Raw genomic sequence first — 576716 nt, forward strand, 5'->3', positions numbered from 1 at the left:
CCACCGATTTCAGGCACGCAGGAAGAGCCTGAGCTACTGGATCAAATGTACTAGAGAAATAAGCACATGGTTTGTGTGATCCTGCTTGTTCCTGAGTGAGTACTGACAAGGCAGTACCTTCGCGTTCTGTAACGAAGAGTGTAAACTGTTTACTGTAACATGGTGTTGCTAGGACAGGTGCTTGGCATAAAGCTTTCTTTAAGCTTTCAAAGGCGTGTGTATGTTCTTGAGTCCAAGGGAGGACAGTCGATATGGCTGCCTCCTGTGTTGTCAACTGGATGAGTGGTTTTGCTAGAAATGCATATTGAGGGATCCACTGCCTACAGTATGAAGTGAGGCCTATAAAAGCCCGTACCTCCTTTTGTGTCTTGGGTGGTGACATGTTAGCGATTAACTGGATGCGGTCAGATGTAAGCTGCCTTCCCTCCTTGGACAGCGAGTGCCCAAGGTAGACAACTCGCTGGACACAGAATTGCAGCTTAGAAGGGGACACCTTGTGCCCCTTGTCAGCCAAAAATTGTAAAACCGTCAGTGACGCTTTTTCACATTCACGTTCGCTTCGGGCGGTGATCAGCAGATCATCGACATATTGAAGCAAGGCAGTGTTAACTGGCATGTGGATACTGTCAAGTTCTCGTTTCAGTGCTTGGCTATAGATGCTGGGGCTTTATGTAAATCCTTGAGGTGCGCGTGTGAATTTAAAACTTCGTCCATTTAAACTAAATCCGAATAAATATTGACTTTTCGGATCAATCGGGACACTAAAGAAAGCATTCTTGAGATCAATTACAGTGAAGAACGTTGCTTCTGAGTCAATAGCTGTGAGTAATGAAGAGATATCTGGGACCACGGGGTATTGTGGCACAATACATTTATTTAATTCGCGCAGATCAATGACTAATCGATATACTGGTGGAGCTTTTGGATCCGTTCTTTTAAGAATCGGGATTATCGGAGAATTACATACATTGGAGTCAGTTTCGACAACCACTCCTTGTGCAATGAGCTCGTCAATGATTTGCAGTAAAGCCACAACAGCATCGGGTGGTAACTAGTATTGTCGTATTCGTGGTAGTACTATTCCTGATTTCAGTGTAACTCGATATGGTGTAATGTTCATGCAACCAACATCAGTGGGGCCTTGTGCCCATAAATGTGTAGGTAAATTCTGCAGTCGGTGATCCATGTCTCTGGATACGTAGTGACCTTTAAAGTCACGTAGAAATAGTCGTACTCCTTCCGGAGAACAACATATTATAGCTCCTAGAGCTTTCAATGTTTTTATGCCTAACAAGTTTTCTGGACATGATTTAGTAAGCAATAAATCTGTAGTACGTGTCAATGGACCAATCGTAAGTGGAAGAGGTTGTGTTACATCATTAATTATAGGTTTTCCTGAGAATCCAAGGGAAATATTCTGTGAGCCTGAGAGGGGTGCCCCTGGAACTTCACTACGTCTTATAGTTGTTCTGCTTGCCCCTGTATCAAGTAAAAACTTTCTGTCTTCCCCTAATAGTTCGCTATGTACATAAGGTCCTTCTTGGTCTACAGGAACCTCAATAAGGGGTAAGCCAACTTCCCTCTCTAGGCTATCTCATGAGTATCGCTGATAATCGGGATAATGATAATCTGCTTGTGCATACTGATACATCTGTTGTGTCGTTGCTTGTGTTGCAGCAATAGGCTGCGCTTGTGGTGGTGCTACAATTTGTTGTGGAGCTGCCTGTTGCGGAGCTAGCTGTTGCGGAGCTAACCTAGGTTGTGCTTGCTGAGGTATTTGTTGTTGGTTCTGATCCTGTCTAGGTGGACGTGGTCTCTCATGTGTTCTACCTGTAGCAATATTATGTTTCAGGACTGGACAATCGTGTATATAATGACCTGGTTGTTTACAATAGTTGGATGTCCCTTTTGCAGGGCCTGCGGAATCACTCCTTTGATGACTATCGGCTGGAACCGACTGTGCAACAAGCATTTTCATTTTTGTATCTTTCATACGTCTTTGTTCGTGTTCTTGTTCTTCTTTAATTCTATTGTGATGATATTGTAACATCTGTAGCATCTGTGATGGGGTATTACCTTGCCAGGTACTTTCGAATTTCAATACTCTATTCTTAACTTGTATCAGAGAATTTTCAACTAATTTTGTCACAAACAGATGTGGGTATGACTCACTACTGGCTTTTATGCCACTATTTATACCAAAACATTTTTCAAATCGGGAATAGAAATCACTAGTATCTTCATCTGGCTTTTGTTTACAGGCTGAGATTGCACCCCAGTCTTCCTTTTTCGTAGTTAATAAACGTGGCAGGACCTGTATTAGTAATCCTGCTAGTGCTGTAGTCTTTTCCCCAAGCCCTGCTCCTGCAGCTCGGGCCTTTTCTTCGTTTTCTAATGCTGTCCAATCTATCTTTTGGTCTCCCACCTCCCATTCTTTTTCTTTGAGTTTTTCGTAAACACCGGCGGGTAATAGGACTTTTAATATTTTCATAATGTCGGGGTAGGTATACTCTCCCATGAGTAACATGTCTTTTATCTCACGGTGGAAACCTGCTGGGTCTTTGTCATGGCTGGGTACTACTTTCTTCATTTCTAATAATTCTAGTTTAGTTATAGGTGTGTACACAAATACGCGTGTAAAATTATCACCGGCACCTCTAATTGGGTGTACTTCGCGTAACGGGTTCTGTCTATCTATGTGATACATTTTTCTTCCCATAATGGGAACTGGAACGTGTTCTGGGCATACGAAATTTAAATATTGGTTTCGGGATTCTAGGATTTCTTTAATCAGATCAGTACCTGACCCTTTCCATATGTTCGTGAGTAGTTCTGTCAATATGTCAGGTAAGGGTCCTGGATCGGAGTGTTGGCTTTTATATAATATAAGGAGGTGTTGGATCATGTATATACTAGCTAAACGCTGTTCATATGGATCTAAATTCAGAAACGTGTGTGCAAGTACATCGTCATTGTATTCGCTGGGACTGTCAGCCCATTGTACTGCTGACCTGGCTAATTCTTGTTCGTCCATGGAATCGAGCATGTGGTACCCCCTTCGATCTCGTAGTAATTTATCAGCGGCTTGGAATAAGTGTTCGGGGGATTTTGTATTTAACCTAGGGTTTGGAAAATGTCTATTATATTCTGGACGTATTGGACGTACCGAATCATTAAAACCTCTGGTATTATTATGGGGTTTTCCTCTACCAACATAAGCTATCGTCTCTACTTGCTCTGACTCTTGCTCCTCCTCTTCTCTGTTTAGGTCAGTAGCGTCTACCTCTAATCTTTCTTCGTGTATTCGTTCTACTTCTTTGCGGATCTTTCGGTACATAGCTACTATACATAACTGTTTATCATGTCTCCCTTCTGATATATTCCGACCCCAAGTGACAAGTTTTTGCATTTCTTCCGGATTTACCCCAGGCCGGTCTTGATTTCTGATTACACAGTTTATGAGGAAACGTAACAGTTGTCCCTGTACCTCCGCTTTCTGGTACTCCATGGCTCTGCTAATACTTTCAGGACTTCGCCCTGACTGGACAAAGTGATACATATTTTCTAAATGTGTAGTCATTCCTGGTAGCTTCGTTAAATATATTGCAGCTCGTCGAATACGTAATGATGACAGCAGCATTTCGTCCCGTTTACCGGGCACAGGATCATATCTACAATCTACTAGAAGTTCCTTAAGCATGTCGGGAGTTGCTAGTTTGGGCGTACGTTGGAGGGCTAAATCTCTAAGAGTCTGTTTATTTCGCGGCGGAGTGGCAAACATGTCTGTCATACCTCCTGTAGCACCGTCTGAGGTGCTAGGCACGAAAGGATTCGTTGGGTGTAGGATAGAGATTGTAGACGCGGGAAAAACTGTGGAAACGGACGGGTCTGTTGGAACTTGTGTGTGAGTTTGTAATTGCGGGGATACAGACGGATGCTCTTGGTGTTGGGCACCATCGGCAAGCGGTGTGTGTGGTATGGCATTAGCATATTCGGGAGCAGCGTCATCTAAATAGGAGGAAAGAAAAACGTCCTTTGCTGTTTTGGGATGTGATTTGGGATGCGCTTTTATCGGAAACAATGGAGGTGGCAGGTCTTTTGGTATTTCCTGAGTAGCCTTAGGTAACCCTTCGGCCAGAAGTGGATACATACCATTCATAAGGGCGTTTCTTTGTCTATCTACTTGTTCTGAGTTTACTCGAGTACCTTCCTCAAGTAATAGATTTTCTCGAGTTTTATTTGCATTCTCTCTACTTTTCTCTTCCTGTCTGTGTGCTTTTTCTGTACGTCTGTATGATTCTTTACGCCATAATTCAATGGCATCTTTCTGTGACTGTCTGGCTTTCTTTTTCCATAATTCTTCTTCTACTCTCATGATGCAATCTGCATCCCAGGTCCCCGCTGCGGGCCATCTCTGACTCTCTGGTAATTCTTTGGTGTAGTCCACCCATAAATCAAGAAATAATACGGCATCTAGGCCATGCTTATGATACATGAAGTATCCTGGAGTATCCCTAGGTGGAATGGGAACAGCTTCTTCGAGTACACCTTTTCTAGTTTTGATCTGTCTTAGTTTCGAAAAGAGCGGCATTTTTAGATCTTGTTTCTAGAACACACTTTATACAAGAAAACACAATAATGAACAGTCATTCACACCACAATATATAGAACGTATTAAAACATTTAACACTTAATAGTTTTACGAACAATGATAACTAACAGAAAACTAGTTACTGACATTATACTGACACTAGATAATACTTATTTATATGCGAAACATACTATATATACTATATATACTGCTAAACAGTACAGATACACTGCTGAAACAGTGCAGACCGGATTTGTGTACCCAAACCCGTCTTGACCGGCACAGACTATGTGCACGTAAAATGCCTCCCCGATAATGGTACTCACCGGGTAGCTCGGAACGGAAGGCCTCGGAACTGAACTGAAACTGGACCGGACTGGACTCGACTCGACTGGACTCGGAACTTCGGAACTCGGTGGGACTCTGTATACCTCGGATCTTGCTCTCTCAGCTAGGCTCTGGTCGGGATACTTCGCACTTCTCACCGCCTCGTCTGGGTGTTGATCGCAGCCTCAGTCGTCCCCGCTTGGCCGGAGGGAGATACAGGAAATCCTGCGGGTATGCGTTTTTGTCCGTTCAGCTGTGGCAGGAGACCGGGCCTGCAACGCACCGCCGGCGCGTGAGATGAGAAAGTGTCCCTATTCGGGCGCCAATTTATGTGGTAAATATTTCGTTACCGGTACTATTTTTTATGCGGTAAAATCTATCAAGAATAACTCAGTAAATATAAGAGGCAGAATCCGTGGTATTAGAGGGTTAAAAATGCTTTATTCCTATACAAAGGAAGACAATTCGAATTGTGGGCCTTCTGTTCCATCACCACGAAAGTTCAGGAAGGAAGGGAGCATATATTATTGACAGTTAAGCAGTTTTATAGAAAATACATTACAGTGAAACAGATGCAAGAGGCGTAACAGCTGATAAAAGGTGTATACGTAGCTAATAGAGGGCGTAATTCAAGAAACGTCACTAAACATGATGTCACTAGTGGGTGGATCCATAAAAGAATCCTGCAATGTCAGCAGAAATGTTTGGCAAAGATGCGCACGCAGCCGCATGACGTGTGATTGACGTGCAACTAGAGGGTGAAGGGTACTTGACATTTAGCTCTACATGTGGAGACAGAAGTCTGGGGTTATGTCAACCTAATTCCAAATCATATCTAATATCCTATGTTTAAAGAACTGTGTTATCCAAAAGGAAAGGTCTCTTAGGATAGAATCTTATTCTATACTGACTATACTGACTGTTAGTGCGTGTACAAGCGTCTAAGTGTCTACACTAGATGCGAGGGAGTAGGAATATTCCATGGTAACGGGGCTATGAATTACTTGCATGAGAACAGCGAGGCCTGGCCCCTTTGCATGGTAGCTGGAGGAATGTTTACCTAAACTGCTAGACAGGAATGCATCGGATGAGGAGCGAAGGAGATAATCTCGAAGGTGAAATACAGTTTTTGGCAGGCGACAGGCTGGATCAGGCACCGTTAGCCGCGCAAGGAGTAAAACAAAGTTCATGGTCACAGATGCAGGCTCAGACTGGAGCTTTCAGAGGCAGAAGGCAGGAAAAGGCTTGATGACAGAATTCGGGCCTACTCGCCTGAATCTGTGAAATGTGGAAAGTGAACCACATAAAGTCGGTGGCCTTTCATACTTAGGAATGGAATATCTGACCCATTCATGGCGGATCTGAAAGAGGACATGTTGACGGTGGACGCACATATGTTTGCGTCTTCAGAACTGGAGCAGGAGGGAACATACATGTACTTATAGCATGCACATGGAGCCGTTGGGGTCTACGATAGGGGACATAACTGATCACAAAATTCATATTTCCTTTCGGGATACACTGGCAAGATCTGCTTTCGCCATCTCCATGCCTCCCTCACAAATTCAATGGATTCATCAAATGTAGCATAGGAGACCGAACACATATCCTGGCTTAGCCAGTCATTTACTGAGTTGCCTTTAGGATAAAAGAGGTGGGTGATCATCCGAAATTTACCTGCTTCCTTCATTGGGACAATACCTAGTGGAGAGATAATGAAATTGTTTAGAGGGTGTGTGTAAAATGGGACTGCTATTCTATCTCCGGCAGTTCCTCCACTGAGCGAAGGTTTCTAGATGACCTGCCTGCTAAAGGGCCACTGTGAGGTATTTTAAACCCCTCTTTGAAACCCCCAAAAAGTAGTTCCCTCTCCTCTTACTTTGAGTAATTATTCTAAAGTGTTGCTAGCATCTCAAAGTTTAATGGGAATGTGCCTTTTGTTACTGGGCTCCAACTATGGCGGACCCATGAATGAAATGAAAAAAATATTTGATAAAGCGCACTGCGGCCAAGCGGCTTCCTGGCGCTGAGGAAAGTGGCGTCCGGTGTGGGTCTAGCAGGGGCTTTGCATGAAAAAACGGGATGGTCTCCACTGCACCGTGAGCACCCATGCCGGGTTGCCCAATCGTCAAAGAGTGTGCCTGCGTGTTGTTTGCCTGCCAACCCTGCCCCCATAGTGGTGCGTGCCACTGCTGTACACCAACTCCTGCCCCGGCTAACCCTAAACCGCAACCTGCCTTGGACTCCATCCATTCATCCGCCTCTCTTTGATCCCAAGACATCAATGGTGTCTCTTCCATGTGTTGGCGTAAGTCTAAATCATGTTGAAGCCAACCCATGCCTCCATAGCGCCTGAACCCGTCCAGAATAGCTTGGTTGTACGTACTCAGTGGTGGACCTAACTCCGGAACTTTTTCGAAAATTATGGCTGCCAGTAACGCAAACGTATCCAACCAGTTGGTAATATTCTCCTCTGGTCTGATCCTCTTCCTATCTTTGCTCTGTCCGGATCCCCGTAATGTTTCTGCCCCCCTGCGCAAGTGTTCCAGTATAGTGAAAATATCTATGAATTCCCTCATCCAAACTCTCTCTTTAACTTCCAGTGGGACATGCCATGCTTGCGAGCGTGTCCCTATAGGGCCCACTGCCCACGACTGACTGGATGGTATGGTGTTTGTATTGCTAGCTTGTGATGCGCTTGTCAAGGAAGCTTTCCCAGGTGTAATGGTGTCACCTTTAACCGGCCGCTCGGAAACCTTCTTCCTTATCCCTTCGTATACTCTATGCACCTTAACACCCCCCTCCCAGACTTCGAAAGGGGACCCATCCTCTGCTCCACCTACTGTGATCCCTTTACCGCCCCCTATTGCCTCAACATTGCTTTTTCCTATTTGCCCGTGCCAATGCTAGAAAAGTCTCAGGATCACCCTCAGAAAACTCACCCAAGGGACCAATTTCAGGAGTTAATGACCCCTCCTTGTTTGACTGGTCTTTTTCCTCCCCCATTCGCCTACTTGGCACGGATGCCCGCAAAACAGCTGCTGCTGCCTCCGAGTCATCCCCTGTCAATGCCCTTCTTATGTCTTCAGGTGGCATCCTTGACAGTTTTGCTCCTGCGACACACCCGCCCCTCCCTTTCGCCTTCTTTTCAGTACACCGCTTCTCCCCCATGTCAATGCGCAAGTATGGCTATTAGTTGCAAAAACTTCCCCTTGCAACTCCTCCATCTTTTTGCATTTTCCACCACCTTCGGGCGGGTGCTTGCATTTGAGCCAATGCCAGTTCCCACCCCTCCCAATTTTTTGCTTTTGCCGATGCCGCAATACGGGCCCAAAGCTGCTGTGCATCCTGGCCGCCGAGGTACTCAACCTATGGGGCACCCCCGCTAGGTCCAGCCTCCTCATTCGCTGCGAGATCCAGCGTAATGCTGTGCGTTAGTACCTCGTCTCCCATCATTGCCTGGATGTGTTCTGGAGCACGCCTCTTTTTGTGGCTGACCTAAAATTGAAAATGGCGTTAGCCTTGAACAACAGTGGCTGTGGTATGTGGCAATGCGGATCATGTGGATGGGGTACGTTTAATATGTGTGGGTGTGGTAGCTATTAAACCCAAACTTACGCCAATGTGCCTGGCCGCAGTGGTATATGCGCTTGCTACAGTACCCCCAGCACTTTTTTGGTGATGTTTCGTATACTTTGAAGCATGCCGCCCATCCTGCTCTTTTAAACTTACCTTCCGTTCCAGTCCCTGACCCCTTATGCTTGTTCCTGCTCCCTTTGCCCAGTCCGTGACCTCCGCCACTACTTTCACCTACTTAGCTCAGTTTACACAGCCCCTTCTCTGACTGAATGGACTGCTTCCTTTCTCATAATCTAAAATAGAAACAACATGTTAGCCTTCTTATTCTCTCCACCTGTTCCTAGACTTGGTCGCATCTGTACTTGTCAACCGTACAAGTAGACAGACTACTGCTGTTGTCCGCCTTCTGCCACCCCCATAGTGTTGTGCTCCCAGGCGTGTATGTAGTTCGTAGTATGCCTACCCACTGTAATATACATCTCCCTCCCCGTGACCTACTCCGATGGCCAGATGTACACCGCTTCTCTGCGTTGTGAGAGGATTGGGTTTCACAGCTAGACTGCCGACCTTGGAGCTGGGAAACCAAGGTTCAAGCCTCGGGGTCGACTCCACATCCTGTGATTCTGGGCAAATCACTTAATCTCCCCCGTGCCTTCCAACAAAAAAAAATGAGTATGTCCTTGTGTAACGCATAGGTGCAACTAGAGCCAAATTTTTTGGGGGGGGGCTAAGAAAGAATTTCGGGGGGGCTGATTCTTCAAGCAAAAGGCAGAGTGGAGCTGCAGGGGCTCTAAGAAGGGGTGAAAAACATCAAAGCATCATTAACAAGCAAAAGGTCTTTTAAAGACCTGTGAAGTACGGCTGTGTGTGTGCCCGGGAAGCTGTCTCGGCCCGGGCTGCCACACACGCCTGGGGAGGGGCTGAAGACCTTTAAGTCCAATGGGCGTTGCGCGCCTGGTGTAACGTAACTGGTGCTCATGTAAAGCTCTCCAATACCTTCGGGTCAAGAGAATTCCAGGAGTACCTCGTCTCCAGAGGCATCCGACACCGGAAGATCACGCCTCAGTGGCCCCAGGCGAATGGAGAAGTAGAACGGTTAATGCGAACAATCAATCGGGCTCTCAGAATTGGTGTTGAGAAGGGATAAGATGCCGAGCAGAGCCTCCTGCAGTTTCTCAGCGCGTATCATCAAACCCCACACTGCACCACCCAGTGTGCACCGGCTCACCTGGTGTTCCGGAGAGCGCCCAGAGACAGCGTTCCCACGGACCCATCGTGGACTCCCCCTGCGCTGGATCAAGAGGCCGCCCAGAACCGGAAGAAGATGTCCAATGAGAAGGCGAGCCAAGCCCGAAGGGCACAACCGATGCACCTTCGTGTCGGATACCACGTCGTAGTGAAAGACCGCTACCCCAGCTGGAAGTATCGCACCCCGTATGAGCCTGAGGTATGGGAGGTTATCAATGTCCATGGCAACATGGTTTCGGCCATGCATGGAACTCGCGCAGTCACGAGGAACACTTCATGGTTCAAGAAGGTCGCGAGCGGACTACCACTAACCGACCATGCCACGGAAGACCTTGAGGAAGGGGAAGGTCTGATCTCCACTGACACCCCTCCTGGCAGCCCGGAACTGAACCAGCCACAAGCAAGAGGAGAGACAACTGGGGCGGAAGAGCCACCGAGTTCTGGAATTGTGTCTTCCGAGTCAGAGAGACACGTGGAGGGGTTGGAGGCGAAGAACTACTCCCGGAGCAAGAGGTATGGTCTCCGGCCTAACCCAACCCCCAGCCAGAAACTGAGAGACTTTGCGTGGTGCACCAACCAAGACTGAACATTCACCCGGAAGGGACGTTTGTATCTAAAAGATTGGAGGGATGTAGTGACGGAGCCACCCGGCCTGTTCACGTACGCTAAACATGCACGCACGCACCCCAAGTGCGGGCTCGCCCGAGGGTTTAAATAAAGGGGCTCTCAACCGCTCGGGGTCTTGGCCCAGCATTACGCTCAGGGTCTTGGCTCAGCATTACGGTAGTGTGTCTGTGTCCCCTCATTTGTTGCCCGACCAAGTCTGCAGCCTACCACCCATCCTGGGTATTCCAGTGTAACGGGATACCACACAGCATAACCCGACTCCGTAATTAATGCGCTTTTACATGAGCACCCATTGCGTCACATCAAGACTATATCCTTTTTTTGTGGTACTCCGTCGAGATTTATTAATCTGCCCAGGATCACATTATGTCGATCCATGCCGAGACCACGCCGAGAACACGCCGTCGAACTCTGGGACCTACTCGACACCACATCACTGGACGTCGCCTTCCTGACCGAGACCTGGATGAACGAAACCTCCTCACCAGACATCACCATAGCCATCCCAGACAGGTACAAGATCACCCGCAGAGACCACACCAACAGGGCCGGAGGAGGAATCGCCATCGTCCACAAAAACACTGTCAGGGTCTCAACAAACACCAACGACACCCTCAGCACCGCCGAACACATGCACTTCCAGATCCACACAGACCCAAAGACCACCCTAAGAGGCACCCTCATCTACAGACCACCAGGACCCCGGCCTCAATTCTGCGACTCAATCGCCGACCTCATCAGCACGCACGCGCTGACCTCCACCGACTACATCCTCCTTGGAGACCTAAACTATAATTTGGAGAACAACAACGACAGCAACTCCTCCACCCTGATCGACAATCTCGTCAACCTCGGATTGAAACAGATCATCACGACGCCGACCCACATCGCCGGCCACACGCTTGATGCCATCTTCTCCTCAAGCCCCCACGTCACCTTCAGCCACGCCTCCGGACTCACCTGGAAGGACCACCACTGCATCCACTTCACCTTCCGAAAACCACTCACACACCACCGCACCCTACAGACCCCTCGCCGCCGCTGGGGCAAAATCACTGAAGAACAACTACAGACAAGCCTCGTACTCAACCCTCCGACGAACCCCACCAACCCGGATGAAGGTGCACTCGCCCTCGAATGTTGGATGAACGACTGCGCCAACACCGTAGCCTCGCTGAAAAACCCCACCAACAGAGACACCAGCAGAAGAGTCAGCTGGTTCACCCTGGAACTCCTCGACTCCAAACGCACCTGCCGGAAACTGGAAAACATATGGCACAGCAACAAGACGCCAGACAGCCGCACTGCCCACAAAGACGCCATCCACAACCACCACCACCTCATCAGGACCGCCAAAAGAACCTCCTTCACAGACCGCCTTGACAACAACGCGCACAACAGCAAGGATCTCTTCACCATCGTGAAGGAACTCTCCAACCCCAGCTCCAACTCCAACGACATCCCACCATCACAAGCCCTGTGCGACTCCCTCGCCGCCTACTTCCGCCGGAAAATCACCGACATCCATAACAGCTTCAGACCCCGAACGACCCCTGCCGACCACACCGCACCGAACCCACCGCCCAGGACACCCAGACAACCTGGGCCAACGTGAGCCTCGAGGACACAATCAAGACCATGGGAACTATCCACTCCGGTTCCCCATCCGACCCTCTCCCGCAGCACATCTTCAACAAAGCCAGCAACTCCATCGCACCCCACCTGCACAAAATCATCAACCTAGCCTTCGAGACCGCCACCTTCCCTGAGAACTGGAAGCACGCAGAGATCAACACCCTACTGAAGAAACCCAAGGTGGACCCGAGCGACCTCAAGAACTTCCGGCCCATCTCCTTGCTTCCGTTCCCAGCACAGGTCATCGAGAAGATAGTAAACACCCAGCTCACCCGGCACCTCGAAGACAACAACATCTTAGACCCGTCCCAATCAGGATTCCGCAGCAACCACAGCACCGAGACCGCCCTCATCGCCGCCACTGACGACATCAGGATCCTGCTAGACAACGGCAAGACGGCGACCCTCATCCTCCTGGACCTCTCCGCCGCCTTCGACACCGTCTGCCACCGCACACTTCGCACGTGCCTCCACGACGCAGGGATCCAAGACAAGGCCCTGGACTGGACCACCTCCTTCCTCTCCGGCAGAACTCAGAGAGTCCGCCTCCCCCGTTCCGATCCGAGGCCTCCGAGATCATCTGAGGCGTCCCTCAAGGATCCTGCCACAGCCTGACGCTCTTCAACGTCTACATGACACCACTAGCACGCATCGCCCGACAGCACGACCTCAACATAATCTCCTATGCCGATGACACTCAGCTGATCCTCTCCCTCACCAAGGACCCCCTCACCGTCAAATCCAACCTCCACCAGGGAATGAAGGCCGTCGCCGACTGGATGGAGGACAGCCGCCTCAAACTGAACACAGACAAGACGGAAATCCTCATCCTCGGGTCCAACCCCTCCGCCTGGGACGACTCCTGGTGGCCCACGTCACTGGGGTATCCCTCCGGCCCCCACCGACCACGCACGCAACCTGGGAGTCATCCTCGACTCAAAACTTTCCATGACCAAACAAGTCAACGCAGTCTCCTCCACCTGTTTCAACACCCTCCGCATTCTCCGCAAGATCTACCGATGGATCCAGACAAACACGAGGAAAACAGTCACCCAGGCCCTAGTACGCAGCAGACTCGACTACGGAAACGCCCTCTACGCCGGAGCCTCGTCCAAGCTCATCAGCAGACTACAGAGAATCCAGAATGCCTCTGCACGCCTGATCCTCGACGTCCCGCGCCGCGACCACATCACCCCCCACCTGAGGAACCTGCACTGGCTCCCCGTCGACAAAAGAATATCCTTCAAGCTCCTGATCCACGCACACAAGGCACTCCACAAAACCGGCCCAGCCTATCTCAACAGTCGACTCTCCTTCTACGTACCCAACAGAAAACTCCGCTCGGCTGACCACGCCCTGGCCACGGTCCCACGCGTTCAGAGAACTACTTCCGGAGGCAGATCTTTCTCCCATCGCGCCGCCAAGACCAGGAACACCCTCCCCCGCTACCTGCGACAAACCGAAGACCTGCTGACCTTCAGGAGACAACTCAAGACCTGGCTCTTCGACCAGTAGCAGCTACAACCTCCCCCCCCCCCCCCCCCAGCGCCTTGAAACCCTCCCGGGTATGTAGTGCGCTTTACAAATTATATGATGGATTGATTGATTGAGATCCAAAACCTAATTGCCCTCCCGCTCCAGAGTCGGCCGCTCAGGGCATACGGGCCCCCAACTGGTGCCGCTAGAAATTCCCAGGCCCCTGCGATTAAATGCCCCCTGCGATTACATGCCCAATTCCTAAGATTACATTTTTGACTGAGCTGACCCAGCGCTGTGATCTGCTGGTCCGGCTCCTTCCCTGCCTCCATTCCCTTGTCCCACCCAGACCTATCCGGGTTCTGCTCCTTGGGGGTGGCCTCTACCAAGGGCCCAGCCCAGTCCAGCCACTATCCCCCACCCTTTGGGGAGTGGGGCGAACCAAGAGGCAGAGACGTTTTAATGCATGGGCAAAGTGGGCTCTGGCCCAGGGCCCCAGCCTTTCAGGGGGCCCCCTGACAGTCAGCTCCATTCTCCAGAGTTTTGCCCTAATGACCTTGAATATTTCCTAAACATTTTGTTTTAAATTCTGTTTTCCTTTCATTTATTTCTTATGTACCTGATGTGTGAGAGTCTAGTACAGCCATTTTGCAGAGAAATGTTGTGTTTATGTTTCATGCAATATACATAAAAAACGTTTATTTTAGATCAAAACTAGGCCTAACATATAAGAAATGGGAGGGCGTCACAGAGATTATTTGCAGTAATATTGGTGAGCTGCTGCTGTGTTACAATATTGAAAACACACATAACTATCCCTGAATATTAGATGTAAACACATTCAGGGCCTTATTTATGAGAAGTGATGCATCGCTGTGTGAAAACAGGGATGCGTCACTTCTTAGTGCGCCCTCGTTGCGACATGATGGATGTGTCATATTTACTGTATGACGCATCATGTCGCAAGGAGTTACAGATATGTCAGTATTTCTGACAAATCTGTATGCGCAAAAGTAATGCATTGCTGGGGTGGGTCTGAAAATAGACGCAACTCCAGCAATGTGTCCTTTCACATGGGGCAAGCCCCATGTGAAAGGGCCTGCATCAGTCTTATGCCTGCTGTGTGGCAGGTGTAAGATATTGGCGTCCTAGAAGTGGCGCACTGAGTTCTCATAGATTTCAATGCGCCACTTCTACGAGGCATTTTGCGGGGCAACACCCACCCTGCATACATTATGCCTGGCGCAGGTATAATGCGGTGCAGGGGTTTACAAAGTGAAGCATCTGCCTAGATGCGTCACTTTGTAAATAGGGCGTAACATTGCACATATTTTATGCTGCCGGTGCATCACAAAAAGTGACGCACCAGCGGCATAAAAGTGAAGCAAAGCCTCATAAATAAGGCGCTTAGAATTTGGACGAGTGTTCATTTGCACTGTCAGGGACCTAATGAAATGAAATTGTGTATTTTATAAAGCGCGCAGCTACTCAGACTAGAGAGTCCTGGCGCATGACAGTGGGAAGAAAACATGCGTAAAAGACCCATCAGTTATCAAAAAGCCAGGTTTTTAAGTTCTTTCATGAAAGAGAGTAGGTCTGTGGTTAGTCTCAGAGACTCTGGGAGGCTATTCCACAATTTTGGGCCTAGAAAGCCGTGGGATCTGCCTCCAATGCAGGCACTGCATATTTTAGGCATGATGGCCAGGTTGGCATTGGAAGAATTTAGGGGTCTAGCTGTTGTGTAGCGATTAACGCGCTTATTTATGTAGCCGGCTCCTAAGCCATGGAAAGCTTTAAAGAAGATGGTCATCGCTTTGAAGCCGATCCGTTCTTTTATGCGGAGAGACTTAAGAATAGGGGTCATACTAGATTTGGGTTTAGGTCTCAGGATGGCTCTGGCCGCCGCGTATTGTACGACTTGTAGGCGCTGGATAAGGGATTTGGGAAGACAGAGGTACAAGCTGTTGACATAGTCAAGCTTTGATGTCACCAGAGTCTGCACCACGATCTTTCTGCTCTCAAGGGGTAACAGTGGCAGGAGTTTTTTTTAGCATCCAGAGTATGCCAAAGCAAGTGCCATTTAGATTTTGAATTTGAAAGCACATGGAGAGTGTCTTGTCTATGACAATTCCTACGTTTTTGACTTTCTCCTTTTCAGCGGGCGGGGGCGGCAGATCTTTTGGCCACCAAGCGCTCCAGTCAGGCGTTTATGGATTACCAAAGAAAACAACTTCAGTTTTGTCAGGATTGCACTTCAGCTAATTGATCTTAAGCCAGTTAAAAAACCTTTGTGAGGCAAGACCTAATCATTGCCCCGTCAAAGTCGGTTCCTTTTTCACACGTAAAAATCAGCTGAGTGTCAGCAGCATAGGAAGCAATTTTGGCGCCCTCTTCCTCTACCAGAAATGCAAGGGGGATAGATATATATTAAAAAGGGTAAGACTGAGAATGGAGCCCTGAGGGACACCTACATTCATGGCCGGAACTGGGGATGAGAAAGGGGGGAGCCAGATGTCCTGAGATCTATTTGCCAAGAAGGATGACATCCATTGTAAAGGCGGTCCCCCCCCCCCCCCCAGACCGATGTTAGCAAGTCTCTTCGGGAGCCTCTCATGTGGGAGCATATCGAAGGCCGCCGACGTATCGAGCAGTATCAGAACAGTCTTGCCTCCCTGGTCCAGCTTACCCGTGGGAAATTCAGTCACTTCCAGCAGAGCGGACTCCATACTGTAGTTAGCCCTAAAACCGGATTGGGACTCATGAAGGAGCTTCCCATCTTCAATGTGTTTTTGGAGGGCCTTGTTTACATGCTTCTCTAGTACTCTGGAGAGGGTCGGAAGAAGGGAGATTGGCCTGTAGTTGACAGGGCCCATCGGTTTGGCGTTAGCCTTTTTTATCAGTTGAAGAATCTTAGCATTCTTCCATAATTTCTGCATGTTGCCTGAGGAGAGAGAAGCATTAAAGAGCTGGTTTACTGTGGGGTTTATGGTGGGAGCTAATAGGTTCAAGATATTCCCTGGACATGGGTCAGTAGGAGAGCCAGACTTAATGCTTTGGAGAGGGGTCAGTGACTCTTCAAGCTAAAACTCAGGGAAAGCTAGTAAAGATGTAGGATCCAAGAGGTGAAATTTGCTATTAGAACTAAGGTAGAAGGTCAGTTCTTCCTCTGAGATGTTAGTGAAGGCTTGTTGGATCATGGAGATCTTTTTGTGGAAGAATTCAACTATTTACTTAGACCATTCTTCAGTGCATGGCCCTTCCTTTGTGCCGGCTCTCAGGGCAGTAAAGGATTTAACTATGCTAAAGATTTCCTTACTCTTATTTTGGGCATTTTCTATCTTGGTTTGAAAGAGGTTTTTCTTGGCTGCCTTCACGAGAATGTAATGAGCTTTTAAGGTGTCTTTATACACCTTCCTGTCCTCAGGTAGATAGGATTTACGCCATTTCCGTTCAATTGTTCCACAATTTCTGTTGCGAGATCTAAGGGAATCGTTAAACCATGGAGCTGGTGGGGCTGACCTCTTTGAGGAGCAGCAAACAACCAGTACCATTGCATCAATGTTGGTTCAGAGCCATGAATCTATTGAGAGGGCGTCCGAGTCGGGGCAGCCAGACAGCTCTGGTGAGGAACGACCGAGGGCGTCTGCTTACATCGGGATGGATATTTTATGGAACGTCCTGTAATTAGAGACCCTCTGCCCTGTGTTAGCTCAAGGGGCTGTGGCAGAGTTGGGAATGACGAATTTTAATAGGAGGTGGTCAGACCAGGTAATGGGAAGAGGTAGGTTTACTGATATGTCAAAGTTGTGAACAATTTGGTCTAGGGTATGGCCCTTCTCATGGGTGGCCAAAGAAACAGATGGAAACATGTTGCAGGCCTGCAGCGCCTCCAACAAGGAAATTGTTTGAGGGTCTTTTCCATTGTCCATATGTATATTGAAATATCCCAGAATGAGGCAGTTGTTGTATTTTAAGGCCAGGGAGGTGGTGGCTATATTAAGCGTAGTAATAACATTTCCAATAGCACTGGAAGGTCTGTAAATCAGAAATCCAGCTATGCTATGATGGGGGATAAGTTACAGCAGAAGCCTAAGCAGTCTAGTTTTTTATTGTAAATTATGGCAACACCTCCCTCCTTCCCATTCGATCGGTCCCTCCTAAGAATGTTATAACCCGTAGGGATGGCCGAGGTGATAGTAGGGTTGGAGGCTTCAGACAGCCAGGTCTCAGTGAGAAATAAAAGATCAGACTGTTAGTCTAAAAGTAGGCCATAAATGTATGGTTCATGCTTTTGTATAGAGCGACAATTTAAAAGGGTGGCCTTTAAGTCCTCTGTTTTCTTATTGTTTTTACACTTATTGTTGCGTGGAAGGATATTGGGTGCGAGTTTCCTGGGCTGGAGGAGAGTCCAGTTGCACTTATTGAATCGAAAGTCTACCTCCAACCTCCGGATCAGCGGCTGTACAGTGACATAATGGTAGCCGCCTAAGGCTAAGCAGTTTTTCCCTATTGCAATATAGTGGAAGAAACTCACCGGAGGGGAACTGGGCAGCATGGCTGGCGCCGAACGCCTCCGGGCGCAGACAGGCTTACCTTCGGTGCCAGCGGCGCGCCCGCTGTGCACGTCCACTTAGCGCGTCCGTTTGCATCGGGAATATATAGGCTAATGCCTATGATGCAAACTGGATCGCCAACGCAGCTGAGGAAGCGGAAACTGCATAGGCATAAGTGAGGAGCCCGATAGTAGCCCCAGCCCTCCGCACAATCGGCGTATCAGCCGCGGCGGACCAGGACTGGAGGAAAAGCGAGATGCGAATCGAAGCAGCTAAGGAGGTGTAGGCAAACAGAATCAAGTAAAGTGCAAGTGCGCATAGGTAGGAGAAATTATTAAAAAGCACAGAGTAATTCAGCCAGACATATACAATTTAAAAAGTAATAAAAACCTAGTAGCAGGGCAGGAAACACTAAATCCTACAGCTATCAGCTGCGCGCATCCGTTTGCATCGGGAATATATAGGCTGATGCCTATGATACAAACTGAATCGCTAGCACAGCTGAGGAAGTGGAAACTGCGTGGGGGCGGAAGTGAGTAGCCCGATAGTAGCCCCAGCCCTCCACACAATCGGTGTATCAGCAGCAGCGGACCAGGACTGGAGGAAAACCGAAATGCGAATCGGAGCAGCTAAGGAGGTGTTGGCAAGCAGAATCAAGTAAAGTGCAAGGGCGCATAGGTAGGAGAAATTATTAAAAAGCACAGAGTAATTCAGCCACACATATACAATTTAAAAAGTATTAAAAACGTAGTAGCAGGGCAGGAAACCCTGAATCCTACACCTGTAAGCTGCACGTGACATGTCCATTTACATCGGGAATATATAGGCTAATGCCTATGATGCAAACTGGATCGCTAGTGCAGCTGAGGAAGCGGAAACTGCGTGGGAAACAGGGGCTCAAATTAGATCATAAATTCAAAGGTGTCCTGAACAGGGGCCCCCAAAATATGTTTGGCCCAGGGCCCCCCAAATCCTTAAGATGTCCCTGCCAAGAGGCAAAGAAGAGGAAGAAGTGTGTTTAACAGGGCTCTTTTGTAGCCCTTTTTTTCTTCGTGTGGGTGGGAGCTGCTTCTGGTGCATTTCCCTGGGCGGTGGGGCTTGCTCTCGGAGTGCAGTAGTGGAGGAGGGGGTTGGTTCCGCGGCACTGAGCGCGCTGAAGGAGGAGGGACGGAGGAGGGAGAGCAAGCAGCTTTGTCGCAGTCCCGAGGCCGCCGCCTGTCCTGTCAGCTGGAGCCGGAGCAGAGCAGCCGGGGACAGGAAGCCAGGGCCGCCCGGGGTGACGCGGGTCCTGAGCCCGGGAGAGACAGCCGGGGGCTGGGAGACACCTGACCCAGCGCAGCGGTCCCAGGGACACCCTGCCCAGGGCAGCCGCCGGGATCTCTCTGAGCTGGGCCAGCCGGAAGAGAGCTACATGAGAGAGACTGCAGGCACAGGGAGGGAAGAGACTGCTGCGCCGGGGTAAATAAAGTGACTGCAGCACCGGGGTAAATAAAGAGACTGCTGCACCGGGGTAAATAAAGAGACTGCTGAACCGAGGTAAAAAAAAGAGACTCCAGCACCAGGGCAAAAAAGAAACTCCTGCACCAGGGTTAAAAAGAGACTCGAGCACCAGGGCAAAAAAAGACTCCTGGCCAAGGGTAAGGAGAGACAGCTGGCTAAGGATAAGAGACTGCTGCAGAGTGAGAGGAGACGGCCCCAGTGCAAGAAGGGACTGCTGCCTGCCGCGGGCTAGAAGAGGCGGCTGCTCCACATTAAGAAGAGACCGCTGGCCAAGAATTAGAAGATTTATGCGAAAAGAGACTGTCGCACCAGGCTAAGAAGAGACAGCTGTCCAAGTCTAACAGGCGACGTGTGCCCCAGGGAAAGAAGGAAGTCCCTGCTGGTTCCTGGTGTGAACTTGAAGCCACAGTGTATAGGAGCGCCACAGAGTAGACCGAGAGTGCTGCCTGGGGTTGTCTCTTCAGGGATCTCCCAGCAGAGCATCCGAGACAGTCTCCTCTGTGGAGGCATTCGTGTTACTGAGACCTGTGGGACGCCTAAGGAGAGAGGCCACTAACAGACCGGTGGAGAGTACCCTTGGGCTTGTGGATACAACTGGGGAGCCTAGAAACGGATGGGCGCTCGTCTTGTCCTTCAGTAAGAGTTTCCGGGGTCTCTGCACAATCAGCGAGAATACACGGGGGTATAACACTGACTGCCCACCGGTCCAGTGACTGCTTCCGGTGAGGTCTTCAGATACAGCAGTGGGCGAGTGGAGTATAACAGGAGAGCCGAGGTCAGCCAGCACGCCAAGGCCTTTGATTGACACGTGGCTCTGTGGCCTGTCAGGAGGCCTGGGAGAGAGGGACCTGTCCTGGGGCCCTGCAAACTATGCAACCTTCCCCTGCCCAGGCGCCCTGGGATTGACCCGGGTCGGAATGCGCACTCCTATTTGCAGAGGGAAGTAACAAGGTTTGCTCAGGAGGAGTTTGGCCTGGACCAGGCAGCTTGCAGAACCGAGTGCTAACTAAGCTGGTATGCAATAGAGGCCCTGGATGTAAAAAGTGTGATTTCCGAATCCAAGGAGGTGGACAGGTTTTCCACACTATCCAACACATATTCAATATTTCTAACCGCTTGAAAGCGCCATCAGCTGTCTTCTTTGCTTCTACAGAACATACTCCTGTTTTAACATTGTGCTTCTTGTGAATGATGTCACCGTGGTTGCTTTTGAGGACAAGCCGGGCACGTTAAAGGAGGCTGAACATCGTGAATTGCCTTTCTAACAATATGTTGGGTTTTTAAACCTCTCCAGTGTCTGGGAAAGACCGGATTTTGCTTCGTCGTCTTTGGAATTGGCCTAACACAATCATGGTCGATCGGACTGTATCCCAGGAGTAGATGAAAGCGCTGCTGTTTTTTTTGGTGCCCTATTTTCTCGCATTATATGCACACGTGGGTGAGCTATTAAATACCAGAACAGCGTTGCAGCATCATTCGCCCCACCTTGTTGGATGCCTTTCAATTGTGGATTTAAAATAGCTCCAGTCCCGGGATATAACTGGTTTAGCTTCCTGCAGAGTTTCTGAACGTAAAGGTGCCTGGGAGTATCCAGGGAAGTGCTTGGAAATATCCAGTGGCCACAGATGCTGAGAGAGGATTGATAGCGGCGAAGTGCTTGGAAATATCCAGTGGCCACAGATGCTGAGAGAGGATTGATAGCGGCCGGGAGGATACAGGCGCCGTTCCTTGCCATCGCACAAAATGGAGTTGTGCTCCAGAGTGGCAGTCTGGGTCCTCTGCCTGTCCCTCCTTCATCAGGGTCAAGGCGAGAAGCCCCCCGGGTCCCCGGAGGGCGAGGATTCGTCCATCGCTGGTAAGCAAGGGGCAGGGTACAGTACCGCGGTACTGTGTGGTGGAGGGATGGCAGATGCATGGTGTGAGGGATGGCAGAGGCATGGTGTGAGGGATGGCAGAGGCATGGTGTGAGGGGTGGCAGAGGCATGCTGTGAGGGGTGGCAGAGGCATGCTGTGAGGGGTGGCAGAGGCATGCTGTGGAGGGGTGGCAGAGGCATGCTGTGGAGGGGTGGCAGAGGCATGCTGTGGAGGGGTGGCAGAGGCATGCTGTGGAGGGGTGGCAGAGGCATGCTGTGGAGGGGTGGCAGAGGCATGCTGTGGAGGGATGGCAGAGGCATGCTGTGGAGGGATGGCAGAGGCATGCTGTGAAGGCATGCTGTGGAGGGATGGCAGAGGCATGCTGTGAGGGATGGCAGAGGCATTCTGTGAAGGATGACGGAGGCATGCTGTGAGGGATGGCAGAGGCATGCTGTGAGGGATGGCAGAGGCATGGTGTGAGGGATGGCAGAGGCATGGTGTGAGGGATGGCAGAGGCATGGTGTGAGGGATGGCAGAGGCATGGTGTGAGGGATGGCAGATGCATGGTGTGAGGGATGGCAGAGGCATGGTGTGAGGGATGGCAGAGGCATGGTGTGAGGGGTGGCAGAGGCATGCTGTGAGGGGTGGCAGAGGCATGCTGTGAGGGGTGGCAGAGGCATGCTGTGAGGGGTGGCAGAGGCATGCTGTGAGGGGTGGCAGAGGCATGCTGTGAGGGGTGGCAGAGGCATGCTGTGAGGGGTGGCAGAGGCATGCTGTGAGGGGTGGCAGAGGCATTCTGTGAGGGATGGCAGAGGCATGCTGTGAGGGATGGCAGAGGCATGCTATGGAGAAACATAGGCCTGCAGCCAGGGTACCAGTCAAACTAGTTTGGCGTGCGTCTTGGAAGGAATGTAATCACATTTTTGCAGAACTGACCCGTCTTCTTCTGAAGATGGGTGCAGAATTCATAAAATTCTTCTTTTAACAAGTTGTGATAATATATTTGTAGAGTTGTTGTTAGTAAGTAGTGTGTATAAGGGCGAGGAACGCCTAGGCCCTGGGGAGTGGGCTGAAGTAGGCTCTTGACAGCCAGGCACGTGGATGCCACCTCTTTAAAAGCCTGCCCTATTTTCTGCTAACGGAGCGGTGAAGTGCATTATTATTTTTGCTGCGAAAGGCCACACACCTTGCGCTAATGATGGCTTTTATATTTAACAGACACACATTTGTGTAAGCGTTTGATCCTCTTGACGCGCACCAATGCCCCTTATTTCATTAGTCTCGGCTCCCCAGACAGTCGGGAAGTGCCCTGCCTGCGAAGGATGGTGCTGGGCAGAGAGGTTTCCTGTCGCGCCTGTCTCCGAGTGCTTTTAGAATTATTAATATTTTGGGCCTGTTTGATAAGTTGCCAATGGCCTTACTGCAGAACGTGTCGTGCCTGGCGAATGGCTGGCAGGAGGCAGAAATGAGATTGGTGCAGGGCGCTTTGTGGCCTTGGTAAATTTGGTGCATGTAATTTCATGCTGTAAAAGATCCAGGCCGAGGGGTTTGTCAGATGACTGCATATAGAGAGTGATACAATGCTTCGATCCTGGAATTTTATTGAGCAGGCAAGTGCATTGTGGTTGCTGTAGTCTTGGTTTAAGTCCTACCTTGAGCCAACTGGATTAAACTATCAGATTAGAAGAATCACTGAAAGGAAAGCCCAAAGGTGGAAAAGTGTTCTGCAGACTTCTAAAACTAGGCACTTTAAAAGTTGTGGCAGAAAACCGGAAGTTAGTAACCTACCCTCGGGGTCCAGGCCACAGATACCCTTTAGAGCAGTTCCAGAGCCATTTCAAACTGGAAGCCACTATAGACTGGCGGGTGTTGATGAGCATAGTAGGGGAATGTATATGCCGGGCTTCTCTAGCGAGTAACTATGCGCTACTGGTAGCTAGTCAGCCACCTGTAAGTAGCCCTCCTGAATTAACTCAGAAGGTTTCTATGGTCAAATGAATATACATGCACAACATTGAATTGTCTGTTCCATTCAAAATGTATTTTGAAAACTCATAAGCTGATGTTTTGGATAAAAATGATTTCAATTTGCAAAATATAATTAAAGCGATATTTGAGTGATAAGTCAATCCGCACTGGTGGAGCTTATTACTAATTATTTCCGAGGTGTCAGGGACATCGCAGCCATGGCCGGGTATTACCCATGATGCACTGCTGATGATCTTGCATAAAGTGGACACTAATGTAATCCTGCTTGACGTGGCCTCGGTTACAACACTAATGTTGGTAGCTCAGGATGATTTACTTATTGCAGAGAAGGCTGAAGACCCCTGGGATGAGCTTCCACCCAAAGGTATTCGAACACCTTCCCACCAACCTTGCGACAAACTCCTAATTCTTAGGGTCGGGGATGCTGCCCAATCAGACGTACACCACAGAGGCCACCCAGGGAGGCTAGGGTCCCTCTAGCCAATTGATCAATCCGTAGATTGTAGAGCGCTTCTAGTCACACGCGAGGCTATGGTGGCAGGTGTGTGTTTTGTGTCATTTTGCTGTGACACTATTGTTGCTTTGCTGCAGATTGAGTCTTCTCGCTACAGTAGGTTGTCACTGAGTTCTTGGCTGGCGCTGCAGTGATGGCGAACGCGCTCTAGATCTAATCCTGGTTAGAAATGCCGGCAGAGGGTTGAAAAGTCTGCAAGCGGCAACTCTGGAAAAAGTTAGGTGATGATCAGAAACTGTTCCGAGGGCACAATCTCACTATTCCACCCCTGAGAACGGATCCTAATGCTTTTGTGGCTGACACACAGTCTTGCTCTTATCCGTGTACATTGCCACTGTGCAGGAAGCTCACTACACATGCGTTTTACAATGACATACTTACCAAGACGTATGCAATGGTGTGGCTCCTCATGCAGGGTTTGAACACATACATATGGGTGGAGCAGCCCTCTAGGTATGGGTAGAGGGGGTTCCATGACACCTTATTTAAATGACCATCTTTATATTCTCCAGGTTGAGGGGCTTCCATCCTCCGGAGGTGCTGACACTAAAGCTCTCTGCAGACGGGGAAACGCCAGAATAGTAAAGTCCACTGATGGGGTCTCGTTTCTTTGATATGTGCCAGTCTCCGCTTCTGCAGGGACGGAACCATACTTATCTTGGATGGTGAATCCTGAGCATAGATTGTATCTAGCACGTTTAAGGTTCAGTACGGCCCGCTCCTTAGTAGCATTCCCAGTGACAGGTGCTTGGCTCGCCTCACTCCCTTGTGGCCCCTGTGGGAGTCTTTCTCCAATCTACTATGCTTTTATGCTCTTTTGCACACTGTGTTTCCCTTCAAGATTGCATTTCCTACGCCCTGTCTTACGTCATAGGAATTGTAGTTCACACAAAGAGTTGTACTTTTACAGCGTTTAGACTCGTCATCCGTGCGTTTCTCAGTTATTAATTCTATTTTATCTGCTCTAAGATTAAGAAGTAAATATGCCTTATAACTAGGCTAATTTTAGACCGTTTGTCTAGTTGTATAGCTCTTATTTTAAAATGTAATAGTTTTGTTAACAACTATATACTAGGCAGTCTATGACCTGTGCCGTCACCCCATGGAACCTCAGGGCACCCACTACCCCCGGGTCTGGATAGGAAGAGAATACTGAAACCAGTGGATTGCTTCCAGCATTCCAACTCCTGGGCCTGAAAAGACTCCCAGCCACTGCAAGTGAATGGCGATAGTAAAGGGGTGTGTTGGCTGTTTGTTAAAGTGCACAGAGTGATTGAAGGGGTGGGGGGGGGAGGGTTGTAACCTGGGTCCCTCCCTCACCCTTGGATCTCTTTAGCGTGGTGCGCAGGAGCGTGCCTACTAGTAACTCAGTGCCTTACATTTTATAGGAAACGCTGTCCACTTTATTTCTTCTCTGAGGCAAAAGAGCGAGTGTTTCCCAGTTGGATATAGGAGAGCGCCATTTAAATTCCAGTGCATTCATAGAGCGCCACTTTCTGTCTGTCCTTGATTTCTCTGGCAACCCCTTGACGTTGGTACCTGCGAGGAAGGTGTCTATTTAGATGTGTACCTGAGTGCGAGAAGGGTGTGGGAAATGAATGAACACCCTCTGAAACGTCAGCAGTTACTCTCTGATGAAGGCCTTTCAGATTTAGAATAGCTGCTGTACTGAGTGGGGAGCTCCGTTTTGAACCTGAGATGAGCCACCTACTAATATTTGTACTCGAGCTGCCCCTTTGTTAAGCACTGCCCACAAACTAAATGGTCACTTGGTGGTTTAACCTCTTGCGTGCCCCGCCCTGTGCCGGGCTTTCTATTAGCGGGCGGAGTTCATGACGAGATGGTCTCGTCATGGGCACAGCGCAACCGCGGCCCATGACGAGACCATCTCGTCATGGGCACTGAAGGGGTTAATAACAGTTGTTTTTCTCAACTCAGTAATTCTTGTTTTGTGAGCCTCAGTAGACAGACAGGCTGTGTTGACTCTTCTCAGATTTTATGGTTAAATCTGGAGGATTATGAAGCAGTCTCCGCAGTGAGCACAGAGAGAGACCGAGAGTGAGGCTACATTTCAGGTGGTCTCTGCAGCTTTAAATTATTTAGGCTCGCAAGAAGGGATGTGTTTTCAGCCGGTGTTAAAACTTAACAAAAGTTGGCGTCGTACGAGAGGTGGTTCTAGAGGAGCTTGGTTTTTTGGTGGATCATGTCTTGATTTTGAAGCTTTTGTACTTATCTGCATGAATGTCAGGCAGGTCAAAGAGGGCCGCTCTTTGGCGTCTGGCCAGTTGGTTTGCTGAGATCGCCACCCCTCTTACCTTGGAGAACTTTGTGGCCAATGCAGGCTGCTTTCAACCAAGGGGATGCTCCAAGCAGTAGGTAGTGCTAGCACTTCTTGGTGATGGTCTCGGTTAGACTAAAGACAACGCAGGTTGTGCGGTTGTTGGTAATGTGCATTTCATTCAGGGCACTGGTTAAGAGAGCTACGTAGTTGTGGTGAAGATGATGTGGGCTGTGTTTTTTAAAATTGATTTTCAGCCTTAACGTAGTTGTTTGGGGCATTGGTTGATTGACTTGTGTACAGGCATTCTCGCAGTCTTATCAGAGCTCCGAGGTTGCCCGCCTTCGGTTTTGGGTGGCGGGAATAGTTGGTGAAGGGAGATTGGAAGCATTAGGAGTACAAAATGAAGTCTCACATTTTTTCTTTCATATTGTGGTTGCCACTGATGCAGCGTGGAATGCAAAATCCCTCCCTCCGTCACAGACCAATGATCTCACAAACACACGTATTCAATACATTCGCTGGTGGGGCCCATAACACCAACATTCACTCACCATCAATCTGTGGTTTCCGGGAGGTGGTTATCTTCCAAACGCTGACATGAAAGGAAATACCTCTTTACCCTAATGAGCAACACATCTACATAACCTTCCGTAACTCATTAGGCCCTGAATTCCACCTTTGGTATTCCTCCCATAAATTGGCGATGAATCTGTTAGTTGCTGGTTTAAGTTAATTTCTAATGCTCTATTTACTTTGAATCAATACATTTTCAATGAATAAACAACCCAACTCATTTTGTAATTAATCAATTCAATCTTTATCTAAATAATGCAAATTAAATCATTAGTTTATTCAAACCGCCAATCCTCATATTTACCTATTCTGGCTAATAGTCGTCCTCTAAGTCAAAGTTTAGGCATCAGTTCAGTCTGTCAAAGATTCAGGGAAACGGCTGTCCTGCAGTGTCACCGTCCTCTCCGTCAGCATAACGTCAGGAAAATGACACGAACCGTAGAGCGTGTCCTAGACCTCCCTATTCTACCGTAATTTATAGTAAAATCATTGACGAAAAGTATCAAATATTGGGTTTCAGCACTTCTGATTGGATAATCAGAGATCGTCCGACAGAGTTCACATGAAATAATGTCTCTTAGGTCATTACTCTTGCTTGTTCCGGTTTTAAGAGACATCTTATTGTTCTTCAGAAAAGCTGGCTTGCTTCCCAGGGCGACCTTGGTGGGTACAGTCTGGTTAGTGTCCAAAGAGGCCACTGTTGCTGGCGTTAGCGCAGGCGCACTTCACCCAAAACCTCGTGTAACGGCATCAGTCACGTCCGATACAGAAGGCAGCCATTTTGTGGCAGGCCCAAATAGTCAACTTAAGCAAAAGAAACACAAAACGTAATTAATACATAGAAATGGCTAAACAAATGTTATTCCCTCGCTAATACCCATATGTGTGTGTATTTATCTAGCAGAAAGCAACACTCAAGCAGTTTAAACTTACTGAATAAAGCACCAATCACAAATACATCACAAAAGCAACATATATCATGCAATATTCTAATTGTCTATCATTAGTATGTGTACAGAATTTAGTTTACGTATCAATTAAGCCATTTTGTTTTTGTTAAACATTATATGCATTTTTAGGGCTTGCTGAAGGTAGCTCCTGCAGTTAACTTTATAGACCGTTTGTTAATAGAATGTCAGATGTGGAAAATGTGACTCGCACCACGAAAAGAGTGCATTTGTTATTATCTTCTGCAGCAGGACCTGCAACTTGGGTTTCCTCTGGTTCATTTCTCGCCCGCGGCGCTGTTGGTGCTTGTAAGATTTCCCTTTCTGCGTTGGCTCGCGATTACTTCTAGTTTCCTACATCCAGGCACTGTGTGGTGCTCATGGTGTTACCGGTCCTGGATGTTGTGGGCCCGTGACTTCCACTCCTTGTTTGTCTGATTACCCCCGTCCCACCTGTACAACACCCAAGAAGTAATACAGCCGGGGAGGAAGGGCCAAAAATCTGCAATGGGCGGTGGCTTCAGGAAAGTGCCCCTTTTGGACATGGTTACTCCCAATTCTTGCCTGGTATTCGAGGCAATTTTGATAGACGTGCCCTGGGTTCCTGCCATCCGGGTCCCCAGTGCCAGATCTCTTCCCCTAAAAACTGTACAATTGTCCCCCCCACTCCCCATTGGCCATACCTTTAGCACCCCTGTAAGTCCCTGGTGAATGGTACCACGAGTACTCGGGTATTGGTACTAAAGAGGGTCCCTGAGGGCTGCAGCATGTATTCTGCCACCCTTAGGGACCCCTAACTCATGCAGGCTGCCAGTGGTGCAGATAAAAGTGAAAACACGACATGGCAAACACCCCTGTGTTCTTTGCAATGATGTACAACGCACTCCGTGTGCTTACTGGATATGATCCATTCCTCCAGTGCTAAAATAATAATCCTACTGTTGTGGGCTGTGCTGTGTTCTGTCAAATACACGATTACCCAAGCAACGCTGGTTGTTTGGAAACAGCCTGTACTACATTTGAATTCTTCACAGCCTATATTTCTTTTAGAGAAACAAAAGGTTTTCATGCTATCATAATTAGCTGCCGTAAGGATCATTTGCATGTATTAGTAAACAAAATTGTTTTACAAATCCATGACATAAATCTCTACCACATAAAAGTGGCATAAAACAATGCCTCAAATTCCAAAGCGCTGAAGAAATTCAAATTCTTTAACACGCCCAATGCATTTCGGAATCGAAAGATCCCTTCTTCAGAGGAAACTAGAAACAAAGTAAGGAGACAGGCAAAATTTGAAACCAATACATTCATAATTAGCTTTTGTAAGAATCGAAATCAACAAAGGTATTGTTAGAGAAATAATACGTATTGTGTTAAGCACATGTTGGATACTCACTCGAGTCTGTGTGCGTGCGGTGGCATTCAAAGTTTTATAGAGAAACCACCATGAGAAGGGGCGGTGGTGCGGTGTAAGTAAGTTGTGTGCCTCATCGTAAACCGGAAGAAATGTTGGCGTTGATACAAATGATCTCGACCGCCCATCGGCAGCACTAACTCTTTCGCACAGAGAAACGCCGTTGATTTTTAAATTTTTTTTTTTTTTTACCTGTAACTCGGCAAGGAATACTGTTTTTTTTTTTTGTACGGAGCAGAATGATCGGGCAACAACTGGAGAGTACGGTTTTTTATTTTTAAATACTTTATTCATTATCTCCAGTAAGAATACATTCAATCAAATATCTAGTTCTACGTAGCAGGATCACATATATATGTTTATATATATTACCTACTGGCGGTCGCCAGTAGGTAGTTATAGTTAGGACCCCTTTTCCATAGGAAATCCGCAACATTCTATTTTGAATAACTTTGGCGCCGGTCGACGAATCCTCGCGAATTTCTCAAAATAGGTGGGGCGCTACGCTCCGCTCCTACCCTGAAAGTCTCGGGGGGATTCGTCAAGCGGGGGCTGAGATAAAAGGGGGGTCCCAAAACGCGTTTTTCCCATGCATTTTTCCATAGGACCTTTAGACAAGGCTACAGCCCGAACGGCTGAACAGAATTACTAGAAATTTGGCAGAGAGGTAGTCCTCAGGTCAAGGAAGTGCCTTTTGTAGGTTTGGTGTAAATCTGTTCAGTAGATTCTGAGAAAATAGCCTTTAAATCAATATATATATCTGAGCCAGCTTACGGTACGCTTACCGTAAGCTTACCGTACGCGTACGGTGGCGTGCGCGAGCGCGATTCTGATTGGCTGTTACATCTAAGTAAACATTCGAATCGGTCGAAACCAGGAAGCGGCGGCCGCCATTTTCTCTCTCGCACTCTGAGGGGGGGGCTGTAAATAAAGGCAAAAAACATATAAAGGGGCTGTTTAGACAGCGCCCATGCACATAGCCATGTTAGTTGAGTCCTCAAAGGCCAAAAACGGTAAATTTTTATTTTTTGAAAATTTCGCCGATTACGCTTACCGTACGCGTACGGTGCGCTTACGCTAAAAATTTTAATAGAAAAAAAAAACACTCTCTGTGCATGGCATATTATTGTCATCACTTACAAATTAAATTTAACAGATTACCTATCACAAGGAAGCGCATAATATGTCCTCCATGTGCGCACGGTGCGTAACGTGGGCACGCGGTGCGCGTAGCGCACTGCGTGCCCACCTTGCGTGTATGGCACTAACTGCGTAAAGTGGGCGCGCGGTGCGCGAAGCGCACCGCGTGCTCACCGTGCGCCCACGGTGCGCGAAGCGCACCGTGCGCGCACGGAACGAACTGCGTTAAGTGGGCGTGCACGCCACGAATGGCGTAAAGTAACTTAGCATTTAAAAAACCGTACAAATTCACTGAAAAAACCATAGGTTTCACACACGTTATAGTTAGGAATTAGCATTTAAAAAACCTTGCAAATTCACTGAAAAAACCATAGGTTTCAGACATGTTATAGTTAGCGGAAATTTTACTGATAAAAAACCAATGAAATTCCCCCGTTATAGTTAGTGCAGGCAACTATAACTCGCGCGACCGCAATCTTCTGCTGATGACATATGTGTCTTTATGAAAAAAAAATATTTCTAATATATGTATAGCTAAAAATTTATGGAAGAAGACATGGGCAAATAAGTGTCTAAATACAGTATTAGCATCAGCAGAGGATTGCGGTCGCGTGAGTTATAGGTGCCTGCACTAACTATAACGGGGGAATTTCATTGGTTTTTTATCAGTAAAATTTCCGCTAACTATAACATGTCTGAAACCTATGGTTTTTTCAGTGATATATATATATACGCGTGATGAGACCATCGCTCGTATACAATCAAGACATTTCTCAGCCTTGTACCATTATACCAGCCCTACCTTCTTCGTACCCATTGTAACCGTGGTTACCCTTGGATAACATCTCTGCCCGTCGTGTTCTTTAAAAGTTATACTATCGTCCCGGACAAATAGCTAGTCCGCGAGATACATTTTATAAACTCCCCACACCTGCCGGCGCAGAATATTGAAAAATCGGAATGATACGAGTCTGTCCAGGACCTGGAGTGTACACACTGAAAGAGTATAAAGGAATCCCTAGGAGGAAGAGTCCACATATGTACAGAGGGGTCACTGGGAATAATGGAAATATTAGGCCGGATGGTTGCCCAATCTAGGATGCAATAGTAATATCTGCACTTGAAAGTAGGGGCTGAATAATGGTACAGAAAGCCTGGCATGAAATCCTATATAGTGAGAATGTCGACTGCTTTGAAAGTTTCCAATCGGTGATCCCAGCACATTGCCATTGGTTCCTTCCTTCGGCCTCTCTTCTTCTCTCTACGGATCGCTCCACTCTCCGCCAAACCCCATCTTTCCATGTCCTCCTTCCAGCTGAGCAGTGTAGGGGCAGTGTGGATTTCCACCTTCTAGTAATACCTCGTTTGGCAAGGAGTTAAGCCAGATTTGCAGATCCGGCTTGTACCTTGTGTTCTTTTCGTCTTTTGTATAACCTCAGTATACTTGCCTCTACTTTGTGCCATCCTGTGTCCCCCTTCAAGACAGTGTTTATTCCACCCCCCAGTATCGTCGCAGGGTGGGGCAAGCCCAGAGAGTCCGAGCGTTTCAGGCACATTTATAATGTTGCAGGACGTGCTCACATTGTGTCTCGGCAGCTGGGGGCTTCACCTGTCGCGGTGATATACAGCAGTACCTGAACCGGTGCCCTTGATAATTCATGAGCCTCCCATTTTTGTCATTGGATGTACCAACCATACTTACAGGAACCGCGATACTCAGTTAATCAAGTGGAAGAAAGTACAATATACTCGGGTCTTGAATAACCTCTACAAAGCGCTTAAAAACGTTCCTATTTAGAGAGGCGTTAACCACCGCGTAATCATCTGCCTCCGCCGCTGCTATTCTACTTCTGCACCAGTGACTTGCCCACTTTTCTCTAGAAGCGCTTAGAGACCTGTAGGTGATTTGCGCTATATAAAAGTCATACAACATAACATCTATCAATCGGAAACCTCGGGTCCCTGTTCCGCGCGAGTGATGCTGTTCGCACGGTGATACCGCCCATGGCTCGAGGCACCGGCCTTGGATATAGAAATGAAGGATTGGCATGGAATTTAATATTGTCACCGCCTTCACTATTGTTTGAGACCGTCGTTGTGCGCTTTACGTTTCTACCTGTTTACGATGAGACGCGGCAACTTACACAGCACAACTGCTCCTTCTTTTCATGGTTGAACCCCCCCCCCCCCCACCCCCCCCCCATTTAGTTCCCTTCGGCGTAGTTAAGAATGTCACCTAAGAAGAATGATGTCGGTGAGGATGGGAGCAGAGCTCTGCATCCATGTTTTTCACCTTCTTTGCTAAATACAAAGTCGTCTTGGTGTGGCCTATTGGCTTGAATTGCTAAGTGTGGCGATGGGGACTCGGGTTTGAATCCCGGCCCCGACTCGCCATCCTGTGATTCTGGGCAAGCCGCTTAGTTCTCCCGTCGTTCAAAACAGCAATCTTTGCCAGGCAGCCAAGGTTCGAACCCAGTATTCCTTCCCTGACCTCAAGTTTGCTTCCGGGGTGCAGCGGTGGCTGGGCAGCGTGGCCCTGCCCCGGCCCCTCATGCCTCACAGCTAATAGTCCTGTGGCGGCCGCTCGACTGTGGGTGGTGCCATGGTGGAGATGGAAGGGCGTCCCTATCCATGACTTCACATACGTGCAGACTCCAGGAAAAACCCTGCTGCCTCCTCTTATGTGCAGTGCAGCTCTCGAGACGCTGTTAATGGGGTGCCACCCCCCTCCTAGACGGGGCCCATCACAGCCCCCTCCTTTTTAAAAAAACGTTATTTATAGATTTTCCAGCATACATCAGAAGTTTAGATTGTATTACACATCCCATATTGCCCAATAGCATAACCCCTAACAACAAAGGTTGCATGTGCACATGTTCTACGCAGGTGTCTGATATAAACTATGGCCGTTTGCTAAACACCAGGGTGTACATCAAACCCGCGCCTCTGTTAATCTGATAAACATCTTTATAGGTAGTCCTCGGTACGGCGCCTGTGTCCGTAAAACCCGAAATACTCCGTTAAGTTTGTTTTTTCAGGCGCACACACTGTTGTCTGCAGTCTGCGCCTCACACAAAGTACTCTGCAATAAAATACCACACTCTGACATTTAGCACCCGAACCTTGACCCGTCTCAGAAATAATGTGTTTAGGTTGGACTCCCTATTCCAGTGACGGACCCAGAGGGAAGGCTCCCGGTAGCGCCTTGATAACTGAGGGTGAGCAGCAGGGCTGGTACTTGAGGCCGTGAACGGGATGTACCCCATGCTGGCGTTTCTAGGCGCTTTAGTCGGGCTGTGCCTGGGGGTCTCTTCACATGTACCTGAGAGACTGGAACGGCGTCCCTTCTTCCAGTCATAACATAAAAGGAAACAAGCGGATATCCCTGGTTGCTTTTGAAACAGGAAGTACATTTCTGCTTTATAAACTTGGCTGTGGCTGTAAACTGATGACTTGTGTCAGCGTGGACTAAATTGGAGCAGGTTTTCCCTTAGGAGGGCAGAGTTGAGCTGCCCTGTATTTGTAGCAGACAGTGCTTGTTTTGTATAACGGTAAGTGCCAGAGTTTTCCTCGGAAGCCTGTGCCCGCGCTGCCGAAGGTCTGGGTTGTTGAATCCTAAGGCTGACTAGTCTTGGTTCCACCCATAGATCTTTCAAACACCTTCCTTTGCCCCCTGCCCAGTTACCTCATTCTCCCAGGTTCTGTTTCATCCCTGCGTTTTCCATCTTTGTCTTTCGTCTCCTTTTCATCTCTTGCCTTTCTATCTCTTGTTCTGCATTAAAGTCTGATGGTTTAAAATAAGTTCCGGTTCTTAAAAATTATTTCCGGTGGGCCCCCGTACAGCCACCGGCTGAGACGAAGCGCAGCAGGCAGAACTGTCCCATTCCTCCAGACAGGCGCGCAACACCCATTGGGCTCACCGGGCTTCAGCCCCCCTCTTCATTTGTGTCAGCCCGGCTGAGACAGCCTCGCGGGCTGGCGTCCGTCTAATTGCAGCCGCACCGGAGTACTTCACAGGTCTTTAAAAGACCGTTTACTCGTTAATGAGGCTTTTCTTGTGTTTTCACCCCTTCTTACAGCCACACTGCCTATGGCTGGAAGACTGAGCCCCCCCCCCCGCCGAAATCTTTTTCAGCCCCCCCCCCCCCGGAAATTTGACTCTAGTTGCCCGCCTGCCTCCAGATCACCATGGAGCCATTGCTATAAAAAAACCTAAATATATAAAATCGTCCCAGGGAGCTGGAATCTAGTTGTAGAGTTGTATGAATCTTTACTTGAAGACCACCACAAGGGCTCCACTTCCCCTCGAGGCTGTTGGGGGACCTTCATTGCAGCACCTTCCAACTGCTCGACCCCTTGACTTCACAGGTGTATGTGGGTTGGTGGAGGCAGGGGGCATACTCAGTGACTGACCCCGCCCATTCACACAGGCCCCGGTAGAGCCGCAGTGTTCTTTTGAAGGACGTCTGCAAGCGAGCCGGTGTGGCCCCCAGCAGTAGGAGTCGGCTGCCAACTCTAATAATCTCTCTCCTGGGACCAACCCCAAAATTTGAAGAAGGTTCCAGAAGATCATTGTATAAAGAAATGTCCCTTTTTACCTGGCTTTGAGGGACAGTAAAAAAGAAAACAAAAAAAGCCATCCGACTGCTCACTCTAAATTGGTTGGATGTTTTCATGGCTTGCCTCCAACAGTCCCTACTCCCCCGGGCTGCCGGAGGAAGGTTTGTGCCGACAGGATAAGTTGTACTGTGTCTGGGTAAACCTGGCAGCCCCTCCACCTCTAAATCAGGCATGAAGACCGAGAGTGTGTTGACGGGGATACTCCATTACTGTTGCCAGGATATACCCTCTCCACCAAACTCTAAAGCAGCCGCTGAGACCACCGATGGTGCTTTCTTGTTGGTTTTCTGAACCATTCACCTCTTCGGAACTTCAGTTTTCAGTATTATTCTCATGTTTCGTCCACCCTGCTGTCGCCTTTAGGAAAATCGAAGGATCTCTAATGAAAAAGCGCAGTGTTGGCACGCGGCAGTAAACCTAAATAAGCCGTAATTTGTATTAATTCATAAATTGCTTCACATGCAGGTTCATATATTTATGGAATGTCATTCAAAATTGAAGGTGGCGGCTTTTTGTCACCCGCGGCATACCCAGCGTTTTCGAAGTAGTTGCGTTGACTACATTGGTCAGTTCGTTCATGCCTCATTTCTGATACTGGACAGGGGGTTGAAGGACCTCTTTTATCCAGGTATTCTTGTTGAATGTGAGGCAGGTTCGACTTCAACGAATCAACCCCCAGAAAGAATGCTCCACCTTGCTGGTCGGTCACGGGGCCTACATTAGGTGTTTCAGACCAGGCTCTGTCTCCAGCAGACACACCAGGCCCCTCTCTTATCAGTGTTTAGCTTCGAGGCGCTTCAGGTCTGTCCGCGTCTTACCTGCACCAGTGGCCTCAGTCCACTCTGTCTCTCAAGAACTCCTTTACTGCACATCCAATGACTGCGGGCGTCAGTCTTCTCACCCATGGCGACCCATGGTTGGGGATTCCCACCCAGGGCCACCTCTCTTAGAAGGCACATAGTGACCAAGTAGCCGCAGTCAGTCAAATATATGGCCACGGAGCCCAACTGCCCTGTACCGGGCAGGCAGGGGTATAATAGACTCCTCGTCAATAAGTCCAGCCACCCATTCTCAAACACACTTTCTGAAAGTGTGGTTCTTCCAGCGCCTAGATTCTCTGGAGCATAAGAGCACTTTCTAAGTAATGAACAGTTATACTCTTGAATCAAGACCTTTCATCTCATGTACACTATTTTCATGCATGAATGTTTTTCTTGTATAACTGAGTAGTTCACAAAGTATTTTGGGCACATTGTTAGTCTGTGTGGGACACCTTCACATTGGCCGTGGAAGTGGTTCGCCTTTCCTTTTGAAACCATGCCAGTATCTGCAACCCTTGGTGGTGTACGAGTTTACACTTGCTTCCCCACGCTTCCTGTGTTCATATCCCCCGTCTTATCCCGCGGAGGACACTACGCTGGCCTGACCAATATCATCACGATTTGCTTCAATTTTGTTTATTGATTTTCACATTTTCCATGTAGTTCACATCCGTTCAGATATTACAGAACTGTGCAGGGGCTTTTGGCCTCTCTTTTGTACTTATGCACTTTTACAGCAATTGACAGTCTGAGCGGTCGTACATATCAGTATTTGTCCATAAAAACAACATTTCGTTTTCTTTTTCGGTAACCGCTTGCAACAAAACATAACTGCGAACAGGTTAGGTAACACATTTCTCTCCTCTCATATAAAGAACTGAAAAAATTTGCTTCAATAAAAGACTCCAGCCCAGCAAAGACTTTGTTCACCAACCTTTGGAAGGTGGCAGGGGCATTCTTTAGTCCAAAGGGCATCACCGTGACCTGGTAATGCCCATCTGGGGTTGAGAATGCTGATTTCTCTTTTGCTCCTGGGGTCAGGAAGGTATCTTTTAACCCAAAGGATCCCAAGCCATCTACCCCACTGAGATTTCTTTAGGCACAAATCGTAAATCGTATGCACATGATGCACTTGGGGTGCTCAAGGGGGTGGTGATGGAGGGAGCATCAGAACCAATCAAACACTCACACCCAGTCAACAGATCTGGGTTTGATCCATCACCGTTCTTTAGCCCACTCTGCCACCCCAGTTCAGACATGGCCATATGCAAATCAGTCTGACCCTGTGCCTCATGGGAACAGTCCAGCCCGAACTGCCAAGCCATGCCTTCCCTGGACCGGAAACAAGCTTCCTAGGACCGGTTTCTGGCATTTCAGCCATCTTCAGCCAGGCTTGCTTGAATCCAGTGGCAAAGTGAGCAAGGGACTCACGTCTGAGCATACCCTGCCAACTTATGGCGCACAAAGCGGTACAAAAGGGGGTGGTGATGGACGGAGCATCAGAACCAATCAAACACTCACACCCAGTCAACAGATCTGGGTTTGATCCATCACCATTCTTTAGCCCACTCTGCCACCCCAGTTCAGACATGGCCATATGCAAATCAGTCTTACTTGGGGGGGCTCGCCTATATCTTACGTATACAGCGATAAACTGGGTATTCGCATTACGTGTCCTAAGAACATCTGTGCATCATATATAGAAGTTCTACATGTGAATACATCTCCTAAAAGAAGACCTGAATGAAAATGCAAATCCTGGCAGGAACTCTTAACGTACAATCATTGGCCTGATAATATGCTTGCTGACGTTCTCTCGGTGTCTGTTTGCTTCCTCTTCCAGTTTGTAGGAAATACATATTGTTCCCGAAAGCGGTACAACCTGATGTACAAGTAGTGTTTTCATCGGAATTTCTGCCTGGCCTGGCAGCTTTCCCCTCTGTCCTTGCACGCTCAGATATTTTGCCTTTCAGCTAACTTGCTTTTTTATTTTGATGTATGTTTTTTCATTCGTTTTTGTTGTTGTTTTGAGTGTGCCTCTGGCACTCCGACAATAAATATTCCATTATGTCTGTAGCAAGTGGTTTGCTTTTGGTGTCTTTCTCGCACTGCCCTCCTTTCGTGCCAAGATTTCATTCCTCCTTAATCTCTCTGTCTTCTCAGCGCCTGTTAGCATCCTGTCACTGGCTGGACCCTGCTTCTCGCTTTACTCTGTTTTTCGGTCTGGCTTGACAGCCCAGCAGTCTGTTACATAATATTACCAGTTATTTAAAATGCCCAGAGCGGGCGTTGGCAGTACCCAGAGAGCTGTGGCTCTCTTACCTCATGTTATTGGCTGCTTGGTGTATCATTCCGCCTCTTATGAAGTGCTCACACTGTAATGCTTAAACTGTTGTCCATCTCAAAAGTGCTCTGAATCATCCCAAATTATATTTGTTCTCCCCAAAATGCACCGAAAGAGTTTTTGCATCATCAAGATTTAATAATCTAACCTGATAAATGCTTTTCTTTAAGCAGGATGAGTTTTTTTTTTCCTCCTCCTTCACGGCGCATGTTCCATTCTAGGCCCCATGCTCTATTGGTCTCCACATTTTTATTTTTTGCTTCGGTCTCCCTCGTCCACTCCCTTATCACAGTCTACTTTTTAGGTCTTGCGCCTAGCGTTGCAGTGCGTAGCCCTGCTCGCGCAGTGAGAGACCTCTTGTATGGGGTTTGAAAATTGACCTAGGAATCGCACACTCGTGCATGTGCTTTTTCTTTTGGGCCACACTATTGGCCTTTGCGTGCATCTTTTTATTAAAGACAGCACGCAATTGGCCAAAGGCGGCCGCATTGCTTCGCCCATGGCCTATTGGTGTCTGTTACCCGCACCGCTGCCATGTGGTTCAATTATCGTGCCCAGACACGGGCGCAATAATTGAAACCACATGGTTTGCTGTGGCGGGTTTCAGTGTTTTGCAGTAGCGATCGCTTTTGCGATCGCTTTCACTGCCGCTTTTGCGATCGCTTTCACTGCCGCTTTCGCGATCGCTTTCACTGCCGCTTGTCTGAACTGTTTATTTATTGTAGTGTTGTGGCACATGACTGCAATGATAAAATAAAAATAAATGACCCATTGCTTTAGCTTTCCAGGGCCACACCTGTTGGTTTTGGCAATGATGTCTGAAGAATCTATAACATAAGGCCCTCCTTCGCTGAAGCTGTCGCTGCCAATCCTATAAAATATCTCCTCCCAGGAGGTGCTGCTGATGAGGTTTCTCTCCTGCTAGGGCAGGACTGCTGTGAAAACTGCAGCCAACCCCGCCTGCCGCCTCGGGACCAGTGAATTCCCGGAAATGGCTGTGTTGTAGGAACAGAAACTTTCTTTCACTTTCAGTTCTGGGCTAGTGCCGCGTGGGCTCGTGAGGCGGTAGATGGTGCTCCCTGGGTGTGGTTTATAATGCTGGGGCTGTGGGAGAGGAACAGGCAGACAGATCCTGCTAACGCGGAGAAGCCTTGAGGCACCTTAAAGCAGGGAACAAGTGAGTCCCTGTCATGCGAGCAGCATCTGTTTGCAGCACTAACGTTCTGTTGTAACCCTGCATAGCGCCCTGTACAAGCTCTAGGGCATCTAGGCGCTGCAGCAGCTAAGGATAGACAGACGCATAGATATAGTAAAGGACGAACAATTCTGCCGAGGCTGCAAACGAGAAGCCTGGATGGATATAGGTAAGAGGGGGAGACTGGAGAGTTACTCCCTGCGTCATCACAGCCTTGCGTCTAAGCCGTCCATCATAACCCTGAACACACAGTTCCTGTATCTGTAGTGTTGATGATCGGGGAGAGGGGGCGGGGCTTCTTCCGGCTCAAGGATGAATGCCTTTGTTTTTACTTTGTGGTATGAACTCTTGTTGCGCACCATGCAGATTTAAGCAGTTCTAGGCGGGGCAGCAGTTAACGGATTCTATCATTTCATCATAAAAAGTACAGTGCCTGCCAGATAGCTAGACCGACAAACACAACGGTACAGGAAGAAGTATTACGTTGCAAACAATGGAGCATGTTAGGACTGGATGAATGAATGGATGGACTAGAGAATGGACAGGAATACATAGTGACTGATACTACGCCAGAGTAAACACAGATCCTCGCCATTTACGTAATTTATTGTAACTTGTGAACACACACTTTTTTGGTTGTTGCAGTTTTATATAGCGCAAACTCGACCAGAAGGTATCGGAGCGCTTTACATATTAATTTTTTGTTCTCACCTAGTTCATTGCACAGTGGAAATTGTACCTTATTCTAACTTGCCACCCAATTCATAGTTGAGCAAACGGTTTATCCAATAAGTAAAGCACAACATGAAAGTAGGCAAATACTGCCTATCTTCAAATTCACATACTGCTTTCAAGAACGCAGTGAACAGAAATAAAAGCATTATCTATTTACTAGCCATTCGTTAAGTAAACGCGTTCTGACTAATCTCTTCAGGGAGAGAAGTCTGACTTTTACAGAAAATGCTTGACTGCATGCACATGCCTCGCACCACAACATTTATCCAATACCTTATGCTTCCTCGCCATTGGCTCCTGCTCCTCCTGCCACCACTGCTTGCCCAGGTCGTCTGCCATCTTTTTAAACACTCCGCGCACCACAATTAGGCCAAAACAGCACTCATCTGCAAGATTCACACAGTGCACCAGCTACACTCACACTTTTGGCAGCTTAGTTTGTGCAGCTTTTACTTTGCATTCCAAACCTCACACCGGCGTCAGTCCCCACCTTTATTCGTTTTTTTTTACATTACACAAGGCAACATATCAAACCAGAACGCCAACTCCCCCACTTCATATACCGGCCGTGGGCGCCAGGCTGTGGATGAAATAATACGCTAATCATTCACTTTTATATACGGAAAGGTAGATTAGCAGGTAACGCTTAAGCTTCAAACGTGTTTGCTTAGAGCACACATTTACAGTAAAATACTGGTTCAAGATCGGGGATCTTTTATCTCCTTATAAATAGCGGCACACTAAAAGCTGTTTCGACACTGCACGTTTAATAGCACATGCTATTATTACTACTCTCAACTGTACTGGTTTTATCACCGTAAAGAGGATAATCTGAGTGAGCCTAAAGAGATTAAGTGATTTTCCCACAATCACAGTATATTCAGCATATCCTAGGAATCAACCTGATTCTCAGTTCCAAAGTCGGCAGCTCTGGGAGTGTGGCGTATATTAATTACTAATTTATCAGAAGATGAGGGCTTACCTCTATTGTATACAGTATTGGGCTTTCAACCCAACCATTTCTTTTTTTTTTTAGGTCTCGCCTGACCCAGCGCATGCGCTTGTCTGGCGAGACATTTTGTGAGGGCTCCAAAAAGTGCTACCAGGCCAGCCTAGACCTACAGTGCATGTGCGCGGGCGTGCGCGTCGCGCTTTACCGCGATTACTTTCACTTTCGCGGCCGCACGGCCGCTTTGATGTTTGATCGCGATCACTTTCGCGGCTGCACGGCCGTTTTGATGGTCTCCGTGAGGCTTCAATAGATTGCAGCAGTTAAAACAAGCATTCGCATAGCCAATAGGTCTCGCTTTTGGGACCTTATAAGTGTTTAGTTATGCAACTGTTGCATGGCTAAACACTTATAAGGTCCCAAAGGCGAGACCTATTGGCTATGCCAATGCTTGTTCTTAATAGTGGCGGGTCATTCTCCCGTAGCCCAATTACCTTAACTCTACTTGCCTTGTTCTGGCACCTTTCGCCTTCCCTCCTGCCTAGTTCATTGATATTTTCACTTGCTTTTTCCAAATTATGTTTTTATTTAATTCACAAACCTTCAGTTTCCTGAACGACCCCCCTTTTTCACGTAGAATCCGACCTGCTCATTCCTTTCTTCTTTCTCCTTCTTTCCATGTTCAGTGGTAGCTTTGCACTGGTAAATGCGGATGTTATCCAGGGCGAGGGTTACAAAAACCTCTGACTCCAAAATATATATAAAAATAAAAAATAGCTTCAGCCCTGGCTAATAATCCCACGTTGTGCTAGGTCTCTCACTTAAAGTCTGGGTTTAAGCTTAAATAAAAAAAAACACAGAAGCCTCGTAGTTTATTAGCAATCAGAACAAGCACTGGCAAAAGCAATAGGTTTCACCTATGCAAGAACAATTAGCAATCTTTTTTAAAGATGGTGGACGGCAGTTGGGGCTGCTGTGCAACATGGCTTAAATAAAAACAAAGCGATATGGTGTGGCCAGTGTTGACTGCTTCATTACGCTGTGTTATTATTTATTTTAAGGCAATATGCCTTAAATCAGCGCAGGGGGTTTGGGTGGTGGCAAGTAGCCCTCTCCTCTGAGGAGAGGATGTGGTGTAACAACAGCCAGAGCTGCCGACTGGGGAACAGGGTTTGGGAACCCGGCTCATCATCTTGTGATTCAGAGTAAATCACTTCATCGGCCAGTGCCTAAAAAACAAATGAATTTGTCCTTGTGTAATGTAACTGGTGCTGATGTAAAGCGCTCCAATACCTTCTGATCGAGTTAGCGCTACATAAGCCTGGTAAAAGAAAAACAAGTAAGGAGGGTGGGAAATGAAAGAGGGGGGCATTAGTGGATTAATGAGAATGACGACGTGGGTGGGGGCTGGGTGCTGAAAAGTAAAAAAAAAAAAATATATATATATATATAGTACCCGATGGAGCCCAGGAGGAAGACAGAGGCGCTAACCAATAGGAAGCAAGGAAAGCGTGACTTTTGGTGAACAGTGTACGATTATGAGTTGTGGGGGCGGCAGTACAGCCAATGACATACGCAATGGCAACTGGCAGGAAAATGAACCCAGTTATCATACAGGATGGGAGGAGCATGGGGAAGGGAGTCCTCTAGCCCCTTCTCACACTGCTGGAATGGTGTAGCGCCCAGAGGACCCCTCACTGCTCTGCGAGAACTGCCAGCTGTCCTGCGTGCACAGCTAGCGCCTCTCTAGGGGCGCAGAGACCTGCTCTTAAACTCCGACAGTGTGGGCTCTTGCTGAAGAGGGGTCTTGGGCTCAATCTATCTGCAGTATGGGGTGAGATACACTAGTGACATCCCCAGAGTGAAAGGCGGAGCTGTACGCGCTATGGTAATACAGCGCACTATGGTCCCCGAGGCGCTGTCTGGGGGAGGAGGCAGTTCCTGTTCCAGACTGCAGTTTTCAGCTCTGTACTTCAAATCTGTGGCTCTTTTATGTCTGGAGGTAGCAACCCCGGGGAGAAGCACTGGCCCGTTTGAAGTGGATTCAAGTCTCTTTGGTGAGGTGGGGGGGGGGGGGGGGGAGTTGGAGGGATATGGTTGACTGGGGAAATAGATGTCATTCTCTGTACGGCCGCTCTAGCTGCTGGACATTCACAAGCAGTTGCTGCGTGGCTCGCTGGTTTAAATACTGGATCATCAATGGAGCGTAGGCTGGTAGGGTACATCGTCCTGTTCCCAACCTGTGCCACTCTAGTAGTGGCTTCCTAGCTAAAGCAAACCCTCTGTCCACCCTGGCATATGGCCTGGTACTGCCGAGTCCCCGCCCATGGGTTGAATGTTGCCCCCCAAACACCCCCCTCCAGACAGGGATCCCAGGATGGATGTTTGTAACCCCCCGCCCCCCCCTTTCTCCCGAGGCACTGATAATAAATCATCCAAACATAGAATTGGATTAGGGGCCGGATAACCCCGGCCGTATTTTTATTAAAAATTTATAAAGCATAATTAAATAAATGAACACAATTTTTTTTATACACAGAAAACCCAAACATATTCAATAATATTTCAAATACACATATTTACACATCTTTGATGGCTAACCTTAACATGAGTCTAATACATAGCCATACCTAACCTAAAACTGGAATATGTACACTTTGGTTTCTGCGTATCCCGGATGAGCCTAAGTGCAAGGTCATGACTGTTCCCAACTACTTGCCAGGTCCCCCTTTAATGAGTGGCCTTGTGCAGTAGGCCCGTTTGCCCATCAGATTCCTTTCTGCGGGCACCCCCTACGCCCGCCAATACTACCTCCCAGGGACTGATGTTTTGCCGCGGTGGCCCCCATGCGCCTGCGTGGGGGTTGGCTTAAGGGGCCTGCCGGAAGCTGCACTTCCTACACCCCGCACCCTTCAGCCTACCGGCAGTAAGCGCCCCCTGGAGTGTGATGAGGGGCCACTGTTGCCTCCCCCCCTAGGTGTCCTCATTAAACAATGGGATGCGCCCTAAGAGGTCGTGATTGCTAGGTCAATTTTACATTACAGCAGAGCAAGGATACTCCGACATAAAATACAACAAACACAAATTAAATCGCCCTGTAATACTAAACATAAAAGATATTACATTATTAATTGACTGAAAAGAACGTTACAAACTTCAACGTGTAAAGCAAAACAGTTACACGCACACACACACACACACCTGTACATCAATACTTCCTAAACCTCGCTGCCTCAGGGGACGGTGGGTGGGGAAAAAGGAAACCGGGGCTTCCTGGAGTCCTGCGGCGGCATGTGGGGCTGGCGAGGTGTCTTCAAGAGCGGAGCGGCGAGGAAAAGACTTTCCTACCGCTCCGCGGCTCTTTTTATCAAGCCTATTGCCCCTGAGAACTGGCCAATACAGGTCCCGGCAAGACGTAGGACCCGTTTTCATTGCGTTTTCCCCGGAGGTGCTTAGAGCGCTTCCGGGGCATGTTCAGTCTGCCAATAGGTGCGGCCGGGAGGTGGGCACTGAGCTCGTCATCCAGCTCTGGTCCGCCCCCCACAGAGGAAGCGTCCCAGCGACCGGCACAACCGCCATATTGGCGGCTGACCGAGTTCCCGGTGGTGCCTTGTGATTTTCCTGGCACTGCCTATGGGTGGTTCGTAACCTCATCTGCGTTACTGTACCCGGCATGATACAGATTTGTCACATTAACGCTTCCTGTTCCCTCAACAAGTTTTGTGATTTTTAATTTTATCCCCCATTTTTGGGGGGTAAGCAATGGGCTAAGACCCTCTTAAGATTTTTTTTTTTTTTTCTTCACAAGAGATTTTGCAAGCGCTGTGCAGGCAAAACCTAATAATGAGCTGCAGTTTTAAATAATCGATCAGGCATCCCTCACCTGAACATAGAGCTGGTGGGAACCATGTTTGCAGTTCTAAAGGGGACAAACACAACCGTTCTAGAAGCAAGCCATTGTGCACTTTTCATTGACCTCGTGACAACCACAACTGAGTGTTTTCTGGTTGACCATATGTATTAAAAAAATTATTTGTATTTTGTCTCCCTTCAACTTAAAAACCAAATCATTTCGCTGATTTGGTATGTTGAAAATGATTATGCAAATGTTTGCCTACACCTAGGGAGACAGGGTGAATCATTCTCGTGACAAAACTTGCAACATTACTATTACAATGTAAACACTTGCACAGATACCAGCCTCTTTTCTAACCATGTGCTGGTCTGTTCATGATGTTGGAAATGGTCCTTTCCATAGAGTCGTGTTGTTTAACTGCCTTGGTTTCCATTTTGGCTGACCCCCAATGAGTTTTAACCTGTTACCAATTAGGAGCGATCTTTGCTGCCTCTCCACCCCCGGCAATGCCAGTTTTCTCCCAGTGGTTGCACGCTTGCTCCATCATTGTTCGATGGTGCCTGGCAAGAAGTACGGCCCCCACGGGCTAGCAGCTAAGGAAAGTCCCAGATTGGTGTCTGAATTACAAATCGGTCCGCAGGCCAGATATCTTTGGCCTCCTCCAAGCCCTGGCTGAAATACCACGATTACAATATTAAAACATGATGGGGGGTGGGATAGGTTGACCTGCCCATTTCTCTGCCTTTTACAACACAACCATAGACTCTGCTCTGTGAATCTCTCTTGGGCAACAACCGTAGACTCTGCTTGGTGAATGTCTCTCCGCAGCACCATCCCTGTTCGACCTGCTCTGTGCAATAATTCTGGTCTTACTCTTCTCATTATCTTTAGATAGGGCAGAGACAATTTGTGAACTTTTTTGTTTTCTCCTAAAGCTGTTTTCTTACCTATTCAGTCCTGGTAGAACGGGGTAGGTGTGTACGCGACACGGACTCGGCGTGTCAAACGCGAGGAACTCCTTGCGTTCATCTACCAGGAACTGCAGTGGACTATCCTTATGAATTGTTAGGGTAGACCGAGCTGCAGGTAACACCACATTTGTGACAGAGAATGCATACTGTTTATTTAGATATTATGTTAAATTTTAGATGTAGATAGACAAACATCTTTTTGGTCCTGAAGAATCGCCAGAGTACTTCTCTAAATAGAGCGAGAAACATGTCGACCTAACTGAGGGAGTGTATATAACTTAGTTGATAACTCTAGGTTAATAACACTTGACCTCAGAATTTTTTAACTAGGGGAGAAGACTTCCTAATAAATTAGTTGAGCAAGTACTTCGACCCCTATTTTTAACCACCTACGCATTTCATCTACATCACTTCAGAGCCCCACACACTCATGCATCCACCGGCTTCATTGGATTAAAAAGATCTCCATAAAAGTGCTCCTTAAACAAGAGCCCGTCGGGTATTGCACCAGCCGACTCGACGCAGGAGCAGCCCGATGATGATGCAATACATTCGAAGGGGTAACGTGAGTTACGATACCCTTGAGTTTGTGTGAGGGCCTCAATATCCAATATTTTAAGTATCCGTGAACACATTCCTTCCCCTTGTCCCTTTCTTCACTTACAGGAACAGCTCTGTTATTGTTGTTGTACTTTCTGAGGGCACACATAGCTGGACCTTTTTCAAAAAGCGCCCTTACGCCCCCCCTGTTCATTTTGTGGATATTTCACTTTGTTTAGCTCATGTATAATTGGATTCAGATTTGCTCATAAAGTTACACCAATGTGAAAGTTTGCTGATGAGTCAGAATACCTTCCCTCTGCGTTCATTTGTCCCTGTGGTTTGGAGAGAAGCACAGTGGTAAGCGAGCCTTCCCGTGTCCTCCGCGTTGCTCGTTCCCGCGTCCTCCGATATCTGTTTCAGATTATGTGAGCGCCAGAATCGCTGACTCTTCCTCTTTGCTACAACATTTTGGCTGGGCAGTCAAAGCCAATTTCCCCTTTTGCTTGATTTGCTGTATTTTCCTAGCTGGCACTTGGCAGAATTTAAGTGAATTTGAGTTTGGTTTTGGTTTCCTGTTGGAGTGAAAAGTAAGCTTTGCCCGGGTTTGGTTTTTATGTAGTCAGCATAATAACGGCCCGTGCTATCTTTCACTTCTAGGCCCCTGAACTCTGAAGTAAACAAAAAGTGATGGGTGGAATGCTTGAATCGATCTCAGCCACTAATAATTACCCAGGCTGCAACCCAACCCATCGTATTTTTGCACACTGTGCCACCCCAGTGTGGACCCAGCTATATGCAAATCGGACTTGGCCCTGCCCCAAGTGTCTCACCCTAAGCGGGACGGGTATGCCCAGATGTGGATCGCATGCACACAGTGTCACTGGAATCTAGCTATAGCTGGTCTGTGAGCCCTAACTAAGGTGAAACCGGTACTGGGTTGCTTGTGTTCCGCTTCAGGGAGGACCTGGGCTCACATGTCAGGCTGGACTGTTCCCATTGGGGCAAGACTGATTTGCAAATGGTTGGGTCCAAACTGAGATGGCATGATGTGCAAAATATATATATTTTTTATTTTAGGAGGCTTTTATTGAGTTTTTGGTGGAGTACTGTACGCATTGCAAGTACATGTGCAGTAGCATCTAATGATTCAGATAACCAATGTACAATGTCCTAATAGGTCAGTGCATCACATATAGTAACATAAACATCTTTAATGGTGTGTAAAATAATGATAGCTTTTGATGTGGCCCTAAGTGATTCCCACTGACTGAGATTTAATCAAGCATTCCATCCATCACTTTTTTTGTTACTTCCCTGAGCTCTCTGGGGCACACGCCCCAAGACCTGAGCTCTCTGGGGTACACACTCAGAGACCTGAGCTTTCTGAGAGCACGTGTCTCAGGGATTTCATGACTGAGCATGTTCCTCAAAAAAGCTATTTTATGCTTACAATGCTGAATAAAAGCCTGCTATTTTCTTTGTGGCAAGAGTGGCTTAGTTCCCAGTGGGAGGAGCCTGTTCCTGGCAAGTAGTGTCTGCTTCGGATTCCCTTGATGCTTTTGCACCCAAAGGAGGCTATGACTTGTGCAAACCTAGCTGCAAAGCATTAGAACATTGTGCACAAAAGCGTTCACAGGCTTTACCTGCACTAGGGCAATAGTTAGTTTAGCCCCTGGAGGCGTCCCAGGTGGCACACAGGATTTTTAGGATATCTGGATACGGTTAATGTACACACTGTGTATCTAAACACAAGTCCTTTATGTAATGGTTATCCTGTAAATCTGACATGAATCTGTGGACACGGTAAACCCCTAAATTATTACCCTCAAATGATGCCTCAATAGTAGGTTCAAGGGTGGATGCATTGGGGGACGGTGTTAGACCTCAGTTTCATGAGGCAGGAGACATGGCACCAGTCAGCATATCAGAACTGCAGAGAATTAAGTGAGGACAGACTCAATAAGTGAATTGTAGGGTAGATTTAGAAAATGTTGTGAAGATTTATTACACACTCTCAAAAAGATGCAGTACGGGAAATGGTAATTGTGAATGCGTAAGTCAATGCCATATAGGCTATCTGAGATAGCAAAACACTGATTAAAGAGCAAAATCAGAAAAAAAGGTTTCCTATAGGAAATGCTGTGTAGGACAGAATGAAAACTACAAAATCATGGTATGAGCAAACGTTATAATTTCAGAAAATTAGAGCATGGTTTTATTAAATGTCATATTGCCTTGCCATCTAAGCACTTTCCCACTATATGAATATGGATCCAGTTCCTCTATGCTGTTGTCATCTGGAGATGGCATGACAAACTAGTTAAAAAACAACAGTAAACTATGGTGAATGCATACAGTACCGTGAGTGTGCGGAAGACACCGTGAGTTGTTGGTAAAATTACTACGCTCACGTCGGAAAATTTACTTCGAGAACAGCGAGAGCAGTGTCACTGGAAATAAACACAATTCTGCTTGCCCGTGTGCTGCGGAACTAATAAACAGTTAACTTGCAGGAGGCAACATCCATTCTTGAACAAGATGGCGCAGAGGCCTAGTTAGCATAAGTCATGAAGGAACACCTTAACGAGTCATAGAAAATGTGTTTCAAAAGCAATAACCGCAAATAAGTGGATACATGTAACTTCAAGTGTAAAATAACACTTTGCACAACGCTATTAATGCAATTTTATAAATGCACAAAAAAGTTTACAAACCTATCCCTCTTCGACCGACAATACACACTCCTGTTAAAAGAAAAGAGCTTGTGAACTACTGTGATACCACTTATGGACGGGGATAAAGATGGTAACAGTCCCACGTAAGTAACTGGAGAGCCATAGAGGCCGCAGGCTCACAGTCGCAATAAAGACAGACCTGAACAAGAATACAAAAATGCAGCATGACGGCATACTAGGGTGACTGAATGCAAACTACTGCAGCGCGTTGGGTCAGGAGAAACTGTATCTGGGTAACTGGTTCAAGCGGTTTCCCACAAAGCCTGTGTGTGGTGACATGGCCAGGGTAACCTAGTCAAGCATCACACTGAAGTACCCCGTAAGGAATATGGGTAGTATGAAGCATGCGACTGACTTGCCTAGTTTCGGCAGGTGGAGAAAGTGTGCGGTGCCAGCAGGCGAATGTTGTGATGAACCAGCAGTCTGAGGAGCAAGCGCGAAGCGCCTTATCCACCCTTCTGCTTATTTTCAGATTGTAAGATGGGCCAGGTTTGCCTTATGCCAGCAGAACCAGTTTGGCAGCAGTTCCAGGACAGGAGCATGCCATGTAGCACTTGGTAGTGGTCCTTGTCGAAGCCGGCATTATCTGCTGTTGTAGATCCAGAGAGAAGCACTACTTCTCAGCAAGTCCATCCAGTAAGAATCCACCTCTCTGCAGATAAAACATGCGCATTCCTGCCTGGGCCTTGGCTGCCTGGCTAGGGTGCAGTGACCTTGCGTGGGTGGCATGGACCCTAATGCTCATGGCCAGTTACACACTGGATTGGGTTCCCTGACTACACTCATTGAGATCTGATTGAAGGGTGAATATGTTACTAGTTGCAATCCCTAAACTACATTATATCACAAGCATTGAGCCCTTCCCTCACAATATGTAGGATCTACACAAACGCCATGGGGTCAATGTAAATGATAATATTTGTGGTCTCTAGAAACAGCATTACACGTACAACATGTAGACCACAGTTCCAAGTGCTCCAGGTCACGTGACTCCTGCAGCCAGGCCTTTTTTTAATATAATTCTTCTTAGTGAACAATAGAGAATTGGCATTGTACATTCCAAGGACAGAGGTAGCATATCCAATTTGACATCTACGTTTTAGCAGTGACAACGGTACATTCTGTTAGTAGCAGGAAAATACAGTTGTACAATCAATCAAGATCTTCGTTAGGAAGGACAATAGGTGGGGCACAGGCCTTGTTTTTAATCTATTGCATATTGAGACTTGTAGTTTAGCTTTTAATTGTTCCTGGTCCCAGCAAGTTGTGTTTGCTATGGAGCCAGGAGTTACTGAATGTTTCGCACATGAGATGGGGCCGCTTGGCTATTATATAATGGAAGTTGGCGATTGCTCTGTGGTGTACACATGGCCACACTCCCATCCTCAAACACCCCCACTGAGAGCCACATGTCCCTATGTTGACGCATAGACACCATAAGTCAAGCAAGTGAAAGGTAGAATACCTCGAACTTGCTTAAGTAAAGCTCTGACATGCGCTGCAACAGAACACAGTGGGTTTTCTTTACAGCGCTTCTCTAAAATGGGAGTGCCCTTCTCTGTTTCATGTCCTTTTGGCACAGCCAGCCAACTTTCAGAGGCACCCTGCAAACTTAGTACCCAGTGGGGAATAAAGTGTGTGAAGATGCAGCAGCTGTAACAGTACCCATTACCTCTTGTGAAACAACTTCACGTGGCTCAATATGAACAGAGGCGATAGGCTGCTATTTTTAAATACAGTCAGTGTTTACCTTGACTGTGGCCATGGTAGCTGTGGCACTGCAGGGTGCAGGCTGCACATTAGGTTGCACACTTTGACATCACTGCAAAGTGTTCCAGGTAACCTCTCAGTCCGAGAACCTAGCATTGCTGCTGTCAACTTCAGGTCATCTTCCTGGAGCAGTCCACTTCGTATTATTATAAAAGGAGTCGAAACACGTTTGAAGCGTGGTTACTGATGACTGATGAGGCCACCAGATCCCTTCGTGTCTGGATACCATCTACCTTCTTCAGAAATACCATACCATGGGTTTCTCCCAGGCTATTTTTGGGGTTAGTGGTTTAAGCTTCACAGTTTTGCAGAAGGTTTCTCCATATATTTTACTCTCTTTCTGTGCAGTCTTCATTCAGTGTTTCCTCTCATAATGAAATCCCTGCACCTACCTTAGGAGACTCTCTTCTCCTTGACTGCATCCCTACCAGTGAGGTCCTCAACGCGTATCGCAGGTAAGTGACCTCGGCTCCTCGGCCATTTCATGTGAGTGATTCCACCATGGGCCAGCTTCCAGCTGGACTTCAGGAGCTCGGTCTTGTCTAGATGAATGTCTTCGTAACTCTTTGCCTTGCTCTGTACCACCTCACCTTTTAATTGCTGCAGAGCGGTTGTAAGATGACATCCTGGTGCTATATAAAAAGCATACGTTGATTATTTATTCCTAGAACGCTATGTTGTCTAGAGGTCTTCATTTTTGAGGTAGACTTGGCCCCATCTGGTCACTTCTTCGAATTTCTTCTTCTGGTGGGCCCCGGAACAGAGCCCTGTAGTACTTCACCATCAGGGTGTGCGCCGGTCGCACGCCCATCACACGCCCGTCGCACGCCTTCCTTCTCCTTTGGAGCCCAAACGCACCTAATGAAACCTTTGACTCGAGTGGACACATACCTTCTCGTTGGATGACAGCAATTAATGCAATAGATCCACTTGTAATGAGTAATTAAAGTTAAGTCCATTATTGCTGTGACGATATGAGAGTGTAGTGTGTTCCTCAATGGAATGGCAGATATGTGTAACAAAGGACGTAGAGCCGTCGGGATTGGATTGGTAATGCCCGGTGGAGGTCGGCAGGACACTTCCGGAGTAACAGTCGACTCTGTCCTCTGGTGTGAATGTACTTACCTTACAGTTATACTCCGCTCTGTGTGGCGTCTTCATGGATAGCACTACAGAGGGGACTTTAAGATCAGGCTCTGGCGGTCGCCATGTTTTGTGGGACGTGGAAAGGGGCTCTTTCAGTTTCACAGCACTTTCTGTTCTGACTATCCGCCTCGATGAAGCCCTCATGGGCACACATCGGCCTGTCTCTAAATATCTCCGACTAACCGTTTCCCTTTGCGAGTTTACATTCCTGTTCCGCCCTCCAGTGTTTCTCTCTGTTTCTAGTCTGATTGAAACCACTTCCTCTCCCCCTGAGTCTCCTCACACCCAGGCAGCCTCGCTTGTTTTACAATCCGTCGAGTTAGTGCCTGGAAGTGGTTGCGAGTGCGAGGCCAGAACCTTCGAGAACCCTAGTCTCTCAAGGGGACCCCACTATATTTTTATTTTTATTTTATTATATATTTTTACCAGCTTGCACCTGTGTGGAAGACGGAAAAATATCAAAGGTCAACACCAGAGACCTAAAATGAGAGGAAAAAAAATAATAGAAGGATAAAGATTAAAAAAAAATGAAAGCGAACACGTCGGGCACGAAATACATTTTTGGTGGTGAGGCGGCGGGTTGAGAGGGGAGGAGGGACCCCACCCACCTATTATAGGGAATAAAATATCGACATTATATACATAAAAAGCATGTTGTAAACAACCTACCTTTTCAGCATCCTAAAAGTATGTGCCCTGCATCATTGTACCTCTTTGGCAGTATTTTATACCATATACATCGACCAGGGTAGTTATTATTATTTTTAGGTCTCTCCTGGTGTTAGCAGCGCGCATGCTTTGCTCTCGCCATGCGAAGGCTTCTTGGAATCCATACGGTTCCAGAAGTCCGCTTTGTGCTCCGCCAGTATTTCCCATTGGTGCGCGTCATTTTGCGTCACCTATTATGCTAAACGTGGTGCTAAATATTGCTGGGAAGGCTTTTTCGTCCCTCCTGGTTGCCACCCTGCCCACCGGGATTGGATCTTTTACTTGTGGAGGGACACACCCTCCTTCAATTACTCAGTAAGCACAATATTTGTGACCGCGAGCACTATATATATATATATATATATATATATATATATATATATATATATATATATATATATATATATATATATATATATATATTTATAATTTTTTTTTTTTTTTAGTCGGGCTCAAGGCTCAGTCCGCGGTGAGTGTCTAGTGCCAGGGCCACTGGTATGAGGCGATCACCCCGATGCTGCTAAACTAAGTCACGCTGTCTGTAACCAGCACATCTCAACAGGTCAGAGGGGGACTGCTGAACAAGCCGCGGGTAAACGTGCTGCAGACACAACCGGCTTCACCTGTGTCTGAGGGAGAACACGGAAGTGGTGCACAGAGTGGAATAAAGCACCTAAAGGCAGGCTGCGGTGAGCGCGCCCTTAACGCATCGAGGGTTGGCTAGTTCAAGGGGGTGCGTCCCTGGGGACGGGTTACAGGCAGGGGACAGCCACAACCTTTATTTTACATTTCTGAATGCTTGTAATAAACTTTCCAATTATTTCAAAATATATCAGAGCTAGAAAAGCTAAATGAATGACATTTTTTTTTTTTTTTTTTTATATTTCTGGAGTGCGATCGAAGCAAACATTTCGATTAGCGTTAGAGCCATCCCAACACTTTACTTGCATGACGCGCTTGTGGTAAATATAGTCAGAAATCCTATTTCCACGTGCTTCACCACCACCAGTCCCTCGGCTCGATGCTTAGCACTTGGATGTTTCAAGACCCCCGGGACGTCACTGAATCAACATGAATGGCAGCCCCCCACCCACCCCCTTAACTCTGAAAAGGGCCCCACCACTGGTCCCTCTTTGCCCCCTCCGCATCAGTTTCTGCAGACAGGGGCACAGGAAGAAAGGCTAAAGGGAGCGCAAGGCCAAGTGCGGCAGCATGAGGAGGACACCAAAACCAAGCTTCAAGCACAAGACAACCCCATTCTAAGTAGATTGGTTCCTTCCAATATGATCCATACACTGAGTCCTGCAGCCAGCCGGACGGCACCACCGACCTTCCATGCTTCTCTCCTAGAGACGCCTCCATCTATAGGACGCCTTCTATAACGGCTCCCCATGCCAGCTGACGACAGGGGCGTAGTTTGGTCAGTGAGATTGGGGGGGGTGTAAGCTTCAAATTTTCCAACAGTCACGCTGGGATATCTTGTTAGAATACATCATGAAAAGCAGGACACTGGGGGGGGGGGAGGGGGTGTTGTACAAGGCAGTGGAAAGAGAGAGGAGGGCTAGATGTTAGGGGGACCTAAAACACAATTGTTTTCAAACTAACCACATTTTAAGGAAGAGACTAGAGAGAGTGAGAGAGAGTGTGTGTGTGTTTGTCAGTGTATGTAAAAATCCAGGTGAAATCCGACAGACACCTCGCCACACCCGACTGAAAGCACCTGTACCCAACTATTTGGTGCAGAATATTTTTTTAAGGGGGTGTAACACCCCAAACCCCCTCAAGCTACACCCCCTGCACTGCACTTGTAAATTCTACCAGGTGGTGGGCTTAAAATTAGGCAGCTACAGTATGACATCTATTCGCTGGAATGGAAGGCCTAGGAAAAAGATGCTGATCGTCCGGGCTTTAAGTGGGATGAAAAAACTGGAGGGGTCTCTCAAAGGGGCGTGGCCGGTGTAATTAAGGGCGTGGTTTAAAAATCTGTGCTAAGCACAGCGTGCTGGCCGACTGGTGTTTTGCTGTTTCTGTCATTGTATCCAGATATATAATGCAACAAGTAATATTACACCTATTGCAAGCCAGGAATATTGGCTTTGCCAATGGTTGTTAGTTGCATAAGGAAACTAGCATTAAAAATGCAATAGGTCTCGCCTTTCATTAAATTGAAGCCATTTGCTTTGCTGTACATACCATTAGCAAAGCAAATGGATTTAACTTCATCAAAGGCGAGACCTGTTGCATTTTAAATGCTTGTTTTTAAATTACATTTGAAGTGTTCAACCACCGGAAAGGAACGTTCTCTAGGCCATTGTTTCTCAAAAGACTGGGCAGATTAATAAAGGAAATGCCATGGAGAGTTGAGGCAGTTTGTAAAAAGAAAAAACAAAAGTGACGCTGCCCATACATCTTTACAAGTGTTTCAAAAATGCAATCATTGTTTTGATGTTGAATTTGATAGAAGGTACAATTGAACATATTGAATTCAAAAAGCATTAAAAAAAACTTAAGCATCCTTCCTATTATTTCCCAAACCCTCTAAAATGAGCTTGCATATATATATTGGACATACTGTCTGAGAATATATTCGCAGTGTAGTCCTTTGGCGATTGGAGGCCCCATAAAAACCTTGTGCAGTCGAGGGGCGTTTATAACCCGACTGGTCACTGCATGCACACACCGAAGTACCGTGTGTGGCGTTCGGTGATGGGTGCGCTCTACGCGGGCATGGCTGCTCTTGGTGACTCTGTGGTGTTTCCTAATCCTAAATCCGAGTAATCCATTATCCTGTTACCTTTCTTTGGTCGTCCTCGTGCATTGAGCCCGCCTCATATCTGATATGTTTTTAGGTCTCGCCTGACCCAGCGCATGCGCTGGTCTGGTGAGACTTATTAAGAGGGCTCCAAAAAGTTTTACCAGGCCAGCCTAGAGCTACAGTGCATGTGCGCGGGCGCGCGAGCTGCGCTTGACCGAGATTACTTTCACTTTTCCGGCCGCCGCTTTGATGTTTGATCGCGATCACTTTAGCGGCCGCACGGCCGCTTGGCATAGCCAATAGGTCTCGCTTTTGTGACCTTATAAGTATTTAGTTATGCAACTGTTGCATGGCTAAACACTTATATGGTCCCAAAGGCGAGACCTATTGGCTATGCCAATGCTTGTTTTGTCATAGAACCACGTCAGTGACCGTATTGTTGTGTTATGTTGCGCACGATCATCCGTGGGGGCATCCTGGCGTGTCTCCCGGGTGTACCACTCTCATCCGTGGGGGCATCCTGGCGTGTCTCCCGGGTGTGCCACTCTCATCCGTGGGGGCATCCTGGCGTGTCTCCCGGGTGTGCCACTCTCATCCGTGGGGGCATCCTGGCGTGTCTCCCGGGTGTACCACTCTCATCCGTGGGGGCATCCTGGCGTGTCTCCCGGGTGTGCCGCTCTCATCCGTGGGGGCATCCTGGCGTGTCTCTTGGGTGTACCACTCTCATCCGTGGGGGCATCCTGGCGTGTCTCCCGGGTGTGCCACTCTCATCCGTGGGGGCATCCTGGCGTGTCTCCTGGGTGTACCTGCCACTGAGTCTAGTTCTAATCCTCGGGGTCACAGTTCTTGGATGTTAACTCGTGGATATATCCACTTCCTCACTTATGAACGAACCCTTGTATGTATGGTTACAAAGAAATTACGGGTGATGAATGTTATTATTGGATTTCTGTTTGAAAACTTTAAAGAGCACATGAGATGCCCCATCTCTAATTCGGTGTTACAGTACGACAGCAAGCGGGGTGCGTACCCCTTTCTTACACCCCCTTTAACAGCCGTGTGTCGGTATCTGACACAGCACTCGGCTGCAGGGACGCAGCATGCACGGCCCGTCTCTCTGCTCCCGCCGCTGTTGACCAGGTCCAGCAGCCCATGTTCTGTGTCTGGAGTCCATCCGGGCCTTTCGTCTGATTTTCTTCTTGCGAACATTTGTTACTCTCTATAGTTGGACTGTTTGTTTTCCGGTGGAACCCTTGTATGTTCATGCGATTCCGACGTTAGCCCACGGTGAGCATGCATGTGTATAGTGCTTGGCCGTGCCTTCGCTCTGCTACACTCACGCCTGCCCCGGCTCCCCTGCTCTCTCTCCATGGACAGCTGAGATGAGAGTGCAGGATGACACGGGCTGTCAGCCTCTTTCTAAGATTAGGATGTCTCTCAGCCTGTGGGGAGGCCGGCTGTCTCTCGGACTCTGCTGGGGAATGGGTGTCTCTGAGCCAATGATAGTGGGGGCGGTTGTCACTTAGCCTTCGCACCGGGGCGGGGTGGGGGAGAGAGGGGTGTGGGGTGAGCAGCTGTCTTGGGTGTGTCTGACCCTGTGGGGGTCGGTGGGCAGGTGCCATGGGTGTGTCTGAGCCTGTGTGGGGGGTGGGCAGGTGTCGTGGGTGTGTCTGAGCCTGTGTGGGGGGGTGGGCAGGTGTCATGGGTGTGACTGAGCCTGTGTGGGGGTGGGTGGGCAGGTGTCTTGGGTGTCCCTGAGCCTGTGTGAGGGTGGGTGGGCGGGTGTCTCGGGTGTGCCTGAGCCTGTGGGGTGGGTGGGCAGGTGTCATGGGTGTGTCTGAGCCTGTGTGGGGGGTGGGTGGGCAGGTGTCTTGGGTGTGTCTGAGCCTGTGTGAGGGTGGGTGGGTGGGTGTCTCGGGTGTGCCTGAGCCTGTGGGGTGGGTGGGCAGGTGTCATGGGTGTGTCTGAGCCTGTGTGGGGGGTGGGTGGGCAGGTGTCTTGGGTGTGTCTGAGCCTGTGTGAGGGTGGGTGGGCGGATGTCTAGGGTGTGTCTGAGCCTGTGGAGGTGGGTGGGCAGGTGTCTTGGTGTGTGAGCCTGTGTCGTCTTAGCTGTGTCTGAGCCTGTGGGGTCAGTGGGCAGATGCCTTGACTGTGTCTGAGCCTGTGGGGGTGGGTGGGCAGGTGTCTTGGGTGTGTCTGAGCCTGTGTGGGGGGTGGGTGGGTGGGTGTCTCGGGTGTGCCTGAGCCTGTGGGGTGGGTGGGCAGGTGTCATGGGTGTGTCTGAGCCTGTGTGGGGGGTGGGTGGGCGGATGTCTAGGGTGTGTCTGAGCCTGTGGAGGTGGGTGGGCAGGTGTCTTGGTGTGTGAGCCTGTGTCGTCTTAGCTGTGTCTGAGCCTGTGGGGTCAGTGGGCAGATGCCTTGACTGTGTCTGAGCCTGTGGGGGTGGGTGGGTGTCGTGGGTGTCTGGGCCTGTGGGGTGGGTGGGTGTCTTGGATGTGTCTGAGCCTGTGGGGGTGGGCGGGTGTCTTGGGTGTCTGGGCCTGTGGGGGTGGGTGGGTCTGTGGGGTGTCTTGGGTGTGTCTGAGCCTGTGTGGGGGTGGGTGGGCAGGTGTGCGGTGTCTCTGAGCCTCCGCCGGTGCCGGGTGTGCCGATGCATGCGGACTCTTTGCTGCTCGGGATTAGCTCTCAGCAGTCCCTCCTGCCCTGGTTTTCTCTGTGATCCCGGTTGCTCGTTGCTGTGATACCTCCCTGATAGCTGCAGTGCCAAGCCCAGGCCCCGGCAGCTCGTGCCGGCGCTCCCCTGCAGTGCGCCCACACTGCAGCATTCTGCACTGGCAGGAAGCAGCGTCCCACGCCAGCACTGGTGGGGCCCACATAGCGCCTGTTTCGAGCTCCCCGGGAGATCGCGGTATCTCCTATAATTGTTTCTCAGTGCGGGGTGCAGATGAAAGGCGTCTCTCCCTCGCACACCGCATCCGGTCATCGCTCGTTCCTTTCGTCTTCGTGCTATCCGTACTAAAGACAGGTGATAGGTTATTGTGTCATCAGTACTATAGACCGCAAGTACTGCCAGTGATAGGTTACCGTGCTATCACCACTATAGACAGCTGGTCCTGCGGGTGATGGGACGCAGTGCGGTCCGTACTGTGGACAGTCATTCCTGCTGGTGATGGGTCGCAGTGCTGTCCGTACTGTGGACAGTCATTCGTGCCGGTGATGGGTCGCAGTGCTGTCCGTACTGTGGACAGTCATTCGTGCCGGTGATGGGTCGCAGTGCTGTCTGTACTGTGGACAGTCATTCGTGCCGGTGATGGGTCGCAGTGCTGTCCGTACTGTGGACAGTCATTCGTGCTGGTGATGGGTCGCAGTGCTGCCCGTACTGTGGACAGTCATTCGTGCCGGTGATGGGTCGCAGTGCTGTCTGTACTGTGGACAGTCATTCGTGCTGGTGATGGGTCGCAGTGCTGTCTGTACTGTGGACAGTCATTCGTGCTGGTGATGGGTCGCAGTGCTGTCCGTACTGTGGACAGTCATTCGTGCCGGTGATGGGTCGCAGTGCTGTCCGTACTGTGGACAGTCATTCATGCTGGTGATGGGTCGCAGTGCTGTCCGTACTGTGGACAGTCATTCTTGCCGGTGATGGGTCGCAGTGCTGTCCGTACTGTGGACAGTCATTCATGCTGGTGATGGGTCGCAGTGCTGTCCGTACTGTGGACAGTCATTCCTGCCGGTGATGGGTCGCAGTGCTGTCCGTACTGTGGACAGTCATTCGTGCCGGTGATGGGTCGCAGTGCTGTCCATACTGTGGACAGTCATTTCTGCTGGTGATGGGTCGCAGTGCTGTTCGTACTGTGGACAGTCATTCGTGCCGGTGATGGGTCGCAGTGCTGTCCATACTGTGGACAGTCATTTCTGCTGGTGATGGGTCGCAGTGCTGTTCGTACTGTGGACAGTCATTCGTGCCGGTGATGGGTCGCAGTGCTGTCCGTACTGTGGACAGTCATTTCTGCTGGTGATGGGTCGCAGTGCTGTCCGTACTGTGGACAGTCATTTCTGCTGGTGATGGGTCGCAGTGCTGTTCGTACTGTGGACAGCTTTTTCCTGCGGGTGAAAGGTCATCAGTCATTCCTGCTGGTGATTGGTTGTGGTGCTAACAGTACTATAGACAGGCAGTCTTGCTGGTGATGGGTTGTGGTGCTAACAGTACTGTGAACATCAGATCCTGCTGGTGATAGATCACGGGACTAACCGTACTATAGGCAGCCATTCCTACTGGTGATAGGTCGCGGTGCTATCAGTACTATAGGTGGTAGGTTGCGGTGCTTTGTCTGTCTGTCATGGGCGCTCATGCATCTGCTTGGTACAGGGAGGTGCAGAGGGCAGAGAGCCGTCGGTCAGTGTGTGCCAGGGCCTTGCCTCGAGCTGGAGGGACTCTGGCCGCACAGAGGTCATGTGAAGCGGGCTGGCTGTGTGCTTCATCCTCACATGCCCCCATCAAGCTTCTGCAGACAACCCCACTCTTCTCTTACAATAACACTTGCATTATTGCATGCAGCTCCTTGAAGGGGCCGCTTCTGGGCACCCTGCCCTTCCCATGGGGTGGATGGACTTGGAGCCCGAAGTGTGACTGGCGGAGGCTTCGTCGCCATGTGTTGTCGCAGACTGTCCTGGGATATGGGGTGCAAGTTAAACATTCCCCGTGTGTTGTAGAACAGTGCTAAATGTTGTAATTTGTGTCTCGGGCCAGTGCTTCCAGGCGCCTCTGTCCACCTAGAGCCAGCCATGCGAGAGTGACAGAGTCGCTGGTCCAGCTGTTCAGGCTGGTTCGTAAATGGTGTTTTTGTCTTGTCACCATTTGCGAACTAGCTTTAGGAGTATGTAGGGGAGCGAAGGTTTGTTGGTAAAACTGAAGGTTAAAAACAATAAGGCGTGCATCACTGTAAGGATATATATGTAAAAAAAAAGATTTTTATTTTGCAATAAAATGGATAGGAATAGTTGAAAATATTCCAATGTACCTCCCCCCCCCCCCCCCTACTAGTGCTCAAATGCCAAACAAAGTCATCTCCGTGCCCCCGCCACAATACACCAACAGGCCGTGCCATGGTGGCTGTGGTGCCCCCGCCACAATACACCAGCAGGCCGTGCCATGGTGACTGTGGTCTGTGGTTGTACAGTCTAAAATCCCGCGCATGTGCATGCTTTGGTGAGGTAGAATGTGTTTGTATATTACAGTCTTCAAACCCAGTTTAAATTGAATCTTTGTAAAGACTTTATTCATTTAACTTGTTTTCGGTTTAAAGTCTTGTTAGAGTCAGAATCTCCCAGCTCTCCCAGAAGCCCTTGCGGCGCAGGCTGCGGTGTTCAGGGGCGTGCCTGTTGTGACCACACACAGCTGCACTCCGACCCCGCTGCCCCGTGGCCCCAGCTGACCCCTGGGGTTGCAATCTGCTCTTTTAGTTTATTCGTTCGGTTGAAGTCTGTTTACACTACAACTGCCACACTCTCTTCCAGACGGGAGAAACGCCTCGGAAATCCGAATGGAGAAGCCACCCTGATGACACAGAGTAATGCCCCACTGTGGCCCAATCACAATCCTTTAGAGTCTGCATAGCATGTCGGACCCCAAGCAGATTGGCTAAACCCGGTCCAATCGACGCTGACGTGTTGGAATTGTACAGGACCAGGGCACTGGGCGCACGCGCTCCCTTTGTAGACTCATTCAGCTTTACTGGGCGTACATTTGGCATCGGTCAGCTGCCATCTTCAAACAGCAAACCGCGCTAGACTTTCCCATGATGCTTTTAGGTCCTTTAGCATCTCTGCTCCCTCTTACTCTCACCTGTAGTCTGTGCTTAACGTGTAAAAAAAAAAAAAGTGCCCGGGCTCTCGTCAAGAGGCCACTGCAGCTTGCACTGCACATTGCCCCTGCCATGCTGCTAATGATAGTAACAAACAACACAACTACTGACCATCACACTCCTACAAGTGTGACAATTCGGACTTTTCTAGGCCCCCAGATCTACATTTTTAATGTTTATAGAATTAATTATTAACTGTTGTTGTGCTTGTCTCTAAATTAGCCAGACAGCACCACCTTGTGGCAGACTGTCACAAGCGCTGGCATTGACAATTCAGTGCTGGTGCTGAGCACTGTAAACCACCAGCTCAAATTAAGCACTGCCTCTAATGAATACACTGTACTGAACCCTCTGCTAACCATAGCAGTTAAACAGATTTTAAGGGCTGGAAATCTTTCAACCCCATCTCATGTCATACTTGGTGGCATAGGTGACCTATATCGGGGTGCTCCTCATTTGCAGTGTCCTCTCCAGCCTACCCAGAGGTCGTACAAGAATATGTGTTGTCTGACATACGCCTCCTCAATATATTTGTCTGTATTTTGATCCCCTTTCCCCACAGGACCCTCCCTGGGACTCACCTGTTGAATATGGACCCACAGTGTGTGTGATACTTTTCCTCGCAATGCACCCCCCTCTCCTTTATCTTTGCCATTTTATTGTCTGAGTGTTTATTTTGCGGTTTACTCTGCCCATTCCCCTGTAGGGTTTCAGGAGCAGTGACTCGTGCCTGTTATCCCATTCCCCTGTAGGGTTTCAGGAGCAGTGACTCGTGCCTGTTATCCCGTTCCCCTCTAGGGTTTCAGGAGCAGTGGCTCGTGCCTGTTATCCCGTTCCCCTCTAGGGTTTCAGGAGCAGTGGCTCGTGCCTGTTATCCCATTCCCCTGTAGGGTTTCAGGAGCAGTGGCTCGTGCCTGTTATCCCATTCCCCTGTAGGGTTTCAGGAGCAGTGACTCGTGCCTGTTATCCCATTCCCCTGTAGGGTTTCAGGAGCAGTGACTCGTGCCTGTTATCCCATTCCCCTCTGGGGTTTCAGGAGCAGTGACTCGTGCCTGTTATCTCATTCCCCTCTAGGGTTTCAGGAGCAGTGACTCGTGCCTGTTATCTATCGCATTCCCCTCTAGGGTTTCAGGAGCAGTGACTCATGCCTGTTATCCCATTCCCCTCTAGGGTTTCAGGAGCAGTGGCTCGTGCCTGTTATCCCGTTCCCCTGTAGGGTTTCAGGAGCAGTGGCTCGTGCCTGTTATCCCTTTCCCCTGTAGGGTTTCAGGAGCAGTGACTCGTGCCTGTTATCCCATTCCCCCTGTAGGGTTTCAGGAGCAGTGACTCGTGCCTGTTATCCCATTCCCCCTCTAGGGTTTCAAGAGCAGTGACTCGTGCCTGTGATCCCATTCCCCCTGTAGGGTTTCAGGAGCAGTGACTCGTGCCTGTTATCCCATTCCCCTCTAGGGTTTCAGGAGCAGTGACTCGTGCCTGTGATCCCATTCCCCTGTAGGGTTTCAGGCGCAGTGACTCGTGCCTGTTATCGCATTCCCCTCTAGGGTTTCAGGAGCAGTGACTCGTGCCTGTTATCCCATTCCCCTCTAGGGTTTCAGGAGCAGTGACTCGTGCCTGTGATCCCATTCCCCTGTAGGGTTTCAGGCGCAGTGACTCGTGCCTGTTATCGCATTCCCCTCTAGGGTTTCAGGAGCAGTGACTCGTGCCTGTTATCCCATTCCCCTCTAGGGTTTCAGGAGCAGTGACTCGTGCCTGTTATCCGAGTTGCTCTAAGTTAACTATGTTTTGATAATACCTGCGCATGGTATTTACCGATGGGTGTTCTTATACTTTGTGTAAAGCCATAGATTACGTTCCTTCTGCGATCTCGCTCCCAGCATTGCCTGCTGTTCATGCACCTTCCTCATAAGCGTTGTTGCCCCCGATGCCCCATTTGGTCGTTGTTCAGTCCTGCTTTCTAGTTCACTTGTGTTTATTTTCCTGTTGGTTTGGGATTCATGCAAAAGCTCAATAAATACATAATTTTCCTCACTTTATTTGCTTTCTGATCAAGATATGCGTATATTCACAGAACTACAACCAAAACGTTGTTACCCTGTTTATTCAATTGTATTGTAATATCTCAGTATATAATAATACATGCTGTATTTTATTCTTTGGGAACAGAAAACGCAACAAAAATGTTTTGAATTAAAAAAAAAAAGCGCAATTATGCTTTTTGAAATAAAGACTACAGCTCCCACAATGCATTAGTTGAATGACAAACTAGGACCAGATACCCCAATGTGTAGATGATATGGAATCATATGGGGGAATGTGTTTCGGGGAGTACGGGGGAGGCTTCATCTAGGCTGGGGAACCCCAGTGCCACAGGAGGGTGTGGGGCAGGGGCAGGGCCCGGGATGTGCTGGTATCTGCAGCCCCTGCGGGTCTGTTCCCTCACCTTGATTGTACTGGTGCCGGAGCCGCCGGCCACGCCTGAACAACGTGAGCGGAACCCCACCGCATTAAAGGGAACCCCACAGCATTAAGGAGACCCCCGCCACATTAAAGGATCCTGCCTCGGCCCAGTTCACGCTGCTTTCCTCTTTGAGGAGGTGTTTGTTAATTACAACTTGGGTGTAAGTGTAACTTAAACCTGAATTTCCAGCAGTCAGTGGCACTTATGTAAAAAGCTCTGAGAATCGACCCTCTCTGGCCGCAGCGCTAGATTTTCCTCCCTGGCTCCTTTTCTCGTACAGTGGGTGGTTTCGGGCACCTAACCAGCCCCCCCCCCGCCCCTGCTGTCTGCCACAATGACTGACCTTTACTCCTATCTTTCTGCAGTTCACTCTCTTTATTGTTTTCATTGCTTATTTTTAGTAGGCCATTCCCGCCCATTGCATTGTACCTTTTTAGGTCTGGCTTAGAGGTAGCTTCAGTTGTTTCACTAGCCACATGATTTCCAAAACGTTCATAATGAGAATCCGTAGGTATACGTATTCGACCTGGCCTCTTCATATATGGGCCTTTTCAAATGCCAATTACTTTTTGCTTCCAGACACTGCAGCTTATGGCACGGGGCGGTGAGTCTGCCCGCCCAGCCATCGGCCTTCTTCATGGAGTGTTGTGTTTTACTTGTGCATAGTCCCCTAAAACGTAGTTCTCGTCAATGCCTGGCTGGTAGGCCACTTTCTGCCTTCATTACATTTTTTTAACATTTTTAGAATGGGTAATTTTCTTACTCCTTTTTAAAACACATGTTTACATTTAAGTGCCTATTGCGTGTTTGCAAAACATAATTTAAAGATTGCAGGCTTGTTAAGGTACGACTTATTGGCTTTGTCATTGCTTGTTTTGAAGTTAAATCTATAATACTGGCTCACAGTTACTGTCTTCACCTTTTTCAATATTCGTCTCGTTTCTGCATGCCTGGTCACCAGCTTACTTTTGTATGGTTGCACGCAGATCCTTTTGTTATACTGCCCTATAAAATAAAAAAGTTGTATAAAATGCTATTTAAAAAAGCAACCTTTTGAGCCTTTCTCTGCTTCTGTCCTAAATAGCCCCCATGCTTCATAAAAAATAGTTATTGCTGGTCTGTTCTGTTTCAGGAACAAGCAGTGGAGTTTTTGAGTTTTATGAGTGCAGGATAAGTTGTCTCTTTTTTTGTGAAGACTCTTGGGAGAATGTGGCCCGCAGCCCAGGAGGTGAAAGGACTCCGCTGCCTGGCACCCTGGTTTCCAGAATGTAGACTGTGGAGCAGACGGCGAGCTCGTTGAGGGCGAGTGGGGTCCAAGTAGGCCTGTGTTGCTACTGGGTGCCCCCTGGGACTCTTGTGCCTCAGTGCTACCCCGACCTACTGGCTTCAGTTGCCCCCGGCACTGGATCAGTGTGAGGGGCTCTATATCAATGGCCTTCAAACTTCTAATGCTGCACCCCTCCCACTCCCCTGCTATTAAACAGATGTCATCGGGGCCCCCCGAATGACAACATGTTTGTGCATACCAATTCTGTAAAACATCCGCTGCTCTGAACATATATTGAATAATAAAACACTGCAGTTTTGTTTAGTTAACTCTTTAAAATGCAATCAAATACAGGATTGCCAGCATCTCGTAGGCACCTCATCACCCTAAACGTTTAACACCGCCACAGTGTCCGAGCCCCTGGAATTTATTTTGAGCTGCCCCCTAACTTTGACACCTACAAGCCATGTGACAATAACATTGTCGGTCTCAGTCAACGTTTGGCCTTCAGGCCTCATAGAGGGGGTCCCCCATCATCTTGAAATATTCACAGTCCTGAAGATGGCCTCACCGATACACAACCACTGAGACCGAAACGTCGACGCACAATCCAACTTCCCTATTATTTAATGTTAAACAGATTGTCTAAAGCCTAGTATATTTTGCTTGAGTGGCCTACCTTTTATATAGAGGAAGTGGATTTTGGATACATTACCGTAGGGTATGTGACTCTGCATATAACCATTACCATATGGCATGTGAATCTGCATATAACCATTACCATATGGTATGTGAATCTGTATATAACCAAGCAATGACTGTGGTCAATGTATTATGCTATTTACTTATATGAACCACGTTACTCTATATATGAAGATTTGTTTTCTGTTACTATAAAAATATTATGAATATATGCACCTGCTCTGAACATTATTTTCCTAATTTTTCCTCTTTTGAATTTCTTAGTTAGGAACTGTCAATTAAGTTGCAGTGTCAATTAAAGACACACTGAATGATTTATGAACTTATGTATAAATATATATGTTCAAACAAATCCCTTGGTATCGCTCTTCTGTTAGACATTAATGAGTCGGGCGCAAAACTATGATAGCAAATTAGCCACTTGTGGCTTCAATATTGTGACAAGTCTATAAATGAAATTAACGTACAGAGGCGTCTGCATGCATCACACGGAGTTCCTTTTGAATGCAAAGATAATTTTTTTGCTAGATAATTTTTCTGCTGTGCTTTAGAGCACATATTTTATTTTGGAATCTTCAGAGCCATACAAAGTTTGAAAACAGAAGTAACGAGCATTGGCAAAAACCAACAGGTCGCGCCTATGCAAGAGCTATTGGCATTGCCATTGTGTTTTAGCCATGATGTACACCAGCGTGACTGCTGTGGAGCATCGCTAAAAGTTAGTGTCATGAAGTGGCTTAGAGTTGAGTAGAGTGCCATAAAGTAAAGTGGCTTAGAGTGGAGTAGATTGCCGTGGGGTTGCATAGAGTGAAGGGGCATGGCGTATAGTATGAATGGTGTGGCAGTGCACTGCCATTACAGACAACACTTTTTCAATTGAAATGACTATTACATTTGCACAGACACAGTTTTACTGATAGAACTATACTGCGCACAAACAATGTGTGGAAATGGCATCACCTAGTGCATGGGTACTCGCGAACATTTGCCCAGGGGCCACCAAGTACGGTCTGTGGTGTGACCGAGGACGCACTGATGCCAGCAGGGTGGCGGTAAGGAGTCTGGGTGGGTCAGGTATTGTGTAAGGAGGTCTAAAATTTTTTTAAATAAACGGACAAGCATTTCTCAGCAGATTAATAAATGCTTCCCCGTTTATTTAACATTTGTTTTCTAGATATTAATGCTCAACAACTAAACAGCAGCTTGTGCAGCTGTTCACCAGGCAGGCTGCATGTAAAGGTCAAGAGGGCCGCAAGTGACCCCCGGGCCGTACTTTGAGTATCACTGACCTAGTGTATCGATTTTTTTTATTTTTTTTTTTTGTTTTTTTTTTTATCGTATTCAAATATTTGTTTTCTCCACGCTTCAGAATTACAAAAAATATTCTTCATCTGTACTTTCCTAATTCTGATATATTCTGAAAAATGTACACAGTTCATTTACAGACATTTAAATGTTGTTGTGTGCTAGAAAAAACGCTCATTTCAAATCCTCAGATTATCGAATACATATTCTCGCTTGAAGTCCGAGAAAGAAAAGTAAACCACAAGCTCCCTCGTAAGACAGTGCCTGACATCTGATCTGTCTTTGAATGCAAAGCAAATGTGACCAGAATAAAACAACATTTAAAGGCCTGTTTATGGAAAGCGAGCACTCGTGGGAGAATACAATAAACAGGCTATGCTCCATGGGAGGGATAAAGACATTCTTGACAGCCTAAAACAAATCAAGCCAGCAAATAGAAAGTAAGCGAAGGCCAGTTAAAAAGCCAATGGTGAGCAATGGCCGGAATGCATTCCTAGGTCAGCTGTCAGAATCTCCCCAAGAGGTCTTCAGCAAGCAGACAGCTGAGCGGTCTGGTCGTCTTCGACCGGAAAATGAGGAATCGCTCCTTTCCTGTCCATTCCCCAGGTGCTCTAATGGGACTGGACTCAATCAGATCTCTACGTAAACCCCTCTTCTCGAGTAAAGCTACCAGCTTCACTGGCGGCCCCCTAGAATCCAGAGAAGCCAAGACCCCCCCATGTCACACTTTGCTTCCAGTCTGAGCAGGCCCGTGCAGTGGCATCACAGAACTGAAGCAAGCACCAGTCTGGCCGAATGCACACATTCTGACTCGGCTACGTTTACACAAATGCTTCCTTCCTCTGACACTTCTTGGTGGCTCTGCACCGCCAGTAATTCTCTGCTGGCGGCTCTGTTGAGGGGTGCATGAGCCGCCCCCACACAGGCTGTTTTCGAACTTCTGTCTCAATCCTGTACTATTCAGTAGATTGTCCAAGATAAACAGAGGAGTAGTGTTGCTTCTACTCTCCGTATGTGAAACCTGTCTCCTGCTCGGATTATCCACGGTGCCACGCCGTGACTGGGGAAGGGGCCCCTCGAAATGACACTGCCATGAAATGCCCACTCTGGCTCCCAGGGCAGCTGGGGGTTCCCTTCCAGGTGCCCCGGGGGTGCCACAACGCACGCTCTGCATAGGTCCAGTCTGTGTCCAAACTCAGATGAGGCCAGGTAGTCGTTGCAGTGCCTCGTAGCACAAAACGCGTCTTTTTTTAAAAATCCTAACTCCGAGTAGCCCAGCGATGGGTGGAGCTGGCTCAGCTTCGTCCCAGCCTCCACCAGTGACTGGCCACCAGCGCCTCGAGGGGGCTAGAGCTGTGGAGTGCGCTGTACTAGTGTGGCCTCGGAGACGGTCCAGTGTCGAGTTCTAGCTGCCCCTGACACCTGTCCATAGGTGTGTGGATGGACCGCTCCCCTGCGTGCATTTCAAGGGAGCTTGCATGCAGGGGCGCTCTGGGGCCCGCCCCAACCGGGGTCAGTTAGGGAGATTATACAATCAGGCCAGAGCAGGGCGGCCCATGAGGTCGGGGGTCACAGGAAATGAAAAGCGCCCCTGAGTGGCAGGCTCCCAGCGGCTGGAGCTTAATGACAAACTGTCATTAAAAAGCTTTCAATTAGTTCCGCTTAAATTGGTTCCTTTTCCCTCTAATGGGATTTTAAGATCTTTCTTTTCTCGGTGACAAAACGCTGGGGAGTTCTCAGAATAGGCATGCTATAAAACCAGTTGCCCTAATTAATATTTTTAATATGTCGACCTCGAATGTGGGGTGACGGATGACAAATTACATGTTCTCCGACTCAAGCAGGCGGCCTATAAGGCCCTCGTCACGGAGGCGGCCAGGGGCCTCAGTAGAGAGCAACAGGGGAGACTGTATGATGTGGGTGATAAGGCTGGGAAATTGATTGCGTGGCTGGATAAAAAGGAGAGAGCGAGTCGAGTTGTTCCGTCGATTGAGAAACTGGATGGTGTGTGTGTCACTGAACCGGAAGAAATTGTCGATTGCTTTGCAGAATATTTCCGTGGGGTGTATTCCCCGGTGTCCTCCCGCTCGGAAGAGGATTCCCATGCCCTGCTTAGGGATATCGCGCTGCCTTCCCTTTCGGAGGAGTGTTGTTGGACGCGCCCCAGTCTCTGAGGAAATTGCCCTCGCCATACGCTCGGTCGCTTCCGGCAAGGCCATGGGTCCTAATGGTCTTCCCATCGAATTGTACAAGCTGCGACCGGATACGCTGGCGCCGCATCTCCGTGCGATGTTCCTCGCGGCCCGTTCGGCGGGTTCCCTCCCGCTAGACCAGCGTCTGGCTACTATCGTGGTTATTCACAAGGAGGGGAGGCCGCGGGACCGGGTCACGTCCTACCGGCCTATTTCGCTGCTGAATGCGGAGCCCAAAATTCTCGCCAAGGTGTTGGCTAATCAGCTGGTTGGCGTGGTGTGCGATTTGATTCACCAGGATCAGTCCGGCTTTATCCCTCATCGCAACACTGCGCTTAACCTGCGGCGCTTACATGGGGTGGTCGCGCGTGTCCCGTTTATACGGGAACCGGCCATTTTGGCATCCCTGGACGCCACTATGGCGTTTGACACACTTGAGTGGCCATATATTTGGGCGACACTGGCGAAGTTTGGGTTTGGCCCGGGATTCATCGGTTGGGTGAAATTGTTGTACTCTGGACCGCTGGCGCAGGTGGTTGTGAACGGTAGAGTGTCGGCTCCGTTTGAGCTGGGCAGGGGCACGCGCCAGGGCTGCCCATTATCGCCGCTCCTCTTCGCGCTTGCCTTGGAGCCCCTGGCGGAGTGGCTGCGGTGGCATCCTTTTATTCGTGGTCTCCGATGGACCCCCGAGTATGAGGACCGCGTATCTCTTTACGCTGATGATATTCTTCTGTACCTGGCTTCCCCACGTAAATCACTGATAGTACTGGTTGATGTATTGCACTCATTTGGCCTCAACTCCGGCCTGGTCATCAACTGGGCTAAATCGTGTGTGTATGTCCTCTCTGGGGAGGATCCTATCCTTCCGCGGGGTTGTCCTATCCAGATCGCCCCGCGGGGATTTAGGTACCTGGGTGTCTTCATTACCCTGGACGCGGAGGCCCGATATAAACAGAACTTGCTTCCCCCCTCCAGCGCCTGAAGGAGGACGTCGCGCGTTGGAGGCGCTTGCCGCTCTCGCCGCTCGGCCGGGCGGCATTGTTTAAGATGATGTCGCTGCCACGTTTCCTGTACGCTTTGCAGAATACAATGGACGTTGTCCCGGCGCGCTACTTTCGCGAGGTGGAGAGTTTGCAGCGCCGACTGTTCTGGGAGGGTAGGCCGCGTATCGCCCTGGTGAAGCTGATGCTCCCGTGGTACGACGGGGGGGTTGCCCTCCCAGATATCAAGCGATATTACTGGGCCTCCCAGCTGGCTGCGATCAATCACGGCCTTTACGGGCCCGCCCTAAACCCGGCCTTTGAGATGGATAAAATGTTACTGCCGGGTGGTGACTATAATCGGGCGCTTTATTCTAGCTCGCATGACGCGCGGCTGACGGGCCCTACGAGGGTCATGGTACTGGTGTGGCACACGGCTAACGTGGCGATGGGGTGGAAGGATCGCTTGACCCGGGCGACGCCACTATACGCATCTGAGTGGCTGGGCTCCCTGTGGACCTCGAAGGGCTTTGAGAGGTGGGACATGATAGGCATCAGCAGGGTGGGCGATCTCTGGACGAGGGGGGGATTCAAAACGTTCGATGTGCTGCAGACAGAATTCCAGCTGCAGGACAGGGAGTACTTTCGATATATGCAGATCCGTCATGCGTTGTGCTCCGTATTTCCGGACGTTGCCTCCATCCCGGAGTACTCCCCTCTGGAGGATAGAGTGCTAGATGGGCATGTCCCGGACGGCGCGATTTCATTAATTTACAAAAAGCTCATCAATGATCGCTCGGGACTGCTGACTAGCCTTCGTGAGGCGTGGGGGGCTGATGGATTGGAGCTGGATGACGAGGACTGGGTGTCTGCGGTGGCCTCCCCGAAAGAGGTGGCCATACCGGCCCGCCTTCGCTTCGTCCAGCTCAAGATACTCCATAGGGTCTATGTTACGGGGCCGAGGCTGATGCGTATGGGCTATGCTGTGGACGGGTTGTGTAAGCGTGGGTGTGGTTCTTTGGGGACCTTTCTCCATATTTTGTGGGAATGCCCGGAGGTGGTGCGATTCTGGCGTGGTGTGCATGAGGTTTTGCAGGTATACGCATGTGCCGCTGTTGCCTGAGGCGAGGAGATGTCTTTTGAATGTATGGGAGCCAACCGACTACTCAGTGCCGCAGACGTGGTGGGCGACTCTGGGATATATGGTGGCCAAACGTGACATTGCGCAACTGTGGGGTTCCCAGAGGTCGCCGACTGTCTCGGCGTGGAAGGACAACATGGATTGGTGTATGTTTCGGGAAAAGGTGGTGTATGTTGCGAGAGGTAAGCCTGGGACATGGGTGAAAGTATGGGGCCCCTGGAACGCCTACCGTGGGGGAAATCTGTACCCCGCCGCTACTGCCTGATCCGTCACCGGCCCCGTCTCCTTAGCCTGTTTGTCTTCCCGGTTCTGGGCAATGAGTCTACTTAGTCCCCGTCCTGACCTATTCCCCCCCACGATATTCCTATGGATCGGTGGGGTCCCCCCCCTAGGGGAGCACATGCTGTTGTTTCCGACTGTGGGTTGCCTTGTGGACTTGTTTCTTGTTGTTATTTATATAAAAATGAAACCGTCGTGTGGGGTCCGGATGGTGTGGCTGCCAACGCCTCTTTCAACTCCTGTGAACTCCCTTCTGCCACAGCATGCGTTCTACTGTCTGTATTATATGCTCCTTCTGTTTGCTAGCGGCCGGCCTGAAGGTTGTAGGCCCATCTTTGTATATTTTTTGGATTCTGTAATAAACGGTTTAAAAAAAATATATATATATATTTTTAATATGTCGCTGCGTCACTCCCAGGCGGGCGGCTTCTCTTTCAAGCCGTCCGTGTATAAACTGTTGTTTTTCTTGCACCAGCCTCGCACTTGAGGCTGTGACTTGAATAAAGACTTCTAGCGGGGAGGCCCCCTAGTCACACAAGTGCGTCTAAACGTGCAAGAAAAGCGCCTTCAGTGCACAGGGGTAGGTGCACGCCCGTGATTGGAGCGCTCTGCCGTGTGTGCCCTGGGGGCGGAGGGCCAAGGCGGGCTGGAGAACCGCCTTCTGGTCTTAGATAGAAATCTTGCATCTTCATCGTACACCGCCCCGGGCAGCTGCCGCTCTACACAACTCTCCTTTTCAGAAGTAACATTTGGAGCAAGAGAGCAAGCATAGCTGGTGGCGAAAACAGGACGCAAGCATTGGCAAAGCCAGGAGGAGGTCGTCTTTTGTCTGATATACATGGCCCGGCGTGATGAAATCTACAAACCTGTGCACCACTGTGTATGCGCTCATGTGCATCCTGATGGTGAGGCTGCAGTTTTTATTTTAATTTACCGGTCCAAGATGACGAACGCCAATCTTGTTGGAAGTAAATAAAAAGTTAAAAAAAACTAGTAGTGCACAAAAGCCCTTCTGTAGAGAAAGCAGCAGCCTGGTAGCAAATCGGAGCTCCTGGGCTTCCAAAAAGATTTCTTTTTAGGTCTCGGCTAGCGATGGCTGCGCTTGCGCAGTCTCGCTCGCGAGAGATAATGACTTGGGGGAAGAGGGGCTTGAACCCGCCCCTCTTCTCCCCTGTTCTCCATTTGCTGGCCTAGTAAATGCTGGCCAGCCATTGGAGAAGAGGTCCCGTCACTCCAATCATGCCCCGTCCTTTTCGGATCGGGGGCGTGTTTTTTGCGAAAAGTCTCGGGGAGGAGACAACAGCAAAACACGAATCCGAAAAGGACGCTGCGTTTCTCCGAGGCAGTTCTTCTCTGCCTCGGAGAAAGGCGGTGGTGTGCCTTTTGCTCTGCCTTGTTTTTCACGCCAATGGCTTACTCCCATCGCCCCCTTCTTCGCAGCTATGAAATACATACGCATGAGTCTGGAGCGCTTATCTGTTTCGGGCGACTCGTGAAAACCAGTGTACGTAGGAAGCGAGTTGCTGCACTAGATCTGCATTTTGAATGTATGCGTGCGGTGGGTTTACACTGTACTTCACAGATCCTGAATTGTTAGCTCCTGATTCAGTAACGGTAAACCCGAATCAAGACCAATGAAGTGAATGAGACGTGATTGCGAAGAGCTGGTGCGGATTTGCAGGGACACTTTGTCCCGGTGCTGCACTATTATTGAACGTGTGGAGGGAGTGTAGCTCGAACACACAAGTCCTCGTGAAAGGGCGCACGTGGCTTTCGTAATAGGAAACCTTTGGAACAGGTCTCCGGTGGCGCTGTTAATGTCTTTAGTTTCATGGCTGTATTTCGTGGTACCGCAGACTTACCTTCACTGTCTGTGCCGCTGCCATCATGATACACTGCGTCTGGTCAGGAAGTCTCGGCCGCTTGGAGGGCTGCGCGGTTATCATGGTAGAAGGAGGCGGCGTTTTCTCTGCAGATACCCCTACAGAATTTCAGTGTCCAGTAATACCAGCACTTTAGTTTTTCGCTAGAGCGTCTGCGATAGTGTTAAATGTAATCACCTAATTAAACATTTAATGGACTTCTTTTGATAAGATACGCCTCTCTTTTACACCCATTCCAACATGGCCGCCGCTTTCATCAGACGCCCTGCAGAAGGCGCGGCGATACGGCTTTTTATCCTTCGCAAGCGACAGCAAGCATCTTTAAAGTAAATTTTGATGGTGTTTCTGACTGTGCGAGTGGGGTTGGTTGCAGGGAGGGAGGTTGTAAAGGGTTTGTGTTTTGTATTGTGATTTACCTGTGTTAGGTTTATCAGAAAAAGTTATCCTGGTTTTTGATTTTTATACTTAAACTTTCAGTTGTTTTTTTTTAATCTGCTCCAAGTTCTGTGTTTTTTACTTGTGAGCGTTTAGGAGCAAAACCACGAACAGAGGGCGGGAGGCATCGGAAGGGATGAACGGGGGGGGGGGGAGGGTCATAAAGACGTGTGCGCGTGTAGGGCTAGGAGTGACCCACAAACTGGACCTTTATTCCAAACCTCGCTGCCGCGAGCCAGGCCGGTCTCTGCCCTCGAAGCCTTCATTCAATGCTGATCATGAATGAGCCCCGTCACTTGTGTTTTGTTTGAGGGGGGAGTGGAGGGGGCGGGCGTGGACTCCTCGGACACAGGTCCACCTCTGCGCCTCGGTTTCTGTGAGCGCTTTTCCCAGAGCGATGGTCGGGCGTGTTCAATGCTTGTTGAACCTGGCATTCTATAAGTTACTTAAATGTCTCCTCGCCTAAAATGTCAATTATGCTGTGTATTTATTTCGTATTGTTTTTTTCAATGAAAATTGCCTTTTTGAACGTTTTTTCAATCGGCATCTTTTTCTATGTACACCCGCTGCGGAGTTCTGAATGTTTTATTTCGAAGTTATAGGGGCAAATCAACAGTGAAAACGGGGCAAACAAACGCTAGAGAGCGGTCGAGGGCGATCTCTAAACCCGCATTAAAATGCAGACAATTGCTATTAAATTTTTCATATTGGGTTACTTCAAGCCAGCCAGAACTGCAACACCCAGAATGCACTAGGTTGTTTCATGAAATGAGTTGGAACGTTTCAGGCATGGCTTAAATCCGTTCTAGTTAAACGCAGCACATTTATGGCGCGTGTTCGGGACATTGGTGTATTCAGAATGGATTTTAGCTCGGTTTCTTGAAGACCCGCGCCACTGGTGAAACGTCACATCCGTTGTAGTGAGCAGGCCCAGACTGACGCATCCCCCGTTGTTCTGGTGTGTGTGTGTGTGTACTTGCTGGGGTGCAACAGTCACGGTGGGAATTTTAAAAATTCCTGCTTTGAAAAAGCTTGTTTTAAACTTGTACGGCTTGTGCTGAACGGGTGTGGTTAGAAGGGGGTCCCGTGTCCAAAATGGGTAGATTTTGTGTACAAATGGTAGGAGCCCGTTCATACAAGCACAGCATATAAACACAAGTTTCTTAATCTGACATGTTGCTGAGTCGACTGTTCGTTTTTTTTTTTAGCCCATCTCTGGTAATGTGAGTGGAAAGTCAGCCTTCGTGGCAGTGCTTAATTTGGAGAAAAAAAAAAGTAAATTCAGTATGCTGAGTCATTTCTTCCCTGATTTTGCACTCAGGTTTTCTGATTCTACATCCGAATCCCAACCCAGGCAAGGTTGTTTCTGCAATTTTGCTACTTGCAGTGTACACCATCATACATTCAGGATTAGGATTTTCGGAAGTCATGCATGAAAAATGTGGAAACATGAAATATCCTGTGGTTCAAATATGTGAGAGACACCCTAGGCAAGATTGGGTGTAGTGATCTATGGGAAGCATGCAAGAACCACCCAGCCAACAGCAAATCCACGATCAAACCCAACTATCAGTTTAAATTGGGTCAGATTCCAATATAGGCACTATGAGGGACCAATTTCTCAAAGTTAAAGTATCCAACAGCCTTGAATTTTTTTTTGATGCTATCAAGCCCCTAAAAAAACTGGCTTTAATGGGACGTTTTTGCCCCACTTGTGGAGCAGAGAGGGAAACTATAGAGCATGTATTCTTTCTCTGCCCCACCTATACATTATCCAGGAAAAAGTGGCTTATCCCTATTTGCCAGGTCATGGGCACCACAGCTCATATTATTGCATTCCAAATATTTAAGAACGATGTAAGTTACTTAACTGTCTATGCAGTATCCCGTTTTCAATTGGCAATGTGGAGAATCAGACTGTGGTGTACACAAGATAGAACGTCCCTAGCCCGTAGTGTACAGGCTTCTTTTAACATAAAACTAGATGGGTTTATTCATACATTTTTAAATTAAATTGTCCCAGTCGTGTTTATATTTTCTCCAGTCCTGTGAATTTGCTCAAAGATAAAAGCCAAATAATCATTAAGAAGGGAACTAATGGATGAACTATTACATATTTTTAACATGAGGACGCCTGACTAACGAGGGCTATAATTAGTGACTGCTTGAATTGTGACAAAGGTATGTCAATCCCATGGTTGGCTTACGTGAAAAGCTCTTTTGATGAGGATGGTCTGTCATATGCTTTTTCTGGTACCACCACACATGTATCCATTAATGAAAGAAAAGTTTCATCAATGTTATTAGCACAATCGCTTGATAAGAGGGTTTTGGAGGAGTATAGGAAAGCATTGATTGGAAAATATCTGTCCATGAATACGGAGGTTACATCAGGTAGCTACATATCGAAACCAAGGAGGACCTGGGAGCGCTCTCTATTATTTAGATCCAGGACAGACAGTAAAAGACCTACTTTGCTTTCCAATAGCGTATCACACCAACTTAGATGTGATTGCATGCCTGTGTTGTAATGGTGTTACTCAGTCTATGATTCACTTACTCTTATTCTGTAAATTTTACGTGTTGTACACGTAAAGCTTCTTGGCTCCATTAATGGGGAGAGAATGTGGCCTAACGGCTAGGGCGGTCACCTCGCAGCTGGGGAATCGGGTTTGAGTCTCAGCAGGGACGCTCCACATTCTGTGATTCTGGGCAAATCACTTAATCGCCCGTGCCTACCCAAAAGAAGCATTTACAATGCAACGGTCTCTGCATTGTTAAAGTTAGAGCTATTGCCATTGCTCATGACAATGCCGTTTCTTTAAATGTTTTAAAAACAAAAAAACATAAACAAAAATAATGTCATGAGCAATGCCAATAGCTCTAACTTTACCAATGCCGAGACCATTGCATTGTAAATGCTTGTTTTTAATGTACCAGGAGTCGGTGGGTTGGCGGAGCAGCCCAATCCACCTGAGTGGCAGTGAGCAACGTGGGGTGAGGGACTCAGGGAAGCAGTAGAAAAGCAATGGGAAGTGGCCTGCGAAGGGTTGTAAACTCCACCTCCAACCAAATAAAGCCGACCGGGTAGGGGAAGGGCGGGGGATGCAGTGGACGAGCCTGGGGTGAGAGAGGAACACAGTGCAAGGGAAGGGGTGTGAGCAGGGGAAGCAGCACACGGGGGTAAGAGCAAGAAAGCACATGCACTTATGTGGAGTAGTAAAATAAAAATAAAAATGTAGTTCCTTGAATGTAAGCAGTGGAAGGATTCAGCTCATCCATACAAGAACGGTAAGAAGGCTATGCTCCAGAGGATGGACAAACAGAAGAAGAGGAAGAAAGACTATCCAATAAGAAGCCAGCAAATGAGATTGACAAGAAAGACTAGCAATAAACAACAATGGGCTGACCCAAAGCTCACCAGAAGTGATACTGTACACAACAGGTGTTTAGACAACAAAGTTAAAGCTGTCTGTATAGGAGACCTAAAAATACAAGCACTGGTTAAGTACATACGTGTTTAGCTGCACTTCTGGTGTCGTCATGCAGGCTGATTATTTGTAAAATTATATTAGAGTGCACATGCATAAAAAAGGCTACGATTTGAGCATGTGGCAGGACACTTTGCTTGTCAAATGGCCACAACCGTTCTTTGAGATAGTCACAGTGCATGAGACCGAGCTGGACCGGATTATGAGAGGCCTCTTAATTCTGTAGGGGCAGACAGCAGTTACCTTCCATATCACAATTATGAGATCTGTGGAAACACCACTCGTTTCTTTGCTTTCAAACTGAGATTTCAGCTGTGGAAAACAGCTGAAATGGCCATATGCAAACCTAGGGGTAAATGGGGAATTACGAGGGGGGGATCATACCTGGAGTTACAAATTTTGCTTGCAACTTTTCATTTCTTAGTGGACCGTCGAGGTTCAACTCGTAATCTGCCTGATTTTCCAACCCCGAGTGTTGCTCCTGCGATTGGTAACTTTAGGGGTGGGGAAATATTGACCAACTTTCTGAGCCACACGTAATGAGGGCCTACGTAGGATCTATGTTGTCGCATCATGAATTTAATGGGCCAGTAGCATGGGTTGGTGGTCCCCATCTGCCCTAAATATCAATGTACCCCAGTACATAACCGCTTTCTTAGTCTTCCACAAGCCCCTTGTCCAAGTAGATTCCTTATTCATAGGCAATGGATTTAAACAGTATGCCCTATTGTTGCCTACAGTCAGTCTATAAAGGTCTAAAAGTTAATTAAGTAAGGCAGTTTCAGTTGAGAGCTGGGATTTTTCAGCTCCTGCAGGCCCTTTCTGCAACACGTCAGAACCACTGAGAAAGCACCATTGGGGTCCCGCAAGTGGCCGAAGAGCGCACAAAAGGGCGTCTCTGCTGGCTGTCTGGGGCAGGAATTGTAGTGGGATCCCATAAAATAAGTAAAACCATACACACAAACTGGAAATTTCAGACCCATCTTGAAGGTCTTTTCCCCTTATCCCAGAGCTGCTCTTTCACATTTCACACACGACTATTGCTTTCAAAACAATGCCCTCTCTTTCAGTGGAACGCCATCCCTCGGGCCATCACGAGAAGGCAGGAGCCCACCCAGACGCCGCTTGACAGACCTGTATTTTTTTTTTTTGAAATATTTTTATTGGGTTTATCAACAAAAGATAAAACAAACACCACTCGTTTAGTACAAGGCATGGCATACAAGGGTTACAAGGTACCGGAGCAATAACAATACAGGTGCCACAGAGAGAAATAAACAGCCCAATGACAACACACCATCGTTCCCCTCCCCGCCCATCTCCAGCAGTGGAGCCATTACAGACCTGTATTTAAAATACATTCACGAAATGTCATTGGCCACTGTCTACCCCCATACCCAACACTGGACCTGCACACCAAGAGGTGAGTCAGTCTTAAAATTGTGGGGCAGGGCCTGAATGGACCTCAGGGGGCGGGGCCCTAGCCTGGGAGACCATGTACTATTCCTTGGGGACCAAGACACATTTATTGGTGAAAACAGCGATGCTTTTCAGTGAAAGAAAACTGACTGTCCGCGAGCCTCTCTCGAGAGGGCCATCTGCGATGATATTTTCACTCGTGGGGGTCCAGCAACTCTCAAAAACCCTCCCACCATGGACACTTCAACGCGCTTAGGGATATTGCGCTGCCAATAAGACGCGGGCAGCCCTGTAATTGAGTTTTTAAAGTGGTAACTAAACCTAACTGCAATGGTTGAATTGGTCAATAAGTGTTCACAGCAGTCGATTTTATAACCACATTGTGAAAAAATATTTGTCATTCTGCGGGGCCATAATTTTTTGTTGTTGTACATAAGGTGGGGCGTGGCTTCACAGAGCTGAAGACCATTGCTGTAGAGGAGGGGGCCTGAGCCCAGAGCTGTGAAGGGGTCTCGGCGCCTCGAGCCCACCTCAGCCAGGAGTGGCTTTAGAAGGAGGGGGCCTGAGCCCAGAGCTGTGAAGGGGTCTCTGCGCCTCGAGCCCACCTCAGCCAGGAGTGGCTTTAGAAGGAGGGGTCCTGAGCCCAGAGCTGTGAAGGGGTCTCTGCGCCTCGAGCCCACCTCAGCCAGGAGTGGCTTTAGAAGGAGGGGTCCTGAGCCCAGAGCTGTGAAGGGGTCTCTGCGCCTCGAGCCCACCCCAGCCAGGAGTGGCTTTAGGAGGAGGGGGCCTGAGCCCAGAGCTGTGAAGGGGTCTCTGCGCCTCGAGCCCACCCCAGCCAGGAGTGGCTTTAGGAGGAGGGGGCCTGAGCCCAGAGCTGTGAAGGGGTCTCTGCGCCTCGAGACCACCCCAGCCAGGAGTGGCTTTAGGAGGAGGGGGCCTGAGCCCAGAGCTGTGAAGGGGTCTCTGCGCCTCGAACCCACCCCAGCCAGGAGTGGCTTTAGGAGGAGGGGGCCTGAGCTGTGAGTTGTGAAGGGTATTCTAGAAGCATCTCTTATCCATGCGCACCTTCCTGGATTTCCATGTTCGCGTTTGCTCATGCTTTAGGAATATCTGGTTCAAGTTCTGCAATTCGTTTTTTTGTAACCAGGTTAATATTCCAATTAGTCTTTAGGTAAAAGGTCCCTTCGCGCTTTATGGAATGTTTCTGAATCGCGAACGCCCATTCTCGGCTAGACTTTTTCTTTCTTCAGCTCTTGACCTTGTAAGTTGAAGCTGCCAGTACTTTAAATATCCCCTTCAAACTTCCCCAGTGGCTCTGGGTGTAGTCAGGATGTGTGCTTTGATGTATAACTCTAGTCGGTACTAAGGACGCATTCGCTGCAGCGCAGAGCTCTGCGCCCCCCGCGGTCTTGGAGATCCGAGGGCATTGGGTGTGTTATTTTAGGGCTGAAGCCAACTTTTTTTGGGAAAGCACTGCAGATTTGTACCAGACTGGGACCGACATAGGCCTAGGTTCCCTTCCTAAGGGCAGGATGTCACGGCCGCCCTCAGGCGCGTGGCTGATCTCCGCACCGGGGTTAAAGGTCCGTGGGTTGGGTGTGTTGGTTCAGAACTTGACTGTCGCTCATGACGATGCTTTTAGATTGTGTCAGTGCATCAGAAGCAAGCTTGGTTGCACTTCACTGCCCACTGCTGCACATTAATGATGTGGCCGCGGTCCATGGCCATACACCACCATAAAGCGATCAGTCACGCGCGGTCAGCACTTGGCGACAAGCTTTGCCACATTTTGGTTCGAAATTGTAAGTTAGTTGAGCTTCCTCTCCCATCAGTTGACCAAACATCCTCTCTTCTACCGCTGTCCTAATACAAGCTTCTGTAACTTGTAGCTCGAGTTGTTGTTTCTGAATTGCCCACCTCACCCGCACGGGGAACTAGATTTAGTCATGTTGATGCTGTCTGACACTTTTTTCTGTTATTGATACTTTTATTGGATAGTTCTCATCCAGTATTTCTTTAGTCTTGTTTCGCAGGTCGTCGCCGTGCATCGTGTGTGCTGTGGAGGACTTATGCAAGAGTACTCACCCCGCACAGAGGGGTAATTCTCTTGCTCGCTGTATGTTGGTGTTATTTTTGCATATTTCTCGGTTGCCAATAAAGGGGTTACCCTATGTTGCACCTTTCTCCAACCCTTGCCTCTTCCCTGTGTGTCCTTGCCATGATATTTAAACTGCATCACTTTATCTTAGTCATTTTTGCTGTTTTGGTTTTCCCCCCAGACTTCCTCACTTGTTACTGAATGCCATGCAGTTTTTTCAGGACCAGCCGCATTGGTGTGCAGGGCTGTCTTTTATGTATTTTTTCTACTTTGGTCAACATTGCGTAAAACGCAAACCACAACTTATAATTGCTCTGAACATGCTCCTGGTACATAATGCCATATACGCAACCATATGCTACTAGGGCCTGTTCCAATAAGCACACGCTTGCTGTCCTTCGCATCTCCATCCATATTCCACCCTGTAGCAGTAGCGGCTGGCGTCTATGGGGATTGGTGAGACGGGCAAATGGTGGGTAAACATAAAAAAAACTTGCCTGCGATCTGTCTGATTCCTTACTCCTGCATCGCGAACCCTTGAAGTGCCTTAACCAATCCTGACACTGCTCCAATGCTGTGAGAGGAGTGCCCTGATTGGAGGGAGTGGCCTCACTCGCCGCTTCCAAGCACACTGGAGCCCTGCACTTACTCTAACCCAGCTGGGTTAGAGGTTTCAAAGTGCGCATGTCTGGCAGGCAGTAGCAAGACGGCCGGCTAAAAAGACGTGCACTTTGAAAAGTGCCAAGGCAGCCCATACTCCTCCCTGCTGCGGGCACTCAGCAGCGGCCCGCTCCCGTCCCGACAGTCAGGACGGGTTTCTATTGAAGCATAAGATGGTAATAAACCAACCTTATCAACATTTTATTTTTCAATTCAGGGGCATGGATGGGCATTTTAACCTGTGGGGCGCCTCTCCTCCGCTCACACGGAGGACCCGCCCCTGCCCTTTCGCATACACAGACACACTCCTATACGAGATTAAACCTTTTTTTTGTCAGTGCTATTTAGTATCGGTAATAACTATTTTTATTCTCCTTTAGTCAATGCTAAAGAGCATTGTCAAAAATCTCTAGGAAAGTTAATAGGTCTGCATTGGTAAAACCAAAAGGCAAGACCAGTTAGCCTTGGCGGGGTTTGCATTCCTGTCACTGAAGCACATCCAGAGAGTCTTCTAGTTCACTGCCTGTTAAAGTTCACTTCTTATTCTTCTAATATTGTTCTCCATTCTGAACTAATTTCAGTTTTCTCCCTCTATAATCCGTCAGATTATTTTCTGTTTTTTCCCCAATTTATTGAACTGGTGGAATGACTTGTAAAAACCAGCATTGCCAAGTCAGTGGCTCTTTCCTTTTGTAAGCGACTGCTAAGCAATTGTCTTTGGTAATGCATTTTAAAATAGTGGAGGAAATGCAGATGCACAGCTTAAGGTATCTGGAAATTGAACTTTAAATTAAATATTTTCAATCTTTCTAAACCGCAGGGTATATATTTCAAGTACTTTTTACGCAGGAAACTCTGAACACGAGATAAGCAGCCTGTTGCAATCTAGCTTTCAAAAAACACGCAGGACTTGTTCCAAGTACTTAAAAGAACACAAGATTTGTCTGAGGTCGTGAATAGGCAAGCGTCCAAATTTAAAGAAAAAGCCCAAGTCTGAGCAGGAAAAAAGGCCTGACCATTTGGTTCTCTGTAGTAGCCCGTAAGCTAAGTACACCTTCTGCCTCCAATGCCAGCCGAGTGCAGCAGTACACCTATCCCCCGTCACCATAAATGCTGCCTTTTTGTGCCAAAGACTGACTTTTTATGCAAGTTAGGGAATGCAGGCACTAAAACAAAACCAGCCCGATAAAGATTGCTCTTTAGTGATACCTCAGCAAAAATATACCTGTTGCTATGTTTGTACAGATGAGCTGGGAGGGGTGGAGAACAACACAGCATGGGGGGCAGAGTTGTAACGGGGAAGATGCACTTGTGGGGGAGAGAGAAAAAACAGATATACTGCCTTGGAGTTAGGGGTGGGCGGAATTTGCGAAAGTGACTTTTGCAAATTATCACGAAAATGTTAATCTCCGCAAACACGCGGAAATATCGCGAAGATGCGGAAGTTTTTTTCCCGCCCGTTTGCGGTATTTTCTGTGTGGTCGTGGCTCGCCAACTTACCCATGCGGTTGCTCGCGAGCGCGGCCATCTTGTTTTCACTCTTCTCGCGGTGCATGATCGCTTGAAGAAAGACGTGATCGCGCGACCAATGACATTACTGCAGGTGCGAACTGTTGCGAGACAGCGCAAATGGCTACCAACAATCCAACATCTCGTGGAGAACGCGACCAGATCGGGAAAACTTGTCGCCGAACGCGGTGATTTAGGTAAGGCGATCGCGCGAGAATGTATTATTTTACAGCGCGAGCAAGAAACAAATTAACGCTAAGCTGCGGAATGCGGAAATTTTGACATTTTCGCGCTCTCCGCGGAACGCAAAAATGTCAAATTATCGCAATTTCCGCGAGTGGAACGGAAATTTAGCCCAGGCCTACTTGGAGTACTCCAATGGACTGCTCTAAGGTAATGAAAAATAAATCTTGTTTCCTAATGTGCACCAAGGAAAGATACAAGTCATCCAATCAAAAAGACAGTGAAGAAGCAATGCTCCAAGGGAAGGACAAACGCAAGAAGAGGCAGGATAGCAATCGACACCAACCAATCAATCCTCCAAGGGAGGAACAAACGCAAGAAGAGGTAGGACAGCAGTCCACCTCAATCAATCAATCCTCCAAGACAGGAACAAACCCAAGAAGAGGTAGGACAGCAGTCCACCTCAATCAATCAATCCTCCAAGAGAGGAACAAACCCAAGAAGAGGTAGGACAGCAATCAAAATCAATCAATCCTCCAAGAGAGGAACAAACACAAGAAGAGGTAGGACAGCAGTCAACATCAATCAATCCTCCAAGAGAGGAACAAACACAAGAAGAGGTAGGACAGCAGTCAACATCAATCAATCAATCCTCCAAGGGAGGAACAAACACATGAAGAGGTAGGCCAGCAATCGACAGCAATCAATCAATCCTCCAAGGGAGGAACAAACACATGAAGAGGTAGGGCAGCAATCAACAGCAATCTAATAAGAAACGAACAAAGGAGATTGATGAGAAAGTCAAAAAATGATGAGCATTGGGCTAAACTGGCGCCCACTCTAACTATTTTGCACCGTTGATCTTTGACCCCAGGCATCTAAAAGCGGTCTGTAGGAGAGACCTAACCAGGGCTGAACATAAGCCTCTGTGAAGGGAAGAATCATTGGGCTTTCAGCAGCCCCCAAAGACTCCACTTCGGCTCTAAGACTGACTGTGCCATGTGAGGTTCATGGAGACTCTTCATGTAGATGTAATATTAAAAGTGAAAGAGCTGTAAGGTTTGTAAGAACTCTCTCTAGCTTGCAACATTCTGTCTTCCTGGTGAAAGCATATCTAACTCTTGTGACTACATCCTACATGATTTTGAAGTGTCTACGCGTCGGTGCGTGACTTTAAGGGGCCAGGCCGATAATGGCCCGTAGGGCTTGGAAGGAAACACAGAATTCATGGCCAAGCAGAATGAGAACAAGACTGCAGGGAGGTCTGGGGTTCCAAGAGCTGCAATGACGAAATGCCACAGGGTGACAAAGCCTTGGGTTTTCTTGATATTTTAAACGTCCTGAAGAAGTGTCCGCGGAAGGGACTGTTTAGACCACTTTTTTTTTTTGCAGTTGTGTATAGCGCAAACTCGACCCGAAGGTATTGAAGCGCTTTACATGAGCACCAGTTACGTTGCACAAGGACATTCATTTTTGAAGGCACAGGGAGATTGCGATGGATCACAGTAAAAGCCAATCACAACACCTAATCAGGGTTCAATACTCAATAACATGACCTACAAAGGCCCATAAACATTCACCCAAATCCCTGATGCGCTGGGGGTCAAGTTTTAATGACATAAAAATCTTGTTTTCTTCACAGGTCCATGTCTAATATTTCTAAATACATAACTAAACCTGTATATCGACTTTCATTCCTCTGGTTGATGGACCAATTGGTTGAGTAGTTTATGGTAACAATAGTACTATCTAACTATCCAGTTAGCTAAATAATCACAGACTCTCTAAGATTAATAACGTTTATCTCAAATAAATGTGAATTTATAATTCTCTTTGCATACAGGTTACAAACGCAAACAATGAAATTCACAAGAGGGAGAGAAAAACATCAGCAAATGCAAACAGTGTCATACTCCATCAAATGAACAATATACATATGACGGAGGGGATAGATGAAGAGACATACGTTTGAGACAAAATACATTTGCAAATGATTATGCAAAGTACGAGTCAGACGGATATGCTAACCCAAAGGATCAGTGAAATACCACCCCCCTGGCCAAGGAGGTAGTGGGGGTCCCCTGAAATAGAGTCAGGGAACAAAGTTTTCAGAAGTTTGGAACAGGGACAGCGCTAGGCCTCTCTGCAAACAGACTGACAGCGACGTATCACCCCTCTCTGCTGCTGCCTCCTCACGCCAAACCACACCCCCAAAGGCACCCCAGTCATACCCTAAAACCTACATGTCCAACCCACATTTGTTGAAACTATTCATAGAACTTGGTTTTTCATTGGATGGTCTGAGGCGTGGCTCATCACACCACTCTGACCACATTCATAATTCTATAGCCTCTTATTCATTCCAATGTTCCCATCACGTAATTCACGACTAGTGAATGCAAATATGTTTGTTCATATTATATGTAAAAATTTTCATAGTTCTCATTAGTCCCCTTTCCGCTGTGTCCGCGGGAGGAGTATATACGCTGACTTTGGGTCCCACGGCCAGTCTCGTTTCTTGGCAGGCAAACAATGTCTGTCTTAGCTGATCGACCTTGGACCTTTGCACCTCTTCTGCCGTGCTCAGCCTTTTCTGTCTATTTTCTTTATTATTTCATATTTTTCTCTCCAGCTCAACTATCATTTCGACTTCAGGCATTTCAGGCCTGTTCAACTCACTATGACTAATAAACATAAGCAATCATTAATTACACAGAAATGCACTTTTCGCTGTTTACCACCCACCTTTGCACTATCCCATATTAGTGTTTTTCTTTAGCAAAGCTTTAGGTAAAAGCGGCATTATTTTTTATTATTATTAAAGCAAGATGCAAAATGCGGCCTAGTCCTGCATTATTTCTTGTTTCTTTCATAACGCGATGTAAATGCGACTTAGTTCTTCATGCATTAGTTCACATTAGTGCACGCATGCGTAAAGCAGTTTCCCGTGTGTTTCATGTGATTTGGATGTTAGTTTCCACTGTTCACTGTTAGTATGTATTACGGGGGTGTTAATCAGAGCAGGTTTCTTTTAGCGAAATCCTTCTCCATCCACTGCTTCAAATGACCTTGGATTGGCCTAGGTTTTGGCCTCTCCGGTTGAAGCTCCCTGGGATTCACTACTTAAACGTCTACCTGTGACTGCTTCATTCAGGGAGCACTTTTGAACAGTTTACTTTTCTTCCACCAATCCCATCAAAGAGAGCCCGCTGGTTAGGAAGCCAGATTGGCGTCATCACGTCGTCAGTGGATGCGCGCGGATGCTAAGTCCAAAATGATGGTGTAAGTTTACAGAAGAGGAGAAAGAGCAGTGTGTGGTGTATGTTTCATTAGCTTTTTTTTTTTTTTTGAATTAGGCAGCACTGCCTCGCCATGGCCCTGGGTTCACACCGGCCCTAGATTTATTCTGGGCTAAGCTTTCCCCGCCGCGCATCTGCGGCTCCTTGTGCTTTTTGGCGACCTTGTGACCCAATTCACTAGTATCTGTAGGAAACGTATGTACTTACTACCATTCTTTTGTGAATTTAGAGTATTTCTGTTTGTATCTTTTATGTAATTCATGTACTCCGAAGGCCTTATGTAATGTAACTGGTCCTTTTGTAAAGCGCTCTGACACCTTAGGGTAAAGTTTGCGCTATATAAAATCGCATTAAATAAATAAAATAAATTCACATGTGGAATGGAGGTGACGGTGGCGGCCCCAGCCCCTGGGTATTTCTGAGAGTGAATCTTCCCACAGGGATAGACATCACTAAACTCCCAGACACCAACACCACCCTTGGATACAGATGCCTGTTGCATTCCTTGGGAATTAACCTCTCCTCCCGGGCTCATGATTATACACCACCATTCTTCTGGGGCAAACCTGTAGAGACGGCCATTGTCCTGCTGATTTTTTTTTTTTTAATATAGTCTTTAGATCAGTTCATCCTTTTTTGTCTTTTAACCCATTAATTACCTTCTAACAGTGAGTTTCGCTTTTACCCCCATACAGCAGTCAATCAGCAGCCTTCATATTCCAGCACTTTGTTTGTCCCTGGGTGTCTGCCTCCTGCGAATCATTTCCTTGTATACTTGTATGTCCCTCTTAAACTCGAGCAGGCCTGCTAATATTGCAACTTTCTCTCTGACTTCTACGTATCAGTTTATCCTACTTTGATTTTTAACCCCTTGATTATTTCTCTGCATATTCATTCACCATATCGGTGATTCCTTCACAAGTTGTTTTGTGTACCACTGAGTGAGCACTTCACCGTTCACTTTGATCACTATTCTCTAATTTCCTTGATTTATTTCTCTCCTCTCTAGTCTTCTTGGTATTCTGAACTTGTTTAGAATTGTAGATATTATCTATGGGCATGACCAGATTTTGTTTCTTTATTTCTTAGATGGAATTTATTTGTCGCATTTTCATTGGTGTCGTAACTTGTACCTCACGAGTTAAGGTCAATTCCTGCTTGCCCTGATGAGGGCTCGTGTAGTACTGCGTAAGGGCCAAAACGTTGTTGACCGCTGTACGGCCTGTAAATACATTTGTGATGCATTGCTATATGGCACTATGTATACTGTTCACGAACTTTGTTCTTGTTAAAGTCCTCTCTGCAATGATTTTTGTGTAGTTTTTGCTGTCTTTGCTCCTTTTTGTATGGCCACCTTCACTATCCTCACTGTGTGCCCACACCGAGCGCATATCTTTTCCCATTATTTATTACTGATGAAATGTTTACACGGTGGTTTGGAATATTTGTTTATATGAAGCCAATTCTTGAATAAATGTCATACTTTTCATGTTTTCCTCGTTTTCCATTTGTGGTGTTTATAATGTACTGAAGGTATTTTATAAATACTCAGTTTTTCTATATTCATTCCCTCATGCACATTATTGATGCCAGATGTTAGTACCCCCGTCCATTGGGGTCTTCTAGTTTTGAAGATTAGTGATGTAGGTGTGGGGTACACCATCCGTGCGAGGGTCCTCGAGTCTCACCCCGAGGGATGTACCCTCATCCTCTGCCTTGAATGTACCTCGAAGCCTCTCGCTTGCTTCAGTGATACACAGGACGCGTTCTCATTAATAAGGTGAGGCTACATTTTCTGTTCCTGTGTCATGCTCTTTGCTGTGGTGTTCGGTGCGGGTGTGGTGCAGTTTCACGCAGGGACTTGTGATCATGTGATTGCACACCTGTTGCACCGATCACACCGCTGTACAGTGTAACCTCAGCTGTACATATGGTCCAGCCGTTCAGCTACTTGTGAAAAAACCTTCTTCTGGGAATGGTGGGACACCGCCCACCTGATGCAAGTACTGTCCAACGCAGGTGTTACTGAAAAGTAAAGTGCAAAATCAATCTTGAACAGTATCTAGCATTATTTATTACGATTTCTTTCAAATATAGTAGGTATGTTTCAGACACGGTGGATGTGAGGCTGTGGTTCAACACCTGTGTCCCGGAATAGTTGCTTGCTTCGGATTGCACAGAACGTGACAAGAGCACACTGTGCGTCAGTCATATGATAGGTCTGTCCCCCGTGGTGAATGCGATGCTTCCCGGATCTTGCATAGCTGGTGAGATGACTCAAGATCACACAGCGCGTTAGGAACGTGAAACCAGATTTGTAGTTCACTGCTGAAGGGCCACCAGTGTGGTGACCACCGGGGTAATGCCGTGACAGCGGAAGAACAGTTTGTGATAGAAGGTGAACCCGGCTACGAGCGGAAATGCATAAGGCGAAAAACGGCAAAGAGCTTTGAAAGTCACAGAGTTAAAGAACCTGCGTAGTAAAGAAAAGTCAAGATATTGGAAGTTTATAGTCCGCCTTCAGGGGGGAGGGCGTGTGCTTGGAGTGGATCCTGCAAGCAGGTGTAAGACCCTCGCTGTGTGGTTGTTTAGTTCCATGTGTTGAGCCGGTCTGCCTCTCCTTCGGATTGTCTATCCGAAAATAAAATTGAATAAACGATGCTTTAGATAAACCTATGAGTTAATCGAAGATCGGATAGATTTTATTGGTACTCCAAGATGTTAGTGGTATAATCATGCGAGCAATCTGAGACACTGCACACACAACTGTGTTAAAATCTCTTACAAGCGACTCAGTGCCCACAACGATACCATACCCCCGACCAAACCCAGTCAAGAGACACGATGCCTTCCACGGCGACACAACTCAAAACGCCTTGAGACGGTGTTGACATATCTCACAAGTGACTCTATGCTTGTTGCAAAGATATACGATGCGTAAGGACCCTCTGTGCATATATATTATTATATTAATGTATCTTATGATTGACAATGCTGTAAAGCGCTCCGATACCTTCGGGTCTGGCTAGCGCTATATAAAACTCTTAAATAAATGTGTGGATGTTAATGCTCCTGTCATGAGAGGGTGGAGACAGCCGTAGTTCGCGATTCTCTGGGGATGTTCGTGGGCAGGCATGTGACGGCGGTCACCAACCGAGGTGGCAGGGAGATTGCTTTCCTAAACGATAGTTTAGGAAAGTGATATTGGTGCATTTTCTAGGTTAATCACCAACGCTTGAATGGGAAAAAAAGAGAAGCTAGCGTAAGAGACTGTGCCAAATCTAGCCCTAGACAGTACGAGATGCTATAATAGCCCCAATGTATTAATGAATAAATCCATTTATTGATGGTTCTAGCTCCCGTACTCTGTTTTTCGTGCATACCTGATCTTGCCGTATTCTCAAGGTTCCCATGTGTGGCCTTTTGAGTACTCGGCAGTACCTGCCCGCATTTAGTCATACCTTACAACGCTGGGTGCCTGGATTACACATGGCGGACTGAGAGGACACCTGCCCGCATTTAGTCATACCTTACAACGCTGGGTGCCTGGATTACACATGGCGGACTGAGAGGACACCTGCCCACATTTAGTCATACCTTACAATGCTGGGTGCCTGGATTACACATGGCGGACTGAGAGGACACCTGCCCGCATTTAGTCATACCTTACAACGCTGGGTGCCTGGATTACACATGGCGGACTGAGAGGACACCTGCCCGCATTTAGTCCTACCTTACAACGCTGGATGCCTGAATTACACATGGCGGACTGAGAGGACACCCACCCACATGTAGTCATACCTTGTAACCATGGGTGGTTCAGATCAGGTTCGCCCATCCTTGGGGACACCTGGCACTTAGTACCGTGGGCACCCGGTAAGAGACACCTGACATTGTGAGGACACCTCTGCACACGTGGTTATGTTTTACAACCGTGTGTGTCTAGGAGTCGGCCTGACGGGAGTGTGGCGCATTGGCCAAGGGGGGTGCAGTGGAGACTTGCAGCCCAGCCTTTAAGTGGGCCGGGTCTCACCGGTGCTGAGCACTGGCAGTTTTTTAAAGGGGGGCCTCGAAACGGGTCTCTGTTGGGCTCTCTTTGGTGCCCTGGCACAGGCGGGCTGTTTTTTTCCGACTGCAGTGACGGCAGGCACATCGATGTGCACTGCTTACTTCTCACCAGTGGAGAAGTTATGGCATGATGTCATGCCAGGTGAGTAAATCCTTTAAAGAGAGTAACTTTCTCTCTCGATTTCCCTTCTCTTTTTGAAACTTAGGAGCAGTAACATTGTCCTGGTGTCACCAGGTCTTCAAGTTGAAGCTTTTTAAATATTCTGTACTAGCCATAGTTGCTGATTATTTATCTTATGCAACTAACAGCCATTGACAAAGCCAATAGTCCAGGCTTGTTGTAGGTATAATGTTCCTTGTTGTACCATATATCTGGATGCAATGACAGAAACAGCAAAATACAAGTCGGGTGGCACACTATGCTAAGCACAGATTTTTAGCTTATGTGTTTTAAGCCACACCCTTAATTAAATTGGCCAAGCCCCTTTGAAAGACCCATACCCCCCCCCCCCCCCCCACCCAGTTTGTACATCCCACTTAAAGCCCTGCTTACAGCCATGGACCTCAGGTGTTGGATACACTCGACTGTGGGGGGGGTGGGGGGGCAGCTGGCAGTGTAGTCACCCCTTACTATTGTGGCTGGTAGGATCACACAAAGGTTTGGACACCAGCCAAGGCGCTTGTGGAGGGTTACAACCGTGGCTTGCCGGGCTCAAACATGGGGTACAGCAGGGACACCTGAACTCACCCAGTCATTCCTGCGTCAGAGGTCAGAGTTGATGTGCACACGTTGTGATATCTGTGGCACCAGCGGTAAGTGGGTGTTATGTGGTAGATCGACCCTGGTTTTGGAATGTGAGAGGCTGGAGGGTCAGGGTTCAGACACCCGAGCCTGCAGCCCCAGGGACCGAGCAGGGCTGCACATTCCCGCGTGTGCGTCGACGCCCGGCCGCCTGGATCTTTCCGGTGGAGGCCCAAACAGTTCTTCCCCTGAATGTTTACAGGCGCACTCACCCCTGGGACTGTCGCCTGTCCAGTCTGGTGGCACAGGACAATGCAAGACGTTGTGTTGCTTCAGCTGCCTGTAATGCCAGTAATCCCATGCTGTCCAACCACACTTAATAACTGGGTAGTCAAAATTGTGAAACGCCTCCACCCTTGGCACGTTGATGTTCGCTTCTATCCGAACATCCTGTGATTGTAACAATCCCTCTGAAGGACAGGAGGCCGTTGGGAAAGAACCGAGGCAATGTTTCCCTTTCAAGGTGACCTGCTGGAGCCTCCTTAGGCCGAAGTGTGAACCATCCCTGAACTCCAGCCGGCCTGGAAAGCCTTGGAGGCGAGGAGCCCTGCACCACAAGGCACCCTGTTTCCCAGGAAGCTGGCCTGCATATTCCTGCTCTATGATCTTCAAATAAACACATTTTAGACCCTTCCCTTTTCTATCCCTTTCTATCCAACTAACTGACTCGCATGTCCACCGCTCAAATTAATTTCATATGTCCCAAAAACAATTCACCACTAATCTTGTTTGGGTTCTGTAGTAGCGTGCTACTCCTTGAAAAGCACTTTGATGGCTCATCACGGGTACCAAGCGCTATATAAATGCAATTACAATAACAATATTTCAATAGGGTGGAGGGGGTTCCCGGAAGCTATGTAACAGCTCATGGTCAGTGGCTCAAGAGCCCAGGTGGGGCTACCCTGATGGAAGGAGTAGGTAAGGACTCCTCCCTGAGCAAGAGTGTATTTACTGTTCAAATGTCAAAGGGGAAAAGTGCACACAAATAACCATGGGGTCAATCGGTAAGCTCAGGACCCAAGGGTCATACACAGGCCGGTACTGAACCCTCCAGTGTAGCTCGAGGATGGTCGCACCTTGGGCATCCAGGCCACAGGCCAGAACTAGCCCTGTGCTCACCACACGCTGAACGGATGCGAAGGGCGGACGACTGCTAGGTGGTGCAGCAGGCATGGTTGCGTGGAGGAGTCCCCTCTCCTGGGTGTAGCTCGCCTTCACTCGAAGAATTATTTTTATAGTTATTGCATGTTAAGGGACATGGGTGAGCTAATGTGGGCTAACAAAAGAAACTGGTCGTTTGTGACTTTACAACACTAACTCCACACTAAAGCACCAGAAAGTATGCACCATTACGATGTGCATTGCCAATAATGATAGATTACCAGTTTTGGTGGCTTTTTGTTTTTATCATCTCATCTGCAACTTTCCTTAATGTATTTTGTTCCATTTATTTATTTATTTTATTATATGGGTTGTTTTAATTTTTTTTAAGTTTGCAAACTGCCTGTAGCGGTTAGCAAACCACAACTGATTGCAGTAACTGTAACAAGTCTTTGAGTTAGTGAGGTTCCCAAACCATTTTTTAGGTCTCGCCTAAAATAGTGCTGGCGCTATCTGTTGCAATACATTTTGTTAGATCACAGTGGGATTAGAGCCCATCCATTATGTAACAGCTGTTGGCTTCATGGACTCTCCATTTAACTTGTTTGTTATTCATCTACTTCCGTAGGCTTCCTTCCTTGTTTTTGGCCCTCCCCTGGAGTATGAATGCATTAACTGTGTCCTTCCACTGCTCATTTTTCAGACACTGCTTTTTTCTTTTTGTTTAAACACTCCATGAGTGTGTGTGTTTTTCGGCTGTCTCCCTTATGTATTTTTACACTAGTCTGTGGTGTTCTTCCTTGATTTCCATCAATTGCTGTTCTTACTTTGTCTCCACCCACTTTCCCTTTCCGTTTTTGGTTCCCCACCACCCTCTTATCCATTTTTGCTCCCTCAGCCCCACCCACCCTTCATACTTGTTGCTTGCTTTCCCAGTCCCTATGGTTCAGTACGGCCTACCGCCCCCTCCTCCCCTCTGCTGTGACAGAAACCTTTTTAGACATTTGTTTAGAATAGGGGGGTCGTAGACCTCCGATCGTATTTATTAACAAAACACACATAGTTGCAAACAAATATACAATTACGCAGAAATGACAAGACAGGATTCGGTACATTTGATTCATTCCTAGCTTTAACCGAACTCTAATACATAATGTTCCTATCCTAGTCTAACCATATTGATGATCACATTTCTGCGTATTCCTTTGGGCCTACGGCAAGGTCAAACGCTGGCCCCTCCCCTTTTAATCCAAATTGTCCTGCGCCCCCCAACCAGAGTGCGCATGCGGCCCAGCTGACCCGGAAGTACTTCCTTCCAGGCAACCCCCATACGCTCAAGACTTACTCCATAAAGGGGCAAAAAACGCTGGCCCCTCCCCCTTTAATCCAATTTATCCCACGCCCCCCAACCAGAGTGCGCATGCGCAGGGGGCCCAGCTGACCCGGAAGTACTTCCTTCCAGGCAACCCCCATACGTTCAAGACTTACTCCATAAAGGGGCCATGCAGACAGCGCAGCTTACTTACGCCCGCGTGCGGGGTGGCCAACCAGCCAATGGAAAGCGTAACCCCCCTTTGGCCCCGCACCGTTGCAACCAACCGGTTGTAACTGCCCCTGGAGTCTGGTGAGAGCCACATGTCCCTCCCCTCTGGGCGCCCCACTTAATAAGGCGCCCCCAAAAGATTAGTAAATTTAGTCTGTCCAACCGATGACCTTACCGCACAGGCCTGCATAGTTGACCGACTATCAGGCCCCCCCCCCAAAACCCAAGGTCATACTCACCATTGAAATTGGCCCAGCCAAGCTAAAATGTTGCCCAGGAATATCTCGTTCCCCCAACCTAGAGAGGTGAACCCCATCTCGCAAGTAGCAGACGTCCCCTTTTATGCACCCATGAGCAATCACTTGTAATCTCGGGGCCCTAAACAGCTTGCCTATTTTATTATTGATCCTCTGAACCGAGTGGTTGAGAGCCCTCACTGATTCCCCTCCCCGCCACTGAAGCCTTAGTATCATGTGTGACCACACAATAACCGCACCTGGGCAGCGCCTGGCCAGCCATGCTGACTCTGACAGTACTGTGTCAATCAGGATCCCCCTATTTAGGTGCACCAAGTCGTTACCACCAAGATGTAAAATGATAGCGTCGGGGGGAGTGCCAATGGAAGCAAGCATGTGACCTATCTGCTCCCTGAACCTGTCGAAACGCAGCCCCCCCGTGCCCAAAAAAGGAGGCCCTGAAACCTAAGCGCTGTGCGCGCGCTGCCACATTTCCTGCAATAAAAGAGAAACGACGTTCGTCGTGGTTGCGTCTTCTTCGTGATGAGGTGCCGCTGTCTCTCTTCCTGCGTGACAGGCCGTGGGAACCAGGCACGCTGGCGCCTCTTGAGCTTTTCCATTGATCGCCCATCAGCCTTGAGACCGCTGCTTGCCACTCCCGTCCTGAATCTTTCGGCCCACCTGCCTGCCCACATCTTGCAGTCATTGTGGTGTGGAGCGCCTCCCATGTAACCGTCATGGACCCAGCCATACATAAATGAAAATCAAACACAGATGATTAGTGTTTTTGTAAAAGATACAGTGTGATACAATGTGTGACACCAAACAAATGCAAGATATCATAGGCATCCCACACACTATAAATGCACAAGCCGTGAGGTACAGTGTATCGCAGAACCGAGTGCAGAGATACCGCGTGACAAACCATAGGCCTCTGATGCGTGATCAGGTATATAGGGCGGACCGGTAGCGAGTGCCACAACACCGATATTCCATGAACCAGTGTGCTGGCACCTGGGTGCAGAGCTATTGTATGACACCATAACCTAGCAGTATGCATACCTACAGGTAGAGCACATGGGTGCACCAGTATCATGTGACAACCACCAGCATATCTTGCTGCACCCTCCTTGTGACCTAACGGTTTTCTAAATTATAGGTGTTGTTGCAATGGGTGTCTGGGAGCTTTTCGGCCATCCCCTACTTGTATGTGTAACTGCACACGCGTGCTTAAGTACTCCATAATGCGTGACAGCAAGGCATGGGACGTACTGATATTACGTACTATGTGGCGGCATCTCTCACTCGCGGCCCAAACTCAATTGTAACCTACACATGCCGAATCCCTACTTGCATTCCCTGTGAAGCGGCCAAAGCACACTTTTTCATGCATGATGTCACAAGCCATCATGGGAGCGCCAACCTTTTGCTCCTAGTTTTCTATTCAGAAAATAAAGTACTGCGCAGTACCTTGAAATCAGACTTTTCAATGAGGCCTAGCATAGCCCGAAGTTCATTAACATCAGACTGTCCGCTGGGAGTGCTTAGCATAGCACCAGTTGTATTAAAGGACGTGCTCGGTTAAAGTTTCTTGTATGACTACAGCTCATGGAATGCCAGAATCTGAGCATAATGCTGCTAAATGATTAGAACCATCCGGGAAAACTAATTCCAATATTTGCGTCAAAACGCATTCCCTCTGAAGCATAACAGTAACATGATAAAATGATGGATCTAATCTTATCGCTGTGTTTGTAATCCCATGGAATACAGCTAAGGCACAGACCAGAGAGTTTCTCAGAGATAGGAAGTGTGATCGCTGGCTGAATGTGGGCTTCTAGCACCAGGCGGCGTGAGATTTAGTCGTGGCTGCCTCACTTGATCAACCGTATAAAATGATTGCCTATGTAATATGTAGCTTTCACGCGCAGTATTACCATTAAATTGCCTCATGGCGAGTATCTAAGTAATTCCTGCATAGAAACATGTGCACGTATGCCACTGGCTGGCACTCTGGTGCACAAATGTTACGTAAGCTAACATGCATTTGCAAAGGTCCAAGATCTCCTGTTGCTGGATAAGAGACGGTTATTGCTACCCAACTCAATGGTACTCATTTTATCCATCTCTGAATGAGACAAGGCTGGATGGACCCATAGGGATCTGAAACTGTGGCCCTGAGGTCAAACACAGGCCACTATAGTCCCCTAAACCACCATGCCCCACTCTACAATTTAGAACACTTATGGCACCCTTTGTTGTACACGCTGAACAAATGTAATTGGTATTTAAAGTGGGAGCACTTAGCATAGAGCCAGTTCAATTACATGAGGACGATGGACCCTAGAGAAAAACACTTGTGGCAAACCAGGTGAAAACCTTTTTTCAACTATGTGATGCATGCGAATACGTAGGTGCAATAACCGTATTCAAAAGACAGTTTACTCATGTAGGAAAGAGGTGTAGGTAAGTACCTATATAAGACTGGACGTTTCTCTTACCCCACCAGTTGCAGCTCTTTCACACGTTTAAATTATTAACATCAGGCTTTCCTTTAATTGAAAAGCTACACTTATAAGCAGCTCGAAATCCTTCTTACAATGGCATCTGGGGTCAACAATGTGCTTATTGCGCTGCAGACGACCCTACCCAACAAGGTCTGCAACCTTCTAAACCCCCATAACTCCACTTATGTAAGGAGACGGGAGAGCATTTGTCCGTATTGGTTTATAAGTGACAACGTGCCACCACGTGCAGCATAAAGCCTGAAAACAAAAACTGCCCGAAACCCAGCCCCTCCCCCCACAACTTTCACAATTAATAGTGAAAACCCCAGCTATTAATTGTATAGCCACCCTTGCAAAGCAGCTCCGAAATAGAGGTCTGATGCATATTTAGATAGGATGCCCTACAGCGATACTTCAATTGAATAGTCACACTTCTAAAATAATCCTTATTACAATGGGACTGCTTATACGAGCGATATTCACTGGATATCTTAAGTCTTTCAAGTGCGTTGTGCCATACATTGCGGACAATGCCCATAAATCAAGGAACTTTAGCATATCTCCAGTGCAGGTATAGTCCCAACCCGAAATGTCCCACACCACCTTTCACTAATGTTTCTATTTACAACAACGCCACAATAAATGCCTGTAGGCAAGTTGCCCAATAGTCAGGTATTTGCATCTATGGCCACCCTGCCCAGTGTTTACTGTGCTGTAGACGAGCCACAAGCTCCACAAGCACTCCAATCTCCCATATCTCTATTTTCGTACCGAGATGGGAGAGCATTGGATATATATTAATGCCAACCTGCATAACACAAAACCTGAAAGCAAACTGGCCTGAAATGAACACCGTCGTTGTTTGTATATATACACTTGTACAGCAGCTCCGACAGTCTTATTACTGTACTTAGTGAATTATTAAGAGACAAGTGTGAACCGGTGAAACACAAGCCTGAGCAGAATTAGTCAGCAACTCTGCCGACACAATCGCACTGTCCAGCAGCTCTACCCCACAGCTTTGGCTTACAAAACATGCTTGCCACCAATCGCGCTTTCACTGAGTTTGTCCCACTAAAAAAAAAAAACTTGCTCTGTAAAGCCGCGCTACCCGCGCACCCTCCACAAACTCCTAGGCCCCTGCCCAAGGAGATTACACGGCAGACGAAACCTGCCCCCAGCCGTGCTTCGACTGCGCTTGCTAACAGTGCGCCCTCCCTTGAACGATTTGCCCAAAAAATTCGGCAATCTCACCGTGAGAACACACCCTCAGCTGCTGCGCCTTTCTCAAGGAGCTGGCTGTGTACGGATTCCCGTGAGCACAACATAAATCACCCCTCCCTTGACGGTCACTAGTGATCCTTGCCCGATCGCGCTACACTTGTGAAACCGGCGCAGCCACAAGACTAAACGCGGCGGGCGCGGGTATATTACCAAAATACGCTCACTGACCACTACCACAAGTAAAGCAGACAAAGCGCCACATGTCCAGTGACGTAATGACTCTCCGCCGCCCCTGCACCCCACTGTAATACGATGCCCCATCCATACGTGCAACATCATACCACTCCTGCGGCGGGAGTGGGGATACTTACACTCTAATCCCCGCTATCAGGCGCAGCCTGCGAGTTCCGAAGACCGCTCCCTTCGCACACAGCAAACGCCTCTCCTGCCGCCGATTCTCTGGAGATTTCTAGAAAAAAAAAAAGAAAAAAGGTTAGAAACCCTCCCGAGGGAGGGGGCACACGCGACGGGTGTGCTTCCGAGGGGAGCGGAGTGCAAAGAGACTGCACTTCGCGCTCCCCCCGGCTTTGAAGGGTTGCCCAGCCACCAGCTGGAACTGGTTCCTGGCAAGGGGTCACCCGCGACCCGGAAGTGATCGGATCACTTCCGGGGCGTGGAGGAGCCTTCCGTGACCCGGTAGTGATCCAATCACCTCCGGGGCACGGCCCCTGACCAATGCGGGGCAATGGGACGGGCTAGAGACGGGGGCACGGCCGACCCCCCATAATGGCGGCGGGGCCGATGCCGGCCCCACCTTCCTCTTCCTATTGTTTGTGTGCTTCCCCAGCTCCTCCTGGCTGCCTCCCATCGTAGACTTGCTACTACAGCCCCTCTTACCCACCCTTTGTTGTCAGCTCCCTTCCCCAGCCCCTCCCATCCGCCGTTGGCACCTTACATCCAAAATCCCTCCTGCCCTCCCTTGTCAGCTTGCTGTCCCAGACCCTCTGGCTCACACTCCATTGACAGCTTGTTTTGTCAATCCCTCCTGCTCACCTCGTTTTTAGGTCTAGCCCTGAGCCAGCGCGCAAGCGCTGCTCTGGGGTTGATCTGGGGTAGTTGAGTACGGGATAGAAGCCACGCCCACTCCGCTGCCCATCTTTTTCATTGGCTTGTGTCTTTGTCCTTTACTAAATGCTGCCTTCCATTGGTTTATAGGCCTGTTAGTCCCTCCCTATGATGGCTATGTCGTCATTTGTATCCTTACATGGTTACTGGCCCCTTTACTTCCAGTACTATTTTCTCCCCGTGCCTTCTCCCCCCCCTCCCCCTCAGGCCATGCCTTCTCACCCCTCCCAGCACTCCCGTTATTTGAGCCTTCGTGCCTCCCCTGCCCTCCCCGTTGCAATGCAATAGGTCTCGCGTAAATGCGAGTCCTATTGAATTGCAAATGCTTGTTTTTCCCAGCCCCTACTGCCAACCCTCCGTTGTCAGTTTGCCTCCCCAGCCCTCTGTGCCCACTTTCCATTGTCCGTGTGCTTACCCATTGTCTCTAGGGTGTTCTCCCCCCTCATCCTTGTCCTTCTAACCACGTCAAAGTTGCTGTAAAGCACTTAAACATTGCCAAAGCCTATAGCTCGCACTAGAGAAGCTGCTTGACTTTGCCAATGCTTTTTATGTTTTTTGAACTGCAGGTGATTACAATCACTGTAAAGATGGTAGCAGTCTGAGAACCTTGTAAGCGCAATTGGGCCCTTGATTCCTGAATTGTTTAGTTCAGGCTGTGGTTTGAGGCTTTCTTTGACAAAGTATTTGAAGCTCCCCTCCCCCCCGCTCTCTCTTACACCAGGAGAATCTTATATGCTCTCTTCCCTCATGGGGACCTTTAAGGTTCTCCCTCTTTCCCCAGGGGAGCCATGGAGGCTATGTCGTCCCCCAGGGAAGCCTTAGATGCTCTCTTCCCCCAGGGGAACCTTTAAGGTTTTCCCTCTTCCCCCAGGGGAGCCATGGAGGCTCTCTCTCGTCCCCCAGGGGAGCCTTGGATGCTCTCTTCCCCCAGGGGAACCTTTAAGGTTTTCCCTCTTCCCCCAGGGGAGCCATGGAGGCTCTCTCTCGTCCCCCAGGGGAGCCTAACATGCTCTCTTCCTCAAGGGGGACCTTTAAGGGTCTCCCTCTTCCCCCAGGGGAGCCTAATATGCTCTCTTCCTCCAGCAGAGACTAGGAGGGTCCCTCTCTTACCCCAGTGAAGCGTTTGAGGCTCTTACCCTCATGGAGCCTCTGAGGTTCTTCCCACCCACATATGGGAGCCTTTGAGCTCCTCTTTCTCCCCCCCCCCCCCCCCCCCCTCCGAGCCTTGGAGGCTTGCTTATTTATTCTTTCTTAAGTAGCGCCCTGAACCCTGGGGTATCGGTGCGCTGTGCCTGGAACAGAAAGGAGTGGAAGTGCGGGAAGTCACGGGTGAAAGGGGCCGAGAGTGCGAAGGATGGCTCGAGGGGTCGCGCAGGATCGTCAGATACAAGAGAAGGAGGAGGCGAATGGAAACTCAGGGTGGCGGCATGTTTAGAGAATGGGGGCCATTGTTCCAGGTGGCTGCATCTTTACACGGCAGGTTGGATTTCCTCCTCGTCGCCAAGGGACGCCAGTGCAGGGCTCTGGGGGCGGGTTATGTGCGCCTCCCTTCTGGTGACTGCTTTGATTGGCCAGGAGGAGGGCAGGTGGACCAGCGTTAGCCAAGCAACCGAGGCCCGCCGTGGGTGCGCCTAGAGGTGGCTGGAGTGGAGGCGCCTTGCCCCAGCGGCGTACCCGAGGCTCTTCTAAGGAGCCCTGGAGCCCCTGCGTGGGCTGTTGTTCCCAGGGGTTGTGGATGAAAGGAAGTGGGACAGCTGGTGTGAAGCCGGCTTGCACTGAAGAGGACCCCCGTCAGCAGCCACCCCCGGCTCCTGACCCCTGACCCAGTCTCCGCCCCGCCGTGGGCATTCACACCAGAGCTGGCTATGTCTCCCAGCGGGTTAGTTTTCCATCTTGTGGCTATTTTCAGCTTCCGGCCTAACAAAGTGAAATGCCTGAGATGGTTCTCGGTACCTTGTGCCCAGGCTGCAAAGTAGGGGGACCATGCCAACCCAGAGTGGTACTTTGCAGCTGGAGTTTCACCCCCTGCTCATGCCACGGGTCTCTGGGCACAGGACATAGGCTGCAAGGAAGGGGGAGTCTGCCATCCCAGCCTTTTAACTCCCAGCTGGAGTTGCACTCCTGCTGCTATGCCAAGGGTCTCTGTGCCCAAACAGCAAGGAAAGCGGACTGTGCCAGCCCAGCCTGGTAACTCCCAGCCGCACTTTCACCCCCTGCTGCCATGCAAGTGCTGGGCACCTGCAGTGTAAGACTAGTTACCGTATACAGCGCTTCCTTTTGGTCATTGGGCCGCTTGGAAGCGCTTCAAGTTGCATATACGCTGACTGATGAACGAAGAGGAAAAAGTCTTGTTTTCAAGGTCCCCGCGTTCTTCGTTCAGGGTCCAGCTCGCCAGTAGCTTCAGGGGTCCAGCGTGCCCACTTAACCTATCCCTTTAGCTGAAAATCTCTTAATTGGATAAAGTCTTGGGTTATCAGTTTAATGATCCCCTAAAATACATCACGCTATAAAGTGACTTAACCGATCCTTCGAGGCACTTTGCAGGCTCAAGTCTGCCCCTGAACTGAAACTGTACCTCCCATAATGCTCATTTGGGGGCGGGGTCTGGTGTCTGTGCCTCATGCATGTGTTCATTTCGCTTTTATATCGGATAGTAATCGAATTCGGACCTATCTTCAAGGGGGGACATTATTCTTGTCGTGTATACAGCGCATATTCGGGCACTGGTATGGCATCGCAGCGCTTTCATTAGTCCAGGGATTATTTTCAAAGTGTTAAATCGTTTTATTTCTGTGTTAATTCATTGGTTATTAATGTAGGGTACTCCTGACGATTCACTGGAGCGCATTGCGGGCAGTTGTGAACTGCTCTGTGGAGCCCTGTGTAGTGGTTGAGTATAGAGACATTAACTCCTGCTTTGTTTCAGCGTCGTCCAACTTGAACTGGTCTTCTCGTGTAAGTTTGTGTAGTTTAGGCTGGATTGGAGTGCGAGATGTAATGTGGAGTAGGCGAGTTCGCAGCTGGTTTTTGAGTCGTAGTTGATCTGCGCTGCATGTTAGGGCTTCGAGAGAGCGCTGGGGAGAGGGCTGATGCGATCAGTTTGTTTTGCTTCTTTGGTATCGAGGCCTGCAGAGGAGACCTTACTTCAGACCTCGGAGACGCGGAAGCATCTGGAACACTGGCCAGGGTACACACCGGGGGGCGCTCCGCCTGTAGGGCGAGAAGGTACACACCGGGGGGCACTCCGTCCTGTAGAGCGAGAAGGTACACACCGGGGGGCACTCCGCCCTGTAGAGCGAGAAGGTACACACCATGGGACACTCCGGCCTGTAGAGCGAGAAGGTACACACCATGGGACACTCCAGCCTGTAGAGCGAGAAGGTACACACCATGGGACACTCCAGCCTGTAGAGTGAGAAGGTAAACACCATGGGACACTCCGGCCTGTAGAGCGAGCAGGTACACACCATGGGACACTCCGCCCTGTAGAGCGAGAAGGTACACACCATGGGACACTCCGGCCTGTAGAGCGAGCAGGTACACACCATGGGACACTCCGGCCTGTAGAGCGAGAAGGTACACACCATGGGACACTCCAGCCTGTAGAGCGAGAAGGTACACACCATGGGACACTCCAGCCTGTAGAGTGAGAAGGTAAACACCATGGGACACTCCGGCCTGTAGAGCGAGCAGGTACACACCATGGGACACTCCGCCCTGTAGAGCGAGAAGGTACACACCATGGGACACTCCGACCTGTAGAGCGAGAAGGTACACACCATGGGACACTCCGGCCTGTAGAGCGAGAAGGTACACACCATGGGACACTCCGGCCTGTAGAGCGATAAGATGCAAACCGTAGGACTCTCCGGTCTGGAGAGTGATAGGATACACACCCTAAGACACTTCTGTCTGTATAGTGTGAAGGTACACATTGTGGGACAATCTGACCTGTAGAGGGAGAAGGTACAATCCATAAGACACTCTGGCCTATAGAGCAATAAGAGGCATACCATAGGGTGATCCGGCCTGGAGAGCAATAAGATGCACATTGTAGTAAACTCCGACCTATAGAGTGATCAGATGTACACCTGGGGAAACTCTGGACTGGAGAGCGATAAGATGTACACCCAGCAACACTCTGGCCTGGGGAGTGAGCAGATACCCACCATAGGACACTCCAGCTTATAAAGCGATTGGATACTCCCACTGGGACAGCCTGGCCTGTAGAGCGATAAGATGTACACCATAGTACAATCCGGCCTATAGAGTGATAAAATAACACCCACTGGGAGTGCTATTGAGCGATAAGATGCATGCACTGGAACTCTCTGGCCTGAAGAGGAATAAGATACGCACCATAGGATGCTCTGGCCTGGAGAGCGATAAGATACTCACCCTAGAACACTCCTACCTGTAGAGCGTGAATGTACACACCGTGGGACACTTCTACCTGTAGAGCGTGAATGTACACACCGTGGGACACTCTGACCTGTAGAGCGTGAATGTACACTCCTACCTGTAGAGCGTGAATGTACACACCGTGGGATACTCTGGCCTGTAGAGCGAGAAGGTACACAGCGTGGGACACTCTGGCCTGTAGAGCGAGAATGTACACACCGTGGGACACTCTAGCCTGTAGAGCTATCAGATATGCACCATAGGTCGCTCTGATTTCTAGAGCGATAAGATACACACCATGGGACACTTCGACCTGGAGAGCTCTGAGATGTACACCCGGGGATGCTCCGGCGTGTAGAGTGAAAAGATGAACACAGCTGGAGGCTCTGCACTGTACAGCGATAAGATGCACACAGAGGGACTCTCTGGCCTGTAGAGTGGTTCAATGCACCGTACCGTAGGACACAATTATTATTAGAACATTGGAATGTTGAGCGCTCCATTGAAGACCGCGTAGTAGCCCGGTACTTATAGTGGCTGGTATAAGCCCGGAGCTCCAACATTCCAATGTTTGTCTTCATGTTTCTCCTTTTTTAATGTAGAACATTCTACCCTCAGTGGGTGGAATTTTCTAATAGCCTTACCGTCCTTATGCCTTGGGCTACACAGGTTGTTAAAGGCCCTCTCCTAGCGCCTCAAACATGGCTGTCATTCTTTGGCGCTTTGTGATGCAGATGAGCCAGGCGTCCATGATGAGGACTCACGAACTTCCCTTGGTGGCACTGGCAGGATCGATTATCCCAAAGCTTTACTGTAATCTGTGTTCAGAATACCACAGCTCTTCTCTCAGTCTCCCATACTAATAGAAAATAAACATTCTAGTTTACAGACCGTAGTGCCTAGTGGACCAGTATGATACTTCTTGGTGGTACAGTACCCCCTGCCTCCCACATATAATGCTGTCCCACTTCGAAGACATGGTGTGGAAGAACTGCTTCCTAGCACTACAGGGAGGGCTCTTTGATTCAGTCTAACCTCCCAGTGTGCCTGGGCTGCCAGTTCTTTATTTTTCGGAAGTACTCTGCAATAAGTTAGAAAAGACTTAACACTTCACGTGCTGGTCTGGCTGCTAAGATAGCTTCGCGAGTTAAGTGCCTTATACAGAAATCTTTATGGAGCGTACGGCCACAAGATGATAACCTGGTTCAGCCTTTCATCCTTCCGAGTTTGATAGCCGCAACCGCATTTAATGGAGTAATACAAAACGCGGCTATTAGTGCCAAAAAGCTGCTTCTGTGTCTCAGCGCCCAGTGACGCGGGATATCTGGTTATACTGAGGTTTAAGTGGAATGAAAGGGGTGGGGGAGTTATGTAAGAGGGGCGTGCCCAAAGAAGCGTAAATAGAAAACCTTTCCAAGAGGCGTGCCCTTCAGCATGGAAGCTAAACTCCTGTGCTTCCCACCGCTGCCACCTGAACAGCATTTGGCTGCACCCTGACACCACCCAGCGACTAACGTATGCCTTAAACCAGCCAGACCCGTTGGCTTTGCTGATGCTTGTTAGCAGAATCAGATGAAGAACATTGATTGTGTGGTGAATACTCTGGATTGATGATACTGTGAGTTAAACATCACTACTGTCGGTGTGGAAGGGGTAGTCGTCCTCAGTGTCTCATTTACTCCTGAACTCCCGCTCATGCAGCTTTCCTCTCAGCCTCTCCATGCCAGGCGGTCACACCCTCCATATTTCTGAAACCCTCCATCTGCATAACTCCCACATCTCTTTCCTCCCCAGAACCTTCTTTTCACTCCCTCCTTTGGCACATACTTTCTTCCATCTCCTTCTCTTCACCCGCACACGCACCCCACTCACTCACCTGTTGGCACTGCAGTTTCTTGTCCTTTGGTGCTGTCCGTATTTCGGCAGCTGTGGACTCCTTTACACACACAGAGAGATGGTCACATAGCTGTGAATAGTTATTGTGGTAGTCTGTCCACAGTGAGAAACTTGCACTGCACTCAATCGTGCCCTTTCATAAACACCCACCCACGACCTGTACTCGCCGAGATACCTGGAGACGACCCCTTTACAGTAGACACCACACAACAGTCGCATGTTTGGAAAAAAAGAAAAAAACTAGAGAAACGCAACATATTTCGAGATCGCAAATAATCATCAGGAATGGAAGATAAGGTAAGATGTGGCATATAGCTACTTGCCGAAAAACCGCTTTGACGCCTCATCAGGGGTAATAAGCGCTATATAAATGCAATTGCATTACACGGGTTTCACATTTCTGCCATGGATTACCTTGGGATGTTTACAGTCATTGTTCAGAAATCGATTAATGTTTTGGCCTACAAAGTTCAGTGCATGAATATAGGGCCTGATAATCCTCCCTTTCACGGTCCGTTTTTAGGTCTCGCCTACACAGCACATACACTGTGCTGCTGGACATATTGTTTGCAAATCAGTGGGGTTACAACCCACCCACCGCATACCATTTGTTGTTATTGTTGTCCCTCACATTTGCAATCTTTCAATTGCTTAGCTGCCGAAGGCTTACCTTCTTTTCTTGTATTGGCTCCTCCCTGGAGCATGGACAAAGTACGTGTGTTCTTTATCGTCTTTGTTCTTCCTCATCGTTTTGCAACACACTTTATTTTATATGCATTTCAATATTACTGGATGTGCAATGTGCTTTCTCACTTTTTACACAGGCACACAGCTTCTTATTTATGTTGCTGTCACCCTATTTGACATCTCTATTGATTCTTTAGTTATTTACAGCCACAACTCAACTACTCTATGCCACTCCACTGCACTATGCTCTAATCCACTCAACTTTATGCCACTCTGCGCCATGCCTCTGTTTTCCTGTCTGTGCTGCTCTGCTCTATACCACTCCACTTTATGCCACTCTGTCACTCAATCTACGCCACTCTACTCTACGCCACTGCACTCAATTCCTCTCCACCCCCACTCCACCCCACTTTACACCGCAACACTCTATACCAATGTTCTCTACGCCACTCCATTGCAGTCCGCTCTACTTTGCACCACTCTGCTCTACTCTACTCCACGCCACACTCTGCTACAGGACATGGCTAAAAGACATTGGCAAAGCCAATAGCGCTCTCGTAGACGAGACCTTTTGGTTTTGCCAGTGCTTATTTACTGCCGAGTCTGAGGCCCGTCAGGATCCGTGCTGAAGAGTAAACCTCCACTTTGTCATGTAATGCCTATTACAAGTGGGTTTGTTGTGTTCCAAGTACAACCCCCTCCCCCCCCCTCATCTAGCAGTGGACAAACCGGGGTGCAAGGAGGTGAAAAGTTTTGCCCCGTATCACAGTCGTGGTCCAGGGTTTCCTATTGGTCGGGCAGTCATTGTGCACTGGTCCCATATGCCCATTGTGAGACGCCTGACTTGGAATGACCTGTTTCACAGAAATAGCAAGTCTGGCACATGATATAAACATGGGAATAATCCTGGTGCTTGTCAAGTCCGCCTCTCAGCAGCACTTGAGGCTTGAAGGGGTTGCTAGGTGGTCGGATTGAATGAAGAAAGTGCCTTTTCTATGCATCGCTTCCTATAGTTTGATTTAAAGTACATTTAAGTCTCTTGAACACTGCAGGTGGCAAGAAGAGGCTCTTGAAGTCCGGTAATGAATGGGCAAAAGTGCACAAAGTCGGTGTAGAGCGGTGAAAGAAAGTGCAAACTCTTGCACAGTCAGTGTAGATTGGTGAAAGAAACTGATGTTTTGAGGAAAAAAGTAATTGCAAAATATATTTAAAGCTGTTCTTTGAGTGATAACCCATGCAGTTTTGGAGAAACTTACTATTAATGTTATGACTGCGATGCCCGGGGCATTGCAGCTACGGGTGTCATGTATTACTCATGCAGCTGTGGAGAGACGTATTATTAACACCTTGGGCCAGGATCATTGCACCTCTGGCTGTCGTGCATTACTCATGCAGAGGCATTGCAGACGGCAGGTAATCATGCATAGAATGACCATTACTGTAATCACATCCGACGTGGTCACTATTGCAACACAGATGATAGTATCTCGGGGTGCTTTCCTTTGATCTAAGGGGCTCTCATTACAGAACAGGGTGGAGACCCCTGGTCTGGAAACACTGCTCGACCAGTTGCACCACCTGTGACGCGCCCGCCCCCACCGTGCCAAGCCCACGCACCGCTTCACAAATGAACAACGGATGTGTAAATAGCCAGGGCCGGACAAAGGAATGCGTGTACATAGCTGCACACCGCTAGACCCCTCCCCCATCAGATTCAGGTTTGATCACCCTCAATATAAAACCAAGTTACCTCGCCTGCTCTCTCGCTCCTGTCTGCTGAGCCCTATGCAAGCTCTTCTGAGAACAGAAACACCACCATCTTTAGCAGCCAAGCGCTTCCACGCCAGCCACACCCTGCTGGTTTTATTTATTTTGTAACTAGGGCGGCACAACACATTGGTGAGCTGCAAACGCACGCGGGGTGTTCAGCCGGGCGACTGTGGGACTGTGTGCGACTTTGCACTTTCCTTCCCAGTTCTACATGACACTGTGCGTCTTGGCGCTTTCATTCACTGCTCTAACTGTGTGCACCCTTAAGCATGTTTAACGCACCAAAATCCACATGATATGGTAAATTCTGTATGTTTTCCCCGGTTACATTTTTAGCAGGTATTACCTGCCGAAATTGAACTAATGTTGGGTTATTTAGTGCACCCAATTTTGTTTAACGGATGAGTTAAACGAAACAGCTGTTATGCCGTCCCGTGTGTAAACGGGGTGTATGCATGGCACGGAGTTTAGTGTGCTATTCCTAATTAGGCCTTAAATGTTTTTAGACAACCCTTCAAGGTTTCAGCCCACTTTAAATAGTAGTTTTATTTCGTTTCTAAACAACCATGCAAAACACAGATATCACAGAAATCTACATTAACACATTTGAACAGAATAGTACAAGAAATAAATGCATAAAAAAACCGAGGAGTGTTTCAGCCACCGAGAGGACTGAACTCCGCGTCTTGTAGGTTGCATTAAAGTGATGAGCACCAGCATCCATATCCCTTTCATAAGAGACTGATGGCGCTGTCGCTACACTAACACATCCGCAGAGCTCTCACAGCGCCTCTCTTCAGCATAGCGCCGAGCATGCACGGACAAGCCAGTACTGAGACATCCTCACAGATAGAATAGTGCCCACCTGTACTGAGCGCTCCATGCCGTTATTCAAAGTGCTAAATATCACACTCTTGCCCAGTGCTTTAAATGGGTCGGTACTCACCGGTACTGAGTACCGGCACTTCCAAATTGTTCCACCTTCAGTACCGGAACTTCTCCTTGGCCAGGGAGAGTACCGGTACTCTGGGGCAGTAGCCAGGCTTACATTACGAACGTGTAGCAACGTTGTTTGGACAGGCATAGCCAGTCTCATCAGAAACAGCAAACAGGCGCGCAACGTCCATAGAGCTCAAAGGGCATCCGCCCCGCCCCCCCCTGTCTCATCCCGGGCCGAGGCAGCTTCCGGCGACTGTCTCATCGCAGCCGCACCCGAGTACCTCACAGGTCTTTAAAAGATCATTCACTTGCTAACGAGGCATTGTTGTGTTGCCACTCCTGCATCTCCATACATATTACTGGAAGAATCAGCATCCCCCCCCCCCCCCCCCCCGGACATTTTTTGTAGGCCCCCCACCGAAATTTGGCTCTCGTTGCGCCCCTGCTGGCTAGAAAGGAGCCGTGAATGTGTGCATTGACAGACGATCCTAGATGGCGGCCAGTACCAATAACGCCTCGATTGACACAAAACCTGCTGAGATTTGCTATTTCCACAGCTCCTCTCACTCTTCTGCTTCGCCACCTGGAGATCCGGGTGATTACAGCACAAACCTCGAGGTGAAACGGGCGTCCTGTCGTAGTTTGGCAATCATGGGAGCAGCAGTTTCGGAACATTTGCTAGTGAACCAAAATAATAGCTCAAGGAACTTTCTGGTCGGGACTCCTTTTACTTTTGGGCAGTCAGCAGGTAGCGCTACCCACACAATCCCAAAGTAGCGCTACGCGCTAAATCCCAAATTGGTATGAATTTGAGAAAAGGTTGTGCGCCTTTCTCTTGCAGTCATGATGGAGCTGTATGAAACATGGGAAAAGATGACATTGGGTGCTGAGTGCCTGTTGTCAGGCTGAGAGTGGGGGGGGGGGGGTGCCACTAATCATCAGGGTAAACACATACATTTAAAGTACAGCTTGGATATTGCATTTGTAAAAATCAGTTTTAGCGAATGATGTGCGTGTTAGTGTCTGTGTGAGAACCTACGTGTATGTGTGTCACAGATGTGCACTATGAGCTGATATGGAAAAAAGTTACTCACTCTATTTCAGCAGATTACGCTGATAACTTTTCAGTGCAATAGAGTTCTGTGCTGCATAGGCTGCTCATCAACACATAATGAACAGGGCATGCACAGGAAATGTGAATACGACTTCATATAGTGGCACGGTGAAGGATTTTTTTTTTTTTTTTTTGCATTATTTATATAGCATGAACTCGACCCGAAGGTATTGGAGCACTTTACATAGCACCGTATTTACATTACACATTCAGGCACAGGATATGGACGCGACCTCGAGGCTCGAACTCTGGTTTCCAGCACCAAAGTCGGCAGCGTAGCCGACGGACCACATCCTCTCCCCGTTATAGTGCCACTATGCACAGCGCTACATAAAACTCTGACATAAATAATTCAATACTTACCATGAAAATGCAACCTTCTATCTTATATCAACTATGCAGTTTATATAATTTGTATTTCAGTACCAGTGTTGGGGAAGTAAAATACACACAAACAATATCTATTTCTTCTTCAACATTCCCAGATGTACTCCGAGAATATCTTGATCTCATTGGATGCTGGCACCTTGCCCCGCCCCTAACCCCGCCCATGTCCACAGCTCAATTTTATGAGTACCTGCACTTTTTTCCCATGTAAAGCACTGCTCTTGCCACTTCTAAGTACTGTACTTGGATGTTTCTACTGCCCAATGTATGATCCTCAATGTACCAACCTTAGAAGGATGGAAGGCGGAGTCTGCAATGCTGGGATAGCGGTAGGGCAATCAGTCTCTTATGAAAGGGATATGGATGCTGGTGCTCATCCCTTTCATGCAACCTACAAGACACGGATTTCAGTCCTCTCGGTGGCTGAAACACTCCTCGATTTTGTATGCAAAGGAATATTCATTTATTGTACTATTCTGTCTAAATGTGTTAATGTAGATTTTTGTAGTATCTGTATTTTGCATGGTTGTTTAGAAACGAAATAAAACTACTATTTAAACTGTGCTGAAACCTTGAAGGGTTGTCTAAAAACATTTAAGGCCTAATCATGAGTGGCTCACGAAACTCCGTGCCATGCATACACCCTGTTTACACACGGGATGGCATTACGACTTTGTTTCAATTAACTCATCCTTTAAATAAAATCCGGTGCACTAAATAACCCAACATTCGTTCAATTTCGGCAGGTCATACGTGCAAAAAATTTAACAGGGAAAAACATACAGTATTTACCGTATCATGGATTTTGGTGCGTTAAACATACTCCTTAGTGGTGTTATTTATTGCACCCGATAAATAACGTACCCCGTGGTATTATTTGTTAGGGGAGATGAATAACGCCTCAACCCCTAACTAGGCCCTTAGTCTCTTGTGGCCGATAAAATGAGTAACGTTGAGTTTGGTAGGAAGTAGAGGAGTTAGTACATATTGTATATTCTCTATGTGGCTATATATGGCACTCTGTTATGACCTTGGTTCCTAGAGTCCTTTTCAGCCATAAGCATTAGTTTACAACTGACCGTATCTGCATTTGTGTGCTGCGCGTTTACTGCTGTGCAATTGTACGTGGGATGTAGCAGTGGCGGCTCCTCCACTAAGGCGGGGGAGGAATGTCGTGTCACCGCTCAAGAGGAAAACTAAAATAACGTGCATTATTATCATTTTAGTTTTCCTGTTGCAGTCATTGGCTCTCGGGCGGGGCGGGATTGGCCAGAGCAGGGGGAGGAGTGGTTTTCACTCCCTAAGTGCGCAAGATTGCTTTACCGACCCTCTCGGGCAGGCCAAACAGTCCTGCGCAAGGTGCATCTTCCCCACCAGGCTGTAATGCACAGCCTGGTGAGGAACTTTCCCAGCCTCCCATTCCACGTCTGAGCGCCGATACACAGTGCTCAGAACAATCACAACGCTACAGAGTTGTGATTGGCTCAGGGGAGCCTGGGTGCTTCCTGTTGCTGGGACCGGAGACAGGAAGACGAGAACAGAGGAGAGGTTGCGGCCGTAGCGATGTTTTTTTTTCTCTTTTTCGGTCCTCCGCCGCCCCCCCCCCCCCCCCCCCCCCCCGCTAGCAGCCGCTACTGTGATGTAGTAATGATCCCCAAGCAAAGGGTGGGCAGATCAAGGTGTGGTTCACCTTGTACGTTTTGGAAGGACCACAATCCTGTGACTTTGATCATTCACAACCTCCTCTCCGACCCTTTCCCACACTGGAGAAAGGTCCGAGTCGAGCTCCTTTCAAAGGGCTGAAGTAAATCCACTTCCAGGCCGGGAGCTGACTGGAGCTCTCCTAAGCTTCATGCGGCTGTAACCCCCCCCCCCCCCCCCCTTCCCCCAGGAGAAACCAGAACCCACATATAGTCCCATTGCACACTGGGGCTGGTTTCTCACAATGCGGAAGTGTACCGTGATATATTCCACTGTTGGACAATATTAACACCTGGGAACATTCACATGACCATTGCGGCAATACGTCCGAAGTCTGAAAAGTAGTTAATCTGTTCCTGACGTTTGGATGAAGATTCTCCGTTTTCGTTGAATTGAGCTCAGTCTGTTTTGAGCCTGTGTGTTACTGTCCTGGCGTGTGTTCAGAAATGGCGCAGCGCATCTCAGAGCAAGGATTGGCTGCTGCAGCCGGACCTTGTTCTCTGGCATAACTGCACACAACCGCTATTGCAGAGGAGCGTCGCCTCACTGCTTTCTCGCAGTGCGAGCAGCAAAAACATAAAATCCTAACAACTTTTAGTTATTACCATTTATTGTTTTTTTTTGCGGGCGGGCAGGGCTGCTCTGCTTACGGAGCAGGGCAGGGGAGGAGTGGTTTCCCCACTCCTGTGTGTGCATTGACTGTTTTGTCGGCCCTCTTGGGCCGCACAAACCAGTCAGGCACACTCCCCTGTTCTCCATGCAGCCTGCATGGAGAACATGCCTGCCCCTCAGCCCCTGGCTGAGTGCTGTGTCACAGCTCTCAGACCAATTACAAGACTTCATTGAAGCGTTGTGATTGACTTGGGGGTGGGAGCCTGGCTGCTTGCATCCTGTTCCAACCTGGAGTCGGACACAGGCGAGCAGGAGAGAAGACGCGGGACCCGGCGGCGGCAAGGTAAGTTTTATTTATTTTTATTTATTATTATTTTTTTAGATGCAGCCCGTGGCCGAACCATGCGCGCCCGCTCCTGGGTGCAACTAGACTCGACCTTCGAGAGGAGCTAACAGGGCAACCAATGGAGGCGGGGCTAACACTTCAACCAATGGGGGCGTGGCTAACACTTCAACCAATGGGGGCGGGGCTAACACTTCAACGAATAGGGAGAGCTATGTGCAAATAACTATTTGTATATAGTTAGTTTAATTTATAATGTTTCAAACCACAGATTCGTGAACTCGGTCTGCTGCAAATTAAATAGCATTTCATTTATCAACCTCAGGAAGAGGAAAAGCGGATTTGGCTGTGCTGCATTCTGACTCCTGACCTGCAGTCCACAGCATATGTTGGCGGAGAGCAATGACTCGCTGAGCCAGTGCCACCTTGGGGCACATTTCTTCTGCTGGTCAAATTGGTGCTTAAATATTAAGGTCTTTAATGAGTATATCCAAGATTGTAAGGTAAAGTTACTTTGGCCGCGGAAGCTGAAGTGATTTGACCAGGATCACACCGCACTGTTAAGTGGTGAACCAAGGACTTGAACACTGCTTTTCTTTCGGTGGTTGGCTTTTCTTGCCTTTCTCCCGGACACTGAGCAACAAAGAGGAGATTGTTTAAGGGCTTCGGGTTTGGCAACAGACCGCTGTGTGATGTCACCTGGGCTCAAAAGGTATATGACGTCACCACTTCTACCTCCGCCATTTTGATAAATCGACTTTCGGGTATGGAAACAGTAAATGCCAGCCTGTGAATCTGGAAGTGTACCCGATGTTTCGTCTGTCTGCAGACTGAGCTTAGATTTCACCTCGATCGCCGAAGCCCCCCCTGCACCTCATTAATGGGCCAGTCCTGGGAAAGGCGCAGAGACGTGCTGCTCCCTGTGCCCGCCTGCCCCAGGGGGACCCGTCAAATGGCTCTTGCATGCACCCGAGCGATGAGCCGTGTTTGCAGAATGCCCTGGTGGTCCCAGGAAAGATTAGGCCCGGGTGCCCAGTAATGCCCAATTACTTGCCCTCCAGCTCTCCTCGGAAATCTGCCCTCTTTCCCGGACTCCGTCATCCGTTCGAAGCCAGCCCAGTAACCAGAGGCCTTATAAGGACTTGTTATTACTAAAACCTAATCTTCAACTAAACTAAAATAGACAATAGCTCAGGGGCACGAGCATTAAATATCTTAACAAGACCGGGCGACAGGAAATGTGCAGGTCTGCTGGCACCGCTGGGCAGCGCCCGAGCCAGAGTGCATCTCTGGGGCCGGGTGGGAGTCCGTGGAGGGCCAGTGGAAGGGGAAAGAGGCTTATGGGGGCTGGAAGTGCCTTCTCTAACCCCCAACCCTCGCCGCCCGCCCTAGAGTCCGCGATAGAGTAGTTGATGCTTGTAATCTCGGATGGATAACAAGTTATTCAAAGTGTTGCCCATGCGGAGCTGGTCACTCCTCGCCTGTTGTTGCAGACTAGTGTTCAGACCAGTAGTGACTTGAGAATGTTACGCAGATAGTGTCCTGGTCCACAGTTGATGGGCCGGGGAGGGCTGCTGTTTACAGCACTAAACAACACCCTTAAATACTTAAATGTAATTCAAACAGGTTGGGAAGAATTACTCCTTTCTTGTCATGGTTTTTAGGCCGAGCGAGCTCACCAGACAGCGCAGGCTGTGAAAGACATCTTGTGGCTTACCAACCTCATGCAGGGGCTTGGAGCCTGCCCACTGCTTACCTTTGGTTGGTTTGCCTGTCACTCATTTGGCTGCTTCCTATTGGTCTTTTTTGTCAGTCTGTGTCTACCCCTTCCATGGAGCATAGCCTCTTTGCTATCTCTTTGATGGGCTGGCTTGTAAACTTCTGCTTGCTTTTAGGGAGCTACTATTTTGTTTCTTTTTGTTTAAGCACCCCATGACAGTGCATGTGTTTTCCAGCTGTCCCCTTGTGTAATTCCCCCCTTCTCTATCTGCCCATGTACCTCTCTTCCCCCACCCCACACTTGGGTTGCTCGCACCTGTGTGCTTTTGCATCACCCACGCTATACATTGCTCTCTTTTGCCCCCTTTCCTCTCCCTCTTGTTGCTTCGCCCCTTTGTGCCATGTTTCTTCATCCCCCGCACCCCTCTCCAAACCACTCACTCAACAGGCTCATCCATTACGTTAAAATTATTTTTTTAATGGAGCGCTTTTGCCCAAAGTTTTAAAACGGTGCCTCTGCTCTACTTTTTTTTTTTCCATTTAACAATTCATCTCAGAGCAGTAAACATCATGTTCTTTCTCTTCTAGTTATCCCCTTTGTAAGTTACATTGGTTATTAATTAGATATAAATGGCAACTATAAAAATGCCACTTTTCTCTTAAATGTAACTATTAAGTCTTCTGAAATATATTCACAATATTTAATTTGAGCAGCTTTCTGTTTTAAAATAATTATTGCTGGCATGTGAACTAGGTTTAATGTAAATTGATCATTTAATTTCCCGTTAATTAGTGTTAGTCACTGTGCACAAGGGCACAGCATGAAAATAAGTGAAAGAGCACCGGGCCACTTTCTGCTAATTATTGGCTCTAAAGGATTCAGCAATGGCCAGACAATGTTTTAGGCTGAGGACAGAGTGTGAAGGCTTGGGTGGGATTTCATGCCTGAAGACAAAGAGGAGACCGGCCCTACAGAACTGCATTGCCTACTTTTGCTGAAGCTAACTGGAGGCGCGCCGGGGGCTTCTTAGCACAGACGAGAATAGTAGGCTGTGATACTATCTCCATTATTCAAAGCAGGTATGAGAGTGTGAACCATATTTAATAAGTTTTTCACAATTAGAATGTTTAGGCCCTGCATGCCTTTCATCAATAGGATTCTGGCTGAGCATAGGGAGGTGGCATGCTTCGCTGAGGGCTTTGGTACTGTCCAAATGTTCGGCCATGCATGGAGACTAATTAGCTGGGTCCAAGGAGAAGATCGGAAGATGTGGAGAGGGGCTTACAGTGCCTAGGTGGCCTGGTGGTGCTAGAGTGCGCTGCTCTAGGTCTCTTTAAAGAGTGAATCGCCTCACAGAGACCTGATGGCTGGTGTCCATAACGTTAGCAGGAGGTACATTGACCCACCGTGCTATATCTCCCTGGTCACATCACATCATGATAGGCAGGAGCATGGCTCTATTTAGGACTCCAAGTCATAAGAGTTCAATCGTGAGTAACGTGGCCTGGAGCTTGACCGGTGCCAGAGGTCTAACTCCGGCATCAGCACTCGGCCGACTCATCGAGTCGGCCGAGTGCCGACTCGATGTCTTTGGGCCTCGGTCGCACTGTCGGAGCAGGTGCTCCCTTTTGTAGGTGCATCTCTCATATCTCCATTGTCTTAACATGAAGTTGCAGAATGCTCAGACCATAAACTAAGCTTACAGTGGGAACTCTGCCGCTTGTGCGGCCATGCGCTGATTTTAATAGGCTTTCCCAGGGCCGGATCAATGGGTGAATAGGGTGGTGGGGCCAGTAACACTGTTGGGGACACCTGCAGTGTTGTTGCTTTGTTGGGTGTTCTCAAACCTATCTAGCGCATTGCCGAATCCTGAAATACACGTGTAAATTTACTATATTAATAGCTTTGAGTAAGTCTATATTGGGCGGGAAAGTTCTCTAGGAGAAGATATATTTATCTGCAAATAGAATTCTTTTTGATGTTGAGAGGGAAATTACGCCAACAATATGTGAAAATGCACATTACTTTCCTCAGAATGGGGGCCTTTCTTGGGAATATCCACACGAATACAAGCGCAAACACAAATCCCGCTAGGAATATCGCAGTAGTATGGCTACAAATTATAGAGTTCCTTTTTTTTTTTTGCTAAGCAGGCCGCTGATTTCTTTCTTATGGAAAACCTAAAATATGCGCTAATGATGTGAAAACGTGTAAATATTTGTAATGCAAATACGTGTATTTAAATATAGGTGTACAGTGTGCTGTCCAGTGCTGGACCCCTCGTATGTGGCCGCCTTCCCCATCGCCGCCTAGTTTCTGTGGTCCAGTCTGTACTCACTCCATGTGCAGTTCTACACACAGGTCACATAGGAAAGGCTTCTTAAATAGTGCTGGTAAAGTGTTCTGTTACTCCTAGTAGTATAATACAGCATAGGATGAGGGCAGCTTTCCCGCAGCCTCTTGAAGGGGCTAAGCTGGTTCTCCACTTCCATGCGCCCAGGGTCAGGTGTCGCTCATCGGGGTGTTCTCAGGCCTTGTGGCCAGCAGCGATTCATGCTGTTTGTGGGTGAGCTTCAAGCCTTGCCGTGGTGGTTTCCTTCACCGGCTTCCGTACAGGTTTTGAGACATTCGGTGAACCTGCGAGGGCGTCTTCCTTATCCCTTGAAGCAGATGGATTCGGACTGTGTGGTGGAGCACGCTTTGTGTTGAAGTTCCCTCTGTGAGTTTGTGTCTTGGGTTCTCTGAAAATATTATTGCACTCCTTGCTCCAGAGAGGCCTAAGAAGCGTTTTTCTACAAGCAAATTGTTCTCGGTAGTTCTACTACGGTTAGATTTGCTGTAGTTCCATTCGAACTGTAGACATCATCACCTTAGGTGTTCACCTGTAGGTGTTCAGAGCAGTCTCCTGTACTTTGGCCTTCTGGTGCTGTAGGTTCATGAGCAGGCGGCTGTCCTCAGTCGTTGGTGTATGTATCCATCCTCCAGGACTTCTCACTGGTGGCGTCAAACAACCCTCTTTTGGTCTGTACTTCTCGCTGCTGGGGTCAAACAACCCTCTCGTGGTTCAGTACTTTTCGCTGCTGGGGTCAAACAACCCTCTTGTGGTCTGTACTTCTCGCTGCTGGGGTCAAACAACCCTCTCGTGGTTCAGTACTTCTCGCTGCTGGGGTCAAACAACCCTCTTGTGGTCTGTACTTCTCGCTGCTGGGCTCAAACAACCCTCTTGTGGTCCAGTACTTCTCGCTGGTGGGGTCAAACAGCCCTCTTGTAGTCCAGTACTTCTCGCTGGTGGGGGTCAAACCACCCTCTTGTGGTCAGCACTTCCCACTGGTGGGCTCAAACCACCCTCTTGTGGTCCAGTACTTCTCGCTGCTGGGGTCAAACCACCCTCTTGTGGCCCAGTACTTCTCGCTGGTGGGGGTCAAACCACCCTCTTGTGGTTCAGGACTTCCCACTGGTGGGCTCAAACCACCCTCTTGTGGTCCAGTACTTCTCGCTGCTGGGGTCAAACCACCCTCTTGTGGCCCAGTACTTCAAGCTAGTGGGCTCAAACAACCCTCTTGTGGTCTGCACTTCTCGCTGCTGGGGTCAAGCAACTCTCTTGTGGTCCAGTACTTCAAGCTAGTGGGCTCAAACCACCCTCTTGTGGTCCAGGACTTCTCGCTGGTGGGCTCAAACAACCCGCTTGTGGTCCAGGACTTCTCGCTGGTGGGCTCAAACAACCCGCTTGTGGTCCAGGACTTCTCGCTGGTGGGCTCAAACAACCCTCTTGTGGTCCAGGACTTCTCGCTGGTGGGCTTTCGCTGGTGGGCTCAAACAACCCTCTTGTGGTCTGCACTTCTCGCTGCTGGGGTCAAACAACCCTCTTGTGGTCCAGTACTTCAAGCTAGTGGGCTCAAACAACCCTCTTGTGGTCTGTACTTCTCGCTGGTGGGGTCAAACAACCCTCTTGTGGTAGGTATTTCTCGCTGGTGGGGGTCAAACAACCCTCCTGTGGTCCAGTACTTCTCACTGGTGGGGGGGGTCAAACAACCCTCTTGTGGTCAGGACTTCCCACTGGTGGGCTCCAACTACCCTCTTGTGGTCCAGTACTTCAAGCTGGTGGGCTCAAACAAGCCTCTTGTGGTCCAGTACTTCAAGCTGGTGGGCTCAAACAAGCCTCTTGTGGTCCAGTACTTCTCACTGGTGGGGTCAATCAACCCTCTTGTGGTCCAGTACTTCTCACTGGTGGGGTCAATCAACCCTCTTGTGGTCCAGTACTTCTCGCTGCTGGGCTCAAACAACCCTCCTGTGGTCTATCTGAAGATGTTTGTTGGACGGCTGCTTGGTCCTGTGGTGGTCCTCTGTGAGGTGGCTGATCTTGAGACCTCCTGAGCTCCCTGTGGTGGTGCTCCTGTGTCGTCTTCTTGGGTGGGAAGGGTCACGTGGCATTCTTAAGCCCCGTCGTGTAGGACTCTGTCTTCTTTGGAGTCTCAAACAATTGCCGCTTGGGCCTAGGTTCTTGTGATCCTTCAACGCACGCCCCTGATGTGTGTCGCAGTCTTCAAAGTGCGCCGTTTGGGCATCTTTTCCTCTTCTTGGATTGTTTGTTCCTGACCTAGCTTCTCCTAGAGGAAACGCGATCGCCCGAGACCTTCTATCTGGTGCCACAAAGTTGTGCAACAGCAATGGAGCTTGTGCGTGCCTCACAAACACCTATTGTTACTGTACGGATTGTTATTGTCCTTGGCGAGATTCAGATCACTTCTGGGTATTGGGTTGTGTTTTAGATCATCGCTTTTTTTCCCTACTCGGTTCGTCCAATAATTTCCATGTTCTTGCATTCTATGAGCCACGTTCACAAAGGCTTGTCCATCCACACGTCATGCTTGGCACAAGTTTGGGAACCTGCCCTGCGATTCACCGAGTCAGCCTGGCCCGAAGAGATGCATCTTGGACGCGTCACGCCCCTCTGTAACAGCATCTCGAAGGCAAGTTGGGGGTGTCACATCACAGCAGTGTGAGGGCAACACCAGACTTCGAGACGTTAGCAGTGAGTTTTCTCACACCGTCTGCACTTCCGAGCTTACACTTGAGGGATCCGCCCTTGCTCTATGTAACAGGATTGCAAAGTGCACCCACATTCCCCGGAAGAGGATGAATTCCTGATGGAAACTGGAGACACCGGATGTGCGTCACGCTAGACCTCAGAAGGGGAGGGTACTTTTAGTGGATCGTAACACCTGTGTTGTAAGGCTGTACCTTAGTGCTCGCTAGGGCCACTCGCCTGACTTCGACAGCTGGGGGGAGGAGGAGGGTCGGCCATGTAGACAGACCTTCCTTCACCTGTGTCTGTGCTCAAGGGCGCTGATATCGAACAACTCCTGGCTGCCCCATAATTCACGGTAGCCCTTTTATTTCTGCCAGTGTGACTGAAAGTTCACGCTCGGCCGCCGCCATCTTGGTTCCCCTGCTGTTCTCTCTTTTCACTAGGAAGAGGCGCGTCAATGGCAAGAAAAAATATGAAGGCATTGGCCCTCAACTACTCAATGGTGTGTGCTCAAATAACACGTATTTACTATCATAAATGCAAAACATGAAAGCATGCCGACAGAAGAGGATTCTGAGCAGGAGGCAATAGAAGTCTGTCAATGCACAAGGGTCACCTTATGATTTTCTTACTGTTTCACAGTCTTGTATTTGGCTATGTTCAGAAATCCAAATTGTATTTAATTGAATGAAAGCATTTTCTATAAACTATATTTAAAAAAAGAAATTGGTACACATAAAGATGTTAGATTTATGCTTGAAGGGTAAGATTATTTTTTTTAAACTAGCTTTAACAAGGCTGGGGCGCAGTCATGAAAGTTTTGCATTCTTAAAATGCTTGTGAAAGCATGTTTGGGTTAATTTTCCTGACTCTTTTTTTTTCCCTTTAAAATAGAAATATGTTTAATGAATGCGTTCTTTCAGTGTGTATTGATTTGTAATGCCTATTTTGAAAGGGTTGTGTTCATAAAACTGCACATTGTGTCGACGTTGGAAGCATGACCTGCAGAGTCAGCCATACTTAGATGTAAAGGTTAGAAGTACATGTCCGGATGGGGCGCGCAGCCCACTGAGCTATCTTGGCAGCCAGTTTAAGGTGAGACATTTTAAAAGCGGAGAGATGTGAGTGGACCAGCCCTCTTACTGCCCCAACGAGGCTGAGCAGGGGGGGGGGGGCGCGATGGAGAGCCCGACAGGGAAGAGCCACTTTTTCTCAGTCTGATGTGACATTGTTTATCAAGGCTCCGTGAGAGCGTTTAACTGCAGATTCCCGTTTATTTGCCGCTTCTCTTAAAGTGTAAATATTATTGTAGACCAGTTTAGGGTTTGTTGCAATAAAGTATTAATGTGAAGTTCTTCCCAGAGAATCCCAGCTATTGCCAGAGTGTGAAGCAAGCCTTCGATGTGTTCTCTTGTGAGGGGGAGGCCGACTCTTGTGAACTGCACTGAATTAAAGGGCCCCTGCCGTGCTTTGGGGCCCTTACCCCATGCTATCTGTGCTGGAGCGTGAGGGGTTACAATCTTTGCACTTCTTCTGAGAGAGGAAGCCAGCTAGGTGCGTAACACAGGCCCCAGCAGCCCCTGCGGCACGAGGAGTGGCCCTCTAACTCTTCAGGGGGCCCCCATTCAGCCCAAGGCCAAGCAGGGCTGATGGGAGGCTCGGGCCCCTTATCACATTCTGAAGGGGCCCCCATCATTTTGTGTTATGCCAGTGCTTTGACCGTGTGCCCATGGAGCTCGTTTAGGTTTCTTTGGTTAGAACTCTTGACTGTACATTGGACCGACGCAATGTCCACATTATTGTAGCATTGTATATGGGCAGGCAGTTGCTGATGCCCCTTGGCTACCGTACCCTAAAACAAACCCCCGTCCCACCCACAATACTCCTTCAGATAACGGCAACATGACGGGTTAGGGGTCGAAAGATCCCCGGCGGTTACACCCATATACAAAACAGATCTTTTTTATCGGTCACTGTGCACAGTAACCCACAGTTTTACATCGTTGCTTACAGAGATCAGGTCCTAACCTTAACAAAGTCACTAATACACAGGAGTTTCCTATCCATAGCTAAAATTGTTCCTGTGCATCCTTCAAAATCATATCTTGACGAGTGACTTCATGAATGGTAAAAAAGAGGGGAACGAAATCCAGGCCATGGTCTGTAGGGCAGCGCTGGATCCAAATCAGTTGTGAGTAGTCGTGGGTGTAAAGGATGATGCAGGTGTGCATAGTTGTGGGTGTGAAGGATGATGGTGTGAGTAGTCGTGGGTGTGAAGGATGATGCAGGTGTGATTATTTATTATGTTTTATTTATTTATTTTAGTGTTTTATAGAGCGCAAACTTGACCCGTGAGGGTATCGGAGCGCTTTACACGGTATACAGAGGTGAACAAAACAAAAGTCTAAAGTGCAGAAATATACAAAAATATACAAAAAGGTTGGCGAGGGTCAGGGGAGCTGAGAACATAGGGGAAAAAAGGGGATACAAGTGTATGGTTACAATCATAGTTGGAGTCAGTAAAGACAAAGGCCCCACATATTCTCGGTGGGGAGAATTGATGATCTGCGGAAGAAGCGATAGTCTAAGGTTCTTCAGGCGCATTGTGGTGGTTGAGGGCAGGTCTTAGACGAGGAATTTACCCATGAGGAAGGTTTTGGCCTCCTTCTTGAAACGTGCTAGAGAAGGGATTCTTCTGATGGCGAGTGGGAAAGAGTTCCAAATTCTTGGTGCTGCCCCAGTGAACGCCCTATTGCAGGTTCTTTTTTCTGAAAAAAGGCAGGTTGGAGTAGGAGGTTTCTAGCGGACCGGGAGTTCCTGCTTCCTCCAGATACCACTAGTTTCTGTGCCAGATAAGCAGGGGCATTTGTGTAAAGAGCCTTGTTTGTAATGCATGCCAGTTTCAACTGAATTCTGGCCTTTAGAGGGAGCCAGTTCAGCGCTTTCATATGTGGAGAGATGTGGTTGAATTTCCTGGTGCCGGTGAGTAGTCTGGCGGCCGCGTTGAGGCGGGCTTTTAGAGATGCCAAGGAGATCTTGGGTAATCCTGTAAGGGTGGAACATCCATATTCCAGTCTAGAGATGACTAGAACTTGAACTGCCATATTTAAGTCCGGAGCATCGATGAAAGGTTTCAGCTTCCATAGGTAGCCCAGGTGGAATCTGGCTGCTTTAGCCGTAGAGTTAATGTGGTCTTGCATGTTCAAGTTACAGTCGAGGCTTATGCCCAGGGATTTGGCAGAGTCCACAATGGTCGGCGGGCAGCTTAGGGCTGTGATGGCCTTGATCCACATATGAATCTCCGGGTTGGCTTTAGAAGGGGAGATTAGGAGAAATTCAGTTTTCTTTGCGTTGAGTTTGAGTTGGTGGGCGGCTAGCCATTGGACAGTCAGTTTCAGGGTCTCATTCAGGGAGAGGATCTCCTCGAGTGAAGAAATATTGATGTACATTTGGGTATCGTCCGCGTACATATGGTAGGAGATGTTGGCGGTACGAAGAACTTTGGTGAGTGGCTCTAAGGAAAGATTAAAGAGGGTGGGGGACAGGGTTGAACCTCGGGGGACTCCAACCGTGACCGGCGTGGGAGCTGATAGGTTGCCGTTAATGAGGAATCTCCGAGAACGGTTGTGGATGAAGGACCTGAACCATTCTAGGACCACACGATCCAGACCCATCCTGAGTTTGAGGCGTTCAAGTAGCTTTTCATGGTTGACCGTATCGAAGGCGGAGGATAGATCTAAGAGGATTAGAAGGCAGGTTTTGCCTTGGTCTAGGGCTTGGAGGGCATTGTCCACGATGTGGAGCATAGTAGTTTTAGCTATGTCTATGTTGGAGTCAGGCATTGATCGGCATACAGTTTACAGGCATAAAATAAACAGGCAAGCTTCGTAGACCAGCACACACTCAAGGGCAGTAATGCATTAATTTTAGGTGGCGTTTGCAGAGCTGCTTCATTAGCGGTATGGTTTCAGAAGCATGAGCGGTGGGAAATGACCTGAGATGCACTTCAGGGCGCGCCATTTTAATAAGCTTGGGGGCTTTAGCCCGGGACCCTTTAAAGTTTAAAGAGTTAGGATTGTCTCTGCGACGATAGGATGTACCTGGCGCGCGTTTTGAAGTGTTTTGAATGCAGAATCCTCCTCTAATTCTGCCTCCCGTGTGGAGAGGACTGACAATAACAGCATCAGAGGCTCGGCGTCATGGGAAGTGGGCGCCGAGCCGGGTCGTGGCAAGAAGCGGAGGAGGCAAAACTTCGCGCCCAGGCAGCGGCGGAAATGCCAGGGACCGCAGCATCAGAGGTTCGGCGCCATGGGAAGCCGGCGCGGGGCCGGTTCTTGGCAAAAGCGGGGGAGGCAAAACTTCGCGCCCATGCAGTGGCGGAAATGCCAGGGACCGCAGCATCAGAGGCTCGGCGCCATGGGAAGCGGGCGCCGGGCCGGATTGTGGCAGAAGCAGAGGAGGCAAACCACAGAGCCCAGGCAGCAGCGAAATGCCAGAGACCGCAGCAGCACAAGCGCGACCTCCAGGGAGAATGAGGAGGCAGCCGCGGTCCGCAGCTGCAAGCGGGTGCCGGACCCAGAGAGAGAGCTAATTCCTATTGCTCACCGGTCAGCCCCAGGCAGGCGAGTCGGCTCCAGTCTGTCTTGGAATCGCAATCGGGCTCCAGCCGGGGCACCAACTCCTTAGCAATTTGGCCGCTGACCGGAGAAGAAGGACGCTGCCGGGCCGTAAGGGTCAGTGGGGGAAGCCTTGCAAATGGCGTCCCACTCCTGGGTCGCCCACAGACTTCGGATCACAGCAGGCGATGGTCACGACCGGGGTCGACCTTTCCACAGCGATGATGCCACAACGAAGATGCCTCGAAGAGCTGGCTCTGCAGCGCAGACGGTTCCTCGAACAATAAAGGGGGTCTCAGGTGGCGAGGGAGCAGAAGAGGAATCCGGCAGCAGTCGCTCGACAGGTAGGATGAGAATCCACTTTTTGAGTCGGAGTTGAAAGAGTTCCTGCTTGGGTGGTGTGCAGTCGGTTCTCAGAGACCGTCGGAGCCAGAGAGACGGTTTTAACGGGGATAACTACCAAAACTGAAGCTCCTCGGGGAGGCTCCTACTCGGCGGCCATCTTGCTACAGACCATCGTGCCATCTTGCTACAGTAGTCGTGGGTGTGAAGGATGATGCAGGTGCAAGTGGTCGTGGGTGTGAAGGATGATGCAGGTCTGCGTAGTCGTGGGTGTGAAGGATGATGCAGGTGTGATTACCTGTGGGTGTGAAGGATTATGAAGGTGTGAGTAGTCGTGGGTGTGAAGGATGATGCAGGTGTGCATAGTCGTGGGTGTGAAGGATGATGCAGGTGCGAGTAGTTGTGGTTGTGAAGGATGATGCAGGTTGGCATAGCCATGGGTGTGAAGGATGATACAGGTGGGCATAGCCATGGGTGTGAAGGATGATGCAGGTGGGCATAGCCGTGGGTGTGAAAGGATGATGCAGGTGTGAGTAGCCGTGTGTGCGAAGGATGGTGCAGGTGTGAATACTCATGGGTGTGAAGAATGATGCAGGTGTGAGATGTCGTGGGTGCGAAGGATGATGCAGGTGTGCATAGTCGTGGGTGTCAAGGATGATGCAGGTGGACATAGTTGTTGGTGTGAAGGATGATGCAGGTGTGTGTAGTTGCGGGTGTGAAGGATGATGCAGGTGGGAGTAGCCGTGGATGTGGGGTATGATGCAGGTGTGTATAGTTGTGGATGTGGAGGATGATGCAGGTGTGTGTAGTCGTGGGTGTGAAGGATGATGCAGGTGTGTGTAGTCGTGGGTGTGAAGGATGATGCAGGTGTGTTTAGTTGTGGATGTGAAGGATGATGCACTTGTGTAGTCATGGGTGTGAAGGATGATGCAGGTGGGAGTAGCCTTGGATGTGGGGTGTGTGCGAAGGATGATGCAGGTGTGTGTAGTTGTGGGTGTGAGGTATGATGCAGGTGTGTGTAGTTGTGGGTGTGAGGTATGATGCAGGTGTGTGTAGTTGTGGGTGTGAGGTATGATGCAGGTGTGTAGTTGTGGGTGTGAGGTATGATGTATGATGCAGGTGTGCATAGTTGTGGGTGTGAAGGATGATGCAGGTGTGTGTAGTTGTGGATGTGAAGGAGGATGCAGTTGTGTAGTCAATGGTGTGAAGGATGATGCAGGTTTGCATAGTCGTGGGTGTGAAGGATGATGCAGGTGTGCACAGTCGTGGGTGTGAAGGATGATGCAGGTGTGCATAGTTGTGGGTGTGAAGGATGATGCAGGTGTGCATAGTTGTGGGTGTGAAGGATGATACAGGTGTGCATAGTCGTGGGTGCGAAGGATGATGCAGGTGTGTGTAGTTGCGGGTGTGAAGGACGATGCAGGTGTGTGTAGTTGTGGATGTGAAGGATGATGCACTTGTGTAGTCATGGGTGTGAAGGATGATGCAGGTGGGAGTAGCCTTGGATGTGGGGTATGATGCAGGTGTGCGTAGTCGTGGGTGCGAAGGATGATGCAGGTGTGAATAGTTGTGGGTGTGAAGGATGATGCAGGTGTGCATAGTCGTGGGTGTGAAGGATGATGCAGGTGGACATAGTTGTGGGTGTGAAGGATGATGCAGGTGTGTGTAGTTGTGGATGTGAAGGATGATGCGGGTGGGAGTAGCCGTGGATGTGGGGTATGATGCAGGTGTGAGTAGCCGTGTGTGCGAAGGATGATGCAGGTGTGTGTAGTTGTGGGTGAGGTATGATGCAGGTGTGTGTAGTTGTGGGTGTGAGGTATAATGCAGGTGTGTGTAGTTGTGGGTGTGAGGTATGATGCAGGTGTGTAGTTGTGGGTGTGAGGTATGATGCAGGTGTGCATAGTTGTGGGTGTGAAGGATGATGCAGGTGTGCATAGTTGTGGGTGTGAAGGATGATGCAGGTGTGTGTAGTTGTGGATGTGAAGGAGGATGCACTTGTGTTCAATGGTGTGAAGGATGATGCAGGTGTGCATAGTCGTGGGTGTGAAGGATGATGCAGGTGTGCATAGTCGTGGGTGTGAAGGATGATGCAGGTGTGCATAGTCGTGGGTGTGAAGGATGATGCAGGTGTGCATAGTTGTGGGTGTGAAGGATGATGCAGGTGTGCATAGTTGTAAACAACCGCAATGGACCGCACTCCGCTAGCTCCTCCTCCGGGTCGCCCCAAGGGAAGCTGGTACATGAAGTTCTTGAGTGGTTCACCCCAGTGGGTGCAAGTAAGTACTTGTTGAACTGATGATCTCTGATGGAGTTCTTGAGTGGTTCACCCCAGTGGGTGCAAGTAAGTACTTGTTGAACTGATGATCTCTAGACCCGATACATGTCCCGGGTTTTAAAATATCGCCCGAGACATGGCTCGGGTTTCGGGATAACTTCCCTCCTCAGTAGAGAAAATAGTTAGGGGTGGAAGAGAGGGCCGCCAAACAACCGTCAAGGGCCTCAGTGCCCGCACAGGCACGCAGGTGCGTCGTCCAGGAGCTCGTCAGCCCAAAGCTCGAAGGAGCCATCTTTATAAACAACCGCAATGGACCGCACTCCGCTAGCTCCTCCTCCGGGTCGCCCCAAGGGAAGCTGGTACATGAAGTTCTTGAGTGGTTCACCCCAGTGGGTGCAAGTAAGTACTTGTTGAACTGATGATCTCTGATGGAGTTCTTGAGTGGTTCACCCCAGTGGGTGCAAGTAAGTACTTGTTGAACTGATGATCTCTAGACCCGATACATGTCCCGGGTTTTAAAATATCGATCGAGACATGGCTCGGGTTTCGGGATAACTTCCCTCCTCAGTAGAGAAAATAGTTAGGGGTGGAAGAGAGGGCCGCCAAACAACCGTCAAGGGCCTCAGTGCCCGCACAGGCACGCAGGTGCGTCGTCCAGGAGCTCGTCAGCCCAAAGCTCGAAAGAGCCATCTTTATAAACAACCGCAATGGACCGCACTCCGCTAGCTCCTCCTCCGGGTCGCCCCAAGGGAAGCTGGTACATGAAGTTCTTGAGTGGTTCACCCCAGTGGGTGCAAGTAAGTACTTGTTGAACTGATGATCTCTGATGGAGTTCTTGAGTGGTTCACCCCAGTGGGTGCAAGTAAGTACTTGTTGAACTGATGATCTCTAGACCCGATACATGTCCCGGGTTTTAAAATATCGCCCGAGACATGGCTCGGGTTTCGGGATAACTTCCCTCCTCAGTAGAGAAAATAGTTAGGGGTGGAAGAGAGGGCCGCCAAACAACCGTCAAGGGCCTCAGTGCCCGCACAGGCACGCAGGTGCGTCGTCCAGGAGCTCGTCAGCCCAAAGCTCGAAGGAGCCATCTTTATAAACAACCGCAATGGACCGCACTCCGCTAGCTCCTCCTCCGGGTCGCCCCAAGGGAAGCTGGTACATGAAGTTCTTGAGTGGTTCACCCCAGTGGGTGCAAGTAAGTACTTGTTGAACTGATGATCTCTGATGGAGTTCTTGAGTGGTTCACCCCAGTGGGTGCTAGTAAGTACTTGTTGAACTGATGATCTCTAGACCCGATACATGTCCCGGGTTTTAAAATATCGATCGAGACATGGCTCGGGTTTCGGGATAACTTCCCTCCTCAGTAGAGAAAATAGTTAGGGGTGGAAGAGAGGGCCGCCAAACAACCGTCAAGGGCCTCAGTGCCCGCACAGGCACGCAGGTGCGTCGTCCAGGAGCTCGTCAGCCCAAAGCTCGAAGGAGCCATCTTTATAAACAACCGCAATGGACCGCACTCCGCTAGCTCCTCCTCCGGGTCGCCCCAAGGGAAGCTGGTACATGAAGTTCTTGAGTGGTTCACCCCAGTGGGTGCAAGTAAGTACTTGTTGAACTGATGATCTCTGATGGAGTTCTTGAGTGGTTCACCCCAGTGGGTGCAAGTAAGTACTTGTTGAACTGATGATCTCTAGACCCGATACATGTCCCGGGTTTTAAAATATCGCCCGAGACATGGCTCGGGTTTCGGGATAACTTCCCTCCTCAGTAGAGAAAATAGTTAGGGGTGGAAGAGAGGGCCGCCAAACAACCGTCAAGGGCCTCAGTGCCCGCACAGGCACGCAGGTGCGTCGTCCAGGAGCTCGTCAGCCCAAAGCTCGAAGGAGCCATCTTTATAAACAACCGCAATGGACCGCACTCCGCTAGCTCCTCCTCCGGGTCGCCCCAAGGGAAGCTGGTACATGAAGTTCTTGAGTGGTTCACCCCAGTGGGTGCAAGTAAGTACTTGTTGAACTGATGATCTCTGATGGAGTTCTTGAGTGGTTCACCCCAGTGGGTGCAAGTAAGTACTTGTTGAACTGATGATCTCTAGACCCGATACATGTCCCGGGTTTTAAAATATCGCCCGAGACATGGCTCGGGTTTCGGGATAACTTCCCTCCTCAGTAGAGAAAATAGTTAGGGGTGGAAGAGAGGGCCGCCAAACAACCGTCAAGGGCCTCAGTGCCCGCACAGGCACGCAGGTGCGTCGTCCAGGAGCTCGTCAGCCCAAAGCTCGAAGGAGCCATCTTTATAAACAACCGCAATGGACCGCACTCCGCTAGCTCCTCCTCCGGGTCGCCCCAAGGGAAGCTGGTACATGAAGTTCTTGAGTGGTTCACCCCAGTGGGTGCAAGTAAGTACTTGTTGAACTGATGATCTCTGATGGAGTTCTTGAGTGGTTCACCCCAGTGGGTGCAAGTAAGTACTTGTTGAACTGATGATCTCTAGACCCGATACATGTCCCGGGTTTTAAAATATCGCCCGAGACATGGCTCGGGTTTCGGGATAACTTCCCTCCTCAGTAGAGAAAATAGTTAGGGGTGGAAGAGAGGGCCGCCAAACAACCGTCAAGGGCCTCAGTGCCCGCACAGGCACGCAGGTGCGTCGTCCAGGAGCTCGTCAGCCCAAAGCTCGAAGGAGCCATCTTTATAAACAACCGCAATGGACCGCACTCCGCTAGCTCCTCCTCCGGGTCGCCCCAAGGGAAGCTGGTACATGAAGTTCTTGAGTGGTTCACCCCAGTGGGTGCAAGTAAGTACTTGTTGAACTGATGATCTCTGATGGAGTTCTTGAGTGGTTCACCCCAGTGGGTGCAAGTAAGTACTTGTTGAACTGATGATCTCTAGACCCGATACATGTCCCGGGTTTTAAAATATCGCCCGAGACATGGCTCGGGTTTCGGGATAACTTCCCTCCTCAGTAGAGAAAATAGTTAGGGGTGGAAGAGAGGGCCGCCAAACAACCGTCAAGGGCCTCAGTGCCCGCACAGGCACGCAGGTGCGTCGTCCAGGAGCTCGTCAGCCCAAAGCTCGAAGGAGCCATCTTTATAAACAACCGCAATGGACCGCACTCCGCTAGCTCCTCCTCCGGGTCGCCCCAAGGGAAGCTGGTACATGAAGTTCTTGAGTGGTTCACCCCAGTGGGTGCAAGTAAGTACTTGTTGAACTGATGATCTCTGATGGAGTTCTTGAGTGGTTCACCCCAGTGGGTGCAAGTAAGTACTTGTTGAACTGATGATCTCTAGACCCGATACATGTCCCGGGTTTTAAAATATCGCCCGAGACATGGCTCGGGTTTCGGGATAACTTCCCTCCTCAGTAGAGAAAATAGTTAGGGGTGGAAGAGAGGGCCGCCAAACAACCGTCAAGGGCCTCAGTGCCCGCACAGGCACGCAGGTGCGTCGTCCAGGAGCTCGTCAGCCCAAAGCTCGAAGGAGCCATCTTTATAAACAACCGCAATGGACCGCACTCCGCTAGCTCCTCCTCCGGGTCGCCCCAAGGGAAGCTGGTACATGAAGTTCTTGAGTGGTTCACCCCAGTGGGTGCAAGTAAGTACTTGTTGAACTGATGATCTCTGATGGAGTTCTTGAGTGGTTCACCCCAGTGGGTGCAAGTAAGTACTTGTTGAACTGATGATCTCTAGACCCGATACATGTCCCGGGTTTTAAAATATCGCCCGAGACATGGCTCGGGTTTCGGGATAACTTCCCTCCTCAGTAGAGAAAATAGTTAGGGGTGGAAGAGAGGGCCGCCAAACAACCGTCAAGGGCCTCAGTGCCCGCACAGGCACGCAGGTGCGTCGTCCAGGAGCTCGTCAGCCCAAAGCTCGAAGGAGCCATCTTTATAAACAACCGCAATGGACCGCACTCCGCTAGCTCCTCCTCCGGGTCGCCCCAAGGGAAGCTGGTACATGAAGTTCTTGAGTGGTTCACCCCAGTGGGTGCAAGTAAGTACTTGTTGAACTGATGATCTCTGATGGAGTTCTTGAGTGGTTCACCCCAGTGGGTGCAAGTAAGTACTTGTTGAACTGATGATCTCTAGACCCGATACATGTCCCGGGTTTTAAAATATCGCCCGAGACATGGCTCGGGTTTCGGGATAACTTCCCTCCTCAGTAGAGAAAATAGTTAGGGGTGGAAGAGAGGGCCGCCAAACAACCGTCAAGGGCCTCAGTGCCCGCACAGGCACGCAGGTGCGTCGTCCAGGAGCTCGTCAGCCCAAAGCTCGAAGGAGCCATCTTTATAAACAACCGCAATGGACCGCACTCCGCTAGCTCCTCCTCCGGGTCGCCCCAAGGGAAGCTGGTACATGAAGTTCTTGAGTGGTTCACCCCAGTGGGTGCAAGTAAGTACTTGTTGAACTGATGATCTCTGATGGAGTTCTTGAGTGGTTCACCCCAGTGGGTGCAAGTAAGTACTTGTTGAACTGATGATCTCTAGACCCGATACATGTCCCGGGTTTTAAAATATCGCCCGAGACATGGCTCGGGTTTCGGGATAACTTCCCTCCTCAGTAGAGAAAATAGTTAGGGGTGGAAGAGAGGGCCGCCAAACAACCGTCAAGGGCCTCAGTGCCCGCACAGGCACGCAGGTGCGTCGTCCAGGAGCTCGTCAGCCCAAAGCTCGAAGGAGCCATCTTTATAAACAACCGCAATGGACCGCACTCCGCTAGCTCCTCCTCCGGGTCGCCCCAAGGGAAGCTGGTACATGAAGTTCTTGAGTGGTTCACCCCAGTGGGTGCAAGTAAGTACTTGTTGAACTGATGATCTCTGATGGAGTTCTTGAGTGGTTCACCCCAGTGGGTGCAAGTAAGTACTTGTTGAACTGATGATCTCTAGACCCGATACATGTCCCGGGTTTTAAAATATCGCCCGAGACATGGCTCGGGTTTCGGGATAACTTCCCTCCTCAGTAGAGAAAATAGTTAGGGGTGGAAGAGAGGGCCGCCAAACAACCGTCAAGGGCCTCAGTGCCCGCACAGGCACGCAGGTGCGTCGTCCAGGAGCTCGTCAGCCCAAAGCTCGAAGGAGCCATCTTTATAAACAACCGCAATGGACCGCACTCCGCTAGCTCCTCCTCCGGGTCGCCCCAAGGGAAGCTGGTACATGAAGTTCTTGAGTGGTTCACCCCAGTGGGTGCAAGTAAGTACTTGTTGAACTGATGATCTCTGATGGAGTTCTTGAGTGGTTCACCCCAGTGGGTGCAAGTAAGTACTTGTTGAACTGATGATCTCTAGACCCGATACATGTCCCGGGTTTTAAAATATCGCCCGAGACATGGCTCGGGTTTCGGGATAACTTCCCTCCTCAGTAGAGAAAATAGTTAGGGGTGGAAGAGAGGGCCGCCAAACAACCGTCAAGGGCCTCAGTGCCCGCACAGGCACGCAGGTGCGTCGTCCAGGAGCTCGTCAGCCCAAAGCTCGAAGGAGCCATCTTTATAAACAACCGCAATGGACCGCACTCCGCTAGCTCCTCCTCCGGGTCGCCCCAAGGGAAGCTGGTACATGAAGTTCTTGAGTGGTTCACCCCAGTGGGTGCAAGTAAGTACTTGTTGAACTGATGACTGGTGTGCATAGTTGTGGGTGTGAAGGATGATGCAGGTGTGTGTAGTCGTGGGTGTGAAGGATGATGCAGGTGTGCACAGTCGTGGGTGTGAAGGATGATGCAGGTGTGCATAGTTGTGGGTGTGAAGGATGATGCAGGTGTGTGTAGTTGTGGGTGTGAAGGATGATGCAGGTGTGCATAGTTGTGGGTGTGAAGGATGATGCAGGTGTGTGTAGTTGTGGGTGTGAAGGATGATGCAGGTGTGCATAGTCGTGGGTGTGAAGGATGATGCAGGTGTGCATAGTCGTGGGTGCGAAGGATGATGCAGGTGTGTGTAGTTGTGGATGTGAAGGATGATGCAGGTGGGAGTAGCCTTGGGTGTGGGGTATGATGCAGGTGTGCATAGTCGTGGGTGCGAAGGATGATGCAGGTGTGAATAGTTGTGGGTGCGAAGGATGATGCAGGTGGGAGTAGCCGTGGATGTGGGGTATGATGCAGGTGTGAATAGTCGTGGGTGTGAAGGATGATGCAGGTGTGCATAGTTGTGGGTGTGAAGGATGATGCAGGTGTGCATAGTCGTGGGTGTGAAGGATGATGCAGGTGGACATAGTTGTGGGTGTGAAGGATGATGCAGGTGTGTGTAGTTGTGGGTGTGAAGGATGATGCAGGTGTGAGTAGCCGTGTGTGCGAAGGATGACGCAGGTGTATGTAGTTGTGGGTGTGAGGTATGATGCAGGTGTGCATAGTTGTGGGTGTGAAGGATGATGCAGGTGTGTGTAGTTGTGGATGTGAAGGAGGAAGCACTTGTGTAGTCAATGGTGTGAAGGATGATGCAGGTGTGCATAGTCGTGGGTGCGAAGGATGATGCAGGTGTGCATAGTTGTGGGTGCAAAGAATGATGCAGTTGTGATTAGTCGTGGGTGCGAAGGATGATGCAGGTGTGAGTAGTCGTGGGTGTGAAGGATGATGCAGGTGTGAGTAGTCGTGGGTGTGAAGGATGATGCAGGTGTGCGTAGTCGTGGGTGTGAAGGATGATGCAGGTTTGTGTAGTTGTGGATGTGAAGGATGATGAGGTGTGAGTAACCGTGGGTGTGAACAATGATGCAGGTGTCACGGTCCGCGCTTTCTGGTCCTCTCCTCGGGATGATGCTGATGCTAGAGGGGTTCCCCCTCCCATCCGTCCCCAACCCGGATTCGGGTGAAAGACCCTCGGGTTCGGGAGACAGGTGGGCGAGGGAAGGCAGGGAGGAGTCCGCGGGGATAGAGCCTGAAACGAGACAATGAGAGGGATGTTAGAACTAGTCCTTCTCTCCCTGATGCAATAGTGTCCCCCAATTATCCCCCGAGTACTTGCCTCGTTTTCTCTCCCCTGCTCTGAAGGAGCTGAAATCAGAGCCCCCAGTCAAGGTCTCGGTCCCCAGGGGCGCACAGGGGCTAGGACAACAGCTTTCCTGGCTCTAGTCGTGAGGACCCAAAATACGTCTTTTGAACCTCACAGGAGCCGTCCAGGGCGCTACTACTCAAGACCCGGGAATCCGAGGGGCCGAGGAGCGCCGAGGCTAAGGGAGCAGGCAAGGAGGATCAAAGGAGGTCAAAGGGTGTGAGGTATGATGCAGGTGTGCGTAGTCGTGTGTGTGAACGATGATGCAGGTGTGAATAGTCGTGGGTGTGAACGATGATGCAGGTGTGAATAGTCGTGGGTGTGAAGGATGATGCAGGTGTGTGTAGTTGTGGGTGTGAAGGATGATGCACTTGTGTAGTCCTGGGTTTGAAGGATGATGCAGGTGTGTGTAGTTGTGGATGTGAAGGATGATGCAGGTGTGCATAGTTGTTGGTGTGAAGGATGATGCAGGTGTGTGTAGTTGTGGGTGTGAAGGATGATGCAGGTGGGAGTAGCCGTGGATGTGGGGTATGATGCAGGTGTGTGTAGTCGTGGGTGTGAAGGATGATGCAGGTGTTAGTAGCCATGTGTGCGAACGATGATGCAGGTGTGTGTAGTTGTGGGTGTGAGGTATGATGCAGGTGTGTGGGGTATGATGCAGGTGTGTGTAGTTGTGGGTGTGAGGTATGATGCAGGTGTGAGTAGTCGTGGTTGTGAAGGATGATGCTGGTGTGCATAGTTGTGGATGTGAAGGATGATGCAGGTGTGTGTAGTTGTGGGTGTGAGGTATGATGCAGGTGTGAGTAGTCGTGGGTGCGAAGGATGATGCAGGTGTGAGTAGTCGTGGGTGTGAAGGATGATGCAGGTGTGCGTAGTGCAGGTGTGTGTAGTTGTGGGTGTGAAGGATGATGCAGGTGTGTGTAGTCGTGGGTGTGAAGGATGATGCACTTGTGTAGCCGTGGGTGTGAAGGATGATGCAGGTGGGAGTAGCCGTGGATGTGAAGGAAGATGCAGGTGTGAGTAGCCGTGTGTGAGATGGATGATGCAGGTGTGCGTAGTCGTGGGTGCGAAGGATGATGCAGGTGTGCGTAGTCGTGGGTGTGAAGGATGATGCAGGTAGACATAGTTGTGGGTGTGAAGGATGATGCAGGTGTGTGTAGTTGTGGATGTGAAGGAAGATGCAGGTGTGAGTAGCCGTGTGTGAGATGGATGATGCAGGTGTGCGTAGTCGTGGGTGCGAAGGATGATGCAGGTGTGCGTAGTTGTGGGTGTGAAGGATGATGCAGGTGTGTGTAGTTGTGGGTGTGAAGGATGATGCAGGTGTGTATAGTTGTGGGTGTGAAGGATGATGCAGTTGTGCATAGTTGTGGGTGTGAAGGATGATGCAGGTGTGTGTTGTTCTGGGTGTGAGGTATGATGCAGGTGTGTGTAGTTGTGGGTGTGAGGTATGATGCAGGTGTGCGTAGTCGTGGGTGTGAAGGATGATGCAGGTGTGTGTAGTCGTGGGTGTGAAGGATGATGCAGGTGTGTGTAGTTGTGTGTGCGAAGGATGATGCAGGTGTGTGTAGTTGTGTGTGTGTGAGGTATATTGCAGGTGTGCGTAGTCGTGGGTGTGAAGGATGATGCAGATGTGTGTAGTTGTGGGTGTGAAGGATGATGCACTTGTGTAGTCATGGGTGTGAAGGATGATGCAGGTGTGTGCAGTTGTGGGTGTGAGGTATGATGCAGGTGTGTAGTTGTGGGTGTGAGGTATGATGCAGGTGTGTGTAGCCGTGGATGTGGGGTATGATGCAGGTGTGAGTAGTCGTGGGTGGGAAGGATGATGCAGGTGTGTGTAGTTGTGGGTGTGATGTATGATGCAGGTGTGTGTAGCCGTGGATGTGGGGTATGATGCAGGTGTGTGTAGTTGTGGGTGTGAGGTATGATACAGGTGTGAGTAGTCGTGGGTGTGAAGTATGATGCAGGTGTGTGTGTGTAGTTGTGGGTGTGGGGTATGATACAGGTGTGAGTAGTCGTGGGTGTGAAGTATGATGCAGGTATGTGTAGTTGTGGGTGTGGGGTATGATGCAGGTGTGAGTAGTCGTGGCTGGGAAGGATGTGCATGGGAGATGAGGATTGGTCCAGCTGCAGCACGGTGAGTTGTAGGACGGTGTGTGTCGTGCGCGTCAGCGTATTCAACAGGAGTTGCTTGTTTTACGGTTCTGGTTGTGAACCCCTTGAGTCGTTGGCTTGATAGCCACCCCTGCTGGCCAACCTGATACATACTGCCCTGTGGTTGCATACCATGAGGTGTGACTTTGTCTGCAGCTGAATACAGGGCTTGAAATGGAATGAAAAAATGGGGGTCTCTGAAAGGGGCGTGGCCTGTGTAACTAATGGTCTCTTTACCACCCTCACACAACGCACCCACTCACCTGTAAGCACTGCATTTATTTTTATTTTTTTTACTTTCGCTTTGTAAGTATTTTGACAACTGTACCTTCACACCGAATCCTGAACTGAATCACAATTACAACGGGAGTATGTGACCTTTGGACTGTGGCTCTGCAGAGAGGCCAAGGATTGAATGGCTGTGTATTCTGAATGCGTTTTTGACCAACGTCCTTCAGCATCACTGCAGAGCTCTCAGTTGAGGCCCGTTATAAACACCTGGCGGTGACTCAGTTCAAAGTATGCACTATACAAGAGTGATCTGCTACAAGAAACAGAAACCAAAGTAGCTGGAAATAGCCAACACTCTGGAAATGAAAGATGCAGTAAAACGTGAAAGATAAACGGAAACTAAATCGCTGCATGGATTACTTTAACAAATTCCTAAGAAGTAAATACGCGTTTTTGGCGGTAAAATTAAGGACACGAACATAGGGCCAGACAGAAGCCCTTTTCAATGTCTGTTTTTAATTACTGCTGGGCATGAGATCTGGAGGGACCCGGCCTACTTGAAGCCCTGGCTGAATGCAGGAAAGCCCTGGCGGTGGAATGGGTGCACCGTGCGGCCTGGGGAGAGGGGACAGCCAGGCCTTTAGTGCTTTGTGAAAGGACCAGTGGCTGTGAAAGCCCCCGAGGGGCCGGGCAGAGGTAGGGGAGTCTTGTGGGTTGAAGGCGCTGGTGCCCTGGGCATGGGTGAGAGTAGGAGCCCATGTGGAGGGGTGGTGCCAACTGGGTGGTGGTGAGATGAGGCCCTTGATGAAGTGGAGTCCTGGACTCCGGCCTGAACCTGGCCCCCAGTGCTGGACTGCGCATGCTCAGGAGACCCTTCACTCTGCTTTTCTTACCCTGTGGTCTTGCGTGAGAGATCACCACTGTGTCTCTTCAGAATATTTGTACTGGTGGGGGTGGGGTTGGGGGCATCCAGGGTCTTGTCAAGGCCCCCGCACTGAAAGCAGGCCGCGGCCACTCCTAAGAGTGCATGGTACTGATAGCCACCGAGCCAGGCTAGCCTCATGATGGCCACGGTGTATTCTTGGGAAACAGTCTAATGCTGCGCGCTGGCCCCCTATGGGACCCTCATCGGAGAACAGCTGTTAACGATGTTCAGTGGCTCTCTGTTCTCTGCAGAGAGTGCCTGAAGCCCCGATACGTGCATGTGACTGGTGGCGCCCCAGCACTTCCAGCCTTTGAGGTACCCACCCATGTGGCATGTTTGTGATGTCGCTTAACTGACCACTACTTGGGCTGTGCTGTAATGGCGAAGACCTGCTTGGGGTCCCTGGTCGAATCACATTCCTAATCCTGGCTCCTTGGCTTAACCGCATGTGTGTTCTTGAGCAAACAATCTTAGTCACCTGCTGTTAGCCTCAAACGTGTGTAGGGCTTAGACCCGAGCTAAACTGCATCGCTCCATAATGAAGGCATAAGTGCAAGGACATTGTTTAAATAGGATTCCGCTGCACTGAAGTTCTGATTGGCTGTGCATGAAGGGAGATCTCTGCGTGGGGGAACATCCTTTGCCCCGCAGTTTTACGAATGATCTGCCTCTACAATCAGTCACTACCCCAACTGTGACCTTACCACGCGTTCCTTTACCCCGCAAGTCCTTACGACGACTTGCTCTAGGGGGCGCGCTGCTGGACTAGTGTTGGATTAGAAGTTCAACACCTTCCCTGCTATTGCTAGACTGGAGTTGGAATATTCATTTGTAATTACCGCGTGACATCATTGAATGCGTTGTAAAGTCATGCGGGTTCCGTCAAACAACTCTGTGTGTACTCGCCCTCTGGATCTCAGGCTGTCAGACAGTCTCTGACTCGCCCCCTGGATCTCAGGCTGTCAGACAGTCTCTGACTCGCCCCCTGGATCTCAGGCTGTCAGACAGTCTCTGACTCGCCCCCTGGATCTCAGGCTGTCAGACAGTCTCTGATGCACGTCTCTCCTCCGCACCTTCTTTTTATCGCATCCTCGCGGAAGAGCTTTGCCGCCCCGGTTTACTCTTTCCCTGAGCGGCCCAAGTGCTGTTAGAAAGTCCATTTGACACCAATGTTTTCTCTTTCCAGCAGCTATGAGCAGAGATATAGTTAAGGAACTGTCTAGGAAATGGAGTTGTCTCTGGTACAGTTGATTTTCACTCCCCTTTTTTCGGCATACGTCATTCAAAAAACAATTCTTCCTTCCCGGGAGGTTTTATTGCCACAATGTTCAGGCTTTACCCTGGTACGGTTCCCCACCTTATCATCCCCCGTGACGCCAGAGCGTGGGGTTGACACGTGTCTGACTTGTAAACGACAGCAATGTCTTAAAACTTAGCAAATCATGAATGTATCTAGCCTAGGGTGCCAGTCCAGACCCCTTGTGACGGATGCAGAGCAGCGCCGAGCGCGACCTTCATCATCCCCAGGCGCCCATGTCCGTACAGGAAGATACGGTGTTAAACACGCCCTGCCTTCCGATACTCCAACGACGATTACATATTGCCTTTAGACCTCTCTCCTGCCTCCTGTTCACCGTGCTGTCTTAAATGCCTCAAAATAGCCTCTAAGCCTCCTTGTCAGATGAGTTTTTCCTCTCAAAAATGTTCTACAATCACAGATGTATTTCACCGCACTTGGGGCTTATTGGCGCGACGCTCTTGTATGCTTTAAACCAATCATGCAGCCGGAAAGGCTGGTTAGAGACGAAAGAAGGAAGGCCCCCCACCAGCCGACGTTGTGGAAATCCGAGCCCCATATTGTACTGTGGGATGTTGTAACGTTTCGTCTGTGTTGGGTTCTGTTTCCGGTGTTGCAGCGGCCGGTCTCTTTCGTCATCGTTTGTTCCCTCAGAGTCAACAACCAGAAATTGTTGCTATCTCGATTTACTTTTTGTCATTGCACCCCTCTACACCCCACATAGACATTCTTCCTTTTTGTAAATCTCCTGTGTGAAATTTTTTCAAAACTGTCAGAAACGTGACGTCACCCTGGCGTTTTTTGTCGGGAAGCCGCAAAACCAAGAGAAGCGGGGTGGTGAGGGGGACATGCTACACTCGCTAAATTTAAAATGCGTAGTCATTTTTGTTGGTCGGGGGTCGGCAGGCTGTTGTGACGGTACTCACATGGGAGATGTAAATGGGCACCGGAGGTTACAGCCAAGCAGGCCTCAGTAAATGACTGAACTCCAGGACTACAAACATTAAAAGTCCGCGCCGCAGACCGCCCTAAACTGTCAAGGACAGTAAAACCCCGAGCAGGAGGCCTCTTAAAATGAAGGCATAAAATGTCTTTGTGGGATTGTAAAGCGAACGGCGTTGGCAGCAGCCTCGTTCCTGAGCGCGCCCCCGCCCTGCTGGCACGTGTGCCTCTGCTGCGGTGGGGCCTCCCGGCCAGGCCCCTCAGTGTGTCTGGCTGCTCAGAGCGGCTGGCCCTCCGCCCTGGCGCCCAGCTGCACGCATGCCAGGCTGTGCACACCGTCTAGTAAACAGTGCCCTTGCCATGGCATGCCCGCTTCCTTTTATTGCCCCTGACTGTGCAGTGGTGAAAGATTTAATGGCCGGCAGCAGCCCAGCGATGCCAGCTGTGAGCCTTCGGCTGTTTCCATAACGTCTTGGGGGATCTTTAAAGAAAGAGATATTTATTTTATTTATTCAGTGTTTTTATATGGCTCGGACATGACCCTGGAAGGGTATCAGAGCGCTTCACATATACATAGCTTTAGACTTGGGACAGCAGGTTGACATGAACTTAATTAAGCAAAACAGCTGTACCTCGGCACTCTCAAAATGTGTGTTCCTTATTTCTAGATAATGAGACATGTCTATGCATCAAGAACTCAGTATAGCAGCTCACAGGAAATCAATCTAGAGAATCAATTATGCAAAATTCAATTTAATTGGCTGCCATCTTCGTTTGCCAACAAGGAGGTGTTGGCAAATCAAGCTATTAAACCCAGATCTGTGACTGGGGGTGAATGTTTTGCCTATGTGCAACATTCCGTCCATCTTGTGTGTTTTGCTACTGTATATACCACCACTACCTCTTGTATATATTATGAACTTAATTAAAATAAGCGTACAATAAATTGCTAGAGAACAATTGAGCTACGATTTGACAGAGAAACATTTGTGCATTCATACTCGTATATACAATTCCAAAGAAATACTAGCGGTCAATTTGTATTACAGGTGTGGGACAGGAAAGTAACCTAACAGTTCATAGGCTACTGTTATTATGGGAGGAATTTGCTCCTAAAAAAGGACGTGGCTTCTTTTTTTAAGGCAGAGATGGACGATATTCTTCTAATGTTCGGGGGAGAGGGGGATCGTTCCAAATTCTTGGTGCTAAACTGGAGAAAGCTCGGTCATAAGTTCTTTTCTATCGGAAAAGGGCCGGTTTCAGTAATAGATCTCCAAGGCTCCGAGAAACTCTGCATCCTCCTGATAGTGTGATATTCTGGGCTAGATACATTGGTGTTTTGTAGTGTATCGCTTCGTGTGTGATACATGCCATCTTTTTTTTTTTTTTTTAAAACAGATTTTATTTGTCAGAGTGATACATATAATGCAGAGCTCTGAGTCCCAGAGACAACTGCCGCATAAAAGATACAAGAGTTGGACTTTGACAATTTTACACATTTATGTAAAAGACAATATAAAAGGCAATACAAATAAAATCGATCCCTGCAAAACAACCAACATCCCCCCCCTCCCCCCGCCCCTCCCTCCCCACCCCCCAGCGCGCCGTCTCCTTATTCCGGAACAGTATATCACTGACCCAAACTGCCATTAATCTACACTAGGACTCAATGACCACAATACCGTCTCCCGCCGAGCACCCGCAAGCCACTCAGGGGAAAAGCGTAAGGTATGTGTGAGAAGTTGGCCTGGCATATGCTGGTCACTAGTTATAGTGGCCAGCTTGCACCAGTTCAATTCGACTCTTATGGTAGATAGGTTTAAGACAACCTTTTAAAGAAAGCTATCCTAGTGGTAGCTGTGGAGAGCAGCCTTCAGGCTAAGTCTCAGAGGAATGTAAAGAAGCTTGTTTTACCTTATAATCTCTTGAATTACCAAATGAAAGGACACCACTCGGGTATATATATCAAATATATAAGTATTTATTACTAGACACACTCTACTAATCTCTTTATGAGATTAGAAGCTACGAACATATGCAAATATCAACGTTTCACAATAAGTTAAGCACAAATATGGCTGGGGCCCTAGGGGCGTACCAGACCATATACTAAAAAAAAAGGTTTAGGAAAGTCGACTTGCAAGGGGACAAGGCCTAGGGCCTGTAGAATCGCTGGGGCCTCACTAATCCACCCAAGGCAGGTAAGTAAACGACCCACGGGAGACGCGTGCAGTGTGAGAACACAGCCGCGGGTTCCCTATTGATTGGGAGCAAGTCTCAGTTGGATTTTTAAAGTTTAAGGGTACTTCTAGGAAGTCTACAAGCAAGCCACTTGCAAGGTAAGTAGTTCGAGGGCCAACACCCACAGGAGCACCGGAGTGCACGTGTTACCTCACCCAGGGAAGCCGGGTGCATAGGTGTCTTTTGGTGTCGGGTCGAGTCGTCGTTTCCAATGGAAGCCAAAGAAGTTTTGCTGCTTGTGAAGACTGAAGAAGTGTCCGGTGGAATCTAAGGCTTGATTCAAGATGAAGAAGACCTGAAAGCAGAAGGGACAGTGTTCACAGTCACTTGCCAGTGACCCGGGGCCAGGAAGATGGATGCCCACGGAAGTCTGGTGATTTCAGGTGATCAAGGGTGTTTTGACTCTTCAGGTACGAGGTCCAGGAGGCGCCGAGGACGACCAGGAGCTGGATTCGGAGTGTCCCACGAAGTCTGCAGCTTAATGAGGTGTCGGCAACCGGATTGGCGCCAACAAGCCTTGGCAACAGCAAGTCTAGTGGAAAATGAAGAAAGTCAGCGGTGCAGACCAGCAAGGTCTGAGGGACTCACCCAGCGAGGGTAAGTGAGGGCAGGCCGGGAGCAACCAGGGGAGCCCTTTGGTTCGATGAGTCTTCAGGGGACCCACAAGCCAACGGGCAAGGGATCGCGAAGACGCCTCGTGAGGATTCACTTCACAGGAGCCCACGGTCACTCGGGACGAGGTAGGCCTCTGATTTTCGAGGGAAATCCTGCTGGAGGCTTGGGCCACACGTGGTCCAATGCACAATTTCGTAGAAAGTTGTGAAGGGGTTGCACTCAACAATAGTGCACGGTACCTGGGTATTGCTGTTCCTAGTCACTCGTGGGGTCCACTCGCCTCAGCTTTGCTGGGGACTCACAATGGCCGTTGAAGTCAGGAAATCCACTTCCGGGGCTGCAGGGACTTCGGACTCCGGCGGGAGCGGGAAAGTTTGCGACCGTGGATTAGAGTTTTCGGTGCCTGCCAAGCAGGGGAGTCACTCCTTGACTCCAAGGGAGATTCTTCTGTCTTCCAAGGGTAGTGGAATGTCGAAGGGCCAGGATTCTTCTAGTAAAGGGTCATCCAGGAATATCTAGTCTGCAATGGCAAGGGTTCCCTATCTTGTACTAAAAGAAAGGGAGGGACTAGCTTTATGACCACTCCTCTGGGAGGGTCAGGGTAGGGGGTGATTACACCCACTTCCCCTTTGTCCAGTTTCACGCCAGAGCGGGACAGGTAGCCCCTGAACCGGTTTGAGCTGGCATATGCACAGAGGAGCCTACTGCTCCCCCAGTGCAGGACTTCAAAGAACTCTAGGAGTGCACCCACCCAGCCCCAATTCACTAAATCCTGTCTGGAAGGTGACAACACCTCCCTGTGACAGGATGCCTATTGTTGGGCCTCCTCCACTGCGAGTTTCAGTCAGCAGCAGGAGGGCAGCCCAGTGTCTGTGCTGGTGGCATCCATTTTGTGATGCCTGGGCTCTTTCAGATTTCTACTGTGTTTCCACAGTTGGTACATGTCGTCCCCTCTAGAAGGGTCGGATCATACTTCCACACCAGTTACTGGTGTGGGGGTATGATCCCAAGTTGTTTGACACCAAACACAACATGTTTTGATGCAGTCATTCCAAAGTTAGCATTTACCAGTAGGTTATAATGCACTTAAGAGTATATGGTTTAACCGCATCCACAAACAGCCACAGAGAATAGACTCTGCCAGCTGCAGAGGGGCCCTGCTCATGCAGAGGCACCCCCTCACATTGTAAACCAAGCACCCTGCCCTCAGGATTGATAGGGCCTGCCTTAGGGGTGACTGATAGGTTTATATGTGTGTGTATGGTGAGATTTAGGAACCTATACCTCAGTGAGGAGTGCTAACACTACCTCACCCAGGCTTCAGTAGCAGGCCTGTGGTGTCAGATTTAGTCTGCTTCCCAGGGGTGGCATAATACATGCTTCAGCCCCTGGTAGGCCTGTGAAGTACCTATGTCCTTGGTACCTAGGGTACCATATACTAGGGGCTCATAAGGTACCACAGTATCCAATCACTAGTGCATCTAATATGCACTCCAAGTTGTTTAGAGAGAACAGAGAGACTGGGGCCCTGATTAGCAGGGACCCAGCCAGACTATAGCCAGAAACCAGTGTTCACATCAGAAAAAAAAGGGGGGCAACATAAGTGCAGATCCTACTCTCCTACAGTATGTGAAAGGCTACCCCGGGTCAAGGCCCCGGCCGCCCTGCGGCGGCTCTAGCTTCAGACCCCGATAATCTGCCCACCGCTTCCAGATTTTATAATGTTTCCGGTGGCACCCTCTAGCTTCAAAAATGGGAACTTCAAGACCCATACAGAAGTCCAGCCAATTTTTCCGAGTCGAAATGGAAGGGGCAACCACCGCCTTCCAGGTTCTAGCTATGTCCCTCTTCACTAAAGTAAAACCAAGAAGCATGAGATATAAATATTGCCCCGATCCCTTCCATCACATGAAGGAGGACAAGCTTCGATGAACTAGGAAGCTCCCAACCCAATACTTCAGAGAGACAAGCCAAAACCCCCCTCCAGAATCGTGCCAGTGCTGTGCAGTGCCATACACTGTGCACCAGGGTCCCCTCCTCGTGCCCACAATGGAGACACACCGGGGAAGCCACGAGGCCCAGTAAAATGAACCAGATGGAGATATTTGAACTGAATCAACCGCAGGCTCATTGCAATGGCCGCCCCTCGCGGAGAAGCCAAGGCTTCCATCCAGTCCTCTTTCTCCATCTGACCCGCATCTCCCTCCCAGGTCCCCATCAAACGCTGCAAGGAGGGGGAACAGTGCGTGACCAGAGATTGATACATTTTAGAGATCTTATGGTCTAGAAGGTCCCCCATAAATATCTTAGCGTCTATTGGGCTGAACTCCGGCAGCGAGTCCAGACCCTCCAAGCTGGGGGAAATAGCATGCCTAAATTGCAAATACTTAAAGAATTGAGTCTTTGGCATCTGATAATCCCTCTGGATGTCTTGGAAGGATTTTAAAATCGTGCCCCGCATAACGTCCCCCAGAGTAGATATCCCAATACTGTCCCAGTCTCGAAACCCGGGATACATGCCATCTTTAGTTGGATTCTTGCTTCGTAAGGTAACCAATTGAGCGCTTTCAGATGAGGGGTGATGTGGCCGAATTTTCTGGAGCCTGTTAGAAGTCTCGTGGCTGCATTGAGGCAAGCTTTTAGTGGGGCTGTTGAAATCTTAGGTACTCCTGCTAAAGTTGTGCATCCGTACTCGATCCTCGATATGATTAATGCCTGGACTGCTGTTTTAAGGTCTGAGTTACTTATGAAAGGTTTCAGTTCTCTGAGGTAGCTTAAATGGAATCAGGCATTTTTTGCTATCGTTTTGTTGTGTGTTAGCATGTTCAGGTTTTTGTCAAGCATAATTCCAAGGGATTTGGTTGCGTCTACTAGCCTCGGAGTAAAGTTTAGCGCAGTGATCAGCTTGGACCATTCCAGGATACTCGTATCGCTTTTCTGAGGGGAAATCCGAAGCAATACTGTTTTATGCAGGTTAAGCTTGAGGTGATTACTAATTAGCCAATGAACGGTCCTTTTTAGTGCCTAGTTCATAATACTGATCTCTTCCATCGATGTAATCTTGATATAAAGCTGTCTCATCCGCATACATGTGGAAGGAGATGTTTGCCTGCTGTAAAATTTCTGTTAGTGGTTCTACCTAAAGATTGAATAGAGCGGAGTATAGTGTTGAACCCTCTGGGGATGATGTAGCTAGTGTTTGATTCACTATGAATCTTTGCGATCTGGTCTCCAGGAAGGATCTGAACCACGCTAGGACTGCACCCTCCAACCCTATCCTTTCTTTCAGGCGGTTTTCTAGTATTTTGTCATGGTTCACAGTGTCAAATGTCGACGACAGGTCGAGCAGAATTGGGAGACCGGTTTCATTGCAGTCTAGGGCCAGTAGTGGTCGTCCACTATGTGAAGAATTGCTGTTTCAGTACTGTTTTTTTAAAGAAAGAAGCCTGCACTGCTGCCGTGCATTGTGTTCAAGGTGCTAGAAAGAGGTCTGCCCTGGTGCTGCTGTGCACTGTTTTCAAGGTGCTAGAAAGAGGCTTGTGCCGTTGCTGTGCACTGTGTGTTCAAGGAGCTAGAAAGAGGTCTGTGCTGGTGCTGCTGTGCACTGTGTGCTCCAGGTGCTAGAAAGAGGTCTGCTCTGGTGCTGCTATGCACTGTGTGCTCAGGGCGCTAGAAAGAGGTCTGCACCGCTGCTGTGCATTGTGTGTTCAAGGTGCTAGAAAGAGGTCTGCTCTGGTGCTGCTGTGCACTGTGTGTTCAAGGTGCTAGGGCACAGCAGCGGAGCAGGCCTCTTTCTAGCACCTTGAACACACAGTGCGGAGCAGGCCTCTTTCTGTGTGTTCAGGGTGCTAGAAAGAGGTCTGCGCTGGTGCTGCCGTGTATTTTGTGTTCAAGGTGCTAGAAAGAGGTCTGCACTAGTGCTGCTGTGCATTGCGTGTTTAAGGTGCTAGAAAGGCCTGTGCCGCTGCTGTGCATTGCGTGTTTAAGGTGCTAGAAAGGGGCCTGTGCTGCTGCTCTGCATTGTGTGTTCAAGGTGCTAGGAAGAGGCCTTCACCACTGCTGTGCACTGTGTGCTCAAGGTGCTAGAAAGAGGTCTGCTCTGGTGCTGCTGTGCACTGTGTGTTCAAGGTGCTAGAAAGAGGTCTGCACTAGTGCTGCCGTGCATTGGGTTCAAGGTGCTAGGAAGAGGCCTGCACCGCTGCTGTGCACTGTGTGCTCAATGTGCTAGAAAAAAGTCTGTGCCGATGCAGCTGCGCATTGTGTGTTCAGGGTGCTAGAAAGAGGTCTGCCCTTGTGCTGCTGTGCACTGCGTGTTCAAGGTGCTAGAAAGAGGTCTGCCCTGATGCTGCTGCACATTGTATGCTCATGGCGCTAGAAAGAGGTCTGCACTAGTGCTGCCGTGCATTATGTTCAAGGTGCCAGAAAGAGGTCTGTGCCGGTGCTTCTGTGCACTGTGTGTTCAAGGTGCTAGAAAGAGGTCTGCTCTGGTGCTGCTGTGCACTGTGTGTTCAAGGTGCTAGAAAGAGGTCTGCTCTGGTGCTGCTGCACATTGTATGCTCAGGGCGCTAGAAAGAGGTCTGCACTAGTGCTGCCGTGCATTGTGTTCAAGGTGCTAGGAAGAGGCCTGCACCGCTGCTGTGCACTGTGTGCTCAATGTGCTAGAAAAAAGTCTGTGCCGATGCAGCTGTGCAGTGTGTGCTCAAGGTGCTTGAAAAAGGTCTGCGCCGATGCAGCTGTGCATTGTGTGTTCAGGGTGCTAGAAAGAGGTCTGCCCTTGTGCTGCCGTGCACTGCGTGTTCAAGGTGCTAGAAAGAGGTCTGTGCCGGTGCTTCTGTGCACTGTGTGTTCAAGGTGCTAGAAAGAGGTCTGCTCTGGTGCTGCTGTGCACTGTGTGTTCAAGGTGCTAGAAAGAGGTCTGCCCTGATGCTGCTGCACATTGTATGCTCATGGCGCTAGAAAGAGGTCTGCACTAGTGCTGCCGTGCATTGTGTTCAAGGTGCTAGAAAGAGGTCTGTGCCGGTGCATCTGTGCACTGTGTGTTCAAGGTGCTAGAAAGAGGTCTGCTCTGGTGCTGCTGCACATTGTATGCTCAGGGCGCTAGAAAGAGGTCTGCACTAGTGCTGCCGTGCATTGTGTTCAAGGTGCTAGGAAGAGGCCTGCACCGCTGCTGTGCACTGTGTGCTCAATGTGCTAGAAAGAGTTCTGCACTGTTGCTGCCATGTATTTTGTGTTCAAGGTGCTAGAAAGAGGTCTGCTCTGGTGCTGCTGTGCTCTGTGTGTTCAAGGTGGTAGAAAGAGAACTGCAGTGGTGCTGCGGTGCATTGTGTTCAAGGTGCTAGAAAGAGGTCTGCACCGGTGCTGCTGTGCATTGTGTGTTCAAGTCGCTGCTAGACATGTTAAGACTGACTGCGGTCCAGCGGAGGCTGTGCCCACTGCCTGACAGCTTGCATGTGTTCCTATCGTGCAGATTCACCTTTTGTCATCATGGTAAGGGTCCAAACCTCAAGCCACAATCTTCCCTGTCCAGCTTGTGTGCCTGCCTCCTTATAATTCTTAAAGAAAAGGGAGCTACCCAGTAACCAGGCTATAACAGTTGATAAGGAAACAAAATGTCCCCATCGGGGAGTGTAAGCCACAACCTCCGTGGCAACATGTACAAACCATCAATCAATTGGTTTACACTGAGATTGAAACAGAATTTGTTCAATACATTTCTACAAATATCACTTTGAAGAGTTTCTTAAATTTAGTTTAACAAATGAATTGAAAAATAGGGTGCTCCAAATACTGTTGTGGCAGTGAAAGTGGAAAGGTGAGTATACAGTGCGCAAGTGCTGCACAAAAAGCAAAAATATACAAGTGACTGATAAGGTTAAATGGATGTTTGTACAATACTCATTATAGCGGTGGTGATATTCTAAATGAATTAAACAGACCACTGAAAGTGTTTTTGACGTTTCGACCCCACACATAAATTATTTGAAAAAGTGTCTTCATCAGGACTGAAGAATATGATGGAAGCACCAAAGCGTTGTGGCAATAACTAACACAACTGAATTCTGTGGCGTAATGGGGAGTCACTTGGAGCCATAATCATGGCGTATGTGTCTTGATTGGTAATCAAAGTTAAGCAGGTATACTACTCCAGCAAATGATCAGCGCAACTTTTTTTAGGCCAACTCTACTGTGGCGAACTTCTGCAGCAAATGTTCAATTGTTGTATGTCCACCGTGAGTGTTACAATCGCTCGATGCAAACACCGTCATGATTTGTGTCGGACGAGCGTGGTGGACTGCCTCATTACACCGATTGAACGACATTCCTACACTGAGTGTTTTACAAACATCCATTTATCCTTATCATTCACTTGTATACATTTGCTTTTTGTATAGCACTTGTGCAGTTTATACTCCACTTTTCACTTGCACCTCACCACAACACTTTGGAGCACCCTATTGTTCAATTTATATGTTAAGCTAAATATAAGACAAATTACAAGTGATATTTATGGAAATTCATTGAATAAATTCTGTTTCAATCTCAGTTTAAACCAATCTATTGAGGGTTTTGTACATGTTGTCACAGAAGCTGAGGCTTACGTTTCCCCCATAGGGACCTTTTGTTTCCTTGTTAAATGCTTCCTTAGAAAACTGTCCTTCAGCATTATCCCATTAGCCAACCCTGCCTGCTCGCTTCATCAGCCGACCCTACGCCTTTAGTAAGTGAAGGAAGTAGCGCCTCCCCAGGGCTCCCAGTACAACTCAGATGAAGCGAACCATCCTTCCTGCTCCCTTCACTGGCCAAGCCAAACATCTTCTCAAAGGGAGGAGGATCAAAGCCAGGAGCCCATGGGGACACTTGCACAACAAGAGTGTGGTTGTTTTGGGTATTCGGACCCGGCCTGCTTCCTTAAAGGCGAAGAGCCAACTTGTCTAATAAGGAAGTGGATTAGCTGGAAACCCAGCGAAATGTCCCTGGCGTTCCTAAGAGTATGTGTGGTTCCACTGGGTCTCCAAGATGTCCTGAAGCACAGTTGGGGTTCCTCTCCACCCGACTATTCTCAAGATGTGCCCCTCCTGGTGGGTGTGAAATAACGTAAACCTCCAAGACGCACATCTTAAGCTGATTCAGATGTTGATATTTGCACTTCCTCTTGTATTCCACCTCTTGGTTTGGGGTGTCCTATCTTTCTATTTTTGGAACCAATTACTTTTGACTGCTGTTTGCTGCTTTCGATGGGCAGAGTTGGACCAAGGACACTGAAAAGGTTTTTCCTAGGGCTCTTGATCTGGTGTTTTTTGTGTGTTTTTTTTTATTACAATTTATCCGCTTCCTATGCCTGAAAGTGGTCTATACATCCACCCAAACTAACCTAGTGTTGTCAAGAGGTTCACTTGGCAGTGAATCTTGTGGTGCTAAATTGGCCCTTGTCCTGAATGACGTAGTTTGTCACAGTGTGAGTAAATGTATGGCTTCACCAAGACCCAGAACATGTTCCCTTGAGACCTCCCAGAGGGGGGTCACTAACTCCGCACACAGGCACAACATGGAGTTTATTCCCTGCAGCTTTAAGCTACACTCACAAAGACTTCTTCAATGTAATCTCTTTTTTTTAAAAAACACATTCTATGGAATTTTTATAAAAATTAAACAGGACCCAGAATGCTGTTGCATTAAGGAACAAGACCCAAGCCACGCACATCAGCCAAAGGTGTGGACGCGTGGCTGCGGCATTCCAATGTACTATCTTAAGCAGGTCAACCGAGCTCGCTCCCACCATGAGACTGCACCACAGAGTGCGGTATTCCTTTTCTCTTCGGTGTTGCTGAACCTTTGTAGTGAAGGAGACGTATTACACACCATTGTTGGGCTGGGCTCCATTAACTTGGTTGTGCCTCCACCGTGGCTTGGCTCGCAGGCCTAGTTTGTTAATGGTTCCTTCATCTTAGCAGTGGTGCTTACTTCATGCTCATCAGGCTATCTTTCCAGAGAGTTCCGCTATTTAAGATTATTCCAAGTATGCCTGGATGTTGGCCAACAATCCAATGCATTGCCCGGGCACGAGGACTGCGTTCAACGCCGTCACGCTCCAGCTTTACAAAACCTTTTTGTTACTTTCTTTGCTAGCCACGGAAGCTATCTTGCAGTCATTTTCACACATTTCATAATAGTTTACAATTGCCAAGTAGCTTATTTTTTTTATTTTTTATTATGATGCCGTAATTAGGCTTTCCACTTCTCCCGTTGATAATGGCGGCTTTGTGAATAGTGGGCTATCGATAATTCAGTTTTAATACCGGGTCACATATTATAAACTCGCTACATAAGCAATGCTTGATAGAGATATAGAAACAAAAATGTTTCTCTATTTCCTCTAGGGCTGCAGGAAATAATTGAATGCTTGAGAAACACTGGGAGTTTGTCATTCATTCAGGTTTGTTTTCTATACGTTTCTTTTCTTTTTTTTTTTTTTAGCATTTTAGGGAAATCAGTGAAAAGCACCCTTTCTCGCTGCCTTTCTTCCTCTGACAAGGACTTTTCCATTTCTCAGTAGTGTTAATTTCCTGAGCATACAATTATAAGCACACACCCTCCCTCCCCTCCCTGCCGACAAGAGGCCTTACCGCTACCTAACTGATGTAATAAATATAGTTGTGTTTGTTCCACTTCTGCAATTCAATTTTTTAAACATTTTTTTTACTAGTACATGCCATATGGTACCAGCTCTGACAAATCTACAAACAAATGAACATAACGTATATTATTGTTAATAACGTTTTTGATGTATTTAAATAACCTCACCAAAGCTTGCACCCTTCTGCGTTCAATGCTTCTTTTTGAAGTCTTTGGCCAAGCCGGTTCGGGGCCTAGAGGTCCTAGCCATTCATCTTCTGAGGCGTGTCAGTGTTAGAAAGAGAGATTCTGGCCAGGACTGAAACCTTTTTTTCTTACATCCTCAGAACTAGTGGTAAAGACAGGATCCGATGGGGATCCCAGACCATGAAGGGATGGACCACATCGGTCCCTCGCTGGAAAAATTAGTTTGTCCTTTCTGGATCTTCAAGGTCACCCTGAGGCAAGGTTAGCATCATTGTGGACACACAAATGCCACTTGCTCCAGTCATCGGTATTTGCTCTGATAGAACATTTTTAGGTCTCGCCTGACCCAGCGCATGCGCTGGTCTGGCGAGACTTATTGAGAGGGCTCCAAAAAGTGCTACCAGGCCAGCCTAGAGCTACAGTGCATGTGCGTGGGCGCCCGCACCGCGCTTTACCGCGATTACTTTCACTTTCGCGGCCGCTTTGCATAGCCAATAGGTCTAGCTTTTGGGACCTTATAAGTATTTAATTATGCAACTGTTGCATGGCTAAACACTTATAAGGTCCCAAAGGCGAGACCTATTGGCTATGCCAATGCTTGTTTACATGCTGTAGGTTACAACTTGCTGTAGGTTTCAACTTGCCTGATCAGTATCTTCCATGGCTGTACCAGTTTATCTTCAATGGCTGTACCAGTTTATCTTCCATGGCTGTACCAGTTTATCTTCCATGGCTGTACCAGTTTATCTTCCATGGCTGTACCAGTTTATCTTCCATGGCCGTACCAGTTTACCATCCATGGCTGTACCAGTTTACCACCCATGACTGCTGGAAATTTTTATGAGGCACTGTAGCTTTTCAGCCGTTTCTTTCATACTTCCTAGATTTCTTTTGATCTGTAATTTGCTGTGGCGTTCAGTCTTGATTTTGGCCATCTGCATTGGCTTCCTTGGAATTCTGCAACTTTCTCAGAAGGTATATGAAATCTTGAAATCCAACCAGTGCTTCTCTCTGAAGCCGGGGCGCCATAAAGTAATGTTAATGGCAGCGCATTGTAATCCCCACGCCCCATGTGGTCGACCTCGCAGTGTTGATCCATCCTGGCCTGAAGTTGTCCCCATTCATTCCTCGGTGAGTCTGTTTAGTCGCTTCTGTGATGCTGGTCATTGGTGCACCGGAGCAGTTCTCTTGAGTGAGCAGTACAGCGCCGAGCTTTGTCTGTGTACTGGACTAAATGTTTTGGAAACTCTCCAAACCTCTCACAGCAGCTGTTCATCAGAGCTTGTCACAGTGAGGAAGCGGTCTCCAGCTACCTTGGCTGTCATGATCCCCAGGGGAATCTGTGGAGTCCCACTCTTCTGTCTTCAGTCTGCCTTGGTGCCACATTTTGAATATGAAAGCAGGACCTTCGAGAATAGATGCAGAACTCTGCTTGTTTCCTTGGTGCGTTGAGTGACCTGGACAGTCTTGTGAAGAGGGCAAGTGTTGGGTGATATACTCCAGCTCCCGGGTCAACACTGTTTGTCCTGCCTGCGCTAATGTACTGATTGCCACAATGCTTCATAATCAGTTGGTTTACACTTTTGGTGCGTGTGCCTGGAAGCGAGGTTGAACAAAGAGGGGAAGCTACTCAAAAATACACACAAATGGTCGGATGGAAATGAAGATTCTTACTGATTCAGAAGAAGGGTATTTGCACTTGGTAAAACTGCAGCATGAAACCTCTTCCGGCAATAAGTCCAATGGCTGCAGTTGTCCTGTCGTCCGAGAACTGTGTTCATGCCAAGATTTATCTCCGTTCTCAAGTATGGATGTAGTGCCTTTTTTTTTTTTTGCATAAAAAAACTCAACATGGTAAACTAGAATACAATTCATAGTGTTACAATGGTTCTCGTCTTTCCTCCACCACAGATCACAAAGAGTCGAGGTGAACCACACTCTCTCCCAGCCCTCTCCAGTACTCATGGGGGTCCCCCAAGGTTCCCCCCTATCTCCTATACTCTTCAACCTGTTCTTGGAACCTTTAGCTAATACTCTAAATTCCACGAACATTCTCTTCCATATGTATCCAGACGATACTCAACTTTATTTGAAACTCTCCTCCCCGGATAACTTCATTTCACTGAACACTATCCTAACGTCTACTCAAAACTGCTTAACCGAGAACCACCTCCTGCTCAACACCTCCAAAACAGAATTTCTTCTCATCCCTCCTCTGAACCACATCCCCAAGCCAGACCTTTGGCTGAATCACCTCACTGCCTTAAACTGCTCCCCCCCTCATTATAGACTCAGCCAAATCTCTCGGAATCACCCTGGACAATTATCTGAACATGAAGAATCATATCTGCAAGGTGTGTAAGGGAGCTAATCATTTGATGAGGACTCTCCGAAATATCAAACCATTCCTTCCACAATTTGATTTCAAACAAGTGGTCCAAGCGTTTGTGTTACAGAGACTTGATTATGGCAGCGCTACGCTCTGTGGCCTTCCCAAATATACCTTGGCTCCACTCAGGGCATCTATGAACGCTGCGGCTAGACTGGTTACAGGTACCAAAAGAAACCCGCACATATCCCCAGTCCTAAAATCCCTTAAATGGTTGCCTTATGAAGCTCGAATTCAGCTAAAGATGACTTGTGTGGCACACAAAGCCCTTCATTTCAAAACCCCCAGATAACTAGCGCAAAAACTTGAACTATCTGGGGGTTGTAGACCCTCAAGAATTGCAAACTCTTTCTTCTTAAAACCACAAATCTATAGAAAAAAAGAGAACCTGCCAACGAGCCTTCTCTGGCGCTGACCCGAAATCTGGAACTCTCTTCCACCGGAAGTACGCAGACTCTCCTCCACGGCTGCTTTCAAACAGGAAGTTAAAAGATTCCTAATGAACAAGTTCTTACCTTAAATGGGTTATGATCATCCGCTCAAAGTCTCTGATCCTACAACCGTTAGACCTTCATTTGATGCTACTCTTCTGACCCTTACCATTTGCCCCTTCTTAGCCCGCTATATACTAGCTGTTGTATTATTCTCCTTTGACCCCTTTGTACGATAATTATTCATGTTTTTTATGCTTTTGTTGATGTTGATATTGCACTTCCTTCCATCTTTTTGTAAAGCGCTCTGATATCCTTCGGGATCTTGTTTGCGCTATATAAAACTTTATAAATAAATAAATTAACTTGCCCAGGTTTGTGAAGTGACCAGCTCTCTGTGGCTTGCCTTGTAAAGTGACCAGCTCTCTGTGGCTTGCCTTGTAAAGTGACCAGCTCTCCGTGGATTGCCTTGGTTTGTGAAGTGACCAGCTCTCTGTGGCTTGCCTTGTAAAGTGACCAGCTCTCCGTGGATTGCCTTGGTTTGTGAAGTGACCAGCTCTCCGTGGATTGCCTTGGTTTGTGAAGTGACCAGCTCTCCGTGGCTTGCCTTGGTTTGTGAAGTGACCAGCTCTCCGTGGCTTGCCTTGGTTTGTGAAGTGACCAGCTCTCCATGGCTTGCCTTGGTTTGTAAAGTGACCAGCTCTCCATGGCTTGCCTTGGTTTGTAAAGTGACCAGCTCTCCATGGCTTGCCTTGGTTTGTAAAGTGACCAGCTCTCTGTGGCTTGCCTTGGTTTATAAAGTGACCAGCTCTCCATGGCTTGCCTTGGTTTGTAAAGTGACCAGCTCTCCGTGGCTTGCCTTGGTTTGTAAAGTGACCAGCTCTCCGTGGCTTGCATACTTTTGTGAAACGCATAAGCACTGGGTGACTACTTAGTCGGTGTTGGTGTGTCGACTCATTTGTTAAGAGGAAGTCAAAGAGAAGATTCCATTTCTGAAGTGCTTTGTTCTTTGACCACCTTAGATTGCCCTCCAAGTTCTCACTAAGTTCTTTGCAGAAATGCAGTATAGGTGATGTTGCATTGAATGATTTTGTTATCACTTTGATGACTTGTCCTGAGCGCTGATTTCACTATTGGTCCACTAAGCTCCTTCCTGCATGTTTCTTTGTGTCCTAACAGGTGCACTTCTACAAAAGATGCGATCCTGTTGAGCAAGAGAAATGGGCTTAACTCTCAAAAATGGTAGCTAAGATATTAGTTTGCTGGGAAGTGGCCCTCTGCTGCTTACACGTGTAGTCTGATTCCATCTAACTGCAGCGTGAGGGATAAGGATAAGGCGTTGTTCACTTGTGTAGCCTCACCTGGCCCACAGAGCTTTGAGATATGTAGATAGTGTGGGTACCTGCATCAAGCGAGGGCTGCCTGGAACCTCGCTGGACTGTACAGGGCCACACATTGGTGTTAAAAGTTGTTGCATTGATTAGATGCTTTGCTGTCCACAGATGAGACCTTGTAACTGGAAATTCTCCTCTCCCTTGGATTGGCAAACGGGATTGACATTAACATGTTGTACCAACACAGGTTGGTTTACCGTTGTCTTTCAGTTACTCGTTTCCTTGTTCATGATGTTCGGCTGGTGCATTAGAAGTGGTTCATCATGTAGTATAAATGCAAAACTCAGTGTTTAATAATTTCTAGTTTCTGCTACATAAAAGTGTATTTTCTTTGTGGTGGTCTTCTGGTGCCTGGGACCCTTGCACAAGGCATCATTGCAGAGGGAAGCAGGGGGGCGAGGTGGCCTAGTGTATTTCCCTATTGCTGTTTGTAAGCATTTTGAGGAGCATATCTGACATTTACTAAAACTACAGTCTGCAGATTACATGTCGACCTCTAAATTTACTCTGAAACAATCTGAAGAACCAGTGTTATCCCCTTTTGCCCCAACATTGGCTGCTGCTGGAACACAACACTGAATTCAGCTTCCTTGGCTCCATCTATCAACAAGGCCAGCTTGAGGTAAGGCTTCAGCTCTCTCCTAAACTAGACACTGGTCTGTCAAGACGCCAAAGGCATGAGGTCAAAACACAGCTCTGGGATCCACCTACGGAAGGGGAGATGCTTGAAGGAAAGAGACCAAAAGCACAGGCCTGCAGCTGGGGAACAAAGTAGCCTAAACTCTCTGGGCTGAGCTAACCCTCCAAAGATTTGGAAGCAGAAAGCGCTGCTCTTCGGGTACACTGGAGGAATTGGAAGCTTCTTCTACAACCGCCTTTATCTTCGAGGCTGGGCCCCAGGAAAGACCCAAATGGATCAGGCTGATGGGGACTCTTGCCACAGAGTCCAGCTACTATCTCTGCCAGTACAGTTCAGTTGCCTCTCAGGAAGGCTGCGTCTCAGTAGAGCCAGCAGTCCATGCCAGGCAGACAACTATGGCACCATGTACCCGGCACCAAGCAACAAGACACCAGGAGAGGTCCTCCACCCTGCAGCAACAGCGCCGGCATGCCAGAGACACAACTATGGTCCTCATTACAATGTCAGTTGGAAAGCATTCTGACCGGCTCCTTGTTGGAATGGTTTCCGATTGACTCTGGTTCGGGGAGTCCGACAGACCAATTACACTGGGCATGGTTGTACAGAGGGGTCCCATGGATACCCCCCAGGGCCCCAACCGGAGTTATCTGGGTGAAGGGGGGGGGCCTGCTACGGGCCCCCTCAAAGTCCGTTTCCGACAGCCGTTTTGTGTCGGACAGACCAATTTGGAATGGCTGTCAGAATCCGACATTGTATTATGTCGGTCCGACTCCGAGTCTCCGAATGCTGGTCGGAAACGAGTTGGAAAGACTGAACGTTTACCATCTATCGTAATCGGTCAGTCGGAAATGTTTCAGGGTCGGTCGGAAACATGGGTTCCGACATGGGTTAGGAAATTCCGAATGCCATTCGGAGCCTTTCCGACTGACGTTGTAATGAGGCCCTATATAAGAAAGACCATAGGAAGCCAGACACTTACCTATCCTATCCTGAGTCTGGATTCCCCCCACAGTTGGAATACGCCAGGTACTCCTTCGTCCGACTCCTGGCCCTAATGTTCCTGTGCCACCCAAAAACTGCCTCACGCGCCCCCCATCCTCCCTCCCCCACAGTACCCTTTCTTTATGTTGAGCACTCCCTTGCTTTATTGTTATTGTGTTATATAAATGCACTTACACACATAAACAGAAGCCTATGTAGGGGGAAACAGCAATTACAATGCGGCTGTTACCACGAACAGCCTTTACCAGGCATTTTTTAACAATGCATGTGCCTTTACCACATATGCCTTTACAACGAATTACGTTGCAAATGTATGTATGGTAAAGGTATATGTGTGGTACTGGTGCTAAGTGTATATGTATGGTAAAGGGTGGTGAAGGCTATCGGAGTCGTTGGAGGGAGCGGACCCTTCTGCTCCCTCTTTACGATATGCGCCGTGCCTCAGAGCACCTGCCTGGTCGTTGTTTAGAGGTAAGGAGAATTGGGCCTGGGGCGGGGGGCCCTGGCTTTAGAGTTCAGGGGAGGGTTAGTTTTTTTTTGTTTTTTTTTTTTAAGGCTGAGGGTAAGAAGGGGGGTGTCGTTCAGGCGTCCGCTTTTAGGGCTCTGGGGAGGTATATTTTTGGGGAGGACTAGGGGTGGGGGGGTCGCGCAGGGGTCTGCTTTTAGGGCTCAGGGTAGTGGTCAGGGAAAACATTTACCACGCGTATGGCTTTAACATTCATGCTTTCCAACGAAATTCGTTGGAAAGGCATGCATGATAAAGGCATATTCGTTGTGAAATAATGCGTGGTAAAGGCATTTGTGTTGTAATGCATGTGTTGCAACGGAATGCGTTGTATCGTCATACATCCTACATTGGGGCATATATTGCTCGTTGAACTGCTGTGAAGAGTGGGTAGGGGGTCCCTTTTACGTGTATTTGTCGTCTGCCGCTTCCATCTTGACACCCAGCTCCAACTCAGCCAACCAAGAGCTGACCTGGAAGTGCTGTAGCAGTTGGTAGTTATGGATTTTTGAAAAAACCACTAAGGCCCTCCAGGACAGGAGGTGCTGAATTGGGTTCAGAATGTTCTACGGTCCACAGTTTTAGGGATTTTGTTGTATTCACTGGGGAATATTTAATAACTATTCCAGAGTCTAAAATGCTTCCCGCCTTTGGAAAGAACAGCCTCACTCCTTGATTAGTAAAGCAGGTTTCCTGTGAAACAGGTTGGTGTTTGACAACACTGCAGTGTGCGGCCAGGCCTCACGCTGCCCCCCCCCCCCCTCCCCCCGGAGTCTCTCGTGGGCTGCTTGGAGACATCTTGACACGATGTACGGGTTCACTGCTGGGGTCAAGACAGCAGGAGCTTTGTTCACCACTCTCTAAGGACTTGCTGGGAGCATAGCCACTTCCTGTTCTGGCCTTGAGTCCTGGGACAAAAGTGGAAACTTTTTCCAAGCTTGTTCTTACAATAATGACCGCCAAGGAGATACGTCATTTATTGTAACATGCACTCCGTAGTTTAACCAATCAGGATATTCCTATCAAGGGCTGCAATTGTAGTTAATGGCCTCCTTCTCACAACTCTGAGGCTTGTGATTTAATAATGTTCCTCAAGCCAATCCAGAGGAACTCTTTGCTCTCGTTGGTGCTTAGCCTAGCCAATCCAGAGAGACTCCCTGCTTTCGTCGGTGCTTAGCTCAGCCAATCTAAAGAGACTCACTGCTTTCGTTGGTGCTTAGCTCAGCCAATCTAAAGAGACTCCCTGCTTTCGTTGGTGCTTAGCCCAGCCAATCTAAAGAGACTCCCTGCTTTCGTCGGTGCTTAGCTCAGCCAATCTAAAGAGACTCCCTGCTTTTGTTGCTGCTTAGCCCAGCCAATCTAAAGAGACTCCCTGCTTTCGTTGGTGCTTAGCTCAGCCAGTCTAAAGAGACTCCCTGCTTTTGTTGCTGCTTAGCCCAGCCAATCTAAAGAGACTCCCTGCTTTTGTTGCTGCCTAGTCCAGCCTATCTAAAGGGACTATTTTTTTTTCTTTTTCATGCACAGATTGATTAACTGATTTGCTCAGAATCACAGGGTGTTGTGCTGAGACCTAACCACCACTGGCAAATCCAATAGTTCTTGCCTTTGAGACTATTGTCTCTGCCGTTGCCGGTTTGTTAATGCTGTTCAGCATGGGCATTACTGACTATGGCAATGATTTGCAGCCATGTGAGATATTTATTTCAGACATTTGCAACATGCTGTGTAAATCTGGCAACAATATAAAGATAAATGACTGACCCAGCAGCCTCAACACATCCGCTGTGGAGACGTAGGGCAATACTACTGAGGCGGCTGTGTGCGCTGCTGGGCAAGATGCCACCACACACCGCGGAAGACAGCCAATGGCTGAAGTGGGCGGAACCTCCATGGCTTATGCTCTGCTGGATATGTGAGTGGAAGTTCAAGAGACCAACAGATAAACAAGCATTGGCATAGCCAATAGGTCTCGCCTTTGGGACCTTATAAGTATTTAGCCATGCAACAGTTGCATAACTAAATACTTATAAGGTCCCAAAAACGAGACCTATTAGCTATGCCAAGCGGTCGTTCGGCTGGGAAAGTGATCGCGATCAAACATCAAAGCGGCAGCGAAAGTGAAAGTAATCGCGGTAAAAGCGGCGCGCACGCCCGCGCACATGCACTGTAGCTCTAGGCTGGCCTGGTAGCACTTTTTGGAGCCCTCTCAATAAGTCTCGCCAGACCAGCGCATGCGCTGTGTCAGGCGAGACCTAAAAAGAGGGGCTCTAACCCAAAGCCTGTCTATCTATATAGGTTTTTTTAATTACGATTTTTTGGAAAACCAAAAGTGTTGAGAGTCAGCTAAAGATGTCTTATGCCAGACCTAAAATGCAATCTCTCCGAATGAAGCACTTCTCTAGTCAATCTAATTGTAAAACGTGTTATTGTATTGTCATGATCAGTGGTTGGTTGTGGTGTGTTTGCGGACAGGTGGCACTCTCCCCTATCACGTGGTCAGTATGGGTGACGTTGTGATGTGCGAGGGGGCAGTAGTTCTGATCTTGTTGAGTTTTGCCGCCATGCCTTTGCGAGAGAGTTGAGTTGAAATCCACGTGTTGTGAACTGCTTCCCCTCTAGGCCTCACGGGGCTATAGGTTGTTGAACTAGGCCTTGTCTTGGGTACGTATCTCTAGAGGAGCAGAGAGCCCTCAGGAGCTCACTGGTGGTCATGTGGCTGTCTGTTGGCCTTCTGGCTGTCTGCTGGCCTTCTGGGAGTCAGGTTCTTGGCTCGGTGTCTAGAAAGGGGTGTGCGGCCTTCGCTTGTGTTGGTGGCTTATGGCTTGGCTGGCAGGTGTTGGTTGGCAGGGTATGCATGAAGCGTGCTCCCCTGAAGAGTCTTAACTATTGCAGATGTCTTGTCTTTCCTTGTGTAGATGTTGCTAAAGCCCTTTCACCACAGTGAACGACTTCTTCACTATTGCAGTTGGAGTCTTGTGCATCCGTGATGCTTTGTAGCATTTGAGAGCACTCGCTGCTGGGTATTCCACAGTCGTCTTCTGCAGCTCTGGGTTTTCTGTAGCTTCCAGGGTGCCTCGGTGCTCAGGGTGGATGGCATCAGCATTGCCTGGCATAGACCCTTTGATTGTCCAGTGAACAGCACCAAGGCCATGCGCGAGCATGGCCTGCAGCACCAAGGCCATGCGCGAGCATCGTCTGCAGCAGCTGAAGTGTCCTCTATGAATAGTGATGGGGTCAAGACGATAACAATCAATTTACAATCCACTCCTCTACACCAGTCCTCTTGCCCTCCTCTGCACCTTCCGACGCGATGATTGAGTTAAGTGGCCGCAGGGCAATGGAAAGGGGTGAGATCAGTGTGGCCATAAGGGGGCAGTAGTCTTGGTTGTACCTCCGCTATGGTAGTGCATAACCATATTACTCTGTCTTTAGCATGCGGCTGCTGATAGACATATAATTGTATTAAGTACAGGTTACAAGGGAACTCTGCGGTAAGCAGAGCATTTATTCAATGGCTCTCACCGCCGCATCCTGATGAAACTATGCGAGTCCTGGACATGATTTCCATGTCTTCCCTCCACCCAGAGCCGGCGCCACATGGCTTGGCATGGACTCCACACGTGTCTGCATCTCTGCGGCATGACTCAGGTTGCCATCATGATGGAGCGGAAACAAGCCGCCCTCTTCATTATCATTGGCATGCAAGGGATTCAGAAGGAGGGTGGAAAGTAAGCACATTCCCTACAGCCTGCATGCCTGCAGCTGATGTGTCCCATTCCAGAGCCAGTCTAAGGTGTACCAACTCCAGGATCTCGTGCCAGACCTCTTGGCCTGCCACCTGGCCCTTCTGTCCTCCACGCTTCAGCACCCAAAGAGCATTATCATTTTAATAAAGTATTTTAAAAGCTAATCTTTTGGCTTGATTGCAGAATGTCTTAAAACCCAATAGTCCTGCAGCAGTAAAGGAATACAAAATGTCATATTTAGCTCTATAATAGGGGTTAAGAAGTCTGAGTCAGCGGTCTAGCCTGCAGAGGGGCTGCATCAAAGCAAGGTGGCAAGGGGAACAGAAGCTGAGGGGTAAAGAAAAAAAGCCCTCCCCGCTGTGAAGTTTCACCACCAGCTGATCCCTTGAGGTACCTTTTCCAGTAATGTCCCGAGCAGATTGTTGACAACAGGGGCAACTAACCCAAGCGGTGTAGAGTACCCAATGGATACACAGCGAGAAGGGCCAGGTGGGAGCCAGGAGACTGACGTCTGTTGATGCAAAAATATACTATACATGCTGCATGACTGACCTCATTTGGTAGGATGTCTGCAGAGGGCACAGAGAAAGCGCCCATTTAACCCTAGGTGACAATGATGGGCACTACCCAAACCCTTGAAGATGTAAGGTCTTGCAGTTCAGTGCCTCAGGATAGTCGGATGCCAGGCTGTTCTGGGCCTGTTTGAGAGTTAGTTACTTTGGTCTTTCCCCCCGCTGCACTAGTCATGGCTGCATAGTATGACCCCACTCTTGTAGTCCTTGGAAGAGTGATTGAAGGGCTATAGATGTTGGTGAGAAGGTCTCCTCTGCTGTTGTCTTTCCATTCTCCTTCATCGAAGAAGTGTCTCTTCCAGTCCTTCGTGCGGACAATACACGCAGCAACGTGACCATACGTATGAAACGCAGAATACAGTGTCTCTAAGCAGGCACCGCAGGCTGTACGTAGGAAGAGGTTTGTGGGCCACGCAACATGCTTTGTGATCTGTTGCTGGTATCAGCTAAGATCCTTGCGTGTAGGACCTCTTTGTTTCATTAGGCCACACTTGGCTACACTGTCCATGCTAGGACAGCGGTTCTTCCCTCACGGTGTGCATAGTTGATCCTCTGTAACACCTCGTTCTTTCATCTTTCATGAGGCCACTCCTGGAGACACTGTTCTGTCCCAGGGCAAGTACCGTTGGCCCTGTGTTGGACCGCTTTGCTTCATGAGAATGATCTTGGGTACACTGTCCCAGGGCAGGTACCTGTTGCTCCTATATGAGGCCTGTTTGTTTTGTGAGCATGTTAATGGGCCCGCTGTCCATGCTAGGACAGTGGTTCTGTCCCAGGGCAGGTACCCGTTGGTCTTGTGTTAGACCTCTTTGTTTCATGAGAACACTTTTGAAGACACTGCTACGTACTGGGTTGTCCTTTCTGCTTATCACTGTTCATCTAGAAAAATCAAGAAGAAGGAAAAGTTACTTTTCATCTTCTAATGTGCTGCTTAATTTGTGCCCAGGGGCCTGCCGTTTCCCTCGGCTGGCTCGGCCAGGAGGCACTATCATGTCAGAAGTCAACTGTAATATGTTATTTAAATTAAGTAGCTACCTCATTTCTTTATCATAGGATGCTAGGTGCGCCACAAGCCTCCTGCAATAAGCAAATTAGAGAGATGTGTTTATGCAGGGTTTGAAGGCTCCCATATATTACACAGAGCTATATAAAATCTTACTACTGATGACAACATCCACGGCTTTCCTGAAAGCGAAGTGCGTGGTCTCTGTTGCAGTGTGTGTTGGTTCCAGGGCGCCTGAAATCCCACTTCTGCCCAGACCAGAGGATGCGCTTCAGCTCTTAAAAATACTGTCTCCAAGAGGCAGCAGCAAAAACCTTTCTAAGGAGCCGCTGGCACCAGCATCATCAGTGACTGCGCCCTGTGCAAAGCTCCTTCTCAGCAGTGCACAGGGACACCCCCGGGGGTCTTCCGGGGCACACCCAGGCCCCACATTCAAAAGGACAACACCGAACCAGAGTCCACCCGGACACCACACAGTGTATGCGGACTCCCTGTGCACGCAGCGCTGTGGAGACTGCCTTCTTCAGCAGAGTGCTTACTCACCTTCCTATTACACAGCTGCCCGCAGATTACAGCCCGGTCGCAGCCCCTGTGGCCAGAGCACGCTTGTAAAATGATGTTTCGCAAACACACCTGGACAGAAAGAACAGTGCGTCAGGTGTGAGCAGACCTTTAAAGAGCCGTTCTTCCCAGGACAGGACCAGACATAGGACTTAATGTGTGAGGCCGAAGGGGCGCTGGAAGGAGGGGTGCGGGGGGTGCTGCCCCCCCCCCACCCCCCCCCCCATCCCCCCCATCCCCAAGATACCCGTGGTGGGGTATAGAGGGCGAACGAGCTGTAAAGAGGGCTTTGAATGATGCTTCTGATTGTGCGTTTGCTGTCGGTTCAAAGCAGAGTCCAAGTGCAGGGCAGTGTCTTTTATCAACTTGGAGACTGGTGTTTATTTTGAATTTCCTCTGGTACAAAGCGAGGGAGCTTTGTATTGTGAACCGAGCGCCAGTGTTGCTGGGGTGCAGGAAGTGCGATAGAAAGGCTGCAGGAGAACACGTTTTCTAACGCATAACAAGAGAAAACCTTGTACATGAACTGGAAATATTTCAAACCATATCAGCAGAAAATCAAGTTCAGATGAGATGCATTTTGTGTGTGATTTTAAAGTGTGACGTAAACAAAGATTTAATGGGATGAAACCAATAACTTTGCTAGTATGATGCAGAAATGACGGATCCGATTTTTAAACGTGTTTCGACTCTACATAGAGCTGCTTGTCTAATGCTAATTTAGTGGCCGTTTCAGGAGGGCATTTCAGTGCAAAGTGCGCCCTGTAAACGGCAGTGCCCAGCACCCCATGCTTGAGGCATATTTGGGACAGTGTGTGCCAAAATGTACTGCTGGCCAGACACTACTTTCCCACCGGTCTGCTGCTGAGTAGGCGAGGATCATTGCTGCACTTGTTCCTAGTGTGAGCTCTGTGACGTCACTGATGTGATGCTGATGGATGGCAGCACCCCCACTCTTTAACCTTGGTCCGGCTTCCCTGTATGAGGCCAACCACACGGTGTGTGTTGTGGTCTTGCTTCCTCTCGTCGCAGACAGAGGTGGTGGTGGTGGTGGTGTCTTCTGGTCGCGCCGACATATTTGCTGAAGTGTCCACAGCCTTGGCCGTCTCTGCTGGGACATGTCAACAGATAGAGCATGTTCCATAAACATCTGGAGAGTAGACCTCCGGGATCCAGATGAGTGTCAACAAAGGCAGATGCAGTGAGGCACGTGCCGGTGAGGAGGAGCGACTGCATTATCAGCTAGACGCAACTGCGCAAGAGGCTGGCACCGTCCTTGGGACTCACAGGCCGAAAGATTGCTCCGATGACGTCCTTTGAGGCGAGCACTGTGTGTAAAGATCTTACCGTTTAACATCAAGTAAAGGATAGTGCCTTCAGATGTCAGAGGTCACTTTAATGAAAAGTGGTCCGTTATTCTTAGCCAGTGACCCTGACTCGCCTTCACCTGCAGCCGAAAACCGACAGTAAACACACATTATTGAACAAGAAATATGGAAATCAGTCACAAAAGCACAAACAAGCATTGGCAAAGACAATAGGCTACACTTTGCCAGTGATTCTGGGCGGTGCTATTGACTTTGCCACTTCTTGATGCGTTTTTTAATGCATGGACAATGACAAATTAAGTAGCGGCAACCAGCCTTAGAAAACAATTTAATAACATTGTTTTCTATACTTTCAAGATGGCCACTCATTGTATAATGTGATGTGAGGGTGCAGCAGTGAACAGGAAAACTAGAACACATTTTGCCCTATACTTTCCGTACTCACAAGATGGCTGCCACCTTGAGTTGTGCTAACCAGTGGTTGACCATGGGAGGAAAAGGGATGTATGACGTAATAATGCATGCTTTTACAACACATGCCTTTACAACATGGGTAATATAACGGACGCTTTTTTTATCACGCGCTCCATTATAATGCAAGTCGTTACAACGACTTCCCTCAGGGAAGTTTTGGACTTTGGAATAGTATATTTCACTTTTCCAACTCCAATCTGTACAACAGGTGTTGGATTTAAATTCCAACCACGTGTTCCCTAAAGCAAGTTCTTGTAACGACTTGCGTGGCAATGGAATGAGTGGTAACGACACTTTCGTTGTAGGGCCTGCATTGTAATGGCACTTTGTAGTTTTGTCTGCGTTGTGTACACTGTTTCCCGAGGAAGAGGCATACATGTACTGTCTTATTAGATGTCTTCCGAGAGACCCTTGCTTGTAGAATTGTAGGTTCCTCGTCCTTTGTGCAGCGTGTTTGTACCACTCCGATGGTATTGTAGCTCTTTCCATGTCTGGTTGTTTTCAGGCAGAAGCATGCATGCCCTGCCGAAATAGTTGCAAGAGCATGCATTCCTTGTTGGAGTGGTTGAAGGCCAGAGCATGTCCGCATTGTCTGAATGGTTTCAGTCCAGGCAAGGAGAGAAGATGCATACCTAGTCTGAATGGCTGCAAGCCAAATCGTGCATGCCTTGTTTGAGTACTTGCAGAACAGAGCATGCATGCCTTGTTTGAATAGTTGCAGACTCGTGCATGCACGCCTTGTTTGGATGGTTGCTTTAGAGCATGCATGCATAGTTGCAGACCCGTGCATGCATGCCTTGTTTGAATGGTTGGAGACAGTAGCCTGCATGCTTTGTTCGCTCAATAATAAACTGGAGGCTGTATGAATTGTTGTGTATGTGGGTGAAGGTTAGACTAATTGAGTAGATTAGATATTTTGGACAGTGGCCTGTATGTAGTGTGATGTCCTCATTTTGGGGAGGTTTGATTGGATGAACGAAAGTCTGGCTTTTTTCACAGATGTTGACGGAACAGGTAAAGTTTGTTTCCAAGCTACTAGAAAAGCCATTAAACTGCTGGCTCTTCATTTCGAGTGCATAGCAGCTGATGTGAAGCCTGCCACTTCTGGCAGACTTAGTCTGAGTTTGTTTTTGTTGGCATAAATGATCCAGTGGATAAATCTAGGCAAGATCGAATACGGTAGCAAAGGGTACGAGTTGTATTTTTACATAGAAAAATCTGCAATTTGTTTTTCCATGTTCAAGACATCCTAGAAAGACCTAATAAACCTGAACTGAAGTTCTTTGAGTGTGAACGTGAGTCATCCTTGCACTCGAATTTGAGTCTGACCATACTGCTCTGTTAGGCATATGAGAAAAAACAGACTGTCGCTAAGAGTTTCTTTTAGAGTGGTGGCATGGTCATCCGTGCACTTTTTTTACAAACCCCTGTCGTTTGGAGGTCATGGCTTAAGATAATCCTGCCATCGGGAGATAGTTTTCGGTGTTGTCTATGTTCTATGGCTGTTATCACAACACATTAGACATTTGCACTCCAGAATAGAATAATACAGAATAGGAGCATATGTTTAGTCTGCAGTTGATGGCTTTAAGAGCTCTTCTGGCGTCTAATAAGAAGGATGTCCAATGTTTGCATCAGGATTGGTTGGGTGCACTCTGACCTCTGTGAAAAGCATACATTAGGCCAGAGTTAACCACGTGCTAACTAGATGTCCAAAGGATTCAGGAAGCAGAATGCTTGAAGCTTTCGTCTGGCATTTCATCGTCTTGTGAGTTTCCTGGCTTCACTTTCAAGGAGTACCATCTCCAAGTCCTGCGTCAGGGTTTGTGCTGTCGCCAAGTTCACAAGGTGCCTGTATCCCTGAGGCTTTGCTGCTTGATTTACTTTGTCTTCAGGAAGCCCGACATCTGCTCCTGCTTGCTGTGGTAGTTGAATTGTCTTTCCCTTCATGGATGAGGTAGAAGCCTCCGCGAGGGTTTTCTTGGTGGCAGGTACCTTATTTATCCGTTCTTCCTGTCTCATGTACTGTTGGCTGTAGGCAAAGCAGCTCTTGATGGCACCCAACAGCAGGTGAAGCAACGGCATTGATGGCGGGGGTAACGAATATGCAGTCTGCGTTTGGTTCGGAGCGTAACGGTGAAGCCAGAATAGACCATGGGACTAGTAAGGTCAGTATGGAGATTGAGCGCGAACAGTGAAATATTATGTCAAGCAGCTCTCACGCTCTTCAACACTGTCCCAGCTGTCTTGACCATTGCTAAGAATATCTTTACATTGACTGGGGCCAGTGCCGTCGGTTTGTAAACATTATACCGCCTTATATCGAAGGATCACAGCTGTGGAGGCGGCACATGAGGGTGACAGCTCATCTGCCCTGTAAAAGAGGCAAGTAACTTGAAGTTGAGGATGGTGGTATCAGGAACCGTGTTCAGTTTCCTGAGGGGACCTCTTGCCTCTAGCTAGATTTGGGGGATGGCCTGTTTGCCCAGTCAAATTTACTTTTCCTGCAGATTCCGGCTTTCTTTTGTTTTTGCCAAATGTTTCCATCCATCCGTCCGTCCGTCCGTTATGGATAAATGTGCTAGTCGTGCACTCCCACTAAATTACAACACACGATTCGCACATGCCTTCTGATGCCGTAAAACCAACATTGGCATAGCCATTAGCTATCACCTTAGTAATTAGAGTGCTGAGCTGCTGGATTTACAAGAGTTTGCCTGTAAAGTAACAAAAAAATACTGGAGGAAAAGCTAATATATGTTATAGTATCTCAAAACTGTACATTGAATTCACTGATCTCAATCTTTGTTACTGTAATGGTTTCTTATTCCAGTACTTTGAAATCGATAAACTCTCAACAGAATTTAAAAATAGTGGAGTGTCAGAATATAAAGAGAAACGCTTGCCAAGGCCTAATTTCCTTTAACCCCTTCAGTGCCCATGACGAGCTGGACTCGTCATGGGCTGCGGTGGTGCTGTGCCCATGACGAGTCCAGCTCGTCATGAACTCCGCCCGCTAATAAAAAGCGCGGCACTGGGCGGGGAAAGGGGCGGGCATGCAAGAGGTTAAAGAAGATTCAGCCATTTGGTCATTTGTAGTAGGCCAGGGTACAAATGTATGGGCCTCCTGGAGAAGTGTCATGCTAAGTACATCTACTGCCTCAGATGCCAGTTGAGTGAGTGCAGCTGATGCCCCTTCCCCCAGCGCCATAAATCCTTTTTTTGTGCCAAAGCATGTGCTTTCATGCAGGATGTGTAGTGTAGGAGACCAATCAAAAACCAACCTTTAGGGCTCCTGCTCAGCCATACCTGAGCGAAAATTTCCCTGTTGGCATTCTCTTACAGACCGGTTGGGAGGGATTGGGAGCAATACATAGTGGGGAGAGTAAATTGGGGGCAGGTACTGGGAGGGAGATGAGCAGCACACAACAGAAAGAGATAGTAAACATATGTATTTTCGTGAAGTGCTGAATGAAAAAGAAAAAAATAGTTCCCTATATGCTAAGAATGGAAATATACACGTCAGGCAGTCAAACAGACCATAAAGAGGCTGTGCTCTAGGGGAAGGACACACACAAGGCAAGCCATTGGATAAGAGGCAAGGAAGTGAGTGACAAAGCTAAGCCCGGTAAGCAATTAGTCTTTCACAGCCAGACAGCGTGCAGTTGCTGTTTGGGTCTCACCTACCAGACAGCACAATCCGTCTGTGAATATAGTGTTGCAGGAAAACAACAGACAGCTGCAAGGTGTAACGATAAATAAAGCATCTCGGAGATGTGCGAAATTAACTGTAAAAATCAAAGAAAACCAAGAAATGTATTGAGGGCCTTAAAATGAGTTCAACAGACCACCTTCCAATATTTTGTGTTGATGCAGCTGTTATTAGCATTATCAGTAGAGATTTACAGACCTCATCTGCTTGTAACTAGATCACGAATGTTGAAGGTTTGCAAACCATGCAAGTCTTGCTATGGAATCTTGTCGTTCTCTTCACTGGCTGGACTGCAGGTTTCCCTGTGTGTCTTATTCAAGAGTCTCTCACCCTCCGTTCTACGGAGCAAAGAATGGGAACCTTAAAAGCGGTCTGCGGAATCCTTTCATTCTCTGCCGTGGCTGCTGGTTTTCACAGGCGCTCTGGTCCACCTAGGGTGCTGGTACCCTAATCTCGATAGGACCTACTTGACCCTACTTCACCACCAGCCCTCTGCATGTAGAGTTGATACTTGAACACCGCATGGCAGCTGGCCTCTGAGTCCACTCACTTAAGCACTGGAGGTTCCAATCCTGCCAGTGGTTTTGCAATGTTTGCTTCTGAGAAGGTCAAGAATGTTGCTGTTCTTGAAACGCATCTTTCCTGCTTGTTTCCTTCATGCAGCCCTTTAATTTTTGACTGTTTGCATATACCGGTCTTTCTGTCGCCATGTATTTATTCTAATCTTATTGTTGGGTTGGATTTTTCTCCAAATAAAACATATTGACTCAAAGCTGTGAAACTTACCAAGCCACCCCAATTTCCCCTCCCAAACAAAATAAGTCACTTTGGTGGGAGTTGTTTCAGACTCTGTTGGGTGTCATCTATGAACGTTGTCATTTTAACTTTTGGCAGCCTTGTATAATAAATACAAACCTACTGTGACCCTTGTATTCAACTTTTGGTAGCCTCGCACAATAGTACACATCCACTGTGACCCTAGTATTGAACTTTTGGTAGCCTCGTGCAATAGTACACACCCACTGTGACCCTTGTATTGAACTTTTGGTAGCCTCGTACAATAGTACACACCCACTGTGACCCTTGTATTGAACTTTTGGTAGCCTCGTGCAATAGTACACACCCACTGTGACCCTTGTATTGAACTTTTGGTAGCCTCGTACAATAGTACACACCCACTGTGACCCTTGTATTGAACTTTTGGTAGCCTCGTACAATAGTACACACCCACTGTGACCCTTGTATTGAACTTTTGGTAGCCTCGTACAATAGTACACACCCACTGTGACCCTTGTATTGAACTTTTGGTAGCCTCGTACAATAGTACACACCCACTGTGACCCTTGTATTGATCTTTTGAGAGCCTCCAACAGTACCTATGTTTCTCTTACAGTAAGAAGTACTCACTATGACCTTTCTAGTGAACTCTTGGTCATCTCATACAGTACCGTGTACCCATCACATAATGTACTTTTGGTGTGTTCTTTTTTTTTTTTTGCAGTACTATTTTACCCACTGTGACCTTCGATTGACATTTTGGTAGTCTACTACTTTATTGCGTACCCCTGTGACCCTCTTATTGAACCTTCGGTCAGCTCCTACAGTGCAGAGTACCCACTGTGACCCATATGAAAGTTTTGTCTATTCTAGTTCACTGGAGTTTTCTAGCTGCGGCAGCCCCTGTTGTCTGTTACTCTGCTTATAAAAATCTTCCAATGGTTGGGTCATCCTCGCGCCTCCTGCTTCTGACTGTGACTAGCTTCCATGTTCTCTGGTTGTTGTATAGAAGATCGCTTAGGTTCTGGGTTTTGGTAGTTCCACCACTTCAGCTCACCCCTTTAGCACCTCAGATTGTTTTTGCTTCCATGACACTCTTGTAATGAACCTCATTTCTGACATTGGGACTGAGAGGGCCGCGTCCTGACCCTGTCCACAGATTAATGGATTTAGCCCAAAGTTGCTGCATTTTGATGATAATGTCAACTTCTCTGTTACGTGGTTTGATTACCGTTACACCCTATACGGTTGGCGATATTCTCATATTCCCTGGTCTAGAAGTGTGTGGCCTAGATCTTCAGGATATTTGTACTCTCTCCACCTGGAGCTGTGACTAATCACTTAAAAGCTGCGCTCCAGTGACCCTAGCTATGGACATGTACTTCTGCCTTCTCACAATGATGCTCTCTTTTAATGGACTATCCCACGTAACCTCATTGTGGTGGTCCCTATTCATGCTGGGTTCAGCAGCCTTATCTGTATGGACCATTTCTTTATTGGTGGAGATACCTTCAAACCCCATTGTCTTCAATTCGTCCTTTGCTTTCATAGTCGTATAACTCTTCCGTCGGGTGGATTTGACTTCAGTGCATACTTGTTTCACTGCTATTTTTGAACACTGAAGGAGATCCCTCTCTACTCCATGTACATGGACCAATTCCCTTCCACCGCGAGTGGAATGAAGACTGTTCTGTTTCTCACCCTTGTACAGAAAAGGCCTGTGGGTGTCCCTGTGAAACTAATGTGCAGAAATCTCACATGGAGAAGTATGGCCTCCCTGTGTGTGTAAAATTACAAATGGAGAGGAAAACCTATTCTGTACATTTCAAACTGGTTCAATCTTGCATTTCCTAATTGAGAACCCTTTAGGTACGCCTACAGACGGCTTTCGTTTTTCGGAATACCTAGTGTCATTAGTTCTTCGAAAACGTTATGTAAAAAATGCAGAGTGCGCTTAGGATCAGTCCACTCCAGCCATTGGCTTTCACATGTTTTTTATGGTTTGCCGTTGATTTGTTAGTCTGCCCACCCAGCCCCCATAGCATTTTATGGAAAATTACCTTCCATTTTGTTCCCCATCTGCGCAAGAAACCTCAAAACCTGGCTCTTCAACAGGCCCCCTCCTTGATGGACTGGAACCTGCTACCCCCCCTCCCCTAGCGCCTTGAGACCCTTACGGGTGAGTAGTCGAGCTCAATAAATGTCGGATTTGATTGATTGATTTCGTCTGACGCCTTCCTTCCCTATTCTACATCCAAGTTTGTTTTCTTACTCTTTATGTATTTCTTCTTTAAAAATCTTAAACCATACGTTTTCTAAGCACTCCAGGAGAGTGCATGCATTTCCTCCACCTAATGTGTTCGTCTTTGCGCCCAGCACAATTATTTTCAGAATATTGAAAAGTGCTTTGCTGCCCGTTCCGTGCCCTGCATGTTGCTTCACCCATCCACACCTGCCATTTCATTGCTTCACCACCCTCTGTGATTCTGCTTGCTCTGTATTGCTTCCCCCTACCCGCGTTGCTTCCCCCTACCCGCGTAGCTTCCCCTACCCGCGTTGCTTCCCCCTACCCGCGTTGCTCCCCCTACCCGCGTTGCTTCCCCTACTCGCTTTGCTTCCGCCCCACCTTTTCCCAATACTTTTTTAGGTCGGGCCTGTAACAGCGCATGCGCTGTTCTGGCGAAGACTTTTTGTAAGGGCTTTTTGAAATCTCACCTCATTTCGCACACGCTCGTGCGTGTGCTTTTTGTTTTGTGGCAGACTATTGGCCTTTGCGTTCGTCTTTTTAACAAAGACAGCACGCAATTGGCCAAAGGCAGGCGCATTGCTCCGCCCAAGGCCTATTGGTTGCGGTTACCCGCACGGGCGGCATGTGTTTTGAATTATCGTGCAAAAATGCATGCGCGATAATTGAAAACACATGTCTCGGTGTGGCGCGCACGCGCACCTTTTTTCCCCAGCCATAAACGTGACTGAGCTGTCTAAGTTTCCTTGCGGAGCTCGCACTGCACGGATCATCCTCCAGGCCTCCCCACAGCTCCAGACACGGTGAAAGCAACTCCCCAGCGGTAGGTATGTGACCACCATCCCCCGAGGCTGAGGTGGGGTGTCTCCGGGACAGAGGCACGGTTGCAATCAGTAGCTTCTGTTGCCTTTCCTTACTCTCTTGAGTCCATCTGTCTCCCTCTTGTAACCCCTTCCCTTTCTCACGTGCGTGCTGTGCTTCTCCTCTGCTCTCTCCATGTTGCCTCACCCTTGTGTGATTCCCCAGCCCTGCGTTGCTTTCATGTGCTTCACCCACCCTACGCTCCGCACTGCTTTTGCCAAGGTGCTGCTCTCCTCCCGCCCTCATTGTGTTAATTTATGCAACTTCGGTTTAAAGCCTCCTGGCTGTTTTCACTGTGCTGTTCGTGAGAATATTTTCTGGATTTGCTGATATGCCTGCTGCAAATTATGGAAGCCCCACTTTCTGTCCAAATCTATGCATGCGTGGTATTTCAGTACTCTGCACCAGGGAGCATCCGTGTCGGACCCTTCAGTCCCCTTACTTCGACACCCCTTTAGACACCTGAAGAACCGCACTTCCAGGGACGCTTCCTTCCATCTAGCCGGGAGCAGCGTATCTTCCACCAAAAATATATTCCTTAATATATGCAGAATCTGAATACATTTATTTACCATCTTTTATTTACTCAATGAAAGGGTCATTTCCTAAAATATCCCGGGTTCCGTTCAGCGGCCGAGTTCATGTGTCATGTGCATCCATAACATACCGTCCTAGAGAGTGAGTGCTTCTAAAACCAGGCAGTTCAGTCCAAATTAGTTTACACTAAACCGGTCTTTTCCAGTACCACCACAATGAGGCCTTGTTTATATTCCTCCCCCTCTAAAGACAAACTATACTTGCTAATTGCGCTTTTTGCTGTTATCTAGTTTGCGCAATCTAGACAAGTTCTGGCGGGAGAACAACATATGAGCTGGAAGGATATAGTCCTGCCCAATAGATCGACGCATCAGCCTGGCGACAACTTGGGGCCTTTCCAAATACTTATAAAGTTTTAGATAGGCATATGTGTCATTACAAGCTTCTTCACCGTGAGGCCTTGTGACCTATCCTAGACTTTATGTATGGTAGACATGGGCGTGGTTTACCGAAAGCACAGTCACTGCAGTGTATGGGACAGCCAATCAGATTCCTGTGAATGCAGTTTTAACTACCAGTAAAGAGCCGTCTCTTCACCCAGTAAAATATGTTTAAAAAACCGAAAGACAGTTAACAGATTTCACTGCCCCCACAAGAAAACAGGCAAACACACATGGTCATTGTACTGGACTTCTTCGTGTCCATGTTTCACAATGTGATTGAACTGTAAACCCATGTAAACAACAGCTGTTAATATCTTTATTCTAAAAAAAAATTGTTTGGTGAAGCCAGGCTCTGCATTCCTTACACGGTGCTAATTAAACATTATTGTCCTATTTTCGGGGCCTTAACAGTGATCGGTGCCCATGTAACTATTGTTAATTGCCCACCATTCAGTTATGACTTTAAACTGAAGGCTGGGCGCACAGTGAAGTGCTCGGTACTAAACAGCTGTTAATGCCTGACAACATTTGGGCAGAAAGGCTGTTAAATGGCATCCCAATCTCACGCAACCCAGGCAGGTAACGATGCCCACTGACTGCTTGATGGCCATGCCACTGAATCTAGAATGCATGAATTCGCATTAGCAGCAGGTGTTCTAATCAAATAAGCCAATTGCAGCATTCAATGCAGTGAGCTACTGTGTTTTGTCAGTGAGCAGTTATGTTTGTCAGTACGCTATTGTGGTTTGTCAGTACGCTATTGTGGTTTGTCAGTACGCTATTGTGGTTTGTCAGTACGCTATTGTGGTTTGTCTGTGCGCTGTCGTGGTTTGTCTGTGCGCTGTCGTGGTTTGTCAGTGCGCTGTCGTGGTTTGTCAGTGCGCTGTCGTGGTTTGTCAGTGCGCTGTCGTGGTTTGTCAGTGCGCTGTTGTGGTTTGTCAGTGAGCTGTCGAGTCGTGGTTTGTCAGTGAGCAGTCGTGGTTTGTCAATGAGCTGTTGTGGTTTGTCAGTGAGCTGTAGTGGTTTGTTGTGTGGACTTGAGACAGCAAATCAATAGACATCAGCAGCAATTGTCACGTTACATTTCCAAACTGGCAGCAGAGCAGCTAGCGGTTTAACATGAAAGCCCTAACATAAAAAGTATCGATATTTGAGCTATGATCTAATGGGTGTGGGGAGCGGGGTTTGAGTGGTGGTAGGGTGCAACCTCTAGCCCATGAACCACTTTGTTGTTCCCATTGCAAGATAAAATTAGGACAATTGCTTGCATTTACATAGGCTTGCACACAGTTGGACAGAGCACAACTGGTGACTGTAATGTTCCAATTCAATGTAACATTACTGCACATAAAAATATATGCTACCTAACTACCCACTTACAACATACCAAAAGCGAGACCTATTGGCTTTGCCAATGCTTGTTTCTTTTTGTTTACTAATCCAACGCTGATAGGTAACAAAGTAGAAAAGGGAGCACTCTTATCATTTTGTAGACTTGTACATGCTTGGTAGACACAACTATAAGATGACGTGCCCAGCTGCATCATAGACTTTTATCTCTATTTTATAACAATGCTGTACAATTTCTGGACGGTTGTATAGCATAGTCTTTGCCAATAGTTTTTGCCATAAGTTCAAAAGGTGAGATCTATTGGCTTTGCTAATGCTTGTGTTAGATTAGAGTCATTCAGTATGTGTCCTTTGATTTATTTACTTAGCGGACAGTGACATTTAGTTACTGGTTTATGGCTTTTTTTGTTAAGGAAGTGCTTGCTGTTCTATGCCTTAGTCTGCCATAAAGACATTGTGCTTGCCACTAATTTCTCTTGTGTGTCATTTATTTGACTTTCCGGTTATGAGCATTTGTTGAGTTTGCAGCTTTTTTTGATTCATTAAGTTTTTGATATGCATTTCTTACACTTCGTTTCTTCCCTCTTCAGCACCCTCTTGTTATGCTCTTTGATTGAATTTCCACGCATCTCCTTCATTTCACCTCCAAAAACACAACATACCCACAGACCTGTAAGCACTGCATTTTGTTTTACTTTCACCTTGTCAATATTTTGACAACTGTTCACCTCCTTCACTCACATTCTCACAGAATCACAATGTAGGAGAGTAGGATCTGCTTCACATGTTTACCCCCACTTTTTGCTGGTGTTTCACTGTTTTTAGACTTTAGTCTGGCTGGGACCCTGCTATCCAGGGCACCAGCTTAGCTGCTTCCTCTCTAAATTGATTGCATGTACTTTAGGTACACCACATATTGGATCCTGAGGTACCCTTGTGAGCCCCTAGTATATGGTACACTATGTACCCAGGGCATAGGTACCCCAGAGGCCTACCAGGGGCTGAAGCATGTATTATGCCACCCCTGGAAAGCCACCCAAAATGACACCACAGGTCTGCTACTGCAACCTGGGTAAGGTGGTGCATGCACCCCTTACTGTTATATTATATATATATATTATATACTGGCGGTCGCCAGTAGATAGTTATAGTTAGGACCTTGTTTCCATAGGAAATCTGAAAATTCTATTTTGAATAACTTTGGCGCCGGTTGACGAATCCTCGCGAATTTTTCAAAATAGGTGGGGCGCTCCGCTCCTACCCTGAAAGTCTCGGGGTGATTAGTCAAGCGGGGGCTGAGAAAAAAGGGGGGTCCCAAAACACGTTTTCCCCATGCATTTTTCCTTAGGGACCTTTAGTCCAAGGTACAGCCCGAACGGCTGAACAGAATTACTTGAAATTTGGCAGAGAGGTAGTCCTCAGGTCAGGGATGTGCCTTTTCAATATCTGGAGTCAATCTGTTCAGTAGTTCCTGAGAAAATTTCAGTTAAAAGTACATACATATCTATAGGCGCACACGGTGCGCGCACGGTGACGTGCGCGAGCGCAATTCTGATTGGTTGTTAGATGTCAGTAAACATTCTAATCGGTCGAAATCAGGAAGTGTCGGCCGCCATTTTGTCTCTTGCAGTCTGAGGCAGTGAAAAACAAAGGTGGAGAACGTGAAAAGGGGGCAGGGTGGACAGTTCCTGACCCCCTAGCCTTTGTCAGGGGGTCACTGAAGGACCCCCAATCGTGAAAAAAACATTTATTTTTTTGACCAAAAAGCGCGGGGTGCGCGCACGGCACGTGCAACGCATCGTGGGCGCTCGGTGCGCAAAGCGCACGGATGCCCACAGCGCGCACACGGTGCGATAAGCGCACGGTGCGCGCACAGTGAAAAACCTGAAAAAAAAAAATATTAATAAATACATAACTTAGCATTTAAAAAACTGTACAAATTCACTTAAAAAACCATAGGTTTCACACACGTTATAGTTAGGAATTAGCATTTAAAAAACCTTGCAAATTCACTTAAAAAACCATAGGTTTCACACATGTTATAGTTAGCTGGACATTTCCCTCGTAAAAAAACAATGAAATTCCCCCGTTATAGTTAGTGCAGGCAACTATACCTCACGCGACCGCAAACCTCTGCTGATGACGTCAGATATTACATCACTGTATTTAGACACCTATTTACCCAGGTCTTCTTCCATTAATCTTTATCTATACATATATTACAAATATTTATTTTTCAGAAAGACACATATGTAATCAGTGATGTAATATCTGACGTCATCAGCAGAGGATTGCGGTCGCGTGAGTTATAGTTGCCTGCACTAACTATAACGGGGGAATTTCATTGGTTTTTTTACGAGGGAAATGTCCAGCTAACTATAACATGTGTGAAACCTATGGTTTTTTAAGTGAATTTGCAAGGTTTTTTAAATGCTAATTCCTAACTATAACGTGTGTGAAACCTATGGTTTTTTAAGTGAATATATATATATATTACCTACTGGCGGTCGCCAGTAGGTAGTTATAGTTAGGACCCTGTTTCCATAGGAAATCCGCAACATTCTATTTGGAATAACTTTGGCGCCGGTCGACGAATCCTCGCGAAATTTTCAAAACTAATGGGGCGCTACGCTCCGCTCCTACCCTGAAAGTCTCGGGGGGGCTGAGAAAAAAGGGGGGTCCCAAAACGCATTTTCCCCATGCATTTTTCCATAGGACCTTTAGACACAGCTACAGCCCGAACGGCTGAACAGAATTACTTGAAATTTGGCAGAGAGGTAGTCCTCAGGTCAAGGATGTGCCTTTTGTAGGTCTGGTGTAAATCTGTTCAGTAGGTCCTGAGAAAATAGCATTTAAATCAATATATATATCTGTAAGCGCGCTCCGTGCGCTTACCGTGCGCTTACCGTACGCGTAGGGTGCCGTGCGCGAGCTCAATTCTGATTGGTGGTTACAGGACCGTAAACATTCGAATCGGTCGAAATCAGGAAGTGTCGGCCGCCATTTTCTGTCTCTCGCACTGAGAAACTAAGGTGGATAATGTGAAAAAGGGGCAACGAAGAGAGTTGCAGACCCCCTAGCGTTCGTCAGGGGGTTCACGAAGGACCAAAAAGTATGAAAAATACATTTAATAATTTTTAAAAAAAATCGCGGAGTGCGCGTACGGTAAGCTTACCATACGCGTACGGTGAAAAAAAAAAAAAAAAAAAAAAGTAACAATCACATGTATTAAATAAATTAAAGGGCCCACAAGGGAGAAAAAAACAAATGTTAATGTGTAAAAAAAGGCGAGGCGCGCACGGCACGGACTGCGCAACGTGGGCGCTCGGTGCGCGAAGTGCACCGAGCGCCCACAGTGCGCGCACGGTGTGCGAAGCGCACCGTGCGTGCAGGGTGTGCGCACAGTGAAAAACCAGAAAAAAAAATAAAAAATAAATACATAACTTAGCATTTAAAAAACCGTACAAATTCACTTAAAAAACCATAGGTTTCACACATGTTATAGTTAGCTGTACATTTCACTCGTAAAAAACCAATGAAATTCCACTTTATAGTTAGATCAGGTAACTATAACTTGCGCGACCGCAATCCACAATGTGTAATTTCAGATGTCATCATTGATGTCATGAGTGATGTCACTGACCATGTCATGAGTGATGTAATATGTGACGTCATCAGCAGTTTATTGTGGGCGCGCAAGTTATAGTTACCTGATCTAACTATAACGTGGAATTTCATTGGTTTTTTACGAGTGAAATGTACAGCTAACTATAACATGTGTGAAACCTATGGTTTTTTAAGTGAATATATATATATATATATTACCTACTGGCGGTCGCCAGTAGGTAGTTATAGTTAGGACCACGTTTCCATAGGAAATCCGCAACATTCTATTTTGAATAACTTTGGCGCCGGTCGACGAATCCTCGCGAATTTTTCAAAATAGGTGGGGCGCTACGCTCCGCTCCTACCCTGAAAGTCTCGGGGGGGATTCGTCAAGCGGGGGCTGAGATAAAAGGGGGGTCCCAAAACGCGTTTTTCCCATGCATTTTTCCATAGGACCTTTAGACACAGCTACAGCCCGAACGGCTGAACAGAATTACTAGAAATTTGGCAGAGAGGTAGTCCTCAGGTCAAGGAAGTGCCTTTTGTAGGTTTGGTGTAAATCTGTTCAGTAGATTCTGAGAAAATAGCCTTTAAATCAATGTATATATCTGAGCCAGCTTACGGTGCGCTTACGGTACGCTTACCGTACGCGTACGGTGGCGTGCGCGAGCGCGATTCTGATTGGCTCTTAGATCTTAGTAAACATTCGAATCGGCCGAAACCAGGAAGCGGCGGCCGCCATTTTCTCTCTCGCACTGAGAGTGTGGATTAAAATACAAAGCACAGAAACATGTAAAGGGGCTGTTTGGACAGCTCCAAAACACCTAGCCATGTTGAGGGAGTCCCCAAAGATCCCCCAAGGCCAAAAACGGAATTTTTATTTTTTCGCTAATTTCGCCGATTATGCTTACCGTACGCGTACGGTAAAAAAATATTTTAAAAAAAAAATTATCCACACTCTCCCCACCCCGTGTGCAAAAGGTGCCCGAAGGGCACCATTTGTGCATGGCTTATAAGAGGTGTGAAAAATTTAAATATTACCTTTCAAAACGAAGTGCATCATATGTCCTCCATGTGCGCACGGTGCGCGAAGCGCATCGTGCGTACATGGCTCATCTAGCGTAACGTGGGCACGCGGTGCGCGTAGCGCACCGCGTGCTCACTGTGCGCGCAGCGCACCGTGCGCGCACGGAACGAACTGCGTTAAGTGGGCGCGCACGCCACGAATGGCGTAAAGTAACTTAGCATTTAAAAAACCGTACAAATTCACTGAAAAAACCATAGGTTTCACACACGTTATAGTTAGGAATTAGCATTTAAAAAACCTTGCAAATTCACTGAAAAAACCATAGGTTTCACACATGTTATAGTTAGCGGAAATTTTACTGATAAAAAACCAATGAAATTCCCCCGTTATAGTTAGTGCAGGCAACTATAACTCACGCGACCGCAATCTTCTGCTGATGACATATGTGTCTTTATGAAAAAAAAATATTTGTAATATATGTATAGCTAAAAATTTATGGAAGAAGACATGGGCAAATAAGTGTCTAAATACAGTATTAGCATCAGCAGAGGATTGCGGTCGCGTGAGTTATAGTTGCCTGCACTAACTATAACGGGGGAATTTCATTGGTTTTTTATCAGTAAAATTTCCGCTAACTATAACATGTGTGAAACCTATGGTTTTTTTCAGTGAATTTGCAAGGTTTTTTAAATGCTAATTCCTAACTATAACGTGTGTGAAACCTATGGTTTTTTCAGTGAATATATATATATATATATCATAATCACTCCTATGGCAGGCCGGCCTTATCAATCCTAAAGGCAGAGTGCTGGGTTCTTATGTGAGACGGTGCCCCTGCATGAGCGGAGACCCTTCTCTGATGCTGTTTGTAGTGCAGCCTGACCATATACTCTTAAGTGCATTATAACCTCGCAGTAAATGCTAACTTTTGGATGGCTGCACGAAAACAAGTCGTGTTTGATGTCAAACACTTTGGAATCCTACCCCCCGCCAGTTCTGGCGGCAGGGGTAGAATTCCACCCTTCTAGAGGGAGAGACAAGTCCCCACTGGTATACCCGGTAAAAACTTAATAGAGCCCTGGCTTCACAAAATGCATGCTGCAGCCACAGACACGGGTCTGGCCTCCTGCAGCTGACCGAAACTCTGGCAGGGGAGGCCTGGACAATAGGTTTCCTGTCAAATGGAGGTGTAACCACCTCCCAGACAGGCTTTAGTGTATTGGGGCTGGGTGGGGTCACTCTCTGAGTGCTTTGAAGCCCTGCACTGGGGGCACATTTGGTGTCCCTGTGCATAGTCAAGCTCAAATCGGTCCAGGGGCTTCCAGCCCCTGCTCTGATGCGAAACTGGACAAAGGAAATGGGTGAAGCCACCCCTCTTTCCAAACCCTCCCATAGGTGGGTCCCCAGAGCTAGTCCAACCCCTCCCGTAGGTATAAGTAAGGAACCTCTGTAACCAGAACTTTAGATATCCCTGGATGAAACTCTGAAGCTGAATCCTGGAACTGCGACGCTCCACTCAAGACTAGTGGACTGAAGACATCTCCCTTGGGGTCAAGGAGTGACTCCCCTGCTTGGCAGGCACCAACAAAGCAATTTGCTGGTCTGCATTTCCGAAGCTCCCGCCGGATTCAGAAGTATTTGCAGCCCAGGAAGAGGATTTCCAGACATCTCAGAGGCCGACCCGAGTCCCCAGCAAAGCTGAGACCCGCAGCCCTCATGAGTAACGTGGAACCGAAACTCCTGGTCACCATGCACTTTTGCAAGTGCATTGACTTCTCGACGTCTCCTGAAGTCGTGCTTGGGCTGACTTGTAGCCCCCACCTCGAGCACAGAATCCACCGAAGATTGTCGACCTAGTCACCCCGAGTGACCCGTGGGCCACCATTTTGTGTTTCGTCTCGAGGTCCCTTTGCGATCCCTGGTCCGTCGACTGGTGGGTCCCTGAGGGGGTAACTTTGAATTTCCTTGGGCTTCCCTGGTTGCTCCAGACGTGTCCCGACTCCCTACCAAGTGGTGAGTCCAACAGACCTTGCTGGTCTGCACCAAAGCATCTTTCTCGTTTCTGCGTGGGTTGCTGTTGCAAAGGCTTGTTGTGCCCAATCGGGGCACCAACGCTGCAGCACTCTACATCCTTTGTGGGACAGCTCGAATCCTGCTCGTGGTCATCCTCGTCGCCTCCTGGTCCTCGTGGCTGAAGAGTCAAGCTTCACTTTCTTCACCTGAAATCACCCAACATTGGTGGGCTTCTGCCTATTGCCTTCCTGGTCACTGACTAGTGACCCAGACTCTGTCCCCTCTGCTTTCAGGTTCTTCTCATCTTCGATCCAGGCTTGGATCTCTTCGGACACTTCGCGTCTTCCCGGCAGCAGCCCTTCTTCGCTCCCATTGAAATTTGATGACGCGACCCGACACCATTTGACACCTATGCACCCGGCTTCCCTGGGTGAGGTAACACGAATACTCCGGTGCTCCCGTGGGTGTTGACCCTAGAACTTCCTAAGTCCCAAAGGGTTTAGTGCTGATTCAATTCTAAGTGCCCCATATCTTTAAAAATGTAACTGCGACTTTCCCCATAGAAGCTAACAGGAGCTCGCGGCTGTGTTCACACACTGCACACGGCCCCCATGGGTCCCCTGTGTCACTACCTTGGGAGATTTCTTGGGGTCCCAGTGATTCTACAGGCTCTAGGCCTTGTGTCTAGTTAAAGCATGGTTCTTATACCACTATTTTAGTATATGGTTTGGCTGGCCCCTAGGGCCTGACGTGTATTTGTGCTTATTACTGTGATATTTGAAGTGTAACTTATGTGTTTTGACCTCTAGCCTCATAAAGAGTCTAGAAGGGTGTGTTTAGAAATAAATACATATATTTTAAATATATACCTGGTGTGGTTGTCCTTTCATTTGGTTATTCAAGAGATTATAGACTGGTAAAACAAGCTGCTTTACATTCCTTCAAGACTTAGCCTGAAGGCTGCTCTCCATAGCTACCACTAGGATAGCTTTCAATAAAGGTTCTTTAACCTATAACCAATAAGGGGTTGTTTGGAATGGTACAGGGTGCCCACTACAACTAGTGGACAGCATATACCAGGCCAACTTCTCACACACAATTTCACTCCACAAACATTGCACTGTGCGTTCTGTAGAGAGGCCAAGGATTGGAGGAAATGTATTGTGCACGCCTTCTTGACCTACTGACGAGCACTGTGGGAAACCCGCACTGCCTTCAGCTTAACTCCATAGTTCTCAATCATGGTCTGGAGGCAACTCAGTTCAAAGTATGCTCTGTACAAGAGTTATATGCTACAAGAAACAAATATGCAAAAACAACATCCTGGACATACCAAACTCTCCTAGGGGGTGCAAGATTAAGGAAAACATTAAATATAAACGGGAACTGAATTGCTGGCCTGGATTAATTTAACATTAACATAAGGATATGAAAATAGGGCCCAACAGGGACCCATTTCAATGTCTATTTCTTAATTACTGCTGTTTCTGAGAACTTGAAGCCCTGCATGATACCCTGTGTGGCAGTAATCCAGCCGGGTTCCTCATGGGCCCATGAAATAGATGTTCAGGCTTAGGATCCCTAATATGGCTGCTTGCAATCATCGTTTGAGGTCCCATGCAGATGCACCGTCTGCACATGGCATTGAAGGCCGTACGCACCAGAACTCATTCACTCTAGTGGGATGGGCCTACCACCCGTCGCCCTCTCACTGCCTTGAAGGAGTGTGGTAGGTCCTGGTTCTCACTCACTCTTTTGCTCTGTAATATGATGCAGGTATGCTTTGAGACTAGGAAGGCCATGGTGAAGATGCCCACTGTGGGGTGGAGTGTCGTGGGGTGTCTTTGGGTGGGGTGTCGTGGTGGTAGTGTAGCATAGAGTATCATACGATGGAGTGGTGTAGTGTAGAGTGTTCTAGGGTGGAGTGGTGTAGCGTAGAGTGTCGTAGGGTGGAGTAAAGTTGCATGAGTGGCAGAGAGGGAATCTTATACAGTGAAGTAGAGCGTCATAGAATAGAGTGGCGTACAGTGTCGTGGAGGAGTGAAGAGTGGATGGGAGTGGCATACAGTGGAGTGTCCTAGAGTGTAGGGAATTAGAGTGGAGTGAAGCGGCATAGAGAGAGTTGCGTTGAGTGTATTGGCGTGGGGTAGTGTCATAGAGTGAAGTAAAGTGTTGTGGCATAGAATTGAGTTGTGTGGTGTGGAGTTGTGGAGTAGAGTGGAGAAAAGTGGCATTGCATAGAGTGGAGTAGTGTGTTGTAGAGTGGAGAGGCATAGAGTGGAGTAGTGTTGTAGTACGGAGTGGTGTAGTGTTAAGTGTGCATGGTGTGGTAGTGCAGTGCCACTACAAACACATTTTCAATTAAAATTATTATTATATTTGCGCAGACATACAGTTTTACTGATTAAAGTATGCAATGCGCAAACGATATTGTGTTTAAATGTCATCACATATTCATTTATTTTGATCCTATTAAATTTTTTATTTCCACCACACTTCAGATTTGCTAAAAAAAAGTGCTTAATTTGTGCTTTTCTTATTTTTATATATTATGAAATATCTGTACAGTTCATTTACAGACATTTCAATTTTGCTGTGTTCTAGATAAAAGCCTTGTTACATAAAATCTCACACTTTTAAGTCAAAGAAAGAATAGTAAAAAACAAGCTCCCTGGGAAGGCCAGAGCTTGACATTTGACCTCAGTCTCTGAATGCACAGCAAATGTGACAAGATAAGTACTAAGGCTGGGCGTAGTGTGCGTAGCGGGGCTACGCGGAGTGCCATGGAGCCGGTAACAAACTCCGTGAAACTCCGAGTAGCTGCTACGCCACCCGCCTCCCACCCCCCCTAATAAACAATTGAAAAACAATTACATAAAATAACTTTAAAGTACATAAAAACCACTTACCTGGGATGCGGCGTCCCTGGGCTGCACTCCTCGTCTTCATGGCCATTTCTGGAGAAACTGTGCATGCGCGCGCCCCGCGCATATTTTTATATATATATATAATATTTATATTGTTTTTCAGTTGTTAGTAGGGGGGTGGGAGGCGGGGGCTGGCCAACTCCGTTCCGCTGTGGATTGTGCGGAGATTTGCCTACGCCGCGTTCTCCGCGGAACGTGGAGTAGGCAAATCTCCGCACACTCCGCGAGCAGAGTTCTTTGCCCACAGTTAATAAGAACAAGACTTAAAGGCCTGTTTACAGAAAGCGAGCACTGTGGAAAAGAAAATACAGTAAATAGGGTATGCTCCACAGGAAAGTCTAACTCAAGCTGGACAGCCTAAAACAAATGAATCCAGCAAATAGAAAGCAAGCAAATGCGAGTTAAACAACACCTAGCCAATGGTAAGAAATGGATGGAACACATTCCCAGGGATGCTTTCTGAATGGTCCCAAGATGTCTTCAGCAAACCAGACAGCTGTGCATTCTACTAGACTTGGACCAAAAACTGCCCCCTTCCCTGATATCCGGCCTCCGTCATTCAACACTAAACGGAGTAGAGAGGAGTTGCAGATATGTAAACCTCCTTTCGCCCCGTCTGGTGATGTCGCCACTTCCGGGAGCAGCCTGTTTCCGGTCGGTTGGTGGTTAGAGGGTCTGATAAGAGCTGGCTCGCTGCTCCGCGGCCTGGCACGGAAAATAGGAGCCTGAATGTCTCCCTTAATAAGAGCAGTACATGCTCAAGACGGGTTTGAGGGTCTGCGGTGCCCCCCCACCTCTGTGAAGTGTATCCTTTGCTTCGATGCACAGGGCTGTGTCGGTAATAGCATACAGCGCCCCCTTCCGGTGCCGCGCACAGCCTCCTTTCCTGTTTATTGGCTATTGTTCGAGCTCATTAACGTTACAACAGTGCGTGAATCCTTCGCCTGCCTCGTGTTTGAGTCCCACCCACCGGCTCGTGCGGGGGTTACGCTTGGGGCCTCGCGCGTCTTGGCAGCCCTAAGGACCCTATCGCTAACACGTGCCCCGGCGCGCGATCTTCCGTTGCCCAAACAGCTGAAATGTAAGGAGGGACAGACTCCATGTTTGTTGTGATGAGCCCCGCACAGCGCCACACCCGGGGAGTTTGGTATCGATGGAGCATCCGGCGGCTTCAAGGCGCAAAGGGAAGCCGGGGAGGGGCCACTCAATGTCATGTTTCTCGATGCATCTACCTCAGGATATATACAGGCTGACTGGGACTTTCCTGCGTTTGTAGTGTGACCCGTAGGTCACAACAGGTGCGTGCATTAAACTCCCTAAACCATTGAAATATCGGAGGTTATGAATAAAACCCCACAAGTACAGGTTATAAACTAACTTGTTTATTTAATTACCAAAAGGCCCACAAGCAGCCGGAAAGGAGTGCGGCTGTCAGACGAGCAGCTGACAGGGAAAGAATCTCAGGCATTCCATGAAGTCACCTTTATACAGTCAGGGGGTTCCATTGCACGTCACAATGGAACCAGCAAGTGTAAACTTTGCGTTGTGCTCACAAGGGTGATTGAATACATTTATAGAAAACATTGTGGAACAACGTCTCCCTTTTCCGAACAGTAACAAATGACAGAAAAGGTTAGAACATAACATATTCCTTATACTTGGAGGGTATGCGTGAAACTCTGCCAGAACTGGTACATGTGCCCTCAAATACATTTGGAACAGACCCTACAGTTTCTATGGGTGCATAAGATCCAGAGAATGGGGAAATGTTAACTCGTGAACTCTCAGTATCTAACTGCTCCTCAGAGTCCAGAACATCTGTGGCTGGCAATTGAACCAGTGACGGAGAATTCACACTTACAGACCTTTTCTTTTGCACAGGATTTGAGGTAAAGAGTGTAGTAGGTGTTGCTCTGCTAACCCTCCCATATGAGTCAACAGGCATCCATAAATAATCACTTTCAGATTGTAAATTGGTACTCATGGAATCTGCAATAAGTTCTCTCTGACCGGGTTTGAGTTTGACCACATCACTTTTACTTCTCCATCCTAACTTGTCCAAAAGAACAGAGCTATGTGTGGCTTCGATTTACTTCTGAGGAGGTAGTGTACTTTGATTCGCCTTTTTGAACTTTTGCTGTTTTTTTTTTTTTTTTCACAATGACCCAGTCACCTTTTGATATGTCTTTGCTCAATGCTGTATGGATTTTGTCATGATAGGCTTTGGATTTGAGCTGATGTTCTTGAATTCTAGCCTGTACCTTCAAGGATTCATCATTGACCTCTACCACACTGGATTGATTTCTCTCACAGCAAGCAAGATTAGGAGTAAGCTTTGTCTTACATGATCTGCCTCTCATAAGGAAAAAAGGAGTATGGCCGGTAATACTATTTGTAGTAGAATTGTATATGTTTACTTTCTCCTGTATGAATTCTTTAACAGGAAGTTTGGATGCAATGGCAAGTTGAATGCCTTCTTTCAAAAATCTGTTGATCCTCTCAACTTGTCCATTTGATTTAGGAGAATAGAAGGGAGTTTTTTCTTGAACAATGCCATTGCTCTTTTGTCGGATACTAAACTACAAGGAAGTCCTTCAACAGCAAAGCGTCCTTCCAAAAATGATATAATTGTACTGTTGTCGATGGTCGCAACAAAGTCAAAATAAATCCACTTGCTTTAATAGTCAGTAATCACTATCAAAAATGTACAATCAATTTCCAGCAAGTTAAATGGACCAGCAAAATCGATAGCAATTTTGTTCCAAGAACTGTTAGGGATGGATACAATCTGCATCTCGTTAACCCTGGGTATCCAATGTTTATCAGATTTCAAACAAACTACGCAAGCATCTACAAACAAGTCTACATCATTATCCATTCCTGGCCACCAATAGTACATTTTAAACTTTTTTTTTTGTCACAGTAGAACCAGGATGGCTTCTATGTGCTATCTCAATTAAACTTTTCCTCAACTTGGATGGAGGAATCAACATATCGCACCAAAAGAGAAAATTATTCACAATACTCAGCTCATCTTTGACCTGGCAAAATGTTTTCAACTTGGAGGTCAAGTTCCTTACTGGTGGCCAGCTTCCTACAACAAACTCTTTAACTTTATTCAATACAGAATCCGTGTTGATAAGTTCTAACCACTCAGACTCATTGCAAGTCTGTTCAGTGTTTGTCGTCATATCTACTGCAGCAACCACACACTCAGTGTCTTCTTCTAGCTGTGGCTCTGAAGACATCACAGGTAACCTAGATAAAAAGTCTGCACAGATATTATCTTTGCCTGCTATATGCTCAATGGTAAAATTGTACTCTTGGAGTCTTGCAATAAGTCTAACTAATCTGGCAGTGGCCTTACCATTTCCTCTGCCACAGCCATCTATCATATATGTCAAAGGCTTGTGATCAGTGATCAATTCAAATGGCTTACCCCACAAGTATATTTTGAGTTTCTCAACGGCCCACACACAGGCCAGAGTCTTCCTCTCTATGGTGCTGTAGTGCTTCTCAGAATCAGGTAACCTCCTGGAAATGAAAGCCACAGTGTGAATAGAATTCTTAACCTTTTGTGTGAATATAGCTCCTATACCCACGGCACGTGCATCCACAGTAACAATATTGGTGCCTTCTGAGTCAAAAGGGTGTAGGGTTGGGGCATTGACAATGGCCCGTTTAATCTCTGAAAAAGCTCAATCCTGGTTAGTAGACCAATCAAATCCGACTCCCTTATGCAGAAGGCACCTTAAAGGTTCCACCTTGTCTGCGTAATTTTCAATTAATCTTCCGTAGTATTCACTAAGACCCAAGAAAAACCTAAGTGAATCCTTGTCTTCTGGTCTATGAGCATCAGAGATAGTTTTTACTAAATCTAGTTTGGGCCTGATGCCATCTCCGCGGATAAAATGGCCTAAATACTCTTTATCTCCTGTTGTAGAAATTTGCACTTGCTTTTGGCAACAGTCATATCTCTCTCATTGAGCTTATTAAGAACAGTATCAAGAATGTAGTTGTGTTTAACAGTAGAAGCATGAATCAAAATATCGTCCTGAAATTTCTCAACACCCTAAACTCCTTTGAGAAAATTTTCCATCAATTTTTGGAAAACACTAGCGGATGACGCTAACCCAAAAGGAACTCTAATAAACCTGAAAGCTCTCAACTGGGTTACAAAAGTAGTGTAGTCTTTAGAATCTTCAGTGAGTTTCACCTGATGATAGGCCGACTTGAGGTCGATTAAGTAAAAATATTTGGAGCCGGAGGTAGCCGCCAAGATCTCTTAAATTTTAGGCAAGGGGTGGCAATCCACCAAAATATTCTTGTTAAGTGACCTCAAGTCGGCACATAGGCGGAGATCGCCATTCTTTTTCTTAATGATAACGATAGCCGAAATCCATTCGGAAGAATCAGTTGGCTCAATGATCTTTTCTTCCACTAATCTATCACGTAATTTTTGCAATTCCTTTTCTGATAGATCAAGGTACAGGTCTTACCTTATATTTGATGAGTATAGCATTTTTCTTTGTCTTAATAGCGTGCTCGTAACCTTTAACGCAACCAATACGATCTTCAAATAACGATTCATATTTTCCTAGAACAGCATCTAAACTATAGTGAGAGGAAGAATGGAAACAAGACTGGACAGAAGCAACCAAGATATCACTCAGGATTATTGATCATCAGCACCAGGTTTGAGAATAATTCCTAAAAGTGCGAAGTCCTTCCATCCTACAATGTTACATCCTCGCTCAGCGACGTAAATTTTAGTTGAAATTGACCTGCCTTTGACATTTAAATTCTCTTGAAAGTATCCCAACATATTTATATCAAAGTCACCATATGCTTTCGATTGACATCTGATGCTATAAGTCCAACATGTGACCAGTTACTTTCATATTTTATATCAGAGATAATAGTGATGGGAGACCCGGAGTCTGCCATTATATTCACCTCAACTTCACCAATTTAGGTAATTCCAATGGGTCCTTTGACCACACTATTTTTGTCATCAGTAGTCAGTACAATGTTGAACACATCTCCTCGTTCAATTCCTCAACGTTGCTCACTTTTACTTTTTGAAAATTACTTTGTTTAAAATGCTTGAATAACTTTATAGAAAACATTGTGGTACAACAACCATCTTGTTGATTTCTGTTAATATTGTAAACACTTCGCTGCTTTTGGCGTCAGAAAACAATTTATCCAATTGAAAATGCTACATGTTTGTGTTTACCTAGTGCGTGGCTTACTAAGGTAACCCAGTTCTCCCCAAATTAGACATCTGCTGATAAATTGTATGTCAAGTCATCACAAAACTATTGTGGTTGACCACGTTTAAGTTTTATAACCTGATCCCCACCTCTTTGAACAAGTATTGACAATTCCAATAGGTGTATTGACAATTCCAATAGGTCTGGCTTTAAAGGAATGTTGTATGGTAATGTGAACCATAGTAAATAGCACAGGAATATGATGTTTTAACTATTTGTGTGGAAACCAACACGTAGAATGATATTGGTGTGTAGGTTAGAAGGTCAGGTGACAGTTGCACTGTCAAGCTAGACCCAGAAGTCCATGTAGGTTAATGACTGCCTCCTCCCATCTGTGCTGCTGCCAGAAAAAAAAAACATACATTATATAGTTATCAAAGACACTTTAATGGTATTCCAATGTCATATGTGTGCTCCTGAAAGTTGAAGCTTATGCAGCTGGATAAATGAACACAATGATCACAGCAGTGTGAAGTGAAAGCACTCTTTTTGTGGCAGCACGCAACATCTACCCAATCAAAACATGTTGTCCTAGCACCCAACAAGTGGGCAGAGCTAAAGCCCCTCTCTAGTAATGCTCACATAATTGTCTGGTGACAGCTGCGCTCTCAAACCAGACCATGAAAAGGCGACAATCTTAAATCCCCAAGTAGATACATGCCTTCTGTGAAGAGCGACTCTGCAATCCTGGAGAAAAAGTTTAAGCAAAGTAAAGAGGAGGGCCAGAGATGTCTCTTTTTAAACCCTCTAGGTGTCTGCAAGAGAGTGTTTCCTCCTAGTGTTTGATCATTGGAACACCTGTAGGGCACCACAGTGGTGGGTCTTGTGTATCCATGGGAGGGCAGCGTAAGACACCACATAATAGAGGAGGGTCTTGTGGATCCATGGGAGGGCAGTGTATGACACCAAATCATAGAGGTAGATCTTGTGGATCCAGGAGACGGCAGTCTACAACACCACAGTGGTGGGTCTTGTGAATTTATGGGAGTGCAGTGTAGGGTACCACAGTGGTGGGTCTTGTGTATCCATGGGAGGGCAGCGTAAGACACCACATAATAGAGGAGGGTCTTGTGGATCCATGGGAGGGCAGTGTATGACACCAAATCATAGAGGTAGGTCTTGTGGATCCAGGAGACGGCAGTCTACAACACCACAGTGGTGGGTCTTGTGAATTTATGGGAGTGCAGTGTAGGGTACCACAGTGGTGGGTCTTGTGGATCCATGGGAGGGCTGTGTAGGGCACCACATGACTGCGGTGGGTCTTGTGGATCCATGGGAGGGCTGTGTAGGGCACCACATGACTGCGGTGGGTCTTATGGATCCATGGGAGGACTGTGTAGGGCACCACATGACTGCGGTGGGTCTTGTGGATCCACGGGAGGGCCGTGTAGGGCACCACATGACTGCGGTGGGTCTTGTGGATCCACAGGAGGGCGGTGTAGGACACCACATGACTGCGTTGGATCTTGGGGATCCACGGGAGGTGCGGTGTAGGACAACACAACCCAGAGGTGGGTCTTGTGGATCCACGGGAGGGCAGCATAGGACACCACATCATAGCAGAGGGTCTTGTGGATCCAGGGGAGGGCTTTTAGGGTGGTCACCCTCCTGTGGAACACTTGTCGCCTCAGGGAGCTGCATGAATTTGAAGGACATGTACCGGGCAGGCACCCTTTTCATTCTGTAAAGAGGAGACCAAGACCCCAGCAAAAGTCTCTGCTAACTTCAGCAAGCATTGGCAAAGTCCATAGGCCTGGCTTCCATTAGCCATCATAAACCAGACTATTGGCTTTGTCAATGTTGAGATATGGGTAGATAGAAGTGTGGCATGGAAGGTTGTGGTCGGACAAGGTGAGGTATGGATAGGGTGAGGTCTCGGATATGGGAACTGGGAGAGGTGCAGTTAAGTGACCACTGTGTGCAGACTGGGCGAGATGCTTGAAGGAAGAAGTTGTGTTCAGGAAAAGATTAGACCTGGGCGGAGTTCTACTCCACGCAACCCTACAAAGTGCCTCAAAAATTCTCTTGTGCTCCGCGGAGTTCTGCCAGCGGCAGTGTCTATTAAGTTGCTGCTGTAAAATCAATGCGAACAGCTCTTTGCGCTGCCCTGGAGTGCGCTGCTGCTTTCTGCCGCTCGAGTAGACATTCTACTCAAGCGGCAGCTTACTCAACGAGAGTGGCAGATTTCTCATTGCAAGCAGCAGATTTCTCAACGGGAGTTGTTGTGACCTGCCCCGACTGCCCACGCTAAGAAATATCGCGAGAATGAGGTCTAGTACACAATTTTTTCTTGCAAGCAATTCCCAACTAAAAGTTGGTGAGCTATGCGAGGAAAAAAAAACTCCACTTCGCTGAACACGCGTGGGCAAAACTCAGCGATCTCCGCTGGCGGAGCGGAATTCTTCGCCCACCCTTACAAAAGATGCAGTGTCCAGTTCAGGCAGGCAGAGGTGAGTGAGTGAGAGAGGTTCAGGTGGGGAGAGTCGCAGGAAGTTAGAGGTGGTGGCCTTTGGAAGCCTGGAGAAGAGGGGGTGCGGGCGGAGAATGACTCAGGCAGGGGGGCAGAGACAGATTCTAGTTGGTAGAAGTGAGGATAGGGAGAGTTGCAGATACAGGTGCAGGCTGACGGTTCTGTGGACAGTGAGAAGTGTGTGCCAGGGAGAGATCTAATCAGGGAGAGGGGCGGTCTGAGGGGTGCATGTAAGAAGATGTCAAACTAAAGGCAAATGTGGCCATATTCAAATAAGAGATACAAAGCGTTAGGAACAATAACATTTAATTGGTTGTTAAACCTGAAGTCTTCTACATTTGTACACAGAATGGCTTCAAACATTGAAAACTGCAGGAACACGTTTTGCATATTGGCAGAATATGAAATTGTGTGCAGCCTCGATGGAAACGTCGACAAAATGCCAGTTTTATGTTTTTTTCAGAAACACCGGGCGTGCATGGCTTGTTAGAAACCCCCCACTGTGTATCCTCTTTTAGTTTTGCTTTTAGAATCGCAAAATGGCAATGCCAGTGGATTTCAGACAAAATGCCAGTTTCTGGTGTATGTGCAATAAACACTATGTACACTCACATCTTGTTCTAAAAACACGTCCAAGCATTGCTAGCCCATCATAGTGTGGCATTCTTGATATGAGAAGCTTCCTACTCAGATAAAGGAAAGAAAAGCGGTGGGTTACATTTGGTGCTTTACTACATAAAACCTCCTCTTGTCTTAAATAAACAAAGCATGCGACAGAAATAGAACCTTGGAATGAATAGACAGTGTGTGTAATATCTTCATGGAGACTAGGGAATGGCTTTATCTATTAAAGCTGTAAAACCAACATAATGTTATCAAGACTGCAAAGTAAAAGAAGCCAAGGAGCAAGGGAGAGTCATGCGTAACACTGTTTAGTGGCTCTCAGTTAAAAACGACAGGCCTTGTCCTATCTGCAGTCTAGCAAGAGGGCTACTTTATGCCCTTCGCCAAAGCCTAATGGGACCACAGTGTAACCACCCTCATAATGCTAGGGCCTTGACTGACAGTTCACCCAAGGAAGCCAATATCTGAAAGGGGCTGGTTCAATGCCATATTTCTCTATACGCTGCTTATTATACTTTTTAGTCCTTGGCTGGTGGCAGGTGGACCTGTCTCATTGTGTTTTGATTGGATGATGGGTATCCTTCCAGTGCTGAAGTCAGATCTGGCTTTGCAGTGCGAGGGACTATTTTCCTTCCCTCTTTCTTTTCCTGCCCCCATGTCCCTTTTTCCCTCCCTGCCCTCCTAATCAAAATAAAAAAATTGATAACCCTCCAGTGGCTTTGTGTTATGCGGTAGCCATCTTGGAATGTTTTCTTTTGGCTTTCAAAAATAAGTCTGCGATATCTGCTGCGACTGCATATGCACACTCGACAGCATTTGGTAAAAAAATAAAGCATTGGCAAAACCATCAGGATTCACGTCAAATGCAAAACCTATTCGCTTTGCCTAAGCATGTTTAAAGAAATGTCATGAGGTGGTCAAAACACCTGGCTGTCTGTAGCCAGTCCTAACGAGAAACACCAGAGTCCGCAAAATAAACAAAAGGTCCACGTGATTGTCTTTTTTCACTGCAAGTATTTGAATGTAAAATTTGAAGCGCTCAAGCTACCAGTCCAAAAAAATTGTATTACAAGTGCCTCTGCGTATGGAGTCTGTCTCTATACCTTCCTCCCTCGAGCCATTCACCATGTCCCTGGCCTGCTTGCTCTCAGGTACAGCCTGAACACTAATCTTGTTTCTCTTTTCTTTTTATTGCAATTATATGACCCACACTTTTAAGTAAAACCAAAGGGGATGATGGACGGAGTGTTGAACATTGCAAGCACTCACCCCCAGTCAACTGATCTGGGTTTAATCCATCATCATTCTTTAGTTCACTCCGCCACCCCAGTTCAGACATGGCCATATGCAAATCAGTTTGACCCTATGCCTCATGGGAACAGTCCAGCCCAAACTGCCAAGCCATGTCTTCCCTGGACCGGAAACAAGCATCCTGGGACCGGTTTCTGGCTAATCAGCCGTCATCAGCCAGGCTAGCTTGAATCCAGTGGCAACGTGAGCAAGGGACCCACGTCTGGGCATATCCTGCCAACTTAGGGCGAACAAAGCAAAACCAAAGGGGAGGATGGACGGAGTGTTGAACATTGCAAGCACTCGCCCCCAGTCACCGGTCCAGGATGCTTGTTTCCAGCCCAGGGAAGACATGGCTTGGCAGTTCGGACTGGACTGTTCCCATGAGACACAGGGTCAGACTGATTTGCATATAGCCATGTCTGAACTGGGGTGGCGGAGTGAGCTAAAGAATGATGATGGATTAAACCCAGATCAGTTGACTGGGGGTGAGTGCTTGCAATGTTCAACACTCCGTCCATCATCCCCTTTGGTTTTGCCACACTTAAGTGGCAGCATGTGTTCTTTATCTTTTTCCATTTTTTTTATTTGTGGCATATGCTTATGGTAAAACTAAATACTATGTAACTATTACATCGGCTTGAAAACTTATTATGTTTGCCAATGCTTGTTTTCTTTGGTCTGACAGAAAGCTCTGATACTAAACACACAGCCATAACTTCTACTCTCAGGTACCCCTCTGTATATTCTTGATCCACTTGTGATTCCGGATTTGGAGAGTTTAGTGATTAGAAAATCGGGTGGTCAAGTGGTAAATGTGAACTCCAACTCTCTTAGGGTGATGGTAATTGAGGCACTAACACACAACGTAAGGCAATTGTATTGTTGGGTATGGTTGGGTTATCACGTGCAGCATAATGTATTTCCGTAAGAATTGGCACTAATACAGCTGATACTTCTGGAATAAGTTCTTTGTAACTCTGGGTGGAGGGGAGAGCGGATTTCAACGTTTAATGTTGCTATTTTTTATTAACTTTTCAGACCATACCACTCAAAATAGGAGTGTATACATGCAAGCCTTCTGGACATAGGCCCATACCTACTCCTGTTTGTAGAGTTGCAGGTTGCTGTAACAGCCCCCACCTTGGATTCCTCTAAAGTGTTAGTCAGTGGATATTAGATTCCTACCATAAGAGCTGTTTAAGGAGGGGGAATTTATAGGCACTGATCTTGCTGTAGCTAATCTTTTAATATGCTATATTTTCTCCCTTCTTTCTAGTCCTTCTCCAATATGAAAAAGTCGAACCCCCAAGTCAGATGGCTCACCTGGGGTTCCCTGGAAATGTATGGGTGGGCGATCCTCTTTTTCTCCTACAAGGTGTGTACTGTCCTCTTGCTCTCCCTTCCACCCTTTCCCTTTTGCTCGTGTCCTCTTTCATCCACCATCTCTTTCCTCCTTTCTGCTGTGTGCATGTGTATTTGGTGTGAGGATTGGAACCATCACTACATGTCTCCCCCATATGTGTTGGCTAGATGTCTCTCCAGTGTACCCTTGGTCTTGTGTCGTTAAACCCTCACCATTGGTTGTGTTAAGAAGCACTCTCCCCATATTCGCATGAGGTCTTCTTGGTACTTGCTTCCCCGTGTGGTGGACTGCACGTTGGCCTGCACTTCTTGTTGTGGTGTTAGGGTTGCCTGTGTAATGCAGACAGTGTGGTTGTTCGGATCTGGTAACCTCTACCACACAGAAAAGCATTCACAGAAGTGTAGAGCCACAGCTCGCAGTAAGATGTGTTTCTCTTTTGCATGTCATGGGTTCTGGTCTTAGCAGGGGAAGCTTCTGCTTTCATCCCCAGTTGGAGCTCTCCAGGGCTGAATACCAAGAGCTCCTCACACTGTGGTGTAGTTGAGCAGCCATCCAAACCTTGCTTTTTAATATTTGACTCAACCGATCCTAGGCTCCCAAAGGGAGTAGCTGGTGGCTGCATGCTCTTCTGGGGTGCGCAGATTGGGTTCAGCCTGTGAGGACCGTGGGCTCCCTAATGGCTGTGATAGTAGTACACAGTGCTTGAACCAATGTGAGAACTGGTTGCCTGCCTGATTAAGAAATACTCCCAGCAGGAACCCAGGATACAGGGGAAAATTTGAGCAGATGTGTGGCGTTTCTGATAGTTAAAATTTGCTGGGAGTTGTCACAGACAGTTGTGCATTATGGTACTTTAACAGTGAATGCGCACGAGAGTGCACGGTTGGGAGGCTTCACCTCTGATTTTGCATGTGTGCAGGGCACAAATCCTAAACAAAAAATTGGGTGGACTAACCAAATTAAGGCAATATACAAGTGATATCATGGCTGTGTGACATCATAGCGTATGACACCACAGCACGACACTATGGCACGTGACCTCACACAGGAAGTGGCATCACAACCCATGACCTCACTAGAAGTAACATCACAAGAAGTGACATCTGATCTTAAGACCTCGCACATATATTTAGCAGGTCTATTATTAGAACATGTAAGCACATCACAATATTTAGCAGATTAGATTTTGCATCAGGGTTGTGCCAAAAAAGGGACGCAACCCCCACATGTGCCTCAACTTGTACATTTAGTTTTTTTAAACTCCGCCACAAAGAAATTGACAACATGGCGCAAAGCAAGATGGCAGTAAACCTGTTCTGCTTAATTGTTTGCAAATCCAGCATTTTAAACTATCTTATGGGATGAAGGTACCCGCTGCAGAGATCTTTGTGTGCCCAGTAAATCTCCGGGAATAATAATAAGATAACTCTGGAGAGGTTAACGTATTTGCTGGAGATATTTGTGTTTTGTGCAGTCCCAGTTTTGAATCAAAGTAGCATTGAGAGTTAATATGTCTCCTGCAAAGCACATCATGTAACATGCAGGAGACAGATGTTTATTTTATGTAGACAGGTAAGTGGGCAATTGCTTTTAGCGCAGATCCTTTGGTTACTTTGCAGTTCATAAGTTGTAATCCTTCTAATATATTTGGGCCCTTGCCTGTCGTGGGTACTTGGGCCTCCCACACGAGTGAGGCACAATTTTTATCGGGAGACCTGGGGGGACGCTGGGTGGTAGGAAATTTGTGTCAGTTCGGTGATGCCACAACTTTCCCACACAAAAATGTGTGGAAAAAGTGATTTTTCTTTTCAGCTAAATTTGAGGTTTCCAGGGGATTCTGGGTAAGAACATGTTGGGGGATCCACGTAAGCCATACCTCCCTGGAATCCCCCGGGTGTCTAGTTTTCAGAAATGTGTGGGTTTGGTAGTTTTCCCTAGATTGCCGCTGAGCCCGGGGCCAAAAACTCATGGGACCCCCTCTTGAAAACCAGGTTGGTTTGTGATAGGCATTGACGTCGCCTCACTAGGTTTTGGGACCTTGCCTGTCGCGGGTACTTGACCCACCCATGCGAGTGAGGTACCATTTGTATCGGGAGACCAGGGGGAATGCTGTGTAGAAGGAAATTTGTGGATCCACGCAGATTCCAGAACTTTCCCACAAAAGAATTGTGAGGAAAAAGGTTTTTTTTTTTCCTTTTTCAAAGTTTGAGGATTGCAAGGTATTCTGGGCAACAAAACCTGGTGAGGGGCACACAAGTCACCCCATCCTGGATTCCCCATGGTGTCTAGTTTTAAAAAATGTACAGGTGTGCTAGGCTTCCCTATGTGCCGGCTGCGCTAAGGCCGAAAATCCACAGGAAGGCACATTGCTAAAAATAAGTCTGTGGCTTGTGTGCTTTTTGCTGCCTTGGGGTGGAAATCGGGGTGGGGGTGGAGTTTGCCCCGATATGGCCCCAAGGGGGGCAGAAAGACTGGCAATTTTTTGGGGCGGTGGGAGCATTGGTATGCCCGTGCATAAAAAAGGCCAGCGTAATGACTGGCGCCTAATGGGCTTTCTGCCCCCCCCCTTCCCCGGGGCATATCAGGGGCTACTGCCCCCATCTGCCCCCCGGGGGGGGCAGATAGACTGTAAAAGAATGTTTGGGGGGGGTGGGGGCATTGACATGCCCGTTTTGGGCAGCCCCCGCCCTAATTTCAATTGCCCAAAATAAATCCCTGGCGTCCAGTGGGCTTTTTGCCCCCCCGAGGGGCAGAAAGACTGGTGTGCCCAAAATGCAATGAGGGGAGCAAAGGCCCTTGCCAAGGGGCTGCTCCCCCATCCCTGGTGCTAGTGGGTGGATCCCTGCTTGGGGATCCTCCTCCCGGGGTGATCCCCAGGCAGCGATCCACTTGGGAATGGTACCATTGAAAAGGGGAGATTCTCCCCTTTCCCGCAATATCCCTCCCATCTGTTTCGGTGTTCGGGGGGGCTGAGATAGCCCCACAAGCACCGAAACTGAGAAACTGAAACTAAGTTTCAGTTTCGATTTAGTTGTAATGACGAAAGCGTGCGTGGCGCGCAATCGTCATTATAGTGAAATCCCAAAATAGGCCTGGGGAGGTTGGGATAGCTCTTCCCCCCACCTCCCCAGGCAAAAATAAATAAATTGGGGAAATCCATCTGCTGTCTGCAGCTGAGGGATTTCCTGAGCATGTGCTCATGACGGAATGGTTCCTTCATGAGCACACTAGAACTTGTGGACCATGGAGAGCGGCCGTTTACAAATGCTACCATAGAGTTTTTTTATGATGGGGAGAGCAATTTAATGAGGATTGGGAGAATGGACGTGCAAGTTGTAAATTGATGAACAAGAATTTCTTTCCTGGCTAGCATCTCTGTTCTTTTCCTCTAAATTCCAGTCAACCAGAGTAAAAGTTGTTTTTCTTTGACCCTCCTTCTCTCTTGGTTTCATTGAACCACATTTTCACCTCTGTTACTCATTCCATGGCGGGTTTCTGATAAAAGTTCTTGTGTTAAGCTTGTATAGCATCGTGATTGCATCAATTCATGGTCCCTTCTTTCTGTGGCACAGGCAGTTAAGTCCACACTCTGGTTATGCATGTCAGTCACTGCCCATGATGTCTGTCGCAGCTCCTGGAATATAGCAAAGGGAATCCATTACTTGTTTTAGTAGTCATAATTGTAAACCTTTATTTAAGCCAGTTTGCTTGACGTTTGTGCTTACGTTATCACCCTAATTGATATCCTGTTGGCATTTGTTAGTTCTCTCCGTTCCTTTACTCGTTCCTCGGTCTCATGATGATGTAGTTTCATATAAGAGTCAAAATCCATTGTGCTTTGCACACGTGGGTTCGCATCCCATCCTTGTCGCCAGTGTGTAATGCATGAAAGGAGGTACACGGGGATGTAATTGTATCCAAATGGTAGATTTATTCTTTAGTTTAATCAGGACAGGAATATTCGAGGATATGATGGTTGTAGTAGTATCAACAGTAGTATCAGGAGAATCGGCCCCACCGGGAGCAGCATCTTTGCTGATCTGCCCACATACAGCAACTGACAATTCCACTCAAACATACACTCAGGGAACATTCTGTGACATCACTTACACTGGCTGAGCAGCAGAGTACAGAACACGGAGAAAGGACTGGACAGAGAAGAGAGCAGGATACCACACATAGCTATACTCATGCACATGTGGAGGTCCTGTGTTAGGTGCCTGTGCCAAGCACCGTGGCTGGCTTTCGAGCCTATGTTTGTCTTCAGCCTGTGATTGTACTTTGGCTTTCACCGGAGATCAGTGACCGGATACCTCTGCTTCACACTAAGTCATCTACTGACTGTTGTGCAATCTACAAAAACTGCCTTGAAAAGACCCAGAAGAAGTAATTATATTGCCTAGTTGAGTAGTGTCTTCAGAGATGCATTAGACTGCAGTGTAAGTGCATCATCTGCTCAGCGGTCACCAGTTAGGACCAGGGAGATCAGCAAACGCCTCTGAACTTTAACTCCAGCTTTTTCTGGTATCATGAAATGGGGCAGCATGCAACTGAAGAAATCCGGCATTGCAGCCATATCTTATTCCCACTGTAGAGTCATACCGCTGGAACGCTCTGGCCTCTCCCAGTCTCCTGCAGGCCATCATGCCGCATTACAAACAGCTGAAAAAAATTAGACTGCAGCTCTCTTCAGGCACGATACTGATGAGAAGGGCAGCTGCCATGTTGAAAAGGAACATGGCTTCACACCTACTTCAGGCATCTGGACGATCAACCAAACCACTACACTGGTAGCTACCAGTAACAAATAATATATTACCAGCTTTATTTGGCGAGTAGAGACGGAACTTTCAAGTTAGAAGATGCGATTTCCCTGGATCACTCCCTAGTTCACCTTGCTCCCGGCAGCATTGGTGTCTGCCCTGCCTGGTCAGGTCTGACAGCGGCTACAAGGTGTCCAGGGGTAATGGCCAGTCTGGATAACTACTTCCTACAGTTTCTGGACTAATCTAATAATTTCCAGCCCCTAAGACTATCTGGTCATTTCCACCTGAACTGACTGAAATGATACATTTGTTGTTTGTAACTTTTAACCTTAAACCTTGTTGTATGCAAAATGTTGTAAAGTCCCTACGTATTGCAGCTATTCTTATGCAATGTCCTTGGACATCCATCGGCTGTAGTGCGGCCCACATGGGCACTTAAAAAGTAAATAAATAAATCCAGGCCTCCTCTTGCACTCAGTAGTGTGATATTGTTTGGTCTAAGTTGGTAGGAAGTGAAGGCCTGTGCTGGTCAGTGTTCTTGAAATAACCTGAAAGTTCAAGGCACATATAGCTATGGTTGCCTCATTGGTTGGCGAGCGGCCTTATTGCTGCACCGGTAGATCTAGGTTACATCTTGGCTCTGTTTTGCATCATCCATGATTACTCAGAAGAGTTCCTGGCCACGGACCAGCACACTTAAGACTCAGCCGCATCCTCGGAATGCCTCAACCAGGATCACATACCCTGAACAAATCCAAGCTCTCACTCCGAGATCTCAGTGTTAGGGTCACATTACTGCCCTGCCTCCCTGGGTTAGTATTGAAGCAGTTCTATGGAGGGGGATATCGACTGCGATTGATATCCTGTCTGGAGAAATGGTGGTCCTCAGCCCATTGATGCATTAGCCAAAAGGAAACGTGACTCTAAGAGCCTCTTGTTCTATTTATATACACATCTTCTGCTCTGGGTGGGAACTCTCACCCTCCAGAGACACACGGAAACCCTTAACCTTGGCCTTCTAGAACGAAGTCAAACTGATCTTATTTAACAGATTCCCTACATAAGATCTTTAATTCAGGGTCTTACTTGATCAGTCGGACACCAGGCTCTCGAACGGTTGGATAGAGGAGGCCCGTGCTCTATATACATACTGCTAGATATGCTTTGCTCGTCGTCGACTCATCCTGGCTGGTCTGGAAAGTGAAAACCAAAGGAAATGATGGACGGAGTATTGAACATTGCAAGCACTGATCTGGGTTTAATCCATCACCGTTCTTTAGCCCACTCTGCCACCCCAGTTCAGACATGGCCATATGCAAATCAGTCTGACCCTGTGCCTCATGGGAACAGTCCAGCCCGAACTGCCAAGCCATGTCTTCCCTGGACCGGAAACAAGCTTACTAGGACCGGTTTCTGGCATTTCGCCGTCTTCAGCCAGGCTTGCTTGAATCCAGTGGCAAAGTGAGCAAGGGACTCACGTCTGAGCATACCCTGCCAACTTATGGCGAACAAAGCAAAAACCAAAGGAAATGATGGACGGAGTGTTGAACATTGCTAGCACTCACCCCCAGTCAACTGATCTGGGTTTAATCCATCACCGTTCTTTAGCCCACTCTGCCACCCCAGTTCAGACATGGCCATATGCAAATCAGGCTGACCCTGTGCCTCATGGGAACAGTCCAGCCCGAACTGCCAAGCCATGTCTTCCCTGGACCGGAAACAAGCTTCCTAGGACCGGTTTCTGGCATTTCAGCCGTCTTCAGCCAGGCTTGGAAAGTGTACATTCTGTTTTCCTTTGATTGTATCTTATGGGTTGTTGTTTGTGATGTAACTGGATGGCGGTTTCGCTCTGCACAGTGCTCTGATTCACTTGGGTCTTGTTTGCTCTTTATAAAACTCTCTAAATATAAATAAGTATAACGTGAATACAAATAAATGTATTAATTTCTATCTCGTTAATTTAACCATTCCTCCAATACGCTCCCTTCCTGTCCTGTTTCCAACAGTCTCCTCACAGGCTCCTTTTTCTCCACTTTCTCCAGTTTCCAACTCCACCCTAATGCCATACCAGGTCACTTCATTCCACCTGGTGCATCTCGTCATTGCGAGCCCTGCCACTTCCTGTCTGTTCTTCTCCTCCTCCCAAGTCTTTCCCTACTTACGTTATTATGTCTCCTGGGCCCCCTGACTCACCCCCGCCACTTAATTCTGTGTGTGCCCTACCATCATTGTGTTCTCCTGCCACCTGTCCTTCCAGGCCAGTGTCCACCTCATTTGCTGATGTCTTACCAGAGTGTGCCCTACCTGTTCCTGTCCATCTAGCTCTTCTCAGATCAGTTCACGATAAACCCTACCCAGAGTCTGTCCTGCCCGACGCGACCCACCAGTATCCTTCCAAAATTATCTCCATCCCTTTATCTGTTCTGTTCACTCCCTCTGGTTTGTCTCACCACCTCCTAAGTGAGTGCCCCCTCATCCTCTTTGGTTTCTTCCTGGGGTGTTCGTAGTCACCCACACTAGCATCAGGGTGTCCTTCTGCCTGCAAGAGAAAAGATGCGCTTCACGGCTAAACTAGCGACTGATACTGGAGGAAGGTTCCATAGTGCATTCTGTCTTCTGTAGTCTTTTTCCGTGTTTTTGTGTGGACTATACTGTCCCTAATACTCTTGTTCCTCTTTAATTTATTAATAATTTCCTGTCCACCCCGAAAATAAAGGGATTCCTTGGGAGTGCATGAGGGTTTTTTTTTTTTTTTTTACACGTAGCTTCCCCCAGGCACCATAATAAAAAAAAAAGTTACCTGGAATACTGTTGATCCATCCTGGCTTTTAGGATCCGGGTGAACCCGATGATGAAGCATGACGTTAGTTGAGTGGTTGAGAGTTGTATATAAAAAAGCTTTCATTTTCCTTATTCACACTTCGTGCAGAGGTGGCGTCTACTCTGGAAGTGCACCCTTTCTCTCTTGAGGCAGAGAGACAGCCTTATGTTATTGGTAGTTTGAGTTCAAGGAGCACATATCAGTTTCTTTCTTTGGTTCCCATAAAGACCTCCCTTCCCTCCTGGCAGGTAGGTCACCTGACCTGACCCACCTAAAGGCATGAAGACCTGCTTTACCACCCACCTTTAGATCACATCTAAAAGTGCAACTCGTCTTTAAATCATGTTAATTCTTAGCTTGACGCAACTCCCTCACCTACAACTTTTTCATAATTTGAAATATGCAGGTCACACCTGACCACTCCCAACCCTAACCCAAGGATGACACCTGACCCATGACGTATTCAACATGATTCAAGTCAACGCTTGCTGTTTATACATGATACACCTCGGTGTGCACGTTTTCATAATTTTTAAAGCTTGGCTTGTTCTGCAAGAACATTGGAACTGTTGTGTTGCCACAAAGAAGAAAGATCCTACATACAAACTTTGTTTCCACACTATAGTCTTCTCTTGATGTGTCCTTAGGATGCACAGGTCTGGGTGCCACTACAAAGGTGCCTACAAACTTCTCGTTCAACACTTCCGAGGGAGATTCCGCTACTTTGAGGTCTACACTTATGAATACATTTTACAGTGTTGTGTCATTTTAATAGATCTTAAACCGAAGTGTTTTGTCCTCCCTTGTCTGAGGCCAAGATGCAGATGTTGCTCAGTCTCTGCGGATGAAGAAGGCGTGTGCAGTGTAGCTGGATTGCAAGTGCTAAGACCGCTATCCAGAGACCCCTTTTTCTCCACACGTTGCCAATATTTTCAGCGCAGCGCTGGCAACTAATGGTGCAAGGTTTGGGATCACAAAGACTGTAGGAAGCGTTGCCGTTTTAGCTTGATTTGTGCACCTGCTAGGGGTAGTGTGATGCTTGTGCACACGCTACACGAGGCTCAAAGAACCTGTGGCTCTCGACCACCATGGTGGCAGACCTCACAGTGGCAGTGCATGGACATGTGAAGACAGAAGCCTGGTCTGGGGGCTTACTGGACCAATGCGTTCAATGTGGGGGTCAGTTTTTGTCCTCAGGGTCACAGCGGGTCCACTCAGACTTCCATCCTTCTGAGATCAATAAAATGAGTACCATTGAGTTGGGTAACAATAAACATCTGTTATTCAGCGCCAAGATACCCTTGGGTGACTGTACGCTGTACCACTACACATGTTATGTTAAGAGGATTATACGAGCGATAATCTCAATTCGCTTTGCCAGGCACATCCGTGGAAGGGGACGTGCAGCAGGTTTGCGATCTCTGGCCAGGGCAGTGTAACAGATTTAGTGATACAAGTCCCTGTGTGTGTTGTTGGCTGCAGTATAAAATGCAAGGCATGCACTGGGTCTCCCAAGTATGTGCATGGTAGAGTCTGTGCTGTCACACTGGACCTGAAGGGGTTTAGTATCTCTTCAGTATCCATGACGGAGGCTCCGCCCACAAGATGCTCGTGCAGAGACGCATGCTTTTAGTCTTCCAGGATTGTCTGCTGACACTTAAATCGAAGACGCTTTTGATGTTTTTTGACCTGACATTTCCGAATACCCTCGTTTTTAGGGCAGCTCTTCTTGTCGTCGCATCTTTTATGTAGGTATTTGTCTTTTGGTAGCACACCCCTGGGATATCCACCGTTATGCATATGTTGACAAAGGTGGCTTACCTCACATTTGCAGCAGGAGCACGGTGTGTTTCAGCATCAGTTACCTTCACAACCTCTATCAGTGCACCCAGATCCTCTGAAGTTTCTTTCTGCCCTTCTGCAAACAGCAGTGTGTGTGGGGACTTTCACACCTGGGGATGCTGAATTTGCGTCCAAGGAGTCTCTGCTATGAAGCTCCCCACGCTGTCCAGCAGGGTCTGGGTCACAGTACCATATGTGACAACCATGATATTGAAAGCAGAATGTAGAGGCTTAAGTGATTAAAAACATGAGTACAATGCTAGGGGTGGGCGGAATTTGCGTAGTCGCGCTACGCAAAGCTCCGCGAAATGGTAAAAAATCTCCGCGAGCACGCAGAAATTCCGCGAACACCCGGAATTGCTTGTTCGCGATGCTTTTTTCCTGTTCGCGAACGCTGTTTGCGTGCTCGGGGGAAAATATCTTGCAAACACGCATTTTGAGAACGCGAACACGCCAAAAATTCCGCAAAGCCACGAAAATCAGAATTTTGGGCAATTACGCGTTCTCCGCGAAACGCGAAATTACCCAAATTCCGCGAGCGGAACTGAATTTACCGCCCAGGCCTATCAGGGATGTGGAATTCCTATAGCCCGACGCCCAGGATATATTGTTTGGGGTCAAGGGCAATAAGTTTTCAAGTGTATTTTGTCCTTGGGACAAGTAGGCCCAACCCCCTGCAGCACAAACCCTTTGGCTGCCAGTTTGCAGTAAACATTATGGTTCAGAGAAGGGCACTATCTGCAGTTAAGGTAATATTTTTGTCCGTATGTAAATGCTGTTCAAACTTGTATTTATGGTTCATTAATTGAAAACCTTCAGTATTACGGTGAGCGCTCCAAGTAAATGTTCTAAGCTCTGACTGTACTGACCGTGGTTCCAGTATAAAAATGTGTACACACATTTTCAAATGTTTAGCAATATGAGGCTATGTATAATGGTCCCAAAATGCACGCTGATTTGATGCAAATATTTGCAGAACCTTCAAAGTAAAGTTGATGATTCTTTGCTTTCAAAATAAAATGTTCATAATAAAATGAAAGCAGGAAAAAATACATTTTGCTAAACTACTGAGAATTTTCAGGTACCATTTCTTTGCAGCATCATTTAGTAACATGTGTTGATGCATGCTAGTATTTCCCAAAAATATTCATAATGGAAAATCAGTGTAACCAATTTTAATAAAAATAAACAAGCACTGGCAAAGCCGATAGGTCTGAAATTGGTGGTCAGCTTTTTAGTTTTGTTAATGTGTGAATTGTTTTGACATGGTTTTGCAAAAACCTTATTGGTGTGGGAGATGCCGGGCCCTCACCGCAATGACAAACCTTGGCAAAAGCAAAAATAGTTTTTGGTCTCAAAAGCACACACTACCGCAGTAGTTACTGGCACTGAACAAAACTATTTTGTGTGCAGATATGCTCCTTGTGAAAGAGAAGAATGCTATCACTCACAGTGAAGCCAGCCGATACAGAGAGAGACAGAGAATTTTAATAAAAGCAAATAGGTCATGGTCAATGCAAGACCAAATTTGGGGCCCAATTATTAAAGAAAAAGTCTCAAATGCAGCAATGGTATGTGCCCTTGCATTAAGTGCAGCTATACGGCTTTCGAGAATTCCCAAGAATTTGCAGAAGTAGGACAAGAAATAGAACTCCTAGAAAATATTTGTGAACTGCATTTTAGCATGAGCAAATATGCATGTGTAGATTTCCTCATGCGAAAATCTGAATGTTTGCAAGTTCACTTTCCCTCCAACCACTTTTTTCCCAACTCTGGAAGAAGGTTTACGTCTGCCATTGCCAGGAGTAAATTTCCAACATTTCTCAATATGGGAAAAGATTGGAGAAGAGTTGTTGAAAACCCTTAAAACATGCAGGTCATAAGGTTTGCACAGACTCATAAGGGCATTCTAACCCTGGAACTATTGCCTACCACTACCTTCAGCCCCAGTATGTGCATATGCGGAAACATGGCAACATAAGAGGATTGCAAGTATTCAAAAACTGCTATGGTATGAGCCATGGCATAATCAGAGAGGCTATATCAGAGCTCTTACATAACTAGATTGCTGCCAGAATTTGTCACCACACTACATGGCACCAAGTGGATTTTGTTACAGGACAAGTAGATTTATAAAGCAACCTGCCCCATGGACAAGTAGATATTTTATTAAATTCCACACCCCTGCCTATATAATGCTTATTTTTTAATAATCCTAGAACTGTGATCCATAAGAATGGGAAATTAGAAATGTAATGAGCCGGTGTCAGTCTTAAGACTAACACTCATTCCGAGCCAAACCGTAATTCATATTATAACGAAACCTAAAGCTGGACCTGATGCTACACGTGCCGTTGCCCTTATGTCCACCACTAGAGCTTTGTCTAATGCTAATCCTAGAACTAGATCTTACTCTGTACTCTGACCCCAAGCCTAGACTGAATAAACCCTGAACCCAAGTCTCAAGCTGTCCTTGAGCCTACAGCTGTACCTAAGCCTGACACTAACCCCGCTCCTTTACCTAGCCATGGCACTTTGTCTAAACCTACATTTCGCAACATCCTCAGGCGAACCTTTGCCACAAACCCTGAACCGGACCTTGTGTGTTATATTTATTTCAGCATTAAAAATGTGCTATGTTGTAATCAATCAGAGTGCAGTCATAATTGTTCGTAAGCATTACAGTTCATATATATATCAACTATTTTTGTATTTAGGTAGGTTAGTTCTACATAACATCCCCTGGACAAAATACGTTTTTGACTTCTCTGTTTGCAAACTTGCTACGTAGATATTTGATTTTCTTTTGAGCGAATACAGTTGTTGTACAAGTTCAAGTTGTACAAGAAAAAATGTTTTTGCACATTTAGTACATCTGCCCCCGTATATGCTGGAACAAGTGGAGAGCTTAAAAGCGGACAAGCGAGAGGAGGCAGAGAAAAACATGCAAACAAATCCATTGCATTGACCTACACATACCTGTAATGTGCCCAATTTTAGAAATATAGTCTTAATTAATTCAAAACTTTAGATGGTCTCTAGATCCCAAATGTGTCCCATGTTTAACTTCGCTGATTAACCTTTTTGTCGTGTGATTGTGTTTAGGTCTCGATTGAAGCGTCAGTGTTTGCTTTGATGTAGGGAAAGGGGTTTAAGGTAACCCATGGCCTGTTACTTCTGGTAGACCTTTTGTTCTGTCTACACTGTAGGCACTTGCAGGGTACCACACTGGACGTCGCTTCCCATGCATTGCATTTGATAAGCAGCAGACAGGGTGAGACTTGTGCACGACATGGAGAATCCTATAAAATCTGTCAGCAAGTAGAGATCAGGAATGCGAGGGAGAGCCAAGTGAACTTCAGCGACTGCAAACCGACTGCTCTGAAGGACACCGCTGCAAAAGCAAATGGAAATAAGAGAATGGCTTTATTTGCCTGAGCTTTCACTGTTGAGGACTGTATAGAGATAGTCATGGTGACCTCTCCTCCTCTGGGGAATCTTTTCAGGAAGAAGAAATTACAGGTTGATAGTTCAGAGGTGAATGATGTGTCCTTTCTAGACTGGTGACAGTAGTATTTGTGGCCTTAAGATGCAGGAGTTCCTTTGAAAGTTCCTTTATCCTTTACTCTAACTGTTGCAAGCCCATTCTGTATCAGCAGGCCACCCTTCTTCTAATCCCCGCAGTATTTTTTGGCAAAGCATTGCATTCTGGGAGTTGTAGCCTTTATGTGCTCGAATTATCCGTAAAACATTGATTCTTAAATGGAAAACCTGGAGCCGTGAAGATTTTGTCCTGTTGTTGGACTGGGTCCCACTGGCCAGTTTTAACCGGTTTTAGTGCTTGCCGTAGAATAGCATTTTCGTTATTTTTTGTGATGGGCAGTGAAAATGAATTCCTGTCCAAACAGATGGTGAAAGGACAGTGTGCTACTGCCCTAAAGGAGTGGCTTCTGGTGGTCGTGGTGCGCTCTGATCTCACATACTTCAAGATCAAGAAGTAATGCAATCTAGTCTTAGGCTGGTATTTTTGGACTTGTAGTGGAAATGTTGCAGGGTGCTGGACTAGTCTCAGTGAAAAAGATGATGGGACGCATTCAGACCGATTCCGCTACCAACAATGCCCTTAAAATAGTTGTGGACATTTCTTTATGTGCCCTGGGTGACAAAGTCCTTTCACTACATTTGCAAGTGCAACTGATTCAATATGGCTTCCGAACAGGCATCCAGTTCTGGCAGATGGCTCTGAAGTAACTATTCAATTAAATTCTTCAATTTTTCCACCCCTCCAATCCTGCAGTGACTGGCTGCGCTACAGTCAACAAATGATGTGAATCCATCAAGGATCCATTGCGGATGTAAATGCTGACCTGTGGACTTCCAGTTTCCCAGCACTGGGCTCTGGAATAGATTATTTACAGCGCACGGGACCTCCTGTGTGAGGTCACATGCCAGTGATGTAGAGCTGGAGGGTATCTGAAGACAATGACACAGAGCGGAAGAAGGCTATACCAAACTACCACAGCAGCTGTAAGCTTCATTGTCCATGGCGGTAGTAGACATCATAACTGTAAGCATGAGACTATTGCCCAAGGTGTACGGAGCCGTGCTAGAGGGGTACAGGTACAGGTATGGAACCTTCAGGTCTACCTGCGAGCATCAACACGGTCTTCTTCCATAATGCTGTCGATGAAAAGCTGATTCATAGCAACGAAAACTAGCTGTTGTATCAACAAAGGTGATTTGTAGTTACTGTCTGTGTTAAGCAGGTGTCCACAATGTGACCCCACCTGACCTCCTGCAAACTACATACGCTGACTACTATGGTACTTCAATATTACAGGCAGAAACCACAGTAGGCGCTTTAGATGTAGACCGTGGTTTCATTCAGGGTGCAGCCGTCGGACACTGACTATGCCAGGGTCGCAGTCCCTCAGATGCTGGCTTGCTTTGTGGGGAGTGGAATCCCTCGGGGCTCTGCATAGTCCTAGGGATGCTCTTCTAGACTGTACTTTTAATTCATGTTGCCTTGGTTTTAGGACATGTTTAGAGGGCAGCTCTTCTAGTCTGTACTTTTATTTCATGTCGCCTTGGTTTTAGGACATGTTTAGAGGGCAGCTCTTCTAGTCTGTACTTTTATTTCATGTCGCCTTGGGCTCTCTGCTCATTCATAAAATCCTGTCTCTCCCTTACAGAGTTCTGCCGGATTGATGAAGTCTTGTGCCGTAAGGAGGACGAGCTGCTCAGTTTCGAGGCTGTGATGAACATTCACAATCAGATGGATGATGACGCCAACGGGAACGTTGATGTGGAGGAGAGCGATGAGGTGAGTGCAATTCCCCTGGCACCCTTTGTGGCGTGTGTGTCTTGCTTGCAAGTATTGAAGTGTAGCTGCTTGTCGTAGGTCTATATTCTCTGCAGTGCGGAGGCCACAGCCAGTAATGGGCAAGCTCCCCACGAGTGTGCACATGCTGCCCTGCCCCTCCACCAGCCTACCCAATAATACTAATAATGATACTACTGATGGTGGATGATGATATGGATGAGGATTTGGAGGATAAGGCTGATGAGGATAAGGCTGATGAGGATTTGGATGATGAGGATGAGGATATGGATGATGACTATGTGTATGACGGCGACGTGGAGCATGACGGCTGGGATAGATGGATGCCGGCTGGGATAGATGGATGCCGGCTGGGATAGATGGATGCCGGCTGGGATAGATGGATGCCGGCTGGGATAGATGGATGCCGGCTGGGATAGATGGATGCCGGCTGGAATAGATGGATGACGACTTGGATACATGGATGACGACTTGGATACATGGATACATGGATGACGGGATGGATACATGGATGACGGGATGACGACATGGATTCATGGATGACGGGATGACTACATGGATGATGGGATGACGACATGGATGAGATGAATGATCATAATTCTTTGTAAGATAAAAGGTCCAGAGATTCTCTTCCTGGATGTTATTGCCTATTCTTGAAAGTGACAAGAGGATGCTGACTTGAGGTGATTGACCTAATGACCTCTTTTGTCAATGGTTAGAGAAACAGATGAGCACGTACTCCTCCTTACTGAATTTTAGTATGCTTTTGGCAAAGGAACCTAAAAATTCGAATTGGTATTTTTCTGCTTTTATTCTTCATGGAAATCAAAGGAAAACAAGTATATGTTTTCGTCAAACAACATCAAGTCCTGCGTATAACCACTTCCTGATCGGAAAAGAAAGGAATTATACTGAGGACTTGCCTTTGTTTGACGAAAACATACTTGTTTTCCTTTGATTTTCCTTATGCAATATATTTGTCAAATACTATGTTACATAATAAGTGTTGCTGCTAAGATTGTAAAAGCCTCGAGAAAACCCTGGTCAAAATGCCACTTAAGGGCGAAACACGTGTCGGCTGTCAAATGTCTACAAGTAATTCCTGTAATACTCTGAAGAATGATGAAAGCTTATGAACCAAGAATAAACATGAACAACAAAAAGCAGAAAATAAATACCAATTGAAATTTTGAAGTTTCTTTGCCTAAAGCATGATTATATGGATGATGATGATAATGTGCATGTTGATGATGTGCATGATATGGGTGATCATGATGATATTGATCATGATGGAGATGGATGGATCATGATGGCAGTGTTTGATGATGATGATTATGATGGATGCTGATGATGGATGATGACGATGATGGATGAGGATAACTATGATGGATGATGATATATGACTATGAATGATGATTATATGTTGGCTTGCCTCTTACATGATATTTTTCCAGTAAATAGTTGTGTTTTTAAATCCCTGCTGAGGATCTATAATCCCATTTTAAGTTCTTTCCAAGTAACGTTTCTATAGGAAATTAGATTACCCGGCCATGCGTCTGCTGCAGGGCTTCTTCCCACTTATTTTGAGATTTAATGAGGAGATATTGTTTTAGAAGTTGACATTGAACTGTTGGAAATCATGTCCAGAATGCAGCAGTGATACAGGATTCAGAGGTGCCCTCTCGGGCCATATTTAAGGATGAAGAGTGATTGCCGAAAAGGGCCTAAATAGGCTCAAGTACTTGCAAGAACATCAGCTGAGCACCTGGGTCCTCATGTCTGTGTGTTGAAACCATGGCCGAAACATGGTGACAAGCTCAGGGTCTGCTGCTGAGATTCTGGACCAGCATCCCAGGGAGGGCATGTGAGGGGGGAGTTATATTTTCCCATTAGGAGTTTCTCCTTCTCTTTAGTATATGCATTGTTGGTTTAAAATATACAACCTGTTTCTCTTTAATACGCACAACATTGGTTGGAGTGCCTCCCGCATCTTGTTTCTCCTAAATATACACTGCGTTAGTTACAGCACATCGCACACCAGGTTTCTCTTCAATATGCACAGCGTTGGTTAGAGCTCATCATGCACCTTTTTTCTCTTTAACATACGCATTGTTGGATGGAGCGCTTTACGGATCTTATTTCTTCTTAATATACACATCGTTAGTTGAAGAACTAAGGTTAGCTGAGAACCTATGGAAATGGACCAAACCTCAAATCACGTTAACGCCCACCCAAAATAATCAAGCTTCCGCTCAGTAGCAAAAATAAAATACGGTGTATCCCATGAACAAGGCTATTGTGGGGTAAGATTTCAGTATCCAAAGCGCCCATAGTTCATTGGGGACTGGTAAAGGTTTGAACGGGACTCTTGTCCGGGGGGGCAACTACTTGTGCTGGTTCTATTGAGGGGTCCTCATCTATAAGATGGCCAGTCATGTTAAAGAATCTTGGTTGGATGAGGGCACCCATCATTGAGGGCCACTAATCTCCCGAAACGCTCATCTTGGGACAAATGTAAAATCTCCAGAACCATAAGGTCTTGAGAGAAAGAGAATCAAGGTCACTGGCTGGCATCAAGTGGGCTTTTCCATATGGTATTCAGTAAAGGGAAATGAAATAATGTCCCACTGCGGCATGAAAAGGGCAAATGCAAGATCCCAAAGACTTTGGGATGATACAGGTGGGTCAGCGATGATGCACGCTAATCACATTGACAGTCTTTAAACAATCTTAGATGATCCTGGTCCCTCTGGTCTTGCTGCTACTTCTTGGGTTGGTTCTGTCCGCTAGATGGTAAGGTTCCTATGGCTGCTGGGCAGCTGAAGCCCACAAGACTACCTCCATGCCGGCTTCCTGCCGCTGGGTCTTATTACTTGTCCTCCTAGTCAGTGGTCAGCCCCTCACATCATGCTAGGCAACACAGCTTCTCCTCCTTCTAGGGCAGGTTGCAGCATCATCTCTTCTCAAAAGTCCTAGGCTTGCTGTTTGCGTTGTTGGAAACAGCAGTCTTCAAGATTGTGTTTCTGTGGGTTGGTGCAGCCTCTTTCAGAGGTCCAAAGCACAATTCCTGGTACAACTGGCCTGAATTCATCCTGCTTTGAGGCACTGACATGAATCCTGGGCCTACCAAATTTTATGACGAGTTGAACACCCATCATTTGTTTTGGCCAACCTTAGGTTGGGCCATCGCTTAAATAATGAATGGCCGAAAGTTGTGCCTCATGTCCCAGTGTAGGGGTCATGTATGGCTGACCCTCTCTAGAATATGGACTCCAAGCTGCTGATTGCTAGAAGTTACATTGACGCAGGTTACCTGCTAGGGAACGGTCCCAGCGCTTAGAAGAGGTGGTGCTATTCTTTCCGGAATACTCTTAATGCTTTTCTAAAACAGCTTTCACATCTATCATAAATTTATGATGTGTACTGTCCGTTTTTTTCCCATGATTGGCTTCCACTAGTATTTAGTGCAGCGTTGCGTGAGACAGTTTTTGTTTGTCTGGAAAGTCTGAGCAATAAATGAAGATGTATTTATCTAGTCACGTTTGCTACTTCTTTAAAACAGAGGTCAAATGTCTGACTATATCTTCTGACAAATTGCTGCATATTCTTTTAACACTGGTGTTTACTTCTTTTCTCTGACTGCAGTGTGAGAGGAGTTTTTAAAGTAAATTATGTGACCATTTTGCTGGGGTACAGGGAGTGCGAAAGGAAAGGCTGTATGTTGTTTTTTGTTTAGTTTTTTTGCACCACGCAACGAAATGTAAATACCTGTAAATAAATTGTATGCATTCAGCAGTAATGAAAGCAAAAATGAAGCACATTCTATTGTATTTCTCAAGTGTGCTGAAAACAAAGATTCTAATTGGATCAAAACAAATCAAGGCACTTTACTTGGTGAAGCACAAATGTGAAGTATGCACAGACACCCCATTTCCACAGTTTATCATTTGTGTGCTATATCGTTTTACAAGTTAAAGTGTATGGCTGTGCAAAGTTGGGGGCCCTTTCAACGGAAAATGTGCTGTCTGTGAATGACAATGCTCTACCACACAATGCTTTAGTTGCAATAAAAAATCACCCACCTCGAGTCCATTAAAGGTAGGTGGGTCGAAAACGTTTGCCGTTCAAAACATTGGGTTGTGGTTCTTAAAAGTTAGGGAAGCACTTATTTAGTGGGATTTTGTCCATATCTTTTTTTTCCATCTGATCTTCTTGGCGAGCAGGGGTATTACTTGTTTTGATCACATTTTTCTGGATGAGCTATAATATATGGCCAGACATGGGAGGTGTTAGTGGGGGAGAGGGTTCCATCCTATAAATCCTTGCATAGGAAGATTTCTGTGTTTCATACAATGTCTAAAAGACAACTGGCTATGTTTCTTCTGATCTTAGGTGGGCCAGGGAGAAATATTTGTTTAACTAGCATAATGTATAATTTCTGGCATTTTGGGTTTGTTACACAAAAGTCCCAAAATTATATAATTATTCCACATCACTTCATTTCAAGTTTGTTCGAGTAAATGTCCTACTGCGAGAGCAAGGGGAAAGCGAAAACTAAAAGTACTAGCATCTGTTGTTCGTGGCACTTGTACTTTTTGTGCTACATGTTGATGCAAAGACACATTTTGCACTCAAATATAACGATAGTCCATGTTTCCTTTTTGCATACTCTCCCTGAAATTTCATGTAGCTATGCCAAAGGAGATTACACACATTCTGAACACCCCTTGCATCGGCTTCACTCTCCAACTTGATGAAAAAGGTAAATATTGTCAGCCTACATCTGGAGTTTGAGTCTGTAGATTCCAGTTGTTTCAACCCTTGGAATCATGTAGCCATTTAACAATACCATATACAGGGAGGAGCACTGAGGAACAGCGCAAGTGAGCGGTCTGTTCTTTGACTGGCCCCTGCCTGAGCAGATATGGTTATGGTAAGTGAGAAAAGACTTGCCCAAGTCTGAGGCCACACCTGCCACTCCTTAACATTCGTCCTTCTTTTAGAGCAGGACCTTTTTGTGTTAACAAGTCAGTGAAACCAGTGCCCCCCCCCCTGCAACAGGGATATTCCACATCAGAGGGTGCTCTGAGACTGCAGTAATCTGCTGTGAGCTTAAACTATGTTTAATAGGGACTGTGCCCTTTGTTGTTTGGCCAGGAGAGGGCGTAAAGTTTTATACCAACAGTATTGTTAGAGGACAAGTTTGTTATGCCCTTACCTGCAGAAGTCCAAAGTGTGGATTGAGCCTGTCTGTCTCCTAGGAGATTTCTGAATAGTGGAGCTGCTTCCAACTCCCTGGCCAGCAAACCTTGTCTGAGGTCTCTGGGACCTTATATAGTCTGCTATTGGTTGGTACGTGTGTACACTGATTGGTGGTTGTATCTGGTGTTTCTATTGGATTAGGGTTAGTGCCCTCATTAGGTGGGTATTTGAGGGTTCTGATTGGTTTCTGGGTCTATGACTCAATCCTGTAGGGTTGGGACTAGGGTTAGGTTTTAGGGTTAGGCCTTTAATTGGAAGTGGTGATTAGGGCTTCTGGTGTGATTGGTTGCTGGCCTAGGTGTGGGACTAAGACTAGGGTTAGCCTTTTTATTGGAAGTAGGGACATGGGTTTCCTGTGTCATTGGTTGCTGGGATTAGGGTTGGGACTACTGCGAGGGCCTCTATTGGACATTGAAATTAGGGTATTTGAACCTGATTGAGTGCTTGGACTAGGGCTCTGATTGGCTGTAAGGTCTTGGTCTCCTATTGGTTCTGGAAATTAGGGCTAGTGTTGTGATTGGATAGTGTTAGGGCTAGGGTTCCCATTGGCTGAAGGGGTCACCTGATTTATAGGGCTATAAAAGACCAGGCTTAGCCTCGACGCTCGGGCTGAGACGCCCTAAGGGCGAAGAGAACAAGGGCAGTTGCCTGTTTCAGCCTGTTCAAGACCAGTCAGGACCATGGCCAGAAATGCTGCCCATGTTCCCATTCAGTTGTACCCACCCCACACCATCCACAAACATAGTAACACACTCACACCAAATGTACACAAACCAATGTACCAGCATACACTACAAAACCAACCAAATCTATACACCCTTCTATCCCAACTACCACACATACCCACCATCACCTACAAACAGTACACAACTCTATCCTATACCACCAACTAATCCACTCATCACTAACACAATGCCATTCAACACCATACATAACTACATCCCTTCCAGACACACGCTCCCTGTTCTAATTACTCCTAAGAGACCACCCTTTATCACTAACAAACATAATCAGCCTTCCGTCATTTGTCCAACCAACTCCATCCTTCCTTCTACCATAATAACACTAAAGCACAACACATACACTGCACACCACCGCACTTTTTAACTCTAGCAACAAACCAGTCTAAGACAAACACTCTTACCTCTACTTCATTCCCTCCTACACACAACATACACTCTACTCATAAACACATCCCCACCCCTCTACCTTACAACCTCCTCTCTCAAACAATACTATACAACCAAATCCATTGCATGAAACAAATACACCAGCACCCCTTTTCACTACTCCTCAAAAACAAAACATATCACACACACCAGCACAAGATCTTGAAAGCGCAACACCTCATAATACTTACCATCACAAAATACAAACATACACCCACCTTTCAAACCACACAAAGGAATAAACTCCAATGCTAAGCTTTCTCTCTTCCACCACACCTAACACAGATACAGCAACACAGAATCTCTTTAGTAACCGCTGCTTATCCATTGGACAATTTAGAACCTTACTACATGACCCACATACTGCACCACCACCCCGACTCATACACCTTCCGCCCTAAACACACACAAACAATATAAGAGACGTGCCACACCTCACAACTTCGTTTCCCCATGTCTACTGCACAACAAATGTTGCACCACGAAAACAACACAGCACTCCAACTCAAACAAACACCATCTCCACCACATACACACGCAGACCCATCAAAATGCCTTCTTAGCATGCTGGATGAGAAACATGATACAGAACAGCTACACTATTGCTATCCTAATACAGCCAATGCCAGCAACAAAAACACACCTGCTACAAACTCAGACAATACTGATCACTCTTCTACAAAACAAAGTCTCACTACCACCAAGGGCCATTCTCTAAACTGTCTACTAATAAATACTCGATCCGTCTCTAAAAAACAAACATCACATCTACGACCTTCTCACAGATGCAAAACCAGACATACTTTGCATAACTGAATCATGGTTGGGAGATATGGCTCCAGTCCTGTATGCAGTCGTTCCTCTAGGCTATCAACCGATCACCCAAAATCATATAGACAAAAAAGGAGGTGGTCTAGCTGTTGTGTTCAGGCAAACATTACATATCACTAAAGTTGACAACTCCATAAAGAATTGTGAGGCTCTTCTAACCAGATGTAATCCTACACCGTCTTCCTCCTGTAACTTCCTGCTCTTTTACAGCCCTCCACCTAGCAAGGCGACATTCCCAGACTCCCTTCTAGACACAGTTTCAAACCTGATAACAATACACTCCAACCTATGCGTTCTGGGTGACCTCAACATTTGGTTTGACAAACCCAATATGACCCATCCGAAAAAAATCACCGGCCTAGACGCACTGAACCTGAATCAGATTGTCCACAAACCCACACACATCACTGGACATATCCTAGATGTAATTTTTGCTAATACTGAACTAGTTACCTTTCAAACTATAACTCCAGTCACATGGTCAGACCACCAATTGCTTGGTTTCCAACATAAAACTACACTAAGCGACTCACCTAAAACTACCGTACATCCATCAGCCGTGGAACAAACTCAATTTGGAACACTTTGAAACACAACTAACATCCAGTACAAATCTGGAAACAATAAATTCTGTTCAAAATCTATATTAGTGGCTACAGGAAGCTTTTGACATCCTGATACCACTCAAAACCACACAACAGAACAAAAGAAAAAAAGCGCCTTGGAGAAACAGAGAAATAAAAGTCCTAAAACAACAAATTGGAAAGCTACAACGTACCTGTCTCAAAACAAACTCCAAACAAGACAAACTTCACCTACAGAAAATTAACAGATTATACAAGTCAGCTATCAAAAAAGCTAAGAAAATGTACTATTCAGACAGAATTCAAAATGCTAAATGTGCAAATAAAGAATTCTATCAAATACTCAATGAATTTCGCAAACCAAATTGCCTAGAAGGAACTCATCCTGTTACACAAGATTTCACTGACAAACTGGCAAATCATTACACGGACAAAGCAGACAGAAGAATCATCGATTCCTTAACTACCGAAATATTTCCAGAAGTTCTCAAAAAGTCACACATACGCCCTTTACTGAAGTAAACAAACTTGGACCCACTGAACCGTGACAACTATAGACCCATTACAAATTGACCTGTCCTGGGCAAACTGATAGAAAGAGCAGCGTTCGCCCAGATGTCACAATTCATTAAAGAGAATGAAATACTTTCAGACTTCCAAACAGTATTCCGTCCGGGAAGAAGCACTGAATCTGCCCTCCTTGTCATCTGGGATGACCTGAAGAATACAGTAGACCGCAACGCGGTTGCTGCGCTACTCCTCTTGGACCTCTCGGCTTCCTGTGACACGGTTGACCATGACACTCTGAAACAAAGACTATGAAGCCGGCATAGAGGGAACTACTCTAGACTGGATAGCATCCTACCTTCGAAACAGAACTAATGTCATCCATACCCCACCTTTCTCGTCCAAACCATACTCTACAAAAGCAGGAGTCCCTCACGGCTTGATCATCTCGCCCATGCTTTTCAACATCTACATGAAGTCATTACTGATACTGATCAATCAATTTCACCTCACGTGCTATAACTATGCAGATGACACACAAATACTCCTTCAACTGGAATGCCCCAAAGACATTGGAAAATCCCCAATTTTCAGTTGTCTCAGAGCCGTGGATCAATGGATGACTTGGAGCCATCTCAAATTGAATGCTTCCAAAACGGAAATACTCACGTGTGGCGATTGGAAACATTATGATCCGCTTGCCGCCTTGCCTGATTAACTGGGATCACCGCCTAAAGTATTGAAGGAAGTAGGAAACCTCGGAACGACCACAGACTCCAAGCTGTCCATGAATGCTCAAGTGGACAAACTAGCAAGATCAAGCTTTGTCACTATAAAAATGCTGCGACAAATTTTCCCTCATTTAGGATTTCCACACAAGGTCCAAGCTACCATCTCCCTTGTTCTGTCCAAACTCGATTACGCCAATAGCCTCTACCACGGATCACCTTTAAAGACCATGCAAAGACTACAACGGATTCAGAACTCGTCTGCCTGACAACTCTTGCATATCAAACCGCGAGACCACATCTCACCTGCCTTGAAAGCCTTGCATTGGTTATTGGTTGCCAGATGATCCACGTTCAAGCTACTTTGTATCACCCACAAAGAAATACATGAAATGGGACCGCTCATCATCCGGCATAAAATCACCAAACACATTCAACAAAGGAACCTCCGCTCTAAAGGGGCATCTCGCCTCAAAGACCCAAGATACAAGAAAAAAGCCATGGGTGGCACATCCTTCTTTGTTCAAGCAGCCAAACTATGGAACTCTTTACCCCCACAATATAAGACAACCACCTTATCTTCAGAAACTACTCAAGAATTGGCTCTTCCCCATATAAGCACCATACGCAAACAGAAATTTACAGCATATCCCTCTGTATATAAGCATTTATTTTCACTATAAATATGTACCTATCTTTGTGTATTGCTTTGTATAAACATGTAAAATAATGATGTAGACCAAAGATTTTTTTTTTTTTTTTAACATCAGGGTTACTCATAGTACGGCCCGCGGGCCGCCAGCGGCCCGGCAAGCCTTCCTCGGCGGCCCGCGGACCTTGCAGACATCCTACATGTGTTTTAAAAAAAAATTAAATAGTGTTCGCAAACACTGCCGGTTGCAGCAGCCCGGACTCTGAGACTCTGCTCTGTGGGGGCCGGGGGATTCCAGTGATTGTCAAAGTGGAGATGCAGGGGCCTAAGAGGTGAAATACAACAACTCTTTATTAACATGTAAATGGTCTTTTACAGACCTGTGAAGTACTCGGGTGCGGCTGTGTGTGAGTGCTGGGAAGCTGTCTCAGGGCGGCTGTATGTGCACGCTGGGAAGCTGTCTCTGCCCAGGCTGAGGGCTGACACACACGCGTGAGATGACAGAGGGAGACGGAGGGAGACAGAGGGAGAGAGAGAGAGACGGAGGTAGGGAGACAGAGGGAGGGAGACGGAGGGAGGGAGATGGAGGGGGACGGCAGGAGGGTGAGGGTGGGAGAGAGAGGGACACGGAGGGAGACAGGGAGGGAGACAGGGAGGGAGACAGGGAGGGAGAGAGACAAGGAGGGAGAGAGACAGGGAGGGAGAGAGACAGGGAGGGAGAGAGACAGGGAGGGAGAGAGACAGGGAGGGAGGGAGACGGAGGGAGACGGAGGGAGGGAGACGGACAGAGGGAGACGGACAGAGGGAGACGGACAGAGGGAGACGGACAGAGGGAGACGGACAGAGGGAGGGAGACGGACAGAGGGAGGGAGACGGACAGAGGGAGGGAGACGGACAGAGGGAGGGAGACGGACAGAGGGAGGGAGACGGACAGAGGGAGGGAGACGGACAGAGGGAGGGAGACGGACAGAGGGAGGGAGACGGACAGAGGGAGGGAGACGGACAGAGGGAGGGAGACGGACAGAGGGAGGGAGGGAGGGAGACGGACAGAGGGAGGGAGGGAGGGAGACGGACAGAGGGAGGGAGGGAGGGAGACGGACAGACGGACGGAGGGAGGGAGACGGACGGACAGACGGACGGAGGGAGGGAGACGGACAGACGGACGGAGGGAGGGAGGGAGGGAGGGAGACGGACAGAGGGAGGGAGGGAGGGAGACGGACAGACGGACGGAGGGAGGGAGACGGACGGACGGAGGGAGGGAGGGAGACGGACGGACGGACGGACGGACGGAGGGAGGGAGGGAGACGGACGAACGGACGGACGGACGGAGGGAGGGAGGGAGGGAGACGGACGAACGGACGGACAGACGGACGGAGGGAGGGAGGGAGACGGACGAACGGACGGACAGACGGACGGAGGGAGGGAGGGAGACGGACGAACGGACAGACGGACGGAGGGAGGGAGGGAGACGGACGAACGGACGGACGGAGGGAGGGAGGGAGACGGACGAACGGACAGACGGACGGAGGGAGGGAGGGAGACGGACGGACAGACGGACGGAGGGAGGGAGGGAGACGGACGGACAGACGGACGGAGGGAGGGAGGGAGACGGACAGACGGACGGAGGGAGGGAGGGAGGGAGACGGACAGACGGACGGAGGGAGACGGACAGACGGACGGAGGGAGGGAGGGAGACGGACGGACAGACGGACGGAGGGAGGGAGGGAGACGGACAGACGGACGGAGGGAGACGGACGGAGGGAGGGAGACGGACGGAGGGAGGGAGACGGAGGGAGGGAGGGAGGGAGGGAGGGAGGGAGACGGACGGACGGAGGGAGGGAGGGAGGGAGGGAGGGAGACGGACGGACGGAGGAAGGGAGGGAGGGAGATGGACGGACGGACGGAGATGGACGGACGGACGGAGGGAGGGAGATGGACGGACGGACGGAGGGAGGGAGATGGACGGACGGACGGACGGAGGGAGGGAGATGGACGGACGGACGGACGGAGGGAGGGAGATGGACGGACGGACGGACGGAGGGAGATGGACGGACGGACGGACGGACGGAGGGAGATGGACGGACGGACGGAGGGAGGGAGATGGACGGACGGACGGACGGAGGGAGGGAGATGGACGGACGGACGGACGGAGGGAGGGAGATGGACGGATGGACGGACGGACGGAGGGAGGGAGATGGACGGACGGACGGAGGGAGGGAGATGGACGGACGGACGGACGGAGGGAGGGAGATGGACGGACGGACGGACGGACGGAGGGAGGGAGATGGACGGACGGACGGACGGAGGGAGGGAGGGAGGGAGACGGACGGAGGGAGGGAGGGAGGGAGACGGACTGAGGGAGGGAGGGAGGGAGACGGACTGAGGGAGGGAGGGAGGGAGACGGACTGAGGGAGGGAGGGAGACGGACGGAGGGAGGGAGACGGACGGACGGAGGGAGGGAGACAGACGGAGGGAGGGAGGGAGGGAGACGGGCGGAGGGAGAGAGACAGACGGAGGGAGAGAGACAGACGGAGGGAGAGAGACAGACGGAGGGAGAGAGACAGACGGAGGGAGAGAGACAGACGGAGGGAGGGAGACAGACGGAGGGAGGGAGACAGACGGAGGGAGGGAGACAGACGGAGGGAGGGAGACAGACGGAGGGAGGGAGACAGACGGAGGGAGGGAGGGAGACAGACGGAGGGAGGGAGACAGACGGAGGGAGGGCGACAGGGAGGGGGGCGACAGGGAGGGGGGCGACAGGGAGGAGGGCGACAGGGAGGAGGGCGACAGGGCGGAGGGCGACAGGGCGGAGGGCGACAGGGTGGAGGGCGACGGAGGGCGACGGAGGGCGACGGAGGGTGGAGGGCGACGGAGGGTGGAGGGCGACGGAGGGTGGAGGGCGACGGAGGGTGGAGGGCGACGGAGGGTGGAGGGCGACGGAGGGAGGAGGGCGACGGAGGGAGGAGGGCGACGGATGGAGGAGGGCGACGGATGGAGGAGGGCGACGGAGGGGGAGAGACAGGGGGAGAGGGAGGGAGGGAGATCTGTGTATTCTGGGTCTGGTGGCTCAGTGGGCGAAGGCGTCTGCTGCAGGGACCTGTGTTCAACCTCATGGTCACAATTTTTTTTTGCTTTAGCCCCGTCCCTCCCCCTCTGACCCCGCCCCCACCGGTGTGCCCCTTGGCCACAAACCACACTGTAAATTTGGCCATCGAGAGAAAGTTTGTGAGTACCCATTGTCTACATGTACTTGCTTCAATTGTGCATCTATGTACCTTCCATGTACTTGGATCTGTGTGTCTTTCTTTTCTCCTGAAAAAGCATATCCAATGCACTACCCTATTTCTCATCCTGTACCTCTATCAATATCTTTAATCTACATATACTTACCTCCTTTGTGCATCTATATACTTTCAATGTACTTCTGGATCTATATATTTATCACTTTCTTCTAATTTAGCATTTCCAATTCACTACCCTATTTCTCAGCCTATACTTCTCTCAATATCATTTGATCTTTATTTCGACATATTTTCAGTCATAAAAGAGTACAGTTAAAACGGTTAAAACATGTATAAGACCACAAGAGATAAAATAAACATTACATAAAATCAGATTATCAAGCAGGGTATGCAGTCATAGTATGCAATCACCCCCGGGTGCAGCTATGATGAGAGAACATCTCTTGGACCACATAGCTAGCAGGAACTTTGAGAGTGCGAAAACTATGTGCGGTGAAGTATCCGTTTTAAAGACTCTCATTGCAACAAAACGTTTATCAAAGCCCATGTTCTTGCACAGGGGTACCAACCAGTACTTTCTGGCTTTTCTGTAAGCAGGGCAAAAAAAGAGGATGTGCAGTTCATCCTTCTTATTCGCACCGCATCCAGGGCAAGAGTTGCTTGTTGGTGTAGACCACTTGCTTGTGAATGCCCTTAATGGTAGTGTTGCGAATCTCCATTGGATGTATAACTTCCTAGCTCCAACTGGGTAAATGAAATTCAAAAACTCCTCAAAGGCATATGAATGTTTAAATGTTAAGAAGGTTGTTGTCAGAGGGCCAGCTTTGGAGTCATGCAACCATATGTTTTGTTTGTAGTCCATAAAGGACTTCGCAAGCGTTTTGCATGAGACCCCCCTGCATGCCTGTTCTGGGTCATACCAGAGGTCTGATAGTCCCATTTTCCCCAATTCCTTTTTCACAAATGCAAGCCAGGGGATTTTCGCTGCACTACCATGGTTCAACACATCCTTTAATTCAAGCCTATAACTGGACAGTTCTGGAGTTATCCATAGCCTGCGCCAAAACCTAAGCGGTTTCAGAGCTAGCGCATCCTGAATAAAACTCAGTCCTAAATCCAGTCTCAGCGGAAGGAGGGGTGTGCTTTGGGGGAGTACAAGTAGCTGCCTCATAAACTTGTTCTCCACGTTAAGAATTTCGGGCCTACAGGTGTACCCCCAGAGTTCCCCACCATAGAGAGCCGATGCCCTCGCCTTCACTTTGTAAATCTCCAGTGCGGGGCTCACTGGCTTGATTGTAGATGTATTAGACATTTTGAGGATGCCGCCCACTAATTGGGAGAGTTTAAGTTGTGATTTTGCCTGTTGGGGGCCCCAGGAAAGGTTTTCATTGATCGTAACCCCTAGATATTGGAAACTCTGTACCCTCTCCAGTCTAACCGAACCCAAGATCGGTGTTGGGCGGGTCGATGCCGGGGGGCTGAAAATCATAAATTTAGTTTTATCAGCATTGATTTCCAGTCCGCGGCATCAGCAAAAGTCTGTAAAGCCATCCAACACTCGTTGGATCCCCATAGGCATGTCTCCACCCTCTCAATAGATCTTCTAACCCAACTTTCTGACTCATCTTAAACTTATTTCTACTACTCTTTCCAATGCACTACCCTAGCTCTCACCCTATACATCTATCAATATATCCTCTAAATCCACTCTCTCATTTATCCAAAACCCCATAGCACTACTATGATCCCCAAAATAACCCTTTCTAGACTCTCTCCTACTCTACCCCTCCTTGCATCATCTGACACCTCTTTTACTATACCGATCCCCCACAACAAACCTTTCTAAACTCTTCTCTCTGACTCGTCCCCTCCAAAAACCCTTTTTACTCATCCAAAAGCCTCCTCCTACTGCTATGACCTAGAATATTATTTTTTTTAAACAAATCCTTCACTCGTCTATCCCTCCACTATCCTTTTCAATCAAAATAACAGACTAACCTGTTCAGTTCTCAAATTCAATATTCCACTATACTAATTCACCACTAATCCTTTATGGGTTCCAGAGTAGCGTGCTACTCGCCTATAAAGCGTTTCAACACCCCATCAGGGTTACAAGCGCTATATAAATGAAAACCTTTTTCCCTCTTCTATCCCGCCACCTACCCATCTCTATCCAAATAACTGAATAACATATGCACCACTCAAATTACTTCATATTTCACTATACTAATTTTCAACTCTAATCATTTATGGGTTCCGGAGTAGCGTGCTACTCGCCAGAAAAGCGCTTCAACACCCATCAGGAGTAACAGGTGCTATATGAATGCAAACCTTTCTTTCCCTTCTATCCCTCCGCTATCCTTCCCACTCCAAATAACTGACTGATATTCACCACTCAAATTACTTTCATATTTCACCATACTAATTCACCACTAATCCTTTACGGGTTTCCGGAGTAGCGTGCTTCAACACTCCATCAGGGGTAACAAGCACTATATAAATACAATCTTTTTTCCTCTGCTATCCTTCTGAATCCAAATAACTGACTAACCTATCCACCACTTAAAATGTATTTGCATGTTTCACTATACTAATTCAACACTAATCCTCTATGGGTTCCGAAGTAGCGTGCTACTCGCCGAAAATGCGCTTCGACGCCTCGTCAGGGGTAGTAAGTGCTATACAAATGCAATTACAACACAATACATGTCCAGGAGAGTGGCGGTCCCTGCAGAGCTTTGTGGCGCTCCTCTGCCTGTTAATCAGTACGAGGCCAGCACTTGTGGAATGTGCTTTGGGGTTCATGTTCTTCTGGAATTGCTTTTTTCCGTCTTTTTCTATGATCTTGTTTGGAAATGACACATTTTCTATTGGGCCAATTCTAGGTGACTTTTGGGTCAACGGTTACGTTTTTCGTGCTGGGGTTGGTCGCTGTATGCTCGGGATCTGACCCTGGAGTAACTAGGTAGTAATAATGCTACATTGCAAGCCAGGTCTGGGAGCAATTCCTTAAATAATACTGCAGAGCAAGGATAAAACACAGGGTTGGTTCAGAATCTAAACACACCTCCAGTCTGTAGAGGGTGTATTTTCCTACATTTTCCAGAATGTGGAAGTCCTTAACATTTATTTTTTCCTCTGCAAAATTCAACGAAATTCCATAAAACATTTGGTAAAATTACCCTTTAAGCAAAAAGTGGCTTGCTGAAGTGACTTTCTTTCACACGACCACACACTTTGGGTAAAAGTGGTTTGAGCAAAAAAAATTCACTTTGGTATGCTTTCTGCATCAAAGAGCCTTTAGTATGCAAACATTACACAAAAATGAGCCATGCAAACTTTCAAGTAGTTTGCAAATTTTGCGTTACGTGAAATTCAAATTTCGCCTGCATAATTAAAACTTCTCCCAGACCTAATGTCAATAACTATACGGAGTTAAATGGCTATTGTGTCTCTTAGGTGACGCTCAGCACAACATTTAGAAGAAAGGGAGCTCAAATCCCGCCTGGCATCCATCCCTTCCGTTGAATTAAGTTTTGGATGTTTTCTTGTCCCTAGAGGATGCTGTTTCTCCAGCTTCTAACATTCCAAACATAGCCTGTGTCCTGACTTCCTCTCCCAAACCTAATAAGATTAATACATATGTTTTGTATTTCAATTATTCAAGGGTCAATTGCAACGTAGAGTTGCTTCGGGAAGCTGATCTGTGTTTTATCTGGTCGATTCTTTTTTTTAATAAGATCTGGTATAAAATGAATAAGATATCTAGAGCAGCCAACACAAAACAAACTATTTTTGCGTTATAACAGACTGTATGTTACTACTTCGGCTACATTCTGTCCAGAGAATAGTACCATGTGTAGGTCCTGCAAATATCCAGATAGCGATACGATGCACATATTATTCTGATGCCCTCATACTTTATCTTTATGGCACAGGGTTTGGAGTCCAATCAAACAATCTTTAAAACCCTTTTTGCTCTTTTCGTGTTAACCTTTTTCTTGGTAGTTTGGTGGTGATGAAGATGACCCTTTCCTTTTAAAAATACGTTGTTGGATATATTGTTAGCTGTTTCCTTCAGCAAATAACTATTAATTGGAAATGTTCTTCAAATATTTCATACAAAGCTTGGTGGTATAATGCATGCCATCATCATCATAGATTAGAAAATGATTCTACATCTTATAACAGACACAGAGTCAATGGTGATTTATTCTGGTTGCCGCAACCAACTTTTTTTGATAATTGTACCAAAAATGTTTCAAGCACAATATGTGCATCATCGGAAAATTTTGAACCGGAAACTTCGATATTCACACAAACTATATAATTTGCTTATTAGATCTGTGTTATTCTTCTGGTCTTCTATATATTATATGTGTAGTCTATGGTCTTCATTTGCATACATGCGTTATATGGTTATTATACATCCTTTCCACATTCCTAGCAGTCATTCCTTGGTTTCTTCTTCCTTTCTTTGCTCCCCCCTGAAAAATATAAAAAAGCCTTATGTATATTGGTTGTAGTTTGGCCTTACTATATTTGCTCTGTAATTTTTTGGTCCACCTAAATTGTTGATATACTGTACTCTTTTGTTTATTCTGAAGAATTGTATAGTTCACTATTTTTCTACTTGCTCAATAAAGCTTTTTAGGTCTTGCCTGAGCCAGCGCATGCGCTGCTCTGTGAGACATTTAGTAGGTGGGTTTTCTAAGTGCTGCCACAGGCTTTTGGTGGCCTAAAGCTTGCTTGCACGTGAGCGTGCACGCGCGCAGCCGCCATCTGTCTTTCCTCCGTTGATCGCGATCACTTACACTTTCGCCGCGCGGCTGTGTCACTTTCACGGCCGCGCGGCCAATGCTTGTTGGGGTAGTTGCATGATTTTATGGTTCAGTCACTCCCATATTTCACGCTGGAATTATTTAGTATTTGTTTTAATATTTCATTCTACTGTACTTCGGAGCTCTTTTTGTTTTCGATTTTCGTACAGATCGCCCTGTGCCACTCTCTTATCTGTTTTTGCGCAATATATATATATATATATATATATATCTGTTTTTGTTAGTCTTTGGCCGCTGAGAAAAAATCCGGAGAACCCCTTGTTAAATATTCGTGAGTGGTTCAGGCCACGATGACTGTCAGGGGTATAATGAACGTAGAAAGCTCTCTGTTCATGAGGAATTCAACAACGCTCTGCCACGATGAGAGGGAGACTAACTTTAGCCCTTATGTGCTTGGCCTATTTTCTCATGCCTACAGGCACGCCTGTGCCCTACCTGAAATGTCACCTCACTGTGTAGTTTTCACCAGTTCGGCTCAGGTTTTTTTCATACTTTGCGGCCATGCAGCAACACTGAATGTAACAACAACGTGATGCAAACTCGTTTTTTCTTAGCAAAGTCCCCGCTGACCGCTTGAAATGATCCTGGGTTCACGCAGTGCAACCTACTCAAGGGAGCACAGACCCTGTCTTCGTTGTGTAGGAGTGAATGAAAGGTGTGTGGAGAGGATACATCTGGGGACATTCCTAAACACGTGCCCTGTCATGAGCTAACACGTGTAGAGAGATGTGCAGCCGTTACCGTGGACTGCTGGTTGGCTGCATTTTGACTTTGTGACCTGACCTGTTTACTTCCTGTTTTCAGGATACGTTTGGCAAAGAAATAAAAACAATGCATGTCTGCTTTGTTTTGATATTTCTACAGACATAGCTGTATCTCACAGAGCTTGATTTAACTCCTTTTAATAGGGTGTTGGTGTATAATAACCACCCGGCGGCCGCAAACGTGGTACGGATGTGCCAACAGCACCAGGGTGGAGTACAGTTTATGGAGCAGTCAAGCATGAAAATCCATGACGGGCTCGCACGTTTCCCTTTTCCAGCCTTCTCAGCTTAGTGTGTCACGTCTACAGAAAAAGGTTGTGTAATAGGGCAACCCAAATTATGTGACTGAAGGACAGGAAGATCGAACCATGTCATCGGCTTAAGGAAAGGTGAGCCAATGGGCGCGTGCAAACCAACAGTGCGTCAGCAAGCACGGGCTGCAGTAAACGCTGTGGGCAAGCTCGCTGGAGTTTGTTTTCCTCGCGTGCACCACGCTCTGCTCGTTTTGTCAGCCTCTGGCGGTACTTAAAAAGTAATGCTGGCCCACATGGGACTCTAAAATAGTTCCACACTGCATGGCTATATAACGTGACCTTCACTTGTCACCTTAGTTACAATGATATAAAGGAGGGTGCATCGCAGTCCAACTGGGGCAGACTCTGACATCCTCCCTCTCCATGCAAGATCCCTGTCTTGCCCCATACAGTTGCAAAGAGGATGACTCCAATGACGCAAACAACATAGAACAAGCATTGGCATAGCCAATAGGTCTCGCCTTTGGGACGTTATAAGTGTTTAGTTATCCAGCACAATATCCTTGGTGCAACAACATTAAGTGTTGCATGGCTAAACACTTATAAGGTCCCAAAGGCGAGACCTATTGGCTTTGCCAATGCTTGTTTAAACATGAAAATAAAATTCTGCCTGGCACGAATTTTGATGTATGTTCCCCCAGCTTATCAGACATCAAAGGGGGGGGGGGGCGGCCTGGGCGGGCATACAGGTTGCCATATTGAAAGGGGAAGACGGGGCAGTCTGAGAGCCAGTACTGTCATCCATAGGACAAGATTCACATTACACATGGTTTACCTGTTTCTGAACATAAGTAATCCACCCCCTATACCCCAGTCTCTCTCTTCCCCTCTCGCTCTCTTTCTCTCCACCCTCACACCCCCCCCCCCCCCCCAGCCTGAGTGTGCCATCTCGGTATCCCCACCTGCTTTCGCCAGACACTGCGTATCTCAGCAGCGAGCGCTTAATTCACGCCCCCATCTTGTTTAGCTGCGCCCTGTACAACTCTTCCCTTGCCGCATTCTGTAAGAAGCCTGGTGCGTTTTTGTAGATAGCTGATAGCATTGTTTTGCTCGTTTTTTAGGTCTCGGCTGCGAAAGGCTGCGCTTGCGCAGTCTCGCTCCGAGATTTAATGAGTTGGAGTGACTTTGAGAAGAGGGGCTTGCACCCGCCCCTCTTCTCTCCTGTTCTCCATTGGCTGGCCTCTAAAATGCTGGCCAGCCACTGGAGAAGAGGTCCAGTCACTCCGTTGAAGCCCCGTCCTTTTCGGATCGGGGGGCGTGTTTTTTGCGAGAAGTCTCAGGGAGGAGACAACAGCAAAACACGCCCCCAAATCCGAAAAGGACGTGGCGTTTCTCCGAGGCATTTTCTGCTGTGCCTCGGAGAAAGGCGGTGGTGTCCCGGCGTTGCTCCCTCACCTGATCTCCTCGTTCCCTCTCTCGCTGCTTCTCCCTCTTTCCCTTCTCTCGCTGCTTCTCCCTCGTTCCCTCTGTCGCTGCTTCTCTTCCACCCTCTCCTGTACCCGCACACCTCTTCTCCCTGGTGACGGATTAGCCCGGGGCTCCACGCCTGGAATGATCTCCCCTCCGCTGGCATCGGTCCTCTTCTGTAAACTTCTGGCTCCTTCCAGGGCGCCGCGGCGCGGGTATATAAGGAAGAGCGGAGGCGCCTGGCGGACAAGGACTGCAGGCAGCGCTAGAGAAGCTCCCGCTCTGATACCGGAATACCTCCGTGACCCTCGCACCAGACGCCATGGACATCACCATCAGCCACCCCTGGATGAGGCGCCCCTGGTTCCCGGGCCCCCTCTTTCCCAGCCGCCTTTTCGACCAGCGCTTCGGCGAGGGGCTCTTTGACACCGACCTCCTCTCTGGCTTTTCGGGCAGCGTCTTCCCCTATGCCCGGACCCCCAGCGTGCACCTCCCGCTGGAGACCGGCCTCTCCGAGGTAAGTGACTTGTGGGGAATAAGAGCGCAAAGTACCGCAGAACCTGTCGCTGCGTAGAGGCAGGCAGCCGTGGCAAGGGCATTAACCAACCGAGATAGCTAATGAGAGTTTATGCCCCGCATAGCTCTGCATCGGTAATGACAGGTTTTCTCCTACTTACGCTAACAAAGTAGGGATTTCCAACTTTACAGGCGAGAGACTCCCCTTCCCACAACCCCACCGCTGACAGGAAATTCAAACAGCATAGAGCAGGTATTCGTGGTTTAGAGCTGTAAAATGTGAATTATCCTAAAACAAGGCAGTCAGCCTGCGCTCACCCCAGGTGGAATATTGAGAATTAAGTGCATCAAAAGTCCACTTGGAGGAGTAAACTTCTATGGGCCGGAATATTTATGTTTATACATCTGCATACATTACAACATCACAAATGCTTAGGCTCTTAGGCCGGACTCACCTCCTCCCAGCTCCGAGGTAGGCCTCAGGCCTCGGCCTTTCCTTGATGTTCTTGCCGCCCCAAGCGAGGGGGTTCCCGGGTAACGCTCTAAGCGTGGCCCGGGGAAAGATAAGTTTTTGGAACAAATGGGGGGGTTAAAGAGAAGACCGACCGAGAAGTATGTGGGGTCACACACTCGCCCCCACCGGGAAAGGGTGGCGGGGGGTGAAACCAAACTTAGCGCTCCGATCCCGGCTTCCCGGTTGCTAGGTAGATTCTCTGGCCATTGACACCCCGCTTCCGGGTCCGAGCGGCCCTAACAGACAGCTCTGTGTAACCAATGGGCGTAATGGAGGCAGAGATGGGCGGGACAAACACGTGTGTGCACTTCTGGGGGATGTGGGGGGGGGGGGCATGCGTGCTGTACCTCTGTACTGCTGGCGGTGTGCCTGCTTGCCTTCTGTACCCCTGTGCACTGCTGCGGGTGCCTGCCTTCTGTACCCCTGTGCACTGCTGGGAGCGTGCGCCTGCGTGCTTTACCTCTGTGCACTACTGCTGGGGTATGCCTGCCTGTTCTACCTCTGTGCACTATTGCTGTGGGGGAGGGGTACCTGCGTGCTGTACCCCTGTGTACTGCTGGGAGTGTGCGCCTGCGTGCTGTACCCCTGTGCACTGCTGGGAGTGTGCCTGCCTCTTCTACCTCTGTGCACTGCTAGAAGTGTGCGCCTCACTGTTTAAGTTCTGTGCACTGCTGGGGGCGTGCCTTCCTGCATTCTCTACCTCTGTGCACTGCTGGGGGTGTGCATCTGCGCGCTGTGCCCCTGTGCACTGATGGAGGTGTGCGCCTGACTGCACTACCTCTGTGAACTGTTTAAGTACTTATGTGCGCTGCTGGGGTGTGTGCTTGCCTGTCTGCCCTGCCGCTGTGAACTGCTGGGGTGTGTGTCTGCCTGCTCTATCGCTGTGAACTGCTGGGAATCTGTGCCTAGCTGTCTTGGTTCTGTGACCTGCTGGGAGCGTGCCTGTCTGTTCTATCTCTGTGAAATGATGGGTGCGAACCTGCCTGCTCCACCTGCCTGCTGTATCTCCGTGGTAAATAACGGAAATGAGTGACTATCTGTTCTACCTGTGCGACCCGCTGGGAGGTGTGTTTGCCTGTTCTATCTCTGAACTGCTAAGAGGTCTGCCTAACTGCTTTATCGCTGAAATGCTGGGAAATGTGCCTGCCTGCTCTGAGAAGTACTTACCTGCTTCCCTGTCTGTTCATTTCTGCTACCTACTGGGATGCGTGTCTGCCTGTTCTGTCTCTGAAATGCTTGGTTATCTGTCTGCCTGTTCTGTCTCTGAACTGCTGGGTTACGTGTCTGCCTGCTCTGTTTCTTAACTGCTAGACTCGGTGACTGGCTGCTTTGTCACTACAAACTGCTATGATGCGTGCCACTCTGCCCTGTCTCTGTGAACTGTTAGGACGTGTGCCTGCCTGCGCTATCACTACAAATGTCTGGGATGTGTGCCACCCTCCACTCTCTCTGTGAACTGCTGGGCTGTTTGGCTGCCTGCTCTCATGGCATGTGCCCCTCTGGTTGCCTTCTCAGGTACCGGCAGCTTTTTTGTGCACGCATTAATCACTTTTAACTTGATATTTTGTGAGGCGCTTTATTCTGCATGTGAAGCACGTCAGAGCATACAGCGATCTAGTTTTAGGAAACAGACTTCGCTCTTTTTTGTTCTAATAGTGTTCTTAAACTGCGTCTTGTTTGCTATTTGAATTTTTTATTAGCCATTATAAATCTGGGACTGTAAGCACTCGAATGAGATTATTTAAAAAAAAAAAAAAATCTGGGACTGTAAACACTCGAACGAGATTATTAAAAAAAAAAAACAGCGTTCGTTGATCTGCAGACATTTGTCAAAAATGTTTATGTTTCTAGACTTTGCAAGTATATGGAGTAAGTGGACCCCCGCTCACCCCGCCCCCTTAGCCTCGCCTTGAGCGTTTCCAAATGTTGGCATGTGTCGCTTGCATGGCTCTCAGTTAATTCTGTTCTAAACGTTTGCGTCCAGTGTACAACTAGTGTTTGTAAAGCTTATTAATGAATGGGTTAATAAACAGGCTCGCACAGAGCAGCTGTGTGAACCAGACCGACCCACTGTGCACATGCAAATGAGGCTGGATTGTAATGTTAGAGCTATTGCCATTGCTCATGACAATGCCGTTTCTTTAAATGTTTTAAAAACAAAAACATAAACAAAAATAATGTCATGAGCAATGCCAATAGCTCTAACTTTACCAATGCCGAGACCATTGCATTGTAAATGCTTGTTCTGAGACCTGTGGCGTGCTGTGCAGTGGTTTTTGAGTTCATAAATTGAGGTGGTACATCGGTGCCGTGGGAGTGCTCGGCTGTTGATCGCTGTGTCTCGAGTGACTGCTCCAGCAGCCGGGTGCGCGATGGCGGGCGTTTAACTCCCCCCTGTCTGAGGCGTATATGGGCGTCCCAGAGTCATTGAAAGGGGTTCGACCCGAAGTGCCAAGGGCGTCAGTCTTCACCTCCAGTGTGTTTTCTCTCTGCTTACACTTTGTTCTCCGCTGTCTAGTGCTGTCCGGCTATATATTTGGGTCGTCTTCCCCATAAATCCCCCCCCTTCGCCCCTTGCTGCTTTTGTGCCCCCCCCTCAATGTCACCGGGATCAGGGCGCTAATTCGGGCCTGACCCCCCCATCAGATAACCCTTTTTCATCTAGATATGCATTAATTCCACCGTCCGCGCTCAGGCGAATACCTTACCAAGTATAGACGTGAGGTTGGCAGGTTCGGGGGCCCCAGGGTCGGATCTCGGCCCCGGCTGGCGGGGCTCCAGGCCGCTGACTGGCTCCCTCTTCCTCGGATTCCTGGGCTGCTCCAGATGTGCCCGGTTGCCGGCCCCCCTGGTGACGGCTGAGGTGCTTGGGCAGAAGTTACAGGGACTAGAACATCATTCACTGGGAAATAGACCGCATTCCGGTTGTACGTCACTTCTGCTCTCCTCCTTCTCAAGGATGGCACATTTTCCCTGTGTGCCCCCTACTAATGGTGCCCCACCCCACTGGCGAAATGTGACCTTCACACTGAACTGCCTTCACATACCCACACACTAGCTCCACCCCATGAGCATGACGTTCAGGAAATACATGCATAAATCGGTTATCTTTACTTCCGGTCCACACTGGACATGTTCATTCCCAGCTGTCTTTGCAGTCTAAGATCCGGGCTGCTTCAGTTCTTTTGTGTTACTGAGTCTCCCCAGCCCCTCCGTCTCCCCAGCCCCTCCACCGTCATCTGTGTAGGTCTCTCTGTCCTGGCAATCACAGCCCTTGGAATGGGACATGCTGTTGGGTTCATTGAGGGTGCACAGTGCTGGGGCTTAGCAGTAGAGTGTGACTGTAGGTTTGCTGGCCCACTGCTCGATGAAGTCATCACATTGTGTCCCTTTGTTTCCAAAAGATGTGTGACTACCATCATATTAACATCCTGTCACAAAGGTTAGCAAGCCCATGCACTAATGAGAACACGTCACAGAGGAGAACGCCTCTTTGATATCCCTCTATTTATTAGATCAGAAAATCCTCACCCACAATTTGTGGTATGCATCATCATTGGATCCTTCCTAACCACTCACCTATTTCTACAGTCCGAATGGGCTGGACCAACCCTGGAAGCCCTTGATAATTTTTTGGGGTAAAACTCAATACAAAGTGAAGGGAGAAGACAAAAATATCTATAGGATACATACACCCCAGCCTTCCTTTATTTGGGATGCCCAATAATACGGTTAAAAAACACAAAATTGATGTTAAGGGATCTCAATTAACCCCACATACTTTAGTAAGCATGTTTCGGCCTGTCAATTAAGCAGCTTTGGGTTTGTGGCCTTCATCAGGACTATTGGGTATGGCAAGCACCTTTTAATGACTTCTAGATTGCTGAATATTGAGTTGCATCTGTAGAATGAAGCAATAAAGCATGTATCTGGTAATCCCACTAAGGGGTCAACAATCCTTATTTCGAAGAAATGCTGTTTTTCCACAGGCTTAACCAAAGCTGAACATTGTGTGTGGGTAAAATTCTAACACTGCTCTCTAGCAGCCTTTATTCCAAAAATTCAGGACTGTTTTCTATGAATACATGTTGTCGAAGGCTCCTCATCTTCCTGGAAAGCTTTGCCCCCAACAGTGGCTCTTCAGTGCTGCCAGGGCACAGTGTATTTAAAGCCGCTATTCTGCCTGTGGGCTGCCAACACCAAAGTACATTAGGCCTCAACTTACGGGCTGGTATCGGTTGCTGTTTCTCAGCCCTGCGATGATACTGGTTACAAAGCTCTTTTCGTGTCTGACCTGATAGAATTCCTGAGCGCCTCAACATCGACTGGTTCAATGCCTTCTCCAAATGTTTCAGGCATTATTGAAGATGTCACAAGAAGATCTCTTTCATATCCACATGACAATTATATGTTGTGTCTCGGACTGAAGTATGAAATAGCATCCTGCATTTTTGTGCCTTCTTGCACTTGAAGGCTTCAGGGTGTGGGACGCCAAAGTGAACTCCTTCACCCATAGCTCAGGTACCTGAAAGGGAATGATCTCCCTAAAGACTTTCCCACAAAAATCTCAATGGGAAGGACAAGATGTCTTCTTCCCTGAGAAAACGGCCCTTCTCCAGAACTGTTTGGAGACTCCACAGCTTCCCCTGATGTCAAACTCCTCTTTGGAGCAAATACAGACACACAGATGAGATCGGAGTTTCTGGATCCATCTCCCAACCCCGCGTGGGTCAAGACCTTCCAGCTTGCTATGCTTGACTTATTAATTATCTCCTGTATCTATTTGGCCCATATTTTTCGGGCGTTGTAACTCCGGCTCATCACCTTCTGATATTGCACCTCCAGGGGCTGTGGCTCTTTGAAAGTGTTTGCGGCCTGCCAAAGCTCCATTCCAGTTTGGTCAGAGCCTTCCACTGTGCCGACAGACATCTCCCCCAAAGCAGACCATGAAACCAGTTTTGAAACCTTTAAAAGATATCATATTGGCGAGGAAAAAAGTTAAGGCAAACTTTAATGGTGTTCTTTTGGCAGAGCACGTCCCCAGGTTTCTGAGACTTTCCAAGACCGAGGAGATTTTGATGACTCTGAGGCTGGTAATCTTCTGACCAGCTATAATGCTGATACATACATTAGAATTTACAAAACGTGGGTGGCCTGGACACTTAAATGGCTCATGCCTTACCCTTCTGGTCCTGCATCAGATAAAGTTTCCTAATTAACGACTCTAGTATGAAAAGCAGCTGAAGCTTTTTTAGCGGATGCAGTGACTGAAATTTTCAACCTCTCTCTTCAGTGGTGGAACCTTGCTCCTGTTCAGTGAGGCCCCTTAGATCCTGTCATGGTTGCAAGAGAAGAAATCCTTTTCAGACCTCCCAGTTCCCAGACAGATAGCCAGACAATTTTGTGTCCTATCACTTGGCTCCGGAAGATGTGATGGTCCAGCAGAAGAAACTTGGCTCTATGGGCTGTAAGTTCATTGCTTCTGGCCACCTGCTTTTCCACATCGCGAGTGCCATCCACCTCTTGGGCAGATATGTTTATGCCTTGTGGGAACTGGTGAAGCTTACACTGATCAGCTTGTCAGACAGCATGTCTTTCAGACCTGGACAATGACCAGTTGGATACATCCAAATAGATCTGCATTCTGCAGACACAGTTCCTCCATTCACGGGCACTGCTGTCATGCTATGTTACCCACCCCAGTCTCCAAATGCGGCTGCACTAGTACAGTTTAAGCAACTCCACTTAGTCTTTTTATCCTGCTGATCAAATTGAGGACATAATCTTGGCAGCCTCAATGTTCGCCACCAGATCTACCTAGGCAGGTTGCTGGGCTAAGTTAATCTAGTGGTGCTGTTCAGATATTCAGAAAGCATCTGCTCCATTAAGTATTGCTTTCTACTCGCAGTTAGTTATCCCTTCTACATCAGGACCTAGTAGTGACTACAGATAAGGGATTGCCAGCAGTGATGAGTCCTTCGTGTGCTTGTCTGATCACCTTTTGCATGCTTAATTGCCGCTAGCGGCACATTTTGTACTTGCTTCCTTCTGCTCTACGGATTGTTCCTCATTGTATTTAAACCGCTCTTTGCCTTCCTTGATCCCATTTGAGCTGGTGCACAGTTGTCTGGTTCGACCTGAAGTCCATTTTGTTTGTGGCAGTAACTTTGAGGGTAAGAGAACTTCAGGTCCTTTCAGTCTGTCCACTCTTAAGTGTTCTACCGGGTTAAGTTTGTTTTTTGCATCTAGCTGCCTCCTCTCCCCCAGGTGCTGCCTACATTTCATATGGCATTAAAGACAATGGGATAAACCCTGTGTCCCTCAAAACATGGGTACTAGCGATATAAGCTACAGTAAGTTCTGTTGGGTGACACAATTGCTGTGCAAAACCTAATTAATAGTAAAATGTATCTATCCCAAATAGCACAAAATGTCAATAAAGGGTCTCATAATTATTTAAGACTGGGATAAAAGTCAAAAGGTAAAAACGCACCAAAAACGATGAATCAGTTTTTTCAAAATATATATGATATTTATAATAGTTGAATTTATAAAAGGCTGTCGCATATACAAAATGATATAACAAACAACAAGATAGTGAGGTAACTTTGGTGAAAAATTGTGACATTGGGTGCTCAAGAAAAATAGGACCGAAATAAACATAAATTGGATACACAAAAATATACGTTCCATTTCAAATTCAAAGGTTCAAACCACCCTTTGGAATGCCTTCCTCTTAATACAAGGATGGAAAGACTTGGGAATTGGACAGATAAATGAAGCGTTGATGTTTCGACCCAAAGGTATGCGTTAATAATTAGCGTCTCAGCGGATCTTCCTCAGGACTGGTATGTGGACTGTGGACAGCCTCAATTCTCAAAACTCCTCCAATCCTGGATGGAGTATAGGTATGCACGAAGGAGACGTCGTCTCTCATCAAATTTACTAGTTAGAAGTCATTAGGAAAATTCCCAAATGTATCATTTGGTACAAAGTACCGGAATGCTAGCACATCCTAAGAATGCGGCCATTCACTGCCTGCTTTCGGAAGTGATTCCAACCAGACGGTGGAATTGTTTACAAACTCCTGGGATTTTCACCCACCCCTCAAAGCACGAACATATCTGGATTCATTGCCCAGTTCCACAATCAAATCTGGATGGTTATTCCTGATTCACGCTTTGCTGGACATTCATTCCGGTAGTTTGTACCAATTGATACGTTTGGGGATTTTCCTGATGAATTCTAAACTTTAAACTTGCAGGCACCCAAAGAGATGGATCATGCTCCTGCCTGCTCTTGAGTGCCCTCCTTGCAGGCACCCCAAGGGATAGTGCATGCTCCTTCCAGCTCTTGAGTGCTTGACCTTGCAAGCACCCCAAGGAATAGGGCCTGTGCCTGCCTGCTCTTGTGTGCCCTCCTTGCAGGCACCCCAAGGGATAGTGCATGCTCCTGCCTGCTCTTGGGTGCCCTCCTTGCAGGCACCCCAAGGAATACTGCATGCCCCTTCCTGCTCTTGTGTGCTCTACTTGCAGGCACCCCAGGGGAGGGTGCATTTTTGTGCCTGCTCTTGAGTGCTTGTTCCTGCCTGCTCTTGTGTGCCCTCCTTGCAGCCCCCCCACCCCCCACAAGGGATAGGGAATGGTCCTGACTGCTCTTGGGTGCCCGCCTTGCAGGCACCTACCTGCTCTTGAGTGCCCTCCTTGCAGGCACCCCATGGGAGAGTGCATGTTTCTGCCTGCTCTTGAGTGCCCTCCTTGCAGGCACCCCAAGGGACTTGCATGTTCCTGCCTCCTGCTCCTGAGTGCCCTCCTTGCAGGCACCCCAAGGGACTGTGCATGTTCCTGCCTCTTGCTCCTGAGTGCCCTCCTTGCAGGCACCCCAAGGGATAGTGCATGCTCCTGCCTACTCTTGAGTGCTTGACCTTGTAAGCACCCCAAGGAATACTGCATAACCCTTCCTGCTCTTGTGTGCCCTACTTGCAGACACCCCAGGGGAGGGTGCATGTTCGTGCCTGCTCTTGAGTGCCCTCCTTGCCGTCACCCAAGGGATGGTGCATGCTCCTGCCTGCCCTTGTGTGCACTCCTTGCAGGCACCCCGGGGGATAGTGCTTGTTCCTGCCTGCTATTGAGTGCTTGTTCCTTCCTGCTCTTGAGTGCCCTCCTTGCAGGCACACATGGGATGGCGCATGCTCCTGCCTGCTCTTGTGTGCACTCCTTGCAGGCACCCCGGGGGATAGTGCTTGTTCCTGCCTGCTATTGAGTGCTTGTTCCTTCCTGCTCTTGAGTGCCCTTCCTGCAGGCACCCATGGGATGGTGCATGTTCCTGCCTGCTCTTGAGTGCCCTCCTTGCAGGCACCCAAGGTACAGTGCATGTTCCTGCCTGCTCTTGAGTGCCCTCGCTGGCAGACACCCCAAGGGAGAGTGCATGTGGATGCCTGCTCTTGAGTGCCCTCCTTGCAGGCACCCAAGGGATGGTGCATGTTTTTGCCTGCTGTTGTGTGCCCTCCTTGCAGGCACCCAAAGGATGGTGCATGTTCCTGCCTGCTCTTGTGTGCCCTCCTTGCAGCCCCCTCCCTCCCCCCCCACCCCCAAGGGATAGTTCATGCTCCTGCCTGCTCTTGGGTGCCTTCCTTGCAGGCATCCCAAGGGATAGTGCATGCTCCTACCTACTCTTGAGTGCTTGACCTTGTAAGCACCCCTCCTGCTCTTGTGTGCCCTACTTGAAAGCACCCCAGGGGAGGGTGCATGTTCGCGCCTGCTCTTGAGTGCATGGGCCTGCCTGCTCTTGAGTGCCCTCGTTGCAGGCACCCATGGGATGGTGCATGTTCCTGCCTGCTCTTGAGTGCCCTCGCTGGCAGACACCCCAAGGGAGAGTGCATGTGAATGTGCATGCCTGCTCTTGAGTGCCCTCCTTGCAGGCACCCAAGGGATGGTGCATGTTCTTGCCTGCTTTTGTGTGCCCTCCTTGCAGGCACTCAAGGGATGGTGCATGCTCCTGCCTGCTCTCGTGTGCCCTCCTTGCAGCCCCCCCCCCCAAGGGATAGTTCATGCTCCTGCCTGCTCTTGGGTGCCCTCCTTGCAGGCACCTGCCTGCTCTTGTGTGCCCTCTTTACAGGCCCCCCAGGGGATAGTGCATACTCCTGCCTGCTCTTGAGTTCATGCCTCTGCCTGCTCTTGTGTGCCCTCCTTGCAGCCGCCCACCCAACTCCCCCTCTCCCCTCCCCAAGGGATAGGGCATGGTCCTGACTGCTCTTGGGTGCCCTCCTTGCAGGCACCTGCCTGCTCTTGTGTGCCCTCTTTACAAGCCCCCCAGGGGATAGTGCATAATCCTGCCTGCTCTTGAGTGCATGTCTCTGCCTGCTCTTGTGTGCCCTCCTTGCAGCCCCTCCCCCTCTCCCCAAGGGATAGGGTATGGTCCTGACTGCTCTTGGGTGCCCTCCTTGCAGGCACCTGCCTGCTCTTGTGTGCCCTCTTTACAGGCCCCCCAGGGGATAGTGCATAATCCTGCCTGCTCTTGAGTGCATGTCTCTGCCTGCTCTTGTGTGCCCTCCTTGCAGCCCCCCCCCCCCCTCTCCCCAAGGGATAGGGTATGGTCCTGACTGCTCTTGGGTGCCCTCCTTGCAGGCACCTGCCTACTCTTGTGTGCCCTCTTTACAGCCCCCCCACCCCCAGGGGATAGTGCATAATTCTGCCTGCTCTTCAGTGCATGCGCCTGTCTGATCTTGAGTGCCCTCCTTGCAAGCACCTGAGGGGTCAGTGCCTGCGCCTGCTGCTCCTGGGTGCTTGACCTTGGCAGGGTCAGGTGCCTGCGTCCCTTGGTTGCTCATCTTACCCTGTGGCGCGTCTGGCACTGCACCGGCCCCTCAGAAGTGCTAGACGGGGCCAGCTCCACAAATAGCACTCGTGTCGTAGTTTGCCATGGGAATGCCCCCCCCCCCAACAAGCACCGGAAGCCCGTCCCGGTGCGTGGAGCCACAGACGTGTCCCTCGTGCGCCCGCCCCGCTTCCGGCTGCCTCTTGTCCCCCAGCACCCCACAGGAGTCCTTGGGGAATGTGTCACGGCGGAGTTCTGTTTAAGGAAAACAAAAAAGTCGTATCACTTTTCCTTTCCATCTCCATGGGCTAAATATACTGCGCAACAGCTGATGCACAACCTCCCGGGCTGGGAGGGGCGGGTGTGCTCAGACTGGGGCCAGTCTGACATTGCAGCGGGCCCTTGTAGGTCACGAGCCGGGGACCGGCTTGATCATCCATGATCTGCGCTCCCTCTCCCGTGACGTCGAAAGAGTGCTGTGCAGCCGAACGATAAGAGACTTCTGAGAAAAAAAGATTTGGAACATTAGGAGCTCGCTTTATAACGGTGCATTTCTCTACAGCAACATAACAAAATAAACCTCCCAGAAAGAAAAGGTGCTAGCTTTCGTCTCTATTTGTTTCTCCACTTTCCTCTTGAAAATGTCGCTCATATTTGCCTCTTTCACCCCACTTCTGTTGCTAGTTTTCGTGGCTTACTTTCAGAGTCTGTAGGCACTCTGCTTGTTCAAGCTTCCTGCAGACACTGGTGTAAACGTGCAGTTGGTAAAATTCGTTGGTTTTCAAGGTAGCCTGAGAAAAAGAAAAGATTAATTCGTATTGTGGCCTTACCAGCTGTTCAAAACATTAGTATAGAGCCTGGACTTGATTCACCATGCAAAGGGTGGTAGTAGAGGCGACGTCATACACCCTTTGACCCTGACGACGTCAGAGTTGACCTTGTCTCACTCTTCGCCCATATCCAGTCTCCTGTTCTCTCCTCAAGGGCCCAGAATAGAAAGGCTCCTGGGGCCATGTGTACCTTTTGTTGACGCTTCTGCTTTCATGACACCTTACCCTAGGGGTAACAAGGGCAGTACCAGGGGGAAACAAAGGGCAATTTACAGCATTCTGAAGGATCTGCCTATATGCGCAATCGAACGGACACGTGTTGCTTGTTGATCTCGAGCAAATGCCACCTCATTTTAGGTCCTTGCACCAGATATAACCACTAACTCTGTGAACAACTAAGGGTTAGCTGGTCCAGATTGTGAAAAACCCTCCTTCCTCCAGTTAAAATACTGAGCATTTCTTCTAGTCGCTAAGGTCACCCCAAATTCTTCTTTTGAACACCTCGCTAGTTATGATTCATACAACTGTAACCTTCTCTTGCCCTCGTCCTGAACATCAGTGCAGTGAACGGTGACACTTACTCTGCCTTCTGACTCTACGCTTCTGATGTCCATCTGCGTAAAGGTCTTCTACCTTCATTGAAAACTTCAAGAAGCTGAAAGCAATCACAAGCAACCGTTGTATCCCCAGGACTGACCAGACTCCTCGCACACGTACGCCAGCCTCAGGTGTTCCTCCTCTGCCTCCTGCCTCCAAGCCTCTACTTCCTGATCGGTCTCTCCAACGGCGCCATCATGTCTGACTATTAAGTGTCGTCACTGTTCCCTCCCAACACCACACGAGAGCCCTCATGAATGGAAGATCTGCAGTTAAAAACGATGGCAACATTCTGGACTTCACCCTAAACAACGTCTCCCCCTTTGTCATTCGCCAAGACTTGGTTCAAGGACTCCTTAGCACCAGATGTAGTCCTGCTCCTTTCTCCAAATTGTAGTAATCGGATTAAAACAAACAAAGATCAGGGTAGAGGAGGTGGGAAGACCTTAGTTGATCAAGGCGCTGCCTCTCAAGGAGCGTCAGGACCCATCTTACGCTTCATTCAGGTGCCTTTTAGCTAAGGCTGTCCACTCGTGCAGGAATACCTTCCACTCTGGCCTCCTGGGTCTTGCGCTGCATACCCTAACCAGCTCTGACTGAGCTTCTTTCTTTAGTGATGCGAGTCCCTGGGTTTAGCATCCATCTAATGTGTTCGGCCAGAACATTATTGAACTTATGGACCCTCTTGGATTCATCCATTTAGTTAACAAACAGACTCATGGGAGTAGTTATTGCCTCAACCTATTCTCATTTATAACGGAGCACCCGCTTTTTTTTATTCAACAAACATCCCAGGCAGAACACTATCTTCTCCGGACTACGAAGCTAAACAGCAGGTTAACAAATGCTACCTACATTGGCTGACTTGATTCATGGCAAAAGCTGAGCTCTGCATCCATCTATCATAACAACCAGATCTTTCTAGGAGACTTAAACATTCACTGGAGCAACTCTTGCAATCCTCTCGTAAACAGCTTCACAGCCTCCCTCCAGGATCTCTGCTGTATCCAAGCATGCAATAGCCCAACTCATAACAAAGGGGGCACGTTAGATTTAATCATCTTAAAGGAGCACTCCTTACAAATTGAATCCATTCTACCTTGCAATTGGACCGACCACCCTGTTTGAAAAGGCCATAACCACCACGGGTCAACCTGTAGAAGCCAAACACTGGGTAAGAGACACACACAATATTAACCCACACTTAATGGCGACTCTGTGCAAAGATATTCTACACCCACCCCCTCCACATAGAACACTCATGACCTCACTGAAAACTATACCAATTTTATGTCAAAAATCATGGACACCCTTGCCCTACTGCAACTTAAGAGAATCCCCTCTAAAAGATCCAAGCCTCGGTTCAGTTGTAACCTCAATAATAAACGCAGACATCTCAGACTTGCTGAAAGAGCATGGCAACATAACCCCTCGCTCCTCAATCTTAAACTTCTTCTACAAAAATGGAGCACCTATAACAGGCACATCAGGAAAACCAAAGCCGCATTCTTCCAAAACCAACTTGATTCAGCAAGAAACCGACCAAAAAAACTATTTGAAATTGTTAAAAGCCAGACAGCCTGCAAAAGGGATTCCCCATCCTCCAACAACAAAGCACTTCCTAACTGCAAAACATATGCATCCTTCTTTGCTGAGAAAATCACACTAATCACCTCCGCTATCCAGAACGCTATGAAACACCTACCATGTGACTCCTCTCTTCTCAACACCTCATGCACCCTGGGCAAATGCTGTAATACCCTCTCCGCCCTCTCAAAACAACATTTTGTGGTCCTCTTTTACTACCTTCAAGGAAAATGACATCTTAAAACTTCTGACCTCTCTAAAATACTCCAAACACTTCATCGACCCCCTTCCCTCCAAACTCCTCAACAAATCCATTTACTTCCTACTCCCTTTATGGACAAAGATCATCAATGCCTCACTCACCCAGGGCTTCATACATGATAGCCTCAAAAGTGGCCAAGTCACTCCTATTCTATAAAAAACCAAATGCAGAGGAGTCTAACCCTAATAGCTACCGCCCCATCTCTAACTTCCCAACTTTAGACAAATTCCTAGAAAAATGTGTGCAATTACAGCTCCACAATCACTCTGAACAAGTCCAGCTCCTTGACCAATGCCAAACTGGCTTTCGACCGGGTCATATCATGGAAACAACCCTGGTGCACATTGTGGATAATGCAGTACGTTCACTCGACCAGAATGAATCCTGTCTACTAATCCTACTTGACTTGTCTACGACGTTCGATACGGTCAGTCATGATGCTCTGCTGAATCTTTTAGAACACAAGATGGGCCTTTCCCACAATGGTTCTCCTCTTTCGTTCACAATAGATTTCAGCGCATCCTAATCAATCAAGCTCTTCCTAATCAATTGCCAGTGTCGCTGCGTGTACCTCAAGGTTCAACACTCTGCCCCACATTGTTTAATCTGTACATGGAGCCCCTAACTAAAATCCTCAAAATTGCTCATATCTCCTACCACATGTATGCGGATGATACCCAGCTATACATGAAAATCCCCCCCCCTGACGACATCAATATCCTCAACAACATCCTGACAAAAACGCAACATTGGTTAACTCTTAACCATCTCAAACTCAATGCCCACAAAACAGAATTCCTGTTGATTTCACTGCCTGCCATCTCCCCGAATCAAAGACTGGCTCCCACATCTCACTGCTTTGAATTGCACCCCACGCCTTATTGACTCTTCAAATTCCTTAGGGATTACCCTGGATAATGTCCTCTCCATGCAAAAGCACATTAGTGCCACCACCAGGGGAGCTAATCTTCAACTTCCGATCCTACAAAAACGTAAACCTTACAAAACAGCGGTCCAAGCTCTTGTTCTATCAAAATTAGATAATGACGGTGCCACTCTTGCGGGCCTTCCGAAAATCGCACTTGCACCACTTAAGGCCACTTTGAATACTGCAGCCAGGCTCATCACTGGCTTAAAAAAAATATTCATATCATTCTCGACCTCCAGTGATTGAAATTGCCAACTTATAAGTCAAGGTTCCATCTCAAATTTGCATGTATAACTGGCACTGCACCACAATACCCGGCCCAGAACCTGACCTTATCAGGTGGAAACAGACCGTCCACAAGCTCCCTTCTACTCAAACCACAAACATTTAACAAAAAGAAAACCTACAACCGATCTGTCACAGGAATGAGCCCAAAAATCTGGAACTCTTCCCCGCCCAAGATCAGATGCACCTCTTCGACATGCATCTTAAGGAAAGAAGTAAAAGCTCTATTTGTGAACAAATTCCTCTCATTTAGGACAGTCCTCCCTCTCCGCCTGAACAACCCCTTTCCTGTTTGTGTGTTGCTGCTTTTGTTACACCCTTGCACATACAACTCTGTTCTGAGTCGTTTCTCCTGTGCTTTCCCGCAAATCTGCACACTGTTCTTTTACCGAAAGTGCTCTATCCTTGTCAGTATGGGCCCGTTTGTTTTGTTTTCTCACCTCTTGCTTATGTAACTTATGTACTTTGGCAAATTGCATACTGTTTTGTAACTTGCCTTCTATTGCTATTCTTAAGCGTTCTGTTACGCGCTATATAAAACTCTCAATAAATAAATAAAGTCTACACCTAGTCACGCCTCAAACTTTATTATTGTTTTATTGCGATTTGGAAAGCACAGCAGCTACTGTGAGTGTCCTGGCACTGAAACCTGATCCCAAACTGACGCGCTTTGGATCCGCTTTCTAAAGCCCTCCAAGTCTTGAGGAGATGCTTAAAGGCCTGGATGTCCTCCGTGGCGCGGAGCTATGGTGGGAGGACATTCCAGTCCCTGGTGGCGGCCGGGCAAGAGTAACAACTGCCGCCCCAATTTTTCCTTCGGAAATGAAGAGTCGCCACGTACAAGGAGCTGGAGGACCGTAGTGACCTGGTCGGTTGGACTTGGTTAAATCTGTTGTGCAGGTACAGAGGGCCAGGGTGGTAGAAGGCTCTGTGCGTCAAAACAAGAGCCTTGAACCGCACACGTTCTTTGATAGGGAGCCAGTGCAGGTCCTTCAGGAATGGTTGGATCTGGACTTTCCTGGGCAGACGCAGCAAAAGCCTAGTACACTGCCAGGTCTCCCGGCCTCGGTACTCCCACCGACACAATAGTTTACCAGACCTCAACCCCACCAAGCTTAATGGTACTCTGGTGTGCACCTCTTCCTGAAAGGAGTACTCCTTCAAGACAAATGGTACAGGAACAATTTCTGCTAATTGATATTTCGAGACAAACCGGCAGTAAGATGCTCAAACAAAACCAAATTGTCCATTCAGCCTGCTGAGTTTATTACAGAAGCAATATATCTGTATATGCCAGAGCTAAGAAACAACGCTTTCAAGTTCGCATTGCCAAATCTTTGAACTTCACCATGGAACTCTTACAGATATTTAAGGCGATAGTGTCTCCTAGCGTCTCTTCCGACATATTTTCTTCCCTCATCAGTTCACTGCTTCGAAATTCTGTTTGTAGTTAGCAAAGAAAATGACACTGTGAGAGGTTGCATTGCCACTTTTTTCTCCATGGACTATGGAGCTGTGCCCACTTTTGCCTTGCTGTGCAGCCGTCTCGGTGAGGTGCTGTTCTTTCAATTGACAAATGCAACATCTTGTTCTTCTTAAATACGTATCTCCTATTTAGGACATTCTTATTGCTGAAGCTATTACCAGGGCTTCCAAATGTTTACACCATCATCAACATTTTAATCATGATCCCCTTTCCAGCTAGAACGTTTCCAAATCCCTGAAGCTTCCAATCATTACACCTGTCCTAAAGAAATCAACCTCGGATCTTGGTAATCTAACTATAGGTCAAATTCAGGCCTTCATTTTGTTACAGAGACCCTTGAAGCTGTTATCACCAGGTGTTTGCCCACCTGGGGTCACACTGTGTTGTTAGTGGCTTTCATTAGGGCACCACACCGCACAGAGACTACTCTACAGTGCAGAGCTTAGCAGTTCCCAGAAGAGGGTTAGGCCTGTGCACTGATCTGATTAGACCTCTCAGCTGCTTTTGACACCATTGACAACCCGGTGCTAATTGAAAGATGTCTGCTTGGAGAAGCATTAGCGTAACAGCACAGTCAAGGTTCTCTTTCTTCCTACAAGACCGCTGTCACTTGGTCGAATCAGGCTCCTTTCTCTCCAAAATAGTCAACATCAGCTGTGACGTACCTCAGGGCTATCTATGCCTTGCTAACAGCGCAATTAGCCTTCTTGGCTTACATCTTAGACTTCTGCAAGATATGAGTTCACTTGTATGCACAAGATACAAGTTGCACTTTTATGCTTGATGAACGTGGCAACCTTTTTCACTGGGGTACTCCTGGGTCCTGTCAACAACAGCCTCTTCTCTCTGTTCTCACCAGATGAACTGGAACTGTGCAGCTTGCTTGTTATTTGGAGTGAAATGACATGACCGATCCACACAGTTTGTGAAATCCCTCTGATGGTTCTCATTGAAAGAAAGAACAAACTTTAACTCACTTTAGCAGCCTCCTCCTTCCACACCCTTCGCATATTCTGCAGAATCTTCAGATGGGTCCCAATCAATACCAGAAAGACAGTCATGCAGGCCCTCGTCACCAGCTATCTCGACAACGGCAAGGCGCTCTATGCCTCAATCTCCATCCAGCTCCTCAGAAGAATCCAGACCATACAGAACGCTGAAGCCAGACTCATCCTGGACCTACCCAAACGGACCTGCATCACTCCTCACCTCTGGCACCTCCACTGGCTCCCACCCAGAAAAGATGCCAGTTAAAGATCTTCACACACACCTACAAAGTTCTACACAATCAAGGACCATCCTACATCAACCATCGACTAAACTTACATCAGCCCTCAATCAAGACGTGCGCTCCGCCTCAGTTGCCCTTGCACACCTCCCTACACCTGACACTGCCACAGCAGGGGACGCTTCTTCTACATCGCCGCCAAGACCTGAAATGACCTGCCCCTCCACCTCTGAACAGCACCCTCCCAGGCGGACTTCAGTAGGAAACTCAAGACCTGGCTTTTCGACTGAGACTTGGCACCCTCAGCGCCCAAATACCCTTAGGGGTGTCAGTGCTGTGCTCTGCAAATGCTGATTGATTGACTTTGCCTTGTGCACCATGTGCATCATGACTTCCACCAATTTATCTTGCAAAACAATTTGTCACTTACCAACCTACCTTAACCCTTACGTCTGCCAAGCGAAGTCTTTTGGTGGTCCATTCGTATAAATATGGGCGCTATGGCATGATCACTGACCAGGGTTCCTCCTCGCCGCCTCATTTGATATGCAGTAGTTTTTTTTTTTTTAAGACAACTTTTAACCATGGCATTTTGGTAATCGTCTTGTTGTCTTCGCAACCCTCTACAGTTGAATGCGACGTACTTGCCAGTGAAATGGCTACGGTCTACCTCACCTCTTTACCCAGGACTTGTGCACACATGCTCTGTCAGGGCTTCATATTAGTCGGCATTATCGACTGGGTTCTGTTCAGGTACAGTTAATCACTGCTAGATGATCAGCTGGTTCTCCACCTCAGGTTAGGGCACATATACTGTAAAGCAAACTTCCATTTCCTTCTTGCAAGTGCCCTTACCCCAAAGCGCTCTGATTCCACTGCCGGCTGGTTAAAAGCATTTGACGAACCTCCAAATGAAACCAAATTATACATTAAAACATTTCTTTATTGTGGTACAGCTCAAACGGAGACCATAACTGCATGTAGTTGGCAGTCACTGGGTTAAGAAAATGTTTGAAGTTTCCACCAGATTCTTCCACAAAGAGCATGCTTCTGAATGTTGGAAACATTGTCAAATGTAACTAAACAATAGGAGAGAGAGGGAAGCTACTGGTGCCACTCTTGATCCCCCTGGGTAGTATTACTTAAACAACAAAAGAGTGTATCCTGAAGTGAAAATAAGCTAGCACAAAGATACTCACTGTGTTTTAAAAGAACCCTTCACTCACCAACCTAGTTGGTGACATGCTTCATCATTGGGTTCCCACCAGAGAGGCCGAATGCCTCTCCGGTGTGCTACAACGCCTGATTTACAGCAGAGCTGTTTTTTGTGAAATCAGTGCAAGTTGTGAATGGTGCAAGGAGTGAAGTTAAAATGGTGTGGCAGTTTAATCCAAAAATAATTTTAATGGTGGAAAACAGGGCACTATTAAAAAGGTGCGTCGGATGTGTAGAAACTGGTTTTAGTAGACCAGTTACATCCTAGTGTACATAAAAATGGTAAACATGTTTCTGCTTCTTAGTATATTAAGCGAAGCATTCGTCAGGACCTAGGAGGACCACCACGGCGGTATGTGCTCGCTAAGGCGCACCCTAACCTGTGGAGTCAAGGACCGCTTAAACTCACGGTTCTTAAGTTGCCTTCAGGATTTCTGAAAGCCTTTATCTCTGTTGAAACAAAGAAGAGAGACAAACGAACAAAATAATTCACAGCGTACACATAAATCCTTGAAATGCCCCGTTTGACATTGTGTACTAGATGGCTCTCATGCATGTCATCTATAGTGCTCTCTGTAATTACAGTGGTAAGATTTAGCTACCAACACACAGTAACCGGTGGTGTTTCTGTTTTAACTCAATTCATTCAGTTACTATTTTCGCGATGTACTCTTGAAGTTAAGAGACAGCAAAACCCATGATTATGGTAAATGGGCGTAAAATTCTGCCGTTTGGCACGGGGAATATACCGGCAATCTCGTGGTTGGAACCTTAATTTCAATTAAAAAATTGCCACCGATGCTGCTCAGAAGGAGTAGAACTACTGAGTATTGGTGGTGAAGGCAGGCTTAGTGCATAAACAATAGGAAAACGTAGGTCTTTATATACAGGGTCAGGTAGCGAAATAAAAGTATGTTTGAGCTTACATGAAGTAAGGATTAACCTCGCTACATGAGCCCTGGTGAGGGGCGGGACTTGTAGTCAAGCTCCGTATAGATGAGAGAGTTTAAGCATCAGTTAGAGAGTGGTCTGCAACGTCACCCTTGATACAGAAGGAGTTCCTTCGTGAACAACATAAGTAACTTACTTCGTCAAAGTCTGCCGCCCGCTGGACACCTGCCTGTACCCTCCTGAGGACTCCGAAGATAACGTGTCCTTCACCGTGGAGGTATCATATAGGAAGTGTCCAGCCGGCACGACGGTGTGTTCACGTTAGCGTGATGACGCTCTTACGTGTAAGTCACGTGTGCGTGACAACAACTAGAACACTGAAGTACTTAAGAATCATCATTATGTGTAGGGCAAAAGAACGCTGGATGCCCGACGTAAATGATTATATGTTTCAAAAATGCTTATTGAGCCACTGGTGTACCGATAGTCAAAACAAACTGTACCCCAAATGCTAGATTGAATAAAATGAATACAGTAGTCATGCCACTGCAACCCTGCCTGTATGCCTGTTACCAGAAAGGGCTGGGCCATATTTTTAGAAAAACTAGGGATTTCTCAAAACTTTATTGATACAGAGGTGCTCTATTAGTGAGCGAGATATCACTTACTTGTGTCATTGTAAAATGTCAGTGGTAGATCTTTAGTGGTGAAACCTAGTCCTATGATGTTTGAACAATAGAACTGTTAGGATTACCATCTGAGTATGATTACAGTAGTGTGAAAAAATATTCCCAGAGTAATGAGCATTTGACAGGTATAGAACTGAGCCCTAGGAGAAATTCACTAGCGTCTTAGTACAGAACCCCAGGGTATATTGTCATTAAATCCCTGTATGTTGGTGGAAAGGCGGTAAATCCACCTCTGTTCTTTCTCAAACAGTATGCTGGCTGACCTATTCCCAGGTTTAATCTGTTCGATCACCGTCCAGTTAAGATCATTTACAGTATGGTTAGCCTGAGTAAAATGTTCGGTTAGTTTAGTGATGTTCTTTTTACACCGGATGTTACTCCGGTGTTCACCGATCCGTTGCTTTATTTTACAGGATGTCATTCCCACATATCTGGTACCACACGGACAGGTTATTAAGTACACAACCTTCACAGAATTGTAGTTAGTATGTTAACGTTGTGTCCAAGTTTTCCCAGTCCCCAGCTCAAGTGTTTTTGTTGCTGTGGTCAGATGACATACGCTGCATGACCCACAGGGAAAATGCCCCGTAACGTTTGGTAGACCCCAGGAATTAAGGATTGAAGGTACATCGTCGTTCGTAATTTGCCTTGGTCTGGTATGGACAAGGCCTTCCTTAATGCTCCAGGCTTTTTTGAAAGAAAATAAGGGTTTATCCCATTTTCTGTTGTTGCTTTCCAGGATCCACCAGTGTTTGCGGATCGATTTGGTTACTGCATTAGATGCAATACTGTACGTGGTGACACACGTCAGTGGTATTTCCTCCGTGAGTTTAGGTGTGTCTTCAAGCAAAGCTTCCCTGTGTTGGTTTTTTGCCCTTTTACAGCTCCTCTTGAGGATCCTCTCAGGGTAACCTCGTTTTCATAGTTTCTCAGTGAGTCCTGCTGATTGCGAGCAGTAGTCTTCCATCTTGCTACAGTTGTGCCTTATGCGCAGATGTTGCCCAAAAGGGAGATTTTCTCGCAAAGGTCTGGGATGGAAGCTAGAAAAGGCCAGGAGGTTATTCTTTGCAGTGGGTTTGTAGTGTCTTCGTCAAGTCTTCCTTCTGACTTCATTATGACCAAGTCTAGAAAGATTATCTCTTTCCTGTCAAAGGAGTTGGTAAACCTTAAATTGGGGTCACACTTATTGATCCAGTCAAAAAATTCCAAAAGTTTGCATTCAGATCCCTGCTAGATCACCAACACGTCATCTATATATCTCTTCCAGAAAGATATATAGGACGAAAACGGATTGCTTGTGTTCAGAATGTGTCTTCTTTCGGAATCATGGACATAAAGTCCCGCCACACTGGGGGCGATTGTACTGCCCATCGATGTACCTGTAGATTGTAAGTATAGCTCCCTTTTGTATTAAAAAAAATTCTTCTTTAGAGCTAGTGTGGACTGTACACAAGCATTCCCCAGGATGATACTATCCGGGTCATCAGTGAGGCTCTGGAAGCCACAACATGGATTTTCAGACGCCGAGACAATTTGTGATAGAATGTGCCACACTAGCTCTAAAGAAGAATTTTTTGGAATACAAAGGGGAGCTATACTTACAATCTACAGATACATCGATGGGCAGTACATTCGCCCCTAGTGTGGCGGGACTTTGTCCATGATTCCGAAAGGAGACACATTCTGAACACAAGCAATCCGTTTTCGTCCTATATATCTTTCTGGAAGAGATATATAGATGATGTTTTGCAAGGTCCTTGCATAGTAACTGTACAAGCCCAGTATGTTTCTCCTCCTTCAGATGGAGCCCCAATATTCGTCCATTAGGATTCTATTGCATTGTGGCCTTAGGGTATTGAGGGTATTGAGAAACGCTTTGCCGGCTATTGCTGTAAGCATCGGGACATCTGGAATCTGGCATTGTTGGTATTTCCTTTGCCTAAGCAAGTTGTAACTTCATGTCTGTTTACTCCTTAGTTCCTGCGGGAAGACCTGAATTACCATGACCCTACCGTGAAGCACAGTACCTTCCATGGAGAAGACAAGCTCATCAGCGTGGAAGATCTCTGGCAATCGTGGAAGAACTCTGAAGGTAAGAGACCTGCGCCCTCAACAGATGACTTGTTGATCAGTGCGTCTGTCCATAACTTGAGCATAGGTGTGCCGAAAGCTGCGCTTCGTTTGCAGAATGTTAATCTTTCTTTCCTCAACGTTCTCCATCAAAGGTACTTTAGGAGTGACTGGCTGACTTTTTATTAAAGGTGGAGCAGCTTTAAAGATTATTTATTTTGTTGTCAGATCTTACTAATGCTCTTACCTTTAGATAACAAAGTAGTTGAGAGCCAGACCGGGAAGTGTCCATGGATAACAAATGATCAGTCCCCACTGGTGCTCACTGGGCAGAAGACTCCTTCTCCTACAATATTCCTTTGTGTGCCAGTCTGCACTGTTGCCTTTTCGCCACCGGATGGAGCAGCAATAAAGAGAGCATCCCTCTAATTAAGTCACTTATTTAGGGTATGTCGGGATCTCTGACATCCACTCCGCCAAGCGAGCATCCCTTGAGACACTCTGCTCACCCCATGGTTGGCACACTAACCCCAGGACTCCTCACCGTCCATGCACCCCAGAGTACCAGTCCCCTTGCACAGACCACAACTCCAAAGCCTGCCCATTGCTGAAGGCTTCATGGAAGCTGCTTGAGATAACAAGAGGAGTCCAGGCTTACCGACGCCAGTAGACCACAGGATTGGTAAACTAGAGAGCGAATAGAGCAGGCACTAGAGGGAATCTGGAACTTGGCTAAAACGATTAGTGGGAAATAGATGGAACAGGGATAATCAAATACATTAAATCTAAGGTGGCATATGCGAGGCAGGGAGTTATGGCACTCGACAGCTGGCGTAAATGGAGCTGTGTAGATTATTCCTGACGGGCAGGGGAGGTGGAAATTATGACAGGTGGGAATATTAAGGTAGAGTAGAAACTGAGCAAAGAAAGCAAACCAGATTGCCAAGTTAAGGAAGAAGGAGTGAGTGGAAGACAAGAGGAAGGAGTGAGAGCAAAAGAGTGAGAGGAGGGAAGAAAGGCAAAGAGTAACGGAAGGGGCATCGATTGCTAGGCTAGTGCCCACAGTGAGCAAATGACTTTGAGGAGGAAGGTACATTTGATGGAAGACCATGAAACATCAAAAGCATGATAGAGCGAGAAAACACGGATGTGTGAGAGTTAGAATGAGAGGGAACATCCAGTGTAGGAGTGTGAATCTGAGGCACTCCGGAAGGAGCAGAATAGGCCGGGTGGGCCATTTCTTGGGAGCAGACTGATCCAGGCAGAGCGTTGCACAGTTACTGCGTGCATTGCACCTGATGAGGACCTGTTAGAAAGACCAGTGACTGCCAAGCCCCTGTACTTGGTATTCCTTTCTCACTATCCTTTTCTCGTGCAACTGCTTGATTCTAGCTCACTGGTGAATCCAGGCCTGCAGATCTCGTGGGCCTGCATCTGGGAAGAGAGTGTATGCAAAGTCCGAGCTATAAGAGAGACCATCCCAGCATCTGCTTGTGTGCAGCAGGACTTGTGGCAGAAGTCTACCGTTCTCTGATGTCTGCTGTTTGAGGGGCTGGTGGTCCTTCGTCTACAGGGACGTGATTGGTGACAGTCCGGTCTGGAGGTATCTTCCCAGCCAACTCCTGAATGAGTTGTGCTGAAGCTGGAGGGGGTAGGCACGTGCCACTAAAATGGGCGGCTCACTCGACTTCCATGTGCAAGCGAGAGGGCCGCCCGCTGCTTAGCTGAGCATGGATGTTGTTGTATGGCTCGCAGTGCCCGTGATATTGGTAATCTTTCACGGTTGTAGTCATGAGCACTCGATTGTTCATCCAGTTGGGTTCCATATGTTGTGCTCGTAGCATATGGGACAAAAATGACTATCTCGGCTGCGGAAGATTGATCTGGACCCGCACCGAAAAAAAGGGAAAAAATCAGATGGTGTAACTAGTTCAGGTCCTGTTTGCACATTAAACATCAGGGGCCCCCGATTACTGACAGGGCGCGCTGTCCCAGTAAATGTGCACCTGGCGCGGGCAGGACGGTGCTCCTTATCATGAATGTGGTGCCCAAGGCAGCTGCGAACTTGTGGCTGTCCTGAAGGCAGCGCATTCAGTGAAGGACCGAGAGACTCCTTAATGGCCGCTCTGTGGGTCACAGTGCAGACGAGAGCCGCCTGCAGCTTAGAGGTGACCGAGATCCCCGGGCAGATGAGTGCAGGGAGTGGTCCAAGGGACTGACAGTACACCACCTCCTTGAGGTGCCTCCTAACAGCAGATTTACCTCGGAGCCTGTGACCGTAATAGGGCGCAGGTGGAGAAGCAAAGGGATGACCTCATTTGCATGTGGCCACGCCCCATGCAAATGAGGAAACACCCTCTGAAGATAGTTCTGGTGCTACCTGTGCACCAGCGCTATCAGTATTACAGAAGAGGATGCAGAAGTATACGCGGCACCTTGCATAATACCATAGGGCCCCAGGGGAGCACACGCCCATTGCGCCAAGGCGTGCTGTGCATAATTCAGCCGTGTTGTCTGCCATCATCCGAGCACAAAGGGAAAGGTCTGGAGTCTATCACAGAGTAAATCGCTAAGTAACCAAAGCCATCTGTACTTAGTATTGCTCCACCGATCCCACTAATACAATATTTACAAATTCTTTTATCATGAGATTGGAAACTAAAGGAAAAATGACTGAGCAAGAAGCCAGTGTACGGCTGCTATCTAAGCAACTACACACTGCTCAGGCCATGCCACGTAGACTCAGACTTGCCTAGCGGAAGACTTTGTTGTGCTGGTCATTGATATCTGGATGAAGCATGCAAATCCACTTGCCACATCATATACACATGCGGAGAGGTTCAATCCCGCTGCCTCTTTTTATAGACCGTGGTTTCCTGGACAGCTGTCAGCAGGTCCAGTGATCTCTGACCAAGAATAGCCGTGCCAGCTCACTATCGCCCTATCAGACATGGCTGACTGGCATGGATAGGGCTGCTCGTGGGTACAAGAACCTCACAAGTCAGCACAGCTTTGCGTGTACTCGCTGTGCTCACCATGGAAGACACTTTCTTTCTTATTTTCCAATTCATTTAATTTTGAACGCCCAAATATACATCATTAACAGTTGCAACTCTAATGAACTCCGATTCTTATAGCCTAAAACCATACTGACTCCGCCATTTACAGAGATCGAAGTTTTGTATATTCATGGTGTGAGGGGAGGATAAATTGTCTTTGTCACAATTGTGTACGTTTTCAGGACTGACAAGTCGATTTTGAGGAGCTTCAAAAATGGATGTGATGTCCTATCGGTCAGACAGTTCTAGTGTTTATTTTACAAAGCAAAATGTAACTATTGGGATTTGGAGGATACCCGTGAACCTGGAAACCTTCCTTGGTGACTTAAGGAGCCATCCCAAGGATGAAGACTTGGGTGAACTTCATCAGCTGCGGCCTCATTATATTCATGTTTCCCTGCATTGTAAGTCACCCAGGCAAAACGCGTGGCCCTGTGCAGCGCTCTGCTGCCTTACAGTGAGGTTCACGCTGTGGATATGCCTCATATATACCTACTTGCATAACTTCTGGTAGAGGACCGGTTAAACTCCACATTGGGTACTGGTGACCATATGGTATTTGCGAGATCCGAATCCACAGTGATCCTGGTAGGTTCAGCATCCTCCGTTTGATGAAGTATCTGCTAGAACAGCCGCACCAGGGGTGCTTGCCACAGCTGTGTTATCCAGCAAGCGTAAGTGCTGGATGACCTGGAATACGTAATCACCAAAGATGGATCCTCTACATTTAGGCTGACTCGGAGATTCAATCCATATTTGAACCTTGACAAGCCTTCACCAGCTGGTAGAGCCATCACCCTTGCATAATTTAAATTGCCCTTCTTCCTTATCCCAGTCCTTTGCTCCATGCAGCCCTCTGTCCTTAGCTCACCGCCTCAATACACGATTGAAAGAGATCAGCCATTTTTGGAGGCATAAAACCATGGACGACCCCATGAGGGGCCGCTAGAAGTCCTCACTTCTGGACGCACATCACTTGAGGCTGGCGTAAAGGCCTCCTTCCAGTTCTTCTATTTGAACTTAGAACAGACTTGAAGACTAACAACAGATTCTGAGATCGCCCTTTCCCATAAAACGACCCTCACAAAATTCAACAGCGCCTGAATTCCCGTCTGGCACAAGCACAGTTTCTATGAAAGCAAATGGCAATGTTGACAGTGAAGTACTCCAGGTAGGAAGGCAGTCTCGTCTAGCGACGAGATTGCTGAACTTGTAAACTAGCAATTTGTTTTAATCCCGGCTTCTGTATTTAACCAAGTCATGTGATTTTGAGCAAATTGGTGTCTCACTTTGCCTCCTATTGTAAATATAAGCTATTAAAAACGTATATGCATGAAAACAAACAAAAAACATACCTAGACAAGAAATCGTAAAGGGGTACCCAACACACAAAAAAGAATGATTAATACAAAAACATATTTTTTTACTAAAATAGCAGGCATAGAAAAACAATTAGAAAACAGTTAAAGAATACTTAAAAGGTGCTCACATAGTTACACAAGGAACAAAACTAAAACCATGGTTTCCAGTGTAAACAAGAGAAGAATGGCAGAGGAGACAAAACGTTAAAACAAAATAAGTCCAACAAATAACAAGAACGAAAATTGCAATCAGTGCTTCCTCCTAAATATATGCCAAAGACGGGCGTCGACGGCGTTTCGACCTATAATGTTTTCAAGGTCCTCATCAGGACAGGAAAATTGTTTATTTGGGGGCACTTGGTTAAAGTTTCGCCATGAGTTGGAGCAATATGTGCATAGGTGAATGGTCAGCTGTGGAATTGAGTTTAAGCATCAGGATGGCCAGGTGTGTTACACAGGAGTTTAAATGAACAAATTCTTGAAGGATCTGTAAGTGATGGTGATTTCCACATGGCACATGAGGCTATGTACGCATTCGCATTTAGTTTGTGGTTTCAGCTGGTCTGTCCTTCCCATCCGTCAGTCTCCGCTGCTGTCCTCTTATTCCATGTTATGTCCTACTTAGCAAATGTGCTGTTTACCTGCTGTTGTATGTAATGACCCATGCTGAGTCGAGGGAAACCCACCATAAAGTTCCAGGTGGCTTTTCAGGTCTAGTGTTTCCGTCTTCTTCCAAGTGGTATTGCTATAGGTTTCTTTTCATATGGTCTTTTATCCTGACATTCTGTATGGCGTGCTTGGTTTCCCACAGGATATTTCAGCCAGCATGGCTGTCGGTTCCTTAAACTGTGATTGTTTGTTCTTTTTACTGCATCATATTCTGTGGTACAATGTTCCTGATTTGCTACATTTTGAGACTTTAAGTTTGATTTTCTGATGACTTGCCGGCTGCCGCAGTCAGACGTCTTGTGCTGGGATGCGTCTGGACACACAGCTCACTTGGGTGTGTAATGGTTTCATAAATCCTCATTTAGCTGATTCAGTGCTTTGTGTTCAGTTCCTCTAAGAGGAAACCAAAGAGATTTTATTTTCTTCTAATAAACACACATTCATCATTGTCTTGAAAATTAGAAATAGTTGCAACTTCCTCCAGAGCGATTGTCCCATAACGAATCTGGCGGATCAGAGCTACGCCAGATTTTTGGGATAACCATGGGAGATAAATTTAGTGGAATTGATTTACATAGGAAAAGGTGATCTTGAAAATCTGATGTGGATTCAGACCTATACCAGTCACCCTGCTATAGATTTATCTTTCTGCTCGTCATAATACAAGAAGCAAGCTGGTTTACAGATAGTGAGTGCTTTTAGAATTGGTTGTTTGAGTGTGAAGAATTGTCCGAACTCCTGGGACTGCACCCTGTTTCCTGGCTGATTTTGCACATAAAATTGATCATACAAGATGCAAACCTATACCTGAACAAGGTAGGGTTATGCTTCCCTGAAGAATTCCAATAACAATGAAGTATGTATAAGAAAATATACAGATATTTCTGAGCAGTATTGCAACTTAAGAAATGTATTACAATCTAAGTATTTCTCATGGACGGTCTGTGATGCGCAGCCTCCCCCACTTGAATAGTATTGAACTCAGGAATTTTTAAGACTCTGACTGCAGATGTGAGAATGCCTGGCAGGCTCACATGCTTGCCTGATGCACGCACAGTGTGTGCATGCTGATACAGGAAGCTGCCACAGTCTGGTGTGCACAAAACAGTTCGCCTGTTACTCAGAGCGGTCAGACATTTCTTCGATATCTCATATCCCCATTATGCAAACAATGGCAGACTTACTGGGCTCCTCAGCCAGGCAGAATATCCCACCTTGGGTAAAGTGGAAGGGAGGAGCAGATGTTGGAGACCCCTCCTAAAAAGTGAACTTTCATCAGGTGTCTCTGGTTAATGAAATATCCCTCAAAACACAAGGGGAGTTCATCAGCAACCACAGCACCCAGACTGCCCTCCTAGCCACCACGGATGACATCTGCACCCTCCTCGACCAGGAACACACGGCAGCCCTCATCCTGCTAGACCTATCAGCAGCCTTCTACACCATCTCCCACCGCACACTGACCGTCCTCGACTGGGTGTTCTCCTTCTTCACCGGCCGAACCAAAAGAATCAGAATCCCACCCTTCCTCTCCGAACCCTCAGAGATCAGCTGCGGAGTACCCCAAGGATCCTCACTCAGCCCCACGCTCTTCAACATCGACATGCCCCGCCTCGCCACCATCGTCCGAAAACACAGACTCAGCATAGTATCCTATGCTGACGACACCCAGCTCATCCTCTCTCTCACCAACGAACCCAACATCACCAGACACAGCTTCCAGGAAGGTATGAAAGACGTCGCCTCCTGAATGAGCAACAGCTGCCTTAAGCTCAACTCAGAGAAAACTGAAGTCCTCATCCTCTGATCCACCCAATCAGCATGCGACAACACCTGGTGGCCCACCACGGTCGGAGAACCGTCCACACCCACAGACCACGCTCACAACCTCGGCATCATACTCTACTCCTCCCTCACCATGCACCGACGACAGATCAATGCCGTATCCTCCACATTGTTGAACACCCTCCGCATCCTCTGCAAGACCTTCAAATGGATCCCCCCCCCCCCCCCGAATCCAGAAGGATTGTCACCCACACACTCGTAACCAGTAGACTGGACTACGGAAACACACTCTTCTCCGGAATAAACAAATCTCTACTCTTCAAACTACATACTATCCCGAACGCCGCAGCCAGACCTCGGCATCCTACGACAGCACCACATCCTCCAACACCTACAAGAATTCCACTGGCTCTCTATCAAAAAGAGTGACCTTAAAGCTCTTCACTGATGGCTACAAATCCCACCACAACATCGGACCCCAATACCCCAACCAAAGATTCTCCTTCTAAGCACCCAAGAGAAACCTCCGATCCGCCGATCTTGTCCTAGCCGAAGTCCCACGCATCCGCAGAGCCAGAGCGGGTGGAAGATCCTTTTACATCGCAGCCAAGACCTGGAACAAACTCCCACTCCGCATCAGACAAATCTCCACCCTGTAACCCTATAGGAAGAGCCTCAAGACTTGGATCTTCGGGTAAGACAAAGCTGCATGTATCTCCCCATCCACCCCGTGCCTTTAGACCCTCGCAGGTGAGTAGTGCGCTTCACGTATCCCTGATTGATTGAGGAGGTCTGACATTCAGAAGTGTTCATTCAACCTCCACTGCCTTCTTCTTACAGGGCCTTCCGTGGCGCCTGTTAATGTAAGAACGCACACAGCGTGCAGGTAACACATGGATCTGCTCATGACTGTTCTACCATCATCCTCATCCTGTGTAGAGGCTCTTAGGATATACTCTTGTAATCCTTCTCGCCTTCTCTTTGTGTACAAGTGCGAGCCCAGCAGGGAAACTTTGAACTCTGTCCTTCTGATGTAACATATCCTGTCTGTACCACTGTTGTGAGCATCTGTTCCCTCCGCACCAGCTCCAGTTATTTCAACTTGGGCCCTCTGAGGGAGACGCAAAGTCGACAAACCCCCACCAGCCTAGGTTTGACTTTGCTGTGGCCCTGAGATCTGGTTTCTTATGAGCTGCTGGTAGACCAGAGATTCTCACATTGATTGCCCTTGCTGTATTCTCCAGATCCTCCACCTTTGGCTTCAGCTCGGTGATGCAAGGCCTACATAGCTCTGAAACACTGTGAAAGTTTAGCTGTCATTCCTGCCTCTACTTTTCTCATCCAGTTGTTACGCCCTGATTGTGTACCCATGTTTGAGTTTCTTTTTCTTCCTACTTATGAATTCCACTCACTCTTAGTGAGACCCCCACTCCTACTCTCCCTGATAGTTCCCACCTCCCATCCTGTTCTCAGTTTGAAAGAGTTCATCGGTTTGACATGCTTTTCTATTTTGTTTAAAGCCCTATGCACATTAGAGTAGAATGTCAATTTCTGCCAGGAGAGTTAATTTTTTTTGCCCTAGGTTCAAGCAGTACTCTGAGGGCTCTGCATGCACAATGTCATTGTGCCTTATTGGTCAGAAACATCTACCCACCTCTGGTAAGCCTCTTGCACCTTATAGATTGTGCTGCATTCCCATAGGGAGCGTGTTAGCTGGTTACATTTGGAGAATAATAGGTTACCATCCTGTGCGCATGTTTGGTTGGAGCGCGGAGTGATTGGCTTATCACAAGAGGGTCTGGTGACTCTGGAGCTGTCCTAGGGGGGCCCTCAGGAGGCTTCCACTATGAACTCATTAATGATGATGTGACCCCATTAGTTTGCCTTCCATTGTCCTTTTAGATCAGCGGCGGTAGGGAGAGCCGATGTTTGTAGGTGTGGCAGTCATTAGACTGCTTTGAATGCTTCTCACCCTAACCATAGTTTTAAAGGCTAGGATTAAACCTTTATTGTAATTTTTTGTAGAATTATATCCGGGAAAACGTTAAGAATGCCATAAATATATGAAAAGTCCACTGGCGAAAATGGCAAAGCTGAAAGCCTCAAGTTAAAAAAACAGAAATGATCGGTTCGAAGAGCGTGAAGAGGGGATTGTAAAGTGTAGAAGAGGGTTGTCGTTACAACCCGCCTCTGAGTATTTTTCTGATGTGGGCTCTGTCTTGGATCCAATAGTTGACACCTCAGGGGCCAGGGAGGCGCTCTGCCCTTTGGGGTAACCTCCATATCTGGCACCAGGGGAACGTAGAATACAATTTTAGGACACATATGGCCTTTGGTGGGGTTGTGGTACACAGTAACTTGAAAGGACCCAATGTTGCTGATTATAGTCTGTGCCTGTCCCCCCCCCCCCCGCCCCAACCCCCCCCACCAGGGGCTCACATTGTCAGATGCATTAACTCAAGAACATTTGCAGCTCCTACGAAGGTAAAGGCGCTTACTGCCCTTGGAACTCCTCCACATACCTCAAGAGCTCAGGGCTGCTAAATCTTCCCTTAATGAAGTTTCCTCAAAGGAAGGTTTCCAGCACCTACTCGTTCTGACTTAGGGATTTATTATAATTAACCTGCAGGTGATTATTAAACCACCTGTGCTCACTTCTGGCTGTTTTCTGGTCGTCCCACTTTTTAATAGTGGACTTCCCACGTGCAATGATATTTCATTCCCACCAGACCCATCGCTGTGCTGCGAAACCCGCCAGCACACAGACCTGAGATGTCTAACGTAGGTCAAGGAGGGCCCTATCCATGCCAGATTTCAAGGATATCCACATTTACATACAATGAAAGAAAGTGGAGTTGATTTAGAAAACCTGGGATGGTCCTGAAAATCTGGAATGGATCTGGCCAGATTTTGTGAGCCTGGGACTGACACTTTGGATGGTTTTGCCCTTTGGTTTATGCCTACAGTTCAGAAAAGGTTGCATGGGAGAGATACAGCCAGAGTCACACCGTGCTGGTCCTGTTAACCCATGTTTTTCTGTATCTACCAAACACCATCTGACAGGCAGGTGAGTACAGGGGGGGGGGGGGGGGGTGCATTAGCATACAGAGCACACATTGATGCACCACTGAAACCTGCTGCTTTCTGTGCAGCTGCTCAAACACACCTGCCAGACTTCCTGGGGTTAGACATTCAGCTGCATATATTACACGTTCCTGTACTTGTGCACAGCCCTGGGGAAGTCGCAGTGCAGCTTTACACCAGGACAATGTTCCGAGCCTCAAATGGGATGACTTGAAGGGTGGGCAGTACCATAGAAAGAATCCATTTTGTATTTAAAATATATATTTTTCTCATCCTAAAAGCTCCTCAGCAAGAAAGTGGGTCCTTGGCTGAGGAGGATGGCAGTTCTACCCAAGTAATCCCAAAATATTATCGGGTCCGACATGCAGCTTCAGGAAATTAAACCTGAGCTCAACTCCCTGGTAGCTATGGCACAGAGCAGACCGTATTTTGCAACAGTACAGCAGTCAAAGTCAAAATGCAACACTGTAAAATCCCACAATATATTCCTTACAGTTGAGAATAATTTAATAACAAAAAGGACAACAAAATTACTAAAATGCAAGAAGAGGGACTGGAGATGTAATTTTTTTAAAAAAAATGTAAGCCATAAAGCACCAATACAAAGTAAAGTTCCAATCAGAAATACCTATTTGCGGTTGACCGAGACCCAAGCACGGTTGCAGGACGACTGCAATGGGGCATATGTGGGATACATAAAGTGGGTCGTCCCAGTCAAAATTTTTACCTTCCGACTTTGTTTTATGGAAGTCAAAATCCTTCACTTGTCAAGCCACGGGACTAGTCTCGCCCGTGCAGAAGTTTTGTATGTGGTCATCAAACCAACCGCGGGGGGGGGGGGGGAGTATCAGTGCGAATTGAAACAGGTGTGATTATTTCAGGGCCCTCACCTGGCAGCACCTGTCTAGCTGCTGTGCTGGTGCACTCCATATCCCAATAAAGGCATGTGCTAAGAAATAAAATAAAAAAGACTTTCCTAATGCTGCCGGCTGCCTTGCGCTTCAGTACTCCTCTGCTCTCCCACTCCCGGCAATCTCTGGGACACCATCACAGACTCCCTATTCAGTCCAGACGCTGCTCTCATGCTATTACCAAGCATGAGAGCAGCGCCGGATTTTGGCATTAGCGGGTTGGATTGGCACTCGATCGGTCAAGGGGAGTCTGTGCCGTTCCACAGCCGGGTTGGAGAAACCCAACTGCGCGTGTCGGTGCGGCTGTCCTTGGACAGCCGGCCAAACCAACATGTACACTCCTTCTCCCTGCCATGGCCTGGCCCGGCTCCTCCCTACACACGCAAGGCTCTCCGGTTCAGGCAGTTACTTAAAAAATAAAATGATAATACAATTGTTTTATTATCATTTTATTTCCCAACTGCTGGCTTTGAGCAGTGGGGCGACGCTCCTCCGCCATTATGGAGGAGCCGCCCCTGTCTGGAATCCTAACCTTTTTCATCTCCCATATTTTAGACTTTATGGGGCAGTTCTTCTTGGCCACGTCAAAGGTTCCCAGGACCTCACGGACAGCACTTTAGAGAAGGCAAGACCCACTGCAGCAGAGGCCACCAGCAAGGTACAGTATAGGTTCAGTTGTAATTAGTCACTCCAGGAAATAAGGCTTCTTGCAGCCTTTTATGTCCCAGTTCCCACATCGAGCTGACACTTGGAATCCATGTCTTAGTCCTGGGTACACATGGAACAGGTTTAGCCCTTCAGGTCTCCACACAGGTCACAAACACCTGGTCCAGTCCTCGTCTGTTTTGCTACAGTGAAGAACATGCTCTGAGGGGGTGGGGTAAGGTGCTACTTTTTTTTTCCACTAGCTAGTGGGTTGGAGTGACTCTTAGACACTTCCTGACCAACGGGCAAACTGTTCCCAAGGCCAACCCTTCCCACTTTTGCAGCACATCAGGTTTTCCTCACTGCAAACTATCCCACTGTGCACCATTCTCAGTAACATCCTACAGGGTTAAAACCTTCTGCTCCTGTGGGTGGCACACCTAGTGTGTGTTGAAGGTAAAGAGCAGCCCCCCTACTCATTCACTCCACACTGGTTCTGTGGCCAACTCCCTCCTCCACTGATAGTAAAGCCAGGAGGCTAAATTTTGTTGTGGGATCCTAAGACCACTCTTCTCCAGACTTCCCTTTATACTAAACTATAAGAGACGGTAGTAACGTTACTGGATACTCAAACTGCCCAGCTTAGGTGAAGCTGGGTCACATTCCTCCCCAAAGCCACCCTGCCAGTCCCAAGCCTTTGTCTCTGCTCTGAGTGCAGTATTTAACACCTCCTCAATGAGGCACCGAGAGGCCAGCTGCAGGCAGGCTAATGCGAAGTCTTACAGGGACTTCAGGCAGGGGAAGTATAACTTTTTAACAGTTACCGTTCCTGTATATTTAATCGAAAATCCAGCTTTACCATTGTACTGAATTTTTATTCACTATAAAGACCGTGATTGGGCTATTTCTGTCGCTTATTCCAAACCAAAGATACAGAATTATCACATCACTGTACTTCAGCTTTTTTTCCATAGAACCAGACGCGGCCCTTACAGTGACAATAGCTTTTGGGAGCTCGGCACTGTAGCAACATGCAAACATGAAGTTGTTGCATGTTCCACTTTTAAACACCAGGCACCCTACTTTGTGGGCAACAGGGCCTTCTATGGGGTGACTTATCTAATTTTCAAAGCAATGTTCATTCCTGTCATAAAGGGTCCTTTTGATGCAGGTGTCAAAGCAGTGGCTGTCAGTTTATTTATACATGTAGATCTGAAACCACGTCAGCCTAATGAATGGAACAGTAGGTGCTGCTTTTCACTTGTGACGGTCAACATTCTATGCCATTGGTGTCTTTTCTTACACCCGTGGTACTCGTGGTGCGGCCCGCGGCCCGGCAGGCCTTCACTAGGGGCCGTGGTCCTTGCCATACCATTTTTACATTGCAAGTGAGGCCGACAGTAAACCCAGAAGATGACCGCAGCAGCACACGCAGTGAATACGTATTAAATATGTATTCACTACGTCTGCACCTACAGCCATCTTCTGTGTTTACTGCCGTCCTCTGCGACCTCACACATGGCACAGTCGGAAAGCTTCCTAAAAATCAGCTGTAAGCGTTTTCACAGCTGACTTTTAAAGGGCCTTTTGGGAAGCTTCCTGTTTCGTGTTGCCAAAGATTTCCTGTTCTCCTGCAGCCTCTACTCCACCCACAGAGACCGACACACCGAGACAGAGAGACACGCACACAGAGACACACACAGACGCACACAGAGACAGAGAAACACACACACAGATAGCGAGACAGAGATACACGCAAACATACACAAAGACAGACACCGAGAGAGACACAGACACAGACACAGACACACACACACACACAGACACACACACACAGACACACAGACACACACACACAGACACACACAGAGACGGACACAGACACACAGAGACGGACACAGACACACAGAGACGGACACAGACACACAGAGACGGACACAGACACACAGAGACGGACACAGACACACAGAGACGGACACAGACACACAGAGACGGACACAGACACACAGAGACGGACACAGACACACACAGACGGACACAGACACACAGAGACGGACACAGACACACAGAGACGGACACAGACACACAGAGACGGACACAGACACACAGAGACGGACACAGACACACAGAGACGGACACAGACACACAGACGGACACAGACACACACAGACGGACACAGACACACAGAGACGGACACAGACACACAGAGACGGGCACGCAGAGAGACGGGCACGCAGAGAGACGGGCACGCAGAGAGACGGGCACGCAGAGAGACGGGCACGCAGAGAGACGGGCACGCAGAGAGACGGGCACGCAGAGAGACGGGCACGCAGAGACGGGCACGCAGAGACGGGCACGCAGAGACGGGCACACAGAGACGGGCACACAGAGACGGGCACACAGAGACACACACGTGTGTGGATGCTGGGTCTAGTGGCTCAGTGGACTAAAGCGACTGTTGCAGGGGCCTGTATTCGACCTCATGGTCAGTTTTTTTCTCTAGCCCCACCCCCCACTGACCCCGCCCCCACAGGTGCGGTCCTCTGCTACAAACCACACTTTAAATCTGGACCCGAGATAACGTTTGTGAGTACCCATGTACATCATGCACTCTAGCCTTCCTAGAAAGGTAAATATGCCAATTGGGGATTAGCCAATTTCAAATATTTTTTACGGATCAGAGTACGTAAACTGGGGCTTGGACAGCAGTACCTTAGTGTGCAGAGTTCAAAATCCAGTACTGAGGGGAATGACTGCTAAACAAGACACTTTCTCACATCTGCAGACCGAGAAGTTTTGCTTAGAGGGGGTGTTGCAAAACGTTCTCTCTTTCAAAAAGGTGACACTTAGACTAGGCTGAATATTTCATTATTATAAAGTAGAACTCAGCCAAAAGGAAACCACATAGAAATATGAGTCATCCCTTACAGAGACGTAGCATGAAAGGTGATAAATATAGAAAAGATGAAAATGAGGCCTCATCTACAGTCCAGGAAGAGCAGTAGTGTCTCGCAATCTTACTGTCTCGGAGAGGCCACATCTCTGTTATCAGTGGTCCTTATTTATTTTTAAGTGTAACAGTTGTGTCTAAATCTCTTAACACTTCATTGTTGTAGCTACTTGACAATGCATTAATGTCCTGAGTTATAATTGTAGTGAAGGAAACAGAATTTAGAGATTGGGCGAGGTCAAAGTCAGTCACATCTCTGAATGATAATTTGAGGACAGTTACAGGTAGATTGCAAATGGGTTTCGAGAAGGATCATGAAAAATGTTATCATTCATTGTTTGTGGTCCTATTATGTAGTCGGGGAAATGAATAACCAGCACTAGGCGAATGCTTAGAATAGGAGAATGCTTTTATGCTTTTGAAAAATGCTCTGGTAAGGAATTTGGGACAAGCACTAGTTAAAAAACAAAACTTGAGCCTCCCATTTAAAAAAAAATTGAAATGCCAGTATTGAAGTGCTCCAACACATACTTTAAATTAATATTACTATTGGAGTGAACTCCTCTTCGCTAACGTTTACAAAAATAGCAGTAGGCTTTTCATCGCTTGGAGCATGTGTGGCTTTCGTGGCAGAATTAATGGAGTTTTTCTCACCACCAATTATTAATACTTCTAAGTTTAACCATTTAGGAGGTTTTTACGTGTTCTTTGAAGATTTGAATCACCCAAAGGTAGTAGAATGTGTGAATTCTGTAACCATTTGCGGTTAATCATGTAGTCAACCATGCTACGCAATTCTAGACTTGATCTTCTGATTACTCCAGTATTGGAACTTTCATAGATTCCCATGCTTGAATCATTCCCCGTCGTCGAGATGGGAGTCCCCGGTATACATGAAATAGCAATAGAAACCATTACAAAAGAAGAAACCAGGCCTAGGCCCATTCTAGTTTTGTAACATGTCCACCTCTTTTTGTAAAAGAGACCAAATAAAACGAACAACCAATCAGATTACTCTCACCCTGTAGAACCTTCCTGGGGGAACCTCAGAGCCTCAGATTTTGGACTGCACGTTGTGCAAGGGAGTCTCCACTGAGCTCTGCTCAGTTTTGCAGCGTGAATCTTTCAAGATTCACTATGCTGTGCATTATTCCGCCATCTATTGGTTGGGTCCAGAATTTTAGTATTTCTTTTCTTTTTTTTTTTTTTTTCCTGGCCCAGTTGGGCATCAACATACCACCATTTGGTTTCCTTCATGACGTTGACGCGCTTCCTCCGGAAGCTCCTACCTTTGGTCGCCATCTTCAGATTCTTTTTTCCACCGTTGGGTCTGGATCGTTACCGAAAAGTTCCAGAGTTTTTGGGAGAAAGAATCATCGGAGGAGTAGAAAATCGACGAAAATCAAACTTTTCAGCACACCCGACTACTGGTCAGGTAAACGGGACGATGAGGGAGAAGGTTTTCGACCAAGATCTCGACGTTCAACGGAGAATGCGCTTGCAGGGGGCTCCCTGCACGCCGGGACGGAGAATGCGCTCGCAGGGGGCTCCCTGCACGCCGGAATGAACAAAACTCCTTTCAAGTTTTGGACCAATTGTCGCCACAAATACGCCCAGAAGGACCAGCATCCAGTCTGCAACCTCTGCCTTCCTCTCGACCACAACAGCGAGGACTGCAACGCATGCTCGGCGTTCACACCTAAGACCCTCAGAGTAAGAGAGAGGCAGGGGCCACCTCCATCGCTCCGGAACTTGGGCTTCTCCAGTGGAGAGGAGGACAACATCGGCAAAGGACCGGAGGACTGCACGGTCGTTGAGGTCCAAAAGAAGACGTCAAAGGAGGTAAGGGAGTCGTCGACCCCCAGACATTCGAGCAACACTCGAAAGGGTGAAGCTAAGTCCCCGAGCAACACTCGTAAGAGTGAAGCAAAGTCCTCGAAGGGAACATTGCCGCCGAAACACCCGGCGAAAGCAACGGCACCCAAGGACAAACAGCCCAGCGGATCCTTCGAAAAGGACTCCCAGACGGCGAAGGCCCACGAAAAATGTAGGTCGTCGAAGGATGCCCTCGAAAAGGTCACCTCAGCGCCAAGAAAAGAAGGGCCAACATCTACTTCGACCTCGAAGCAAAGCGCGCAAACTCTTGACGCCGAACAGGCCGCCGAGATGGAAAGGAAGAAGAGGAGGCTCGAGGCTGAAATGGCCAGCATCCTGCAGCGAAGAAAGGACTTCGACGAAAGGATGAGCCAGTACATCATCCCACCGAAGCCCGTGCTCGAAGTCGAAAGACACGAAGAAGACGCCGAACCACCGAAAATGCCGCCGAACCACCGAAAATGCCTGAACCGGCCGAGGAACAGGAGGAAGAAGCCCTGTATTATTTCGAAGGAGAAAACGACGAGGATCAGCAGACCTGCCGGGACTTGACGTCCTCGGAGGCACAAGACTTGGAGTGGCATGTCCTTGACGCCGAATCGCCGGAAGAAGGGGTAGACACATAACCTTCGAGGCCTTCACCGCCAGACGACATAGGGATCTACAATATGGTCATCCAAAAGCATGCACAGACATATGGGGTGAAACTGGAGGAAGAGAAGCCCAAGGCATGTTTCCTCCTGGAAACTCTGCTGCCTCAACAGACTAGGAGCCAGTTCCTGCCCATGCTCCCTAGTGTGCTGGACCAGGGAAGGGATGCTTTTAAAGAACCAGCAGTATGCAATGCAGTGACTCCTATAACAGAGAAAAAGTATAAACATTCCTCAAAGGACCCTGCATACATCCAGGGGTCAGTGGCAGTCGATTCCATCATTACAGCAACGGCTAGGAAGATGGCCAGTGTACCCAGAAATGCAGGGCCACCTCCAGACAAGTACAGGCCCGGACTGGGAACCAAAACCGGCCCTGGCAAAGAGCTCGGCGGCACCCTGGTGTGCCGCCGAGCTCTTTGCCAGTGCCGGTTTTCGGCCGATTTTGTTACTGGGCCGATTTTGCAGCTATGCTGCAAAAACAACCCTGTAACAAAAACGGCCCCTGGGGGCCCAAAACCGGCCCCCACCCGTGCGGCGCACCGGGGGATTGCCCGGTGCCCGCTATGGCCAGTCCGGCCCTGGACAAGTAGAGTAGAATGATGGACCTCGTGGGGAGAAAGGTGGAGCGGAGTGTGGCAATTCAGTGGCGCATTGCAAACTCCAACGCCCTGATCAACAGGCACGCATACCAAAACTGGGAGGAAGTGGGGCAACTCCTAAAGCATCTACTGGACCAGTACCAACAAAGGGCAGCTCACCTGGTAGAAGAGGGCAAAAACATTGCAAATACATGTTTGAAATCGGCCTTGGATGCTGGGCACACGTCCAGCAGACAAATGATGATCGGGGTGACCGAGAGAAGACTCGCATGGCTTAGAATTTCAGGCTTCAAGCCAGAGGTGCAAAACAACATCCTTAACACACCTTTTAACAGAGAGCAACTGTTTGGCACGCCAGTTGACGACAAGTTACCACAGCTGAAAAAGGACAACGAGACAGCAAGGTCCATGGGAGCGCTGCAGTAGGAGGGATGAGAATGGGTACACCCGCGAGAAGGCCAGGTGGTAGGGGAGGCAACGTGCCTACTACATCGCACCAGACGTTCCAACACAGCTATCAAGGGAACAACCAAGGTCAGCAGCAGCAGGGATAGCGGCAGCAGAACTGGCAGTACCAGCCCCGGGGACAGTCCTTTCGAGGGCGCTCAAACGGTCGAGGGCAGACACGGGGAGGACGGCAGTAGCCTGCCCCCAAGTGACTTCACTATAAAACGAAAACCCACCCTAGCAACACCTCGGGTCGGGGAGAAAGACATGGAGAAAAACAAAAACTTGACGTTCCACAACAAACAATACCTCGTACACACAACACCAGTAGGAGGCAGAATAAGAGATTTCCTCTAGGAGTGGAGGAAAATCGCAACAGACAAATGGATACTAAACATCATACAACACGGATACTGTATGGAGCTAGAAAAACAGCCTCCAAACAGGAAACCAAGAAACAAGGGACACTCAGCAAAGGAACTTTCGCTCTTGATACTAGAAGCGCAGGAACTGCTCAGCAAAGAGGCGATAGAGGTAGTACCGCACAACCAAAGGAACAAGGGGGTTTACTCCACTTATTTCCTCGTGCCAAAGGTGGACGAAAAACTAAGACCTATCCTAGATCTAAGGTTCTAGAACATATTCATAAGGACACAAAGATTCAAAATGACTTCCCTACAAGAGGTAATACCACAAATACAACAAGGGGATTACTTGGCAACAATAGATTTAAAGGACGCGTACTTACACATCCCCATCAACCACAAGCACAAACGTCTACTAAGGTTTGTGATCAACCAAACTCACTACCAGTTCACAGTAGTGGCATTCGGGCTCAAATCCGCACCAAGGGTGTTTACAAAATGCCTAGCAGCAGTAGCAGCGCACCTATGAAGGCAAGGAATACACGTATATCCCTACCTCGACGACTGGCTCGTAAAGGCAAGTTTGTACAGCCACTGCAAACAACACATACAGCAGGTCGCGCAAACACTGAACCAACTGGGTTTCTCAATCCATTGGAAAAAATTGTCAACCGAGCCGGAACAGATCAAGATATTCTTGGGGGCAGAGATCGACACCATACAGGCCAAAGTGTTCCCCAGCAGGAAGAGAACATTGGCAATACTGAAGGAAATGCGTCTTTATCGTAAGGGGCAAGTTCTGACAGTGAGGACGGTGAGCAAGTTAATGGGAATGATGGCGTCATGCATACACCTAGTCCAAAATATTCGACTTTACATGAGACCATTCCAGGAATGGATACAGCAGCAATGGTCACAGGCAACAGGGAGTTGGGAAGATCTAGTGGTTGCCACACACGCAGTGCATCAGGAAATAGCGTGGTGGAACGAGGAAAACATATCACAGGGGAAATCATTCACACAATCAACTCCAACAGTAACAATCACAACGGACGCCTCCCAGCTGGGTTGGGCGCGCACATGAACAAACTCAAGGTGAGGGGACTATGTTCGCAGCAAGATGCGGTCACACATCAATTACCTAGAACTAAAAACTGTGTTCCTAGCGTTAAAAGCCTTTCAGAAGCAGCTGTACGGAAACAGGGTGTTGATCCAAACGGACAACACAACTACCATGTTCTACATCAACAAGCAAGGTGGAACACAATCAGTAGCACGATAAGGGCTGGCACAGGAAATATGTACATGGGCCATTCCTCTACCTACTAGCAACACATCTCCCAGGGAAGGACAATGTGGAAGTGGACCGACTCAGCAGGCAGACGTCAGCATCCCACGAATGGGAGATCAACCAACAAGAAATACAAAATGTATTCCGGAAGTGGGGGACGCCGCAGATAGACCTATTTGCAACACATCAATATACCAACACTTTGCATTCAGACAACCAGAACATAGGTCACAAGGGAATGAGCTATGGATAAATTGTTCAAAGACATTTGCATACGCTTTTCCCCCGAAACCACTGATACACAGGGTACTCAGCAAATGCAGAATCAGCAACATGTCGCTAATACTAATAGCGCCTCAGTGGACCAGACAGTCCTGGTTCTCACAAATAGAGGAGATGGCGCAACAAGGGACTTGTTGTTAACAATGCAGAATGGAAGGGTGCGGCACCCAGAGCCAGAGAGCCTCAGCCTAGCTGCATGGCTCCTGAAGACCTAGAATTTGCACACCTCAAACTACCGGCAAGCACAATGGCAGTTCTCAGGAAGGCAAGAAGACCTACCACAAGAAAGTGCTACGTAGCAAAGTGGAAAAGATTCTCCGAATGGTGCATTAGGGAGAAACTGCAAAGGAAAATTACAAGGGAATCAACAGTACTAAAATACTTCACACATCTACTACAAAGTAAACTAAGCTACAAATCCCTAAGGGTGCACTTAGCGGCTATAGTGGCTCACACAAGAGGAGAAATGGGGAAAAGTTTCTTCACCTCCCAAGTAGTAAAAAGATTTCTAGAAGGAGCAAAGAGAATCGTACCTCCAAACAGAATGCCGGCACCGGCATGGAACCACAGCGTGGTGCTAAAGCAATTGATGAAGGCACCATTTGAGCCTATTCACAAAGCTACACTGCACATGCTCACGCTAGACAGCCTTCTTAGTGGCACATCACTACGAAGAGTAAGTGAATTGCAAGCGCTAACACTTCAAGAGCCCTACCTGCAAATACACAATGTTAATGTTAATGAGATTTATAAGAGCACACAAATACCCAAGGGTGTCTTGGCGCTAGGGACTTCAAACAGCAAGCTCTGCGCCTAACACTGGAAGAGCCAGGTTTTTAATTTCTTTCTAAAGCCAGTCAAAGAGCTGGCATTCCTAAGTTCCAGTGGAAGAGAGTTCCAAAGTTTAGATGTGCCGTAATGAAAACTCCGGCCACCCCAATGTGCAGTGCGAATTCTAGGATGTAATGAGAACAGACCCATACTTAATGCCAAAGGTGGTGTCACAGTTCCACATCAATCAGACAATCCCAATCCCTAGTTTTTTCAAAAAACCAAGCACAGAAAGGGCGCTACACACACTGGACGCCAGGAGGGCGGTAATACACTATATAGAAAGGACAAAGGAGTGCAGAAAGACGAAGAAGTTCTTTGTTTCCTTTGCCAGCAGTTTTTTGGGACAACCAGTTACCAAAAATACCATTTTATTTATTTATTTATTTGCGTTTTATATAGCGCTGGCTAGACCCGGAGGTATCCGAGCGCTTTACATGAGGATCAGAGTTAAAAGTTACATTTGTTCCAAGAGCAAATCAAACATAGGAAAAACGAAAGCAAAGTTATGGAAATTTGTCAGTGGAGGGGGAGGGATGGGAGAAAAACAGGGCGACGGGGAGAAACTGTGCCCAGTGTTCGGCTGGGTAGGTGACGGCCGAGGGGATGAACCAAGACCGATCTCCTCTATAGCTGGACCGAGCAGCTCCACCGGGCATCGGACATAGTGCTCGGACTCCACTGTCAGGATAATGATCAGGTGCAATCAGAGAATGTCATAATAAAGCGGGGGAGTTGGAGAGCTGAGATACCGCAGTCTAAATAAAATCCAGACGCCATCTTGAGGTCAGACACTGTCCTGAGAGGGCTCTGTAAGGAGTATTTCGGCTTAGAATAAAGAGTGTAGTGGGACCCCAGGCACGTCCATAGTGATGCTGCTCCACCACTTTCCGGGGGGTGATCCTACTTCTTCAAAAGAAACAATACTGTGCCCCTCTCCAACACTGGGGACCAGGTTCAGCACCTGCAAAATCCAAAACCGGCACCCATTCCCATCCAACTCCGAGCAGTCCTGTATGAAGATTCCCAGTATGGCAGTCAGTCTCAATCCTGCATGCTGCCTCAAAAGCGGCGGGCGCCATGTTAAGGTCAGGCAAGTCCCGCCTGGGCGCCATATTGATGTCAGTCAAGTCCCGCCCGGGTTCCTCCGGTACAAATCTCAGCCCCCCCAGGCCACCACACTTCACCTAGGAATGTTCTGCCCCCAAGGCTGACCTCACTGCAAAGGGGCCGCTCACGTTGGCAGATCAAGACTCCAGATGGCCGCGGACACGAGGCCCCAGTCGGGCGCCCGCAGTCATGCAGTCACCTCACCTCCTGCTCTCTCTTCATGACTGATTCCTCCTGCTGCTCCCCTCCGCCACTCCTGCACATCAGTGGAGGATTGCACCGCTGACTAGAAGAAACAGTGGCCGCTGCAGCATACAACAGCAGTGATCCCGGGCGCCGCCGCCATTCAGTGTGACGCTCGCTTCGTTCCTCGCTCTGCAAGTTTGGGGAAAGCTGCAAATTCAGGCACCGCTCGCCATCCTCAACCGGCAGCATCCTCACCGCATGAGTCCTCTCGACCTCTGCTCCCGTTTGGCGACGAAATCGCTCAAGGTGAGCCCCATATACAACTCTCGGACCCAGAGGGACCCGGACCCGGAGCAGACGCGAATTACCTCCACTCGGCAGTCTTCAATGATGGCCAATTGCACGGTGGATTGCACAAACAATACAACTCTGCCACAAACAAGCAGGACAGCTGTTACAAGGAGCCGCTCATGCCCACTCAACAAGGAAGAAAGGAGCTACAATTGCGTTTCTAGCTAACTCACCAATTCAAGACATTTGCCAAGCTGAAACATGGTCTTCAGTGCACACGTTTACTAAGCACTACTGTGTAGATATCCATATGAACAAGGAAGCGCAAGTGGCACAGAAGGTCTTACAAAAAATATTCAGAAACCAGAACTCATCTACCACCCAGCCACCACAATAAGGACAAACCGCTACCAAGTCTATGCACAGCATAGTGAATCCAGAAAGATTCACGCTGCAAAACGTATAGTTTCTTACCTGTCGGTGTAGTTTTGCTGCTTGAAGATTTTCTGGATTCACTAGCGAACCCACTGTCCTCCACCAGAAAGATGAGACAGGAGGAAAGGGATTCAAATTGGAGAAAGACTTAGAAGATTAGAAGAGAAACAAAGTAACACAAGAAAAGAGAATCCGAAGATGGCGACCAAAGGTGGGAGCTTCCGGAGGGAGTGCGTCGACATCACGAAGGACACCAAATAGTGGTATGTCGACGCCCACCTGGGCCACGAAAAAAAAAGAGAAGAAATACTACAATTTCCGGCCCAACCACTAGATGGCGGAATAATGCACAGCATAGTGAATCCAGAAAGTCTTTAAGCTGCAAAACTACACCGACAGATAAACTATACGTTTTTAACTGTCAACCTTACTTCTACAGTTTTTCACCTGTTTTTTCTTCAAGACCTGCTTGGACTTCATGTCAAGATGTCTGATAAAGAGAAGTACTCTGCAGTACCGCAAGGTCCCCTTCCGTGAAGCCAGAGGTAGAGGTAATACCACGTACAGAGGAGGATACCAGCAACAACGGTACTTCATATGGATCAAACTCTCAATCTTACCGGCCGAATTATAACCAGTGGCAAAACCAGTCATCCTCTTTCTCTAGATCTAAGAACAGAGGAAGACCAGGACACCAGGGGAGGGACTCCTCTAAGCGTCAATAGTGGCTTGCTGGCTCTTACTACTGTCCCCTCTCCTCCTGTAACACCTGTGGGAGACAGAATTTCACATTACTTCCACAACTGGCAGCAAATAACATCGGATCGTTGGGTTTTGAAGATCATTCAATGCGGTCATACTCTGGAATTCATCCATGCACCACCTTCCAAGCCCCCTTGCTCCACTGTATAAAAACATCTGTTTTCTACGGTTGGAAGTCCATCAAATGCTCCTGAAAGGGGCGATAGAGCCGGTTCCTCTATCTCAGCGGGGAGAGTGTTTCTACTCCTGGTTCTTCCTGGTCCGGAAGACTTTAGAAAAGTGGCGCCCTATTCTAGATCTGAGGGAGCTCAACACCTATCTCATCAAACAATCATTTTGAATGGTTTCTCTACAGGACATCCTTCGTCTTCTCAACTCAGGGGATTACATGGCCACATTGGATCTAGAGGACGCATACTTTCATGTACCCATCCATCCAGCCCAAAGGAGGTTTCTGCACTTCACAGTAGCCAAGAGCCACTTTCAGTTCAAGGTCCTGCCTTTTGGACTCAGATCTGCTCCGCAGATCTTTAAAAAAGTATTCGCTCCTGTGGCAGGTTTTCTACGAAAACAACAGCATCAGGTTTTCCCTTACCTGGACGACTTGTTGCTGAAGGCTTCTACCAAGCACGCGGCAGAGGAATCAGTCACGGCGTGCACACGCCTGTTTAACAATCTCGGTCTGACTCTCAACACAGAAAAGTCGACACTCTGTCCATCCAGAACAGCCCGATTCCTGGGAGCCAATTCTGGACACGTCCCTCAACAAAGCCTTTCTGATCCTGGAGAGGCAAGAAAAGCTGATGGCCATGGCCCATCTACTGTTAAAGACAGTCACTTTCAGTTCCCCTCTACAAGTCCCTCCTAGGGTCCATTTCCTCCTGCATTCCTCTAATCCCTCACTGCAGGTTGCGGATGCGCCCTCTCCAGGAGGAGCTGGACTTGCAGTGGTGCCAAGTCGACGGATCCTTCGAAGACAAGATCTCCGTTACCGTGTCCATGAGGGACGCCACATCATGGTGGACAAACAAGGAAATTATTTCTCAGGGTCTCTCCTTCAGGATCACCCCAGCTCCTCCGATAATAACTACAGACGCCTTGCTGGAGGGCTGGGGAGCGGTCTTGCAAGACCTTCATGTAAGCGGCCATTGGCTACCCCAATATAGTCTTCTACATATCAATCTGCTGGAGCTCAGAGCGATTTGCCTGGCCTTGCAGGCTTTTCTTCCGCGGATACAGCAGTCTGCAGTTCTAGTACGTACAGACAATACGACGGCCATGCATTACATAAACAAGGAAGGCGGCACCAGATTACTTTTGTCACAAGAAGCCCAGACAATTTGGGAATGGGCTATCCAGCAGGGGAAATCTATCAAAGCGGAGCACCTTCCAGGCATTCTCAGCGAGAGGGCGGACACTCTGAACAGACTGAAATCAGTCAGCCACGAATGGGAACTAGACCATTCCACTCTGGAAGAGGTTTTTCGCCTATGGGGCAGGCCTTCCATAGACCTCTTTGCCACGCCAGAGAACAAGAAATGCCAATTTTACGCAAGCAGGTTTCACCATCCGGGATCATTGGGGAATGCGCTTTCGATGGCCTGGTCAGGCGCCTTTTACGCTTTTACCCCCATTCCGCTGATCCCCAGGCTTCTCAGGAAGCTCAAGGCGGAACCTTGCAAGATGATTTTGATAGCTTCTGCGTGGCCCCGCCAGTTTTGGTTCGGAGCTGGACCTTCCACTTCTGTTGCAGCCAATTCCTTCGCTGCTGTCAATGTCCCATTGCCAAATCTGGCACCCGGGTCCTCAGTCCCTGCAGTTGTCGGCATGGCTCCTGAGCACCGAGAGTTTCTTGGTTTGACCCTTTCAGCAGAATGTAGAGATGTACTTTCTCAGGCACGTGCCCCAAGTACCAACAAGACATACCAGTTAAAGTGGAAGCGTTTCTGCATTTGGTGCGAACAAGAGGGTATCAATCCTCTTTCTTCTGAACCGCATGAAGATCTTCCTTACATTCTTTCATTAGCGAAACCAGGGCTGGCTCACTCCTCCATCAAAGTTCATCTTGCCGCCATCTTTCGTTTCAGACTCGCATCTTCTGGTCCTTCTCTCTGGTCGGCGAGGTTAATTAAACAGTTTCTCAAGGGCCTTTTCAGAGTCTTCCCTCCAGTCAAGCTTCCGCCTCCTCTTTGGCACCTTAATTCGGTTCTCACCCAGCTAATGAAGCATCCCTTTTAACCTATTCACCGGGCGGATTTGAAATTCCTCTCCTGGAAGATGGCTCTTCTGCTAGCCTTGACTTCGGCTAGGAGAGTAAGTGAATTACAGGCTCTTACCATTCAGGAACCTTTTCTCCAATTTAAGAAAGGGTCAGTGATACTCCGTACCAACCCAAAGTTCATACCGAAACTGCCTTCAGACTTTCATTTTATTGGGCCGGTCATACTCAAATCTTTCTTCCTTCAACCTACTACTCCGGCAGAAAAAGCACTCCACTCTCTGGACATTCAGGGGTGCTTACAATTTTATCTTCAACCTACTAAAGACACACTGTGGTGTGTGCATACAGTAAAATGTATGTGGGGTATGCAGTTCCTAAAGAAGAATGAGTGTCTGCGAGTCAACGACTATTCTGTAGGATACGCAGTGGGCGTGACCCTGCAAGAATCAAATGCCCTCACACACCTGGATAGGTGTCAGGCTTCATTATAGGGCATTTGTTCCACGTTGGGCCAGCGCTGCGATGCCCGATGGGCACCCTCAATAGGGGGTCTTTGCCGGAGATCTTCTTGTCTGCTGTTTGGTGAAGTGCCGGTGTGGGGGGCTTAAGAAGTAGGTTGGTGTTGAGGTGGGAAGGTGCGAGGTTGAAAATAGGGAAAGCGGCACTTTTCGGGAAAAACTTTAATGACCAAGTTCTCCTACTTATATTAAAAATGTGTAGTGCTATCTGTTAAACCTTTGTTATCCTAGATAGCAATAGGTCAACATGTTTCTAGCTTCTGTGTAGTCATAACAATGATCTAGTAGCTATTTATCAGGACCAATATCAACTGAAGCTACTTAGTGATTGGAGTTTTAATGCATGGGTTCATTAAATTTTTTCCCCAATCACACATACCTTGGTTTTGGTATTGAATTCTGATTTATTTAGCAATGACCCAAATTGGGTAAACATTTGTGCCTCCTCGAGTTGTGCACAATAGCACGTCGTTTGTGAGTTTAGTCAGGACCGGCTCTCTGGACGACCTACCCTCGTGTGCCGGCTCAGAAGTCAATGAACCCATACATTAAAACTCCACTCACTAAGTAGATTGGGTTGATATTGGTCCTGATGAATAGCTAATAGATCATTGTTATGCATTGCAGCCCCGGCCAGATGAGGAGCAAACGACTTATGATGACGCATGACACCTATCCAGGTGTGTGAGGGCATTTGATTCTTGCAGAGTCACACCCATTGTGTACCCTACAGAATAGTCTTTGACCCACTTAGACACACATTCTTCTTTAGGAACTGCATACCCACATACATTTATCAGATAACTTGGAGCACGTATGCTGGACCTTGATGTGCTCCAAGACCCTGCCTTTCTTAAACATACAGTAAAATACCCAAAAAGGTTTTGGAAAGACAGAGGTTTTCCCTATCTAATATGTGCCTTGAAACAATATCTCAGACAGTTATTGAATTGGCATTGAGGAAAGCTTAACGTCCCTAATGGAGACTTTGGCTCCCCCAAAAAGAAGATGCAATATGTGTTTAAAGCCATCAACCCCATCCATGGGTGTCTGAAGAATTAGCTTTAGCTAAACAAGGTTGTGAAAAAATGAGAGAGCAGCAGGAGGCTTATCTATAGTCTAGATGCCTTGAAAACTGATCAGCTGGTGTTAAAAATCATAAAAGGGAATTAAAACAAACAAATGAATTACTATGCTAACAGAAAAGAAATAGCCAAACAATCTTCCCAGGGAATGTCCTCAATTGTTAAGATGTTAAGTAATCCTCATTTAGCAACAGTTTATTGTCACAAAAGTTATGTCAGGTCGTCTCTACTTTCTTTGAAACTAAGATTGAAACAGTTACTGCTAATTTCTCTGAACAGCCTTTGGTCTGGAAGAGCATTGTTTTCCCATTTTGAAGCCCCCTCCCTGCAGATAAATCTGTCCGTTCGATCCCATGTCAGACAAGCATTGGCATAGCCAATAGGTCTAGATTAATTCTTGCTCACATTGTACCCTGGCACCCCCTTCCTTCTACACATGGTAGCAAATGTGATTCAGTTGGTGTTACTGTGGAGCTGTGTAATTCTTGATTAGCCTCTGCCACTGTTCCACTTAATTGGAAAAAAGCTGATGATTCCGCTATTGAAGAAAGCCAACGCGGACGCCTCTGTGCTGAGTAATTACAGGCGGGAATCATTCCTACCTTTTCCAGCAAATACTATTGGAAAGGAGGTGAACAGACAACTGAATCAACACATTGACACCAATCACCTTTTGAATAAAGTACAGGCAGAGTTTTGCGCACAACAGAGTTTTGCGCACAACAGAGTTTTGCGCACAATGTAGAACAGAATCCGCTGCTGCTACTGAAGTTCTTCGTGAGACTTGGGATCACTGAAATACATCAGTCCTTATTATATCCGATGGAAGTGCTGCCTTCCAGTAGTTTTCTCATAAAACGCTTCTTAAACGTTTGAATCCGAATGAAGTTAAAGAGAAGGCCCTGGTGCGGCTGGACCTCCTCCTTAGAACATCTTCTCAGACCGTGAAACCTGAGGAATTTTATTCTAGTTCGTGCCCTTTGTTGAGAGATGCCCCTAAGGGCTCCTCTTTGAGCCCAATATTATTAAATGTATACTTGGCCCCTCAAGCTGCCCCCTTATGAAATATTCTGGGTAGAAGATCTTATCCTGTGCAGATGATGCAGACTGTGGTCGCTTCAAGGAGGGGACACAGCCTGTAGCTGTGAACCTCCAGCAATGTCTTCAACTTGTCGCTCAACGGATGGCAGAAGATCCACTGAAATTAAATCGTGAAAATAGAGAGGTGTTCATTTTGAGTCCCTCCTTCCATCGGGACTTTGGGGTGGGTGTCTGCTAACTTGGGCCAACCTGCAACCCTCATTGAGACGTCTAAGAGCCTTGGAATCGATATGGACAAACATATGTCTTGTAGATCTCCTATAAACAAGTTAAGTCCCAACTTATTTTATTACATCTACTTGTTGCTGAAGTCTTTGCCATTTCTTCTGATGTTGCTTCAGAAAACGGTAATACAAGCAATAATAGTTTTCTGACTGGATTTATTTGTAGTGCTTTGTATGTAGTTTACCTTCAGTCCTCCTCAATAGACTACAAATGGTGCAGAATGCAGCGGCCAAATTGGTTTTAGATCTCCAACGCAGCTCTCTGTTAGAAGCCACATTGGAGAACTGCATTGGCTATTGATTCAGCAAAGTTATTTTCAAGGGCTTGTGTATTGCCACAGCGGCAATTAAATCTCACTCAAGACTTTTATCAACCATCCAGGTCCCTACCTGTGCCTCGAAGCTGCTACTGGAAAAACAGCAGTTCAAAAAAAGATATTTCTTTTACCAGGCCTGTAAGTCTTGGGGTATGCTCCCATTATGTGTGTAGATAGAACCCCACTACCTCATGTGTAGAAAGGAAAGAAAGAGTTTATTTCCAGCCTCTCTGGGTATACTTGTGTTGCGCTTTGTTCAATCCCTTTGAAATGAATAATCTAGATTCATCCTTCCACCTATGTATTTTGGAAAGTTAGCAAAAGCTTTGTCAGCTGTCAACCTATATCCACACCATGGAACAGAAATATTCAGCCCATGTATCAGAGGATCTGATTGTGGACATAGGAAACTCAAAGGAACTCACAACTTTGCCAGGTTCTTTGGAGTGAAGCAGTTTGCTGCTGTTCACCGAACCACAAAGGGTTAATTTAGGGAGCTGACAAGTGTGTGTGAACCTTGAGTGGGAGGCCACAGCTTATGTGGATAAAGATCGCACCTTGCCCAGCAGCGACGATGGCTTATGCAGATAACTCCTGAGGTGAATGCTGCGGTATCCTCCTCACTCTCCAAGAGTCCTCTCCATGCAGAGCAGCCACTCTCCCACTACAGTCAGTGCAGAGGACACGCTGTTTCCATCCTAGCCCAACGATTAGCAATGATGTGGAAGAGACTCTGTGGGCTATATTACACATAGTGCCCCGGTGCACAACGGGCGTGTGTGCCCCCCAGGGCACTGTGGTATTAAAGAAGGGGCACAGACACTTTTTTAGCCCCTTCTGTAATACTGATTGCGCTGGTGCACTTGTGTCGGTGGTGCTATCTTCAGAGGACGTTCCCTCATCTGCATGGGGTGTGGCCCCATGCTCATGAGGGAATCACTTTGTCTCTGCGCCTGCGCTGTATTGTGGGCGCAGAGGCTACTATGTCCTTAGGAGGTGCACTTTCAACAAAAATGTGGCACACTGTCGGTGCGCCCCCTGAGAGCAGCCGTCAGGAGGGGGGAAAAGGTTCCCATTGCCCTCGTATATAACCCCCTGCAGGCAGATGCAATCACTGACTGCACCCCCGGAGGAGGGACCTCTAACCTCTCTTCAAAGTGCAGGCAGGTTGCCACTGGCACAGAGAAACAAGGAGTAGCTTTCAAGCAGCGCCTCCCTATTTTACTGAATGCACTGCCCCTAGGGGAGTATGAGTTCACGGCTGATGTGGGGGCAGCTCATTCACTGTAAGAGGCCGCAGTGCATATGCCTGGTGCGCCTGCTTAAAGGTGTGCTATGGCTCAAAGGACAGTGCACACAACACTATCTGTAATATGGGCCTGGGTCTACTCACTGCAGAGAACTCGCTGTTTTCAGTCCAGGGCCAAGGGCTGGTGACAGCATGTGGGCACTGCCTAGAGCAACAACCTAATGTCATTACAGACGCTGTGTTCAGCCCTGGAAGTTTTCACCTACAAGTCATTGTTTTTCAGGTGTTTAATTAGTTCAGTGGAAAGTGGATTAGAGCACCAAAAATGCACTAAGTTATCACACGAAAGTCCAGCACTGGAAACATTCTCCACAATGACCTGCTATGTACTCACTGCACAGGATGCTGAGCGAGTACAGCCGCACCTTCCGGGCGTGCGAGTCAAACATAAAAGGCGAGTGCTCAGGGAGCCGAGAACATTGAAAAACGAGGACCCTGGAATGGCGTTTGGACCACACAGAGAGTCTTGTTTCTTCCCCCTCATAGGAATGTCCCCTTGTTTTCACTTCTAAAGCTATTCTTACATATTTTTTTTTTGTTTAAGAATTTTTATTGAGTTTTCAAAAGGAACAGACAAAAAGAAAAAATACAATCCTTCACAAAATATAAACCACATTTACAAATTATAAATAACCAATTAATATAGAAATATAGTATATGAGAAAACAGTAAAAGGAAAAAGAAAAGAAAAAAGAACTAGGAAAGGGAAAGAAGAATAAAGGAGGAGAGAGAGAAGAAAAAAGGAATTTAGGGCATAGGAGCATGCGTAGAAAGATAAGATGTAAAAGGTAACCAGAGAAGATCAGATTTAATTTTTTGAGAAAGAATAGAAGAAGAGACATTGGCAATCCTATGTTGATCGCAAATAAAATTCCACCACATCAATGAAGATATTTTAGAATTGTCTTTCCAAGATGATAAAATAACTTTGAATGCTAATGCAATAAAAAGGTCAAACAAATAGGAAATAGAAGTGGAGTCATCTATATTGGGTGAGGAGGAACCTAGAAAAACATTATGTAATGATAATGTAAGATTACATTTAAAAATACTCATGCAAGTAGACCAAACAGATTTCCAAAAATTCAAGACATTAGAACAATCATAAATTAAATGTCTCAAAGTGCCGGTAAATTTAGAACAGGACCAGCATAGTGGAGACGAGGAAGGGGAAAACTTGGATATGCAAACAGGGGTAATAACAGCTCTATTGTAAATAAAATACAAAGATTGGGTTATACGAGCAGCCGCAGAAATTTTAAATAACTTAGACCATAATTTATCCCAAACAGAAATAGAGAATGAAAGGGACAAATCTGTTTCCCATGCAATTTCAATAGGAGATTTAGGTCTTTCAGTTATATGTAACAACAGTAGTTTATAAACAAAATCGGCCTTAGGTCTGAGCATTGGAAATAAACTATATAAAGGTGTTGTAGGAGTAAGAGATGGTATAGCATCAGGAAGGTCAAAAGAAGCTAACTGTGATTGTAAAGCAGCTGAAATTAAGAGGTATTCATTAAGAGAGGAGTCAGGTAAAAGAAAACGGGTTTGTAAATCAAGAAAGGGAGTAACAGAGTGTTGGTAAATTAATTGATGCACAAAAATAATACCCTTCTACTTCCAGTGTTTATAACAGAATGATTTACCCTTGTATTTGAGAAATGTATTATACCAGATGGTAGAGGATAAAAAACATTGGAATGGAGTTACACCATTGGTGAATGTATTATACAGTAAATTTTGGGAATATTTTAAAATAGGGTTAATAGAGATGAAAGTACAATTGGACATATAAATTACATTTTGAAAAGAAAAATACTTTAAAGAGGAGCGTTCAAAAACAATCCATCTGGGTATAGGGGTATCAACAAAGTCAAAGGATAAAGAAAAGGATTGTTTAATTAGAAAGGCTGAGTGATAGGCTTTAAAATAAGGGAAAACGTACTCCACCTTCAGACTTAGGGCGTTTAAGTTTTGTAAGAGCAATACGTGGGTGCTTCTTATTCCATAAAAATGTTGTACAAATGGAATTAATTTGTGAAAAATATGAAATAGGAATTCGAATAGGCAGCATAGATAATGTATAGAGGACATGGGGTACAATCATCATTTTAATAGTATCTAATCTACCCCACCAGGAGAGATATAGGGGGGTCCAAGTAAGAAGAAGAGCTTGAATTTTAGTGATTAATGCATTAAATGTATATCTAATTGTGGTAGATAGAGAAGAAGAGAACCAAATATCAAGATATTTAATTTTTGTGGGGCACCATGTAAAATGAGTGTTGTTAAACATATATTGATAACATAAAGAATTCAGAGGTAAAACTTCTGTCTTAGACAGGTTTAACTTATATCCAGAAATACTGGAGTATAACCGAACCTCATCCAAAAAAGGAGGAAGGGAAGTAAGAGGATTAGACATGTATATTAATATATCATCCGCATATGCTGATATTTTGGTTTCTAAAGAATTAAGTGTGAAACCAGAAATATGGGCATTAACATGGATGCGTTCAAGGAAAGGTTCAAGGCAAAGAACAAATAACAAAGGGGAAAGAGGGCAACCCTGACGTGTACCTCTAGATAAAGAAAAAAGATTGGAAAAGTGATTATTTACAAAAATACTGGCCCGTGGACAAGAATATAATAATTTAATATAGGAAATGAAAGTAGGACCAAAACCAAACCACTGGAGGGTTCTAAACCTAAATTGCCAAATAATATGGTCAAAAGCCTTTTCGGCATCTAAAGACAGAGCTGCAAGAGGAGATTTTAATTTTTTCGCATGGGAGATAACATTTGCAAACATTCGAGCATTATCTGCAGCTAATCTATCCTTAATGAATCCAACTTGGATCAGTCTTAACCAATAATGGGATAAGACTTTCAAGACGAGAAGCAAGAATTTTGGCAAATATTTTACAATCATAGTTAATTAATGATATAGGGCGGTAGTTTTTGCAAAGGGAATGATCTTTGTCAGGTTTAGGAATGAGAATTATTAAGGCATCCATAAAAGATCCAGAGGCCTTCGCATTATCAATAAAAGAATTGAAAAGTGTCAAAAGTTTGGGAACAAAAATGGATGTAAAAGTGGAATAGAATTCTACCGAAAAGCCATCTGGCCCCGGTGCTTTTGATTTTTTTAAAGATTTGATGGCATTAGTTATCTCTTGGGCAGTAACCACACCCTCCAATGAGTTGAATTCATCGGGTAAGGATGGAGGAGAGGGAAGGCCCGAAAAAAAAAATATCTAAATTTTGATTAGAAGGATTTGTGTCTTCAGAATAAAGTGATTCATAATATTCATGAAAAATATTGGCAATCTCTTCATCTGAGGATGCTAGGCGATTAGTAGATTCATTTAAGATGGGTCCAATATTTTTACGTTCAGATTTGATTTTTAAGTAATTAGCTAACATCTTACCAGCTTTATTTTGGCCACCATGGTATTTGGATTTAATTTTAAGGAGGATATTACAAGCTTCTACTGTCGCAAGTTTGTTAAGTTCAGATTTGGCCTTAATCAACTCATGAAGTGCCAAAGGTGATTTGGAAGTGAAATAATTGTGTTGCAATAATTTAAGCTGTTGTAGTAGAGCTGAATATTTATTTCGAGCAATTTTCTTTTTTTTTTGTAACATAAGAAATAGTAATAGCTTGAAAACATGCCTTAAAGGCATCCCAATTATTGGAGATAGAGGTTTCAATGGGATTGTTAAACATGAAAAACTCGTTAAAAAGGTAGTGGCTTCTGTAATGAAAGTAGTATCGGATAGTAAATTGTTATTAAGCTTCCAGCGGCTGAATTTTGGGGAGCTTAAGGAAAGATCCAAAACAGTAAGGACTGGTGCATGATCAGAGATAAAAAATGACCCAATCTCCGATGATTGAATAGATGGAAGTAGGGGTTTACTAACTAAAATATAATCAATCCTGGACCGTGTTTGATGGACATTGGAAAAAAAAAGTAAACTCAGGAGAGTCAGGGTTACAAATCTTCCAAACATCATATAATGGACGAGAGGCAATGGCCGAATGGAAAGCTTTGTGGGTTTTATCCGGATGAAACTTGCACTTAGATTGTCTGTCAGAGAAGGGGTCAATCCATTGGTTAAAATCACCAGCAATAATAATATTAGGACAGTCAATGGAGGAAAGTAAAATCTTAATGTTATGCCAAAATTTAGGATCTGGTCTGACCGGGCCATAAATATTCAATAAGACCAAATCTCTGCCTTGCATAACAACCTTGGCCATTACCCATCGTCCATCAGCATCACTTTGCGTAGATACAATTTGTACAGGTAATGACTTATGAAACAATATCGCAACACCCACTTTTTTACTAGAAGCAGGAGAGTAAACAACTTGACCCACCCATTGTGTTTTTAACTTAAGCGATTCTGCTTCAGTACAATGTGTTTATTCAATAAAAGATATTTGAGAGTTTAATTTGGATAAATGGGAAAGTACCTTCTGTCTTTTGACGGGGTTTCTAAGACCACGAACATTCCATGTGACAATATTACACATAATGGAGGGATGGAGGGACAATACATGTAAAGAGATGATACACTTCAGGGATACATCTAAAAAGAGAAAAACGCCACAAATAAGAAGAGTAGAAAAAATATGCTATACAACAACAAACAGTACTGATGAACACATGCAACGAGTAGAACATTATCGAGTAAAAGAAACATATAAAAGGAAAAAACGAAAAAGAAACGAAAAAAGAAAAAGGGAGTAGAAATAGAAGAAAAGAAAGATAGATCAAGGAAAGATATCCAGATCTAAAGGAAAGCAACAATAACTGATGCATGGAGCGTAACGGCACCGACAAGAAATGAAATGGCAGAGAGAGAAATAACAATAGGAAAGTTATAGACAGCCATAATGAATAAGAAAACTAATAGAAACAAGAACATTAAGGACGATAGGAAGAACCAGTTGCAGAAGTGGTAGGTAGGAAGGTTCTGGAGAAAAGACTTCAGATTAAGAGGGTCATCAAAAGAACGTGAGGAGCCTTCGTGAGTAATTTTACACAGACAAGGATGGAGGATACCATAACGAATATTCAATTGTCTCATTTGAGGGCGAAGAGCCAGAAATTCCTTCCTGCATTAGTAGCGTTGGACAAATCTTGTGATATGAAGATGTTATGACCCGACCACTTAAGGTGACGTTTTATTTTGGCTGCAGAAAGAACTCGCATTAAATCAGTAAATTCCCAAAAGAACATGATGATTCCTCTAGGTTTTGAAGCATGAGGTTGAATGCGACCCAGTCTGTGAGCTCGTTGAATATTTAATGAAGGTTCAGGTGAAAGGTCTAAAAGTTCTGGCAAAAATGTCTTTAGAAAGAGAAGCATATCCGGACCTTCAAGATTTTCTGGCAGACCATAAAGACATTATTGCGTCTATTGCAATTTTCAAGGTCCTCAGTGTGAAGCTTGAGACGTTGAATTTCCTGCTCCAAAATCGGGATTTTAGTAGTTACGTCATGAACATCACTAATGCGTTGCTCCATATCTAACACCTTAGCTTCCATATTAATCCATCTATCTTCAATTTGTTGAAGCTTCTCGTTAGTCGTGGTCATAAAAGATTTAAGACCCCTCACCTCATCCAAAATAGTTTCAAGAACAGGGTTTTGAGAGGATAATAAGGGTGAGGGAGGGTCATTTTTGGCTTTCTTGGGTTTGGTACCTGAAGACGAGGCTCTGACCGAAATTGGAGCTTCATTAGCCATCTTGGAATGATGTGTAGGGCGAGAAGTGATTTTTAATAAAGATTTCAGTCTGACCATAAGCTAGTGAAGGCACATCACTAATCAACGAAGCTCCAAATACCAAAAAAGAATGTGCAATAGAAGAAATCAAAAAATAAAAGAATTGTGTCACCCTCCATCCGCACTCTGATACTAATTAACAGGCAACCAAGACGACGTTGCATTTATTCGGTCAAATGCCAAAATATCAAGAGGCTGGGAGGTGTGACAAGAATGTAATAAAAAAAATTAAAGCAAGCACATTGCTGAATATAAACGGTCAGAGGATTAATTGGAGATAGCAGCACCCTTAAATAATGTCCACGCAGATTAAATAGAGAGTAGGGTGTGCGTACTGAAAATTGAGGTGAAAGAAAATAAGACCACCAGCTGGTTCAGGGCATACTGTAGTCAACATTCACAGTGTTGGTAAAGAGTCTTCTGGCATTATTCCATGTAGATAAAGAAAGAGAAAAAAAAAAAAGAAAACGTTGCTGTGCGTTAATGACAAGAACGCCGGTTTACCTTACAGCTGGCTGTGTGAGGCGAGTGGCCGGTACAAAATGGCGGCTGTCACTCGCATTTCGATGAGGAGAATCACCGCCGCTGCCACTGGTTCAGGGAATGAAGAAAAAGAGGTCGGAGCGGTTCCAATCGTCGCTCCGACCCTTCATGAGCTGGGTTCCTGCATTCTGGGACCTGCGTAAGTAAAAAGCAGGCTGTATTCCTGAGATAAGCTCCGCGGTCGAGCGGAGCTTAACGACAAGCCGCCATCTTCGTGCGGCGCGAGACCACCCCCCCTTTCATTCTTACATATTTTTAACCGACATCTAGACCACCAAAGCCGTTTGCAAACAAATGTCGGTACTAAACTAGTCGTAGGATTGGAACTCCTAGGGGTTTCTGCACTTCTCTCCATCGAACACTTACAGGCCTCTCTCTCTCTGTCAGTGCAAGAAGTCTTTGCGTGCCAGCTTCACCCGAGTTGTACATGTATGCTCTACAGTCCCTCTGATAATTCACGTATTCTTTGTAGAAATGTTCAACAGTTGTACGCCTAAATGTAAGCAAAGGCAGGGGAAGTGAAGAATGTTCACAAGGCCAGAACTCTTGTTTATCATGGTGTCAGTGTGCTTAGGGGGGTGCTGAATGGGTTATGGTGTATGAAGCTCGATCTTGTAAAAACACTCCGCGTCAGTCTGGTGTCTAATCTCAATAGACTTCACCGCTGTTTAGTGAAGCATGGCCCACTGTGATTTCTAACTGATGTGGTCTGTGCGTTAGTGGGGGCCTTGTGCGCATGCGTCTATGGTGCCGGCAGACACAGAAGGGTGCAGACTGCCATAAATGGCCTTATTCTGCAATTTTATATAGCACGGGCATGGCCCTAAAGCATCAGGGCACTTTACAACAGTAGCAAGATACGTGGGTTACAGCGAGTTCCAGTTACAGTAATTCAACTTGGAAATTTACTTCAGTGGATGTGTGCAGGACTTACCACATAAGATCATTACAGCAGTTGATCAAAGGTTGTTACACAGTTAAAGCATCAATTTAGATCATTGAGGTACATAACAGTAGCAGTTCAGATCTTGGTGGAGAGAGTGCTTAAGTAAGATTGAGGGTGAATAACCAAAGGTGTCTGTCAAATAGGAGGAGTTTGTGGTACATTTTGAAGGTGACACGGCAGGTGGTTAGGCAGAGGGAGGGAGGAAGGGAGGCAGATAGATCCAGATTCTTGTGGCACTATCAGAGAATGACTGGCTCATGTATTGTTCTCGACGGAAGGTGGGGGGTTCCAGGAGTAGGGATTGGGCATTTCTGGAACCCGTTTGCTCCATAGATTTACAGGTTATTGTTTAGATAGGAAGGTGAGGAGGAGTGCAGGGCCCTGTGGGTAATGCAGGCAGTTCTGAATTGGGACTGCGCTTCAATGGGAAGCCATTGGTGCGTTAGCAGGGCAGGGGACATGTGGTCATATTTCTTGAGACATATAACGGAGCGTGCTGCTGCATGTAGTGTTGCTCTCAATTTGCGTAGGTGACCCTTGGGAGTGCCTCAGAAAAGGGCAATTGCATAATATAGTCTGGAGACGCGGAGAGACTGCACCACTATTCTGAGGTCTTGTTCTGAGATCAACTGTCTGACGCCCCAAAGCTGCCTAAGTTGGTGGTGTGCGCTTTTGGCAATAGCTGCGATGTGGCTGTGAAGATTGAGATGGTTGTCAAGGGTGATACCAATGTATCTGGCACTCGGAACAATGGCAGGGCAGCCATTCCGAGCTGGGAAGTTTGTCATTCATTCCTTTGGAGGGGTTTTTTGCATTGAGAGACGAAATCAGAAGAAATTCTGTTTTCGATGGGTTACGTTTTAGATGGTGGTTGAACATCCAGTTTTGAATCTTAAGAGTGTTTTTGAAAGCAGTGCAACATTTTCTTGGCATGAGATTTTCAAGTACATCCAAGTGTCGTCAGCATAGAGGTGGCAGAGAATCCCAGAGTGTCTGAGAATCATACTTGGGGGTTCTAGATAGAGGTTAAAGAGGGTTGGGGAGAGGATGGGGTCTTGAGGGACCTCTTGAAGGCCATGTTGTTGCAAGCAGGAGTGACCGCATAGGAATATGGTAAAAATATAATTTTGCCCGCAGCTCCGAAAATCCTTACACTGGTGCTGCTTCTATAGGTGCGATGTGTTTAAATTGTATCAGGAGGACGGATAGATTTTGCTGGTATTTCTATTGGGAGTCCTCACTAATAGCATCTGAATAATCAAGCTTTTAATTGGACAACTCCTTTACAGATAAACTCTGATTCAAGTTTATCAGATCGTATTTAACGGGACATAAAAGATTTGTCACCTGTGCCTTTCAGTAAGTCACATGGAGAGGCATACACAGAAAAGCAGTGTACAATGAGATCCGTGGAGGAGATTGTACCCCGAAGAGCTCTTCCCAACTGGGACCTTTTGCCTGAGTTCAGTCCGTGACGTCACTCCGGCGGCCATTTTGAGATGTCAATAACGAATGACACCTCATGGCCCACCTTATCTGCACACGTGCCACTCTGCTCAAGCACGCTGGACTCTCGGAAAAATAAATTGGTACAAATTGTGTATAATTAGTGTTAATTTGCCTCAAAGTCCTACCTCGTGGCGCTCTATCCCCCTCTCTGTACCTCTGTCTGCATCACTTCCGTGTACCTCACCTCCCCCTCTCATTTCACTTCCTCTGTCTCGCCTCTATGTCCCTATTAATTCATCACCTGTTTCTACCTCACCCTTACCTTCTATCGCTCTACCCACTTCTGTCTTTCTCCCCCCCCCGACCTTGCACTTCAGCCTTATTATCCCTCCTTCTGCCCCTCATCTCCCTACTGACCTCTCTACTTGTTCTCTTCCGGCTCCATCACCTGCCTCCTTCCAGGCGCGCAACACCCATTGGACTCAAAGTGCTTCAGCCCCCCCCCCCCCGTCGTGTGTGGCAGCCCGGGCTGAGACAGCTTCCCGGCGCACACACAGCCGCACCCGAGCACTTTACAGGCCTTCAAAAGACCATTTGCATGTTAATGAGGCCTCGCTGTTGTTTCACCCCTTCTAAGAGCCCCTGCAGCTCCACTCTGCCTATTGCTTAAAAGATTCAGCCCCCCCCCCTGAAATTTTTTCTTAGCCCCCCCCCCGAAATGTGGCTCTAGTTGCGCCTCTGCCTCCTTCGCACCTGTTCCTCTCCTCCTTCTCTGCCTGCCTCCCTCCACCACAGCTCTTTGCCCATTACTTCCCCTACCTAGAGGTGGATGAATCAATAAATGAACAGTGGGAGCTGAGCCAGAGGTCGACTCCGGCTCTTAGAAACACCCCTGCCCCCCCCCCCCCCCCCAGCCCCTCAATTGTGATACAGTGAGTGGACCAAGAGGCGCGTCCATTTCTCATGTGTACCCTGTGTGTGGCCTAGATTATTACTATGCACAGAGAAACATTGTTAATCTGATAAACTCGAGAGGTTTTTATACAGCGCAGATCCTGAGCTCATGTTTCTGAAGGTGGGGGGTAGTGATAATGCACATAAAGAGTGTAAGGTGACAAAGTATTTGTCTAGAATCACACAATGTAGTCAAGCGGGGAATCCGGGATGGATCAGAGTTTTCAGTTTCACGCTGGACATTTCAGCCAGTAGGGGGGCCTTTCCTTCAGGCGTCAGCTGTTCATGCTTTGTCCTTCCTTTTCGGAAGAGATCAGCGAGTGGGTGTCGGGGACCATCCGCACTCTATTCTTAGCAGTGTCACATAGCTCGAACTTTCCCACGGCAGTATGAGCGCTTCACAACAGGCACAGGCTACTCGACACTTTTTATTTTTTAAACATGAAACAGGGTGCTGTGCCGGATTGACAGGATGCAGAGTCCAGGCCGGGTTCGGACCGTGCTCCCCTTGTTACACGGGCGGCATTTGTAGTCACTAAGCCATACGGCCTCCCCTGAAATCTCTGCTCGTTTTGGGCTCGAGCTGCGCCTGAACCAAGGGTCAGGCTCGGGCCCGGCTCGAGCGTTCATGACTCGCTCATCTCTATCCCAACTTCACCGTTCTTATTCTTCCTTTCGGTTTGCCTACATCACACACACCCTCATCCTCTTTCTCTCCCTCTACGTCACTCCTCCCTCTACCGCATCTTTTTTTTCCACGAAATGTGTTGTGCCTCATCTTTCTTTCTAGCCTGTGTGTACCTCGCCACCTCGTTCTGTGAATAGCACAGCAATGCCTCTGTGTCTGGCGTCTTTTTAACTCTATCGCTCCTCTCTCGCTCATCCTTTCTATTCCGGTTTGTTTCCTCTCTACCTCGAACGATCTCTCCTTTTGACTTTCACTGTACATCGCCTCTCAGCTACCCGCCTCTCCCCACCTCACTCTTCTGTTCTCCAGTACAACACATATCTGTCTCTTTACCTTTCCTCTCTCTCTACCTCACTGCTTTCTCTCGTTTCCTCAGCTCTCTATTACATCCTCTTTTTGACTCCCCTCTTTCTCTCCACCTCCCGACCCTCTACCTCTCTCTCTCTCTACACCTTTCGTCTCTCTCCCTTCGAGTCACCCCTCTTTCAGGAACCTTTCCTCGGTGCTTTTCAGTCTCCTTTCTCCCCTCTCTCTTCCTTACCAGAGGCGGAGGGCACTGATGGGTGAGGTGGAGAGCGAGGGAGAGGAGGCTTGCGGCCCACACCCCATCAGCTGCAAGCGTGGCTTGGTGGCATGGGATCTTTCATACAGAGGGCTGCGATTACAATGACCCGTCCTTTGAAACATGCCGCTGGCGCCGACAGCCTATAGCACATGTGGGGCCCGGGGACATTTTCCCCGCCTTCACTTCTGACGCTAGTAAACATGTTTTACGAACCAGGGACTCTTTCACAATATTTAATGTGAGGTGCCTCTAGTCCTGAGGAAGACACCTGGTCCAATAGGGGCAATATACAGGCGCTGAAACATGTTGATGGGAAAGAGAAGCAAGGCCCAATGGTCGACCCTCCAGTTTCTTTTCATTTCATTTCATTTCAACTTTATTTCGGCCACTTGGGCCATAAAAGAATAAAAGAGATAAACATACAATAAATAACATGTTATACACCACATTAAAATACTCATTTAGAGTTAGCAGCATAGCAACATTCAGATCGGTCCATCCTCAATTTTTGGGCTTTACATAACGATTGCGGCTGATCCACATAGCTGTTAAAAATTTCGCTACCGCAAATACTATTGGTGGTGATAAGTCAGTTTTTAAAATCCTATAAGCTGAAATGTAATGCTTAAAACCCAGGTTTTTTAAAAGTGGAAGAAGCCAGTATCTCCGTGGTCTATGGTAGGCTTGGCAGAAGAAAATTATATGCAAGTCAGACTCTGATGGGTGGCCACACGCTGGGCATAGAGTTGTTGAGTTAGGTGACCAGCTGACAGTATGGGCTCCAAGAGGCAAAGTACCGTAGCGCCATTGTAGGTAAAGCTTCCTGGTTAATGTTGGTTCAATATCATCTAGGACTGGTTCCCGGGTGTATGTATCTTTAAATGCCAGGAACTGTTCAGTAAGGGACCCAGCCCTAGCCTTCATAACTAGGGCACGTAAGTTGTGCTCATAGTAAGCTGAGGAGATAGTTTTGCGGGAAGGCATTGGGCATGTATTAACTGGGTCAGTCCACAGATCAGATCTTCCTATTAATTCACAGGAATGTTTAATATAAGCAAGCCATGGTACTTGATCAATTCTTATAAGGCGCAGAATATCTTGTAGCTCTTTTCTGTAATTCTCAAGCTCTGGGGTACGCCATAATTTATGCCAGAAAATTAGAGGTTTGAGGCCTAGTTCCACCGCAATGGGTTTTAAGCCCAAGTCCAATCTTAAGGGTAAAAGCGGGGTGCTTGATGGTAGAGCTGTCAGCTGCCTCAAGAAGTTGTTCTCTACAACCTGTATTTTCTGGATAGGTACATGTCCCCAGATTTCGCCCCCATATAGCCCAGCCGCCCTAGCCTGGGTTTTGTAAATGTGAAGGCGTGGGCCTAATGGTTTGTAGCTCAGCCCACTCAGCATCCTGGAAATGGCGCCCGTCATCTGGGTTAGCTTCAGATTCACTTTTGTCTGATGTGAATCCCACCTCATTAGGGGATTAAAGATAACCCCCAAGTATTCAAAGGTGTATACCCTCTCAAGACTGGAAGTCCCTATCCGCGGGCTAGATCGGGTAGAGGCAGGTGGGTTGAAGATCATATATTTTGTTTTTGTAGTGTTGATCTCCAAACCATGCGACTTGCAGAAGTCGACAAAGCCGTCAAGGACCCTTTGTATACCCATAGGTGATTTGGAGAGCAACAGGGTATCATCAGCAAACATAATTGCCGGTACCCTGTTGCCCGCCAACCTTGGGGCGTCGATGTTACTAATCCCGTCAAGATGGTTAAAGATCCCGTTGACAAAGAGGCAAAAAAGGGTGGGTGCAAGCACACAACCCTGTCTAACCCCCCTGTCAACGGGAAAAGGATCTGAAAGGGTACCTCCTCTGCCACATCTTACCCTTGCGTAGTTGCCCTGATGTAGTTTTTCCAGAATAAAGAGTAGATCAGCAGGAACCCCTGTAGCTGCCAAAACTGCCCAGAGTTTGTCCCTAGGGACTAAATCAGACGCCGCCCGCAGGTCGACGAATATCGTGTATAGACTGCCCCCCTCAATTGTTACTGTTTTCCAGTAGAGAAGATTCAATCGGAAGATCTGGTCCACCGTCGAAACCCCCCTTCTGAAACCTGCCTGAAAGGGACTCAAGATGTTATTGTCATCGATCCAGGCCTGAAGCCGGTTCAGAATCACTCTACCAAAGATCTTTTGTGAGACATCTATGAGGCTTATGGGTCTGTAATTGGCTGGGAGCAGAGGAGAGCCCTTCTTAAAAATGGGAACAATCTCTGCGCCCAGCCAAGTAGCAGGAATCTCCATGCCTCGCAGAATATGGTTAAATAATAAAACTAGATATGGAGTCCAGACATCCACCTCCTGCTTAAAAAGGTCACCTGGGATACCATCCAACCCTGGGGCCTTGCCTGAAGCTAATCCAGCTATAGCCGCTCTAACCTCCTTGAATGTAAACAGGGAGATTTCTTTAGGATCCTCAGTGCATAAAGGGTGGAAAGCAGCCTGCTCCCCATCTGGTAGTTGGTATAGCGATTTAAAATGATCAGACCATGCACTAGGTGAAATGTTCGGCTCCAGTGCAGGGGCCAATTCCAGTGAGCCAGTGTTCACTGTTCGCCAAAATGTTCGTGAGTCCCCCCTGGCTAACGATACAGAAAGGGATTCCCATTTCTGGTGTTCCCATTCTCTTTTCGCATTACAGATTAAAGTTTTGTAAGCGGATCTCTTGGCTCTAATTATCTCGCTTCCCAGACCTGCTTTGATAGAGATCAAGAGGCTTGATTTTGCAGTACGACAGGTCCTATTATACCAAATTGGGCCAGCTGCACAGGCAGTTGGCCTCCTTAGGGTACGAGTAAGTGTTGCAGATACTGTCTCAGAGAGGGTTCTATGGCACTGCCCTACTTGTTCATGGTTACTCTGGTTTATATAATTAACCATGATTTCCTGAACTTTTTCGAGTATAGGGACAACCCTTTGATAGAGTATGGGTATCCTCTCTGGGTTAGAGATGAATATCTCCCACTTTACTCTTCGTTTATTTTGAGTCAGGCCAAGACCGGTATCCCGGGAATCCCTCAATTCCAGCCTAGAATCTATACCAGGATGAGCAAATTCTAGTTTCAGTGCATTATGGTCACTGTCATCCCTAGGCAATACCCAGAAGTCAATGATACTTGACCACATTGGTAGTGGGGCCAGTATATAGTCCAGTCTTGACTCCCTACCCTTGCTGTTAAAAGTGAAGCTAGCTGGGTTATCTGAGGTAGACCTGCCGTTACATGCCCTCAGACCAAATTTTAAGGTTAAGGCGGTAACTTGTGTAGCTAGGGGGGTCCAAGCTCTGGGGGCTGTTGCTCGCAGGGGGGGTATGGACCACGCCATGTCCTCCTCCATTGCTAAATCCAGCAGTAATCCCGGAAGGGGCTCATAATGGGAGTTAAGATCTCCTCCTATCAAGAAGTGAGTGCCCTGTGGAATGTCATCTAAAACTCCTGAGAGCTCCTCTATCGTACTTGAAGTCTGGGAAATCTTGGTTGGCCTGGAGTATACATTAATTAGCAAAAGGCTGTTTGCGTTCGGCCAGTCAAGCCGAACCATAAGAATGTTCGGCGAATTTTGTGGATATGCAATGGCCTTACAGCCCAGATCGGTGGCTACCCAGGTAGCCAGAATTTGAGGGGCGTCCAATGCCGGCCCATGTTGCCTGCACAGAAAATGCAGCGAAGCCTGTTTGGGTGAGATGTTCTCTCGCCCAGGTTTCCTGAAAGAGGCAAATGTCTTGGGCCTGGATAAATTCTCTCCATTCTGGGCAGTTGGCTTTATTTACCAAACCTGCCACATTCCAGGACAGGATCTTGAGGGAGGGACGGTTAGATATTTCCGGAGCAATAATTGCAGAGACATCGTTCTCCCCCCTATCCTGGCCTGGAAATTCCAAGGCCCGTAATTTCGCCACTTGGGGTGCAGATACCTCATGTGGGCAACACGTTGGGAGAAATGAACCCATGTTTTTATCCCTAACTTGATGTACTCCAAGTATTTTTATATTTTCAGAAGGAGTAGTTGGCCTAAACGGTTTGTTAATAATGTCATTGGGCCCTGTTGTTACCGCCCCTTTCGACTTTATTGGTCAATCGACCATATCAAGACTGCTAAATCTATTATGAGTTAATAGGCAGTCAAAGCGTGGAGGCTTGGGGTGTGGAATTGCTCTAAAAACTGAGGGGGCCTGATTTCTAGACCTTCTGGACACAAGTTCCCAACAATCTTCTCCCCGTTCAGGATCAACGGTTGGATAAAAAAAGGATAGAGGGAGGGAATGAATCTGTGATCCTTGGGGCTGATAGGGCCAACTACAAATGTGCGAGACAGTAAGAGGATCTCTAAAATTAATCAGTGCACAATCTCCCTGGATTGACTTCCTGGTATGTCCTATCCAGGGGATTCGTCTTACCATCAAAATCTCGCTAAATATTCCTTCTGGCAACGGCCTATTCCTAGAGAGCCAGTGGATTACCTTATTCTTCAGTGCCTCCGCCGGCTCTCTAGTAGAGGAATTTAATTTGGGGATGCCAGCTAAAATTACAGTATAAGGCATTGCTTCTGGTGGTAGATCGATAGTTCTATAGTTATGATCAATGCCATTAGTGCCCATAGAAGGTGTGTCTTTCTTCAGTGGGCCACTTGAGCCGAGGGCTTTAGTTATGGGGCTATAGTTTGGGGGCACTGCAGGGACGTTGGAAAGCTGCTGCAATTGGCTGGGATGTAAGGTCGAGCTACCCAGCGCCCCTTTGGTGTCAGATGTAGAGATGTTGATGGGATGTGTAGATTTATTTTGTGGGATCTGGTTTATTGTGCCAGAGCCCTCGTCGACACGGGTAAAATCCATCTTACGCTGCACTAAGGCCTTTTCTATCTTAACTAGACAGTTTAAGATGGCGTTAAGTAAATCCCTCAGAAGTGTACCTATATTCGATAGTGTTAAGCCCTCATCTCCCGCGGCATCAAATGTAATTAGTTTATTTTTGGGCTGAGCGCCGGCGGATGAGTTGGCTTGCTTTAGGGGTTTCGTCGTGGCTTTTCTGGCTATACTAGCAGTATTGTTGCCTCGAGGAGGGATATGTTTGAAATTCTTAGTTTTAACTCCTCTTATGCTTTGTGCCCCTTTTTTTGTCTTAGGGATTGCCCCTTCCCTCTCGTAAGCGGTAGTTAATTTATGCTGGTCTGTGGAGATTGGAGTTGGTACTCTGTCAGAAAGACTAGGTTCGATAATAGTAGGAATTATGGACGAACTAGGTAGTGGGAGGGATAGTAGACTGGGATCAGAATGGATGGAAAAATCATGAGTTGTTAAAGAGTCATTTAGAGTAACAAGTAACGAATCTTCAACTGTATTAGTCGCTACTTCTGTAGCCCCCCCCCCCCCGTCCAACGTTGTGGCCCTGGCAAGAGGGGCCGGAGATGTTACATGTTGAAGAGGGCCCAAAGAGGATCTTCTAGCCCACTCTAACTCTTGGGAAATTCGCCTTTCTAATATTGAGATTTCATCTATAAGAAGGGATCCCGCTTTCACAAAATATGTGTCCAGAGTACCTGAGGGGGCCCCCTTGGCCGTCGAGGATTGGCTCCTAGTTGTCCTTGATGACATCCTCAGTCTCTCGGATGTAGGGAGCGTATCAATAGAGATCAGCGATTGATCGTGGTCCCTCGCCTTCCTCGTCCGTCCTCGAACGGCCTCAAACGGCCCGCTCTTTGCCCGGTCTTAGCCCCGTGCTGAGACCCGCGCGCGTCCCGCTAGCGCGTGTAGGCAGGGAGACGTACATATAATGGAGGGCAACGGTGTTGGGGGAGGAGTCAGGAAGAGGACCAGGTGAGGCTGATCTGCTTCGTGCACAGCACCCTGGTCCTCGCAGTCCTGAATACGCCGGTTCTTACAGGGTCAGCACACCAACAATGCCCCAAGTGACAGCAGCAGAATCCCGGTCCCTCGAGCGGCTCCCGCGAAGCGGGGGCCGCGAGGCGCGGTGTTGATTTCAAGAAAGCTGGGATGAAAGTCCAAGGAATCCCTCCAATGGGCAACAGCACCAGCCAAGTTCACAGTCTCTTTACCTTTCCTCTCTCTCTACCTCACTGCTTTCTCTCGTTTCCTCAGCTCTCTATTACATCCTCTTTTTGACTCCCCTCTTTCTCTCCACCTCCCGACCCTCTACCTCTCTCTCTCTACACCTTTCGTCTCTCTCCCTTCGAGTCACCCCTCTTTCAGGAACCTTTCCTCGGTGCTTTTCAGGCTCCTTTCTCCCCTCTCTCTTCCTTACCAGAGGCGGAGGGCACTGATGAGTGAGGTGGAGAGCGATGGAGAGGAGGCTTGCGGCCCACACCCCATCAGCTGCAAGCGTGGCTTGGTGGCATGGGCATGGGATGTTTCATACAGAGGGCTGCGATTACAATGACCCGTCCTTTGAAACATGCCGCTGGCGCCAACAGCCTATAGCACATGTGGGGCCCGGGGACATTTTCCCCGCCTTCACTTCTGACGCTAGTAAACATGTTTTACGAACCAGGGACTCTTTCACAATATTTAATGTGAGGTGCCTCTAGTCCTGAGGAAGACACCTGGTCCAATAGGGGCAATATACAGGCGCTGAAACTTGTTGATGGGAAAGAGAAGCAAGGCCCAATGGTCGACCCTCCAGTTTCTTTTAATATTGTGATTGGGAGACACCAGTAAAATCACCCACATACCATTTTAATATAGGTCTGATAGTTTAACAAAGGGAGAACATAAGTATCGACTTGAGGGACATAACTTGGCTCACCAAGTGATGTTGCTTCCCCCTTGACTCTCAATCGTGTCTCTGACTCTGTTGCCCCAGTTATTCTGGATCTTATTAACATTTCACTGTCTTCAGGGAGTGTTCCGTCCTCATGGAAGCGAGCTATGGTCAGAGCCCTACTTAAGAAACCCTCCCTTGACCCTGAAGTCCTTGCTAACCACCGGCCAATTTCACTCCTACCTGGGATTGCAAAGATTTGCGGAAAAAATGTTAACTCCGTGCTCTCCACATTTTTGGAGGTGAATGAACGTCTTCACCCCTCCCAAACGGGCTTTAGACCCCAACAAGACACGGAGACAGCCTTGTTAGCGGTGGTCGAAGAAGCCAGAAAAATTCTATACAGTGGCGGGTCTTCAGCGGTTATATTGCTCGACCTCCGTGTGGCCTTTGACACTGTTAATCACCAACTTCTGATTACAAGACTTCGAGAGATTGGGGTGTCAGGAATTTTACTCAAATGGCTTGAGTCTTTGCTGGTAGACAGGTCATTCCAGGTCTTTGAGGACAACGTTCGCTCCGAAAGAATACCATTACGATGTGGGGTGCCACAAGGCTCCTCCCGGAGCCCCACGCTTTTTAATGTCTATCTGCGCCCTCTGGCCGAGGTGGTCAAACCCTTTGGGGTTAACATAATTTCTTACGCTGATGATACTCAGCTGATTGTGTCCCTTAACAGTCTGGACAAAGTTAAGAGCAATTTGGCCAGCTGCTTGGAAGGGGTCTCCGCTCTGGATGGATGACTCCTTCCTAAAACGGAATGCAGCGAAGACCGAGCTGATGATCCTGGGTAAGACTACTAATATGGACACCAGCGTCCTTTGGCCTAAATGTTTTGGGGTGACGCCTACCCCCAAAACTCAAATAAAAAGTCTTGGGGTGTGGATGGACCACAGCCTGAATTTTAAGGAACAGGCGCGTAGGGTGGCAGGTACCTGCTATGGCATTATAAAAATGATCAGGAGGGTTCTTCCTCTTTTACCATTTTCCGCCAGGAAGCTTTTGATGCAAGCCTTGATCCTCTCGAGGCTTGATTATGCCAATGTGCTTTACCTAGGGTCTCCAGCCGCAACCATTAAAAAAATTGTAAACGTTTCAGAATTGTGCGGCGCGACTTCTGATGCAGGTTCACAAGCACGAATCAGCTAAACCTTACATTATGTCCCTGCATTGGCTTCCGGTGGCTGAGAGAATCCAGTTCAAGGCTTTGTGTATTGCTCATAAGGCACTCTCAGCTAAGGCCCTTCCGATTCTTCAATCCATTATCTCCCCTTACCTCCCTAAAAGATCTTTACGCTCTGGAAAAAAACATTTAGCAATAGTCCCTAGAGTATACCGAGCTCGGAGTGGGGGACGTCTTTTTATCCCTTATCGCGGCCAAATGCTGGAATCGGCTCCCAGATCATATCTGCTTCAGGGCCAATCATCTCTTTCCGCAAACAGCTGAAGACTCTGCTATTCTCGGTAACTTTCTGATACCTTGATTGTTTGATAGCTCTGTCTCTAGCGCTGGGAGGCCTTTGGTAGCCATGCGCTTTACAAGTGTCTATTCAATTCAATTCAATTCAACCTCACCCATTCCAGGCAAACCGTAACTAGGAGTATGTACAACCTGTGAACAGGCGCTTCCAGGGGCTAAATGTGAAAACTACTGTTGAAGCACACCATGCTACCTAGGTGAGGTTTCATCATCCTATGAGTACACAAATCTGTGGTAATTACATACTAGCCTTGACTGTTTCTTCCATGAGTATTTTTGCTTCTTGTATGTTTGTTTACAGAAAGTGTCCAACAGCTCTTTCATGCATTTCACCCCCTCTTCAGTGTGCTAGATATGTGTTCTGCCTGTCCTGTATGTGAGAGAATTGTTATGTTCCTTCTGTTACTGCCGCCTGTGCTTTACGCTGCTATCTAGTGTACCTTTATTTCGTTGCGCAGTTCAGTATAAAAGTTTCCATTCTACAGAAGACAAAACTATTGTCACTGCCAATGCTTGTTTTAATGCATAAAATGAGTGAACCCTCACAAAACAAGTGGGCAGTTTCCTTTTGGTTTTACACGCGAAACAAGTGGCTTTTAAAATGTCCTTGATAATGTTGTAATTTTTTTTTTTTTTTTATAAACATATCTAACAAGTGGCACCATGCCACATATAACACCTGCAGCTAATTCTGGCATTTTAGCCAGCACCACTTTTCAGACTTACCATTCTTTCCCCTTTCCATACTGGGATTGTGAGACCTCAATAAAAGTCTTAAAATTAGAACTACAAGCCCCACAATTCAACCTGCAGTTGAGTGGAAAGCCAGGAAGAGCTCATGAGGTCATATGTCATAGAGCCAATGGGCAGAATTGTGAAAAGCAAAATAAAATGTAGCTCCTGGCTTTCTGCCTTTTTAAAATCATTGTACCCAATCCTGGGTTAAACAGCCCAGCGGGTGAGTGGGCAGAGATAGCCTTTCAAATGCAAATTAGAGTATGACCGCTTCTAATGGACAATCATGAACAGCCCTTAGAAACCCAGCATGCTAAAAAGTATATACATGTGGCTGTGTGCAGAGACATTGAGAAAGGAAAACCCATTTGCTGACACCCCTCTTCCCGAGCATAGTTTGGTGTGATCTAGTTGGCGCGCTTGTCGTGAACATGCGCTGCCCGTGCTGCAGTTGCTGCCCCTCGCTGGCCTCCAGTGGCACGCATGGTGCACTTTTTTTGCACTTTTATCAGGATGTCGAATAGTGAAATGTTTATTTTTTAATGTCTCAAGGATGCCATCATTGTTCGCTGATTATTGTTAAAGTGCCTCTTTCTGTGGTGCACAGCCGTGTGGTTAAACAGTTGTAGCGGCGCTGTTCACAGAACACTTTATGTAAAAGCGCTAGACTAGATGTGGGCATTCACTGCTGTTTGTGCTTTGTTCCCTGCAGTGTACAACTGGACAGTGGAGGAGGTGGTCCAGTGGCTGATCACCTACGTGGAGCTTCCACAGTATGAAGAAACCTTCCGCAAGCTGCAGCTCAGCGGACACGCTATGCCCAGGTGAGTACTGTCTGTGTGGAGTCCAGTGGGCGCGCCATGTCCAGGTCAGTACTCTACACTCAGTTCAGTACTCTCTGCGCTAAGTTCAGTAGGTGCCCCAGGCCAGTACGCTCTGTGCGTAGTCCAGGTGTACGGTGTGCCCAGGTCAGTACTGTGCACTAAGTTCAGCGGACACGTTGTGCCCAGGTCAGTGCACGCTGTAACCTGGTCAGTGCTCTCTGTGCTCAGTCCAGTGGTACGCTGTGCCCAGGTCAGTGCTGCAGTAACTCAAGTTCCTTTTGATGACTGTCTCATTCAGCGAGATCATAAGATTCCTTCTGCTCTGTGAGGCATTGACTTTGTAGTAGTCCGTTGGCCACCACAGCTGAGATTCATGGATCCAGCACCTCTTGTGACACACATGGGAAACCATCTCCTTCTTCTCGTTTCCTACAGATTGGCGATAACCAACGCCACCATGACTGGCACCGTGCTGAAGATGACCGACAGGAGCCACCGGCAGAAGCTGCAGTTGAAAGCACTAGACACCGTGCTGTTTGGTCCCCCTCTGCGTGAGTAATGCTTGGTTATTTGTATTGATAAGATGTTTGTGAAGTAAATCGTGTGGAGTAGAAGATGGATCACTTGCAGAAGACTGAGACATTTGCCAGACCAGTGTTAAGATGCTACTGTTACCGCTCAATGAGATTCCGCACCCTGTACTTGGTGTTATTGCAAACAACATTCCGCTCATGCTTTTCGAGTTCCATCTGGCACAAGCTCTGATGGTGGGAATGTAAATCCATTGTAGATGTTGGATGGGAAGTGCTCAATTCCTGCTTTCACTCCACCATAAATGTCCAGTGTTGCATACAGACTCGGCCATGGTAGAGTTTTAGGATAACCACTGGCTGAATAAAAGAGTCCCATTTAAATGAATCATAATTAAATATATCTTGTGCAGGTATCCTCTAGATCGAACACTTTGGACTAACGTTAGACACACAAAAACTACTCGGATCCTTCTGTACTCAATCGCCCAACAGTCGTGTCGGGTGCTCAAGAGGGTTAAAAATGCTGTTGGTATGGTCACGTAGGGCCAGGGGGCACTCGGCAGCTCCTAGTTATTGTCTGGTTATACCTGTGCACTGATATTGTTGCTATGAAAATCAATAAAAATGAGTTCTTTAAAAATGCTGTTGGTCCATTGATCTTCGACACTAGAAAGTTTCAGACTTTTCTCCTCCACTAAGCTTTCTTCATTGGCTCCCAGTTCAGTTGAGTTGCTTTTAAGGATGCTTATTGTGTTTATTCTCATGGGCTCTGGAAATATGGTGCCAAATGGCCTGCTTTGTTAGAGGTACTGTTAGCCCATCTCATTTTGTGAAATGTCCAACTTTGAACACTACTGCAACTTACCGCTACATGGTGTTATCTACCATGTTGAAAGGACTGGATTACAATCTTAAATCTTTCCAGTTGAGGAAAGTAAGGTAAGAGCAAAAGTCAAACTTTTGCCCAGGTCAAGGCTGGATCAAAAAGAAGTTTTGGGTGATTTGTTTCATTATTTTACAAACTAAGTGTTTTGTACCAAATCTTCAATGTATAGATAGATACATAACTATTTCAAGTGTAAAGTTCTCATTAAAACGTAATACTTTGCTATTCAGCAGAAAAATGTCAAACCTTTGACATGAATTTGTTCCGTAGAGTGCAAAAGACTTCTCAGTTGAACCAGTTTTGGTATGTGCTGCGAGCCCGAGAGGCACCTTAGTTTATCGACTGCGCTACACAAAGACGAAAAGCATAATTGGAGGTTTCATTAAGCGATGCAGTGTTATTTTTTGATTTGCTCTGATTTCAAAACTGTTGTTTGTACATTAGCCACAACAATGCCTCTTTGAGGCCAATACATGTTGAGGGGTGATGAACTGTTCTGTATGCTTTTAATAGTAAAAATGCATAGAAGGGAAGATTTAACATGTTACACACACCTACCAACTTTTCTGCTGTTTGTGAGCGTTCTTCCCATTATTTGAATTTAGCAATTTTCACTTCATTTTAAACAATCGCATCGTTATTGACCTTACAGCACTGTTTTCAGTAGGACAGTGCCCTGCTGTGGGTACTGCTGCCATCTCCATTTTAAGCTGATGCTCCAAAGACTGGGGTGGGATATGGGGAAGGCATGGATCAGAGGTCCCCCCTCAAGCTTTGTCTTCTGGAGACATTTACTCCACTGCTTCAGTTTAGTTATTGTTTTTCCATCATTAGTTAGGGTAGTCCGAGCTCTAGAAAGATCTGAAACACCACTCTGCAGATTGGCAGAGCAATCCTGTGACCCAAACAACCTAGTTAGCGGACTCCGCCTCTCCCTTCTGTTTTTTAATTCTAACTGTTCTTCTGTCAGATGAGTTTTTGATGTAAGCATCCTGCAGCTTGTGATGTGTGCTTTTAACCAAAAGCTTCCATGTTTTGATGGTTCATCAGAGGTTGGCGGGCATCACCAAGATATCCCTTTGTGTGGGAAACCTTCAACCAACCATCTCTTTTCCCCTCTCCAAAACTATGTTAATGGATATTCTAAAGCCTGGGAGCCTCTCTGGCATGTGCAGACTTTTTTTCTTGCGGACTAGAGTAGAAATCTCATAAAAAAAGAAAGAAAAGATTTGTTTCACCTGCTGGTTAATCTCCACTTCCTCTCGACTCCATATTGGCCCTTGTGCCAAATGTAGTCTTAAAATGTGGTACTGTACCATAGCGAGGGTCGCTTCCTTTAGATACCTTGATATCCTCTCTACTGATAACAAAGATGCTGTTAATGCCAAAAGGGATACTACGCTTTGTAGATCCCTGGCAAGTATCCCATCAAATGTCTGCGCGAGAGTCACAAGCCATGGGTCACACCTACTGAAAGCCGATCCCCTTCTCAAAGCAAGGGACCTTTATCCATTCATAGACTCTTACGTCCTGTGCTGGTTTTACGTCTAGACCTGTATGAAGTGCAACAAGTGGCACAGGCAACGTAGCAATCATTTTATCAAGAAGTTGGTGAGCACCAAGTGTTTCAGTCTCCTAGCTCTGTGTGTTTCTAGTTAGGGCAGCTTGTCTCCTAGGACTTAATATTCTTCTTCCTCAAAGGATGTCCATGTCAACAAGGAGGAAACTCATCTAGAATATTCTTTCCAAGACCTCGTTCTGATCCTGTTAAAGAGAAACTCAGGCCACCTGAAGTTGAAAAGGGAATCTGTTTCTTCTTTGAGTACTTTGCGATTTTGGCGTTTCTATCACTCTGGAACGGTAAACAATGTTTACCACTAAACCTTTTCCCCGCAGGGAATCACAACCGCGGTCGTTACAACGACCGCGTTGTGATTCCGCATACCATTACTCCGCAAGTCGGAACAACGACTTGCAGAGGGGGGGGGGGGGGGGGGGGGGTGGGGGAGGTGTTGAATTTAAAATCCAACACCTTCCCTAGTGTCCGCACAGGCTGGAGTTGGAATAGTAAATTATACTATTCCAACATCCAGCACCCCCACCCCCCCTCCGCAAGTCGTCGTTCCGACTTAAGGAGTAATGGTATGTGGAATCACAACGTGGTCGTTGTAACGACCGCGTTGTGATTCCCTGCGGGGAAAAAGACAGCGGGGTGATGACATAGATTCCTCTGGAACTGTCTAGAGTTCCACAGTGGGACAGTTGTATACCCCAGAGCCTCTGATTTCTATTGGCTCTTCGTTTGGTCTGAACTGTTGCCGTAGTCCTGCTAATGCTTCCAAAAGTCTTAAAGCACTGCTCTACTACTGCCCAGGGGCATCTGTTACTTTCCCAAATCAGATTTATTTTGCCAATGAGCCTTTATTGCCCATGTTTTCTGCAAACCTTAAGTGGTGGATTGAAGTTCCTAGAGTTGTTCAGAATTTTACAAGGCTCCTCTGACCCTGCAGTAGTTTGTGTTTGGTGTGGGAAGGTGGCAGAACTGGGCCTGATAGCAGGGTCAGGCACCTCGCAGTAGGCACTCTGGTTAACACCTCATCTCGTTGACCTGGCACAGCACCTGCCCTTTTCTTTAATCAACTGTTGCAATAATTTGTTGTTATTGTTGAATCCCTCGCGGGATATCCTATGGAGGCGTGGATCCACGTAAATCTGACTTGCAGACCCCCAGCTTGTACTTAATAAAACTGCACCCGTAGCATTTGGCCACCCCACAGATCTTGGTGTCCTCTAATGTAGAAGCGCCCCTCTTACTTAGATTATCAGAGTCATTTTTCATTACTCAAATAGACATTTGTAGTGCTTCAGAGCGGACTGTGCATGATTGGCCCTTTTATAATCTGCAGTAAATAAACTGGAAGCTATTAAGCAAACAGATTGTTATCATTCTGGGAATGTTTCCCAGTGGGCCTGATCACCATTGAAGTGACAATAGGACTCAGAGCTGCCTCTTCGAGCCTGCATACCGCACGCACTCCCATTTAAGGGGAACTCCCACATGAAACCTAAACTCCTCCCTCTGACATGCACCCCACCACCCCAGAATGTTTTAACATTAGCAAAGGTCCTTGGTTGGAGTAAGACTCTTTTGTAAAATGTGGAAGACCTGAGCACTTGATTACAGTGTCCACACGCCCGGAGGACCTGCCTCTTGCCTGGGTGATGTCACACTAGTGCGACCGCACTCCAGGGTAATGTCTTGGGGGTGGGGCTAGATAGAGCAGTGGACGGGCGCTCTGTTCATGCATCCTCTCTCTGCCACCTCCCTCTTAGGTTATGTCTGGCTCAGTAGAGAAGATCCTGTCGGCCTGCGGACATGGCCACTTGATGAGTGTCAATGTTCTCGAGCCGTTCCTTAGGACATCAGGCAGCGTATAGCTATATCTCAGGGAGATCAGGTGGTTCAACCGTGTGGGGTCTGTTTCCTTCTTATATAGGAGTGGTCCTGTCATGAAGGTCCTGGCCATCCCATTGCTTTTCAGTCCACTTGGCGATAGGCCCGCGCGGCGTGTGGTATCACTTGAGCAGGACTCTCAACAGCTTGGTAGAGGATTATTGAATTATTAAGAAGCCAGGCTGGTTGACATTTTTAATTATTGCCAGATTGGGACCAGCAATTAACATATTTTGAACTGGGAATAAATGCTAAAAAAAAAAAAATCCTATCAAAACTATTTCTCACGCTTTTCTATTAAGCCCATAAATACACGAAGGCTGTAAGGAGAGGAACTTTGGGATTATTAATTGAGCTGGTCCCAGAGGACTCAGTGACTAGATGCGCGTTGCTTAAACAAACTCAGTTTTCTGTAAATATTTAAAGAGTTGTGTAAATTCAAGAGCCCCAACAAATGGTTCTGCTATTAAATGCCTGCTGTAGCACACAATGGCAGCCTTGCAAGTAAGGCTGCGTAATTATTTTTATCCCTTGGCAAGGTAAGACGTGCCGAGACAGAAAGCATGATTGCCCTGATTAAAACGTGAGAAACTCACTTTGGCAGCACCAATATGTCTGACCTTCAAAACTAGAAGTGACTATGTGCACCTGGGTTACGTGTAGACCTTGGAAGTGGACTGAGTGGTGCCAGTTCTTTATTTAGAGGTTTACCACTGTATCTGTGCCTTTAGGCACATTGTTTATGTCCATGGAGTATTTGTCATGGATATTGGACTCATTCATATCATATATGGTTTTACTCTTTGTTCCTTCTGGATTCAACCATTGCATTAGTACCCAAGATTGACGTAGGTATTTACAGAGTATGCCCTGCTTCTCTATGGGTCATTGTTAGTGGCTTCGCCTGAGATTGTCATGCGGTGGCACAAACTATGAACACCTGTGCCATAGAATGTCACCATTGTCAACACAACCTATTCAGTTTTCCCTCAGAAGGGGATTTGACATCTTTTGGACTGCTTTTTCATGAGTGTTTCATACTCTGTACTTGATTCGTACCTCTATCTGTTTACTGCTTCTCCCCCTTCAGTATAGTATCCCACGGAGTACTGTCCTTACTCTGACAGCAACTCAGGATCCTTTTAATACTTTTGCACCCTTGCCTACTCGTTTTATATCTGCTGTCATCACTCTTTTCAAGAACCTCTGTGAAGTGATTGCTGTGGGTAAAAAATTTTGCAGCCCCTGTTTGCAACAGCTTTGAATTGTATTACCCATTTCACACTATTGAGTTTTATATGCTAAAGCTTGAGATAGAAAAATAAACAGAGGTAATATTGACCAAGTCCACTTTACTTTGGGCACCCAGGAAGGTGGTGTCTCTGGACATCTGACTCTTGATCCATAGACTGGGGGTGCAATTCTGTTCTCTGGGCCCATCTCGCTTCCACTCCACGTCACAGTGAATGGATTGTCCCTCTTCCTCCACCGTACCATCACCATTAATGGTTCCTAACCAGTGCAGCGGGTGCTGCCCTCCGTTTCCTCCAGTGGTTACCATGTATAGTTCTTGCCAATTCTCTACGCACAAACCCTGTGTGTTCTCTTGTGTTACTCCTGCATATTCAGTACATTTGTACCGAGGGATCTGTCCCAGCCCTCTCTAAATGTATGTTTTGGGCTTCGTGCACACACATCACAGTCTCTACTAATGTAGGCTTCAAGAAATTCAGGATGTTCTAGGTGGTATTTCTTATGTGTGTGCAAAATGTGCCTAATTAAATTTTGTGTAATTACCAAAGAGTTTAGAAGAATTAAAATTCCGCAAGTCTATATAAAATCGAAATCAGCACCTCACAATATATTTTTGTGCAAAATGCGGCCCTGCGTCCATTTGAATACAATGATACATTTCGCTCGCAAAAAAGAAAGGCTATGGAGGCTATGGGCAGAGTAGAAGCTGCACCCAGTTGTAGGTATGGAGGCCAGAACAGAGTAGAAGCAGCATCCAGTTGTAGGTATTGCGGCCAGGACAGAGTCCAAGCAGCACCCAGTTGTAGGTGTGGAGGCTACAGGCAGAGTAGAAGCAGCACCCAGTTGGAGGTATGGAGGCTACAGGCAGAGCAGGAGCAGCACCCAGTTGTAGGTATGGAGGCTACGGGCAGAGTAGAAGTAGCACCCAGTTGTAGATATGGAGGTCACAGCAGATTAGAAGCAGCATCCAGTTGTAGGTATGGAGGCCACAGGAGAGTAGAAGCAGCACCCAGTTGTAGATATGGAGGTCACAGCAGATTAGAAGCAGCATCCAGTTGTAGGTATGGAGGCCACAGGAGAGTAGAAGCAGCACCCAGTTGTAGATATGGAGGTCACAGCAGATTAGAAGCAGCATCCAGTTGTAGGTATGGAGGCCACAGGAGAGTAGAAGCAGCACCCAGTTGTAGATATGGAGGTCACAGCAGATTAGAAGCAGCATCCAGTTGTAGGTATGGACGCCACTGCAGAGTAGAAGCAGCACCCAGTTGTAGGTATGGAGGCTACGGGCAGGATGGAAGTAGCACCCAGTTGTAGGTATGGAGGCTACAGGCAGAGTAGAAGTAGCACCCAGTTGTAGATATGGAGGTCTCAGCAGATTAGAAGCAGAACCCAGTTGTTGGCGTGGAGGCTACGAGCAGAATAGAAGCAGCATCCAGTTGTAGGTATGGAGGCCACAGCAGAATAGAAGCAGCATCCAGTTGTAAGTATGAAGGCCACATGAGAGTAGAAGCAGCACCCAGTTGTTGGTGTGGAGGCTACGAGCAGAGTTTAGGCAGGACCCAGTTGGAGGTGTGGAGTCTACAGGCATAGGAGAAGCAGCACCCAGTTGGAGGTGTGGAGGCTACAGGCAGGGTAGAAGCAGCACCCAGTTGTAGGTATGGAGGCTGCGGGCAGAGTAGAAGCAGCACCCAGTTTAGGTAGGAGGCTATGGGCAGGGTAGAAGCAGCACCCAGTTGGAGGTGTGGAGGCTACGGGCAAAGTCGAAGCAGCACCCAGTTGTAGGTAGAGAGGCTACAGGCAGAGTTTAGGCAGGACCCAGCTGTACATAGAGAGGCTACGGGCAAAGTAGACAAAGCACCCAGTTGTAGGTATGGAGGCTACATGCAGAGTAGAAGCAGCATCCAGTTGTAGGTACGGAGGCCACAGCAGAGTAGAAGCAGCATCCAGTTGTAGGTATGGAGGCTACAGGCAGCGTAGAAGCAGCACCCAGTTGTAGGTGTGGAGGCTACAGGCAGAGTAGAAGCAGCACCCAGTTGTATGTGTGGAGGCTGCGGGCAAAGTCGAAGCAGCACCCAGTTGTAGGTAGAGAGGCTACGGGCAAAGTAGAAGCAGCACCCAGTTGTAGGTAGAGAGGCTATGGGCAGAGTTTAGGCAGGACCCAGTTGTACGTAGAGAGGCTACAGGCAAAGTAGACAAAGCACCCAGTTGTAGGTATGGCGGCTACATGCAGAGTTGACGCAGCATCCAGTTGTAGGTACGGAGGCCACAGCAGAGTAGAAGCAGCATCCAGTTGTAGGTACGGAGGCCACAGCAGAGTAGAAGCAGCATCCAGTTGAAGGTGTGGAGGCTACAGGCATAGTAGAAGCAGCACCCAGTTGAAGGTGTGGAGGCTACAGGCAGAGTAGAAGCAGCACCCAGTTGTAGGTATCAAGGCTATGGGCAGTGTAGAAGCAGCACCCAGTTGTAGGTGTGGAGGCTGCGGGCAAAGTCGAAGCAGCACCCAGTTTTAGGTAGAGAGGCTACGGGCAAAGTAGAAGCAGCACCCAGTTTTAGGTACGGAGGCTACAGGCAGAGTAGAAGCAGCACCCAGTTGTAGGTAGAGAGGCTACGGGCAGAGTTTAGGCAGGACCCAGTTGTACGTAGAGAGGCTACAGGCAAAGTAGACGAAGCACCCAGTTGTAGGTATGGAGGCTACATGCAGAGTAGAAGCAGCATCCAGTTGTACGTAGAGAGGCTACAGGCAGAGAAGCAGCAGCACCTAGTTGTAGGTGTGGTGTCTACAGGCATAGTAGAAGCAGTACCCAGTTGTAGGTATTGATGCCACAGCAGAGTAGAAGCAGCACCCAGTTGTAGGTGTGGAGGCTGTGGGCAAAGTCGAAGCAGCACCCAGTTGTATGTAGAGAGGCTACGGGCAAAGTAGACAAAGCACCCAGTTGTAGGTATGGAGGCTACATGCAGAGTTGACGCAGCATCCAGTTGTAGGTACGGAAGCTACAGGCATAGTAGAAGCAGCACCCAGTTGAAGGTGTGGAGGCTACAGACATAATAGAAGCAGCACCCAGTTGAAGGTGGGGAAGCTACAGGCAGAGTAGAAGCAGCACCCAGTTGTAGGTATGAAGGCTATGGGCAGGGTAGAAGCAGCACCCAGTTATAGGTGTGGTGTCTACAGGCATAGTAGAAGCAGTACCCAGTTGTAGGTATTGAGGCCACAGCAGAGTAGAAGCAGCACCCAGTTTAGGTATGGAGGCTATGGGCAGGGTAGAAGCAGCACCCAGTTGTAGGTGTGGAGGCTACAGGCAGAGTAGAAGCAGCACCCAGTTGGAGGTGTGGAGGCTACAGGCATAGTAGAAGCAGCACCCAGTTGGAGGTGTGGAGGCTACAGGCAGAGTAGAAGCAGCACCCAGTTGAAGGTGTGGAGGCTACAGGCATAGTAGAAGCAGCACCCAGTTGAAGGTGTGGAGGCTACAGGCAGAGTAGAAGCAGCACCCAGTTGTAGGTATCAAGGCTATGGGCAGAGTAGAAGCAGCACCCAGTTGTATGTGTGGAGGCTGCGGGCAAAGTCGAAGCAGCACCCAGTTTTAGGTAGAGAGGCTACGGGCAAAGTAGAAGCAGCACCCAGTTGTATGTAGAGAGGCTATGGGCAGAGTTTAGGCAGGACCCAGTTGTACGTAGAGAGGCTACAGGCAAAGTAGACGAAGCACCCAGTTGTAGGTATGGAGGCCACAGCAGAGTAGAAGCAGCATCCAGTTGTACATAGAGAGGCTACAGGTAGAGAAGCAGCAGCACCTAGTTGTAGGTGTGGAGTCTACAGGCATAGTAGAAGCAGTACCCAGTTGTAGATATCAAGGCTATGGGCAGAGTAGAAGCAGCACCCAGTTGTAGATATCAAGGCTATGGGCAGAGTAGAAGCAGCACCCAGTTGTAGGTGTGGAGGCTGTGGGCAAAGTCAAAGCAGCACCCAGTTGTATGTAGAGAGGCTACGGGCAAAGTAGACGAAGCACCCAGTTGTAGGTATGGAGGCTACATGCAGAGTTGACGCAGCATCCAGTTGTAGGTACGGAGGCCACAGCAGAGTAGAAGCAGCATCCAGTTGTAGGTACGGAGGCCACAGCAGAGTAGAAGCAGCATCCAGTTGTAGATACGGAGGCCACAGCAGAGTAGAAGCAGCATCCAGTTGTAGGTATGGAGGCTACAGGCAGAGTAGAAGCAGCATCCAGTTGTAGGTACGGAGTCCACAGCAGAGTAGAAGCAGCACCCAGTTGTTGGTGTGGAGCCTACGAGCAGAGTTTAGGCAGGACCCAGTTGTAGGTGTGGAGGGTACAGGCTGAGTAGAAGCAGCACCCAGTTTTAGGTAGAGAGGCTACCGGAGAGTCCAAGGTGAGCGCAGTCAATCTCCATCCAGTTCTAGTTCTCGTGTGATGCTCGTGCACGGTCACGTCTGCATTTAGATTATATTGTGTGATCTTGAAAACACACAAAGATCATTGCAGAGCTCAGGGTGTGACTGTGCTTAAAACAAGATCTGCCGAGGAGCTCAGCTCTAAGTGAAGAAATTGCTATGACAGAATGAAAACCGATTTGATTTCCCTCTGTGTTTGCACACACATGCCATATTTACATTGTAACCAGAGAGCAACTTGTGTACTGTCTACACACCCATTGTTGAGTGCCATACCCCCTTGGGCGATGGGCCAGTTGTGTCAACAGGCTGGGCACTGCCAAGCTGTGCCCAACCCTGGAGGATCAGGTGCTTTCAGTAGATAAATATTGATGCCACCGAGCTGGGCTGGTATGATCCTCACAGAGCCTCTAATAGGTGTTGCATTAATACAAACCTCTGCAGTGTGGAGAGGAAGGACAGCGGTAGTGGTGCACAAGAGCAAATCCTACTCCTAGGATATCTGCACCCTCCTTTGTAGTGCCAACAACTAAGCCTTCGAAAGAACTGTCCAATTCTAGCCGCTCTCCTTGCCTGAAGGACTACTATTCCTTTCTAAAGTATGATTGTGGCACATTCTGCTGAAGCAGTTGGATAAATATGAATTTCTTTATATAGCTCCCTGAGGTCACCATTTGCATAGCGGTTGTAGATTTGCTGCTCCTTAGTCCTCCTAGTGAACAAATGAAATGGGTTTGATTTTCTCACAATCAGTGCCTCAAATGGGAAGTCCAGGGCTGTGACCCAGAATGCTAGCGCCAAGAGCTTGTTCTAAGTGTTTTTGCACGTTGTGTTTAAGGGTGCAGAGTTATGAGAGCCAAATCATCTATTCCAGGACCCCTCTGAGCAGGTGATGCTCCCTCTAGCCGCCTCAAAGTGCACGTTTGTAGCTCTGAAGCTGGCCTTTGTAGCTAAATGTAGACAACTCTACCATATGCCACCTTTCAGTGTGGTCCTGCTGCACAATACTGTTGTTTGTGTGACTTAGGTCCTTTGAAGTTAAGATGGTTCTCTCTTGGGCCATGAGTTTTGTTCCATCTGGACCTTTCTTCTGTCACCAGGTGATTCCTTTAATGGCAGGTTCCTTCTCTTGTGAGGCCATTGGTAGTAGCCTCACTTGTCAAGCTGTTGTTGAGGAGCACACAGACTGTATGTAGCATATACTCTGCTAATCCTCACCGTGCAGCAGCGTTTTTATTCCAGTTTATTTTTCAAGCTCTATATGTTGGGGTACAGTGTTGTTCGAAATGTACTGTTTTAAAAGTATCTGTACATTTTTTGGGTAAACATTTTCACCCTTTAAACTCATTTGAAAAGTGAAGTTTGTTCAAAGATGACACAATCTTGTGTAGTGCAGACCATGGGTGAGCAATAAACTCTGCTCTGCCGGCAGAGTTCGTGGAGTTTTGCACAAGTTCCAGCAAAACTCCGCCAATCGACTTGTGGCAGAGTTTTTTCTTACTCTTGGCTCGCCAACGTTAAACTGGCGGGCGCAATTGAGAATTTGCACATTCTAGCCTGATTTTAGGGTGCTAGAATGCCACCTGGCGAGATTTTCTCAACGTGGGAGTTTGTGGCAGGGTGTGACTGTTTGCATTGAGAAAGCTGTCACTCGATTAGAAAATCTACTCAAGTGGCAGAAAGAAGCAGCGTCTTCTTGCGTGTCGAGTGGTGCCGTTTGCATTTGTTTTACAGTGCGGTACAAGCTCCCGGTGTTAAAAATCAGCACAACGTGCCGAATTCAACCTGCTTGTGAAAGTCTGTGGAATCTTGCAGAGTTTTTATGTAACTTTGTAAAATTCTGTGGAGTGAAATTCCGCGAGTTCCACCCTCCCCAACTTTATTTCTCCTCATTTATTCCTCTTTCTCTGTGTGCTAATCCAGAATCGAGGATCCAGTCAAATGCAGCATCCTTTAAGAGTTCTGAAAATTTACCTTTTCGGTTAGGCTTTTCCAGACCGCTAGATTTCAGAGCGATCACCCCTCCATCTCTTTAGCGGACAGGGCCCCACAAGGATAAATATTAACCCTTGGGCAGCCAGAGAAGAATACACATCGGAATCCTGCCTCTTCATATGGACTCTGACATTTCTCTTCCAGGGGATCCTCATCAATAGTCATAAGCACCAGAATATTCCCGCCTTTGCGCGGGACCCCGGAAACGCAATCATATATGTGATAAACATATATGCATCTATATATATATATATATATATATATATATATATATATATATACCTACTGGCGGTCGCCAGTAGGTAGTTATAGTTAGGACCACGTTTCCATAGGAAATCCGCAACATTCTATTTTGAATAACTTTGGCGCCGGTTGACGAATCCTCGCGAATTTTTCAAAATAGGTGGGGCGCTACGCTCCGCTCCTACCCTGAAAGTCTCGGGGGGATTCGTCAAGCGGGGGCTGAGATAAAAGGGGGGTCCCAAAACGCGTTTTTCCCATGCATTTTTCCATAGGACCTTTAGACACAGCTACAGCCCGAACGGCTGAACAGAATTACTTGAAATTTGGCAGAGAGGTAGTCCTCAGGTCAAGGAAGTGCCTTTTGTAGGTTTGGTGTAAATCTGTTCAGTAGATTCTGAGAAAATAGCCTTTAAATCAATATATATATCTGAGCCAGCTTACGGTGCGCTTACGGTGCGCTTACCGTACGCGTACGGTGGCGTGCGCGATTCGGATTGGCCCTTAGATCTTAGTAAACATTCGAATCGGTCGAAACCAGGAAGCGGCGGCCGCCATTTTCTCTCTCGCACTCTGACAGGGGGTTGAAAAACAAAGTGCAAAAACATGTAAAGGGGCTGTTTACACAGCTCCCAAGCACCTAGCCATGTCGAGGGAGTCCCCAACGATCCCCCAAGTGAAAAAAGGCAATTTTAATTTTTTCGAAAATTTCGCCGATTACGCTTACCGTACGCGTACGGTAAGAAATAATAATAAAAAAAAAAAATATCCACATTCTCCCCACCCCGTGTGCAAAAGGTGCCCGAAGGGCACCTGTTGTGCATGGCTGATCAGAGCTAAACAAAACATACATTTTACCTGTCACAACGATGCTCATCATATGTCCTCCATGTGCGCACGGTGCGCGAAGCGCATCGTGCGTTCATGGCCCATCTAGCGTAACGTGGGCACGCGGTGCGCGAAGCGCACCGTGCGCGCACGGAACGAACTGCGCTAAGTGGGCGCGCACGCCACAAATGGCGTAAAGTAACTTAGCATTTAAAAAACCGTACAAATTCACTGAAAAAACCATAGGTTTCACACACGTTATAGTTAGGAATTAGCATTTAAAAAAACCTTGCAAATTCACTGAAAAAACCATAGGTTTCACACATGTTATAGTTAGCTGGACATTTTACTGATAAAAAACCAATGAAATTCCCCCGTTATAGTTACTGTAGGCAACTATAACTCACGCGACCGTAATCCTCTGCTGATGACATATGTGTCTTTATGAAAAAAATATATTTGTAATATATGTATAGCTAAAATTTAATGGAAGAAGACATGGGCAAATAAGTGTCTAAATACAGTATTAGCATCAGCTGAGGATTACGGTCGCGTGAGTTATAGTTGCCTACAGTAACTATAACGGGGGAATTTCATTGTTTTTTTATCAGTAAAATGTCCAGCTAACTATAACATGTGTGAAACCTATGGTTTTTTCAGTGAATATATGTATATATATATATATATATATATATATATATATATATATATATATATATATATATATATATATATATAATAAAAAAGCAAATGCAGCCTTTCATAAGTAGAGCTGAATAATGCTGTAGGGACTCCCCTGTATATAATCAATAATATAACCAATATAAATAATATATCATAAAAAACAGGGAAGATACAAAAGCAAATCATGTTTGAACACTGTTTTAATGCTTTGCATTAGCACAAACACCTCAGATAGGACTGAAAGCATTGTCAGTTCACAGGCTGCATTGCAGAAAACCACAGCCTAGAAAGGCTAGAAAGCTAACTCTTAGCAACATAGAAACACTGGCACCGTGCCTTTAAGGCAGCCATGAGCCCTAGCTTCCCATCATGCCTCAGGGGTGACAGTTAGGTCAGTTGTTCTTTCCGGTTCCTTCAGTCGGGACCCTGGTTACACAGCTCCACTCTTTTCTGGTTTTATTCAGAAATAATCTACCTTTTTCAGAAAGATTTTATCTTACTTCGACGTCTTTCATCCAGTCAAGTAAGGTGTTTGCTTTTTCTGACTATTTTTGTCATTTTTTACCACTCAGAATGCCATCCCTTTTTGATCCCTGCCCTTCTTGTGGAAAAAAGAAGGCAAGGTCAGACTCTCACTCAGTCTGTATTCTTTGCCTGCCTAAAGACCATGTCCCCAAGACTTGCCCTCATTGCCAATCTCTCTCAAAAAGAACTTTAAAGGACAGAGAGCGGATACGTCTTTATGGATTGACAGAAAAGGCTTCCAGAGGCAGGTCTCCGGTAAGAAAAGGCTCCAAGAGGCCCAGATCCTCTTCTAGACCTTCAGCGTCGGGCTCGGTGCTGAGAAAACAGCCACCGGAGATACATACATAGAAGAAAAGACCGTCGACGGCGGTCTCGCCATCGAGAGAACGCAGGCATGAAGGTACGTCACTGTATTCGACGTCGAGAATTCGACAGCCTCCGCCGTTGTCAACTCGCCGACGATCGGCGTTGAGGAGTTCCAGTCCACCGCCCGCATCAAGGCGACGATTGGCTTCGAAGAGCCAAAGCCCTCCGCCGTCGTCAACCTGGCGACGATCGGCGTCGAGAGCCAGCAGACCTCCGTCGACGTCGGTTAGACGTTCGACGTCGAGAACTGATAACCCTCCGTCGAGGGGAGAGAATTCTCCGCCGTCACAGACCAGGCGGCGATCGGCATCGAGAACGAGAAGTCCTCCGCCGTATTCCTGGCGACGTTCGACGTCAAAGACCAGAAGCCCTCCGCCGACGTCATTCCAACGTCGCTCGGCGTCGAGAGCTAGCAGCCCTCCGCCGTCGTCATCCCACCGACGATCGGCGTCGAGGAGAGGAAGTCCTTCGGCGCCGTCGAGTCCACATCGCTCGACGTCGAGGCGAAGAAGTATTCTGCCGTCGTCAAGGCGCTATTCGCCATCGGCACATTTGACGCCGAAGAAACCACAGTCGATGCCGAGACCGCTCCCAGTACCTGGTCGAGCCTCGACGACTAGAAGAAGATCTCGATCAAAGTCGAGACCACCATCGCATAGATCTGATGAAGGTTCAGTAGTCTTAGTGACTGAATCATCCGGTCCAACATGTCAATGATCCTCATAGCCCCGGACTGGCCTCGACAATGGTAGTACCCGGACCTATTACAGCTGTCGGTGCACCCCCACAAGAGGCTCCCTTGCAGGTCGGATCTACTGACCAAGATGGACAGGAAAATCCTACATCCCATCCTTCCCTCCCTGAACTTGGCAGCATGGCACCTGAGGTCCTAAAATATGGACATTTGTACTTACCGCAGGACTGTATGCATATACTAAAGGAAGCAAAGAGACCTTCCAGAAGGGCTTCGTATTCCTTTAAGTGGAAGCGGTTCTACCTGTGGTGCACTCGTAATAACTTTAATCCAACCACAGGGCAGGAGGAGGTTATTCTTCCTTCCCTCCTGTACTTGGCTAAATCAGGGTTGAAGTATTCATCGATCAGAGTACATTTAGCGGCTATTACGACCTATAGAAAGTCTCCAAGCCAGCCTTCCTTTTTTCAACTACAGGTGGTCAAGGATTTCCTACAGGGGTTGAGGAAAGTGTATTCCCCTGTTCGGCCTCCTTCTCCTCCTTGGGAGTTGAATCTGGTCCTCTCTAAGTTGATGGGTCTTCCTTTTGAGCCCATCCATAAAGCCACGCTGCAGCATTTGACATGGAAGACAACTTTCTTAGTCTCGATTACCTCAGCGCGAAGAGTAAGCGAAATCCAAGCACTTTCTTCCAAAGAGCCTTATACTATCTTTCACCACAACAGAGTAGAATTTAGGACTAACCCTGCTTTTCTGCCGAAAGTTGTATCTGATTTTCATATTAATCAGGCAATTTCTTTGCTGTCCTTTTTTCCCAATGCCGCAACTCCTGCGGAAAGGTCACTCCATTCCTTAGACCTTAAGAGAGTGCTTGAATTCTACCTAGAGGGAACTAAGGTCATAAGAAAATCAGACCAATTGTTTTTAAATTATGGTCCCATGAGGACCGGTTTTCCAGCTACCAAGAGATCCATTTCCAGATGGATAGTGTCTTGTATAAAATTGTCCTAACAGCTGGCAAATAAGCCCCTATTGTTGTCACCTAAAGCACACTCCACTAGGGGAAAAGCAGCTACAGTAACTTTCTTGCATGATGTTCAGATGGCAGAAATTTGCAAGGCAGCAACCTGGAGATCTGTGCATACTTTCACAAGGCATTATTGTCTTGAATCCGACTCCAGGGCGGATACTCAAGTAGGCCAGGCCATCTTGAGGAATCTGTTTAGATAACAGAAATCTCTGAATTATCAAGTTTAGTTGTCTGAGCTTGATTGTTAATTATTATTTTTCCTTTGCCCGCAGTGGATGAGGTGAGGCTCGCTATTCTATTCTAGTGCTTATGACTATTGATGAGGATCCCCTGGAAGAGCAGGATTAGTTACTTACCTGTAATCCTAGTTCTCTTCCAGGGGTCTCCTCATCAAAGTCATAAGCAACCCTCCTGCCTCCCCGGGCAAAGGACCCTTATTTTTAAAGGAATTGTCAGCTCTTTGTGTTATGGCTTTGTGTCGCCGCAAAGAACAACTGACCTAACTGTCACCCCTGAGGCATGATGGGAAGCTAGGGGTCATGCCTGCCTCAAAGGCACGGTGCCAGTTTTTCTATGTTGCTCAGAGTTAGCTTTCTAGCCTTTCTAGGCTGTGGTTTTCTGCAATGCAGCCTGTGAGCTGACAATGCTTTCAGTCCTATCTGAGGTGTTTGTGATAATGCAAAGCATTAAAACAGTGTTCAAACATGATTTGCTTTTGTTTCTTCCCTGTTTTTTGTGATATATTATTTATATTGGTTATATTATTGATTATATACAGGGGAGTCCTTACAGCATTATTCAGCTCTACTTATGAAAGGCTGCATTTGCTTTTTCATTATTTATTTATATATATGTATTTATATATATATATATGTATATATATATGTGGAGATGCATATATGTTTATCACATATATGATTGTGTTTCCGCGGTCCCGCGCTAAGGCGGGAATATTCTAGTGCTTATGACTTTGATGAGGATACCCCTGGAAGAGAACTAGGATTACAGGTAAGTAACTAATCCTTTCCACCCACGAGGAAATCCTTGAACTGTAAACTTTAAAGAGGCCTGGTGCTATGAAGTTACTCACTGTCATAAGCCACCGCTTTATAAATTAACAAAATAAATAAAAATACGTGTAGGGCTTGACAAGCCAAGTTTCCTTTAAATGTCTTTTTTTCAAATTTTTTATATATATTTTTTTCTCCAAATGTCAGTATATCTGATGGATTCCTGTGGGGTCGGAGTGGTCAGGGGAGGAGAATCGTGGCACAGTTCATTAGCTATATGGCACCATAGATGGGTCTTCAGATGATTACAGATCCTCTGAGTCAGTGTCAAGGCAAAGAAGTTATGGAGAACTGTCCAATGTGAGCTCTCCTGGTAGGACGGAGACCTCCCTCATACTGGTTGTATCTCCTCAGGCAGGTGGAGCATCAAGTGGGTGAACGGGAATAATTCCGAGAGGTATTTGGAGCTTTGCCCTACAAGGTTTTGTTGCCCAGCTCAATCACGTCGTCATAAACTTTCTGGTCGAGCATGAGACAGACTGCAATCTTTGGTCCTCTTTGAACTTCCCCAAAGTTTGCACTGGAGGCCACTGGCACGCCAGTGTTGGAAGGTGAGGTCTGTAGTAGGAGGAATATCCCACCTAGGTGAAGAAGGTTCAAGACCTATTCTCGGTTTCCGTATTCACTTGCCTGAGGAATGATGTGTTGAAGAAGATGATGAGGTTTCTGACGGAGTATGTCTGGAGTGGCAGAGTATGTCTGACTGAGTATGAGGGAGTGGTAGATGTACCCAACAATGAGGCCAGATGGAGGCTCTGGGACCTTTTTAAGAACCGGTTTTACATTAACCCCTTCCATGCCCTATTGACACACACATACATCATTAAAGGTTGCCTCCAGGATGCCCTTATGACCTGTATCTATTTCACTATTTCAAGGGCTTGTTTGTCAAACGTTTGTTGTCCCTCTGATTGGAGGGGGGGATTTCTCCTCATGTTGGTGGTGTGATAAGGAGTCTACTGGTGCTTTCTGGGTACCGGCAGACCCCTGACAGAGGCTGCCTGCTGATCGCTGCAAGGAGTCAAGTGCTGTTTGGATTTCCTCCTAAGAAATAATCCAACCAACACCTGGCCTTTCCTAGGGCACAGATGCACGATTCTGGGCCCCGGCCGGGAGCCATCATGTCCATTAGACTGTTCGGCTCACAGGCATGTTTAGTGCCTGTAGCTTGTTTGAAAGCCCACCATACCTAGAGCTGTTGTTCACAATGTGTTTTTCACGGTAGACTGACCATGCAAAACTATAATATATACCAATTGGGGTGGAAAAATATCCCTACGAATCGGAGTTTAGGTGTGGGGTGTCATTTGAACCACTCTGAATCCTGGATTATCCTAGTAGCTTGATGATGCAGAGAAAATGTTTGAAAATTGTGTTTTTGTGGCTCTTCACTTACAGTAGGAAGCCAAAAATATTGGCATTAACAATAATAGCAAATGTCCTAGAACCCTGCATTATCAAACTTCTCCCAGTTAACGGAGCATCTCACAAGTGACGGCGGCAGGAAAGGCCAGGGAAAGCAATTGTGGAAGACACGAGAAGGAAGCTTGGAATTCGTTATATTTGTGGAGTGTGGTATGACAGACGTAGGGAAACCTACCATCCCCGAACATAATTTAAGACAATTTATCTGGTGGATTCCTGGGGGGTGCAGCGTGTGTGGGTGCCACCATGTTTTCCTTACTCAGAACGCACTGCAAACTTTATTTTAAAAGACCGATTTCACACTCATTTCTTTGTTGGAAACTTGTGGAATTTGTGAGGAAAAGCAAAAGTCCCACCACCAACACGTCTATTATTAAAAACAGTCCCTCACATATGTGGTTGTGCAATCAAAATGGACAGGAACAGGCCAAAACGGTTACTGTGTGAAGTCAGTAAACTGTTAATTCAGTCTTTCACATGGTCACAATTATGGCCGATTCCTCTCGAGTTCAAAGGGCCCACCCACACGTCTGGTGCCATTTGTTTCTGATAGATTCTTCTAAGGAAGATTCCGCACTTCTAATACTTCCCAAGTGCCAGTTTAGATCTTGAATCTTTAATTCAGCAGTGTTCCTATGCACCGCAAGGTGGCGCCATGCGGTTTGTGTTGACGCTGTACCAGAGCCGCATATAGGTGCCACCCCTACGCGCTGATGTCAGTTCATTTCTTTCTGCGCCTTCTGACGCTGATCCGGAGCTCTTCTCCCTATTGTGTCGGTATACTGACAACTCAAAAACAAATCTGAATGATTTCCCCACCCACAGTGACCGGTTTCGAACCATGCTGTGACTGCAGAAAACAAATGTATGTCACAGACCTGCATGAGGTGTGTCTCTGGGGTCGGGCCACAATTCGAAGTTGCGTGGAAAGTGTGCGCTCTGGGACCATGAGGCAACGTTGTATGGCGCTGAACACAAGAAATGACGGCCGTCATGTAAATCCTGCTCCAAGTCAGAGCGGAGACCTTGTCCACAAGAAGTTACTTGTGAGTCAAAATCGAAGTCCAAGTGAGAACGTGAAAAAGCAAAGTGGGACTTTACCCAGTGCTTAATTTGTAAAACAAATAAATAAAAAATATGTTCTATGTCCTCTTCAGGGGGCAACTGCAGCTTGCAGCACCCTTTGCCCCTGCTAGCGCCACCAGTGCCAGAACCAACACAACTACTAACCATACACTCAAGAAGTGAAACATTCAGGCCATTCTAGGCCCCCAAAGCCACTAGAAAGGCTTGGGTGGCAAGTATTAGCCATTCCCAATGTATATTGAGTTAATAAACAACTGTTGTTGCCTTCATCTCTAACTTAGACAAACATTGCCATCATGCGGCAGTCTGCTAGTGCCGAGCACCTGATAACCCTGGCTCAAATTAAGCACTGACTTTACCCCATCACAGCACTCTGAACTTGGAGAAGGCAAGAGTGCGAGGGTGTCATGTCTCCGCTCAAGGTCTCTGGTCACGGAGCTGATTTTTTAACAGACCCCTTTGAGCCAGAGTGGGTCAACAGCGACACCCCAACAGGCTGACACCTTCAAGGAGGCCATGCTGCAGACTGTGTGCTTCTGGTTCCTCTGACACCCCTTTACGTCCTAAGGAAATGCAGGGGCCCCCAGTATGGTCACCGCTGGCGGATCCGTCCTTAACTGACCGCTTGAGACCCATTACAGGCCCCCTACCAACGTCAGTGCTTTCCAGATTTCCCAAAGGCACTGCGTTCAGTTTATTGCCTGGGTAGAACCTAGAAAAATCCATTTAGGTCTCATATGCCCATGCTCGGGGGACCCAGAGAAACACAAATCTGGACTAAGACTTGGCAGAAATATGTTCCTCTGCAAGGAAGATTGAAGGGGGGATTGCCATGTTTTGGAAAAAATGCTGAAACTGACAACAGGGATGTCCTGTGCGCGTTCCTGGCCATCCAGTGAGGGAAATGGAAGTCTGGCTTGCAATAATAGATTCCATAGTTACTACAGAACTAGCATATATAACTTTGTTTTACTTTCCATGTTGTCGCGATGTTGATATTCATAATCATCAAATGGGATTTTGTCATCCACGCTAATATTACATGATTGATTGTACAGCCTGCTTTCCACAGGAAAACCCCCACATATTTGGCACTGATGGACTCCAGACATGTAGGGCAACATTTGTTAGTACTTGGGGTTTTATGTTAAGTCTGGTGAATAAAGGCAAGGAAATGTTGAGCAAATGTGTTTGAAAATGTAAAAAATAAAAATATGTCCACATTTTTCCTTATAGCTTCAGGCTGCAATGAGATGCTGTTGTGGGGCTTGGATCACTACATTGCCCTGAATACGCTGTAAATACTTTAGTTTGTATAGGTACACCAAGAGACCATAGAGAGGCATATTTTTAGAAAAATAAACTGTTTTTGGCTTTTTAAAAGATTTTTACACAAATGTGCGCAAAAAAATCAGGAGTGAAAGACTTAAGATACAATAAATTCACCCTGGGGGGATGGATTCTCACTCGCATCCCACTCCAAAGACCACCGACCTCCCTCCACATTGTTCCATTATCAAAGTAAAACAAACGCCATTGTTTTAAAAATAATAATGAACTTTATACACATACTTTACCCACTTTAAGGCTGCAGGACCACTTCCTCCACCCCCCAATGACCCAGTAACACCCCTCTCTCTTTTACAACTTCTGATGGCAATACAAGTAGAGACGGTTACAAAATAGTGCGTGTGGTTGACTATATAAGCGTGTTATTAAACTGAGGAGATCTCTAGAGGCACCCAGTTTCTGGTATACCTCTAAAACTGATTGTTGTCCCAGAAAATCCAGTGCAGTTTCTGCATACAAAGCTGTTACGATAGTTTATAGGTTAAGACCAGTCTGATATGATAATGGCAAATTCTCTGCGTAGGTCGTATACCGTGGACTGGGTCGTTCAGGAAGCCAAAGCTGTGACATGATACATCAGTCTTGTAGTGATGTTGATCTATGGTGAAATGTCATTGGCTAAGCTAACAATAGATGTCTATTTGACCTGCATCTGGTTTACGTGGTTTTAACATAGAGTGCAAAGACATTCCTCTTATTTATTGAGTTGTCCTACATGGCCAGCCTACGGAACTAGGCGATTCAAATATAATTTACAAAATTCACCAATGAAGCCATCTGTACTGGGGCCCATGCCCCTTTGGCTATCTGTTATAGCCTTTATTATCCTTTTTTCCCCAGTAAATAGACCGTTTAGTGCGGCCCTATTCTTGTTGTAGATTGACACATGCTACAGATGCCGATTGATGATCCTGTGGGTGTTGTCTTCAGAATGTGAACCTGTGCAATCCATTGAACCATCAGCTTCTTAGATGTGTTTCCGCTTCCAGGGTCAAAGTGGGAGTTGTCCTCCAATCTCTTTGGGACAGTGCTGTGGCCACACTTCTTGCCTTTCCACTTCGCTTGGTTGTTGTCTTCTAGTGAACAAATTCCATCTCTGAAATAGCTGCTTACCGGAGCGTCTTAGTTAATGTCAGAGGAGCCCTAATCGCTCCCCAACCCGTTTATTAGTTATTTTAAATCTTACAGGATCTCGCCTCAGTGGCTTTAGTGTCCTGGACTCTTCAGGTATGCGGACTACACTAACCTAATATTTCACAAAATACAGCAGAGGCAATGGATGCGTCCACAAGTTTGTTGAAATTAAGATGTGGCTTCATGGTGAAAGAGTTGAAGGTTTATTGAAGAGGTAAAGTGCCAGGAGGGCACTTGCCTCTACCAGGTTCCACATTCCAGGCTTAACACTCAGAGTATCCGTTTTCTTAGAGCTACAATGGAAGTTCTCATTCTTTTATATGCAGAAAAAAAAGTGATCTCCCTTTTGATGGGCAACCTAAACACGGACTTAATTAAGTCTAGTCCGTTGAAACACTCATTTTTGTAATAAATGTCGCTTGAATTATTAAATTTAGAATTTATTTTCTGATACTCCTCTTCCATGGAGGTGTTCAGATTGTCACATACTCAAATTAAAAAAAGAGTCCATAAATTCTGTACACTACCTCCTCTTAGAAAGTGGGGGTTGTTGACATTGATGTCTCAAATTGTAACCACAGTTAGCACCTGGCAAGGCCAATCTGAAAACCTGATACTGTGATGTATCTCCTATCAGGGCCAGATAGCGACAAACGTAGTTAGTATCCTACACATCTATTTCGCTAACCTTTATTAAATAATATCCGTTCACTGTACCTCAGAAGCCAGTGCAAAGTGAGGAAGTATCAGCAGGCTGAAATGTGTTTTCTGCTGCATCTCAACTGAACAGACCGAACCCTTCAGTGCTATAACTCAGTAATGCATTGCCACGACGGTCAGCCACCATTGGTTAATGACGGCTTTCCCATAATACACCTGAGTGCATTAAATTAAGTCGACTGCACTCTAAGAGAACTTTGAGTTGGTCACCTACCCGGATCAAGTCAAACGTAAAAAAATCTCCCTGTCCACCCATGAGCACAGAAGAGCTGTGTAGCAACATAACAAAAAACAGAGCGCGTCAGCGAGGCAAACCTATAAGGGGGTTTGCAAGATATGAGGTAGGGTTCGTTGAAGTGGCCAGTTAGAAGGAAGATATACCTTGGCATATCCTACTTGATGTTTTATAAAAATTCAATATGTTGCCGTAAAGAACCTGTATGAAGGCATTCCCTGCACAGGATATCTCTGCAGCATCGCTGCCCCATCGCTCTGTCTGGGAGGAGGGTCTAGGTGAGTTTGCATATGTGCTAGGGCGAGTCCCTAGGAACTCCATGGCTTCCTCAGCCTCTCCAGAGATGCATGACCTCTCCTGATAAGTGGTCCATAGTGATGCAGGATAGAGGCACGTATGTACCCAGGGTCGCTTCAGCTGTTCAGCAGCAAGCATCAACTTATGCATCATGGGTTACTATGTTAAAAGGAACAGCAACCAGGTTGGAAAACAAATACTCACGCACTCACACTCGAACTCTCCTGGTATTTGCACTCCGTGTTGCATTAGTCTATACGAATGTATCATTTTTAGGTCTCGGCTGGCGTTGGAGCGCGCATGTGCTCCTCGCCTCGAGACTTATAGTAAACAAGTTAAGGGGACTCAATCACGCCCTCCGTTCCATTGGGTAGCATTGGAAAGGAGGGTTTTTAGTTGCCTCCCTTTGGCTTTTTCCTGGACGGGCTCGTCTGATTCACAGCTGTCGTGAAGACTTTTCTTATCGGCTTGTTTATTTAACAAGCAGATAAGAAAAGTATTCACAACAGTTCACACCATTCTCCTGAGGCGGAAAGCCGGGAGTGCATTCAGCTCGTGAAATTTTAAAACTGTGTGCGTTATTTTTACTTACTTGATCTATTCTCTGAACCTCACTCGGGGCCATACTATGCTCCCATCTTTGTCCGTGCAGCGGATTTAGCGCTGACACGGGACTAGCAGGAAAAAGCCAAACACCCCGACGCCATCACCGGCGAGCACGCTGGCCACGCCCCTCTTAGAGGCCACGCCCCTCCTAGCCGTCCTCCTGCACACATAAAAATGTGTATCTTCAGGACGCGCAGCGGACGAGCGCAGCGGGCGCGCCTACGGCAAGCCCGTCTGCGCCGGGCCAGGACCAGGGGCCATGTCCCCTGATTCCTCTATCACCTATTCTAGAGATGCCCTTTTTAGCCTCAGACCAGCACACTGTTCACACAGTCTGCCCCTGAGTTGTCATCTGGCCCCTATCACTTGCTCCATTTGCAATCTGTCCCTTTCCTCCCTCCCCTTACTAACAAACACTACGACCTGCAACTTCCCTTCCACCCAATCCCGGTCTACACATATTAAACCCCCACAAGTTTTTACGTTCCTTAGTCTAAACTGTAGGTCTCTAGTGAAACACAAAAGAGACATCTTTGATCTTCTTATCTCTATCCAACCAACGGCTTTATTTCTCACCGAAACATGGCTTAAAGATCACTCTGGCCCTGATATTGCATCCGCCCTCCCCGACAACTACACGTACATCGGAAAAAATAGAGTGGGTAAAGAGGGTGGCGGCATCGCCATAATTTTCAACAGATTATATTCTTGTAAATGGGAGGACTTTGACATACCGAACAGTGAGGGAGGATATTTTAAACTTCTGCTATCCCCTAATTTTACCTTCTCTGGGATGCTCATTTATCGTTCGCCTGGCTCCGCCAGCTCGTGGGCAACTGCCCTTCCCGAGCTCATTGCCCCTCTACTGCAGGACTCCACGAATTTTACGATTATCGGTGACCTAAACCTGCACTTTAATGACGCATCTTGCTCAATTACATCCAATCTTCTTCAGGACCTAGCAGCTCTTAACATCATCTTACATAACTCTGGCTCCACCCATAAAGCTGGGAATCTTCTCGACCCCATCCTCTCCAATCTTGAATCTATTGTATGCAGCCCATCTCTACCCCTCTTATGGTCAGACCACTACTTGGTGACCTTTTCTGTCACTATTAACTGCTCACCCACCCTTCCCCTGGTCCTTACTGAATCTCGACCTCTCAGAAAATGGACTAATCTGGACCCTACAAAATTCAACGCTTATCTTGAAAATACCATACCTTGTACTGAAGTAAACATCACTGAAGCAGACTTCCTAGTTAACACCTGGCTAATTGAAGCTGTTAATATATGTCTACCCCTGCAAAAGAAAAAGCACAACCAGCATCACCCCCCTGCGCCCTGGTTTACAGATGCATTGAAAAAAGAAAAGACACTATGTAAAAATCTTGAGCGCATGTGGCGCATTTATTACGACACAACCTCTAAACAACGATACAAGACTGCCTTAAATAATTATCATACACTTTGCAGAACTGCAAAAAAAGACTACGTCAATATCACAATACTCGAGGCACAGAATCGCCCCAAGGCCCTTTTTAAGGCCGTACAAGAATTATCGGGAGCAGCATGCCAACCCAAAGCGCCTTGCCTAGATGCTCTACAATGCAATTCCCTAGCTGAATTTTTTATTTCTAAAATTGACTCCATTTATGTTGATTTTGACAAACCATTTTCCCCTTCCCCTTCTCCAAAACTACCCAATGCAGCCACCCTATGCATCCCAGAGGTTTCTATTGACAAACTCACTACTCCTCTGCAACTGAGTAGCTCCACCAACAGGTCGGTTTCTATGATCTCTTCTGAATCCGAACACTTAGAGGAAATCCATACTCCACCTGCCCAGCAAATTAGTACCTGGACCCCTCTCAACAGCTCCTCACTCACCAACATCATAAACAATATTAAATCTGGTTCTCCGCTGGATCCTCTTCCCCCTCAAATATTAAAAACTCTGGACACCCCTGCTCTTAATACTATTCTGGACTTACTTAATTCCTCCCTCAGAGAAGCTAAGGTCCCCTCCGCGTGGAAACATGCTATGATCAAGCCACTATTAAAAAAGAATAATGCTGACACCAACAACCTATCGAACTTCCGTCCCATTTCTCTTCTCCCTGTTTTCTCAAAAATATTAGAAAAACATATTATCACACAACTCACTCAACATGTTGAATCCAATAAGATCCTCCATCCATCTCAGTCTGGTTTCAGATCCGGCTTCTCAACAGAATCCACCCTGCTGGGGGTCTCAGAAACCATTCGTTGTCTGGTAGATGAGGGGGAGACCGTAGCACTCATTCTACTCGACCTGAGTGCCGCTTTTGATACGGTCGTCCACCCCATCCTCATCAATACTCTTAGATCATCTGGCATCACCGGCTCAGCCCTCAACTGGCTCATTAGCTTTCTTTCAGACCGCACTTTTCAAGTTTTTTCCCATTCCTCTGCCTCGCAAATCTATAAATCAGCGCATGGTGTTCCCCAGGGTTCCATCCTAAGCCCCCTACTTTTCAATTTGTACGTCAGCTCTCTGGCCTACATTGCAGAACAGGCAGGGTTAACCATCTACTCCTACGCTGATGATACACAGATCATTTATTCTCACTCAACCGGTTCCCATTCCACCCCTTCCTCTCTCTGTATAGGTCTTAATAACATCACCAAGTGGATGCACAGAAACAAACTTAAGCTGAATGGGGGGAAAACAGAGCTTCTCTTATTTGGCAAAAACACTACCCTGTGGGGCCCCCAACACTGGCCTGCACAAATGGGTAAGCTCCCCGTACCATCTAAAACAGCTCGTAATCTGGTCATCACCTTCGACGATCAACTCTCCATGAAACATCACGTAGTAAAAATCTCCTCCACCTGCATTACCATCATCAAGTGGCTTCGTAAGATCATCGGGATGCTCCCTCAGGAGACCCAGAAAACCGTAGTCCAGGCCTTAATCACCTCTAGACTGGACTACGGTAATATTCTTCTCCTGGGGGCGTGCAAAGAGGTAACCCGTAAATTGCAGACAGTCCAAAACATGGCGGCTCGGCTGCTCTGTATATTACCTAACATATCTCCTACTTCCAACTGCATTGGTTACGTATCGAAAACCGCACGAAATTTAAGGCCCTCTGCTATACGCACAGGATAAACACAGGCCATGCCCCTGCATACCTCAGTACCTTAGTGCATCGATACAGCCCTGCCCGTACCCTTCGATCCTCTAACCAGCATAGGTTCCAAGTTCCTAGAGTCAAGAGAGCCAGGATGGGAGGTTGCTCCTTCTCCGTCCTGGCTCCATCCCTCTGGAACTCTCTTTCTCTATCTCTCCGCACAGAACTTTGTTATCTTAAATTTCGTAAAGAAGTTAAGACCTGGTTATTTAACCAATAATGTCACTCTAGCCTTCAATCTGTCTTCCCCTCTTTTTTTGGTCTTTTAGCGCCGGGAAACCTCCGGGTAGCTGCGCGCTTTATAAGCTTAAATATAATAATAATAATAATAACAGCTGTGAAGCAGGCACGGAGCTCAGAGGCGCAGGTGGAGGACAAGGCAATGGCGAGCGCTTGTTATTAAATGTAGTCGCCTCTATATGTCCACAGCTGCTGCTAACAGCGTTTTGCATTTGCATTTGGTGCAAGAGGTTAGAGCGTTGATGGCAGGCAGAAACCATATACCTTTGCCAGTGGAATGTGCTCCTAACACACAAAGGATTCCACACACTGTAGGACAGTGCTGGGGGTTGAGCTCATGCCACACAGATCTGGCTCCTGCAGATCCCAGGTTAATAATCCTAGCGGGACAGACTTTACCTTGCATCCTTGTGAGTTCAACAACTGGGACAGATCATCACACCTACTACATAAATGTCAAGAGACAATTCCGTTTGTAGTGCAAGGATTATAAAAGGTAAATGTAATATTGTATTGCAAAATTCATCAGCCTCTGCTGGGTTCATGGCTCTGCGTTTCATCCACGTTTGAGCAGCTTTTGGCTTCCCCGCCCACCCTGCAGCTGATTTTGCTATATCGGCCCTTTCATCTTGCCATGATGTCCTCGTTCACTATTTGCCCGCTGTGGTGTTGTAGAGCTGGGCAGAGCACCAATCTGTACCAACCTAAAAACGATAGTCACATACAGCTCGCTTTTATCAAACCATCCTCTTCCTCCCCTCAAGCCCTACCCCCCCTTCCCTCTCCCCCCCAAAAAAAATCCCTAAAGTGTTAGTTAAAGATGGTGACTGCCCATTATTTTCAACTAAGCCCGTACTTGGATGTGGGCCTTGGCAGCTTGTTTGCACTCGGGAGTGTGCAGTGTAGCAAGTAACGGAGCGTGGGTACCTCAGAAGGGCCTAGATTCTCTAATACTCTCTACTACTACTCACTCTACTACTCACTCTCTACTACTCTCTACTACTCTACTACTCACTATACTACTCTACTACTTACTCTCTATCACTCTCTACTACTCACTCTCTACTACTCACTCTCTACTGCTCACTCTCTACTGCTCACTCTCTACTACTCTACTACTCACTCTACTACTCTTTACTCTACTCACTACTCTCTCTGCTACTCACTCTACTACTCACTCTCTACTACTCTCTACTCTAGTACTCACTCTCTACTACTCTCCTACTCTCTACTACTCTCTACTCTCTACTACTCTCTACTACTCTCTACTCTCTACTACTTACTCTCTACTACTCACTCTCTAATACTTTCTCTCTACTACTCACTCTCTACTACTCACTCTCTACTACTCACTCTCTACTACTCACTCTCTACTACTCACTCTCTACTACTCACTCTCTACTACTCTCTACTACTCTCTACTACTCTCTACTATTCTCTACTACTCACTCTACTACTCTACTACTCACTCCACACTACTCACTCTCTACTACTCTCTACTACCCACTCTCTACTACTCTACTACTCACTCCACACTACTCACTCTCTACTACTCTCTACTACTCACTCTCTACTACTCACTCTCTACTACTCTCTCGCTAACACTCACTCTACTACTCACTCTCTACTACTCTCTCGCTAACACTCACTCTACTACTCACTCTCTACTACTCACTCTACTAACTCTCTACTATGCTCTCCTACTCTACTACTCTCTCTACTACTCTCAACTCTGTACTACTCTCTACTATTCACTCTCTACTACTCGCTCTACTCACTCTCTACTACTCACTCTACTCACTCTCTACTACTCACTCTACTACTCACTCTCTACTACTCACTCTACTAACTCTCTCCTACTCTCTCCTACTCTCTCCTACTCTCTCCTACTCTCTACTACTCTCTCTACTACTCTCTCTACTACTCTCTCTACTACTCTCTACTACTCACTCTACTACTCTCTACTACGTACTACTCACTCTACTACACTCTCTCTACTACTCTCTCTACTACTCTCTACTACTCACTCTCTACTACTCCCTACTACTCACCCTCTACTACTCGCTCTACTCACTCTACTACTCCCTCTCTACTACTCACTCTCTACTACTCATTCTCCTGTTCTCTACTACTCTTACTACTACTCTCTACTACTACTCTCTACTACTCACTCTCCTATTCTCTACTACTCTCTACTACTCACTCTCCTATTCTTTACTACTCTCACTACTACTCTCTACTACTCTCTACTACACTCTGCTACTCACTCTGCTACTCACTACTACTCGCTCTCTACTACTCGCTGCCGCTCTACACCTCTCTACCTCTCTCTCTACTACTCTACCTCAATACCTCTGTACCTCTACCTCTCTACCTCTGTACCTCTACCTCTATACCTCTCTACCTCTGTACCTCTACATCTCTATCTCTCTCTACCTCTATACCCGCACACATATGTATGTGTGTGTATATATATATATATATATATATATATATATATCACGAACTCCTTCCTCTTTAAGAAAGATCAGAGCCAACACGGAGTCGCAGGTAAACTCCCTTTATTTCAGCATAGTGGTTGGCATGACGCGTTTCGGATAAATTCCTTTTTCAAATGCCTCAACCATCTCTGTAATTTGCACATCCATATTTAAATGCAAAGCGTCTCTGATCTTATTGTTGGAGACACTGCTGGGCTGAGGAAAGTGGGATGGTGTTTTAGACTCGGTGATCCGAGTTCAACAGCTACAGGTAACCATCGTCAGTACTGCCCCTGTGGGCCGGGCCTGCAGCGCCGCCTTTCATGCCTGGATGTGTGTAGATATTATTCCATGACGGGAGTACGAGTTAACTGGATCCACATTCAGCCGTTTAACACCCCTCCGACTCTGCAACACGCACCACTTAAGTAAGTATGCATCTGTACTGTGAAGTCACAGTCTCTGAATGCCAGAACAGTCCCGTTGGGAGGTACGGCGGGTCAGCGTTACCCCAAGAACATTGAGAACAAACAAGATATGCCACTGCTGCGCCGACCCTCATGTGAATGGGGCCCTGTAAGTGCTTGTGGCCCGCACAAAACATGAAACACAAACTCCTTCCTCTTTAAGAAAGATCAGAGCCAACACGGAATCGCAGGTAAACTCCCTTTATTTCAGCATAGTGGTTGGCATGACGCGTTTCGGATAAATTCCTTTTTCAAATGCCTCATCCACCTCTGTAATTCGCACATCTATATATATATATATATATATATAAAAACCATAGGTTTCACACACGTTATAGTTAGGAATTAGCATTTAAAAAACCGTGCAAATCCACTGAAAAAACCATAGGTTTCACACATGTTATAGTTAGCTGGACATTTCACTCGTAGGCGGATGTCCAGTGACCACAGACTTCCGGTGGCGCTACAGCGGAGCATAGCATCAGCAGGTGGAGCAGGAAGAGCAGCGGCTTGGAAACGGAGCCGCAGCAACAGCGGTGTGCGGGGTGCGGTACGGAGTGGAGTGGAAGGCACTGTTGTGGACACCGTTCAGACTTTCAGACATTCAGTGACACGTACACTGAGGCCGCCGCCACCGCTGAGAGAGCTGCGGAGAGTCGCGGAGAGCCACGGGTCGATGGCCGCAGTGATCCGGTGAGAGCCGCGGGGGGCACGGGGGCACTGACTTTCCGAGCGGCTATGAAAAGCGTTACAGAGAGCTACGGCAGCGCTGGCTGAGAGGGCGTCACTGCCACCCCGCCACCGCCCGCCAGCCGCTACACAGCCATTACACACAGCCCCGTGATTGCAAGGACCTTCCCTCCTAGTCACACGAGGGGATGGGCGGCTGCAGGTATCAGGGGGAAGCGGCAGGAGGCTAAGGCAAGTCAGGGCCAGCGATTGCATATTGGCCTAAGGAGGAGGAGGAGGAGGAGGAGGTGTGGGATCCAGCCAGTTGCTGCAAAGCGCACTTCACGCCTCAACGTTTTAAACACTTCAGCGCAATTCAACGCATCCCTGCAATCAAGTGAGGCAGAGAGTGGCCTACCTGTGAATTTTTTTTTTATTTTTTTTTATATCTATGACTTAATAACCGAGCAAACTATCCAATTACCTAATAGTGGTTCACCAGCCCACACAAGCAGGTCAGAGCTCCCCTCCCCTCCACCTTACACCTGGTCAAACAGTCTAGCACCGCTATTTGCCCCCGCTCCCTCCCTGACGGCAGCTGTCCTACCGTGCGGGGGCAGACCGGCTTGGGAGGGTGAGCGTGAAGCTAAGCGGAGGTGGAATAGAAATCTGGAGCACCAGGGACAAAGGGCTGAAACCGGAGAGGACGCACAAGTCATTTTGGTCACATCAGGGCCACACCAGGGGATACGCATTCTCTGAACCTGGGAGTTACGGTCAGTTCGAGCGCGAGTTGCGCAAGGAAACCAGAGGAGGCAGGTTGCGTGAAGGTGTGAGCGCTGAGTTCAGCACTGTGAGAACAACACCGCCGCTGACCACAGCCCGTTACCAACAGTGAGAATCCATAAACAAGAAAAAAAAAATAATAATAATACAGGGAGAAAGCCGCTGGGCATAGCGGGGAAGCTGTGAGACTCTAGCCGCGGGTGCTCCAGCCCCTTCCGGCCTTCACATGAGGTCTGGCAAAGTAAGAAAAGCCCCTGGCGAGAAGTCAGCAACACTTAAGGTCACAGCTAAACGGAGAAGAATTGAAAAAACAACGGCAAACATGGCAAATAACACCTTAAAAAACCCTTTAATTTCACCAATTGCCACCCTCTTTGAAAAATCAATAGTGAGCAAAAACTCCTTACAGGATTTACGACTCCAGTTCCTGAAAGATCCGGGCTCAGCACTGTTTTCTTCAACAGCAGACGCTGTGGGATTACTGATCCCAATGGTCCCAGCAAAAGAACTTGAAGCTAACGACCGGCCGGTGAAAGCATCCGTGAATCAAGTTGCACAATCCAGCAAAGACTGCCTGGTTACTATAACTCAAGACTACCAACTAAACGGCGAGCACAAAAAACAAAATTCGCCTTATAGAGAAACAAGCTTCACTATATCAGCATTAATACATACAGCGAGCAAGGAGGACTTAGATACCTCCGTACAACACAATTCTCAAGAAAATCAAATAAGTGGACCTCCTAGATTAAGCATGGAAAGTGGGGATACATTACAACAAAATCATACCCATTTATTCCATTCAAGCTTTGATGAGCCTCTTCAATTACGGTCTAACACTGGCCCATCACAAGTCAGAGATCTATTGGTTGAAACAGGCCCTGACCATTGGTTGAACCAGGGAGTACCTAATGCAGAGACCACAAAGCTCAAGGAGAACGACGCTTTACTCTCACTAGATCTGAGTAAAAACAGACTCTCATCCGGATTAACGGACCTTGCTGGAAAACATGCCCCATCAGAAAACGAAACGCAGCATATTAAACCGTCAATAAATGAAGCAGACATGAATTCACACAAAGGCGAAGGGTCCCTGATTTTCGTTGCTCCCCTCCTGCAAGCACTACAAACAGTGACGGCTACGTTAATTATGCAATCCGACAAGTTGGACATCCAAATTGATCTAATGAACATAATCGCCTCCTATATAGCTGGGATAAATACAAAATTAGATAACCTTAACACCCTAATCAAAAGAGCCCAAGCTAACACCACCGATTTGCAACCATCTTGTCCTTGTGGCCCTATTCTCGACAAAATGAGTACCCTACCAATGGTCCTTGAACAGATCATTAACTTAAATAAACGAGCCATTAACCGCGAAAAAGATACAGATGGCCCAAATATCACCATAACTGAGCTTCTACAAACAGGCAGCAACAAGTCCTGCGTAAAAATGACTGAAGATCAGCCAGCCAAGTCCGTGCTCAATATAGAGAGCAATGACATCATGGAAAAATCAATGACTGAGCCTATTATCGCTGAGCCGATGAAACCAATATTAACAAAAAAACAAAAGAAAAAAGAACGGAAAGCGAGAAACAAAAAAAAGAAGACTCTCTTTCACATACTAGCATGTATCCAATATTTACAAACCAACAAACACTAAAAACGACAGAGGGCTGCCAAAGGAGAAGTAGTCATGAGGCAACAGGAGAAGTCAGTAGGCACTTTATTACAAATACACCGACAAAAAAGGAACCCACGGCCTCACGCTCATCAGAAAGTCCTACAAACCACCCATTAACGTCAATAACCGAGCTAAATGCTACTGTAAAATTGATTAGCCTGCCGCCAATGGGCATAGAACAAAAAATTCCCGTAGAAAGGAAGAACATCAATACTATTGACCAAGAGGTTACTGAGCAGTCTAAGACTGTCTTAAATGGGTCAACTTTTCAAGACACGGTGCCAGTCCTGGTAACTAAAAATGCGGCACGGCACACTAATTTAACCAATATAACACCAATATTAATACCCCAAACCGCTCAACCCGGTGCACACCAAGAGGGATATAAAGAGGCCCAAGAATGCGCTAGTAGTCAACCAGATAAGGCCTACCTGAGCGAAGCGGAAAAGCCGGCTTCAACAGCTAACAATTCAAAAATAGCTCACCAATGGGGAATACAAGACATTGCACAAAATTCCGGGCCGATAATTTATAACCTAACATCAGTCACTCAGCGTAATGTGGTCCAGACAAAACTGAGCTTCTGCATTGTGAACAATAAAAATACGCAGTCAAAGTACGAGGTGGTAACGAAGCCAGCGACAGACAGCATTAAGCTAGACGACGTCTGTTCCCAAATTATTTTCACCCCGGAGTACGTGACTCATGATATCCTAAATAGGAGTAACATTTTAAAATTGATGAAGGAAATCAAGGATCTGACTGCCATCAAATCTTCCGACCTAGATCGAGTTCAATTTTTAAGTAGCACAAAAGAATTAACAAATGAACAAACGATGACAACCTGGAAAACCGCCTCGATAGTGCAATTAATACTAGGGAAATCGGATATATTCCAATCGTGGGGTATCCAACTATTGCAGCCAATCACTCCAAGATATCCGCTTCCCCTAAAGACAAAGAGCTGCCAATTTACAAGGAGCATGGCGGACCTTGCACCGAAAAAAACAGTTTATTCTATTCTATACAACGCCAAAGGCAGAAGTGAGGCAGATACCATAGGCGTAGTACCTGATACCGATAGAATGGGGGACTCGGTAGCGCCATCTGACGATTAGAAATGGCTTCCCGGTATGCTGAATAATCAGAAGAATTGACTGAACGGTTCAGATATAAATAAAGTAGTAAATAACAACATACACATAATCTCATGGAATATAGCCGGAGCAAAAAGATTGCTGGAGGACGGTCTTGCTCCGGATGAATGGGACAACGCCGACATAATTGCACTGCAAGAGACCTGGCTCCAGGAAGACATCGCACTGGCCGGATTTATTCACTACACGGTACCTGCGAAAAAAGGCAAAACCTTTGGCCGAGCAATTGGAGGTCTTTCAGTTTACGTGTCTACTGCCCTAAAAATCAATTCAGAACAACTTAAATCTCCAGATCCAAGCATCCAGCTTGTAAAATTATCCGGCCAAAATGTATGCGGCCACAAAACGACAATTTTGATCAATTACTACATTCAACCAAATCACCAAGCAAAAAAGACAACAAATGATATGCTATGTAAGGAAATACTAAATTTACGAAGTACAGAGCCAACTTGGAACATTATATTAACAGGAGATTTCAATTCCAATCTGATATACACTCCAGAGGAAGACGAGATACTAACTGAAGAGAACACGCACTGGAATGTCCCTCAGCAGTTAAATGGAGCAATAAAGAGTCTCAAGGACAGACTAGCCATACATCTGGTAACGGAGCTGGAGTACCTAGGCATGCGAGTTTTGAATGGCAGGACAGAGGAAGACAGACCCCCGAAAAAAACTTATTATGGGACATACACCCAATCAATACTGGACTTTACCATTGTTAGTCTTCAATTGATCCCCCCTATTACTCACCTTCTACATAGAATATACATCAATGAGTGATCACGGGATGCAACATCTTAAACTCAACTTCTTTGCAGAAACACTTCAACCTGCCTATTCCCTACAGGGCCAACTAGGTACACTTAACCTAAAGCGTATATACTGGAATAGCTTGAACGAAGAGAATTGGATCGCAATAATAGAGGTCATATTGAAAGATTTGGAAAGTGCAACAATGGACAAAATTCAAGCCTGGTTCCTATTTATAGAGAAACTACAGACAAAAATGAAACCACTTAAAACAGGGGCCAAGAGAAAGAACCCAAGAAAGAAATTGCCGCTGGAGCTACAAGAACTAAGAAGGGTTTTACGAAGAAGTCAAAAAAACCTGCAACTAAATACTAACGACCGGAGCTACTTGGAAACTTTTCTTGCTCAAAGAAAGTTATATAAAAAAAAGATTTGGGAGCATAAAAGGGAGACCAATGACGAATTCTGGATCAATTTGTTGGCCAGCACTAAGCTCCAGGATTCAAATAAATTTTGGAGAATTATAAACCAGCTAATAAGACCGCGAAATGTATTAACATCAAACATCCAAGAAACTGAATGGGCAACTTTTTTGTCGTCAAAATTTAAAGAAAACCCAACGAAGGCACTTGGGCGTTTCGGGGGATCCCTATACGAACAATAGCAAAGATCAACGCCGTATCCACCCAACGACAATGGTCCCAAGGAATTCGGTACACCCCGCGACCACAGTTGGCGCCTACTCAGTCGAGGAGATAATCACTATTATTAGAAAGGGTAAAAGTAACGGGGCACCGGGACCGAATGGTATCCCGCAAATTGCCTTTAAACAAGCACCAGAATTTTGGGGTCCACCGCTAGAAAAACTTTTTACAGATGTTCAAAACTGTAATCGCATTCCTGAAAGTTGGAAAGGCTCTATCATCACGCCCATATATAAAGGAGGAGACAGAGCTAATCCTCTAAATTATCGTCTAATAACACTCCAGGACATAGAAGCTAAATACTTCGCTTCACTCCTTCTAAAAGATCTGGTAAATTGGGCAGAAGACAAAGTAATGATCCCAATTAACCAGACTGGATTCAGAGCTGGAATCGGAACTACGTCAAACATACTGTCAATAACCATGATAGCAGAAAAATGCCAGCACGCTAAACAGGACCTTAACCTCTGCTTTATTGACCTGCAGGCAGCATTGGACAGTGTTGATCGCAAGCTACTATGGGCGAAGTTAAGAGGATGGGCCATACCGGAGGGGATACTTAGGGGCCTACTCTTGTTTTACTCTGAGACCTGGACACAAATCAAGCTAGGGGAAGGGTCACATCTATCAAGAAAAGTCTATACATCGATCAGATTAAAACAGGGTTGCGTCCTGGCACCACAACTATTTAATTTATTCATTTCTGACCTCTCAGACAAATTAAACAACTGTAATGCTCATGCACCGAAACTTGCCAACCTCCAACTTACTCATATTGCTTATGCCGATGACATTGTGCTTCTGAGCCTAACCAAAGTGGGTCTGTCTAGACTACTAGCAGTAACATCGGAATTCCTGGAGGCAAACAACCTAGCTCTCAATCTGTCTAAGACAAAAATAATGTTAATAACCAACCGCCGTTCTGCGCATCTTAATATCAAGCTTGAAGGAAAACTCCTGGAAAGAGTATCAAATTACAAATATTTAGGATATTACATCGACGACAAATTGAACTTAAACGCTCAAAAAAAATACATGACGCAAAGAGCAGGAGCTTTAATATTTGCTTTAAGTATACTTTCAAAAAAGTTGGAAGGTCCTTCGTTTACACCCTTATTGACAGTGATGGCCACCAAAGTTCTTCCTACCCTAGCGTATGCTAGTGTAGCAATGCACGTCAAGGACGCTGTTATTTTAAACAACCTCATCACAAAAATCTATAAGAAGGTCTTAAAACTACCAAGCTCAGCTTCACCTGCTCAGGTGCGCCTAGAATTTGGCGTAATGAATGAGTCACTGGGACGACTTTACACAAGCATCAGAGTATGGTATCGAATTAAAATTAACTCCACAAATAACACTATGAACCGATTTTTGTGGCAGGAATTAGAAAGCCAACAAAACTCAGCCGCTAATAAATATCTGATTTATGCACTGGAGCAAACATGCACCGCCAAACTTTGGGACAAAAACCTGCCATATATCTCTTTTAAACAGGCACTAAATAAGGGGGCCAAATTTCACTCATTAATTACAGACAAAGCCATCTTTTCAGACCGCTCCCATTCTTGGTCTGTGATTAACAGTTCTAAAAAACTCACCCCGGCTGCCTATTTAGAAACAACATATTCGGTTTTCACTAAAAGAGGCTGATGGCCCTGAGATTCGGTAAATTACCAACTCTGGCAGACAAACCGGACTGGAAACGACCAGACTCAGATGTCTGTCGACTATGTGGCACTACAAAAGAAAATGTAATTCACATCGTATGCCACTGTAAGACTCTGAACCAGGAGCGTATGTACTTTTTAAAGAACATTTTTAGGGCCAAGAGACTACGCACCTGCAGGTCTGCCATTATTGGTGCTCTGGACTCAACATCCCCCATAATTAACTGCAAGCTGATAAAGTTCCTGATAGCCTTTGAAAAGCGTTTGAAAGCAATATGAAATTTAAAACAAAGGCTTTTTATATTAATGATTGCCTTACTGACGTGCAATTGTTAAAGTTCTTGTTATCCTTAGAAATTTTGCCTTTTAAATTATACCTTGAAAAATTTTACTCGTTTTATTGTAAAGGACAATTTTTCTTTTTAATCGTTTGTTACGGTTTTAATTAACGAAACAATAAAAGTTTATCAATTTATCACTCGTAAAAAACCAATGAAATTCCCCCGTTATAGTTAGTTCAGCTAACTATAACCCGGGCGCCCGCAATCCACTGCTGATGACGTCACATATTACTTCACTCATGACATGGTCAGTGACATCACTCATGACATCACTGATGACCTCTCAAATGACATCACAAGTCATGTGATTTAGAAACAACACTTTTCATTGGTTTATAGTAGTTTCAGTTCCAGAAACTTCCAACACCACACCCACTCCCCTCATTATTACTTCTGATTCCCTGGGAGAAGGAGCTGAGCAGCTTTTCCAGTACTCCAGTACTTGAGAATGGCAGAGCAGCAGTCATCTTCTGGGAGTGAGCAGGAGACCCTTGTGCCACAGAGGCAGAGGAAACAGAAAAACTCTTTTATATGGCAAGTTTTCACTTTTCCAGAGGGGCAGAAGAAGGTGAATGCTCCAAAAGTCACCTGCACTCTTTGTGATCGTGTCTTATCAAGAGGAGATCCTAAAAATAAATTCTCTTTTAGTATCTTCACTATGATCAGGCACGTTAGAGATGTACATCCTGTGGCTTATGCTCGAGCTGCTAGAGAAAACCCTCCAGCAGCTCAGCCGAGCACATCCGCAGCAGCTCAGCCGAGCACATCATCGGCAGCTCAGCCGAGCACTTCATCTGCGGCGGCAGCTTCACCTGCTTCTGTTCCTCTGGATATACACCCTCTGTTTAAGAGAGTGCATATACGGTGCAATGTGTGCAATGCTCTTCTCTCTTATGAGGACACCAGCATTCCCCTAATAGAGAGCAAGATACAGCAGCACACGTGCGGCACCCTATAATTTTTGCCATTTTTTTGTTCCTCCGTCCCTCAATTAACACAACGGCTCTTTTTAGAGCCACCTAAAATCTAAACACTTAAATTTGATTTTTAATTCTATTTTTTTATGATTTTTTTTCCGCCGTGCGCGCACCTCGCTGACAAAAGCTAGGGGGTCAGGAACTCTGTACCCTGCCCCCTTTTCACGTTCTCCACCTTTCTTTTTCACTGTCACACACAAAATGGCGGACAACACTTCCTGATTTCGACCGATTCGTATGTTGACTGACATGTAACCACCAATCAGAATTACGCTCGCGCACGGCACCGTGCGCGCACGGTGCGCGGCTATAGATATTTATGTACTTTTAACTGCAATTTTCTCAGGAACTACTGAACAGATTGACACCATATATGCAAAAGGCACATCCCTGACCTGAGGACTACCTCATTGCCAAATTTCAAGTAATTCTGTTCAGCTGTTCGGGCTGTACCTTCGACTAAATGTCCTATGGGAAAATGCATGGGGAAAACTCGTTTTGGGACCCCCCTTTTTTCTCAGCCCCCACTTGACGAATCACCCCGAGACTTCCAGGGTAGGAGCTGAGCGGAGCGCCCCATTAGTTTTGAAAATTTCGCGAGGATCCGTCAACCGGCGCCAAAGTTATTCAAAATAGAATTTTCAGATTTCCTATGGAAACACGGTCCTAACTATAACTATCTACTGGCGACTGCCAGTAGATAATATATATGCATTTATATATATGTATGTGTATATATATATATATATATATATATATATATATATATATATATATATATATATATATATATATATATATATATATACATATACATACATACATACATACATACATATATATAGACGTGTTATGCAAACCCTTTTAAATAAATGATCCTTTTTAACCCCGCCATGCCCCCTTGTCTACTTTGATGGAGGAAGACTCTCCTACTCTCTACTACTCTCTCTCTACTAGTCTCTACTCTGTACTACTCTTGCTCTATTACACTCTCTCTACTACTCTCTCTCTACTACTCTCTCTACTACTCTCTACTCTGTACTACTGTCTCTCTACTACTCTGTACTACTCACTCTCTGCTACTAACTCTCTACTACTCTCTCTCCCTACTACTCTCTACTCTGTACTACTCACTCTCTACTACTCACTCGCTACTACTCTCTACTCTGTACTACTCACTCTACTACACTCTCTCAACTACTCTCTCTACTACTCTCTACTACTCACTCGCTACTACTCACTCTCTACTACTCTCTCTCTACCACTCTCTCTCTACTACTCACTCTCTACTACTCTCTCTACTACTTAATCTCTACTATCTACTATTCACTCTCTACTACTCTCTACTACTTAATCTCTACTACTTAATCTCTTCTACTCTCTTCTACTCTCTCTTCTACTCTCTCTTCTACTCTCTACTACTCACTCTCTACTACTCACTCTCTACTACTCACTCTACTACTCACTCTACTACTCACTCTCTACTACTCACTCTACTGCTCTCTACTGCTCTCTCCTACTCAATCTCTACTCTACTCTCTACTACACTCTCTACTACTCACTCTACTCTCTACTACTCACTCTACTCTCTACTACTCACTCTACTCTCTACTACTCACTCTACTACTCTCTACTACTCTTTACTACACTCTACTCACTCTCTACTACTCACTCTACTACTCACTCTACTACTCACTCTCCTACTCACTCTCTACTACTCACTCTACTACTCACTCTCTACTAACACTACTACTCACTCTCTACTACTCACTCTCTACTACTCACTCTCTACTACTCACTCTACACTACTCACACTACTATTCACTCTCTAATACTCACTCTCTACCACTCTACTACTCTCTCTCTACTGACTACTCTCTGTGATGTCATTTGAGATGTCATCAGAGATGTCATCAGTGATGTCATCAGTGATGTCACTGACCATGTCATGAGTGATGTAATATGTAACGTCATCAGCAGTGCATTGCGGGGGCGCGAGTTATAGTTAACTGAACTAACTATAACAGGGGAATTTCTAGGGTTTTGTACGAGGGAAATGTCCAGCTAACTAGAACACCCCTGAAACCTATGTTTTTTTCAGTGAATATCTAAGGTTTTTTAAATGCCAATTCCTAACTATAATGCCCCTGAAACCTTTGGTTTTTTCAGTGAATTTCAAAGGTTTTTTTAAATGCCAATTCCTGACTAATGCCCCTGAAACCTTTGTTTTTTTCAGTGAATTTCAAAGGTTTTTTTAAATGCCAATTCCTGACTATAACGTGCATGAAACCTATGGTTTTTTCAGTGAATTTCAAAGGTTTTTTAAATGCTAATTCCTATCTGTAACTTATCTCTGAAGATATCATGTTTAATGATTTTGATTGGATTTCTATATTTTTCAAATTCAGTGTGTCAATTTCATTAATTATCTTTTTTTTAAAATACTTTTTTATCACCATTTTTTAAATTTATTTTTTCAATTCTTTTAAAAATTAAAAAATATTATTTGATCTTAATGGGTTTTTCAAACATATTTTTTTATATTTTTCAAAATATTTTTTTAACTATATGTGCAAAACTTTTTTTTATATATATTTTTCAATGTTTTTGGATCCGCGCACCCTAAGCGCACCGTTCCCGATCCCTACGCGGTGGCATCCGCGTATGGTACGAGTTGGGCACGTGTTTAGTGCGCGAACGCAATGCGCCCGGTACGCGACTCCCAGCCTATACGCGACACGTTCGATGTACGTAACGCGACGTTTACGCGCTTCCGTGATGCGTCTTCTAAGTCTGACGCGGTAGGTGCGCGGATCCCGCGAAATATTTAACATTTAAAAAAACATATATATATATATATATATATGTGTGTATATATATATATATATATATATATGTATTTCATGTGAATATTAATTGAAGACAAACTCTAAACTAGTCTTAAAACGAATATATTTTTACATCTAATCCTATATTTCTTTTTAATTCAATTTCGCGGATGCGCGCTGGGTGCGTGCTGCGTAAGCGCGGTGCGCGGATCCCATGTGACCTCCAAAAAAAGAGATTTGATTGGTTCATTACACTTCCTTTTCTAACTATTGAAAGACCCCACCCCATTTCAATCATTCTTCTTTGACCTTCTTTAGAGCACCATCTCTTTGGAGAGAAGAAGATTTTTTAGACTAAGTTTACACTTAGCTCTAACTTTTTTCAACCAAAAATGGCTTCAGGGCAGCAGGCATCACCTGCATCACCTCATACTTCTGAGGATGAATTTTTGCCGGAGGCACCACTCAAAAAACGTTTTTCTTCAGTGGTGTGGAAATTTTTTACTTTTCCCGAGGGGCAGAATAAGACCAATGCCACCTTGGTCACGTGCAAGATTTGCAAAAGAGTCCTATCGAGAGGGGATCCTAACAAGAAATACTCTTGCGGCACGGTAAGTATGATGAAGCACATGAGGACCCTTCATCCAAACAATCTTGCACGAGAAGAGTGCCGACGGATGAGAAACACTCCTGCGCCATCCACCTCATCGCAGCCGAGCACATCAAGAGTGCATCCATCAGCCCAAACCTTGGACATCCGTCCTCCATTTCAATTTTTAAAAGTGCTCTGCACTAAGTGCAATGCGACTTTGTGCTATGGTGAGCAGTCGATCGATCTGATCTGCCGCCGCCAAGAAAGTCACATTTGCTAGTTTTTTGTTTTTTTTATTGTTCCAAGAAGTTCATTGTTTGGTTTCTCCTGTTTTGTTTTTTGTTTTGTTTTTTTTGCAGAAAACCCCCCAAAATTTTAAAATGTTCAGAAAACCCAAAAAAAATTATAAAGAAAAAAAAAAAGTTCTTGTAAGAACTAACTTTCCTGGTTTAAAAAAACAGCTAAATTTCTTTGTTAGTGTGTGAAAGTTTAGATGAATGTATGTGTAGTACGTAATTGACTGAATGAATGCATTAGTAGCGTATGGTGAATGTGTAAGTGCAGAACTATGAGCAAGTGCTGCGGCATTACACAGTAACCTCTTTAACTACAGTGTGCTTTAGTACTTCCGAAGCACAGGGATGCAACATATGTACATAAATATGTTGCAAATCTATGCTTCTCTCTGCACGGCTGCTTAAACTGCAGCCATGTGGTGACACAGGCATCCTTGCACCATAGTGCAAGGATATCTGTGTCATGTGCTGTTTGTTTTTCTGCAGGAAGACACACCTTCCTGCACAAAAACAATGAGAAAATGCATTTATCTCCTTCAATGTATGCTGAACATTTCAGCATGCATTGAAGATATAAAAATGTGGAGAAATTAAAACAATTCTCCTTGCTGTGCTTTTCTACACCAATTTTAGAATGGTGCAGCATTCACACACATATCGAGATTTATGATTTCTGATAAATCTAGACATGTGTCTTGTTCTATGAGTATTAAGTGCAATCATGCACAACAACACTTATAGAACACCCTTTCAACACAAAGTGGTGTGCATGATGAGGTTATATTTACATGGAGTATAAAAAGTGCACAGAGTGCCTTTTCCTCTCTTTGTAAATATAAAAGAGTAACTTGCACAATAACTATGTTACAAAAAGTGACATATTTCCGTTTTTAAATTTCCTTGCGAATGATAGAAGGTAAGCACAGAGTTTTGTCTGCAAAGATGTTCAAAGAAGAATAATTGAAATTATTGCGGTCCTTCAACAGCTAAAAAGGTGAAATATTATGTACCCCTCAAATCTCTTTTTTTGCAGGTCACATGATATCTGATTATGGTCAGATTTCAAAACTACATAAACAGAGTGTTTTTAGAAACGTGTTTCAACTTTGTAGCTTCTTGCAGGCCTCTTCATTCTGCATATTGAGACTTAGTTAAACTTACCTTCACAGTAATAGGAATAAAAAATGGTATACATTTTTTTCTGTTTTTCATTCAAATATAAATTCATATAAATTGCTTATTTTAAAATTTGGATCTGTGAAAGAAAAGGAAAAAAATATATAACATGTAGTAATACATTTTATACAACACAGCATAATTTCCACAAAGTAATTTTTTTTCCTTTTTGCTGTTCTCAGAATATATTAAATTTCACTAAAAATAGTGATTTCAATCGTACTCATCACTTAACAGCGGGCAAAAAAAACACAATCTCAAAGATTGTTAAAAAAAAACAATATGCCATTCTCAAAATACAAATCACAGAAATATAAAATGCACACAGCTAACAAACTTTTTTAACTTTAACTTACAAAAACTGTAAATGATTTCACTATAAAATATTCACCAAATCTAAAGTTGAATTTTTGGAGGATGCACCACGCCCACAACGTTTTCATCGGTGATGTGGAAATTTTCTACTTTTCTCGAGGGGCAAACAAAGACCAATACCACCTTTCTCATGCACAAGATTTTCAAAAGAGTTCTGTTACGATGGGATCCTAACAAAAAATACTCGTGCGGCACAGCAAGTATGATGAAACACCTAAGGACCCTTAATCCAAACAATCTTGCACGAGAAGAGTGCAAACAGATGAGAAACACTCCTGTTCTGTATCTGTAAAAAAGAATCAAAAATAAATGTATATTATTAACTTTCAAAATTATACAATTCCATTACTGTACAAACACATTTTATATAAATACTGACTAAGAAACTATGTCCCTGAACCACAAGTGTGATGATGGTTAAAACACTACATGCATAGTGCATACTACTTTGAAGCAGTTCATGCCCTAAAGCCTACCTCACTAAAACTCTACATGCTAACTGACTAAATGATTACAGTACTATAATGACACACTGGGTGAGTGACAGGGTGTTTGCTAGAAGAGTATGAATACTAACTAGGGAATTGAAGGTGTGAAACACAACTGTGTAGGTGATTAGAGGACTGCATCCATACTGCATAGGCATTTAATGCAGTCCATGTGCTAAGGCCTGGCTCACTGCATCACTACTTGGGTACTAACTGAATGATTAGAGTACAGCATGGAGAGTGCCTAGGTGAATTTATAAGTGCTAGGCTTTTCGCACAGGGAATGGATTAGTACTTGGTACTGAATGAGTCACTAGAAGAGTGCAAATGCAGTGACAAGATGTTTGCTGGACTGTATGGATACTGACTAGGAAATTGAAAGTGTGAAAGACAAGTGTCTAGGTGGTTAGAAGACTGCATGCATAGTGGATAGGGGTTTGAAGCAGTCCATATACTAAGGCCTGGGTCACTGGATGAGTACTTGGGTACTGACTGAATGATTAGAGTACTGCAAGGAGAGTGCCTGGGTGAATTTATTAGGGTTTGGCGCAGTGAATGGATTAGTACATGATGCTTAATAAGGTCACTAGAGGAGTGCAAGGGGAGTGACAGGGTGTTTCCTGGAAGTGTATGGATACTGACTGGGGAATTGAAGGTGTGAAACACAAGTGTGTAGGTGGTTAGAGGACTGCATGCATAGTGGATAGGAGTTTGAAGAAGTCCATGTGCTAAGGCCTGGCTCAGTGCATGAATACTTAGGCAGTGACTGAATCGTTAGAGTACTGGAAAGAGAGTGTCTTGGTGAATTTATAAGTGTTTGGGTTTTGGCACAGTGAATGGATTAGTACGTGGTGTTGAATGGGTCACTAGAGGACTGCAAAGGGAGTGACAGGGTGTTTCCTGGAAGTGTATGGATACTGACTAGGGAATTGAAGGTGTAAAAGACAAGTGTATAGTATGTTTGAACACTACATGCAAACTGCTTAGACATTTGAAGCAATCTATTTGGTACTTAGAAACTGACTAAATAATCAGACCTCTTCTAGGACAGTGCTTAGGTAAAACGTTTAAATTTTCAGTTCTGCCACAGTGAACAGAATAGTACATGGTACTGCACCTTAGTGTCAAACCCTGACTCATTTTATCAATGCATAAGCAAAGACTAGCTTCTAATGCTACTAAAACTTGACAACATGACAGGTTTTAAAAGAGTTATTTGCTAAAAAATACACGATGTTACCAAATGCTTCTCTCACAGTGGTTCCCAAATGCACACAGACTCAGTGTGATTCTAGACAACAACCACTATACCTAGGAGTTTACCAAAAATCATTCACTACTGTGGAAGTGGTAAGGGAACTGCACACAATGTGCATATTTCAAAAGTGCAGTTTTGTGTCAAAGCCTGACTCATTTAATCAAAGCATAAGCAAAGACTGCCTTCTAATGCTACTAAAACTTGACAACATGACCGGTTTTAAAACAGTTATCTGTCAGCAAATACACGGTTACCAAATGCTTCTCTCACAATCCTTACCCAAATGCACACAGACTCAGTGTGATTTTAGACAATCAACACTATCCTAGGAGTTTACCAAAACTCATTCACTAGTCTAGAAGAGTTTATGGAACTGAACACAATCTACATATTTAAGTACAGCACATCAGTGTCAAAGCATGACTCATTTAATCAACGCATAAGCAAAGACTGGATTCTAATGCTACTAAAACTTCACAACATGACAGGTTTTAAAAAAGTTATCTGTCAGCAAATACACGATGTTACCAAATGCTACTCTCACATTGGTTCCCAAATGCGCACAGACTCAGTGTGATTCTAGACAACAACCACTATCTCTAGGAGTTTACCAAAACGTATTTACTACTATGGAAGTGGTAAGGGAACTGCACACAATGTGCATATTTCAAAAGTGCACTTTTGTGTCAAAGCCTGACTCATTTAATCAACGCATAAGCAAAGACTTGCTTCTAATGCTACTAAAACTTGACAACATGACATGTTTTAAAACAGTTGTCTGTCAGCAAATACACAATGTTACTAAACGCTTCTCTCACAGTGGTTCTCAAATGCACACAGACTCAGTGTGATTCTAGACAAGCACCACCATCCCTAGGAGTTTACCAAAACTCATTCACTACAGTGCAAGTGGTAAGGGAACTGCACACACTCTACATATTTCAGGACTGCACTTTTCTGTCAAAGCCTGACTAATTTAATCAAATCATAAGCCATAACTGTCTTCTAATGCTACTAAAACTTCACAACATGACAGGTTAAAACAGTTATCTGTCAGCAAATACACGATGTTACCAAATGCTTCTCTCACAGTGGTTCCCAAATGCACACAGACTCACTGTGTGATTCTAGACAAACAACACAATCCCTTGCACTATACCAAAACACATTTCTTCATCTAGAAGTAGTACTACATTTTAGTATAGAAACATAACTAATTTCACAAATTCATAAACAGTGACTGGATTCTAATTCTACCAAAATATAAAAACAGCACAGTTATCTGTCTGCAAACACATGAAAAACACAAATGCTTATCACAGAATGGTTTCTACATTCACACACACTGTCAATAAGATTGTAGAGAAAAAAAGTACTCCCTACACTTTAGCAGGAGAAATACATTAGTCTGATTAAAATCAAAATAGTCTACATACATCCCTTCACAATTAAATAACTCATCCTTCAAGTTCTTTTGTAGATTAAGAAGTATATCGGTCACTCACCATATTTTCTTTTATAGAATCTCTGCACTGTGCACCTCTCAGCAAAAACAAAAAATGGAAAAGTTTCCCTTTCATTTTCCACACATATACATGTAAACATCAAATCACAATCCTTCACACATAAACTCAAAAGCAAACACACATTTCTATTGGTTAAACATTTCAACCCTTTCCAACTGAAAGACATTTCAACCCTTCCTCCAATCTGCCTTCTGCTTGTTACCATAGAAACCGGTCATAGAACACTGCACTAAGCACACAGGTCAGAAGTTCAGCACACAATGTTCCTACACAAGAGAGGAAGTGTGCTTCACTTTTCAACATATCAGCTAATCATATATAATGTTCCTTACAATCTGTTTTTGTTAACCAATAAGAATCCTACCTTTAAAAAACAGAAATATACGCCCTACCTTTCAGTGTACAAAGTAGTCATACAACCAATGATTTCTTGTCTTTTTTTAAAAAAAATCCGTGGATCCGCGTACCCAATGCGATAGGATGCGCGCACTGTGCGCGCATTTCGCAGTTTTTTTTTTTATTTAAAAAAAGGGGGCCCCAGGGGGTCCTTCTGGGACCCCTAAGCACCTCTAGAGGGTCAGAGTATTTCCACTCTGCCCCCTTTATATGTTTTACACACTTATTCCCCATGCTTCTTCAGCCTCGCTTCTACCGAGGCAGAACATGGCCGCCAACAGTTCCTGGTTTCGAATGTAGAGAGACACTCGACAGCCAATTAGCATTCAGTGCGCGATCGGGAGGGTGCGCGCTCGGTTCAGGGAGGGTGCGCGTACGGTGCGTGTACGGTCCGCGGATCCTCCGCGGCCATAGATATTTATGTACTTTTAACTCTAATTTTCTCAGGAACTACTGAACGGATTCGCACCATTTATGAAAAAGGCACGAGTCTGAACTGAGGACTACCTCTTTGCCAAATTTGGTGTCATTCCGTTCAGCGGTTCGGGCTGTAGCTGCGACAACAGATCCTATGGGAAATTGCATGGGGAAAACCCGTTTTGGGACCCCCTTTTTTCTCGGCCCCCGCTTGACGAATCACCACGAAACTTTTCAGGGTAGGAGCAGAGCGGAGCTGGCCAAAAGTTTGGAAAATTTCACGAGGATTCATCAACCGGCGCCAGACTTATTGGGAATAGAATGTTGCGGATTTCCTATGGAAAATAGGTCCTAACTATACCTACTGGCGACCGCCAGTAGGTAGTATATGTATGTGTATATATATATATACATACATACATACATATATAGACGCGTTATGCAAACCCTTTTAAATAAATGATCCTTTTTACCCCCCATACCCCCTGGTCTACTTTGATGGAGGAAGACTTTTTTGAATATAAACATATATATACATCTGCATATCGATATAAATACAAATATAAATGCATACATATACATATATGCATGTTATGTACATGAAAGTTTGAAAAACATTAATAAAACCAAAGCTAAAAAGCCACCTAATTACAGAATTGCTTTAACTTACACGAGGGCGAGACCTATTGCATTTTCAATGCTTGTTATTTTGGTTGCAAATTATAAAGCATTTTGTAGTGTGCCTCCAGATGAGTTTCTGTGACCGGTGACCTTTCTCGACAGATGTGGCACTGGAAGCTCGGAAACAGTCTGGGCACCAAGGTAATGTAATATTTCGAATAAGTACACTTGAGTCCAGTTTTATGAAGTTTATTATCAAACTTTAATCAAAAAATCTCGATATGCATTCCTTGGGTTCATCAGTCTTTGTTGATCCTTCGATTTTGTTTCTTCATTTAACACAAGATTAATGATTTAATCCTCTTGATATCAATGGATTTTAGGGCATTTTTTTTACAATTTTTATTTATTGGAATTTCTCAGAAACAGTACAATAGGCAATAGATGGCGATCCATGATGTCAGGGAAGGGAGTGCATATCAATGAGTCCAGAGCTGGTGCAGTCTCTAGTTCAAGGCTAGGAGGGATTTTAGTGGATTACTGTTCAAATCCCTGTGCATTTCGAGTCTCGGGTCTATTATGGTAGCTCTGTTCCAATATTTGCCTTGCCCTCATGTTCATCTTCTCCCGTAGAAACCAGCCTGCCAACAAAAACAAAAGCGAATGAGGAACGGTGAACCCAAGGAATGTTAATAAAGATTTTTATATTAAATTTTGGAAGCGACTTTGAAGGAACTGGACACCAGTATCCTTACTAGAGATATTTTACTGTATGGTGTCCAGTCTGTTGCCGAGTTTTCCAGCTCGACATTTTTTAGGGCACAAAAAAGTTACCCAGCAATTAAAAGCAAACGTATATGAAATCTCATGCAATGAAATGCAAATTATGCTTCACTTTTTGTGTATTATGATATAGCTATGAGTTTTAACACCTATCGCATGGAATCATAGATGCGCTGTTTTATTAACATGGCCATTTAGGTCTGCAAGGCAAAATTAGTTTATGCAAAATATTGCTGTCAGCTCAGAACTGGCCTCCATTTACACACTTGTTATTTGTTTAGTGTCTTTTCTTACATAGTGAGCTCCAGCCAATCGGTGAGCTCTGTACAATCAGAGCAGACATTTACAGTTAAAAAGGCATACAGAACATTTTTGTGGCAGTAGACGGAGATAAGGCGGGCGTGGTGGGCCAGCGGTGTGCAAGGCGGCCATCTTACAGGATACACAGCAGTCCCAGTGAGTTGCGACGTATATGTGCCAAAGAACTATAGAATGAGACTACAACACAGTGCAAACACTCCTCTTCACACTGCTGTCATGCCCCTCCATCTCTAACTCCCTCCACCGTACTACAGTTAGACCCTACTATCAAGCACAGTGTGCAGGGAACAAATGCTCCCTTGATCTAGGTGCCAGTGGCCATGGAAGTTTCTCTGCAGGCATTTAGGGTTGAGACCATGCTCTCCTGTGAGACGTCATGCCACACGGGTGCAGATCTTACCCAACAACCGCGCTTTTCACCGTGGAGTGGATCCTCTGTACTTTGACTCTTGGAGGACAAATAGAACAGGAGTTGTTGTTCGAGATCTTCCATGGATCCCCAGCTTGGAGAAGAAACTCCCTAGAGTTGGGCAGTGCAGTGCTTCTCTGGGGAACATGACTCACACGTTTTAAGGGCTGTGTCTGATGTGCTTTGTGCTGTGAGGTCAGAATGTGCCAAACGACCCCCTCTGATGGGCCTGACCATGACAACATGATGCTTTTCTCGAAGGACGCTGCAATGTAAGTCATGGTTTTAGAACCCTCTTTCCTACAGATGTGCACGTGGAAGGCTGGCGCGCTCTGCTTTGTTGACAGACTCACCGCTCCTTCGGGTGTGTACTTGGGGCTTGTCAGACTGGAAAGTCATTCTAGGGTGGATGACGTGATTTTGTTTGGATTGCGAGTCGTGCATCTCCTCAAGGCGTTTGCACACAAGGCTGGGCAGGTTGGGGAATCCTTGAACGGTGTATGCGGTGTTTTAAGTGAAGAGACGTACAGCCCCTCTAGGTGTGTAGAGCGAAAGCTCTGGAGCTGTTGTAATTGTATTTTGTTTTGGTTTATAGACATTCATTCATCTCTTAGTCTTTTATACAAGGTTTGTCAGATGGGCAAGACATTCTAGGGTGTGTGACGTGGTTTTGTTCCGGATGTTGGGTGTATCTTTTCTTAAGGCGTGTCCTCTAGTCACTTCATCTTGTGTAGGCTTTGTGGGGCGTGCTGTGTTTTTGTTCAGGTTGACAGGGGTACAGCCGCCTCCCATGCTCAGTGAAAGCATGTTGAGATTTTTATTTTGGTACACAGACGTCCAGCTCTTGAGGGCAAGGGTTTTGAGCGACACCTCAAGTCTGTTTGGTCTCATGGCCGTGTTAAAGGGTTAAGTGAAAAGGAGCTGCCACACAGTTTTCATGTGGCACTCCGTTTTAAACCCTAGTTTAGTTTTGTACTCAAGATATGCTTGATTCATCAGCTAATAAGAGGGCATGTTATCTCTTTCGCATAGATTTGCGATGAAGTAATGCATTCATAGATGCAACAAACTTTCCCACAAGTATTCTGCACTAACTGCCAGATTCTCTGCTTCCCTCTAGCTGTGTTGATCCCTGAAGTTCGAACTGGGACGGGGGGTCTGAGTCAATGTTTGGTCATGGTGCCATGAGACTTGCTTTGCAGCACTCACACCCTGCTATGAATTTTTTTATACTGACAACTTCTGTGGCTCGACCTCCATTGTGTTTATTGGCGCGTGTGTTTATTCTGGTATTAATTGTTAATTGCCTCTGATTTTTTTTGTCTCATACACAGAACATGTTGTGGCATGCATCATGTGCTCTTGCTGGAACCAGGAATTTAATGCAGCTTGGCCTCAGTTGTATTTGATACTTTGTGTGCGTTAAAAAAAAATTGAAAAGTGAAATGTATATTGTGCAGGGACGCCATAAGTTGTGTTTTCAGATGATGAAAACACTTTTACTTTGTTTAGTCTGATCAAACTTTATACAGTATTACAAAACAGTACTTAACAACTGCAAGCTGTAACGCTTTTTTTTTGTTTTGCTGAAAAGCTACCAAAAAATATCAGTTAGCTATTCAAGGAAGCGTTTGTCAGATGTGGGTGCGTAGTAACAGTTCAAGCTCAGCCCTACCACCCCCTAACCACAACCGCAGGAAGTGCTCTCCAGTTCCTGGAATGTTTCGGTTCATGCTGTATAGAAGGGAGATGCCTTCAGCAGTACAGAATGTGCCATTGCGCTGTGTTGCCCATGTGCTACACTTCAGGTGGAACACCCTAGAACAGCGGTTCTTCACATGTGGTCCACGGTACCCTGGAGTCTTGTGACGCCTTCTCAGGAGGACTATAACGGTTTATAAAATTAAACAATATTAGCAGATTAGCAAAGTATATACACATAAAAACTAAATTGAAAAATTTTAACCACTGTAAATGTGAAGACATTTGAAACTGAATGCTAAAAATTAAGTTGGTGTACTTGGCTTGATTGGTGGGAGCAGTGCAAGCACAGTAAACGTAGTATGGACTATTGTTGTCTAAATTTAAGCACTATTATGTGCCAACTAAAAGTGAGAATGCATTCAGAGCAAAAAAGATAATGAAATGCTAGTCAAGCATAATGCTTTGAATTTTGGAAATACAAGCACATTTTGAAAAGATCCAAGCTTTTCATTAAAGTTTCACTTTCTATGTTTTTAGTTTGTGAATTAAAGGAAATATTTAATAATTTGTGTATTTGTTTGTATACTTGTTTTTGTATTTTTGGTGAGGTTCAAATTAATTAGGCTGGAGTCCTCAGCTAATAGTGATTCTATGAGGGTCCACAGAAGTTAGAAGGTTTTGTACCGCTGCCCTAGAGGTGGTAGTGTTTTTGGTTTCTAAGAATGTGCCCCATGTGCCGGACACTTGAAGCAGGGAAGTCAATATAGCGCCATGCTTCTTTGTGTTTTGCTTTCTTGCTGCAACACGGGTCTGCATTCGAGAACAAAACCCTAGTGACAACACATGGTCACCTTCCTGAATCACTTGTGCCTCGCCCATCATCATTGAGGTCTTTCTCCTCGTAAAAGTCCGCCTATGGAGACCCCTGTTCTCTGCTAGTCCTTTCCAATCACTGGTGTCACTTAACCTTAACTCCCAGACCCTCTGCCGCACGGCCTAGATTGTCGATCTCTCTGAACTGGGAGGTAACATGTTCTGCTGCTTTTTTTGTGCGACTTTGGCACAGGCCGATGCTCGTGACCAAAGTAGAAAAACAGCATTACACAACTCAATAGATCAGATATAGGAATAGGCTAGGGAGCAATGTCGGGCATGGTGGGCACCGTGTGTGTAAGATTGAGTCTGGCACCCGTTCAACAGTAATGCGGCTCATTGCTGCCATAACCATACCTCCTCTTGCACCTCTCCTACCATTGCATCTGTCCACCAAGCTCTGCCCTAAAACTGTCTTTAATATTCCTGCTGTTGGTCCATTTGAAAGTGGGGCACCTCATCTTCGCAAACTGTGAAATGGTGCTTGTGGGTAGAATGCCTTGAGATGTAGGTTTCTCCTGCTATCACTGGAGGCGGGGTAACAGCAATCAAGTTATCATGTACCTTACCACAAGTTGATCCACCCTACTCATACAACACCTCAGTCTCTTTCCTGTACCGCTCCCCCCACCCCTCGACTTTTGCAGCAATGACCAACCCAGGCAACAATGTTCATGCATGCCTCAAAGATCTGGCAAGGATGTGCCTGCTACATGATGAGGCCAAACAGGTTTACACACAACCCATCCAAGCATGTGTGTTTGCCAGGATTTGTCATTCCCAGAGAACCAGGGATGTTACTTCATTTGGCTGCTCACTCGAACTCTCAAATACCACATTCATGCACCTTGAAATCCCACAGAAGGGTCCTGCTATAAGACTGAACCTGTGAAACACATCTCCGAACCAACCACTCTGTTGACTGCTCTCTCCATCTAAGATGTCTATCTGTTTCTTCTGGGGTGGCACCTATCCTCACTCTGCAATCGCTAATCAAGTCTGTTCGAACAGCACCAATAGGCATCCTAGTCACAGACACTGTCTGACTCAGAAGGTCAAAGCTGTCTCTCACTCCGTTGCTTCCAGAGTTGGAAGACTGGGATCATAGCAACGTGGTGAGTTAAAGTGCTGTACACTTGGTGCATGTAATCGGCATGTGCGAAGCCTGTTGGAGTAATCAGTGAAACATCAGGTAAAACTTTGTGGATGGCCCGTAACCACCATTATAGACACAGGGGCTTCAGTCAGTGTTTTTAAATATCACAGTATATCTTACTAAAACCACAACCTATCCTTCATCCAACCAAAGTTTTCATCTTCACATATGGGAGCACTGCAACCTGACTGGTCTGTGAAGCATTCATTGCTCACAAAGATCACATACTTTGTACCAATGTGTTTGCCACCAAGTCTAAATGTGCTACCGTAATGTGTTGCTTCAGTGCAGAGTAGTTCACTCTCGTTCAACTCTTACTCCGTGTCAGCACCTTAGAGTTGACTAACATTTTCGATGCCTGTGCAGCACTTTTCAAGGTCATAGGATACCTGAAGGACAAAATAGTGTGACTGCACATTAATCACAATCTGCAGCCTGAAGCACTCCGTTATTCCACCTGCTTCTTGAAGTGAAAGCAAAACTGACTTGACACCGAAACACCAGGTTGAAGGACCCTCCAAGTGGCTCTTCCCAACACCGATGCACCAGATGAAGTCCACATCAAAGTGGCCATGCATCTTACAAACACCCCCATCAAGTGTGAATGCCTTCTAACATCTACAGTTGACTCAGAGGTCAGTTGAGCCTACAGGTTCTTGAAAATTGTAACCTGAAAGGTATCATCAGTCAGTCCTTTACCCTTGGTAGATGTACATCACTGCCTCTTGATTCCTCTTAGGCATTGAAGTTACAAGAGACTGAATGTTGACGTTTCCAGGGCTCACCAAGGTTTCTAGAACTGGTTCATCTCATCTCTGGGCTTAGGTGGGTCATCAAAGCCAGCAAAGAATGCCAAAAACCGTAGAGGGAATCCATCTACAAGCTGTACTCTGATTCCTCCAGGACTGTGCCCTCAATCTGAATGAGAAGTGTGAATTCCTCAGACCCCCGAATAGACCGCTTTGACTACAGTTTGTTGAGGGTAGGAGTGGCACCTGACAGCTGCGAGGTATCCATGATGCTCCGCCGTCTTTACGTGAAGTATGGAACTGCTGGTTATAGTTACTTTATGTGGCCAATTCATCCAGATTCTCAGTTCTTTCACCAAACTGCTGAAATATGTTGGCCTTAGATTCAACGGATCCCTAAATACAGCACTACCTATCTCGACACCCATGGCCTGTTTCCAGACCAGAAACTAAGAGCACCGACAGACGGTGGAATACATCCACTCGGCGGTAGAGAGGTTGCTACCAATGCCCTTACCTCATATCCTAAAAAGCGCCACAGCTGGCGAGTCCCTCTAACTCCCAATCTAGTCAGTCCTCCAAGGCTTGTAGAAAGCAGATATCCATATCCGATCACGCCACGCATGCCTGCCAGATTCTGACGTTCCTGTTCCATATCCAGAATGAAACAACAGTGACTCTAGATGGAATACACTTGAGGGGCAGTCGCTTTATCTTTCCATCTTCCCTCTCTGACTGAGTTCTCCATCTGTCTGACGTCCTTCATAATCCTGTGGTGAATACCAAAGCTAGGCAGATGATCCCTGGTTTACACCACTAGACGATATGGTAGAGGTCCTGATCAGAAATCATATCATGTGCTAAGGGGCAAACCACCTGATCCACCATCACTGAGCACATCCCTGTGTCCCTGAATCCGAGCCCGTGCTGGCTGCTGTGTGATGGGAGACATTGGTTCTCAATGACTTTTCAGTGTATCCTGACGTAGAGTGGTGTCCAGCACCTATCCAGAATGGATTGTTCTCAAGCTAGAGAAAGACCTCTCCACACATGACCTGACCAAAGAACTATGCACCGACAGTGGGCCCCCCTTGTTAAAGTCGATAATTAATAAAATAAAAGAAGCCAATAATTTGCAGACTATCTTGGATCACTCAAAATAAGATTTATGAAGGTCACTCCTCAGGGGCCACTAGCTAATAGAACTGGAATACTCATACATACTCTGTATAAAGTCTTCCCCACATCTCAAGTGGCAGGACATCACTTGGAGCATGTACTGTATTCATTCCAGAGAGAATACCGAAATACCTCTCAATTCACCAAAGGACGCCCTGTCCCTCGGCTCTGCATCAGCAGGACTGTTGCTGATACCAGTTCACCTGAGATGCAACTGCTCCTGATGATGGATCCATTCTAGTGAGCCGGCACCGTGACAGTAGCGACATCACAGCCAGCCTAAGCAGCGCAGCAAATTGACATTATTATAGGAGCTCAGGTACTTGTGGAATGCAGTCATCCTGGGAGCAAGTCCAGGCTCTCTTCAAGTGTCATCCATGGGCAGTATTGGGCATTAAATGAGCTCTGACACTCTCATGATGAAGTGAGGGCTTTGTCCCCCGGAACGTCTCATTCTTCAAGACATTCTGTGGGCTTTGATGTTCAACCTTCCAGACACAAGCACAGATTTTCTTGTGAAAAGCCCATCCCCCTAAGTCAGGTGAAGGCCTTTTCATTGCAGCCTCTGGCTTGACTCCTACTGTGAGACCCTATTCTTATGACTCTGGGAGCCCCTAAAACCAGCATGTCCACCATTAGCATTTCCACTGATCGTTCAAGCCAGAACAGAAGCCGGCCACCCTGTACCTTCTCCATAATACTCTGACTTTCTGTGCACGGAGATCAAACCAGCACCAAGTGTCTGTGTTGTCTTTTCATACTCGACACGTGCCCTCACTAGAGAACACATCAGAGCAGAGGGTTTCTCTGGTTTGTGGTGACGTCGATGAAAATAGTCCTCTACGTTCGAGTTCACTAAGGTTACTGCCGCCTGTTGTTCAGTCCTTAAATGGCTGAAAACAATTATTTGGTTAATTCCCCAAGCAGGTCACAGGACTGTAATTCAGGCTCTAGTTCTAACCAGATTGGATTATGGCAATGTGCTGTACCTGGGTGCTGACCAGACTTCAATCCACTGCTTGCTGATTTTAGAAAATGCTGCTGCTAGGCTGCAGGCTGCACTTTCGATTACCGAAATGTGCTTCAGTCTCCTGTCCGTTTCAGGAACTGCACTGGCTCAAGATCTCTAAACGTATTGAGTTTAAGGCACTGTATTATATGTTCAAGGCCAGATATGGCCTTGCTCCTCGATATAGTCAGCAACTGGTAGTTCCTTATTAGCCTATTCGATCTTTGAGATCCTCAAATCATGTTTTGTTTTCTGTGCCGAGGTTCTGTTTAACCTGCATGAAGGACCGCTCTTTTGTCTACCTTGGTTCAAAACTGTGGAATTCTCTGTGTGCCGATCTTAGAAACTGCAATCATTATTTGCCATTCGCAAAAAATTTGAAGACTTGGTTATTCCACTAAATCTCTATGATGCACCTGTAAACCCCTCGGAGTAGCTGTGCGCAATACAAATTTCCAAATAATAATACGTAGTCCTCTACCAGTCTATTATTGCCAGTGTTTAATTTGTTTTAAAAACAAAAGTGCCAGGGCCCTTGTCAGGAGGCCACTATAGCTTGCACCGCTCATTGCCCCTGCTGGCAATAACTACTTAACATGACACTTTTACAAGAGTGACAATTTGGACTATTCCAGTCCGCCCACAGCTATAAGAAAGGTTTGGGCGGCTGGTATTAGTCATTTTTAATGTATAAATAATTATTAAACAACTGTTGTTGTGCTCCTTTCAAAACTACACAGACAGCGCCACCATGTGGTAGACTTTCATAAGTACCGGTGCCGACAATTAAGTGCTGGTGCTGAGCATCGGAAACCACCAGCTCAAATTAAGCACTGATTTGCACAAGAAACATTGTTTTGTTTTCTGCTTGTGTTGTACTTTGTTGGTTAATGCTAAATATCTGCTTGTCTGTCTTGCAGTGACCCGCCACAACCACTTAAAGGATTTCATGCTGGTGGTGTCCATTGTCATCGGCGTGGGCGGCTGCTGGTTTGCGTACATCCAGAATCGATATTCCAAGGAGCACATGGGCAAGATGATGAAGGACCTAGAGGGACTCCAGCGAGCTGAGCAGAGCTTACATGACCTGCAGGAAAGGTAAACACAACATGTTCTGTTCTTGTCGCTTTCTTTCCTCAGCAGGCTGAAAACCACATTTCCAGATCCAAGTTACTTTCTGATGTCATTTCTCTTCTTTCTAACCTACTCTTGAATTTTTCAGGCACAAACAAAAAACATTAAATTGAGAAAATTATGTTTCTGATGGATACTTCCAACTGCAGATTCTTCTCCTTTAGAATACCCCCAGGCCTTAACTCTGTGAAGTTTTTCAGCAATTGCTCCAATGTGCCAGTAGGTGGTGCCATCCAACACCACATTGGCCTTGTCCCACCTCCTGAAGTGACGGTGTAGAGCCTGCATGCTAATGTCACTTTCTTTTTTCCATGCTCTTTGATGCAGATCAGGTGTTGTGATCCTGAATCAGAGTTCAAAATGTTTTCTCAACAGTGTTCTATGGTTTATGCACCCCCTAACTCCCTGAGAAACATGCTTCATGCCATATCATACCTGCAGGAAGATAATGTCTGATACCGACCCTCCTGACACCTGACATGCTCTGTAATGCATCCCAAGACCTTCGGGCCGTGAAGTCTCAGGCCCACTCCGTCTAAAAGTCCAGGTCCACACCACCATCCTGCGCTTAGTCCAACACAAAGCGGAAAGACTCAGTCCAAGCACACAATTAGTCTAGGCTGAAGTCCTCTCCTTGCTTGTCCTGCTCCAGGGAAACGTTGCAGAGCGGTCACACCAATGGCCTGACTTTGAATCAGTCGTCCAACTCCTATCCTGTCATCCAACTCCTATCCTGTCATCCAACTCCTATCCTGTCATCCAACTCCTATCCTGTCATCCAACTCCGATCCTGTCGTCCATCTCCTCCGATCCTGTCGTCCATCTCCTTGTCACAAGGGACACCCTCTAGGGTAAAGGAGGCACGACAGTCTGGGTTATGGGGTTATTGTTTCTTTATTGTTCCACGGTACAAGACACCAGGTAAAGGATGTGATCACGTCTTCCTTCTTGGCTCGCCTTCCCTTGGGACGCTTTCCACGGAGTTAGGTGCTCGTCCGACTCTCCAGGGAGATAGACCGAGGGAAACAAAAAGAACACGGAAACACACAAAGGTGAGATGAAGGAGCTTTGAATGGCTTTGAGGCAGGGTAAGGGGAGTGAAGGGTCACCGGGGCTGCCACCACGTAGAATTCTCACAACAAAAGAAAGAATAGAAGTCTCGCAGGTGAAGGTGCAGGGAACAGGGTGGAAGAACGTACTCTGTGTCCCCCACACGCACACCCCTCTGTGACCTCCCCAACTCAATCCTACCCCGTCCCTCCCCGTGAAAAAGCAAAACTCAGGACTCGGTCCCGTACCTTTCCCAGCCACGCTCCTCCGGCAACGTGGCGGAGCGAGTCGCGGTTACGTTGGCCTCCTGGCTGTTTCGGATCCTCGACCTCGTCTTCTCCGATCCCTCCGCTCGTTTTCTCGCCGTCTCCACCGCCTCGTTGCTCTTGCTCTTCCTCTCTCTCTCCGCTTCTGCTTCCTCCACCGGCTTTCGCGACTTGTTGGTCTTCTGGGGTCTCTTTACAGGCAAATACGTCCCGTGATTGGAGGGTTGTCGCTGACGTAGTTCTTACAGGCTCCTCCCCCAGGGAAGTCCAGTCCGGATTAAAGGGCCCGCTCTCGTCCTGCGGCCGAGGTGGAAACGAATAGTCATTATCGTCTCCAGCTCGATCTTCCTCCAGTGTGACCCCCTGACACTCCTCCGATCCTGTCGTCCATCTCCTCCGATCCTGTCGTCCATCTCCTCCGATCCTGTCGTCCATCTCCTCCGATCCTGTCGTCCAACTCCTCCGATCCTGTCTCCAAGCTGGGGTCTATGCACCCCAATTGTTTGGGATGTTTTCGACTCCACAGCAGGTAGAAGACTTCAGGGAGACAATGCTGCAGCTGTTCTGGATAATTTTGGGTCCAACTGCAGGGGTGTGGAATTTAATAAAATATGTACTTGTCCATGGGGCAGGTTGCTTTATAAATCTACTTGTCCTGTAACAAAATCCACTTGTCCCTTTGTGCCATGTAATTTGGCAACAAAATATGGCAGCAATCTCATTATATAAGAGCTCTGATATAGCCTCGCTGATTATGCCAGTGCTTCTTCCATAGTAGGGTTTGAATACTAGCAATTGCCTTATGTTGCCACGTTTCAGCAGATCTACAAACTGGGGCTGAAGGTAATGTTAAACAACAGTTCCAGGGTTGGAGTGCCCTTCTTAGTCTGTGCAAACCTACCAACTTGCATGTGTTTAATGGTTTTCACCAACTCTTCTCTAATTTTTTCCGATACTGAGAAAGGTTGGAAATGTACTCCTGACAATGGCAGACATAAAACTTCTTCCAGGGTTAAGAAAAAAGTGGTTGGTGGGAAAGTGAACTTGCACACACTCAGATTTTCGCATGAGCAAATCTACAACTGCATATTTGCTCATGCTAAAATGCAGTTCACAAATATTTTATAGGACTACTATTTCTTAGCCTACTTCTGTAAAGTCATGTGAATTCACGAAAGCTGTATATCTGCACTTAATGCAAGGATATGGATGCACTTTTGAGACTTTATTTATTAATAGGCCCCTAATCAGGTCTGGCATTAACCATGACCTTTTGTGTTTATTAAAATTCTATCTCTCTCTGTTTATCGGCTAGCTTCACTGTGAGTGGCAGCATTCTGTTCTTTCACAAGGAGCATATCGACACACAGTAATTTTGTTCAGTGCCAATGTGTGTTTTTTGAGACCAAATCAATATTTGCTTTTGTCAATGTTTGTTATAATGGTGAGGACCCGGCAGCTACCAAACCAATAAGGTTTTCCAAAAACCATCCTAAAACAATACACACATTGGCAAAACCAAATGGCTGACCAACAATTTCAGACCTTCTGGCTTTACCAATGCTTGTTTATTTTTGTTTTCCATAATCTTATTAAAACTAGTTACACTGATTTTCTGTTATGAATATGTTTGGGAAATACTAGAATACATCAACATATTTTACTAAATGATGGTGCAAAGAAATGGCACCTAAAACTTTACTGTAGTTTAGTGAAATGTTTTTGTGTTTTCTTGTGAACATTTTATTTTGAAAGCAAAGAATCATCAATCTTGCTTTCAAACTTCTGCAAATATTTGCATCTAATCAGAGAGCATTGTGGGAGCATGATACAAAGCCTCATGTTGCTAAACAATGAAAATGTGTGTACACATTTTTACTAGAACCACTGTCCGTAGTGCAGTCAGAGCTTACAGCATTTGCTTAGAGCGCTCATCCTAATAATAAAGTCTTTGCATTAATGAACAAAAAATACAAGTCTGAACAGCTTTAATACATGGACACAAATATTACCTCAACTGCAGGCAATGCCTTTCCCTGATCCATAATGTGGTACTGCAAACTGGCAGCCAAAGGGTTTGTGCTGCAGGGGGTTGGGCCTACTTGTCCCAAGGACAAAATACACATAAAAACTTGTTGCCCTTGACCCCAAACAATATGTCCTGGGCGTCAGGCTATAGGAATTCCACATCCCTGCACTGGAGGGACCTGGCTCAGAGTTGTCTGGCTCCTTTCTGGCACCATGCCCCCCACTCCTTTGCTGAAGGCCACGTATGTTCCTGCCAGTTCGATGCCAGCCTTGGCTGCAGAGGTGCCAGTTCTAGATCCAACTCCGACACCAGTCTCTGGTCAAGATCGGAGTTCGGTTTGATTTTGGTTGATGTCTTGTTATGCAATTGCTACGGTATAGCCCTTGGTAAGGGAGGATCCTTCGGCAGTGCCTTTGCCTCAACAGTCATATTTCTGGCACGTGGAGGCTATGTTTGTGTCTGATTCAGATGTGTTCTAAGTCCTTCAGTACATTCCACGTGACTAGGACAGTGAGGAAGAGCCCAACAGCATGGTCCTCCTCGCTATGCTGATGCTGTCTGTATTTTGCCACTCAGAATGTTCTAGTGGCCTTAATACTTCACCTAACATTGAACTGGATTTCCCATGAGGCCCCCTGCTGAGGAAAGCACCTCTTTTGCGGTGCTGGTCCTTAGAGGGGTAGAGGTATTAGAATTACATTTGCCCAACTGTAGAAACTAAAGTACATTTGTTTTTCTTTAAAATGCTGCTCCCAATGCTTTTCGAATTGACAGCCTTTGTTGCCCTTCATTGAAGTTCTGAAAGAAGCTTTGTTTGTGGCATGGTCAAAACTGTTTGGTGCCACCACGGAGCATGCCCCTTTGCTGGAAGCCATAGACCTCCCGCTGGGAGACAGCATCCCTTTCCGGAGAGCTGCGAGGTAAACCTGAATACCTTACCCCACCGTACCGAGAGTCTAAGTTCATTGACACGCTTGGCAAGTAGGTTTTCTCCTCTGCCAGCTTGGCGTTGAGGACTCTAAATGCTGTTTGCTTACTGGGTAAATACAGTTGTACCTTCTGGAATATGGCAAACAAGATTTTGCCAGCCCTCCCATTCGCTTAGACGGTCCATGGTAGTCAGTATGCATCCTAGTCCATTTTGCAGGTCGATTTGGACACCACAGACTACATCGGCTGTGCTATGGGTGCAAGTGTTATAAATCCCTGTCATGCCAGGATGTGCAGTACCGGCGTTTCTGGGTATGTGCGTATAGGTATGCTGTGTGACTGCTCCAGGCTGTTTGGAGACAACCCATATAAAGTATTGGAGCAGTTCAAAGATAGCCATACTACCACACGCTCCTTGGGCTGAATATCTCAGCCTGTCAGTTCCACCAAGAGTACCCAAAGTTTAGAGGTTTCTCCGGTGGTCTGACATACCGCCAGAGGCAGTCGTCTCAGCTGTCCAGCACTTAGGACATGAAGGTGGCAGAGGCTGCGTCCACCAGCAAGACCAGTTCTCCTTTTCCCCTGCCATGACCACACTAAGCCACTCTGATTATCCAGTATTGGGGTATCTATCAAAGATTTACATGCCTGAATCATTCCCCGTCGTCACAGTGGGAGTCCCGCGATACAAATAACATAGCAGTAAACAGTAAAAAAACCATAGACCTAATGAATGCAAACATGCATTGCTTACCCTATTAGTCTCCTTTTGTTAAAGAGACCAAACTTAAAAACACAATCAATCAGCTACCAGCACCCTGTAGAACCTTCCCAAGAGAGGCCGAGTCCCTCAGATTTTCACCGCACTTCATTGTGTAAGGGAGTCTCCCTGATCCTGGCTCAGCTTCTACAGCTTCAGATAAGTGTATATCTTATACTTTATCAGGATTATGTTGGATTCTAAAGGTTTATTCAGGCCTTGCCAGTCCTGTGGGAAGAAATATTTTCACGTTGATGATGCCCACAAAGACTGTATATACTGCCTTTATCCAAAGCATGAAGCAAGGCACTGTAAGATTTGCCACACTTTCCCATCTAAAACTCTGAAGGATAGCGAGGGGCGGCTTTTATTATGGCTTGAAAAGAAGAATGAAGCTACTTCAGATGCAGAGAGTGATACTTCCTCCATGTCTCATAAGAGGCAAAGGTCGCCAGTGGGTCAGCCGGAGGAGAAAAGGGCACAACCTAAAACCTCTCTCATGGTTAAAGAATCCCTTAATTAGGAGAAAAAATATAAAGTTTCCTCAAGGATTTCATCCCCTCAGCCAACAGGAATTTCTATAAAAGCTGGAAAGAAAACTATCTTAACCCTGCCTGTTACCTCTTCAACTGTCACAACGACGACGATGTCGTCTTCTAAGCCTTCAGCAACGATCACCTCGTCGACGGTGAGTCTCAAAGGATCTATTACTTCGACATTACCTTTCTCGTCAACGACACCTCCATCGTCGAAAGCTTCAAAATCAAAGGCTTCAACGTCAACTGCGCCGTCGACTAGCCATTCGGCGTCGAGAAAACCATCGCCGACGACGGGAACATTATCAGAGACGACACCATCATCGACGGCAGCGTCGACGACGACACCATATGGGGAAAGCCAGAGCTGGATCTCTGTGCAACCCAGGCAACAATACTGCCGTCGACTATGAACCTGTCGATGAGTATGCTGCAGGATTATAGAAAAAGGTTTCCTCCTCAAGGACAGGAAGTTATAGTGCCTCCACCACCACAGCCAGCAGTTTTACCACTACTGCCGCCTCTTGTTATGCCAAATCCTACTATCCCTATGCCTCCACAAGAGGACCCTGTTACCTCTGACGAAGAACCGGAAGAGGGTGAGATTCCGGGTCCTACGACACCCGCAGATGACTGGGATGATTACGTAATACCAACACCATCACCGCCACCTCCCCGCCCTTCGGATTCACCTCCTGAGGACATAAGAGGTTTCCACAATAGTATGGAGAGGGCTGCTAGTAGGTTCCACTTGACAACTGTTGTACATCAAGAAGACTGCTTTTTGTATGACTTTAAAGAGCAATCCAGGAAAAGTGTGAGGTCCATAACTATCATTGATCACATTTGGCAGGAGGGGGTGAAAGTAATGAAGACGCCAGCCTCTGTGGTCCCTGTGTTCCCGAGACTTGACAAAAATTATATTCTCTTGCCTGTATAACTCGTCATCCCAAGGCAGACTCAGTAATTTCTCAGGCGGCTCAAAGGCGTTACAAAAATCCGTCTACTCCTGTTACCTCTCCTCCGGATAAACATGGTAGGCGTCTGGATGGAATCGGGAAGAAATTTTCATCTATGGCAGTGATTTCTGTAAGAGCGGCAAACGCTCTGGCAATCTTGAGCAGATATGACAGACAGCTATGGTCTGATGTAGAGGAGATGAAATCCTTCCTCCCAGAAGAAAATAAAGAGGAGTTTGCCAAGATCATTACTGAAGGAGAAAGAACAGCATCTGAGCTGATTGACATTGCCATGGACATTGCCACTACCAGTTTTAGGCAATTAGCTGGAGCTTCCGTCCTGCGGCGTCAAGTGTGGCTGAACGCAACCAGTTTTCGCCCTGAAGTGCAGTCAAAAATACTTGATATGGCCTTTGATGGACATAGCCTTTTTGGTAGTCACATTGATAAGGCTTTGACAACAATCAAAAAAGATACGGATACTGCCAGGGCTTTGGGTACCCTCCAGTACCGCAAGGTTCCATTCCGAGGCGCCCGAGGTTTTTCAAGCTGCAGGGGCAATTACCAGCGTTGTCAGACCTACCAGTCTTACCAACCACAGTATCGACAGGGATACCAACAGCAATATAACAGTCAACCATCTACAGCTGGTTTCTCTTGTCAGGGTTCAAGACGGAAAACAGCGTCCCAAGGCCGTGACTCTGGCCGCAAACAATGAGTTCATTTGGGTACCAGCGAGTTCTACTTCCCCCTCCCCCCCCCTAAAAGGTGCGAAACTCTCCAAGCACTTTCACCAGTGGCGCAACATTACCTCAGACAAGTGGGTCCTAGATCTCGTATCCCATGGCCACACCTTGGAGTTTACCCAGATACCACCCAATACACCCCCCCCCCCCCCAGGAGATTGCACCCCCCTCGTCTGCATCTTCTCAGAAAAGAAGTGAAGATCATGCTTCAAAAGGAGGAAAGGTTTCTACTCCCGTTTTTTCCTTATTCGCAAGATATTAGGAAAGTGGAGACCTATCCTAGACCGGAGAAAGTTAAACAAATTCTTGAAGTCTCAAACATGCAGGATGGTCACTCTAACAGACATCTTGCGCCGCCCCAACAGTGGCAACTTCATGACTTCTTTAGACCTCGAAGATGCGTATTTCCGTATCCCTATTCACCCAAAACAAAGGCGGTTTCTCAGGTTCACAGTGGCTGGTACCCACTACCAATTCCGGGTCCTTCCCTTTGGCCTTAAATCGTCTCCACGAACTTTCACAAAATTGATGCCGCCAGTAGCAGCTGCATTAAGGGACAGTGGTCATCAGGTATTCCCATACCTCGACGATTGGCTTCTGAAAGCGCCATCAGTCCGTCTAGTGGAAGCCGCAACGACAGATTGCATTTCTCTGTTCCAGCGATTAGGCCTATCATTAAACTATCAAAAATCCTCTCTCATTCCAAGCCAGAGATTGTTTTTTCTGGGAGCAATTCTGGACACAATTCAGAACAAGGCCTTCCTTTCTCAGGAAAGACAGCAACGATTACAGACGCTAGCACTAAAACTGTCTAGAAAAAAGTGCGTTTCTGTAAGGGTGTTCAAGTCTCTTCTGGGAATGCTTTCATCGGCAATAGATCTGGTGCCAATGACTCTGCTACATATGAGACCTCTTCAGGAGGAATTGCAATGCCAGTGGATACAGACCAAAGGCTCGTTCGATGACGTGGTAGATATCACTCCAAGAATGAAGCAATCTTTCCTTTGGTGGGCTCAGCACACAAATCTATCCAAGGGTTTCTTTTCTCCCAGTGCTTCCGGACTATGTTTTTACAACAGACGCTTCCATGGAGGGTTGGGGAGGACACTTGCAGGAACTTCAAGTTCAAGGAAAGTGGTCCTCCGCTCAACTCGAAATGCATATAAACAGATTGGAGTTGAAGGCAATATATCTTTCACTCCAAGCTTTCCTCCCACAAATTCAGGGGTCCTCGGTTCTAGTTCGCAAGGACAATACCACGAGCATGTTCTATGTCAACAGGCAGGGAGGAACCAAGTCCCTTTTCCTGTCTCAGGATGCCCAACAACTTTGGGATTGGTTAACGTTCCACAAGATTTCCTTAACAGCGGAACATGTTCCGTGTTTAAAAAACACCCTAGCGGATGCCCTGAGCAGAGTAAACGACGGCTGTCACGAGTGGGAGCTGGAACAATTGCAACTGGACAGGAATTTTGCGATATGGGGAAAGCCAGAGCTGGATCTCTTTGCAACCCAGGCCAATTCCAAATGCCGATTCTACACAAGCAGATTCCCTCTCCCGGGGTCTCGGGGAATGCGCTTTCGATGCTCTGGTCAGGGATCTATGCGTACGCTTTTCCCCCCATAACCCTGATTACCAAAGTCCTCACGAAGATCAAGTGGGATGGCTGTCGCATTCTGCTCATAGCCCCCAGGTGGCCCAGGCAGCATTGGTATTCAGAACTTCTCCTGTTGTCAGAAGAGATGCCCATTCGCCTCCTCCCGACGCCAACTCTATTGACCAAGAGCAGGGGTCAAGTGTGTCATCCGGAACCAGCTTCACTGCAGTTACATGCTTGGCTCCTGAATTCTTTGAATTTAAAGACCTGAACATTGCACAAGATTGTAAAGAAGTCATAGCTAGGTCAAGGGCTGACAGCACCATCAGGACATACAAACTCAAGTGGAAGCGTTTCTGTATTTGGTGCAGACGCAAGGGCCTAGATCCTTTTGACTCTGCCGCTGAGGAAATACTACCCTATTAACTCTTCTTGGCAAAATCTGGTCTCACACTCTTCAGTTAGGGTTCACCTGGCTGCCATTTCGAGATACAGGCGAGTTCCTAACTGTCCATCGTTATGGTCTTCAAGATTGGTGAAAGAATTCATGAAAGGCCTGTTTCGAACTTTTCCACCAGTCAAGGCTCCACCTCCTGAGTGGCAGCTGAATGTAGTACTGTCTCAATTGATGAGGAGACCATTTGAACCTATTCACAAGGCGGAATTAAAATTCTTAACCTGGAAAGTCGCGCTTCTCGTGGCTCTCACCTCTGCAAGAAGGGTTAGTGAAATACAAGCGTTCACTATATCTCACCCTTCCTGTGTTTTACCAATGATGCAGTAATGTTAAGAACAAACCCTAAGTTCATCCCGAAAGTGCCTTCTCAGTTCCATTTGAATAAACCAGTGGTCCTCAGGACTTTTTTCCCTCACCCTGTCACTCCGGCTAAAAAAACTTTACACACTCTAGACCTGAAAAGATGTCTCAAGTTCTACTTACAACGGACAAAAGAAACACGCAGATCAAATCAGTTGTACGGACAAAATTGCCAAGGAACTGCAGTCACCAGAGCTACCATAGCTAGATGGGTAGCAAATGCGATACAATTTTGCCATGACAAAGCTGGCAAGCCTTTATCACGAACTGTATGAGCGCATTCCACTAGAGCAGTCTCCGCCTCGGCTGCTCTTTGCAGGAGTGCCGCTGGAGAAGATCTGTAGAGCGGCAACGTGGAAGACAACACACACATTCTCACAGCATTACTGCCTGGAATCTTTGCACAGAGCGGACGCAGCTGTTGGACAGGCAGTACTACGAACCCTGTTTCACTAAGGTAGAGACCACTTTTATTTTACTATGTACTGGTGAAAGTTATTTGCACTAATATGTCCATGTCTAGATCCACTATGGTATATGTAGCATCTTTGAATGTTTTTATCTTGGTAATGGAATATGTTTGCTTTGCACTCTATCTTCTTTCATGTTTAGAAGGTTACTAAGCAATATTTTGGCGCTACCCATATATATATATATATATATATATATATATATTTTCTTCAAAAGCCCTTGCGCTCGGAGAGTGCACTCGATGCAGTTCCGCCCATCAGGGATTGTGTAGCCTCGCTGCAGCTCACCCCTCCGTCATTCAAAATTGATTCATGCTCGACGCGTTTCGAGGCCACCCGCCTCTTAATCATGAGCAAGTATACAGAAGCATTCGGATGATTCATCACCAGTGTTCTTTTATTAATTAGTTTAAGTTGGACCGCCTTTAGTGGGCGTGACTATCGTCGATGCCAGATGGCATGATGGACATCGTAGTCCCACCGGTGAGTACAGTGAAATACCTTAGTAGGCTCCATGCTGCTGTACAGTCTTTAAAGCTTGAATTAAAACCTTTTGTAGGAAAGAATATTCAGATGAGGCGGGCTTTGTTTAGCAGAAGGAACGGCATGCTTCTAGGAGTAGAACATTGTCCTCCACGGCCTTCCTGGCACCCAGGAATGGTGCACATCTCCTTCTCGCGGCTCGGGCAGCCGCGTATTTCCATTTTCTTCAAAAGCCCTTGCGCTCGGAGAGTGCACTCGATGCAGTTCCGCCCATCAGGGATTGTGTAGCCTCGCTGCAGCTCACCCCTCCGTCATTCAAAATTGATTCATGCTCGACGCGTTTCGAGGCCACCCGCCTCTTAATCATGAGCAAGTATACAGAAGCATTCGGATGATTCATCACCAGTGTTCTTTTATTAATTAGTTTAAGTTGGACCGCCTTTAGTGGGCGTGACTATCGTCGATGCCAGATGGCATGATGGACATCGTAGTCCCACCGGTGAGTACAGTGAAATACCTTAGTAGGCTCCATGCTGCTGTACAGTCTTTAAAGCTTGAATTAAAACCTTTTGTAGGAAAGAATATTCAGATGAGGCGGGCTTTGTTTAGCAGAAGGAACGGCATGCTTCTAGGAGTAGAACATTGTCCTCCACGGCCTTCCTGGCACCCAGGAATGGTGCACATCTCCTTCTCGCGGCTCGGGCAGCCGCGTATTTCCATTTTCTTCAAAAGCCCTTGCGCTCGGAGAGTGCACTCGATGCAGTTCCGCCCATCAGGGATTGTGTAGCCTCGCTGCAGCTCACCCCTCCGTCATTCAAAATTGATTCATGCTCGACGCGTTTCGAGGCCACCCGCCTCTTAATCATGAGCAAGTATACAGAAGCATTCGGATGATTCATCACCAGTGTTCTTTTATTAATTAGTTTAAGTTGGACCGCCTTTAGTGGGCGTGACTATCGTCGATGCCAGATGGCATGATGGACATCGTAGTCCCACCGGTGAGTACAGTGAAATACCTTAGTAGGCTCCATGCTGCTGTACAGTCTTTAAAGCTTGAATTAAAACCTTTTGTAGGAAAGAATATTCAGATGAGGCGGGCTTTGTTTAGCAGAAGGAACGGCATGCTTCTAGGAGTAGAACATTGTCCTCCACGGCCTTCCTGGCACCCAGGAATGGTGCACATCTCCTTCTCGCGGCTCGGGCAGCCGCGTATTTCCATTTTCTTCAAAAGCCCTTGCGCTCGGAGAGTGCACTCGATGCAGTTCCGCCCATCAGGGATTGTGTAGCCTCGCTGCAGCTCACCCCTCCGTCATTCAAAATTGATTCATGCTCGACGCGTTTCGAGGCCACCCGCCTCTTAATCATGAGCAAGTATACAGAAGCATTCGGATGATTCATCACCAGTGTTCTTTTATTAATTAGTTTAAGTTGGACCGCCTTTAGTGGGCGTGACTATCGTCGATGCCAGATGGCATGATGGACATCGTAGTCCCACCGGTGAGTACAGTGAAATACCTTAGTAGGCTCCATGCTGCTGTACAGTCTTTAAAGCTTGAATTAAAACCTTTTGTAGGAAAGAATATTCAGATGAGGCGGGCTTTGTTTAGCAGAAGGAACGGCATGCTTCTAGGAGTAGAACATTGTCCTCCACGGCCTTCCTGGCACCCAGGAATGGTGCACATCTCCTTCTCGCGGCTCGGGCAGCCGCGTATTTCCATTTTCTTCAAAAGCCCTTGCGCTCGGAGAGTGCACTCGATGCAGTTCCGCCCATCAGGGATTGTGTAGCCTCGCTGCAGCTCACCCCTCCGTCATTCAAAATTGATTCATGCTCGACGCGTTTCGAGGCCACCCGCCTCTTAATCATGAGCAAGTATACAGAAGCATTCGGATGATTCATCACCAGTGTTCTTTTATTAATTAGTTTAAGTTGGACCGCCTTTAGTGGGCGTGACTATCGTCGATGCCAGATGGCATGATGGACATCGTAGTCCCACCGGTGAGTACAGTGAAATACCTTAGTAGGCTCCATGCTGCTGTACAGTCTTTAAAGCTTGAATTAAAACCTTTTGTAGGAAAGAATATTCAGATGAGGCGGGCTTTGTTTAGCAGAAGGAACGGCATGCTTCTAGGAGTAGAACATTGTCCTCCACGGCCTTCCTGGCACCCAGGAATGGTGCACATCTCCTTCTCGCGGCTCGGGCAGCCGCGTATTTCCATTTTCTTCAAAAGCCCTTGCGCTCGGAGAGTGCACTCGATGCAGTTCCGCCCATCAGGGATTGTGTAGCCTCGCTGCAGCTCACCCCTCCGTCATTCAAAATTGATTCATGCTCGACGCGTTTCGAGGCCACCCGCCTCTTAATCATGAGCAAGTATACAGAAGCATTCGGATGATTCATCACCAGTGTTCTTTTATTAATTAGTTTAAGTTGGACCGCCTTTAGTGGGCGTGACTATCGTCGATGCCAGATGGCATGATGGACATCGTAGTCCCACCGGTGAGTACAGTGAAATACCTTAGTAGGCTCCATGCTGCTGTACAGTCTTTAAAGCTTGAATTAAAACCTTTTGTAGGAAAGAATATTCAGATGAGGCGGGCTTTGTTTAGCAGAAGGAACGGCATGCTTCTAGGAGTAGAACATTGTCCTCCACGGCCTTCCTGGCACCCAGGAATGGTGCACATCTCCTTCTCGCGGCTCGGGCAGCCGCGTATTTCCATTTTCTTCAAAAGCCCTTGCGCTCGGAGAGTGCACTCGATGCAGTTCCGCCCATCAGGGATTGTGTAGCCTCGCTGCAGCTCACCCCTCCGTCATTCAAAATTGATTCATGCTCGACGCGTTTCGAGGCCACCCGCCTCTTAATCATGAGCAAGTATACAGAAGCATTCGGATGATTCATCACCAGTGTTCTTTTATTAATTAGTTTAAGTTGGACCGCCTTTAGTGGGCGTGACTATCGTCGATGCCAGATGGCATGATGGACATCGTAGTCCCACCGGTGAGTACAGTGAAATACCTTAGTAGGCTCCATGCTGCTGTACAGTCTTTAAAGCTTGAATTAAAACCTTTTGTAGGAAAGAATATTCAGATGAGGCGGGCTTTGTTTAGCAGAAGGAACGGCATGCTTCTAGGAGTAGAACATTGTCCTCCACGGCCTTCCTGGCACCCAGGAATGGTGCACATCTCCTTCTCGCGGCTCGGGCAGCCGCGTATTTCCATTTTCTTCAAAAGCCCTTGCGCTCGGAGAGTGCACTCGATGCAGTTCCGCCCATCAGGGATTGTGTAGCCTCGCTGCAGCTCACCCCTCCGTCATTCAAAATTGATTCATGCTCGACGCGTTTCGAGGCCACCCGCCTCTTAATCATGAGCAAGTATACAGAAGCATTCGGATGATTCATCACCAGTGTTCTTTTATTAATTAGTTTAAGTTGGACCGCCTTTAGTGGGCGTGACTATCGTCGATGCCAGATGGCATGATGGACATCGTAGTCCCACCGGTGAGTACAGTGAAATACCTTAGTAGGCTCCATGCTGCTGTACAGTCTTTAAAGCTTGAATTAAAACCTTTTGTAGGAAAGAAGATGTGCACCATTCCTGGGTGCCAGGAAGGCCGTGGAGGACAATGTTCTACTCCTAGAAGCATGCCGTTCCTTCTGCTAAACAAAGCCCGCCTCATCTGAATATTCTTTCCTACAAAAGGTTTTAATTCAAGCTTTAAAGACTGTACAGCAGCATGGAGCCTACTAAGGTATTTCACTGTACTCACCGGTGGGACTACGATGTCCATCATGCCATCTGGCATCGACGATAGTCATGCCCACTAAAGGCGGTCCAACTTAAACTAATTAATAAAAGAACACTGGTGATGAATCATCTGAATGCTTCTGTATACTTGCTCATGATTAAGAGGCGGGTGGCCTCGAAACGCGTCGAGCATGAATCAATTTTGAATGACGGAGGGGTGAGCTGCAGCGAGGCTACACAATCCCTGATGGGCGGAACTGCATCGAGTGCACTCTCCGAGCGCAAGGGCTTTTGAAGAAAATATATATATATATATATATATATTCACTGAAAAAACCATAGGTTTCACACATGTTATAGTTAGCGGAAATTTTACTGATAAAAAACCAATGAAATTCCCCCGTTATAGTTAGTGCAGGCAACTATAACTCACGCGACCGCAATCCTCTGCTGATGCTAATACTGTATTGCCCTTGCACTTATTTGCCCATGTCTTCTTCCATACATTTTTAGCTATACATATATTACAATTTTTTTTTCTTCATAAAGACACATATGTCATCAGCAGAAGATTGCGGTCGTGTGAGTTATAGTTGCCTGCACTAACTATAACGGGGGAATTTCATTGGTTTTTTATCAGTAAAATTTCCGCTAACTATAACATGTGTGAAACCTATGGTTTTTTCAGTGAATTTGCAAGGTTTTTTAAATGCTAATTCCTAACTATAACGTGTGTGAAACCTATGGTTTTTTCAGTGAATTTGTACGGTTTTTTAAATGCTAAGTTACTTTACGCCATTCGTGGCGTGCGCGCCCACTTAACGCAGTTCGTTCCGTGCGCGCACGGTGCGCTTCGCGCACCGTGCGCGCACAGTAAGCACGCGGTGCGCTTCGCGCACCGCGCGCCCACTTTACGCAGTTAGTGCCGTGCATGCACGGTGGGCACGCGGTGCGCTACGCGCACCGCGTGCCCACGTTACGCTAGATGGGCCATGTACGCACGATGCGCTTCGCGCACCGTGCGCACATGGAGGACATATGATGCACTTCGTTTTGAAAGGTAATATTTTAATTTTTCGTAATTTTTATAAGCCATGCACAAATGGTGCCCTTCGGGCACCATTTGCACACGGGGTGGACAGAGTGTGGATAATTTTTTTTGTTATTTTTTTTTTTTTTAAATATTATAGTTTTTCGCTTGTCTTATTAGCCATGCACAATTGGTGGCCTTCGGCCACCAATTTTACACGGGGTGGGGAGAGTGTGGATAATTTTTTTTTTTATATAATTTTTTACTGTACGCGTACGGTAAGCGTAATCGGCGAAATTAGCGAAAAAAAAAAATTTCCGTTTTTGGCCTTGGGGGATCTTTGGGGACCCCCCCACCTTGGCTATGTGTGTGGGAGCTGTCTAAACAGCCCCTTTACATGTTTTTGTGCTTTGTATTTTCATCATCACTCTCAGTGCGAGAGAGAAAATGGCGGCCGCCGCTTCCTGGTTTCGGCCGATTCGAATGTTTACTAAGATCTAAGAGCCAATCAGAATCGCGCACGCCACCGTACGCGTACGGTAAGCGTACCGTAAGCGCACCGTAAGCTGGCTCAGATATATATTGATTTAAAGGCTATTTTCTCAGAATCTACTGAACAGATTTACACCAAACCTACAAAAGGCACTTCCTTGACCTGAGGACTACCTCTCTGCCAAATTTCAAGTAATTCTGTTCAGCCGTTCGGGCTGTAGCCCTGTCTAAAGGTCCTATGGAAAAATGCATGGGAAAAACGCGTTTTGGGACCCCCCTTTTATCTCAGCCCCCGCTTGACGAATCCCCCCGAGACTTTCAGGGTAGGAGCGGAGCGTAGCGCCCCACCTATTTTGAAAAATTCGCGAGGATTCGTCGACCGGCGCCAAAGATATTCCAAATAGAATGTTGCGGATTTCCTATGGAAACAGGGTCCTAACTATAACTACCTACTGGCGACCGCCAGTAGGTAATATATATATATATATATATATATATATATATATATATATATATATATTTAATAGCAAAGGAACCTCGATTCGAAGAGGCACTCCGAGTCAGACCAGTAAGGCAAGGCGGCTTCACTTGTGTACAAGAGTTATTTCTTTATTTAGCCTTACGCGTTTCGGAGCATGGACGCTCCTTGGTCACAGGCAATATCAAATGCAGGCACAGGCAGAACGGAAAGGCGCTGCTTCCAGCACGTACTTATTACGTCCCTCATTAGTATCAGGTGCGTTCCACTTGTGTGGCATGCTGGGAATTGCAGTTCAGTGAATACCTTTAGTGGGTGCAATTCCCAGCATGCCACACAAGTGGAACGCACCTGATACTAATGAGGGACGTAATAAGTACGTGCTGGAACCAGCGCCTTTCCGTTCTGCCTGTGCCTGCATTTGATATTGCCTGTGACCAAGGAGCGTCCATGCTCCGAAACGCGTAAGGCTAAATAAAGAAATAACTCTTGTACACAAGTGAAGCCGCCTTGCCTTGCCTTACTGGTCTGACTCAGAGTGCCTCTTCGAATCGAGGTTCCTTTGCTATTAAATAAATAATGCGGCAGTTCCGGCCGTGAAGAGGCACCACCCTCGGTGTGTGAGGGGCCACGGAGACATTAGAACTGTGTCAAGTCTCCGCTTGGGGAATCAGACGGCGCATCAATGGGCAGATCTTGTAATTCAGAGACCCACTGGAGGGTGAAGAAAAAATTTCGTTAATAACGTGCAAGCTATGGGACCAACTATTGGAAAGACTTTCGGAAGGCATAATACACCCACTAAAGGTATTCACTGAACTGCAATTCCCAGCATGCCACACAAGTGGAACGCACCTGATACTAATGAGGGACGTAATAAGTACGTGCTGGAAGCAGCGCCTTTCCGTTCTGCCTGTGCCTGCATTTGATATTGCCTGTGACCAAGGAGCGTCCATGCTCCGAAACGCGCAAGGCTAAATAAAGAAATAACTCTTGTACACCAGTGAAGCCGCCTTGCCTTACTGGTCTGACTCGGAGTGCCTCTTCGAATCGAGGTTCCTTTGCTATTAAATATATATATATATATATATATATATATATATATATATATATATATATATATATATATATTAGATGGGCCATATATATATATATTATATGGATAAGTGGTTATTATCCATATACACACTGCTTGCAATTCTGATTCAGGCATGTGAATCTATGAAAGATACCCCAATACTGGATAAGAAACAAGTTACTTACCTGTAACTGCAGTTATCCAGTATTGGTGTCTTTCATTGATTCACATGCACCCACCCTCCTCCCCGTAGAGGCTGTTTCTAGATATGCTACTTACATCACTTGTGCTGGAAAATCTGAGGGACTCATCCTCTCTTGGGAAGGTTCTACAGGGTGCTGGTAGCTGATTGGTTGTGTTTTTTAGTTTGGTCTCTTTTGCAAAAGGAGACTAATAGGCTATGCAATGCATGCTTGCATTCATTAGTCCTATGGTTTTTTACTGTTTACTGCTATGTGTATGTTATTTGTACCGCGGGACTCCCACTGCGACGACTGGGAATGATTCAGGCATGTGAATCTATGAAAGATACCAATACTGGATAACTGCAGTTACAGGTAAGTAACTTAATTCTTACTCCTCCGAGGATCATATATGGCCAGTAAGAGGCAGAATACATTCTGTCTACCTGGCAGGGTTGGTATTATCTCGGGCCAGTGGATCCTGCAGGTTGTAAGATGCCCTTGCTACTTGGACCTCCTGTTACTCCTATTTTTGCCATCCGGTTCAGTCTTTAATGACCGCAGTGGTGCTAGAGAGAGTCCTCGAGGAAGAGAGAGACAAGTGGTGCTACTTCTGTTAATTCTTACTGCCTAAGATAGATAGCAAGCTCTGGCTGATTGTGGACCTTCAGTTCCTAAGCACCTCCTTTCAGAAGGACTACTGCAGGATGCTAGTCTTGGCTGAGGTCCTTCCCACCCTACACCCTGGGGATTGGATGGTCTTCTTAGACTTCCATAGTTTGTGTATGATTACACATTTTGTCACTGCTGAGACGCACACCGTCTGTAGGTACAGTTTTGGAATTAATCCAAAAGGTGAGGAGTCTGCAGTTGGAGGTATCCATCAGAAGTTAATTATCTACAGTAAGGTTACTAGTGGATGTTACATCTAGGAGTAGATTCCTCTCTGCCCTCTTCTCCCTGTTCTGCTAAGCGGACTTGTAGAGTACAATAAGGTTCAGTGGAAGATTCTGTCACTATTCTCAGTCTGTCACTTACTCTGCATGTCTAAGGGCGTTGAATTTATTGTAAACTGATGTCAGCATGCAGAAGTGGGACCAAAGTAAATATGTACTTGCCAAAGTGATTCACTGCTTCAGAAGTCTAGTTGACCCGTAAAAAAAAAATTCCACTTTTCCAGTTTATTGCCATATATTGAGATGAAACATTACGCCAGTGTTCTCATTAAATCAGGGCTACAGGGCTTGTTATAAGGTCAAGGTTTGGATTCGAGCAAGGTTGTGCTTATACACTTTTCCGATTATACCAGTGCTCTGTTTATCTCAAATCTCTGAATATTCACCAGCTCTCCATATGCTGATGCTCTGTTTGTGAATGGGCTCTGTTTAGGCTAGCATTCTGATCAAGCGAGGGCGTTGAACATGTCAGCCCTTCTATTATACTGGAAATTTGTTGAGGACGAATCATTGCTCTTTGTCTTACTTGTTTTATGAGGAGGCGTCTTGTGAATTACTGTGGCAAATTTATTTATAATCATTCACTCTTTCATAAGATCTTCCTGTATGTAAAACCCTGTTTCACTTGCGGCCCACAGCCTGGGTTGCCCATTGAGAATCAAAGGGATAAGCCCCAGTCTGGCACTCAGCACTTGCAAGCAAGACTTACAGTTCTCTGTCTCTTAGAGTGCTCAATCTAACAGTAAAGACTTTGTCAATGCACAGCCATATATACCATTCTGAACACCGTATACACGTTTTTAGTGCATGAATCTCTTCTTGTCGTTCTTTTCTGCCCCTCTTCCAACTTGTTCTTATATTTGTTTTCTTTGCCACTTATCGATTTCATATACCCTACATGCTGAATAAATGTATGGGGTTTCTTTCACCCTGTGCCAAGACCTCATCAGCCTGTTCAGGCCGGGAGTTATCACACCATCTCCTCTTTAGGTCTTCCAATTGCCCCAACATGTATGGATCTTCTCCCTTCTGGTGCTAGGCTGTGAGAGTGAGTCTAGAGACCAGTGCCAGAGACTTGACCCTGGTATCAGAGCTGATAAGACCTCTCTTTGTCCAGCCCAAGTCAAAGACAGTGACATTGTCACCTGGTTACTCTCAAAGTCTGAAGCTGCCAGAAACTTTCAAAGCTCCCTCCTCTCAGGAATAGGTGATGGATCCATGTCTCACTGGCATAAGACACTTTCACCTTTTGATTTCTGGGGGGGGAGGGGATACCATCAACTTTGTGTTTATTTTTTGTTTACTTGGTACACCAAGTTTGCCAGGATTGCCAGTTATCTTGGCTACACAAGCATTAGTGAACGCTTTTGAAAGTGACGAGGAGCAGTTTTAAGACAGGGTTGGTTTTTTCCTCTGCCTGTCAATTTTATTTTTGCCTCTGTTCTCATGAGCTCTCAGAAGTATTGAAAGCAGCCTTTGAAATGCTTGTGTCTTGGATGAAAGCCAATCCTCTTTGTACTTGCTCTTGGATGCTGCTGTATTCTTCCAACAGCAATGTAGAATTTACATCCTGCGGCCACAGGGCCCTTATTCAGATGATGGAGGATAATGGGCTCATAGATGCTTGGACGCAGCTGAAACCACAGGAGGAGAGCAGCACATACTACTCGGCACGGCATAGAGCTGCAGCGCGGATAGATTACTTTTTGGTTTCATCTTCTCTCCTCCCCACTTGTACCATTAAGAAATTCCCTCAGGTTATTTCCGACCACAATCTCTTGGTCCTGGAGGTTCAATGTAATGCTTGGTGGGGGGGGTGTCAGCATGTAGCTGGACCTTGGATGTGCCCTGCTACAGGACCCAAACTATCTACAGCATATGAACAAATGGCTTAAGGAATTCCTAGAGACCAACAGGGGAAGTGCTGGTATGGGGTGCTCTCAAGGCTGGTATCAGGGGGGAAACCCTGTGCTATTCGTTGAACCGGAATAAAAAAGCAAATCAAGAGAACAATTTTAGACATAAAAGAACTGGTTAGGGCTATTGCTACTGACTCAAATACAGACAAGACCCTCCAGAAATTAGCGTTATCAAAGGCTTCAGCAGGTGAAATCATGGCAGCAAGAGCAGCGGGAATATTCTTGGCCTGGAGACAACCTAGCTATGCATTTAGTTTGCAAGTTGGGCATATGTTAGCTGTAAGGACTAGACAGAAAGCCACCGGAGGAGACATCTTAGAGATAAAAAATTCAGAGGGAGAGGTAGTCACAATACCTAGCGAAATACGTATGGGTTTTCAAAGTTATTATGAAAATGTATATAGGGGAAAATGCGCCCAGGGAACCCAAGAATGTAAGAGAATATTTAGCATCGCTCACTGCTGAGACATTCTCATTAGAAGACTCAAGGGCTTTTGAGGAGAGATTTTTAGACAAAGACATTCTGGGAGCCTTAAAGGAATTGCCATCCTGCAAGGCTGTAGGCCATGACCAAATCCTACTAGAATTTTATAAGGTTTTTTTCTCAACTTTTGGAGGTGATTTAAGTTTTGTAATGCGCCAGGCACAGAGAGGGGAAACACCTCTAGAGTCATGGCAGAAGCTAGTATGGTCATTTTTCTAAAGAAAGGAAAGCATCCTAACAAACCTGGTTCTTATAGACCTATTAGTCTAATGAACAGCGACGCAAAAATGTATTAAAAAATTCTAGCGTATCGTTTTAGCACCATGATTGTGAAGGTGATCTTGCGCCGTCAACACAGGTTTATCCCAGGCAGAGTCACGGCTGAACATATTCGCATAGTCTGTACTTTGTTCGATGGTACTTCTGTCACTCAAGATCCTATGGCGCTTATCCTGCTGGACGCAGAGAAAGCATTTGATAGGGTCTCATGGGGCTATCTTTGGGCTGTACTTGAGAACTCGGGGTAGGAAAGGGGTGTAGTAAAGCCATACAGACACTATATAGGAATCCTAAGATTCGACACCAGTTGATGGGAGGGGGGGGGGAAGCGACCCAATTGCTATCACGTATGGGACGAGGCAGGGGTGTCCATGTTCTCCCCTCCTATTTACTTTTCATATTGTCCCTTTGCTTAGGAAAATTGAGGCAAATAAGGGTATCCTCCCTATTCGACTAAACGGATTTGAAACTTAAGATTTTGGGATATGCAGATGACCTGGCAATAACTGCCGCAAATCCATCTGTGGCTTTAACAGAAATAGAGCATGAGGCGGAATGCTTTGGGGTGAACTGTGGCTATCAGCTTAACCGTGGAAAGACGCAAATTGTAGTTAATGACAGACTTTCGATCTCGGATCAAAGAGTGACTGAATACGCCACCTATCTTGGGGTTTTTATAACATCAGATCTAAGTAAAGTTGTCGAAAAGAACATTATCCCCGTAATTTAAAAATCCAAGAGAGACTTTGATAGGCTGAATGATTTGTATCTTTCGACTGTGGGACGATGCAACATCATTAAAATTATATTCCTTCCAAAATGTTTGCATCTAATCAAGACGATACCCCAGTAATTTGAAAATCATTGGTTTAAGGAAACGTAGAGGCTGATTAACAGATTTATTTGCACTCGAGGGAAGACAAGAAGGGCACTCAGATATATGTCCCTATCTAGGCAAAGAGGGGGCTGGGCGGTCCCTGATTTAAAAACCTATTACTGGCCTACGGTGATCCAACATATCCGAGGGTTATTGGGTGGAAAGGTCATTGACCAGTGGAGGAACGATGCTCCACGGGATGTATATGAATTACTCTTAGAAAGAGAAGCCCCTAACTGGCTGTTAAGATTCAGTGAAGCCAGTTATTATAAAAAAGTTAAATTCAAGACCCTTGGGGCAGCAGTAGCGGTCTGGACAGGTGTCAGGAAAAAGCTGGGGTTAGGAAGAATGAACTACCAGACGACTCTATTTGGGAATCCGTCCCTCCCCGAGCTCTTTCACAATGGAATTATGCGGCGTTGGGATGCTTTAGGGGTCAAGATGATGGGGGATCTCTTTGATACAGATGGTATAATCTCATTTGCGAAAGCCCAAACTCTATTTAAACTTGTTCGTAGGGTTTTTTTTTTAATTCCTCCAGATTCGGTCCTCCATCTTAAGGAGGAAGGGGGGGAGCGAGAGCTTTCTCTAGAGATCCAGTAATGAATGCGGTCCAAGACCCTGATGGGTTTACTATCGCCCAAATTTATGGAGAGCTGATACAACTACAGGGCGATGATTTAGAAAAGCACTCTGAGTAATGGCAGCGGAAGTTGAACATTGAAGGGGGTAAGTTTAATGCATCGCTTAAGCTTGGCTGCACTGTTTTAAGAGTAGTGAGCTTCCCAGCACAAGATTTAAAAACGTTTTTTTTTGCTTTATTACACCCCTGCTAAGATAGCTCAATGGGGTGGGACTGAGGGTATTCTTTGTCGCCGCTGCCAAAGTGACGAGGCAGATATAGTTCATATGCTTGCCTCTTGCCCTGCCTTGGAACCTCTCAAGAGAGCTATAGAGGATTTTATGGGGCAAACCCTTGAGGATCCAAATAAAACTGTCTGCCGAGCTGATGGTTTTAGGTGTGGCTAGAAACGGAGCGCTGGTAGCTCACCGGGAATTTGTATTTCTTGACATGTCGGTGGCTAGAATTTGTGTGTCTTCTGCATGGGTGGACCCTAACCCCCCACCCTCCCCCCACCCCACACACATTTCAACAATGGCTAACACGACACTTAGCTATGTCCAATTTTGAAAAGGGTCTGTATGAGAAGAAAGGGTGGAAGGCTAGGAAATTATGGAAACTTCTCTGGGCCCCTGTAATAGATTGGAAAATCAAAATGAGTGCACTCCAGATATAAGCCAGTGCTTTAAACATATTGGAGTAACCTTTTTTTTTTTCTTTTTTACAGCATTGGTATATTCTGTAACCTAGACATAATGGTACTGTATTGCGCATTTTTGTACGTTCTTAGGATCTGTTTTTTTTAATGGGTTTCTTTTTTCCCTTTCCTTGTTTAAGAATGTTTTATTATTTACGGATGTGTTTGTATTGATGTACTTAAACCGATGGTGGAATAAAAAAATAAATACAAGAATTAAAAACCTTTGAGTGGAACTACTGACCCATCTGATGAATTCAGCTCCGTAGAGTTGTCTCTTAGTTATGAGGGACATTTGTTGACGGCATCTTCTCATTGCTTCTTTTTTCTGTGTTGAATTTCTGAAAATTGGTCTTTTTGTGCTGTATGGGAACAGTCTTCCTAAACTAGGTCACACACTGGTCGGATTAAGTAATTGTGATAGTTAAAATGTTTCCGCTGACTTGAAGTTCACGTCAATGACTTAATTAGCAGCTGTAAATTATTAAGAGATCATGTTTGAGGAATCTTGAAAGCCCTCGTCCCAGTTTTGTAATTAGTTTTTAATTATGTAAGTTGTATTTGTACAGGTCATATGATTCCTCCTGAGCATATAAACCGTTTGCAAAGATGTTAACAGACCTGCTATTTCCCCATAGACGTAATAACTATTCACTCCGCCATGTTCACAGGGTAATTTTCCTAGCAGAAGAGGAAGCATACTGAGGCGTGAGCCTGGCTTCCCCAGGCCGCACCTGATGCCAAACTGCCTCGAGATGAACTGCCATTATGGCTTATGAAGCGGGTGTCCTAGATAACCCATTAGGGAAGCCTCTATACCATCTATTCAATCTTCAGAACTGGTAAATCAGGGCTACTTCTTATTCTGATCATTCTTAATATTCTATATTCCAAAATGTGAGCCAATTTTATAAGAAACAGTAAGGAGGCAATTTAACTCGGGTGCAACAGTGTGTACACAGTCCATGTGTTTTTAGCTCGGCATGATAAGTCTCGGCTCACTGTCACGCCTGATACGACAGCCTCACCGGAATTGAGTGCGACGATACTGTTCGACCTTACTGTTGCACCTGCGAGTTACATTTCCTCTTATTGATGATGTGAAGCTTCACTGCTTATGATGTCAACTGCTGTCTCAAATCATTTGGACTGAAGTCCTGTGGACACTGATCATATACAAAGATTTAGGTAGTTTATTGGCCCCGACGAAGCAACCAGAGAGTTGCGGAACATGTTTTGGCTTCCTCTCCGTTTCTTATACAATTGGCTCACATTTTTCTGAAAGTATATTAAGATTTATCAGAATATAAGTAGTCCTGCGTTGTTTTAAGAACTGTGAAGAAGATTAAATAGAAGATATCAGATTCATAAATATTACGCCACCTTCAGACCTCAAATACTGTATTTACACTGGTGCAAAGGTTATGAGGAAGACAATGCTGTGATCTGTAGGTTTTTAGATTTTGAAGGAGTTTCTCGTCTGTAAGAAACCAAGATATATTAGTATCCGGAAAGAGCGCTGTTTCACCTTTATGGCAAACATATAATATGTGGCAGCATTTTAAAAATATTTTTCTACTTTACTTCACCAGACCTTGTGCAATTTGTTAGAGAAAAGCAGTTCTTCAAAGTTAGTAACTACTGATTGCTTTTGTTCGACTTCAATCAAATACTTGCAAGCTTTTGCAATCAAAAGTCTGACCTTGGGTCACGAAAACTAGCAAATAAATAGTTTATTTCGCCGAAATAAGGTATCAATACATATTATCCACATTTAATTCCCCAGTACACTATAGCACAGATTATCTCACTCTAATTAAAATAGGTTTGTTGAATGAAACTATCAGTCTCACAATACGCATGACTTGCAGGATAGAATCTCAGTTTCGGCGCGTCTCCATTTCACTTGTGCATGGAGATATCATTTTAGAGGTCGCCTTTCCATTAAAGCTATAAGAGCATCAAGAGCCCTGAATGCTTGCCCACCCCATATGTGCTGAGTGACTTTGGAGCCCCGGCTCGTCAGGGTTACCCCGGCTCGTCAGGGTGACCCCTTTTGGGTTGTCCAATGACTCTAAGGTGATTTCCTTGGTTAATGATATTGTTTCTTTCAGGCTGCAGAAGGCCCAGGAGGAGCACCGCACCGTGGAAGTGGAGAAGGTGCACCTGGAGAAGAAGCTGCAGGACGAGATCAGCATGGCGAAGCAGGAGGCGCAGCGACTGCGAGAGCTACGTGAAGGGACTGAAAATGAGCTGAGTCGGCAGAAGTACGCGGAGCAAGAGCTGGACCAGGTAAAGCCATGAAAGTACACCGCGCTACCAGCTGAAAAGACAGTCTCTCTTCCTTTCTTTTTCTTAGGCAGGTCATCATCGTGTAATAATCTCTTGACAGCGCGGTGTCTGTGTCCTCAACTAATAAAAATTCCAAACATGGAAAGGTTGCCATGTCGTTGAGGTATTTAATAATATCTCTCTTTCCACTTATTTTACACTATGCGTAGTCTCAATCTGCTAGACGATTATTTGAGATTTCTTGTGATATCTCCCCTTTGATTGTCATCTGTTGGTCCCTTGGGCACACCCAGGTTTATGTGATGTGAAGCTCTTCCTGTACTTACAACAAAAAACAATGTCTCAACTGGAGAATATTTTGGAGGGGGAACCAATTTTGACCAAGTAAGATAAATCACATAAGAACCAAGGGGCAAGAAGGGAGACCACAGTATAGGTAGAGTAAAAAAGGTATTTATACAATTGTGCAAGTAGTTAGGGAAGCACTACAATACATTCACTTGTAAAATGACCTAAGCACACAACGTAACCAACTGAACGTGCTGGTGAATAGTGAGCGACGCAGTGATACAGAAGTGTGAAAAACAGCATGAACGGAGCAAATGAAAAAAGGGGTACAAGGGTCAACAAACAAGATAAATATATACAGTAAAGTACAAGAAATTATTTGGGATGTTTTAGTTGACCACAGGGAGGCCTTAGTTCTAGGCTGTGTCGTCGACGGCGTTTCGACCTGGATGATTTCAGGTCATCATCAGGACTGAGGTCATAGATTAAAGAGTAATGCTTCTGATGCAAATCATGCAGGACACGAGTAATAAAGTTGTTGAAGGGACACTGTGTGACTCAAGATTCAGGATCCAAGAGGGACAGAACGAAGGATGATCGTCCGACCTGAGCGCGGGAAGGATCGGTGGGGCACAAGGGCGGTTGCTTGTAAGGGTAGTCGTGTTCTCAATAGAAGGATGGTAGGACCAAGGTCGAGCAGAGTGGCCAATTTTGTTTAAAAATTCAAACCCGACTGGTCCACGACGAGGGAGTGAAACTTGTTAGGGTAGTCCTATTTTCAATTGAAGGATGGTAGGGCCCATGTCGAGCAGAATGGCCAATATTGTTAAGAAGTCCAAACCGACTCTCGGTTTGGACTTCTTAACAATATTGGCCATTCTGCTCGACATGGGCCCTACCATCCTTCAATTGAAAATAGGACTACCCTAACAAGTTTCACTCCCTCGTCGTGGACCAGTCGGTTTGAATTTTTAAACAAAATTGGCCACTCTGCTCGACCTTGGTCCTACCATCCTTCTATTGAGAACACGACTACCCTTACAAGCAACCGCCCTTGTGCCCCACCGATCCTCCCCGCGCTCAGGTCGGACGATCATCCTTCGTTCTGTCCCTCTTGGATCCTGAATCTTGAGTCACACAGTGTCCCTTCAACAACTTTATTACTCGTGTCCTGCATGATTTGCATCAGAAGCATTACTCTTTAATCTATGACCTCAGTCCTGATGATGACCTGAAATCATCCAGGTCGAAACGCCGTCGACGACACAGCCTAGAACTAAGGCCTCCCTGTGGTCAACTAAAACATCCCAAATAATTTCTTGTACTTTACTGTATATATTTATCTTGTTTGTTGACCCTTGTACCCCTTTTTTCATTTGCTCCGTTCATGCTGTTTTTCATACTTCTGTATCACTGCGTCGCTCACTATTCACCAGCACGTTCAGTTGGTTACGTTGTGTGCTTAGGTCATTTTACAAGTGAATGTATTGTAGTGCTTCCCTAACTACTTGCACAATTGTATAAATACCTTTTTTACTCTACCTATACTGTGGTCTCCCTTCTTGCCCCTTGGTTCTTATGTGATTTATCTCACTTGGTCAAAATTGGTTCCCCCTCCAAAATATTCTCCAGTTGAGACATTGTTTTTTGTTGTACATTGCGCCCGGTCTCTCCTGGGTTAACGGGTTATACTCCTGTGTATTGTTACTCTTCCTGTACTTAGGCATTGAAGGAGACTCCTAAAAGGTGTGTGGTCAGTACCATGGGTGACAGTCTATGATCATGTATGTTCATTGGTTGACTGAGCTTTGGTGAAGGAGTTACTGGAGAGATTACCAAGACAGAGTTTTGGACCACAAGGAGCACGGGACACTGAGTGAGCAGTACTGTAGCCTGGGTCTTGGACATCGCCAACAATTTACACTTTTTAAGAAGAAACTGCAGACGATCCTTTTTATTGAGGCTTTCCCACCCTCGCTTGGAACTAAAAAGCTCAGCCTCCACAATAAGGGCTTTGGCCCCTTCAAGTGCTCTGTGTCCCTTGCAGAGTCTAAGAACTGTGGACACAACGTGCAATTCTGGATTTACCACGCACAAAGATTGGCTGTTGCTCAGAAAGGGGCATGGCCATCGCAGGAACAACCCACTTTATTTCATGAGTTATAATTGTAATTTTATAGGCTTATGGTTGCAAGTGAAATGCATTTATGTATTTCAGGTTTGCTCGGTCCATGCATTGCATGTAAGTGTTTCTCTTCCTTATTAGCAGTAGGAAAGAATACAGCTCTACTGCTGAACATGAATCCTAGAAGCCGTTAACATGTAAACAACACTACATACATTAGAGCGCAAATTGTTGAGGAAATCAACCAGTGCAGCTGTAAAGTCTCAGCATTTAAAACCCCCACAGGCCAGACGCCGGCATTATATGGATTGGCACGTAAACCAGTTAGGTGGTCGCACGGTGGCTCTTTGTCGTCAGTTGCTGTGTTGCTGTTGCACACTGGTCAGAAGAATTATTAGACAGAAGTCTTAGTAACGTCTACTACTGCTAGCTCACTCTCTCCGAGTTGGACATACAGATTCTATAATTTTTTTTAAATCTCCAACCAGCCACGGCGGTGTCCATTGGCTGCTAAGTATTTCTTTTGTGTTTATGCGCGGCTCCGTCAATATGCAATGCCTCATGCCTCTTTCTCTTTGGCCACAATCTCATCTCCTGAATCTCGTTGACATTGCAGGAAGGGCCACAATAAAAATGAGAACTGATAATCCCTTTTTAATTTCCTTCTAAAGGATTTCCAAGAAATGTAATGCTGGATATAATGGCTGGCATGTTTTCTCGAACATTCATTAGAGGCCACCGTGATCCGCTGCCAACCGTCACGGTTTGTTTTTTTAGCATCTTCACGGAGATTACAATTTCCTGTTGCAGGAGAAATTTTTTTTCTTCATACTTGTAGTTTAAAATCAACCTTTTTATTTTACACTAATGCTTCATCATTGTGACCAGCATTTGTTTTAGTTTTATATTTTGTTACAATAAAGGTTGCTAATGTTAGAGCGACTGTATGTGAATGATCTCTACTGAATATTAGATTAGAGAATAGTGTTCTACTGTACAAATGGTGAGAAAAAAAAATTGTTTCCGGGGAGACACACCCACAAAGAATTAACGGAACACTTTTGGCTCTAGAAGTGGTCATTTATTTCCATAATAAGCGTGGGATGTGCTGGTTATATCACCGCTTTGCCGGTTTGTTCATTGGTCTTTTCAGCCTAGCAGCTGCCCAGACATTTAAAAATGCTTCCTGGTCCAACTCGTTTCTGAAAGTTGCTGTCCTTGCAGTTCACATTCTAACCAGCTCCCACTGAGCAGATAAAAACATAGCGCTAGTAGGTTCTAGGTCTCTCCGACAGACATCTTTTAGTGACTGTTGCCAATGACCTTTTGTGAACATTACCAGTGCTTAGTGAGCTGTGGGTCAATCTATGGCTTACCGCTGGTTGGCTTCCTTGTCCGTCTCATTCGTCTCTTATTCAATGGCTTTCCTTCCTCTTCTTGTGTGTGTTCATCCCATAGAGCTTAGCTTTAAAAAAAATCATTCTTCCAGTTGGATGGGCTGTATCCTTTCGCTGCTTATATTCATAGAACTACTGTTTTCTTTTTTTTTTCTTCAGCATTCACTGTAAGCGCATGTGTTTTCTTGTCCTCTCTCTCGTGCGTTGCTTCCCCACTGAAATCTCTCCACACTCTCCCTGTTGTCCCAGCTCATCTTGTGCTTCTCCCTCCCCTGGTCTTCCGTTGTTGTGCCCTCCACTGCTCCCTCCACCCTTGTGTCCTTTCCACTGTTACTTACCCCTCCGCATCTTTATTTTTTCCCCTTGTGCAAAAAAACTTTCTTCGAAGGTTGAATAGCCTTCAAAGAAAGTTTTTTTTGCACAAGGGACAAATACATTTGATATTTGTTGCATTTCTATCTCTTATCTTTGTCTTGAAAGGTATTGTTGTAGATAACTTTCTATTCATTGACCAACTCCAAAGCTTTGTGTTCCACTGCAATACACCAGACCTACTGTAATTGTGTTCCCGCATCTTGGGGCACAGAGTTATTCTGGTAGTAGTTTTAAAAGACCTAGATGTACTCTCTGCGATAGTTCTTTGTCGTTTTCCAGTAATGGACAGCACACACTACTTTACCTTCGTAGACGGACATGTCAATGGCCATGTTACCAGACAACTCTCCTCAGTGTCTCCTTCCCTGCTGTGAATGCCATTGTCAGGGCAAAGATTCAGCTTATTTGTATATATATATAGCACTTACTTCCCCTGATGAGGTGTTGAAGCTCATTGCGGGGAGTAGCCCACTACTCTGGAGCCCAAGGTGAGAGTTTACTCAGTTGTTATTGCATTGGTCTTGAGCTTTCAAGGAATCCATTCCATGTGTGTGCTCCAGTTTTTTCAAGATCTGTAAGTATTGGCATTTATTTTCAGTGTGAATATAGGTAGCCATTGTTTGTGTAGTGTGGCCTATAAGCGAAAGTACAATCTGCAGTAGGGAAAGGGTACCGGTCTGGAGTGGGGAGAGGCTACGGTCTGCAGTAGGGAGAGGGTACCGGTCTGGAGTGGGGAGAGGGTACGGTCTGGAGTGGGGAGAGGCTACGGGTCTGGAGTGGGGAGAGGGTACCGGTCTGGAGTGGGGAGAGGGTACGGTCTGGAGTGGGGAGAGGGTACCGGTCTGGAGTGGGGAGAGGGTACGGTCTGGAGTGGGGAGAGGGTACGGTCTGGAGTGGGGAGAGGGTACGGTCTGGAGTGGGGAGAGGGTACCGGTCTGGAGTGGGGAGAGGGTACGGTCTGGAGTGGGGAGAGGGTACCGGTCTGGAGTGGGGAGAGGGTACCGGTCTGGAGTGGGAAGAGGGTACCGGTCTGGAGTGGGGAGAGGCTACGGTCTGGAGTGGGGAGAGGCTACGGTCTGGAGTGGGGAGAGGCTACGGTCTGGAGTGGGGAGAGGCTACGGTCTGGAGTGGGGAGAGGCTACGGTCTGGAGTGGGGAGAGGCTACGGTCTGGAGTGGGGAGAGGCTATGGTCTGGAGTGGGGAGAGGGTACCAGTCTGGAGTGGGGAGAGGGTACCGGGGAGAGGGTACCGGTCTGGAGTGGGGAGAGGGTACCGGTCTGGAGTGGGGAGAGGGTACCGGTCTGGAGTGGGGAGAGGGGACCGGGGAGAGGGTACTGGTCTGGAGTGGGGAGAGGGTACCGGTCTGGAGTGGGGAGAGGGTATCGGTCTGGAGTGGGGAGAGGCTACGGGTCTGGAGTGGGGAGAGGCTACGGGTCTGGAGTGGGGAGAGGCTACGGGTCTGGAGTGGGGAGAGGCTACGGGTCTGGAGTGGGGAGAGGCTACGGGTCTGGAGTGGGGAGAGGGTACGGGTCTGGAGTGGGGAGAGGGTACCGGTCTGGAGTGGGGAGAAGGTATGGTCTGCAGTGGGGAGGGTATTGTCCAGTTCCTTAGGAGAGGCATCATGTGCATTATAGGGTCCAGTTCAACACACCATACCTGCAGCAGTATAGAGACTGGAGGGAGGCGAGCAGAGAAGCTTACGTCACAGGCCGCTTTAAGATTAGCTGTTTTCTGTTGAAAATTTCGTCGTGCAAGAAAAAAACCTATATGCAGCCAAAATGATGGGTGAATATTGTGTACTCTGAAAGATTTTGTATGTGATGTAGAAATGTGCCGAGCCCTATCCGGAGGGTTGAGAGAGGCGCATTGCTGCCTTCGGGTTGTGCAGTTTGCCTCGCTGTAGAGGCCTTGCCAAGATTCCTGATTTGTTTCCGCCCCTGAAGCACCCAGGGTGTGAGAGGAGTGTGAACCCTTGAGAGTGTGAAGCCAGGAGTGGCGCACTCTGCTGATCCGCTGCACTGTAGATATGAAAGGGACTGGCAGGAGATACAGAGAGTGCGAGGCACTGCTGTCAGCAGCCACAGGGATAGCTGCTGAGACGCAGGCCAGGTGCCCAGCCTGCTGCAGACTCTCAGGGAAGCTAACGAGTGCTGGAGGCAAACCAGGCTCGTTACCCACATGGCATAGCTCGGAGCGCCGCCTGCCCAGACAGCACCAACCCTCTTGGGAAGCGGAAGCCGCTCTTTGCAAGCCTTGTCCTGAGTGATGACTTCAAAGGATCCCTCTTCCAGGCCAAGATCCTGGCTTCTGCTGGAGACCGCTTCAGGCTCACGGACACATGGCTGGACGTTTCTCACGCCCTGATGTTGGACATCCAACCTGTTGCTTGTGTGGCAAGAGAGAGCTGGAGCACGGTCCATGTCATGGGCTGGCTCACACAAAATACGGAGTCCACTGGGCGCTGTGGTCCAGAGTGCAGGTTGGTTGAATGGGCATTGATGCGTGTACTCGCAGTCCAGTGAGTATTGTGGCTCGTTCATTTCAATAACGCGGACCGTTAAAGGGCTAGAATGCTAACCCCCTGGAATAGTCTACGTCAAGGGGTTTACTCAGTCCTGCCAGTACTGCAGCTCATTCATTTCAGCAAGACTGAGCATACAGGCCATTATGGTCTAGAATGCAGATCTCTTGGATAAACTGATGTCAGGGTATTACTGTGGCTTCCCACTCAAGTACTGTGGCTTGATCATTGCATCACTCTGAGTATACAAGTCATTGGGGGATCTTGAATACAAAGCTCTTGGAAGAACGAATGTCAGCGGTGTATGATGTCAAAACAGTATTGCGGGTCATTCGTTTCAATAACACTGAGTACACAGGTCATTCGGGTGTAGAATACAGACCTCTTGGATTTAACATATGTCAGGGTATGTATTGATCATCCACCAAGCTGCATTTGAGGCAAAGAGCTTGGTAACTTTCCACCAAGCTGCATAGTCAGTGCGGTCAACAATCTGTCAGGTGCTTTAAAGGTTGCCCACCTCTGTGGTTAAGGAAGGCGTCGTTCAGATCTGAACCTCTTCATAAAGCACTATCAAAATGTTCCTGCTCCTTCCTGTTCCCCGCTCCCCAACAAATATCATAGTGTTTTTATGGAGTTCTTTTCTCTGGTTTTCCTTAAACTTTGCAGTCCATTTACATTCAGCTTGTGTGGGTTCAAGCCCAGGGAACACATGAACTCCTGTCATCTATTATGTCCTAGGTGTTCATCTGAGACTGCAACAAAGTAAGCTTTCTTGGTATCATTGAGTGGTGGGTGCCACCCCAGGCCCTGGAAAACTCTTTATGGTCAGCGCTCCAAGTCCTGGGCGAGCTCTCTTAGGCGGGTGGTATGTGAGCGAGGCAGAAAGTTTCTGCTCTCAAAGAAACATGCGAGGCAAAGTTCACACCAGGCAACAGATTTCAGGATTAAGAAAAGATTGCAAGAAAAATGCTGGAGGGTCTCGGAGATCTGAATAAAGTGCTGGACTATTTCTTGTCGACCAGTTTAAGTCATGAACATGAACATGTCCCTTGGGTCTGACGGTCTTGTTTGCGAACAGACTCTTAATCTCCAGATTCCTTCATAGTTCCTTACACTGAAACTTCTGGCGTGAATATATGTCAACATAAACGCTGTATTCCTATCGAGCCCACCCAGGGCATCGTACTATACGCAGATTTCATCGCACCGGTTTATGAACTTCTCTGTACGTAGTCTGTGCAAAGCTCATCTCTGCAAGAACCATGGGCATCACCGTCTCTTAAATACCTCGCCTAGGTACAAATTTCTGGATTCATTGGTAAGTTGTAGACCTGCCCCTTGGTTGCGACTCATTCTAGGCTCAGATTCTCTTCAGCTCTTAAATGAGAGCGTGTTTTTCAGTGAGGGTAGCTGAGTTTATCAACTGAATAAAGTGCATGTTCCTTGTCACAGGAAGGAAAGTGGTTTTATGTCTTTTGACTAATGTATAGATACTGCCGTAAGCTTTGAGTGCTCTCATCTGGGAAACGGTCTTTACAACGCGGATTGAGCCATGCATGCCGTTTCCTTGCAAGCGTAACAACGCTTACCTGAACCATGCATCTGCCTTAACCACGCATATGCGTGGTTAAGGCAGATAGCAGTCTAGTGTCCGGATGGGCAGGGAGAGGAACAGGAACCGTCTGAATAGGAAGCTCAGGACGTGGACAGGTAAGTGGGGCTGGGTTTCGGGGGGGGGGGGTGGTTTAAGGGCTCAGGGCGGCGGGGGTGGTCAGGGTAGTTTTTTTTTAACGGGGGCAGTGCTTTAAGCCCCTGGGCAGGGGGGAAGGAGTTGGGGTTGGTTTAAGGGTGGGGCTAAGTTTTAGGGGTCAGGATGGGGGGGCTGGGGTCGGGGTAGTTTTACATAGGGGTTAGGTTTTGGGCCTCGGGGCGGGAGAGGGTAAGAGGTAGTTTTAAGGGCAGAGCGGAGTCTGTTTTAGGGCTTAGGGGTGGGGGGGGGCCGAGGTAGCGGGTATAGGATTTTAGGGCTTGGGAGAGGAGAGGTCGGGTAGTGGTAATTTAACACGCATATCCCTTTAGCAAACGTGCTGTTACCACGAAATTCGATGTTAAGGCATACGTGGTTAAGACTTGTTTGTTTTTGGGACCGCATTGTAGAGGCATTCATGTTTCAGCCACCCTCTCTTCTTTCCTCCTGGCAGACGGCTTTGCCCTTTTGGCTTGAAGAATACAGACGCTCACATGTATTTACATAAGTCTTGTGGCAAATTTCCTTGGCTCTCAAAGAAGTGGGTACAGTTTCATGCCCAGGATCCAAACGTTTAGCCTTTCCGCACAGACCTTCCTTGGTCATGGTTTATGTATCTGAATGAGCTGATTAGGTCATGCCTTTCATGGAGTCTTAAGCAGCCTGGGGCTTCATAGGAGCAGAACCTTTCTTTTTTGGTCTGTTTCCAATTAAGAGATTTTGAGGTTGGGTCATCTTTGAATGCTGTTAAACCCTTGCTTAGACATTTTCAGTGGCTCTGATAATGTGAGACCATAGACACGGTGTTCTCCTCTGCAATGCTGGTGCTCGCTCTCCAAGAGATTGTCTGATTAGTGTCTAATCTCGCAACAAGTGCCTCAGGGTCCATACTTGGCACCTAATTCCAGTCAGGACCTGTGTAATGTACCAGGACAATGCATTTGTATGGTTCATATTTTCATAGCATGTACCTTTTGTAAAAGGCGCAGAGCGCTGTGCAGGGTTCACGTTGGAATATGGTTCTGTGTTTGGTGCCGCACCTACACCTCACTTAAAACAACAGGCAACACATCAAGTGTGTTCGGTTGGGAGGTGGTGTCCTTCCAGAAGTTGCTTTCTCTTCTAGAAAGTCTGCTGTCTGCTGTCGGCTGTCTCTGTGGACAACCCCTTTTATAAGATTCAAGTGGAGCATGAAAAATGTCCCCTGCACCGCTTGGTCTACTTCACTTGGAGGCTCTGTTGATTCTAGATGGCTCTGACATGAATTGACCCACTGGACATGCTGTGTGGAAAAGGCTGAGGCCGGTCTGTATGGGGCGAGTTTGGGACGGTGGTCTGGAGACTGATTATCAGAGTACTCTGGCTCCAGAGGGAGTATTCCTATAACTGGGTCACATATTGATCGAGGCCTCCTGCTGACTGTTGATAGACCTATCAAATGTTCTTTGGAAATGACAGCAAGTTCAGCAATCTGTCACTTTATCTCACTAGATGTGGCTTCCATCAGAGGGATGTGTGTAACCTGTAAGTAGTTTTTAAGGCATGAAATGAACATAAAAGGCTTTTGTGCTCTGTACAGTGTATCCGAGATAAAATATAGCAATTATTCTAATAGCACAGAGTAAACGACATAGAATTGCACTTATAGAAACATTAATATCAAAATATATTTTAAAGAAAGGTTCCTAAGCGTTTGTGAAGCACACAGAAGAGATTTGTGCATTTGGGGTGACTGGAAGATCATTGCAAGTCTTGGTGGCAGCACGTGTGTGATGTTTCTAGGGTGAAAGATATCTAGGCTATGGAACTGTCAAGGGGATTTGTCTCTTTTCTTTAATATCCTACGTGGGTTGAAGTGAGTGGCTGTACCAGCGTCGCTTTTGGCTTCTAGGAGCAGCTGTTGATGTCAGTGAATCTGGCTGCAGCCATCAGCCTCTCCTCGCCAGGAGCAGTTCCAAGAGAGAGGCAGCTCAGTTTGCAAAGCAGTTGCTGATTATTTATATTTGGGCGCTTAAACAATAGTTTTCTCGTCCGTTACACGTGTACGTACAAGGATTAAAACAGGCTTAAATTGTGACGTTTTTCTAATCACTGCTAGATCTCAAATCTGACCTTTGTGGCCGCCTCACAATGTATTACTTTACTTACCCAAGAGTTTGAAAACACTGTTGTGTTGTCACCTTCCAGGACACAACGTTGAGAGTCTGCAGCAAATGCCCTTCCCTGGTTTGCAGATAAATCTATGTCTCCACCTGCTGATTCGTGGTGTTCGTTTCAGTTGGAAAGTGATTTGCGGCCTTTATTCTTGGGGTCTCCTCCCAGTGCGTTCTCTGTATAAGTGGGCGGATTCTCGCACCATTCTCAGGTGCATGGTTTTTAGCAAAGCGCGTTATCCTGGGTTGCTGGATGGTTCAATGCTTGTTTCTGGATTGACAAGCGGTGTTGAGTTATGGAAATGGGAATATAGAATGTCGTAGGACTTCAGAGCCAAATAGGGTGTGGGATTCTCTTAGGACAGTGGATGTTGGCCTTGGACGCTACTTGTTGTGGATGGGATAGTCTGAATAAGAGGACTCGCTTTGAAGCTTATCTCAGAAGTCTATCTTCCTTACACACAGATTCAGCAGTTCGGCAGCAGAAGGGCCTCTCTTATGGGTGCCCTGAACCTTTATTTACCTTGGGCCAACAGTCGCGGGCTTTGGGGCTAACACCCCATGTTGTCCTCAGCCACTGGCACGTACCTTAATTGTCGCACTCCTGTCCAAGTCAACGATGCCCCCACTGTTGTTGCCACTGTGCTGACCACAGGTGAGAGTGTACCAGCTCATGTTTGTCTTTTGACCTCTTTGCAGGTGCGCATGGCGCTGAAGAACGCGGAGAAGGAGCTAGAGTCCCACAGTAACTGGTCGCCCCCCGAGTCCTTGCAGAAGTGGCTGCAGCTGACCCATGAGGTGGAGGTGCAGTACTACAACGTGAAGAAGCAGAACGCAGAGAAGCAACTGCTCATCGCCAAAGAGGGGGTATGGACTCGCCGCACGGTCAGAGGGGTCCTTGGTGCACAGGGGTCAGTGGTCATTCCACGGCTTTCATGCGATGGTGTGGTGTAGTAGTGCTATGCTGGACCTTGGTGTCCTCCAAAGAAACTACTGCAGCAAAACCACTGCATGAAGGACATTTGATGAATGAAAACTGGAAGAAATCTTTCTTTTCGTGCCTTAAAATACTATCTGAATTGTATTCTATTTTCCTTAACTTTTCACTGTTTTTCTCTGAGAAAGCTGTGACCCTAAAGGCTGTTTACACCCAGGACTGCAGAACTGCCTATGTTTGAGTGCTGCATCGTCTTTACATGCTAGCATTTAAACCTCCCCAGCCCAGCCAGTAATGACCGTGCCCGGTTTGATTATTGTACAATATTTAATGGTCCTCATACAGCCAGGACTCTCCTCATTTACTTTCTCTTTTCGGTACTCCCTGTGAGAGGGGAGTTGTGAGTTGATTTTGCAAACTCTGAATGAGCAGATTCGGCATTTCCCATGTTGAGGAACTAATAGGGTATTTGCGGAGATCTTTGCAGTTATAATGCACTGTGATGGGAATAGATGACAGCCCACTTTGTCTTGTAAATGGAGGAGGAAAACAAGACATGTTCCCAAGGGAGAAATTCAAATTAATTTTTGCCTGAGAGAGAGTAAGTGGCTCTTCGGTCAATATTGTTCCCACTGCTTCTTTTGTAATAGAATGAGTGCCGACGTGCAAAGCTGTGCTCAGACGCAGGTGGTCTTGAACGTCAGCGTGCTGATTACTAAGGGATCGTAGTCTTCAAACCACCTATTACCTTTTTAATCCACTTCCGGATACTCCCGGCCCCTTTAGCTCACTCTTGCAGGCTCCAGCTTTCTCCTTTTGAGACGGGATTTCTGTCTTTTCTTCATCCTTCTTTCCCCTTTTTCCGTTTTCCATCTCCTGCTCTGGGGAAATATAAGTGCTGGTCGCCTGAAATGAGTGCCAGTGACCCCCTCCCCCCCCCCCCCCCCGCTCAAATTAAGCGCCGATTCTTCATACAAAACGCTTCCCAGAAGAAGATTTGTTGCGGGCATTGAAGGTCCTGCCCAAGTGCTGGTCCAGCTCCAAACAGAGCACGGAGCTCCTCCTGGTGATTGGTCAGCACTAGTCTGTAGTCACCTTGGAAACGCCCTTTGAGGCGGGCGAAGTAATGCCCTTTTATTATTTTTGCCTACAGGATTCCTACACAATTGGATGTTTTTGTGAGAGAACTAATTGGTGAATTGCTTCGACAGGGTGAGCCACGGTATTAACCCTTACTTATACTCCCCTATCTTCCTAGGGTTCACCTGGCCACTTTTCAAACCTTTACACTAATTTTAAAAAAAGTATATATATATATATTTTTTATTGACATTTGGCATTTCCAAATACTGTTAAGAGCTGATGATGCACTTTGCACATTCTGAACACAGCAGGCAGTTTACGGTACCCCCGCGCAGTGCATCTGTATTAACAATAGAGCAGCTTTGACATCGAGATCATGACCGCTGTTCTCTAGGATGTGTGAACAGGGGCACCTAGATGTAGGCGAAGCATAAGATTGACTGATCCACAAAAAGACGAAACTGTCTGTAACTACAATAGGTGTAACAGGCCCGCATCCACCATGTGTATCTGGAGGAGCGATGCGACAACCAAGCATAGATAAGTGTAGTTGCGAGGCCGCAGGTTTGAGCTGGGGTATCCCCTATGGGTTGCAGTCACTGGCCGGGGCTGCTGTTCAACGGGGAAGCAGCAAGTGTTGTGGGCTAAGGGGGCTGCTCGTGGGCATGCAGAGCATGGCACAGCTCCGCCAGAAGAGTATCCCAGAGATGGGGTATTTACAGAAGCCTTTCGGAGTCTCCTCTGTGTAAGGCACTGCTTTCAGACTTCAACCTTTTACACTCATGTCCTTTACTGTTCCTTTCCAGGGTGGTGGCCTTCTTCGTTACCATAATATTGCGAAGGCGCATTAGTGAGCAGCAAACACTCCCCATGTATGAGCTATCGATTCAGGGCTATAAGGATAAGGTTGTTCTCAGAACCAGTCCCAGTGTCCGCACCATATTCTATAGAGCTCCTGTTCTTCTTTCCACAACCAGGTTCAGTAGCGGGGACACACTAGATGTAAAAAGAGCTCTTGCGTACCATATGAACAGGGCCAGGCATTTTCACTGCTCCGAAGAACTTTGTAGACTTCACAAACTGTACACAGGCCATCCCCTTTCTAAGGCAGGTATAGCAAGGTGAATAGACGGGTGTATTCACACTTGCCACCAGAAAGCGAAGAGTATTGGTTGCTGATCTCTTTAAAAAAAAAAATGTATACAGAGCCCACACTGCACAATACGCATGGTGCATCACACTCCATATACAGTCTCACCCGCTGTGCAAAAACCAATCTAACAGAGTTGGTGCTCGTGTGCATTGTGGACTAAGTGAGGAAGCAAATCGCATCTCTTGACTTAAAAGCTTTTTCTAAGAAGTTGCAAGCATCCAACACTAGATGGCAGCAGCATGTGAATCTGTTGCCCTGCAGGCCAAAAAACATGCTTGCAGTGTAAGGGAATGTTTCCTTTCCATCAGATTATCAGCCATTTAATGTTTGTCATACAGCTAAGACGGTTCTGGGAATCCATCCAGATGCTTGATTTTCATGCGTGTCGGAGAGTTATTCTTCAATTTTGTCCCTAATTATCCAACTCCAGTGAAACCAAACTTGTACACTGAATGCACAAAGAGCTACAAGCTTGTGCCTGGTGTGTTCAGAAAAGCACATCAACTATATTGTGACATTTTTCATTGCATTGTTGTAGGAGAAAAAGTTTACAAAAAGGCATCTGTTGGAAAGCAGTCTTTTGTTGCATTTTCCTAGGAGCAAGCCAGTGACCTCGTCCAGGAGATTCCAGACCTGGTTCTATAGCAGAAGAGTCCGCCGGTGCATCGTTGATGGGCTCTTTCCCATAGGAATCCATTTACAAATCACTTCATGCACTCATTAACGGGTGAAGATAGATTCCAGGGCAGATGGACACCTCTCTCTTCAAAAATATGATGACCCGCAGCTAGGACTTCCACTCACACCTGCTAGACATACTTTAGGAGACGTTTACTATCATTCTCTTTCTATAGGGATCCATCTTAATGCAGAGCCATTACTAGGCAGCTTTAGAGTGTTTTGAAATTTGCTGTAAAAATCCAGCTATGGTCAGAAACTAGTGAAGACTTGGCTCTTCCAGGATAGTTCCCCCTAAGTCCCTCTGTGTCGCAGTATCAGAGCCAGGATACCTGCTGGCAGCTATGCGCTCTGTAAGTGCTTCTTAGAATAGAATAGAGTAGAGTTGAAAGAGTAGAGTTTACAGGTGAACTATTCGGGAGCCTGGCTGCCCAGCATCCCTGCAGCTTTCAGAGGTACTAGACCTTCCACTAAATAAAAACACAGCGCACCACCAGAACAGCGGCGGATTATCGCGTTAACTGTTTTAAAAACATGGGGCCAAGCAGACAAAACGTGCAAAGCAGTGCAGTTTTACCAATCCTTGCCCCGTAAATATGTGGAACTCAGTTCATACTTCTGTGAGTTTGTGTAGAGTCTGATTGCTGGGCCAATGTCCTACAGTGTAATTCATTCCTCAGAAACAATATTCAGTTCCCTTCGTGTTTCGCTGCAATTGTGCGCCCAGAGTTGTTTCTCTTGTTGCCTCACTTACATTCTTTCATCCCTGTTGCCCCTGTATCATGTATTATTAATGTTGGGGTGTGTTGCCGAGTGGATGAACATTGGAGGTAGGATGGTGGTCTGCGTCTGTTAGATGTTAGTGTCTGCATGACACAAGCTCAGTACCTGTACATTAAAAGGCTGTTTACGAGAGGCGGGCCTGGGGTCCAGTACAGATCTTAGCAATGCTGCCCATAAAGGTTATTGATCTCTTCAGGAGAACCGTAACGTCTTACGGTGCATTTTATGAGCAATGCTGTATGAAATCTCGGTGTTCATTCAAGGGAACATCACTTGGTTTATTCTCCTTTGCCTCACCCTCTTTTCTCAATAGTTTGGGGTGGTCCTCTCATGCGTGGATACTTGTTTTTAGATAAATCATTTGTTTTCTCATCTCTTGTTAAAGGCTGAAAAGATAAAGAAGAAGAGAAACACCCTGTTTGGGACATTCCACGTGGCCCACAGTTCCTCTCTGGATGACGTTGATCACAAGATCCTAGCGGCGAAGTGAGTATCTGTTGGAAGTTGTTCTTGCTGCTTCTCCTTTCATTTATACACTATGACCACACATCTGTCTTTCAGACCTCCAGACAAAGCCTGGTCTAGGAAGAAAGCAATGGCTGTTGAGGTCATCCTTGGGATGTAGCCTAAAAAGTGGATCTGTTCAGTAAAACATAAAGTGGGGCTCATTGGGAGTGACTATGTGCACTGGAGGGAAGTCGCTGAGAAGTGTCTGGAGGAGGAGAAATTGATGGCTGAATGTTGGACAGTGTCAAACATTCACCCCCAGTACAGCGATCTGAGCCTACATCCATTGTTTTTTGTGCACACCATGCCATTCCAGTTTAGACCCAGCCATATGCAAATCAGTCTTGACCGTGCTCCCCATGGGAACAGTGTAGCCCAAACTGCCAGGCCAGATCCTCTCTGGACTGGAAACAAGGATCCTGGGACCGGTTTCGGGGTATTACCCCTCATCAGCCAGGCAAGCTTGACTCCAATGGCATGGTGAACACAGGACCCACGTCTGGCCATACCCTTCCCACTTAGGGCGACAAATGCAAAAAGAACTAATGATGGGTGGAATGTTAAAGAATATCAAACATTCACCCCCAATACAGAGATTTGGGCCTAAATCCATTGGTTTTTTGCTCACCATGCCATTTCAGTTTAGACCCTGCCATATGCAAATCAGTCTTGACCCTGCTCCCTATGGGAACAGTCCAGCCCGAATTGCCATTGCCAGGTCTTCCCCTGGACCAGAAAAAAGCATCGTGGGACTGGTTTCGGGGTATAAGCTCATCAGCCAGGCTAGCTTGACTGGGCGGTGAATGTTTGCATCGTTCCGCATACCGTCCATCATTTGTTACTATTGGTTTTAGAGAAGTAGAGAGACCGAGGAGAACGAGGCGCTGTGTTATGCTGAATAAGGAGCCTTCATTCAACGAAGGAAGTTAAGGTTATTGAAAACAAGGTCGACTATTAGTTGTAGCAGAGGACTACTGCACCTATATGACTGTCTTTATTCTTTGGCTTTCTCTTACTTTTATTACTCCACCCAAGGCCTAATATGTTTGATGTACTTCCAGTTGCACATTCGACTTGTTCCGCTGCTATGCAATAATTCTAGTTTTTAGCATGATTCATCTCCCTCAACCGTGTGAACGCATAGCAAACTGTTTTAGACATCCCTTCATTAGATGCCTGCCCCAAATGGCAGGCGAGATGGGATGTTGCAGGGTTTATTTCTCACCCACAGCTAGATTAACAATGAAGATTGTGCTTCCTTTACTCCTGGGTGACTGCTGCGTAAAACAGAGCAGTAGTAATGAAGGACAGTTGTTACTTTTTGTAAGTTGGTTTTTTTGTGCTGTCAGGTGTAGCATTGCCTTTTTAACCCTTTTGGTGAGCTGCCTTTTACATCCTATTCCGCTTATGGAGCGACACCGTATGTCCTCCTCCATAAGCCCAGCGGCAGCTCCTCTGCTGTGGCGGAGGAGTATTGCCCCTCCTACCAGCAGCTGCAAAAATTGAAAAAGATAATAAAAGTTTTATCATCATTTTTTTTCTTCTCCGAGCTGAGTCTTGGGGACGGGGTCATACCCGCCCAGCACTACAGTAAACAGAGGGGGAGTGGTGGGCACTGCTGTAAGTGCACGTTGGTTTGGCTGGCTGTGTCAGGACGGCCAAACTGACGTGCGCACCGACATCTCTCTAACCCGAGCTGCATTGCTGGGTGGAGAGAACAGCAGGCGCAGGCCTCCAGTCCCCGATGGAGTGGAAAATCAGCCTGCTCAGTCCAATCCCAGTACTTCTCTCACAAGCATGAGAGAAGCGATGGGATTCGCCGTGGGGGAGTCTGGGAGCCTCACCCTGTGCACAGCAGTCGGCAGAAGAGCGACGGATAGGTAAGTTCTTCTTTGTTTTGTTTTTTTACCCCTGCACTGCCCACCACTTTCACCCAATACCAGCCACTACTACGTAGTAAGCTTTGTTAGTAATCCATCCAATCAGCACCCTGCTTGATTCGGCAGGACCTCCGTTGCTAGATGCCTGTGCAGTCTGACACTAGCCTCCCTTTGAGTGGACTTGAGTTTTGGCCACTGGACTCTATTGTCATTAAATTGAGGTGGCACAGAGAGCAACCTCCATAAGGACCGATCTGCTCTGGTAACCCACAGTGGCAAGACTGCAGCCAGCGGCAGGGATGCAGGATCAAAGGGGCGGGGCTCTGCGCTCCACCGCCCCTCCCCCCCACCCATCCTCCCAGGCAGCGGCGTGTATGCCTGAGCCCACCCTGATGTTGTCTTGACGGCAGTTTAGGAGGCTAGAATTGCCCTCGAAAACAAAGTCAACTCCGTTAGTGTTGAAGTTACTCTGATCAGAACGGAATTAAGGAAAATACCATAATGGAAGGGCACAGTGTAGGACAGCCTTCGTTACCAATGGCACAAAGAACTACATGTCACCCATGAAGTTCTGCTGGACACGGCACATCCTCGTCAGTCAGTTAATTGCAATTGCATTTATATAGCGCTTACTACACCTAACAAGGCGTAGAAGCACTTTTCGGCAAGAAGCACGCTACTTCAGAACCCAAAAAGGATTAGTGGTGGATTAGTATAGGGAAAGATGAGTTAATTTGAGTGTTGGACATGCGAGGCTGGTAGTTTGATTGAATAGGATAATGGAGGGATAGAAGAGGGAAGAGTCTAGAAAGTATTTATTTGAGAGATCATAGTAGTAAGATGAGGTTTGAGATGCGTCAAGGAGATTCATGAGAGAAGAACTTAGAGAGAGTTGTTTTGGGAGATTACAGTAGTAAAATGAGGCTTGGGGTGAGCCAAGGAGTGATAGAGGAGGGAAGAGTCTAGAAATGGTGAGTTTAGGGATCATAGTAGTAGAATGAAGGTTGGGATGAGTCGGAGAGTGGAGGTAGAGGATATATTGAGAGCGGTATAGTGTGAAACAGTAGTGTATTTGAGAGAGTCAAAGGTTTTTGTTTATTATTATATGTTGTACAGCAGGAGTAAAGGAATAAACTCAGTTACATAACAACACAGAAAGGGTATACATGTATATGGAAGACAGTACATAGAGATTCAAAGTTGTATTACATAAACTCAGACCTCCAAGTGCTGCATTTGAAGCCAATTAATGTATGCATTTTTAGAACTATTTTTTAATTTTAATTTTATCTTTTTCTTAACACCTCAACAGTGAAGCACCTGTAGATAAAATAGCCATGACAATATTCACATACTGTGACAGACAAACAGAACGGAGACCCACGAACATCCAATAAAACAACCCATAGGAAAACTATGCAGTGACCCACAAACACGTCCACGAGCTCAGATTCACACTCGAAGTCTGACGCGGACATTGAACAGAAGCTGGATGGTCTCTGTATCCTCAGTTTCATCCTATTGTCCTTCGAATCACCACGGCGCCAACTCTTAAAGCTTTAGCTCGAGTCTGAGAACACTAGTGCGAAGAGGTAGAGGAGTTGTGATTAGGAAATGACAACATGTACAAGTTGGGCCCCTGTTCAACAGAGGGACCAAGTGCAGAACACTTCATCAACAAATGGATCACCCAAAACACCAGCATAAGATGGTGTTTATTTATTTTTAATTGGTGGAATGCGGCAACCAAACCACAGTGCTCCAACCACCGCTGAAGGCCTCTTTCATGGGTATCACAGCTTTCAAGCTCCGCATTAGAGATACAGATGCCATCTCGCAGGTGGTCAAATGGGTGGGCCCAGTTCTCTACGCATAAAAAACTGCTTTCCGCATCTCAGCTGAGCTGTTCAGAAGCAAAGGAAGAGCTTTGAGAAAGTAAAAGATGGTGCTCCTGGAGCCAGGCTTAGAGATGTGCTCATTGTGGCATGGCTGAAGTCTTGACGGAGAATGTAGGCACTTGATGACAGCCGAGGAAGTTTAGGACTGGCTGGATAGGTGACTTTCAGCCATACAGAGTTAAAGGAAATGGCTTGCCCTATAGGTGGTTATGTCGGGGTGAGATGAAAGTGGCTAAGGCAAGATATTTACAATTGTTTGTCTATATGCCTCACTAAACTGCAGGGGAGGGGTCGCTTGACCGTTTGGGACCATGCTTGCTGGAGACCTCGCCAACAGTTCTTAGAACCCAGCCTGAGTGTGGTACTCACCGGCCCCAGAATGAAGTGAGGCACACTTCCCTTTGCTCTGGTAGAAGGCGCTAAACGTTTTTGAGATTTATTCTGTATCCAAGTTTTTTATGTATATATATATCTTATAGAGCATTCCTTGTGTTGGACGTTCTTTTAAAAGTATGAGAGTGAACTCCAAACTCTGCGGAAAGGAAGAACGCCTGTGATTGTTTCACCCATACTCATGAGGTGCCTGTGAGGGGCCTTTCCCTCATCTTTGTTTGACATTACCATTGGGCATTCCAGTTTGTGCTCCTCACTGATTGGGCATAATCCTCATTCGATAAGATAGGCTAAGGGTGAAAAGATGTATGTCCGTTACCTTCATGGGGGGGGGGGGGGAATAGGGGGGTGGAACTAAACTTGTACAGTCTACGGGCTTGTTAATTAGGAATGGAAAGCTGCCATGATAGTGATAGCTTGGAAAGACACACAGACGGAAGAGACCTCCTCCCCAATGGGTCAGTGAGATCTTGCCAAGGTACCACTACAACAGGGTTTCTACACTGGGATCACATTGGCAATTCCATATTCTAGACCTAGAGGGACAGGGTATCTATCACCAAGACATTTGACCACTTACAATCTGATTATAATCTGCACACCACCAAACTGTACCAACGCTGGCAAATCACACATGCTGTAAAATGTAAATCCAGTAGTTGTAAAGCGCACAGCTACCCGTAGGCATCTCGGCGCTGGGGGCCGTCAGGAAGATTAAGCAAGTTATTGCCCAGAGTCACATGGTGCTGGACTGACCTGCCACCAGTGCCGGGGATCGAACCGTGATCCCCAGCGTCCGGTGTCAGTCGCCCTGGCCGCTGCACCACACCTCTTCCCTTCCACTGTCTATGCTGTTAACTGAAGGTGGGTGCATCCCATAGTGTACCCTACTGGAGGCTAGGGTGCCTGCCTCAGTGTACCCTACTGGAGGCTAGGGTGCCTGCCTCAGTGTACCCTGCTGGAGGCTAAGGTGCATGCCACAGTGTACCCTGCTGGAGGCTAGGGTACCTCCCACAGTGTACCCTGCTGAGATGCTAGGGTACATGTCACGGTGTACCCTGCTGAATGCTAAGGTTCATCCCACAGTGTACCCTGCTGGAGGCTAGGGTACATCCCACAGTGTACCCTGCTGGAGGCTAAGGTACATGCACCGTGTACCCAGCTGGAGGCTAGGGTACATACACAGTGTACCCTGCTGGAGGCTAAGGTACATCTCACAGCGTACCCTGCTGGAGGCTAGATACATCTCGCAGCGTACCCTGCTGGAGGCTAAGGTACATCCCACAGCTTACTTTCCTGGAGGCTAAGATACATACTCCTGTGTACCCTGCTTGTGGCTAAGGTACATCCCACAGCGTACCCTCCTGGAGGCTTAGGGTACATCCCACAGTGTATGCTGCTGGAGGCCAAGGTTCATCCCACAGTGTACCTTGCTGGAGGCTAGGGTACCTCCCACAGTGTACCCTGCTGAGATGCTAGGGTACATGTCACGGTGTACCATCCTGGAGGCTTAGGGTACATCCCACAGTGTATCTTGCTGGAGGCTAGGGTACATGCACCGTGTACCCAGCTGAAGGCTAGGGTACATGCCACAGTGTACCCGGCTGGAGGCTAGGGTACATGCCACAGTGTACCCGGCTGGAGGCTAGGGTACATGCCACAGTGTACCCTGCTGGAGGCTAGGGTACATGCCACAGTTTACTCTGCTGGAGGCTAGGTACGTGCCACAATGTACCCTGCTGGAGGCTAGGGTACGTGCCACAGTGTACCCTGCTGGAGGCTAGGGTACGTGCCACAGTGTACCCTGCTGGAGGCTAGGGTACGTGCCACAGTGTACCCTGCTGGAGGCTAGGGTACGTGCCACAGTGTACCCGTGTACCTGGCTGGAGGCTAGGGTACATAAACAGTGTACCCTGCTGGAAGCTAAGGTGCATGCACCGTGTACCCAGCTGGAGGCTAAGATGCATCCTACTGTGTACCCTGCTGGTGGCTAAGGTACATCCCACAGGGCACAATCCTGGAGGCGTGGGGTACATCCCACAGTGTATGCTGCTGGAGGCCAAGGTTCATCCCACGGTGTACCTTGCTGGAGGCTAGGGTACATGCCACAGTGTACCTTGCTGGAGGCTAAGGTACATCCCACAGCGTACCCTCCTGGAGGCTTAGGGTACATCTCACAGTGTATGCTGCTGGAGGCCAAGGTTCATCCCACAGTGTACCTTGCTGGAGGCTAGGGTACATGCCACAGTGCATCTTGCTGGAGGCTAGGGTACATGCCACAGTGTACCCTGCTGGAGGCTTGGGTATGTGCCACAGTGTACCCTGCTGGAGGCTTGGGTATGTGCCACAGTGTACCCTGCTGGAGGCTAGGGTACATGCACCGTGTACCCGGCTGGAGGCTAGGGCACATACACAGTGTACCCGGCTGGAGGCTAGGGTACATGCCACTGTGTACCCTGCTGAAAGCTAGGGTACATCCCACAGTGTACCCTGCTGGAGGCTAGGTACATCCCACAATGTACCCTGCTGGAGGCTTGGTACATCCCACAATGTACCCTGCTGGAGGCTAGGGTACATGCACAGTGTACCCAGCTGGAGGCTAGGGTACATGCCACAGTTTACCTGCTGGAGGCTAGGTACATCCCACAATGTACCCTGCTGGAGCACAGGTTACGTGCCACAGTGTACACTGCTGGAGGCTAGGGTACGTGCCACAGTGTACCCTGCTGGAGGCTAGGGTACGTGCCACAGTGTACCCTGCTTGAGTCTAGGGTACATGTACCGTGTACCCGGCTGGAGGCTAGGGTACATACACAGTGTACCTTGCTGGAAGCTAAAGTGCATGCACCGTGTACCCAGCTGGAGGCTAAGATACATCCTACTGTGTACCCTGCTGGTGGCTAAGGTACACCCCACAGCGCACAATCCTGGAGGCTTGGGGTACATCCCACAGTGTATGCTGATGGAGGCCAAGGTTCATCCCACGGTGTGCCTTGCTGGAGGCTAGGGTACATGCCACAGTGTACCTTGCTGGAGGCTAAGGTGCATGCCACAGTGTACCCTGCTGAATGCTCAGGTTCATCCCACAGTGTACCCTGCTGGAGGCTAAGGTACATGCACTGTGTACCCAGCTGGAGGCTAGGGTACATACACAGTGTACCCTGCTGGAGGCTAAGGTACATCTCACAGCCTCCAGCAGGGTATGCTAAGGTACATTTCACAGCGTACCCTGCTGGAGGCTAAGGTACATTTCACAGTGTACCTTGCTGGAGGCTAGATACATCCCACAGCATACCCTGCTGGAGGCTATGGTACATCCCACAGCGTACCTTCCTCGAGGCTAAGATACATCCTCCTGTGTACCCTGCTGGTGGCTAAGGTACATCCCACAGGGCACAATCCTGGAGGCGTGGGGTACATCCCACAGTGTATGCTGCTGGAGGCCAAGGTTCATCCCACGGTGTACCTTGCTGGAGGCTAGGGTACATGCCACAGTGTACCTTGCTGGAGGCTAAGGTACATCCCACAGCGTACCCTCCTGGAGGCTTAGGGTACATCTCACAGTGTATGCTGCTGGAGGCCAAGGTTCATCCCACAGTGTACCTTGCTGGAGGCTAGGGTACATGCCACAGTGCATCTTGCTGGAGGCTAGGGTACATGCCACAGTGTACCCTGCTGGAGGCTTGGGTATGTGCCACAGTGTACCCTGCTGGAGGCTTGGGTATGTGCCACAGTGTACCCTGCTGGAGGCTAGGGTACATGCACCGTGTACCCGGCTGGAGGCTAGGGCACATACACAGTGTACCCGGCTGGAGGCTAGGGTACATGCCACTGTGTACCCTGCTGAAAGCTAGGGTACATCCCACAGTGTACCCTGCTGGAGGCTAGGTACATCCCACAATGTACCCTGCTGGAGGCTTGGTACATCCCACAATGTACCCTGCTGGAGGCTAGGGTACATGCACAGTGTACCCAGCTGGAGGCTAGGGTACATGCCACAGTTTACCTGCTGGAGGCTAGGTACATCCCACAATGTACCCTGCTGGAGCACAGGTTACGTGCCACAGTGTACACTGCTGGAGGCTAGGGTACGTGCCACAGTGTACCCTGCTGGAGGCTAGGGTACGTGCCACAGTGTACCCTGCTTGAGTCTAGGGTACATGTACCGTGTACCCGGCTGGAGGCTAGGGTACATACACAGTGTACCTTGCTGGAAGCTAAAGTGCATGCACCGTGTACCCAGCTGGAGGCTAAGATACATCCTACTGTGTACCCTGCTGGTGGCTAAGGTACACCCCACAGCGCACAATCCTGGAGGCTTGGGGTACATCCCACAGTGTATGCTGATGGAGGCCAAGGTTCATCCCACGGTGTGCCTTGCTGGAGGCTAGGGTACATGCCACAGTGTACCTTGCTGGAGGCTAAGGTGCATGCCACAGTGTACCCTGCTGAATGCTCAGGTTCATCCCACAGTGTACCCTGCTGGAGGCTAAGGTACATGCACTGTGTACCCAGCTGGAGGCTAGGGTACATACACAGTGTACCCTGCTGGAGGCTAAGGTACATCTCACAGCCTCCAGCAGGGTATGCTAAGGTACATTTCACAGCGTACCCTGCTGGAGGCTAAGGTACATTTCACAGTGTACCTTGCTGGAGGCTAGATACATCCCACAGCATACCCTGCTGGAGGCTATGGTACATCCCACAGCGTACCTTCCTCGAGGCTAAGATACATCCTCCTGTGTACCCTGCTGGTGGCTAAGGTGCATCCCACAGCGTACCCTCCTGGAGGCTTAGGGTACATCCCACAGTGTATGCGGCTGGAGGCCAAGGTTCATCCCACAGTGTACCCTACTGGCGGCCAGGGTACATGCCACAGTGCACCTTGCTGGAGGCTAGGGTACATGCCACAGTGCACCTTGCTGGAGGCTAGGGTACATGCCACAGTGTACCCTGCTGGAGGCTAGGGTACGTGCCACAGTGTACCCTGCTGGAGGCTAGGGTACGTGCCACAGTGTACCCTGCTGGAGGCTAGGGTACATGCACTGTGTACCCGGCTGGAGGCTAGGGTACATGCTCAGTGTACCCTGCTGGAGGCTAAGGTGCATGCACCGTGTACTCTGCTGGAGGCTAAGGTGCATGCACCGTGTACCCTGCTGGAGGCTAAGGTACATCCCACAGTGTACCCTGCTGGAGGCTAAGGTACATCCCACAGCGTACCCTCCTGGAGGCTTGGGGTACATCCCACAGTGTACCTTGCTGGAGGCTAGGGTACATGCCACAGTGTACCTTGCTGGAGGCAAGGGTACATGCCACAGTGTACCCTGCTGGAGGATAGGGTACATGCCACAGTGTACCCTGCTGGAGGCTAGGGTACATGCCACAGTGTACCCTGCTGGATGCTAGGGTACATGCCACAGTGTACCTTGCTGGAGGCTAGGATACATGCCACAGTGTACCCTGCTGGAGGCTAGGGTACATGCCACAGTGTACCCGGCTGGAGGTCTAGGGTACGTGCCACAGTGTACCCGGCTGGAGGCTAGGGTACATGCCACCGTGAACCCGGCTGGAGGCTAGGGTACATGCCACCGTGAACCCGGCTGGAGGCTAGGGTACATGCCACAGTGTACCCTGCTGTAAGCTAGGGTACATGCCACAGTGTACCCTGCTGGAGAGTGAGGAACTAAGTGATTAGCATCGCACTGTTTATTTTGCCGAAGACTGAGGGCGATATGTACAAAATTTCCATTTTGTAGTTCCTAAATAGCGAATCCCAAGAAATCGCTATTTAGGAAATGCAAATTGGAATGTACAGAAATAGAGATTTCCTGGTACCGACTCCTACAGAGTAGGAATCGCTATTTAGAAAATGCTAAACCAGGAACAAATGGTTTTACATTTGAGATTTCCTATAAGCAATCGTAAATTTGGAAATGCAAAACCAAAGGTGCCTATGGGCCTAAGGACTCCCCTGATGCACCCCACCAAAAAAGTGGTGCACATGTAAAGCCCACAAAGGTACCCTGGGGGCATGTGCGAGTAACATGTCACTTTAAAAAATGCCTTTTGGGTGCATTTTTTAAAAATTGCACGTGGTTACAATCGACTTGGAGTTGATGGTAATAGCATTTCATAAATGCGCATTTAGGAAATGTTTTGTACATGTGCTTAGGAAATCACAAATAGGAAATCCCTCTTTGGAATTCCTATTTAGGGAATCACAAAATGCAATTGCGATTCCCGTACCTGCCTTTATACATATGGAAAGGCAATTTAGCATTTCCTAACGGACCGAAATCGCGATTCGGTCTATTAAGAAATGCTAAATTCTTTCATACATATGGCCCTGAGTTCCTTTGTCATAAGGTACCAAAAAGGCAGAATTTATCCTGTTCTCTCCTTATCACAAAAAGTCCTTGAACCCGAACATACTGAAGAATCTAACATTGCAGAACTCTCTCTCTCACTCTCCACCAATTGTCCCATCTCTTGGAATTTTGCTGGACTGCTTCCTATCCATGGCACACCTTGTAAACAAAATTGTTAAAACTGCTAACTTTCAACTCCGTATACTAAAATAAAAATACACTCTTACCTCCAGATTTCCTAAAAAGAGAATTCTATGCACTATTTCTCTCTCGTCTAGATTGTGGCCGTGCTCTTTTGAGAGGGTCCTCCCAACCTGCCCTCGTGCGTCTCAGGTCCCTTCTGCTGACCACAGTCGGATTCCTGTCTTCATCAAAGAAACCCGATCACGTCATTCCAGGACTAGACTAGTTTCTCTGGCTTCCCATAGAGGCCAGAGTTCGTAAACTGGGATGTCTAGCCTACAAATCCGCCCGCTCAAGATTTCCCCCTCACCTGGCTAATCTTTTCAAGATAATTGGCAGCTCTAGAAACCTCAGGAACAAAGACCACTTTCTTCTGGAAATCCCCGTGCACAGAATCTCTCCTGCAATGCATAATCCATTCTCTGGAAATTAAACACAAACCTGCCCTGCTGTCCTTTCACCGTCTTCTGAAGGCTCCTTTCTTTAGACTGTATGTCACGTGACTATTGGGCTTGTGCATCCCCCATCTCTTTCTGCCCTATTCCTGTGCACTTAAGTACCCTCTCGTTCTAGATGCATCTCACCCAGCACCTACTTTTCTGCTGGACTCCTCTTTTCTCACTCCACTCTCTTCTTTTTTTTCTTTGCTGTCCTATCCTAATCCCTCCACTTATGTTTCTTCTCCGGTCTTCCTCGTCCCCTTCTCTTCTTTGCATCCCTCTCCATCTTGTTCTTTTCTATCACCTTCTTTGCCTTCCCCACTCTTTTCCTTCCTCCCTTTCCTCACTACAGCTCTCACTCGGTTGCCAAGCTCTAGCTCGCCTTCCCTCCGTTCTTTTCATAACTGCTACTTGTTTGTTCCAGTTTATTGTGAGTCTGTCATCTGTTTGTTCCACTTTATTGTGAGTCTGTCGTCTCTGTCCCTGTTAGTGTAAAACGCCTTTATACCTCTTGGTGCCCAAGTGCTATGTAAAACGGTTAAATAAATTCTCTGCATAGGTCATCAGAGAGTATATGAAACTTTTGCTGCCTGGGGTGAATAAGGAGAAATGGGAAGAGGGCCAAAGGGCCAGGACCCACGTGGACTAAGAAGCCGCATTAATGCCTGCGAGGGAAGTTTACTTTCAAGCCAGCCCTCCTCTGATTCCTACTTCAAATCCTGCTGACAGCTGTTTATGATCGAGCTCTCCTTTACAGTATGAGGCTGGTACTTCGTCGTATGTGCTACATATGTAGGGTGGAGGGGGGTGCGTGTAGGCATGCGAGCTGGGCTTGTTGGGAGACTTGGATCTTCTGCAACAAGATCAGCAACGATATGACCTCTACATACGAGTATCTGTCCCTGTGACACCTCAGACAACAGTTCGAAGTGTTTCAAACAATCTTCATTTGCCAAGGTAGAACTCAACGGTTCTAGACAAGGCAGGCCAAGCTAGGCCTTGAAGAAGGACAAGGCAGGCCAAGCTAGGCCTTGAAGAAGGACAAGGCAGGCCAATCGAGGCCTTGGAGGAGGACAAGGCAGGCCAATCGAGGCCTTGGAGGAGGACTAAGGCAGGCCAATCGCGGCCTTGGAGGAGGACTAAGGCAGGCCAATCGCGGCCTTGGAGGAGGACTAAGGCAGGCCAAGGGAGGCCTTGGAGGAGAACGAGGCTGGCCAAGGGAGGCCTTGGAGGAGGCCGAGGCTGGCCAAGGGAGGCCTTGGAGGAGACCGAGGCTGGCCAAGCAAGGCCTTGGAGGAGGCCGAGGCTGGCCAAGCGAGGCCTTGGAGGAGGCCGAGGCTGGCCAAGCGAGGCCTTGGAGGAGGCCGAGACTGGCCAAGCGAGGCCTTGGAGGAGGCCGAGACTGGCCAAGCGAGGCCTTGGAGGAGGCCGAGACTGGCCAAGCGAGGCCTTGGAGGAGGCCGAGGCTGGCCAAGCGAGGCCTTGGAGGAGGCCGAGGCTGGCCAAGCGAGGCCTTGGAGGAGGCCGAGGCTGGCCAAGCGAGGCCTTGGAGGAGGCCGAGGCTGGCCAAGCGAGGCCTTGGAGGAGTAGGCTTGTTGTCTACTTCCTTCTAATTCTGCCTCCGTGCCCCTGCCTGTCTTTCTTTCTGTGACTCTGTAGGTCTCTGTCAACTCTGTATCTGCAAATCTGTTACTTCCCGTCTCTGTCTATGCTTCTGTACCCCTCTCTAGCCACTGCCTGGCGCTCTCTGCCTATCTCTGTCGGCCTCTGTTCCTGCCACTGTCTGTTGCTGTTGGGGGTCTTTCTATGGATGTTCGTTTGTTTCTGTCTCTGTTGCATTTGTCTGACTCTGCATATCTCTGTCGGCCTTTGTCTGGCTCATTCTTTGCCTCTGTCTGTCGCCATGTCTCTGCAAATCACCTTTTGACGCTCTGTCTATCTTTGCCTCCGTTTCTGCGTGTTTGTCACTCTCTGACTCTGTCTTTCTATGCTACAGCCTTCCTGTCTCCGCCTGCCTCGGTCTCTTTTCTTTTAGTGTGGGGCCCTGCCTGGGTATCTTTACTTCTGTCGGCCTCTGTCTCTCCATGGCCGTCACTTCCAGTCACTCCCTCTTCCCCCCCCCCCCCCTTCCTCTCTCCGCCCCGTCACTGGTCTCTAAGCTCCGTCTCGTGCCTGCCAGCGCCAGGCTCGACTAGAAGGACACCTGGGCCTTTGATGACGCCTGATGGCGGCGGAGATACCGGGCCCATATCTGCGGCTCTGACATTCACAGCTGTCTGTGCTCCCTTCATCACTGGAGCGCATCTCCCCTAATCCCTTCTGCCTGGTGGTGCTGCTCCCCGGCTACCTTGTCGCACTTTCATCCCTCTCTTTTCTCTGCAGTCACTTTCATCTCTCTTCCTTCCTCTACCCCTGATGGTTCTTTCTCCTCCGTCGGCTGTTCCTTACCCAAGTTTCCCTTCCTACCCTCCTCTCCTCTTTCTTTATCTAAGCCCCTCATACTCTCTTCTCCACCTCTCCATCACTCATTTATTTTCTTCCAACATAAATTACCCTTCCCCAGGCGCTCTCCTTCCAGCTTCTATCCCTCCCTTCTCCCGTCTTCTCATTGGTGTCTCTTTTCTGTCTCTCGAACATCTCCACACCGTGTCTCCTCTTCCTTCTTCCGCTCCCATCCCGTCTCATTCCATTTTTCCCTCACCACCTCTTGTTTCTTGTGCTGCTGTAACTCCCTCACAATCCTTCTTCGCTGCTTTCTCCTTTTCCTTATTTTCCTCCTTGTCCTTCTTTCTCTCCCTTACTTTCCCTTCTCCCCATTCTTTCTGCCATTGTTTCTTCTTATCTTGTCTCCGACACTTCCCTGTCCCCATCTCCACCCCTACATCTCTCTCCCTGATACATTCTTTCTCCCCCCCTCTCTCCTGTGCTCTCTTCACCTAACACTGGTATCTTTAGAGGGGTGTCCATGCAGATGTCTCCTTGCAGAGTTGTCTTGTTGTGGTCTCTTAGCGATGGTCACTCTACATAGTCCTGTCCTGTGCTCACTACACCTCACAGTGGTCACATGACAGCGATCTACTCACTCAGGACAATCTTTGCATCAGTGCCACTGTCTTTGCAGATGTCTCTCCTGCAACATCGCCATCTGAGGTTGGTCTCCTGACGGTGGTTTCTTGATAGCGGTCTTCCCTATGATCTGTCCTCCTAAGGACTGTCTCTTTGCATTCTTCTCCCTGCTAGGAAGCAGTCTTTGGAGCAGTATTTTTGCATTTGTTTCTTTGTTGAGGTCTTGCCTATCTTCTCTCCCTGTTAGAATTGTCTCTGCTGAGGTCTCTTATTTGCTCATAGGTCTGTGCCCTCTTCCGCTGGGATCGGTCACTCTGTTCACAGGCATCTGCATCGCAGGATAGTCTGTTTGCAGAAGTGTAAGAGGTTTATCCTATGCTCTGTTTCTCAAAGGACGGTCTCTTTGCATTGCTTTCTTTGAAACGATCTCTTTGTAGACCCCTACACTACACTCTTTCCCTAATACATCATCCTCATTAGAGCATCCTCATCGCGACGATCTCTTTGTAGGGGTCTTATTTTCTTGGCCCAGTCTCTTTACAGCAAATTGTTTGTGATGGTATTTCATCTTATTTGTGCTGTCTCCTCTAGGTGCTCTCTTTGCAGTGCTGTCCCTCACAGTGTGGTCCAGTTTTTAAAAACATTTTTGAAAAAAGTTGTAGTTTTATATAACGCAAACTAGACCCGAAGGTATTGGAGCGCTTTACATGAGCACCAGTTACATTACACAAGGACACATTAATTTTTGTTAGGCACGTGCAGATTAAGTGATTTGCCCAGAATCGCAGGATGTTGAGCTGACGCCGAAACTCGAACCTGGTTCCTCAGCTCCAAGGTCGGCAACTCTTGCAGTTATGCCACATCTCATCTGCAGTTGCAGTAATCTCTTGGTAAATGGCTATTCTATGCCCTCTCGCTTTTTGGGAAGTCTCTTTCTAGCCCCCTAACTAAAATTAGCTCTTGTAGAATGCTGCCCTATGCTCTGTCCCTATGAGGGTAGTCTTTCTGAAGTGTTCTTTTTAATAGGTCTGTCCTTTGTATGTATGGATAGGTATTTGTAGAGAGTATACCAGAGTTGCGGAATGCCAGGATTTGAAATACAAAGTTTGCCTGTATAATCTTGATTCCATCCCATGCTTCTTTCGTCCACACATTGACTTTCTGTCTCTTTGTCTCACCCTTGCACTTTTTCATCCCTTCTTTCTCTTTGTCACAGTTTTCCTCTTTTCTCTTCCTCCCACGTTCTCCCTTCTCAGTCTTTTGCTCTCTCTTACTATGGTCCATCTTACTCTGGTTCAAACTCTAGCCATGGTTATTAAGTCCCAATCTCTAAAAATGAGCATGCCCACCAACCCTCGACCACCAGCACAAATTAAGCAGTGTATCTAAAGCATGGTGAGGTATGAAGATAATTGGGTAATATTACTTAGATTGTGATGCAATAGCGTGCCAAATATAAATATTATTGGGGTTTGTCACTTAGACTGAGATGCAAGAGCAGGCACATATTTAACAAGAATTTGCAATGCAATAGGTCTCGCATTTGCAACAGTTTGAGCTATTGGCATTGTAAATGACAATGCCTTTTATTTATGTATTTACGAAACCTGCAAGTAGTGATTAAACACGCACTTTGTACTTCTAGTCCTTGCTAATGAGAAGCAAGGCTGCCAGTAGAAAAGGCACAGTTACTACCAGCTTTGCTTCTCCTAAGCAACGACTTTAAGTGCAAAGTGCGTGTTTAAGCACTACTTGCAGGTTTTCAAAACACATAAATAAAAGGCATTGTCATTTACAATGCCAATAGCTCAAACTCTCGCAAATGCGAGACCTATTGCATTGCAAATGCTTGTCCTGTGTGCTGTTTCCCTCGGCAGAGGTACAATAGTTATAAAACTGAAAATTGCTGAAAAGTCTTGGTGACGGCATTCTAGTATTATTTAACCTCGAAGAACCTTTATTAAATCTACCCAAGCTCCCTAATTGAAGTAAATCCCAAAAGTGAAGACCCTGTAGTTCACATGAACGGTGACGCTGGTACTGAAGCTTGAAGGTTTTCTGGTTTCTCGGGGCAGGAAGAAATGTTTGTTCCCTGACTCCTCGATCTAGAGCCCCCGATGGGTGGCGGGGGGATTCTAGCAGGCGATTCAGTCTGTGTTGTACTTATGTAAGGATGTAAAAATGTTTGCTCTGCTATTCGAGGTACAGGAGGAGGAAGGGGCAGTTATTGTACCCGAACACCGTGTCTGATTAGTTTGACCCCCTTACATTTAAATGAAAGAATTCTTCCCTAGAAGGATCCCAGAATTACACTGGGTTGGGGAGTATTTGCTGAAATCTGCAGGCTCATATTCTGTCACCTGTTCAATCAGTGTCTGTCTGTATAATGTTTGCTTTACTTCCAGGCAGGCCCTGGGCGAGGTGACGGCCGCCCTGCGGGAGCGCCTGCACCGCTGGCACCAGATCGAGATGCTCTGCGGCTTCCAGGTGGTGAACAACCCGGGCCTGCACGTGCTGGTGACGGCGCTGAACATCGACCCCAGCCTGATGGGGGCCGCGCGCCACAACCCTGCGCACTTCATCATGACGGATGACGTGGACGACATGGACGAGGAGATCATGGCGCCCATCCCCATGCAGTGTACGTAGGCTTCCGGCTCCGCCAGCGCCCTCTTCTATTTCCACTACACATTTATTGTTGTTTTCTTTATATACGAGAACACTTTTACTTTCCGTGCATGGTTTGTTTGATCAGTTAGCACCATTTCCCCTATAGATTAAAGGGTCATCCAGTGTGGAGTATAAAAAACACTCTCAACAACACAGACTCCTTTCAGTATAAAAGATTTAGGAATCTGCCAGAGAGCTGTGTGAACCCACGCTAACGTGACATTTGCAGTTTTCTAGCCTCAAGGCGCAGAAGGAAATGGATATTTGTGAAACTTTAGATGAGGGATACCGGAGTACATATTTCTGAAATCCTGTGCCTGGATCACAGATGAGCATTACACAGAAATTCATGTTTTGTCGTTGAAACTTTTAGCGACAACTCTGTGTGCTGATGGTGTCCAGAGATTTCTAGAGTGTGTTGGATGGATGTTGAATTTTGCCAGGACAGGGTCTCCCCTCCCTGCTGCTCCTATGGTGGCTCAGATGGGAAAAGGTGCAAAGAAGTGCTTCAAAATAATTTCTTGGATGAACGAGAAATACTTTATGTTCGAGGCATATGAGCTGCAGATTACACACTATGCATTGATCGCCATCTGGTGTTGGCTCCGGATGTTTGCACTTGTTTTTGTCCTGGAAAGTCTTTGGAAGTCACGAGGTAGGTGACTCCTCCTTAGGATCATAGTGCGCATGGGCATCGGCTCCATCCTCCGATTGTTTTTTTTTTTCTGCCATCGGGTTCGGATGTGTTTCTCGCACTCCAGTTCGGAACCGTTACCGATTCCTGTTTCGACGCGCAATCCTTCACCCTTTCGACGGTATTGTCTCAATCGCGAACCCTAATCGGCGCGCATCTCTACAAGTCTTCGATTCCGGTCATCGAAGAAGGCCTTCGGGCTGACCCGAGCCTTGGCATCTGGCTCATGGAAAGGACGCCTTTCAAAAAGTGTCCTCGATGTGGGTCGAAGTTTCCCCACACCAATCTGCATGAGGTGTGTAACCTCTGCTTCTCTCCCGAGCACGAGGCCAGAGACTGTCCGGCTTGTGCCTCCTTCTGCTCGAAGAAGACCATCCGGGATCGACGTGCTCGAAGGACCATGGCTCGCTCGTCGAGTTCGATCCCCGATGACATTTTCCAAGAGGGCGTCGATGTGCCAGAGTAGCGTGTCGAAGAAAACCTCATCAGCGCCTCCGAAGCCGATGACACAGATGTCGAAGAAGTGACTCCAGCTCAACGTGTCGTAATTAGAGACGTCTACCCCGACCCACTCCCTACAAAAACAAAGGCTTCGGTCACACCTTCACCTTCACCTTCAGGCTAAGGTGCACACCGACACACTGCTTCCCATGCCCCGCCCTCGGGCCCGGCAAAGAAGCCTACCAAGCCTTCTGGCGACTCCGGCTCGAGTCTGCCTGCCACCGGCGCCGAAACCCAATCATCGACACCGAAAAAGAAGCCGCATCCATCCTTGGGGCTGACCGCTACTTCCACCCCGAAGCCCTTGGCACCGAAGACACCAACCAGCGACTCCCCGGCACCGAAAAAACACTCGGTGCCGACGAAGAAGCCACTCCCCAAAAGCTCAGACTCACACTCTTCGGAGCCGAAAAAAGCATTGACACCGAAGAAGCACACAGACTGGTAAACCACACGGCTCCAAGCCCAAAACCGCTCCGCAGCCAGCGCCGAAAAAGCCCTCGATGTCGACACCCAACACCCAACCTTCTTCAGAAGAGCTTTTTCGACCAGACCCTCAACAAAAAACTCTTAACTAAAGACCCTAAAACGGGTCAATTGACACTCAGTTCCAGAAAAAGACCACTGGACATGCCTGCACCAGCTCCACCACCTAAAAAGAGGGATATAGCCACATCACCTCTTAGGGTCCCTTCTCCATCTCCTCCTCCTCCTCCTTCTCCACCTCCCCAACCTCGTTCTCCTATGCCATCCCCTACTCCGGTTGAGGATGACGACACATATGATGACACAGGGGACGGTGACAACAACAACATGCCACTAGATGACCCCAGTCCACCAGGTTCCCCTGACCCCTGGGATGACTATAATACGCCTGATGTCCCTAATGTCCCGCAAGAGGACATCTACCCCTCTAGGCCTCCCCCACCATAAGATACCATGGGTTTTAATCAGCTAATACACCGGGCTGCCCAGTACCACGGGGTCGACTTACATACAGAACCAGTCGAAGAGGATTTCTTAATGGACACTTTCGACACCACCCAAAGGTCCACATCCACTTTACCCATGCTTAAAGGGGTGATTAAACACGCTACAGAAGTATTAAAGACCCTGTCAGGACTAGAATCATCAATCCTAGAATTGAGAAAAAATACAAAGCTGCCCTTACAGACCCAGCTTAAATTAAGGGCCCTGATCCATTAGACTCCATGGTGGTCTCAAATGCTAGGAAAAGGGCTAATTCGCAGACATCAGGTGATGCAGCTCCGCCCGACAAGGAGTCTAAACTCCTGGACGCCTCTAGCAAAAGAACAGCGTTCCAGGCAGCTAATATTTGGCACATCGCAAATACTCAAGCCCTGTTAGCCAGATACAATAGGGCTCACTATGATGAGTTAGAGTCCCTACTCCAACACCTCCCGGACAAATACAAACATCAGGCCTACGACCTAATACAAGAGGGTAAAATTATCACCAACACCTCTATCCTGTGTGCTCTCGATGTGGCAGATACGGTATCCAGAGCAGTAAACACAAGCGTCCTTCTTCGCAGGCACGCGTGGCTACGCATTTCCGGGTTTAAAACTGAGGTGCAAAGCTCTATCCTCAACCAACCATTCGACCAACAACACCTTTTTGGTCCTAATGTTGATGCATCCCTGGAGAAGATGAAAAAGGATACAGACACAGCCAAATCAATGGAAGCCTTGCAATCGCAAGCTCCCAGACGTTCTTTTCGTCGCTCATCCTACAAGGGCAACTCCAGGGGATACTCGTCTGATACCCCATCCACCTCTTACAAGGCTCCCACCCAATCCACCTTCACCAGAGGTTATCAGAGAGGAGGATACAGAGGCAACAATAACAAGGGCAGAGGCAAGACTAACAACACCCGCTCTGCCTCCACCCCTGCCCAATGACTTCCCTCCGCTTCCCCCGGACCATTCCACTCCTGTCGGAGTAGGACTACAGCAGTTCCTTCCTGTCTGGACCAACATCACCACAGACAGGTGGGTGCGACAAATAGTGCAATCAGGTTACTGTCTTGAACTTACCTCTACCCCCCCAAGCATTCCACCCAAACAGCGTCCAATGTCAGCAGAACATTTGTCACTCCTGAAACAAGAGGTAATTTCCTTACTACAAAAAAGTGCAATAGAACTAGTTACCCTGCACCAACAAAACATGGGAGTTTCCTCCCTGTATTTTTTCATACCAAAGAAAGATGGCTCTCGGAGACCTATTCTAGACCTCAGGCCACTAAACCTATACATACAATCAGACCACTTACACATGGTCACACTTCAGCAAGTCCTCACTCTACTTTCACAGGGTGACTTCCTAGCCACCTTAGATCTCAAGGAAACCTATTTCCATATTCCCATACACGCTGCTCACAGAAAATATTTCCGGTTTGTAGTGGACGGGCAGCACTATCAATTCAAGGTACTCCCTTTCGGAGTCACAACAGCACCACGGGTATTCATAAAGTGCCCAGCAGTAGTCGCAGCCCATCTAAGAAGACAACACATTCACGTCTTCCCATACCTCGACGACTGGCTCATAAAAGCCAGCTCGTACACCCAGTGTGTTCATCACACTCATGCTACTATCCAATTACTCCACGACATGGGGTTCACAATAAACCACACCAAGTCTCATCTGCAACTCTCTCACACGCAACAGTACCTCGGCGCCACAATAGATGCCTCAGAAGCGCTAGCCTATCCCAATCCAGCCAGGATAGTAAGCATTCTCGCTCTCCTACCCAAATTTCAGCCGCATCACTCTCTTCCAGCTCGAGTGTTCATGTAGCTCATAGGGATGATGGCGTCTTGCATATTCATAGTGCCTCACGCAAGACTCCAGATGCGTCCCATACAAGAGTCCTTAGCACGCCAATGGAACCAAGCTCAAGGTCAGCTAACAGATCTGGTGTTGGTAGACGGTCACACTCATCGCTCTCTGCAGTGGTGGAACACCAAAAACCTTTCCAAAGGGCGACCGTTCCTAGAGCCAGTTCCTCAGATTGTCATGACAGCGGACGCATCGCTCTCCGGCTGGGGAGCTCACCTATTACATCACACCATGCAAGGCAGGTGGACACCTCAACAAAAGTTATTCCACATCAATTACCTGGAATTACTGGCCATTTTAATAGCCTTAAAAGCATTTCAAAAACAAATATCAGGCAAGACTGTCCTAGTCCGCACGGACAACATGACAGCCATGTACTACATCCAAAAACAAGGCAGGACACACTCTCTGAAGCTCTCCCAGCTAGCACAGAACATATGGAGGTGAGCTATACCTCAGAACATATTTCTCCTAGCCCAACATGTCCCAGGAGTTCAAAGCACCATAGTCGATCTGTTAAGTCGTCAAACACAACAGATCCACGAGTGGGAACTCCATCCACAAGTTCTTTAACCATACTTTCAAATGTGAGGGCAACCACAGATAGACCTCTTCGCCACCCACGAAAATGCCAAATGCCCAAGCTTCGCCGCCAGATACCCACACCCATTGTCCAAAGGCAATGCGATATGGATGAACTGGTCAGGCAGATTTGCGTACGCCTTTCCACCTCTCCCACTCATACCGCGCTGGTGGTGCGCAAACTACGGCAACACTCACTGACTCATTCTAGTTGCTCCAACTTGGGCCAGACAGCCGTGGTACACCACATTGCTAAAACTGTCAGTAGTTCCGCACCAAAGACTACACCTCTCACCACGCCTCTTAACCCAGAACCGTGGAGAGATCAGACACCCGGACCCAGCTCAGCTCAACCTTGCGATCTGGCTCCTGAAACCTTAGAATTCGGTTACCTTAACCTTCCTCCTGACTGTATGAACGTCATTAAGGAGGCTAGACGCCCTACCACTGGAGCTTGCTACGCAGCCAAGTGGAAACGATTTGTAATATATTGTCATAACAATAGCATCAATCCCCTAGGTGTGTCTATCCAACGCATCATAACCTACCTACTACACCTACAAAGGTGCAACTTAGCCTATACGTCTATTCCGCTACACCTTGCTGCCATAGCAGCCTATCTACAAAATAGACAACATTTATCACTATTCAGAGTACCTGCCATCAAAGCCTTTATGGAAGGACTCAAAAGGATAATTCCTCCCAGAGTTCCACCCTCACCTGTGTGGAATTTAAATATCGTTCTAACACATCTAATGGGACCTCCCTTTAAACCTCTACATAAATGTGAGCTACAATTCTTAACATGGAAGGTTGCTTTCCTAGTGGCCATAACTTCTCTAAGAAGAGTTAGTGAGCTACAAGCCTCAACTATTCAGGAACCATTCTTACAAATCCATCACAATAAGGTGGTTCTCAGCACTAATCCTAAATTCCTCCCTAAAGTCATTTCCCCCTTCCACCTTAATCTATGGAGTTGCCCGTATTCTTCTCGCAACCACACACAGTCGCAGAAAGAGCTCTTCATACTTTAGATGTTAAAAGAGCATTGCTCCATTACATTGAAAGAACACAACCTTTTCGAAAAACCAAACAACTTTTCGTTTCTTTCTCACCACCACACAAAGACAATCCCATATCCAAGTCCGGGATAGCCAGATGGATTGTTAAATGCATACAAATTTGCTACCACAAAGCCAAACGTACTTTAACTGTTCCTCCTAGAGCCCACTCAAAAAGAAAAATAGGGGCTTCTATGGCATTTTTAGGTAACATTCCATTAGATGACATCTGCAAAGCAGCTAAATGGTCTGGCGGCGGCGGTGGAGGCTTTCGGGGCCCAGATCGTGTCCTACGCCGACGACACGCAACTCCTCTTCACTTGTGGTAAAGACCAACCATTTGATGGAGAGAGTATTCGGGGTTGTTTGGGCAGGGTATTCGATTGGTTCCATCATAACAACCTGAAGGCCAACTCCAGTAAGTCGGAGGTCCTATTTTTCGGCTGTGTCACCGACCCTGAGTGGCGGCAATGGTGGCCATCTGAAATGAGCCCTCCGATACAATCATCTGCGGTCGCTAAAAATCTTGGCGTCAAACTTGATAATAAGTTATCATTGAGAGCGCACATCTTGGGTCTGGCCGGAACCTGCTTTGGTATTCTGAAGATGCTCCGCAAGTTTCTTCCACTGCTTTCTGCGGAGCATAGGCGGATTACAGTGCAGGCGCTCATCGGGTCCCGGCTCGACTATGCCAATGCCCTCTTTCTTGGCCTCCCGGACTACCTGGTCCAACGCCTGCAGGTGGCACAAAACTCTGCTGCCCGTGCCATCTTTGGCCTGCATAGGCGGTCACGAGCCTCTGGGCTGTTGCAGAGGCTTCATTGGCTGCCTATCCGTAAGCGGATTATGTTCAAATCCCTTACGTTGATGCATAAAGCCTTGTTTGGCTCAGGGGCTGGGTACCTACGGCGTAGACTGAACCTCTATCGTCCTGCCCGCTCACTGCGGTCCGAATCTCTTTTTACTGCCGTGGTGCCACGTGTGCGGAAGGCGCGGACTGGGGGCCGTTCCTTCAGCTTTAAGGCACCCCAGTTGTGGAACTCTCTGCCATTGGCGCTACGCAGCACCTCGAATCTGCTTCAATTCAGGAAGAGCCTGAAGACTTGGCTTTTTAATGTTTAACTGTTTTCTTTGCGGGGTTCTTTCTTTTTCTTCTTTTCAGTATTAGTTTTCTTTTCTTGTTATGTTATTACACACGGAGCCGCCTGTGGAAAGCGCCGGGACACTCTTTTAGAGTAGCTGTGCGCTATATAAGTTTATTTTAACATAACATAACATAACCGCATACCTTCACAAAACACTATTGTGTATATGTGCAATCAAAACAACAAGCCAATGTGGGCCAAGCTGTACTCAAAACTCTATTTCATACTACTGCAACAGATACTGGTGGCCGCCGCTAAGGAATGGGACTGCTATACAATCTATGCATAGTGTGTAATCTGCAGCTCATATGCCTCGAACGGAATATGCTACTTACCAGTATGCATCTGTTCTTGGCATGTAGAGCTGCAGATCTACACACGCCGACCTACCTCCCTGGTTTCCTTTATCTGTTCCAATATTATCTTATTTAGATACAGTATACAAGGGCATCTTCCTGTTTCTTACAAAGTTCCATCATTTCCCTGCTGGTGAAAAACAATCGGAGGATGGAGCCGATGCCCATGCGCACTATGATCCTAAGGAGGAGTCACCTACCTCGTGACTTCCAAAGACTTTCCAGGACAAAAACAAGTGCAAACATCTGGACCCAACACCAGATGGTGATCTATGCATAGTGTGTAGATCTGCAGCTCTACATGCCAAGAACAGATGCATACTGGTAAGTAGCATATTCCTTACCCACCAAAGTGCTGCGCAGTTGAGGTTTCCACTAAGTTCTGACCACCCCACGCCACAAATTCATATTTTGATGAAACTCTTCAGCCATTTTGTGTGAACTGTTGTTAAGACATATTGAAATGAAATTAAGTTTTGCCGCATTTTTGCCTTTTGAACTAAGTATAGCCTGAAACCTGGGTCTTATGTTTTCTTTTTCTCTTATCCCGCCAATCATCTTAATTTTCTTCAAGTTATATTGTTCTAATCAAGCATGATTTTTTTCACTTTTTAATCAATAGAATTGAGCATTTCTTTTTTAATGTCAAAGATTCCGTTTTGCATCATTCTGGCCTTATAATTGTGTTGAATTGTACCTCTAATGGTGGAATTGATGCTAAAGCGAATCCCTCTGGCTGCCTTTAGATTATAATGTGATCAGCGTGTGACTTTTACAATATGTTTTTCCAGTGCGTCATCTGTGCGTCTGAACTAAATAGCAAGAAAGTTCATATGGTCAGCTTAGGTGCTATGGAAGAAATGGCTAACCGTATGCTGGAAACATAGGTTTGTTCTACTATTCACAACTGTGAACAGTCAATTTTTAGCCTCAGCTGTCTGTTTCCAGGCACTAGTGAGTTCGCTACAGTACAGTACGATGCACACCATTCACTTGCCATTAAGTAGGCAGTTTCCCAGCACTACGTTCTCCTGTGGATCAGGCACTTATGAAAACCTCCCCATTCTCTCGTGTTAATCCAGTTTTCTATGCAGTGATTCTTTGTCCTCTAGTTACTTTTACTTGTTACTGCTACTTGTCCCATGCCCTTGCCCATTAGTTGGCAGTGTTTTATTTTTCTGTCTCTTGCCCACTTTAGTCTCCATCTGTGCTCGCCGTCTCCCTCCCCCTCTTCATGCCCCCTAAGGGTTCTCGGTCTTTCCCCAGTGCTTCCCATGGCTTTGTAACCATCACCTTTCACATTTCTGCCCCTTGGGATTTTACTCAATGCGTGGAATAAAAATACAATGGTCCCACTGCTTAAGACATTCGACTGGATAATGGCTGTAACATTAGATTTCTGAGACTTAGCTCCTTACACAGGACCTGCCATGTGCACCACTTGCCACCCCATCTGTAAGCCAGCTATTACGTCACCTAGTTGCCTCAGGGAAGTGAACCAATCAGATCTCAGAGCCATGGCCTCCATTTGGGCTGACTATCCGCTTGGTGGCATTGGCTTAGATAGTTTATCTTGAAACCAGTTGTCATCGAAATTTGAGAGACCTCTTTTTTTCTTGTTAAATGAACTGCCATGATATGCACCTTTTTACGCAATACATTTGACAGTGAGCCGTAGAACCAGGTGGATTCTTTTTTTCCACTTCCTGTTCCCTGTATGTTTGGAATCCGTTCCTTCTGGTTTATCTCGGTTATTCTTTTCCCACTTGCCCATTTTACTCCCTTCTCTGCTCATTCCTCTACCTTCACTTTTCTGCTTGTTTACCTCACTGGTAGTTTTGCAGCCCTGTCTCCCACTTCATATCTGTTACTGATTCACCCTACTATTAATGTTGCACTTTAGTTTTTATTCCTTTTATGTTCCATGTGGTATTTTCTTCATTCCTTATGCCTTCTTCTTAATTTATGCTGTGAATTTTCTCTTAAAATTGAATTACAGAGTCTTTTAACTGGTTTATTTCTGCTTACTCAATGATTAAATGCAGACAGTTGTTTTTCTGGGTAAGTAGGGACCTGTGTCGGCACGGTCCACATGCATTATGGACTTCAAATGTTTATACACTGAGCTCCCCGTCCCAGGACGCGCCAAGCATAAGTTCAGTCTTTACATCATTGTTTCGCATGTAAGTGGCGAGCGCTGATGATGCAATGAAACTTGGTGTTGCAATCAACAAACTTTTGTTTCTCCCTCCTTTTGATTGGCTGGAACCAGATGCCGCTTTGCTGATGGGGCACAGGGTCAGTGACCGGCTGCCTGCCTTCTCGGAGAACCATTCCCTCTGCAAATATCCCGGTTTGATCATCTTCCATTACTGGGTTTTTCTTCCCCTTCTCTATTATTTTAATTTTCCGTCAGTTTTGTTCACTAAAATTCACCCTACTTTCCAACTTCTTACTACTTGTTTCACAATAAAACACCTAATCCACAGTAGTTGAAGGGAGGTGTGGGCACCTGTTACTAACGCCTGATACGGGTCTGACGTGAATAAGAAGCCTGGTGTGCTCTACAACACTTTCCGTACCTTTATGTGGTGGTCTTTTTTGTTGGTGGTATAACACAGGTATATACGTCGTATTGTTTTAGTTGCACTATGGTGTACATATGAGCAGTTAGACTGCAAATGCTGCTCTGATGTCTGTTTTTAATGTATTTTTCGAATCGACAGATACTCAGGTTGTAGCAGTGACATCTTGCTATCTTGACACTTAAAGCAGTTCATAGAATATTGATCTAGGAGCTCAAAATTCAGCAGCAGGGTCGTTCCAGCAGAAGGTGAAGTGCGGGGCTACGAGATGGCGCCATGTCACCAGGACACCTTTAGTTGAAAACAGTAATTGCTGAAAGGAAATCCCAGAACTGGAAGTGTTTTGTTCTGGGGATATGGGGCAATTTTATAATGGTGTCCTAATACATCTAACCATGGGTCTCTGGTGAAGTATTAACTAAAAACACAGTCACTTGGTAGAGTTCTTTAAATATGATTTAAACCACAGAATCTGCCAAGTCAGTAAACATCACTAGAGCCGGTAAGGTCAAGAAGAGATCCAAACGTTCCGGTTGAAAAGCATGGTCATAAGTCCTCATCAGCCGGGACAAAGGGCCAGTTGCTTCTTGCTGCGTGGTTAGTTTACAGGAGGATACGGAGTACATTACCTTTTTCTATGCGAGGCAAATGTTACCTGTTGCCTAATTCTTCTCAATGCAGGTGTGTTGGTAAGTGTCCCCTCTGGTTGGTCTGCAACCTCTGCTCATTGCACTAGGTTAGTGTGAGCCCCGTCACGTGTGGCTCATCTTTTTTTCTGGCTGGTTGACAAACCCAGCTACTCAGCAGGGTTATCTTCATTCCACATCTCTTTTATGAGGCATCACATTCTGGGAAATACTGATACGCCGCTGGAATAAGGATGTTGGGCATCAAGCTCTCCGAACTGTATTATTTGGTGATCCCTTCAGCATCCTGTTGGTCCTGTGACTGTGGCATAGATTTCTGGGAACATTTTTATTAACCCGGCACTCATTGAGTGGAAAACATCTGATGCTAACTTGAGTCTGCAGCACCAGGAAGACCCTTCCCAGAAGGAAAATAATTATACTGGTGCCAAAAACACTAACAGCAGATGCCCTCTGTCCAGGTGTTGATAATTTGACTAGATAACTCCATTGCTGCCTCTTTGCAACTGCCTTCGATGTCACATCTCCTAGGGTGAATCCAACCTCTGGTTACCTCCCTCATCTGTCAGGCATGCTGGCTGCACCTACGATTAGTGGTCTTGTGGACGTTCCACTTTTTACCTGTTTGCTCCTACTGATGTTCATGCATCAGAGACTCCCTCAGTCGTCCTGCTGCACAAGGACATGATGCTTGCTCCACTCCCGGGCACAGACTGGCCACAGATGCAGAAGACTTACCAAAGCATGGAAGCCCATCAGTAGTACAGGAACTGTGAATTTTGGAGCCTTAGTCTTCAAGCCGAACTCACCTAGAAGTTCTGGTGTGCCCCGATGGCTCTTTGCAGTCAGGTCTTGCAAGTAAGATACCTTCTCCGATGTCATTCCTATGATATTTTGCCTTGTGTAGTGAATTTGCTAACATGGAGCTGGCGATAGCACTTCACTGGCTCAAACGTTGAAACCTTCTGGGCAGTGACTTTCAATCATTAATAGCATAAGTTTGATCTGTAGCAGTGTCTTACCCAAAGATGACGACTCACTAGTTCCTGTTGGTCGGGAAGTTAAGCATCACATACTCGTTGCATACTCTATGTTGAACCGCACATACTAGTTGTTTCAGACCTTGAGGTTAAACTTCATGATGATTTTCAATACTCGGTTTTATTGATAAGGTTAAATTATGAATCAAGCTCCTTGGAGCCCAAGTACCTCTGAGTGAATAAATAAAGCGATGACTTAGAACCTTATATAAAAGCTGTCAAAGGGAATTTTTCCCAATACATGTATTCATGTTACTTGATCTTAAGAACTTATCAGTGGCATTTCATTGAAACGCGTTTCGTTTTAAACTTCAAAGCAAGGATATAAGGTAGTTCACAGTGCTTTTCTGGACTTGTTGGTGCCCTTCATTAAGATGAGTCTCAAATCATAATTTTCCTCTGCTCTGAATCTCACTCTGCGTGGACAGTGACATTACCACGTTTGCCACACTAGTAGGCGGATGCTGAAGATAGCAGTATAACGATGCAATCAGTACGAGATTTGCGTGGCGGAATGCGAGGTTAAATCGCCCTTAGTAGTTAACCTTGCGATTGATGTTGATGCTTCTAAGCTAGTTGTAGTAACCAGTGAGGTTATACCTTGCATACTGTTTGCCAAGACAGTGATGAAGAGGCTTGACACTGGCTGTCCTTAACAGTGTCATTGAACCTCCCATACTGGTTGTGTTAGCTAATGAGGTTAAAGCTTGCACACTTTTTGTCTTGCGTGGTGAGAGTAAGTTTCATGTATACACTGTCCTAGCCAATGAGGCAAAACCTTAGGATACTTGTCCTTGCAGAGATATTAAACCGTGCTAACTTGTTTTCGTAACCAGGCAGATGACCCGAAAACCAATGGGGCGGATTCAAAAAGACAGAAAACTGCCCAACTGCCTGCTGTTAAGGATAAAGGTTCATTTAGCATTTTCCAAGAAGTTAAAAATGTGTTTAAAGTTGGATCCCCTTTTGGGATGTTTACCTCCTCCCACATTTTTAACCATTATCTAAATGCACATCTCTCTTTAGCGTATTGCTCAAATTTAGTAGATTGCTATCATTGAAGTTTAAAGTCCATAAAGATCTCTGCTCTCCACACACACTGTATGCCTTCCTCCCAGCAGCATAGTTTCCTATTTATTCTGTTAGTAAATTGTTGCTGCTCACAGCCATGTTCCCATGCTCTCTGCATCCCCCTCCATCGAGGTCTATCTGGAAAAGAGTGCCTGCCTGACGCTCACCGGGGTTCTTAGACATGGTCATCCTCAGGAGAGCACAGTTCATCCCATGTGATATGACTTCAGAGAGCCTGTGGCAGGGAACGTGGTGGTATGTAGAAACCGACTGCCTAAAACCTCAAAGGTAAGTATAACCACCTTGGCACCAACAATCTTTGAAAAAAGTCTGTGTTGAAAAAGATTGGGAACAGTTTTTTTTGTGAGTTCCCATTTAAATAGTCAACTATGAGATACATTTAAAGGGAATCTGTTCGACCTCTACGATACTGTGGACATATAGCTGTTCCTTTAGCAATCAATTAAAGTGCCCCATTTAAATACTTAACTAAATGGCAGGACCGGGAGTACGATAATGTGTGTGGAAAATCACTGCACATTTATCAGAGTAGCCTGACTAATAAAGTATATGGCAGAGATGCCCACGTGGGTCCATGACTGGTAGTCCATGTTGTATTTTAGGAAGTCCACTTAAGGTAAATTTGCATTCAACAAGCATCAATGGAACACTTTTACTTAGTGGTTATCGTCAAACTTTGGTATGAATCTTCCTGCCTGGAACTACATTCGTCTCTCCGTGCATGTGACATGACATTCTTAAGTATGCAGCACCGAGTTTGTAGCATTAACTGTGCCATTCATTGTGTATACCAAGCATCAGTGCTTTCCACTTCAAAACAAACCTGTGATCTCAGGACCAGCTGAGAGAGTGAGCGCTTGTGTATATCCTCAAAGTAAAATTTCTTGGACGGACATCTCTCTACGGTATTGTGTGTGTGTCTAATGTTTCTGTCTCTCTCGTTCCAGCTCCTAATCTGTCCAGCGCGGTTCGCCATCGCATCGTGGAGCCGCAGCATGCCCTCGGATCTCAGAGGTTGGTAGAGAGTTATATGCCAGGGCAGAGCGAGCAGGGCTCGCCGGTCCATTACCGGCCGTCCAGAGTCTCTCTCCGACGAATGCGCAGCCTCTCTCATGGACAGTCTTTCAATTCTGACCTTCCGGGGACCACCCCATCAACTTCATCCTCCACCTCCGCCTCACCCTGTTCTTCCTCCTCCTCTGCACCCTCTGCTTCAGCTTCTCACGCTCATCCTGTCTATTTTCATCACTCAACCACCTACTATTTGATGGACTCCATCCCTGACCTGCCCCCACCAGACGTCACCTCTGGAATTCCCACTCGCTCTCCGAGCATTGGGTACTGCAGCATTTTCTTCTGTGTGGTGTTCTCACATGCATCTCAAAAGCTTGCCTCTAACATTTGTCTGTTTGTCTTCTTTGGTTTCCATTTTCCTTTCTGATCTTTGCTGCATAGAATATACTCACCCTTTCAGACATCTGATGTCTACTAGGAGGCTTGCATGTAATAATGTGTGACCTTCTAATGTATTTTTTATTGTTCTCTTGAAGACTGCATTTAATATTGTGTGATGATAAACTGAATTTAATATTGTGTGATTACAGACTGCATTTAATATAGTGTGATCATAGACTGCATTTAATATCATGCAATGCTAGGTTGCATTTAATATAGTGTGGTGGTAGACTGCATTTAATATTGTGTGAAAGTAGACTCCATTTAGTATCTTATATAGTTGTAGCCTACATTTAATATTGCGTTTATGGTAGACTACATTTAATAATGTACGATGGGACATCACATTTAATACTGTAAGATGTTATGCTGCATTTAAATTGTATTATAGAAATAGATAACATATTGTGCCTTTTGGTTACACCTTATGATTTGAATGCTTTTGTAATAGGGGAAAAAGGTAGATATTTGCTTTGTGCTGGCATCAAGATTGATGATCAAACTTTCTCAACAAGATTTGCATGGCCATAGGACTCCAGCATTCGTTATGTGTCTTTCATTGGTTTCTGCTAGGTGCCATTGTTGAATATTTAAAATATTGCACAATTTTAAAAACTGCAAAAATATGAATGAAAGCAAGAGAAAGCCTATGTCTGCCTACTGTAACAGCCTCACTTTCTGCTGTTCTGGTTCCTGCATGGTTTTGTTCTGAGCTGGAACCTGCAGCTATCGCAGAATCCTCATTTACTGTTTAATTTGATATTTCAATTAAATCTATAAAAGTTGGTCAAACGTCTAATTCACAACAATTAAAATGTTTGAGGCATGTGTGCTGTAGATAAACATGCTTTGCATACTCCTGCCATCTAATGTTTGGTCCGGATGCTTGTAAGTTGTTTTTCTTCCTAGAAGTCTTTTGCAGTCATGAGGCAAGGTGACTCCTCCTTTTGGTGATAGTGCGCATTTGCATCGACTCCATTGTTAGCTTGTTTTATTTCCACCATCGGTTTCGGACGTGGTTTGCTGTGCTCCGGTCCGAGACCATTCATCAGGATCCCTTCAGTTTGCAACCCACTGTACCCTCGCAGGTATAGTTTTGAATGCCTTTTCCCATCCTCCGTGTGTCGACAATCACAAAACTATCACAGTTGGATAGACAAAACTTCAACCGCGTCCTTCAGTCCTAGCTCGTTTCTTTCATTCCACTCAAGAGACCAACATAGAGTAAATCTGCAGATGGAATGGACTGTGTTTCAATTCTGCCCTGGGTGTCATTTTAAATATCCACGCACCAACCTTCACAAAGTCTGTAACTAGTCCCTGTCTCCGGAGCACAAGGAAGAAGATTGCAATGCCTGTCGCTCATGCTACTCGAAGAAGACCCTCTGGGACCGCCAGGCTCGACGGAAAGAAATGCAGTGACAAAACATCGAAGAGAACCCCGTTATCTTCGGAGAAAATATTGAACAGGAAGAAATAGAAGCGTTGGCAGCAGAGGAAGAAGAGGCCTTCTCCGTCCAAGATTCAGATTCCGAGCTGGAAATACAACTGAAGTCTCAGGACGTTCCAGCCAGTCAAGGTGCCATGAGTACAAAAGCTATTTTACTCACAAAACCAGCTTCCATCAAACATGAGGCTTTCGGGCCACCACTGCCATCTGGCCATGATGGGCACAGAGAATCTGCTTCTAACGCCCCGCCCTCCGGCTCGTCACCGAAGGCACATGTCAAGCCTTCCTGCCCAGGCTCGAGTTGAGGTAACACAACTTCGGCACGTAAAGCTTCGGCTCCGAAAGATAAAAAAGACAAATCCAGCTCGGTACCGTAAAAATGTCGGCACCGAACTAGAAAGTTACTCTTCGAAAGCCTCCTCTTGAGCCAATTTTGGAAACCATGCAACAAAAGCTGGATCCAAGGCAGAAAAAACTGTATATAAATCCATACACTGGACATATTACAGCAAAACCAGTGATACCATTCTCAAGAGAAAGATGGACACTGGATATAAAATCCCTCTTTAAAAAGGTGGAAATGGCTAATAGCCCTCTTCACCCTATTTCTCCTACCTCTCCACCAGTACCAATTGTACCACGATCAGACCCTCTAGACATCACACCACAGGGCTCCCCACGTGCAGATCCTGATACCGGGGATGGGGATGACACTTATGGACAACCACCACCAGATCCATGAGATGATAGCAATCTAGATCCTTCTACAAATCTACCCAGATCTATGCACTGTTAAACCTCCCTGATGACAACACATCATACCAAGAGTTAATAAAGGGCAGCTATATACCATGGAGTTACGTTACACAAGGAATCTTTAGAAGATTTCTTATTTGAAACATTGGGGACCACACATAGGACAACACAATCATTACCTATGTTAAAAAGTATGATGAGGCATGCTGAGGACATTTTTAAGGATCCAGTGAGGGTGGATAAAAAATATAAACCCCCACTATCTGACTCAATTTTTATTCAGGGCCAGCTTGCTTTAGATTCCTTGGTTGTCTTCAATGCTTGTAAAAGAGAACATTCACAAACTACAGGGGATGCACCACCTCTGGACAAAGAGTCCAAACTAATTGATGCCTCAAGTAAAAGATTGGCTGCACAAGCTGCCAACCACTGGCGTATAGCCAGTACACACGTTCTTTTGGCTAGACATGACAGGGCCCACTGGGACGAAATGGGAGACCTACTCCAATATTTCCCAGAGGGGCGCAGAAAAAGAGGGCAGGAACTAGTACAGGAGCAAAACTAATTTCCAATTCCTCTTATGAGTGCGCGTTAGATGTTGCGGATACTGCAGCTAGAGGAGATAACACTAGTATTCTCCTCAGAAGACACGCATGGTTACAAATCTCTGGTTTTAAACCAGAAGAACTACAAACAATACTAAATGCCCCGTTCGACAAGGAACATCTTTTTGGTCCTCAAGTGGATGAATCACTTGAAAAAATGAAGAAAGTTACAGAAGTAGCAAAATCTATGGGGGCACTACAGTGACTCTCTAACAGAGGCTCATTTTTTCTACTCGTTTTATAGGGAGGCTCAAAAAATACCTTCACAGATGCAAACACATCTTCCTATAAACCACAAAACCAATCCTCCCTCTCTAGAGGATTTTACAAAGGCGGTTACAGAGGGAACAATTTTAAAGGCAGAGGTAGAGGTACCCCAAGATGTACCTCTCCATCTCCCAACAAACAGTGACTTCCTAACAATTCCCTCGATCATCATACACAAGTCAGGGGAAGACTTCATCATTTTTTTCCCCATTTGGCAGTTACTCAGCAGACAAATGGGTGATGGACATTATCTAGCGGGCAAAAGGCGGAATACCTTGCCGCTGAATCTGAGATCAGAAACAACTGAAAGGATTTTCCAAAAGGGACTCAAAACCTTGCTTTTCCGTACTCAAATATGGACTGTTTAGTCTACCTCATTCTAGAGTCCCATTTATCTTAGCTTCTGGCTTAGTGCTGCCTCCCCTTTCACCCCTTTTTCTGATGGGAGTTAGAATCCTAGAGCGGGGACACACCATTTGGTGTAACCAAGTGCTTTATAAATGGTAATACATATATCCAACATGGCTATTACCTTGCGCTCACCAGCAATCCTCCCAATATTCCTCCTCACATTCACAAACTCTCTAGAGCACCAACAACTGCTCAAACAAGAGGTACAAGCTCTTCCAACAAAAGAAGCTATAGAATCAGTTCCAGTACAACACCAAGGGTCAGAGGTTATTCACTTTACTTCCTTATCCCAAACAAGGATGGTTCTTATGTCCAATATTAGATCTCAGGCCTCTGAACTTATACGTGCTGTCAGAACACTTCCATATGGTCACACCTCAACAAGTGCTTCCCCTCTTGTACCAAAGCAACTTTGTCAGCACTAGACTTAAAGGATGCATACTTTTACATCTCTGTTCATCCAGCACACCACAAATACCTCAGATTTGTGTTAGCAGGAAAACACTTATCGATTCAAAGTGCTCCCATTTGGAGTAACTACTGCACCAGAGTATTCACCAAATGTCGAGCAGTAGTAGCAGCTCATCGTGTCTTCCCATATCTGGACGGTCTGCTCATCAAGGCCAACACACATCTCAAGTGTTTACAACACTCAAATTACAATAAATCTTCTTCATCAATTGGAATTCACAACCAATGTGCAAAAATCCCATCTTCAACCTACACAACTGCAACCCTATCTAGGAGCTATCCTAAACACTCAAACAGGTTTAGCCTATCCCAGTGCAGACAGAATTCACAATCTTCAGACACTGCTACTACAATTCCAAAGCAACCAATATCTAACAGTAAAAACTTTCATGCAACTTTTAGGGATGATGGCATCATGCATTGCAAGGTTGAACATGCGTCTTCTACAGGAATGCTTAGCACACCAATGGAATCAATCACCGGGTCAACTAAAAATTCTAGTGTTGGTAGACCGCTGCACCCATCGCTCTCTGCAGTGGTGGAACACCCAAAACATGTCAAAAGGGCGGCCTTTTATCGACCCTGTTCCACAAGTCGTGCTCACAGCATTGGGTGCCCATCTACAACATCTAACAGCTCAGGGTCTCTGGGACACCAAATACAAAAGTCTCCACATCAACTACCTAGAGCTTATAGCTGTTCACCTAGTGCTCAAACCATTTCTACCTCACCTGATAGGGAAAATTGTCTTAGTCCGGACAGACAATATGACAGATATGTACTATGCGAAAAAACAGGGGGGACATACTCTCTACAGTTATCACACACCTCTCAGACCATTTGTCGTTGGGCAATACATCACAAAATCCAATTTCTAGCAGAGCACCTTCCATTCCAAGGACGGACAATGAATTTGCCGACCTCCTCAACCAGATGTGGCAACAAGTCCAGGAGTGGGAACTCCACTGCAAATTTCTCCTCCCATACTTCCACAAATGTGGGTTTCCACGGATGCATCTTTTTGCAACAGCATAGAACTCAACATGCCAAAACTTCGCCTCCAGGTTCCCACACCCCCTATCCAGAGGCAATGCCCAAATGGTTGAATTGGTCAGGGATATTTGCTTACGCTTTTCTGCCTCTCCCTGTTCTTCCATTTCTGGTTCGAAGGCTCAGAAAAACATCCCTCACCCTTATTCTAGTGGATCCTACATGGACCTGTCAATCATGGTTCACCACACTTCTAGAACGCTCAGTAGTTCCACAGCAGAAGCTTCACCTCAGACCATCTTACTCAGAACCATGGAGAAATCAGACATCCAAACCCCCAAATGGCTCAACCGAGCGAATTGGCTCCTAAAGTCAGAGTTTGGATACCTAAATGTACCACCAGATTGCATGACAATTCCTAAAGAAGCATGAAAGCCTACTACTAGAGCATGCTATGCGCAAAATGGAAACGGGTTGGTTATATTGTAATAACCAAACCATTGATCCATTATATGCTTCTATTCAACAAATCAATTGTTTATCTATTGCATCTACAAGGTGCAGGCCTTGCCTACATATCCATACATCTCCACCTTGCAGCAGTAGCTGCATATCTTCAAAGCAGACTTCTCTTTATTCAAAGTACCAATGATTAAAGCCTTTATGGACGGACTTAAAACAGTAATACCACCAAAAGTGCTACCTGCATGGAACCTTCATATTGATCTAACAAGACTTATTGTTCCACCTTTTGAACCATTGCACAATTGTTCACTGCAGTTACTTTCTTGGAAATGTGCTTTTTTTATTGCTATCACTTCGCTAAGATGTGTTAGTGAGCTTCAGGCACTAACTTTAGAAAAACCTTTCTTCCAACTCCATAAAGATAGTGATTCTTCGAACTAACCCAAAGTTCCTTCCAAAAGTAGTCTCTGCTTTACATATTAACTAATCAGCTGAGTTACCTATTTTCTTCCTTCAACCTGATTCAGTAGCAGAAAAAGCACTACATACATGAGATGTCAAAAGAGCATTATTGTATTATATTGATAGAACAAAAGATTTCCACAAAACTGTTTGTTGCCTTTTCTCCTCCTGATAAAGGAAAACCTATCTACAAATCTGCTATTTGTAGATGGATTGCTAAATGAGTCCAAACATGCTATGTTAAAGGCAAAAGAACTTAATACATCTTAAGGCATATTCTACTTAGAGGCGAGTAGCACATCTTTTAGCTGCTTTTAAGTGGTTTTAAAGATTTTAAAATTATACTTGCTGTTTTACCTTGGGTGTGAAGGTTAGGGGATGTTTTATTGAGGGGATCTGTGTTGACATGGATTTAAACTTTGAGCTACGGGTTACTGCTCCTTAAATTGTAGTTCTTACCTTATCATAATAAATCATCCCGCATTTAGAGGTTTCTGCTTTTATACTCTATATTCCGTAGTTGAGCTTGTGACTGACGCACGCACTCCGGTCTACCCTGGGATTTTTTCCCCGTTTGTGTGGCGAGTGTGCGTGGTCTAGTGGCCATACTCCCTTCACTTCCGGGCCTACCACTTCCGGGCGCAGGAACAACGGCGCTAAACTTCCCAGGCAAGCCCTTTTAATGCACCGTAACACACAGATGCGCAGCGGACACACTGCTGGCCTAAGGCAAGCCCGTCTGGACCCGTCCTTTCCCGAACCGTCGCCTGGAGCCAGGAACCCTGGTCCTGAGAACCCCCACCTTACATCTAGGTTTGTTTACACTCATGCAGACCTTATACAAATATGTCAATGGGGGGGGGTGTGGGAGGGGGTGACACTTCTATTGTATGTTGTGCTAATTCATGCCTTGCCGACTTGGGGCCTTTTGCCTGCAGATACTGTCACTATCAGAGTCAGTTGGTTATCTCCTCAAGGGAGGCTCAGGAAAAGGCTACTCCAGAAACTAATGCGATTAGGAATGCAATGTTACTAAATGTAAGGTCCCTACCCAAACACTACATTGAGATATGGGACTTATTAAACTCCCAGGGCCCAAATCTAGGTTTCCTAACGGAAACCTGGTTGAAACCCTCTTCTATCTCGGCCATTGCCCTAGCCCTCCCGGAACAGTACTGCATTCTGCAACTAAATAGAGATGGAAAAGCAGGTGGAGGCATTGCATTTGTGTTTAAACCATCAATTGAAGTTACCATGATACACATTTTCAAGATAGCTCTGGTGAAATCTGTCTTTTTAAAATTGAATTCTCTCCCCAGAACTATTGGAAAGGCGCTCTAGTATATCGCCCTCCAGGGCCCTTAAAAGATTTCTCCTTAAAACTGATGGAAAGGATGCCCCCCATGTATGGCATCCAAGCATTTTCTCCCTCTTGGGGATCTTAATATACACAGTGAAATTAAAGAAAATGCCGATGCTGTGCAGGACCGACCCATACAGCTGGTCACACCCTTGATCTAATTTTTACGAACTCACCCAATATATTTTCCCTACCCCCGGAACCAGTGATCTGGTCAGACCACTTCATTATTGACTTCCAGATACACTGTCCAAACCAGACAGCAGTCAACTCTACTCACACAAGAAAGGCATCACACCAGTGGCACAAAATCTCAGAGGAGAGCTTTCGGCAGGCATTCAGATCTCCTGATTAAGCGAAGTCCAGAGATATTGATAGTAGACTCGATGAACATCATGCCATAGAGTCGACTTTAGATACTATTGCGCCTCTAAAACCATCAAAGCCCAAATTGGAAAGGAAACAGGCAGCGTGGTTCTCTCTAGAACTAAGTCGAGAAAAATGGCACTGCATAAAACTAGAAAGAACCTGGCGCAAGTCTCTCCTCCAGTCAGAGAAATAAATCTTTAAGGCAGCTTCCAATACGTATCATAAAAATATCAAGCTGACGAGGAAGAGATATATCCTGGCGCAATTAACTGAAGCTAGGAACTCAGGGAAACCGCTATACACTATTCTCAAATCTTTTACTTCTCCTAAGGCCTGCAATAATAGTATCCCTGCCTCCGAGACTTTTTTGTTGATAAGGTTAAAAAAAAAATCTGATACTTTCCCTAGTAGGCTAGGTGTCGGTGACATTCTCACTGTACCCCATACACAGTCTAGAGCAGGATATGTGCTGGCCTGTTTTCCTCCCCTTCTGGACTCCAAAGTATAGAATTGCTGAAAGCAACAAAATCAGGAACTCCCAGTGATATAATGCCGGCAAAATGGTATGCCCTATTGGCGCGGCCTCTTGCCCCTTCGATTGGCTCACTTATTAATTACCCACTGAGTGAGGGCATAGTACCCCGGACGTGGAAAGCTGCATAAATTTTACCAAATATAATAAAAACAAATCTAGCGCCTTCAGAACTGTCTATCACCTGATTTCTCTTCTTCCTCGTATGAGCAGACTTATGGAGGGACATATCCATGCACAGCTCATGAAATTCATGGAAGCACAGCCATGCTTGGATCACTCATAATTCGGCTTTCGACCTAAACACTCGACCGAAGTGGTCTTGCTTGGTGTCTCAGACGCTATTAAGCTGGCCCTAGAGAAGGGCAAAGCTATATCCTTGGTGCTGCTGGATTTATTCGCAGCTTTTGACACTGTGGCACATCATAGACTGCTGCAAAGATTATCGGAAATCGGTGTAGTGGGGTCTGCCTTTCAGTGGTTTTCCAGCTTCCTGGAACACCGCACCCAAACTGTGAACCTGGGGAAATTTCACTCCGGAGCTAAACCTCTGAACAAAGGGGTGCCACAGGGATCGTGCCTTAGTCCCACATTATTTAATATATACGTGGCTCCCCTGGCACAGGTCATCAGAGATCACAGCTTTGTCCCTTTTTCATATGCAGATTACACGCAGCTCCTGTTCTCATTTGATAACAACTCGGATGCTACCAAACAGAAGTTTGCAGAGGGTATGTGCGCAATCTCCAACTGGATATCAAAGAACTTTCTCCATTTGAATGCCAACAAAACCAAAATCCTCATTTTTGCAAAGCTCAACTTCTCGTGTCTCCAGAATGGTGGCGGCAGAATTAGGCCCTGCTCCGTGCCTACTAACAAGGCAAAAAACGTAGGAGTATATTTGGACCCTTCTCTAGCTATGAAGGAGCAGATGGCAGTCGTGTCAGGTAGCGGTTTTGGTTTACTAAAACTTCTACGGAGAGTGTTCGATCTTCTCCCCCTATCGGCACGCCAGACCCTGTCCCAAGCCCTCTGGGTTAGCCGGCTGGACTATTGTAATGCACTTCTGGCTGCCTTGAACGAGGGGGCACTAGATAGGTCCAGGTAGTGCAGAATACAGCAGCTCGACTGGCTCTAAATAAACTACCCAGAACTCCTTCCCGGCCATTACTAAAAAGCCTAAACTGGCTTTCCATTCAGAGCCGAATCAAGTTTAAAATGTGTTGTTTAATTCACAAAACTCTCAATGACAGTGGTCCCAGGTACATGACGATAGTCTTGTCCCCTATCATCCCAACGGACAGTTACGCTATAGTGGAAAGGCTCTGCTTGTGGTACCCCGGATCAACAAGCTTCGTGCGGGCGGCAAAGCTTTTGCCTATGTAGCCCGCGCCTTTGGAACAAACTCCCCTTTGCGCTATGTGTGTGTCCTGATTTGCTTAAATTCAGAAAACTACTGAAAACCGAACTTTTTTAGACCGGCTATCTTTCCGCCTCCTTGTTTTGTGTTTCGCTACTAGTGCGGATATACCCCTGGAGGAGTGAGTCCTGCACTTTACAAAACCCCTCATTCATTCATTCTACTCGTAAAATAGGAGCATCTATGGCCTTTTTAGGTAACAGTCCTCTAGCTGACATTTGCAAAGCAGCTACATGGTCTACATCACACGCATTTACTAAACATTATTGTGTGAATGTATTAGCACGTCAACAAGCCAGTGTAGGCCAAGCAGTGCTAAAACATTTTTTCAAACAACTGCAACGCCCACTGGTTAGCCACCGCTTTTGGAGGGCACTGCTATAGAGTCTATGAAAAGTATGTGTATCTACAGCACACATGCCTCGAACGGATAATTACATACTCTGTAAGCATCTGTTGTTGGTATGTAGAGCTGTAGATTCACATGCGCCCTCCTTCCTCCCCAGACACCTATGGTCATTGCAGTCCTTATTATTTATATTATACATGCATGTATACTATACTACACTTTCTTACTCCATTCTCACCCTCTTGCGGAAAAACAATCTAACAATGCAGTCAATGCCCATACGCACTATCACCAAAAGGAGAAGTCTCCTTGCCTCATGACTGGAAAATACTTCTTTGAAGAAAAACAACTTGCAAACATCCTGACCCAACACTAGATGGCAGGAGTATGCAAAGCATGTGAATCTACAGCTCTACATGCCAAGAACAGATGCTTACAGGGTAAGTAACATAATCCTTATGGAGGATTTTACAGTTCAGAGGGTCTGCAGTGTTAATGGCAGGTGTCCTCTGTTGTAATGATGTTGCATGTTAGCTACATGCAGGTGAATGAGTTTAACTATAAACAGTTAACACGTATGGGTTTAATCAGTCATCACGTTATTGAGGTCATAGTTTTTCAAGTCAATATTTTTTTTTAATGATGAAACCTAGTTTGGATAGTATTTGACTTGGTGTTAGCGTGTAGATATATTCAATTAGTAGATATTCTAACTCCGTTTTCTATCACATACCTATTATTTGTGGCTAGAAAAAGCAAAAATTCAAGAATACACAGATATACTCTCAAGTCATGATGTCGATTGTTGACTGTTCGATGCGTGCATCGATATAGTCCCTGTGTTCCATAACACAACAAGTCTCTTAATTAATAATGATTTCAACTATCATCAAACAATCTACATTCCAACCCAACGTATTAGGTTCCACCTAACAGCTTTCATTGTTGTTGAAGATCTATTGTTAATATATAAAAATATACCCATACAGTGGACTTTGAGTCCACCCCTTGCTCTTGATTAATGGCTTTCTGTTCAGCTTGTTGCCCTTTTCATTCAGTGGCTTTCCTCCCTGTACTTTGTCCCTCCTCTGGGGCATATGTTCATTGCTGTGTTTTGGTTGGATGACTTGTCCTTCATCTGCCTATTCAGGGAGCTACTTATCTCTTTTCCTCTTGACATGGGAGTGCATGTGTTTTCTTGCTCTCTCCCTCGTTAGCTGCTTCCCACATTCCCAGTTCTGCCACCCGTCTGAGTCTCATTAGTTCTTTTTGTGAAGTACCTGTTTTCTGCCGTTTGCTGATGGGCCACTTCTTTCTTGATGCGCTTTTTCATGCTCATTTTGTTAATTTTTCTTTTTTTTTAATGTACTGCTCCACTCCGTGGGCTGCCGCCATCTTAGAACGGTAGATACAAAAACAAAATGGCGGCCACACCCTGAACAGAAGACATCTGTAAGAAAGCACCAGCAAATCCTATAGGTCTGATTTTAAAAGGCACAACCAATTACCAATTGGCCTTTCCAATGTTGGTTTATAAAGGTAACATTTGGTCGAGTTAGCACTCTGCAATTGCAAATAGTCTGCAATTGAACCTTTCATTTCCCAATTCGACTCAACAACTGGAAGCACAGCCCTTGATTAGGGAATTTATTTTTTCTTATAGAGAGCATCGCCCTTATAGTCTGATAGCATAGTAATGAATTTTCGTTTTTTATTTGCATTAAATACTTTTGTGCTGCTTTTGGATAGGTGGTAGCTAGTGAAATAGCTCAACAAATTAATTCATTTGGCCGCAGGTTTTAATCCTAGTTAGTCAATTTAGCCACTAATGCATTTGGGTTTGACAGAAAAAGGAAATAAATACAGAAGCCCGCTATGGGTAAACATATGTCCTCAGCTTGTGGCGGTTTCAGTTGTGTTTGCATGGAGAAAACTATCAGCTACAGTAAGAATTATACATAGCAGTAATTGATGTGTTCCGAGGTTCTAGCACCATAGCAGTAAGCTGCATCCACACTTGCAGTCAGACAGGAAGTCTATCAGAGCAGCAAAGAAAGTAATAGCAGGAAACTGAGAAGGCATAATGCGCTCCTAGCAACAAATGCTACTTCCTTTACTCCCAGAGATGTGCTCCTGGCTACATTGGAAATTTCTTAGTTGCCCCACACAGGCTCCACACAATGTAACTAGAGGGAGAGGCGGAGCGCTTACTCTTTCATGCACGCGCACCACAACTGTACGGTGCGCATGCTGCTGCATACAGACCCCTACATATGGGAATGCCTCCACATAGTGGGCAGTTCAGGTAAATGTGCTCAACGTAATGAGGACAAAGGTTCATGAGCATCGCATCCACATGTCGTGGCCCTGACCTCCCAGTAGCAACTTCTGTGACCCTCACTCAGTTTCCATCACTTCCACTCCTACAGTTAGAGGTATTTAAATCTACCATGATCCTCCCTTTTTAAGTGTTGCCTACGTGCTTATGTCCTTACCACTGCGGTTAGTTCTCGTCGCATATACCTGAACAAGAGAGCGCAGAATGCACAGTAGATCTCTGTGTGTTACTAGTGTGGGTCTGTTTGTTCTGCTTTGGCTTTGTACACCCTCTGTGAAGCTGCGGTTTTTGTTTGCCCAGTTGTCAAGGGTTCTCATTAGAACAAGTCCAGCCTGTGAGGGAGCTCTTAAGCAAGCTGATGCACTGAGTACCCATACAATTCAGTTGCCATTACTGAGAGAGAACAGGTATTAAACATGTTATGAGGTTAGGACAGGATTCTGGTACCAGAGGAAGTGTAAATAAAAAGCGTCTTTCAACACTTTTTATAGACTACCTCCATGCTCCTTTTTGAATTGGTAAATCTTTGCCAAAGTCACAAGGCACCTTCCCTAATTTTGCATGACTGACTTCATTCAGACAGGATTCCGAGGTGTTTGAATTCGGGTTGGGGTCTTTGATACTGCTCAGCTAAAGCATCTTGGTGTGTGGCTCATTGACCTCCTGTTAGCGCTCTGTTTCCAGTTTAGCTCCAGAGGCACACCGTTTTTTCTGGGCTACATTTTTTGTGCATTTTGGGATATTGATTAGGTCAACATACAAGCTTCCCAAAAGGCCGGCCTCGGGTTATGACTTTATTCTAAAAAGAAAATATTTTCCCAGTATCAGTCTCTTTTAAACAAAACACAGAAGAGATGAGTGAAAGTGGGGTAGCCCAGACCTGAGCTGCAGACCTGACGGTTAGAGTGGTTCTCCATCTGAAAGCCGCCTCACCAGACTGCATCCTGTGGAAGCACGTATGGACTTAGTGGTACCTTGCAACGCTCCTGTTTGCTAACATTCACCACTGGTACTACTCTTATCTGATACAGTTTGTCTTACAGAAAGTCGATTCTACTTTGTGTGATGAATCAGGCTTACAGTGCTCCAAAGCATTCAGTGGAGCTTGCATATTCCAGTTCCCGGCTCATGTGAAAAGTGTGTGGAAAAATAAGCTTACAGCAATATGATTCCAAGGGCAGTAATATAGCTTAGTTCTAACAACGAGTTTGATATCCCGCAATATTCCCTTGGTTGGGTGTTGGGTTGTGGAAAGATTTATTTCGCCTCATGCCACTGTGTACCTGTGTGAATTCAACAAGACGGAAGACAGACTGGCATTTTCAGAGGGTGTTCTTCTCAAGATATGAGGCACAGTTATTCAGACTGGCCTAGTCATTGCTTCAATTAGCTTAGCCCTTAATTCGGTGAAGGCCGGATGCCTTCTGGGGCAGTATACCCATGCCCTGGGATTATGTAGCCCAAATCTTACCTGGTGTTCTGGAAGATTTCTGGCCCGCTCTCACGGCTGTGATGCTCCTAAATATTTGCGATCCCATGTGAATTAGACATCACAGATTACCTTGGTAGGGTAATTGGCAACAGTGTGGCTGTCAAATGGCATGCCTAGTTGAGGTCCACAGACTTTTCAGGTGATGTCCAGTCAACTGGACATGCCTTTTGATGTTTCTCGCCCGTTTGGGGGGAAAAGCATACTTTCCCCTAGAGCATTACACAGACAGGGCCACGGTGCGCTTGTTGAGCCTGTCCGCTCTACAACTTCACCTAATACAACAATTTCGTCCCCTCCTTGCCTATGATAGGGACTTTCAATACCACCAGCAGAGCCTACCAGTTCAGCAAACCCTCCATTCTTTTCGTGGTTGAGGCCGCAGTATGCAAAGACCACGTGGACTCCATGGGAAGTGTGTATCCCGGACCTCTTCTCCCATGGCTGCGACAGCAGCAAAACGCACGTGTCCTTCTCTGCACACAGCTGTCCTGTTGGAGGCAGGATTCATCACTTTCTGCCAGAGTGGCAGACACTACCAGGGTGGCAGGCGGTGACTTTGGGCAAGTGGGTCCTACAGACTGTTTGGCGGGGCTGTTCTCTACCATTTATTGCCATCCCACCACATCATCTACCATCTCCAGAATGGCGGACGGAGGATAATCTGTCCTTTTGCAGTGGGAAGTACAGGCCCTTCTGGCCAAGGATGCCCTAGAGAGGGGGCTGGCATTCGAAAGTACAATGTGGTTGTTATTCCTGCTACTTTCTGGTGCCACAGGACCGAGGCTTTCACCCTATTTTGACATTTGCCCTACCTTCCTGCAGAAGACAAGTTCAAGATGCTCACCCTGGCCCAGATCTTGTCTGCTCTCGACCATGGAGACTGGATGGTAATGGACTGAATAGTAATGGACTTGTAGACCATTTATTTCCGCATCCCTGTCTTTGACGCCCACAGGCGCTACCTGCGGTTCATGGTGGGACAGGAGCATTTCCAGTTCACTGTGCTCCCCTTTGGCCTCACCAGTGCCCCGCTGGTGTTCCTCTGTCTTGTATCTCAGTGAGGATGGTTCTGAGGCTGCTGGGACTAATGGCATCCTGGAGTCAAGCATGCCTGGTGGCATTATCAGACTCTGTAGTGGGATCTGAAGTCCCTGTGGACACCGTACCAGAGGGATCTCTCGGATCATGTCCAGATTTCAGACAACCCTTCAAAAGACCTGCATTGTAAGTTACTGGACCGTGATTTGGTCAGAAGCAGACCCCTTGCTCAGACCCACCCAGAGCTGACTGTGGCGAGCTATGCATTGATTCTGGCCTGGGGCAGCCACTTGGAAGACTTGAAAATCAAACGCATCCGTTCTCCGGTGGGGGCTGGCTCCACATCAATTTACTGGAGTTTCAAGGAATCCATTTGGTGTTCAAAGCCTTCTTGTCATCCATCAGGGGGAGGCTGTTACTGGTGCTCACGGACAACACCACCACCATGTAGTAAGGCAAGAAGGAGGGTGTTGTGAGGTCAAGGACTCTGTGTCCGGAGGCATAACTCATCTATAATTGGCTGGAATACTAGGAGATGTTTCTGGTGGTGCACCTCCGGGTAGGGTCTCTAAACGCCAGGGCAGACAAGCTCAGCTGGTGACACCTAGCGGATCACGAATGGAAGTTACACTCTGAGGTGGAACAATGTCCCTTCTGTAAAAAAGGGATAGATTTGGCACAGTCTTGCCGAGAACATGCATTGTCAGCACTTTTGCATGTTGGAGTTACCTAGGCGTCTCTCTTTCTCTCGGAGGTGTGTTCCACCGAGAGTGGAACTTTTTACTCCTGTATGCCTTCACGGCACTACCTCTCCTGCCTTGAGTTACCTTAGTGCCACTGATCTGGCCTGGAAAGTGTGGTATTCAGACCTCCTGGGCATGAACATCTGCCCTCCAATCAGGCTGCTGCTTCGGGTAATCTTCTGTCACAGCAGCGGGGCAGGGTTCCGATCTGTGCAGTCTCCACCTCCATGCTTGGATATTGAGCAGTTGCAGTTAACTTCTTTTCAGCAATCTCCCGAGGTTGTCAGTTTCATCTTGGCAGACATTGCTAAACAAAATCTTTCATAGCTTTCATTGGGATAAACTTGTGAGTTGATGTGCTGACCACAAAATTGAGCCACTTCACACCACACTGTCCGTAGTGCCAATGTGTATGATATCTTTAGCCCTGCAAGACCTTGCTTTGGGCACATTTAAATGGTATGTGGTGGTTCTCTAAGCTTTTTTGTGATTGCCAGATTAGCCTTCTATGTTTCAATCGCTTGTTGTGATGTTTCTTGAAAGTCTTCTCCACTTATTATGCCCCACTGGTGCGTGATTTTGGTCCTCACTTTTCTCATGTGCACTGCTTATTGAGCTGCTCCATAACTGTCCCCTATAGCTTCTGACCCTCAAGACACTCTTTCTTGTGGCTATCACATTGGTATGGCAGTTGATCGAGCGGCAGTCCCTCTCGACCAACTCACCATACACCATGTTTTACCCAGGCAAACCGGTCCTGAGAATACAGACCGCCTTCCTTCTGAAAGGCAAAATATCACTTGGCTGACTTTCTTCGCCCCCTCTCTTATGATGAGGAGAGATCCTAAAAGAGCTTTTAGCTTTTGCATTGATCATACCAAAGAACATTGTGTGGACGATATATTTTTGTGGGATTCGCTGGATCACAGAAGGGCAGGGCAGTGCAGGGGAGTACTATCTCTCGGTCGATTGTGCTCTGCATTAAAGTCTGCTACATAATGGCCAAGAAGCAGCCCTCAGAAGGTTGAGAGCTCATTTCATCAGAGCCAAGGCCACTTCTACTGCATCGTTACGTGGCGTATCAAGCAGCTGTGCTGAACATTTGCCAGGCTGCAATGTGGGCGTCACTCTACATGTTCACAAGGCACTACTGTTTCGACAGCCAGTTGTGACAAGAGGGGCACTTTGCTCGGTCCTGCAGGACCTTTTGGTTTAAGCCACTTCACAGACCTACCAGCTTGAAGTACTGCTTTGGTATCTAGTCAAGTATTGTGAGGAATCTCCGGTTACAACTTAGAAGTCCCTATCGGAAGAAGTTGCTTACCTTTGGTAAGGCTCTTTCTGGTAGTACTAACCGCAGATTGCTTCTGTTAACCCTCCATCATCCCCGTTCTGTGAATTGCACCCTTTTTCCAGGTCTTGAGGTCTGCACACTGGTTCACACCAGTCTGTTGATTTCTACTTCGTAAGGGGCAGACGGCCTAGACTCCAATTGATATCAGCATGAATGGGCTAGGCTTATTTGAGACTCTGCACATCACTTCCAGAGCAGAACCAAGTTGTAATTGTAATTGTAATTGTAATGGTATTTGTAGAGCGCGATTGCTGCCCATGGGCGTCCAAGCGCTAAGCTGACCAGAAGTGACGGAGGAGGTGCTATGGTACAGTGGGTTTGTCAAACAGCCATGTTTTTAAGTTTTTGCGGAATGATAGAAGATTTGAGTTGGACCGGAGTGGGAGGGGAAGGTCGTTCCAGAGCCTGGCGGTATTCAGCGAGAACATTCTTCCCCCTGCTCTGGCTCGCTTTACTCTGGGAATGACGGCAAGGAAGGCCTCCTTTGATCGTAGGTTCCGGTTGGGATGGTAGGGGTTAACAAGATTTCTGTTGATCGCTGGGCTTGTGTTCCAGAAAGTGCGGTGCGCCAGGCACAGTGCTTTGAAGGCTATCCTCTGCCTCACTGGCAGCCAGTGGAGAATTTTTAGGGCAGGTTTAGCAGACTGAGTGCGCGGGATTTCTAGCAAGGAACGAGCTGCACAGTTCTGGACAACCTGCAGTTTTCGAAGTGTAAACTCAGGTGCCCCCATGTATAGGGCATTGTTCGAGTCAAGGCGAGACTGGATTAGCCCTTGGACCGCAACCTTTTTGGCTTCTAGTGGCAGCAGTGGAAGAACCTTCCTCAAGGTTCTTAGAAGGCCAAAGCATGTGGCAGATAGTTTAGTGGCCTGGGTGGAGAAGGAGAGTTTGCTGTCCAACCATACTCCCAGGCTCTTCACGCTTTCCTTTGGGGTGGGGGGGGGACCCAGTGCATTAGGCCACAGGGAGGTGAATGGAACTGGAGAAGGTGGGCCTAGGAGCATGAGTTCCGTCTTATCTCCATTTAATTTAAGGGAGGAGTTAGTCATCCAACCCTTTATGTCCTCTAGGCAGTGTAGCAGATCGGCAGGGGAGCACTTACTGTTCTCGGTGGCCAGCGAGACCACCAGCTGGGTGTCGTCGGCGTATGACACGATTTTGATGCCATGTGGTTCGACGACACTTGCCAGCGGCCTCATGTAGACGTTGAACAGCACAGGGCTCAGGGAAGAGCCCTGTGGTACTCCGCAGCTCAGGGGTTTGCTTGAGGATACTGTTACACCGTCGAAGATCTGAAACGACCTCCCAGACAGAAAGGATTCCAGCCACCTTAAAGCGTCACCTGAAACTCCGATGTTATGGAGACGGTCCAGCAAGGTGGAGTAGCTGACCGTATCGAATGCGGCGCTTAGATCAAGGAGGATCACTGCCACTGATCCTCCTTGGTCCAGAATCCTTCTAGTATCTTCGGTGACTGCAACATCACTTAGGGGTACTGCTAAAAATGATCCGGGTCCAGTCTGACGCCTGTGGAATATTCCTGAGGAATATCGAAAAGGTGAGGAATCTGTGGTTAGATGAAGTATCTACCAGAAAGAGGATTACTGTAAGTTACGTGCATGACAGTAAAACTAAAATCAACAACTTGTTGCCTTCCTTGCCTTCCACCTTTCAGGTTTGGTCAGATAGAGTTCTCACCTAGAAGATCACCACCACAGAATGAGCTTCCATTCTTAAGGGGAATATGAGAAAGAAATTAGTCATCCGAGAAACTCTCTTCTAGCTTACTTCCCAACTCCACATCCTCCAAGGAATTATAGCAATAGCACACAGCTATGCTATTAAATGTAGAACAAAATCTATTGAGACAGAACATTATTATGTTAGACGGCCTTCCACAATCTAGGAACCAAACACAAATGGGTTTTAGATCAAAATGAACACCCTCATGTTCCTCTGGTAGTGGTGGTATCTAATAAAGATGATATGGCATATGGCCTCAACTGAAGATCACTACATATAAAGATAACTCTCCATAACGTGTTTGCCTGTGTGAAAATGTAGCTTCTGCAAAACATACAATGCTGAGGAAATGAAAGGATCTATTATTAAAGATGTTTTGTAGATTGCAAATATGTGTTGTGTGTGACCAGACATCCAGAGTTAATCAAAAGGTAAAATATTAGGAAACTGGTAAAAGATGCACAATCTTACAACCTTTATTGCAAACCACCAATAGCAAGAAGAGAGACCTGTAATGACTTGCGTGGACAATGGAAAGTATTTCCATGGTTCCCCCTGAGACCTGGGAGGTAGTGAACTAATTTCCTATTGAAGATATGAGCACTGGAGAACGCTGGTTTAAGGTAAATATCTGGTTCTTCTCTTGTCTGTACAGATATTGAATAGATACTTAAGGTAAGTCACCCAAGCATAGGTGAACAGTTTTGAGAAATGCTTGAGACTCAAGATCTGTGATGGTATAGTATGATTTTCCCTACTGTTCTATTAGATAGCGACATATTTTGGGCTTATCAACTGATTTAAATGTATTTAAATATTAACTGTATGTACTAAGTTATATGATCTGGAACTACCTATGGAAAAGAAGACAAGTAGTGTTGGTGATGTTACCGTGTTAAATATAACATTATTAACATTATTTCAAATCTCCAGTTCTGTCAGTCGCTCTGGGAAGTATGCTCATGTTTAATCTTCTTTGATGCTGTCCTCAGGCACAGAATATTGCATGTCTCTTTGTTCAGATTGTCACATATTTAATAAAAAAGAAAAGCAATATGTGTTATTGCATTGTGTCCCCACTCCATAAATCCCATATGTCATACAACAAAAGCCTTGACCTTATTAGAAGCCTTATTGTCTTTCCACAGACTGCCCCGAAACGAGTCAGACAAGAAACTCCAGCGATGAAATAACAGTCCATAAAATCGTCAAACTAAACATTTTGAAGTGGGTGTCTGTGAGCGATAAATACCTTGAAAACACTCATCTTTGTGGGCGGACTAAGGTCCCACTCGAGAGTCTTTTTTTCCCTCGATCATCCTACCTATGCATGGCGACAGTTCTTCCTAAGAATGACAAAGCCTCATTTCCTAATAAAACTTTTCTAACTGCTATAGGCACTGGTGTGATCTTTCTGTGTTTGCAGTGCACCCTTCTTTGTGTGTGTGTGTGTATACAATGTTGCAGACAACTCTGTGTCAGCATGGTTGCGTAGTATTACTTCTGTTCATGTATCAAACGCACTCTGTACTGGCCTCTCTCAAACTATGTATTCACCTTGATGAACGATGCGGACGAGATTCGAAGATGGATAATGTCTTTAATGATCCGTTGTCCACCATAAGAAGTGGTGGTAGGCAATCTAATTAGGGAAAAGGATCTGCAATTCATAAAAAGAAACAAACTGACCGGATACTCACATTTGTTTGCTTTCAAATCAAAAATCATTTGTAAATTGTTTTTCTAAGATATCTAGCCACAGATTACTTACCTCAGAATATTCCTCAGGCATCGGACTGCATTCAGAATTTTTTATCAGCACTCTTTCACGCTGGTAGGTGGTGGTGTTCAGCTCCGTGTCTGAATCACCCATGCCGGAAGTAAATTGTACGCTACCTATATAGGCGCCACCCCAGCACGCTGAAGTCTGTTCTTTTCTTTCAGCACCAGATAGTTCTGATCCATGAAGAGCTATCCCTCAGCTACTTTTTTCCCCTTTTTTTTTTTTTAAACTATTTCTGCGAATTTATTCTGGTGCGACAAGGATGTCCCCCTAAACCCATAGGTTTCAAACCATGTGATGCCTGTCACAGGCAGTGGTCTTTGACAGACTTAGACTCGGTTTGTCTGTGGTGCTTGGAGAGGGACCACGACTCCAAGACCTGTGAGGACTGCCGCGCCATGCTTCCAAAGGTGTCCCCTCAACCGCTTCGTCTCTGGACTTCGACAACGTTTACAATCCCGGTCGTGCGGAAGATCCTTGGACCACTCGCAGAACCGCACCTGGTGGTCATCGTCTCTGTTCCAAACATTGGCTAAGTCCCACCGCAGGAAGAAGTCAAATAAGTCTTTGACTTCGCTGCGCCTGCCCACTGCCTACTTGGAGGGGGCGGAAGCGTCGATACTCCAGGCCTCGCTCCTCTGCGGAGCCAGCGCCAGGTCCCGCTCTTCGCCTTTCTGACATTCCTGAATCCGGAGCGACCCTCACCCAACTGAAAGAGTTCTATCAGGTCATGCACCTCTTATTTGGGTGGCTTGATCCCTCTGGAGCGCCCTCAGGCCCTATGGGTTCAGGAGAGGCCCCCACTAGATTTTCCAAGGTGGCTTTCGTTCGTAGACACTATTTATTTTGAGTGGAGTTCCGGCCCCCTGTACACCTTCTCAAGATCAGGAACGGCCGGGCATGTCATTCTTGTGGCTCTGGATTGGCCACGGAGACTTTGGTATCCCGAGCTATTGATTGAGCATCGGTCCTCCGGTCAGGCTGCCTCTTCTGGAGGATCTTCTTTTGCAGCAACAGGTGAGTGTCCTGCACCTAAACATGCGCACCTTCCACCTTCATGTGGAGATTGAGCGGCAACAGTTAGTCGCTTTCGACCTTCCTCCCAAAGTCTGACGTTTTTCTGCCAGCCAGGCATCCCTAACCAGGATGGTGCATTCCTGCGTCACAAATTTGTTGCGTGGTGTGCATCCAACCCCATTGATCTTCTCTGTACCCCTCGCTCAGGTTTTTACTAATTGTTCTCTCATTGGTCTTAAAGGGAACGGCTCTGGCATAGTTAAGGGTTATCAGCCGTTTCGTAATTTTTGTGGTTGCCGGAGCAACTATCTTTATCCTGTTGTGACTAGGTCTTCAGCATATGTTTCCTCTCAGGCCATGCATCCAGCCTACATACACTTAATTCTGACTTTTCTGATATGCGTGCCTTTTAAGCCGCAACACAACTGCCCACTGCAGTTGCGAACCATGAAGTCCGATTTTCTACTGGCCATAACATTGGCCAGGAGGGTCTGCGTACTGCAGGAACTGAATGTGCACCCTCCTCATACCACCTGTTACCCAGAAAAGCTGGTCCTTCGAACACATGCATCCTTCCTTTCGGAGGTAATGACTACCTTCCACGTAAGCCAAAATATCACCTTGCCTACCTTCTTTGCTCCACCTCATCCTCTAAAGACTCCACCGCCTGCACCCAAAGGAGTGTTGTTGTTCTACCTAGATCATACCAATGAGTTCCAGGCAGACAATCCACTCTTCGTAGGATATGTTGGAGCTAAGGGGAAGGCCGTGTAGAAATGGACCATCTTGCGATGAATAGTGCTCTTCATTTAGATCTGCTCATTGGCCAAAAAGCAACCCCCTGAGGGCTTGCGTACTCATTCCATCAGACCCAAGGCTGCGACCACTGCATTACCTTGCGGAGTCCCTGTCATGGACATCTGTCAGGCAGCTACTTGGGTATCTCTGCCACGTTTACCAAACACTGCTGTCTGGACAGTCTGGTCCATCATGATGGGAACATTGCCCAGTCAGTCCTTGAGGACCTTTTGGTCTGAACTTGTTACACAGACCCACCTCCGGGGAAGTATTGCTTTGGTATATATTCAAAAGTAAGGAATCTGTAACTAGAAGTCTCTTACAAATGAACAACTTCAGTAATGCCTTATCTAGTAGAGCCTTTATCTAGCCGCAGATCCCTTACCGATCCTCCCATCCTCCCCACTCTGCGAACTGGTTACAGTGTGAGAGTCGTCCTTCTAAGGTCCTTAGAATTTCACACACCCGTCAGTGTTACTCTTGGCTCAGGGCTCCTGCCATAAAAAGCCCCGAAAAGAAACTTATGTCAGCGCGCTGGGGTAGAGCCTATGAAGGCACCACACATGTCACTTCTGGTGCTACAAACACCTGGCACACACCTTACTATGGGAACCAACAACAACCTGGGGGTTTCCAACCATTCAACCCCAACTATAATGGATGGATGAACCCTTACTTCCCAGGTCCACCAGCGATGGGACCACCCTTGGGACCTCCAATGAGCCAGAACTACACACAAAGACCGCCTTTTTTAGGGAGAGGCCAGGCCAACCAAAGAACCAGACAAAAAGGAGTGACTTGGACAGATCAGGAACGACGGGTCCACACAAGGAGCATGACCAGCGCAAAACCAGGAACGAGCACAATGGGCTAATAGTCAATCTAACAGATACTGTACTAACAACCGAACAAGAAAATGTCCTGAATAAAGGACTCTGCTATGTCCCTACCCCTCCCTTGGACACTTTAAAACTCCAATGTGAAATGGCAGGTTTCTGTAGGACACAAACTAAAAGCTTTGTTTAACAACCAAGAAGAATCATCATAGACTGAGACACCAAACTATGCCGAAAATCCACCTTCTGCCCTATGAACCATCAGATACCCATTGAAATCCAAACCTTTGGACAGGCAGTAATGCAGGAAATAGAGAACTTGAGAGATCATACAAAGAAACCATTCATGAACATCACGAGGACAGAACAACAAGCACTTGACGAATTACGTCAAAATAGAGAGCTGGTGATCAAACCAGCAGACAAAGGAGGTGGTATTGTGATACCTAAAAAAGAAAGTTACCAGCAGCAGTGCCTAGAACTTCTATCAGACAAAGTTTACAAAAAAATCACTGTAGACCCCACACAACGCTTGCAACGAACCATTGAACTGATGGTAAATGAGGCCGAGATGAACAATTGGATCTCAAAAAATGAAGCAGATTTCCTAACAACAACACCACCAAGGGTCCCATACTATTATTCATTACCTAAGATCCACAAAGAACGAAGACCACCTCCAGGACGCCCAATCGTTTCAGGGATTGGTTCTGTATTAGAACCTCTCTCACAATTTGCAGACCAATATCTCAGGTCCAAAAAACTCCAACATATCTAAAAGATACAAGAGACCTACTAAATCTCCTAAAAAACCAAACTTACTCGGAAGAACGAATGTTGTTGGTCTGACTCGATGTAGAGAGTCTCTACACGAGCTTACCCCAACAGAAAACACTTGAGACACTGGAGGACTTACTTTTCAGCGAAGAATGGAAATTCAAAACACCAAGACACTTTAGCCTCGAGTGCTGTAAACTGGCCTTAACAGAGAACTATTTTAAACATGACAACATGATGTACCAGCAATGTCATGATACTTCAATGGGCAGCACATTCGCCCCTAGTGTAGCTGGTCTGTATGTGAGCAACTTCAAAGACACATACATAACAAACCCAACCAACCCCTACCTGCTAAGGATACATTTCTGGAAACGCTACATAGATTACATAATTCTGATTTGGGAAGGTAACCTAGAGACTCTAACTGACTTCCACAGATGGCTAAATACAAAAGATGAGTGCCTCAAATTCACCTATACCGCAGATAACAAAAAACTTGATTTCCTGGACATCACCATCTATGTTGAAAATGACAAGATCAAAACTAAAACTTTCTTCAAACCAACCGCAAAAAACAGCCTACTCTCTTACAATAGTTTCCACCCTCGACCGCTCAGAGACAATCTCCCATACAGTCAGTTCCTACGTCTAAGACGCAATTGTAGTGATCTAGAAGATTACAAAAGCCAAGCAAGAGACCTGAGTGAAAAACTAAAAACACGAAACTATCCTGAGAAAACTATCAAGAGATGCCAAAAGAGGGCAAGGAATCCACCGAGAGAGAGCCTTCTTGAGATCACACCAAAAGAACGACCCAAGGATCTAGTACCCTTTGTCAGTACATACAACATCGCCTCAAATGAGGTTAAAAAGATTGTCAATAAAAATTGGAGAATCTTAACGTCAGGATCACTGAACTGGCCTAAACCGAGGTTTGCAAACAAAAGGACTAGAAATTTAAAAGACATCCTAGTCCACACAAGACCGCCAGTATAAACAAGAAACGAACAAATCCCCAGACTCTGGGATTTACCCCCCGATTGTGGGACACTTTCCGTGCGGCTCATGCTCTGTGTGCGACCTAACCAGTGTTACAAAAACAATTCAACTTCTACCAAGTCTAAATTGGACTCTGAAACATCTTACCAATTGTAACTCCTCACATGTAATCTACATGATTACATGTCCGTGCACCCTGCGCTACATAGGGATGACTTGTCGCAAAATAAAACAAAATTTGCGAGCACAGGAGCAATGTTAAATGTGAAAAGAGCACGACAAAGATGAGTAACCATTTTATCGAACTTCAACACTCAATCAACGATCTCAAATGGGTGATCCTGGAAACTCTACAGAATAAAGGCCACAATGCACCAAAAATACTCTTTGAAAAAGAACAAAGATTGGTGCACCGCTTCAAAACGAATATACAAGGCCTCAGTGACAATATCCCATGGCTCAGTCTTTGCACCTAAATTACTGACAAAACCATAATTAGAATAATTTTACACTATAACAATCAAAATAAACTTTACGAAATTTGCTTACTATTTTTTACAAAAACTGGACATTTTTCTCTGGTACTAAAATGTAAAAAATCCTCCTCACTATGATCTAGAACAATTTGTGTTAGTCTTTTTTCCATTTCCCCCCCATTTACATAAGATTGACCTTGGTTCCCACTCCCAACCATTTCCGGATTGCTAAGGGAAGAGTCAGCACAAGTCGCGCTGCACCCTACTGAAGGTACATGAGGAACAATAAGGAAGACAGCTGAAACCGTAACGTATCAATTCCCCGTTGCTTAATTGTGTATTTTTTCCGAAACCTTCCTTCTAGCTGGCAATACTGCTCACCGGCAATCTGCAGAAGTCCGCATTGCAGGACTTTCAGGTACGCCCGCCGCCCCCTCCCCCCCCCCCTTTTTTTGTAAAAACTAACATTATCGTAAATGCTACATTTTAATACACTGTCAAACTACCCTAACGATGTTAACACTAGTGAGTATAGCTCTGCTTAGATGCCCCCGAGGAGGAACGAACAACTACTCATTACCGTATCTGAAAATTAATAGCGCGATTAGCCAAAACACGTCTCTATAACGAAGATTAAAACAATAATGTTTTATTTAATTATAACGCTATCCTTTCACATTTGGTTGTACGACCATATGACTTCGACATCAAATAGTGCAGTCAAGTTCCCTCGAGGAAGAATGGTCGACTACCTATTACTGCGTTTGAAAACAAATTGCGCGACCAGAGAGACGCGTTGCCAAAATGAGAATTCACACAATAATGCCAAATTGATCTTAACAGCGAACTACTCCATACGTATCACACGAGCACTCGGAATATATTATACGATGAATGGGCATCAGTTTAATTGATAACTTCCTCTCTTTCTGGCCGTACGTACCTGCCTAGAGAACCCATTTTTTCTCGTTTCACCTCTTAACATGGTTAACCAATAAACAGCGCGAGTATGATATTCATTATATCTGACAATGTAGCAATCACTGCAACATTTCGGATCCTTTATCAATGAGACACCTGGGTCCCACCAACTGAGTGCGCTACATTTTAGAATGCCCAACAATATCAGCGCGCTCTACTCCATCGCTGACACACGAAGCTACAAATACATAATGCTTGTCTCTAAATTTTAAGCGCACAAGATTATGGCCCAATAAGGACACACAGACATTTTTCTTATCATATTCCCATCAAATCCCCTATCTGATATAACCATCTGGATCCGGCAAATGCTCATCTATATATGCTATAAGAACGCGAATTATTATCATTGGGTCACTAAGTTCCCTTGAATAATTGCCATACTAAAGATGTGCCATTTCATAGTTAGCTTGCAAATGTGCTTTTCGTGAGATTGGCAGCATATAAAGAATTGCCATTTCATAGTTACTTTAGAGAAGTACCTCAGACCTGTGTATACTATGTTGACTAAACATGATGACAGCATGTATGTTTTTAAAGAAAAGTAAGGTAACATTATGCTCAATATGTTCCCTTCCTCACACTCCCAATTTTTTCACACAGGTACAATTTGACCAATAAACGGGAAAATACATACCTATTCAAAAAAGACTGTAACAATATACAGACTTCATCTTGAACACTGGTCCTAAAGAAAGCCCCCTGACCCATCAGGGGCAAACGAAGGGCAGAAACATGTCGACCCCACTTTGGACTTTATAGTACGTGAGGCTGATAACAAGTCTAAACACGCACAGAACTGTTTTTAAGACAATCCTGAACCTAGACTATTAAATAAAAAAAAAAATCACTCTAGGTCAACATGATTTTTTAACATCACATCTACTCTCACTTCACTTCAACACACCCACCACCCACTTTTCTCTTTCTGATCACTACTGTAATAACCAGTGGTTCTCCTCTGGATGGAGGAAGCATACAATTAAAACAAAACCCTATGATGATGCTGTCACGTTTTTAACAATAAGGCGGAGAACCAAGATATACCACCTCGTGAACTGAGTACGTGAATGAGGGTTCTTTATTGAACTAGACGGATAAAACCGCAGACCCTGGTTACTCGGGACAAGTGATCCATTCCAAACTGATTTTTGGCTACTGACATGGAACCATACACCTCTACCTACCGGCGCGCAGGGGTACTGCTTGAAAATTTCCGGATCTAGTCTGATGCCTGGGTAAAATTCTAAGCGAAAGAATATGTGGCTAGATAGTCCCTACCAGATAAGGGGTTACTGCATGTAAGTAACTAGTTATTTAGGTCTGCTTTATTTGAAGTGTTAAGAAGTTAGAAGAAGTTTTTGTTAGTGCTGTTGTCCAAAACATTGATTAGCATTGCTCAGTCTTAGTCTAATCCACACCCCTATTAAACTCTGAGCGCATCAAGGCTTTTATTTGGATATAAACCTTTGTATGGTCACCCATACGTTTCTTAATAGTTTGAGGATTTTTTTTATTTTAAAACTTTGTAGGAGTCTTGCCTTGTGGTGACCCTCAGGATGCCTAGGCCAGGTGGCTTGGGGAAGATAGAGAAAGAAAGAAAGTCAAGCTATTTACCTGAAAAATAGTAGATGATAGTTTCTATAATTAATATAAACACTTCTGGATTTAACTACGATATGGATCCCAAGGATGTCTTCGGTGCATGGGTGGGAACTAACCTGACCGGCCAGTTATGCAGATCGTAAATACACAGCTTGAGTGAAAGTCGCTGATCTCATTGGTGGTTTTTCTCTAAACAAAATGCCTTCATTATCTTCTAAAAACAAGATGGCCACTTGCCTGCGGCTGCCAATGTCTTGATTCCACAACATGACCACACGCACAAAGGCTGTGTCCCCTAGTCATGTTTCCCTAACCTATCGGAGGACAGTGGTGGGTGCTCTGTAGACATCTGACTTCGGTATCTAATTACTTGAAGGCAATGACCCTCTGCACCAAACCAACTGGCTGTTGTTCTTCTGGTCTCATCATCCCTGTGGCGATCTTACTTGAGAATGAGGCAAATCGATCAAATGAAGATTTTGTTTCCTAAATCTGCTTATCTTTGGATCACTGCCCATACTGCATGGTCCAGAATATTAGAGTCAACCAGTTCAACCTGCCTCTGGAGAGTACAGTAGCTGCATCTCGATGCAAAACTGCAGTGAAACTTCTTATTGCACATGGCACTAGGTCACTGAACCTCCAAGCTTATGACACCCAGTTATTGTTTTGTCAAATTGTAAAAAATGCTTGTAGGGAGGGCTACAGTCTGTTAGCTGAGATCTCCCTGATGACTCAGTGCTGTTGAAAGGTACATGCCTGTTGTCATGGTAAATCAGACTGAGTGAGGAGACCAGGTAGGCAGGTGATGATGACACATGATACATGGAGAGAAAGTACGGTCATTGAAGCAGCTCTAAATGCATAAAGATGCTCCCTAGTTTCTAGCTTCTTTAAGGGGTGATGTTTCTGATTTTTTTTTTTTTTTAAACAGGAGCTTCATGCTCCATTTCAGGTAACAGAGTCCCTTGTGTGATTGGCACTAACAAAGAAAAGCAAGGTGGCTCCAAGTGATGGACAGAAGACAGCTTCATCAGCACAAGCCATTGGTGTGGAGCGATCTACTGGCAACAATATGCACGCTGAAAATCACATCCAAGTGCAGCACTGCCATGCACTGGCTCTTGGTTCCTGAAGGTTAGGCACAGAAGCTTCTAGTCTGAGTTTGTCACAATCATACCAGCATAATTGTGCCTATGAAGGTGCAAGTGTTTCTGCCTTTTGTCGGAACACCAGGCACTTCTACAGTAGCATTAGAAGCTGCTGTATTACTCCACGGAAGCAGTAAAACGTTGGCATGTCCTTGAGTTGCAGATAAGTTTCCTCTGTCTATAGTTGCCAGAATCTCGCATCCTGTGTCAGGCTTATCAATGAGCTCACAAACCATATGAGGAAGTGGTCAAAGTCTGAAGTGTCAGTGGTCACGCTGCTCACATGCACGGAGGCCCCGGAAGTATTTCAGAAGTGCTTCCGCAGCACAGGGCCATCTCTGAGAACACTGGTTCCTCATTGGGCCCGCCTCGTCCTCTCCCAGAGTTCCGTCCAAAGAACCGGTGAGGCTTGCGTTCTCGAGGCCTTAGACCATGCTGTCCCCTAGGCCTGTCCTGCTCATTGTTCTCTCTACACTGCTGAAGGCTCTGTTCTTGTCCTGCATAGGCACACCAGCGTGAGTCCTTCCTTCTCTGGAGGATAAAAGATCCATCAGGCACTTTTCTTCCCTAGCCTCTTTGTTGAGACCTTTAAAGAGTGGTGAATAGTAGATTTTGAGTGATGCAAATGTTTGAAGTTCACACGTTTAAATAGATGCTGGACCACTAAGACACCCAGCTAGTCTCACTTTTCCCACCCACCGAATATGGTAAGATATGGACTCGTGGCCCCTTACAGAGACTGGTATGCATCTCTCAGGTCACAGATTCGGGTCCTGGAGAGGCGGTTTCAGCCTTTCAGTATTTCAAGGTTAATAAACCCAGGAACCTTGAGCATGTTAAGGAATGCAAGTGCCAGTAAACCTTGCGTGCCATTTGTTTTCTTCAGCCAGCATCATTGAGAGAGGGGCCTTCAATACAGTGTTCCAGTCCAAAGCTGATGAGAAGGGAAAGATTTTGTGAAGCAAAAATAAAAAGCTACTTGCCTGTAACACTGTTTTTGCAGCATTATATCTGTAATGAGGTTAAGTGTCTGCCAGCTACTACCATCTGCTGGTTGGGTATGCAATTGATCAGACGGTATTGAAAAGTAACCCTATGGGGCCTTTTAAGACATATTTTGGGCTCTAAACCTGGGTTTGCGGTGGAAAGTACCTCATTAATATCTGCCAGAAATTCGCAAAGGGCATCATGGTAGGTGTCGGCGGAAACTGGGGTGGTGTTCCCCGTAACACAACTGGAAACCTAAACCTTGCACAACTTTCCCGGCTTACCTCTGGGAATGGTTGTGAATTCCCCTGAAAACTCCCATGAAGATATGTTTGGGTGGAGATCTAAACGGCTGCCTGTGCTTTTACTCACTTTTACTTCTTTTATTGGTGAGTTTATTGGGTTTGAGCAATTCATCTTGAACTTGAGAACCGTCCTGCTTTGAAGCCACCTGTACATTGATTGTCTTGTTAAGCCATTGAGTGGGATAAACTGAATTTGCTTCTTCCCTTCCCGCTTCTGTGATGCTGAGTGCACTGCTTGTGAGTCGTTGACAGTTATTTTCAATGGCATTGCAGATGAATAATGGCTCATTATGTGTTGTATTGAAGCATTTACATTGTGCTTACTACCCTCATGTGGGTCTGCCGAAGTGCTTGCCTACATGAGTATCACGCTACACCGTGCAGGGTGTGTGGTTGGTAGAATGTTGTCTTTGTTTTGAGCCTATGTGTGAAGTGTTTCGATGCTGTGCCTGATGACCACCGAGGTGCGGTTATGTTATGGGTCGCAGCACTTAGCAGTGTGTTGGATGATGTAGTGAGAGAGACAGACGCATAGTTTTATGGTTTCGAGTATGCTGGTAGCTTTGAACAGCTCCGCAGGTCCCTTCATGGTTTTTCATGTGATATAGTATGCTTATATGGTTACTGCACTGGGTTGCCCAATCTGAGATTTTCTATATAGTGGCGGTCCTTAGCTGACATGGTCGGAGAGAGAGAGAAGTGGAGAGATCTATCATCCCATATCTGAGTGTCCATGTGAGATTTACAGAAGTGGTCAGATTGTTATGCAGCAGTTCATGTTAGAAGCACGTGCTTTGCATAGATTAGCCAGTAATTATCACTATCAGAAGGTGGGTTCACCTGATAAAAGGGCTGCTGGACCAACATCAGACCCCAGTAGTTATGCTTCGTAAGAGTGTGTACGGAAAGCTATATTACACGCTGCACTTTTCTCTTGGAAAGGAATGATGCCTATAAATGCAGAAATGGTGACATATTTCATACCACATATAACTATCATTTACCGTCTGATTTGTGTGCTACATACTTTCTTCCCATTTGGCTTTGATACTTGTGTCTTTTACTGCAGGTCCAAAATCAACAGTTAATCAGCACTTGAAGTGCTTTGAGTGTTGTCAGTGTATCATCTGACTGTGTACCTGTGTATGAAGACGTCTTTTCTCGTGCGATTCAGTTTGGCAAGAAGATAGGCAGCACAAAAGGAGGATTCATGTGAAAGAGTGGTGTGTCTTTCAATGGAAATGATTGCTCTCGCCATAGCGCGTCTTACTTCCGAATTCACAAAAAACATAGCTGGATCTCGAAGAATCAAACTGCAGCTTAGTGTACTGTCACATAAAGCTCATGTCAGGAAGCAGTTTGTCTAGTTAGTGGTAATTTCCGGTCTGAATCTTCTAAGACCTATTATCTACTGGTCCTTGAAATTAAGATTTGACGTCATGATGGTTGGTCTTCAGTCGTAAAATCTGTTAGTTCTAATCAGTGGGTGTGCCAAATTAATTAGATAAATTACTATGCATGAAATATCCCCACATATAAAAAACTTTCTATTCAAATTAATCCTTTCTTGTTATTAAGACCTTCTGACTGCTGTCAAAGTATGCAAGTTGGCATTGAGTGCTTTAGTGAGATAGGAAACTTTATGGGCTGAAGCGTCCCTATCACCATTTCTTTGTAAGTTTCACATCTCTTGTTTTGTAAGGAATATTTGTGAGCCAAAGGATGCGACTCATTTAGATGTGTTTTTAACTAGGTGCACAGATGCCTCCTGCTGTCTTGTGCAAAGGTGCTGATGTGACGTTGTGTCTGTAACATCAGCCTTCCTTGCCTCACTCTGATGCGGTTGTGGAACGCTTTCTATCCTTGTATGGCAGGAACCACCTTAGGATGACAAACACTCTGACTGGGGTCTGTCTAAAGAAATAGTGTTTGTTGATCCAGAAAAATGCATCAATCTAGTTTAAGAGGGTTTGTTGAATGCGGTGATCTATCTAGCATCGCAATGAGAAAGCGTAGTCTTATAGGAAAATTGACCAATGCGATATTGTCTACTCAAGTTGATGTGCGGCTGTTATTGTTTGCGATAGGCGCAGCTTCCTTCTCATAGGAGCGACTTAGTCCTACGTGCTGATACCACCATGGTATCGTATGCAGAAATCCCTTTCTCCTGCTCCATATCATCAGTCACATAAATACATTTTCTGAGTAAGTCGTAGTTGACGCTAGCTAGATGAGTGAAGTTGAGGGCTTTAATGTCGTCAAAGGCTGCAATGTTCACATTAAATTGGACCTTCGCTCTATGATTTTGGCATAAAATACACATTCTTTGAGAATGTCTTGTAACCTGTTTCTCTGGTAACTTGAGGCGGCAGCTGCCAAGACAAAAATACAGTGAATAATATACTTTTTTGCGTCATCCACACCAAATCTCAGGATTAAAGTTTGTCCATGTCTTCTGTTTGGGGTAGAAAACTTGCTCGGTCTGACACGGGTTCCAAAACCGCTCCTCTGACTCCACTATCACCAGTTTGTGAGTCCTTGATTGTGGCTCCCTGGGAAGCGTTGTTTTAATATTTTGGCTTGCTGTTTCTTGAAGTAGTCTGCCCCATCACAGAAAGATTACACAATGCACATCTCCAAAGTTGGAATTGCATGTCTTTTCATTCCTGTAGTGTTTTTTGACTCTTTAAAGCCTTAGCCAGGACCATCTTGCAAATTTCAAAGATGTTCATAACTTTATCCAAACACAGACATTGCAACTTTGGCTGAAGTTGAGATCATTTAATTGCCGTTAGTGCAAACCTGTTGCACCGTTTTCTCCTCCAGAGATAAGAATTCACAAATATACCTCCTGATTGTAAACACTTTATTAGACTCACTTATCTTTCACTTGTACCTCTTGCGTCTCACCATAAACGCAGTCTCATGTACAGTAATGTTCACGGTCTTCTGTAAAAGACTCCACATTGCTGATTCCTGAACCGAGCTCAATCCACGACAAAGGCTCTGAAGGTAGTGGTGCATCAGTTGGTGACATCAGGTCTGGCTACTTAGCATTGAATCAGGAAGTGACATCGGGTCTGGCTACTTACCATTGAATCAGGAAGTGACATCGGGGTCTACCTACTCCGCATTGAATCAGGAAGTGACATTGGGTCTGGCTACTTAGCATTGAATCAGGAAGTGACATCGGGTCTGGCTACTTAGCATTGAATCAGGAAGTGACATCGGGTCTGGCTACTTAGCATTGAATCAGGAAGTGACATCGGGTCTGGCTACTTAGCATTGAATCAGGAAGTGACATCAGTTCTGGCTACTTAGCATTGAATCAGGAAGTGACATCGGGGTCTAGCTACTCCGCATTGAATCAGGAAGTGACATTGGGTCTGGCTACTTAGCATTGAATCAGAAAGGGACATCGGGTCTGGCTACTTAGCATTGAATCAGGAAGTGACATTGTGTCTGGCTACTTAGCATTGAATCAGGAAGTGACATCAGTTCTGGCCACTTAGCATTGAATCAGGAAGTGACATCGGGGTCTAGCTACTCAGCATTGAATCAGGAAGTGACATCGGGTCCGGCTACTAATATTGCCCTATTAGCTCCTATTGGATTGTTCTTCATAACAGTTTCACATGTTTTAGATTCAACCACTAAATGCAGAAGTGTGCAATGCATATTAGTCGATTGCATCCTAGATAAACCTGATCCAAACGGGATATGTCTGTATCTGTAAACATTACACCCTGGTGCTTTTTTAATTTTTTTATTAAGTCATTACTGTAAATTGTTGCCTTTTTGTAGTTACCTTAGCATAATTGGTAGTACGACCCAGGATAATATGTGGGCTCTCCACAACAGAATTGTGATACTGGTTCTGTGTGTGCTGCACTCGCCTTTGGATATAATGCCATTGCCCCTTTGTGCCTCAAAATATATTTTTGACATAATTGGCTTCGCTGGCTAACCAGAACAAATTCTGACCTCTGCAATCCAACGTACATACCAAGAAAGGGCAAAATCCCCTTCTATCCAAGCCTCTATTTTATATATTCTTATCAGACCGATTAATGAAGGCATTCGGAATCAGAGCGACCCAGAGAGAAGATGGCGCCAGCGCCCTCGTATATTACTCACCATCACATAAAGCTGTGGGCATGGCGGATTACTGCCTCTGCATTACTCGACCATTGCATGCTTTGCTTGATGTCAAAGGATGTCGGCCTCTTTGTGTAGGCTAGTTCTGTAATACCTTTTTCCTCCCACTCCACTAATTGCTGCACAAAATCAAGCACATTGTCTTTTTTTAGTTTGAGTGTAATGGCCTATGCCAGCGTTTCATTTGTACAGCTATGTCCTAAACCATTCTTTGGATTTGTCGACTTAGAGACTATTCCTCGCCCACTCTGTGTTTGTCGGTCCAGATTTTATTTTGATGTTCACACATCTGTCCCATATAGTGCATTTCTGATGCCTACTTCTTTTCACAGGTTCTCCACCTTATGAATATCCTCCATGACCCAGACTGGGCCTGGGAAACCTTTCCTCAGGTTCTGTTGGTCCTCAATGCAGGAAATTGGTTGGCGTTTCTGAACCTCGTGAATGTCAATTTTCATGTACCCAATATCACCACTCACAGCTGTTCCCTCCAGTTCAGCGTGGGGACCCAACACTTTCAGTTCGCAGTTCTGCCATTTGGTCTGATGACTGTGCAGGTGTTCACACCTGGTGGTGGCTTCACTTAGGAGATCTGATCCATGTCCCTGCTTGGATGGTCTACTGGGTGAACTTAGCATGGCTTGCGCTAGTCACAGAACATCCTCAGCTCACCATAAGCCTCCTGCATGGTGTATGCTTTACCAACAACACTCAGAAGTTTCACCTCTTCCCAATACAGAGGTTGAATGTCACAGGTGCGGTATTGGAATTCTAGGAGATCTGTACGTGTAGTGAAATTATATAGTGGTAGACAGTAATTCTTTATTATAGTTGGCCTGTGGCAAGGTAAAAGCAGTATAGGACACTTGCGGTATGAATTTTCTCGATCTTCTAATGTGGTAACCATCTTGACCCCATGAGCTGTGTCAAGGGCTTTCCTCGTCAGAGGATTGTTCATGTCTTGCATGTGATTCCTGTTTTCCTGAATCTGGGCTGCCAGTCCTGTGCCTGCTCTGCCTGAAGGCGTTGTGTACCATGTTGTTGCCAGACGACAGATGAGGGGCGTCTCTGTGGGGCTTAAGATGGCAGTGCCTCCAGCATCAGAAGTGTATCTCAGCTCGAGTTCAGAAATTCCACTCTGTCCTCGTGGACCTCTGTTGGTGGATGTGCCCCTTCGAGCTCACGGTGAGTTGTTGCTTCCATCTCAGGCTACCCTAGTTAAGGATGCCTCCTCTTTGAGCTTAGGCGCTCCTTACAGGTGTTCTGATAGAGGGAGGTCTTTGGTCTTCATTGTAGCAAAGACTGCACATAAATGTGCTGAGGTTGCGGGTAGTTCGCTGACGGGTCTTTTTGATCCAACCATGGTACATATTATTCTACCCCAACAGACCTGTATTTTGCACCTTCTCTACCTGGTTAATAAATGGGCCAGTCCGTCACGGTCTCTTCTTTCCTCCTCCTCCGCATCCCACCAAGGAAGGAGTCGTGTGTTGACTGTACCCCAGGTGTTCAGTATCTTATTACATTAATCACAAAGGGCAGGATAGAGTAGGAGATCATCTCTTTGTGGACTTGATTGGCGCTAAGAAGAGCAAAGCGACAACGAAATGTAGGAGCTCATATTTGGTTATGCTTCGCATAAACATCTGTTAAGTTTTGGCTGAGAAGGACCACCCTGGATAGCATTCATGCTCACTCCACGTAGCATATGACGGCTTCTACTGCTCTAACATGGGGTGAGCTGATAGCTGGTAACTTGCCTGGTACCTCTGGGTCATCTTTGCTTACCGTTGACAAACATTACTGTCTCACAGCTCAGGTACATAGTAACAGATAATGTGGTTAGAGTTGTGTTGCACGACTTCCTTGGATAATCAGGACTACTCCGTCCCACCTCCCAAAGGGCTCATTTGTATGGTGACAAATCTGCTGAAAAAAGTATTCATTAGGAAATTAGTTACTTTAGGCAATTATGTTTTTGGTGGAGACTGTATCTTCCGCAGATTCCCCACTGCGCTTCCCCTAATTAGTGCATTTGTTAATACAAATGTATGAGCCTGAATCATCTGCTGTGATTTTTGCTGTCGTTAAAGCTTTCTCATTTCGTCTCTGCGCGCCTCATTGGGATACAGAAAAGGCCAGTTGATGCCTTTTATGTCCTCTTGCCTCTTCTACTTAAACGGAGCTGTGGCTGAAGCTGTGCAGTGCCCCCTGTTATCTGTTATCTGGCGAATATTCTTAAGTTGAGGAATCTGGGGAAAGATAAAGGGCCAGATGTACAAACATTAGGAATACTGATTTCCTAATTGCGATTATCTCCGAATCGCGATTAGGAAATTGGTATTCCTAATTTATGAAGTTCTTTCATTCCCAAATAGCGATTTCTAGTAAGTCGCAAATCCACTTACCTCATGAAAATTAAGGAGGTAGGTCGCAATTTGCGACCCATTAGGAATTGCAGCTATCACAGGGCGGTGGCCTGCAGGGGTCAGCAGACCACCATGTCTGTGATTGCTTTTTAATAAAGCTAATCTTTTTTTTTTTTTTTTTTTTTTTTTAAATGCTGACTATTTTACTTAAAGGAAAATGGGGTGCATTTAAAAAGAAAAAATGAAACTTTCAAGTTTCATCTTATAGGAGTAGGCAGTGGTCCGTGGGACCACGGCCTGCTCTTAAATATTATTTCAACATTCTCAAAGGGGGGGCTCCCAATGTGACCCCATCCTATTTGCGAATGGATTACCACCACTTTTAAACTGGTGCTAAAGTTTACTGTTTTGCGACCGGAATTCGGTCACAAAATAGTAATAGATACATACCATACCGATCCGGTATTTGGAAAACACGCCCCTCCCAAATACCGAACAGCAATTTGCGATTCGGTAGCAAGTTACCGTATCGAATTTTGTATTTAGTACAAGGTGAGTAATATTTTCTCCGGTACTGAAATCATTTCATATTTTAAGTACCAAAGTGGTGGTGTTCTCATCCTGCCTACCGTATTCATTCTCCATGTCCAACAGCCTCCTATATCCCTTTCTTTCTGCCCACATGATTGCTGTCCCATTCCCTCTTCCCAGTCCTCTTTCTCTTCACTCCTCTGTGTCTTACTGAGCCAGTTGAGTGGTCTAACCGCATTCATTACATTCTCTGTCTTTTTCTTCCAGGCATTTTGCACCTTTCTGGCCCATGCATCTTCTTTCCCCTTCCTCTTTTCTCTTAGATTACATCCTTTCGCAGCTGCTTCCACCAGTATACAGACACTGGTGCAGAACACTCTTCTGTAGGCTGTTTTTTTACATTCATTGTTCTCATTTTAGTTTTTCTTCCATTCTATGCTTTTACATTGGCTATTGCTCCATATCTTGGTTTAAGAATTACCATAGCCCAGACTAGCATGATTTTTTTACCAACCTACATCCTTCAGCCTCTTGGTTGTGGCTGGGTTGGAGCGGTGTGGTCTGCAATCTGTTTGGGTCCTGAGATTTTCTTATCAATAATTTGTGGGGGAAAAACACTTTATTTGTGAGGACCCATTGTTTCCCATATATTGCTGCCATGCTTACACCCATTGCCCTGCGGATCCAGTTAAGTTTCTGTTTATTTACAGAAGATCCCAAATATCATTGCTTTGCAAAGGACTTATAATTTTTGTGCACGATTAACGTAAATCCAGCCTTTGAAACGGAGAGAAAGGTGATGATTACAGCAGGTACCTCAAACATTATCCCTCCGAACCCAGGGAAATAGAAGGATTCACTCTGTGCGTCTTGTGACTGATGCTTGAGGGTTGTTTTGAATGTGTTCTTCTTTGTGGCTGATATTGAGTCTAGGCATAGAGATGCCAGGTTGTGGAACCCATAGCTGGCACGAAGGAGAGATGGAGTTGTGCTGTGATGTTGGGTTTGTGAGGGAACGAGGCGATGGGTGTAGAGTGAGACAACAGCATATGAAGAAAAGTATTGTAAGCCTTCATTTCAAAGGGGAAAAGTTGATTCTCGAAAGCTAGTTATTACAACTGTATGAACGAGGTCCTACTAATAGTGGAGGCGAGTTCCAGCCCCCCCCTCAATTTAAGGATGCTTTACCCTCACCCTCCTTCGTCGCAAGCTTCACCATTGGGTCCACTCCTCGCCATCGATCAGATGTCTCTTATCCCGGGCGGACTTTTCATTGGGAGTTCTTTGCAGGAGACTTTTGGGATAGCTGATCCCTCGGCTGAATGTTTTTGACCGATGTCTAAACCCTTCACTAGTGTGCAGGACTTTATTCTTTGAATTGCAAGAATTATTGAGGCCTGTGTGTTTAAAACTACTTTCTGGTCGACAGTAATTATTTATTCTAGCCTGCCTATAGCAAGGTTAAAAACCATGTTGAACAATGGGGATAAGGATTTTTGCTCTATCCTGTACTTCAAATTAACATCTTGAAGCAACTTCGAAAGCCCCCAATAGGGTCTCTGCTTTCTTCAGGACTGAAGTCCGAGCTATTATGCCTGCCCACTACCAATAAGTGTATGTTCATGATGTACTGTGGTGTATGTAAGGGTGTGTATAATTAAAAATGCAATTAGAATCGGATTTTTTTTTTTTAAACTCTGCGTCGCGAGTTATATTATAGCTTTTGGGCTTTACTGAGGAGTTAAATTGAACCAGTCTAAAGAAATGTCCTTAGTAAGCGCTGTTTTCATGCCTATTGAAATAATCCTTAACTTTGGTAAGCGAAATAAAGACCGAAAACAGCTTGTCTTTTAACAGTACACGCTATAATAAATTTCCAAGAATTGGTGTTCAGTTGCATTCCTGGAGTGAATATATTGTTAATTAAACATTTGAGTTTATAAGCTGTTGAATTGTAGGTCAGTTTCTAGTTCCTGCGTGTTGACTAATTGGTAAGAAGAGTGCTTGCAGTGATCGTGTATACGATACTACCAGAGTCTGCGAAGGCTTGCGTCAAGAGACTCCACTGTCATCTACAATACAGTCCCATTAATTGTGGTGGTGTGATACTAGCTTGTGTGCATCAGTTATAAAAACATAGCTAACTTCTTTAATAGGAAGAACGGTCACTTTTAATATACCTATATGCCTTTTTGCATGTAATGTTTCTCACTAAATTATCTTTTTTTTTTTCCTCCCTACCTGCAGGGATCTGTCACGTTCAGACTCTGAAACCTCCCTCCCCTACTTGAGCGATCACCACCGTGCCACCAAACTCCCGACCTCCAAGTCTGCCATGTTATCCAGGTGCCTGGAAGAGTACCCCTCGACTGGCGGGCACACACCCAATGGTGGCAACAGGCACTATGACACAGCCAGCCTCTGCGCCTTGCAATCCACGCTGCCAGAAAGCCCCCCACTAGAGATGAAAGTGGCACCACTGCAGGCGATGGAGAAATCGTCCAGCTATGGGGAGATCAGCCTAGGAGGGGTGGGACAGTCCGACTCTTCTAGATCTCACAGCCCAAGCTCCACCGAACCTGAAACACCATCCCCTATCACAGAATCCAAGCACAACAACTCAAAAAGCACTCGCATCCCTCAACTAGCTGGCAAGAAAAGTCCTGGAGAGGATGACAGTGGGTCAACGGGAGAAGAGACCGACTCAGTACCTGGCAAGAAGAAGTTTCCCCTAAAGATTTTCAAGAAGCCTAAAAAGTAGCCAAGCAATCGACTGGGGAGAATGCAGCAAGAATGGTTTGCAAGAGCTGTACTAGAAAGGCACGGATGAGCACCTTCTCTGCTAACCATACAATATGATTAAGTGTGAGAGAGGAGGAGAACTTAAAAGCAACTGCTTCTGTCCTTCCTACCCAGCAAGCCTCTAAACTCTGGTCACGACATGCCACTCACATGGAGGGGAACCATTTTCTCGTCTATTTATTCTGGAACTGCCAGTTGATAAAGCCTCTTGAAATCCCCCCAGCCCTGCAACTATCGAGTCTTCTCGCTTCGCTATGCATGGCTTCTAAAAATGCTGATCCTCATGACAGCCATGGCAAGGGTGTTTATTTTTTTTGGTGGGGGGTTGAGTAATTGTGACAAAGGATGTAGTTTATTTCTGTATTTACTGCTTCTGATTAGCATGCATGACACACAATAGACAATATATATGAATGCTGAGTTACCAGAAACAGGCTCTACCATTACCATCCTGAGTGAACGACTCGTGTGGACCAGAGACGTGGAGTCCATGGTTTTATAGACAGATTGGCCGAAATACAGGATAAAGCGAATTTTGCATATGTCTACCAGATGTGGAATGCTTACAGTACCTTTCTGGCGTCTGATCTGTGTTTTTCCGAGCATATTTGTTTTCATTTCACCAATAAGTTTGCAAAAAGTAGCCTTTTATGCAAGATCAATGTGTTTTCTTAACCTGAAGATGTTGCAAATTTATATTTTGAAAGTGAGAGACAAACTTGAATTGAAGCCCAGAATCGCAAGCCTTCCCAAAGGGAAATAAAACCTGCTATTGAATAGCAGAGAAGCTCCTAGGTTATTTTGTAACAAATGGACCCAACTCTGAGCAGCAGTGCATATGTGGCGTTTTTTATTGGGAAAGAGGAATTTGACTTGCAGTTTTTGCATATTTTGTACACATTTTAATATGTTAATTGTACATCTGTGCTGTGCCATAATGGATATTTTAGACAAACTGAGTAATCCCATCACACACAAAACAAAGGAGTGAGTGAGTGAGATGTCTGTCAATAACCTGTTGCATTCATCCAAGCATTCATTCATCCGATGTGCGCCTCTGTTTATCCAGCAGATGGTTGTTGATACAATGCTTTGATGGTTGGAACATCAATATTAATACACAGCCTTTCTCTGCCACAGCTGATCAATACTTCAAGGTGTATGCTAAGAAAATAAACCGAAGTATAAATTAATTCTTTATAACGAAACTACCATATCCTTCTTAAAAAAAAAAGCAGAAACCATAATATTCTTCAAAGTGGACCCAAGATATTGTGTGTAGGGTTGGTGCCTTGCTTTAAAAAGAAGAAAAATATATATTTTTATAGATCTCCTAATCGGAAGTATATTTACCAAAAATATCAGTTGTGTAGTCTTCAGAAGGTATCTGGGTTTGTTGTTGTTTTAAATTGTTGTTCATATCCTACGGCAAAGGATCCCAATCACTTTACAGAAGTGCAATATTTTTCCTCTTGATAAAACTGCTGATATGTGTGTTATGCACGTTGGTTTCCCAAGGGTTGGATTTCTGATACAGCCTCGCCCTAAGGAACTAACTGGTGGATACCATATGTTATTTTGAGAACATTTGCTGCTTGGAAGAAATAGTTGCGGTTTTGCACTTAAAAGCAATTTCCTTTTAAAATAATGTTTGGAATAACACCAATCTTTAGTACTTCAGACCTGTTTGTGGTGGCTTCACTCTGACTATCAAGTGCAAACTATCACACAATTTTTGGGCCAGTTGCATTATCGATATCGCCAAAATACTAATAGCTCCTTATGATTGTCATTTCACATTACATATCAGTCTTTTGACCCACCAGTGTTCCTTGGTTAGCTCATTTAGACCAGGATCTGAATGGCTACAGTGATCAATCACTAGACTGCCCTATTTTGTAGCTGTGCATCAGCAACCAGCAATATCGTAAGTAAAATTGCTAATTTCCCAAGCCCATCATCCCACGCCAACTATTTTAAGGTCCCTCCTTGCATTCTATGCTGTAATCTTTAAGCTTGCTTAGACCTTTTTTCCTGAGAATCTATCCTTTTCTTTTGCCCGGAACTGCTTTAGTTTTGTAAATTTCCAGGTAGTACTGTATAATATATAATAGTTGGCAGCGTTTGAAGAAATTCCTCTGATTCGTCTTAAGCGCTTGGACACATAATGCCTATGCCACCTCCTAGGGATATAGTGAGGGCACCTGTCATCTGACATTAACAAATATTAAACTCTGAGATTACCTCTTTCCACCTTTGCTAATGCCACAGCTAAGCTGTAACAAGTGGAACGTGTTTACATTTGCCCCAAGTAAACTAATTCACAGCAAGGAACTCTTGTATCGGTGAACATTTGGTTCTCACAAAGGTGAAAGTGTGGACCTCCATCATACTCCTCATAGCCTTTCCTTCTCTTCTTTTCAGCGGTGGTCTGGATTTTAGTGACTTTGGGTCTCTTTGGTGGTAGAGACAGAAGGGAACAGGTTCTTGTGGATGTCTTACTCTGTGTCCCTTAGCCGAGTAGACCGTACAAGGCCATCTTCGCTAATTCTGTTGTCCTTGCACAAATCTCAAGAGGACGGTTCAGTTCTTGTGTCTCTGCTCTTTAGCCCCCTCCATGCTGGTTGCGTCGGCCATTAGGCAAGCGGTTGTGCTTTTCCAGCTGTTTCTTTGTACCTAGTCTGTGTGAGAATTTGGGGGTTTTTGAAGTGTTAATTGAAAATAAATTCCATTTGGTAGATGTACTTTAAGGCTGCCCAGTGCTGTGTTTACTTTTTCCTTTCAATGGTTGAGGTGTTATTTATTGGTTGTTCTTGGTGTCGATCAGAAACAAATGGGTGTGCTCTGGAGCAATATTTAGTTAAATGCTCTGCCAACCATCTCTAGCCGCAGAACCCATTTATCATGGGTATTTGCTTTTTCACTCATCTCTTATCCCTATTCTTCTTACTTTCTGGCCACCCAGAATATGAATAATAATAATTATTTTATGGAGTAGTAAACGTATGTTGCTCATTATATTATTCCATGGGTATCTTGATTAAACTTCTAAGACACCTGCCTGCCTGTCAGGTAAAGGTAAGAAGATGAATTCTGAGGTAGGAATTAAGACTTACTTCTAACTGGCAAAACAAATGGAGGACTGTTTGTCGCTGCTGTCTACTTTGAGTGTTGTGAGCATCATTCCTGTGAGTGTCTGAGTCCAGTCCAGTCCAGTTATTTTACATTGAAGTGTCTTCCTGTCCCCTTAATGCTTTTAAATATATATATTTAGATACTGACTAGCGAATGGGTGCTGCCTGCCTGGGCTTTGTTATCGATAACAATGCAATGAATGATCAAAACATTATTATTCACTAACTACATATAGCAACAAGACAGTAATGCAATAGAACATATTATATGTTAATGAGTAGGCAAACCTGTGGACTTTCAATTTCTTCTAGAGTACGTCACCTGTTTAGCCTTAGGAGAACATAGTGACACCCAGGCATTTTAATGTAGTCTCTTAATGCGTATTTTACATACAAACTACAGCGTAAACTCCATGACATGTCCGAAGTCAACTCATTCGTTTTTTAGCACCAATAAGGCTTCCAGTTGCTAGTAGGCGCACTTGGAATCACAACTCTTTGTGACACTTTAAATGTGTTTATCCATTCTAGCAGGATGGCACGCTATATACTTATAGGGACACTACAGACAAAAGACATATTCCTTTATAGAGCATCGTGATGTGTATAAAATGGAAATTGTAAACTCCTTTAAAACTTGGATACACCCTAATCATATGTAAAAGTTTAGCACTCAGTATTTTCAGATTCCAAACTCGAGTAAAATGTTGGATTATTGCATTTTCATTGCATATTATACTGTCTACCACACTGTTCTTCTAACAGTCGTTTCGCTTAAGGGGACATTTAGAAATATGTCCTATTGTTGTACATATTTCTGATTTATACAAGTGTGCACCCCTGAATAACTTCTATCACATTGTCTTGTTATGATCTTGCTACAATACGTTGTCTTCTATGTTTCCATGACTTTTACATGCTTTTTAGCCTTGACAAAGCCCGGAGGGAGTAGATGTCTTTAGATCTTTCCAAATATAAATATATTGGCTTTGAAAAGCTTTAAGACCTTTCCATGTGGACGGTTTCAATACATTGATAGTGGAGAGGTAATGCGTGACCAATCATGGGAAAATAGTGATGGTTGACAAATACAGCAATTATTGCCTGAAGTATTCTTAAGGAAAAAATCTGGGGGGGGGGGGGGGGGGGGATTCCACTCAAAGTGAAATATTCCTAATGTTTAATATTTTAAAGGAGGTACCCAGTATGGAAAACTTTGTTACAATTAAGTAAATGTTCTGTTATGTCGTCATCATCAGATCAAATTTGCTAAGGCTAAAGTTATATTTTCACTCTAAATTTCAGGGATACCTTTCATTGTTGCTGAAGCCTAATATCAGTCTAATTCAATAGCAGGTTTGTCTGGTCAGTACTTAGATTAGCGTAAATATATTTTAAAAAATGAATGCACCCCTAACTTCTGCCTGACTTAATAAAATGTGGGCACATTTTTTCTATTATATGTATAGTACTGAGTCCGCGAGTCACTGATAACATCCCAGAGCTGATAATATTTGAAAAACAAAGTACGGAGAGGCAAACCAAATAACAGATAATTAAAAAACAATTGTGATTCCACAAAATGAGATCAAGAGTCTTCAGTATCTCTGTTGCTTCTTTTTTATTTTTTAAATAAAATGTTGTAGTAAAAATGTAATCAACCGTAAGTAAACTGATGAGATTTCACTTTGATAGGTGAAACGTTAGCCGTATATTCAAACGTAAACTCCAATTATTTTTCAAGAGACCGCCGACCGTGGTAATCACAGTCCGACTGCTCACGCTTTGTGCCGCCTTCACTCTGCTTCGAAAATTCCTTTTAGCCAATCCTCCTCCTCCTCCAAATCAGATAATCTCATCCGTTTACATACGGTTGCTTCAGTTTTTACTATAACATTTTATGGCTAGGCACTATGCCTACTATTTGAGCTAATCTTAACGCTTAAAAGTTGTTGTGTTACTACTCGATACATTCAACATACTGTCCTGATAAAGCCCTATTCAGGGTGAAACGCATTGGCTGCACGAGTTGGTGTCTTACCTCAATAATTTGAAAATAAAAAAGAAGCAACAGAGATACTGAAGACTCCTGATCTCATTTTGTGGAATCACAATTGTTGTTTAATTATCTGTTATTTGGTTTGCCTCTCCGTACTTTGTTTTTCTGTGCTATAACATTTTTTGGACCTCTTGCCAGAGGATCCTGGAGGGCATCCAGACCAAAAACCTTTATATTGTTGGTAACTACTCGGTGACTAGGAAGTTGTTGCGGCTTTAATCATCCCTTGCTGCCTTTTCTGCATATACTGATAATAATTGAGGCTTGAGGCAGCAGTGTCAAAAGTGGCCTTTTATTTGCTGGAAGAATTTCTTTGGGTGTTTGCCCTTATGCTTATTGAATTCAACCTCTCGAGAGCACATGTTTATCATCTTGGTCTCCTTCATGTATCTGCAAACTTGACATATTGACTTTCAGACACAACAAAAATATTTCTGGCAGCGATCTATTTCAATTTTCAAACAGTAGTGGTCTGGTTAGCCCATAAAATGAAACTCGTTTCCAGATAATGTGTGGTGGAAAGTGAATAAATTATTTGCTGTAGAATCTGGTTTCAGGTTGTGGATGATATACCTTGATCATCCTTTATGCTTTACTTCTGATGCTGAGACTTTATTTGTATACAAAAAACTGATGGATGGAATGCTTGACTTAACCCACGCCACTGGTAAGTTACTTGAGCCGCAATCCAATCCATCGTTATTTTGCTCACGATGTCACCTCAGTTTAGACCCAGCTATATGCAAAGCAGACTTGACCATGCTTGACCCGAACTGTCAGGCCCTCACTGAACCAGAAAACAAGCAACCTAGAATTGAGGTGGCATGGTGTGCAAAATAACAATGGACTGGTATGCTGTCTGAGTAATTATCAGTGGCAGAGATTAATTCAAGTATTCTAATCATGACTTTTTGCGTATACTTTAGAGACTTTATTTGTAGCATGTGATGCAATGCCCCTGGTAGCATGATCATTTACTGGCCACGCTGATTACAAGGATATGTACAATTATACACCCAGTTGTTTGCAATAGGAGTATACCAAAAGCAAAATTTATTTTTGCATTTTACAGTTTTTTACCCATATGTGAATTTTTTAGATCTGAGAAAGGGTGCAAATATATCTCCCACTTGTAAAGTTGTAAAACTATTCTGAGGCAATAAACAAGTGCCCTAGCTTCCTAGTTAGAGAGGCCATGGTCACATAAATCCCTTTTGTTGATACTGCGGATGAAGTGGTGATTTTAGGCTTATCCAAATTTTGCAGTTTTGTGGATACATTTTTATAGTTGTCGAGTTGCCATTCTTTTGTCTTTTCAAAGGAAGAGTGCAGCCATTTCTCAGCCGAGATGTATTCGTTTTTTTAACTACATATTTTGGTGTTACCTTCTAAATTCGCAAATGCTATCTAACGGTTCATCAAATAAGTCAATAATATATGAAGTACTTGGTTCGTTCATCCTTTACGGCTCATCGTGCTCGTTTGATCCCTAAAATGTCCCTGCCATCTCACCTACCTTGGATATGTATCCTGAAGACCTGCTGTCACCACTTTCATCTACCCTTAAAACTGGATGGACCACATTTCTTGATTAACTGTATTTTGGAATTTACCTCTCTGAACTGTGGGGTTTCTGATTACCAGTGAACCCCCCAAGGACATGTCACACGTCTTGGAAGTATAGATAATGGTTTAAGGGGTAAACCACTCTTTATAGTCAACCAATATCTAGGGAAACAGGTGAGCGTACCCTTAGCCCTTGGAGGAGGGGGCATACAGAGTTGCATATAATCATGTTAGATCAGAACTGGATCACTGCCAAGACATAATTACAATGTTAAGGACATCTTCCTGGTTGAGATTAATAGTTCACTTCTGAAAATGTTTCTATAATTACGAAACAGAAGTGCTGGTGTTCCCCTTATTATTAATAGTGGGGGGTGGCATCGACCGCTGCTTTCCAGTTGCAGACTTTTAAGGCGTTTTAAGAGGCCAGTGGCGAAGTTGTCATGAACCCCTGAATCCATGTTCATGTGTTCATAGACCTCCCGGACACAATTCGCTCTTTGAGGAAGATTTTCTAGAGGAGTTAAATTGTGTGATGGGTCATGAGAGAACTTGGTCTCCTGGGGGGACTTTAATTTATGGGAAATCAGGAGGATAAGGAGCAGATCTCATCTTTACTGAGCCCTCTGCTAGCACTGGGACTTAGGGAGTTGATCAAAACTCCCACTTATGAAAAGGGTTGCACTCCTGATCAGCTTTTTTCTATAGACGTCTTTGCTCCATCAGATATTCAGACATTCTTCCAGCCTTGGACTGATCTGGCTTTATATCCTGCCATTTGATCTATGAGGACAAATCAGATTGGGAGAAGAATAATGGTCTCCGCCTTTGATAAGATGTAAAGGACTAATTAAGCAATTGAATCTCTGGTGGTATATTTTCAAATGCCGGACCTGACCCGACCCAAGTAGAGGAGTGAGTTGATGCACACAAGATGAGTTGACTCAGGACGTGTGACCAGTAGCACCCGGAGAGATTTTAGCTTGAGAAGTAATTTGCCTCCTCAGAATTGGTTTATGCAGGAGTTGCAGTCAACTAAAGCCCAGCTCATTGTTTTCTGAAAAACTGACACAAAAGAGGACAAGGAGGCAGCAGATGCATTGCATAAATGCTATAGAGGTTACATATTAGCAGCACAATTCCATTTATATTACCGGAGTTAAAGGAAAGTATACGGATGAATTATATGAGATTTTAAGAGGTGTGACTGTGACCAGATCCCTCGCTGAGCTCTCGGTGGTGAGCAGGAGCCTGTCGCAGCTCAGTCGATTGAGGACAGATGACACCGTGGTGATTTACTTACACCTTTCATTCACTTCTTTATCTCTCAGCCATGTTAAATGTCAAATTAAGGCTTCTAACCCAACTATTTGTGAACCATGTTTGTGTTTCTGTAAAGAGAAACAATGCCTAAGAAGAAGAGGCTAGGGCTGCAGGATCAGAAGGCCCATGGACTGCTGTGTCTGTACCATGGAGGGCGGTGAAGAGTCCTTAGAAGGCAAACCGCATCCTGCAACTCTGAGCCCACAGGTGTGAATCACTCCTTAAAAGTAGTTTGTCCCAAAGAGAGGCATTTGTGCAGCTGAAATGTTAACAGTGCTAATCTCTGCCCCGTGTGACTTGGGGAAATGTAGGTGTAAGTGTGCATCATCCCTCTGTTGTATGTTGACTCTTTGTAGCTTTAAGGAACTATGCAAGATCTGGAATATTACTTTCCCTTGATTTTTCACAACAGTTGACCGACCAGTTGGATGTTATTTTAGGGGGAATTGTGCAAAAAGTAGTATGCCAGTTTTAGTGCCCCCTGGAATAGTGGCTTCTCTTTAAATAAGTCTTCATTTGGTCCAGTTTACACTCTCCATGGGAGTGTGTTAATATTCAGCAATTAAAGAGCAAGGACACAATGCATAGGGCACCAGCATATCAAAGCTGCAAGAAAGCAAATAAAGAGCTCCTGTCCCCGGTCCTCTTTTTTTAAAACACTTCTGATTACATTCGACGTTCCCAAGGAGACCAATGTATATTAGAGCATTGGAATGATGGGAGCTCCATTAAAGACGATGGAGTAGCTCCGGGCTTATAATGGCTGGTATACGCCCAGAGCTCCAACATTCCAATGGTTATTTTTACGTTTCTCCCTTTTTAATTTAGGATATTCTACCCTTAGTGGGTGGAATGTTCTAATAACCTATAGCCCTTATGCCTCAGGCTATGCCTATTATTAAAGGGCCTTTAATAATAGGCATAGCCTGAGGCTCAGACCTATAACTCTGGTTCAGGGCCTTTAACAACTGGTATAGCTCTCTGCAGCAGGCTGTAAAGCTATGTTACGTTCGCTCTTGCCTAGCTTGGTGACTTTACGACATGTTGTCCTCTGAGTTCACATTGTTCATGTGGTCGTTTTGTATGGTTTTCACTCCTGACACTACTTTTGTCATCACCTCCAGCTGGCAAAGTAAGCCCCATCGTTCTTCATGTGGTCTGTGTCCCACTGCAATCTGGGGACTTCTCACGGTGTGGGGCTTCTCTGCCTCCAGTAGATAAAGAAAAGTAGCTGGCAGTAGTGCTGGCTAATAGGAGGTTCCTACACCTAACATCTGCTACCTGGCTGTTCTTTGAGGATTTATGTTTCTTTTCTAGTAGATTAGTTGGTCGTGGCAGGGTAGGAGGTGGGCTTCTGTCAGACAACTGACCTCGCTATAGCTTAGGCCTTCAAGCGTGCTTTAATTTTATCTCAGTTATCGAACTATGAATGAGGTAACTTCATTCAAGAATAGACCAAGCGTACAATTCAAACTGTGCAAACTCGATAGTCTTAAAAAAGAGCAAATAACAGATGAAAATGGACGTGACATAACTGGCAGTACAATCAAATTGTGAATAAATCAGTGTAAATACTAACACATGGAACTGGCAATGTCTACATGCCACTGTTCAACTTGGAGGCTAATGTTTGTCATTTAGTCTACTTGTGGATTACAAGTCATGAGTATATCTAGATTGTGAATCACAGAGTGGCGAGCACCACATATTAAGAGACCGACCGCATCATCACCCGATTAGTATAAAATCCATTTATTCTGTGAGTTCAACTAATCTCATTGGTGAGATATTGCTACCTGCTTGGGATTAGTTCCTGCTGAAAGAATGTTTTAGCCTACAACAGGGTTTAAAATCAGATAGCCGATTGAAGAAGTACCTAAACACTGTTGTATGACACAACCACACATTCATTTTCCACGCATTCCTTAACGCGGGCTGAACAACGAATGGGCCTGAACAACGCATTCCATTTACAAAGCAAGAGGTTACAACGACTTGGCTTAGGGAGGTGCTGGACTTTGGAATAGTATAATTTGCTATTCCAACTCCAGTCACTGTAACAGTTGGGAAAGCGTTGGACTTTTAAAGTCCAACGCCGCTTGACCTAATGCATGTCATTGTAACGACTTGCATTGCAAATAAATGTGTGGTTCAGTGGCATTCGTTATTCCACCCATGTTGCAAAGGCAACACGTTGTTTGGCAGTCATATTTGCCGTTTCCCGCCTAAACACACACAGACTACTCTGAGCTTGGATTCAGCTAAAAGCACTGTGAAAGGTAGGAACGGTTGGAGTGGCCTATTGGGTAATCAGGCAGTGCCTGAAGGGCTTGGCTGACAAATCAGTTTGTGGGCCTGTTTTTTAGCAGTTTGTAGGCCTGTTATATTGCCAGGTGGGCTGGTTTTTCGCCTGCAGCAAACCTAAATATATGCAGTCTCCAATACCTTGCAAAATACTCATACATTCTGGTTTACAAGTCAAAAATTGGCCTGATTTGTAAATATGCGCCACTTTTTAGCTATTGTGTTCGCTAATAGAGGCCACTGTTATTTTGGTGCCCTGGCCTATTTTTGTTTCATCCGACCCTGTTGGTTGGGAGTGTGGTTTACAAGGGTTGCGTGATAATTGTCAACTGAGGGTGTTACTCTGACGCGGTCTTTGCTACTGTTGCTGTCTTGAGTTATCAGGCCATGGCTTGTAGCAGACATACCTCTTCTCTCTGTGTTCCCATAATATAGATGAAGATTGTTACTAATGAAGTTGTTGCAGCCATCAATGTGATTTTTGGCTTACAGGTCTCCGTATCTTTGTTTCATCGGTTAGTGACTGAGGAGTATGTGTGTCCTGCAGGCACTCCTTGAACATGGGCATAGTGAGGCAGGAGACTGCGAGAGGTGAGGCCGCTTCCCTGTTTCTGAATTCATGCATGTGGCTTATTGGCAAATTGGAATGAGTCTTGTTCCATCCCAGCCTGCCTTTTAGTCCTAGACATAATTAGCAGGAACCTCCTGGCCAGTCTCATCTGCTCATCTCTCTAATTGTCGCAGGCCCAAAGCTTTGTCTCCATCTCCTTTACATTTGATTCCGATTCATTCTTTCCCAATTTCTGCAGCTGTGAGGTTCTTCGGGTTGACATTTGGGATGAAAACTGAAAATAAACCAGATAATCATTATTTCCAGGTGGTTAGATGGTTGCAGCCTTTGACCAGAAGTCATCATGTCTTGGAGGTTTCCGTTCTGAGCTGACCTCTTCTGTGCATTTTCCAGCCTTTTATTTCCACATTCCGGCTTTTGACATTGATTGACAAAGCGGAGTTTAATCCAGCTCTGTCCCTCGTTGCTTGTGTGAGTAATCTGGGAAAATCGCATGTGTTCCACTTTTACAAACTCACACGGGACACCTTAGTTCTTTCTCTCCCCTCCAACCAGGGTTATCCTCGGCATTTCCAGAAGATATAAATGCAGCAAGGATTTCCTTTCGTGCTCTGTACCTAATTTAGCCTCTTCAAAAACAGGGGGAAACCCAAAACAATAACCCTTCGGCATCTGGGTATATATACAATATATACCTAATTTAGAGCACTTAGGCCAAAGGATCCATTTTTTAAAAACTTTACCATGCCTACGCATTTGAGAAAATTAAACAAAAATGTATTCATATACAAAAGGTCCAGAATGTACCTTCATTCTGCATTGTGAACTCTACGTTGAAAGAACAGTGTTTATGCAAATCGGAGCCCTTTGTAGCCTCGTCATGGATATGAAGCAGTATACAAATGTGACAGTACTCTAGAATAGTGCAATACGTTGTCTTGTACTGTAGGAGACAACAGTGGCTCTGTGTGGCCACTGGTGATACACACAAAGGTCCATTTCTTGGCCCCAATCAAGCTTTAATTCCACTTCATTAATGTCCCTTGGTATCGCCAGAAGATTGGGAGGGGGGTTCATCTCTTTCATGTTTCTGTAGGGTCTCAAACATTCTCAGATTGAATAAGGACTGGTGGGTGAGTTGCAAGGGCTACAGAGATACTGTGTTTAGTCAAAGCATAATATTTTAGTCCGTGATCTGAATATTCATATTAAAAGTAGTAGGAGATCACCAGTAACATAAACATGTAGCATGTTTATGGTACATGAAACAATTGATCATGTGAAACCCAAAAACAAGACAAGTGATTTGAAACATGCCTTTGGTACATTGCAACACTTCTTGCCGAGTGTGTAGTTTCGTTTGTTCCCTGATTTTTTTACACATTAAATATTATTTGATTCTAGATTGATTTTGCAATGTATTTCGGTCGCGTGTAACCAAAAATAAAATCATGGGTGTATGTATGTTCAGGGCCACTGGAATTATCCAATTCTGCTGTATTTTTTGCATAATTATGAGTTAACAGCACTTGCTGCATAATAATTAGCAAATTTCAACAAAACATATTTCTGGCTCAAACAGATCCAAAGTTACTTAGAGTGCTGCATGTGGTGTTGCGCACTGGCAAACCATTGAATTAGTCACCTTCTTTTGCTGATTGCTGGATTCAGGGGTTAAATGGGTGCTATCGGGTACTACATTAATGTGTTCAGATGACAAAATAATTCTGCTTGTTCTGCTGAACTCTACATAATTTGACTTTTTATGACTCATAATTTATTCAGCGCTGCTTCATAATTGGGGCTTTCATTGCTGCATAATTCCAGTGCCCCTTCTTATGGTCAATGCAACAGTTTGTATCTTTTCAAATTCAATCTGCATGTTAGAAGGAAAATTGTGCACTCTGTACATAAATGAAATGTTGATCTATAACTTTTACTGCTGCATTTTCTATGCTATTTTCTGGAGAGAGTAGTCTTTTGAATGTACTATGGTGGTACTTTGTACTAGTTGCTTGTCCTATTGATAGTTCGACACAAGTGTTGAATTGCATTTATCCAATTTCTGACTGTAAGGCTTTTGGGCTTCGTGATATGTCTACTCAAATGCCCCCTTCTTGGGATATTTGATTCCGCAGCTGCCATCACCTACCCCGCCCCCCCAAGCTTCAAGTACATTAATGCACTTAAAAACAGCAAAACTAAGGCATTTTGTTTGTGTCTGCCATGCACCGGGTTGTGTTTTATTGCAAATGAGAACCACTGCTTGAGGGCCGAAAAGCAGCAGAGTAAGGGTTTTGGTTGAAGGTGAAGTTTAATATCTATGGTAGTGGGTACCACATACCTGTCATTTGGAGAGTCCTTGCTGTAGCCTCTGCATGCCTAGCATCCTGTTGATGGCATTATGAAGAAGCCTGCACCGGTCTGAAGTTAATGCTTAGGCGTTTGAACCCCGTATGATGACTATGCACTGTCCCGAAATGTATTTGTGTAACATACAACATGTAAAAAAAAAAAAAAGAAGGGCCGAGAGGTGTTTTCTTGTGTACTCTTTATATTCTCCAAGGTGGTTTTGCTACTTTACATGAAAAGTCATTAAGTGCCTCGTCTTTCTTGTGTCCTGTAGTATCAGAGTTTCTCTTCGTGATTCAAGCAACAGCCATTGGATGCCAAAAACTATAGGCCTCTTTTCACGACTGTCACTATGTACGTCTACGTGCGTGTGTCCCAGACCTTGAACTGATGAACGTGTAAACCAGAAGGTGAAACGGATCGTAGCTGGAGGTTGTCCAAAGCTGGTCTAGGTGGCCGGTTCCATTTCACATTTTTAGGATAATCCGTGACTATGCCAATTATCCTTATTGCAATCCATTGTATGCAAATTTATCAAACGCTTATCTTGAAAGTTTGACGTGGATCCGTCCCCCATGGACCATCAATGCCTGTTCAATCTCTGGACCAGCAGATGCTGCATATTGTGTTTAAAGCCACTTTGCTGAATGAATGTAATGCTCTCTTAAAGCAATGACCTCTGTGTCCCACATTTGTGACTATGTGAAGACTGTTTGTAGATGTTGAAAGGACAGAGTTCCCACAGCTGCTCTTATGGATCACTGCAGGGAAGAATACACACATGATGTAAATAACATCTTTATCTTTTAACGGTTTCTTTCCTCTTATTGTGACAATTGGGTCCCATCTGCAGAAGGCTTCTGCCCACACGGTATGTCAGCACAAGTATTTAATACTCTAACATGCAGGCATCGCTTTGTGTTCTTACAAAAAACGGGTTTAGCTTGTGCCCTTCCACAAGCTGCAAGTGCTACACTGTTGTTTTCCTGTTGTCAGAACGAGGCTGCCGTCCAGCCAGAAAGACTTCCATACTTTGGCCCATGCTCCCCGCTTGCACATCCTCTGCCTGCATGGACCAGGGAGGGGGAGACTCCACAGCCTTCTTAATGGGGCTTGAGGGTGTGATGTTTTTTTTTAGTACTGGAGTTTCATAATGTTGGAGACCTTGTTGTGTATTGATCACCTGGGAATGTGTGTCTATTTCAAATCTAATAAAGCATGTAAAATATCAGTGTACGTTCTTAAAAAGGTGTCTGATTTTATTTTCACCCCACGTTTTCTATGAAACTAGTATGTTATTATGTGGCGCCCCTGTTTCACCTTCAAATATATAGGATTTTATGTTTATATGTTGCTTTCTTAAATTAACACTCTACCAAGCCTGTAGGATTCTCTTTATCCGTGATTTAAAGGGCACGTCTTTGCTTTGCATTTGGAATAAACGGATACGTGCAACTCTTGCAAATATAAATATAGTCTCGTCCACCAGTTATATAGTAAAGCGGAACACACAGTAAGTCACTAATGCATGAGAGACACACTGGTCATCATTCTGACAACAGAGGAATTACAGTGCTGTAGATTCGCCCGATGGTCAATCTCTTACTACACCTTGCGGGTTTACCCTGGACTGAAATTTGAACACATTTTTTGTCGTTCAGAACAAGGGATAGCATGCCGAATTGAATTTAACACATACGTTTCCAGGTTGGTCCCTCTCATTGGATCCCGGAGTCGACACGCGTTTCTGCATCGACTGTGGTGCCAATGTCGAGTCTGTTCCCTCTCAGCTCCAACGCTCGATTTCTCGGATTCAAAACTTATCTGGAATGTCCACCAATGTTTTTTTTTTTTTTTTGTTTTTTTTTTAAAACCTTTATTTGTGCATAGCAAAAGAACAAATACGGGCCTACAACCATCAGGCCGGCCACAAAACAGTTAAGCACTGAGACAAACATTACATCCCCTGTGCATCAATGGTCAAGATTGGCAACGATTCAGGAGTTATACACTGGAAAGATCCTTGACACCAGGGGAAGGAGAAGTGAAGGTTAATTTTAAGGTTTTCAAAATAATTTTATCGAGGAAAAAGTCAGTAGAGGATAGAACCAAGGAGATTCGAGTCCGCAAGATGGCTCCATCACACGGGAGAGCAGCAGCATCATTAAAAACGGCCATAGAAATCTCAGACAGTGAGGCGATGCAGTTATATAACAGGATAGTCACATGAGTAAATACGCACCCCTCCAAAGCCGCCCCCACTCAATCCACCCCACACCCGGACCCCGAATCGGAAACAAGGACAGCGCAGAGACATAGAAGAAAAGGCCCATAGAACTAAAAAGAAACAGTAAATTACCCCCCCATCCTACACCAATGCGGAGGCTACGGCCTGCCCCCCCCCAGCATAGTGCCTGTCGCCCAATGAACCCGAAATATAGACAAGAGAGAAAGTAGGAATAAAGGAAAGAAAATAAGAAAACAAAGAAGAAAGCGGGGAGGAGCCCACGTAACCTCGGAGCGCCCGAAACCACCGGCCAACTACGCCTCCACACACTGAGAACCCACTACGCCCGAAGGCGGTCGTGTGAAGATCACTTGTCACAACAATATAATGAAGGCAGACAAATCGCGACGAGTGCGCACAACATATGCAGACAGTTCCAGTCCCAGTCCAGCCCATCCGTGAAACCATGGTGATAGAAATCAATCTAGCCCTGGCCCGATCGCGGGCGTAAGATTAGACTAGCCCCCACATGTAGGCCCCGCAGCCCGTGCAGACAAAGACAATATGGCCGCTTGGGAGAAGATGGAGAAGTAGAGTCACAAAATGGCCGCCGATCATCTATTGAGGACCCCTTGTGCACCATATAAAATCCAGACCTGGCCTGTAAAGTACAGGGGTTCCACATAAAAGAAGCCGTAGGCCACCGTGAACGGTTCCTCGAGGACGTCAGGTGTCGCTCAGCTGGATACTCTTGCGGGCGCGGTGAGGCAGGCAACAACAAAGCAGGCAGCAATGAACGGGGAAACAAAGTGTCTACAATTGAGCAGGAGATCGATTGATCCTGGGTGCCGGGAAAGCCAGATGCAGACACCAGTGTAGCACGATTATACCCAGTCGTTGCGTCCCCGCAAGAGGACAGAAGCAATGGCAGACCCACGTCTTGTTGAGAACCAACGGGGCGCTCACGACCCGCAGCCGACAGTATGGAGTCGAACCGCTCACTCAGCGTTTGCAAGCCAACACACAATTGCAGACGAAAGTCCCGCAGGGCAGCCAGAACGGAGCCGCATGTCAGCGGAAGCTGCGCCCCCACATCAGCAGCAATCCGGGACGGCACTGTGGAGCTGGAGTCTGGTAGAGGGAGGGCGAAGCGGGCAGCGGGCGAGACCGGAGCATCACCCCCCAGCAGCGAGCAGGCAATCAACGCCATGTTTTACCGCTGAACGGTACAGTGGCCAGGGGGGGGGGGTCGTAACAAGGAGGCAATTCCCCGCAGGTCTGCGCCGCAACAGGTGAAAGCCAGCAGTCGCTTCCCCTCCCTCGGACTCTCTTTGCAGCCGACTAGGCAATAGAAGAAGGGGGTCTGCAGCCTTCCACAGCGCGGGCCACAGAGCGGGGCAGGAGACCCGCCACACCGGGGCTTACCCTATAGCTCCAGCCCGTCAGGTGAAAGGTGAGGGAGGTGTCCGGGCGTCTCTCCCCCGGCTCGTCTGGCGACAGTCCGTGGTGTGAGGCGGGATCGGGGCCGCGGGGCTCAGATTTGCGCCGGGGGTCCAGTGACTGCGGAGCTTCCAGGGGGCCGGCCAAGGCCACAATGGAGCAGGGGTCCAGCGCGGAGAACAAAGGCACCAAGAGCTCCGGCATCCGGGCGGGCTTAGACTCCGGGAAAGCGGCGGCGCGGTCAGCGCGTCGTCGCGCACGTTGCACCTCGAAAATCGGAGAGGATAGGAATCAGGATGATAGTCCGAGGCCAAGGGCCGGCGGAGCCGGGCGCTCAAGCGTCTGCTCCAGTCGCCATCTTGGCTCCTCCCCCATGTCCACCAATGTTGACGGCACCAATGGACGTCCTTTTCTAGAGGTGGTTCTCATCAGCTAAGGCAAGGTGCTCTATGCCACATTCTCTGTCTTGAGCCAGGGCTCCTGCTGTGTCTGTTCCCCAGAGGAATGAGCCTCTTCTCCGTGGGCAGTGTCATTTTAAAGCAAATGAAGTCTTCAGTGCCTCCCTCCAAACCCCGAGGTGTAGTCCTAGTCCGGGGCATTAGTGCAGGTTTTCAGGAGTAGGTGTGTGGGGGATACCTGGAGTTTGCTCATCTCTGGAGTTGTTTGGAGGTCACCTACAAGGGACTCTTCTGATGCCTTCCAGCCTACTAAGTGGACCCTGTTTTTCGTTGTTGGATCCAAGCAATTTGACATCCTTATATATATATTTATTTATTTTTAAATATGTAAATAGTTTTTTTATTGGTATTTTACAGCAACAACACATCACATAAAAGTCTAGGATGTGTGATTGCAAAAATAATTAACCAAATCAGAGGAGCAAAATAAGTACATGTGACTTGGGAGACAATACAACCTCTTGAATACAAATAGTCTTTGTTCTACAATTTCATACAACTTGGGTACAATCGTGATAACGGTAAGGGAAAAGGGTTTCAAAGAACAGTCATCCTAGTTAATGTCATAGGATTTGTTCTTAAAAAAGGGACAGAGGGCTATAGGGAATGATATGGGAAACAGTGGTTGCACTCATTCAAAAGAACATAAGGCATGCGTAAATGGCTCGGGGGGGGGGGGATGTACAGATTTGTGGATCGATTACACACCGGTAAGGGGGCCAGTGGTAAGGAAGGTAGGGGAGAGAGGGAGATCCGTGGATAGCATATGAGGACAAGGCGGATGGTGGGCATCCGGAGGTACCTCATGGAACTTCTCGAGCAGTGTGTCCCAGAGATCCGAGATGAGATATTTACAGAGACCTTTTACCTCCTCCCTGTGCAACTGCGCAATCTCTGCTTGAGCCCATGCCTGTACCAAAAGTGTCCACGCAGGGGCATTCGAGGAATCGCTGCTTTCCATTTGCAGGTAATCTTCCTCTTTACTAAGAGGAGGGTCAGGTCCACAAACCTCATCACCACTTTGTTTTTGGTTCCTTGGTACATCCCCAGTATGCATACCTCCCAGGTATAGGGGAGGGTGGTCTCTGTACAGTGTGTGAGGTGTGGCCTGACATTTCGGCAGTAGGAGGCCAATGCTGGGCGTAACCAAAGCGAATGGATTATGTCCGCAGCAGGTGTCCAGCAGCGGGGGCAGACTGCGTCGGTGCAGTGAAAATAGTTAAATTCCTTGGAGTTAAATAGGCCTGATGCAGGACATACATTTGAATTAATTGAATCTGGCATTGCGAGACACCAGGGAGGGATAGTGTAGTATACTTGCCAGCCGCTATTCGTGCAAGCTCGACAAAGATCAGCTTTGCAGTGTTCTCGCAATGTTGTGAGGGAGATCATGGTGTGTGTGTAAAGCAATGGCCAGCCAATGTGCTTGGTACCTCCTGTTACCTAGAGTGTCTAAATATTGTATAAGCAAATGTTGTGCAGGTTCCTGTTGCAGAATCTCCCAAGACCGAGATAGTGTAGTAATATAATGGGTATGTAGTTGGAATTGAGCAGGGGGGAGCTCAATCGTGGCGGTCAGATTGTCAAGCAGTAGGAGAAGTTTGTCCGCAAACAGGTCACCAACGGTGTGTAACCCTGCCTTGTGCCACTGCGACAATTTCTGGGTAGTGGTGTGATCATGACCCCTTGGCATGCCAAGCAAGGGCAGCTCGGGGCATACGGTATAGAATAGATGATCGTGTAAGAAATAAGGCTCCACGGTAATATCGATTTGCCACTTGTAGTAGGGGTATAGCGGGTGGTGGAGTTTTAGAGAACGGGTGAAACAGAACCAGGATACATTCAATGGTCCTGGAGGGAAGACTCAACGCAGTGTCACTGAGATAATGGCCAGCAAACTGATGAGCCGTCCAATGCAGCTGTGAAGCCGATGATATTGTTCCAAGTTGGGAACATTTAGACCTCCGCAGTCTGTGGGTAAATAGTTTTTTTTTTAAGCTATTCTGCGGCGTGTGTTATGCGAAACACAATCCTCCATGAGGCGCTCTAAGGAATGAAAGAAAGGCCTGCTTAGAAACAGTGGGAGTTTAGTGAAATAGTAAAGTAAACATGGCAGGACTACCATTTTTAACAAGGCAACTTTACCTGCCACCAACAGTGGCAAAGTCTGCAAGAAAGACATTTGTGCTCATATTGTCGTCACTGCCCGAGTGAGATTGCCCTCCAGAAGGTTTTTATCTGTGTGTGGTATCTACGGATACCTAAGTAACGAAAAGAGGCAGGCTGCCATTCCAGTATAGTGTAATTTACTGTGTATGTGGCATTGGGAGTAAGGGAGTTAAAGGGGAAAAAGACAATTTTGCCTAGTTATCTCCAAGACAAGAGACTTTAAAAAAAAAATCGGTCAATAAAGTTGCTGGGGGGTGGTGTTATATGACGGACGTCTTTGAGATAGAAGAGAATATTGTCTGCATATAGCGAGATAGAATGCATGCCGTCGCCCAGCGGGTCCTCCAATTCTGGCCCTGTGCATGTAGGGAGAATAAGATAGAGGGGACAGAGCACATCCCTGTCGGGTCATGCGTTGTATCCTAACAGGTTCCGGTGTGTGGCACCCAATGTGTACCCTGGCGGTGTGGTTGGTGTAGAGTAGTGTCACAAGGCAAAGGAAGCGGGCCCCAAATCCGTATTGCTTCAGTAGTGCGAAAAGGAAAGGCCATTCCAGGGAGTCGAAAGCCTTTTGAAGATCTAAAACAAGGCATCCCGAATGAGGGTGTTGTGATGGTGCCGGCTTGAACACTTTAAATAAATGGCGGAGATTGTGAGGTGTTTGTATGGGAAACAAAGCCGTTCTGGTCTGAGTGTACCAAGTGCGGGACCAGTGGTGCTAGGCGATCTGCCGATCTTTTTGCCAGTATTTTATAATCTGTGTTCAGCAGTGCTAATGGGTGGTAAGATCTGCTATCCGGGGTGGGGGCCTTCCCCATTTAGGCAATGAGTTAAGCATGGCATCTCTCATCGTGGGTGGCAAATATGCCATGATGAGAGCAGTGTCATATATGGTTTTCAGGTGAGGGGCCAATTGTGGTAATGGACTTTGGAAAAGCTGCCGACAGGTCGGCCATCCGGGGTCTTGCCATTGGAGAGCAAACGGATTGCTTCACGTATTTCTAATAAAGGTCATCTCCTCATTCAGTTTTTTTCTGGGCACTTTAACATTCTTAGCGACCATTATCGATGGGGACTCTGAAGATTCCTGGCAATGCATCATGCCCACGTCTTGTGTCTGGTGCCAAATGTTTTTTTTTTCTTTCTTAATCTAATCTTTTAGGGGAGCTATCATGAGTTACTTCGAAACTGAAACCACTTCTTTTTAGAACAAAGTTGCAGTGTCCGAGCCTAACACTAGATGGCAGGAGTGTTCACAGCACATGACCTTCAGCACATGCTGCAAACATGATGTTCACCTATGTATTCACTACAGAAATTCTGGTTGAGAAGCATCGCTTCTTCCTTGTTTCTTCATACGTTAAAAATCTCATCTTTTAGGTCACACAGTGGTTTCTGTTTTTCTCTGTGAGTCTGCCTGCCCTTCACAGAGCAGTGGATTGTTCCATTGCTTGTCTGTATATTCGGTTTTATAAGATGCCTGGAGTGAATCTTTTGAACCTTCAGGAAAACGCCAGCTGGGAAGAGGGAAGAAATATTTCTCCATTTGCATCTTTCTGTAATGGGGGGGAAAAGACCTGGTGATTCGGTGCCTAATCCACCAGTGTCTGAATGTCCTGGACTCTGTTTTGCAAGCAGTTTAATGAAAACATGGTTAATCTGCTCCAGCGAAGTGCTTTTCCTCCTCAGATTAATAGTGTCATTGAATACTGGGCCCAGATATTCGAAGAGGTGAACGCTGTATTGGAAACGCTGATTCCCCTAGAGCCCAACTACATACTTCTGGGTATGGCCACAGAGATTGCTCTCCCTAGATACAAACTGCTACTATGCAACTTAGAGCTCATAGTGGCCAAAAGGGACATTGCCAGAAAATGGGGAGCGCCACCTATGGCCACTCTAAAAGAGTGGAGGGCTGGTATGGACATATATGGGAGCAGAATAGATAACATATGCGGCCAGAGGATGCCCCAAAAAGTTTAAGAAGATCTGGGACCCCTGGTTGAGCTTTTATAGGTTAGAAATAGAAGAAAGGGGACCAAATACTATGCGATTGCCCATTTGAGATGGAAATACAATCACTGACTCTCACTGAGCCCCACCTGCAACCTCACAGGAAAGAACCGTCGCAAAGGGCGGGAAGGGGATATAGGAGGAGATGTGATTTATTGAATGTATTTGTGCACCCTTGTCTCCTAGAAAATGCTAATGTAAATATGGAAATAGAATGGTCTATGTACAATGATTCTCCTACCAATGCAATGACTGACATTTTTGTTTTGATTGAAAATGAGAATAAAAACTATTTAGAAAAAGAAGTGTAATTAAAATGGGACTTTTTATCAGATACGTATATAAAAGCAAGACATTCGCCTATCTCTTTTTTGTTTCAGTTCTGTTAGGTGTCGGAAGATGTTGCACAAACAGCAAACCGACCTGATTTGGAAGCGGACTACTTCATTCTACATCCGCTTGTTGATTTCTAATAGTCACTGGAAGGTTGACACCGATGTGTCTTGCGCCGTGACATTCCCAAGGGGATGCGTGTTGCGCTTTACAAATATAGCAAATAATTTGATACTTAGTACAACTTGAATGGGCTCCGTTTTGTTACGTTTTAAAAATAATTTTGTTTGTTATTTTTTAACCAGCAGTTGGATCCTGGAGAATGTTACTGATGAAATCATTTGGGGTTTGTTTCCATCCCTGAAATTCAGTATTTCCAGACCTACCTCCATTTCATTCCCATTTGTAAGTGACAGTCCCCCTGTCTCACCTTAAAGCTCCTAAACAGACAGTTTGGTGCAATGATTGGCGCTGTGAGGTAAATACAGGGCGCCTTCGGGCGCATACGTACTTTCTGAAACTAAATAGATGAAGAGTGCGACTCCAGCCCCCCTCTTGTGGAAACTGGACGGTAGCATTGGGAGCTGAAAATCAAAAGAAGGAAGTGAGGATCCAGGGTACCCTTGGAGACAGCCCCTCGATGGGCACCAGCCTGTTGTTAACAGTGGATCCCTTTGTCATCACAAGCCTAACGTCTTGCTGCAGGAAAAGGTTCTGCAGCCAATCAGGAGGGTCAGTGCTAATGTGCACTGGACTTCAGCTGCACCAGCAGTGCGGGCTAAACGTAGTTTATGCAATATCTTGCTCTGATTGTCAAAATGAAGACAAATTATGGTAAAGACATTAACACTTTGCAAAGGCATCCTGATATTTTTTGTACATAATTTGAGATCTACTTCACTCTGGGGCAGAGCACTTCTCGGGGGTTGCAGTTGAGCATTTTCTTGTTTCGTGGAGAACACATCAGGGGTGCCTGCAAGGCAGATCACCCCCCTGATATTTGAGTAAGTGGAGATGAGAGGCAAAACCTAGTGGTTTCTAGGGCTCGATGGCTGCAGTAGAGGGTTTTGATAAAAGATTCAGGTGATTGAGTAATCAGCATGATTGCAGAGGACACGGTGGAGTTGCAGGTGTGATAAGACATTGCAACATTCTCGTCCTGGCTGTTCTTTTAACTCTCCCCTTCTTTAGCTTCTTTTGTTCACTTTGGTGGGAACCTGCTCGCCGTTTCCCCTGGGTGTTAAATTCTGCTCTGTTTGAGGAGGTTCCCCACTCCGAATCGCGTGCAGAGTTTTTTTCTCGTTCGTCAACACTAAGTTGCCGAGTACGAGCAAGGAAAATCTTACTCCATACCAAATCCTGGCAAGATTTCTCAGCACAGGCAGTTGCGGATGACCGCTACTGCTCACGTTGAGAAACCTTCCATTCGCGTTGAGGAAGCTGCCGCTCGAGTAGAACATCTACTTGAGCGGTAGAAAGAAGCAGCATCCTCTTGCACTGCACATGGTGCCGTTCGTGCTGATTTTCCAGCGTGGGACAAACACCCGGTGCTAAAAATCTGCAGTAATGGTGCGACGTAATGCACTCCGCTGCGCTACGTGGAGTTACGCAAGCGGCAGAGTGTTTTGGTCACTTTGCGGAGTTCCACGTAACTGAACTTGAGGAACTATGCCTAGGCTTAGTTTTGACTTGCACTGCAGCCTTTTATTACTAGTGTGCATCATACTTTCCAGATATCCGTATGTGTAATCATTGAATGATGAGTTCTAAAACAGTCAAATACCTAATGGCGTCCTGGCTCTGTTAGCAGGCTTGGAAGAGGTTCATCCTTGGAGCTGACAAGTCTTGATGTATTTTCCTGAACAAGGAGAGATCCTGAATTTTCCTGACTATTAATGGCAAAAAGAATCCAGACTTTTCCTGCAAGATACGAAAAAGACTGGCCTGCCTGTCTGCTAAAACAATTTTTAGAGACAGTGGCAAGAGAGATCCTGGAGAACTAGCAGGGAGAAACCAAGAAAACCTGTCTAATGTACAGAGTCCATTGTTATTGCACAGTCAATGAGAAATAAGTGCCTTAAAATGCCTTGTTTATGAACCAGAGGTCCATGTAGTAAACGCAGACTCTTAGAACGAAGATTTGATACATTCTTGAGATGGGACATTCAGCGAGAGCCTTGCAGCGTATTCTGAATAATTTCCGGGCTATCGATCCAGTAGTCGGGAAGACCCAAAAGCAAAGAATTCGCATAATCAAGGAGGGATGAAACACGTGCCTGTACTACTGTTTTAGGCAAAAATAAAAGAAGACTGGGAAGGATATTTTTCAGTACCCCAAAAAAAATAACCAGCTGCAATTTTGGTGGTGTGAGCCACAAAGGTAGGTTTATTGTCCACACATTCTTTCATGTTTAAAGTGGGCTTTCTGCTCTGCTGCATGGGGTCTTTGGTATTCCAGTGTGACATTTATTTTTATTATTATATTTCTTGATTGCCAGTTTAAAGCATATTACATGGTACAGTGCAGTATAATTATTGAGAAATCCCTGAGCAAGAAATGTATACATATAACTGCATCATATACCTGCCCAGCAGTAGTGCAGATCAATGTATGACAGATAAATCACTAGCAGTCAAAATGATAAACAGCAATATCTGCTACATAACAGCTTGGGAGTATTCCAAATACCCCCAATAAAGAACCCACAAGTAGTGCATGGGATAACGGATAGAAACACAGTTTATAAAAAGGAAAATAAACATTTTAGAGAACACCCTTCCCTTCCACGCCCTCCCCACATAGCTTAGTTCGGTATCGTGGTATACATTGAGTTGTTCCCCGCGCCGTTCACAGTTCTGCTGTTGGAAAATATTTGAATAGTTATTCACACATGTTTAGGTGCATATACCTTTCCTAGCAGGACCACTCTACTCTCCATAACCCTGTTCTGAGTTGTTCTCCCCAAGGGTCTCCAGTAATGCTTGTATCATGGCGCCCCAGGCTAGCAGGGCATCCGCCGCCGCCACCTTCACATCTCTGCATGTTTTTTTCTCATGGGCGTCTCTTCCATCCCGGCCCACTCAAGCCCTTCTTTTTCCAGGTATCTGGGAGGGAGGGGGGGAGTTGGAGGTCTCAGCCATCCCATCACTATACGCCGTCTTGCCACAGTAAGCCTCAATACTGTGTAGCGCCCACTCAGTGTCTTTTTTGGGTTGTCGGGCATCAGTCCCAGCACACACTGGCACATCCAAGCCAGTAGTGTGTTTGATGTGGGACAGCACCTCCACCCAGTAGTGTTTAATAATATCTGTGCAGCGCCACAACCTATGTAGCAATTCGGTGTTTGCTGCGCCCCAGCGGGGACAGCGCTGATCCCTATTTGGGTAAATGGAATGCAATCTCCCGGGGATAGGTACACCAAATGACTGATATCACACTGCATCTGTTAGACTCGGGCACAAATTGACACCCTCCGAACCCTAGCATGGATTTTGAGCCAGGCTTTGGGAGTGATAGGCTCATCACTATCTCGCTGGCAGGCCTCTTCTATTCGTGGTGTAGTGGCCTGCTGGTCACCGGTCTGGTGTTTCTATGTAGCCGCCACTCCCGGAGGGCTGGTTTACAACCTACCCCACACCCATACAACACAGGCGGCACAGGACATGGGACCCTGCTAATAAAAGGGGCCGGGCGCACATGCCCTGGGCCAGTTCTACCCACTAAGTGTGTCTGTGTCTCAGTTATTTATGCATGGGGCCCTAGGGCCCGCAGCATTTCATTGGCGACTAGCAGGTAGGCCCTGCGTGTGCTGCTGCCTTGTGTGTGGAGACAGGGGGAAAGCATTGCTTGTGTTGTGGGCACCCCGACTGACAACGAGACGAAAGGTGCTGGTGTCAGCGCACAGAGAGTGCCCCTAGAAATACAGAGGGGCGAGCTGGCCGTGTGGGCTGCCTGTCGCAACTCCATCACCGAACAGGCAAAGTGCCAGCTGACCCACTGGGCATGAGGTGAGCCCATGGGTGAAGGCACTGCTGTTGAGCTGTGCCGGGGCTATGGTGGGGGGAAAAATGGAGCCAAGCCCGCATCTGAAGTGCGTGCTGCTGAGTCGGCGAGAAACCCTGCCCCGGAGTTAAGTACAGGGTGAGGGGTAAAGGACAGCCAGTTGGAGGAGGTAGTGTCGGGCTTAGACTTGGACCGCTATCAGCGCCGGGGTCTCTGTCAGTAGCTTCAGCCCCGCGTAGCCCGAAAGGAGTGGGAGCATTTAAAGACAAGATGAGCGGCTGGCCACCGCCTACACTCCCTGAGATTCACTATCACTCCACCCGCAAGATCACAGAGAACTGTATAGATAGAGACTTTGGTGTCAACTTCCAAGCCTTGAGTCCGAGGAGGACCGGACCCGCAGGGCACCACTGAACTGTGCCAAGCCAAACTGGTGATCCTAGCTGCAGTTGTACCATCGTCTTGTTTCTGGAAGCAGCTGAACAGACTCAGTGGAAGTTTTTCTGTTAGTGTTTTATTCTCTCCCACAGGTTGGACTTTGTTGTTCCAGTTTGAATAAAGTTTGGGAGGGATGTAGTGCCCTGCTGGTCACTGATCTAGTGTTTCTATGTCCCAGCCACTCCCAGAGGGCTGGCTTACACCCCACCCAACACAGGCGTCACAGGACATGTGACCCTGCTAATAAAAGGGGCAGGGAGCACGTGCCCTGGGCCAGTTTCACCCACTATCTAAGTGTGTCTGTGTCACAGTTATTTATGCATGGGGCCTATGGCTGCAGCATTACACGTCACGGAGAAGCGCCACCCCGCTTATCTGCGCGCAGTGCCCTGTATTAGTGTGTTATGAGCCTATGCCCACCTGCCATAGACAGTGAAGTCACTATTGTGTGTGAAGACTCTGGGTGGGGGGGGAGGGAGGGTCCCTAACCGGCATACCGCGGTTGCAATTTTGCTTTTTGGAGAACCTGTCCCCCCCTCCCCTCCAAGGTTAAACGTCTCCTTCGCTTCCTGACAAAACGTTCCTCTAGATAAAGGTCCGATAAAGTTATACAGCCACCTTCTTGCCATTTATCGATGGCCATGAGATCCAGTGTGACATTTCTTATTTGATTTAAGTGGTGTGCCTGCTGTAGGTTTTGCAGGTCTCTCGGAGTATTCTAATGACAGTCTAACCGGTTAAGTGCCTTCTGCACACATTCTCTTTGTTTGGTGCAAATTGATACGTAGTTGTGGTAAGTAGGCCTCGGTATGCTCCCCTTGGAATGTAGAATCATTATAATGTGATCTAAAGCTATTTGGGTTGATGTCTCACTTCCAACTCAACAACTTGCAGATGCAGAGTCTAACTGTTGTAGCAGGCTCGAAGCAGGAATGACATTTTGGGGAGTAAACCTATATCTATGGACCTCTGATTACTGTCTGGGTTCTGCTTCAGTTTAACATTGGCGACGTGGATCTAAATAACGTTCAGTCTATGTTTAAGGAAGCTCAATGCATGTCTGATAACAGCAAGACTGATTAGAAACCAGCTGGCCTTAGGGAAAAATCTCATCAAAACGCCTCTGCTGCACATTTGTAAAGGAAGTCTCAAGTACTGTTGTGCAGTATTACAAAAATTCTTTCAACGTGTTTTGGAGTTGGGGAGCCTACATTTCAAGTAGGTAGAAATGTATCGGTCTTACCTGGAGCATTAGCGGGTACCTCCAAACGCCATTTAGATGCCATATTTGATTCACCTCCGCGTCGACCCCGGGGCTTATTGTTGCTTTATGATCCAAACCCAGTGTGGTATGTGTCAGCCCTCCCCTGTTTTTCTTTCAAGTAAGCCAGGGCAACCCACTATAAAATGGGGCAAATGGAAGAAAGTGTTTATGCTCTTTGCCTCAGCACATGGCAATGCATCTGAGCACTGGGGAAACATGTCCTGACTGATGCCGCCGGTTGAAAAAGTAGCAAGGTTAGCGCTTGATGAACATTTGCCAGAATTTACTACTGAAGAAACAGCAGGTCTCATTGAAATTGATGCCTGTATCAAAAAGTACATTTACAATTCTTACAAAATATATGAACCATATTGGAAAGATTGGAAAAGGGCACAAAGAGAAAGTGAAACGGTTGAATATTGTATTACAGAAAGGTGGCAACAGACTAGGTTTTGGAAAGTCTTCGAGAGAGAATAAGCGATCAGTTTATGTTGGGTTGCAACATCAAGAAAGTCAGAGACGAGCTACGGTTGAAGGCTAACTCTTAAGTTATCAGAGGTACCAGTGCTTTAAATGGGCCGGTACTGTCCGGTACGCAGTACCGGCACTTTTTTATTTTGAGGGGAAGAGTCCCGGCACTTCTTAAGAGAAGTGCTATACTTTTAATTGGAGAGTAGCGGCACTTCTCAGAAACAAGCAGGTATTTTGCTAGAGAGTACCTGAACTTCTATTTTCCCATTTCAAGCACTGAAAGGTACTACTGATAGACCGGACACAGCATGGCTTGCGTTCAAGAGAAGAAGAAAGAACATGGTGAGGTGGGAAATACAGGTGGTGATACACAAGAACAAAATTGATCAAACACACCGCAAGACATTTGAAAGAAAACGTTATAGATGTGTCAATCCAAGTCACTTTGCGAATGATAACGAATACCCAGGACAGAAAGCAAGTTGTAAACAATGCAGACATTTGTTTTTAAATTATGCTGATTAAGTAAACCTCCAAAAAAGTGAGTAAAGTGAATCAAGTAGTCGAGGAGATTGTACTACAGGTTACAAATAGAAACAAGCATTGGCATAGCCAATAGGTCTCGCCTTTGGGACCTTATAAGTGTTTAGCCATGCAACAGTGGCATAACTAAATACTTATAAAGGTCCCAAAAGCGAGACCTATTGGCTATGCCAAGAGGCGGTGCGGCCGCAAAAGTGAAAGTAAATGCGGTGAAGCGCGGCGCACGCGCCCACGCACATGCACTGTAGCTCTAGGCTGGCCTGGTAGCACTTTTTGGAGCCCTCTCAATAAGTCTCGCCAGACCAGCGCATGCGCTGGGTCAGGCGAGACCTAAAAATGATTAGCGCTATCAATATAGTGAAAACTGAAGTGTGTGAAAATGACATGTTGTTTGATTAAGGGGCTAAGTTGACCGTCTTTTAAGAATTATTTGTAAAATTCATCCAGGGAATGGTAAAGATTGAAAGGTTGACATTAGACGTAAAGACTATGGTGAGGCGCCTATTAACGGACAGATCTACTTTTTTATAGGTTATACAGAATATATATATATTTTTTAAATGAGCATGGGTAAAGTTTGTCATCCAGAGGGGACTGTATAATCAGTCAATTTCACCTACAAAACGTGAAGTTACTTTTGGTCCCTAAAGCCTCTCCTTCCTCACATTTCAAAGAAATGTAACCGCGTCCTTGAGGTAAATGCAATGGAGATGGGTGGTGACGGATTCAAAGCAGAATTCTGTGAAGCATTAAAGGGGAGGAGGTTTGAAGTGGTATAGTCATAGGTGAAGTCTGTAAAGAGAGTCTACCAAGAGTATGCAGATTAAGGAACATTCTAATTACCAGATATCACTGAAATTATGTTTTAATTGCGGAAAGATAAAGTATTTTCCACATTAGATTTGCGATCTGCATATCATCAGGCCGGGTTGTATGAAGATTCTAAAGACCGCACATTATTCATTCCCCTCCATGTGACGTATAGATTTCTCCTCTTCCCATTTGGTCTCATCTCTGCAGCCGCAGTATTACAGCCAGCGAGGGCAAAAGTGTTCGCTAACATACGGGGTGTCAAAGTTTATCAGGGTGATGTCCCAGTAAATAGGTGATACCACAATAAGCATGATATTGAGAATGCAGCAATATGGGTTAACGTTGAAATGTAAGTTCAATCCGAAGGAACGCAATCCCTGAGAGCAAAGTTAACAGGAGATGGGTTAAGCCAATGGAAGAGCTAGTTAACAGGTAACGCAATAAAAAACTTACAGGCTCAGATAACCAGGACAAATTAGCAATGTACCTTGAAATGGCAGAGTTTTATGCCAAGTTTGTCCCAAAATGTGCAGGCAATACACAAGAAATGAGAGGATTGCTAAAGGAGAAAGGTATTGTATGGAGCAAAGCGTGTGAAGCGGAGTTTGAGATGGGGAAGAACAATTTAGGGAAGAATCCATCACTGCAGTCTTTTGATCCAAACTACAAATGTATAATAGTAACGGATGCAAGTACCAGAGGTTTTGGGGGCAGTTCTGCTTCAGTTTGATGGAAAGAAAGAGAAGCCCATCGTTGGAAATGACAAATCTTTTGAGTGCCAGTCCCCGGATTTTTGCCTTTTTTTGTTTTTGCTGAAACCATTTTTACTCCCATATTTTTTTACTACATTGCTACCTGGTGGTAAAGTGCTTGTGCTCTACCTTAAACATGTTAACATTGGTGTACACCTGATTGGCACATTTAAGTCCATCGTATATGGTACCATGTGTACCCACGACATGTAAATTAAATGCTACTAGTGGTCTGCAGCTCTCATTGTGTCCCCCACTAGAGTAGCACTGTACACACTTGTCCCAGACCTGCCACTGCAGCCTGGGTGTGCAGTTTTAAAATCAAAGCTGGCCTGTAAAAATAACACTTTTGACAGGCCTAAACCTTCCTTTTTAATACTTAGAAGTTACCCCTAATAAAGGCCATGAATTCCCACAGGGCAGGGTGCATGGTATTTTAAATTAGGGCATGTTTATTTAATGTTTTACATGTCATGGCAGTGAAAAACCTCCAAAGTAATTTTTCAATGTGGCATGGCTGGCTCAACCATAGGGAAGCGCTGGGTTGCAGTTTACCAACTCATAATGCTTAGTTTCAGTATGGGTACGGCATAAACATGATTAAAACCTTCCTGCACACAAAAACAACCCTCAGAGGCACTTTTCTCTTTCTATGTGTGCTGCAGCACACATCGAAAGAGGAATTAACGAGGATAAATACCCTATTTCCTTCTCGTTAAGCCTCTTTTTGGGATGGCGTAGCATTTTGATGCAATTCCAGGTTTACTACCCTTAGTAAATATGGGCTTGTGCCAGAATCCATGGGCGGATGCATGGGAACACCCACAGTCCACCCATGGAACCCCTTCCAATGGAGAGTAACACAAGGCAGAAATGTACGCTGCCTTATGCTACTCTACATTTACTAAGCCCTGCAGAGCCATGCAAGGTAGCTCTGCGTTGCTTAGTAAATCTCCTAGAAGCCCTTGTGTCAGCTTGTGTGATGCAAGGGCTTTGTAAATCTGGCCCCTGCGGAGCTAGGCTTTGCCTACTTTGGCCTCTCCCCAGAGTCCTTCAATGACCTGGCGACTGCCAGGAATCCTCCAATAACAGGAGAATGTGCCCATGGTCCTGCCACTGTGTCTTGCCAAAGTGCATAAATCTGCTCACCTCTATGGACATTTGGCAGAATAAGAGGTCCAGAGGACAACTGTAAGACCAGCTGTGGAGCTGCTGGCTCCTACAGGAAGAGGGCAAGAGAGTCCTCCTCCTCCACCACCAGTGCGTTTGGTAAAGCGTCATCTGATAGGTCCATTGCTGTATGCTAGGATGGCCACCAAATGCAACGCACAGCAGAGACAGGAGCCAGGGAGCACCGACTCATTCATGCTCCTGATGATGTCTGCCTATACCTTGCTGTTAAGGAATGTGAAGGGCGCTACTGGGGTAGCAAAAAGGCATCGACTCGGTTGCAGGATGAAAACATCTCCATAGGGATGTGGAATGAACCCCATTAAATCTGAACATGAGAAACTAAGCAAAAGATGGTAGGACACGTGTGGTCATCGTCCTTTCCTCCCTCATTGAAAGGAATGTCATAGATCAGCTTCAATGTCCTTGTCCAGCTGCATCGATCTGTCGTGGATACAACCGTATCTGTGGGAGAGGCGGGGACGCACTGGAAGCTGATACCACATTGTTGCATATATGCACCCGGTGTAGGCAACGAAGAAGTCTTCAACGCCATTGAGGGCATAGACCACAAATACTCCGAGTATTCAATGATTTGTGTTCTACATTTGAGTTCCCGCTGTGTCTTATGGGTACAATAGCACAGTCCTGGGTGAGTATTCTTCCTCGACTGCTGTACGTTTGCTGAATCCCTTATTTGTAGTTCAAGAATATAACTTGTCGAAGTTATTTTGGGGTGGGAAATCAGGACTCGTGGGCTTGCCAATGCTCATATTTTTGTGGGAGTATGGACCCACCATATGTGGAGAGTGTGGAATAGGACTGCTGAGTTCCTGGTCTATAGGTTTATTGATACTCCTGAGGTGAGGTCTGGAATATTACACCAATAACAAGATGCCCTCATTGGTCAACTCAAGTGGTTGATACAAGGGGACCGATACTACTTACATACATGGACTAAAATGTACACTCTGGGGATTTTGATAATTTTTTAACAAATGTCACATAACAAATGTTGAGCACTAAAATGCCAGATAAAATTCGGTTTGGCAGCGGCATCCCCAAAGGACCAGACGTGCATGGAGTAAACGCTGTTGATTGAGCGCGAGTGGGGGCGGTAGTTATACATTGCTGTATGCCAAGCACCAGCGAGTCAATGTCGTTCCAAAGCACTGAAAGGGAATCCATTTCGGAGTAGCTTTGATGGGCACGCGATGGCCAAGAAGACTTGACATTTGTTAGAGGGTGTCCAGCAGTGCCAGAGCCAGACTTGTGCACATGGAGTGTCCTTGATGCCACAGTTTCTACATAGACAGGACGTGCCGAGGTGTGGATTTGTGAAGTGGTGACAGCGTCCAGGACACTCCGATACGACTGATTGGATTTTGGGTCAAACCCAACTCTAAATTTATATTACGGGAGCTTCTGTTGGCAAAGAGGCGCGAGACCAGGAGTTGGAATCACATATGGGTCAGACATAATGTCGGGGAGTCTGGGACTTGCACAGGCCTGAGGGAGACCTTATACCAGGTGTACAGAGGCCTGCTAAGGCTTGGACATAAGGGACGTTGCCTTTCCTCCATTGTGTAGACGTGCACTACCATCCATTACGACACCCCAGGCGTATATAATGCTGTTTGAGATGGGAAAGCTTGCCCACTATAGTAAGGTATCTGGATATTAAAATTTCTTCAAATATCTATCTGACTTTGCAAAATGTTTTGAATTTTTGTGAATGCGTGCAAATGATTGTGTACACCGAACATGCAATTAGGAGGGCGAAACTGTATTGTATTTAAATTTCACCTTAATAAAAAATCAATCGATCAATCAATCAAATCACTTGTACAGCACGCTACTCACCCGGAAGGGTCTCAAGGCGCTTGGGGGAAGGGGGCCGCTACTGCTCGAACAGCCAGGTCTTGAGTTGTCTCCTGAAGGCGAGATGGTCCTGGGTCAGCCGAAGGTGGATGGAGAGGGAGTTCCATGTCATGGCCGCCAGGTAGGAGAAGGATCTGCCTCCGGCAGTGGCTCTTCGGATGCGAGGTACGGCGGCGAGGGCGAGGCTAGCGGATCGTAGCTGGCGGGTGGGCGTGTGGAAGGTCAGGCGGTCGTTGAGGTACTTGGGGCTCAGGTTGTGGAGAGACTTGTGTGCATGGGTGAGGAGCCTGAACGTGATCCTCTTGTTGACGGGGAGCCAGTGCAGGTTCCTCAGGTGGCCGGAGATGTGGCTGCGTCGAGGGATGTCTAGGATGAGTCGGGTGGAGGCGTTCTGGATGCGTTGTAGTCTTCTCTGTAGCTTGGCTGTGGTTCCGGCGTAGAGGGTGTTTCCGTAGTCCAGCCGGCTGGTGACGAGGGCCTGGGTGACCGTCTTCCTGGTTTCGATCGGGATCCATCGGAAGATCTTGCGGAGCATGCGGAGGGTGTGAAAGCATGAAGAGGAGACGGCGTTGACTTGTCTGGTCATAGAGAGGGAGGAGTCCAGGATGACGCCCAGGTTGCGTGCGTGGTCTGTCGGCTTGGGGGTGGTGCCCAAGGCAGGGGGCCACCAGGAGTCGTCCCAGGCGGAGGGTGATGGTCCAAGGATGAGGACTTCCGTCTTGTCTGAGTTCAGTTTCAGGCGGCTGTTCTTCATCCACTCGGCGACGTCTTTCATCCCTTCGTGGAGGCTGGTTCTGGCGGTGTCGGGGTCTCTGGTGAGGGAGAGGATCAGCTGGGTGTCGTCGGCGTAGGAGATGATGTTGAGGTTGTGTTGGCGTGCGATGGCTGCGAGGGGTCTCATGTAGACGTTGAAGAGGGTGGGGCTGAGTGATGATCCTTGCTGGACGCCGCAGATGACTTCGGTGGCCTCGGAACGAAACGGGGGAGGCGGACTCTCTGTGTTCTTCCAGCTAGGAACGAGATGATCCACTTCAGTGCCTTCTCTTGGATGCCGGTGTTGCTGAGGCGTTGGACTAGGGTGCGGTGGCAGACAGTGTCGAACGCGGCGGAGAGGTCCAGGAGGATGAGTGCCGCTGTTCCCCCGTTGTCGAGAAGGGCTCGGATGTCGTCGGTGGCTGCGATGAGGGCGGTTTCGGTGCTGTGGTTGGCTCTGAAACCGGACTGCGAGGGGTCGAGGGATCCATTCGTCTCGAGGAAGGCGGCAAGCTGTCTGTTGGCGATCTTCTCGATGACTTTGGCAGGAAAAGAGAGGAGCGAGATGGGGCGGAAGTTCTTGAGGTCGGTGGGGTCCGCTATTGGTTTCTTCAGTAGGGCGCTGAGCTCGGCATGCTTCCAGCCTTCCGGGAAGGTGGCGGTGTCGAAGGAGGTGTTGATGACGTCTCGGAGTTGGGGTGCGATGGTGGAGTCGGCCTTGTTGAAGATGTGGTGGGGGCAGGGGTCAGTCGGAGATCCGGAGTGGATGGTGTTCATCGTGCGGGCTGTGTCTTCGGTGGTCACTGCGGTCCAGGTGCGGAGGGTGGCAGTGGGGTGCGTTGGTTCGACGGTAGGGTGCGAGGATGGTGTGTCGAAGCTGTTGTGGATGTCGGCAATCTTGCGGTGGAAGAACGAGGCGAGGGAGTCGCAGAGATCTTGTGAAGGGGTGATGTCGTTGTTGCCCGTGCTGGGGTTGGAGAACTCCTTGACGATGCTGAAGAGTTCCTTGCTGTCGTGGGCGTTGTTGTCCAGTCGATCCTTCAGTGATTTCTTCTTGGTGGTGCGGATGAGCTGGTGGTGCTTGTGGGTCACGTGTTTGATGGCGGTCATGTTGTCAGTGGTCCGGTCGAGGAGCCAGGCTTTCTCGAGGGTGCGGCAGGTCTTCTTGGAGTCCTTGAGTTCTTCGGTGAACCAGGGGGCATTCTTGCTTCTGGGTTTGCTGGGGGGGTTCTTCAGTGGTGCGAGGTCGTCGGCGCAGGCGGTCAGCCATTGCGTGAAGTTGCGGGCTGCTTCGTTGGGGTCCGGTGTGCTGGCAGGTGGGTTCTGGCTGAGGGAGGCGGTGAGCTGGTCGGCGGTGATCTTGCTCCAGCTCCTGTGAGGAACCTGTTGCGGGTGGTGGTGGGTAGTGGTTTTTCTGAAGCTGAAAGATATTTAAGTTTAAAAAAAATGGACAAGAAAGATTAAACGTATATAAAAATGTATGTTGAAATGTTACACGGCAATGCTAATGACTGCTTTACAGTGTAAAGTTTACACTGTAAGGTTTATGTAGCACCTCATACGCCTCCAAGCGCTTTCGGGTGGATGAATGAGATGCTACTGTGTTTGCTGTGCATGCTGGGAGAGTCTGGGTGTACATTGTGGGCTGTGTGAGAAGAGGTTTGCCGCTGGGCTTGTGTTTAGGGGGTGCTCCCAAGGGTTCAAGTGTCGGGGTGAGCGTGTGGCTGCTTTTAAGCAGGGGAGTAAGAGACACAGTCAGTCACTTTTGATGTCCATCTTTGAGTTTGCGGTTACGCTCAGTCTAGACTGATATTGTCACTGGAATGTGTGATGATGGAAATGGAGGTGAGAATGTGATGGTATGTACCTCAGTGTTTCTCTTTTCTTGCTTCCTTTGGTGAGTCACAGGCTGTAAATGAATGTAGACAGGTCCTGCTGCAAACCCCACCCCCACGGGCTCCAAGAATTCACTGTTTATGTCTGGGCTCGCCTGACCTCCCTTGGAATCATTCTCTTTCTTGGTACGTCCCAAAGAAAGCTATAAATGTCATCACGTGTGATTGAAACGCCTGTGGGAGGCGCAGGCCCGCCGCAGCCTGTGCAGGGCCCGCTGCCTTCCGGGAGAGCCCCCGCGTGCCTGACACGGGGCCAGGCTGCAGCGGAAGAGAGGGCGGAGGGAGGAGCGCCCCCTCCGTTCATGTCGGCTAGCCACGGCACTGTGCGATGAAGGAAGGGGGGGGGGGGATCAGGGTTTCTGAGAGCGGCACTCTCATAAAAGGGCCGGGAACAGTACGTACGTCAAAATGATCTCGCAGTGCACATTAGGCAGGGCCACCGGAATTATGCGGCATTGTAGAAGCTAATTACCCATAACACGCTGTGGCAGTATGATTTCTCTACAGTATTATTTCCCATAGTGTGAGCATGCATTGCTGCTTCACGTCATCATTGTAAGTCTAACATCTGAATCGAGAGATCAGCACAGGAAGGTACCCAGTGAACCTCTGCACCACACGCACTCTCTTTTTAGGTCCAGCTTCAGCTGTGTGTTGCCCAGACCTATTGTTCCCAATATACGTATAGTGGGCGTTGGGCCAGCTCCCTGCACGTGACTGCACGTGATTGGATGGTTTTGCTGTCGCTCTTCCTTCCCTGCTCCTGATTCGATCACGTTTCTCTCAGTTCATGTCCGCATTTTGGGCTCAAGGTGCTCCAGCTGGTTGGCGTGTGTCCCTCCGCTGCTGACCCTGCTTGCATTCAGGGATCTAATATTATATTTTTCTGTAAGCGCTCCAGTGCATTTGTTTTCATGTTCTCTCTCCTTGTGCTACTTCCAGCAACCCCCTACTTGCTCTCCATGTTGAGTGCCCTCCTCTCCCCCATCCCACCTGTTTTATGATAACACCTTACTGGCGCTCTATTTTCAGATGGCCGTCTCCTTGATGCTGGCCATTCATGCGGGGTGTGTGTGTGTTTGTATATATCAGGCACAGGAGCACAACTCCCATAGGGATCAAAGGACTTCAGTTCCCCCCCCCCCCCCCCCATCGTGTGTGTAAGCCCGGGCTGAGACAGCTTCACAGGCACACACACAGACCGTTTTTCAGCTGCTGTGGGCTGGTCTGGCATCTGACTTATCACAGCCGCACCAGAGTACTTCACAGGTCTTTAAAAGACCATTTACATGTTAACGAGGCTTTGTTATTTTTTCACCCATTTTCAGAGCCCCTGCTTCTCCACTCTGGCTATTGCTGGAAGAATTACTGCCCCCCCCCCCCCCTCCCGAATTTTGGATTATTTGCCCTCCCCAGCTTTGGCTCTGGTTGCGCCTCTGATATCAGGGGTCTCCAAACGCGTTTGTAAGAAGAGCTAATTGAGGTCAATGAAAATCATCCCGAGCTACTGATAATATTAGTGTTTTATTAGTTATAGTCAGATTCAGCACATGAATACGTCAACGCGTTTCGGTGGACTAAACCAAATCTCATCCACCTTTTTCAGGACAAATATTTGGGTCTGAGCCTCCCTAGAATTAGGAATAACAGTTCATTTAATATCTTTAAAAACACACATATATCAAAAGATTAGAACCAATTGGAGGTATCACAATCATGACAAAATAAGGTGGCGAGATTTGGTTTAGTCCACCGAAAGGCTGTGAGGTATTCATGTGCTGAATCAGACTCCAACGAAGGATTTTAGATGAAAAATATTCACTTAATCAGGATTCTTGTTTGTTCAGAAATTACGGATCAGCACTTGCAGCAGATGTAGTAACTCCGTTTTGTAGGGTTCTCCCTTTTGATTTTCATTTTATATTATACATTATTATACATTATTTGTTTGATTGTATTCTGTTGCACTGATGTCATTGGGGGTTTGGAAAGGGATTGTTTTTAATTTATAAGATTGTTTTTAATCGATATGGTCTTCATATGTACTATGAGAATATGATAAATAAGTTGGATATCTGAATGTGGTCTCTATGACATTAAAGCTTTATATACATTTCCTCTCTGGTGGTATTTGCATAACCCTATAGGATCCCAGTTGCTTTGGGGCAGGGGAAGGATTGAGTGGTTGCATATCACAAGTGATTGATTGTATGTATTGTGTGCCGAGTTGATCCCAAGGGGGGTCTTCTATCCTACTACTTCAGGCATGGTTGCCAGCAGTAATGTAAAAGATGCTTCGTCGTTGTAAAGCCTCTAAATGGATTAATACATAACAAATAGCCGCAATGCTCTGGCACCCAAATAATATTAATTGGAAAAAAGCCTCTCCCACTCACCATGATCTATCACTCAAATATCACCTTTAAATTTATATTGTGGAAATTCAGCCTTTTCTTTCCTCCAAACAACAGTTTATTGGTTCTGAAAATACACACATTATTGTCTTGAATACACGCTTTTCAATTTTGATGTATATACACCAATTCAACCGATCAAGAGTTTCCACTTTTGCAGCCTCGGCTCCACACAGGAGAGTTAATTCCGGGTAGCTGGAGAGATACCCGTTGGCAAAAAGTGAGAGTGTGAGTGTGTACACACACACACACACACACACATATGTGTATAAACACTCCCATATATATAACAGTCCGCTCACAATGTTTTCTATGCTTTACATGACTCTACCTCTTTTTCTATTTTAATTTATGCATCTAACATCGTCGCCCATCATGTTAGATTAGTAAATTAAAAATGGCCGCCCGCATCACAACACATGCATTGTGCTGCTTATCTTGGAATGGATTTTCTTAATTAAAAACCCATTCCAGAGTGGCCTCTGCTGCATACGGGAAGGAATGTCGCTGCGTGTTTTCACAGTGCAGGCGGCAACCCACCTGCACTTTGAAGGGAGAGTAGAGATCCTCTTGCAGGCAGGTACAGTGAGTGACTGCACCTGCTTGCAAGGGGGTGTCTGGGATCCCCTTTCCTCCTCTATAGGGCTGCCATCAGGGGGTACACTGATGGTGCACCACCTTTAGGTAGTGTACTGTCAGTGCGCCTCCTGAGAACTTCTCTTTGACCGTGTCTGTAATACGGCTCGGGTGCAGAGGCAAAGGGCGTCCTACATTTACATGGGGCATGCCCCCATGCAATGATGAAAACACCCTCTAAAGATAGGTATCGGTATTACAGGAAGGTCTGCACAAGCATCTGCTGCCCCTTCTGTAATACCAAAGTGCTCCGGGGCATGCAAAGGGGGCACAAACACTTGTTGTGCTCCAGGGGCACTTGCATAATACAGCCCAAGGTGTTTTAGGAAGTCATGTTGCCTGGGCTATGTAAGAGGTATTCTCCCTGACTGGCTCTTAAGTCTTGTCCACGCGATGTGCGCATTAGCAGCAGAGTGCAGCTGATTGGTCAGAATGCTGAAGAAGTTTGCATAATTAGAACATTCAGTGGTTTCTCGTCCATGCACTGGCCATCAGGTTAGTTTGTAGAGCGGTTGGTGGAAATCTGAAATGATGCGAAGGAGGCACTCTATCCAGCGCAGCGAGATCCCAGGCCTCAACAGGAAGGATGTTATGAAGCCCCGCTAGTTAACTCAAGCAGGCGCAGATGCTTGATGGTAAACATGTAGGTTTTGGGGAGCATAGGGTGACTGCCAAGACTGTACGACTATCAATCCAATTTCTGAGGCTAGTGTGACTCAGGGCAATGAATGCAATAGATTGCCGCTGTCCTTGAAAATGCAGGAACTGCTGCAAGTTCACCGAATTGCCAAGTAAGTTTTCTTTAGACCGGAGCCCAGATTTACTTAAAAGTCATGCAGCGCAGCGCAGCGACTGAAGTTGATGTGTTGCATGAAAGGGAGCAAGCAGAACAGAACAGCGCCATATCTACTAAGATGTGGCATTGTTTTCTTCTCTCACTGTGCTGGCACATTTTTGGCTGCCATGCACATGCCATTATGCAATGGTTCTGTGCTTTCTTTAAGGACCCTTCCAGTACAAAAAGTATCCTTTAACACTTTTCCTAATTTGTATGTGTGCAGTACAATGCGGCATGCACACAAAGTAAAAAAAGAGGAGAAATTAAAACATGCTTCCTTGCTACACCTGCTTCGAGGCGGCCGAGGACTTTGTTGCAAATTGCAGTCTACAATTGTTTGTAGATTTGTGTTTGCGTCAAAACCCCTGGATGGTTGCATAGGAACGCCCATGAACCACACATGGAATTGATCTAGGACACAGTGTAACGCAAAGCATTGGGAACTATCCATCACAAATCCTGATGGAGGTTGGATGGTAAATCCCATCTTAACATTTTTCATTGCGTTCCAAAAATATCGCAAACCGGCACTCGGCATTCGTTAATCTGGACCCTCATGTCTAAGTCAAAGAGTCAAGGCTTACTCTCGAAGGAGGTGTTGCGTGGAAAGTCTACATAAGGCGGCACATGTATCAGTTCAGTGCTGGCATTCTCTTTATAAAAGAGATGACATGTTTATTGTTATTAAGGAAATATAAATGAATATGTTTTATGGTTTGTAGTACATTGGTTTAAACAGCCTACGCACCTACCTCTTCGGTGCCCCCGGGGAGACCTAGAGAGGCCGATAAATTAGGGATACAATTGTGATGATTTCTAAGCAAGTGCAGTCTCTCTTCCATAAACACTGGTTCTGTGCATACATATGGGCTGGCCCTGTGCCCAGGCTCCGTGGTCAGACCACGGATCACTGCGGTGCCACACACACAATGAGGGTTGGCAGTAGCCCTGGTCTTTTTGGCACTTCCTGCTGTCTGCCAAATGTCATGCAGTTTCACTCATGCCATGGCTTTTCACAGGTACTCGCCCCCACCTAACCCAGTCTAGTCCTGAGCCTTACTGGCTGCCCCCTCAACCCCTTGCTCAGGACATTGCCATGTAGGCTATTGTCTGTGTCGCATGGCAGAAACCATGCACCCAGGATTGCGGCTGTCATGTGCGCTGCACAGTTGCCCTCCCCCCCATCACCAGCAAAGTACATTCTGTCCCCATGCTGGCACCTCAAAAGCGGAGACAACATGCCCCATCTCAGCGGCGTGCTCCATCGGGATCTGAGGACCATCAGTCTATAAGGTGCGCACCGGGGTGTGGCCGTGTTCTCGGTTGTCCTCCGGTTGATGAGCGGAAGCCTCAGCGTGGAGTCCATCCTTCACCTGTGTTCTTCTGCTTCTTTGCGGTGCTTCTCCTGTTTCTGCCTCTCCAGCTGAGATTATCTTCAAGCCAAAGGTAGAGAAAATCTTCCCAGACATATTCTGTTTGCAGGGACTTTGCAATTCCTTCTGCAGCGTCACATCAAAACCTTTTCTAGCAGTCCTGGAGTTCTTCGGTTATGATGTGGTTGCCTTGTCCCCAGTCACAGGTGCAGGAGGCTCCAGTATCCAGAGGTCTCTCTGACTGTGGCTCAGGTGGGTATCTGAGAAGTCTGGGGCTGCTTTAGACAAGTGTACATTTGGAAAGAGTGTGGTGCTTCCATGCATGCGCCTGGCTGAGAACTGGCGAGGTGAGAAATTGCAGTTGTTCTTGGGTGGTAGTGGCCATCTCCATGAGGTAAAATGTAACTTCTGGAGAACTTTAAAAACTGTTTTTTAGTAAGAACACTACGCGGAAGGTTCCTACTCACAAACCATTCTCAATGAGCTCCATCAGTTTACATCTGAGGGTGTTGAGCTGCCTTTGCCGTGAACCTGAGGAACTTTCATGTGTAAAAGGACGAAGGCTCATGAATGCACATGGAAGATGGAACAATCAGCGTCCCTGGAGCAAGCATCAGCCACCATGAGGCACATTCCATTGCTTGGGTCTGTATTACATGAAGGCCACCCCTGTAACTAGGCACACCGGGCACATACCAGGACAGGACACTCCATTGCATTACATTTGCAGATCAGAGTGCAGCGCGGACCCGTGCATACACTCGAACAGCACCTTAGGCAAGACGGGCTCTTTGAAATCTCTAATCTGGCTTTCACCGCAGGTGGAGACCCAACTTGAGTTTCAGGGGGTGCAAGGGATACCCCATCAGGCGGGGACAGTCACTCACTGCACCCACATGCTGTGGAATGTATGCAGGTCCTTAGGGCCCAGTTGCTTTTTTCCGCAAAGGCACCGTCAGAGGGGACACCTATGTGGCATAGAGTTAGCGCCTCTCAGCGGCTTCTTTGCCCGCACGGGCAAAGAAGCAAATGGTTCACTCGTTGGCATCGGACCATGCGGTCATGAAAATGAAGACACGCCCCTTGGAATCCTGTTTTTTTTTTATTAACATTCATCGGATCTAACATTATTTTCCTTAGTCTGTTTGTACAGGTAGCACCACCCCTCCCCCACACCCGCAGAGTGTGTCTTCCACCTCTGACCACAATAATAAGTGGTGAAACTTCAAGATTGTGTGGTCACCCTTGGTTTGTCTTTGAGGAATGTCTGTTGCCTTACTTGTGGAGGTTGAACCATAAAACAGAGAAAACGCTTTGATCCAGTCACTCTTTTCAAACTTGCTGGTGGATATGCCATTGATGGGGTAAACATTCCATTTGTTTGCCACTAAGCGCAACATGTATAGCATTTTTCTACCTAAAGAAGCATCGATAGGATTTAAGACTGCAGGACAGTGTATTGTGTGAGCGATGATAGAAAGTTTCCTAATTTGGGCTTCAGAAAGTAATACTATAGTAAATATTATATTGTTCTTATCATACAGTTTAATGTACTGATTTGAACTTGAATCTTTGTTGGTCAATTATGTCAAACATATGCTACCTTCATAGTTTCTTTAATCCATCTTTATTGTTTCTTTCAATGTTAATAGCTTTTATTTTGTTTTTACTCTTCTAGCCTTGAGAAAGCACTCTGCGGCGATGAAACACGTGTCAGGATCCAGCATATCTTACTTTGATTCACAATGTATGATACGGATGGAGTTACACAGAGTGTCCAATCATACACAATACTCACGCGAGTGTACCCAGTTGTCACATGGCCTCAAACTCTGGTATTTCTCCATTTTGAGGATAAAATCTAGCTTCCGCATGAGGCATCTGGTATGGAGAAAGACACTTGCTAAACACTACAGACTGATAACTACAACTGAGGAACATATTTACAAGGGGAAATATTTACAATATTTCTAAACATGGTACCGTTTAACGCAGGTATCTGCATGAAAGGGGCGTGCAATGGGTGTTGCTGCGAGTGTTCCACCACAACACCCATTGCTTTTTGACTCTGCCCCAGATTAACAAGGAGGTGTAAATCTGAGGCAGTCCCAAAAACTAATGCCATCCAAGAGCAGGCGTTAGAGTGGCACAACGAGAATAAATACTGTTATTTCTCCTAAATTTAGCTTTTTCTATGTGTGCTGCATTCTGCACATAAACATTCATTAAATATTGACGCTTTGCTACTTCTATGTGTGCTGCAAAATGGAGCACACATAGAAGTAGCAAATCACAACACCTTCCTGCACACAAACAATCATTCCCTGCAACGCAGGCGCCTTTGCACTATGGCGCAACTGTGTTTGTGTTGGAGCTAGGCAGCTATTTTTAGCACCAGCACTAGGGAAAACACAGGAGTGCGCCGTATCGTTGTAAATACGGCGCATCACTGTGTTTTGGAAATGGCGAGCGCAATGCTGCATAATTTGCGCCAGCTCCTCCATTTCTTGTAAATATGCCCCCGAGTGAGTCCGGTCATGGAACACATGTGTAATGTGTAGGTACAGATCAGTGATGAGCCGCATTAGTCAATGGATTCCTTTCAGCCCTGCGGTTGGGTAAATTTATTATTGAGGTGGTCTACGTTAGTCTAGAACAGGAAGGTGAGTTATACAGTCAAGATCCATACTTTGTGGTATTAAGACCCACATTACAATCTTTCAAGGTTACATAAACTGAGCATGGTAGCATATTAAGCCTGAAAGGAAAGTGTTTTGCACATACTTTACACTCATCAAGCGACAGGAGTAGTAAGGTGAAGCCAGGTAGGTCTATTTTGAAACAATTACTTTTTCCACAGATTTACTCGTCTCTGCTGTATGTGCCCAATTGGTACAAGTGTTTAAAATATAGTAAAGAGTAGAATTCGAGAATGTTTACTCTGAGAAACCAGCTCCTAAAGTAATGAGCAATTCGAACTGAGAAGTTGCTCTCTATGTAGGCCTTTAAATGTCACTCTAAACTGTTATTTTAACTGTATGGAAAGTGCAATTGAAAATATGATGAAAATATTTGTAATCTGTATAAATGAAGAATCTGTCACCAAGGGTGGCGCGGAGAGTTTGTTTCATGCAATGTTACTTAAAATGAAGTTAAGTGTCTTGTTTTCGCTTTTAACTAAGTGGATGGAGGCACTCTTAAAAGTTCCACTAAGGCACTTTTGCGAGAGTGCTTTATCCCTAAAAGAGCTCATTCCACTGAAAACCTAGAGAGTAAAGGGGACGTATTTACAATGAATTGATGGAGGGCGGCGTCAGCCTTCTTGGCTTAATGCCGCGCTCCGCCACTTCTGAAACGCAGGGCTGCCCGTATTAGGGCTGCCCCTATTGACAACAATACGGTGCAGCCCTGCGTTTCCCCCTGCGCTGGCACTAAATTTAGCTGCCTAGCGCAAACGCAGATGCCTTTGCACCATAGAGCAAGGGTGCCTATGTTGTGGGAAATGATAGTTTATGTGCAGGAAGGGACACCTTCCTGCACGTAAACAATCTTAAATGGCGATTTGTAACTTCTATGAATAGAAGTTGCAACTTGCCATTTTCTTTATTGAGATTCGGAGTGTACAATAATACCTGTAAGCGTCTAGTAAGATACATGTCCTCAAATCTTCCAAAATTGGTCATAAATAACTAACAAATAACCCAACAATAAAACAAGGTACAGTGTTTCTCTCATAATAATGACGATCGCTTCAATCAGATAGCTCATCTAAACAGGCAGTTTCACATTTCTCCTTATACTTGAAATATATATTAGTCTAACAACTATTGTCGAAGGAGAGTATCCCGCCGCAACCCAGTCTCGCTAGTAGCATGCCGGTCAAGGCACGTACTCCGTTAATTCTGCGGGAGCGTCAGTCGCTTTCCAAGGAGTATGTCTGTAAATAGCTTTTTAATGGCTGCCAAACGTCTCGTGGATGCGAGGTTGGTGGCTGTAATGTGGCATATGTCTCTTAGTGTCGCAGTAAACCAGGGGTCAGAGCCAGGCCTTCACTGTCGGTGTTTGTGTTCTGCCCCAATGCAGGTAAACTTTACGTTTCGCGATCAATTGGGCGACTGCGGCAAACTGCCTTATACTTTTCTTCAAAGGCTGGACATATCCCAGCAACGCCATCAATGGTGCAGGGTGTAATGTATGCTCAATCATTAGGGATACGTGCCGGAAAACCTCCCCCTAATATGCCAGAATGGGCCCACAATTCCAAGCAAGGTGCGAGAAGTCAGCAGTAGTACACCTGGCACACGCTTGTGAAGCGCTAAGATTAATTTTGGCTAAAAGGTATGGGGTTATGTATGCCCCGTGTAGGTATTTAAAGTGTAAGAGTTTATGACGGTGGTTTGTTCGCAGAAATAAGACCACATCTTGTCAGCTAACGGTAGACCTAAGTCCCGCTCCCAGGCTATACGTGCTTTTGCCCCGAGTGCAGGGCGGAGAGTCCAATCAATCAATCAATCAGTGACACTTATAAAGCGCGCTACATACCCGTAGGGTCTCAAGGCGCTGGGGAGGGGGGGTGCCGCTACTGCTCGAACAGCCAGGTCTTCAGCTTCTTCCTGAAGGAGAGGTGGTCTTGGGTCAGGCGCAGGTCGGACGGGAGGGAGTTCCAGGTCTTGGCGGCCAGGTAGGAGAAGGACCTTCCTCCTGTAGTCGCTCTTCGGATGCGGGGGACGGCGGCGAGGGCGTGGTTGGCTGATCGGAGGTGGCGTTTGGGAGCGTAGAAGTTGACTCGGCTGTTGAGGTAGCTCGGGCCTTGGTCGTGTAGGGCTTTGTGTGCGTGGGTGAGGAGGCGGAAGGTGATTCTCTTGTTGATGGGGAGCCAGTGAAGGTCTCTCAGATGACCGGAGATGTGGCTGGATCGTGGGATGTCGAGGATGAGTCTGGCTGAGGCGTTTTGGATCCGCTGGAGTCTCTTCTGGAGCTTGGCGGTGGTCCCGGCGTAGAGGGCGTTGCCGTAGTCCAGTCGGCTGGTGACGAGGGCCTGGGTGACGGTCTTCCTGGTCTCTGAGGGGATCCACCAAAAGATCTTTCGTAGCATGCGTAGGATGTTGAAGCACGCCGAGGAGACGCTGTTGACTTGCCTGGTCATGGAGAGGGAGGAGTCCAGGATGAAGCCCAGGTTTCGTGCATGGTCTGTCGGTTTGGGCGCGGTGCCCAGGGCGGGAGGCCACCAGGAGTCGTCCCAGGCGGAGGGTGAAGAGCCCAGGATGAGGACCTCCGTCTTGTCCGAGTTCAGTTTCAGGCGGCTGGTCGTCATCCACTCGGCTACCTCTTTCATCCCTTCGTGCAGGTTGGCTCTGGCGGCGGCGGGGTTGTTGGTCAGGGAGAGGATCAGCTGGGTGTCGTCGGCGTAGGAGATGATGCTGAGGTGGTGTTTGCGTACGATGGCCGCGAGGGGGCTCATGTAGACGTTGAAGAGGGTGGGGCTCAGTGATGATCCTTGGGGGACGCCGCAGATGACTTCGGAGGCCTCTGACTTGTACGGTGGTAGGCGGACTCGCTGTGTTCTTCCGTCGAGGAAGGAGATGATCCATTCCAGCGCCTTGTCCTGGATACCGATGTTGCTGAGGCGCCGTGTTAGGGTGCGGTGGCAGACCGTGTCGAATGCCGCGGAGAGGTCTAGGAGGATGAGGGCCGCTGTTTCTCCCTTGTCCATCAGGGCTCGGATGTCATCGGTGGCGGCGATGAGGGCGGTCTCGGTGCTGTGTTTGGCTCGGAAGCCGGACTGTGAGGGGTCGAGGGATCCGTTCGTCTCGAGGAAGGCGGCCATCTGCTTGTTGACGGTCTTCTCGATGACTTTGGCTGGAAACGGTAGAAGCGAGATGGGGCGGTAATTCGAGATAAATGATATAATCGTAATTCCAAATGTGCTCCGTCCAGTGCGGTTATGGTTAGTGTAAGTGGGAGGAAAACCACTGGTTCCGTCGGTGCGTCTGGAAGCACCCCTACCAGGGCGCAACGGATCCTGAGCAGGAGGAATCTGCCCATATCCATGGGGGGTGAGCTCCCCCGTAGCGCACAGTCTTGACGCCTTAAAAAAAAAAACTCCCACTTCCCGTAACCCGAGTCTGGCCAGCACGTGTTTATTAAGGGTTTCTGTTGTGGGGGGTAACCAGGGGGTATCAGCTAGCGGAATGTGTGCAGAATATAGGAAGTCAGCCTGTATAGATCCTCGCAGTCTTGGCCATGCCCAGTACACGGTGGGTAATGTCTGAATTTCAGTGGGCTTCGAGGCAGGCCCTGTGGCAATATGGCCGATAATAGATTAGGGTATATCTGGGATCGCTCTGGTTTCTGTCTGGGCATCAGGGTGATACCAATAATATGTGGACTGGATTTAGAGCGACTAGACATTATAAATAGAAATCAGGGCCTTCAAATCCCCCTCGCTCATATAGCATGACTAGGGTACCGCAGCCTAAGTGCAGCTGCCTGCTAGCCCATATAAGTCGGATCAGCAAAGTCCGTCGTGTATCAAAAAATTTCCTGGTAAGTGCAATGGGAATGTTTAAAAAAAGATAAACAAAACGTGGAAGCACCACCATTTTCATGATGGTGCTTCTACCTGCATTAGAAAGAGGGATCATGATCCACCGTTCAACTTGCGTTGTTAGATTGTTAATCGCCGGCCCGTAATTAAGACGAATCACCTCTAGCGCACTTTAGTGCAGAAAATACCAAGATATTTCGGGGGGTCAGTGCACCACTTTAGCGGGAATTCAACATGTACCTGGGTGGCGGCCAGAGTCAGTGGGAAGATCTCGGATTTGGCCCAGTTGATGACTAGCCCAGAGTATACTCCAAAACGGACCACCTCGCGTCGCAATGTGGTCAGGTTAGTGGCGGTCTCCCTCACAAACCACATCACGTCATCAGCATATAATGAGGCCACAAAGGGGCCCGTATGGAACTGAATTCCTCGATGGAGATGTCTTTACGGAATGTTTTTTTTCTTGGGGATCAATGGATATAATAAATAATAGGGGAGAAAGGGTGCACCCGTCTGGTGCCCCGTGTCAAGGGAAACTGAGAGGTTATCTCACAGTTCAGTTTCAGGCGAGCAACTGGAGCGGCATATAGAAGTCGAATTAAATTGAGAAACCCAACCGCAATTCCCAGCTTTTGTAATACCGCATATAGAAAGGGCCATTCCAAAGAGTCAAATGCTCTCTCAGCATCGAGTGGGACTGCCGCTGCTGGTAAGGTGTGCTCCAGCTGATTCATAACAGCAAAGATGGCACGTAGATTGACTGCTGTGGATTGGCCGGGGACAAAGCCTGCCTGAAAGCGCCATATGATTGGGTCAACTAATAATGATAGGCAGGTAGCTAAAATCTTGGCAAGGATTTTGTAATCATGGTTAAGTAGGGACAGTGGCCTGTAAGATGTGCAGCTACGGGGTGTTTTACCAGGCTTGAGCAGGAGTGTGACTATGGCTTCCCGCATGGTGGGGAAAGAGGGATCCCCCCTGCAGGGTCTCATCATACACTTCCAACAGATGGGAGGCCAGTTCACTCTGATAGGCTTTGTAAAATTCTCCCGTTAGGCCGTCAGAGCCGGGGGCTCGATTACTGGCCAGGTCCCTGATCGCTTGCTTGATTTCGTCCTCATCTATTGGGGCAGCCATAAAGTTGCGTTGCCCCTTTTCTTTTCATACCATGGCCACTTCCTGTAGATAATCTGCAAGAGCCTGTCCCACCGGGGGATCGCACTTTATGTAGAAGTGACTGTAGTAAGAGAAAAAAGCAGCTGTGATTTCGTTACCTTGTGTCAACGTGAGACCTTTGCCCATGTCTAGGTGCGTCATATATGCTGATTGATATTGAGGGCGGAGTAATCTAGTGAGCGTTCTGTTGGGTCTCTCCCCCTCGCCATATACTCGAGCCCTTGCGCGCTTGCCTAAATATTTTACTTCGCGGGTCACTAGATCAGTGAACTCAGTCAGCAATGTCGCTCGGTCATGTAATGTCTGGGAGGAAGCGGACGCCTGCGTAGCTGTAACTATGTCTCTAAGTCTCCCTTCCACAACCTCTAAGTCTCTTCGTATGGAACGCAGCACCCCATCGTGTTTGGATATACATACCCCTCTTATATAAGCCTTAAAAGCGTCCCACAGTGTAGATTGTAAAGTCACTGTTCCCTCGTTTAACTGAAAGTATTCCCTGATGGCCTCCTCCACTTCAGCATGGAAAGCCGAGTCGAGCAGGGCCTCAGCAGGGAATCTCCACAGGTTATGTGGTTTTGGAATCATAGTTCCATTGTAAGAAGATCCGGGGAATGATCAGATAGTGTTCGAGGTAAATAATCAAATGTCTGGACCGCCAATAGAAATTGAGGTGGAAGGTACCAATGGTCTATTCGCGACCAGGACCCATGTGGGGCTGAATAGGAGTTGTTTTGGTCAGTTGGGTGTCGAGTGCGCCAAGGATCCATCAACAGTGCGGAGGAGTCTAATAGCGAGGTGAGGCCCTGCATTGGGCTTTGTGATATGTCCCAGCCCTGTTGTATCTGTTGTGGGATCTAAAGAAAGATTAAAGTCCCCCCCATAAATATGTTGTCGACGTTTAGTTGTGTGATGTGCATTTCAATCTTAGGGAAGAAGTCAGCCGTATCTACGTTTGGTGCTTATATATTAATTAATAGAAGTGATTCTTCACCCAGTGTGCCCGACACTAAAACAAACCTGCCCTCTTCGTCCGTCACCACCTCTGAGGCTAGAAAAGGGAGCGAGTGATGGACTAAAATGCACACTCCACGGGAGTATGTACTATAACTGGCAAAGAAGCGGTTACTGCCCATGATGACGCAAATCTATGCACTGGGATTTTGCATAGGGTGTCTCTTGTAGGAAAGCCAGTTGGATAGCATGTCTGGACATATAAGCTAAGACTTGATGCCATTTTCTGGGGTTTGAAAGTCTCCTTACATTCCAAGATAGGCAACTGAAGCACAAACCGGCATTGCGCGCATTTTGAGAGGTCATGTAACTAAAGTGTCCTGATTCACAGCATATTGCAAATATGTAATATCTATACGACCATCGTAGCAAAGAAACATTACTCTGTACCAAAGATGAGCTGAACTACTAATATCCAAGAACATTTCATCCGTCACCCCGCACCCACATCGGATACACACAAAAAAGCACCCGGTGAATCCCATTGGAAATCTAGCAGAAAGAAAAATGTGGGGAAAGGTAGGGAAAGGAAAACAATAGGAAAACTTCCTAATGGGGTTAGGCAATATTCCTTGGGAGTCGTCGATGAAAGGCAAACAAGATGAGTAAGTTCAGTTCCGCCTCATGTAAAACAGTTATGCAAAGTTTGTTTTGATATATGCAATCATACAGCATTCGTAACTCACAGACTGTTCGCTTTGTTCCATCATTTCACTTGTGCCTAAAGCACATAGGTCATATTTACGCCCCACTGGGCGAGAGGACAACCATAGCAATACAGAAAAACTAATGACCAGTTACTGTTTGTTAGGAGCCGGAGTCCTTGCCCTCTCCATGCTTCTGAAGCTTGTCAACGTTTTGATGTTGTTTCCAAATTTCATCTCTTCAGGGGTTTTGAAGATCTGAGCTTTGCTGCCTATTTGGATAGGCAGACAAGCCGGGTACAGCATTGCATATTTGATACTCACCTTTTGCAGGGTGCGCTTGATATCTGCATACTTGTGTCGTGCTTCTTGCACCATTGGTGTAAAGTCTGGGAAGATCGCTATGTCTGACCCCTGATGAGTGAGTAAGCCTCGCTCACGGGCCAGTCGCACAACCGTGTCACGGTCTTGAAAATAAGGATTCTGGCTATTAGCAGTCTCGGGGTTGCTCCCGGTGCCGGGTGTGCCCCTAAAGTCCAATGCGCCCTCTCCACTTCAAATGTACCGGAGAAAGCATCTCTTCCAAAGATATCCGCCAGGATGGACTCTACAAACGTATCCATGGGGCCGGTGTTTGTGGATTCGGCCACGCCTGCGATGCGAATATTATTGCGGTGCGAGCGTGCCTCTAAATCCTCTGCCTGGGCGGCCAGCGTCTTGAGCAGGTTTTCGGTTCTCTCTAGTCGCTTGTGAACATTAGGTTGTGAGTCTTCCAAGGCAGAAATGCGTTGCTCAGCCTCTCCAATGCGAGTGTCCTGGGTCTCTAGGTGCCTGTGGATATAATCTAGTCGGGCGGTTAGGGTATCTAGGAGAGCGTCGATAGCCTAGAACCCGGCCCTCAGTTCAGCCATAATTGCGGCAGTGCCCTTTAGCTGTTTAGGCTCAGTCTCACTGGTGCCCTCGGTCTCTTCCCGTCTGGGAGCCTTCCCAGCCTCAAAATTCAGCTAACGCTGCTTGGGGTCTGTTGCCCCATTGTGTCTGGTCACGTGCAGTCAGGCGCTTTAAACACAGAGCCGAGATTTCTTGGTAGTATAGTGCTTAAATGTACTTTGTAGGCGCGATCCCCGTCTGCAACCACAGATCAGCTCCTCCCAGGGTGCACACCGCCGTCGACTCGCCGGGGGGGGGGGGGGGGGAGGGGGGGGGGCACATGTTGTGGATATGTTGTTTAGGTGTTCAGTGTGTAGGGGCCCATTGATCTTGCTGGATATTTAAAGGGGAAGTCACAGTGGGTTCCCATTGTGCGTTATACATACCCTTATTTGCTGTGGTCATCTGTGGGGCCCTCCTACCGCATAGGGGGAAGCAAACATGGCTGAGGACCCGACATAGCCTCTCTCTGCCGAGGGTGCACCACAGTCGATTCTCAGATCGATTAGATCACCACGCACCCCCAGCCATACGCGCCCTCTGCAGCAAAAAACCCATTTTAGGCGCACCTCATAAATTAGAAGTACTTGAAATATGATCACTCGTGGGGCAACTGCTCAACACAGATGCTTTATTCATCAAGTAGATATCTTCACTATAAAGACCGAAACGTCGACAATCTGACCCATTTTCGTTTGTCATTAGTGTTTCAGGAAAAGTTAATTGTATAGTCAATGTGATTCCTATGTAATATGTGAAATGGGTTTTAGCAAAAGTATTCATGACAGAAAAATGTTCATTTCAGTTATTTTCGCCATTGTGTGAAATGTATTATGTATCCTCATAAATAATTTAATTTTCTGTATAAAGTCTATCTTCTTGAAGTATACACCCGTTTATTATTGTTTCCTTGACTAAATGTATTTTAGTTTCATGATTGATTCGTTGCCTACTGAACTAATTCATTTCTCAATATTTGTTTGTATTCGGCCACCAATTGGTGCTTAAGGACAATTTATTTTGTTAAATTTTGCTTTGATATGGAGTCCAAAAAGAATCCCTTGAAGGCATCATTACCTGATTATTTCGATTACCCAAGCCTCTATTGGGTTGCCCATTTTTTTGTACAGTATTTATTTACAAAGCAGCGTTAAGTCAAGTTAAGTGGCTCAACACTGCTTTACAAATAAGGCTAAACCCGTATCGTCACCACAACGTAAAAAAAGTCAGGTTCTGGTGTCGATAGGGGCTTGTAAATATGCCCCAAGGTTTGCTATTGTACCACAAAGCGAATAATTTTGCTGAATGTTTTTTGGAAATTCATACGAATACGCTATGCCAGAGGTAAATGACTCCATAACATACCCACATGGGCTCCAAGGAGGTTATTTAATAAAACGTGTATAGCCGTTTATAAATAACACAGAAAGCGGTCATTCCACAAGAATCAGAGACCTGAACTGGCACTTCTTGCATTAAGGAAGAATTCTGAATGACGTCACAGCTCAGTCATTAAAACAAATGTATTTAGGATGTCATTTTATTCCTGTTTGTCCCCCTCTCCAAGAGCTCTTTGCCCATGAAGCACTTCTGAACAGCTCAAGTTGTATGACGAGGTACAGTCCCGGGGTTCATAAACAGCATGAATCAACAAAGTGCATAAAAGAGACCCTCTCCTTAACAGGACGTGCAGAGACGTCAGTGTTTCAGACGCGAGCGCAAGTTCATACACTCTTCATACCCTGTGCAAAACAGTGATGCCAGCCTGGTTACCAAATTCGTATTCTAAAGCAACTTCAGCCCAATACCATGTGTGGGATCTGATCATGTAAACAAAGCCGAGGGTTTTATGGAAACACACTTTCCAGGTATGTTAGTCTTGCTTTAAATTATAAAGACTGCGGCAGTGCCGCATTCCGGTACCGGTCTCAAGCCCGGGACATTACAGCAGCTGAAAGGTACTGAAAATATAGGGGGCCTCATTAATGGCATTTTGGTGTAGGGACGCGCAGTGAAAGGGCGGGAATGAACCATATTTAAGCAACACGGTGCACTCCTGTCCTTTCCGCTTGAGCTGGTGTTGTTTTGGCAGCCTAGCGCCAACGTAGGCACCCTTGCACCACGGTAAAAGGGTGCCTCTGTTTCAGGCACAATTGTTTTTGCGAAAGAAGGGGCACCTTCGCACACAAACACAATCCTACGAGGCGTTTTCCTCTTTCCATGTGTTCTGCAGAATAGAGCACACATGGAAAGAGGGAAAAACGGAGAGAAATGTACACATTTCTCCTCGTTACCCCTTACCTCGGGAGGGATACAGATTTGACTCTTCCCCAGGTTCACATTACTATGTAAATCTGCGGCAGCATCAAATTCCATGGGTGTTTTTTTTTTTTTAGCAGAGTTTTATATAGCGCGAACTCGACCCGAATCCAATCAGGTATCAGAGAGCTTTACATAGCACCAGTTACGTTACATGAGGACACACATTCATTCTTTGTTAGGCACGGGGAGATTAAGTGATTTGCCCAGAATCACAGGAGGTTTAGCGTCGTTACCGAGACTCGAACCCAGTTCCCCCAGGTCCGAGGTCGAGCGCCCTAACAGTTAGGCCAACTCCTCTCCCCAAGGATGTTGCTTGGGAAAACCCACCACAACGCTCATGGAACGCCTCCCGGGTGCAGGATAAGGTAATGAAGCAATTTTCGCTGCAGCACTTCACTCATGATTTATTAGCCCACTCAAAGCCACACAGGGAGGCTTTGCGGGCTTCCTAAATCTTTACGATAGCCCTGCGTCACTCATGTACCGCTTTACGTGGTGTAAAAGTGACGCAGGGCTCTCATAAATAAGCCAGAGTGTATAGATGCTGAAAATGAGGAATTACCATGGACATTGGGTGCAGTATTCCTGGTCCCTGCAGTAGTTCCTTTAGGGCAAACTTTCAATCCGGTGGAAATCCTGCCATCTGCAATGAGACATATCCTTCGTGTAGGTAATTCTAGAGTGCAGGAATACTACTGTGGTCATCTCAAGGGGCCTGTGATGGGGTCTATGAGAGGTAGTGTGGTAGGCGCGCCTGGATCTAGGCAGCAGGATCATCGTCTTCTATGCTGTGTGACATCTACTTCCTGTTCGCTATTGGAGGGAACGCCCATTTTTACTTACTTAACAAACTAGCTCGGAGAGACCCACCGTACCAAGCTCTAGTTCCCTACTCTTAACAGACCCAGTTTCCCCTTCTTGTTGGGGTATTTTGCTTTTCACATTTGATTTTTATGATCTTAGTTTTTTGGGCTGACCCTGCCAATTGCATTAGCCAATTGCTTTTGCAGCGCCTGCTGTGCTATGCCCCCATCACACACACACGTCTGTGTCCCTCCACTGTCCAGCCATATTCTGATAGCCCCTGACTCAGCCACGTCATTACTTCTTCAACCCCTTTCTCCAACTAGTGCTTACTAAATAACGTGTCCAACTCCTATTAAGGCACCGTGAGACCCGGCCTAAACACAGCAATTCTTTAAAATCTTCTGTCCCTCATATTGTCCCTCCCCATACCAGGACCCTGCACGGTTCCTCTTCTTTTTATTTTCTTCTTGCAGACATCTAGAGGACTCCAGGTGTGTAGATATAACATAGGCTCAATGCTTCAGGATTGTGCATCCAGTGCGTGGAGGCATAGAGGACTCCAGGTGTGTAGACATCTCAGGGGCTCCATGCTTCAGGCACGTACATTCTGTGCGTGGAGGCCTAGAGGACTCAGGTGTGTAGACATCACATTGGTTTGATGCTTCAGGATTGTGCATCCAGTGTGTGGAGGCCTATAGGACTCAGGTGTGTAGACATCTCATGGGCTCCATGCTTCAGGCTCGTACATCCAGTAGGTGGAGGCCTAGAGGACTCAGGTGTGTAGACATCTCATGGGCTCCATGCCTAAGGCTCGTGCATCCAGTGTGTGGAGGCCTAGAGGACTCAGGTGTGTAGACATCTCAGGGGCTCCATGTGTCAGGCACGTACATCCTGTGCGTGGAGGCCTAGAGGACTCAGGTGTGTAGACATCACATAGGATTGATGCTTCAGGATTGTGCATCCAGTGTGTGGAGGCCTAGAGGACTCAGGTGTGTAGAAATCTCATGGGCTCCATGCCTAAGGCTCGTGCATCCAGTGTGTGGAGGCCTAGAGGACTCAGGTGTGTAGACATCACAGAGGCTCCATGCTTCATGCACGTACATCCTGTGCGTGGAGGCCTAGAGGACTCAGGTGTGTAGACATCACAGGCTTGATGCTTCAGGCTCGTGCATCCAGTGCGTGGAGGCCTAGAGGATTCAGGTGTGTAGACATCACATAGGATTGATGCTTCAGGATTGTGCATCCAGTGCGTGGAGGCCTAGAGGACTCCGGTGTATAGACATCTCATGGGCTCCATGCTTCAGGCTCGTACATCCAGTAGGTGGAGGCCTAGAGGACTCAGGTGTGTAGACATCTCATGGGCTCCATGCCTAAGGCTCGTGCATCCAGTGTGTGGAGGCCTAGAGGACTCAGGTGTGTAGACATCTCAGGGGCTCCATGTGTCAGGCACGTACATCCTGTGCGTGGAGGCCTAGAGGACTCAGGTGTGTAGACATCACATAGGATTGATGCTTCAGGATTGTGCATCCAGTGTGTGGAGGCCTAGAGGACTCAGGTGTGTAGAAATCTCATGGGCTCCATGCCTAAGGCTTGTGCATCCAGTGTGTGGAGGCTAGAGGACTCAGGTGTGTAGACATCACAGAGGCTCCATGCTTCATGCACGTACATCCTGTGCGTGGAGGCCTAGAGGACTCAGGTGTGTAGACATCACAGGCTTGATGCTTCAGGCTCGTGCATCCAGTGCGTGGAGGCCTAGAGGATTCAGGTGTGTAGACATCACATAGGATTGATGCTTCAGGATTGTGCATCCAGTGCGTGGAGGCCTAGAGGACTCGGGTGTGTAGACATCTCATGGGCTCCATGCTTCAGGCTTGTACATCCAGTGTGTGGAGGCCTAGGGGACTCAGGTGTGTAGACATCTCATGGGTTCCATGCTTCAGGCTCGTACATCCAGTACGTGGCGGCCTAGAGGACTCAAGTGGGTAGACATCACATAGGCTTGATGCTTCAGGCGTGTCGATCCAGTGCGTGGAGGGCTAGAACACTTCAGGTATGTATCTAGGGTGACCGAGAACCCTGAATAAAGTCGAGGCTTCCTCCTTCGATATCTGGTAAGTAGTGCCACACGCTGAGCTTGTAGATGGGGGTCCAGTTGACGTTTTAATGTAAACTAACCATCTCGCATAACATGGGACTGGGAGGGACGGAACCTCTTCCTTCTAAGCCTTTATTTTTGGTGTTTGCATAAAGTAGACTTGTTTTTGTAAGTAAGGCTTCTTAGATGAGTGCCCTGCTCCACATCTTCTGTGTGCGGTGAACTATTTATAAACCCGGTGTACCAGCAGCAGCGGATTATGTTTCAAAGAACAGGCGAATGGGAAACCTACTATGTGACAGTTGTTGCAGAGAAGGGCTACATCTTTGTTCAAAAGAATTACATTTGTAACAACCTCTGGAAGCCCATGGGCTGGATCAATGGATTCTAGATGCCAAAGCTCAGGGTTTGGTTCCAGATGCCTCTTGTGCAGAATGACAGGACATGGGCGTGAGCGGGTGTACATGGACTTCGGGGTGTCTGGGGCAGTATCTGTATTTTCATTGTATTGTTAGTTATACTCAATTCTTTTGGGATAAGTTCAAAATGTCTTTTTTGTCATTGGGGTGGTTCAGGAAAAGAGAATGAAACATAAGCCCTTCTCAGCTCCTTGCTCAAGCATTGTAATGGACAACTGTTTGGCTTCTATTGAGGTACATTTGGATAAAGAACCCTCATTTGGATGCAACGTTGTGCTTCATCCTGGATCATAGTAAATATTCCGCTAGGAAGCGTCATTCCACCATGAGGGATAAAGAAAGTAGGAAGCGGCGTAGAGAGGAAAGCTTTTTTTCCCCTTCTCCTGGTTTCTCTAAGAACAGTTGCTAATTCCTTTATCAGAGGCTTTTAAGAAAAGGGGAGTGGGTTCTCGGAATTTCAACAGGCCTGGCAAGAAAATGTGATGCAGGGGTTCTGAAATAACAAACTAGAGGGTACACTCTGGAGTTCAAAGAATTCCCCCTACAGTCAGTTCCGGTCCATCAAAGCCAAGCCCAGGATCCTGTGAAAATTCAAGATTATCCCAGAATTTTGGGCAAAAAATACAATCTGCCCTAAGGCAAAGTCATAGGAAGGGTAAGATGTCTACTGCAGTGCATCCCTGGTACTGAAGTCTTCGGGTCATAATAAATGTATAGAAACGAAACCCGTACGTAAAGAATACTTTCGATGGAAACGCTGCAATTGATAATTCCATTGGTGTTCCCAGGAGAGTGGAGGACCGCACTGGACGTTCAGGACGCCTGCCTCCAGATTCCAATAATTCCCCCTCATCAGATGTTTGAGATTCTTGGTCGAAGAACAGCTTTGAGATCCTCACCGATGGTCTCTACGAAGGTTCGAACACTGCTGGTGGCCATTCTACAGAGCAATTGGATTTTAGGTGCACACTCCCCTGTACCACTCACTTAATTTACTTAGCATCAAAAACCAGTGTCCAGGAGCACACAGAGCGAATAGGTCGGATATTGAAACATTATAGATTTCTAATCAATTTGGAGAAATCCCATCCGGTTCCAAAACGGTTCTTGGAGCTCATTGGGCCCCGATTCTAGACTTTACTGTGCCATACCTCACTTCCTCAGCCGACAGCTGTCAAACTACACCAGTTACTGTTTATTCTGGGGAGCGGAAAGGAGAGCCAGCAAGCCCAGAGCAGCCGACTTTGGAACTGGGGAACCGGGTTTGAGTCTCGGCATTGGATCAACATCCTGTGATTCTGGGCAAATCACTTAATCTCCCCGTGCCTACCAAAAATGAATGTATCCTTGTGTACCGTAACTGGTGCTCATGTAAAGCGCTCCAAAATACCTTCGGGTCGAGTTCGTGCTATATAAATCTGCAACAACAGAAAAAGCCCTGGAAGACAGTTGACAATGGGCAACTAACATGTAAAATGTTTGTTAGGTGCCATAAACTCAGCACATAGATTAGGGGAACTAGGTTATCTATGGATCAGACCTCCTCACACAAGAGATTTTTTCAGAGGGAACAGGATAGAACTCTTCCTTCTTGGTTTCTAGTTTCTACAACTGAAGAGAAATCTAAGCATACACTGGATGTGCTCAGAGCATTTAAAATCTATCTGCCAAGATCTCCGGATTAAAAACTTCATGAAAGAGCCATTGTCAATGTTGGTGTTTTTCATCGTGGTTGTAAGGCATCTACCGCAACCTTAAGTGGAGGGTTCACGATGTGATTTCGATGACCTATGGTGTTTCCCTGAATTCTGCTCTTCTAGGAAAAGTGTAGGGTCAATTTCCCTTGGGGATGGCTGCATCCTGGAAAAAAGCATGTGGGTCCTCTGTTACTGATAAATGCATAGCCTATATACATATGCTATGATATATGTAGCTATATTACTCACTATAGGTTAGATGTAGCAAATATAAATTCTTGATTGTTTACTCCTTGTATGTTGAAGAAACTTGATTCAATGTTAGTTGTTGAATCGCATGATCATGGAGTTGTGAATTTCTGTGAATGCGGTTACTATCACTTCTCTGGTATATCCGCACTTGGTACATAATGGTACATGAAAGGGGTTGAGGAGGTGATGTCAGCACTACTTAGCATCGTCATTACTCCGAATACCCTTTTTCTAGAACTAGTACTCACATTGTCCTATTCCTAACGTCGATTCCTTAGTGTTTTGATTCGACAGGAGGTGTTTGGAGTCCTCTTACTATTTACTGCCAATGTTATGTGAGGGCCAAAGTGTGGAAGTAGCTGGCAGTGGGAAGTTTTAAAGTTTTATTGTGGTTATACTGGGTCACGTGGGACTGCGACCAGAGGTGGGACATCTCATTTAGTAAGTATTGGTATTTGAAAGTCACTTGGAGTCACTGACACCGACACAGCGTTGTTGCATGGACCTCAGGTGGGAGTGGGCAGATGTTTAGGAGCCTTGGCTAGTGCTTGGGTGGCCCTGGAAGTGCCAATGCTAACCTGGGCTTTAGGGGTCATGAAGGAGGCGCCAGGAACAGAAGGTAAACAGGACTCTGAGAACCAGGAAAACTCTGATCTCCACTCCCTGCCCCTCAGCAACAAACAGGAGGTGCCTAAAGGTGGAGCAAGGGTTCAACACTGACGCCAGCGGGGTGGCGAAGGATATGTAATGTCACTCTCCTTGCGTTGGCGGGGACACTGCACATCTACATGGTCATGGGGATAAAGACCATGTGCCAGATTATTTGCAGTCATGTCACTAGATTTCAAACTGCAATGTATAAATACAATGGAAAAGAGAACAAAATGTGTAAATAATTAACTTAGCAGAAGTAGCATCGAAAATAAACAAATTAATAAGGATGCATTAAAACTGCAAAACAGCAATAACTTCAGTTTTAGGTATTTTGGGTGTGAGGGATGCTTCAGTGTGGCAATAAGATGGTATATGAGGAATAGGTCATGTGACGCAATGTTGTACTTTTGGTTCTCTAGGCAGAACCATTGATGGGGTGCCGGAGCAGGTGGCTGAAGGCATGTCATCCTTCCGACTCACCAACTCTACACCTGGCTCGTCTCAATTATTGCAACCAGAAACCAAGAGCCAGGGAGGCAGAGAAGCGCTGTGTGAGCATGAGAAATAAAACAACAAAATGCAGGTGCCGGGAAGGTATAACCATAAGAAGAAAGGTAGAAGCGGAGGTCAAGTGAAAAGACCAAGAGCACCAGTGAATGGGAGTATTGTGGGTCAGGAGACAGACTACAGCGGGCACGGCACTCACCGCCAGGCTAGCCGGTATCTACGATTCTACATTTAAAAAAAAAAAAAAATGCTGTTGACACAAGTTTTTAAGTCGGCAAAATAAGTAATTTCTTGACGTGCATGCAAAAGACCATCACTACTTTCAACCAGATATATTTATTTGCAATGTGTTTTTTTTTACGTTGAGAGGGGAGTCAGCCGAAAGAGCATTTATTTCAGAGAGATTATGGTGAGGGGTCTAAATGGCCAATCAGAGATTTCCTCAAGTTCAGGCAGGGACTCTAAAACTCACAGTGTAGCTCCAGTATCTGTGAGCAGCAGTCCATCCCAAAATGGTACACTATGATCCCTTTCAACAGGAAGACACGCAACAAGAGAAGATGGTTGACACTGCCAGGGACACAACAAGACATACAATTCCCAACCTGAAAAGGCTCACTTCAACAGAGAAAGAAAATGGATTGCTCTAAGTGTAGGAGTCAATTTTATCCACTAGGATTTCTTCTGGGTTGGAATTATGTGCTTTTACAATATTCACATGTATTATTATAGGAAGCGACTGACCACGTGTAACTCAGTCTTGGCTATGCCGCAACCAACCAGCCCAGACTCAGCTGCTTCACCACAATTCTTCCGAAGAAGAACAGATGAGCCCTCTAGGCCACCACCGTGCTTCATGCTACTTTCATCTGTCATGGGTTTCTTGTCCTCTAGTTAGAAGGGAAAATGCTAAAAAGGCCAAACTAGACTACTCCTTTTGAGGCGCGACCAAGGCATCTGGGTGATACACATTGGAAACACAATGTATACAACAGAGATGAAATCCCAGGACTTCTAATGTTGGCCAGCATTTCCATCAATCACTTCTTGGCTATCAAACATGGTTTCAAATAACAATTCAGTAGCCTGTGAGCCACCAATTATAAATATAGTTTTACATAGACATGGCTATTCTCTCAGAAAATATAAATCAATTCATTTTTGGTCCCACAGTAGTAGTGAAGCAAGCTCTGAGTGAGCTTTAACGGTGCCCTCGGGCCCAAGGGAAGGGCCTAGGCAGCAGTCACCATAAAGAACATCTGCACAGGTGGGACCACACCTGCCCTCATGTGGAGGTCCATTGTCCAGCAGCTTCTCATGGGCATCTCACCCAGGTCAAGCCTAACATTTTCTCAGCAGGAGCCTCATTCAGTCATCGCGAGACATGTTTGAGAGGAGTCTGGCATCCGCCTGGGAGGACTGCGAAGAGGCGGAACAGTACATGTCGCTTGGACACCAATATCTTATATCAACAAAGGAGCAGTTCAGACACAGGTTTATCAGAGTTTGAGGGTTGGCGCCTTTATATGGCAAGCAGTCTAACTTCTTAAAATAAGAATTGGGCTCATTTAGCGGTACCCGCATACCCAGATAAGGGGCCCTCTACACTTTTAAAGGCCTGATGACCCCTAAGAATTCTTCCAGGCGTCGAATGGAAGAGGGTCTTATGGAATGCTACAGACATCGAACAGAGCCTTTTCCTACAGTCTTCTGCCAGATCGATCGTACTGTAACACACGCCTGCAAAGTGCTGGACAGACTAGAAAATCTATAAGGCACAAACAAAATCATCTAAGACAAGCTCGGATTGTAGGCACTTTATGAAAAGCAATGAACCCTCGTTACTCTAGCATAGAGTGCTGTAAATGGTGCAAGCAGCCCTTGTAACAGGTAAGCACCATCAGAAAGACAATGACTGAGTAGTCAGAGGAAAATGAGAAATGGATCTGGTAAGCTTCGAAGAGTATACTCTTTTCCCTTTTTAAACATATAGGTCTCTGCTTTGCACTTTCACTTAGCTCCAGAAATACCTATGGCACTCTTCCACATCTTTGCATGAAGGGGACATTTAGTTTAGAGTCAGTGCAGTACCAAATACAGTGTGGTGCAGCAGTCGTATGGGACTGTTCCGGTTCTGAAAGTTCCTGGTTGGGGCAGCCTTCCAGTAACAAGCATGGCAGCCAAGTGATGTCCAGCAGGATGATTGGATTGTTTCTGTTCTTTCACTTCCTGGTTGACTCCTCCTTCAAGTAACAAGCATGGCAGCCAATGGATGTTCAGCAGGATCACTGGATTGTTTCTGTTCTGCCACTCCCTGGTTGACTTATCCTTCCAGTAACAAATATGGCAGACAAGTGATGTCCAGCAGGATCACTGGATTGTTTCTGTTCTGCCACTTCCTGGTTGACTCATCCTTCCAGTAACAAACATGGCAGCCAAGTGATGTCCAGCAGGATCACTGGATTGTTTCTGTTCTTTCACTCCCTGGTTGACTTATCCTTCCAGTAACAAATATGGCAGCCAAGTGATGTCCAGCAGGATCACTGGATTGTTTCTGTTCTGCCACTTCCTGGTTGACTCATCCTTCCAGTAACAAACATGGCAGCCAAGTGATGTCCAGCAGAATCACTGGATTGTTTTGGTTTGACTACTTCCTGATGGGTCATTCCTCGGGTAACCAACATGGCAGTGGAGTGATGTGTGGCATCTACTAGTAACAGAGGAGTGTTACTGTTCTGCCACTTCCTGGTCTATTCATTCCTCCCTTACTGCAGTTGACGCCAGGTTTTAATGGATTTTAGCTCATGATTCCAAGGGGTGCTGCCATTAAAAGTCCATCAGTCAATTGGCAACACCCCCGGCACTGGTCCATATGATGGAGGTAGAAAGGTCACGCTTCACTGCTACCGGTCTGCCAATCTGGGTTGTTGAAGTCTTGGTCCGTCAAGTTCACTGTGTAGGGCACATCAATGACACCACTGGATTCCCCTCGCTGGCCACTGGCAGAACGCCAAGAGTTCAAAGGGCGAATGGACTTCTTAAACCTCTGAGGAAAAAAAAAAGTAGAAGAAAAAAATTATAAACTCATCCATTCATATTGCACCAAAGGCCAGCAGGGGGCATCAATGCGCTCCTGCGGTATTTGAGGCAACAAGACCAGTACAGTGAGACACTACATTTGGCGCAATAACTCCAAATAATAGCAAATACCAGTTTGAGTAAAAATAATCAAAGTTAGAACTATTGGTATTTTTCTTTCGTTTACAGACATATATGCTCTTGCAATATCAGAGTGCGCATAAATTATACGAATCGCAAGTTGGGAAACTTGAGTACTTAGGCAGAGAGCTGCTCCTTCCCATGGAACACATCTTCAACACTGCAGACACACTAAATCTTCTCACCTAAAATGTTTTCTGGCATTTTTTATGCGTAGGATAAGCTCAATGCCACCCACACCAAGCTAAAAAAAAGTGACAAAGTCTTTAATATTTATAGCAATTGCAACTCCTATGCCAATAAGGAAAAGGTGCTGCCTTATGAAAGTTATTTAAAGGGGTCTGCAAGGTAGAGGTAGATTTTAAGTTTTTTGCCTGTTGCAAAACACAAATGCTCCGAAGCACTCGTCTTACAAGGCATATTCAGATGTGGCTGCCGCAGGCAGGTCAGTGAATGAGCCCTCCTACAGTAATGTTTCCAACTCTCCATGAAACCTCTATAGACCCCCGAGGCAGTGGTTCCCAACCTTTTGTCTGCTGTGGACCCCCACTTTATCATTACTGGAACCTCAGGACCCCCACTGAATCATTATTGAAACCCCCCTCACTGAGTCATTACTGGAAGTCAGGAACCCAGGACTAAACATTTGATGATTTGAACCACAAAACAATACACACAAAATCCTGAAGCAAGCATTCAAACAAATACACAAATAATACATTTAATTTAATTTGCAAACAAATATGATTTTTTTAAAACTGATTAATAGGAGGGTTGGAGTTTTTCTAAATTCAATGGAGCCACTCATCGCCCATAATACATTCTATCTGATGCACCTGCGAATCAATCGGAGGAAACTAATTTAATTTTTAGCCTCCAATTTCAAATTCCTGGTCATTTACAGTACATTTAAACATTTCCAATTGTACATTTAGCCACTTTATGTATTTACACTTTATTAATCTGTTAATATTAGTTAAATTTCTAAGCAGTGACGGACCCCCTGAGGAGGCTTTGCGGAACCCTAGGGGTCCCCAAATAGGTTGGGAACTACTGCCCTAAGGAGTAGTCCCGCATGCAAGAGATGTTGGTTGTAGATGTAGGTCATGGATTTGAGGTGCCCCTGATACCCCGAACCACACAATTCCTTCCAAAGTAGAACAGCAACATTTCAGGGACGTTTGAAGAGATATTAGTAGAGAAGTCCACCAGGATAGCAAGAGAGTTCAATTTCGTAGATAGTCAAAGGCTACATAAATGTGGGCAGGACTGTAACGTGACCTCTCTTGAAAGGGCAGGCCCTAGAGCTTTCAGCCATCCACGTTGACAACAGCAACCAGAGCCAACGAGAGGTAACAGCATTTTAAAGAATCTACGGCTCCTTTGCCAAACATGTTGGGAGAACCTTAGAGAGACTTGTAGAAATGTAGAGCCGCACCATCGGTCGGATGCCATACTGGTATTTAAAGCTCCTAAAATAAAGGTACCACCAGAGTATACTAATCTATTTATCTAGGCTTTCAAAGATTAGCCAATGGTAAAAAAAAAGGTTTTAAAATCTCTCCCACATTTAAGACTTTTGTAGTACAGGTAATGCGATGAATAGAAGCATCAGGGAAGGATACATGAATTCTGGTTAGGAAAGATCTAATGACCAGGATTAAGCGGGATTCTTTCAGCACAGACATTCACACAGCAAGGTTATCAAGCACAGGAACAATAGGAAAGACATAGATTTCCTAAGAGGTTATCAGATGAGCCCAGACAGAGCAAGTGTCACCAGACATTCTGCCAGACCTCAAGATCAAGGACTCTTGTGGAGAACGAAAAATGCAGGACACGACAAATGCTCCAGGATAGCACCATTATGCATTGATCACAGTGCGTATAAGCAGATGTGTTGGATGTTCACTAGAAACTGACTGCAAGTCAGCCTCAGTCAGTCACCTGAGGGATGGAAGGACAGATGGGACACTAAATGTCCAGCAGTAGCAGAGAGTCTAAGAAGCTTCGCCGTAGTCGTGACAGGCTTCCACTCTTCGTTCACTAGTGTGTCGGAAGCTCCAGAAGGAATACTGTACTTACGTCTGTCAGGGTCCCAGTTTCCTTAAAGATGGCCACTCCCGCCCAGATGGGAATCTGTATACAGCAGAGCGCCCCCATGCAGATGCCCAGGGCTTTGCCCCAGCGCGGATACTCGTACGAGCCGTAGTGCAGCGGTGTGTTGTACATCTCCATGAAGATATAAAAGAGAATGAACTGTGAACAAAGAGACAAGATCTTGATGTAAAATTAGCGGTCTCAAAAGCGGGCACTTCTTGTGCACTTCTTCTGTGAATTCATTAAGTGTGAATTCATTAAGTGTGTCACAACAGATAGATTTGCGATCTGGTACCGATAGAGCCCACTCTGAATATAAACCCCTTCACGAAATCCAAGACAGACTCATCTTATCGGAAGTAAAGACGCCACTTCTCCAAAAATCACATAGTCTGCAACACCAAAATCCATGTCGCAAACACTAGAGTGGGCAAGAGCAGGAGTCTCAGACGGTGGGAGACAAAGGGAGCAGCACATGGCAGGAGGCAAGCCTCTCCATCAGCTATCTGAGCTTATCATTACTTTTTTTTAAATACCTTTATTTGCATTTTGTCAAACAAACAGATTACAGTGGACATAAGTGAGAAAAAGGAAAGAAAGGGGGGAGGGGACGGGGAAGATGAGGCAGGTAAGGAATCGAACACTGATCAGACATTGAATAAACAATCATCACAGGTGCAAAAAAGGATCAGCAGTCATTTCCAGAGCATTCACAAACTGTGATATACATCAAGTGCATATAGCTAGTGACTGATCACAGATTGCATATTTGTTGTACAAACTATCAGAAGGACCACTTTTTAGTGTGCATACGAATCAAAGAAAAATATTCATCCTATCAACTGTACACATCCATGTCTGTACCAGACTATATGGTTCAGCGTCAATTGTGGCAAAATCGGTTACAATTTTTTTTTTATAAATCTACAATTAAACATAAAACCAAAGAAAATCATCATCACATCGTCACGCCCTGGTTAGAGTATGTAGAAGAAATGTGTCGTCTACGTAGCCATACTGCATTAGATGTGTCCCCCATCCTCCAGCTGATTAAGAGAATTAGTGATCATATCGTCGATTCTTTGGCTCATGTAATCAGCTATCTGATCTTAGGCAAATTTATACAGCGCATAGGTACCCTGAGGCTTCCCAGCGCTAAGTGAGTCGAGTGTGCACCCTAAATCGTCTGGAGCTGGAGGTTAAACTAAGGAGGGTAGCGCCATACTTTTATCATCTACCTGAACTGAATCTCATTAGGCTCCATTCTTAACTCCCTTGGCAGAGAATTCAAAAGTTTGGGGGACAGTAAGAGACGATCTGCCACTCCATCTGGATCTGTGAACGCGTGGCATCCTCAAGAGACCCATGTTCAATGATCTTAAACTCCTACTGGGAACTTAAGCTGATAGAAGAGCCAATATCAGTGCAGGTCCCCTATGATTCACACTCCTGTGAACCATGCAGAGCGCCACAAATGTATTCTGAAAAGCCTTTTTCAGCTGCAGAAGAGTAGTGCGAGACATTCATCTGTCTATTCCCTGCAATTGTTTTATTTATATTTTGAATAATTATTGTTTTTCCCCCCATTTCAATACAAATGCATTTTTTACATGGACCTTAGAAGAGAACAGTATAACAAGACCCACTCCCCAGATATCATGTCTTCGGTCAGAGCTTTCCTCGATAACTATTCACATCACTCCCCTCTACTTCTCATTAGCAGCTCAAATTCCCTGCGGTCTCCTCACTTGTCCAAGATTAAACACAGGTAAAAAAAAAAATCCTACAGGTATTTAGTTCTGTGTCTTTCTTAGAACATTTTACTTTTCCTTAAAAGTTATCTTACTTCAATGAATTCTCTATTAAAATTGAGGCAATTTCCGTCCGCTAGTCATTCCAGTCCTGGCCTAGTCACACCCCATAGCACCTTCTTGTTTTGAATAGTTCTTTATTGTTTTTCTACCATCTACAATAGTCATCAGTGGGTGATCAACTTTCAAATCAAATGCAAGAGTACAACACACCTCCCTTGCATAACTCTTAAAAAGAAATACCCCTTCATCTCCTTAGATTCTCAATTCAAACTTCAGGTTTCTCCGGGTTAAGATCCAGGATGCTGATGCAGTGCACACAGGAACAGCGTTGCCCATTCTGTCCTCTCAGTGCTGTGATTTCAGGCTTCCTCTTCCTGAGAGCTACACGTTCTCCTCTGGACTCTTCTTGGCCTCAGGAGGTATTTGGTATTCAAGGTAAGATTGTTTGCATGGTAGGAGAGGCAGAGGACATGTTATTTTGTATTTTTAACTTAGTATCTGCCCAGACCTTGAGATTTTGTATTTGTCTCAATTCTTAAGATCTAATCTTAATTTTTGTATTAGTCTGAATTGATGTTCCTTTGAGAACTCAGACGTTTCCAAAATCCATACATGACCAGGTAAGGTTTTTTCTTCACAATCTAATCCATCCAGACTTGACTTTATAACAAGCACACTTCGAATACAGAAATTTGAGAGCATCATCCTTTTAGGGGGTTGAAGAGTCAGTCACCAAAAGTACTTTATGAAAGATGAGCTGGGATGGGTCTTGTATTTAGTTAAGTGTAGGCTGCCACAAAGGGTGCCACTAACAGGGCACCAGATTGCCCCCAAAAGTATCAAACACGGTTTAAAGTTCGATGTTGACGATAGGACCACTGATTTGTTTTGTTTATCCTGAGATTTCCAACACCTCACTGCGCTTTGACTCTTTAAGGGTTGGAGAACTGGAGGCACAGGTGTTAAATCCAGATGTCTGCCCAACCAGGTCAAGTTTCACCATCATCTTAAGGAGCGAAAGCTCTGTCTTTGCTAAAGTAATTAGAACAACATCAATGAAAAGACCATATTATATTGACTTCCTGCACTCGGTTTCTAAATTGTAGATGTTGCACTGGTGCTTCCATAAACATTGTAAATGTTAGAAATGTGTGGGGATTAGTGGAAAAAAAAAGATGTCCCTAGATGGATGGGGAACAGGATGCATGGATATTTGTTTTTAGATTAGTCGTATTTGCCACTGAACCTAATTTATGTACTCGAATTGGAGGAGTTGTAGTTAGCAATGCAATGAATTTGAAATTGTGTACAATCTACATTTGTGTAATACTCGCCGGATCAATCAATCTGAGCATTTAATATGGAAGAGTTATTTCATTTCATCTGACAAAGAACAGACAATCAGTCAATGAGCTTCCTAATGTTGTCATATGTTTGCCTTTCTTTAATAAAGTTGGATTGGTCTAGGTGTTTGAATATGTTCTATCCGTAAAGTCAACTATTTGGCATATATTTTTAAGATGAGATTTAGATTCACCGAGGGACTGGGTCGCCATCCAGCTTAGGTATCAGTTATGCAGTACTCATTCATGGCCTCAGTTACTGTGCTTGTACCTGGAAAGTTACCATCACTCCTTACATCCTCATAATTTAGTCATACTTTACGATACATTAGTCCTCCCTCTGTTTTAGGCCAGTTCTTGTTGCAGAATTTTTAGGTGAATTTGTTCAGTTGAGACATTTGGCCGGACTCCTACATTCTGATTTTAAAAAAGTGTAGCTCATTGCAATGTGTGCTGCTGGTCGTGGCGGACCATGTTTGAGTGTTGGTCGTTGTAGAGGTGTGGCTCTGCAGCATTGAGTGTTGGTCATTATATTGGTGTGGCTCTGCAGCATTGAGCGCTGGTCGTTGTAAAGGTGTGGCTCTGCAGCATTGAGTGTTGGTCGTTGTAGAGGTGTGGCTCTGCAGCATTGAGTGTTGGTCGTTGTAGAGGTGTGGCTCTGCAGCATTAAGTGTTGGTCGTTATAGAGGTGTGGCTCTGCAGCATTGAGTGTTGGTCGTTGTAGAGGTGTGGCTCTGCAGCAATGAGTGTTGGTCGTTATAGAGGTGTGGCTCTGCAGCATTGAGTGTTGGTCGTTGTAGAGGTGTGGCTCTGCAGCATTGAGTGTTGGTCGTTGTAGAGGTGTGGCTCTGCAGCATTGAGTGTTGGTCGTTATAGAGGTGTGGCTCTGCAGCATTGAGTGTTGGTCGTTATAGAGGTGTGGCTCTGCAGCATTGAGTGTTGGTCGTTGTAGAGGTGTGGCTCTGCAGCAATGAGTGTTGGTCGTTATAGAGGTGTGGCTCTGCAGCATTGAGTGTTGGTCGTTATAGAGGTGTGGCTCTGCAGCATTGAGTGTTGGTCGTTATAGAGGTGTGGCTCTGCAGCATTGAGTGTTGGTCATTATAGAGGTGTGGCTCTGCAGCATTGAGTGTTGGTCGTTTTAGAGGTATGGCTCTGCAGCATTGAGCGCTGGTCGTTGTAGAGGTGTGGCTCTGCAGCATTGAGTGTTGGTCATTGTAGAGGTGTGGCTATGCAGTGTTGGGCAGTGTAGAAGAGCAGGTCCCATGGCTTGTGCATGCCTAGTGTGGCTCTGCAGCATTGAGTGTTGGTCGTTGTAGAGGTGTAGCTCTGCAGTATGCAGTGTTGAAGGCCAGGTCCAATGGCTTGCATATGCCTGGTGTGGCTCTGCAGCATTGAGTGTTGGTCGTTGTAGAGGTGTGGCTCTGCAGCATTGAGTGTTGGTCGTTCTAGAGGTGTGGCTCTGCAGCATTGAGTGTTGGTCATTGTAGAGGTGTGGCTCTGCAGCATTGAGCGCTGGTCGTTGTAGAGGTGTGGCTCTGCAGCATTGAGTGTTGGTCATTGTAGAGGTGTGGCTCTGCAGCATTGAGTGTTGGTCATTGTAGAGGTGTGGCTCTGCAGCATTGAGCGCTGGTCGTTGTAGAGGTGTGGCTCTGCAGCATTGAGCGCTGGTCGTTGTAGAGGTGTGGCTCTGCAGTATGCAGTGTTGGGCAGTGTAGAAGGGCAGGTCCCATGGCTTGTACATGCCTAGTGTGGCTCTGCAGCATTGAGTGTTAGTCGTTGTAGAGGTGTAGCTCTGCAGTATTCAGTGTTGAAGGGCAGGTCCCATAGCTTGCATATGCCTGGTGTGGCTCTGCAGCATTGAGCGCTGGTCGTTGTAGAGGTGTGGCTCTGCAGCACTGAGGGTTGGTCATGGTAGAGGTGTGGCTCTGCAGCACTGAGGGTTGGTCATGGTAGAGGTGTGGCTCTGCAGCATTGAGTGCTGGTCGTTATAGAGGTGTGGCTCTGCAGCACTGAGGGTTGGTCATTGTAGAGGTGTGGCTCTGCAGCATTGAGTGTTGGTCGTTGTAGAGGTGTGGCTCTGCAGCACTGAGGGTTGGTCATGGTAGAGGTGTGGCTCTGCAGCATTGAGTGCTGGTCGTTATAGAGGTGTGGCTCTGCAGAATTGAGTGTTGGTCATTGTAGAGGTGTGGCTCTGCAGTATGCAGTGTTGAAGGGCAGGTCCCATGGCTTGCATATGCCTGGTGGGGCTCTGCAGCATTGAGTGCTGGTCCTTGTAGAGGTGTGGTTCTGCAGTGTTGGGCAGTGTTGAAGGGCAGGTCCCATGGCTTGCATATGCCTGGTGTGGCTCTGCAGCATGGAGTATAGGTCATTGTAGAGGTGTGGCTCTGCAACATTGAATGTTGGTCATTGTAGAGGTGTGGCTCTGCAGCATTGAGTGTTGGTCGTTGTAGAGGTGTGGCTCTGCAGCATTGAGTGTTGGTCGTTATAGAGGTGTGGCTCTGCAGCATTGAGTGTTGGTCGTTGTAGAGGTGTGGCTCTGCACCATTGAGTGTTGGTCGTTGTAGAGGTGTGGCTATGCAACATTGAATGTTGGTCATTGTAGAGGTGTGACTCTGCAGCATTGAGTGTTGGTTGTTATAGAAGTGTGGCTCTGCAGCATTGAGTGTTGGTCGTTGTAGAGGTGTGGCTCTGCAGCATTGAGTGTTGGTCATTGTAGAGGTGTGGCTCTGCAGCATTGAGTGTTGGCCATTGTAGAGGTGTGGCTATGCAGTGTTGGGCAGTGTAGAAGAGCAGGTCCCATGGCTTGTGCATGCCTAGTGTGGCTCTGCAGCATTGAGTGTTGGTCGTTGTAGAGGTGTAGCTCTGCAGTATGCAGTGTTGAAGGCCAGGTCCAATGGCTTGCATATGCCTGGTGTGGCTCTGCAGCATTGAGTGTTGGTCGTTGTAGAGGTGTGGCTCTGTAGCATTGAGTGTTGGTCATTGTAGAGGTGTGGCTCTGCAGCATTGAGCGCTGGTCGTTATAGAGGTGTGGCTCTGCAGCATTGAGTGTTGGTCGTTATAGAGGTGTGGCTCTGCAGCATTGAGTGTTGGTCGTTGTAGAGGTGTGGCTCTGCACCATTGAGTGTTGGTCGTTGTAGAGGTGTGGCTATGCAACATTGAATGTTGGTCATTGTAGAGGTGTGACTCTGCAGCATTGAATGTTGGTCGTTGTAGAGGTGTGGCTCTGCAGTATGCAGTGTTGGGCAGGGTTGAAAGGCAGGTCCCATGGCTTGTTGATGCCTAGTGTGGCTCTGCAGCATTGAGTGTTAGTCGTTGTAGAGGTGTAGCTCTGCAGTATGCAGTGTTGAAGGGCAGGTCCCATAGCTTGCATATGCCTGGTGTGGCTCTGCAGCATTGAGCGCTGGTCATTGTAGAGGTGTGGCTCTGCAGCACTGAGGGTTGGTCATGGTAGAGGTGTGGCTCTGCAGCATTGAGCGCTGGTCCTTGTAGAGGTGTGGCTCTGCAGAATTGAGTGTTGGTCATTGTAGAGGTGTGGCTCTGCAGTATGCAATGTTGAAGGGCAGGTCCCATGGCTTGCATATGCCTGGTGGGGCTCTGCAGCATGGAGTGCTGGTCCTTGTAGAGGTGTGGTTCTGCAGTGTTGGGCAGTGTTGAAGGGCAGGTCCCATGGCTTGCATATGCCTGGTGTGGCTCTGCAGCATTGAGTATAGGTCATTGTAGAGGTGCGGCTCTGCAACATTGAATGTTGGTCATTGTAGAGGTGTGGCTCTGCAGCATTCAGTGTTGGTCGTTGTAGAGGTGTGGCTCTGCAGCACTGAGGGTTGGTCATGGTAGAGGTGTGGCTCTGCAGCATTGAGTGCTGGTCGTTATAGAGGTGTGGCTCTGCAGCATTGAGTGCTGGTCCTTGTAGAGGTGTGGTTCTGCAGTGTTGGGCAGTGTTGAAGGGCAGGTCCCATGGCTTGCATATGCCTGGTGTGGCTCTGCAGCATTGAGTATAGGTCATTGTAGAGGTGCGACTCTGCAACATTGAATGTTGGTCATTGTAGAGGTGTGGCTCTGCAGCATTGAGTGTTGGTCGTTGTAGAGGTGTGGCTCTGCAGCATTGAGTGTTGGTCGTTATAGAGGTGTGGCTCTGCAGCATTGAGTGTTGGTCGTTGTAGAGGTGTGGCTCTGCAGCATTGAGTGTTGGTCGTTGTAGAGGTGTGGCTATGCAACATTGAATGTTGGTCATTGTAGAGGTGTGGCTCTGCAGCATTGAGTGTTGGTCGTTATAGAGGTGTGGCTCTGCTGCATTGAGTGTTGGTCATTGTAGAGGTGTGGCTCTGCAGCATTGAGCGCTGGTCGTTGTAGAGGTGTGGCTCTGCAGCATTGAGCGCTGGTCGTTGTAGAGGTGTGGCTCTGCAGTATGCAGTGTTGGGCAGTGTAGAAGGACAGGTCCCATGGCTTGCATATGCCTGGTGTGGCTCTGCAGCATTGAGTATAGGTCATTGTAGAGGTGTGGCTCTGCAGTATGCAGTGTTGGGCAGTGTTGAAGGGCAGGTCCCATGGCTTGCATATGCCTGGTGTGGCTCTGCAGCATGGAGTATAGGTCATTGTAGAGGTGTGGCTCTGCAGCATACTCAGATTATCTGTATATATTTGCTTTGCTCAAAGATTTCCCACTCATGCAACCTTCCGTGGTACCACCTCTCTCATCAGAGTTTCTGGTGGGCTTCCTTTCTAGCCTGCATCTGCTGGTGTAGTTTCTCAGATATCTTCACTGCAGCTCCGATCTCCATGGTGGAAAAAAAATCTGAGAGCTTGCACACACACAAAGGGGGTTGTAGTCTGACCAGGAGGATCGGGTTTCACAACCACCCATCAGGGAAAAGAGAAGGAAAAAATAAAGAAAAGCACTTTGACTCCAACAGCTAGATGGCTGGATATGCAGAGTATGTGACTCTAGAAAGCGTCTATCCTGCAAAAATATTTGTTTCATCTCTCCAGCATCAAGTGTTGCCCATCGAAGTCACTTGTGTATACAGCTGGTGCAGCTATGAAGCACTCCATGCCAGTCGGTGTTCAAATATACCTCCATTGCCTGAGTATGCCTGGTGTTCCTCTGCAGGGCTGGTTGACTGTCAGCCTAGAGGTGTAGCATTGTAGCAGAACACTGCTGGTGTGTAGATCGGTGTGCACCTCTACGGCATGGACTATTGACCTGTAAACAGTGTGAATGTCTATGCAGCATCAAGTGTTGCCCATCAAAGTCACTTTTGTATAGGGCTGGTGCGGCTATGAAGCACTGCAGGACAGTCTGTATTCAAACATACCTCTGTTGCCCGAATATCTCTGGTGTACCTCTACCAGGCTGGTTGACGGTCAGCCTAGAGTTGTAGCATTGTATCAGAACACTACTAGTGTGTAGATCAATGTGTACCTCTACAGCATGGACTAGTGACCTGTATATAGTGTGTGTGTCTGTGTAGCTGTGAGTGTTGGCCAGTGTAGAGTGATACTTCTGCCGCATGAACTGCGAGGACCCCCAGCAGCGTGTGGGCTGCTCGTCAGCATGGACTGGTGCCAACTGCATGGCTCACGCAACCTTGATGAATGTGCCATTGGGCCTGAACTGATGGAAGAAACACATCAGCCCCTTAGAGGGGTACTCACCAGCAGCAGGAGAGGTGTGCAGAACACCCAGCAGGCTTTAAAGAAGATGAGGAGCTTTGTGCACCACGGTGGACACTGGCAGATCATATCCACGATGTCTTGGCAGAACTGGTTCACTCCTGAGAAGGTAAATAAAACAATTAAACATAGAGCAGGCAGATATCTCAGAATAGTACAATTTCAGCCATTCACCTTCGTAATAAATGCCTTATTACCAGGCTGTTAAAAGAAAGAAGGAAATATTACTTGTAATGCCAGTTCTCCGTCATTTTTTTGTTACCTAGGTTTATTAACATTTAATATCCCCACTCAGGTGTAGAAAGGTAATGTATAGCCAGACACAGGAGGTTAATGGGGTATGAAAAGGGACAATACACACGCACACACGTTTTCACTTTGAAGCAAGTGCTTTGGTGTTGTAGTGTGCTCCATTTACATTTATAAGAGCTGCTATAACCTGGGAACTACCCGGCATTCCCTTATACCTTTTGTGCATAATATATGCGGCACTCTAAGCCCGAAAGAGTATTGCTTTGACTTGTACTGGATGCTCCCTTGTGTCTGTACAAAGCTTTGACTCTCTGATGAACTCTAATGATAGTGAACCACGTGTCAGGGGTTGCTTTTACTCATTTCAGGTTGGCTTGCTTGGTATTTTACCAATACAAAGCGAAACTGGAGTGGTAAAAGGCCTTTGTCCTTTTTTTTTTTTTTTTAAGATTGACGTGGATAGTTCTAGCTAATCTAACGCTTAAAGATTATGCTAGAAAACCAGACACTTGAGCTGAGCAGGTTTGGAGTGTCAGTGGTTTTGTAGGGTGCACCATATAAAGGAGCTGCTCTCCACCCAAAACTTGGGAACTACTCTGGTTTCACTTCTTTCTTTAAAAATAATTATATATATATATATATATATATATATATATATATATATATATATATATATATATATATATATATATATATATATATATATATATATATATTAGATCCAATCCTGGTTTCCTGTGATCTGAAACAGGCGCTGACACCGTGGGTTTTCAAGGAAAAAGATTTATTTCACAACAATGTAGCCCAGACGCGTTTCGGCGGAGCGAGTCCGCCTTGCTCACTGTGTCCGACCCAGTTTTCGTAAGTCATTTATACAGTCTCTACACATGACATTAATTAAGTGGTTGCTTAGAAACGGTGTAAACAATGATTAACATAGAGAAAATCACGACGGAAGAGAAGTCTTTCTTCCAAATCACAATATATATACAACCTCGCAAAATAAAACGGTATAACTTGTTAACACCTTCATAATTAATAACACAATACTTGTCATTATCAGAATACATCAGAAATAATTTCTCATCATTCATTTTGAGAAAACATGTAATGAATAAAAGAATGAGTGTTTGTGACGAAAATAAAGCCCCAGTGGGCATACTTCTCCTGTATTCTGTTTTTATGACCCGATTTCTGTGCGAATGGTGTTACTAAATCTAAAGAATTTATACTTACTATTGGTACCTATGCTACAACATAAATTTAAGTGATATTCCCCTAAAACAAGTGTTTTGAAACACAAATGAAGAAGAATGACTAACTGGATCAGCACTTAAAGGATTGATCCTGGAATTTTTGAAGAGGCAGTTACTATCTTAAAGATGGACATTTAATGCTTCATCAGCATTAAGGCCATTTGGAATCTTACTGTCCAACAAGATAATATATCGGGACTCAAGTCTCCTAAGTGCCAGTTGTCTGTTCCCACCCCTAATGTTTTTCTTCACACTGTCAACAACAAAGTATGTCAGATCTTCTGCTTTACCACTATGTATGTTGTTGATGTGACGGGCCACAGGGTAAGCTGGATCATTATTACTGACGGCCCTGAGGTGTTGTAGAATTCTAATATGCACGAGGTGAATGGTACTACCCACATACATTTTGTTACAGGTACAACGTAGCACATATACTGCAAATTCTGTTTTGCAAGTATAATGCTCCCTGATCTCCAATGGGGTTTTCCATAAGGGAGTGGAGATTGAACTGGTGTTGACTCCATGCTTACAAGCTTTGCACTTCGTGCATTTGAAAAATCCATTTTGACATTTTAACCAACCAGTGCCTTTGGTTTGTGCAGGAGCATTACAGACTAGTTCATTTTTCATGGATTTAGCCCTCCTAAAAGTCAGTTGGGGGAGCTTGATACATGATGGTCCTATGACGGGGTCACATCTTACTATTGGCCAGTGCCTATACAGGATTTGTCTCAGTTTCTGATGATATATATTATACCCTGTAATAAGCCTTGGTGTTTGTGACATCATTGGCCCAGACATTGATCGTTTTACTTCATTTTTGAATAGCAGCTCTTGTCTAGTAACTTTTGCACATTTACCTCCGCAGCTCGCAGAGTTTTTTCTTTATACCCTCTGTTGCTGAGTCTCTCAAACAAATTATTCGTCGAGACTACTAGACTCTCTGTTGTACTGCAATTTCTTTTCATGCGCAAACTCTCTGCATAAGGGATACTCTCAATCAATTTGACAGGATGAAAACTTTGTGCATGAAGGATGGCATTTCCTGATGTTATTTTTCTATGTGTACATGAATGTACTTTGTTGTTCATGGGGTATAGTTCTAAATCCAGATATACAATAGATTGTTTACTCATCGTGCCTGTAAATTTTAAATTTAACTCGTTGTCATTAATGGCAGCAATAAAATCATTAGCACTTTGTTCACTACCCCTCCACAGGATGAAAATATCATCGATGTAGCGCTGATACAACATGACATTGTTAGACATTTGAACATTATATGTCCTCCTGAGTACCTGCTCCTCCCACCAGCCCATATGCAAATTCGCATAGCTGGGGGCGAAGCAGGTACCCATGGCTGTGCCCTGTGTCTGTCTGTACAACAATTTATCGAACATGAAAATATTGTTCTCTAAACACCATTCCATCATTTGCATTATCATGACAGTATGTTCATGAAACCTTATGTCCCTCGTGCTTAAATAGTGTTTGGCAGCTCTTAGACCATCCGAATGTCTTATGCTCGTGTACAAACTCTGTACATCCAGTGTAACCAATAAGTAGTCTTCATGCCAGTTGCAGTCAAAAATCTTGGTTAAAAAATCTCCGGTGTCTCTGGTGTATGCGGGCAAAGACTGTACGAAAGGCTGAAGAAAAAAAAAAAAAAAAAAAAAAAAAATCGATAAATTTACTAGTGTTTTCAAATAGGCTTCCTATGGCGGATATGATTGGCCGCCCAGGCGGACATTCTGCATTCTTATGAATCTTAGGTAACAAGTAAAGTTGTGGTGTTACAGGGTAATCATTTTTCAGATAATCCAACTCATTCCTTGTTATTAGCCCATTCCTTCTCCAATTGTACAGACTTGCATGGTATTTTTCTTTGATGCTAATGATGTTGGTAGCACTGATCCTTGTGTAGCAATTTTTGTCCGATAATTGGGTTAGCGCTTCTTTGTTGTACATTTCTAAGGGCCAGAGTACAATATTGCCCCCTTTGTCTGACCATCTTACGACAATATCGGAACGTTCCTTTATTTTGCACATTACCCCTGAATATTCTTTCGGTTCTTTGTGCCTCCTTTTGTTGAAGGTATTGCTACTCTCAAGTGCCAGAGATTTGAGGTCCTTGATCATTCTCTCTGCAAATATGTCGATATTATCCCTGGGCATCAACGGATTAAAAATAGATTTAGGTCGGAAGGGTGTATTGACAGACACCCCCGTGTTGAGATCTGATATACCACTTTCTTGCCCAATAGGTTGTTCATTTGCTGAGATATCATTCTCCAGATCTGTCATGTCCTTTAGGAAAGTTAAATCTGCCACAGTTAGGGTTCCAGGCTCGTGAGATGTCATACCCTCCTGGTCCCTACATTCATGTTTTTGTTTGGTGTTGAAGAAATACTTTCTTAGTTTCAATTTGCGTGTGAAGTGATACAAGTCAATTCTCGTTTGAATGTAATCAAAATTGGTTTCCTTGCAATATGAGAGTCCTAAAGCAAGGATTCTTTCCTCATTTGGTGTCAAAGTCATAGTCGTGAGATTGACTACTGTGTTATCGCTCGTGGCTGTCATAATTATTTCCTTTTGTTGCGCCTGTATATTGTTTTTTCTGCTTTTCTTGCCCCATTTGCGGTTTTTCCTCCTTCTGCTCCTTGATTGCGAGCTTTGTTTGATGAGTATTCCTGTCTTTGAGGTCTTGGACGCAGACTCATCAAACGCTCTACACGTAAAAAACCAAGTTCCTGAATCGGTGTTGGTGCCTTCAGTGGTTGCTCCCTGTTACCACTTGTTTCAGGTTCTGATTCGAATTCCGAACTCAATTCCGATTCACTCGGTATTTGTTGTGTTATGGGACCAGTGCTTGTTTTTGATAATTCCTGGTGACAAATGTTTTCAAATCTTCTTGAAAATGTATATATTCTGCCATATAGGTAGTCATTTCTGTCATGCTGAAATTTGCTGTCTTTTCTGTCTTTGATGATTTGCTCATATTTAGAGACCCGTTTTTTTATATCCTCTAGACCCTCCTTCACTTCATCTTGTTCAGTTAATTTCTTCAATTCCAAATATATTTCATTTATTCGTGCCAAAATCTTGTCTCTATCAGTGGTTGCGAATTTGATTAGTATTTGTAGCATGTTACGTGACGATTGGGCACTGTTATCCGCCCATTCCTGGAGCATAGCAGGATCTGGATTCTCATAGGTTGGTGCCACAAGGATCCTCAACCCTCTCGGGATGCGATTCACCTCCAAATATCTCTTAAGAGATGTGCACTCCCACCATTTGGCTACCTCATGTCTTCGCAATTTTTCTAATTCTCCAAGTAACGCTTTAAGATTGTTGCTTGCAATCGGCAATTGTGCATTACTGCTCGTAGATGGCCTTTGATCCTGGTCATCTTTGTCACTGAAAATATCCAGTGCTGCCTCCTCTCGATCCTTGATCCAATCCTCGGCCATTGTTTTTATGAAAAAAGTATATATATATTCACTTAAAAAACCATAGGTTTCACACATGTTATAGTTAGGTGGATATTTCACTCGCAAAAAACCAATGAAATTCCCCCGTTATAGTTAGTTCAGATAACTAACTCGCGCGCCCGCAATCCTCTGCTCATGACGTCACATATTACATCACACATGACATGGTCAGTGGCATCACTCTTGACATCACTGATGACATCATCCTTGTGATAGAGTGGCGGTCGCGCGAGTTATAGTTATCTGAACTAACTATAACGGGGGAATTTCATTGGTTTTTTACGAGTGAAATATCCACCTAACTATAACATTTGTGAAACCTATGGTTTTTTAAGTGAATTTGCAAGGTTTTTTAAATGCTAATTCCTAACTATAACGTGTGTGAAACCTATGGTTTTTTCAGTGAATTTGTATGCTTTTTTAAATGCTAAGTTATGTATGTATTATTTTTTTTATATATTTATTTTTCAATAAACTACGTATTAATATTTTTTTTAAAAATGTTTATGGTTTTTCACCGTGCGCACACGGTGCGCGCACCCCCGCGATTTAATTTTTTTTTTTTTTTTTATGTTTTTTTCTGCCTTCGGGGTCCTTCAGGGACCCCCTGACAAAGGCTAGGGGGTCAGGAACTCTCTACCCTGCCCCCTTTTCACGTTCGCCACCTTCCTTTTCCACTCTCGCACTGAAAACAAACAAAATGGCGGCCGACATTTCCTGATTTCGACCGATTCGAACGTTGACTGACATGTAACAATCAATCAGAATTACGCTCGCGCACGTTATGGTGCGCGCACGGTGCGCGGCTATAGATATGCATGTGCTTTTTACTGCAATTTTCTCTGGAACTACTGAACAGATTGACTCCATATATGCAAAAGGCACATCCCTGACCGGAGGACTACCTCTCTGCCAAATTTCAAGTAATTCTGTTCAGCCGTTCGGGCTGTACCTTCGACTAAAGGTCCTATGGGAAAATGCATGGGGAAAACACGTTTTGGGACCCCCCTTTTTTCTCGGCCCCCGCTTGACGAATCCCCCCGGGACTTTCAGGGTAGGAGCTGAGCGGAGCGCCCCATTAGTTTTGAAAATTTCGCGAAGATTCGTCAACCGGCGCCAAAGTTATTCAAAATAGAATTTTGAGATTTCCTATGGAAACACGGTCCTAACTATAACTATCTACTGGCGACCGCCAGTAGAATATGAATATATATATATATCTCCATACCCCAACTCGTCATCAACTTTCTCCTCCTCAAGAACGAATGTGGACCCAAATATCTTGTGCATTATTTTATTCTGCCAAATCCGCCATTACGCGTTTCGGGCGATCCAGCCCTTGATCACATATATATATATATTTTTCAACTTTGCCTATACTGAAAGGTGAATTTTCACTTTGAAACAAATGTTTAAATTATTATACACACTGGGGATGACATGGGAGATTTTATGAATAGTAATAAAGATCGCTTGACAGGGAACACATCATTTTCCATTAAAACCAGTATTCTTAAATACTGTTAACACTAGTCAGTAACAAACCACTTCCCAAACTAGTCTGTGCCATAGAAAATCACTTAACCGACACAGCACCAATCTAATAAACTTACCACACTGGTCCACACAAGACAATCCACTTCACACACCAAGCACAGCCAGTGAAAACATGAATTATTCACTGTAGCCAGTGTTATGACAGTGTGCCAAGCACCCGTCACAAACATTTCATAACCATCCCCAAACTCTGAGCCTGCTGACAGGTGCAGTGAAATATTTGCAGCAGCAAAAGTAACTTAAACGCACACAGACCTACATATTGGAGGTGCCCAGCATTTGTTTGAAACATTCAAGTGTGAAAAGATACGCGTGTGGGGTGTGTGTAGGAAGCATGGGCACGAGAGCAGTTTTAGATCATAGGATGCATGCATCCGTATCAGAACCTTATTGGTGCATCCATTGCCAAGGCAAATTAAGAGTCTCCAGAGGGCACCGGTGAGAGATGAAATAAGTTTACTAAACCCACATTGTTGGGCAGCCACATGGACCTCTCTTGACACCCTGAAACCCTCTGATAGATGATGTTCTTAGTGCACTTCCTGTTTTTTCCACATTTTGTTCTATGTCTCTTGGAAGAACCTGGCTACATTCTCAAAGCTGTAATGTCTGCATCTCTCTGGTATTCCTTCACATTAGGGTTACCAAGAGACATGTTGTCTAACAGGGTACAATTAAAGATGCCACTAGATAATGAAGAGCTGCCAAACATTATTGTTCTGATCTTTGTGTCAATCATTACTAACACCAATTCTAGCTCTGGATTTCTTATTCTAGGCACGACGACACCGCCAGGTTCTAAGAGATATACCTGTGGGTGCATGTTACCACAGATTAACATCCTAAACAGGACTGGAATAGTCTAGAGCAGGAATATACAAATAATGAAATATCTTCCTTTCCTAAATGTACATTGAATGACGTCACCAACACCTACAAATGCCTCCACAACACCGGACCCCAATACCTCAACGATAGAATCACCTTTCACATACCCAAAAGAGACCTGCAATCCACCAACCTCGTCCTTGCCGAGACCCCACGCATCCGCAGAGCCAAAGTAGGGGGAAAAGCCTTCTCCTACATCGCGGCCAAGACCTGGAACAAGCTCCCCACTGACATCAGACGCGCCCCCTCCCTGAACACCTTCAGGAAGGCGCTCAAGACCTGGCTCTTCGGCTGAATACAACTGTGCCCCTCCCCTCCCCCCAGCGCCTTGAGACCCTCACGGGTGAGTAGCGCGCTTACAATCCTCCTGATTGAACTATGGCAATGGAATTCTTTAAGGTGTCCCAATGTTCATAAAGTTGAGAATCTTCTTCAATAAGGCAGACGAGGCAGCATCTCTAGTGTATCGTAAAGACAACGCACCACTGTTACAGCAGTCACTGGATTGACTGAAAATGGCAGCCTGAGAAAGGGCTCTATGTTTAATGACAAAATGCAATTTCCATCAGGATTCTTGCAAGATGCTGAGATCACATATTCCAGACAGCTGTAGTTGATTTGCTGTCCATGATCTAATCTTCTCCTGGCCTTTCACCATCTCTGGTCCATGGGCCAACCTATCAGATATTGCACACCAAGATTCCTTTAGTAACCCAGATGTTTAACCACAATAATGTGGTTGAAATATTGACCAGAAGATATCTCATGACAATAATATCTACTCCACAGTAGTTGAGTTAATAACTGTAAATATACACTTGTCTTGACAATGTTTTGATAGTAGATATCGAGGTACAGTTTCAGGTCAATATTTCAACTGTGATCTTTTAACACACAACCCTTACCCATTGTAACTATTGCCATGGAGGTTGCCTTGTTTTATACCCACCCTTTACAGGATTACGGTTTGTTGACTACCACCTGTGATCATTTTTGTATTTAGGAACTAAGCAGCTATAGGAGCCACCAGATTAGCAGAGACTGCAGCGATGGTGACCACACAGCATGAGTACCTGAGTGCTGTAAGGTAGCCTCAATGTCCGGTGCTGGAGGAACCCATCCATTTTTGCCTCTTACGCAGGATTATAAACTGGTGGCATTAATGTATAGTAATTATTAATAGTAGTCATTGCTCTCCCACAGTTTTTCCTGCTATTCTGCATGCCGGGAAGGGAAGAGCGCAAGACAAGTGGTGGCATTACATCACTGTTGACATTGTACCATGATTGTCCGGGGTCATCCCTCGAACAAAGTTGATATCAAGCACAACCTGGTTCACCGAACCAAGCATTCAGTATCACACAGATGCATTGCCCCCTCTGCCAACATCCAAAGTGCCCTTCAGGAGCGGCTACACACAGGCACTTTATGCACAATGGATAGTGTTATGCGCTACAGGCAGCCAGGGCATATAAGGGTTAAAGTACATGTCTGAATGAGAGTAAATATTTAATTACACTTGTACAAGTATGGCCCCCACCAGCTAAAGTCACCGTAAGGTGACCTTCCATGATACGTACCATAAAAGCAGGTCATGCCAAGGCACATGAAGAGAGTGATGATAATGAGTCCGAAGCTGGTGCTGTAGGAGTCGATTAGGGTAAACCAGTAGATACCGCCCTAGGAATCAAGAGAAAAAGAGCCAATGAACTGACATCAAGTTGACAATTTAGCAATGGATGGAAACCAAGTGTGATCCTTTGTACACTCCAATTAACCCATCCCCTGATTGCTTCTTGTAAACACCTTTATCGCTTAACATGTTTATCCAAATGTTGAATGACCCGTACATTAATATGTGCCTTGGACATCGTCTGCTCTGCCACCGTGATGGCGCCTGCGTCCATACTGGATTCTGGGGGTAGAAGTATGAAAAGAATGGTTGCAACAAGTTGGTAGAAATTGGGCTCTGACTTTTAGAGACCAGTCTTTAATTTTGAGGCACATTCTATGCACTAATAGGTTGCATTGCAAAATGTCCAGTTCGGGGGTTGGGGTGGGGGGGGGGGTCACAGAATAACCCGCCAAACTAATTAACTAGGCAGGTCGATATTTGATTACCTACATACCCAGGGATGGTGGCTTGAAAAGAACAGCAGATCACCATCCGTGTGTTTGCGTTCCCAAATGGGTGAACTTTTTTGTTTTTAAAGCATTATGTGTTCCTTAAAAGAACTGTTGCCACTTTTTAAAAAAAGTGTTTGGGGAACACATCAGGGAGAACAATAGGTCCCCGGGACACCTGCTTGCTCCTCTGAGGTTACCCGACATGACTGCCAAAGGGGAAGCTATCCAATGGGGACAGCTTTCCTTTTGTGAATCTGATTCTGTCTCTAACCTGTAACTTTCAGTGGTTTGTATTGTGATCACAACCCTTTGATAAATCCCATACTGGCTTGCTAGTAGGATGAGATGGCCATTCCTAAATGCGATTCAGGATGGGCCGGTAAATCCATTGTGTGAGTCAGAAATGCTTTTCCCACACACAAAAGTCATTATGCAGTTGCAAACTCAACGATTTTATGTAGTGCAGGGTTTCCAACTATAAAATCACTCAGCACATCTGGCCCCTGGTGCACAAACACATGTATTCTGTTAGCATAGACACGAGTAGGACACATATTCCTTATTCAAGATATTGCCATTCATTGCGTTATCCCTCCTGTGAGCACAACATCCAGGTTTCCCAAGTTACCTACATTCCAGGGGTTGGGGCCTCCTAAGGATACACCAGTTTATTGGTCCCATAGAATGATCGCCCCTTGCTAGGGTTAGTTGCACCATATTACTGCCAACATGACAAGGGTCAAAGCAGGATCCTGGGAAAGAAGCAATGACTGCACCTGACTTACTTCATGGAACCTCTGCTTAAGAAGGCTACCAGGTGTGGTGCTTGTTGGATCTGTACTGCAGCACTAACACCAGAAGGAGGTCATGGCCCTGGGAAGAGACATCTAAGCCAGAGGGTCCCATCTAAAGAGGCAAGGGGAAGCGACGGTTTTCTTTAGTCCCGCTTGTCACTCAAATAATGGCTCAGCCTGAACTTTTAGATTTAGGAGAAAACATCAGGTCTGTAAAATGTCAGTGTTGCCCTTTGCAAAGTCTCAGAACAGGACTAGATCTGTCCCTATCCAGGCCACTGCGTCTTCAGATAAAGCAGCGCTACTTCATCCACATTTATCTGCAAAACAGTCACTTGGCTGCCATTGCAGCACAGCTCTCTGAGCCCACAGCCCCTGCCTTATCCATGGAGAGGTGATCTCCAGAAAGTACACACTTGTCTCAGGAGTAGACATTTCCTGGGCCACTGTCCCTCTGGCATTCTCTCTTTGGAGATGTACAAGGCCCCCTAAATTGCTAAAGGATGAGTTTTCTGGAGTCGCGGCTTTGGTGTGGATGATGCTATGTGGACCAACTGGACCTTTCAAGTACCTCTGTAATAAGGAGCAGTCCCAGAAGGTAGAACCCGAAGCAGAGGGCACCAAGGAAGATGGTCTTCCGCCTCCAGTCACGTAAGGACGGGAACTCGTCAATCACAGCTGTGGTGATGCCTTCCATGTTACCAAACTGAAATACACAAAAAGGAAACAGCAAGTTCTGGTGTGTGGTGATGTGTAGGGTAAACACAGGCATGCTGAAGACCCAGATAACATGACTCTTGACTCTAAACATCACTAGGCAGACAAATGGAAATGCAGAAACCAGGCTGCTGCATGCAGTCAGATACAATTGCCTGGGGTGTCTGACAATAATGAATCTAACTAGCGCTTAAAAGGATACACCTCCTTAATATACATACATCACGTGCATCTGTGCAGGAAATGGCATTAGAGTGACCAGGTTTTCCAGTCACACACATGAAAAGAAATAAACCAGATCTTGCAGGAAAGCTAAGACTGTGACAAGGTGCAACTCTATGCTAGTAAATTCTTGTAAATGCTACAAGTGAGTTCTTCCCTTAGCTGTGACATAAACACAGTATTACTCAATGGCTATGCTAATTTAACAACACAATTTTCCCAAGAAAATAAGGCCATCAATATGCTACCATTTACAAGTTCTTAAAGTGCACTTCAAGGCAGGCTAACTTTTACAGTCAAATGAATTCTTACAATGTATTCATTTGTATAACTACATGATAACCATAGAAAACAGCATAGAATCAAGACAATCCTACACATAAGTGAATACACTAACGAATTTTAATTTCATAAATGACTACTAGAATGTATAATTTATTTATAAAGCACCCAATTGCCTGGGGCTGTCCTGGATCTAGCAGAATCTGATACATTTATGAAATAGAGGCTCCGGAGTAAACACCCAGATTTTAAGCGGTTTCGTCAAATGTATCCGCTTAGTCTGGCTCCATACTGACAAAACACTTGATTTGCAGTTATGTCTGATAAAAGCTATACCATACTGTAGAAATAAAGTGGACAGCCAACAAAGCTAGTGATATAATGAAAGGCATTGTGGAGTGGACATGTTTCAGTCGTTCAGTAATTGCATTATGCCTTCTACAGGACCTCAATTGCTTGGGAACATAGATCCACAATTGACAAGTCACTTGCATGCCACACAATATTCTCCAATTATGATGTTTTGTCCAAGCTAGATTAGGCAAAAACCAGTGAAGACAATCAATTGTTGATACAGATTCCTTAAAAAGGATGATTGGTGTAGAACATAAGTACCGTCAGAAACTGCTTAGTCTTTAATATTAACAAACCACCCATATTCTCAACCTAAGCTCTGCAACATGGCGGCCCTGGAAAAGCAGCTTGACAAAGTAACGAGGACATCCAAGTTCTCCTTTAGAGGTTCATATTTAGACACTGGTTTAAAAGGTCGTCAAAAATAATGAAATTGCAGGAAATGTGTTCTTCTACTATTTTTATCCATGTATTAATTATACCATTAGAGCATAAAGGTCTACATAGCTCCAGAAGGGACATGGCTAGGACAGGACACAAGAGGTTCTAGTATCACCCGTGTGTCCTGTGCCTTGAATGGAAATTGAAGGAGCAGTTCCCTCTACTCATGAGACTGTGAAGAACACAGAAAAAGTGTCACTTCACAATTAATGATCGTTGGACTGCTAATGGAGCCAACATGAGGGCCTTTCCTGCCCATGGATCAGTACGCTGAAGAATCTTTAAAATAGATTGTAAAACCTCAAAAAGGCACCTTCCTCCAGACAGATTTTAACTTTCTAGTACTTTCAACAAAAAGGGGAGGCCAGTGGAAGAACACCTGGCTATGAATGGACAATGCTGTGGCAACAAATGATGGACCGAATGCTGAATAAATCAAACATTCTCCCCCAGTCAAGGGATCTAAGTTAAATACATAATTCTTTTGCTTACCATGCCACCCCCATTTGGACCCAGCCATATGCAAATCAGTCTTAGTCCTGCACCTAATGGGAACAGTCCATCCCGAACTGCCAAGTCGGGTCCTTCCTGGACTGGAAACAAGCAGTCTCAGACCAGTTTCAGGGGATATCCCCACTAATCAGCCAGGCTAGCTTGAATCCAGTGGCACAGTGAGCAAGAGACAAACATCTGGGCATACCCATCCCACTTAGGGTGAAAAGTGCTGCGGAGAGCAAAATAACTATGGATTTAGGCCAAGATTTCTATACTGGGGTAAATGTTTGCCATTGTTCAACAGTCTGTCCATCAATTGTTCTTTATGCATTTGTCATCTCAAGTGGGCCGGGTATGCCCAGACGTGGGTTGTGTGTGCTCCATGCCACTGGAGTCAAGCTAGCCTAGCTGATGAGGGGTGAAACCCCGACAATGGTCCTATGATGCTCGTTTCCAGTCCAGGGAGGACCTGGCCTCGCAGTTTAGGCTGGACTGTTCCCATGGGGAGCAGGGTCAAGACTGATTTGCATATGACTGGGTTTAAACTTCAATGCCATGGGGAGCAAAAAAAACGATGGATTTAGGCCTAGATCTCTGTACCTGGGGGTGAATGTTTGACATTGTTCAACATTCTGTCCATCAATTGTTCTTTTTGTATATAAATGGACAATGTCATGGCTTTCTAATACACTAAGGGGCAGATGTACGATCGGTTTTTCCTGTTGCAAACGGGAATTTGGCCCGTTTGTGACCACAAAATAGGTCAGTCCCATGTACAAACCATAGTTTGCGAGTCGCTAGCCTGTTAGCGACTCGCAAAATATGGTTTGCGACTCGCTATTAGGAAGTGACGTGCCAAGGGTGACCCTTCCTAATAGCAAGTCTCACACCAACGTATGATTGATGCGTTTGCAAAATACTCGCAGTTTACCACCCTTTTCAAAAGGGAGGTAAGCCACTTACAAACGGGAAGGGGTCCCCAGGGGACCCCTTTCGCTTTGTGAAAGGGTGCGAAAATATTTTTTAAGAGCAGCCAGTGGTCCCTGGGACCACTGCCTGCCCTTAAAAAATTTATCTGAAAAGTTTCATTTTTGTTTTTTAAATGCATCCTGTTTTCCTTTAAGGGAAGCCATGCTGCATTTAAAAATAAAAAACTGCTTTATTTAAAAAGCAGTCACAGACATGGTGGTCTGCTGACCCCAGAAGGCCACCATCCCTGTGAGTGCTAGCCATTCCCAATGGGGTTGCAAATTGCGCCTGCCTCATGAATATGGATTAGGCATGCACATTGGGAATCGCAAACAGTGTCTGAGACACAGTTGTACATTCTATTTTGAGAGGCGTAAATTGGGAATCGCAATTTAATGCAATTTGCGACTCGCAAAATGCAAGCGTCGTACATCTGGCCCTAAGAAACCAAGCATTCTGTGAAGCACAGCAAAGCTCACTATTACACCGAGGATATTGCCTTATGTGGGTGAAAATTGAATACTCCCAAATGTTTTTGCACATTTCAGTAGAACACTGGCATGAAAGGAAAAAGCCAAATCTGCAGTATACTTTATTTTTAAATAACTCTCTGATAAGAGTAAGTGTCCTTCCCCTGTTACTCTAGGACGGTCAAGCTACTATGCTCTGTTATCAACAGGGCTTGAAACTAAATACAATGCCTCTGATCAAAAGAGAAATCTAATGGACCAGCTAAAATGCAGAATTTGTTCACAACAGCCACAGAACTGGAAAAAGCAACTTGTTTTTCAAAAGTTCAATGTTCCTTCCAAATGTCCAGATTCTGGATGCTCTTGGTGATTATGGCTATGACCGTTCAGAGGCATGCATGAAAGTACACAACTGCTCCATCAGAATTCATACTTTGGAACAGAATTGGACAAAATCCACACAATGTTGTGGACAATCCCATTCACAACATTTCCAGTTCCTTAATAAATGAGGATAGTTAAGCTATTGCTGCCACGTCAATTCCTGTATCAATTCTGGCCTAGGTCATACCATGAACTAGCACAAAACCAAACACTGGAGCCCTGGTTATGTTGGAACGCTACAAGCCCTGGATTTCGTTTATTTTTGTAGTATGAAACCTGTACACTACAGGGTAACCACCCTACCGTAACCTGTGAACTGTACAACCTATGTTGCAATACTCTTTGTAATGAATCAACTCGCAATATGGTGAACGCGAGCCTCTACGCCCTCCACTTACCAGGGTATCAACTCCCAAAGTAAACAGCATCAGGAAGAACAGGATGGACCAAAATACCGACCCGGGCAGGAGGGCCAGAGCTTCCGGGTAGGCTACGAATGCCAACCCTGGACCTGAGGAACAAAAGGAAAGGAGTGATTTATTGGCAATGCAAAAATACAGATAAAATGAGTTATTCTCAAGCCAAATTGCACAATTTCATCTTTACATAGTCATCTAAGACCCATAATAATAGGATTTTAACAGTTGTCTCATTTCTTGTGACTTGTTCACGAAATGCAAAGCAGAAACCAGGTATAATATGGAAATGCTTTCAACATTATCACCAGAATGGTGATTAAAAAAGGATTATTTTCAAATTAAACCTGGTATGTGGTAAAAGGAAAGGATGCCTAAATGCAATGTAGGACTTCACTAGGTTTGTGATAGGATTTGATAGGGTTTCCACAGAGTATCTGATGGGATCAGGGAAAAAGCTACACTCCTTAGACATCAGGAAGCTGCCACCCACCCATTCGCTGGAAGCATTTTAATGGAAACACTATCCCCATGCTGTTGAAACAGACACAGCACTCAAGAGAGGCCCATCCCCCCTGTTTTGCTTCAGAAAGTAAGAAGTAGCTCATCCAATGGCAAAGACACCCTTAAAACCATCCTAGGATTTTCCTATACAAAAGCAGAAATACTTTGGGTAAGCAAAAATTGAATTAATAAGTAATGATATTTTAATTGCATTTATAAAGCGCTTACTACTCCTGACGAGGTGTTGAAGTGCTTTACAGCGACTAGCACGAGGGAGCCTAAAAGCAGTGGTCAGTTGGTCATTGGGGTTAGTCTTGCATGCTAAAGAAAGCCATTTCTGCATTTACTCGTGTTTGTTTATGTGCATTCTAATCTCAGCCAGGACATTAGTCCCAATGGCAGCTCCACTCAGGATCTCATGTCGTTTTATCACTCAGATGACCATGTGCCAAATCTGATTCCTGTCCTTGCTTCTTTCCCCTTCTTTCAAGAGTATTCCAAAACTGTCCTACGTGAACCCTAACACCGGCACCTGCTACCGTGGAACTAGGGGTTTAGTTGTCTTCTGTAAGGGACCAACAGGAATGACTTGTGAGATGCTTGGGGGTGCTGTGCGCTACGAGTGCGCGCGTCCTACTGAGCAGTACAAGATTACGCCCCTAGTACAGTTCATCGTAGGAGGAGGAGAAGAAATCAGGGACAAAGGAAACCAAGATACATACAGTGACCGCTGACCTCCCTGGGGTAAGCTTGTGCTGCTGACCATCAATAGTACTGGAAGTGTGGCTGGGTCTGTGTGCTAGTGACATCAAGCATTGACACAGCAATTTTTTATAGTCTGAATTGACGACCCCTCAAACCATCACTAAAACTATCGCTAAGCAGAACTACATCAACCTCTTTTCTTTCTTAACAACTTCATTTTTTATTTTTCTTTGCCATTACAGGGACATCATAGCAGGTATGTATGTATGTCCAGGGTTATATCGGAGTATAAATAATTTTTCACTTTGAAGTTTTGTTTGATGTATAAATAATAAGCAAGATATATGTTTAAAGCCAGCCTGCTGCCTTTGCATCTTTCACTCATCATTTCGGGGCTCTCTTCCCCCATTGAGCTTCCAGAGGAAGAAGCCATTTCACGAATCATTGAACCGAGCAGAGCCTCAGATAGAAGCGGGCCCGCTCCCCAGCACACGCCATTTTTATATGGGTTTGGAAATGGCGCCAAACTTTCCAGGATTAATGTGTTCTGTAATTTGTTAGTGCGGATAGCTTTTCCATAGCATATATAGTTGAAGATGTTTCCCGCCACAGATGCATCTGCGGTGGTGGATGGAAGGGTGTCTGGAGTTCCCAAACATACACGGTTGCTACTCTTGTGGCTAACAGCGGATGAGCGATTCATTTCCCAACTGGTGCTGTGAGTAGGTAAATACTGTGTTCTCACGGTCCTCTAAATAGCAGAGTTGTGGGATCGTGTGGAAGGGTAAGCAGTCTAAGGTGGGATTGGTTTTCCTTGCAATATGACTGCACGTGTTAACATGACCACCACTCGGGGGGTCAGTGTGCCTGTTTCCCTACACTCATTCCAGCTTGTCTCCAAAGCCCCAAATATTGCACTCATCCTCGCAGGGGCTCGTTTTTTTTTTTTTAAACATGTTTTTATTGCAGCATTATAAACAATACATCCATTAGGGCAACCGGCACCCGCGTATAATCTCAAATCACACCCCTCGTTATAGCAATGCACACAGCCGTTTAGCCCACATCCCGGGGGCCGGGCGGCGTATTAAGACAGTGATTCATATTATCATAACGATCTCCTCATAGCGAAGCCCGGTCCATGTCCTATTATAGCCTCTGCATTTATTCCTATCAGATTCTCTCCCCAAATCCAACTACCGCCTGCCTGAAGCAACCCCTCGACGCGGTTGATACTAGTATTGTCCGTGTCCGCAGCCTCCATCCCCATCTGCGCCCACCCCTGTGAGCAGTGCCTAAGGCCTGCCACTCATCACCTTCTAGGTGCCCAAGGAGAGCTGCCCATGCGCCCCGTTCCCCGGTGGTCAGCAATCAGGGGTCCTTCCTGCTGGCCCTCGTCGTAACACTACAGCTCGCAGGGGCTCGGTACCACCTTATCATTATTTTATATGAAGAATTAACTTTTGAAAACTTTAATATACAAGTACGTTGAAACACTTAAAACCAGACCAGATTTTACCAAAAATAAAGAATTTTTGAGAAATAGTGAAAAATGTAACGAGAATGCTTAAAACTTTAGGCAGATCAGTAAGTAACTTCATTTTTTACCTTTAAATTTAGGGGAAGCTCTGGCACAAGTGGAATGTATGGAAAAGCATAGAGAAAACGGTTAGACCATCTGATCACATCCAGGGATGATGAAGTCTCAGGATTTTGTGTTTTGGTCGGTTGTAAAGGGGTCCAACTGTGGAGACCTCAACATAGTGAACGTCTCATAGAACACCTCATTTATTACCCATTTGTGGTCTTGTCAAAGATCTCCTTATCATCTCTACTTTCATATTTTACTCTCCTGAGAGTTAGTTTGCAGAGAGCTGAAGCCCCCCCCCCCGGCCAGGCTCCAGTGCCAGATATCTTCAGAGGGTGGCCTGGTGCTGCTTCCCTGTTGCTGGTCAAGTGAACACGCGACAGGTATGTCATTATGGGAGTGAAATAAAAATATGGACTAGTTTGCTCTCAATAAGGGCCTCAGTCAGATTGAAAGGACGAATCTTACTTCTGGGCAATTTGTAGCCCTGGAACTTTAAAAAACAAAAAGTGACCTGAAGCATCATAGAAGCGAGGCCGTGGCCAAACACCCTCACGGTCTAAACCCGCGCCTGCTTTATAAATGGGGCACTGTCCACAAGTTAAACAATCAGGAGACAGGCAAAGCAGATATCCTGGTAGTGTTTCTGGATTATTTCCTTGAGTGGCTATAATTTCTGTATATTTTCTCACCATCAACATGACCCACTCTCCCCAAGAGCCACTCTTCATCTTACCTGAATCGGCCACTTCTCCCACCGGCACCTTCTTCTTCCAGGCCATGTGACCCAGCACAGAGAATATGGCGAAGCCGGCGAAGAAGCTCGTGCAGCAGTTGCCGATGGCAATAACCAGCGTGTCTCTGCAGGGACACCAAAAAACGTAAATCACTGTTGCCCGGCGCACACATGCATTCATATTCAAATGTATTAATGCATAGTTAATAAAAATCATTTCATAAGTGTTGCTTTGAAATAGATCCTTAAAAAAAAAAATTTGTAAAAGCCAAAAGCCAAGGTAAAATTTTATATCCTTATTCAATATTATCAAGAAACGTGTATTAATATATTTCATTCCTTTTAAATATTTTTTGTAAAAGTTTTCTCTGCCCGACTGAAAAACCTTATGATTCGTACATTGAGACTTGCATTTTCCGCATCATACCACGTGATAACAGCTTGCCAGCATGTTCGCACCCCAGGCTGTCAAACAGTTGTCGCAAAAAGTGTCGTCACTCATTCAGGAGTGATGGGCATAGGCAAACGTTGTGCTGGATAGTTTCTTGTGCTTGCTTGCACTATCTGCACACTTTATTTCCATGGCACGAGTCGGGGTACACGCAGGTACACGGCGGCCACCCACTATTTTCACAGGGTGGACGCCGTCCCCCCTGCCAAGAAGATGGGCCCCACAGAAATATGCTGAACTTGTCCTGGTGTAAGACACCGGCACACGTTCAGCAGCGCCTGCACGTTGCCTGCTTTCCATTTCCAGCAGCAACGTGCAAGCAGCAAGAAGGGTGTTTTTTTTACCTCCAGCCAGGCGGAAGTTAAGGGGCCATCAGGCCTTCTTTTGTTTGAATATCTTGACTGGAGGCGGCCTGGAACCTCACACAAATGTAAATGCCACAGAGGGAAACAAAAGCACACAGCTTGCTATCTCTTCACAGGTACTTAAGAGATGATTTTGTTCTGTCCCTGTATATAAGTGCAGACACTGTAAGACTCAGATGGGGTGGTCTGTCCCAGTATTTACACAAATAATTGAAATAGCACTATTTTATTTCTTTTATAGCGCTACGTCATGACGTCATGTGCTGTGATGGCATGCGTCAAGATGTCACTTGCATAGTGTCTAACTTGGTCAGTCCCCCGCCTTGTTTTTATAGGACTTGTACCCTGTTTTTTTCGCCTAGGCCAACCATTTTGAACCAGTTAAAAATCCTCTGAGGCGTTGGGACATAAATTACATTTTTGTATAATTGGACTTACAAGTGCCCAAGTATGTCTGTTGCACTAAACGGTGGCGGCTGGCATCTACTGAGGGTTGGGGGGAGGGGGTGCAGGCAAACAAAAGAAAAAAAAAGACAAACACTTATCGGATGCTGAAGACATCGTCCTCACTCCGACCTCGTCTCTATGACTGCAGTGCAGGCCCCAGCAAACTCCCTCAACCAATACTGGCCCGCTCACGTGCACTTAATCCGCATGCGAGCAGTGCCCCGATTGGTGGGAGCGGCCTCTCTCAGTACTCCGGAGGGTACTGGAGGCCTGCACTGGTTCTCAACCTAGCTGCCTTAAGACAGCTGGGTTGAGAGGTTTAAAGTGCGCATGTGTGGCTGGCCATCTCAAGGCGGCCGACCAAAGACACATGCACACTTTAAACAAGTGCAAAGGCACCCTCTGCCCACCACTCCTCCCTGCTCACTCAGCAGGCCCCGCCCTGTCCTGACGCTCTGTTCAGGACAGGAAAATAAAAATACAATGGTAATATCTGGGGCTTTGGAGGGCACGAAAGTGGGGTGACACCTCCGCTCCAATGGAGGCGCCGCCCCTGGCACTTGAGTTTTGTACGAATGCATGATGAGCCGAGCGAGAGCGCGCTTTGCAAAGGCTGTCTGGACATCGAGACGCAACCGCTTCCACCTGTTGATATTAAACTTCTTGAAGACTTGCGATTGGCTGCTCCCACACACCGCTTATGTGCAGGTCTCTGAAGATGCTCTCTGAAGATGCACTTCCCTGTATCGGTAGAGGGCTCCAGCCGCAGCCTGTGGTCTAGCGAGCTCCAGCCGCAGCCTGTGGTCTAGCGAGCTCCAGCCGCAGCCTGTGGTCTAGCGAGCTCCAGCCGCAGCCTGTGGTCTAGCGAGCTCCAGCCGCAGCCTGTGGTCTAGCGAGCTCCAGCCGCAGCCTGTGGTCTAGCGAGCTCCAGCCGCAGCCTGTGGTCTAGCGAGCTCCAGCCGCAGCCTGTGGTCTAGCGAGCGCCAGCCAGAGCCTGTGGTCTAGCGAGCTCCAGCCAGAGCCTGTGGTCTAGCGAGCTCTCCTGGGCAGCTCTTAGCTTTAATTCACCCTCATTGCCTTGCATACATTTGCTTCACCAGCCCACATTCCAGCCTGATTGTGGCTCGGGATGCATTACATGGAAGGCAGAAGAGCTGCCTGTATATGCTGAGGGTTTCTAACCACTGTGATTGGCGACCACCGAGAGCTTCACAACCATGCGCTATCATGGGGTTAACCTTTGTGTTAATGATTTTCAATAAGAGATGGAGGGATTAACCTCTCAGACTATTCTCAAGTGACACAAAGGCTGCTAGTAAGGACCCCCCTTTAGAGTTTATTTGGGCCTTGTGACCGAAGTAAGTACTTTTATGTCAATAAAGATTCCCAAATATTCATAAACTTGTTCCTGAATTATGTTCTGTTTATTCACATACCGGAACCCAAGCGCCTTCGTTTTGCTAAAATTGATTTCAAGCGTATCTGTATTGGTATAGTCACTGGTTTCAGTAAGATGTTATTCACATTGTTGATGCTTTGATCAAATATATGATCTTTACATTAGACATTACATTGAAAATCATACATGCGCAGTGCTGTATTTGGCACCTGTTTGTGTCAGGACAGAGGACATTTGAGAGTCCTTTAAATGCACGAGCTGTGTCTGATTCTGAAGCATCCGTCTAGTTCTCTGTATGCAATTGTGAAGTGCTCTGGAGTGATTAGCACTTTACAAGTCTTTTCTGTGCTGTGCTAGGACTAAATTCAGCAATCTGGTTTTCTGGGCTGGCTAGGTTTTTGGTTGGCTCATTTAATGTTATTACATTTTATAAATTAACGATTGCTACAGCAATGGAACAATATCAGATAGAACGGAGGAGTGAAGTTACCTGTGATTGCCAGTCCATGATATCCTTAACTACTGATAGCGCTCACTACCCGATGGAGTCTCTTGGCGCTGGTCTTGAAGCCCTGCCTAATAAAGACACCGAGTGAGGGTGAAAGTTAGAGCCATTGTGACTTCCAAACCAGGAGGCTTGCACCAAGGAGGAACGTCCACGACGAGAGATGAAGCGAAACGTATCTGAAGATAAGAAAGCTTCGGCTCTACTCTGTATATTGCGACCTGGAGCGCGTGGCTTATCACTTGAGCGAAGATATAGAGGAGTAAGGTGGTTAAATCATTTCGAGGCAAGATATGCCATTTTGAAATAAATGTGGCTTCCACCAGGAGCGGGGGCAGTGGCCTCCAGGCAGACTATGTTGGGTCTTTTTCTAGAGGCCCGGATTGGCTCTAGAAGCGGAGTTTTACCCTCCAACGAGGTCTCAATGAAGCCAGGTTAAATTGCATTGCAGTCATCAGGTCGGGAATCAATGGAAGCCTCGACTACCAACGCTCGATGGTGCTGATGAACCAGAGAATGAAGAACATTTAAGATCCGGGGTTGAGAATAAGCGCGGTCCAACCGCAGCCCTTCCCTGCGGTGCTGTGGCAAGAGTACAGAGACTGCACAGAAGAATCAATTCTGGCGTTTGTGGTCTGGATCCTGGCTAATTTGAGCCTTGATATCAACATAACAAATATTTTAAAGATATTCATGTCACATCCAAGAATTCACCTTCACCTATCGTAGCAAAGATCCTGCACGCGGTATCTATTGAAGCAGAGTCTCCCCTCTTAGAAACTCAATCTTTGCTTGATACGCTGAAACCGTCCGGGTATACGTCACCGCCACCGCTGTTTCTCCCGCTCAAAATGTAATTATTTTTTAACAATAACAATCAAGAAGTGTCATTTAAATACTGGATTTAAAAAGTTATTTTCTAAATTCTTTCTATACATTTTTTATATGTTGGATGAGTCTTGCATTCCTGCACTTTATGACAATGTACCGCACTCAAACACATTGTTTCGGCATAATCTGCTTTATCTTGGAATTGTTAATGCAATATGTGGCTGCATCAGTGGGATTAGGACATCCATTCTCCACAGCTCCCAACTTACCGGATGACGTTGTTGTTAAATTTGTTGTAGGAGGCCATGGAGAGCAGCCCGCCGAAGCCAATCCCTAGAGAGTAGAAAATCTGGGAGGCGGCGTCATTCCACACCTGGAAAGAAAGAAAAAGGCAGAGATCTTAGTTAAAAGATTACTTTCTTTCCTCCAGTAGGCTCAACAGCAGTGGGAAATCCAAGGCTGGAGCTACAGAGCAGATCCATACATTGTGCTGTAATTTTATACACACAGCTATTTACAGCTAAAAATTAAACACTTCAGGACTGTAGATCCTAGAATTTGGAGCAGACAGCTTTGGTACACAGCTCATCAACAGCAGGATAGTGACACATGGGGAAACCCTGAACATGTGCCTTACAAACGAGGCGTGGAAGAGTTGAAGGTACAGATAGTCTTCAAAAGGAAACTTCTTTTCGAACCGTCCGATTGAGTTGAGCCCTTGTGATACCAGCCTAGGAAATCCACAAACTTGAGTTTGATGACGGCTTATCGTTAAAGCTACAGGGTTGTACGCTCTCTAGCGCTTGCTTTATTTACCTCTTTGTTCCGAGAACAACCATGCCCTCCTTGATGATGGGTGGTCATGTCTCGGCTGTTACTATCATCATGAGCTCGTGCCTTGTCTATGGTAACTCACCCAGTCTTGGTCTTCCATGGATCGAAACGTCATGTTATATGGAGCTGGGCAGTATGATCATTGGAACGACCACTTCGTGGCTGCATATGAAGAAGGGCATTCAGTTCAAGAAGTGATGCCTCGTCCAGTGGAAGCTACGGTATCGTGCACCAGTTTATGACTAAATAGTACGCTCGGCTCGTATTTGCCAGCAGAAGTCCCGTTAATTAGTCTTTTGGTGGTTGGTCTTTATCAGAATGCAAGTTTAGGTGCAAGCTCGCTTTCAAGTTGGATACCGTCTCTGGAACAACCCTTCATTGTAGCGGTGTTCACTATGCACATATGTAGCACAAACCCGGCCACAAAGGAAAAGAAATGCTGTGCAATGGAGGGAGTAGCTAGGAGGACCAAAGAGGACATTACTAACTTGGATCCATGATCAGAGAGTTACACAGCGATGAGGCGTTGCTTGAAGATGAGAGCCCTCAACCGCAGGGGGGTGAGGGGGCTCTCTGGGTCTGGATGGAAGTTCTAGATCCCAGAAGCATAGCAAGGGGACGTTTGGTGTCTTGTCTTGTCTTTGTCCTTGCTTCATTTATTTATATTATTTGCAGATGCAAGCATTACACAGCCAGCAAGCGATTTTGAAAGTCTGGGACGGTGGAGTCTGAGATTACCATTTTTCAGGTTATGTTATGAGGGAGCCAATGGAGATCGTTGAGAGTTGGTCAGAATCTGTCAAACCTTCCATAAGTTAGATAGCGACGTCAACTATGTTCTTCTTGGGGGCATGATGCGATTCTGGGACACCAGTGAGCAGGGCACTGAATTCATCGAATTTAGATTAGACTGTACAGCTGAAGTCTGCTTCTGCAAAAAGATTTTAGTTTGCCTGCATGATGAGTTGGCGCCAGACAGTTAGTGTATTGTAAAGCAGAGGGTTGTATGACTGTAGAATCCTTGAAGCTCAGCACAGCTGACCAGTTGTGGGTGTACCTCTTTTGTACACAGTTGTGTTGGCTGCCGCTGGCAATCAGCCCAACCTATACCCTTTAGGGAGATCCGCTTCATACATGACTTGGATATCCAAGTCTGATCGAGAGCGATGCAATCTTTGAGCTGGGTGGAGTCATTTTCAGGTGTGATTTTTTAGGTGGGGCTGGATGTCTCCTGCATACTGACAGACCCTGCTGTTCTTGTTGGCCAGAAGGGTTCTCAGAGGTTACATTTAGAGGCTGAAGTTTACTGTAGTTAACATGGACTCCGATAGGATTCAGTAGGTCACGGGGAGAGATCGAATCTGGGGGTGTTTGGTTGAGCTGGCATGAATGAAGGGGAAGGAAGGATTATTCCACCAGTTTCTGTTCTTGAGAGGATGGTGATGAGTGGAGTTAAATGGTTAGTGTGTGTCAAATGCTGTAGAGAGGAGATACTGACCACTGTTGGTGATTTGGAGCACATCCTAGATTAGTTGCATGTTGGCTGCCTCTGCTACATGGGGGTCAAACTCTGGACTACTTGTCTTGGAAGAGAGTGCCGTGCTTGATCCCTCAGTGGAGTAAGACTGCTTATTCAAAGCTCTTTTTCGGGAATGATAGGTGGGTGACTGTTCCAGTCTTGTGTGAATTGGGGTAGATGCCATGGCTGAGCGGCATGCTGATGATGATGAGGAGCGGTTTGACGGTGATGCAGGCGATGGCTTTCCCTCTTCATACTGGGCCTACGTTGCCCTCTTCGGATTTGGGCTTCGGGTAGTTTAAGATGCTCGACAGGTCCTCAGTGGAGAGAGGGTTTAAGTGTGTCCGTTTGGTCTGGCGAAAGGTGGCCCCATTCAAAAGATGGCTAGGACCTCTGTGCTGTTAGAGTGAGGGGATTGATGGATACGAAGACGTGGTCGCTGCTGTGTGGAGAGAACTGCACAAAGAATATTCTGGAATGCTGAGGAGATACAGTAGATTTCTATGTTGCCATTTCTGCCAGAATTATCATCAATTCTACCTTTCACAAGACTAATGAGATT

General features: G+C 46.5%; 2 protein-coding genes and 1 non-coding gene across 9 annotated transcripts in view; 1 reads left to right on the forward strand and 2 right to left on the reverse strand.

Annotated features, from left to right (window-relative positions):
• Window positions 1-19142: 19142 nt before the first annotated feature.
• STIM1 (stromal interaction molecule 1) lies at window positions 19143-477942 on the forward strand. 6 transcript variants are annotated; one of them, XM_085623467.1, is made up of 14 exons: window positions 19185-21391; window positions 195662-195760; window positions 210370-210500; window positions 253641-253755; window positions 304799-304910; window positions 305346-305461; window positions 363911-364088; window positions 389717-389894; window positions 401203-401370; window positions 405523-405623; window positions 422278-422513; window positions 432013-432093; window positions 436052-436442; window positions 476198-477942. In XM_085623467.1, exons 1-14 carry the CDS (start codon window positions 21280-21282, stop codon window positions 476709-476711), a joined length of 2532 nt encoding a protein of 843 aa, XP_085479593.1. In that variant the 5' UTR covers window positions 19185-21279; the 3' UTR covers window positions 476712-477942. The 6 variants fall into 6 exon arrangements, with proteins under 6 accessions (XP_085479595.1, XP_085479598.1, XP_085479593.1 ...); XM_085623470.1 differs by having other exon boundaries at window positions 436052-436118; XM_085623468.1 differs by lacking the exon at window positions 432013-432093.
• Window positions 384369-384453, reverse strand: LOC146806133 (small nucleolar RNA SNORD71). Its single transcript, XR_014968122.1, has one exon. It is a non-coding gene; the product is annotated as a small nucleolar RNA SNORD71 (small nucleolar RNA).
• A 59384-nt stretch (window positions 477943-537326) lies between the features above and the next one.
• LOC146806134 (sodium-dependent proline transporter-like) overlaps window positions 537327-576716 on the reverse strand; it is a 309885-nt gene continuing 270495 nt past the window's right edge. For both annotated transcript variants that reach the window (XM_085623473.1, XM_085623474.1), the window contains exons 8-15: window positions 574071-574174; window positions 569804-569928; window positions 566253-566365; window positions 562092-562226; window positions 560180-560279; window positions 551135-551253; window positions 542311-542484; window positions 537327-540052 (exon numbers count right to left, since the gene is read on the reverse strand). In XM_085623473.1, the coding sequence (XP_085479599.1) occupies window positions 539897-540052; window positions 542311-542484; window positions 551135-551253; window positions 560180-560279; window positions 562092-562226; window positions 566253-566365; window positions 569804-569928; window positions 574071-574174 (1026 nt within the window). In that variant the 3' untranslated portion in view covers window positions 537327-539896. The remainder of the gene's footprint in view (window positions 540053-542310; window positions 542485-551134; window positions 551254-560179; window positions 560280-562091; window positions 562227-566252; window positions 566366-569803; window positions 569929-574070; window positions 574175-576716) is intronic.

The sequence above is a fragment of the Triturus cristatus genome, chromosome 8 (assembly GCF_964204655.1).
Source record: "Triturus cristatus chromosome 8, aTriCri1.1, whole genome shotgun sequence".
NCBI classification, from domain to species: domain Eukaryota; kingdom Metazoa; phylum Chordata; class Amphibia; order Caudata; family Salamandridae; genus Triturus; species Triturus cristatus.

Coding starts and splice junctions, on each gene's coding strand:
- STIM1 (XM_085623467.1), top strand. CDS start 21,280: ATGGAGTTGTGCTCCAGAGTGGCAGTCTGGGTCCTCTGCCTGTCCCTC. Junction 253,756..304,798: donor ATCGTGGAAGAACTCTGAAG/GTAAGAGACCTG, acceptor TGTTCCCTGCAG/TGTACAACTGGACAGTGGAG. Junction 401,371..405,522: donor TGCTCATCGCCAAAGAGGGG/GTATGGACTCGC, acceptor CTCTTGTTAAAG/GCTGAAAAGATAAAGAAGAA.